Source organism: Leptonotus elevatus, chromosome 11 (assembly GCF_054856555.1).
Source record: "Leptonotus elevatus isolate MCC_2025b chromosome 11, RoL_Lele_1.0, whole genome shotgun sequence".
In the NCBI taxonomy this organism is placed as follows: domain Eukaryota; kingdom Metazoa; phylum Chordata; class Actinopteri; order Syngnathiformes; family Syngnathidae; genus Leptonotus; species Leptonotus elevatus.
Window position 1 is genome coordinate 16264794 of NC_141249.1, and position 575059 is coordinate 16839852.

The following is a 575059-nucleotide window of genomic DNA, read 5'->3' on the forward strand; positions in this document are numbered from 1 at the left end:
GGTCATATGAATATTGCTATTGAAGATGTTTAAAAACAGAAAACATAACTGTGGAAACTACTGAAAATAACAAAAGAATATTAGGCCCACAATAAAAAGAAATATTATGGGAATAAAGTTACTTTTTTTTTTTTAAGAGAATTACAAGAATAGGCACTTTTTTTTTAAAGATAAAAAGTAGTTTTTTATATATATATATATATTAGAAAATAGTCTAAATTTAAACAGCACTACTAAGTAGTATTAGCCCTCTATTTTCATACAACGGCATTCTGTGAGTATATATATATATTTTTTAATGTGGCCGTAAGATTGCTTTGTACAAAACAAAAGCAATCTTAATTTAGAGTACTACTTCTATTTAAAATTTTGAAAATATATTGTATTTCTAATCATTCATTTAATTTTACATTTTTTAAATTGTTCCTCAATTGTTCCAACTCTAAGCTAATCCAGTATTAGCGCCGACTGTAACAAAAAATATATACTACAAGAATGAAGCCGTTTTTTTTAAAGAAAAAAAATCACAGATACAAGAATATTTTTTCAAGACAAAAAGTCATGTATATTTGAGAAAATACATTGTAATATTACACGAATAAACTCATGTTTTTCCTACACTAAAAGTTGAATATTGAGGAAAAAATAGTATACGTGAATGATGTTTATTTTTATGTGTATGTATTTAAATGTATATTTTTGAGGACAAATTTTTAAAGAGTGACTTTCACAAAACTTAGAATTGTAAAAGTACAATTCCATTCGTTAGATTAATTTTTTTCTTTAAAAAATTAAAATAAACAAACCTAAAAAATCATATATATATTTAAAACAATAATAATCTAACACATTTTATTATGGGAAGTTTACAAATTTATTCAAGTACAAATGTTTATTTTTTTCCCTTTGTAGCGTGGCTGTAATATGCCTTCCCTTCCACAAGGGGGCAATGCTGCTATGTTTATGATTTAATACAAGCAAGCACAACTAGTTTTTCTATGGTGTCCATCATCAAACAATTTCCATCAATTCTGCAGTGCATCATGTAAAGGATTCACTAGTTAGTGGTCATATTTCTTCTACTTGATATCTTGAGCCATACTTCCCAAATGGGGATTCGAATAACCAACAACAATGTGGTGGTGTATTTTGTATGTTTCTGCATTCATACTAAGGTCACTTATATATTCAAATAATGTGAATTTACAATGTATCACTGCAGAACTGACAGTGACTTCTTGATCTCCATTTGAGACTTTCGCTGCCTATTTGCTGGGACATTCCAGCCGCTCTTCCCGGTCTGCTCCATTAAGTGAACATTTCCACTGCTCTCCCTCCGTTGCCCACTCCCCTCTGCAAACAGGATGTTTGTGTCTCGGCGGGGCAGCGCACCAATACAAAGACGACCATCAGATAGCGCGGCTGCCGGCACTGACAGATTACCAGGGATTTAGCGGGGCTTCCACTCGGATCCCGCTGCTAAATCAACGCAGGAAGATGGCGAACATTTGTTCAGACGCCAAGTATGGAGAGTCACTTTTTCTTTTTTTATGTTTTGATTTGTTTGTTTAAACAAAAACAAAAAACAACAACAACAAAACACACACACAGGGGAAAAAGAAAAGAAAAAGTTAAATCATCTTTTCATTGTTATGCATACACTTGCCGGCGAGGGGACGAGAGATAACACGTGAAGCCTCTCTGTGGCGGTGATCGTCATGGTAATGAAAGCTAGACTCCCCATTGGACGAGCAGTATATGAGGCGGGACAAGGGCTGGCTCACTTGCATGGGACAACGGACTGATTTCAGCAAGACAGGAAATGGTGCAAAAATGTGCTTTAATTCTTGATTGTTGTGATGTTTTGATGAAAACGTCACAGGCAAGTTATTATGACTTTTTGGAATTGTAAAACATTATTATTATTATTATTATTTTTTAAAGCAGTAGACCTTCTGATCACCATGAAGCAGTCCTGGCCAGACGTGAGGTTTTGGCCGCAACAGCAGGGATTTCAAAGGCCACATGACAGGACTCAGGAGACTTGGGTTTCCATGTATTGTACTGCATCAAGTGGCTGAACTCACCACATTTAATATCAGATGCCTGGCCGGTGGTTTGTGGAACACAGGATTGGAATGGTGACAGGAGATTGTTTCACAGCATAACAATGTCGCTCCAGAGTCTGCCAAAGTACGACCGGCAGACAATTGCATTCAAACAAGTGATAGAAAAAAAGATCATTGGAAGAACTGAGTTGATGTTCATTTTTATTGTGCAAGGTGGTGGTTATTTAGTCTGATTCCGATATATGGCAGGATAAAATTCAGATTTACTAGCCGATTAACAAAAAACAATGAATAATAATTTGAATGTCTTTATTTGTCTTATTTAATGTGTTAAAAAAAAAAAAAAAAAAATTTTAAGAGAGCAAAGACAGCACATTATATGTGCATGGATGATTCAGTGTACCCTGGATTTATTATTATTATTATTTTTATTATGAGTCACTGTATGCATTTCTGTTTTGAAAGATGGCGGTTATATGGATTAACGATAGGATACATTACACGCACTCGTGCATGCCTGACATTTGTGTTACGTTGCGGGTCAAACTGACCCACTTTCAAGTTAAAGAACAAATATTAGCCTTTCGCTATCAAACTTGACGCCGAAGGAAAAAAACATTTCATTAAGACATGATTGCAATGAAAACGGTTACTAACGGAGCTACAACAATGTTTCTCTGGATATTTTTTTTGGAACATTTAGCCTTTAATGGGTCAAACTGACCCAACATAGTTTTTTTTGCTATGAAACTTCACAATAACAGATGATAAGAAATGGTTATATTTGACAAATACGCAATGAAGACGGTTAAAAATAAGCTAGAAACGAAGTTTATTGGGTTGGTTTTGGAATGTTAAACATTCCAGGTTGATTTAATCAATTTTAAGAGTGAAAAAGTATAAAATATCCGTATTATTTTTTTGATAAGAAATGTTGCATCGACAGACAATTAAAATTGTTCATTTGTCTTTGACTTTTTCAATTAAAATGTTAAATGTTTATCGGAATGCTTTTGGAACATTAAACATAGTCTGGATCAAATTGCCCCATTTTGAAATGTTAGAACGTCACGCGTCGCTGATGCTACTCATTAGCCTGCCTATGGTGTTTTGCATTTTTGTTAGCATGAAGCTAAACAGACTTGACAAGCTGAAGCTTTGTGGTTGTTTTAAATACACAACGTGTAATTCTCTTTGTTGTAAAATGTTAAATGTTTATCAGAATGCTTTTGGAACATTAAACATAGCCTGGGTCAAATTGACCCATTTTTAAATGTTATAGCGCGTCGCTGATGCTACTCATTAGCCTGCCTATGGTGTTTTGCCTTTTTGTTAGCATAAAGCTAAACAGACTTGACAAGTCGAAGCTTTGTAGTTGTTTTAGATATACAACGTGTAATTCTCTTTGTTGTATGTTTAGTGTGACAGCAAACTTGAAGTAAGGAAGGCAATAAACAGTTTGAAGCGTCTTTTTGAAGAACTGTTTACTTCCTGCTGCTTGTCATGTGAGTCGAGTTTGAGACGCTTGTATCTTCAATTCTACTTGTGCGACAAGTAAGGCTGCTAAAAAATAAAAAAAATAATCTCGTTCCCGACAGTTCCAAAAGCCTGTCTTCTATGATAAAGTCTCATGTCATTTTTCTTCATTCCTGGCGACATTGTGTAATGTTCTCTCGATTTATTAATAGTCATTTTGGCTTTGGCCCTAGAAGAACAAGCAGACCTCATGGAAACAGCAGAGGGCACGTCCTGCGAGACATTCGCATACAAGTACGCTGGTGGAAAGTTATATGTAGCACTGCCCTCTCCACTTTTAGGCGCTCTCCACCCTCCAACCCATGTATCACCCTCTTCCCTGTGGTTCTCCGGCCCAACCGCTTCTTTCCTGGTCTACGTTTGCCATTTTTGGCCTTAAGTGCCTTCAAACGCAGCTGTGTTGGCTTAAAAGTGTGCCATTTTTTTTTCTCTTTTGGGAACGAGTTGATTCTGTACAGCAGATTTCTATTTTGGATCAAAGCAGGCCAAAAAACGGCAGTTGGCCTCCGATGTGGGCGACACAACCAATTCTCTGTTTGCTCGGATTTCCTGGCGTGTTGTTTTTCAAAAAGGTGCAAGAAACCTGTGCATGAATCAGGCCAGTAAGTGGTGTCATTAAGTCGGGGACGCCCCAGACACTCGGGCCTTTCAGCGGCCACGCGCACACACATGTGCCATAGACACTACGCACAAGCCCGCGTCTGTTTGAATCCACCGTCACAACCCCCCCGACAAACGTCGCTATCATATGACCCCCAAGCGGGGGTCGGCTGTGTGACATTACATCATTTCTCTTAACGGTCGCTTGGCTTCCAAATCTGTCGTTAATCATTTTACCGTTTTAACACCAATTTTGATAGGCTTTTGCTGGAGGGGGTTTGATGCAAATTTTAAAGACCACCATCAAGGAACTTGAGTACGTCTCAATACTTTAATTCATATGAGAGACTGTTTGTGCTGCTGTTTTTCTTAGCAATGCAGTTACATATAATGGAAAATTACTTAAGAATTGTTCAACATATATGCCTGCCCAAGTGTGAAATTCTAAAATATTATTTTTTTGTGACCCGCCTACAGTGGATATAAAAAGTGTACACACCCCTATGCAAACTGTTGTTTTTGTTTATTTGTTTCTCTATTTATTTACCTTGTTTTTTATTTTTATACCTGTGCATGTGCCCTAAGTTTGGGAGGGTGATCGAGGAAGAGGTGGGGAAAAGGAAGCGCCTTTTGATTTATATGAAAAATAGCATTTTATGCTAACATTTTATTGATTGATTAATATTTAATTATATTTGTTAATTTTTACATTTATTCCCACATATATTTTTATTTTTAAATCTTTTTTTTATTTGTACTTTTATTTATTTATGTATACAATAAATATATTTTTTTTCAAAAAAAAAAAATATATATATATATATATTTTATTTTTTTTCTAATTCCATGTATTTATAATTTTGGGTGTTTAATTTTTGAATAATATTTTATATCCATTTTTATTCTATAATACTTTTATTTATCTATTATTTTTGGCATTTTTGGTCCTCAATACAAATGCAGGTTTCCTTCATATCAACACGACACAAAGATAAACAATGTCAAAACATCTTCCACCATAAATGTGAGCTACAACCTATAAAACTCTTTGAATTTCTGTTCATCGTTTTGAGATGTGAAGTACATGTAAACAACTGGAATAATGTGGTTGCACAATTGTACACACCCTCTTATAATTAGGATGTAGCTACTGTATGTGCAGAAATCACATTTAGAGTCAGCACAAACCTCAAATAAAGTTTGGCTGTGCTTGGAGGCTTTTCCTGACATGTTTTTGTTTTTAAGTAGAAGCCTGAAAGCTGCCATTTTGATTTCTGTCATCATTTCCTCTACCTTGACTAAGGCCCAGATGGGGACGGGGGGGGGGGATACACCCCCTAAGCATGATGCTTCACTGTGGGTATAGCAAACATACCTTTTAGAGTAATGGCCCAAAAAGTTCAACCTTGGTTTCATCAGACCACAACACATTTTCCCACATGTGTTTGGGAGGTTTTGCGGGTTTGGAACAGGGGTGCGTAGACCTTTAATATACACTGTAATACCACAATCAACATTGAATTTCTCCACCCATGACCTGGGCTAATATCTGGCATTTTATTTTTATCCTAAACGACAGACACGGAAGCATAGTTGTGTCAAAGCCAAAAGCGCAGCACAGAACATGAACATAGCGTGTACCTTTGTGCTTGATTGTCTTCAGTCCACTCAGAGGGCGCGTCTTTTATCTTTTGGGCTTCTTCCATTTCAAACAAGTCCATTTGGGTGAGAGCTGCAGAGAAAACATGACGTCACTAAAGCCTGTAAGCCTTTTTGGACATTTCTAATCTACAATATTTTGATTCTGGCCAACCTGGACAGAGTTGGATTGGCATTCAACTGAAGTAAACCGAAGCCAAAACACACATAAAGCTGCACAATGCCCAAGTCATTTGCCAGCTCTTGCTCAGGTTTATATGGAGGCAGTAACTCTGTTTTAGAAGCATGTGTCTCGACGCTGGCAGTGGCTGTTAAAAGTAATGGATTTTAGACATGTGCTCAGTTTCCTGTTAGACGGTTTGGTTTAGACGGCAGGGAAAAGTGCTCACTGGCCAAGGCGAGGGCAAGCTTGTAGGTAAGGCAATAACGGAAAGTAATGGAGTACAAATACTTTGTTACTGGACTTTTGGGGTTGTCTGTACTGTACTTGATTGGTCGACTTGAATCAGTCTTGTAATTTAATCTATACTTAAGTAGGCCTACATAGTGTGAGTACTTTTGCTACTTCTAGCATTGCATATAACTGACTTTTACGTAAGTGAAGAGTTAAATCAGTACAGTACTTCTACTACGACTTCACCAGTCTTTTTTACACAAGTATCTGTACTACTCAAGTACACATTGTGATACTGAATACTTTGCTACCATTTGTAATTGAGAGCAAGAAGTCATGTGTATTTTGTACATTTCAAAGTCTGTGCTTTTATGTTTATTTATGTTGAAAAAGTACTTCTACTTTTACCAGTCTATTTTTAACACAAGTATCTGTACTACTTACAGTTTGAGTATTTTTGCCAGGCCTGGTATTGTATGTTATTGACAGTAGAAGTTGTACATTATATTTGCACTTTTATTTAAATCAATACCTCAACTTTTTACCAAAACTATTTTATTACACAGGTAACTCTACTACTTAAGTACATATTATTAGTACTTTTGCCATCTCTAATATTTTATATAATTGACTGTAAAAATCTATTATTTGTTTTTGTACGCTCTAAAAACTGTTGGGTCAAAAATAACCCAATTATGGGTAAAACAAACATTTACCCACCCAATTTGAGTCAAGTAATTGGTCTTTTAGTGTAAAACAACTCATAAATATTGGTCAGATCCTTAAAAATAAATAAATAAATAAAACAACCCAGAGAGTTGGGTCAAATTGACCCATTAAAGGGATCAGTCCATTCTTGATCCATAATTAGGTTACTTTTGACCCAACTGTTTTTAGAGTGTACTTAAGTCCACTTCAGAGCATGTACTTCTTTTTTACTTTTACTTTAGAGTTGAATCAGTACTTCTAATTAAGTAGCCGTTCTTCTACTTAAGCAGAGAGTGTGAGTCTGGGTTTGCTTAAAAGGCGACTTCAACGCCAATCACAATAGCTTTGTGTTTACACAGAAGACACATAAACCTTGGCGAGACCTGGAATCTGACGCGGTGTTGTTGTCGTCTCCGTTTATTTTCCTGCCACATTCCCACCGTGCGACACTGTATGACCTCTCCCCCTCGCTCGCCCTTGTTCACTTCCCTCTCCATAAACACTCGCGACCGTCACGGGCAACCGTGCGGCGTCCAAGGACCTTCGCCTCTCCGCGCGCTGCCAGGAGGACACATGCGGCCGGAGGAGCGGCTGGGCGAGGTGGGAGGTGAAGGAGGGCCGCTGTGATCCTAGTAATGGACCGTGGACCGCGCCATCATGTGGTGGTCTCATAAACAGTGGTGCACCGCAGCGAGGCGAGGCCACACACTCCTCGCCCAATCTTTTGTGTGAGAGGATGTGTGTATTCCACCGCAGCATATGTCGTACAGATGGTCCTCAAAAGAAGATTTTAGAGCATCGCAGTGACTGTGGACAGACACAGTCGGGACGAGGTCCCTGGTTCTCAACGTTTGAGTCATATTTGCGCCCTTGAAGCACATTCTGTACCATGGGTCAAACATTCCCGACATGCAAACAAATCACTACTTTTGCAATGGAGGAGGCATGTTAGACCTGCTGTTGGTAATTTTGCAGGCACGTGTAAGCTGGGGAATCTGGGGCAATGAGAGCTGCGCCGCTGTGGGAGTGGTCACAGCCACGTAGATGCCTTTCGCTCGCTTTAAATGCTGGTCCTGCTTGTGCGCCCTCCGTTAGGCTTGGGTTGGTATTTGATTCTGATGGTATAATAACCATGAGCAAAAATATTGTGGTATCAAGGTATTAAAATCAGAGCTCTAAAATGTATTTTTTGAACTATTTCCATAAATGAAAACATTATTTTATTTTTAAACAAAATATATAATATTTGATCAATTAAAGGCAGACAAAAGGACAGGCATAGACAGACAAAAAGACAGAAATGTAAAAAAAAAAAAATCAGTTTTAATTGTAGTAAGTCAGTGTCCCATCACTGGTGATCTACATTTAGAAAAGACCCATGGGCTACTAATGTTGTCCTTGGGGGCTAATTAGTACCCACTGGCACCATCTGTTTTTACAAATGTTTTAGAAGTACAATGCGCATAAATCAAAATGGCAAAAAGGGTTAGCAGCTTAGCACAGTGACTGAATATCTCTCGTTTCCCTCCCTTTTGTGTGTGTGTGGAGTATATACAGTAACTGCTCACTCCTCCTCTCTCTGCTTAACCAAGACGGGGGGGGGCGGGGGGGGGGGGCTCTCTCATTAACTTTAAAGAGGCGGCTCATTTAGTTAGCAATAAATAAAAAAAAACTCATTACTGGTTTTAACTGTAATTAAAAACGTGACTTTTTAAAATGACGGTCAAACCAGTAATCGGCCAGCCAGTCTACCGAGATGAGGTGTTAGCAGGTTGCGACCAATTTCTCGGTCCTGGCCAGCTCAGCGTGGTAGAAGCTGTAAACGGCTCACATGGATTTCTGATGCATCCGGTCACCCCTCTTGGTGGAGTGGACGTGTTTTTCCCGGCTGTCAAAGTGTCCGCGTCGAATGTGATGTGACGTGTGTTTTTAGCTTTTATTTGGGCCCGCGTGTGTGTGAAGCCTGCCGGCTTTTAGGATAGTCTCCCTGTCTTACTGTTGTTACTGGTTCAATGCTCACCACAGCGCTGCAGATCTCTATCAAGCCGCTTCTTTACGGGGTGGTTAGTTTGACGCCGTCAGCCCGCTAGTGCACATTCAGCAGTCGTTTCATTCACAGGCACACATTACTCTTGACCACAGACTCCCGAGGAGGGTTACATGTTGGCCTCGGATCCTGCGTAGGTCAGCACAAGATCTTTTCAAAAGTTTCAGGCTGTTTAGAGGCAATGTTTGACCGTTTTTGCACCTAAATGGTGGGATCCAGAGCTGGCAAAAGTACTCACACTTAGTGCTTCGAAAGAAGTTCACAAGATGAAAACAGAAAGAAAAAAAAATGAGTGGTCAAAGTAATAGTAGAATGAAAGAAAGTAAAAGAGTACAGACTATTAAATACTAAATAAAAACGTTTTGATAATGTTGTGAGTGGAATATTAAAAATGCTTAATTAGCTAATGATAATAATTGGAAAAGTGTATCTTACTTGTTTTTGCGTCATTTGTGTAATTAGTGGTAGTCCTGCGCAAAAAACAACAAACAAGCAACAAACAAAACAAATGGCTGCCCTCATCTTTTTTTATGTAGTGGAGCATGTTCTAAAATGTAACATTGTAGGCAGGCTTAAAAAAAATAAGCATATCTCCGTCTCACTGATTCTAGTTGACTTGTGCTTTTTTGACATGATTGTATTTGTGGATAGACTACCATATTTAAGTTAGCATGCTACATGCTCTAATTAGTGGTTAAATATTTCCACACACCGATGAAAACCATTCTGATTAGCACACAGTTGTTGTCTGTCCATTATTGGACATAACATTTTGCAGACAAAGATGGATTTTCACATTTCTTATCGCCAATCCAGTGGTCCCACTGCGGCGACTGGATTAGCTAAAGCTAGCTAGGCTAACAGCTATGCTCTTCCTATTTTTTGTAGTCTAGGACACAATGCAGACGTTTAAAGACCGTCAAAGCAAATGGGCGACTCGAATGTCCTCTGTGAATTGGCCAATTGGAAGACGAGACGCCAAAAACACGTCGACCTCAAGCTTTAAACGTTGACGCAGTAGGGAGTAATAATAAAAAGTCATCAAAAATACAAATACTCAATATAGATACCTGAAAAGCAACAAAGTACTTGGCTACTTCCCACGTCCATATTTGGTATACCGTATGTTTGCTCTTTTCCTAATGCCAGCTGCCGGTTAGCTTAGCTTGGCACAACGACTGGAATGAAGTGGCTCTGTGTGCAGGAAACAGCATTAACTGGCTCTATCTTGTATGGTCAATCGGAACAAAAATACTTTGTGGTTGCGGTCTTGGCCGGGCAGAGTAGCTTTTGTTTGTTTTTGTGTGGTTCCAATCAGTCAACTTTGTACTGTATTTACAGAAAAAATATCCAACTATTATCCTCAAGGATAGTCATGTTTCCTTCAGAGATAGCCTCGGGTTAGTTAGCAGTGATTGTATCCATCAAAAAGGCAGCTATAACAAAACCCTGCCAATTCTCCTTTCCCAATTAAAATACCCAGTTTCAAAATATAAATAGAACTTTGTCTTCATTTATTTTATAAAACACTTTTACCCATTAAAAAAAGAAAAACACTCAACTCGAAATACTGACTTGTTATTGGAATACATATTTCTGCCTTTTCAGTCAGTTTTGCATCTGTGCAAGTGGGAATTCACCCCCCCCCCCCCCCAAAAGGAAAAAAAAGTTTGTCTTGTGTGGTTGTCCTACGCACCCCTAGAGATTTGGGATGACACAGCCGGAGCCCCTCTGAAGTGACACAGCCATACATCACACGCAAACTTCCCAAAAAAGATGAATCACAACAGAAGAATGTCTTGTGTAAGTCACAGACACTGAAGTGGTTCATTTGCCTAATTGGGTTGTTGCAGGAATGAACGCCATTTTGAGAACTAGTGGTATAGAAAACGAAGGAGAGAAGTTCATAATTTCCGCAAACACGCAAACTGTTTTCACACGAAATTGCAGAAATGAGCAACATTTCCTTTACAGGATTATGCAGAGCAAAAGTCTGCAGTGAACAGAAGGCGTTCATAAACGGTCGGGACATAAATGGTAGCATTTGTGCGGCGTAATAGGCGACGACATGAAGGAATGATGTGTCTTACTCCAAGACGTGTGCATGTCTTTCCTCTGTGGTTGCAATGATTCACCAAAGTTAGGAAATGGAAGGATCAGACATTTCGAAAAAGCTGAATTATTAAATGGGCTGTAAAAGTATACGTCACCTACTCGGGAGTAGAACAAGTATTGCAGTAATACACAGGTGGAATTTGCATGTTCACCTTGTGCTTGAGTGCTGCATTTTCAGGTCTTTGACTTACTCAATTTTTTACATTTTGCAGGTGTCTTCATGCCAGTAAAAAATTCAGTTTGGTTACTGGGGCGGGGGGGGGGGGGGGGACTCTGGTAGTACCCCATTATTTGCGGTTTATATTTGGCTCCAGTTTCCTTACCAAAGTCAGTCATGTGCATTTTGATACGATGCACAAACAGTACCAAGAAGCCCAAAATATATAATACTTTGACTACAGTGAAAATACGCTACTTTTTTTCTGGGAAACATATTTGCAAAAAAAAAAAAATCCTCAAAAATATACAACTTATATTAGATTTTTTATTTAATTTAAAACGGATCTCTCTAAAATATAAACAGTAGACCAATGAAATGCATTTGGTGGGGTTTTCTTTAGTTTTTTAACCTGTAAAATTCTTTAAAAAATGCTGACAAAAATAGATTTATTTGAAAAATAAAAGAAAATCCACAAACTAATCTGCGTGTGCCAAACCACAAGTATGTGGGGTTCCACTGTGCATATATATATTTTCTTACTGAAACTTTTTTAATGAAACTATACAACTTTCTTTTTCTAAATATTAATATTTTTTTCTACAATATATATATTTTTAATTATAAAAAAATATATATACATATACAAATTAAATATATGTATATATTAGGGCTATGCAATTAATCAAAATTCAATTATAATTTCAATTATTACACTCCACAATTACAAAATTGGCATAATCGTAAACAAAAATAAAAGATTTTTAATACTAATTTTGAGTTGTTTAAATGTATGTATTTGCACCTTTTTTTATTTTAAAATGACACATTTAATAAATATTGTTTGGTTCAAATGGAACTTACAGAATTATAGTGTTTCAAATAATGTTATTTTCTTAATATTTTTTAAATGTTTAAGCATTTTCTTGTTTTGCACCAAAACAAAAACTTTTTTTTTTCCCATAATCGAGCAGCCCTAGTATATAAGAACTTTTTAAATATGATTTTAGCCTCATAAGAGTACAACTTTTATTTACTGCATACTACACAGATGGACGACACTAAATTTCTAAGTCTTTATTCTTCAATATTGCATGTGGGCGGAGCATGGCTGCGAAGATCCTCTCTTGAAGATATTCATATAGCCGCTACTTGCAGGTATAAATAGCTGAAAAAAAACTAACATGCAAACTCCACACATATTTGAAGCCCAAACCTCCCAAGTGAAAAGCAGGCAGACCTGTTTCATTGTAAGCCACCATTCTGAGCAATATAGATAAAATATTACATTTAGAATGAACTTCCTAACAGACCACATTAATGTGTCTTTCCTTATTCAGTGACATGCCGTGAGCCTAATGCCAAACTGGAAATTAATGTCAATGCCAACATCCACCACTGAAATGAAAACAAAAGCCCCATTGTAACACGAAGGACTTTAATGCCCTCACTTTCTAAAACTGTCCTCAATTCTTAGGTTTGTTATTCAGACCGGTCCTTACAGGGACATAAAAACTTTATTTAAATTTTTTTTACAAGCGTTCCCAGAGGTCACAAAGCAGTTGTGAGAAAGCGAGCGCCGGTTGTTTACGCGTCGAACTATTTCCATCATATTCTTCAGCCATATTTAACTTTCCTATCATAAAGAAAATAAACAACGCCATGAGGATGCGGACTTGAGTTCCAGCGTGATTGCTTGAGACGCAAACCGGGCTATGATGAAGAGTTCAGAAATTGTGGCAGGTTTATAAGCACACTCATCTTTTTCCCTTCCCATGCCCTAAATCAAAAGTCACCAACCATGACAATCGACATCAATTTCACATCATGACTGATTTGACCTCTTCCCACAGATTACAGTAAACGACCTCACTCATTCGAAACAAAAAACCTCTCCACGGCTTTCCCGTCATTGACTATCATACACCGTTATGGACGGTTTATCAGAAGCTAATGCTGTTAGCTAACAGTAAAAAAAAAAAAAAAGTCCTATCATGCATCCATCCTTCTTTCCTTCCTTCCTTCCCGCCTGCTTTGATGGTGTTATTCCGAGTTGGGTGCAGATAAAAAGGTTATCTGAAAGATGCAGCGGGTCCCCAGACAAACGGTCACCTGATGGCCTTAAGGACCCCAGGAGCGCCGCTGATAAACCACCACAAAGCCCCACCACATCTGATACATTATCTGGCCACAGTGCTCAACTCGCAGACCCCCGACAGGCCCTCGTGGAAAACACGGAGGGCGGGTACAAACAATCCGGGTTTGTAACGTTGGCAGTGTGAAAATGAAATTAATTTGCTGCGGCAGCGGAGGGAAAAGCAGCATTGGAAGTTGCGTCAGGTTTTTCCTTTTCCACCACAGCTTCTCCATTGTTCCCACCTCCTTTCGCATTCCCCAACGTCTAACTCATCCTACGTCACGCCGTCATGACTCACTGCGGACTCGCACATGTGAACTGAACGCGCGCACACAAATAAACACAAGCTGTATTTTTCCCACAATTTACCGATCATGTCGCTGCATTTGTCTTTCCCACCATCATAGAAGTGGTTTGCATTTCGAGGCAGGGATCGTTTCTAGTTTCAAGTTGGGGTTGCGGTTTGAAGTTGAGGTTCGGTTTTCAAGTTTGGGTTTGGCTCGCTGCACACCGAGTCGTATTGTGTGCGTGATTCTGCAGCTAGTTTTCATGCAAGCAGATTTGCAATTTGAATTACAGATGAATTAACTAATTCATCTTAATATCACCTCTTTTAAAATTGGCAAAAATGGCTGATATATTGTCACTTTAATATTATTATTATTATTCTTTTTTTTTTACACAATACAACATAAGACAAAAGTAATGGCCACTAAAGAATAAAATAAAATAAAAATAAGGGGGGGGGGGGGGGGGTCGGCAAATTTTCTCTCTGCTGTAAAGAAAAAAACAAAACAAAACAAAATAATTAATTATTGTAAAACAGTTAAATGCTGTGCCTGTATTTTACATCTTTCTTGCTGCAGGCGTTAAGGAGCCAAAAAATAAATTATTATTTTTTTGGTAATCGGCTGATTAATCGATTATTGGAATTTTATTCTGTCAAATCGCAATCGGCCCCAAAAATGTATTTTGTTTTTTAATCCAAAGAGCTTGAAGATAAGGTTTTAAGTCGGGGCAAAGTTTTCAAGTTTGGGTTAGTATTTTTATGTTAGCGTTTCAAGTCAAGTTTAGGGTTTCTAATTAGATTTCAGTCTAGGTTCAGGATTAGGTAGGGTTTCATGTCAGATTTAGGGATTGAAATCAGTTTCAAGTATATGACTACGCTTACATGCAGGCAATAACCCTTTTAAAACCCGAATAAGAGCCTTGCCCCTCCCTTTCATAACCGAAATACTGGTTCATATAAATCGGAATGCCTCGAATCAACGGGGCATTGCTTTTCGCTTTGCGCATGCTCACAACCTTGTCTCCTTTTCCTCCTCTTCGCTTATTTGTACTCGCAAGGAATCTTGGTCATGTCACGCGAGTGACATAAATATCTTTTATTGAACGTATAGTAAGTTAAAAGCGGAAATGACGTTATTTACGCAATTACGTTGTCCACGTGTCTGAACCTGGTTATTCCAATCGAGCACAAATGAGCAAGTAAACGGGAGTAACTTTTTCCGCCAAGCATGTAAACGTGTTACCTCGATGGTTTCAGAAACCGGAATTCTGACCTTAACTTGAATATGGACTTCATGTAAACATAGTCACGGTTTCAGTCTAAATGCTCTAAAACGGCCAGCAATTTGAGGAACTGTTATGGGGAATGGTTGGCAGTGAACGAGCTGATTAACTCATTTACTGCCATTGACGGCTATAGACGTCAACAATTCATTTGAACTATTTCTATTAGTTAAAAAAAAAAATCCCCACTTTTGTTAACAAAAGTATGAAAACATTTTTTTTTGTATATTTAGACCAGATATAAAATGTGTGATTAATCATGAGTTAACTAGTAGAGTCACGTGATTAATTACAATTAAAAAATTGAATCGCCTGATGACCAAATTTCTAATAATCTTTTCTTTTTTGAAAAATGATTATTTAAAATTAGAAAAGAAAAGATTTTTTAAAAATTAGGTCGTCAGGCGATATCTTTTTTTAATTGTAATTAATCACATGACATATCTGTTCTAAATGTACAATAAAAACTTTTTTCTAGGTTTTCATACTCTTGTTAACAAAAGTAGAAAAAATGTTAAATAGAAATAGTTTAAAATGAATTTTTGACGTCTATAGCCGTCAATGGCAGCGAATGAGTTTGAAGGACCTCAAGTCAGGGCGAGGGTTTTAATTTAGGATTTGATGTCAAGGCTGAAGTTTTTTCGTGTTTCACATCATGATGGTTTGAAGTTATTATGAGGAGTGTTTCAAGTTTGTTGGGTGTGTGAAGCCGGTTTAACGGTTAGGCTTTTGAATTAGGTTTAGCAACAACATGGAGCCAAGGCCCGGTGGGAGTGTGTTGGTGAGCTTGTAATTGGCCTGTCGGAGTATGTGCTCATCTGTCACCGCCGGCTCAGGGTAAAATCAACAGCTCCGAGGGTCGTTCACGTTGCTCCAATGCAAGGAAGGCCGACCAAAGACTGGAATTTCACTGCACGGGTCATATTTGCATTAATGAATCAAAGTGGTGCTTTCAATGTTTAAATCACATCATTCCGCTGGGGATGAACCTCCACTTTCACCCCGCCGCCACATTTAGCTTCCCCCGCTTTACGTATAACGCAAGACAGTTGGAATGACTCTTCTTTTTCATGTCCATTTTGGTCCCGTCCAATGGGAGAGGTCTGACCTATCTCATACACTCGAGTGACAAACGGAGCACACTCGTTAGTCATTTTGGAAAAAAAACAAGAAACGATGACACGTCAAATTGGGGAAACATTCGTGAGGTTAGAACATTGTTGGCCCGCACGCAGGCCACGGACTCCCCTTAAAAGGAAAACAAACACATACGCTCTCGTTTCTTATCTTTAGACTGAAATAAACTCATTGACATTCAACATTAATGAATACAAGGAATTAATTTCCTTGATACTGGTCACCACAGGAATTTTTGAACATGGCACACATCTGTCTACATCTGCAATATGTTTATTATTGTGGTTGTACTTTGCGGTGGTTTGGACCTCCGTTGCACCACAATGAGAACGGTTTCTAATACTTTGGTTTCCTTAGCAACTAAATACGAGAAATACAGCACAGCTTGAAAACCACATTACAAATTCTTAAATTGTGAAATGAATACCGTACGTTTGCAAAAGTGTTGCTCAACAGTGAGCATGAATATCTCGGGGGTTTATTTTGATCATTTCAAATTTACTTTCCTATAAAGGGTCATTAGATGGTACTTTTTTGGAGGCCTTGTTTGTATCTATGTTTGTTTTGCATGATATGTAATATATCATATTCATATCATTAATATATATAAAAAAAAAGTTTAAATAATGATTTTTTTTCTTTCTACATTTTATTATGCAATTGAATACATTTTGCATTATATTATCCATAATACAAAATTAACAACATAGAGTATGTATATTCATATTTATGAAACTGTACCATAATAATAGAAGACATTTACATGGGCGTGCAGAGGGTGGGGCTAATGGGGAGATGGCAGCATCCACAAAACTTATATTTGTATTATTTAGTTATGAAATATATCTACTACTTTACAGTCTTAATTTAATATGTAGTAATAGTTATATATTTAATATTTGCTCTATTTAGTGTATATTAATGATTAAAAAATAGTATTATACATTATATTTGTTTTTATTATGTCTAGTGTAGTTTATGTATTATTGTATTTTTTCCCCCCATAATGTTTTGCTGCACAAGAATAAAGTGTAGCTGCACATCTAGTACAGTAGGTGTCAGTAGTGCTCTGCTTTATTTTTATTTCAGGCAAATTGATTCACGTTAAATCTTTTCTGACAGACTAAAAAACGTTATCAAAGATATTCTTTGTTGGTCTATTTTTCTTCTTCTTTTCTTTAATGTTAAGACAGTGGTGTACTCACAATTTTATAGACAAACGTATAATTATTGTTGGTGGACATAGCTCTCTAGGCCTTTTATTTCCATCTCCAAAAATGCATAAAGAATTTATTATTATAATTATTTTTCAGTCATAAAAGCGCATGTGTTTGATGCTTGTGCTATACAGTAAGTGATGTCCGCACATGATTCCTGGACGTCAGCAAATTGAACAGTGAGGGAGGAGCTGAAGTCACAAGAACCGCCCAGCATCCTTCTGAGAGCACTCCACTGTTTGCTGCTGCCTGGTTGAGCAGCAGAACCGACCGAGCGCTCCCCGAAAAAACTTCACACAACTTTTGCCACCGCACTTGTGACTGGACAACCGTTACACTTATTTTTTTAAGACATCTATAAAGCGGAGGGACATGTTTATACGAGGACAGTAAGTGCAGGAAGAACTTTACAGACCAATGACGTATTCAAACGTGGTGAGTAGTTTATTTTCTTTCTGTGGACGTTTTCTTTCTTTCCCCCACAACAACATTGATCGTTATTCATTCATTTGTGCCACATTTGACCTGTTTTGAGAGTTAGACAGGTATTTAAAGATTGATTAAGACTGAAACATGCAATTTCCATGGCTTTTTATTCTTTTGGTTCATTTCTAACATTTAGTTCTTTAAAATAAAGTGCAGTTAGTCATAAAAAAAAGAACAACAAACCAATTGAACTATTTAATCAATGTTAGAACTACTGTATTTCTGTTCTTTCTGCATTCTTAGTATTCACTCACTTGGTAAAATTTTACTTAACTTATGGTTGTTTTGAAAACAACCCAGAAAGTTTAAATTTGTTTAAATTAGCAGGGTGGTCGAGTTATTTTTTTTTATACCCAAATTGGGTTGTTTTTGATCCAACAGTTTTTAAGGGTGTATGCACAGGTAAGTCATCTTTCTTTTGTATTTACAGGGGACTATGCACATGAATAAACATTGCTATATACAGCCCACAGGTAGTCAAAAGGCTTTATATATATATATATATATATATATATATATATATATATATATATATATATATATATATATATATGCATTATGCAGAGCCAAAAATTACTCTACAAAAAAAGCAACATTTAAAAACATGCACAAAAATGATTAGAGGAAAAGCATAGCGAATAATGTTGAATCTAATTTCTGGGTAAAACAACAACAACAACAACAACAAAAAACAATTGTGTTAAAAAAAACTAAATTGGACCGACCTGCTGAACTTGAACCAACTTTGTTTTGTACAAAACAACCCAATGTTAGGTCATATTGACCCAAGATGTGGATCAGTCCAAATTGGGTTATATCAAAAATAACCCAATTTTGGTTTAAAATAAATAAATAAATGGCAGATGTGCTACTTTTAAAATTTGACGTAACTTTGGGTTGTTTTATACAAAACAACGTTGGGTCATATTGACCCAAGTGGGTTAGTCCTTTTTTTGGAATTATTTTAATTTTTTTGACCTAGCAGTTTTAATAGAGTTAAGAACATCTATGATAGGCTATACTGACAGGTACATTGTCTAAAAACTATTTCCTTATAATACAAAATAAAATGGGGGTTATTCTTGTTTACATTACTACTCCTGAATTGCATTCATCTATATTGCATTTTTATTATGAATAATTCAGTAATGCATTTTTATGCGTTGTGCATTGTGAAGGATATTATATATAAATGCACAACAAGGTATAGCATAATTAGAATTTCTGAATCCTACCTTTGCATGTGATTGGCAGACCCTGCTGAGGCGGCTGTAGTAGGATGCCAGTCGCCTCTGAGTCCAGTGCTGTGGCGCCCCCTGCTGCGTGAGCGAGGGAACTGGGTGGTGCGGTTGGTGGGGGGACGAGGCAGCATGGGCACCGCGCTGCAAGAAGGCATGAACACGGTGATCGTGACCCACTACAACAACTCCGGCAAGTGGGAGCGGGGCCGTGGCGGCGGCGCGTGCAAGATGGCCGTGCTGCTGCTCATCTGCGTGCTGATCGTCCTGGAGAACTTGACGGTTCTGCTGGCCCTGTGGAAAAACAAGCGCTTCCACAGCCGCATGTACTTCCTCATCGGCAACCTGGCCTTGTCCGACCTGCTGGCCGGCGTGGCCTACGTGGTCAACATCTTCACCTCGGGGAACAGGACCTACTTCCTGACGCCGGCCCAGTGGCTGGCCCGGGAGGGGAGCATGTTCGTGGCCCTCAGCGCGTCCACCTTCAGCCTCCTGGCCATCGGGATCGAACGGCACATGACCATGGTGAGGCTACGCCCGTGCGAGACGGCTGGCCGCGGCCGGCTCCTGGGCCTCCTGGCGGCCTGCTGGCTCGTGTCGGTGCTGCTCAGCGCCCTGCCCAGCCTGGGCTGGAACTGCCTGGACAACCTGGGTTCGTGTTCCACAGTGTTGCCGCTGTATGCTAAGAGCTACGTGGCGTTCTGCATCAGCGTCTTCAGCGCCCTGCTGGTGGCCATCATCATCCTCTACATCCGGATCTATCGCCTGGTGACGTCCAGCGGGCGGCGGGTGAGCAGCCGGCCTTCCGAGTGTTCCTTGGCCTTGCTGAGAACGGTGGTGATCGTTCTCGGGGTCTTCGTGGTGTGCTGGGCGCCCCTCTTCCTGCTCCTGCTCCTGGACGTGGGCTGCAGCCCCGACGGGTGCCCCGTTCTCTACGAGATGGACTGGTTCATCGCCCTAGCCGTGCTCAACTCGGCCCTCAACCCTCTCATCTACACGCTGTCCAGCAGGGAGATGAGAGCCGCCTTTTTCCGCCTGCTCTGCTGCTGCCAGAGCGGCGGCGAGTCCACCGGGACGCCAGCGGCGGGTAACCCCAACCTGGGCACGGTGGGGCCCACGGCGGAGAACAGTAAGAGCAGCGTGGGGGGCGGAGGAGTGGGGGGAAAGGCCACGATGAACAGAGGGATCAACTCGGACGGGAAGCACGGGGATCCCGCCGCCACCGCGTTGTCTCACCCGGCGGGACCCGCCGAGCTGCTGTCGGCCGTGCTGGTGAAGGCGGGGGCCCTGAGCAAGTTCTGACAGGAAGCACCTCGAAAGCCATAACATTATGTACACCTGCAGCATCTAATGTGATGCAAACTTTACTAAGGCACATATTTTACAGGTGATAAATCTGCCAAAAAAACTCCACAAAAATTTAACAGTACACAAATACTGAAAAATCACCAATTTTAATTGCATTCCTTATTTTAATAGATTAAATCCAAAACATACTGCAAACTATGACCCCAATCATTTCAAGCTCATCAACATTCAGTGGGCTACAGATGACAAAATCAACTGAAACATCTGGATCAAAAATATTCCCATTTGGATCCAAATTGGACTTACCCACTACTTGGGTCAATTTGACCCAACTTCCTGGGTTGTGTTGCACAAATAAACCCAAAATGACCCATTTTTGGGAGGGTTGTTTTATACAAACCGACTAAAAAAATTTTTTTTAACCCAAATTGAGTACTTTTTGACAAGTGTTTTTTTTTTTGATTTTTTTTTTTTTTTAAAGTGATGACTCAAAAAGGGACAACCCACACTTGGGTCAATTTGACCCAACTTTTTGGGTTATTCATTTAACCCCAAAGTTTTTTTTAAATATTTTTTTTGTAGTTGCATCACTTTAACACACTTCCTTGAGACTAATTCCTTTTCAGACCGCGCTTTGCTGCTATTTAGTGGCATCTTAGAGCATTACAGAAAGAGCACAAAAATGGAAGTGGATAACGGAAGAAAGGTAAAAAAACAACAACAAACAAACAAATAGGCTCACACAGCCGTGGGTTACACAATTAGCATAATAAGATGCAATCACAATTTGGCAAACTTACTATTCACGTGGGGCCCTTGAAAGTTGTAAATATTTAAATCTAAGCTACGTTTGATTTCAATTCAGCTCTTGAATTGAATGAGGTGTTCCTAATGTTGTGGCCGCTGAAGAGTGTAGCTTGGAGGGTCGCAATGCACTATTATGTGGTCAATGTTGGCTGGATGGGAATAAAAAAAAAATAAAAATCAATCCAGATTCTAGACTAATGAAAACCACTATGTACTACAAATGTAAAGTAAGCATAATATGTTTGTATTTAAATGGTTAGTGTCATGGACAACAAAAGAAAAAAAAACATTCCTATGAGTAGTGTTTCAAGCTTGTGTTGTGGTTGTTTTTTGTGTGTGTTTTTTTTAATGTAGAATCTACTTGGGCACTTTTGTTTTGTTTTGTGTGTGCTATATGCAACACCTGCATTTTTTTTCTTCCCGCAACTTGACTAGTATTTATTTTCTGTGAAAACATTTGTTGCTTGAGGTAGATTTTGTGCCCTGTGTGCATAAAAGCCGCCACGGTACTGGGACTGTATGCTGTTAAATGGGACAATTTGAAAAAAGAAGACCAAAGAAATGGAGAAACTTATGACACTTATTATTATTGTTAATGAGGAGATGAGGCTGCTGTGCTCTTGGAGCGTTACCACTACTGGTGCACAAACCCCGTTTGTCCTGATGGTGGCGACAGAGCACCACCTCAATACTTACATGCAGTTTCGCTGTAACAAGAGGAAGCTTTGCCAATTAGTTTTGTTTTTGACAATGTTTACGTTTCCTCATCAGCATCTAGAAACCACTCAGACATCAACTAACCACTAGTAGTGATTAGCAGTGTTGGATGGGGATGATTTCATAGTTGTAGTCTGATTCTTTTATATAGTCAATAAAATAAATATTTTTAAAAATTCATATTTGGTGTTTGTCAGATTTTAATGTGCCATTTGTGTGAGTGTTGTTAACTGTCAAACTTAATATCGAACTAAGAGAATTTGATCTTTTTGTGTGGAAAACAACTACATGGCTTAGCTTAGCTTAGCTTAATGCTATTGCTAACTTCGTCCATGTTGCAGTGCTTTTCATTTCAATCAATATTTCAGTTTTGATAATACTTTTTTTCAACGCACGTACTAAAAGATCCACTAGTCTATCCCGACAACGGCTAAAAGTAAACAACAAAAGCCTACTGACTTTTTTTCCCTCTCATATAAAGGGCTCTCTTGCATAAAAATGACCAATCAAGGTGGCACAAAACTGCACGTATTTGTGCATTGTTTTGCAAAAATCATCTCATTAAAAATGTTAATATTATTGAGCTACTGTTTGTCCTGCATATCATTACAAATCCCTCCCCTCTCCAAAAAATTTAAAATTATGGGGCAGTATAATGCTCCTGTGATAATAAATAAGTTTATAATCATGTAAGTTATGTTTTGCCATTCATGGTTTGTGTGCCCATGGGGGCCGCCATTGCCGAATGACGTCAGATTGAAGCAAGTGGGCCTACCCAGTTAAAAGGGGTGTTCCCGTCCACTTTTCCCACCTTCCTCGAATGCAGTCCCACTGTAAGCGCAACTAAAACATGTATGCCATCTACTGGTGATTGGTGATATTACAACTTAACTTGATAGTTGATCAATTGTGGATTATTTTCACAGTTTTGTGGTTCAAATTCTTAATTATTCCTTTACAACGGACTGCTTATTCATAGCAGAGTTCACTATTGGCAGTACATTGCACGGCAAAGAGCAGACAGGAGCTGACAGAGTGGCATTTCACGCTCACCTCACAGAGATGACTCCTTGTTCCGCACCTTCAATTGTGATGTAGAAAGACAGCAGGGATGCGAAAAAGCACAACCTTCTCCGGGATAAAAGGTCATCGACAGTTGGCTTGCCCACGCGACTGCTTGAGCGGTTCCTTCCTCGCCGTGAGCCGAGACGGCCACGACCTTTTGCCTTTTGAAAAAGGAGGAAATGTTAATGTGGATGGAGATTTGACTGCCCCGTAATCTCATATTGGAGCGTCACGGATATAATAGGATGTCATGCTGCGTTCTTTGTGTGTTGGCACGTATATAAAAAGTCTACACACCCCTGTTCAAATGCCAGGTTTAAGTGATACATTTACAATTTTTTGCTTTCTAGCAGAAAAATGAAGACTGCAAACGTAGACTCCCTCCACCTTGATTTAGGCCCTTTTTTGTTTTTGCAGTAATTTATCTTGGGCTCAATTTCAGGGCACATAAAAACGATTGATAATCACATCTATGGAAAATTGAGTGTGCCGAGAAGTGAATCATTAGACCACAATGTTGCTTCTTCCAAATCATGTCCACTTTAAATTAATTTCTACAGCAATTTTCCTTTTCTAGAGCAACAACTAAACACTCACAAATGTCCTTTTTTTTCCTAAGTGGGTCAATCACCTTATAAATCATGTTAACTAAATAACCGTCGCCAGCTCTCTGTGAGGGTTTAGACATGGCGGATTTGTGTCATTCTCAATGTGCAATTTGCATTTGCATATGACTAATGTGAACACGACAAGAGGACAAAAGGATCAGCCCCCCAACCCCCCCGTCATCATGATCCCTGGCTTTGTGGACGATTTGCATGATTTGTGTTGTGTTGAAATGTGCGGCTACACATGCATGTGTGTGTGTTAAGTGTTTTTATGGTCTACTCTGAATTAATTTCCTGAAAGTGAAGACCGACATAGGCTCGGCTGATGAGCCGGAAATGTCAAAAGACAAACACAAAATGTGATCGACATTAGAGTGTATTTAAAAAAATGAAGAGTTCAAACGCAAAAGCAAAATTTATCTTTTTTTTTTTTTTCCATTTCTGGCTCCAAGTTAACACTTATATTTGTTTCAGGGTATTCTAAGCTACTATATATCAGGAAAATAAGAAGCTAATGTTAAAAAAAAAAAAACTTTTATTGATCTTTGATGCCATTTAATCGCAAAACCAGACAATTTAATAAACAAAATAATTTTGCTCCAAAACTCCAAAATGTGTGATGACTGGGTTTTGGGTCGCATACATGATGATTGCTATGCAGTTGCTATGTCCTTTATAATGATGTATTAGTCACTCTTAGTTTGTCCAGGCGCTCTTTTTTGTCATATAGGCCTTTATTCTGTCATATCTGTCAAAAACAACCAGATCCCAGAACCTCTCAATTATGAGGCGGACATGCTAACCACTAGCACACCATGCTGCCCTGGTGGATAACCCAAATATCCTTTTCACTTCATCCTATTGAACTAGCGAACAAGCAATCTAGCGCTTGCCTTGCATGATTCCTACTTGGCGGAGGTCACGCTCGAGTAGCTCTATCCAAAGCGTGGGACCTGCCGAATGTCTTATCACGGAGTCAAACCCTGACAAATTCTTCCTTAAAATAACTCCACATCTATCCAAATCCCTCAAAACAGCAGCTGCCTTCTCTGCAAACCAGCTCTGATTGCAATCTTCCGGCAAGGCATGCATGCACAAACACACAGAGACACGAACGCACTGAAATACATTCAGTTTCTCTCTCTCTCTCTCTCTCTCTCTCTCTCACACACACACACGCCTAATTTTATTTGACCTCCACACTTTGTCCTCCAGGCCCCCCTGCCACAAGTGCAAGCTTTAGCGAGTCTCAGTCGAGGGATAAGTGAAGCGGAGCACGACGGCCTTTTAGCCCGATATGCGTGTGCAGTCTCTCACTTGTGGGGTTGAACACGCTCCGTGTGTAATGTGTGTGTATATAAATAAGCAATGACCTACATTTCTGTGTAAATTGGTCCTAAACATGTGATCTTCATCTCAGAACAATACACTAATAATAACGGCAAATAGCCACATGACGACTCGAATATTTGCATGTTTTGTTAATTATTGTTTAAAAAAAAAAGTTGCTTGACCATTAATCTGCTCCCAAAAACGTATATATGTTCTATTTTAAATGTTTTAAGTGTCCCAAAGACGTATTTGTTTATTTTAATGTTTATTTTTAAGCTAGAGCCTACTTTGATGCAGCCTCTGACCTGAAGAGGACGGTAAGCAGTGGTAGTTATTACAAAAACGGCCAGCAGGTGGCAGCAGAGTTTATGAGATCAACCAGGGCCATGTTGAAAAAAGCTAATTTACCCACCGTTCTAAACAGATTTGTGAATAATGACTAACTTTGCTATAGTCTAATGCTAATTTTTGCAAAGAAGAGACTCTAATCTTTCTTTTGGTAGGTTCCAAGTTCTTATAGCAATGGAACATAATATTCTGTTGGCCTCAGTCAAAATCCAGTAAAACAGCCGGGAGTGAAGGGGTTTGCTTTTTTTTTTTTTTTTTTAAAGATGCTGCTGACCCTGGGAACTCTCTGCACCTTCTGTTTTTGTTTGGAATTAAAATAAAATTCTAATACTTCAGATATTTTGACATTTTTAACTTAATTTACTGTACAAAAATAAAATAATAAAAAACCAATAGGGAGCTATTTAAGTTTTTATTCATGCTATTGCCCCTGGGAGATCCTTGAACTTTTTGTCAGATTTTTAAAACAAAGATGTCTATTGACTAAGATTATTATTTTTTTACTCCAATATTTTAAAAACCTAAAAGTTGTTCAATAAATATATACTTTAACATATTTATTTTAAATTAAGAGCTGGAGGTTTTTTTTCTTTAAATTTTGATGGCACAATTTTTCCTTTTAGTGAAAATGAATATTGGCTCCAAATATCGGTTGTCGGCATCCTACTAATAATCGGTATCGAGCATGAAAAAAAACACATCAGGCTATCTCTACTTATTATTGCCTTGAGCCTGCTCTTGGCCTACCGTTACACCCATAGAGTTTCTACATCAAAGCGGTTTCTACCAAACCCCCTGAAGGCAACCATAACTACAATCTGTGACGAAAACAAATTTGACACTCCTGAGCTCCACCCAAGATTGCTTTTCATTAAACGCGCCGGGATAACAGTCATTTCCACTCGCACTCCCCAGGTACATTATTCACACGTGCAGTTGCATATTGTGGTCTGTACTCACTGTGCCGGGCCAACTGTGATAGATGAACAGCTGCCACCGCCGCCTCATGATTGACACCCACCAACACACCTGACATTACACACACACAGGCACGCGCAAAGTCACGACAGCTGCGTGTGAACACAGTCTAGCAGTCGTTTGGAGAGGAAGGTGATACTGGCGCCGGTGTATGTGACAAAATGGAACTTTTGGTTCAATTAGCAACTAGGAACTGCAAACAACAGCTGCGTTCATTCTTTTCATTTTTTTTTATTGGTGATTGACAATAGAAAAATGAACGTAAATCGCAACACCAATATTCTCCTTCCACTTTTAACCATTGTGCAGGATTAAGTTAGGAATATGCCCTTTTGAAAAAAAATTTTTTTATTCAGTGACCATTGTGCTTCTCCTTCTTCCTTAGCCACCGGGGGCAGTATAAAACATCTCAGTCATTAGTCGATCTTCACAGAGGATGGTTACATTATCTGTCCACTAGTATTAATAACTAATAAATAAATGACCTGATTTTCGCCACATAAAAACGGAAACAACGAATGATTGGAAGCAATGCAATTGCAGTGAGGCAGCCATTTGTTTGATTCCAACATTCTGTGCTGCCACTGTCGTTACATTTCACATCCTTCCCCAGGGAGTCTTGCCGGAAAAATGGGACCATTGCAGCACCCCCTGCCATCCTCAATGTCAATGTCTCTCTCACACACTACACTTAAGAATTTTTTTTTTCCCTACAGTACCCACCACCTCCCGCCTTCCCAACAGAGAGTGATCCAGCTCGCCTCGTCTCTCCGTCACGCGGGTAATCAGCCTCCGCTATTTCATTTGGCTCTGTAATGAAAGCAATCCCAGCGCTTTTCACTCTCATTCCAAATAATGAGAGCTGCCCCCCCTACTCCTACCATCACCCTCCCCCCCTCCCATCCACCCCAAGCGTGCTGTTAATGGATGGAGGAGAGCAAATGTGTGTGTGACTGAAACACACAACCCTGCCAAGTGTTCGGTTTCTTTTTTCTGTCTTGTGAAGGTTTTTATTGGAAAAAAAAAAAAAAAAAAAGGAATTGCCGCGTCTTCATCATTGTGATTCATTCTTCAATTAGCACTGATACAAAGACAAGCACGTAGCGCGTCGGTTTTGTGTTTCTCTCTCATGGGAGTAAGGGTTAGCTCACCTTGCCCCCTCTAATGCTACTAGCTAGCTAATCTTTACATATTAGCTTTCACATTTATGTGTAAATGCCAAAATGTTAGTTTAATGGCATACTACATGTGATGTGTTGTCAGTTTGTGCTAGCTACTTATTTAGGCTAGTTGAGCTAATTGAGCCTTAGCGTTGAGTATTGTGTACATGCTGCAAGCGTGGAGTTGATGCTTTATAGTCTTTGTTCTTTTACAGATGACACAAAACGATCAAAGTAGTCATGAAAACACGCTTTCATTTGTTAAAAGTGGTGCAATGTTGTGAGACATTTTTTTTGCCAAAGAAAACATCAACCAAGAATCTCAAATGAGCGAGAGAAAAAAGAAAAAGACCCAAAAAATCCAGATGGCAAGAATTTACTCAAATACGACTCACCAATCAGCTTCTAAATCACTTGGCAGGGGGACAATCGGCAATCAAACGTGTGTGTGTGTGGGGGGGGGGGGGGCAAGGAATGTGAAAAAGGGACGACACTTTCAAGTGCTTCCTGATTAGCTTGCAGCCGGCAAACATGGCGTTTAAAGTCAGTGGAGAGAGACGCTTCTCTCAGACTCAGACAAAATTATTGTCAACAAAGAGCCCAAGCTTGAGTGGGATTCTGCATTAAACGGAAAAGTCTGTGTAATTAGGAGAAAACTAACGTGACTTAAAGTAGGCTGAAAAGTCACCTATTTGTGTTATTTTTCTAGCTGGTCGTGTTTATTTGTGAACATTGCAAAATAGCCTAAGGTGCCAGAAGATGGTACTAAAGCCCTGGAAAATAGGAAAATAGTAATTGGTGTCAAGAAAGTATCTTGAAATGTTACATCTTGACCGAGATTACAAGCATAATTTTTTTGTCAATGTCTTTTCTGATGTAAATTTTTTTTTTTTTTTAATTTAAAGGATCTCGATATGTTATATGTGACCGCACTAGTCTAAACATGACATTCTGATTCATATTACATTTATGGAATATGAGTTGTGCAGCAAAATCCAGTCGTTTTTATCCACCTCAGGGGGCGGCCATTTTGCCACTTGCTGTCGACTGAAGATGACGTCACGGTTGCTCAGGGGGCTCAGGCAACAACCAATCACAATTCACCCTTTTTCTGAACCTGAGCTGTGATTGGTTGTTACCTCAGACCTGAGCAACTGTGATGTCATTTTCACTCGAGAACAAGTGGCAAAATGGCCGCCTTCTAATATTGATAAAAACTGCTGGATTTTGCGGCTTACCGCATATTCCACTCGGGCAATATTAACCAGAATACTGTATTTAGTCTAGTGGGGCCGCATAGAACATATTGTAGTCAAGAAATATTTGGGTGGGGGCTTAAAGCTCAGTAATGAAAGACACATTCAACATCCTTTATGGTTCTATTTATTGATCCTAGTATAAATGTGAAAAACCTGACAAGAGGAACATTTAACCAGTGTTAATGAAGTGTTGTTTGTTTTGGTGAAACAGCAGTAATTGAATCTCAATCTTCGGCAAACTCTCCCCTGCGAACAGAACCTCCGCGAATCACGACTTCTCCCAAGGTGCCACTGACTTCCTCAGCTGTAAGGCCGGTGCGCCCAAGAAGAAAAAAAAATAATGAAAAGGAGAATTTCTGATGTGCTGAAATCCATCAACCTTGGTCCAGCACAGATATGTCCGAAAGAGAGCGGGAGAGGAGTTCAGGTATTGGCTTCCCTGCGAATCAATCTCCTTGGATGTCGGCAACGCTTGGCACAAGTAGAACAGCAGTGAAAGGTCCAGTCCAAAAATAACCTGGGACGAATGAGTTTGAAGTTTCTCTACGAAAACTTTTCAGAGTCAGAGCGTCTGCACCAGCACGGGAAAGAGCAGCGACAGGTGTTCGGCGCCGCGGATGGGGAGCTTGTGCGTGGTGTAGTAGTGCACCAGCTCGGGGATGGAGTCGAACAGCGGGCTGTTGTGTCCCAGCACGTACTTGCCGTCTTTGCACTGCGCGAACTTGATGTGCATGAAACCCTGGCAGCTCCTGGGACCAAAACAACAAGCTCAAATTACCACGGGGGAGTCACGGTGAAAGGAGTCATGAAGCCTCGGTGGATTAAGGGAGGGAGGGGATGTTATGATGGATGAGGATTAGCACATGCGGATGCAACGAGAGAAAGGGGAAGCATTGGACTGTGAAGGTGGGTGAGAAATATGCAGGTCCCTGGCGGCCATGGCCGACTTCCACTTTCATAGGTCTGTTTAGGAATGTTTTGCCTTGGCGGAGGTCTGCGCTCCACTGTGGCAGCTCAGATTGGTAACTCTCCTTCTTATATTCCTCGCTTGAAAAGCTAGATATAGAGGACCAGAACTAAAAATAAATAAGTGACTAGATAAATACATAAAAGTGAAAATAAAAACGTAAATATAAAAAAATATATATATATATATATCCCTTTTTTTTTTTCTTTTTTTTTTTTTTTTTTCTTTTTAAGAGCTCAGTATTGTTCATTCGGAAATGTCATCATCATTGCTCTTTTTTTTTTTTTTTTTTTTTTTTTTTTTTAAAAATATATATATATATATATATACACATATATACATACATATATACATATATACATACATACATACATACTTTTTTTTTTTTTTTTTTGTGTGTGTGGGTGAGTATGTGTGTGTGCGTGCGTGCGTGCGTGTGTTTGTTAGCTCACCAGAAAACCTATTAGAAAAAAAAATCTTATACCGTTCACCTAAATCGAACACCAGGAGACCCGAGGGGACCGAAGAAAACCAAGGAAGGTGAAATCCAGCACCGACCAGACACCCCCCACCAGAACTCCTCCCCAGCCCAAGAAACATCCAGACCCCAACAAATCCAAAAAACATAAAGTCAGGGAGGCCTCAAGAGACCAACGGAGAGACCGAGAAAAGGAAGGAAGGACAGACGAAGCCGCGTGAGATCCGAGACACCAGCCTCCACCGATTCAATAACCTGAGGAGGAAACAGATTGTGTCTGAGTTTCGGTAGATGCTGGTGTGGTGGATCTGGCATGCATGAAAATCTCCACCAAAGAGGGGAGCCGTCGACCCCCGCCGGAACAGAGCAAGCGCAACACCTCAGGGCCCCCCAGGCCGCGGCAGCGCCAAAGGACGACCCCCGGGCCCCACCAGGGCCACCGGCCGGAGAGCAAACCCAGGAGCAGGAGCGCCCCCCGCCCCAACACGGCCCGCGCCCCCGGCCCAACGCAGCAGGACGGGGCACTGCAGGCCCACCAGGCACCCCACCGGCCCCCAACCCCCGCCCCCCCCCACCACCCCCCGCCCCCCATCCACCCCCCGCCACCCACCCCAACCCAGCCCCAGCCGCCCCCATGCCCCCAATCCCCCAGACACCCCCCACCCCCAGCACCCCCCCACCCCGCAACCCCCACCACCGCCCCCCCCAACAAAGCCGCCCCCCCCCCGACCCCACCCCGACCAACCGGCAGCCCCCCAACCCCCGACCCCCAGCCCCCGGGGACCACCCGCACCCAGGCACCGGCGCCTTATTTACCTTTTTAAATAAATACAAGTATATAAAGATAAAGATAAACAACGAGATTCAAAAAATAAAAATAAATGCTGAAATGAATACATAAATAGATGATAAATATCGCTCCATAAATAAACACAATATTTCACATTTATTTATTTCATGCTACAGACTCTCTGTCAGGTTGAAATGTTATTGAAATGAGGGGGCGGTCCAAAGGGTGTCTTGGGTTGGGCTCTGCCGTGTTTTTTGTGTTTATTTCGACATTTATTTATATTTTTTGAATTTCGTATTTTTGTATTTATTTATTTATAAATATATATATATATATATATATATATATGTATATTTTGATTTATATTTATTTTTTGAATTATATTTTTTTATATCAGTTTTTATTTTCACTTTTAGTCATTTATTTATTTACAGTAATTTCTGGACTATAAGCCGCTACTTTTTTCACTTGCATTCGACCCTGCGGCTAATACAAAGTTGCGGCTTATCCATCAGATCACAAGGGGACGGTGCGGTTACATTAAAGCACCTGCGGCTTACAGTCGGATGCGGCTTATATGTGTAACAAACTCGCGTATTCCCCAGATCTATCTAGCGCTGCTTATAGTCAGGTGCGCCTTTTAGTCCAGAAATTACTGTAGTCATATTTATTTTTAATTTTGGCAGTTTTGGTCCTCCATACTAGATAGCAAATCACACATTGGCGCAAAGTACACATAATCAAAGCACTGCTATTTTACAATCAAATTATCATAATTGATCACCTTCAAAACATCACTTGCATGAACCCATCAGCAAAATTAGAGCTTTACTGTCAATTATCCACTCAAATCCTGACAGTCTTTTGGCACATCGGCCCCCAGGTCGCGCTATTCTCTTGTCAATGCTGTTGTCGGCCCTCCTGGTGGGAGGCAAACTACGTGGCTGGGGGAAAAAATGCCAGATGGATGCCGCATTCTATCATTGTCAACAAAGAGTGTTGTTTCTCGGGGGGAATGATTGCGTTAGGCAGTCACAACATTCTGATGAAGACTAAACAGAATTGAAGTGACGCTTATCTACAGTAGTTGTTTTTAGGAGCCTAAAGCCTGATACCAGCTTAAAGGTTAAATCATAGATAAATCGGAATGTGTTACATGGGTTACAGATTTATTCTATTTGTGTGAAAACCTCGTTTGTCTGTCCCCGCGTCAGCTGAAATTTTTACGTATGATTATCATTTAAAAAGTTGAAAAAAGCTTGAGAACAAATCTATTATGTCTGAAAACTTGAACTGTCAAAAAGTGTTGTCAAGTGTCGCCTCACTCTGTAGAAGTCCGGATGTTGTATATGATATATGTGAGTAAGTCTCTTTTGTTCACAATGGATCGATGTAGTGCTTCAGTACAAAAGCAGCTCATTGATTTATTTATTGCATCACTCATGGCTCTAAGACCTTTGAAAAATAATTTGGAAAGAGGTTTGCTTTTGTGAAGCATTAACATGGAAGACAACCCCCAAATTTTCTTTACAATATTGCATTTGTGGGTTAAGCAGCAAAATCGACTTGTTTTTATCCAGCTCAGGGGGCGGCCATTTTGCCACATGTTGTTGACTGAAAATGATCACAGTAGCTCAGAGCTGACCAATCATGGCTCAGCTGCAGAAAGCAGGTGAGCCGTGATTGGTCGTTACCCAAGCCCTGAGCAACTGTGATGTCATTTTCAGCTGACAAGGCAAAATGGCCGCCCCTTGTGACAAATCAAAATGGCTGGATTTTGCTGCTTCATTAATATTCCACAAACGCAATATTAATTAGAAGGTCGCGTTTAGACAAGCGGGGCTACATCGAACATATTGTCGAGAAGAATTTGGGGTTGACTACCCTTTTAAGGCTTTTTGTCTGGTTGAGGGATCGACGTGAATACAGTCAGCGTTAGTGGCGTTTTTCGGCATGGTGTATTGTAGATTGAACATAATTTGGGGTTGGTGTTGTATTGATGTTGGTGCACAACACAAATGATAGCAATATAAGGTATAATACCTAGTGGTAACTCAGCAAATGAATGATTTTTTTTTATATAGTTATTTAAGATATTTTTCTTTATATTTATTTATTGCCTTTTTTGCAATGTCAAGTACGTGCCTTGACTCAATTAAGTTTGGGAAACTGATTTAAACCACACGCAAGGTCACATCGAAGTGAAATTCTAATGAATGTAAACAAAACATGTTCATATCACTCACTAAGCAAATTGAAGGAGATCATAACGTTGAAGGCTGAATTTAATTACACTGTCCCGAGACTCCATATCCGCTCGCTTCACGCGAGCAAAATGCGGAACCAAAGTTGCGACCTTGCGCCATGACAGACAGGAAGTGTGCAAAAAATGTGTGAGTAATCCTCAAAGTTGTTTACGTGCAAGCCCCTCCACATCCCTCCCACCCTCAACACACACGTGTACTCCTTCAATCTCTCTTGTGAGTCTTCTCCCTTCTTGTGTTGCCCGCAGAAGGTGATTCATATTCATTAGTGATTACGGCGAAGATGATGTGTGCACTGAAGTGTGCTCTACCTGCCTGATTACCACTTAGGAGGGCCCTTTGAGACCAAAGAAGAAGGCTACAGTGAGAGGAGAAGGCGGGGTCAGTTGTGGGGGAGAGTCAAGGACAGAGGCATGATGGGAGGCCAAAGCGATGGATCATGGTCGTAATTACAAGGGAGAGATTTGACCAGATAAGCATTATAGCAGCCTGCAAATGAGTAGCGGAGGAGGAAGCGTGAGGCAGCTGTCCTAAGTTTGGGTGATGAAAGAAAGGAGGAGGGGAGAGACAGATGGAGGTGTGTGTGTGTGTTTATACAGTGACTGCTGTTCAGGTGGCTTCACACACACTTTGCAGCAATGAGAAGCATGCGATTAGTAAAAGCAAACTGATGTGATCAAGGGCCACGTTTGAGTTTTCAAATGAACAGATGGGCTAGGTCACCTGTAGATGAGGTTTCAAAACAAAAAGTTAAAACGTGTGTTTAAGAGTTCATTTAAAAAATAAAAGAATACTTTATTGCTGGTTCCTGTACAATTTTAATATGAGCATTTAAATGTATTTGATCATAACAATTCAATTATTTAACAGTGTAATATTTTTACATTTCATAAGAAATATAATAAAATAGGTTAATTTTTAATGTTATCACTTAAACTAAATTAATTGAAAAAAATGAATAATTGAATTTGACTAATATTTTTGTATTAGGTAAAACTGAATTTTGTAATAAAATATTTTGTTCATTTTAAATGGTTTTACTTAAAGCAAGATAAATTGTCATTAATTAATAAATTATGATCAGAAAAAATTAAAACAAATTTTTAATTCCAATTAAAAAGCACCATTTAATATTTAAAAAAAGTTGATTGTAGGTAAAATTGGTAATTTTGCACTAAAACGATAATTAACGCCAATTTGTTTGCTAATAATAAACAGTGAACAAATATTTTACTAATATTTTAATATATATTAAAATAATTGTTCACTCTACAAAAATATTATTTTTGTAATAGTATTTTTAAGTAAAATGATGATCAATATTCTTTAAACTATTATTCATATTGACTCCAAATAATTGAATGAATAAATAAATACATAAAAATAAAGCACAACTTCCTAATTTTTCATTTATTAAAACTTTATAATCAGTACATATAATTCCGTTTTAATTAATTAAAAATGTTTTACTCTTTTTTTTTTTACTCTATTTAAAATTGTTCATTTTTATAATAAAAAGGAATGCCTGCTCTTCCTGATCAATTAACTATTACTCAATAAAATAAAAAAGTTTATTTGACCAATATTGTTATATTTTATTATTTGCAATGAATCATTTAATAATTTAATAAGCTAAAAAAAAAAATTTAACTAACAAAATAATAATAAATACATTTTAACTAAGAATCAAAATGTCTAAACTAATGCAAAAAATATTACAGAACTATTCAATTAATATAAATACTCAGTAAGCCAGATTAAAGAAGTGGCCCTCTGGCTAACCCCCCGCCCCGGTTAGTGAGTGTTAACGTGTGTACCTTAGAGACAGCGAGTAGTCGCATCTGTTGGTCTGGCTGTTCCTCACCAGGTAGCTACACTCTTTACTCAACGTGAGCAGCGACTCCGCTTCGGACCGAGACAGTGAACCGTGGTACCACCTGAGACACAGAAAAAGCGAGAGTGGTCATGCATGCTCGCTCTCACTCACATTTACTCGCACAATGTGTGCATGCACACACTTATAGTGTGTCTGGTACCTGATAAAAAGTGAACGTCTTCTTGTTTTTGAGTCCATACAATGGATTAAGGAACACCATTGTTTGTAACAACCATAATTAATGAGGCGTTCATTTTGTGTTTAATTTTTTTTAAAGGTGCCATAGAAGGTAATAAACCTCACAGCAGCACTTAAATAACAATCATGGATTCAATGAGGCAACAAAATCGGCTAGCGCGTTGCGTATTAGCGTGTGTACACATATACCTTTACAGCATGTGCTTAAGTGATGTCGACTCGTGTGGTTGGATTCCATTAGCGAAACAAAGTCTTTATGAGCAAAGAGGCGGCACATAAATCACACCAATGATGTCTAAAATTACAACACCAAAGTAAATGTGTGTTTTTAATGTTCAGACCTAATTAGTTTTTACTCTAATGCTTCACAGCTCCCTGGGTTCGGCTGGGCGCTGCTTCGCCGAAACACATTAACGCGTCATATTGTCCACGCTCATTAATGGCTCAAAGTGAAGGGAAGTTAGCCGAATAACACAAATTGTCCTTTAAATGTTAAAAGCTGCTCATAATCAAGAGGGAAAATCATCCCATTGAGATGTTGTCTAAGTATGTCATGTATGAACTCATCTTGCACAGCATTATGAGCATGTTTAGAAGACAGTAAATGTCAAGTGTATCAGCAATGCGCCTACTGCTATAAAACTTTTTATCACTTTGCCATCCATTAGATTGAGGTAATTAAACTAATGGCCACAAGGACAGTGAACATGAAATCAAGCAAACCTCTTAATGTAATGAAATGTCAACAGCAATGTGGCCTATTGGACAAATAATGTACTGTACATTATATGGATCAGAAAACGGGAAGACGTACACTTGCTTCTCCAGAGGCTGTGTGGGGTCCACCCTCTCCCCCACCATGGTGAGGCCCTCTTGGGGCATTCGAAACTTCACCCCCCCGCCCACCAGCGGGCTGGACCGGGGCCCTGGGGGACGCAAACGCTCGGTGGGCGAAGACGAGCGATCCCATTCGGTCCCGTCGAACTGTACTGTTGGCACAGAAGAAGATTTATTTTTTATTAGTGACCGATATGGCTCATTTTTATATCGCTTGATCAATAAAGGTAAAGTCATACACACCACAAAATTTCATGTCATTTGAATATTTGCCTCTCATACTACATGGCAAAAAAAAAGAGAAACATTTTTTAAATTGTCACTTTCCTTAAATCACGCACAGTAGAATAGCTACGGAATCTGAGGCTAAATGGATAGCAGGTGGAAAGCAACAGAACAGACGGAGTCAAAGGTCACGGTGACTGCAGATGTTTGAGTTCATGGGGGAGGGGTGGTGACGACGGAGTAAATGTGGGGAAGATGGCGGGTCGTGTTCAGGGCGAGAGGTCACCTTGTTCTTGAGCGGAGGGATCCTCCTCCCCCCTTTGACCCACCGGGGCAGGCCAGGACAGCTCTGACAACTCTCTCATCTCTAATAGAGGAAGAGGGGGTGATGCGGGTTCGGCGGGGGGAAGGGGGGGGGTTGATATCAGGTGAGAGAAACAAGAGCGACAGAGTGAGAAAAGCACAGATGGCTTCAACAAAAAAGCAGAAATGTGAGAGAGGCGGCGATGACGAAGCGGTGAGAGTGCAAGATTTTAATGAGAGGAAGCAAATGGAAGTGAGATGCGGCGGCAGGAGGTCGTCTTGTTATGTGATGGACTGAGGATGCTGGATATTATACACAGTAAGCAATGGGATGCTGGATATTATACACAGTAAGCAATGGGATGCTGGATATTATACACAGTAAGAAATGGGATGCTGAGTAATGACCTATGACCTGCCATGATACCACATGTTTTTCCACCTTGCTTGCATACCTTTGCGTCTTTAAAAATAAAAATAAATACAATTGATACATCAGGTATGATACGTCAAACACATCATATTAAATAAAATACATTTTGAGGCCTCTATTTCACGATTATAATATTTTTTTCCCATTAAAACCCGGATGTATATGATCTGACACATGCGTTGCGCAGATAATCCATTAGAGGGCAGTATCACCCATCTGATGGCTTTTCCAGCGACCTTACAAGATTGCCCCAATTGAGAAAGGAGAGACAACTAAATGTACTTTCTGATTTTTGGAAAAACTATGCTTGATATGTCTGTTTATTATTATATTTTTCAGTTATAAATGTACAAAAGTCATATGTGGAAGTTGATTTTCAATTTGTTTTTTGTTTTTGTTTTGTTTTTTCAAAAGGACCAATAAATACTTTATTTACAAAGAATCTGAATTTTCTCTGATATATTTCCTGGTCCAGGCTTTATTGGGTTTATGATCCATTTCTCTTATTTCCTATTGGATAATTTATAATCAGAACCAATTGAGTGCATTCTGTTAAGAGCTGCCAAAATTAAATCGATTAATTGACAAGTAAATTAACTCATTCACTCCCAGCCATTTTTACTGAAGCAACCGCCTTCATTCTTGGCTCTTTTACTGGATTTTGACAGATTTTGCAAGGCCCACAAAATATTGTGTTCTATTAATATAAAAACATGTAACCTACCAAAAGAAAGGTTAGAGTATCTTTTGTCATCAGGAAAAAATGTGTTTCCGTTTTGCAGCAATTAACATTACAAAATAGCTAAGTTTCATCATTATTCACAAATCTGCTTAAAGCAGTGGGGAAAGAGCTTTTTGAAACATGGCCCTGATTGATCTCTTATACTCTGCTGGACATTTTTGTAATAACTACCATTGCTTCAAGCATTCTCTTCAGTTCAGAGGCTGCATCAAAGTTTTCTGTATGCTATAGCATAAAAAACAAACAAACATAAAAAACTTATAAATACGTCTTTGGGAGCATGGTGGGATTTAAGTTTTTTGGCAGCAAATGAGTTAATCGACAACTATTTCACAATGGAGTAATCATTTGGAACCATTTCTTGATTGAATATTAATCGAATAAATAATTGATTCTAAAAATATTCGATAGTCACAGCACTAATTCTGTTCAACCTCAGAAGTTCCTGGATGTATCTCACATCCCATATTTCAGTCCACTGAGGGATGGTGTGCACCGTACACAACAGTTCCTCTGGACACAGCCATTCATCATGGGAGAGAAGGGAGATCATTTAAGAGATATACTGCATTGCCTGCATTGTTCACTGTTATGGGATGCTGAGAAATTGTGTGGCCACACCAGCAACCGGGACAAAATTGAGGCTTCATGTGTGCCATGTGGCAGAGTAATTGAAGGGTGTGAGGGCTGTGAAAATGCTTCTTACACTGTCCTACCTACAGTGGAGGGGGGGGGGGGGGGGGGGTTACAGGGTGCAGAGTGAGGCAGAGCTGAAAATAGCTCATTATCTACCATGGCAGGCAATAATCTGTCGTCTCTGTAGTCTGACACAAGCGCACGTTATGCGATTTGGATTTGCCCGTTCTTGTGCAATACTCCGGCTAAAAAGATTACAAAACAAATACAAGGAAAAGAGACGTCTTAATGAGCTGACAAATCTAAAGACCCCCACCGCCCAGCCCTCTTTCCTTCTCTCCGCCAAGCCCGCCTCTTCAAAGGCTATTTGAATGGGCGTAGGGAAAGGGACCTGGCTGTATAAACATGCCTCTCTCCCCTCCCTGGTTAATTATTGAGCAGGCAGACACACTCCGCCACTTTCTCTGGCTCTCTGTGAATTATTGATGCGTGGCACGGTACAATGGCCCCATCTGGAGCGGGCCACCGAAGCCAGGACCAAAGTATGGCCTGGCACCCCTCAATGAGACTCGTATGCACACCTGACACTGAGAATACGCCCATCGGTCTGTCCGCTTGCTCTAACTGGCGAACAAAACGGAACCGCGGGGTAATGAGTGGCCCAAAGAGACCCATTTGATCAAATTTAGCATGATTTGGGTCTTTAAGAATTCCGTATGCCATGAGCTACAAGCAAGCAAGCAAGCTGCTGGCATACAATGCAAGAGCTGTATCACAAATGGGCCATTTGCAACGCTTGAGAGGTATTCTTTTTTAGATGATTAGTCCATTTTAGGACTTTCTTTCACAATCTTTTTGTGACCTCTGTAGTCCAAAGCCCGTTCTCACTGATGTTGTGCTTGTCCCAATAACATGTTTGTGGACAGACAGAAACTGGTTTACAAAAGCACAGTAAAGTGTTGTTAACTTTGTGACTTTTACAACCCCTCTATAAACTTTTTTTTTTTTTTAAGTGACGAGTGACTTAAAAAAGAAAAAAACAAATTCCCCCCAAAATCTGAAATTTTATTTTTGTGAAATTACACACATACATATATATATATATATATATATATATATATATATATATATATATATATATATATATATATATATATATATATATATATATATATATATATATATATATATATATATATATATATATATATATATATATATATATATATATATATATATTATGCAGATTAAAGTAGCGTTGTTCCGATGCCCAGTTTTATAGTATCGGCCGATACCGATACCTAGGTTTTTTTCCCCCAACATGAAAAAGCTGCCCTGCCATTGGTTCAGAGCATTCAAGGGCCAATAGGATATCTTGGCTCAGCATGCAGTGACCACGTCACACATCAGTGAATGTCGTGCACGAGCAAGACACAAGATGCTGTATTAAAAGGAAATAATGGTATCGGCATGTTATTTGTTAGTACTTTCCGATGCCGATACCTCTGTTTTAATGCAGTATTGGGGCCTATCCCAATACCGGTATCGGAACAACACTAGATTAAAGTTTCCCAATGGAGGAATTTGCCCCAAAATATATTTTTATTTGATAATTTATGACTCAAACGTCTAATTAGCAGATTAACATCTTAGTTGTACTCCTGCAAGCCTCTGGCCAATGATTTTCAGACTGGATTCGGGTTTGAATGTCCCACTCTCTGTCTGCGGATGTGACGACGTCATGTGCGCATTGTCTGCATTGATCACTGAGCAGCTTTAAAACTGAAATTGTCAAGCTGATTCCAAAATTGCAATAGCTTTCCCCCCCAAAATTTATTCCACACAGTTTACGTAAACCTTGGAACCACGGGCATACCGTTAAAACTTTATCTTCCGTTTTATGCTGGTTTTTTGTTTTGTTTTCAAAGCTTGTAACTATTCTATCTTACTAAAATATTCCATTTATTTCATATATTTAAAAAAAAACAGGGATCCTATGTATTGCTCAAAAATTTCACGTGATACGAGAAATACTGAGATCAGTTTTGTTTGAGATATACCTTCTTTTTTTTCAGGATGAAAAGCTCTTTTGACCAAGTACTGACTAAAAAAAAGATATCATTAGTCTTGCACTCTAATAAATCCAGTTTATGTCTGAAAGTCCAACAGTTCAACGTGCTGACAAAGAATCATGATAAGAAGACAGACGACACGCACGCTGGCAGGGAACATCTGGCTGCCGTTGACAACTCGAACCTGATGATGTGCTACGCGCGGAAAAGCTGCGTGCGCTCAGCTTTGTCCTCCGATACCGCACAAAGACTTTGCAGAAACAAAGACTTGCAGACAAAAGCGACGCGCTCACTTAAGCGCAAACAGCCTTGTCGATTCTACTCAGACGTCTTCTTAATTCTATCTCGCAATCGAGCTCAATTTAAGAACTCGTGTAATTCGGTAATTTGGCCAAATCCGACATGAGCTTGGAAGCTCTGTTTCCTAATAATTACAGGAGAGGAGGGCAAATGGAACATGTTTCAGTTGAGTGACAGGTAACTTTAAGCACACCTGCTGATTTTTGCAAGCTCAAAAGAAAGGAGGGAGTTGCACAAAGACAGCTTCATTTGGTTCATTAATGAAGACATCTGGGGTTTTTTGGAAGGGGCTGGCATGCATACGCTCATAAAGACCTTCTGCTGGGCACGCGGAGCCCACCCCCCCCCATAAAGACAAGATAATTAACACCTTATGTTAGTGCAGAGAGAAAAGGGCCATTCACACAAGTTTATAGCACATTGGTCACAGCTAATCAATTCCCGGCCATGTTTTGAATTGATTCCCATTTGAATTTATGCCTCGAGCTCATCATTTCCAATCATAGACTTGCACATTTTTCTGTAGAACATAACACAAACAGGCGCTGCTCCTCCGTACTGAGAGGAGCCAGATAAGGTAGTCTGGGCATCTGGTTAGGATGTGTCCTTAGTGAGGTGTTCAGGGCATGGTGGGCCCGGGGACGACAAAGGAGGGAACGTGTCGGGATTCCCCCCACCCCAGAAGAGCTGGAAAAAGTGGCTGGGGAAGTCTGCTCAGGTTATTGCCTGAGCGACCTGACCCTGGTGGCCCTTTTGAAAATAAATCTATTTACCGCAGCTGAGCAGTTTTAAATTGAGCTGCCCAGAGAGGAAGAAAGAGCGGGTCTTGGCCAGAAGCCAGTAACCTGGCAACTGCCAGATTGATAATTGTGATTCACGCAAGGGAGTTCTTCACATTATCAATCTGGGAATTCTCCACAGTGATTTGCTCGGGAAAGGCGGGGCATTCCGTACAATACTTCGAGCTGATTGGACGATGCGGCATCTTGTGCACCTTTGTTTTCACCACTCACGGCAACAGATAAAAATGTTGTCTTCGGTCTTGTCTTAGGACCAACATCAATGCGTGAAGCGCCTCCCCCCCCCTGTAAACAACGCCTGATTAGTCCGACCTAAAAAAAAAAAAGGTAGGTTGCGAACGTATCAGCGGTAGCAGTAAAAGATGGATTCTCGTAGTATTTGATGAACATATGTTAGTATGGTGGCTTAATTGGACAAGTGTTTTGGGATCACAGTTTGGGGGATATTTATAACAAAAACTGCTATTATAGCTTATAATTTATAGGCAATTCTAAAAAATAAAAAATAGCGAATTTTTGCCATTCAGGTTTGAAAAGTGATGGTTCACTGAATTCGCCTGCTCTTTTTCCTTGTCTAGATCCCATCAACTCACCCGTCCATCTTACAGCCAAGGAATCACAAAGGACATGCCTTTCCATTAATGTCGGGCTAAGGTCACGGCCGTGGAGAAGTAAAAGTGGCGAGTGATGGGGGAGAACGAGCAAATGTGACAAAGAGAAGTCCTTCCGCGGCGCCACTAAATTGATGAAGAGGCTGTTCTGCGATGATGGCCCGCGGGGCCTACCGAGAGCAGCGCACTGCAAATCTCATTTTCTGTTTTTCTTTCTTTGTCTGTGTGTTTGTTTCCATGCGCACCGCCACACAAAACATGGCCAGGCTCCAACTGACGCATACACACGCACACACAGACGAGAAATCCTACATCCAGACAGTGCTTACACACACTGACATGACTCGGCGTACACGGATTTGCTGACTGACAACTGGTAGAAGAACCCAACTGACCCAAGTGCCATGACCGACAAGTTTTCGAGATATGAGCCATCTTGAGTTGTGAGCACAAATCTGAGTTACGAGCAAACATTTGACTTGCAAGCAGTTTGGCAGATAGAAGGGGTGGGAATCTTTGACTGTCTCACGATTCGATTCAGAACGATTATGGATTCAAGGTGATCTGATTGACAATGAATGATTTCTACTCCAGTCTCACTCGCTAATTCTAATTAGCGTGCTACTCGCGGCACTTTTATTACTCAAAAGAATGGCTATTCATACAAAACGCTTCAGGAATGTATACAGAGAAGCATGTTAACATTGCTCACCAGCATATGCTCTTCCTACGCTGCAAAAAACAACAACTTTTATTGGAATAACTTGATCGTGACTTTTTCCTTCTACTCTCTAATGTGGCTACAATTTAACAGTGAATCAGAACGTGCGGAAACACACTGCCCCTAAGTGGCCAAATCGTGTACAACATGAACAGCGCTCCCAATAAAAGGCACACACAAAGAAGGGCAAGACAGTATAAAACAATTACATAAAAAATGAATTGCGATTCTCATTTAGTACGATTCAGAATAAATTTTAAATGTCCCAAAATCGATTCTGAATCGTACTAAATGAGTCGCAATTGATTTTTTGGTACACCCCTAGCAGACAGTGAAATGTTCTTCAAAAAAAAGAAGCCAAGCACTTCCTTTAAGCTAGCTTAATGTTTAATGCTAGCTCCATGCTAACATACAAGGCAAAAAAACAAGGACGGACTAATGAAACTCAGTATTGCCGTGTTACAACCCTTGAAGCAACGGATAATTCAACACAATTGCTTGTGATGAGTGCCAATGGTTGGCAACGAATCAGTTAATCTGATCAAGTCACTGCTTTGAGAACGTTGATAAAACTACCAATTAACATTACTTTAGTGAGGCAAGAACGGCTTTTTCAAAACAATGTATGGGCAAAAATATAGGGACACGTTGCCATTACACACAAAGGAAAATAAAATGAATACAAATTTGGACTTACATTCCCTCCCTCATAAGGCCAAAAGGTGTTTGATGACGGTTAGCCAGGATCTCTCCAAATTCATTCAGAAGAGCCAACTAAAATGTTCCCACAAAGTTGCAAGTATAGAATTACAATACTTAAACCCTTACTCTGATGACCCCGATTCTTCTTCCTAAAACAAGCAGATGTTGCAAACCCACAGCTGTTTTCTGTCTCTGTGCATTCGGCTCTTATTACTTTTGCAGCTTTGAACCGAGCTATTGTGGGCAGATTTCTATAGCGGATACTACACCTAAAATGCTTGTCGGGAAGGATGAAGGCAAAGTTAAGTCATTTTCTCTAGAGGCATGTTGGGAGGGACATTATGGAAAACTGGCATCCCATATAACTCCAATTTAGATTGACCTCCATGTGGGAATGCTGCCCTTATCTAAACAACAAAGCAAAAAACTGCCTTAACTCATCAACAGGTAACGGAGGAGAGACAGGAAAACTAAAAATGCCATGATTGACTGCAGAATTAATTATTATTTATTTATAAACTCTCAGCCACCTTGTGATCAACAAACTTTTATTTTTTTACAGTTACTCGGAACAGAGCGTACAAAATTAACCTTGGGCGAGACAAAAGCTGCTTCACCAGCTCGGGTACATTTCCATGACAACACAATACTGTAGAATATCTGAAACTGAATGCAACTTAGGTTGAACAAATCACAAAGCAGACACAATTTGAATACTTACTCTGCTGTGTTCTATGACATATAGAGACCTCAAATCTAGCAAGATGTTAGCAAATGTCAGAAGACCTCAAAATGTTTGCTCTGCTGTTCCTTCTAAAAAACATTTACAGCTTGGAAGCACTTAGCTGGTGACAAAAGTTTCTAATAGGGGTGTTGGAAAAAATCTATTCGGCAATATATCGCGATATTACAGCGGCCGAATCGATTTTTAAACATCAATTTTTTTATGGGAATATTCAACAAAACGTCTTACTTAGGGTTAGGATTTACACATTAAGCATGGAAGAATGTTTTATTAATGGAACATTAAGCCTATTTTTTTTTCAGTGTTGTTCAAACATGAAACAGAATTTTCAGATAAATAAATACATTTTCATACAAATCTTACAGTGTAGATGTACAAGTTTACTGATTAGTATTTTCTAAATTTGAGGTTGTTTTTTTGTTGTTGCAATAATCAATTTATAGATTCGTATCGGGATTAATCTGTGTCGAATCGAATCGTGACCTATGAATCATGACATGAACCGAATCGCCAGGTACTAGGCAATTCACACCCCTACTTTCTAACATGTTGATAAATATCTACTTTTGCAAATTATAAATGGGCACCATGTCTTTGGAAATGTTCGGCATGATTCAGTCAGTGATTGTCTTACACTAAGCTCCTTTCTCATGATCTGGTAAACAATGTGAAAATGATTCCGCTTATGTTGTCTGTTTTAGCGGCAATTGAGCTCATTAGTTGCCGAGGGGTCGGAAAAGTCACTAAATAGCTACCAAATCGCGGAAAATGGCAACAGAGATGCAATGTTGTTAGTGGAAGCCGTCAACTACGAAAGCTATAAACAATGTATGAAAGTCATTGATACAATTGATGCGTTGCCTAACCTTAGAGGAGAGTTGCTTTCAAACGTGCACTGCCGCTGTCTAATGAGCAGCTGCACTGAAACGACACGTCAAGTGATCTGCTCAGTGATACCATAAAGGAACGTTTATTCACCCGCCTTCAACATCATCCGGATCTCCGGCCAATTTGGGGACCATTCCCACTCTACAGACACTCATATAGCCATCGTGACGCGAGAATGAGCCTACTCAAAGCTGCGATACAGCACAGGGTTATAAAATAAGAGGGGGAAAACACGTTCATCTGTTCATTAGGTGTGTCCACGAGATGGCTAACGAGATGGCGCCTTTCATTAACTGGCTGATTGGTGCCGAGCAGCTGCAGGGTTGTCTGTTGACGTCGGCGAATTAATGAGTGCCGTAATTTGAGCTGGATAAGGGAGACTAGTGGCAGCTTTCAAAAGACTGAAGGTAAAAAGCCAGCGAGATTGAGAGAGGCCCGTCACGTCCGAGCCCCTCAGGCAGACGCACACAGATGGCCAAAGTGGAAAATGTGGCCAAAAGGAATGAGGTCAAAAGGATTTGGAGCAACAAACAAGTGATGAAATGTCTTAGGTTTAGTTTTATTGTACTTAACAGCAGCACCTGTCCTGTCACGATTTAGTTTTAGAGCCTGTGGCGTTATCAAGAAATACTTTTATTCTGATTAATATTACATTTGTGTAATATGAGTTATGCAGCAAAATCCAGTCATTTTTATCCACCTCAGGGGGCAGCCATTTTGCCACTTGCTGTTGACTGAAAATGACATCAATGTTGCTCAGGCAACGACCAATCACAGCTCATCTGTTTTGTGAAGCTGAGCGGTGATTGGTTGTTACCTGAGATCTGAGAAACTGTGATGTCATTTTCAAGGCACTAAGTGGCAAAACTACTGATTGTGACAAAAACTGCTGTATTTTTCTGCTTAACTCAGATTCCACTAACACAATATTAACTCATTAACGGCAAAAATTCATTTAAACTATTTTTATTAGTTTAACATGTTTTTCCACTTTTGTTAACAAGAGTATGAAAACCTATATTTTTTTATTTTACATTTAGAACATATATAAAATGTGTGATTAATTGTGAGTTAACTATTGAAGTCATGCGATTAATGACAACTAAAAATTGTAATTGCCTGCCGCGATTTAAAAAAAATTAGGGGCGTCACGCGATTATTTTTTTTATTGCAATTAATCACATGACTTCACTAATTAACTCACGATGAATCACAAATTTTACATATTTTCCAGATGTACAATTAAACAATTTCTAGGTTTTCATACTCGTTAACAAAAGTGGGAACAAAAATTTAACTAATAGAAATAGTTAAAATTATTTTTTGACGTCTATAGCCGTCAATGGCAGTAAATTAGTTAACCAAAATACTGTATTTAGACTAGTGGGGCTACATAGAACATTTTTGGGGAATGACTTAAAAAAAAACAAAAAAAAACAAGTGGTTTGATTTAAAATGTCAATGGCAATGTGCTACTCTAAAAAGTGTTACATTTGAGTGAAACTTCCGCCGTGCTGAAGAAAAAATTGTTTTTGAACAATATTTGGTTAAAATAAAACATTTTGATCACAGTTTCAAGACAATGTCATTATTATGTATTGTTAATTAGTATTGGCGAGTACCCAACCACAAGGACTTGTGCACTATTCGTGCTACTACTTACCTATTATGCATTTGTGGGTTCACGTCACTTTACAAAGAGTCACCATAACGACAATATGCGAGTTTGACAATGGCTGGTCTAGAAGTAGTGACAATAATTAGCGCAGTTAATCTGCGAAAAGCATCAGCTGAAGTTCTCCCTCCCACACAACACCAACGCACTCATTTGTGCCAACACGCGCACTACTTGCACGCCACATCCTCTCACCCTCCAATTAGATGCTTGGTGATAATCAGAGTACAGTATGTACGCTCGCCTCGTGCAAAGGCGTTGATGAGGCGAGGGAAGACCACGGTGACCCCCACCTGCACCTACACCCAAAGCCACCCACGCACATGCATGCACGCCCCCCCCCCCCAACAGCAGATTATCCGAGGGAATGTGTCACATCTGCTGGGAAAGAGGGCAACGCCGCGTACGAGAAACAGAGTGCGCTCATGTGTTAGGATGACTGGTGAAGGCAGCCGCCATGGCCCTGATTCCCCTTCCTCACCTCAACACAGCCCGTAGCCATTTCTCGCACATAAGCCCCTCCTCTTCACCTCACCTTGGATGTGCGTATCTCGCTGTCCTTTGCCATCCGCCAGCCGTTCCCTGTCCACGCAGAATAGCTCTGTGGCCGTGGATTAAGGGCGAGAATGGAAAATACGGTTTGTTTGTTTAGACTCGCGTGCTTTGGTGCGTAGCGAAAGGCAACATGCCAGCACGCAGGCCGAAGGACGCTAAATGGCAATGACAGGGGGTCAAAGCGCTACAGCAGAGCAAGCATTTTCCTCCTTTGGGCTGTGTAATTGTGCATGTTATCTGAGAAAGATGCATTACCTTTTTAATTTGCTGCCATACTTTTGCTTTTAACATCACACCCAATGAAATGAACAGCAATGTCAAACTGATTTATATCTGGCCGAAGCGTACATCATCATAAAGGGTGGGGTTGAATACCATTCAGGGACGCCATGATTTAACTCATTCGCTCCCAGCCATTTTCACTGAAGCAACCTCCTTCGCTCCTAGCTGTTTTACTGGATTTTGACACATTTTGCAAGGACAACAGAATATTGTGTTCTACTGTTATAAAGACATGAAACCTACCAAAAGTAAGATTATAGTCTCTTCTTTCATAATTTCTATCTGTTTCCGTTTTGCAGCAATTAGCATTTGAATATAGCTAAATGTCATCATTATTTACAACTGTTTAAAACAATATGGAAAAGAGCTTGTTGCAACATGGCCCTGGCTGATCTCTTATACTCTGCTTCCACCTGCTGACCGTTTTTTTGTAATAACTATCATTGCTTTAGCGACCTCCTCAGGCCAGAGGCTGCATCAAAGTCTTCTGTATGCTCTAGCATAAAAAAAAAAAAAAAACATAAAACATTTATAAATGGTTTTGGGACAATGGCAATATTTAAAATAGAGCGTTTTTTATACGTTTTTGGGAGCAACTTAGTTAAAATGTAACGATTGAATTTGTTTTTTCAAAACAACTTTTTTCAAACTAATATCAGTGTAAGTACTCAATTAGTCACTGATACCGATAACAAGTACCGATACCACTAGTACTTTTGATACATAAAATTTCCCAACCAAGAAAGAAAATAATTACATAATTGACATACAATTTACAAATTACATAATTTCTCTAAATATAGCATTTTCCTTAAAATCTTATGAAATTATAGCTATTTTCTATTATTCTAACATCTAATTTGTAGTTCCTAATCGTAAAATAGCTATTAGACCGTGAGTACCAATATCTTGAAATAAGCTTGGTATCAGCCTGATACCAGGACTTACAAAATATTGCATATAGTGTAGTAGCGGCTGTGTTAGATGAGCGCCCCGCCTTTGAAACCCGCCACACACCGAGCAAAGCGGGCGAACACAACAAAACTGTAACAAAGTGTGCAACTAGTTTTCATGAGTGGGCCAACACGTTTTACTGTGATACGAAATTTGAATCGCAGTGTCGCAGACTTAGCGGCCAATTTAAAAGTCATCTTGTATCAAAATGTCCTTTAGCTCCAAGACATACCAGTACTGTATGGTATAGTATATATGTTGTGTTTAACATTAATAGTTAATTATATGTATAATTCATAATGTTTGTACTAGTGGCTGAAAAGCAAAGCGTGGAGCGTCTGTCGCAGATATGCATGTTTGGGGTCAAGCAAATATCCACACTCTCTCCTTCATTTCTCGCACATTTCCTTTCTTTGTATTATTATAATACAAAGACAGGCCAGGGCAAAATGTGTCTTCCTTGCCAATTGTGTCATGTTTCTTCTGGTTAGAAAAAAAACACTATGCAGTTCTGTATATGAAAAGCCTTCAACACATTGTCCGTGATTGTCCAGTTGAGTCAAATTCAGCCGTGTGTCGCTTGGTGTATGGCGGGTCTAGCTGTGACTCTCTCCATTTTACTAGTAAGCAAATAATTAGAGTCAGTAGGTATATATATATATATATATATATATATATATTTTTTTTTATTTTTTTTAATGCTTTAAAAAATCTTGCATTAACCGCAATGTAGCTGGAGAATCCCATATTTTCAAATAGGCTTTTGTGTCAATTTTTCCATCTGGTAATGTGATTTTAGCACCAACATGGGCTGCAGTCGCTCTCGGTGTGACTAATTAGCACTGGTCATGCACATGTAGACATGTAATTAACTGGGGGTGGGAGGCTCTCGTACACACTGAGGGGTGGGCTTGGGTACTAGTGGGAACGGAGCAGAGTGCCGACGAGGCACGGTTGATTTATTATCCCATCACCTTGACCTTGCTGACTCGAAAGATGCGGCTCAATTAAGCCGGCTTGGCCTCTTATGATTAACACTGATCTACTTGGACGGACTGGATTCCTCCTTTACATTCCATTCGTCCCAATAACGTAGTCATAAATGACAACAAATATATGCCGCCAGGCATCTTTTAATTAATGTTATGCTAAAATTCCCCACATTTCGAAACCATTTAAAATCATAAAACATCAAATATTTAGCTCATTAGAACATCCAAGTAAATATTTTCTGCATTCCCCAAATTCCTTGAGTTACGTCGTACGCAACCTCCGTCGTTTCAACTTTACGGCGGCCGTGCCTCGTACGTAGTCCCTTATTTTTTTGTTAATTTCCCACACTAATCACGCCATTTTAAAGTTATTTCAAGTTGTGTTGTTGTTACCTTCAGTAAAGGACGTCCATCGGCAGGTCGGCTGGCCGTCAGGCGCGTCACATTTCCGTGTTTAATTTTGAATTCGCTCCGCTCTGCCGTCAGTCAGCAATGAATGTCCGTGCGGAAACACGAAATATTGGTTCCGGCGCTACCGGGTCACGCAAATGTTTTCTTTTGTTTTTAATTACTGCACAAATTATTTTTGATGTAAATATCGACTTTAAGGGGGAAATTGGACTTAATACGAAATTCGGGTTACGTCGCCAGCGTAGGAACATAACTCCGCCGTAACTTGAGGACTCCCCTTGTGTCCCTCATGACTGAACATCAACCCAAAGGTTGTCATGACTTTCGGACTTCATGTGTAAAGAGAAAGAAATCAATATTCACTCAGAGTTGTTTGAAGAGAATAAAGGAAGACAGATGTGTCATTTGGGAGAGCTGAGACCGTGTAGGTCACACCGGTCTCCGTTTCTTGCATCAAGCATTTTTACTTGTTATGTGATGTAGCTTTAGAAGTGCAGTACAATTAAAAAATAATTCCACTGTGCGGTATACTGTAACAGGCTGTTCTCTGAACCCCCCTGGCAGCTTTCAGCCCTTGAAATATGCTCATTATGAGAGATGACTTTTCCGCTCACTCTCTCCACGCAACACAATCTCTGACAATTCTATGGAACAGTCCCATGATGAAAAAGATTTGGAGAACTCTTGCACTTTATGCGTGAGTAGCTATTGATTGGTTGTTTTGCTTCTTCAGAATGATGGATGAATCTCTATTATAAGAGCATCGCAACCGGGAATGGACATTGCAGCATTATTTTGTCAAGCCAGGAAACCCAAGACTCCATGGTGTACCCCGCCTCTAATCCAAAAAATGGGATTTGGGATTCAGTTTACACAAGACGAGGATGGGAACTGATAGGAACTTAATGATTCTGATTCCATAATCGAAACCGATCAAACACCTGATCAATTTGATGCTGGGGGATTCTCATTGGGTGAGGGAATTAAGTAATACACATGATTATACGACATGAATGAAAATCGATTTACACTCCAAATTCTGAACCAAAATACACTCCTTGCATATGACGTCATTTGTTTGTGATGCAAGAGGAATCAATAGACGGAATGGCTACGGAAACAGATAAACGACTGTTTAAAAAAATAATAATAATAATTCCGGACAAGACCAGCACTATAGAAAACTCATTCAGCCAGTCTTATTATTAGACTTTAGCCCAATCTGATCGGCTCAATGAGATTGGCCGATACTTTGCATTTCATGCACATCTTGCGATCAATTGCAATTTGTCGATTCGATCAATGACGTCATGAAATAAGACATTTGTGGCACTGAAAAGACTGCTAAACATTGGCAAAAATGCCTGAGAATACTTCTGTTGATGCTCATGTTCAGTACATAATTTTTACAGTAAATAAACAAGTAATTTAAACATAGACATATTGCTTGATCATGTGATCAAATCGGGCCCCAAAAATCTTGATTGTGTAAAGCCTACTTATTATATTTAGCATTAGCAATCACACGTTGTATGAACTGCACTCTTACTTCCCGATTTCACCTGCGCGAAACAAGCTGGGCCTGAATCACTTGCAGCTCCTGCTCGTCGCAGTGAAATCCAATCTAGTAAATGTGGTTTCTGTGTTTGCTTTAACTTATAAATCAACACCTTTAACATTCCACAATCGTACCTGCAAAAGCTTTGGAGATGTGATCTTTCTTCCACTCCCAGGGTTGGTCGTACTCGTCGGCCGGTCTCTCGTCGTCTTGCGGCAGCCTGCTGCCCTCCTTGCCCTCCTCCTGAGCTTCTCCGAACGTGAAACCCGGACGTTGGCCTCGCCCGTCTTCATAAGGGGTGTCGTACAGCTGCAGCCCGCCCCGTGACCGTCCTCCACCCGGGCCACGCTGCAGTTCTAATCAAAGCAGATACAAAAAACACTCAAGTCGGCGCACCGTCGGAGCGTGCTGAAGATCACAGCCGCAATAATATTAACACGGGTATTGTTTGGTACCAAGAGCGCCTGTTGAGCGCTGACATGACTAGAATTAAAAGAGCGGGACGAATGATGTTTGCGCAGCTTGCGGCGGGGCTCAGAATCTCATATCGCGGCTTAACAAGGCTTTGGGCTCCGATGCGGAGTAGCATAAAAGGCACGCGGGCCCACCCCTTCCACTCATCCGCACGACCCCCTGCAGCATCCGAGCGTCGCTCACAACGGCGCCCTTATTCCCCCGTGAAAAATTCTCATCACTTTCTCAGTAGGTCCCTACTGAGGAATATTTCTTGGAGTCAAATATGGCCCTGGGATAGAAAGGATTATTGACGCAAGCGAGAGAAGTTAATCAGATTCTTGCATCTCATCAACAGGAGCCAGAAACAGGAACCACTAATGGCGTTTTATATCTGATGACCTAAAAAATGTACCCTTTTAAGAACAGGTGGTAGGAAAAAATGAAAGTAAAAAAAAAAAAGGGCACACCTAAAAAGATGAAACAGAACCGTTTAATTGTGAAAGGCGGTGAAAAACTTTCACACCACACCAAGACGGGCTGCCTGGTAGTCACCATGGCGACCAAATGGAGGCCCTGGGGAAAGGCCCTGAGGCTGTGAAGAAGAAGGAAAATGGAGGGAGAGCAGAGGAGCAAGGCAATAACAGGAGGCTAAGAGGAGGAGGAGGAGCAAGCAAAGCGGGAGGGGGCGGGCGGGGGCGATTGTTGAGCACGCATGTGGGGGATCTGTCAGCGTTTGATGTTAAGTCATGGCGACAGAAGAGCGGCGGCGCCGAAAGCTGCTCTACCTGCGCCGGGAACCCGAGGTGTCAGCGAGGCCGCCGGGAGATGGCGAAGATGAAGGTGGAGAGATGAAAACATGGCTTATAGGGAATAAAATGAGAAATTCATTGGAGGCATGATGGCGGGAAACACAAGCGCACAGGGGGAGAGAAAATGGAAATCTGACAGAAAGGTGAGCGGGGCTGAGGACCGAGGGAGGCTGAGGCATAAAGATGCATGTAAGAACAATTCAAGACTGAAGACCTGAAAAATTGGGACGCCCGTTTCATTTTCTTTTGTAGAAGTCGAAAGAGTGAACAGATGAATACGAGTATTGGGACACCTGATCGTGACACCTAAAGCAGTGATTCCCAATTACTATGCCATGGCACATTAGTGTGTATCTTTGTTCAGCTATTTATGCCAGTAATATGTAGTAACAGGTAAAACAATTAAGTACTTTTTTAACTAGATGGCATAAGGTACAATTAACTAGGGGTTTGCAAAAAAAATCGATTCTAATAAGAATTGCGATTCTCATTTAGTACGATTCAGAATCGATTTTAAATGTCCCAAAATTTATTTTATTTAAATTATTTTATATTGTCTTGCCTTTGTCTGTGTGTGCCTTTATTTGGAGCGCTGTTCATGTTGTACCCAATTTGGCCACTTAGAGGCAGTGTGGTTCCACGCGGTCTAATACACTGTTAAGTTGTAGCCACATTAGAGAGTAGAAGGAAAAAGTCACGATCAAGTTATTCCAATAAAAGTTGTTTTTTTGCAGTGTGGAGCCGTTCTTTTGAGTGATAAAAGTGCTGCGAGTAGCACGCTAATTAGCATTAGCGACTCAGACTGGAGTAGATCATTACAATTCCTTGCACATCTATAGAATGAAGCAAAAATCATTGTCAATCAAATCATTTTGAATCATAAATCGTTCTTAATCGAAAATCGATTCTGAATCGAATCGAAGGCACAAAAATTGGAATTGAATCGAATCGTGAGACATTCAAAGATTCCCACCCCTACAATTAACCCGTGTATAATTCATACAACAGAATAAGTCATGGCTTTCGGTGCGTATATCAGCATCACTGAATAATTAAAGTAAGCTCGGTTGAGTGCCGTGAGATTTTTCTAATTAAAAACTAAGTGCCTTGCCTCCACTTTTAACAAGAATTTGCATCGTGTGGAATTTGTCCATTGCTCCAGTAGACTCTCTCATTGAGTTGAGTTACCAATCGGCCCCTCGCGGCTGAAGCCAGTGGGCAGCCATCTTACGTTGCCACTTTTACTGACAACTGTGTGCAAGGAGAGCCTCTCAAAGAACAAACTTCTCTTTGAGAACCATTCGGATTTATACCATGTTAGAGAAAATTAACAATCATATTCTTAGCAATGAAATATGCATGTAGCACTTCTTCCCAGATTTATTAGCGCAACCTCATGCAACGCAAAAGGGCCGCCGCTGGCATCTCCCGACGGCATGTAAGCGGCATTATTACTGCATACATATAAAAGTCTGTGCACTGGACAAATCCAATCTGCTCCCACAAAGTTGCAAGTATAAGATCTTGGTAAAATGGATAGTTAAAATGTATACAGTGAACCAAATTCACAAATTAGCCTATTTAGCATTTTAGTCTCTGGAACCTATCTTTAGCTAGTCACTGAAAAACTCATCAAATGGTGGTTATGTGGGCTTTTTATAATGCTCTTAGATGCCACGAGATGGCACCAAACGCTGTGGCTAATTGGAAGGCAGTTCATTGGTGTCAAGGAAGTATGTTGAAGTGATATATCTGGACTAAGAGACTAACATCTTTGTCAGGGAGGACTCATTCTCATCAACTCTTCAACCACAAACAATATGACACATTTGGCAACATTGGAGGAGAAAATCCAAATATTGGCCTATGTTAAGATCTTAAGAACAGTTATAAAACAACAAACATGTGAACATGTTCCAAATAAAACTGCAACTTCAGATACAGCGAATAACTATAAATCCTACATCTCCCGTTGGAACACACTTAATTCAAGCCATATTACTTAGTCTCATCTCGCGAGTCTCGGAGTCAGTGACAGTCTGACAAAAGCTGTCAAAAGACAAACAAAAGCTCGCATATCAAAGCTGAGCAGATGATTGTCCATACACTCAATCACTGTTGTGATTCTCATCTCTCGTCATTGTCTCTACCCAGCTGCTACAACAACAGCTTACCTCCCATCTGCAAGGAAATTCATTAAATAGCCGAGATTATCAGCGCATTCGACCACCAAAGATGCCAGTCGCATCATAGAGAGGGCAAGGCAATAATTTGCTAAAAGACAGATTACCGTGACATCCAGACTCCCCTGAGGGGCCGATGAGAGCCCTCAAGATGAAGCCTAGATAGACGAACAAGGAAAGAGGAGAAGGAGGAGGAGGAGGAGGAGGGCGGGAAGTGGTGCTAGCGGCGGGAGCACTTTTACACTAAACCACTGGGACAGGGCAGGGAAGGGATGCTGGGAAGACAGAGATGTTACAGGAGGAGAAACAAATGGAAAACGGTAGATGCGAGTGAGATGATGCAGGAGGAAAACCCACAGGGGAGGAGGGAGGGCCGGCGGTGGAAAACTCCAAAGGGACGCACGATGATGCATGGACAGAAAGAAAATCACTATGCAAAACAGCAGTCAAAGCCTTGAGGGGAAAAAAAATCATCTTGAATGGCGACTTTACAAATGAAAACAGAAGCATATGAAACACAGTATGAGTATTGTACTGAAACGGTGGCATCGTAGCATTTTGTCCAGGATCTGAATTATAACAGCAATTTGTAGAATACTCAAGTAGAACTTTGAAGTGATAAAGAGTCCCATATCACCATAGCGATCACTCCACTCACCTGTTATGACTCGCTGGGCCTCATAAGGTTCCATGTAGCCATTGTTTTCTGAAGGAACCGGTCTAACATCTGGTTCTGGTCGATGGTCCAAGCGAACATCAAAGGGGTCCGAATAATCGGTGTCCCCCGCCAGTGGAGCAGAAGGCACTGCCTGAAAAGTCAAAAGTAACCCACACAAACAGACACATTTATAAACACAGAATATATGGCATTAAATGACTTGGAGACACTTGATAACAAACAAACAGAGTTACTTAGAGCAGTGATTGCCAACCACCACATTATTTCAGCATAGACCGCACATTTTTTAATGAAATTTTTGTTTGGTAGTTTGAAATAAGCTTCTTTTTTTCCCCCAATATCAAATAGGGATGTAACGATAACTGCGTGATATTGCGGTATTGAAATACTAACAATATCGTCGTCGTCATGTCACGATATTAAAAGCAGCACATCTCTTAAAAAGAGGTTGTATTCAATTTATGTAGTTGTAGCACCCTCTGGTGGTTAGTTTATTAGGGCAGTTAAATTTGAATTAGGAATGTTTTGGCCACTGTGGTGATTATCTTTCATATAAATCAGGCATACAAGCAAATATATTTTTATAAAAAAAATCTGGCAATGTCGTGAGTTTTTTTTAAATGATCATTATTAGTTAATTAATTTTTTTTTTAATTGCTAGATTTTATGGTTTTTAACTGTTATTGTAATTTGTTTTAATCTTCCTCTGTAGCAATTTGAGATTTCTTTGAGATGTAAAGTGCATTACAAATTAAATGTATTGTTAGTATAATTATTAATATCGCCAACCTGCCACAATATCGTGAGAATTATTGTTTCGTGAGGTTCACATCGTGATATCTATCGTATCGTGATGTTTGGCTCGTTATATCTCTAATATCAAATGTGTGCCTTGGCTCAATAAAGATTGGGAAACACTGATTTGAGTGTAATCGGTCAATGTGCTCCCATGGGAATTTAGTAGAAAAATCATACAAATGTTAACGTTGACGATTTTCAAGCAACGTTACACCATCTACATTAGCAGGGTAAAGTAAGAAGTAAGTCAGTATTTGACTAAATTGCAGTGCATTTCTTACATATTCATAAAAAAAAGAAAATCCTGACTGATTAACTGAACAGTGTAAATAAATAGTGTATTAAAAAAAAACACATCCTTGCTTATGAATGCTGCCAGACAAACAACTGCGCACACGCACATCCCCGCTGAATTGCTTGCATGCAAAGTAGATGCTGGTTGTTGTTTTTATGGTAATATTGTGACACTTATTTGCAACAACATTTAGAGTGTCGCAAAGGGCGGCAATTTATATTTAGCAGCAATGCGAATACACTCCTGGTTGAAAATCTTTAACAATATTCTGTGCCGCAGTTGCCGCATGAAAGACGGAACAGAAACTTGGTCATGTTTTTGGGTTACAACATTGGAACTAATGTATTCACTGAGCATCTTATAATGCAGGAAAGAGGCAGTGGTCCGCTGGCTCACTGACAGCTACAGAGGTAGCCATATGGTCACACGCACACACACACACACACACACACAAACACGCGATCTTCCAAACACCATCACTCATTGGCAAAATGCTGGTCTGTGTTTGTCTGACAATTCCCAGTTGAACGCATTCAAAGCCTAAAAATAAAACTGGATTCGAGCGCACACATTGATTGCGTTGTCTATTGATGTACAGGAATCGCTAGTATTAATTAGAGTGCAGATTTTCCCACAGATCCTGGGAAATTAATGAGGGAACGAGCTATCGAATGGAATTCACACTGTTAATCGACTTGCTAACTTTTGCTGTCAAAACTTTGAAGTAGTTTACTTTTTACACAAGTTTAACTTTTCTACAGGAACCAAGTCCTGCCGTGACAACAAACATTAAAAAAAAATTAATAATTGTTTAGAATTGCCTCCATTAATAATTTAAACCTTAAACATACCACAAACTATGATCCCATTATTCCACTGTGATTTTTTTTAATGCACCTCTCATAACTTCCTCCACTAAGAAAAAATAATAGGTAAAGCTAGTCTCAATCAAGATGTATCACTTCAATATAGTTCAACAACACAAATGTACTAATTTATTATGCAGGGCTATGACCCCATTTTGTGACATTTAAGTTTGTTTCAGAAAAAGACTAAAAAACACAAATACTTAAACATGGAATAGCGGGGGATGACTTCCACCAAAATAAATACATAATTCAATAAACACTTAAAAGAATTCAACACAAAGTGTTTAATAAGTTAACAACTCCAACTGAAGTAGATAAACTGTCGTTCATATTAATTCATGGTTCGTTTGCCTTTAATTAGCGTAAACTTAACGTTTTTGTGTAATGACTAACGTTGTTTATTGCAACACGGTTGTATTCCTTATTTGCTAAAGGGGAAGTCAACCCCCCCAAAAAATTCTTAACATTATGTTCTATGCAGCCCTTCTAGGCTAAATACGGTATTCTGGTTAATATTGTGTTGGTGGAATACGAGTTAAGCAGCAAAATCCTGCAATCTTGATCCATATCAGAAGGCGGCCATTTTGCCACTTACTGTCGAGTGAAAATGACATCACAGTTGCTTGTCTCAGGTAACAACCAATCAGAGCTCAGCTTCAGAAAACAAGCTGTGATTGGTCATTGCCTGGGCCCTGAGCAATTGTGATGTCATCTTTAGTCGACAGAAAGTGACAATATGGCTGCCCCGAGTAATATTAATCAGAATGTCATGTTTAGACTAGTGAGGTCACATATAACATATTATTGTCAAGGATGTTTAACGTTGTCTTCCCCTTTGAAAAATACAAAGGAAGAGTACCTTGAAAAAAATAATAATCGCATATTAAATTGCCATCACAATATTGACGAGAAAAAAAAAATCCATGAAAATGGATGGATGGCTGGATGAATATTTTTCAAACCCCTCCTACTACTACAGTAATACAATACAAGCGCCTCCCGTGGTCCTCAACATATCCCCGTCCACATTACAGCCCCCAACACGTGCTCATGTGGGCTTCCCTCAGCTCGCAAAGGCAAACCCTATTCATTATTTAAGGTTTAACCTCACGGGACTGGCGACCACCTCTGATTCAACACGCTGCTCAAGCCATCAATTATTATCTCATCTTACTCTGGTAGATCCCCGTGTGGCGCACGCGGCTACAATTTATGCAAACATATTTGTGACACGCATTTGCTCACCGAGAGCGATCAATAAAGCTGTCACACCGATAGTAAATGGGAGACGACTGAATTGGGAGAGTGCTTTCATCCCTTTCACTCCTCCCTCTCACTCATAACCCCCCCCCCCCCCCCCACAAGATTCATTTGTCAGCACAGGTGACAAACTCAAGCCCTGCGGGCCTGATCCGTCCCTGCATCTCATTTTTTACAGCCCATGACTGTTTACCTGAATTTTTCGTCGACTTCCGATCACAACAAGAAGTTCAGACATTTACAAAATTACAATGTTAGAGCCGCACTTACAGGTTCTTGCTGATCATCTAAAGAGATGGCACTAAGCAGGATCTTGGTCCGCCCCAGGTCCTGGGAGTCCACTTTGATGAGTCTGTGCTTGGGAGATTTCATATCCGTGCTGGAGGACTTCATGGGCGAGCCGTACACGGGCGTGGCCGGCTCCGAAGTCCCAGATTCGGCCCTGGGCCTGTTTTCCGAGTCCTCGTATGGATCTTCAAAGTCCAGTTCCCTCTGGAGGCGGTAGGCTTTTAGGATCTCGCTCTCGGTGTAGTCCGGCGTGGGAGGCTGCGGGGGTACCTTCCTGCTGCCAAAACTTAGGTAGTCTTTGAGCCACTTGGCCATAGCGGCGTTTGCTTCCAAACACAGGGTGGTGCTAAAGACTGGACGGGGCAGAGAAGGACACAAAAGGTTATGACTTTTTTTTTTTTATGAGCTTACATTATTAGAAATAGGTGTACAGAAGGAGTCTATTTCTGTCCCTCAAGGTAGAAACGACACTAATGCAATCCCACACGTTTTTATATCCCATCAAGGAACCATGGGATGTAGACACCGTGTTCTTAATAGCTTGTGTGTCCAATTGCATTATGATCATGTGTGAAAATGGGCTAAAAATAGTAAAGCCATTCAAAAGACAGTCTCACTTGAGCTGACCGTATTATTGGAGCCTCATTGTTTTGCTGAACAACTTTTATGGTCTTTATACATGTAAAGTATCTTCAACAATTGCTGGATACCCTTTGGTATTAATTAGGGCGACAACCGTTAAGAACATTTCATGCCGATTCAATTGCATTACATTACAGTAAAGCACTAATTATACATTACGTCAAATGGCATGACTAATATTTGTGACAATACGACCACAAGAGCTAGGAATTGCTTGTGTAATAAAAAAATGCAGATGGCTGTTCTTAAATGGAAACATTAATTTTCAACAACATTAGGTGCAGACAGTGACACACTCCTGCATGCGTTTAGTTTTATTTGAACTTATTAGAAGACTAAAAAGGGATGAGTTTGTTGCCAAGCTGTAAATGTCAATTGTTTAAAAAAAAATGTTTTAAGTGCAATCCCGGAGAAGATTTGGAACCCGACACCTTGCCAATATGGCCTCGAATAACATTTGATTGCTTTCCCCAAGAATCGGATTTCCGATTTTACCCCAAAGTTTATGTATCGAAAACAAAAATGACAATAACATTCAAATAAAAGTGACCTTTTTTCCCCCTTCTAGAATTAGCTTAATCTTTCCTGATACCAGACACCCTTATTTTCCCACCATTAATTTACATTAACTCCCATAGAAATAATCTATAGAAATATTTTTTCTTTTAAAAATAGAGTAAAAAATATGTGCTTTTTTTTTTTGCATTTGTCAAAATAAGGATCTAAGCATGACCCTTAAAACTCAAAAATGTCATATAAAATGAAACTGCATGGCTCAGCTGGTCTGTGTCTGTTGTTAAACTTTCACGCTCTTTTCTCATGTAGTACAAAGTGAGGCAAGGCGACCTTGGTAAAATATTATGCAGCTTGGAAGCGCACATACCTCGGGTCAAAAGTTTCCAACATGTCAATTAATCACTGCAACAACAAAACAAACAAAGTCCTGACAAAAAAAAAAACTCAACAGAACCGATCCGCATTAAAGAAATAGAAAGAGTTAAAGGAATACTTTTCAAAAGAAATGTGGCTTTCCATACTGTTCAAAAGGACACCTAAACTAAAGCAGCTGGGCAGAGAGACACTCCTTTCGTTTTAGGTAAAGATCTGCCAGGTGAACTTTGGCTGCGATCAAAGTCGCAATTGCAGTCCTTGAAAATAGCATTAAAACGCACAAATAACAAATACAGCCAAGTTACATGCCTGCGATCCGCAAGTTAAAACCAACAGGTCTGAAAAATTTGCGGTGGAGTTACAGTTTAGTTTACTTTCAACGCTAGAAGTGCCACAAACATTGGTTTGACAAAAAGCAAAAAGCACATGGACTCACCAGCCAATGTGTGTTTACGTGTTCAGCCCCTCAGCCACTTTGCACGCTTCATTCCGTCTTCCCTCGTGTCCGCCCACGAAACAACTTCCACGCAAAAAGGGAGAAACAAATCGCCCTTTTTCAAAGCAGGAACAATAATCCGGGGGTGGAAGGAGGGGGGATAAATGCAGCGGCGATCCTACGAGGAGCGAAGGCAAAGGTCCAAGTGAGTGGGAGCGACTGAGTGAGAGGCGCTCGCAGATAAAGAGAACGAGAGAGAAAGTCAAAGCGTTTAAAAGGGGAGGCGCTTCACTCGGTCCTATTATCTTCGTCTGCTTCCACGCGCACTGGAGCGTTCATTCATTTAAATATCTGCAAACATGGAGAGCAGAGTTTCCTCTAAAAAAATATCACGCTGGCGGAGAGCACGCGGTGGAGTAAACTGAAGGGAAATCAACTCGCACGAACACGCGGCGTGAATGTGCATTATTTATCCCCATGACATCACCGGAGGTATTTTTTCCTGCCCTCATATAAAATTGGCTGCTGATTCAAATGTGAATCATCTTGAATTGTCAGCACGCAATACGATCAAAATGCCATACTTGAGTTAAATTAAAATGGATGTCAAATTTGATTATTTGTTTGTTTGTTTGTTTGTTTATTTTTGCACTAAATCTTTCAAATTTTTAAGAATTCTGTCTTGTATTTGCGGATTGTTTTGCATAGAATTATGAGGGAAAATATGAAATGTATTCAATTGTGGAATACGGCTGTAACATTGAAAATTGTGGGAAAAGTAAAGCACTATACATGTACATTAATGAAAATATTTGCACAGCACTTTCAGCATTGTTGTCAGATCTTATGAGACTGTAGAGATGATTTTAAAAACACTTTTTTTACAGACCAATACCAGTGCGAATACTCAACTCGAGTAGTCTGCGATACCAAGTGCCGATACCACTAGTAGTTTTGGTACTTTTTTTTCAAAAAACAATGACAGATCATTTAAAACAAAGACCTGTATATCCCAATATATATATATATATATTCCTTAAAATTGCATGAAATTAATGGCAATCCAACTTCAAATTCTTGTTCCTGATTGTAAAACGGCCATAAGAGGGCGGCTTTCATGAGTACCTTGAAAATAAGGCCAGGAACCAGGCTCATATTGATACCTGATATCAGTATACACACGTCCCTAATCAATTGCATACCTGATATATAGGGCAGCATAGTGGTCTAGTGGTTAGCACCAGTGGCGTGCAAAGCTGCTAGATGCTCAGGGCGACCGGCCGTTCTTTCTGTTGAGGGGGCTGGAGCGGTCTGGGATGCAAACGAAAGAATCGGCGGTGCCAAGTTGCAAACATTCATTGGCCCATATACAAGATGTGGTAAAAAGCGCTGAGGCCTGCTCATCCTGATTGCGCAACATATTGAATCTCCTCTCACAGATGTGTTCTTCTCCATTGTCCACCAAGGCAGATTGGATGTGCTACAGCCATTAAGGTCTGTAAATGCCCTTTTTCTTTATGACACTCATGAGCTCGCATACTCCTACAGGCGGGAAGGAGGATGAGGTCATTGTACTGGAATCCTAATGCACACACACCCTCCAACGCGCAAGATAACCATCAACATCAGACCCCTCACATCTTCCTCCTCTTGCTCAGAGTCGTTTAAGGGTTTCCTGGCTCTGGTTATGAGCCAGACTATTTGGAAGAAAATCTGAAGCCACCGGGGGCTTATGATGGTTAATCCAGTATTTTGTGGGTCCCTGCTAATCGCTTTGAATCAGCTGTGACTCAAAAGACGCAATCATTTAAACATTACAACCCAGAAGAAAAACACAGTTCATCCCTAGAGGCTACTATTAATGGCCTCTATAAAGAGAGGTTCTCCATTTTGCTGTAATGACAAAAAGAGGACAAATTAATCTTGTAGAGGTCAACTTCAACACGCTTGTTATTTGGGATTCATTTGAGCGGATCCTTCAAGGTTAATCAAAACCCCTTCCATGATGACAGCTGACTTTTGAGTTGCAATGACAAGATTTCTGTTGAGTCTGGTTGGAATAGCAACTCCAGCCGGTGTATAATGCACAGTGACTTTTGAAAATTGAATGTTGAGTTCTAGAGAAATAAAAAAAAAATCCGGCAAAAATTGCCTTTTTGGGGATTTTTTTTTTTGGTGTGGTATCGCTGATGGAAAATCTGGTCAAAATTGTTTTCAGATTAGAGTAAAACATCAGCTTAATTATCTCTTAACATATCAATACATAACATTCACACTCACAATCAAGCGTAGTTAGAAAGATAGAGTCCACCGGGGTACCAAGAAGAGAGATTCAAACCCCAAACCTCACAATTGTGAAGCCGACTTGCCTTACAGCAACATACAAATTGTAAAACTGTAAAAAATCAGAATCCAGCCCATGCCTGCACTCTCCACCATTATTTCTCACATGACACTTTTATGTCCCATCATCTTGCAATATAATAACACGCCATGGTTTGTCGTTCCCCGTTTGACCCACATCATGATCATCACTGCCGTAACGCATTTGAGTATGTTATACGACTTGGCCATAGAACTTTAGAACTTTTTGGAGCGAGAGGTGGAAAATCTTGATGCAAAGGGAACATGTGGAGAAAGGGAAATCAGAGAGTTGAAAAAAAAAGAGGGTCTCATACAGTGAGAGATAATCACAACAGAGAATGGCAGGTATAAAAAGGAATATTTTCAGAAAAAAATAAATAGTGTCGCCTGGGCGCCAGCAATTTCGTGGCATCACACTGAGACAACAAGGAAGGCACTGTGGAATATTTCAGGAAAATTAATACAGCTTCCTCATTATGAAGGGATAAATTGGGTTTTGATGTTGTTTTCTCTCAGCATCACACTTCTGGCTGTTGTTTCCCCCAGAAAATAGCAATATTTATCTGCCTAAATGAGGGCATATTGTTCTTTTTGCACTCTGTTGGAATTTGGAACTGTAAATGGATGGCTTGTTTTACTTGTGTTTACTGACCCCTACTGGTAGATATTGCAAATTGCCGAGGAATGACTAGATTGTCACCCTGTTACTCATTTAAAAAAAACACTCTAGTAGTCTATAGTAAACACTTTAGTCAGTTAAATAAATCTGAAAGTCCGAGTGCTATTATAAGGTTTTTCTAGCATGTTGTCTGTTTACTTCCGGGTTTAGCTCCAACAATGGTTTGGCTAACTTTTTACAACAATAACAACAATATTCAAGTTTATTTGCTAATTTGTGTTTGAGGGGCAAGCGTAGAAGAGCCGTTGAAAAGTCTCACGTGTATACCAGTGCTTAAAATAATTATAAATTACTACCCCCATGCACGCGATACCGTAGCCAAAATGATTACTCATATCCAATCAAATGCAAACCGGGTTATTTGCGCTTCTCTGATTGGTTTATTTGTTGATTTGGGTGGGGCTAGTGCCCGTGTCCCACGACGCACCTGTGCTTGCGCGTGGTGGTACCTGAGCAGGAGAGAGGCTTGTCGTGGGACACTCACCTACATCGTTACCAGGTCACTAAGGGTTTGTTTCTTCCTATTTTTAATACATTTACTACGTAGCCTAAAATAAAAATAAAAATTGTGCAAGGTCGAACAACATGAAGAGTCTGAAGGCAAAGTTTAAAAAGAATGAGGTAAGTGTTTGCTCGTGTGAATCCCGAGTATCTCATATATTTTTATTTTGTTCTATATTCAGTTTCTTAAATAGGATTTTATGTTCCCCGGTGAGTGTGTATAAATGTGAGGTGATGGGTTAGAATTCAGTACTGTATTGCCACGGCAGCATGGCAGCAGGGCTGCCACAAAACTGCTGCTAGAGCAGCAGAGGGTCAATGGCCAATAGAGCTCAGATAGCATTCAATTATTCACACACACACATGGACACAGCAGTTACATTGCACCCCCCCTGGCGTCACTACAGCAAACCCCTGCCATAGGTGAATTGTGGTGGTGGGGGGGGGGGGGGGGGGTCGGGGGGGGGGGGGCACCACTTTTCACTTTTAGATTGTCATTACATTAAAAAAATTAATCAATCTAATATCATATTTTAATACTGTGTAAAGTTTCCTAGCTATCCTTCAAATCTACTATATAATGCACATATTGGTGCTCCCACAGCTTGAAAGTAAAAGCCTGTGTCTCTCACATCCCAATGACTAAGCAGCCAAACTCGCGGAGCACAGCCAGCATGTTTCTCCTCTTATTTGCTGAGTCCTGATATGGAACGACAAGGGCACACAGCTACAGGATGGAACGACCGCGGGGTACAATGCTCACAAAAAAAAAAAAACTTGGAGAGAAGCTGTTACTGAGGGGAAAGCTTAGATTTTAATTGTAATTTGTAGGGGCATTAGGAAGCTCGTAATCAGCTAGCTAGCAGGTCATAGCTTAGGGATCCTGTACTGTACTGTATTTAGTTTTGTGTGTGCTAGCTGCATGGATCCTCTGCAGCCTGTCGTTAGCTTGATGACACGTTTTTGTCATTGTCTCAGCCTGCTCCCACTAGTATGTATCATTTCACAGTAATGAAACTGCAGTACAGTTTGTTGTGCTTTTTTTCCCCAACTGCTGTGTCATGCCATTTTTAAAACAACTGTTTTCCTCTGGTTTTTTTTTTTTTTGTGTGTGGCTTTAATCCCAAAAGAGTCAGGACTGGAACAAGAGTGACGAGAGGCTCCTCCAGGCTGTGGAGCAAAACGAAGCTGACAAAGTGTCCGCCCTCATCCTTAAAAAGGGTCTCTGTCCCACCAAGTTGGATGCTGAGGGCAAGTCGGCGTAAGTGGGTCACTGTACTGTCTGTCACTTGAATGGAGCTGAGCCAAAAAGCCAGACAGGAAAAGGAATTGAGGACAAGAATGCTGTGTTTTAGTTCTGAGCGTATCCTTGAGCAGCGATGGGTAACTTAAATGATAGCGGGGGCTACCATTTTTCATCAGTGCAACCGGGGGGCCCACATAGGATAGGACCACGCACTTCCTTATTAGATATATGAAAAAAAAAATACCATTTTAAATATAGAATGTATTATAAGTGATCAAGTATAGACACAGCCACTTTCAGTCATTTTACACATGGGACCGTCAAACAGTTAGCAGCTAACCTTAGCCAACAACAGTGTCATTTATTGACTCCCACATCACTCACCAGGCCAGGCTCCACTTTTTAAAGCCGCACACACTTCAGTTGATAGCTATATAATATATACCATAGTCACCGCACCTCACATGCCCAAATTTGTTGTTTTAACAATGAAAAATATTTCTTTATCCAATTAATCAATCAATGGCAAATCAGGGCGCAAAAATCACTCTTAACACTGCAGACACTCGAGGATAATAATTGCCGACATCTAATAATCAGGCCTTGGCTCAAGTTCGGTCGGTATGTGTGTCGGTATTTTCCACTTTACGGAATAAGTAAACGCTTACAAATATCCTAATACACCTTTCTGCAGCTTCCATCTATGTGTTTCCCGAGGGCATGTCGACTGTCTGGAGGTCATCATCGCTCACGGAGCAGACCTCAATGTCACAGATGGCGCTGGTGGGTCATTTATACGATAAGATGAATCCTTTTATCCACCAAGGCCACTGCATCACATGTCGTTTTACGGATTCTAATTGGTAGGCTTTGGCGCTCTTCACCTCGCCGCTAAAAACGGACAGGCTGAGTGCTTAAAAAGACTTTTACAGGTAAGTGAAGTTGACGACATACATTTTCTCGTTTGTGATTTATCAAATGTAGCAATTTTTGTCCTATCCTGTCTATAAAAGGAAAGATTGGAAGTAGATTGCACAGACGCCATTGGGAGGACACCCCTCCACCATGCAGGTGCAGTAATAGGAACTATCACATACCGGAAAGCATAGTTAGATGTGTTTTCATTACAATATTTTTTATTTAAATTTTTATGTTCAATGTTTGCAATTAAATAATATTTTTTCTATTGGAAAAGTTACTAAAAATTGAGAAATACTGCTGTCATTTCAGGGAGAATTTTGTTACATAATTTATGCAGATATATTTAATGGTGCGGCTAGTGGGGATAAAATCGATCATAATTAGGCATCATTGAAAAATGTAAGTCATGTGAATGTTAATCTACAATTTTGTTGACAGCGGTCAGTGGCTGCATATCCTGCACTGAGATTCTGTGGGATTTTAAAGCCGATCTTGATGTGCAGGATGGGGTAGGGTAAATAATTTTTAACTGATATAATAGTTGCATTAATACTCCAGTAATACATAGACCCCGCCCTTTTCAGGATGGAGCCACCACCCTCATGCTGGCAGCGCAGATGAGTCGAGTGGAGCTGTGTGTCTTTCTGCTGGGTCGAGGTGCCAACGTAAACATTCAGGACAACCAGGGGAGGTACACAACTCTTCTTCTGTGCTGCGGCCTCAGCCAAGGAAGCCGGCGGGAAGTTGTGCGTCTGTCAGTCAGGCTTTAGCAGCTGTGGAATTCCTGACAGATGGAACGGGGGCGAGAGCCACAAACCTCTATGGGACCATTATCACAGCAGTGGAGTTGCGCCGGTCGGAACAGGAGAAGGATTCATTAAGAGTCTGCGGCATTTGGATACAATTTCAAGGGTGGTAGTTCAAGGCCTGGCAGAGATTGACAACTTGCTGTTTGATGTCGGAGGTAGCAAACATGTTGATTCAGTCTGTTCGCTGGTACAACTCTGCTCATTATAATACTGGCACCCAAACAAGAAAAGTGTTGATAATTGTATATCATGGAAATGGGGCATTTGTGTGCCACGGGAAATTACATGATTTTCCTTAATTGGTCACAAAATTATTACCGTATTCTTCGGACTACAATTTCATCCAAGATATAGTCACATTTTGGGGGGGGTTACTATTTACAACACCAAAAGGTGCAACAACAATTCTACCTTTGGCCACAATTCAACACACAATTTTAGTTAAGGTAAGCCATTTTAAAGTAAAAAAATAAATAAATCCATAATTGGAAACAAAAATGCAAACGAAACTCACCATCAACATGATTTTCGAATGGGGATTTTGGACTGTTCGCCAGTCATTGGAGGTCTTCCATTTTTTTCCATTACAAAATGATCTTCAATCAGGACTGCCTTGATGCTGGCCTGCGAGAGTGACAGTGCAGAAACAGTGGCCGTTCTACTGAGGGGCGGGGCCAACGCGCAGCTGGTGGACGGACTCGGAAACAAGGCGGACGACTACAGCCCTGACAGCCATCACATCGTTCACATGTTGCAAAATGGAGCACCTCCTGGTACGGTATTAATGTCAAAAGTATTTAAGGGCGTACACGCCATTTGAACCACGCTTCAGCCGTTTTGGCTAGTTTGAGTGCTCTGGCGCGTACTTTCCATCCTCTGTCATACTTGTAAGGAGTGGGCCATGTCCTGGCACGATTGGACATATAGATGCTCAATGGAGATGTCAGACAAATACTGTCAAGTTGTTAATCTTGCTACAGTGTAATGTAAGGAAATATTCTCTCTTCCCTTGCATACGTATTGTCAGAGGCCGCACGCGAGGAGGTAATTTCGCATTTACTATCGTTCCTCTCCGCCCCATCATCATCATTGTGCATGTTTTCCAACGTGACATCATTATGCTTTCATTCCCATTTGTAATAACACTCTTGCTTAGCCTTATCAATACTTTCTCCTTTATTTTTTATTCGGAATGCCTCCCTCCTTACTCCACCAATGCAGACCCCCCGGAACAACTCACGAGCCTCACTGGTGCAAGGGGGTAGTACCCCTCGGAAAAGGAAAGCCCCTCCCCCACCACGGTCGCCTCTCCAGGTACTGTATTCAGAGTGTATTCCAAACTTTTAGTGCACCATGCTACCTATTTTACCTTAGAAAAATATGCAATATTGAAATAATGATCTCGATTTTGTCATAATCTACTTCATGTGAAATCTCAGCCTCGGCCTGCTTAGAGGAACACGTTGTATTCAGTTAATTTCTGTTATCTAGTGGAAGACCATGTCATTGTTTTGCCTGTCACGAGCAGTCAAAGGCATAGAGAGATGACGGAATATATACATTATTTGTAGTAAATGCATATCACTTTTTGCATCAATTAAGTGAAAATTGACATTTTCATTGACACAGTGGTTAGGAATCAATGCTCTAATAAACATTAGTTCAAGTGAGCCAATATTGGTTTAAACTTACAAAACCTTTTGGCAGTGTTTGTTCAATTAGAAACATGTAAATGTTTGTTAAAAGTTAAATAAAACAATATGAAATGAATGCTGAGAAAATAAAAGGATTCATGTCCAGTATATAACAAAATAATTAAAAAAATTCAAGCGAGTTAACATTCTCTTTCCTTTTCATCGTAATCATTCAGGGTTTGCCACCCACCCCTCATCCACGTAGTCCCGCTCCCCCTGTTGAGTCACCCGAGCTCCCTGCTCAGTCACCTTCTCCTCAGCCTCCAGAATCTCATCAGGTTGCTGCTAGTTGATCTTTTTGAAGTCATTCAAATGTTCACATTCATGAAGAATCACCATGAAGTCTTTTTATTTTGTTAAAAGGTGGAAGATGAGGAGGTGTTTGAGGAGATCCGGCGGCTACGTCTTGAGCGAGGTCGTCTCCTCCAGAAGATAAAAGCCTTGGAGCAGCAGCAACAGATTGCCCTCTCTGCCTTGGAGGAGGTACTGCAATCTTGATGCATACTTTTTTTTTTTTTTTCCTATTACAAATTAGAAACATGCGTGTTTGTCTTGTACGCTTGTGCTACATTAGCTGTCACAACTGAAGCAGCGCTTGAAAGAGGCAGAGACCGAGAGGGACAAGTTGATCGAGGAGCTGAAGGGCGGCCATGGCGCCGGGGCAAGTGACTCTGAGGATATAGAAGAAATGTTTGACTTCCCAGGTATGCTGAAGTGATGAGTAATATTTTTGCTCACTGAGGGAGAAAGTCAGTTTAGCTAGCTTGGTTGTTGAGTCAGGAATGTATGTGCATGTACATGTGCACTTAAGATGCATTTATAGGCAGTAAGGAACCAATTGTTTTTATTTTGACAAATAATAAATAGCAGAGATTCACTGTTGTCCCAATACTTCCATTACGCCCATATAGTGTGTCGGTTATAGTCATGACATGCTTTCTTCCAGAGAGGTTGCTCTCTAAGCGTTCCAGAGCCTCACCTGCTCGCGACGAGGCTTCCTCTGATGCCGAATCAGCCAGCCCCACCCCTGCCCCGGCAGACCGCGGAACTGCGGAAGAATTATACCAAAAATTAGAGGAGCTTACATCACAGAACGCCGAGCTCGTTCTCAAAGTTCAGGTACTACAAACCCCATCGCAGCTTGCAGACGGATGACAAGACTCTGTCATGTCAAAGTGTCTTTTATGTCATAATGAACTTTATGATGTCATATTTGATCATTATGCCTCAGGATTATGTGCGCTTTGGCTTCCTTCAATTTTCATTAAGCAGCCACGCCCTGTTTCTTTTTTGGTCATATGTGTATTCTACTTTATGTGGCGTGGAAAAGCAAATTGCCGCGCTGCATTTCTAGCTGTTGACTTTACTGCATTTATCTGCAGATGCTAGAGATGTTCGAGAAGGACGACACCGACATGCAAAGCCCTGGTGCGGACTTTGTCCCCGTAGCTCAGTACGAGACCATTAGGAAGGAGTTTGAAGCCCTGCAGGAGCGCTTCTCTCAGGCTCAAATGTCCAATGGGGAGTCCGGTGAGGTGGAGGAACGGTAAGATTACCAGTAGCATGGATCGACAGTCATCCCCCACATACTGTATTTGCGGTACCAAACAAACCTTGTGATCGACTCGCCAAAAGTCACAAACTTTAAGCCATACATTAGAAATGAAGATGATTTGAAGATTTGATTTGAGCATTGCTTAAGATTTCCGATCTTTGTTTCGGTCCACAGTGGTCATGAGACATCTGAGGCTGGATTTCCTGATAGTCCAGAGGCTCTGAAGGAGAAGCTGCAAGGTCTGCAAATCCAGTTGGCTTCCTCGCAGTCCGAGCTGGAGCAGCTAAAGGAGCAAATGCGTCTTGGGGTGTTCTCCGTGGAGTGCGGCGAAGGGAATACGGCGGCAGCAGGTGCCAGCGGGGTTCAAGACTCTGAGGCCCAGCAGCTGAGGGCAAGATTGGGCGAGTTAGAGGAGGAGCTTGCTCAGAGCCGCGTCAAAGCGGCCGCTCAGACCTCCGGGGACGCTGACAGAATCAAACAGCTGACAGAGCGAGTCGGCGAACTTCAAGCCGCTCTGGGTCGGAAACAGTCTGCAGGCGACTGGACGAGCTCGAGCGCAGGAGAGCAAACTGAAACCGAGAAGCTTCGAGAAAAAGTGGCCGAACTGGAGGCGAGCGTAGTACAGGGAGGGAACACGTCGGGAGGCGCGGGACCGAATGGAGATCAGGTTCGTCGCCTTCAAGAACGTGTGGGGGAGCTCGAGGGCGAGCTGAAAACGCGTGTGCCCCGTTCACACCTGGAGGAGGTGCAGGTCACCCTGGGCCTCCAGTGTGAACAGCTGGCCAGGGAGAGAGCGGAGGTGGCGAGGAGGCTCAATGATGCCCTCCTCCAGTTGGAGAGAACCAGGCCTCCTACAAATGGCGAGGACGAGGATGAGGAAGAAGAACACTCGGAGACCTCGGAGCTCTCGGTCACATCAGGTCTGACTTCAAGTACAATACAATACAAGCAAGGGCTGGGCAATTGATAGATTAATTTGCGTATATTTGTCAGGACTTAACCAAATTGTTTTTGAGCTTCCATTAGTCAAATTGTCAGCTAACAAAGTGGCTGCTAAATCCTGGAAAAAGTCCAACTCAATGTGAATAATATCATTATCGTTGATGGTTTTTTTTTTGGTTTTTTTTATCAGTGAACAGTGGAGAAAAACATATTAAAATCGGATCCTTTTGATAAATTAAATCATCCCATATTTTTGGAACCTCCATTGAGTTTTCTATAGATGCCATTTCTGTGATTGGTCGCATGTGTCTGTCCAATCAGAACGCTCCAGACGTACACTTGCCGCCGTCCGCGAAGAGCTGGAAGTGGCTCGACAGGAGGCTGCCCAGGCTCTTGACTGCTTGTGTGCAGAGCGAGAGAGCCGGGCGCACGACGCCCTCCACCTGAAGGATGTTGTGCCTCTGTCCAAGCACAAAGAAGCGCTGTCCGCCGTGTCGGAGCAGCTGGCCCAAACCCTGCAGGAGCTTCAGCAGGAAAAGACGCTGCGGACGGAAGCCGAGGAGCAGGCGGCCGGACTGGAGGCTAAACTAGATGCCGTGCATGAGGCTGTACCAAAGGAGGAGCATGACAAAGTCAAGGTTGGTGGTCAAGTGTGCAATAATAAAGGCAAGCAGAAGTGTTGACTTTCTGCCCTGTTAGGCAGAGCTCCAGCGCTCCCTGCAGGCCAGTGAGAGCGGTGCAGCGGCAGCTCAGGAAGCTCTGAGCGACAAGGAGACAGAGCTGAGGCAACTCAAGTCCGAAAAGGCTGCCCAACAAGGTCTTATCTCCAAGGAGGACCACGAGGCCCTGCGGGTGTTCATGCAGGCCGAGATCAACGCCATGGCGGCCCGCCTCAACGACCTCACGCGCAAACACGAGAAGACCTGCACTGAGGTAAACGTGTGCGCACGAGCTATGTTTCCTACAAACCCTCACAAAGTAGTCTTAGTCTAATTAGTCTTTATTGTGTCGACCAGAATGAGAGTCATGTTCCGCCTTTTATCTTTTTCCCGCCTCTGCATTATTCATCTGCCTCTCTGTACGATGTATATCGATGTACTCAAAGTAGAGTATTAGTATAGCACTACGTATGTGCACTGAAACTGATACTGCTGACTTTCACTGCCAATGGCTGAAGTTTCCACAATCGCACAGTACGGCATATATAGTAAAACTCCGGTTAAGTGCAAACTACAAGCATCACAGATTATCTTTGACTCTCGAGATGTTCTTCAGGTGGTATTAGGCAGACTTTGTCACAGCTTTTAGGTGGCTTTTATAACCGAGGGGCAAGAACTGGACGTACACTGCAAAAAGGACAGTAGAAAATGTGTGAAAAAAAATTATACATTAAGAAATTTATTACTTCAAATAAGCTAAATTATCTGCCAACAGAGCAAGAAAATTGTACTTATATTTACCTGTAAGATTTTGACAAATAAGAAAATAATACGAGGCCCATATTAACCACTGCGGTCTTGAAAATAGTATTTTTAGACTAAAAATAAATCATGTTGACTTTTATTCAAGCTGTAATGTATAGAACTATTTTCTTAAAATACGTACGTATTGGTTTACATTTGTCCAATTTAGCCTGATGTCCCATTTTTAATGTCTCTGGTATGACCGAGCTAGGGATTGAACCCACAACCTCCCCGTCTGAGGGCAGACACTCTACCACTGAGATGATTGAATTTACTGGGAAAGAGGAAAAATTAATTTAATAAATATAACGAAACGGAACCACTTAAACTGTTGCGTTTTTGTCTGATTGTTTTCAGACCAGATCAGTCCAGCAATGACTGCACTTAAAAGTGGCTGCTAACAACACAATAAGTAATACGTATCTTAAAATAAGCAGAATGATCTTGTCTGACAATTTAATTTTAAGTAAAAATAACTTGTCAAACTGAAATGAGTAAAATCTTACGTTAAACTTAAGAAATTATGTCTTACTGAAGATTTCAGTTAACACTGCTTACTCTACCTGTGCAGGTGTTCCAAGTGCAAAGGGAGGCTCTCTTTAACAAGAGCGAGCGACAGGTTGCGGAGACGCAGTTGGTCGCTGTGCAGCAGCAGCTTCAAGAACTGCAAGCCAAGTCCAGCCACATTCAAGAACTCCACACTAACATCCAAGAATCTCAAGGCCTTGTTAAGGAGAAGGACCGCAAGGTGAGACGTTACAAGACTGCAGTGTGAAATGGACAAGTGTTGGAAACGTGCAATATTTTAGTGTCAGTGGGATTTTTTTTTTTAACCGCTTGTTGTGCCGTGAGAGATGATTATTGCAGTCGTCCACTAGATGGCAGTAGGTACAAACGGAATTCACTTGTTGCCATTCTTCTGTTGGTTTTCCTTCAAATGAACACTTAAAAGATTAAGTCAACCCATTTTGACAATAATATGCTATATGTGACCTCACTAGTCTAAACATGACATTCGGATTAATATTACATTTGTGGAAGATGAGTTATGAAGCAAAATCCAGTAATTTTTATCCATCTCACAGGCGGCCATTTTGCCACTTGCGGTCGACTGAAGATGACATGAATGTTGCTCAGGTCTTGGGTAACAACCAATCATACTGCAGCTTCAGAAAACATGAGAGCTGTGATTGGTCGTTGCCTGAGCCCTGAGCAAAATCGATGTCATCTTCAGTCGACGGCAAGTGGCTAAATGCATCTTCCACAAATGTAATATTAATCCGAATGTCAAGAAATGTTTCACGTTGACTTCCACTTTAACACTTGGAGCTCATTAAAACCTTCACGAAGTGTCGACTACTTTTTGATACAGATAACAGAGCTTTCTAAGGAGGTGTTCCGGCTCAAGGAGGCACTTGGATCTCTGTCGCCACCTCTTGGCATCATGTCGTCCGCTTCTCACACACACCACGGGAACCCGGGACAGCAAGTGGCACTACAGAACAGGATTGCCATACTTAGCCAACAGCTCCAGGTACAGAACAAATTTTAATTCCGCTAAAATGTGTGCATACATCATGTTTGTAGTTGTATTAGTATAAATATGATACATTTTCTTCTCCAAGGATTGGGAAAGAAAGCACAAACAGGTGGTGGCTGTGTATCGCTCTCATTTACTGGCAGCTGTGCAGGTCAGTTTTCTAGTGGCACACAATCACACTGAGGAAAAGAACCTCCATTAAAAAAAAAAACAACAACAACGAATTATTCTTAAGGTGGCCTCCATGGACACACTAAAAATGTACATTAGCCCAGTTTCCAATGTCCAATGATGTGTTTGTGTGTGTCCAACAGGGTCGTATGGATGAAGAGGTGCAACGTCTTCTCCTGCAGATCCTCATGATGAGCCAACAGGGTCAATGAATTCCAGGTTGACGGTGAGCTAGCATGTCTCGCGCCATGTAAACACACACCCCTAAGGCGCTGCGAGGAGCCGAGGGGATGACATTGGCAATGCTCGGGCACCATTAGGGGTTCTTCTTCTTTTGGGTGCCTTAGCATGCCGGAGAACTCACCCATTTTTGAAAGTGTGTACGTGTATCCTGGCTACATTTTTGTTCCCATACTTGACCGCCCGAAAGGAGCTCCAATTTCATCGATTGGTATAAAATTTGGTGGACATGTCTTTGAAGGACAAACGAAGTTGACTGTTTTGATTTCAATTGTAAGGTACATATTTGACAATGCAAACAGATAATGCAATTATTTAATAATGAATCTTTGTTGGCAGAACAATTAAATGCTTTTCTACCAGAAACCAGAAGGTTCATAATTGAATCTGCATAAGCGCATTTTTTTGAAATTTATGTTTGATGTTGTGCCGTGAGAATGTAAAATATGTGCCTTGGCTCAGTTCAGCTTGATAAACACGAGCCTACGGTACTACGGTATGCCATTTAATGTGGGCGCAGCATTGCGTTAAAGCACCATGAAAAAGAGCATTTGCATCTTTAATTGCCTTTGTTCTTGTTGCCGACAATAATAGTATTCGCTTCATCCCACATCTAAGTTGTAAAACCTTATAATGAATCAAGTGTGGTGTGCCTTTAAGTCAGTGTGATTTATTTTTTATTTTTTAGAAGAAACAATTGTGGGATTGGCCTAGCATTTTTTTTACCGTATATTTTCCTGTTTTGATTAAAAATAAATACATAAAATGCGATCTCCTGGTGCTTCTGTTCACTGTAGCACTAGTCATCTCATTTGGTTGTAGCACGTGTGTATTCAAGTGTAGAGTTTTAATTCAATGTTCAATGACAATTTGAAGCGTAGGAAAATTATTGAGGAAGATTATCGTCTCCCCACTTCCTATTCCTCGGTTCAACTTCCTGTTTTGCTTTTCTCCAAAAGCTTAATTTGTAGGCCACAGTATTCACGAGACAGCTGGGATTACTGGGAGACATGATAATACAAAAAAAAAAAATACATTCAACAATCTATCTAAGATTGTAATATTTTGGACATCATAACCAATTTTTTAAATCTGAGAACCCCCATAGGGCAAGGAAAAAAATTGTGCTACTTTCCCAAACCAGATGTTCATTGTAGTACCAAGACTGACCTGTGAGAGGCGTTATGACGCTACAAGGCATCCACAAGCCAAAAAAATACAAAGGTCACGTGTGTGTGTGACCCGCTTAACACAATTAGAGTGCCATTGTTTTCCATGACTTTTATTGTGAAGGATGTTGTAAGTGAAGCATAGACAAGAAATTCCTGAGAAAGAAAGGAAAACGAGAGTTGATAAGGCTGTTAAAGGCGGTGCATTCATTGAAACTGCAGCCAAGAGCAGCGGAAAGTCATATTAATACCTCAATAGCGGCAACACAAAACTGCCATTCAGAGATATATACGACAAAAACATGTTTTCCTGGGACAAAGAAAACATATTGTAATCCACGTTTGTATGACTTTGACCCTAAAGGGATTTAGCATCTTGAGAGCACAAACATAATGTACTGTAAAACATCATTAAGACATTATTATTATTGTTATTCATATTATATATTGACCCTAAAAGGAGCAGCTTACATTCATGTTTACAAGTACACAAGCAGAATCATTCTGATGTTTGTACAATCATTCATTGGCATTGCGGGAGAGAACAAACCGTTTGCAACAGGGACACGCACACACATTCTGTACACTAAATGCCTGTCCCTGCGTGGTTATTAAGGCACTGAAATTGGACAGGCTGTGGGAATGCGAGGAGGGGGGGGTTATTGAGGCGCTCACTGGTCAATTCATTAGGTACACATAAGAAGATCCTGTCGACGTAGTAAAGCTCAGTTTTGAGTGATACAGTTCAACAGATGCTCGTTTTATGTTTATTATTGTGGCGTACAACTGAGCTGCATCTGGATTTGATTACTTTAACAAGAATGGTGAAAATATTTAAATATCATGCTTTTACATAAAAAATTTAAAATATTAAATACATGTTTTTATATTAAATATATTCTTACTATATTTACATGATCTAATATGTATTTTTCCCTAGTACTTCCTTATTTACAACAATTATTATAATATTGAAATCACAACACCTTTTGTAGATTATTTAATAATATGATATAATTACTATTTTTTTTCCTTGATAAATTCCCTTGAATGAAAAGAACTGTCCAAATATTCGAACATAGAAATAAAATCTTAAAGACATGTATTCAATATTGTGCATTGATTTCCCCCTTTTTTCCTTTCAATATATTATCCTTCTATACTGCTTATCCTCACTGGGGTCGCTATATTTGCATTAATGATATCAAATGAACTCCTATTTTTTAAGTACTTTTGATATGACCTTATTTAACCACTAAACAATTGAATGTTAGAAACAAGTGTAGTTCTACGCCAGTGCAACCACAATAATAAACACATTATTAAATGTAAAATTTAACATTTTTATTATTTTTTCTTGGACTATACCTAATAAAGTGGTCAGTGAGTGTATGCCATGTGACAAAACACGACTCATTGAGCTCGACTGTATATCGTGACAGTCCCATCAATAGCAGGTTTGGTGCTTTTTGGTAAGCAGTCTTTTTAGTTTTGTTTCTCCATGAGGGTCACGTGACGGAATCTCATGTGATGCTCGTTTGCATCCACGTGTGCAGCTAACTGGTGAGGTAAGTGGGGCTCCAGGTGGCGGAGTGGAACTGCCACTTGCAGGTTGGCGTGGGTTCGCTTCCCCACCTGGGAGACCTTGTTTGTGTGAGTGCAAAAAACCCCGAAAAAAATTAAATAAAAATTATATTTAAAAAAAAACTGGTGAGGTAAGTCATTGCAGAGCAGGGGCAGTGACTGTACAACAGAAATGGAAGTCCTGGAGTTCCTTTGTTTAGCTGCATGCTGAGGGGACTTTTAGACAAGAACGGGGGACAGTTTGATGATATGAATAGCCAAAAAGGCAAAAACGTCTCACTTTCCTTTTGTGTCATTTGTCACATAAGTGTCCACTTGGGATAAACACCCACGTCCTCTCCTATTTGGTTTATACTGGAATAAAAAAAAGAAACAGAAATATAGGATTAGTTGAATGCTGATTTAAATCTTGGACATTGTGTGATCACTCATGCTCACTGGATGCAACATATATAGTGTATTTGAAGTTTTTAGATTGTTGGTTAAATAGAAATATGAGTTAAATGAAAATTACTGTACAAACAAACCAACCAACTTACAAAATATTTTGGTAATGTTTGTCAAATTATAAAAATTCTAATGTTTGTTAAATAAATAAAAAATATAAATATATTAAAACAATATGAAATTAATGCTGATTTAAAAAAAAAAGTCCAGTAAATAACTAAATATTTTGTGCCATTTGAACACAAAAACATTAAGGTATTATAATGCTTAACAACAATATTAAGTTATTGTTTGTTAAATGAAAAAAAACCCATATATTATCTTAACGTCAGGCAAAAATAAGGAATTATGTTACTATAAGACATTAAGTTAATCTCAATAATGTAATACAAAAAGTAAATTTTAGTTAAATACAAAAATGTTGATAAAATATGCTAATGTTGTGGAGAAAAATATGACATCTACAATAAGTGTGTCAAACAAACAAAAAAATCAAGTTAATGCTCGTAAAATACAAAAGTGTTAAGTTAATGATAGTTGAATGTGGTTCATGTTAGTTAAATACAAAAATATGACGTTAATATTAGTTAGACATGAAAAATGTTCATGCTGATGATTGGTGTACCTTATATTGAGGCCTATATAAGAAGTGAAACCAGCAAATTTCATATGAAACGAATAAAATCCTTTCCAGATATACACTCCCAAATGACCACCTCCCTTTGCTAATCCTGATCTCTTTTTGTCCCATTCTTACCGTGCCAATGCGGGGAGGTGGGCAAGATGGCTCATTGTTTCCTCCTGACCACCTGCTTGAGGTGGAGCTCGCTCTCGGCCGCCACAATAGGCAGCTCGTTCTTCAGGTGGTAGGCGATAAGGTGGCTGATGCTCTCAAATAACATGTCTTTGGTCCGGACCTTTATGTAAGGAAAGCACCCAAAAATTGTGTCACATGCCGAGGTGGGTAGAGAAAGCAAACATTTTACTTAAGAGTGCTATTATATTCGATTTGAATAATAAACGCAGGTGAACTCTTGCCGCCCTAGACTCACCACTCCCTCAGGGTCCACGAGTAGCAGATGTTTTGGCAGGCCGCAGTGCATGCCCGTCAGCACGTATTGGCCCTGGTTGGTGGTGCTTTCCCGCACAAGGAAGTCTCCGTCTCGGACCAGCAGCTTCTCGGCATCCCGCCGGCTCATGCGGCTGTGGTACCAGGCCTCCCGCCGAAGCTGCTCCTCATTGGGGGCCACCGGGGCCCGACGCCGCGGAGGGCTGGGCCACTGGTCCTCCAGTAGCTGCACGCCGTCGGCCGCGGTAGTGCCACCAGCCTCGTGCAGTTTTAGGGCGTCCTCGAAAGGCCCTGCAGGGGACCATGAGTGAGAAATAACTCGGGCGTGTCCAACTAAAATAATTTTTTTTTAAATATAATTAAAAACATTTTTAAACGGTTTACAGATTAAATCTGGAAATAAATATACTTGCCATATTTCTACAAAAATCGTAATCATTCAATCGAGTCATTAACTCATTCACTGCCATTGACGGCTCCAAACGTCAAAAATTAATTTGAACTATTTCTATTAGTTTAAAAAAAAAATCCGCTTTTGTTGAAAACCTAGAATTTTTTTATTGTATATTTAGTTTTGTACATTAAATTCGTGATTAATCGCGAGTTAACTAGTGAAGTCATGCAATTAATTACAATTAAAAACTTGAATCGCCTGACGGCCCAAATTTTTTTAACATTTTTTAATAATTTTTTTATTAATTCACTGCCGTTGACGGCTATAAACGTCTAAAATTAATTTGAAGTTTTTTGTTTAACATTTTTTTCCCACTTTTGTTAACAAGAGTATGAAAACCTAGATTTTTTTTATTGTACATTTAGAACATATAGAATTTGTGACTAATCGTGAAGTCATGTGATTAATTACAATTTAAAAAATTCGCCTCTTGCCTCTAATTTTTAATAATATATATTTTTTAATGAATTTATGTAAGTGAATGAGTTAAACATACTTCCTTGCACAAAAAATGTGGACAGGTGAGTTTTTAGCAAATCTTAAGTAGTAATTAGAATTGCCGTTGGCTTCACATTAGATAATCATTGACTGCACGCAAGTCATGTGAAATGTCGGGACTCACTCATGTCAAAGAGGTCCTTCTTGGGACTGTCGGGCCCCCTGGCCCCTCTCTGTCCATCGGGTCCCTGAGCCAGAGAATCCAAGTTTTCCAAACTCTGCGTGTTCACATACTGATGCTCCTCATAGTCTTTATTACCAGGTGGCTGGCCATCAGCGCACAGGTAACCATCTAACATTAAAAAAATATATATATATTAGGTGGTAAAACTTATATACGCTAAGGAGTTTTAAAAAATACACAGTCAATTTTGTAGAGTTAGTTTGACTCTATTAAGAGTTGGACCAAATATACTCAGTTTTAGTAGGCTAATATTTACACTTGGAAGAGAGTAAAATAAATAATTGAAAAAACAAATAAAAGTCACTCAAGGGTTGGAGAACGAACTCACGAATTTCAGTTTGGGAGACCGCCACATTACCACCTGAGATATGCCCCTCCTACTGTTTGGAGATAAGCAAACTCTTTGAGTTAGGAAGATTTCAGCTGACACGAGCGATATATACTAACAAGCAGCAGGAGCTGCGCGGCTTAGGGAGTCGATCGGCTGTCTCCCAAGCTGAAGGTCGTGAGTTCGTTCCTCAACCTTTGAGTTACTTTTATTTTTTATTTTTTTCAATTCTTTATTATACTCTCTTCCAAGTGTAAATATTACTCTAAAACTGAGTCTATTTAGTCCGACTCTAAATAGAGTCAAATTAACTCTACAGAATTTACTGTGTAAACACTATAAATGTAATATACATGTGTGCAGTACTGTATGTATTAAAAGTATAAACACACTGTCATTCAAAAGTTTGGGTTCAAGAACAGCACTGCTTTTACCACATTAACGTCAACACTTCATTTCAGGTTAATTTAATGTTTTCCTCATTGGGTGAAACTATGATTTTCTTTTAAAAAATGGGGCTATTTTTTAGCGGTAGTGTGTGATCGATGTTGTATCATTCATCATCATTGGATTAATCATATCATCAGGAACCTCTGGAGTAAATTGGCTGCACTGAGAGAAAAGGGGGTGAAAAAATTGCACTTTTTTTTAAATTAAATTATTTGCTTTAAAAAAAGAGTTTAAAATATTCGATTTTGTACCACTTGGTGTGGATTCTTTACAAAAATTATATATTGAAGCCTAAAATTGGTCAAAAGGTCAAAACGTTCAAGGGGGGCTAATACTTACGCAAGCTGTTGTAGCTAGATTATATATTGCTGAATCTGAACAGTCATGATTTTTTTTTACAAATTTGTTAAAAATAAATAAATGAATTAATTAAAAAATAAATAAATAGAATAAAATGTATAGAATGGATGTTTGTTTTTGTTTTTATAACAAATGTAATAAATTATTATTTTCAGGTGTCCATGTTCCTCATGTGGCCACCGAGTGTCTCACCTGAGCCGCTGCTTGCATCCGCTTCCCAATGAAGTTCGTAGCAGAGCTGACTTGCATGATGAGCTGCTTGCTCCCTTTTCGCTGGTGAGCCCATCTACACGCAAACGCGCGCTCACAGTCAAACTTTTCAAAAACAAGCCATCCATCCTTAATAATGCATGAACATCTCTCTCATCACCGCCACCGCGCATAATGTAGTTTGGAGGCACTCTATTTGAAACCCAAGCCACAGCACGTTAGCATCTTCTCCCTCTCGCCCGGGGTCAGCGGATCAAGTGAGTCATATTTGTCTTTGGGCAATTAAGGTGCGGCAACATCACAGGCTGTGAGTGAAGTGGAGGGAGTGTGTTTGTTTTTGAAACTCAGCGGCCTTCAACTGAATAGTATCACTTTGAGAGTTTTTTTTTATTTTGATCTTGTGTTTTGGTTACTTGAGTTCAGTGAATCCCAACCACTGCGCCACGGTACGTTGGTATGTCATTTAAGATGATCAGTTCTGCTTTGGGAAATTGTTATTTCTGTGTTTGCTAATAATTAGGGGTGTCAAAATTAGTGTGTTAATTTAAAGATCCTTTAATGCCATTATTATTTTTTTTTTAATGTGCGATTAATGACCGCCCCTTACTTGGAAAGCTTGTACTGGAGAAATAGTAGTCATAAATTTAATAATAATGCATAAACGAGTGGAGACTGGGGTCAAGTTGTATTTTACAATTTAAAAAATGTGCAGAATTTCACAAGCCACTTCATGGAAAGAAAAATGCACCGAGCTGTCACCAATGTCTTACAAATGCAATTATGCCACCTAGTGGCAGTGAAAATGACCTCAACACAAATCAATGCCACACTAATTTTTTACAGTTTCATTATTATGAAATTACTGTATCCATGACTAAAAGATGCAACAAGTACAGCAACAAGAGTATGAAATTGAGAAAAAAAAATTTTTAGGACAGATATAAAATTTGTGATTAATCATGAGTTAACTATTGAAGTCATGCGATTAATTACGATTAACATTTTTAAATTTAAATCGCCTGACACCCCTACTAAAAATGCATCTTTATAAACATAAAATGTTATGTTACAACGTCTTTCAAAAATAATGGCTCATATTTTGAAAGTCCTCTTACCTAACAATTTACTCACTCATGATCCAAACAACTATTTTGAGTCAAAGCTCCAGTCCACCTGTCCCCATGCATTCCCAATGCCCACTATCAATCACCTGTTGTGCTGCCCTGCTTTGTGGCTGTGTGAGGATGTGAGCGAGCTGAGAATTACTGGGCCGCAACCTGGAGTCCACCACCCCGCCGACAGGAGGCTCCTTGCCCGGGATGCTGTTGTAGTAGTCGTGTTCGGAGAAGTCGTCATCCTCCCCCCACACCGGCTCCTCCGTCCTGATGGACCTGAGGAAACAAATGGCGCGTTAATTAACATCCACGGGCAGAACACAACCGATTGGATACGCTCTATTTTAATATCACTCGGTCCAGCCTTAAGTCGAGTTGCCATTTGATATTTATTTAGCTTTTTGTTTTTTTACGGCGGTGGCAAAGTTTGGTCCGCAGTGCGCATACATACCTCCAGTCTTTAATGTGGCCCGACAATCATTTACATTGTTGCATTAATTAAATTTTGGGTTAATCGAAATGTTTCAATATTTCTTTGTTTTGTTATTTTTATAATCTAATAAAAAAAAAAGTTTTTTTAAATTCTACATCCTAATATTAAAAGTAAAATAAACGACTTTGTACTAGGCATATATCTATTTTGTTAAATAATTGGTTAATTAATTATAAGTAAATGCATTATACAATAAATTATCCATATTATTATTATTATTAGTAGTAGTATTATTATTACATTACTACTTATCTCATTAAATAATTGGAGTGCTCATCTAAATACTGTATCGCAAGTACTGTATTTTTTGGGCTATAAATCGCTTCAGATTAAATCGCAACAGTTTTTGTTTTTGTTTTTATTAAATTAAAAATGACATTTTAACTCTATTGCCTTCTCTGTTTTCAAAGTCAAATGTGGCCCTTAAGGCATAAAGTGGTTGGTCCATCCTCCTGCTTAATAAGGTTCTATCAATAGTGCCAATAATGACGACGATGTAGGCGTTCAATTGGATTAAACCGATCACGCGTCCTCTCCACATCCGAATGTGATTCTATTTAGGTCTGCCGAACATTTATAAGGACTAGTGTGTGTGTGTGTGTGTGTGTGTGTGTGTGTGGTCTTGTTTTTGTACATAGTGGGGCCAACATTTCGGGATTTTACTGAGTTTTGGGGCCCACCCGTACATGTGGGGTCATTTTGCTGGGCCCCACAAGTTTAGATCTCTTTTTGAGGGTCAAGACTTGGTTTTAGAGTTTAGGTTTGAATCGGGTTATGGTCAAGGTTAGGGTAAGGAATAGGGGTAGGCAAACATTTTTGACGGTTGGGGTTAAGGGAAGGGACTAGGAAATGCATTATGTCAATGAGATGGCCCCACAAAGATAGTAAAACAAACTTGTGTGTGTTACAATGGGAATGGGAATAAGTCGTCCTTACATTAGCAGTTTTTTTATGTTTTTTTCTCATATGTTCCATTGTCAAAAGCAGTTTCCCAAACAGGAAGTCTGCCATTTTGGTTTGAAAGAAGCTGTGTTTAGAATGAATTCATTCAAACTCATGCTAAATAGTTGCCAGCACACACCTGGCACCATTTAAAATGCTCCTAAATTACCCCAAATAAAGTTCAGCTCGCATTTTACAGTAAAAGAAATGGTCGGCAAAGAGATTCGAGAGATCTCAATGTTCAAAGGTGTCAGAAGGGTACAAAATAAATTCCAAGGCATTAAATATACCATGGAACACAGTGAAGATAGTCATCATCAAGCAGAGAAATATGGCAAAACAGTGACATTAACCAAAACTGGGCCCACTAAGATTGAGGAAAAGATGAGAAGAGAAGAAAACTGGTCAAGGAAGCTGCCAAGAAGCAAAGAGTCTATTTATAGCAAGTACTGTATATGTGACAACAATCTCCTATTTTCTTCTTACAATATGTCTGTATATGCGGAGGAAATTATGAAAAGTTTTGCTAGAAAGCAAAAAATGGTGTGGAAAAACCTACTAGAACATCTGAGCTTTAAATGGTGGCGGTTACCTGTCCAAAGAGGTCAGCGTCTTGGGCGGACTGTGCAGATACTGTTTGAACTGCAGTTCGAAGGCTTGGCCGATGGTACTGATGACGCCCTGGGCCAAACCGTCCGAGCACTCCAGAATGTGACACGCTGACAGAGAGGGACGACACAAGCCCATCGGCCCGCTGTGAGTTTAAAAGTCACAAATGTGAGCTTCTTGTGGACACGCTACCTCTCTGATTCACTGGGTCTTTTGCCACGTATGCAACATAGTCGGGCGTGTCCTGTAAAGATAATATAGAAAGGCTTGAAGGGAAAGATGGATTGGAGAAAATTGCCACCAATTACTTGACTCACTGTGTCTCCACCAGATGCGAACGAGATGGACTGCATGGGGTGGTGTGCTAACATCTGGAAGATAATCAGAAAAAAAGGGTTCAAAATAATAATAATAAAAAAAATAATAATAATAAAGAGCAATGATGATGACATTTCCGAATGAACAATACTGAGCTCTTTATAAAAAAAAAAAGAAAAGAAGAAAAAAAAAAGGGTTCACATTTTTTTTTTCTTATTATTTTTACATTTTGAGTTCCGTCACTATACGTCACTATCAGACAGATGAACAAAGATGCAACATGATGTACCTGTCGCGTGGTAGGAATGAGCAGTCCCAGACCGTCAATGGAAATATTGACAGCGATGCTCATGCCGGCAAAACGCAGGTTGCTCTTTCCCATGATGGATTGGAGAGCTTTGTTCACAGCCTAAATAATGACAATGAGCTGAACTCCAGCTAAGAGATGTCATGTGTCACCAACGTGACTCTTATATACAATATGCAAAATATGGTCATTAGGATGGATGGAGGAGGAGAAATTCACGACTGACCTTCTTTCTCCATGCACTTTTTCCACCTGGCACGGCGTCACATAGCCTGTTGATGGCCTCCCTAATTAGTGGAATGAAGAAAGGTCAGAGTTCAAGTTATCCGACTGATGAGATCCACCAATCAATCAATGTCAGATCTGATGGAGATTGATGCCTGCTGGTCATTTAATTAGGGACAATTTTGCACCGTCAAATGATACCTCCAAAATGTTTACCTTTTAAAAATTGTAAAGCAAAGTCTTGATGTATTTGTTAAACATTTTAAGTTTCGTGGAACAGAAGTAGATTTTGGAGAAACTAAATTGATGTCAATATTTATTTTTAAAAAGTCAAAAATTAGATTTATTTGTAAAAAATATTTTACAATTTGTTTTTATTTATAATTTTCCCAAAAATATAAATATATAATAATATAAGGTAATTAATCTTAATAAATATATTATTATGAAACTAATAATAATATAAATTGTATATAATTTTAACATTTAATCGACTTGAATTTGGTTTATTAAAACATTGCAATTGCATTTTTTTTAAATACTTTAAAGAAAAAATAATTGCATTAAAAATGAAAGACATTTTTAAACAATTTAAAATATTTTCTATTAAAAATGTAAAAGATCAGATTGATTTGTTAAAATATATTTTAAAGTCACATTTTTAAATGTTTATCAAAAATTACAAACAATAGATTTTAAAATACTTTCAATACTTTTCAATTCAATTCAAATTTGAATTGTTCTTATTCTATTATTTTTTGTAATATATTTTAATAATTTATGTGACAAGAAATTTAAAAATATTTTTTTTTCTACAAATAGATTGGACTAATATACTTTTACCAAGTTAAATGGGTTTTTTTATGGTACAAATTTATGAATATATTTTATATTGTGGTTCTATTTAAATTATGGATGGATGGCTGGATACATATATACATTGCAAAATAACTGTTTGGATTTTGCAAGTGTACCTAATGACATTATAATAACAACTAAAGCCCCACATAGCGATGAAAAGATCTGATTTCATCACGCACTAACTGAACAATGCTTTTTTATGTCCGTTTTATTTATTTTATTTTTTTACAACCTGTTAAACAGCCAAATGATGAAAATATCAAGTGTGAATTAGCTGTGACATTTTCCACATTTCCAAGGAAGACTGTCACAGAGAGCCTCCCAGGAATGACGAGCAAATGGACGTTTGAGTCTGTGTCAGGTGGTGGGAGGGAAACAGGCGCTCATTGCCTCACTGTCATGGGACGCCAGGGACAGCAGTCAAGAACCCGGCGGCCCCTATCGAGTGGCTCGTAAATATTTAAAAAGAAGCAGCAGTCCCAAGCTTTGTCTTTAGTAAAGGTCTCAGGCCTCTTCTTTCTTTCCTTACACAACAACGCTGAATGATTCATGCTGGTGAGGGCAGCCATTGTTGTTGTTGTTTTGGTGCACACTCAGGCCCATAAGATGCCGAGTGTTGCTGTTTAACACCACCGACAAAGACGCCAATGTCAGATGGCGACGTCCTGTATAATCAACTACATTCTTGACATTGACGTCACAATTTGTGCTGCGCAAAATCGGCCGCATTGATTGTATGATTCTCAAGTTTGAATCAGAGTTCTTGTAGGCTGGACATTTTTAGACGTGTGGTATTGGTTAGGGTTGGGTTTGAAAATTAGGGATTAAGGTTAGTAGTTGGGTTTGGAATTGATGGTTAGTGCTTAGAAGTGGCAAATCCAGGTCCAGAAAGTAAAAACCCTGCCACAGTTTGGCTTTAGCCCCTTGTGCTAGCTAGCGAGCTCGCTAGCTAGCTCCCCAGGTGCTCGGGAGCTCGCAAGCGAGCACAAGGGGCTAAAGCCAAACTGTGGCAGGGTTTTTACTTTCTGGACCTGGATTTGCCACCTCTTCTGGTTCTAAGGTTAGCTGTTAGGGTTAAGGTAAAGTGGTAAGGGTTGTTAATGTTAACTTTTGTTTCCACATATTGTTATGTTTTGTTGTTTGGTCCATCTTATCCCCTCCCTTGGATAACTTCCACCCTCCAACATTATCCAGCGGGTTCAACGGGGGACCGCTGCAGCTTTCCACAGTAATTAGTGAACATCATCAATAATAGATCCCAACCCCCTTTATCACTCCATCACTGCTATCCCCCACACCCCCCTCCCCCACCCTCACTTTAGCCTAGCAGGCTCATATTACTGTCAATCGATTGAGAGAGGGAGAGAAAGAGAGATGAGGGTGGGAGAAAGTGAAGGAGGTGGAAAGGGGGGCGGGAGTGCTTCTCCTAAGAGGCCTGCTGTATACAACAATAACATCACGTGTGTGTCGGGCCCAAAAACACAACAGCTTCTTGTGCCATTGTGTATCCTGTGACCTGACTTCGGACAGTAAAATGCGTTTGAAACATTCCGTTTATTCTTAAAAGAAACAGCTCCGAAAAAACGTCTTGTGGTAGCGGGTTAGTGTCTAGTAGAGCCGTCAAAAATTTTTAACATCTGAACACAAAATCCTGAAATCCACACCAAACCCCTTGTTCTCTAATTGTCCATCCAGACACATCGTGGGGGTGTCATGACATATAGTGATTGAGTTTGTGAGCATCTTACCTCGTCACCTGAGTGCGTGTATTGAAATCCAGGGATCGCATTGACTTCAGCACTTCAATGCAGCCCATGTACTGCACACACAAACCAAAGAACAAAAACAGTCATCATGTGTGAATACAATTAGGCCATTCACAAACACAGTTACACAATAAGGGTAGGTTGGGGTTTCTTCTAGATTCAAAAGAAAAACATTGCATAATGCAATGCTGTCATCCCAGAGTCTATTTCCAACCTTGCATGGTCTGAGATCCACGAATAGTGCCTCATCCACATGAGTAGCATCCTAATGGACGGCAGGCTGAGGTGCTAATGGCACCTTGACTGGATTAGAAGCACTAAAAGCTGCCAGGCACGGACAAACTGTAGCATCTCGTGTCTCTGCTGGGAGTCGATTTGTGTCAGCGTGCGTCAGGATTTAACCTATTAATGTGCATAAAGATGCTAGAAAGCAGAGATTCCAAACCACTGGATTGCTCCAAAAATGATTAGTTTCCTACCAATAATGTAGTGCATTTATTTAATGATGATATTGTGTTAATTTGTTAGGATGATTTTTGTTATAAGTAAAAAAATAAATAAATAAATAAAGTTTTCTGGTGTTCTTTTTTTTTTTTGTTGTTGAGGGACATTTTCCAACATCTGTAAAGAAAAAAAAATCTGCAGTTGATGCAAGTTGTGTAATCATCAGAGAGAAATCAAATCCCAAAGGTGGAAGAAGAAAAAAAGAATGTCGAAGATTCATGTGTTTTTTTCCCATAACCAAGGGGTAGAGAAAAAATTATTAAAATGGTTTGTGGGGGAAAAAAATATCATAGATTTTGATTTTAGGCCGTATCGCCAAGCGTAAGCGTTAGAGGGCTTTTCCACGAAATCTGACATTATTTCATCATCTAATATCATTCACAATTTAACACCATGTGTAAAAAATAAGCAAGATTGTGATTTTCGGGGAAAAGTCAATAAAAATACATTTGGTGGATTTGGAAATGTCACCATTCAATTCAATTCAAAGAGGAAAAACAGCATAGTGAATTAAATTTTACGGTAAAACATGTCCATTTTGTTGTTTTTGATGAATTCATCTTTTTTTTTTTTTCATTTGTGTAGGGCATGTAGTCTAGAGTCAGATATTAATATTACTAGGGCTTAACAACAATAATGCAAACAAACTTTACAAATTGTTTATCTATCACATGAACTACTGTACTGTAAAATATCTGCAGCCGTCCTAACCATGCATATGCATGATTGTGTTAATCCAAGATGGGGGAAATCGAGAGAGACCTTTGAGCCCGACTGCTTAATGAGCCTCGTAACGAAATTTGAAGATGGGGGAAGTCTTCCATCAGGCAAATTGACTCTTTTTTTTCTCCTCCCCACTTCTTCATTGAATGCCTCCATTGTTACACACACGCATGTGTATACACACACATCTGCTGATACAACACATCCCGCCTTCCAGCCGGCCTATCTGCCCCCCCCCCCCCCCCCCCCATCTCTTTGACTGCAGGGACTGTGACTTTCCAAGAAGTATTCCTCGGAAATTCAATAATAAACTGTCATCTTCTTTCGTTTTTGCCATCTCTTATGAATGTTATTGTGCGGTTGTTTCTTTTATAACCACAAGAGAATTTTTCTGAGTTTGAAATTGTCTGCAGTAATGTTATGCTATAGTCATAAAACACATATCTGCTCAATTGTTTAACCTTTATGAAAATGGAAAAGTTGGCTGCTGCCAAGGAGTATTAAGGCCATATCGTACAGAAACACATATTTTATTTAAAAAAATGTTTGAATCAAAAGGTTTAATTTACTTTTTCTTTTCTTAAGAATAAAGTCAAACAAAAAGTGGTAATCGAACAGGAATGAATTAGCAAAATGTGTTTTGTGGTTTTCAAGGAATTTGTATCTTGGGAAAAATGCCAATTTATTCATACATATATATTACATTTTTTACCCTTATTTTTTTAATTCTTAAATTAAATGTAAATAAGACAGGTGAAAAAACTTTTTTTTCTTTAAATGATAATATTACTTTAATCTTTTCATATTGATGAACTACAACTTTATTTTATTTTTTTAACATAACACTTTGTAAAAAAAAAAAATTAAATTATTATTATATAATATAATTAAATCTAAATATTTATAATTATAATTATTATAATTTATAAGTAATATAATTATATAAATATAAAAAAAATTAAATATTGGTGAATTTTTGTCTAAATAAGATTCTTGAAAAAAAACCTTACTTTTTTGTGAACAATACAACTTTTCATCCTGGAAAAAATAAAGCTAGTTTATTCCATTAAAAATAAATATAATGACTTTTCTTCTTAGACTCCTAGCTCGAAAAAAAAAAAGACATTTATGTCAAAGAATACTTTTTTTAAGACTCAAAAATACATTTGGTTATTTAAGAAAATGCTAGTATTCTAGTAACCTTATTTCTTGAAGAATAATTTCAAGATGACAAGATTTACAGTAATATTAACAAAGCACACCGTTGGTGTCAGGTTCCACGAGGAGAAGAAAAACAACAAAAAAGAGAGAGAAAAGGAAAAAACAAAAACATAAACATAAAGTCCAATTCTGCCTGAAAGGGAGTGGGAAGAAGAAAATGTATTTGATCCCACCCCCATCTCCCATTCAAAATTTCAAGCTACTAACTTTAAGACTCAATAATAAACAAGTACCCAGAGAGCAATAAATATTAAATAACTAAAGGAAAAAATTAATTGAGAATACAAATGATTTAGCGTGGTGGCATTACCATAAGAAACAATAAGTGTTACGATTTTAACAACACAAATACACAAATGTAGGAAGTAAATATAGCACTGGGAGGACAGCATATACCAGCAATGGTAATCCACGATATGGCGACAATGGACAGAAAGCACTGATGTCATCTTAACACAAAGTATTCTCAACCAGTTTAAATAACAGTTTAAAACATATCATAATGGGAAAAAAAAGGATTGTATTTTGTTACATCAGACTCTTTTTAACTCTAAAAAATTTGACTTTTCACATTTTTAGGTGGCTTTTTTTTATTTTTTCATTAAAAAATACTTTACTCTGATAGCATTTAAATGTTTCCGTTTCTGTGTAGCCTTATCTCTCCTTTGTAGACTACAAGTACCTACACTAATATGAATGCCCCACCTCAAATAAACACCACGTACGAAGGGGAAAAAAACAGGTGGTAAAAGGGTCTGACTGATACCACTGTATTATTTATAGAAAACTTACAATAATACGTTACATTGAGAGCTCGCTCGCTCGCTTCTGTGCACTGCGAAGAGCGCAGTAATCACGTGAGGGCATCACTTTCGAATAACGCCTGCGTCTTTCCCCCCGGTGGACGAGTGCGTATGGGTGTGACTGTGTTTGGGTGGAGAGCGTACGCTCTTCATAAATGGCCGAGCACAGCAGAAATCCAATGTCGCGTTGACACTAATATATGCAGAGAGCGCCCATAATGCATGGATCTACATGTGCTTTGCACCTAAAAGTGTGTCCATCAAATCGAGTGAAGCGCCATCATACTGATTGCAGAAGGACGCCCCCCCAACCAACCCCCCCCCCCCCCCCTCCCTCGGCGTTCCGACCTCCGTCCTGGACGTCACATGACGCCAGTGACTGTGATTAAATGTAATTGAATATAGGAATGAATGGTGCCTGGGTAATGCCATTAGAGTCAGGAGTCCCCGCCTGGTCTCATGGGGAGACGTGAGGGGGGGGGGGGGGGGGCGACAGGGTGGGGGGCGTGTGCAGAGGTGAGGGGTTGATGGGACAATGGAGACGTCAGGCTGTATAGCAGCTTAGCGTAGCCGTAGCCCCTTTCACACACTTGTCCTGGGTTTTTGAGAGAGATCATGAGATGTACCTCAGGAAGTTATCTCATTTCTCGCTTCATTGGTCCAAAAAATCTTGTAAATTTGTTCATCGAGCTATGCTAACGAGGTATAGTGACAGGTAGAAAAGGCTCTTCCACTAGATATAGTACCCTGTCTGATTGCCCTTTTAAAGATCCTGTTTTCCACACATGAATGTCAACAAATCCCGAGCACCACTCCCACAAGGTCCAAGTGAGGCGATCAAAGTGAGCGTTTGTAGAGGGTGTCGAGCATTTTGTTGATAATGTGATGCATGGCAACCACGCTAAACACCACGCTGGGAAGGTGCTCGGACGCCAAGTCATCAATCTGAGTGAAAGATGTGTTCCCGAGCTCAGCCACATGCTCTGCATAATAAGATGGCAGACATGTTGTGTTTTTTTCTGTCTTTCTTATTTCTTGAGGATCAACTACAACATCATCTTGTTTTCTAGTCTTGCTTCTGTGACCATGTGAACTATGAAACTCTTGTTTTATTTTGGTGTCTCGTTTTGTTTCCCTGACTGTTCTGGGTGTAAGATGTACGATTTCACGCTAATACTAATAACTTTTTGTTTTGGCCTATTTTCTTTGATCTTTTTTCGTGTTAAAGCGGTGACCCCTCTTCCATTTTTCTGCATGTGGCCTGTAGTAGAAAAAGTTTGGATGTCCCTGCTCTAAACTGCCTATATGTGACTGTGAGTGGTCTGGCAAGCAGTCCAGGGTGTCCCCCGTCTTCCTCCCAGTCAAGTCAACTTCATTTATATAGTGACGAATCATTATTATGTGATTATTCATTTCAGCCCAAATTAGTTGGGCTAAATGAATAATCTAAAAACTTGGGCCGATTTTGGGTTATTTTGGACCCAACTGTTTTTAGTGTGCACTATAAACATCTTGGGTTTTAGGATTGATTTAACCCAAAAGATTTGGGTCAAATAAATAGCCCACAAAACAACTGGATTTTTTGGGTTGTGGGTTTTGGCTGTAAATTTTTACCCAAATTTTTGGCCTAAATGAATAATCCAAAAAGTTGAGTTGGCCCCTTTTGATCCATGTTGGGTTATTTTTGACCGAACTGTTTTTAGAGTGCACTCTAAACGTTTAGGGTTATTTATTTAACCCAACAATTTGGATCAAATGAATAACCCACAAAACATGTTAAAAACATGGGTTAGAGTTAGACTGTTTTTTTTAACCCAATTTTTGGGCTAAATCAATAAGCCAAAAAAATGGGTCAGCCTTTTTTTGACCCATATTGAGTTATTAGAGTGCACTTTTTTGATTATTTATTTAACTCCAAAATTGGGGTCAAATGAATAACCTAGAAAACATGCTTATTTTGGGTTAAAGGTTGACTTATTTTATTTTTTGGGGGGGTTAAATGAGTAATGAGTAATTGATATTGTATTTTGGACCAATGTTGGGTTATTTTTTACTGTTTTTAGAGTGTAATAGTCCTATATGATGACAGCAACGACGTTAAAGTCTCTGAGCCACCTGCTGCCCTCTTCACAAAAGCTATAGAAAATAGATGGATGGATGAATTTTCAAACAGAAGTGAATTCAAAGTGAATCTGAACTCACCCTGACGATGTAAGAGGCTCCCGGTCCTGCGATCTTCTTATCCGGGTGCAACCATCCTTGAGAAGGTTTGTGGATGAAGCTGCCCTTCTGGTTGAAATCGTCCCCGCTGTGCCACATGCCCTCCACCCTCGTCCTGCGACTCATTCCCGATCTGGATCCTCCTCCGCCAGACCCCCCGGGGCTCGCCGTGACCTCCCCGAACCCGTGTCCAGACTGCGCCGCCACTCTCTGCCCGCGAATGGCCTGCAGAGAGCACGGGGTGACACACACCGGGTCACAGGAGTTGAGCACGGCTGCCAAACTGGCCACGGGGCCGCTGGCCATGGACGCCACGCTGTGCCTGTGCGATGAAGATGAGGAGGAGGAGGAGGAAGGGGACCCTTGGTGGCCGGCTTTGCTTGAGTCCTTACTGGAGCTGGAACTGGAGCTGGAGTTGGACGGGCTTCGGCTGAGCAAGGAGTTGGAGAACTTCCACTGCGGCATCTTGGGGATGAGCATGCAGAAGGTGGTGGCGCCGTCCTGCTCCCCATCCAGGCAGGGCGAGTCGGCCAGAGCCGCAGCCCCGGAGGACCTGGCGGCGGAGTCCAGGGGAGGCAGGGGGAGGCCGGGGGCCGAGGTGGGGACCACCGGAGTGGCCACGACTTTGCCGCTCATGGCTAAGCTCTGCATCAGGTCATCGGAGGAGGACGTCACAGACTCGTTGCGAAAGCGGTCATACTTTGGCTTCAGGAGCATGCCCGGAGGATCCACCTGAAGAAGCTCAGTGTTGGGGATGGGGAGGGAGAGGGGGGATAGGGGAGGGAGGGAGGGGGGTGATACAAAGAATCTTCCAGGCGGAGACTTCTTATATCCAAGTAGATGGGAGTGATCTCGTTCCGCGCACAGGCTGCGCCGTTGTCATGCCGCTCCTTGCACCTCCTGTGTGTGTGTGAGCAGCAGTCCTCCTAACTCATACACTGCCTTGGGCCGGCTCGCTTGAATTGCATCGGGTGCTCGCCCTCGCTCGCTCCCTCCCTCCCTCCCTCCCTCCCTCTCTTACTGCGGATGATGTCATTGGCTCTTTTCGCCCTGCCCTGCCCATGCTCTTTGACAGCATTAGCTAATCACATCTGTCCCTTTGCCACACGCACGCGCACACACACATTTATCTTTGTATCTTAGTGGGGACATCTCATTGACATAATGCATTTCCTAGCCCCTTACCCTAACTGGTTGCTTAACCCTAACCTTAACCCTAAACAAAATCCAATTCAAACCTAAACTCTAAAACCAAGTCTTAACCCTCAAAAAGAGGTCTGAACTTGTGGGGCCCACCAAAATGTCCCCACAAGGACAGGTCGGTCCCTACAATGGTAGTTAAACCGGAAATATGGGCTTCATAATGTAACAAAAAACACATTCGCACGCACTCACTTACTTTCACACACTAATCCTTTCACTCACTCACTCACTCACTCACTCACTCACTCACTCACTCACTCACTCACTCACTCCCATCTGATTTTATAGTATCAAATATTTTTATTTTCTATCAGACAAAGATTAGTTACAAGGCCTCTCATCATTTCAATTGTTTTAATCGATCCGCACCCTTAATTTGTCTTATTTTGCTTATTTGCATTTACACTGTAACAAATTTCTGTAAAATCTACTGTAAAAAATTACAGCATTCATTTTCTTGTTTTTTTTAATTTTACAGTATTTAACTGTATACAGCAATGCATTATAAGTAAAACAAAGTGCATTATGGGTAAAAGCAAAGTACAGTAATTTGCTGTATAATCAGCGGTAAAATACGACATTAAATTAGATTGTTGGATTTTGGGTAGGTAGGCTATTTTTACTTATTTTTTCGTATTGTCTGGCAACTATTTTGCCAGTTATTTCTTGTAAATTCTACAGTCAATTTGTTACAGTGCGTGTAAATGAAGCATTAATAGAACACGCTGGAGTACAGAACGCAGGAAAATGTAATCCAACTTAAATTTATATTATTAAGTGTTCCAGTGGATCCCAGAGCTGCGAGTCTTGACTAGATTTAGATTTGTATGTTCAGGAATCACACAGTTAAACTTGTAGCTAGCGAGAAGTGTAAAAAAAAAAAACAACATCTGATGAAATATAAATTTGAATGATACAAGCATGCAAAATAAACCAATATCCACTCATTTGCATTGCATATGTCGCACAAACAATTTTCATGTACACTGTTATATCACGATGAAGTCAAATGACCTTTTCTATAATAGTGTCAAATAGGACCATCATCCTCTCTCAATTCAACTCTGAATAAAATCGAAATGACATCATTGCATTCAAATCTTACCTTTTCATGTGAAGTTCTGTGGAAAACGAGGGAGGGGAGTCACATCCAGTTAACTTTGATCCAAAATCAGCTTAAAGAAAGACCAAGCTAATATTAGCAGGTCACATTAGAACAAATCATGCACATGCAAAAAAAACAAAAAACAAAAAAACAGCTTCCCCACCCTCCCTAAAACAGCCAATCACAAGTTTGTTTGTCTCACTGTGGAAGAAGTTACTAATAAACCAGATGGAATCAATAGATGTTGACTGTTGAGCGATGACACTTGCTTTTTGCCTTATGAATGAGAACATAACAAAGAAAATCCACTTATAATATAATAAAAAAAGGGTGTTAATAAACATGACTAAACGAGAAGAGTTTAATAAGTCACCTCCTCACTGTGATACTTTGCATGCACAAATCCAGCTGTGAATACAGCAAAGCTCATTAGAGGCCTATTAACGTCACTCACCACGGTATAAACAACTTGAAGAGTGTGGAGTACAAGCACAAGGCTGAACAATGCTCACGCTGAGAAATTTTAAAAATAAAAACATTTTAAAAAAATTATCAATGACATCCCAGGCCATTTTTTGCCATTTTTCGCCAAGTCGTTTTGGCTGTTTAAGAAATATAATTTCAATTTTCATTTTCAAAATGTTTTTAACTCATTCACTGCCATTGACGGCTATAGACGTCAAAAATCCGTTTTAACTATTTCTATTAGTTTTCCACTTTTATTAAGAGTATGAAAACCTAAAAAAACCTAAACAAATTTATTGTACATTTAGAACAGATATAAAATTTGTGATTAATCGTGAGTTAATTATTGAAGTCATGTCATTAATTACAATTTTATAAAAAATCACCTAACGCGATTACAAAAAAAAGATTATTAGCTATAGCTATAGACGTCAAAAATTCATTTGAACTCTTTCTATTAGTTTAACATTTTTTTCCACTTTTGTTAACAGGAGTGTGAAAAACTCAATTTTTTAAATTGTACATTTAGAACAGATATAAAATTTGTGATTAATCGTGAGTTAACTAGTGAAGTCATTAATTACAATTAAAAATTGTAATCGCCTGACGCCCCTAATTTTTAATAATCTTTTTTTTGTAATCGCGTTAGGTGATTTTTTTATAAAATTGTAATTAATCGCATGACTTCACTAGTTAACTCACGATTAATCACAAATTTTATATCTGTTCTAAATGTACAATTTAAAAAATTGAGGTTTTCACACTCCTGTTAACAAAAGTGGAAAAAAATGTTAAACTAATAGAAAGAGTTCAAATGAATTTTTGACGTCTATAGCTGTCAATGGCAGTGAATTATCATCACAGTTAGCTTTACAATTGTCATCATATTAGCATGGAATGGCTATGCTACACAAAAATAATTTTTTTGCTCTTTGGGATAAAATTACCCCGTTAAAAATTATTAAACAAAAACACTGATCTTTTACATTAATTGTTTTATTTGGACTATTGGTTAGTTTCCCCATTCACAGCATGAAGCAAAATATGTCAAAATATTTCTTCTTCTTTTTCTAATGTAAAACTTATATTCTTACCTCTTTTCCTTACATTAGCCCAAAATGGAAAAGCTAAACATATATATATATACATATTTATTTATATATATATATTTTTTTTATGCATGCATGCTTTGAATGAGGACAAATCAGGCCATCTGGTGAACAAATGCACAGTGTGGCTACATTATGGCTACGTTATGGCTAATCGGAAAGAGCGACAACCAGCGGGGTGACAAACTCAGAGTGCCTAATCCCCATGGAGAAGGCCGGAGCCCGAGTTTTGTGCACTGTCACTCTTTCTGGATTATAAGATCCAGGACCGGGCATCTCTGGGCCATCTCTGGGTACACCGTGTCGCCCCAACATAGAAAAAGCAGGCAGCCTGGGGAGATAAACGCTGGGGTGTGTGCTGTTGTATCTGCAAGGCCCCGGCGTCTTAGCAAGATCCACGGACGGCCCACCTTGGCTGAAACAAGCTGACATTGAGTAGCTGGCGCTGGCCGTCTTGTTTGGGATGTGAGAGCCAATTAGTGGAGGGAGCGTATACTTGTTGGGAGCAGGCACGGAGTCCATGGTGCGGTACTGCGTGCGGCAGCCCATGGTGTAGGACGGGGGGCGACGCTGGAGGTTGCTGGGCGGGGCTTTTTCTGGGCTGTAGGTGCCCGGTCCTGGCGTGTGGAAGAGCTCCTCTAGCGGGAAAGACAACACATGGGCATGTGTTGAGTTGTAATAAATGACACCAAGTCTTTAACCTTTTACAATTGTTTTGTCACAGGGAAAGGGAAAGATATGCAAAGAAACATATGCAAAGTCAAAGCTAATTTAAAAAAGAAAAAGAAAAAGTGTAACATGACTTTTAAGCCACCCTTGCAGAAAACAGTAAAAGGTGTGAAATGTTGCTGCATGCTTTGAATACAGTGCCACCTGGTGGGCAAATATAAATACAAGTTATAACGTTGATGTGGAAGACACAAACAACATAAAAACGTCAATCTTAACGAAAACAATTGTGTAATTTTAAAATAAAACGTGAGATCAAAAGGAACTTTTTAAAAAAGGAAAAAAAATAAGTCAAGTTTACGCTCATAACATACTTTGTACTTTAGTTCTGCCCAACATGGAGTATGCAGGTGTGCCGTCTCTCCCTAAGCGAGTCATCTTTGCATCAATGTGATACCGAGGTCCCGGGCTGCAGTCAGCACAATACACTGCACATAAAAACAAGCACACACACAACACTGTACATGGAAAAAAAAAATCATAATTTTTAGCCTTCATTGATGCGTGTAGGTGCAACAAAATGCTTTCTCCCTCTAGTGGTTCAATTGTGCAACAGTCCAGACTACAATATACCACATTAAACAAATTCCAACCATAAAATATTTTTGATTATTTATGGTTTAGTTTTTTTCCCACATTATTAGATTATTTGAATTGAGTTTCATTCGACACTACAAGATTTGTAATATAAATTGGGATACAAGTGGGGCTTACTATTGTCGCTCATCCTGCCGTGGAAGGAGTATGCGGGGCTTGTTTGTTTAGTGACGTCATGGCCAATAAAGCCAATCGTAGGCGGCAGCCCGTATCGCCCTGGTCCTGGTCCTAAGTAGAAATAGTGGAACAAATAGAAACATACCATTTTATGTGTCTATACATACAGTGGAGGTGTTTTAAGTTTCTTTTCTTTTTTCCCCAGACAATTGTTATTTCTAAATTGGCTCAATAAATATGTAGCTATGATTGAAATGTAACTCATCGATAACAATATGAATTGGTAATTGCTGAACTCACCTTTTTCTCTGCCTGCAATAGCTGGGTACTGTTTCTCCATTGCTCTCTTAGAAGATGCCTCTCAGAATGGCTTTTTGATCACGAAGCCAAATGTATCACGTAGTCAGTCGCCCATGTGTTCCAAAAAGTCAGCACTGAAGAAGCCCCCCCTTGATCATCAGCTAGGTGAGTGTAGCCCCTCCCTCTCCTCCCTACCATTGTAACGCTATCTGCTCCCCTCTCTCCATCTTGCAAACCATGAAGCTCCCGCCCGCCTTTCACTTTCCACTCATGTAATATCACTCATCCGCCAAGCGTGCAGTCTCCATAGAGACCGCTCGGTGCTTATCTCTCAGCCCCCTGCAATGAATGGATACGCCACATTCCAAAAGGGGAAAGATGACCCTGGGTGTATGATGCTTTCTACATTTCCTTTTTCTTTGTCTACTGGTTTGATCCATAACATCAGAACGGCAACGGCAGAAAATTGGCAGCAATGTTAATCATGATTTTCCAAATTAAAAGTGTATGTTTGTATGTGAAAGCACTTTATAAATAAAGTTGAGTTGTGTAAAACGAAGACAAATTATAAATGATAAACTGTCCTGGAAAGAAGACAAAGTGTTTATGTTGCACTTTCCTAAAAAGAAGACAATGACACGTTTTCCTAAAAGAAAGCAAACTATTGATAGTGCAATTCCCCTAAATGAAGACAAACTATTCATCTTGCACTTTCCTAAAAAGAAAAGATTTTAGCTGTTGATGTTTAATTTTAAATGTAATTTTCAGAGAATGGATGGATGGATGGATGAATCGGCTTCTAGAAGATAAGAAGTTTGTTTTGCATTGTGTTCCCTTTACTTTAAGTGAACTTAGAACCAAAGTCAGTACCAAATCATGATTTTGTGGCGTACAGTTACAGCCCAATACAGCCTAAAAATTTGTATTTTGTTGCAATACACAGCTGGATATTTATCTGTCAATCTCAACCCTCTTTCATATTATGGACTCGTGGAAATTTTCTGTTCCTGTGCCCTCTTCTGACCCCACCATTTTGCAGATTTGATGACCGCCGTAACCGAGCGGCTTTGACAAGTGACATATGAAGAAAACAGGCATTAATCTTTAACAGGCGCTGCTGCGTTGGTAACCCGAAACGCACGTTTGCACTTGGACGGTATACCGTGTATAACTGATGCACATGTTTAGAAAGAAAGTGGAAATATCAAGGCTCTCAAGCATGGATGGAATGGGCAGTAGGTTAAGGCAGACAGCAAATGAGCTGCATGCAGCAGACCTCTCAAAGGAAATGGTCGTGCACATTGTGGCTTCTAGATAACAGAACACACAACACCATCCACCCAGCTATGCGTTTTATATAGTGTTTATCCTAAACACTCACGTTTAATTCACACATTGGGATATTTTAGGTTGATATGCACCCAACATGCAACAGTTTGTGGGAAGGAAGCCAAAAATCCCACGCAAACTTGGGGAGAACGTGCAGGCTTCACAGAGAAAATCCGCAGTCCAGATTTGAACTTCTGACCTTCTAACGTGCAGATAACATTTTGAACATGAAAGGGTGAAAGATTTTTTGACAACATGCAGCCATGCAGCATACTGTAGTGTGCAAAGTCTGCCACTACCCCAGGAGTAAAGTCAGTAAACATTTATTTACTGTATATGAAAAGCATTTCGTTGCCATAAATATAAAACGACCAGATGAAAAGCTGTACGTTGACTACGTGCCGTTCGTAAAAGACTCTTGAACGGTCATAAAAGATGAATCACTATAATTTTTTTTGCGTTTGTTTTTGTTTTAAGGATCCGTTGGGTGGCGGTAACGAATATGAACTGAATGCAACCGCCATTCTCGATGACCAAAGAAGAAAGACAACGTCATCAAACGTTGACGATTCCTATTGGCTATCAGCTCTTTGTTTTTTTCCGCGTCCGTTCTTTTCGACCAATCGGACGAAGGCGCGGACGCGAACGTTACTTTTTAAACCAGATATAAATATTGAGCTCACTTCTCAGCAAGCCATAGTCACAGTTCAGACTTGGGAGCGTGTCAAGCACGTTATTTTGTCAACGGACGACTCGACTAATTTGTCTATCGGCTAAAACATCTTTTTTTTTTTTTTCGTCATTCAGCCTTGCCTGTTGAGGAAAATGTCGAAGAAAGACATTCACTACTCTGAAAAATACAACGACGACGCCTTCGAATACAGGTAAACTAAAAGCTAAGCTAACTAAGAGTTCTGTATGCATTGTTCCGTTGCTTAGTGTTTATATGTTACTTAATCTTTGTTAGCTACACAATAACGCGTTTAAACAAACTGACGTTGAAATAAGTGTATATTTCGTTCGCGATGTCGTCATCCGAATGTGAGCTAACTGGCAGACTTGTCCAAACATAGTGTGGTGATCATGTAACAGTCGCCATTTTTTTGCGTTCCGGCAGGCATGTGACATTACCGAAGCCGCTGTCCAAACTGGTGCCGGCCTCGCACCTCATGTCCGAAGAAGAGTGGCGGGGCCTCGGCGTGCAGCAGAGCCAGGGATGGATCCACTACATGATCCACAAGCCAGGCGAGTGACACGCAGGCGCACACGCCCACCCTTTTGTCACTTCAGCACGCTAACTTGACGGCCTTGTGGCAGTTTGTGTCATTCGGTTTTAACTTATTGCACTCTAAACAATTTTGCCAATTTTGGGTTTGGTAAGGTGTCGCTGCGCTTCTAAATCGAACCCTGAGAAGGAAGAAAAAGGTCATAACACCAAAACTGAATTGGAGAAACAAAAACAAAAAAGAATTGGAATGAACGTAGCTTCAACAAACACAAGCAATAACTTAATCTGTGTTAAAATAAACAATATTAAAAGTCTTTTAATCTTATAGGTTGGCTTATGCTAAAATAAAGGCAATTACACCATGAATTAATATGAAATACAATTTATCTACTTGACTTAGAGTTGTTGACTTGCTAAGCCATTTGACTTGCAGTCTGTTAAGTATTTACTATGAGAACTTCACAAAATTCTACCAAACAATCCGTAAACACGAGTCAGTAGGTAATGCAACAGTAATGCAAACAAATCTGTGTCTTTATTACTTCGACTTTTCACGTTTCATGAAATGATAAGTAAAAATGTGACTACACTTAAGCTCTCAATTTATCTAGACAATACATAAATTAAAACAAATATACACATGTGTGTGTATATAACACAATACAACTGTGCCCTGTACGCTTTCTCGAGCATTTCAGAATCAATATTTGTCTGTCATAATCATAATTTTTGCTGATTGTTTAGTCTTTCATGTGTCCAGCGGTGTTTTGCAAATCAAAAATATGTTGGTAAACAAGTGCTATAATCAGCCAATCAGAGGACGGAACAATGTTGGTGGCACCAGGACTGTCCTTATAAGGATGAATTTGAAATCTGATTGGTTAAAGAAAAACAACCTTATTGCTCATGGAGTTGACCTTACATTAGCTAATATTGCTGATTTATAAGAGCCTAGGCAGATTGCTCTAACATGGCAACACTAAGGCTTAAATCTGATTGGACAAAAGTACTGTAACATGTTTTAGTTATGAATGAGTGGTGATATTTAAAGGACTGCGGTTATAAACGTATTGTTAATTAGTTTGTCCTTTCCTCCACAGAACCTCACATCCTGCTGTTCAGAAAACCTCTCCCCAAGCAGTAATATTAGTGCAACACAGCCTGTCTGCCAGTTTGTGTTTTCGCTCCATCTTGTTGAGCGACTATGTACACTTTAATTGCATCGTATTTATTCAAGGAGAACAAACCCCGGTTCAGTTATGCTTTTTCAAATTCCAACACATTGACGTGAAATGACCTTGTTAGACTCATGACGCTTACAAGTTGTATATTTTGAGTAGAGTTTCTTTTTCTTGTTTTTTCCTGATGTGTATGCCACTTAGTGGTACGTTTTATGTTTTTATGCTTTATCTGTAAAGTGTCTTTTCACTGTGTTCCAGATTGTAAATATTTTCTGTTCACTGTTCTTTGCCAAAATGTTTGAAACTTGTTGTTTGAACAAATTAAAATGTTATGTATTAAAACATGCATCTTCAATAGTGCGTTTATGTTTAGTGGACCATGGTAACCAGAATACGGTTGAAGCATCACTTCAAGTCCAGATGGTGAGGGTGCACTTTAAAAGAGTTCGGTTATTACAGCTGGCACTGTTCAGAACAGATGACTAGTTATTCGTTTGCATGAAGAACCTAAACAAGATGGGAGTTTTTTGTGTTGTTTTTTTTACTTTATAGCAAAATGAAGTAATATACAAGCCTATTAAAATGTACAATCAAGCATCAATAAAGATAGTATGTTGTATAAAAAAAACATTCACACCAAGTACATTTGTGAGTAAAAATGGAATTATATATAGATGTCGGTGACATTAAATCTAAGCACTAGTGTTCAAATGCAAGGTTTTTGTGATATATATATAATTGAGACCAAGATCATTTCCTAACTTTCCACCATTAATGTGACATAGGATGTCAAAGAATGTGGTAGCACAAGTGTGCACATCCTCATTACAATGAATGTAAGACCTTAGTTTTATTTGGGTATGTATAAATGGGTACTGTCTATAATGAAGGAAAGAAGGTTGTATGGAAGGATGGATCTTTCCCTTATATAAAAAGGAAGGAAGAATAAAACTCAAGGTGTAAAGTGGAAAAAACGGATGGATTCACGGATGAAATTAAGGAAACAAGGATGTGTGGAAGGAATTAAGGGAGGAAGTAGGTGAGGATGGAGAAAGAAAACAAGGAAGGATGTAATGTAATGAATTCACTGCCACTTTTACTCGTGTCTCCACTAGACAATCCCACATACTCAAACACACGCATGTACTTCAAACCCTGACAAGGGCCTAGAAATCTTAATTTGAAACGGTTTTTTTTTATACTGAATTAAAATTATTATTAAGACATGCTTGAGACTACCCTACTATAACCCAAAATGAATCTCTGAATCTATTCTCTGCTAATTTAACTGAATGTGATAATTAAATTGGGAATTGGTGGTTTGTGGAATGTTGTAATATCGAGCATTTACTAGATTAACTATATTTAATGCATGTAATTGCAAAACAACAACAAATTTGGGAACCAATGTAACGTTTCTTGTTTCCTATCGACCAGTATAAATTTGGCGGGTAGGGCGGGCTCGTCCGAAAGTTTAAAATGGCGTCCAGAAGAACAACGCAAACAACGAGCGCTATCAAGAGTTCCGCCGCAGACACGAAAAGGTTTTGTTCTGCTTTCAATCATTTTGTCTCAATTGTCGAAAATGAAAAGTTTATACGTAGCCTTTTCCGAATTATTAGTATTTTAACGTAATCTCGAAGTGATTGTCTCTCGATCTGTTTTCAGTTCGAAAAGTGGGAGCGGCGCGAATAAAACTAACAGGAATGCAACTGCGAAGAAACCCCTTCATCCTGCTTCCAAATGTAAGTGTTAAGTATATTATTTTTAAGTGCATGTCTTCCTCTTACTAAACGCGATATGTCATGTCACACTTGCAGTTAATTTGCCAGATCTCGCACACGCATAATCATGAGTGAGACTCCACAAGGAATTTAGTTTCTTCTACAAGTGTCAATATTACATTTTCCTCCTTATTTAGCAAATGGAGTTGTTATCCCGTCTCGATGCACGCAGGCTGCTGAGAGGTCGTCCGTTTCAAAGGTAGGTTATGTTTAGGAATGGGTGATATGGTCTTACACTTAAGTTTCCTCACTGTCTGTGATTGTAATAATAATTTTAAAAAAAAAATCGATTTTCTTAACTTTTTATTTTTTTACGTAAGATAAATGAGCCATAATTCAGAACAAGTTTAGCATGTTTTCCCCTTCTGAAATTTGCTTTATTTTCTCTCTCTTCCTGTTACCATTCCCCCCAGCATTAGCTTGCATTAAACTTCATAGAAATATAAATAATTATTTAAAAAAACAACAACTGTACTCTGTTGTTAGTCGAAGCGGTGCACATCAGTGGGGACATGCTTTGAACTGCAGAAGACAATAGACTTTCAAAAGTCCAAACTCCAATTAATCAGGTGTATTAATCATCCAGCCCAGGTTTTATTATAACATTTAAATTATATGTTGAATAACATTAGGGCAGGCTTCTAATTGAGCAGACATTTCTGACTTGTTTATTATCATGTTACCCACACAGAGCGATTCTGTGAGTTTACCACAGAGACCTTCCACGCCTCAAGACGGCACTGCCAAAGTAAAAGTGGGAACCTCTCCGCGATGCTCCATGAGCTCGCCAGTTTTTGCACTGTGTATGTAATAAATCCATCCTTTTTTTATTATGCTGCATGAGGTGGACTCTCTACTAGTCACTTAAAATTTATTTTTATTTTTTTATATACCAATGTTGCATTTATCCTTATTTAGCAAATGGAAAGATTGTCCCATCTCGGTACATGCAAGCTGCTGAAAGGTCATCTCTTTCAAAGGTAATGCAATGCTTTTGAATTTTTTTGTTTTGTTTAAATATATACACAAAGTAAATATTGGTTTCTAGTAATACAAATAAATTGTGTATTTTATATAGAGCCTAGCTATTTCCACTCATTGGTTATCAATCCTCATCAATGTGATTTCTTCCACAGAGTAACCACCACCACAACAACGATTCTGGGAGTTTACAACACAAGTTCTTGTCACCGAAACCCAGCAGTGCCAAATGCACCCCTCCACGATACACCACGGGCACGCCAGCTTTTGGAGCGTGTACGAATGAGTACAAACAGATTTCAAACAGCTACGGTCTCTTTCCATTTTCAATTGGTTATTTAAAAAAAAAAAAAAGGAAATTTTACTCCATGTAAATTGCAATTGATGTTTTTTTTTATTGGGGGTGGGGGATAATGTCAAATGAAAATGGAAAGAACAAACAATGTCTTGATTTGTGAGCCTGCCTATGTTGCCTAATTGAAATGGATGCATTATGCCACTTTCAGCCGAGACTTCACTCTTACGAAAGACGGTCCTGCAGTCGACCTTCTCTGACGGACACTGCTTTCGGCCTGATTTCGATGTTTCGGTCATTGGAGGTAAACCGAGTAGCCCGTGTTCTTTTTACAAACGAGACCGTCCTTTTATGGTTTTCTGGTCAATCTCTTAAGGTAAAACAGTTCCCCAAAATGCCGACGAGACCGAGAGTAGCCAAGAAGAAAAGAAGTGGCTCGAGATGCAAGCGTTGCTCCTGGCTTTTCTCACGGCGAAGGTCAGGCTGACCGGCCCGCCGTCCTTGAGTTGGTTCTTCTCCGTTAAAATGTGGTTGTTTGATTTTTTTTTAGATGGCGCATAACATGGCCAAGCTGAAGCCCAAGGTGGAGGCAAGGCTGCTGTACATGATGGAGGAAGAGGAGGCGCTGCGCAGCAAGGTGATGGAGAAGAAGCGCCAGTATCTCCTCGCGGAAAAGCGGAGGCTGGCCAATGAGCTTCTGGATATGCAGGTCAGGACATCAAAACCTATTAAAAAAAAATATATCTTAAAGATGTCAAATGATGTCGGTGTGAAATGTTCGCCATTTGATCGTTCCATCAGATTTCTGCTTTGACTCCTGCGGCAGAAGCTGCCAAACTGTTCACAGAGTCATATAAGACTTTGGCCTCAGCTGTGGACATCACTCGACACGAGCTACCGGTCAAGAATTTCCACATTGCCGGCGACAGTCTGGAATTTCTTGGTCGGTGGCCGCATTATTTTTATTTCAATATTTTACATGGATGAATGCGGAAAAAAAAACTGTCATTTTCTTCCCTCAAGGTAAAGCGGAGGCTTGTTTAAAGGAAAGCGAGACGCTTCTGAAAGAGTGCACAGAGGGAGATCACGAGGAAAACAGAGTCGCTCTGAATTGCCTTCAAGACATGAAGAAGGCTTCAAAAGACACGAGTCAGCAGTTATCTGGGTGGGTACTCAAGCCAAAGACTCATGATATTTTTGTAAGGCTGTCTTTGAGTATACAACTGATGTGTATTTGTTTTGGACAATTTTTTAGTGTGTTTTGTGAACTGCTGGAGCTGTCATCGCTGGTTTCCCGCCACACCGTCCAAGTGCAGCAGGCTGTGGAGGAGGAGCAACTGGGCTCTGCCAGAGCCGTGGAGCTCTTCTGCCCGAAACGATGACGTCTCTGACAGCGTAGGAATACATAGTTCATGCACTTTGGATCACCAACTTGACCCTTTTAAGATGTCTTACTGTTGTCGTTTCTTCCGTTTTGCTTATTTTTCTGTTTGTGTGTGTGTATGCTTTTTGAGTCTACTGCGTTTGTTTTTAAATGAGGGATTACTCCCACCAATAAAGTGCTGGTAGATGTCGCAAACCTTTGCTGAAACGGTTATTTCTTTGGTACTGGGTAATGTAAAGAGCTGCCAGTTTGCACACTTTTGAAATGAAAATAATTTGAGAAAACATGTTAGGTGATTAGTAAGCAATGAGACACTGATAAGTGATAACGTTAACGATTTCTCACAATTATCAACAATGATTTAATCATGATATCAGGAGTTAAATTTCACCAGCAAGCTTATTTTAGAGTACAGCTCGTAGTCCTCGGAGACTTGTTTTATCTCAAAATGTTGGGCTGCAGTACAAAAAACAGCAAATTATAACAAAGCATCACAATAATTAAGAAACAGATCAATATGTGACTCACATTTTCAAATTATCACTTTTCCTAGAAAATCGGTATGTCCTGTCTGTCCCTGGTGAAATATTTAAAATCCCTTTAGTTTAGCTACTTTGGCAATTGTAACTTAACTTCCTGTTTTTGATGACTGCACATGGTCTCATGGTCTCAAATAAAGCACCCTGTTTGTTAAGATGTAATTGTGGAGCTACATATACTCTCAAACACTTTTTACTATATTTAGGTTTGTTTGTAGACCCACATGAAAACAAAAATACACCATCTAGGTCGTTCTAGTGAATAGAAATGGTTGTTGTTGGAAGTTTCCCTTCAGGCATCGTTCCTCTATAAAGTTATTTGTACTGTATTTATTTGTATGAGCATGCTGTACGTATCATTGCCCGATAGGTGGCAGTGTGCCCCTTTAAGTGATTGATTTACGCCAATGGAGAGTGTAGAAGAAGTATTTGTAGCACCGTGACCCAAGTACTAATGAACTGTGGCGGTGCTGCTCGTAGCAAGTGAGTTCCCACTTTATTTTCATACATAAATGGCGTTTATAACCCAAAATCTCATTCAGTTAATTTCATTTACTTTATACATATACGGATACTTTTTGCAGCCATATACTGTGACAGCAGAATTCTTGTTTTTGCGTAATGTAAATTCGATCGCTTAAAGTCTCGCTAGCTAATAGTAATAATAATTACAGTGTCACCAGCGAATTTAATAGCAAAGTGAAAATGTTGAACCTGGATAAAATCGCGTCATTCACACGAAGCCATTAACAACAACAAAGAAACAATAAAAGGATGACGAAAGCACGTAAACGCACCTGCCTGATAAATACTTACAAAATGTCGTGTCCTAGCGGAATATGACGCAGTTATGTGTAAAATATATTAAAAATACAAACCACATTGGTATGTGGTGTTTTGCATGTTCTCACTTTGCTTGCAGGGGTCTGTTAGGTTCATTGAAGTCTAAATTGTAATGTCACTGGGTATGAATGTTTGCTTATCTATTTGCCCTTTGATTGATTAGCGACCAGTCTAGTGTACCCCACCTCTCACCCCAGTCACAATTAACTCCAGCTGCACCTGCCACTCTGAGTACAAGCACTATAGAAAATTGACAGATGATGGTTGTAGTTTCTCAAGTGTCATTATGTTTCCTCTAAGCAGCTCCACCTCCATGCGGAATGATAGACCAGCACAAGGGGAGAGAAGATGGCGGAACCAGGGACGTGGTCAAGGCCGGGGTAAATCCCACGTGAAAGAAAATATCAGAGCTGGGCAGTGTGGAGACAATACCGTTCCCAAGGGTGTCTGCCAGACCATGTGTCCCGCGGGGGAGCTGCACAAGCGGGAGTCCCAGAATCGCCTGCACCGCTTTGAGATGGTGGCAGGCACGCAGAAAGACCGCAGACCCCGAGCTGACCCCCTGCGTGCCGTCAAGGAGTATTCCAGACCGGCGGCTGGGAAAGACTCTGCCAACTCCGCCGACCTCCGTCCCCCTGCTATGTTGCTGAAAACTGTGTGTTACCTCATTGATGAGGTCGCTGCATCTCCTCATCTGCAACCTTGGACTGAGGCTAGTAGCTTTGTCATGTGTTTATTTGTGAAGATGTTTTTTTTTGTGTGGTTTACGGAGTTTAAAGCACAATGATGTGAACTGAGAGGGGCTAGTTTTACAAAAGCATGGTCACTGTTTATTTGGTCAATACATTTACTGATTTATTTGACCCCTAGTGATTTTTCAAAAAGATAACTTCAATCAGAAATTGTATTCCGGTGATAAGAAAAAAAATCTTTATTGTTTGTTTATTTTTTTTAAATGACAAAAATTAAATTTTTAGAATTTATTTGTCACACAAGTTCTAAAGATTTTTTTATGAAAATAAATCTTAATGTTTGTCAGAAATAAAAATTTTGTTGGGAAAAAAATTAAAAGTTAAATTTTTGTGGGGAAAAAAAGGAAAATCTGATTTTAGAATTCCAAAGCCATATCACCAAGCCTAAAAATTTATTGTTTGTGGGAATATTTTTCAATAATTTTTTGTGATTAGTAAAAAAATAAAAAGACGTAAAAAAAACCTAATAAAATAGAAATAAAAAATTTGTGGAAAAAAAAAATCAAATATGGACTTGTTTGGCGAGAAATCCAAAATCTTATTTGGGAATTTTAAAACCATATCACCCAGCCCAAGTTAAAAACATTCTAAACACTAAACTAATTAAATTCTGCGTCTACGTTGCAGGTGTATAGCTTTGTATTTGACCGTCTGCGCAGCGTAAAGCAGGACATGATCATCCAGAGGGCGCACGGGCCAGACTGCGTGGCCATTTTGGAGCGGGTGGTGCGCTTCCTCATGTACGCCTCGTACCGGCTCTGCGACGAGCCCCTGCGACTTTTTGACCCCCGCATCAATGACATGCACCTCCAGGAGAACCTGAGCTGGCTACTGGACTGCTACGCGCACGGAACGGGGCCGCATCCCAACCAGGAGGAGTTCCAGGCTCTCGGTTTGCTCTATAACTTAGGTGGGTTGCTCAATTTTGCTGTTGACATATATGGACACTTCAGTAGGTACAACTTGACAATGTGTGTGTGCGTGCGCGCGAATGATGAATAAATCATGAATAATTTCATACGCTTCTGTGGCCCACCTGTAGGGCTAAATCATAGCTGCTCAGTCAACCTAATACACAAGTGGACAAAATTGTTGGTAACCCTCGGTTAATGAAAGAAAAACTCATGGTGGTCACAGAAATAACTTGAGTGACAAAAGTAATAATAAATGAAACATTTAATGAAAATTAACCAATGGAAATCGGACATAGGATTTGAGGAAGCAAAGGAGAGAGTTGTTGAAGGAGCTTAGCAAACATCCGTACTAATAATTTAGTCCACGTGGATCCATGATAAATTAGGCTCACCCGTGACCCGAGTAAGGACAAAGCAGTACAGGTGGATACAACGGTCTAAAAGCGCTTATATTCCTAACCAATCACTCCAAGGTGCCCCTCGAGCCATGCAGCACATCATGGAGCTTCCGGCACCACTTCGCCGCGCCCCCGCCGTCATGCTCGCCATCTCCATCAATCGGTCCTTCCTGGAGCGGAACCCGGTACGTCTGCTGCGCTGCGCCCGCCGCCTGAGCTTCTTGCAGGCCTGCGCTTTGCACCGCCACGTGACGGCCAGCCGCAAGGACCTGCTGCTCGTATACAGCCACGGCTACAGCAGCCGGAACTGTCGCTTCCCGCTGGACGCGCTCTCCAAACTCCTCGCCTTGGAAAGGAGCCTGACGAGGACGCTGTGTCAGGCGTGCGGCGTGGAGGTCAACACGGACGAGCAGGTGGTGTTCTCCAAAACGTCTTTCGCTGAGCCAGAACAAGGGAAATCGTGCTGCTCTCTTTATCACAACGTTGGGACGGAGAAGCAAAAAGACCTCACGATTGGCAGCATCGTTCATGGCTGCGTTTGACAGAAGACGAGCTCATTAATAATCATGATTCTTGTTGCCAATCGTGTTATAAACTGCCACCACAATATACAACATACGTTGTTGAATTCATACTTAAATGGCAACAGGAATTGCATTCTTTTCTTATTTTTATGTCAGAGGTAATTGTTTTTATTTGCACTTTTCTTGAGAATAAATGACTAATCAAAAATGTTTTTTGATGTGAAGTCTTTTTTCAAATTTTTATTTATTTTGTATGATACTAAAGTTTGTGCTATGATGAGAATAAAGTTAACTCATTCACTACCATAGATGGCGTATAGACGTCAAAAATTAATTTCAACTATTTCTATTAGTTTAAAAAATGTTCCCCACTTTGGTTAAGAGTATGAAAACCTAGATTTTTTTTAATTGTACATTTAGAACAGATATAAAATGTGTGATTAATCGTGAGTTAACTAGTGAAGTCATGCAATTAATTACGATAAGAAAAGGCGATTAAATGTTTTTAATTGTAATTAATCGCATGACTTCAATAGTTAACTCACGATTAATTGCAAATTTTATATCTGTTCTAAATGTACAATAAAAAAATTAAAGGTTTTCATACTTTTAACAAAAGTGGGAAAAATGTTAAATATAAATAATTCCATTTCATTTTTGCCATCAATGGCAGCGAATTAGTTCATATGTTCTGAAGGAAAAAATATTTTGTGTGCGTGTGTATAATATTCATATATACATACAAACGCATTTAATACACACGAAAATACATGTCAAGGTTTGACGATTCAATTTGAAAAACTGCACTTCCCCTTTGTGACCGCACGGTGGCAGCAAAGAACTACAACGCTGTTCTCTGCTAACCAACAAGGAAACTATTACTTGACTACAATAAATAACTAAAGAAAGAACGACTCCCTTTTGGTACTATCCCCCCCGCCCTCTCAAATTGGCCCCATTTCGTTTCTTTACATAGCAGAATCTGCTCAATCCACTCTCGGAAGCACGTGTGCAAAAGTGTGTTGCGCACACACGTTCTTGCGTGCGCGCGTGTGTGCTTGTGCATGTGTGCGCGCGCGCCTTCCCTTGCCCCGCAGGCTTCATTCAGTCAGTCCCGGGCAGTGAAGCAGAGAGGATCACCTCGCTGAGCTTTAAGCTAACCTGAGGACTTTTCTTTCTCCGTTCTTGTTTTTTGCTCTTCTTTTATTGCCTTTTTGGTGGTTGTGCGGCGAAGTGGGAGAACGCTCGGCCAGTTTTGTAATGCTGAAGTGTGAGCGAAGGGAACAGGGGCGGGTGAAGAAGCGAAGGAGAAGGCACATGGAAGAAGGGCACGACTGATGAGTTTTGCGAGCGAGCAATGAAGAGACTGAAGGGCTTCTAAAGAAGAAGCAAAAGAAGGGGGTAAAAGCACCGCTGATCACATTCATTGACGTTTTTTTTTTTTTTTTTTTGTGTGGATAGGAGGTGGGAGACCACATTTTGAAGCCCTCCTCGCAGCAAAAATGTTGCGTTTGACAGCTTTGAGCCTCCTTGGTTGGACTTTGTTCATGAGCAAAGTGAGCACGACTGCTGCACAGGACAAGGGGTAAGTAGCCCACATGTTTGGTTTTCTTCAAATGCAAATGACAACAAAATACCCGAATGTGTTCCAGAGAGCATAATAAGGATACAAAATGATCCATTTTCTACAGAGGTTGTTTGTCCTCATTAAGTTCAACTATTGGAGTTTATCCCGGCTGACTTAAAAGAGGCAGGCTACACCCTGGATTGGTCGCCAGTCAATCGCAGGACAAACAGCCATTCACACTTGTTATTCAATTTAGAGTCTTACATGAACCAAACATTCCAGGCACGTGCACAAATTTTTTTGGGGGGCAAGTGCTCAAGCAAAAAATCTATTCACACAATCATGAAACATAGTTGTTTTTTCCCCCCCAAATATTGATTAATGAAGAAGAAAAATTAGCTAATAAAGTCATTCTGGACCGATTACAATTTTAATCGTTTTTAATCAAAGTCATAAACCCAACAAACATTCATTTAAAGTTTGAAAGTTTATTAAAAAAAATAATCCTGTGCAAAATAGATGATAACAATAATGTATACCGATTTTAAATCCGTTTTAACATAAACTTGGCATTTATAGCTTGCGCAAAAAAAGAAGAAGAAGCTATTCATGAGAACAACAGCTTTTAATAATCCAGAAAAAAGACAAGAGGATTTATTTATATGCACCTCAATTTTGCGATTTAGCTAACAGTCAATGATTCGATCTTTAAAATGACGATTCATCGAATTAATAAATTTTATTGCCTAGCCCGAGCTCAAGCACCACCAGGGACCGTGGACATGCCTGAACATTCACGTTTTTGGAATGCGTGACAATATCCGAGTACTGAAGATATCTGCAAACTCAGTTGAGATTTGCACCAAGAACCTGTCAACTGCAATGCAGAAGTGCTAACTAATAGGGCACGCGCCGTGCTGCCCCTTAGAACAGAATAATCATCAAGAGAGCCTGACCGATATTCGCTCTTTAAAAATTGGCAAAAATCAGCTGATTAAAAAAAGAAAAGAAAAATACATTACAACATTAGACAAATAGATGTTCAATACCACTTTTTTAAAAATCAGATTTTGAACAAAAGTGTTCTCAAATCTGTGACAAAATGAACCTGGAATAAAACTGTTTCCAATTCCAGTCAGAAGGCCACGTGACTCGGTATATAAGCACCTGATCCAGAGGGGCTCATCCGAGTGTTTCTTTTTTCCGCCCATTGTAGATCAAACGATTCCGTTTCTCGGTCTGTGTTTTTTTTTTTTTTCTCCCATCCAGAGGATTTTCTCATGACTCTCAAACTCTCAAGCTCTTAGAAACTGCACTTGCCTCTGGCTGTAATGCCGCAGCGCTGTAATGCCAACCACCTGATCCTTCTCTCAGGCATGCAACAGGGCGTGCTCACTCCTAATTTCAGTGATCTTCAGTAGGGGGGGGGGGGGGGGGGGCAGTCAGGGCTTATCGGACTTAGGGCTAAATTGAAATATGAAAAAGTGCACATGCTACTTTCAGCAGGGCCTCTGAAACGTTTTGGCTGCAGTGCATTGTGGAGTTTGTTACTTTTTTTAGTCATGACTGCCACCTCTGGCCTAAAGTGTAAATGCAGACTGTGTCATATTTTTTTTTGGGGGGGGGGGGAGGCGAGAAGCCGAGTACAAGCTGGACTAGACGCCAGCCTGTCATATATGAAGCTACTCCAATGTGATACACAATTTAATGAAAAGTAGCGCCATCTGCTGGATATGGTGATGCAAACCCAAATGCAAAATGGCCACCGGAGTCCCACTCTATGCCAGATGGCAGTCAGTCATTCACCCGAAGACTTTAATTAGTCTTTTTTTTTTTTTTTAATGTTCAGTCTGTTTTTGAGCATCAAAGCTTGGCCTTTGCACTGTGACCCCAGTGACGGGCCCCCTTCCTTCAATTAAACGTCAGAACGAGCGTGTGGAATCTTAGTCGTTACCTTGTTCCAAACAGACTTCAAGGTTGTGCAAGGGGTTGCCGGACCACCCAAAAGAATAATGCATGAGCCAGAAATGGCTGTACTTAAAGGAACACACCATTAATTACAAACTAACCAGCGATTCTGTGAAATATTTAATTTCAACTCTTCCCTGAAAAAAAATCGTCAATTTATGTTGAGCGATTGTGATTTTCTAGTACTTTTTAGGGATATTTTTGCATCAGAACGTATCTGTCACTGTGGAGAAACATGAGACGTTTTACTCTTTTATTGCCAAACATTATCCAAAAAACAACCCAGACAGAACCAGCCGATTTTGAGCATTTTCACTCATCTTTCAAGGCAAACTGAATATTGTGTGCTATGACTACATAAACATGGCAGATACCATATGAAAGATTGGATTCCATTCTTTCATTAAAAAAAAAAAGTATGTTTCTACCTTATTCTGCTCTTTATTCATCACCATTTGAAAATCGGTAATTGAAAACAAGCTTTTTTGTGAAAAGATACATTTTGTGCACAACAGTGACTTTGATCATTCACGTCATCCTTGAAAACGTTCTATTTCCTAAGATCCGCCATGTTTTTATGTAATTTGATACACAAGAGCCCATTGAAAAGAGATACAATGCTGCCATCTGCTGGCCATAGTTAGTGGGTGTTTTTGGATTTCACAAACCAGCGACGCACAAGACGTTGCACTGCCCATAGAGAGAGAAAAAAAACGTAGTTAACGTCAATTAACGTTTTTGGTGGCATCCACTGGGATTTTAGTATACGTCATTAAACGTTTTTGGCGGTAAAAGAGTTCAGGGGCAAAAATATTCACCCCCCAAAAAAACCTATAGATGCCTAAGCTACTCTGATCTTGAGCATAACTATTATTCCGTTGTATGAATAGCAAAAGGTGGATACACAGGTTAATTTGACCTTTTGTCATTTAGTAGAAGAGCAACTTCCATGATCATTTCCTCTTGGCAAACTTGACGATCGGTCATTTTTTTTACCACTTTACTGTCACCATGTGAGCCCTCCGTCCTCTCCCCAAAGGGGCTACTTGGTGGCCGCTCCCTCGGTGTTCCGAGCGGGCGTGGAGGAGAGCATCAGCGTGACCATCTTCAACGCCAAAGCGGAGACTCGTGTGCAGGTCCAGCTGTCCGTGAAGGGGCAGGTGGTGGCTCACAGCCACGGCTCCGTGCTCGGTGAGAACGCCTACAACCTCATCTTTTTGCCTAAATGTTTATTGACAATGAATCTGATATTGTAATGCATATGCATTCATTGCTTGTGTTTGTTAAAAAAAAAAAATACATGGCAAGAGGACCTTGAAAAAATTGTGAATCGTAATCGCAATATTGAGGAGGGGGGGGGGGGGGGGGGTCACTATTAGATTGTTTTTAAAAATCGTTCAGCCCAGTTAGAAACAAGAATTAAAAACTTTTGTGTCACTTTTTTTATTTTAATTTCTTTATTTGTAATTCAATGCAAAACACAAGTGCATAACTACAGTACTGTATATACTGTAGTGACCCCAAAGTTTTGAATGATAGTGTATATAATAGGGGTGTGCAATTTTTTTTATTTTATTTAAATTATTTTTTACTGTCTTGCCTTTGTCTGTGTGTGCCTTTATTTGGAGCGCTGTTCATGTTGTACCCAATTTGGCCACTTAGGGGCAGTGTGGTTCCACGCGGTCTAATACACTGTTAAATTGTAGCCACATTTGAGAGTAGAAGGAAAAAGTCACGATCAAGTTATTCCAATCAAAGTTGTTTTTTTGCAGTGTGGAGCCGTTCTTTTGAGTGATAAAAGTGCCGCGAGTAGCGCGCTAATTAGCATTAGCGAGTCAGACTGGAGTAGATCATTGCAATTCCTTGCACATCTATAGATTGAAGCAAAAATCTTTTTCAAAATCAAATCAAAAATTCATGGGTTCAGGTTAACATTTTATTGCAATTTATTGCATCTTTGATGTTGAGTACATTTAAATTCAAATTTCCTTTCTTTGCTAGTCATGCTAAGGGCATCCATTGTCCTTGAATGCCCAGAAATGAGCAGTTACATTATTGTTGCGTAGCCCTAAAAAATATTGGAAGACAGTCAAGACACACAAGCACAAACGCAATCAGTGCTGCATTTTAATCAACAACATGGGTAATTGCCATTTTTCTCCTTTTTCTGTGTTTTAGACAAAGGCACCATCAAGCTGAAGGTGAGTGCATTCCATGTTATACGCCTTTTGTTCATATTTTGTTTATTGTGGCTTTCACTGAATTGCATTGATAGAAGTTTTGTCTAATCATTTCCCTATTGCACAATATAAATTAGCACAATGTCTCCAGTTTGAGATGTAATTCTACAGCACTGCAAACTACAAGTGTAGTTAAGATATAGTTAAGAGAGTAATGTTGATTATGTCACCATGGCAACCCAAAATCAGAGGCTGCAATTTCTGTAGAAGAAATGCTGTGAGGTAAATGGACTGTTGAAAATTTGAGGGATAGATTTGAAGTTGGAGGGATTTGAATCTGTCGGCAAATCGGGAAGGAGGAGAGAACATACAAATTATTTCTTAATTTTTGGATTTTAGGGTGAAATTGTGGGTATTTGGGGAATCTGCTAAATAGCTCAATTGTAAGTGCTGAGTTACCTGAACGCTTTAACGGTGAAATGGTATTGTGTCAATAATTGTCAAATGTAAAAAAATAAATAAAATAAATGAATTTGGGAGTTTTTATTTATTTATTTATTGTGATTTTGGTTAAGGCGATAACGATTTCCCAGATGAGCTGAACAATTTGAAGTAGGAATAAATGTGTACCGTGTTACCGTATGTAAAAAAATATATAAACAAATATAAATACCGCATGTAAATGACGAGTCTTGTCATTTAAAATGTGGAGTAATGAGAAATATGGGAATTTGGAAAATGGGAAAATTTACAGCCAGGATGTCCCGAATGAGCTGTTTGTTGGAATGGGTCAAAATGTGGTTGGTGAGTAGGAGTGATTGTAAAATATTTTTTTTCAAAATGTGGAAATGTATGAAAATATTAATAGTTAAAAATGAGAAGAGTTTAAGAAATTTGAAAGATATATAACAGAAAAAAAAAGATATGATCAACAAGTACTTATAACATACTTCACACCATAAATATTTTAACGCTTCCCCCATTGACCTCATTTGGTTTTGGTAATCCTGTGTTGTGTGTGTGTGTGTGTGTGTGTGTGTGTGTGTGTGTGTGTGTGTGTGTGTGTGTGTGTGCCGCCAGGTTCCGTCGGGGCTGAGAGGCCAAGCCCACCTGAAGCTGTGGGGGAACCGTCACCTCACAGAGGGGGGCTACATCTTCCACAACTACACCACCGTCACGGTGGAGAGCAAGGGCACAGCTGTTTTCATCCAGACCGACAAGCCCGTCTATAAACCCAAACACAAAGGTTCCCCTCTGACTAGTTCATCACATAATCCACACACCCAAGTTTTTTAAAATTATTATTATTATTTTTTAAAGGCCTTTTAAATAGGAATCAATCATACGTGTATTAAAAAGAGGCAGTCAAGTTGAACTAAACTAGGAGGTATTTGGTAATTGTATGCTCCTGCATGAACGGAATGTAGCAAATTAAATACTGTGGAGCAAGGTTGGGCAACGTATGGTCAGACGATATGTTCTTTCATCCGGCCCACCGCTGATTAATATTTATATTATCAAGTGTCCTGTAATATCTAGTCGATGACAAGTCGACTTTATTGTTTTATACTGAATATTAGGGGTCGCCCCGATTAGTCGAACCACCCAATAAACATACGCAGGGTTCCCACTAATTACAACAACTAGTATATTGGTGTGTATTTAATCAGCTATTTATTTATCATTTTTGTTTTTTTTTGGTTCTATGTGAGTCTTAACAAAATCTTTTTACGTTAAATTGGTCTGTGGTGCAAAAAAAAATTTTTTTCTTCTATTTGACAGATATACAGTCGTAGTTATTTTCTAAAATAAATGGTTAATTAATAATGCAGTCATTGAATTAAGTATATGTGACATTTTGCTGGTATCATTATTTTGTTGTCAAAATGAACTTTTGCATATTTTACAGACTACAATTTAAAAAAAAATCTACCAGTTAAAAAAAAATCAACTGTGTCCTTGAAAATAGGACCGAGACCAGCATGCTCGACTTAAATGTCTGAATTGATTGTTTCTCCAAACAGGGGCATCGTGTTCATGTTTACTATGTTGTGTTTTTGTGTCCTCAGTGTTCATCAACGTCTACACAGTCTCACCTGACTTGAGGCCAGTTAACGACAAGGTAAGTCATTTTCATTTCATCTTATATTGTGTTAATGGGAAAAAAAAAAAAAAATTCTTGCGTTTACTTGTGCGTTCCCACTGTTAGTGGGTGGGGATTAAGATCAGTGACCTGGGTTTACCCGGGTACCGAGGCATGTACAGTACCTATTTACAGAGGCCCAGCTTGGCTTGTTTTTCCTGGAATGTTTCAACCAAATATGCTGCACAACTGTGTTTGTGGATGTTTGGAGCTGCTGGTAAAAAATAAATAAAACTGTTGCAGAACGGGTGGGAACACTTTTGTGCTCAGTTGTTTTTTTTGGGTCATTCTTAGATGGAGCAGTTCAGAAAAAATGTATGTAGAATTGTTTGTTTTAATAATATAATATATATTTTTTTGTAAATGTTATTTCTAATTGTAATATATGAACCTTTTATTTAATTGAATTAATAAAGGTGTTGAATGTAAGATGTGACGTTTTTATATTTAATTTTATTTATAATGTGTTTAATTTTAGTGATTTTTTTAAATGAAATTATTTAAATTCTAATTTTAATGTACGTGTAAAAGTTACCAATTCATTATTTACAAAATTACATTTACTATTTATTTGTTTTTTTTATTTAAATTTTATTATTTACATTAAATAAATTTACCAGTTGCTTAATTAACTACATCATTTTCTAATGTTAATGTACACTTTATTTAATTTGTTTATTTTTATTTTTTTACAATAAATACATTTACCAGATATTTGATAAAAATAAGTAAATATTTGCTCAATTTATGTGTACGATTTTATTACCTACAAGTTATTTGATAACGTAAGTAAATGTTTTTCCACGTATGTACAATTATGTTTGATTTTATTATTGAATTTAGTCAATGAATAGTTTTTTTAATCAAATTATATTTAATAATAGATATGAAATCCAATTTGCATAGTGTATTTTTAAAATATTCTACTTTCATACAAACATGTTTATGATGATTTGATTAACATATTTAAACAATAAATATAAATAAAATAACTTAACCCCCCCCCCCCCTTTCTTTTTTGCAGATTGAGGCCTACATTTTGGTGAGTGGAGTCAGGTGGGACCACCCAGGGCTTGTTACGGGGGGGTGGGGGATGGGGGGGTCACACATCCGGTCAGGGGCGCCAGATTAGAGAGCGGGAAAAACAGGGAAACTCACCTCGATAAGTGTGGACCAGCGCAAGGATAAACACAGCGTGAAATAGAAGCCTCGTCTTCACCTCCCCCATTGACGCACCGTATCAGCCGCTCCCATACGAGCCGAGCTGCTCTTTCACTTTCCGGAGACGTTTCCACTGCAGGGCAAATAGTGAGCTGCTCCTCCGTAATACAAGAAATGCAGACACTTGCGGAATTCCCTCTTGTTAACTTGTCGCTGGTGTCCCCACTGTCACGTTGTCATGGAAACCATCAATACTATACTAACAACAAAATGAAACAGCTGACAAATTATACACGTAAATGATCTGGAGCAGTTCAGTATCCGTATTTCTCTAATAACTAAACAATACATTTGAAATAAATGTTAAATGCATTAATGCATGCGATTCACTACAGACATGTTTTGTTTTCTGCTTTCTCTGACCAACCAATCAGAGGATTGGAAAAATGCTGATGTTATTGTGGGTCAGTTAACAGACCTTGTGAGGCGAATTTCAAGTCTGATTGGTTGAAGGATTGCTAGGAGTTTAAATTATCTACAGAATATGTACCGGTAGTATAAATTGACATGGCAACAGTTAGAGGCTGGAATCGGATTGGCCAAAATAAATAAAATCATAACATCCACAAGTGAATCGCCACAAAATAAATAGAATAGATTGTTGAGAATAAATGAAAATAATTTCATGGAGCAAATATTGATATGTAGACAATTTGCTATATATGATGTTTGCGTATTTTTGTTTTAGGATCCAAGGGGGTCCAGGATGGTGCAGTGGAAGGGTCTCAAATCAATCTGCTGTGGTGAGCCATATTTTGAAATTGCTTCATCTTTTTGTCATTGTTCTTAGGCCAAATCAATCTCCATTTTCCGGGCTTTTTCAAATGTTCAAAGTAGTTACAGTATTTTTGTAATCATCATTTTTAATAGAGCAACATAACTGTACTGTTAAATATGGTGAAAAAGTCCATTTCCGGAAGTCTCTGTCGCACGCTGTGACTCTTATCTTGGATTTAAAGCAGAATTGTCTCTCATGCAGGCATTGTCAACATGAGTTTCCCTCTGTCTGACCAACCCGTCTTTGGAGAGTGGTTTATCTTTGTGGATGTGCAAGGCCACACATACAACAAATCATTTGAAGTGCAGAAATATGGTGAGCACCTTATTTTTTATTTTTTATTTTTTTTTTGATTGCAAAAAGCAATAAGATGTTCTAAATAGAGTTCTGCTTTCCTCGCAGTCATACCCAAGTTTGAGCTAACCATCGATCCACCCCGCTACATCCGTGACCTGAACACGTGTGAGCAGGCCACTGTCCGGGCTCGGTAAGGCACACAACAGAACAGAAGAATTTCCATAATATGAACAATCGACATCATCTACAATCTTAACACCTCACGTGTATTCGACAGGTACACGTTCGGAAAAGCAGTGTCAGGGAAGTTGAGCGTGAACATGACGGTGAATGGAGTAGGCTACTACCGTCATGAGGTGGGCCATCCTGTGATCAAGAATATGGAGGTCAGTTTTGTCCATGTCTTTTTTTTGTTTTTTTTAAACAAAAATATGTATTAATAATTGAAGAACATATACTATATCATTGGGTGAAAAGCAAAACCTCTTTCATGAAGCATTTGACAGGCCACCATGAGACAAATTGTGGTGGCCCTTGGATGGAATAGTGAATGGTCACGTGATGGCTCTTTAAAAAAATATATATTTTTATTTTTTGTTTTCTTAAAGCAACACTAAGGAACTTTCAGTTTATGTTGATTATAGCGGAACCTGAAGGAAGACAACATTTCCCATGAGGACAAGCGGATTGCGTCATTTTTGTGAAAGCCGGGCCAATGTTGATCCTTCACTGTCCTTTTATCCGGGTAGCTTCTCTTTTTCTGTTTCCTTTTTTTGTTTGGCAGCTTCTGCCAGAAAAGCAGTAATCGTGCGTCGACATTCAAGTTGTATTGAATGGGTAAAGGGGCGTATGCCATAAAGCAGTCAGCACATTTGTAGTTTCATCAGAAAAGTTATGAAAATACTTAATTAAGGTTGAAAAGATCTTGAGTGCTTCTTTAAGAGAAATCAAAAAAATCTTCACACTGTCACTTTAAATAAATACATTTTCAGGCTTTTGTCATAGGATACAGGATTTATGCAGAAGCTGAGCTGCACTGTTTGTTCATGGAATGCGGCTAAAGCGCGAGGCCGTTTACACGCCCAAATATGTTTTGTGTGAGAACCCTAATAATCTCCATATCATATTGCATAACTACCCCTGCTATTGATTATTATCATTTTTATGAAGGCTGATTAGTTTTGAACCAAAAATGTTTGGCAAGCGTTCACGGGCCACACAAAATGACACGCTGCATGACATGCATTCCAGTTTTGGGGATTTTCGAATGATTTTCCCCAGATGCCAAATAACTGCTATCTTATGCTTATTATGGCTGATCCCAGCCCCTGCACTGAGATTATGTTGGACACCAACGTCACCAGAACGCTGCTTTGCACTCTCCAGATGAAAGGCTCCGCAAACTTCAGCCTGTGCGTCAAAGACATGATGCCCCTGGACGTGGCCGACCACTTCAGGGGCACCGTCAGCATCTGGGCCTCGCTCACCAGCACGGACGGAAGCAGGCAATCCACATTTGACGATTCCACGCCGGTCCATAAGCAGCTTATTGACGTTAGGTACTCCAAGGACACACGCAAACAGTTCAAGCCGGGTCTGCCTTACAAAGGGAAGGTAAGAGCGCATGACGACGGGTTTTAATGCAACCACAGTGGCCATTGGTACGCGAATTGACATTGTGAGTCTTTTTTTCCCCTCTTTGCCTCGGTTTAGCTTGAGGTGACCTACCCTGACGGGAGCCCTGCTGATGGCGTGAGGGTTCGTGTGAAAGCCGAGTTGTCCCCAAAAGACAATGTCTACACCAGTGAACTGATTTCCAAGGACGGTCAGGCCACCTTTGAGATCCCGTCCATCCCAACCGCCGCCCAGTATGTGTGGCTCGAGGTGAGTGGCCCCGTTTTTTTTTGTGATAATAATATGTTCTATGCAGCCCCATTAGTCTAAATATTAGTGATGTAACGGTAACGGCAATATCATGATATCCGCGATATTAAAACTGCCACAATATCGTCGTCGTCATGTCACGATATTAAATGCAGCACATCTGTTTAAAAAAGTCAGGTTGATTTCCATTTGTGCAGTTCTAGCACCCTCTGCTGGCTAGTTTTTTTTTAGTGCTATTTAATTTTCACAAGGCATGTTTTGGCCCTTCTATGTTTAAAATCCACACTAATGGTCAGATGAAGGAGAACGTAATATGCTTGTGAACCGAGTCAATGTGTGCGTGCAAGTAAGTGCCTCAATATTAAGTGTTATTAGAGATTGTAGGTTATTTATATGTATTGCTGTTCTGTACAAAAGCACAATATTGTGTTTTTTTTTGTATGAGCTCATTTTTTACAATATTGTGACCTTTTTAGAACGCCAACCCCCCCACAATATCGTGATAAATTATCGTGATAATATTGTTTCCTGATGTTAGGATTTCGTTACAACCCTACCAAATATGGTATTCTGGTTAATATTGTGTTAGTAGAATATGGGTTAAGCAGCAAAATCCAGCTGTTTTTATCCATCTCAGGGGCCGGCCATTTTGCCACTTGCTGTCGACTGAAGATGACATCAGTGTTGCTCAGGTCTCAGGTAACAACCAATCGCAGCTCAGCTTCAGGAAACAGGTGAGCTGTGATTGGTCGTTGCCTGAGCAACATTGATGTCATCTTCAGTCGACAGCAAGTGGCAAAATGGCCGCTCACTGAGATGTATAAAAAGAGGCTGGATTTTGCTTCACAACTCGTATTCCACAAATGGAATATTCATCAGAATGTTATGTTTAGACTAGTGAGGTCACATATAACATATTATTGTCAAGAAATTGTGATAAAATGGCTTACATCAGTTTCATAGAATGCTAAAACTAGCGATACGTTACACATTTGTCAACATGACTATTTGTTGTTTTTCCTTTTCTTCTACTTCCTTTTGGCGGTTGGCAAATACTTAAGGTGCATTAAGGTGCATTCGGATTTATGATTCACAGCAGTAAAAGGTGCAATTACTGACCAGGATTCTATTTTAGGCCACATTGTGATGTGGGATTTTAATTTAGGTAAGCCATTTTAAACTAAAAAAACGTTTCTGTAATTAGAAGCAGAAGTTTCGAATCCAACCGGAACTCGTTTGCTTCTGTCAACATAATTAAACGAGGATTTTGGGTATGAGTCCAAGCTCTACTGTTATTGGTCTTGGTTTTTGAAAAATGGAAGGAAAAAAAATCTCCCAAAAGTACAATTTATACTTCGGAGCAACTTATGTTTATTTTTTCTTCTTGATGGTGCTTTTTTTTTTTTGGGACTGGTGTGACTTATAGTCAGAAAAATACGGTCATTAAAAAAATTGACAGCAGTAGCGAATGAATGCTTAACAATAATATATTTTAATCCTGTTGTTGTGTTACATGGATTGTTGCAATACTTAAGCCGTTGAGGGTAATGAAATAGTCCAGCAGAGGGAAATGAAATTGCACAGGAGTCCAGCACAGTTCCAATGGCCTTACTGTGGGGGTACGCCCTTAATGGTTCATGGTTATGATCTGATTTGCCGCCATGTAGACAAAAGTGACATCCATTGAAGGCAAGGCAGTCGGAGACCAGTACCTGCCCAGCTACCTGTCCATCAGCAGCTGGTACTCTCCCAGCAGGTGTCACATCCAGATCCAGAGCCCCGGCGCCCCACTCCAAGTTGGTTCTGCTTCCTTTTATAGACTGTAGAGACGAATATATATTCTCTCATATTGTTGAACAACATATGAGTAAGTATGTGCGTCTCAGGTCGGACAAGAGGCAGAAGTGGCGCTCAAATCCACGTGTCCCTGTAACTTCACTCTGCACTATGAGGTGGCATCCCGGGGGAACATCATCCTCTCGGGTCAGCAGCTCGCCAACGTCACGGCCTCGCACCGAGGAAAACGGGCCACCGTCACCTTCGACAAAAACATCCACACCACCCACTCGCCTTTGTCTGCCTCAGGTGAATACCGTTTTTTCTCACTAAGTTGTGGTTCACCAGTCACCATTTTGGAAAGGGATTTTAGTGTATTTATGCACTGTAACATTGCTCAACAACTCAGGTGGTCCCTGGAAGCGTCGTGTAAACCTTAATTGAGTTTTTATGTTTCGCAGGCTCTTCTTCACAAACAGAGATGGACAGCTGTGTGTCGTATCTGCGCTTCACCGTCGCTCCCGCCATGGCGCCGCTCAGCCGTCTGCTTGTGTACTACGTGCGGGAGAATGGCGAGGGTGTCACGGACAGTCTGCAAATCTCCGTCCAGCCCACCTTTGAGAACAAGGTTTACTTTAACACACTTCTTCCATGCCATGACGTCTATACACAATTGCAAGCTAATTCATTGAATTTCTTTATGGTAGCACAAGTAGAAAAAACACATGAAAACAGATATCATATGTGGATACAAATCACTGGTCTGCCAATGGAGCTGCAGCGTAAAGAACATATGTCACTATCATTGCAAGTAGAGCCCGTCCTATATGGAGTTTTTGAGGCTGATGTTTGGCAAAATAAAATTCCGATTTTGATTTATTGGCCTATTCATGAAATTTTTTTTTTTATGAATATAATAGATAATAACTCTTTTTTTAAATCATTTAATAATTTTTAATAATTGTAGGAAATGGGGGGGGGCATTATCTTTGTGTTATGTTGTAATGTGTAAAATAAAAAATGATTAAATATTGGCCGGCCGATTAACTCATTCACTCCCAGCCATTTTCACTGAAGCAACCCCCTTCGCTCCTGGCTGTTTTACTGGATTTTGACTGATTTTGCATGGCCCACAGAATATTGTGTTCTATTACTATAAAAACATGGAACCTACCAAAGAGTCTCTTCTTTCATCAGGAAAAAAAGTTTTGCAGCAATTGGCATTAGAATATAGCAACATTTTATCATTATTCACAAATCTGTTTAAAACACTGGGAAAAAGCCGTTTTTTGTAATAACTACCATTGTTAAGCGTCCTCTTCAGGTCAGAGACTGCATCAAAGCCTACTGTATGCTCTAGCATAAAAAACATATAAATACGTTCTTGGGACCACGGCAGTATGTAAAATAAAACTTTTTATACGTTTTTGGGACTAAATGAGTTAATCGGTTTGGCTATAATTGCGAGCAGAACATCATAGAAATACACCAAATACTCACACACATATATACCAGAGTTAAAGTTTAAAATAAGTCTCAAAACTGTGGCAAAAGTCAATCAGGTCACGCCGCCTCCCCACAAATTTTTTTATCAAGTGGAATTAATTCTTGACAAAATATAAATGGCTAAATGAGTTAAGCATCCCTTTTAAGTCTGACTCGAGTCAAGTGTCATGTGACTTTGTGTTAAATAGTCAATAAAAGTGGATATCTACACCAAACACCTCTAGTGTAAAATCCAGCACGAGCTGAAGAACAGATGTGATATAAATTGATGAGGAAAAACAAGAATTGTTTACAGCTAATGTGTGTTGGAGGCACCAAGTTCTGCACACAGTGTCAACCCAGTAAATAAACAGCTGCGCTGGCTTGTGAGAGCTGCCGAGTTCCTGCCTGCATTAGGTGGAGTTAACTCCCTGAAGTATTTACAGCTTCTTGGTATGCCATTACAACACTCGGCCTGTGTACTTGCTGTAGGAGGAGTGTGTGTGTGTGGGGGGGGGGGGGGGGGGGGGGTTGCAGAGGCATGACAAGACAGAGGCCGTACTGGGCCCCAGGCAGATGAGTGGGGTCGTGACAGGGGAGGATGGCAGGTTGCGCCGTGGTGAAAGGAGGCCAACGGAACTCATTAACTGGAGCTAATTTGTGACTGTGCGGTGAGCAAAATTTGTAGTGATGTGGGGGAAATTTACGTTCCACCATTTGAAGGTTATAATTTTCCAAATGACAAATTAGCACAGCATAATCACAGTTCATTACTCACAAATTCACCTTTTCATATATATTTTTTTTTTACTTGGAACCTATCGCCAGTCAGCCAAACAGCATCAGTGTCCTTTTCCATTCATTTTATTGAGTACAGACGAATCGAGTGATTTGAGTTACATGCATGGTCACCGGATGAATTAAACTCGTATCCCAAGGTGCCACTTTCCTCTGTTGTTTGCATTGCAGGTGTCTGTCTCTCTGTCCGCCAATGAGTCCATGCCAGGTGACCCGGTGAGCATGCACATCCATGCAGAGAAGGACTCCTGTGTTTGTGTGGCCACTGTGGATAAAAGCCTTTACTTGTTGAAGCCAGACTTCCAACTCACTCCGGACAAGGTTGGTCCTTTTCGGATCTACAGGTGCATGTCAAAATATGTGAATTTTCAAAAGGCCAAATTCTACCTAATTCCTATATTCAAAATTGTGATGGTTTATAATGCCATATTCTAATTTCCTGAATTTTGTGATATCCTTAGCGATAATTATGCCAATATCCTAAACATTTTAAAAATGGTAACCATTAATATTTCACTCTGTGGTTCATTTTCATGCAATTGGATCAATAATGGTTAAATGCTAGCAACAACAACATAAAAATAATTTTTTTACGGCTTTTTTAAATGTGTAAATGTCTCCCTTGCTGAAACTATCACATAAAAAAATGCTTTAAAATGTTAGGCATAACGGCGAAGACATAAACAGCTTCATAAAAAATTCTGAGAGTTGCACACTTGACATGATTTGCCCTTCACACTCTGTAGATCATTTACATGAATTGTTGTAAGTACTCAAAGTACTCGTTAAACTTTATATAGTCATGAAGAAGAAGAATCATCCTATCCGTATCTTTAGAAGCCATGTTTTAAATCATGAAACTTCATTTGGTGTGAATAACGTTAAAGACATTCTGGCATTAAAGTTTAAAAATATTACTTCAGACTTTTAACAGCTGCAAATATTTATAGCGGTCATATCAGTAAAACAAAAGGGAATTCAATGATGTATGGCTTTACTGTTATTGATCAAATTACCGTATATGAAAATTTAATTAAACTACTTAAAGTTCCCTCCATATTCACAAGCAAGTCTACAAGAGCTGCATCAAAAATCAATATTTGACAAAAGTTGACTTGTTCGTCAGGTCTTCAAAGAGCTGTCCGACTTCGACGTGTCCGATGCCTTCGGCGTTCAGAAAGACGACGGACACTTTTGGTGGCCCGGGCTGTCGTCGAAGAGACGCCGGCGCTCGTCGGTTTTTCCGTGGCATTGGGACATCACCAAGGACGCGCGCTTTGCTTTCACAGTGAGAATGCACACTTTGACATCTCTTCTCATGCAGATGTGCTGCGGGAAATTATTCCATTTGACTTCATTTACCAGCTATTTATAGTGCGATTTTTCTAACACCGGATTACAAGTTAATGATTGCACCATTTCTCCTCATGATCTTGGTGCGTATGCATTTTTTTTATTGCTCTGTATCTCTATGTATGTTGAACACAGGAAACAGGGCTGGTCGTGATGACAGATATGGTGAGTTTGAACCACCGGCAGAGCGGCGGGATGTACACCCACGAGGCCGTCCCCGCTTTTCAGCCGCACAGCGCCACCGTGGTTGCCGCCATGCACTCTCGTTCGGCCGCCAGGTACGCGACAGTCGGAGGATGTTTGTGCCTCGGACATTGTTCCGTTCAGTTATACATGCGAATTCTTATTTGTATATTGTAAATTCATCCGACCACTTTCTTTTTTTTGCTCAAAATACTTAGTATGAGGGATGTCCCGATCACACTATTTTGGACCCAAGTCCGAGTCACCTTAGTTTGAGTTTCAGTTAGAATTTTTTTTTTGCACAGAAATAAACAGAAAGACGACTGGAAATAATCCATCCATAAATGCAACTGTTTTTTACCGCATCTTTAATATTGAGTGGTGCAAAATGCATCAATGTTTTCTCAGCTCTTTTTTTTGGTCCGCCGAGCCTCCATTTGTTGAAAAGCAAAACAATTACTTCATGACTTTAACAACAAACACGTCGGTCTTCAATCAGCGCTCGGAAACGGACGAGCGGAGAAAAACAAAGGAATTAGATGTGATTGCTCGTCCGTATTGCGTGCCGACATTCCTTAATGCTACTCGTTGCGGTGATGAACATTAAACACATGACGTGACTTAGGAGAATGTCAGCGTGCAAATGCCGAGTAAATCATCGGCCCTTTTATGGTGTTGTTTTATTGTGAGCAGCTGAAGCCTTTTAACTGATGTCGGCTTGTGTTTGGCTCGCAGGCCAGAGAAGCGGAGGCGAACATTCTTTCCGGAGACGTGGGTGTGGCACTGCCTCAACGTCAGGTATGTAAATGTGATCGATATCGGGCGAGAAGGGAAGATACGCGAGGCGAAGGGAGGAAAGTGCACGAGATGATAGAAATCTGGTGTTAGGAGGAGGATGGGAGTCCCGTTCCAGAAGTTGTTCCCGTATGCGTGTGAATGTGCCTCTTTTAAACGGTCCGATCTTGGAGCGGACTGTCACTCTCTCAACAACACCTTCTATTCATTTTCGGCCAACATAAATGAACTGGCCGTAGATTTCCATGTGCCGGATTCCTTTGGAAAAGACTGCAGCTTTGCCTACTTTCCAAAAAGCTCTGATTTCCCCTTAAGGTTTATTAAAGTAGACTTTGATCAAGTGAAGCGGTAAACATGTTTTTAACTAAGATCCTCTGTTAGCATCAGCCAAGAGTCTCATAATTATGGCCTGCTAATATATGGAGGACCAAAACTGCCAACATTCAAAATAAATACAGTAAATGACTAAATAAAAGTGAAAATAAAAACGGATATTAAAAAATATATAATTCGAAAATTAAATCCCCAAAAATAAGTATAAATGGGAAAAAAAATAAATATATATATATATATACTCATAAATAAATACATTTGTATTACATTTAAAAATAATAATAATTTATATCCGTTTTTATTTTCACTTTTAGTTATTTATGTATTTAGTTATTTAGAATTTTGGCCGTTTTGGTCCTTACTGCCAAGACGAATTGTTATTCAAATGAGAGGGCGGTCCTAAGCGTGTCTTGGGTTGGACTCCGCCGTTGCAAACTGCCTTTCATTTGGCGAGGGAGCAAGTCTGCGAACAAGGAAGTGTGGCTGACTTGAATGGAGAGCTCCAGCAATGAATGACTCAAGTCGCAAGTTCAATTGTGTATTCAAATATATTTACAAAAAGTGTTTTAATAAGTTTCTCACCCCCCCGGGTTCACTGTAGTCTTCCCAACGTTTTGATTGAAAACCGGCATTGACTTGATTGTTTGATTTTTTACTGATGCTGCCGACAGCTCCGAAACCGGTAATGCGGAGCTGCGATTGGACGTGCCTGACTCCATCACCACGTGGGTGATAGAGGCCGTCGGCCTGTCCAAAGACAAGGGGCTGGGCTTGGCCAAGAGAGCGGAGCTTCGTACCTTCAAGCCTTTCTTTGTGGACTTCACGCTGCCTTACAGCTTGATCCGAGGGGAGCAAACCAAAGTTCCCCTGACTGTCTACAACTATCTGCCGACGTGTGCTGAGGTAAGATGATTGATATGGATGGATGTACAGGGGTGAATTAAAAATGGATGGATTTTAAAACAACGAAATTTGGATTTAGCCATCTAGAATAGGTGTTAATACAACATAGCCAGGTATTGAAGACTCACACAAGGAAATTCGCGCCAATCTTAAGGTCCAGTATGTTTGGCTATGTTTGGTAAGTAATGTATCTCTAAATTAGTGATAGACCGATATTGTTTCTTTCAAGGCCGATGTCAATACCAATTATTAGTAGTCAAGGAGGCCGATAACTGATATTTCAAGCCAATATTAATTTGCAGTTAAAGAGAAAATATAAATTTAAAAAAAATTATGTTTTCTTTTAATTTTAAAAATATAAAAAATAGAGCTAAATTAAAAACTAAGCAAGTAAATAGCTCCGTAGAGTTTTCTACTGTAAATAGAGTTTTCCAAAATGTCAACATAATTTCTTAATTTATTTTTTTTACATTATTTTTTATAAATAAAAAGTGTCAGGAGTTCCCTGTTTCAGTATCATCTTTTATAAAGTGGAAATTTAAATACATGCATAAATGAACATTTGCTTGTATCTCACTGAGTGACAAATGCATGCAAATCTAATTTGGGGTTTTCGTCAGGTTTAAAAAGATCTTCGCAGAAAGTGAAAAATTGTCTGAGTTCAAAATGTCTTTGCGACCAGAGGTGGCAAATCCAGGTGCAAAACCCTGCCACAGTTTGACTTAAGCCCCTTGTGCTAGCTAGCTAGCACCTGGATTTTCCATCTCTGTTTGCGACAAGTAAAAACTATCTGTGAACATCTTATAAATCCTGATGAAAACCCACAGTTTGCTAGTTTCGCAAGCATTCACCGCTCAGTGCGATACCAGCTTTATCGGCCTTCAGATTTGTAAAAAGGCCAATGCCGATATTTGTCAAAATGCCAAATATCGGCACCAATGATCGGCCCGGCCTATAATTAGTCCATCCCAACTCTAAATATTGGAATATTTTTGTGAATATGAAGTAGTTCTGTACCTGTCCTTAGTGAATTGAACAGTTTGAAGTTGAAATGGTTTGAATTGGTTGAATAAGTTGTGAAATCTGGAAGGGTGGCACACCAAGATGGGCCACTCTGTGGTTGCAGGCCAGCGGGATTGGTGCTGAAGGCTCGGTTCAAATGGCCGCGTGTGAATACACCCTTAGAGGAGCCTCTATAAGCTGGAAGCTGACCTCAAATGGGTCCATCCTGCACTCCGAAGAGATGACATCATGATCTTTGCAGATGTGCCTGATTTTGTGTTAGATGAAGATGCAAACGGGCGTATTGCCTTCCTTTGATGTCCAACATGCGATTCCTATATTTTCTGCTTTTATTTATGACTTCTGGAGTGTGGATAAAGGGCATTCCTTGATCAGAGCTGGACAATGAGCGGCATTTCATCCTCCAGAGAGCTTGAGAAACATGAGTCAGTCCGCAGGAAGAATTCAAAGAGATCTTTAAAAAAATATTCTCCCTGGCGAGAATGCGCTTTATGAGGGTGGGACGGCGAAAAAGATTGTTTACTCCACAATCTTTTATTCTATTTTTTACAGGTTCACATTAAAGTGTCAGTTCCAAAGGGCATCAAGTTTATTGGTCATCCTGGAAAGCACCATCTTACCAGGAAGAAGTGCGTGGCTCCTGGGGAGGCCACACCAACCACCATCGTGTTGGCTTTCAGTGAACTGGGACCAGCAAACATCACAGGTATCCACAGATTTTGCCATCTTATTCGGTTCATAGCCAGCGACTCTATTAGGGCAGTGTTTCTTCCTGGTGGTCCGTGATTAACTGAATCTGCATTTCCAGCTTAAGTTCCAGGAACTTAGTTAGTTTTTAGCTGGTACTCAATTCACTACTGTAGTTTTTAATTGGCGTGTCACCCGGACATTGGCCTCCTCAGTGTGAAGCCTCACGAATAGCTGGCCTTGCGATCTGCTCGCCCACCTCGAGGTACAAACATTCTCCTCCCGGGCGCATGTAAGAACAAAGCAGGCCAGCAGCGGGGGAGCCGCCACAGCTGTGCTGTAACACTCAGTGGCATGTTGATGAGTTTGCAGGTCACCGGCGGTCAATGGGCCCCCCATGGCCCCGCTCAGACTCCCCAGGCCCCCTTGTGCTTCCCTCTCACTTCACACACACAAAGAAACGCCGCTGGCACGGGGCCACGTTTCCAACGCAAGAGTCCCTGTACAGGCATGTTTGTCTTGTGTAATGTGCTGGATGTTGTACATGATGTCCACGAACATTATTTTCGACGAACGGCTTGTCTCTTATCACGGGGCAATTAATAATGTTGACTTCTGAATCACAACGTATTGTGCGTCAATGTCTACAGTGGCAACATTCCATACTCAACTTTATCTCCACCAATGATTTCTTTTGTTGAAATGTGGAGTTTATGCAATTGTGTGATCATTACTTTAGAGAAGACTACGTTATAATTTCATGAGCAGAAGAGAAAGGGTAACAGCACCAAATGAGATCCAACAACAATTTACACAGTCCCAAATAAAGTCACAATTGCACTCTTGATGTATGTGTATGGCATCTCAAGACAATATGTGAAATATTGAAGTTACGTGTGGCGTATTGAGGTTATGTGATGCATAATTAAAGCTATGTGTGGCCTAATGGTCACATGTCTTGTACTCAAAACAATTGCTCTCAAAGCTGTTTGTCATAACAATCACAACATCATTCATCATTTCCTTTATTTAACCAGGTGAGAAACTAATTTAGACTAATAATCTCTTTTCCAAGAGTGACGTTGCCACTGGGGCACACACACTTGTGTAGTCAAAAAGAATCCCTCAAAACTATGTGTGACATAACAATCACACCCTCTACCAGTCAAGAATCATATGCCTGTACAGTCAAAGTTATGTGTAGCATGTTAAAGCTGTGTGGCCAAATAATCCGACGTTCATGGAGTCAAACCAATCGCTCTTAAAACAGTGTGGCTTAACAATCACACCTATATGCTCAAAAACTATTATTCTCAAATCAATTTGTGGCATAACAATCACACACTCATGTAGTCAAACAAATTACTCATAGCCCAATAAAATGCTTGTGTAGACAAAACATTCACTCTAAAATCTGTGTGGCATAACAATCACACCCTTCCACACTTGCAAATCTCTGGGTTAAAGCACAGAACAGTTACTAATAATTAGCCTTGTGTTGTGAGCCTGAAGGTTGGTCCATCACAAATACTAAAACAAAATTGAAATTTAATGAATAATACATTTTAGCAATGTAAATGATACATTTAATCTGATAATCATTCGAGTATGCCTGAGCACACATGAGAGGAGCCAAAATAAAATGTAACAGTAAGTGATGCTTTGGACATTCTGTTTGCTTTGACAGCCAGAGCCATTGCCTACAGTGAAACCAGCTGCTGTTCAGACTCACTACAGTCGGGCAAAATAGGAAATGACGTGGAGGAAAGAAGGTCACCCACTGGCCTGGACTTCGTGCGTAGGACTGTCCTTGTGGAGGTAAGTGAGCGGCAATCCATCACTATCATGTATGGTTTGGAATGTTTGTATGTTTTCTCATTTCTTCCCCCTCATTGCAGCCAGAAGGCTTGCCGAGAGAATATACCTATAGTGTCTTCTTCTGTCCCAATGGTAAGTGCGTCCTTGTGTTGGTCAGTATGCATGTATGCATTCAGCTACAGTATCACTCTTCCACTTAACTATACACAGTTGTTTACAGTGATACTTGGAAAAAAACGTTTAAAATAACCTTCGCACATGCTGCATCACAAAATAATAATTAATAAAAAAGTAGTATAGTAAAGTATAGTAGTAGTTTAATCATGCAAAATACTGTTTAAAATGTTCCACACTCAACTTCAGGTACATTAGGGCCTCCCAAAGGAATGCAGATATGTTGGTCTTTACACATCAGAGTGGCTGAGAATATTATTTCTATCACCAGAGAGAATTCACATTTCGACCCCCAACAAGTACGAGTATCAGTATGTGAAAAAGCCGGCCAAAATGAGTCAGTTCCAGGTGGCCGTGAAGACGCACAACGACGCCCATTTCGCCCTCTCGCCCACTCCGCACGACAGCGCTGAGATGATCGAGATCGTGCTGGGGGGCCGGCAGAACACCCGCTCCTGGATCTCTTTGGGTAAGATGGGCGAGCCGCTCATCAGTGTCCCCACGCCGGACATCCTCTCCTGGGATGAGTTCCGCAGCTTCTGGTTCGTCTGGAAGGGAGGTCTGGTGCAGGTAGGGGTCCTCTTATGCTTTTCAATATGATGGTACTAAGTCACATCCCTCCCAAAACTATGTGTGGCATAACAATCACAAAGTTGTGTCGTCAAAATAATCACTCTCAAAGCTATTGTATGCATATTATTGCAATCATTGTTTGTCATCTAATCAAACTCTGTGAAAGCTATCTGTGGAATAGCAATCACGCTCTCATGTAATCAAAACTATCACTCTCAAAGCTGTGTGGCACATGCTTGTGTAGTCAACAGTCACTCTCACAGCTGCTTAATGTGTGGCATAACAATCGCTTGTCAAAACAATTCCTCTCAAAGCTATGTGTGGCATTAAGGTTACATGTGGCATATTAAAGCTATGTGTGGCCTAATTTTCATACATTTGTGTACACAAGAGTTCCTCTCAAAGCTATGGATGGCATAACAATCTCACACCCATGTATATGGTCATGGGAGATTTGAAGCTGGAGCATAATCTTGTGCTGTAGCTCTGACAGTGATACTCTTGTGTAAAGCTTAATATGGGCCCTCCTCTGTTGAGATGGGAATAAGTATCCTCAAGCTATATGTGCACAAATAAGCAAATGCTCTGCTACTCAACACAAACACCATAAAGGCGGATGTGTGGCATAACAATCACACACTGGTATAGTCAAAATATTCCCTCTCAAAGCTATGTGTGACCTAATAATCACATGCTTCTGTTATCAAAACAATCACTCTCAAAGCTATGTGTGGCATAACAATCATACGCTGAGCCGCTGCTCCCCTGTCATTCGCCTCGCACCTTTGGCCTGTTCAATGTATCATGTATTCCAATTTGTTGTTGATGTACTGTATTTGTTGTTATGCCATCATTTCATTCGGTATTTGTACTTTATTTTCCTCAGGTGGGCCACGGTTTACAACCATCCAATGCATCAGTTATCCTTCAATGGTCCGGCACAAGCCCTTTACAGGTTTGTCTTTAAGATTGCCTGTTTATTTTTGAGACATACATTCCGGACTCACCAGCCATAGGGCAAAATCTACAAGATATGAAGAAAGCATTTTTTGAACACGCTTAGTAATAAAACTAACACAAAACAAAACTTCTCAAATCTCCATTCAGGTTCGACACATAGGCTTCTCCACAGGATGGGGCTCGGTTGGAGAGTTTAAGATCTGGAGGAAGGAAGATTCTGACGAGAACCACAACGAGGCCTTCACTCTGGGGGTCCCGCACAACATGGTGCCCGGATCTGAGCGAGCCTCCGCATTTATGATCGGTACGTCTTCACAAGGAAGACGGATCCACTCGTCTCCAAATCCTTGTGAACGATTGTCATCCTCCTTACTTTTTAGGCGATGTGATGGGGCCCACACTGAACAACCTGGACAAGCTTCTGCGATTGCCGTTCGGGTGCGGGGAGCAGAACATGATCCACTTTGCGCCCAACGTCTTTGTGCTCAAGTACCTGCAGAAGACCCGGCAACTCAGCCTTGAGGTGGAAAATGAGGCCACTGATTACCTCTTGCAAGGTACAACCTGTCTGCTAAACTGCTAATTAGGTTGACGGTTCGAATTACCTAGTGTAAGTGCACGTTAACTCTTATTTGTGGCTGGAAATGCCAGAGCTCCAGAATTTTAAAATTGATTGAAGAAAATGTCAACAACAACAAGAGTCTAAATCGTCTGTACTGAGGGTGTCACCTGCTTGTTTTTGTGTGCTGGTGAGTGAAGAACAGCAGCTGTTAAAACTCAGGAAATGGGCCCTTCGCTTCTCTGAACGTGCCTCTCAACAACTCAAAAACCCCGATGCCCCGGTGTGCAAAATGAGCGGAAGCTGGCAATTTGTTGTCGGGTTTTGTGGAAACTCTGGGAATGACGTTTACTTTGGATAATGGACTTTGTCTGTGGAACTAAGGAGAACTTTGACCCGGTTGGCAATGAGTACTCTGGTTTATGGACTGGAACTGAAGCACCCCCGACCGCTCTTTTTTCCAACTCCTGATGTGGAAGCCCTACTGCTCACTTTGACCTCTCAGAAGCCTCGTTACATGCATTGATTGGATTGTGCCAGATTAGTTTGGAGAGGATTTGTTGAGGGAGAGTTGCTTTAACCACACAATTTCCAAGAAACCAACATGCTTTATGAAGTCGAGTACAGTGGACCAACCACAATCCGCATACTGGCTGTCGCATTCGACTTTTTACAACCATCTTTCTCACCATGATGTGTGCGCCCTGATGGCAGACAACGAGGCACTCTAAAGCGGCCACACCAGTGCGATGATCTCGTCCGCATGCTCGTCATCAAGTCGGATTACTCCCTCGCTTCTTTCCCCTCTTGGCGCTTCCACCTTTCTCACCGTGGCATGCGCTCACACTCAGGGCAGACAATGAGGCGCTCTAAAGTGGCCACACCAGTGCGAAGTTCCCACATGCTCATTATCAAGTCAAATTACCCTCATTCCTGTTTCCCCTCTTGGCTCTTCCACCACATGCGCACACTCGGGGCAGACAATGAGGCGCTCTAAAGCAGCCATGCCAATTGATGTTTTAGTCTGACCCTTCTTCTGGAAAAAGTGTGACGAAGAAGTCGAAATTTGATATGAAATGAACGACACAATCGCTTGTTTTCATTCTCACCCAGGCTATCAGAGACAACTGACCTACAAACGTCAGGACGGCTCCTACAGTGCTTTTGGAGAGAGGGATTCATCAGGAAGTATGTGGTAAGTCTTTACACAACTTTTAGCCTTCAATCTGTGTTTTCGAGAGACTGCATTCTTCAACTTTAACTGGGACACACGTGCCACCGGCCCAAGCACTCAAGGTTTCAGCAGCATCTCGGCACACACAACACCGGAGATCTGTTTTCCCCACATTGTCGTGTTTATACTCATTTGGTGTCAGGAAGACAGAACCATCTCATAATATTTGTAAGAATGACATCACTGTTCTTCGTGGGGATCTACGTTGCTGACTGTTTGGGGTCCTTTTGTGCAGGGCATATCTCTGGTTCATTTATGGGCTGAGGTGGGTATTGTGATATATGTAATCGAGCCGGTGTTGTAAAACAGTAGGCTGCATAAACAACCAAAAATTGTAAGCAAACTGCCGAATTGGTTCCTGTGGGTAGGCAAAAGTGTCAAGATGTATTCCATATTCTGACCTCCTATCGGAGACACAATTATACGTTGTCCGGAGTCACTTCGCCAAATTTTCCTGGCCGGGAGCACGGATGAATGACTCACCACCAGGATAGTCGCTCACCACTAGGAAAAAGCTTGACCTCTTCTCCTCGTCACTGACGGGATGTGAGGATGTAACAAGTGCTCCCACAACTCCAGTGTGGGTTGTGGGCACAACACAGATGGTGCACTTAACGGTAACCTTCACTGTGCCTTATCAATCCATCAACGTGAGGAGTCTTGTTATCCAGCAGCAGATGTTCATTTTACTAGTGCTAACATTTTCCAGGTGACTTTGACGGCCCAGCCTACTGTGGAATGGTTGTGGGCAAATGTCACATGCCATTGCAAGGGGTCTGCAACCTGCGGCTCTGGAGCCACATGTGGCTCTTTAGTCCCTCTCATGTGGCTCCCTGTGAAATTTAGAAATTAATATATATATATATATATATTTACATTTGTAATTTTTACATAAAATATATGAATTGATAAAAAAAAAGAATGATTAAATATTCAAAAAAATTGTCAGACAAAGAGACGAAAAGTGCATGAAAGTTACCTAAAAACCACCAAAAAGTGAACAGAGAATTTCCAAAAGCAAGAAAAGCAGAAAATTACCCTAAAATGTTCGTGAAATTGTCAAAATATCAGAATTGATTTTTATTTATTTATTATAAAATGGATAAAAAGAAGAAATCCTTAAAATTACCTTAAAATGTCCACAAAATTGATTTAGGAAAAGGCAGGACAGAAAATGTTCAAAAATTAACCATAAAATGTCCCCAAAAATTTAATTATAAAATAGATAAAAAGAAGAAATCCTGAAAATGACCATAAAATGTCCACAAAATTGCCAAAATGTCAGGAATTGATAGCAAAAAAGACAGTAAAAAATGTCAAAAAAATAGCCATGACCTGTCCAAAAAAGAAAGAAGCGGGGCAGAAAATGACCCTCCATAAAATTGCCAAAAATGTCAGAAATTTGCCAGAAAATCTAAAAATGTTTCAAAAACGAAGCATGGAAAATTCAAATTATTATTATTATTATAACTGAATACGAAACAAAGAAGAAAATCAATCTCAAAGTATTGAATGTTGCATATTTGTCTGTTATGGTGCAGCTCTAACTAGCGCTTGGGCCTTCAGAACATTAGGCTACTATTACTATCACACTGTTTCCTTCATCACAATGCTCCAGACAGAATTTTGTTATTTATTTGGCCTAAAATGGCGAGTGGATGGGGGGACGTGATTGGTTCATTTGTTTTTTATTATCCATTTTTGTTTTATACTGTATACAGTATATGGCTTATTTGATGTGTGGCAAGAAAAAATGGTCCTCAAGGGCTCGGCTACTGAAAAAGCACAACGATCCATGATGATGATGCACGACTGGACGGAATATTTGTTGACAGAGATGGTGCCCGCATGTAACTAGTTGGATGAGACTCAGAGCTGGCCATAACAAGACACAAAGATAGAGATGGGGACATAAACAACAAAAATGCATCCCAGGTTTTCGACTGTTTTGCCCTGAGGTACGTTCTGGAAAAGTGTAAATACACGACTTTGTTTGGGAAGATAGGAAGCATCGCGTTCTTGTGTTTTGGCTGTGCAGTAGCTCTCATAGTTCCCCTGTTTTCTCGCTCTCCACATCCAAATCCACTCTCATAGCCAATTGCACACTTCAAATTGTGAATATGATGGCTTTTTGAAGACCGTGCATGGGTGTTGTCAAAGATAAAAGCCGAGTGGGGAATGTTATCATGTGGACTTGGGGGGGGGGGGGGGGGTAGAGCTAATCCGAGTATAAGGAAGACTACTACTTGATTCTGTTTAGGCTAATAGCAACATTTCATTTTTGTTTTTGTTTTTTTGTTTTCATAACATCCATTTCTGCATACCTCCTTCCGCTGACAGATTGAAAGAATGTGACGACTTGGATAAACTTCACACTTGGCCGCCAAAGTGTTTGCCTTCAAGCTCTTGTAGTTTGACAGCTGAACATTTTTGTGGGATTTGCCAGAACAATTTTTTCAAAGATCTTTGATACCTTTCCTGCCTTCCCCGACCCCCGTTTACCTCCCCCGGCCCGTCTGCGCTTCCTCCAGGTTGACAGCGTTCGTGCTGAAGTCGTTCGCCCAATCGCGGGGTTTCATCTTCATTGACCCCGAGGAGCTGCGAGCGGCCAAGTCGTGGCTCATCAGGCACCAGCGAGACGACGGCTCCTTCCCGGCCATGGGGCGGATTCTCAATAAAGACTTGCAGGTAGATGGATGGCTTCGTTGAAGGTTCACCGGGTTCAGAGAGTCATTGCAATTACGTAGCGGGAAGAAACAGGAAAGGCGCTTTTTTTTTTTTTAACTCATTCACTCCCAGCCATTTTCACTGAAGCAACCCCCTTCGCTCCCGGCTGTTTTACTGGATTTTAACAGATTTTGCAAGGCCCACAGAATATTGTGTTCTGTTGCTATAAAAAGATGGAACCTACCAAAAGAAAGATTAGTCTCTTATTTCATCAGGAAAAAAAAGTATATTTCTATCGGTTTCCTTTTTGGAGCAATTAGCATTAGAATATAGTTAAGTTTCATCATCTGTATAGAACTGTGGGTAAATGTTTTCAACATGGCCTTGGTTGATCTCTTATACTCTGCTGCCACCTGCTGGCCGGTTTTGGAATAGGTACCATTTCCTCAACCGTTCTCTGCAGTTGAGCGGCTGCAGCAAAGCCTTCTGTATGCTCTAGCATAAAAAACAACAACATAAAAACGTATAAATATGTCTTTGGGACACTTAAAACATTTAAAATAAAACGTATTTATACATTTTTGGGAGCAAATGAATCCCGATGCTCAGATTGTTCACGTCTGATTACGTTGTCAATCCAGGAAGTAAACAATCATCTTCTATGAAGCCTCAGCTATAGTAAACCCCATCTTTTTGCAGGGTCTAGCTGTGCTGCGAAATAATATTTTTGTGTTCCATTTACAGGGTGGAATCCACGGGAAGATCTCTCTGACGGCTTATGTGGTGGCAGCACTTTTGGAGACGGGGATATCAACTGACGTAAGCACGTTAACTGAAAAATTAACCATCAATTATAATGTTTTTTTGATATATTGAATTTTCTGAACTCCTTTTCGCTTCATGTGCTTCCTTCCATGTTCCCAAAACACCCATATTAGGATTTTTTTGTTTACCGTATTTTTTGCCAGTGTCGCAAACTAGTATTAGGGCCACGTACGTATATATGTTTGTTTGTTTTTCAGAGTGGGGGTCATATTCAGAGAAAAAACTCGCAAATTTGCAGCTTTATAAAGTAGCAAATTTGCGAGGAAAACCCCCCTCAGAAACTCACAACGAATACACGTAGCTATAGTTTAATCATGTGATGATTTGTTGGTGGTTAATGGGACACTGTTTATAAAATGAAAAGGCAGGATGGAGACTGATTCATTCTTAATTTAAACTTTACTCGTCATTCACCGCCGCTAGAGCAACAACACTTCCTGATACCCTATCAGCTGACTAACACTAACCAATCAGAAGCTAGCATACTTTAGGTAAATGCAAGTGAGTGACTGAGAGCAGCAGATTCGACACATCAACTGAACTACTTGTACAAAAAAAAAAAGTATGACTGCGTAAATAATAATTCAGGAAATATAAACGTACAAGTATATATACATTTTACAACAAATTAACTTCAATGTTTGACCCTCAGGGTGTGGACCTTCGCAAAGCTGCTGGCCATACTAAATGCTCCAAACATAATAATAATAATAATAATGCATCGGATTTATATAGCGCTTTTCTATCTAATTAGACATATGTTTATTCTTTCCTTATTTGAAAAACCGACCGAAAAGTATTGGCACAAACATCCGAGTAGTACGCTACGTGCATTTCTCATGTTTCTCAAGTTTCTGAGTTTTTTTCCTCGCAAATTTGCCGCTTTATAAAAGTCGCAAATTTGCCACTTTATAAACTCGCAAATTTGCGAATTTTTTAGTGGCAAATCTGCGAGTTTTTTCTCTGAATATTACCACCCCTCTGGGAAAAACAAAACAAAACTTACCCAAATACATGGCCCGAATACGCCGTCTTATGAAAGTGTATCAACAGCGCCTCTAGTGGTGGCAGCTAAGTAATGCACTTTCACACAATTCAAAGAATTCACAACAATCCATTCATCAATTGTTAGTCCTTTTATTGCACTTCCACTAAAGTATTGGCACGATCGCCTTCTTTCCATTAATTTGGAGTGCGAAACACAGTTTAATGTCTTTTACAAGCCTTGTAAAAACAAAAACACTTTTCCTGTTTGCTCCATCGGATGTAGTGCTGATTTTACGGATTTCATTTCATTTCAAGGGCAACAAGAGGTGTCGTCCCACCAGCTGTGGGAGCACACTGCGGAATGGCTGATAGCTGGAAGGAAGGATGTGCTGGCAGGCAGCCCACTCGCATTTGTTATGCCTCAAGTCAGCGCTGCAAATCTGATAACGTTTTTTCGCCGCGTCAAAACATCGACGTATAAAGCGTAGAGACGTTTAGGCCTCGCGAAGGACAATTTTCATTCCTCGCAAATCCATTCTGCTTTTTGCCTGCGCTCTAAGCTACTTGCCTTGATTTGTCTTTTACACTTCAGTGGTCCTCTGCACCACTTTGGCATCACAAGCAACCGACAGTTGATAGAATAAGTCTACACACCCCTGTTCAAGTGCCAGGTTTTGACATGTTTTCCCACAAATATTGATTATTATTATTATTATTAAAACAGCAATCAAGTGCTGTGGTTACAAAAAGTATTTGTATGTTTTTATGAGGAAGATAAATGCCCCGAAGAATGTTTAAGTGGAGCTTTGCAATGTAATAACAAAATCGCAGCGAAATGTTCCACCATCAACCTTTTCTTTCCAATCGCACATAGTTGAACACATTGGCCTTACTTTGGATTCACCCATCCTGACCTTTCCCTTGATTTTTTTACAACCGATAAAAAATGCCAGAAATTTCAATCGAAAAATCCTTCACATCAAAGCAAAACATCCATCGCCTTCCAATTTGACTTTATGAAAAGACGAGTTGTGGGGGCTTGTCATCTCCGAGATTAGAGGGAAGATCACATCTGCCAAAGATGAAAGCCAACGTTCAACTTGTTGCCTGAGGGGGGAAAAGTTGACTCGATAGCCGCGCCCAAAGTGAAGATTTGTGCACGTGGGACATTTATGTTCACTTGATGGATGATGATGTGGAGCGGAATCATGTTTACACAATGTTCAGCACTAAAGAAAAAGGAAGCTGGCAGACACCTAGGTGTAAATTCAAATGGATCGATAGATCGATTTTTTTATATCGTCCGTTTCCTCTCTTTCCATACTTCCTTGACAATCGCACCATGTTTTTATGGTTCAATAGAAACTAGTAGCTCAAAACCCAATACAGTAAGGCGGTCATTTTGGGCAGTTCTGACCAATTAGGCGGAATTGGATAATTTTCCAAGATACACTTGAATCACTGAAAAAAAACTATAAACTGGTGAATATGAATAATGTTCCTATGTGGATTAGCAAAGAGCAGTTTTATCAGAACCACATTCTTAAATTCAATGTAGATGCACACAAATGACTATCTGTCCATATAATTAAGCATGTTATGCTTGTCTCATGTGTTTTGCGTTCCAGGAAGAGAAAGTGGCAGTAACCAAAGCCAAGGACTTCCTTGAGACCAACACCTACTCGGCTGACGACCCTTACACCACTGCCCTGTGCGCTTACGCCTTGGCTGTGCTCCGCAGCCCCTTTGCACCCCTCGCCCTGCGCCGCCTCAACCACATGGCCATTATGCAAGGTGCCGTCACCGTCGTCGCAATGAGAAATAACATCCGATCCAATGTGTTCTCCGCCACAAAAAAATAAAAAATATATTTTAAAAAAATTGACTATTTGTCATGGCAGACGGACTCACACACTGGAGCCTGATTGGAAGCGCAATGACGGACAAAGACACTTTCATGGGCTTCAGCGACGGCCTTTCCCAATCAGGTAGACCAACCGGTCCGCTTGATATCCACTACGCACACACACAGGCCTTCTAAGTGCCGAGCGTCTGTTCCCAGTGGTGTCGGCAGAGGTGGAGATGACAGCATACGGTCTTCTCACCTACACCCTCCTCGGGGACGTGGCGTCAGCCCTGCCCGTGGTCAAATGGCTCTCCCAGCAGCGCAACGCCCTTGGCGGCTTCTCTTCTACACAGGTGGACTTTTTTTTTTGCTAGCTTAATGCTAACACGTAATGGTGAAACACAATTGATGGGCTAACAAATGGCATCTGTTAGGCCATTCCCATGTAATGTATATATGTCTGTGTTATACTGCCACCTGGTGGCCAGGTTGCACTCACCAAGGAATTCCACTTTCATCTCAAGACACCCACGCATAGTTTCAATTTGTTGCTGATGACATTGCCTCTCCGCCAGCGTGACCGCCGACTGACTTTCTTCCCCCGTGCGCCAGGACACGTGTGTCGCACTGCAAGCGTTGTCCGAGTACGCCATCCTGTCCTACGTTGCGGGGGTCAACCTCACCATCTCGTTGGCCTCCACCAACCTGGACTTCCAGGAGACCTTTGAACTCAACAAGGACAACAAGAAACTCCTTCAGCGCGCCAAGGTAACCACAGCACTTAGTTTTCATCGCGTTTCATTTATAAGACTAATTGAAGAATATTCTTTATATTGCCAGTTTTTCGTGATAACTGGCACCTTACACAATACAAATACAAATAAACAGTACCACTAGAAATAATCCATAGGAAAAAAAGTCTTGCTCAGTCGCACAGTCAGGCAGATACTTCATATGTCCAAATATGGTCAATTTCCTTGTTTTTTTGTTTTTTTTACAGAAATCGGTCCCCCAGATCTGCTACTTTTAAGCTTTACGAACCAATTTAAAGTGTTAAAAACAAATTGGGAATAAATCAATTAACTATCTTAAATGCTTAACAGTTCGAGAAGTGTTGTAAAACTCCACCTCTTCGTTCATTCAACAGGGGCCGTGTGGCATTATGTTGCCTCAAGATTGAGGTCTGGATTAATTAATTTATTTTTTGGGCAATAACAAGTGAGAATAGATTAGATACATTTGAATAAGCTTATTTTGTTAGAAATGGACCACTGTAATGCTTTTATGCATTTAGTCAGCTCATTCTTTTATTGCATCACTCATGGCTCCAAGATCTTTGAATAAGAGTTAGGCAACTTAAAAAAAAATAATAATAATTAGATTAGGGTTGCTTGATTATGAAGAAAATACTAATCTCGATTAATTTGGTATTAATTGAAATCACAACTAGGACAATCATTTGTTTTTTTGGTACAAAACAAGAAAATGTTTAAACGTCAAAAATATTAAGACAAATAGTTTTCTTTGAAACGCTATAATTATGCAAGTTCCTTTTGGACCAAACCAGACTTATTGAATTAGTCATTTAAAAAAAGGTGCAAATATATACATTTAAACAACTCAAAATTTGTATTATGAATCTTTTATTTTTGTTTATGATTATGATGATGTTGTAATTGTGGAGTGTAATAATTGAAATTGTAATTGAATTTTGATTAATTGCACAGCCCTAATTTAGCAAGATGGCTTTTTATATATATATCCAGAAAAGTCGGGATTTTCATCCGAGAATGACAATTTAGTGTGATCTCGCCTCTCACCTATTATTCATGACGTGACGATAAATAAACCCCAATAAAAATAATCCATCAATTTAAAGAAATCCACACATGCCATGTGAAGCTGCATTATTCATTTCCAACTGCCGCCTTGCAATAGAAATCAACAAGACCACATTAATCACCAAAGTGAGGTTAGTTGCAATGTTGTATAATCAAGTTGTAAAATAAACTGAATTCCAAATGCTTAAAAGCTTGTTAAATGATGACTCACATCTCCCTTGTTGACTCTCTTGTCACTTTTTTTTGGTGGCTCAGATTCCCAGCATTCCGACAGGCCTTTTTGTGAGCGCCAAAGGGGAAGGCTGCTGTCTCATGCAGGTAACACAGTGTGACTCGCACGAGCAAACACACTTTTTTTCACTTACCGCGCGTGCTTACCTCATCCGTTTTGATTTAGTCGGCAGCCCACAGCTTTTCGTTGCTCCTTTTCGCGTACAAATGAACCACGGGCAATTGGAGTAATCTGGTAGAGTTTAGGGAATTTGCTGGTTTTATGTCCTGCGCTCCCCAGGACAGGATGCTGATTACTTCCTGCCTTGACACAAACAAAAAGCTCTTTTAGGCGCTTTAGTCGTCTCTCTTTTCTTTTCTTTTTTTTGTCCTCTGATCACTTACATTTAAGTGGTTGTTTTGTCTCTTAAAAGTATGTCAAACATGTTCATTCCGGGGGTGTTGTGCAAGTATAGCCTACCAAACATTCATTCCTCAGGCGTCTCTAGTTTCTGTTTTTCATTGCTGTAAACAACACAAGAACAGCTCCGGGCAGCAGCACCTGGCTTCTAATGACCTGCGTACAACAGGAGGGAAAGCAAATCAATGGCTGTGTGTGCGCTTGCGTAAGCACGCCTGTGTACGTGTGTGTGTGTGTGTGTGTATGCAACGCATGCATGCGCATTTCTGTGTGTATCAGTCCCGTCCGTGAATAGCGAAAATCCGCGTACATAATTGATGCTCATTTAAATGTAGTAGAGATCAATAATAATGATAATAATAATTCTTCAAAAAAGCTGATATATGTAATGTTTTCCACAAAAACATATTTAAAAAATATTGGGGGGAAAACATTGAAAGCAAAGCTAACCACGCCTCCTGATTGAATCCATGCACTTCCCAGATTGACGTTTCGTACAACGTCCCCGACCCCGTATCCAAGCCGGCTTTCCAGCTCAAGGTGGACCTCAAAGAGGCTTTCCCGGGCCGCCACCCGCAGCCACCTCTCCCGTCGTCTTCCTCCTCCTCGTCCTCCCGTCACGCCGCCTCGCGTCCCCGCAGCCGCGCCGACAACCGCTCGGAGCTCAACCGCAAGCGTCGGGCACCGATCGACGACGACGATCCGTCGGCCCACCGGGACAAAATGGACCTTCACATCTCTTTGGAAGTCTGCGCCAGGTGGGAAGCCCACCGCCGCCGCGGATCTCATACACATGCCCATTTTTGTTCGATCCATCAGCTGACCTCATTTGTGTCTCCAGGTGGCTTCATTCCGGCTCCTCTAACATGGCCGTCATCGAGGTCCCCATGATCTCCGGTTTCCGAGCTGATGTCGAAAGTCTTGAGAGGGTGGGGAAAAAGTACCCTGGCATAATCTTAACTCCAATTCAACATAGAATGTATTTGCTTTTAGACTGTTTATTCAATTTACGTACGGCCTCTATATGTAGGTATGCATTATAATTTATTGCAAATAATTATCTATCTAATCTAGACCACTGAAATAGTAAAATATTATTATGTTGAAACCCCATTTATCGCAGCTTCCAAACCAACCACAATTGGTAAAATACACGATATAGACCAGTGTTTCTCAAATGGGGGTACGTGAGATTTAAAAAAATAATACTTAAAACACAGCATCCGTGCAAAACATGCTTTAAAAATAATTACTAAATTATGCATATACTTCAGTAAAAGTTTATAAAATAAATGTTATTCAAGTTCATTGTCCTAAAAAAAAGATTTTCTCCGTAGCAGAATGGTTCGACCATTACCTACGCCACCTAGCATCAGTTGTCAATCATTTCAAAACTTTATTTAAAATTGACCCCAAAGTAAAACAATTAATGGTGATAATGTTTGTGTTTAATTTTTTTTTTTTTTTTTAGTAATATCCTTTTAGTTCCAAAGTTTAATAAATCAAACAATGATTTGGGGAAGAATGAGGTTGGGTACCACTGATATAAACAGATCAAATTAAAAATAATAATAATAATAGTTTCACTCCTCCATAACCAAACAAATTTTCAAACACATCAAAATATTCAACCCGCATTAAAGTCTGGTAGCTTAATGCTAACATATAATGCGAAATGCCATAACGGGCTAAAGGGAAATTATAGCGCTAAACGTTCATACAACTGCTACTTAAACACACGCCGAGCAGCAACACATACAGAGCATACAAAAATACTCACAGATGCATGTTTAGTTTGGGACCTTTTCTGCCTTTTCTTCTTTTGCTTCATGTCTCCTAGTAGGCCTCAGTGCTGCCCTGCTTGTTGTGGCACAACGAGGTACTACACTGAAAGTGCTCAACTCTAAATTTGGCCTTGTGTGAATACCATAACAAACCCATCACTTGAAAATCTGTGTTGTTGGTTTTTTTTACCTTTATTTAACCAGGTAAAAATGTTTGAGAACTAAATTTCAAAATTGTAAAAATGGTCAAATCCAATGGTGTGTGTTGACGTATTCTCCATTTTGTCGTGAGTGCATATGGTTCATATTCCAATCAGATTTAAAACGAGAACCATATGGACTTTGATTATTGCGTACGCTGTACAACGAAGGTTCAGCGCGTTTCGACTTGTGGGGAATTTATGTAAACATCATTTTCCTTGCATGTTACATACGGGTAGATCATTTAATCCAGTGTTAATTAGGGCTGAGCTGGAGCTGTCCAGTTAACTGTGGTGCTGACGACTCTCGTTAGTGCCGTGGAACCAGCCGGGATGCTAAATGTTAATATTTTGAAATGATGTCTCCCGCAGGAAACTATGCCAATGAATCGGCGATATTATTCCCTCGAGTACGTTTATTGAGGTCTGCTTCTTTGTGTCGCCCTCAACAGTTGCTGATGGACAAGCGTGTGGGTTTGAAGAGGTACGAGCTCAACGGCAGGAAAGTGTTGTTCTACTTCGATGAGGTGGGTGTCAGTCCATAGGAAAAGACACTCAAGATTAAGATGTTTTTAACTCATTCACTTGCCATTGACGGCTATAGACGTCAAAAATTCATTTGAACTATTTCTATTAGTTTTTTCCACTTTTGTTAACAAGAGTATGAAAACCTAAAAAAAAAAATATTTTGTTCTTAAAAAAAAAGAAGTAATTTTAATTATTATTTTTTCAAGTTTTTATCATCTTTTCTTTAAAAAAAAAAAAAAGATGATTATTAAAAATTAGGGGCGTCAGGCGATTACATTTTTTTAATCATAATTAATCGCATGACTTTACTAGTTAACTCACAATTAATCACAAATTTTATATCTGTTGTAAATGTACAATAAAAAAGTTTTTTCTAGGTTTTCATACTCTTGTTAACATAAGTGGGAAAAAATGTTAAATAGAAATAGTTCAAATGAATTTTTGACGTCTATAGCCGTCAATGGCAGTGAATGAGTTAAGAGGGGAAGTCAAGCTTAAACATTTCTTGACAATAATATGCTATATGTGACCTCACTAGTCTAAACATGACATTCTGATTAATATTACATTTGTGGAATATGAGTTGTGAAGCAAAATCCAGCTGTTTTTATCTATGTCCGGGGGGGCGGCCATTTTGCCACTTGCTGTCGACTGAAGCTGACATCACAGTTGCTCAGGGCTCAAGCAACGACCAATCACAGCTCAAATGTTTTCTGAATCCGAGCTGTGATTGGTTGTTACCTGAGCAACTGTGATGTCATTTTCACTCGCCACACTATCATTTCAAATATGTACTGAATTAAAACAGAAATAAATGTGATATAATGTCAGTCCTACTCATGGAGTCTGTACCCCGTGTGTGTTTGTCATCCGCTTGCATGTCAGATCCCCAGCCAGTGCATGACGTGTGTGGCCTTCCAGGCTGTCAGGGAATACATTGTGGGCAAGACGGCGCCTGTTCCGGTCAAGATCTACGACTACTACGAACCAGGTGCGCCTCCCATGCATATCCCGAGTCACCCTGATTTATGAGTTTTTTTTCTTCAAAGTGAGTCTACAGTTGCTATATGTATATTGTTATGTTAAATGAAATGTACTCAAAAAGCAAACTGGACTGAATGGAATGCAATTGGGAATTAAATTCATTTGTCAGTTTTGACATACCCCTAGCTAAGATTTATTGCCTAAGGGCGACCATAACTCAAATGTTGGCCATGATAAAAACATATATATATATTTTTTTAAAGCATGGTTGATTTTTTTCAGCCTTCGAGGCCACCCGCTTCTACAACGTCAGCGAGAGCAGCCCGCTCGCCCGGGAGCTGTGCGACGGCCCCACTTGCAACGAGGTGGAGAGTTCGTCCAATCACTGGACAGGTGAGACGGTAACCGCCACCTTGCCGGCCGTCTTTTATAATAAGATTTCTGCAGGTTTTGTGCAGGCAAACCAGTGCAACAGCGTGTTTGGCTGCCTGGAGGAGGAGCCGTTTGAACGCTGCACGTGTTACCGGGACTGCGGCTACGACGGGGATCCCGTCTGCGGGTCCGACGGACAGATCTACCAGAACCAGTGTCAGATGGAGGTGTTTGCCTGCCGCAATGGAACCCGCATCAAGCAGGTCCCTGCGTCACAGTGTCCTCACAGTAAGAATTTCGTCATGTCCGTTTTTTTAAGCAAAAGGGAGGGAATCAGGGATGGGCGAGTATGATACCTTACCGATATTTTAAGGCTGTGGTCGCTTTTTTTTGGCTGTTTACGATCAGGGACTAGAAATGAGAAGAACAGAAAATGCAACAACAGATGTTATGCTATATTGTGATGTATAGGTCTTTCTTTAAAATTATCGGTCATTTCCCAAAAGAAAATAAATTTTATGTATCGAAAATACTAGTGGTATCGGTACTTGGTATCGGTGACTAATCAAGAGTACTCATACTATGCTATTAAACATCCCTAGATACATGTTACAAACGATTTATTCACAATTAAAGTTTTAAAACTGCTAGCAATATTTTAAAGTACTCTCACGTTACTAATACCTGACTGGCACCTCAGTGATTTCCTTCAAATCAAATCAGAGGCACAAAATAATTTTACTAAGGTCATACTGACACTATAGGTCAGTGACAGTGGCACTCTCACACGGGCCAATTGAGTCGGTTTATTCAGCGCTAAATCGTCATTATAGTGATTTGGTCACTACATTTAGCAACTTTTCTGACTGCTCTAGCAACCAGTTGACAAAAATTTGGTTTATGGACAACATTTTCAAGGAAATCTTGATAAATCCACAAATTAAACTTTAATCTGAGAGGGTCAGTTTTTGTCATGCTAGCAATATTGTCATTCGGAAGTCTGGTGGTATTATTGTTGAGAACAAACCCAATAAAGGCAGCTAATGTGGCTAAAGCGATGACCATTTTATTAAGGATGCAAGTAGCTCAAATTATACAAACGTTGTTGTTAGTGTGGTTGCATGAGAAAGTTGCTTAGCATTAGCGTGAGGCGAAAGCTAGTTATGTAGCCTCTTCATTTCGTAAAGGCTAAGACGCTGCTCAGTGATTTGCTAGCATGTTGAAATGTGTTTTCAGTTATTATATTTGAACTAACGACACGTTGATTAAAAACAACTTCGTTCTGTGGTTGTAAAGTATTGAACGACTGATTTAGGCTAAGCTAGCGAAGCTAGCTACGGTTTTTATGTAATAAGTGTACTATTTGTTGTGCGCGCGTGTTCAAGTGTGTCAATTCTTATTGGTGTGTGCGCGCTGATCTCTGTTGTGGAAACAGCTGTTCAGATGTTGAGCTGATTTTTTGATTTTGATATTTTTTTTTTTTTAGTGCAGTCTTTCTCAGATCACAACTCGACTCATGCTTGCGCACGCTTAACCCCCCTCCTCCTTTTCTGACCCTGCGCACATGACAGACTGCTTTTGTCCCGAGCCTTTGAAATCCTTGTCACATTCCTTTTCCGACGCGCAGCCCAACAACAAAAGGAGCCTTCACCAGTGCGGCAAACAAGACTTTGAAGAGGAAGAAACAATTTCAGCTGCCACAAACATTGATAAACAATATTTTGCTTTTTTGTTTGGGTGTTTGTTTGTGTACACTCATGCGCGTTAAAGGTCATTAGCCCATTTTGAGGGAGAGGATCCACTTATGATCGTGCCGCCCACCTCTCGGCCGGGCTATTTTTGGAACAATCTGAACGCAGGCCTCCCATCAGAACTGAGTGGCTCTCATTGTTTTGCCAAAAACGTCTTGCTCGGCGGGGTGGATAAGAAGCTTCTGGTTAGCATTTGCTGCACATGACGCAACAATGAGACTTTTGTGGTGACGGCCGACAAGGAAATCTACGCTTTTAACCAAATGTGCGTGACGTCTGTTTTTGTCGTTCAAGTGGAGACCAAGGCAGAGGACAAGCAGCCAATAGCGAGCCAGGAGACTGAGCAACCCTCAGTGCCCATACACACAGGTAACTTCACCAAGAATAAACCTTAGGTATTTCAACTTTAAAGAAGTCAATCTTAAACATTTCTTGACAATAATATGTTACATGTGATCTCACGAGTCTAAACATGACATTCTGATTACTTTTGTGGAATATGAGTTATGAAGCAAAAGCCAGCCGATTTGATCCATCTCAGGGCGGCCATTTTGCCACTTAAGATGATATCGATGTTCCAATCACAGCTCACCTGTTTTCTGAAGATGAGCTGTGATTGGTTGTTACCAGAGATTGAGCAACTATGATGTCATTTTCACTCAACAGCAAGTGGCAAAATGGCCGCCTTCTGATATTGATAAAAACTGCTGGATTTTACTGCTGAACTCATATTCCACTAACTCAATATTAACCAGAATATTGTCAAAAAAAATTGTGGGGGGGGGGGGGGTTGACTTCCCCTTTAAATATCATGAATAAAATACTTAAGAAGAATATATTACAGCTGTAAAATCACTTAAATAAAAAAAATTAAAAAAACAATCATTAATTTCATTCATTCATTTTCCGATCCACTTTTTAAACAAAATATAGAATATTTGGTACGCAATAAACTTGCACGTTATGTTTAAATAAATAAATGTTAATCTTTTTGGGTTTTAATTCTTAGTAAGTTAGTGTCTGATCACTGGTGAGCAATTTTTAGAACAGACCAATGTGCTACTTCTGTTGTGTTTGAACTCATTCACTGCCATTCAAAATTCATTTGAACTATTTCTATTAGTTTAGCATTTTTCCCCCCCACTTTTGTTAAGAGTATGAAAACCTAGAAAAAAATATTGTACATTTAGAATAGATATATAAAATTTGTGATTAATTGTGAGGTAACTAGTGAAATCATGCGATTAATTACGAAAAAATTACGCCCCTGATTTTTTTATATATTTTTTCTTTTTTGGAAAAAAAAGAAAAGATTATTAAAAATGTGAGGCGTCAGGCGATTATTTATTTTTTTACTCATAATTAATCGCATGACTTCACTAGTTACCTCACAATTAATCACAAATTTTATATCTGTTCCAAATGTACAATTTTTTTTCTCTCCAGGTTTTCATACTCTTGTTAACAAAAGTGGGGAAAAAATGTTAAACTAATAGAAATAGTTCAAATGAATTTTGACATCTATAGCCGTCAATGGCAGTGAATGAGTTAAGTTATTTTTGAAGGAGGAGGAAAAAAATTTTGGGGGGGCAATTGACTTACGATATGTAAGATGACAACAACAAAAAACTCTTCTGGATGATCCCATTGAAAGAAAGAAGCTGATATGCAGGTTGGGTATGCACGCATGTTATACATTCGTCACGTCGTGTCCACAATCTGATGATGGACAAACTCGATTATTACGTTTGCATCTGCTGTAGTTTCCAGCGCATTCCTGTTGTGTTAATTTTGGCACGCGAGGCAAAAAAAACAAACAAACACCTTTTACTGGATGTGACACACTGCAGATACGTGTGCGGATGATAAGGTGAATATTTGCGTGTGTGTAACGTGCGGCGACTTGTTGGCTCCAAGACTAACGTCTTCATAGCACAAAAGCTGCACAGGAATGTTATGGCACTCTCCCATAAAAATCACAATAAAATTCTCCAATTGGAGTCCACACCCCTGAAATGTCACTTTGGGGTCAATAAATTGCAATAAATTGTGTCACAACAATTTGTTTTGAACTCATTCACTGCCATTGACGCCTATAAACGTCAAAAATTAATTTGAACTATTTCTATTAGTTTTACTTTTTTCCCCCCACTTTTGTTAACAAGAGTATGAAAACCTAGACTTTTTTTTTTATAATCTTTTTTTTTTTTAAAGATTATTAAAAATTAGGGGCGTCAGGCGATAATTTAATTTAAAATTGAAATTAATAGCATGACTTCCATAGTTAACTCTCGATTAATTACAAATTTTTTATCTTATATTTAATAGGTTTTCATACTCTTGTTAACAAAAGTGGAAAAAAATGTTAAACTAATAGAAATAGTTCAAATGAATTTTTGACGTCTATAGCCGTCAATGGCAGTGAAGGAGTTAATTGCATACCAGAAATTGAACCTTTAAAACATTCCCAACATGCATATCTGATATTTGACTTCTTTTTTGTGTGATGCGTCCAGGTGAGGAGGAGCCGGGTTCCATGGCCGACGTGTCCTACTACTCTTACGATTACGACGCCGACTCAGAGCCTTTCCTGGCTGATGCCGAGGTGCGGGACCCCACGTTCCCCGTCCCCCGAGCCCACCCGGACACGCCGCCGAAAGTTCCCCTGCCCGCCGACACCCAAATCCCCACGGCGGACACAAAGAGCAGTCCCGAACGATGGTAACGCATGAAGGCTTGCCTGTTTATTTCCTAAAAACGAAATTTAGCTCCTCCCCCACTCACTGTCCCGTTTTTCTGTCCTCCACAGAAATACCGGAGTGAAGCCATACCCTCGTCTACTTTGTATATTATTTGTGAATATGCGAGCGAATGGAAAGTGAAGAGAGATGACCTAAAAGAAGCAACATGAGTTTGTGTGTGTGTATATACAGTATGTGTGTATGTGTTTGTTTTCCAACTTATATCGCCTTAGCATCTTTGTTACTCACCGTACTGCCTTTATAATCACTAGAACAACAACAACAACAACAAATAAGAATCAAGTATTTATGTTGTTTTTTTGTAATTACATCCAACTTTAAGATATTGTGTTTTATTTGTGGTATTTATTTGTAGCTAGAGGTCGTATCATGACTTTTTTTTTCATTGCCTGCCCATATATGTTCTTACGGTCCAATCGCTTCAATTGGCTTTTTATCGTTCAGAGCCATATGGAAATTTGTATTGCTTGTATACAAAACATTAATTATGCAACAAAGTGAATTTATTTTGAGCTGTTCTGAACGTTGCCGGACGTAAAAACAGGGCTAATTTACATAATCCCGCCCCCCAGGTCGGGTTTCTTCGCCCATGATCTGTCAGCTAGGCCGGGGCACAGTATCTGCCATTTTCAAGTAATGGCCGGCTGACACAGAGGTGCTAACTGTCGATGCCAAATTTTTTCTTGGATTCACAGATTAGCCTTAACTAATAGACACATTTAGATTCGGTATCATTAAGGACAAAGGTGCCACCACGAGTCCCTGGACACTGTTTAGTTTTTTTCTAACGGGCTCGCACCAGGACACTCAGAGATGACTTCACTTCCTTTCCACCCGCTTGGAGATTTGATTGTACAGTTCATAAGCTATTTTGTTCATGTTACATTTTGATTCATGAAGCAATCAAAAAAATAAATCAAGAAAAATTAAGATTTTTTTTAGTTGCTGTAAATGTTCCAAATTGTATGACAAATAACCTGTATTACATATCAAATACTGAGATTTTTAAATAAAAGACAGTTTCAAAAAAACATTCAAATGTATGCACTGATTCATTTCCTCATATTTAGATTGAATGTCAATGTTAAATACTGTTGTAATTTTTTTTTACATTTTTCCCACTTAACGGGTCAATAATAATGATCGAATACATTTTTATTTTTATTTTAGGGTAGATTACATAATGTTTTGGGAATTTAAATGAATGTTTTGTGGAATAGTCTTCAGAGGATTTTCAGGCGTCTACTGTAAAAGCAAGAAAAACAAAATGGCGGCAGGTGTTTGCTGATTCCCACATGAGTTTTTTGTTTAATTCTGAACACAGCCATGAGTAGCTATAGTTTTTTTTTTTTTTATAAATTAACCATTTGAACAGGGGGGTGTAGACTTTTGTAATGTCTTAAACACCTTATATCCCAATTAAATGTTAAGTTTAGGAGCTCCTGTACATGTCACAGTGCATGCCCCATGAAGTGAGGTGAAAGTTGAACGTGTCCTTCAATAAAGGGTTGCCAGTTGGATTTCTAGCTGCGTGTGTGAGAACTTTGACAACAAGATCGATGGTCAAATGGGGCCTGCTCCCGGCAGGCAGGTGTCGGCTGTCGCTTTTACAGGTGTGCCGCACTCTGGCTGACCCCACGTACGCCTTCAACCCTATGATGAGGTTATCTCCATTGAGCTGGGATGACGAAGTGCATATGTTACTTATTTGCTTTCTTCACACCAGGAAGTATGCGCGGCTGTAAAATTCACTTTGAAAAGGCTTGCTGGGACTCGCTCCTACTTGTTTTTTGTTTGTTTGTTTTCTTTGTCCTCACGTATGTTACAGTACAAAGCGTGCTTACTCAACTCAGTCGTAGAGCTTTGGCGACCTCTTGTGGCAACGTAGCGCATTTCAGAAAGAAAAACAAAAGGAAAAGAGGGGATACGATACGTTAAACAGAAAAAAAAACAAATGAGTGAAATTGTGAATAATTTTGTTTACAAAAAGCCTACTTGATCAACATAAGTCATACATGATAAATCTGTTATTTATGCGGAATGCCAATCAGCCGCCAAAACTCTGTTTCGCATTGGGTATGAACTCAAGTGTAAACATATGACACATCTACTAAAATAAAAAAAATTGTTAAAATGCACATTAAATTGTTTTTTGTTTTTTTTTAATAGCAGAAGTAGTATTAATGGGATTTTTCCTAAAATGCATACAGCATTTAAATGTAGCTTATATTAGCTTTATTCAGATAAAAGCAAATGTTTATGTGGATTCTCAATCTTTTATTATTGTGACGAGCTACTCAACATTTTTAAGAACAACGGCTACTTCTCGTTAACAGGCATAGGATATGAGTCTAATCGACTTCCCGTCTTTGTTTGGTGACAAAATGATGTGATTCGTTTTTATTTCTTCATTGTTTTTGTATTTTTTTTTTTGGTAAAATGACTGTACTCTAAAACAGGCACTGCAAGGACACCTATTACTTAGGACCCCACCCTGGCAAAACATTGTAAAAAAAGCGTTGTGTTGACAAAAAACACACACACAAATGTAGCTCTTTATTCATCTTCCTTTATTCGTTATGCAAAGTACCACCCTTGAATCCAGTCCATTTTTCCTTCCCTCATTAAACAAGTTAATATAAAAAGCCTACACTTTTGGGCTCACGTCGCCTACATATCTTCTTTTCTTTCTTTTTTTTAAAGCCGACATATCATATTAGTACTCACATTTGCCACTAGATGGCTGTAACGGTCTTTGTTCACTATTCAAGAACACAATTTGATGACATTGCGTCGAAGTTGCTGATTTATTTATTTATTTTTACAATTAGGCTACTTGTTAATCATGAGTTCCCCCCTCCATGTATTTTGCCCCCCCCAGTGAGTTACTCTCAGTCATTCGTAAGCAATTCCTCACCCCACATGTGTGGATATCTCCTTTAGCCACTTCTCAGGCCTCACGCACTGTATGCTTTAATGGCAATTTGTGTGTGCACGAGTCTTAAGGAACAAACCCGGGTGCTGATCCCCGCCTGTCTGAGCTGCTCTGGGACAACACGGGAGACAATGGCAAGGTGGTGGGTGTGGGATGGGAGGGGTGTAGTAGCACTTGTTCCACTGACATGAACAAAAAAACAAGTGTAGGAAGAGTCCCACGCAAGACTTTTATTATTTAGTTATATTAGGATAGTAAGAATAGTGAGCCCTGTATGTTGCTGGGAGTATGTGCAGTGAAGAGAGAGAAAAAAAAAACTTTTCTGATTTATACATAATTGAACTCATTAAAGCAAGGGCATAACAGTAAGTTAGTACGCTCAAAAAAAAAAATAATTGCTTGAAGAATCTGCTATATTTCAGAGGTTGTCATAATTTGGGGGGAACACTTTACAGTATATGACACGATGACGACGCGTATGATGAATCGCACTTGTTAGCGGAGTCTCTGGGACTGGATTCATCCTGACCTTTCACAACTTAATGACTTTCAATGATAAAAGGTTGACCGTTTTGTGTAAAGGCCGAGTCATCTCTCAGCACCAGGCAATGCCGCCGCGGCTCATTTCTGCTCTCAGGCTGACAACAAGCACACTTGACAAGGGCTAATATTCAATATTCTATGATGTAGACTGATGATTTTTGATTGTTCCCATAATTCTCTTGTTGTATAAAGACAGAGAGCAATCAGAGAGAAAGGTTGACGAGCCCACGTTGAAGATTTAGCAGTACTGAAAGACAGCAGTAAAAGAAGACATGTGTGCACTGAAAGAAGGGCCTTGTCTGGGTTTTTTTTTCTCAAAGCCCCCTCACTTTACTCCGAAACTGTGACGCCCATGAAGCCAGTGGTTCTCACATTTTTGGGTCTATACTCTTAAAACTACTGGGTCAAAAGTAACCCACATTGGGTATATTAGCTAACCCAGCGCTGGGTCCTAAAGGGGCATTCTGGATTCTGGGTTATTTATACCCAGTGCAATGGGTTGAGGATTTGACCCAGCATGCTGGGTCAAGTTTTTGATCCAATACCAGGTTAGTCAGGTAACCCAAAATAGTTAGCCCAACCTGGGTTAGCAAAAAAAAACAACCCCAGCATTTTTAGCGCGCAAAAGCGCAAAATCTTTCAAAGGACCCCTAAACAATCCGAACCCTCTGACATCTAACCATCTGATCTTATCAAACTGTACCTAAGGAAGTGACCTGATGTTGTATTTTGATTTCACAGTCCACACCCATGCCGGCCCCTCCTCCCATTGCGGTAAAGCAGTTACTCATCACTGGCCAGTCTGCTCGTCTGGTCCACATAGACTTCCAGGAATGCCTGCCTTTTGCGGGGAAAAAACAAGCGGCTGTCTTTTCTTCGCCAGCGTAACCACTTCACGTGTATCTTCGTCATCTTTCGGAAGGACTTACATGCCGTCGTGTTCATGCATTTACACCTATTCCGATTTTATTAATCATTTCATGTGAATTCACACAATTTAAATTTTTGTGGCACTAGCTGTATGCTAAAATTGCAGATATTGTTATATTAAGAGGGCCCTATTTGTATTTTATTGGGGTTTATTTGATAGCATTTTTTTTATTGTTGTAGGTTATATTATTTATTATTATTCTTTTGACATTTAATGTTATGAGGACGTCTTCAATATTTCTTGATCCACTGCACACGCTCATCCTCCTCTTTTTCTAATCAGTTAATTACTTGCTTAATTTAAAATGGAAAAAAATGACCCCATTATTTTTGACATGAACAAATATCCTAAAGTTGATACGCAAACATTTATTTCACTGCCATTGACGACTATAGACGTCAAAAATTGTTTTGAACTATTTCTATTCGTTTAACATTTTCCCCATTTTTTTCCCGAAAACCTAGATTTTTTTTTATTATATTAGAACAGATATAACATTTTTGATTAATCGGGAGTTAACTAGTGAAGTCATGCGATTAATAACGCTTTTTTTTTTTTTATAACCTGCCGCTTTTTTATAATCTTTTCTTCAAAAAAAAGATTTTTTAATAATTACTTTTTTTTTTAAAGAAAAGGTGATTAAAAATTTGGTGCGTCGGGTGATTAAAATGTTTTTTTTTGGTAATTAATTGCATGACTTCACTAGTTAACTCACAATTAATCACAAATGTTATATATTTTCTAAATGTACAAAAAAAATTATAGGTTGTCATATTCTTGTTAACAAAAGTGGAATTTTTTTTTAAACTAATTTGAATTTTGGACATCTATAGCCATCAATGGCAATAAGTTAATTAATCAATTACCGCTTTAACTTTGACAGTACTTTTATTTTATTGCTTTATTTTTCCTCATTGTTCATTGTATTGCATTTTACTGTTTGTTATGCATTGTAAATGTGTGTGTTTTACTGAATTTTATTTCCTTGTGGTTATTGCAGTGAATGTTTTTGATGTTCTATTTTTTTCACACCGAAAACGTTTTATTTTACACAATGACCGCAGTCCAAATCAAATGAACATAAACATTCAGTACTTCATCAGGAGAAGAGTTGCTCCCCTAAAAAGCACAACCTTGGTCCGATGGCCCCGCAGCCTTCGTTTCCACCTGACGCGCGTGGCACTCATTTCCTAATATTGTAATTGGCCAGCTTATCCCATGTCATGTCGCTCGGACGTTCATTCCGCGCGGGCGATCCTGGGGTCATAGGGGAATTCACCTGGAGGTATTTGTCCAAACAGGAACTACAAGTTAACGTCAATCATGTCAGTAGAGGTTGAGCGATGATGTACCTGTGTGATAGTGTGATGGCACTCGGTAGACCAAAGTCCTCCAACAAGGCCAGAAAATCCTTTGGATTGGCACAAAATTGTACATGTCAATACGGTACATACCCACCAACTAAATATGGCAGAATATTACATTACAGCGCAAGATCATGATTTGGGAAAACTTGATTATACAAGTAGAAATACTCCAAAATACCCAAATCATGGATACTGAGTCAATAACTTCAGTTCTGTTGGCAGTTTATTTCATTTGTGTGCAGCATAACAGCTGAATGCTGATGCAGCATGTTTGCTTTGAACGCCGGCCTCCATTAACTGGCCCGAGGCTGCTGATCTCAGAACCTTATTGAGTTTATATTAAATGGGAATTTCTGCAATATATTCAGGACAAAAATTATTCTGGGATTTATTGACCAGTATTCTACAGCTGACTGGAATTTTATGTTCTGATCTCTTTGTTCTTGTTAGCGACAGGAAGTCACCGGGAAATTCATGTCGGAAAATGCAGGTGGAAGATGATTTGTAGATTAACTTTTTTTTTTTCTTTATCGGCTGAAAAGTGCATCTATGACTGTGGCTCTCCTTTCCCACATGTGAATACTGTAATGGCAATGGCTGAAATCTGCCTAGCAACAAGATGCTACGCGAATGTGCAATATGACCAGGACATTTCGAATTTTGCATGTTTTTAGACATTTTTGAGCCGCTCGTGCTGGTTCCCGATCAGCTGTGTGAAAGTTTACACATCACAGACGCACATCATACAAGCAAGCATGCCTGCGTATGTGTGAGAACCATGTGCAGGGCAGTCTAGCGTGCAGCGCAGGAGCCAGCACAAGCGGCCCAGGCGAGCTCGGCTCCCCTGGTAATCCCCGCGTTTTCAGGAGCCCTGGCCCGTACTTGATGGGCTTGAGCAAGAAAAAGGTTGCGTTTCTCCCCATGTCACTCTTTTCCCCGTCTCTCATTCAGCCTCTTTTTCGCATGCACAGCCCCCTCCCCGCCTGTCCTCGGCCCCTGGAGCCACTTTTGCGAATGACTGGCTTCCAAGTGTCAGCTCAGCAACTTTTGTTCACCTCTCTCTCATCCTCTAGTTGGCATCACATGTCAGAATCCTTTTTTTGGATGAATTCGCAATATGAAATATATCAAACTCAAATTGTTCCGCTGGGAAATGAGTACGCTATGGGGACTGTAAGTCAACATGTAGCAGAATACAAACGAAAAGCTCATCATCCAAAGTATACCACATCATGGCAGCAATGTTATGGCTTGTGTATAGATGGCTACAAAACAAAGGGAGGATTCAGGGGTTCAAACTCAGATAAGGGAGATTTTGTGTATATGATACCACACTGTATATTCCGAATATGATTTTCAAAGCCATTAATCATCGCCGTTGCTCTACTATAGGTGCCCGCTTCCCGTCACCGCAGTCCGCCAACACACAGTAACCCCCCTCCCCAGTGATGACTGGACCCCCTCCCGACTGAACCGCTGCTCGCTCAGTCAGACAACACTAAGCCCAGCTAGCTACTCACAGCCAGTGGCTAACAGCTTCAGACAGGCGTGGGAGCAGGACCGTATCCAAGCAGGATCTGCCCCCAGAGCTGCCAGGTCAGCCAGGACAAACAGGGGCTCAGACCAGGAAACGGGCCCTCTGCCTCGGGGCCCGAAGCCTCTTGTTAATCCCCCCTCCCATAGCGGCCACTCCAGTGCCTCACTATACCTCGACTGCACCTCTGCACTCCCGCTTTATCTCTACTGACCATTACACAACAATTAGTTCACGCCAAACAATGTACTTGTACAAGATTTGGCGTACATGAGTCGTCATCTGCGTGGGTTACACCAAAGGATTTTGTTAACTTTGCCACAAGCATGCAAAGAAATGAACAAGTAATATCACAATAACTTGCGTCTGAAATGAAAACACGTCAACTTCTTTCGACACAGCCAGCATTTTTGCAGGTCTTTGGTCTATTACAGTGAAAAACAACCGCTGTTGGTCAGCTTGGATGGTCAACTTTGACCATAGATTAGCTAGCTACTTAGCATAAAAAAACAAACAAACAAAAACTTTAGGATTTAATGATTTGTAAACATGCTGCAACATGTGGAAGGATGATAGCTCTGATTGTAAGATTTGCTGGATGGTGTCGATGAAATCAAAAGACAGTAAACAATAACCAATGCTAACTCATTTGTGCTGTCGGTATGGCAAGCTTAACATTCAGTCCTTCTCAAGCAAACATGACACCAGCTACAGTTGAAATGTACTTAATGTTGAAACAGCATAGAGTGGTAATATTTGTAGACACAAGTAAAGATGGCAAGAATTAAAATGAAGCACAAAAATACACAATTAAGTAAGTTATCCTCTAGTCACAAGCAGCTAGCTAGTTCAACAGCTAGCTGGTTAACGATAGCCACCTCAGTGACGGCTGTCTGACTCATATTTCACTAGTTGCACTTGATGGAAGCTGTTTCAGAATTATTTGTGTTGGTGGAGTTGAATGACTAATAAAATTAAACGTATCATGTTTTGTTGTCGCTTGTTACCGTTAATAAATAAATGGCACTTGACGAAATTATCTCTACTCAATGATGGTTACTTTCTGAGAGCACCATTTAATATGGGTTTGTTTATGTCGCAATGCTAAATGTTTGATATGTAAAACATCGCTTCATAACTAAGAAAAACGGTTATTTGAAGGTTTTTAATTGTTGTTGTTATTCTCCCTCATAAGTGAAACATTGACATCAATTTCAGACGGCCCTGCATGTTTTTCTGACCCCTGTAATTATCTCCATCGCAGTATCTGCTTAAGTAATCAATTACAACCGTTGTTGCACTGCCACATTTAAAGGCTGTTGTCTGCATATCAGTTGTGTGTAGAACCGTGTTTTCACTCGAAAATCCGAAAGACAACACGTCTTGTCTCCGACCAGGACACTGTTTGATGATCGCTTTCGGAAAATGAAAATGAAATGGAGAGATATTTACTTTTCTTCCCCAAAAGCTTTGATAGCTCAATTGCTTGTTTTCAGTGGCGTGTTATTATTTTTCAATTGCCGTATTGTCCGTCGGGTTTGCAGTAGCACGGAGCAGCTCTGTGAGTGTTGTTTCTGCTCTGAGTATACAGCCGCCATGTTGGGAGAATAGCACAGCGGCAAGGACTCCGAAGTAGAAGTGCCGCTTTACTTTATGCTCCCGTTCCAGCACTTTCCACAGGCAGATTTTGTACTTTCTCCTTCACATTATAACCTTAAGTTATTTGTTTAATTGAAGCCGAGACATGAAGAAAATAGAGGAGAGGAGAAGAAGAGTTCTCCAAATAAACATTCATCAGGTCGCGTCTTTTATGCGATACGCATGATGTACAGTTAAGGTTGAAAGGGTTCAAATCCTGGGCAAAATTTTAGGATAATTTCTTTCTTTATTTTTGTATATAGGTATATTGACTGTAAGGCTGTGAGAAGTTATTATTATTTTATTATTGAGAAATATTGAACATTTTAACAGTTACATACATTTTTTTTTTTTTATATTTTTGGTTCCTAATTTAATTTGACCCATCCATGTTGGTCCATTCTTGATCCAATTTAGTTAGTTAATTTAACTTTTTACCCAACTGTTAAGAGTGTTTAACAGCCATTTTCATATACTTCATTCAAGTATATAGTTGTCAACAGTAGGCCATCAGGTTCTCTTCTATTTTAATTATCTCCATATATGACCAGATTATGCATACACGTTAAACAACATATAAGCATTATATATATATATATAGGACTATAGCAGACCCCAAAAAGTTTTGGTGCAGCTGCAGCTTCGTCATCAGGGAGCGAGTTGCGTCATTGCTCCCCCCCACCCTTATAAAACTGTCAGCGCTTCTACATCTCACCTGGAAAGACACCCTGCACCCAACACGGGAGGACCCAACGCAAGCTATTTCCCGAAAACACATTCGAATATATAGACTGTTTACTTCGTTGTCTTCTATGAATCTGGCAAACTACTCGTACTACTCTGGCATGTGCAACATGACCGCAGAGACGCAACACTCACCCGCAGAGGTCAGCCCGGTGGTCTTGTCCCCCAACGTCAGCCTGGACTCGCCGCTGCCCCCGTTAATGCTGCAAGCCCGCTCCAAGGACGGCGTCTTGATCAAGTCGGAGCCGCGCGGGAACAGCCCCGACGCCGAGGACGTGGTCGCGCTGGGCCAGACGGATCAGGAGCACTTGCCCACCGGCAGCCGCCGCAGGAAGAGGCCGGTGCAGCGGGGCAAGCCCCCCTACAGCTACATCGCTCTCATCGCCATGGCCATCGCCAACTCCCCCGAGAGGAAGCTCACCCTGGGGGGCATCTACAAGTTCATCATGGAGCGCTTTCCGTTCTACAGGGAGAACTCCAAGAAGTGGCAGAACTCCATCCGCCACAATTTGACCCTCAACGACTGTTTTGTCAAGATCCCGCGCGAGCCCGGCAGACCCGGTAAGGGCAACTACTGGACCCTGGACCCCGCCGCCGAGGACATGTTCGACAACGGGAGCTTCCTGAGGAGGCGGAAGCGGTTCAAGCGCACAGATGTGAGCACCTACCCGGGCTACATCCAGAGCTCCAGCGCCTTCACACCTACCCCAATGGGAAGGCCTTCTTATCCGAACACCCTGTACGCCGGGATCGGGTCCGGGTACGCGGCCTCCTCCCCGCACCCGGCCATGCTGCACTACCAGACGTCTGCCGGCGTGTGCCAAGCGCAGCCGCGCATGTTCAGCATCGACAACATTATCAGCCCCCAGGCTGTCGGGGAACTCAACCCCCAAGCTCTGCAGGGGCTCGGCGTCGGCGTCGGCGACCTGGCCGCCATGACCTCCAGCTGCTCGGGGGACCCTTCGGCCTGTTTCCAGACGCAAACCGTCAACCAGTCGGCCAACATGTTGAGCAGAAACAGCGGGAACATCTCCTCCAATATGTCCTCCAACCTGACGCCGGCGTACCCTTACTCATCCCCGGCCTCGCCTCCCAACCTGAGCGGCATGGCCCAGTCTGGTTTCTCCCCCGGGAGCTCTCAGGTGTACTGCCAGGGCAACAGACTCTCTTTGCCGGCTATGCGCGCGAGCTCCTGCGCGGAGCACACGGAGCAGCTGCTGGGCCTCTCGGGCCCCATGAACACTTACAACAATTCTTACATGAGACAGGCCAACTTTGCATCGGGGTTGGAACGATACATGTGAAGGCTCGGACATTTTATAAGGATTCATCAAATATTGTCGTTAATATTTTAGCATAAATAATTTGATAGCAAAGGATCAAGCCTTGTGATAAAATATTTTTTTCCCCAAGCCATTCATATTTTGACACATTCCATGACATCTTCTCAGAGGTTTCAGTGTTTTACAAACTTTAAAAATTGTGTTTTCATTACGTTTTGTAATGTAATGTAAATATGTTTCTATTTTTAAAACGTTTTATCGGTGCAGTAGTCTGGAATAAATGCATTTTTAACTAAATGGGCTCTCAACCTTTGGCAGTTTTATTTTATGGTCACACAAATTGTTATATGGAGTCGATTCATTTCGTTTTAATTCGCTAGATCTGCAATATACAGCTGAGTGCAAGTTAAATTTCCTCTTGAGGGATTAGGTTGATAATAATGAAATACAAAACACAATTAAAATATAATTTGCCCCCTGCAAAATCTAAAATATGCCATGTCACATGCATACATTTAAAACGTAGAATCTCTCAAACTAAAAAAATGTCTATAAAATAAATGTCAACAATTGTTATACTGGAATTTGAGGTGACTTTTGCAGCAATGATCTGGATGAGTTTTACAAACAGAAGTAATCATAAATTCAATGTCATTTTCACAATCGGCAAGAAATAATAATAATAATAATAATAATAATAATAATAATAATAATAATAATAATAGTCTGGTTAGGGGAAATACATTTACTGGGGGGGGGGGGGGGACTAAAAAGGGAGATAAGATAAGAATGGTTATGGCAACTTTACATCATCACAAACTGATTCTTATATTAATTTCTGATGTCCTAACTCTAATCAAATTGAAATATTTTTAATTAAGTCCAAATATAATTGTTTCATTAATTTAAATCCACAACCAAAGGGAAAAACTGCGATGAAGACTTAATCAATACATGTAATTTGTCCTAACTCTACATCGAAATATTTTTAATTAAGTCCGAATATAATTGTTTCATTTATTTAAATCCACAACCAAAGGGGGAAACAGTGATAGAGTCTTAATCAATACATTTATTTGAGAGGGTTGCTTTTCTAAAACATAAAAAATAAACCTTCGACAAAGTACTCCAGCAAGTATTTCAGTTTAGTTTTTGCTTTAAGATTTATTCAAGTAAAGAAACTTTCAACAATTGAGATCTGTATGAAAATAGTGAGCAGATATTTTCAATAATAACCTTAATTATTTGTTTAAATTTTGTGCATCATTTTGTTTCCACCAGAAAATTCAAGGAGATAATGTCTTTTGATTCAAAATACAAACTCCAAACTGACAGCAGAATAATAAATTTTAGCATTTGATTAAAAAAAAAATATATATATATATATGTTAGAGATCTCGCCAAAATATCTGCCGTTTCCCGGAGACCTTTTCTGCTCAGGACCTTATATCAACTGCCTGGCTTGCCTTACCTGCCCTGCTGCATGAAGTCTCTGGTGTTGGTGTGACGCACTCCAGATGACCAAGTCACGTCAAAATGTGACGTATAGTACCAACACTGACCTCTGAGAGGCAGCACAGTGCCAGAGTATCAACACTTTTTTTGTATATTATCTATGAGCAGCAGAGGGCGCCCTAACCTCACAAATCATGGTTTAAACAACAATGGACAAATGTGTACGACGGCCCTGTGTCGAATATGCATATGAAGAAAATGAGAAATTAAAGCAAATAGTCAAAACAAACAAACAAACAAACAAACAAACAAAACACATGTAATTGTAGTTTATTATTAGATTCACAAAAATCAAACAAAGTACAGCACCGTACTTCCAAATAAAGCAGCTGTATGACGTGCAGGTAGTCAATAAATATTAATCGAATTGATAGTTTTTTTCATTAATAGAAATTAAGTTGTCTGATTTTATGGTTAATTATCAGTACAAATTATCAGTCGAAAATGCACGCGTTAAAAAGACTATGACATTTCTACAGTGTTGTGCAATTTATTGAGGGATACCTATTTGAACCCTATAAGACCACAGTTACGTTTTCAATTGAAAAATTTACATGCATTTTAAATAGTATTATGTTTTGGAGTCTGGGCCTGGGATGAAATTATTTTTCCCCCCACTATAGGCCTTTTTCATCAGATGTATTTTTCTCTGATTGTTTTTTTTTTTTACTAGCAATACTGGCCGCTAGATGGCGTCTGTCACTTAATCTTTGACATTTGTACCCTGAACTTGGCTTCTTTCTTTCTTTCTTTCTTTCTTTCTTTCTAACTTTCTTTCTTTCTTTCTTTCTTTCTTTCTTTCTTTCTAACTTTCTTTCTTTCTTTCTTTCTTTTTTAAAGTATATACCCTGCATTTATTTGTATGTGTTCATGTGCACAATAAGAAGCCATGAACTGTCCGTCGGTTGAATAAATAAACATGTTATATTAAATATTATCTCGATTATGTGAAGGTGTGAAATTTTATAATATGTCAACAATGTTAATTATAGTTGAGTATATATAGGCAGTATGTGCCTCCCCAATATATATATATATATTTCTAAATAAAATTATATTTAAAAAAATAATAAATAATAAATAAATACAACAAATTGGCGTCAACCAGTCCTTTACTGTTGTATCACTTCAGCACTAAATAAAAAATTGAAAAAACTACGAAAATTGTGACAAAAGCAATAACCAAATCAATGGGAAATTATAGGCCTTGGATGAGCTGCATGACTTAATACAATAGTCATACGTATAAAGAGAAATTAAAATAAAACAAACAAGAATAACATTTAAAATATAAAATGTCTCAAATATGTTGTCAGTATTGGAAGACACATTCAAGATACAGATGCTTAAGCTGCTTTGGTTATTGACAGCAATAATAATTATAATAAGAATAATAGTGATGATAATAATAATAATAATAATAATAATAATAATAATAATAATAATAATAATAATACTAATAATAATAATAATAATAATAATAATAATTGGATAAATTGCGAGAATCTCAATAACATACTTCCAAATACAAAAAAAATACACTGAGAAAAAAATGCTTGTTAGCAAAACAGCAAGCATTTTTTATTTTAATGTCTTAATATTCAATTAACTTACATTTACGTTGGAAAACATGAACAAAAATTTACAATCAAATGCATTTGGATTGATCAGAAACGAAATCACTCCATATCCGGTTCTTCGTTCGTGCGGGTGACGCGTTTTTAATTGAAAATAAAAAAATATCAATGTTAAGTTATGCTATGTAAATTTGGCTCATGCGATTCCTGTGGGCGCGTCACAGATCACGTGACCAGGGCGCTCCTATAAATGCTTAAAGGACGCAGAGGAGGTTAGTGTGGCTCTTTGGTTGGATCCCTTTCAAAAACCTTCTTGAAATTTGTAATATTCATGCGTAACTTTTAAAGCATGACGTGAAGTGCTGAAGGAGGGCTCGATGATCTGTGATTGACTTGTACGCCTGGAAAGAGAGAGCCTGGGAGGGAGGGAGGGAGCGAGCGAGAAGGGGAGCAGAAGTTTCCTGCTGGATGACACTCGCGCACTCAGAGCTCCGGGAGACGCCAAAGGCTGCAGGTCAAACTTGTTTTTATCCTCTCGCTTTTCCATTCTAGAAACATGCGCGCGTTGGCTGCTCGCAGCGAAGTTCTTGCGCGGTTCTAGAGTGTCGGTGGGCTCTCAAGGAGGAGACCATCTCGGGAGGGGTGGACGAGAAGGATGACTTTAGGGACGGATATGTCCGACAGCTCTGCATTGTCCGATGATGTGGACATTGACGTGGTCGGGGGGGACATGTCCGTCGGGAAGGACGGGAAGTACATGCAGCACGATTTCAACCTGGACTCCGATGATAATTACTCCCAGAACGCCGAGGAAGGGCCGTCGTCGCCGGGCCTGAGCAGCTCCGACTGCCCGGCCGAGCAGATGGGGCTCGGCGCGGATCCCGGGGCGGTGTTGGTGGGCGACAAAGCGCGGAAAAGCGCCCTGGTCAAGCCCCCTTACTCCTACATCGCGCTCATCACCATGGCCATCCTGCAGAGCCCCAAGAAGAGGCTGACCCTCAGCGAGATCTGCGAGTTCATCAGCAGCAGGTTCCCCTACTACCGAGAGAAGTTCCCCGCCTGGCAGAACTCCATCCGACACAACTTGTCCCTCAACGACTGCTTCGTGAAAATCCCACGCGAGCCCGGCAACCCCGGCAAGGGCAACTACTGGACGCTGGACCCGGATTCGGCGGACATGTTCGACAACGGCAGCTTCTTGCGCAGGAGGAAGCGCTTCAAGAGGAACCAGGGCAACGAGATCCTGCGGGACGCCGGGGGCTTCCTGCCCGGCTTCGGATACAACCCGTACGGATACAGCTACGGACTTCAGCTGCAGAACTTCCACGCGGCTCACAGCCCGTATCACCCTCACGCCCACCCTCACGCGGGGGGCTCCTTCCCCTTCCCCAACATGCCGTGCACCTTGCCCTCGCCCATCTTCCCCGCCGCCGCCGCGCCCCCTCCCTTACCCGACCTGAGGAAGCCCTTCTACCCGTCCCTGGCGCCCCTCAAGACGGACTCGAGTGCCCCGAACCGGCCCTCCTTCTCCATCGACAACATCATCGGCGCAGCCAACTCCACCGTGTCGTCGTACGGCGCGCAGCCGGGGGGGCAGGCGCACATCCTGGCCATGCTCAGCCCGGCTTTGGCGTCCGCTTCCAACCACTTGAGCCTGTCGCAAGACTTGTTACAACCTGGGTCGCACGGGCAGACTTTTGCCAGCAAAAACTTGAACACTTGCCCCTTCTGAAGAACAAAAAAAAAAAAAAAAAAAACTGCCTTGAACTGAACTTATTTTTATTAATAAAAAGCCAAAATGTGGTGTCGTCCTAAGTGAAGATGGCTAAAAAATTATTGGTTAAAAAAATGTTTTGGCTCCACGAGAGGGTTTATTTATATGCTTTGTAAATAGGTGCATTATGATCCATTTAAACAGGCCTTAACACGGCCTCCATTTTGTGTCGTAAACAAAATAACACCGTTAAGTTAAATGAGTAGGGTTTACCATTTTTACATGAGATTGTGTGTTTTTAATAGACACAGATGAGACAGGCAACTCAGGTTTTTAACTTAAAAAAAAAAGCATTACCCCAAAATCTCCTGTCCAAGGTGATTGAAAAAAACCTTTGTTGTTGTTTTTTTTCAAAAGGAGAAAAAAAAAGCACATTACCTCCATTCAAACTTGTTGTATTTCACATACAGTTTTATGTCATGTGTTGCCAATAGAAAAAGACAAGTGTTCATTATAGGTCATTTTTTTTGGTTGTAATGACAAAAATAAATGTTTGTGGATTTTAAAAGAAAAAGAATGTACATCTTTTCATTCAGTTAAATGTAATTTGATGATGAATTGGGATTGTGAGGAAGGGGCTTTCATTCAGACACGTTTTATTTAAATATGTCAAAAACACGACGCTAGATATCAGTGTGTGTGTGTGTGTGTGTGTGTGTGTGTGTGTGTGTGTGTGTGTGTGTGTGTGTGGCACCTTACAAAAAAAAGAGCCTTTTTCTAAAGGGCCTTAAACTATACACACTGAGCAAAACTTGCTGGTTTGTAATTGAAAGTGGACAATATCCCGATAAGCTCTTTAGATTTTGTGGAGAGAATTAAAGGGGCTTTCGCTGCTAATTTGTTGCAGCATTTTCATTGGGGCAGCTAATCCAGCGTTTGTTGACGTTGTCAGCGTGGACCCCCGGCCCGGGGGGACTCAATGCGCGCACAGCGAGGGGTCCCCCCTTCGGCGGGGCCCGGTGCAGCCACACGCATTTGGAAGCCTGAAAAGCTGAAATGTTCTTCTCAAAGGGCCCTCGCGTTTGCAGGGGCCGCTTTCATGTCATCGGCGTTGTCTGAAAAGAAGCGGCGGGGGACCCCCAAACAGGCCCAGTGGTCTTTTTTTTTTTTTTTTTTTGGAGCGGAGCATGTTTGTGGACAGAAAGGAGACTGCATGCGAGGATTTGTCTTTGTGCGCAAATGTGCGGACAAATTAGTTTGCGCGCTGTTTTGACACGTGATTATTGAGGATGAAAGGCGTGCATGGGAGGGGATGATGCTCTGGTCTATCCCGTGGCGCAACATCGGTGATTTGGAAAGGCTTGGAAAGCAAAACCAACACATGCTTCATTCTTTAGTCCTGCAGCAGTTGAATGGAGCAAAATGGACCAATGAAAGGCCTTTTAATTTGCATCCTCTTTCCCTGCAAACAAACGCTCTTTTTCATCGATATGTCAATTTAGCAAGATATGGCTTTGTTGGTGCACTGTTAAGTTTGGGTGGACTTCAAATTTTAAGGCAACAAACTTAGATAGCATATACAGTTGGTCAATTCAACTAAATATTTTAATACATTTAATTAGCCTATATTTTGTTAATTAGGGATAAGTAAAGAAAAACAACTCAGAAAATTATAGCCTACTTGCTTGCTTTGTTGTGCTAACATTGTTGCTCTAAATATAAATCATTTATGTTTAAACTATAACTGTGTATTTAAAATACAAGTGTTTTTTTTTTTAGTGTGTGCGTCGCTGTGGTATCCTCTTCCTATTCTGCTCATCTTGAGTCGGACATTTATAGGAACAACTCCTGCATACAAAAAATAAAATAAATTAAAAGAGAGAGAGAGAGAGAGAGAGAGAATAAGAGAAAAGAAAACATGCTGATATAGGTTGGAGGCATTTTTCATCACTAAAGGCGAATACTAATTTATGATCATTATCATTGTTATCGTTAGCAGATATTTTTATTATGAACTGAACTTTATTTTATTTTATTTTTTATTTATCTCATATGCTATAAGCCCCAAAATACAAATGTATTACTGGTTAAAATAAATAAATAAATAAATAGTAATAAAGGCACTACATATATATGTATATGCCCCCCCCCCCACCCCTAGGTATTTGGCATTCAGTTTTGCAATTAATAAAACAACCTATTGTCCAATAGACCACCAAACGAGAATTTAACCTCCATGGTGCTGTACAGGTGTTATTTCAAACTTCCACCTTTCTAAAAACCCAACGAACCTCTAAAGAACTTTCGTCGTGTAGGCTACAGACTCTGAAGCAGCACGACTTTAAAAAATAATAATAATAATTTTTTAGAGCAGAGTTATTATGAGCATTAAAAAAAAAATAACAGCACTATAACTATAGGCCTATGTTTATTTCCTTCATGGGCCATTTTTGCCCATGAAGGCCCATAAATAGAAATGTAATATAAAAATATCTATTGCCATATCATCAACATATAGGCCTATACATTCATTTACATCAAAATACATTACATTTCCCTAATTACGTTCGTGAATAGCTTGCACAATCCCAATAAAAACTGACCTACATTTTGCCCCCCCCCCCCAACCCCCAAATTTGATGACCCCGTGCATGCCTAAAATGCTTATGCAAGACTCAAAGAAGCTTCCGCATGGCTGCGATGCAGACGCATCTTCACCAGACCATTACAATCTCTGCATGAAACATTTCCAGGTTCGAAAGAGCGTCAATGGAAGCACGCAGGAGAGCATGCACAATCGAATGAGTCTCATTTAGACTTGCAGGAGACAAGATTACAGGCTACGGCGAGCAGAAATAGACCTAAAAAAAAAAAAAAAAAGACACCACAACAAACAAGTCGCACACCCTGCGACCATCTTCCCTTGAATTTTTTTATTTAGATTCTGTCTTGCCTTCAACTGCACGCTCGTGTTTGACAACCCGGACCACCCACACCAGCGACAGCCTGAGAGCTTGTCGTCATTTCGTCAGTTTGCGTGACGTTGTCTCAAAGAATAGTCACGAGTGATGCGTGACGTGACAGCCAAATGACTCCAAAAGTGCATTTATCCTTTTTTTTTTTTTATAACCGCTTCCATGTGCGCTGCGGGAAGAAAATGCATTGTTATTTATTCGTTACGTAAATATTTGTAAAGATTTATCACGATAGGATAAATGGTGAGTGACAGGAGGAACTTAACTAAAATCATTACACCCAATTCTTTCACCACCTTGTCAATACACTTGGATACTGGATCGATACATCTTCCTTAGACTTGAAGGACACAAGGGCAGTGCGTGTGCTGACACCACAACAAGGAATTGCGTGTGTGAAGATGTCGATATATTGCTTCATTGTTTTTTGTTTGTTTGTTTTTTATTTTTTTAAACAAATTGAACCATTTTCAGTCTAAATCATAAAACATAAAACAATGTCATATAACATCTTTTGCCTATACCGCCCAATTTATTAGGCACCCCAATGTGCCTTTGAAGCACTGAGATGTATACTGAAAGCTGTTCCTAATATTTTGGGTCCCCTAATTGGCTCCGCAAGAGAGGCAAGCCGCAATCACCGCATTATTAAATCGATACCTCTATTTTCACGCGTCTGTCAAAACTGAGCATCATTATTGCTGTTAAGGGAAACCCCTTTTTTTTTTTTTTTGCAACCAACGTTTCGTTAGAGATATATACGTATGACCGAAGACCAGAACTGCACATTTGATTATCTCCACCAATAAATATAGAATTTAAAAACACATTTTAAATAATATGATGCAAAAGTGCACAGCGACCCGGAGGAATGTTGGCCGGGTCCGAGTGTCTCCTTGGCCGGGGAGGAGAAGCGAGCCAAGAGACCCTCCTCGATAAATCACGCCATGCACCCCCCTGGCCTCTCCCCACTTGCACCGCCATGCAACGCTCTCCTCCCTTTCGTGTTTTTGCACCACACAAAGGAATGCCGCGCTTAATTAATTTAGAATGTGTAAATAAATGGCCGGACAGTCAACTCCCCCATGTGCCAGAACATAATATGAACTTTGGAAGACACGCCGAGTGAAGAGAACACCTGCAGTTGGAGAAATAATAGACGAGGAGGACACTATTGGCCAATAGCAGGTGATTCATTCTGGGAGGCAGGATTTTGCCTTTTTGACATTAAGAAAATATTATTATCACATTTAATGTTAGGCCATCAAGGAATTTACAAAAATGTAAGCTTTAAACATGTGACTATTCATGACGAAACGGATTCATTTGGAAATCTAAAACAATAAGAGTTGCACATCAGCATGCAATATCAACAGTCATTTGATTATTTAAAAATTGTCAAAGTTGGTCTATTTTAGAACGCTGAGCTTCTTATTAAGCTGTTAGCAAGAGCATAATTAGTCAACATGAACGCCATTTGTAACGAATTAAATTCGGATCACTGACATGTTTTTGGACTCCTCATCACTTTTGATATAGGGAGGTGCAGCTGCTACATGCTGTGTGTGTGTGTGCGCGCGCGCGCGTCTGAGAGAGAGAGACACACAATCGTGTATTCAACTGCAGTTTCTCGTTGACCTTTTTCGGGGACGGCAGGACCACGTTGCAATGTTAAAAAAGAAAAAAGAAAAAGGAAAAGAAAAAGAGAGACTTTTTATTTTCTCTAAAAAACGAGCGCTGAAGAAAGTGCACCGCGATGAGGCCTTTGGAGTTAAAACAGCAATTTAGAAATCAAATTGAGAACTTACATAATATTTATGACCTAATTAGTTGCGAATCAAAACGATGTTTATCCAGTGTGTCATAATACATCGCACATCAATAAAAAACATTTGTTATTGTTAGACTCGTGAAAACGAAACTTTGTTTAAATTGACATCCAATCTTTTTCTTCTTCTTTTTTTTTTCCCAGGGTGAAAGTGCATGCGTTGTGTTGTGTGTGTGTGAAAGAGGAGGCAAACCTCGCGATAAAAATGGACTGTATCCAGAGTGAAACGCGATCACGCCGAGGTCGCGGGGCCAAACTTTTTAAGACTAATGTTTATTTAGAGAAGTGAGCGCTGTCTATGGGACTCCCCGTTCTAATGTCTTTGCCAGACCTGACTGCGTGGACCACCAGGCACGCACGAAGCCCGGCTGCAGCTTGCCTGACCGCCTGCGTGCGTGCGTGCGTGCGTGCGTGCGTGAAACCCCACTGGATGAATATTAACCACTGGTCAGAACGAGCCACCTGATTTGCTCTGCATGAAGGAGCTGCAAAAGGGATTTTCAAAAATGATTTCTGCTTGATCTCTGCCTCTTTTTAAGTGCAATATCAAACATTTTAACTCTCCTGTCGCATTGGGTGCAATTTAGTAAAAAAGAAAAGAAAAAAAAGAGCCTTTCCTGAGAGGCAAACGAAATCTTTTAGAGAGGAAATTATTATATTATTTTTCACTGGGGAGTCCCAAGATTAATCTTTATTCCTTGCGAGAAGGGGGAAATATTGTATAGAGCAGATGCACGGAATGCAGCATGAGAGGGCTTTTGGCAATAGGGGTGTATATGAGCCACATGCTGCTTCAGTGGGTCTAAACACAAACATAATATCTGATCACGTCATAGCCAGTTCTAGTAAATTTCCATTCTTCATTTTCAATAACAGATACTTATAAAGAAAGCCTTCACTATTTACGTCGGCCTTGAGCAAATTCATCAAATGCTTCTGTATGTAACGCTGGAAAAAAAGACATACGTAATGGTGTTCAATCAATAACCTTTTTATCGTGAAAAAAAAAATCATCCAACTTGTATTGTCAGCCTCGAAGCCGCAGACATACATGCTCGGAATCCTCTTCACAAAAACTTACATCGGATCTTATAAAATTATCCGACTAAATAAAAACAAATTGAATACTAGAGGACCTGACTGATATTAACCCCTCCACCCCCTAATATATATTTTTTAAAGAGTATAGGCTAATTCCGATAACCAATTACATTGGCTAATTAATTAAAAAAATAACAAATAACTTTTTTTCAATAAAGATATGAATTGCAAGCCTAACATTTGACTGTTTTGCATTTCTACGCATTATAGTATTTTGTTTAACTTTACAGAGAAAATCAGAAAAAAAAAGAACTGAAAAAATATCATTGATGTATTCGATTAATCGAAGTGGACACGACTATCATCACGACTACAAAAACCTGAAGTTTTTCAACCCACACAATGCCAGTGATTCCAAGCCGCTGTTTCACGACACATGAGAGAAATTTAAGTTCATATTTCAGTGATATTAGTTTGGATTTATGAAAGATTTCATAATCATGCAAATATGAGCCTTGGCTCAACAATGGCTGGGAAACACTTTCCTAATAGACACCTCCCCCATCTGCATTTGAGTAAATAATCTCCCCCAGCCAGTATTTGTGGACATACACTAAGCAAAAAGCAGATGTGCTTTGGGAAAAGGCCATCCAGGTTTTTGAGTCATTGAAAAAAAAAAAGTGTAAAAAATTGAAATATTTGCACTAGTGCTCGGCGAGGAGCAGCAGCAGCGTGTTTTCTTACAGTTTGTAAAATCGAATTAGATACGGTGAGGGAATCTGACCTATCGCCAGGCTTCGCATATTTTTCACCCCTCAGGTTTTAGTGTTCCTCGGGTGCTTGTGTTTTCTCAGCTGGATCTGCCATTACACATTGTGTCCACTTCTAGCCGAGCACCCCCCCCCCCCTCCTTACACCAGGCTCTCCCAACACCTCTCCTTCGCCACCAACGTTGATCTGAGGCCCAGGCTGCAGCACCACAGGCATGCGCAGTGCAGTACCAAGCCGCAGTATACGTCGACAAACGACTCACGCCACCCTTTTTGACGTGACAGAGCTAATCACATAGGACACTTTAATTACTTCCCCGGGGAGATTGTGTTTTTCACTTAAGGCTTTGTTTCTTTGTTCGTGCATGCAGCTGAGCTTGATGGCAGAATTAAACAAAAGTTGTTTACCAAAACCTTGCTGGGAGTTAAGCATGCCTGGCCAGGAATATACAATACATTTTGAGAGCCATCAATTTAAGCGGAGAAGTGCATTTCGCAATAGTTAGAAGGGGATGCGTAACGGGTCATGTGGAACCTCTAAAGTCGAAAGTCCCCGAGGTGGTGCAAAAATTACGATTTGGCGAAAGTCATACAGCATTTTGTCAACGTTTTGGGCTCTTTTTATGGCATTTTTGGCTTTAGCAATGGGTGTTGAGAAATTGTGCGAGTATTTCCAAGATGTGTCAGAAAAGTTCCAGGACTAATGTCACAAAAGATACATTGAAAACTAAAATGCAATTTTCCTCTTCAATGTGGGCCAAACGATTATTCGTCATGTCACAAAGAGATTCTGGACTGTTTTTGACATTCAGTGTGTGAGAAAAGGAAATCCTTTTGTCAGGACAGCTCATGGCTTCTTTACAATGCCCTGAGCATCTGACAGTTCCTGGCGGAGAAGAAGATTTGTTTCTCCTCCCTTATTAAACTCAAGAAAGTCATCAAGTTATCTGAGAATGCGCCATTCCAAAATTAATGAAAAACAGGGTTAGGGTTAGGATTTAGGGTTAGGGTTTAGGGTTAGGGTTAGGGTTTAGGGTTAGGGTTTAGGGTTTAGGGTTAGGGTTTAGGGTTAGGGGTTAGGGGTTAGGGGTTAGGGGTTGGGGGTTAGGGTTAGGTTAGGGTTAGTGTTAGGTTAGGGTTAGGGTTAGGTTAGGTTAGGTTAGGGTTAGGGTTAGAGGTTAGGGTTAGGGTTAGGATTTAGGGTTAGGTTTAGGGTTAGGTTAGGGTTAGGGTTAGGGTTAGAGTTAGGGTTAGGTTAGGGTTAGGGTTTAGGGTTAGGGTTGTGTATATAAATCAAGCTAGCATTGGGGCGTATAAACTAAGACAACCTGCTGCCCAGTCTCCAATGATGGAAACCTCTTATTCGGTGCAAGTCATCAACGCAAACTACTTGTGCACAATATAGGCCTATGTGGTTCTTCAGCACACAAGAGACCCGAGGATCCCAAACAACAGGAGCGGCAACACGTATACAAGTAGAGTCACGGGGCCAGTGGAAAATTAGGCTGAAAACATGCTAGTGGATTTATCGTTTTCTAGCAGGCGTCTTTGGACTTCTACAAGGGAGGTCCCACGCATGCACATTCATCTTTTTACAACATGTACACACCCTCGCCTCCTTTCTCCTGTAACAGATGCAGAAAATATGTATGTCATAAGGTTTTAGATTCATAAACCATCCTCGTGTCAGCTCGGGTTTGACGTGCCTCTTTTTTTCTTTTTTTTTGCTGCAGCATATTGACAAAATGTGTCCCTATTCATAAGTGTGCGTCCCCGCAAGACTCTTTTCTCACATGGAGCATGAAGAGGACACAAGTTCAAAGCTTGCGGCAAATAAAAGGCCGAAGATGATAAGGCCACTCAAGACGAGAAATGTCACACGTGAAAAAGGGACAGCGGAGGAGCGAAAGAACAATTTGAGAGGCAGATGTAGCCGGCGAAGGAGGCCAAGATTGGACTCTCAACAAAGGTAAAGGAGTATCTGATCAGCATTTGGACAGGGTGTGGGTTAATGTTGTTCATGACTATAGAGTCATTACGCAGAGCGCAGCTGGATGATGGATCGAGAGCTGAAGGGGGGGGTGGGGGCTAGCAGATGGGTGAGTAGAGAAAGTGAGGTTAAGTGGCAGTTAGATGTGGGAGATCTAAGTAGATCAAGTGTGTGTGAGCAAAAGAGAGTTAAAAGTGAGCCTACACATGTAAGCACTTGCTCGACTTCTGCGGCCGGGATGTATTTGTGGCACATTTTCGTTTTTTAAAAATGTGCCATATTACAGCTTGACGGTGTTGGTTGGTTTGCCAAAACCACACAGTCTGATGGTTAACGAGCAATATTAGTTAGAAGAAGTCCATTCGTTTGTTGAAGAGAAGCAACATAAGTTCTGATTAAGTTTAGATGAGAAATGGACTTGGAAAAGTCAGACTGTAGATCAACGTAATGAGTGTGGGCAGCTTAAAACTACCAATTCATGGCCTATTAACGGTTTGGCGCAAAACATCTCTATAAATTTAAATGTAACCATGGTGGCCTCCGAGTGAGGAAGGTTTGAGTCACACGTTGACCCATGTTGCCAAATAGCTGTACTGCATCTCAATTCGCACTCATAATTACATCATCCACGAGACAAGCAGTGATTCGCAACCATGGCCCCCTAGTGACCAAATTTCCCTTCATTTGCCTCCAAAATATTATTTATTAATGACAAATAATGGGCTGAACAACTAAAGATATTTATGTAGTCTAAGATCGATTAAGTGACGTCATTGAGATTTTTTTCCAGCACAGTACAGCGAGCCCCAACCTTTTTTGTACGCTATGGGATGGTTTCAGATAAAAACAGACTTCAATAGGTTGTTATAGAAAAAAATATAAAAAATATAGCTGAATATAGCTGTTGAAACGAGTGGCAGTCCTTCACATGCCTTCACATGAACTGGCTGGTCTCATTTGGTGTTCCTTTGTGTAGCGGGACATTATAGCCAGGCTAAAACAAACAAACAAACAAAATTATTATTTTTTCTGCATGTCTAATTTCGATTAGTTGTCATCAAGTTTAAAACATCGACACAAATTGGCAAAGTCAATATCTATCAGAATACTAGTAGTTGCTCTTCTATTAGATGGCTAAGTACATATAATTAATTATGCATCAACCTGTTGTATTTGTAATTTCTTTCGACCTCAAACCATTATGTTTTGTTTGTTTGTTTGTTTTATTCATTTTTTCCTTCCTCAGACACATTATTACAGGTTACATCGATCACATAATATCATTTGCAACATTGACATCCGAAAGAAGGGCTGACGGGTAGAAGCCACGGCTTATTAAGAACCCGCCCCCATTGATTATTACTATACGCATCAGTCATGTACATTGATTATGATAGTCATCGATTCATATTGTTATCAATCCCAGACTTGCGTCCTTCCTCGACAGATGCGTCCTTGATTTATTTTGTTTATGGTGGACAAAAAACGAAATTTGACACTATTTTAACTTCACAATTGAAATTATTATTATTATATAGCAACACTGTGTAATATTTGTTTTTTCCCCCTGATTGAAAACATTAATATATTTAAATAAATGTGATTTTTCTTTTTCACTTTTCCGGAAGTCCTTCCTTCGGTTACTGTGACGTCGACGCACCTGTTTCTTTTGATTCGTGTCCAGCTGCACTAGGCGTCATGTGACAAACGGCAGAAAATCCAAATGTACAAGCCGCAATTTAAAAGGTGATAAAACGGAATTAAATCCACAACTACGACGACAACACAAAGAAAGAGGTGGGGGCTTGGAAAAGCGCCGTTTCTCCTCCTCTGTTCATCACTCCGGTGAGTTAACTTGCTTTACGTAAGTGTTGCTGATTATTCGCGTCATGTCATGTTTGTCAAAACGCAGTGTCGCGTTTTTTTTTTTTTAAATTGATGATGACGCCAGTACGTCATCTGTTAATAACAACAATTCATTTGATTACTCGCAATTGTTTGGGGTAGATACTCGCTCTGTAAAATGGCTGCGAGCAGCACAATATTTAAGGCTGAATTATCAACGAAATTCAGTCAGGCAGTCATCACTGATGTCGTTCAACATCTATAGTGCACCCTTTCACTGAATTCCTCCAACACACACATAATGTGACATTTTACAACACCCCGTAATGGCAACTTAAAAAACAAAACAAAGAAACGACATGCACATATGTAGCTATTTTGAATAATACATTTTGAAACAAGGAACAGAATGTGGCAAAGGGGAAGCTCTGTAGGGCCTATACATTTTACAGTGTATAGAATTTGTTGCAAAATAACATAACAGATCCCCATTATTATGCTGTGGTTTCTTTAATGATATAAACTGATTTTTACAGCAACATTTTTTTGTGTGGTTAGCATCACATTACAACAATACAACCACATTAGCACAAAGTTATTTTATGTGATGTATTTGATGGTTTTTCACATAATTACAGGATGTGACACATGGAAGAAGTCGGCATATAACTAATCCATATTGGAATGTAACTTTTAATTTCAACCAAGCTATCACCATGCATGCAGGCACACAAGTATTGCTTTCAAATAAACTTTTGAACAATACATTACATGGCTGACTAATATTTTGCATAGAAGTAATAAGAATAACCATGACGTAGACAGGAATGTGCCGAAGGGCACTCAATATGTGTTTTGCCCTCTTGTGTATCGCCTGCCGGCTGGTTGAGACGGGCTCTCCGGGTTGCGAGGCATGTGTCAGACCTGTCGTTGCGCCGTCACAGACCATTGTGGCAGTTTGTGATGGATGCGGAGCGGCGACAGAACAGGAAGAATGATAGCAAAAGGCAGCGCAATGGGGAAAACAAGGAGGTGAACAGTAGTTGCGCGTAGACGTTGTTAGGTAAAATAACACGGCATACATTTTTTGGGAGCCTTTAGAGAGCCCTAGATGTCATTGATGAAGTGATAAAATAACACAAAATCTTTCCCAGTTAGTGTTCTTCTCACCAAAGTGTTCCAGACTATGTGCTAGTTAGTTATCAAGCTCCAATGTTAAACACAATCTATTATGTGACACAAGTTCGCTCACCAATTCTTGTTAAAAAAACAAACAAACACTTTCCATTACTTTATGGAACAAAATAAACACATAATGACACTCGTACATGAATTTCTAGGGCCCACAACTGATGCTTAGTCACTTAGCATGCAGGCTAACGTTAGCTTGTTTACAGCTAGCTGTTTATCTAAGCTAATACCACCCAGCAGGCCAGGCTTGTTGTATTATATTGTAAAATATATATTTTTTAAATCAAATTATTCATGCTAATCAGTAAGAATACTTGGTTTTGATGTTGGTCACCTCCAACCACGTGTGTCTATTACTACTTGTCAGGCTAACCACTTTCTTTTTGGCACATAAACAAAACTATATTCAGTCGCATGTTTCAAAGAGGCCCCACCTGCTGCTCCATATTGTCTAAAAAAGCAATAGTATTTGCAAATATAGTGAAGCTGCTCTCCCATTCACAGTCCTCTCCAATTATCCTAATCCTTCCTCCGACCTTGTGATGTTTCCTCCCTTTTTACCCCTCAAACAGTCGCCAAGGGATGTAACGGCTAATGTAAGAAAGGTAATGGTCCTCCTCTTTCTCTACGCACCCCTGCTCCTCTCTACTTGTGCTTGCTTGGTTGTGTTCCCTGTGCCCTAATTCAATTCTACATGCTTTTCTTGGCCGGGCCAGCCTCTTTCTAAAGTTTCCCTCTCTTGTTTTCCCCCATTAAATCACTCTTCACGCTTTTTTTTTTTCACCATAGTTTTGCTTCCAAAAACTTCTATTTCTTTCCTTACTCTCTGTCTCCTTTGTCCCACTTGGTCTGCTTTTACTGCCTTGTCTGATTTGCTACCTCTGGTTTGTTCCGAGACCGTCTCGCTCGTCATCTCAGGCCATCTGCCACCGTCAGAGGGAGCAGCTTACTGGGAATGGGAAGGGTCATGTACAGGTTAGGGGTATCGCTTCCCTCCATCGTCTTCTATTCTGTCCTCGGTCGCCACTCAACTCACAAACTCTTCTCCATGGTCGTCTTTTTTCCTCCTGTCTCCTCAGCATACCCCAGGCTTAAAATTATTATTATTTTTAAATGCCATAATTCATCAACTACGGTGGAACCTCCAAGGTTGAAAATGGTTGGGACGCATTTGTTTGCTTTTAGAATCAAAATTTTCCCGTAGAAAACCAAATGGAAATGGTAATGATTTAAGTGCGCAGTCAGAATAAAACGAGTTAACCTTTGTGTAATAAAATGAAAATAATGTTAATTTACTGAGTTTGTCTGATGCTGCAGATGTTTAGGGAATTGGAGAGGGAGGTTGGCTAAAAGGCAGTTTACTTCCTACATTATATATGTGAATATTTCTAAATATATTGTACTTAGTGGCCAGGATAGATAAGCATTGTGATGATGTTTGTCGCTATGCTCAAACTGTGTGTGTGTTGAAATGTTGAAATTCAAAGTAAAGTAAAAGAAATGAATGGGGATCTGACAAATATTTACGAGTTGTTTTACACTAAAAGACCCATTTCTTGACTCAAAGGTAGAGGATCGGTCATTTTTTGACCCATAGTTGGGTTATTTTTGACCCAACTGTTTTTCGAGTGTAGGTCAGTAGAGGTAATATTATATACACGGTAATGACATTTGTTCATAAGTTAATTCTAGGGACCTCAGCCAGATCCCCTTGTGTCACAATTTTACACACATCTTAAACTCAGTGTACACTCTAAAAACAGTTGGGTCAAAAGTCACAATTATGGATAAAAAATGGACCGATCCACTTTATGGGTCAAATTGACCCAACTTTTTGGGTTGTTTTATACAAAATGACCCACATTTTTGAATTTTTTATGAGTTGTTTTACACAGAAAGACCCATTTCTTGACTCAAAGTTGGGTCAAATTGACCCGAGTAGAGGATCGGTCCATTTTTGACCCATAGTTGGGTTATTTTTGACCCAACTGTTTTTAGAGTGTAATATAACTTAAACATGAACGTGTTAAATATGACCCACATTCAAATACTACTAACACAATCACACATGAGAAAGATTAACGTCCTTAGAACTTCATTAATTAATTACATTGGAAAAGGAAAGTAATTTTTTTTAAACAGTTTACCCCCACTATTCGCGTCAAATAGGGCAAAAATCCGTGTAAAATTGACACCTAATGAAACGCATTTTGAGGGAAAAAAGTTTTTTAAGTTAATCGATAATCAGTGTTTTTTTGCCTGACAAAAATCGGTATCGGCATCGGCCCCCCAAAAAATTATCGTTTGGGCACTAATATATATGTATAGTATGTGTATATATTTATGCATTATGGATGTGCATTTCTCCTAGAAAATGATTCGATTCATATCTCTAAACATGGCGTGTGATTTGATTCAAGTTGGTGCACTTGTACGTCAAGGTAGCACTGCACTCCCCCACCCCCCCACACAAAAATTTTGCACCAAATTTCAGGTTTCAGAAGCGCCTCTGTAAATGAGTTATGCCAGAAAGAGTGTAGGTATAAAAAGTGTGCTGATGGATGATGTAAATGTGTGATGAGGCTGCTGCCCAAGAGCTTTGTGTACACAGATGCACGATGAGGAGGAAAGAGACAAAAAAAAGGTGAAGATTGTCGGCGTGTGTGTGTGTGTGGGGGGGGGCAGCCGAGGGGATCATCTTCCCTCCTCCTCCCCCGGCCCCAGCCAGAAGCCCCCGGGGGTCCCTTGGTTCCCGAGGAAAAACATCTCAGGCCCCCGTCACCCCTGAACCTAGCGCTGGGCTGTTTACCTTGGCCTGGCTGCCTGACAGCTTTACTGATGTTACATACAGGCACACAGGGACCCTGAGTCAGAGAGGGTGAAGGAGGCGATGGAGGAGACGAGGAGGAGGACAGATGCCGAATGGAGCGCGAGTGGGTGGAAAGTGAGCAAGAGTGGCACAAATTGAGGTGAAAAGGATAAAAAGGGGGGCATGGAGACGGAGGTGTGAGGGAGCGAGAGTGTTGCCTTACCCTGATCTTAATCACCTCGATCAGATCCATTTGGCAGATCTCCAGAGGAGGGAGCCGCTCGGAGGCCAACCGAGTGCACTCTGAAAGAAATATTGTCGACAAAAACGTCTGCGCTAAAAATACAGGCATTCATTTCCATCAGCTCTCCGAGTAGATCACTGTGTATATAAAGCAATATTTTGTTTTCGGGATCATTGCTCAGGGAAGTATGTGGGATTCCAAAAGCAAATGTGGAATGGAGACTCACTATTTTGACAGGAGCTAGTGTTACTCATTACAGTGCGCTGAAAAAATGTATGCGCACGTTTCAAACTGTTAGGGAGCGAAAAGGGCAGAGAGAGAAAACACTGGTGTACCCGTTTTAGCTATTTTTTATTTTATTTTTTATAAAACAAAGCTTTAACAAAAAAGGACACTCCCATCAATTAACTATAAAATCGTGTTTTCGACCAAAGCTGCCATCTTGTATGGCAACATACAGTATATACATTTCTGTAGGCGTCTGTTTGTTCATTTCTGAAGCAAAATGCTGGGCCGGGCCGGGCCACGGGGGCTTCCACAATAAGGGTGGGAGGTCTGTTTTGCAGCCCAGAGCACTAAGTCTTGTTTGTCTGTCCTGAGCAGCTGGACAAGCTGTAATAATACAAACAGGCCTTTGAACAGGCTGCTGTGTTGTGCCGCTCCGGCTTGGGTTACATCCCACACGCACACACACACACACACTCGCTCACAATAGCAACCACACATAAGAAAAACACAAAAAAGACAGTCCAAACTACATGTGTTCACGCGATGGATAGATGAATGTGCATGCGAGCGCTGACACAAACAGCTCTTTAAAAGCACTCAGCCAGTTATTATAGATAGATACATAACCTTGTGGCAAAATGTCTGCCCCGAGCGCTTTCCTTCGTCTGGACGTGATTGATCGTCCCCAAAGTCTGCCGTCGCACCGCTTGACGCCTTGTTTGTGTGTCGTCTTTGTTTGTTTGCTTGTTTGTGCAGGCAGACGGGTGGCTTGCTTGTTGTTTGTTCGCGGCTGATCATTTGCCTCCATGTATCACTGGTGGGGGGGGGGGGGGTGGAGTGCCCCCGCCCCAGTACACACGCATACCTATTAGCACCCCTCTCAAACTGATTTAGCCTTGCGCAAACACATCAGGCTCACGGTGCTGTCGCCCTCTTTGAACGGAGGCTGCAACCCTGAGAGGGCACCAAAAATCTGTTGAATGTCGTTCCGCATGGCAACACTGACTGATGGCTTCCTCTCTTATGTAATGCGCTGCTGGGACTCACCTTCGAAAATGGGTTTTCGTCGCTAGGGTACACGGAGTGTAGCTTGCCAAAGTTGAGTCGGTCGGAATTAAAAATTATTAAAAAATAAAAATAAAAAAAAGGTTTATGAAGTACTTTTTGGTAATACTACAATTTTTAGTTTTTGTTACTTTTTACACTTTGATCAGAATGTGAAAAAAAAGCAACGTCGTTCTATTATGCCTTTGTCATGAAAGGAGGATTAAAGTCAACAAATGGGTTGTGTTGGGGTTGTGGAATATGAATTAAGCAGCAAAATCCACTTGTTTTTACCCATCTCAGGGGGCGGCCATTTTGCCATTTGCTATCAACTGAAAATGACATCACAGTTGCTCAAGTATTGACCAATAGTGACTCATCCCTTTCGAGTTTGGTCATGTGACTTTTGCAACTGAACCGTTATTGGTTGTTTGTAGCCTGGCAAGCCACACCAACTTTCTTTTTACAGGCGTCCATAGACAGCGATTCGGCGCCGGCCAAAAACAGGCCGGGCCAATGAAATTCGAGCAATGTCAAACAACGACATAAGTCATTCACTACTGTTTCTCTTCGGCTGGATGTTGGATTTTTACTCCGTCTTCGCAAAAAAAAAGAAGAAAAGAAGACTTTAAAGAGTCGCTTTTCTGACGTCACATCCGCTCTTCGCTCATTGGTTCATTCCACTGCCTGTTAGCTCAGGTTCGCCCCGCCTCAGAAATGCGACTGATAGGACGGTTGACCAGACTCATTCTCCGGCAAAGCCGCGAGTGAGTCTGGATTTCCAGGCTAGGGTATTTGGGCCCTGAGCAGCTGTGATGTCATTTTCACCCGACAGCAAGTAGCAAAATGGCCGCCCCTGAGATAGTTAAAAATGGGTGGCCATGACCATTCTATTTTAATTATTCATTGTGTTCCACCGTAGTATTGGTTGGGGCTTGAACCAATTCATGGAATCAACGTTACTACGCCACATCAGTGTGTAAAGCTTGAAATTGACTAATCGCTAATCACATGTTTTTGGCATTTCTTCTTCCAGTCGGACAATTTAAAAAAAATACTTTTCGACCCGCCTTTCAGCTGCCGTTTCCGGACTATTCTGTGGAGCAGTAAAATCCGGCCAACAAAGCATCACAGCCTTCAAACATTCGTGCGGGTCCGAGACCACAGAAAATGGTTGGTTGTGGATGAGACTAGCGATTAGCCTCACTAGCTTCTGCTATTCCAAACGCCGCTAGTCTTAAAATATTCCTGCCAGCAAGAATGGTGGCGAGGAACGAGGGAAGTGGCATTATGGGAAGCACCATCCTCATTGTCAAAATATTATGCCCAATCATGCAGGCGGACAACAAGTGTGAGCTAACCCTTGTGTAGCTTGCCGTTGATGTTGCCTGTCTTGGTGTTGTCAGTAAATAAAGCCGACAGGAAGTGCTGATACATGTTACCCTCTTGAGAATGTGCGCACTCGTATAAAAAAAAAAGTGTAAAAAAAATGGTGGCCCCTGAGGGGAGTCAATACAATGTTTTAAATGTACTTTTTAGAATAAAATGATTACTAGATGTTAAATAATGAGCATCCGATAAATAAGTTTTGCATATTTAAAATACAGTATAACAGAGTTTTGACTTTTAATGTGTGTGAATGTGAGGTACTAACTCTGAAAACTGCCACATCCATCCCATTTATAAGAAGGTATGCACACTTACGCAACCACGTTATTTATTTTTACTACCCCTCTATAAAAAAAAACGTTTTTTCAATTCAATTTGACAGGTTATTGGTCACATTAATAGTGGAAAAACCTTTGAAATTATTATTTTTATGTCTCATTTTATCTCCCGAAAAGTGTGCGGAGACTATTTATATCCACTGTCTGTCCAAAATAAATGCCCTCCCCCACCCCCCACACACACACACACTATATGAACATCCAAGAGGAAAAGCGCGTTTTCGTCTACAGAAGACTAATTACTAGCCCCTTTCAGAGTCTACGCTTAGATCGTACACACATTATGAAGAATAACAGATTGCATTTGGAAAGACCCTTGTCACCCCTTTCACCATTGCTTTCACCAACTCCCATAATGCATCTGCTTTGAAACACCCATAAAAAGAACATAGACAAATGTTTGTTTAGTCCCAATACTGTGTGTTTTTTAAACCGCAGCTTTTCATCGTCAATAATTTTCGTTTTTGTCCTACAGTAAATGTTATTCTAAAAATTCGGCAATTATCATCTTAAGTGTAATCTTGCTACTGTGGTAGCAACCTAGCAGCTGTCAATCAATCAATCAATCAAATCATTAAATCCTATTCACCTGCGCAATGTGTGAAATGTTAGTCACACAAAACTTCAATATTTCAAAAGCATGCTAATGCTTTTAATGACACCTCTTTGGCTCCGACGGGATTTGTGCATTTCCTGAAGGAACAGAGGGCAAAGTTGAAACAAATCAACTGTCACCTGGATGTGGAAATCATGACACGAGAGCCAATTACGCCTGACATTTGGCGTGAACTCTAAATAAAGGCAATTTGCAGCTCATTATTTTTACTCCCGAAACGCATTCAAATTAGATGCAGGTCCTGCACCGCAGCCCCCGCCGTCCGTGGGAGCCCAGCGGTGGGTGCTGGGAACAAGACGTAAAGCGGGCAGGGCTAATCAAAGTAAATGAAAACACCTGTTTGGGTGAAGTGGGTATTGCTCTGTTTTTGTCTTTTTCCTGCCGTGTAGCATAACTTGCTGCAATTGGAAAGATCTTATACTAGCAATTACAATATCGTTTGTAATACTTTTTTTTAAATGTAGGGGAGACCGGAGCTAGTTTTATCACTTTTTATACTTTCATATATTTCTTGGAATCAATACATTATATATAAACAAAATGTATACCAGATGAAAGACCAAAGTCTTAGGTATATATTTTGTATTTATGTCATATTCATACTTTGTATCAGTGCAGAGCTATAAGCCATCAAATAGAGGGAGTGAACATGTGACATGTTGCCCCACCAATGGGTAAGTTGTCACATATATAGGGTAAAATGTCACATTGGATTTTGCAATTAATAAAACAAGGACACAATTATCCTTGTTCACCTGTTGTTTGTTTGTTTTTCCAGCCAGATAAATTGTTTATCATTGATCTTGAAAATCTACCAGTCATTGAGCAAACTTTAACATAAAATATTATATATAGGTTCTCAAATGCCTGTTTTGCTTCCCTTAAACAGAACATTTGAGATTAAATTGAATTTCTAAAAATAAAGCATTCCGGTTAATGGATGGACGGTTCATCATGAAACTTAAACCAGTCCCGATATGTGGGCATACTGTAGTTCCAACAACTAAAAAAATCAATTTTTAAACAATGAAACAACACCTGGCAAAGTAATTTCCTCACTCTTCAGACTCATCATCTGAAGAACAATTCTGGCATATGTAAACAGAGTTGTCAGAAGTGCATTTTTTTTAATTGGCCCATACTTTGCATATGTGACAACAAACCCCAAAATGACTGAGACAAGTTGCCCCAAACTAGCATGTTGGCTAATAACTGCTCTAGTTTGAAACTATCTTAAAACGGAGCAGTGAGTGAGGCACGACAAGATGCCTGAATCTCTCCTGTAACGAGTCCACATGATTTGCTGCTATAATTTGTCTATGTACGACGCCTGTTTCAAAATATATGAATTTTATTTTATTTTTTACTTTGGGTTGTGACTATCAAGTAACTCGTGATTTTAAAAGACAATAAAATTCCTGCTAAGAATTGGACATTAGTGGAATATTTTTTCTAGGGACGGTCGAATATGAATACTATTACTTATTTTATGGATATCGGGTACTTGTGGAGGCTGCTGATACCAGTCACCAATACTAAAGTCAAAACCCCTCAAATCTGACAAGTCCTTCTCGACAGCATTTGCCGCTATACTGTGGCATTTTGCCACATCGGCCGATTCCCATTTTTTTGTCACTGAGTTATACCAAAAGTGCAACAGGTATTCATACTCCGTATCGGTGAGTACTCGTACTAAATACCCGTACTTGTATCGTTTAAAAAAAGTTGTATCAAACATCCCTAATTTTTATTGGAATCTAGTGTAATCATGAGAAACATGATTGCATTCAAACATGACAAAATGGCAGTAAAAAAAAAAGAAAAAAGAACAGTTCGAGGGGATTTGTTGAAAAAAAATAATAATTCAGATTTATCTACGTATACGTACAAAATAAACCATGGTAGTGTTTAAAAAAAGGGCAAGTTTGGAGCGAGAAGCAAAAGTGTACTCATGGGGATCGGTGGCGTCATGGGAGGGAGACATGGGTACAAGGATTTGGAAGGGACGGCACATCTGCCGAATCCATTAAGAAGCGTGTACGAAGACGTGTGTGACGTGTTTTCACTGCCAGCGTCGGCTAGGGTGCGCGCAGCACAAGTGGGATCGAGTTTCGTCCGTGTGCGGTGGGGGGCCGTCTCCAGTTTTGACGCGTGATGATTTAGTCAGGTGTGGGCGTGCATTTTCCAATTTGGAGGGAAATAAATTAAGGTTTTTTTTTATTTTTTTTTATGAGACTTGTGTCCCTGGCCGTCTCTGGGTTCAGCCTCCCTCCCGCTGTGCACTGTCAGCCCAACTGATGTGTTTATAAAGAGCGTGGCAGCGGGAGCTGGACACACAAAACACATGTGCGTCAAGACAAAATAAATGCACAGATGTACGTATATAGCAGGGAAGGTTTTTGTGTCAAGCTGTGCTACAACATAAAGATGACACGACGCGACTTGTTGCAACGAGTATGCGTTTTTAATTTAAGGGGACATATTTGTAGCATGGAAAAGTGACTTTAATTGCTTGTATACACACATTTTAGGGCCAATTTTGAAAGTGATATATTGTGGAAAATTGACTTTTTATTGTTTGATCCTTTTTGACAAAAGCATGTCACAGATAAGTTGACCCGAGAACTGTTTGAAATTGCGGGGGGGGGGGGGGGGGTGTCAAAATATACATATAATATGCCTCCTTTAATTAATATGACCCTCTCTCTGCAATTAACTCATTCAAACCCCAAAATGCATAAATATGTTGTTTTTTTTTATGCTAGAGCATACAGTAGGCTTTGATACAGCTTCTCACATGAAGAGGTCGCTTAAGGCAGTGGTAGTTATTGCAAAAAATGGCCAGCAGGTGTCATCGGAGTATAAGAGATCAACCAGGACCATGTTGCAACAAGCTCTTTTCCCCAGTGTTTTCAACAGGTTTGTGAATAATGATGAGACTTAGCTATATTCTAATGCTAATACTTTTTTTTCCTGACGAAAGAAGAAACTCTAATCTTTGTTTTGGTAGGTTTCATGTTTTTATAGCAACAGAACACAATATTCTGTGGGCCAAGCAAAATCAGTCAAAATCCAGTATAACAGCCGAGAGCGAAGGGGGTGGAAAATGGCTGCGAGTGAATGAGTTTATAGCCAAACCGGTACCTCTGTCATGTCAAAACCAAACCTAAGCAGAGATGCAGTGTTAACTAGCAATGTTTTTTAAAGTCTGACAACTGCACAAACATTAGAGATTTAATGGTACGTCAAAGTTAAGATTTGATTTGTATCTTAATTTTGGATACACATTAAATTCAAATTATTATTTTTTTAAATAAATAAATTAATGTCATATATCAAATTTTGTAAACATATTCGCGTGGAATGTACCTGGCCTATTACGTAAATCTGTGAACAATTGGCGCTCGCCATGATTTTAAAAAAATTATAAAAATCTTTCTTTTCTTTCCCCTTAAGGAATCGGGTACAAAAAAATTGCATGAGACAGCCCCGCTGCTTTGAACGGAGCTAATTAGAGAGAGTGACAAACGTCATGTAATTCAGAATCTTTGTTGTACTTTGATCCAAGCATGCCATTTAAGACACGTCAGAATTGAGTTCTGTTTTAGTTTGTGGGAAAAACGGCAAAATATGTCTCCTTAAATGGGAAGTCAACCCAATTTTTTTGGGGTGACAATGATATGTTACATGCAGCCCTAAATATGGTATTCTGGTTAATATTGTGTAAATGGAATATGAGTTAAGTTAAGTTTTTATCCATCTTGGGGCGGCCATTGAGCCACTTGCAGTCGACTGAAGATGACATCAATGTTGCTCAGGTCTCAGGTAACAACCAATCACAGCTCAGCTTCAGAAAACAGGTGAGCTGTGATTAGTCGTTGCCTGAGCAACATTGATGTCATCTTCAGTCGATAAAAGTGGCAAGATGGCCGCCCCCTGAGATGGATTTTGCTTCATAACTCTTATTCCACAAATGTAATAGTAATCGGAACGTCAGGCAGAGCAGGTGTGTGGCTGGAGAACAGATGAGTAGTCCCAAGCTTGAATGACTTGTGTGTATAAAAAAAGAAGATCTGGTTGAGGTCGAAGCAGGAAACCCAAATCCTGCGTGACCTCTAACCTCAGTTTGGTTTCTCTGCTACTGCTCCCACATGTGGCTCTAAATGACTGCCTTGAACTCTCTTCATGTTTATCACTGTCTCTTTTGTGTGCGGGTCCATGTGACTGACCCGACTGTCTGTTTGCCTGCCAGCCTCTGACTGATTGTCTCTCTTCAACAGCTTGTTTATTTGCTTTCAATCAACTGCATTATCAGCAATTAGCGGCACCAATTGAGCTCAAGGCTGAAGACAAACATGCGCTATTAAGTACATTTTCACATACTAATCTGCCTGAATAAGTTCAACATTTGAACCACAATGCCCAGTCAATTTAGTGCTTATAAAAGTCTCTGGTAATTTGAAGCATTTCTAACATAACATGCAAGCATGTTTTTTTCTTTTTTTGTTGGCAGAAAAATAAAAAAAAGACCACTTAATCAAAATTGAGCGATTCAATTTTATCTGTGATTTTGATTTTAGCTTCTCATGATCATTAAAACATAATTGAAAATCAATTTATGTGCTGAACGGTGCAAATTGCTGCATTTTGAAAACAAGTGTGTGACTTATTATTATTATGCCTTCTCTGTTTCTATTTAATGACACCCCAGTTGGAATGGAATGTAAAACTAAACACACAACCAAAAATAATTATACACTTTGTATATTGAAAGACAACACATACTTTGTTTTAGAAACATCACCAGGGCTAATGCTAGCAGTCAATGGCAAATCCTAATAGAAAATTAGAAAAATAATTATACACTTTGTATATTGAAAGACAACACATACTTTGTTTTAGAAACATCACCAGGGCTAATGCTAGCAGTCAATGGCAAATCCTAATAGAAAATTAGCATTACGTTTTGGGAGTGATATTTCTTTAATATTCACACACACAAACGCTGTGTTAACACATACAGACAGGCGATATAACAATAATCACAGACATTTAAGCTTCCTAATCTGTAAAAACCGAGTTTCATTATGAACAGTAAATATGTATTTCCATGCATGCTTCCGCACCACACTGCCCCATGAGGTCAAAATGCGCACAGCAGGAGCAGCAGGTGTGAAAGTGGCTTGATGGGGAAGTCGACCCAAACGTTTTCTTTGCATTATGTTCAATGCATCCCCTCTTGTCTAAACACGCCATTTTGATTAATATTGTATTTGTGGAATATGAATTAAGCAGCAAAGTCCACTCAGAGGTCGGCCATTACTGTCGTACATCACAGTTGCTCAAGTAACGACCAATCACGGCTCATCTTTCAAACATCACATGACCAAACTCAAATAGTTGAGGCGTGATTGCTTACCTGAGCACTGAGCACCTGTGATGTCATTTTCAGTTGACAGCAAATGACAAAATGGCCGCCTCTTAAAATGAATCAAAACGGGTGGATTTTTCTGCTTAATTCATATTCCATAAAAATACATCATTAACTCATTCACTGCCATTGACGGTTATAGACGTCAAAAATTCATTTGAACTATTTCTATTTTTTTTCCACTTTTGTTAACAAGAGTATGAAAACATGTAATTTTTTTAATTGTACATTTAGAACATAGAAAATTAGTGATTAATCATGAATTAGCTAGTGAAGTCATGCGATTAATTACGATTAAAAAATGTAATCGCCTGACGCCCCTAATTTTTAATAATCTTTTCTTTTCTTTTTTTAAATCGTGTCAGGCGATTTAAACTTTTGATTATAATTGACTGCATGACTTCAATAGTTAACTCACAATTAATCACACATTTTTATATCTGTTCTAAATGTACAATAATTTTTTTCCTAAGTTTTCATACTCTCGTTAACAAAAGGGATTTAAAAAAAAAATGGTTCAAATGAATTTTTGACTTCTATAGCCGTCAATGGCAGTGAATGAGTTAATCAGAATGCTGTGTTTTAGACTAGTGGAAGTGCATAGAACATATTATTGTCAAGAACACTTTTGGGTTATCTTCACTTTAAGCACAACGAAAGATATTCAACAAAAAGATAAGAAGTAGAAGTCAAGGCAGACTTTGTAGTCTGAAATGAAGTTTATCTGTCGGTGATGTCACAGGTGCCACACGCCAGTCGCATCGTCCCCCTGATAACAATTATGACCTAAAACTCAAATCTAGCTTTCGCAAGACTGTTGCCGCTTCACTTTCATATAAGCTCTGATGAATCACAGCAGTTTGAAGTTTGAATATTTCCCGTCAGTCACAACATTACATTGGATGTGCTCCATTGTGTCTTCGTGTTTCCTTGTGTGTTTGACAATGAATGCTTTCGGTTTATCACCTCATTGTGTGCATTATGCAATCGTGAAACCAACGTCATCAGGACTTTGCAGCAATCTAGCCTTTTTATATGCGCGTTAAAATCCTTCTGACTCAACGAACAAATCAAACAACTTGTCTCTTCTTATGTCGGTATACTGTTGAATCATTGAGTTTTTGAATACAAACCGATGCTTCAATTAAGCTCATTATTAACAGTGAAACTTTTGTACAGGAAGTCGGTGTGGACAAGCGTCATGTCTGGGCGAGAGAATTTGCCGAGCCCACCTCCCGCGCAAGAGGATCGAAGTAGATTGGCAACTTTGACTGAGGTGGGTCAAAGTCTCCTTCCTTTATGAGTTGTTACAACATGAATGGGAGCACAGAGCGACCGAACGGGAGACGGGGAGGGAGGCATAGGAAGTGAATGGTGTAGTTTTTCTCGGCTCTCGCGCCCCTGAGCAAGGTGAGAGGTGGGGGGCCAGGGGGCACTGGCTGTGGGTGGTCAACATGATCGGGACAGCGTGTGTGTGTGTTTATGTGCGTGTTAATGGCTGTATGTGCTTGAAAGTCAGAAAGAGAAAGGGGCTCTCTATGCTAAGTATCCAGCCATGGGAATAATCAAATGCCTCTCATATTTCCTTCTCACCGCCGTTTGATGCTTTGCCCCAACCCCCGCCCCCTTTTCCTCTCTATTCTTGTTTTTCGATCACTTTTCTCACCCTCAGACTGCGGCTTCTATTCTTGTGTCATTGTTATTCCACGCTTAGCTTAGCCATGCACATTCTCTGAGGTTTCGCTCTTTATGGGCTGCAGAATGAGGTGTAGACCAAAATGACTACCCTAATCGAGAACCCGCACGGGTCCTAAAACAACACGCAGCGTTTAGCCAACATAACTCATTCCTTTTGCTCATAAACTACCCAGGCCTAATAAAAAAGGGCATCAGGCAATGAAAGTCGAAGTGGCGAAATTCATGCAGCCTCTTCGTAAGAAAAACACCCAACACGGAGCTTTTATAGAAGAGTCAGTTCAAGGATTTTGGATGATGACATAAATGCAAAAGCTTCGCATTTTGGTGGAAAAACAACTTACAGTTGGAAGTTGTTATCGTAATTTGGTTGGCTTGGCAAGGAACACCGAGGAAGGGCTCAAATTTTACATTAGATTATTTGCCAGTATTTACGTCCATCATTTTTTGTTATGTATGATCCAAAGATAACAGATTCAGAATTTTTACTCATTCACTGCTGCAGACTAGAATTAGGGCCCAACTATTAATCGAATTCAAATCGACATTGCAATGTAGTAGAAAGCAATTTTCAAATGGCCAATGCTGCGAAAAACAAACGCCCATCCCAAATAATTGGGTAAATGCCACGGACTTCCGACTTCCGACTTCCGGGTTTCACACATCAGCGCCGTTTCCAGCCACTGCTGGCCGCGTTCCAACACTTGTAACCCCTATCCTGCGCCCCCTCCCCCAACCGCGCTCTCCTGCCCGCCGCAGGGCGTCTCAGCTCTCTGAAATGCTGCGGACAACTGAAACAGGCACACTACACTCTCGCACCCGTCGAGGGGAAACAAAGCTGGTGTGTGAAAAAGTCTGAAGTCCCGCCTCCTCCGTGGCATATACCCCATTAGATCATTTCACAAAATGGTTCAGTCCAAGAATTATATTTGCTTTTTAACGGGGCGGCGTGGAAGACAAAATCCATGTAAAAAAACAAAAAACAAAAACTGACATTCAACTTAAACCACTGGTTTTGCATAATGGTATATTGGTAAATAGAATATTTTGCCATCAAAAGCCCTTTTTCAGGATTTTTATTTTATTTTAGGTGTCACAAAAGCAAAAAATATTACCATCAATATCACAGTTCTCTTTTCTCTATTTCTGGTGAGAAACACTGTTTTGTTTTTTGAAGCCAGCCCTTTTTTTTTTTTTTAACAATTGTTAAATCCTGAAACAAACAGAAAAAAGCTTGTAAAAATCTTGTTTCTGTATTCTGTAACTCTTAAAAGATCAGTCAAAATGCTCTAAAAACCACAGAACTCTGCTTTGAAAATGGCTAGCAGTCAATGTGTTAAAGTTGGGTTATAACATTACAGCATATCACAGCAATCCTCAGATCGCATGCAAATATTCCCCCTTGATGCTGTGAGCAGCATAGGAACGATATTAAAATCAGAATGGCAGCTTCGGAAGTGCTTTGAGGCCGTGTGATGACATCATTGTCACATTGTTTTTCTTGCCATGCTCATCTCCTGCCAGAAGTAGTCCAATGTTCAACAGCCTGCCTGTTTTGAATTGGGAAAAAAAAAAAATGTAATTTGTCCCCCACTCAAGTCTGATTAATTACCTTCCCAACCCCTCTGGTTTTTTAATGTTCACCATGTCTTGTTTTGTCAAAGTGTAACTGTCGGGTTTGCATGCGACCTTGCGATTGGCTGAAGTTGTATTGAAATTGTAAGATCAGCGCGGGCAGCTTAGCAGCCGCAGTCAACGACTGCCTTCTGTCATCAGATGCTGCGAAATCTAAACACTGGCGGCCACAAAGCGTATTCCCTCTTTCCCTGTGACTACACTCGTATCGACTTCCCAAACCAACGTTAACCACGCGCACATGTTCTTGCTCATTCGGTGTGAGCCTCCCCCCAATTTTTTTTTTTTTTTTTTTAAAGATCTTTTTCGCCCCTTTTGGTTTTGATACTGTCCATATTCACACCCATCTTTGATCTTGCCGGGGGTATCGCTGTCAAACGCACGCAGTCAAAAGTTGAAGCGTTGCACACTGAATATTGATCCAAGCAGATCACTTAGGACATGATCAAGCGATCTGAGGCAAGAACATTCTTTTCAGATGGCCCGGGAGTGACACAATTGGTCCCGCATGCCGTTTCCCCAGCGAGCATCGTTGTCACGTTCACAGCTTCCATATGTTTGAAACTCGGTGCAGGATTGGGCACAGGGCCGATGCCAGCTCCTGTTCCCGAGCGCAAACGCACGGCCGGGAGAAAAATGGATAGCTTTGACAACACAGAAAATGTTTTACCCAACCTCTGACACTCAATACTTATGTGATTTACCACTTCTGACTTTCTGACTTTCATTTTCCTCTTACGCTGGGCATTCGCGGTTCGGTTTCAGGAGTGTTGTTTTTAAATTCAACCTCACACTGCACAAGTTAATCGACTGCTTGAAGTGCACTCTACACTCTATGTACAGGCTTGTGCTGTTCCACTTAAATTCTATAGGTGGTGGTAATGCACAGTTGGGGTTTTTTTTCTGAAGAAAAAAAAGGTAATGCATATATATATATATATATATATATATATATATATATATACATATACTGTAAAAAATGAGTGCAATATTGATTTGTGTTGAGGTAATTTTTCTCCCACTAGATGGCATAATTGCATTTGTAAAACGTTGGTGACTGCTCAGTGCATTTTTCTTTTCACATTAAGAGCTATTTTTTAACATGAAGTAACTTGTGAAATTTTGCACATTTTTTAAATGATAAAATACAACTTGATCCCAGTCTCCACAAATCTATGCATTATTATTAAATTTCTTACTGATAAATTTGTCTGCTGTGTTGCGACTGAAATTCCCCCAGTACAGGCTTTACAAGTAAAGGGCGGTCATTAATCGCGCGTAAAAAAAAATGTTGTGGCGGAAGTTTAAATTAACGCACTAATTTTAACACCCCTACTTGTAATATATGCTGTTGTTACATTCATCAGCTGGCGACATCACCTGAAGATAAAAATGTCAACCAGTTCTGCCAATATTTAATTGGAAGTACATTTTTAACAGTAATGTTTGATAATGAAGGTTTTATGAAAAATAGAATTAGGACTTAAATACAATAATATGTTGTTAGTGTCCCCACGAGTCAAAACATGGAATTCAAATTATTATATAGCAAAATCTATTTTAGGGGACGGCCATTTTGTCACCTGCTGTCGACTGAAAACGACATCGTGGTTCAGTTAACGACCAATCACGGCTCAGCTTCAGAAAACAGGTGAGCTGTAATTGGATGAATACAACTGGTGGTTTTTGCTGCGTAATTAATTTTCCACCTATGCAATATTTATTAGAATACCGTGTTTAGACTAGTAGGGCTGTATAGGACATATTATTGTAAGGAAAATTTGGGGGTTGACTTCCCCTTTTGTAAAAACAAATAATGGCAGTTTTTCATGATTTTACTTAATATAAATACACTACTTGTTTTTATGACAAATAAAGACAGTCTTTCTAGACATAAGCATTTTTATCACCACTGTATGCATATTTACAAGTAACCTTACTGAGCATTACTGCCACCTACAGGGCAGGAGGGAGGGCGGTCAGCTTCATTGCTCCTTGGCAGAGGTCTGTCCTCAACTGCCCTCTTCTTTTTTTGGGCGTCTCCCAGCTCGACTTGTCAGTTTTTGCTCCGACAGCAAATGTTGTGTAACTACTGGGGCGGGGACTATATTTTGTCATCATTTAAACTCTTTGGCAAGCATGCGAAGGTCCTTGGTGTTGATTATGTTGACAGAATTATGTTACTGACAGATGAACATTAGATAGTAGTGTTACTGGAAAGGGAAAACCGACTCCACACACACACTCAAGATGCTCCTGGAGCTTGCCCACACATGCTTGTTGTCCCTCTTAGTCAGTCTGGTTGACACATGGCTATGACAGCCACAAGTCTGTGCTTTGAACACATAGTAAGGCCGGCTCATGTATTTGCCATCTGAAACCCTCAGCTTGAATGCACTTTACAGTGCTTACGACATACTGTAGTGGGCGCCGTTCTGTCACCGACGCTCCACTTAGCTCACCCCACCTGCAGGGTTTTGTCATTGGGAATGCGATGCTGTTAAAAGGTGCGAAGGCAAAAATGATGATGGGGATGGGTGCGTGGGTGGCTGGTGGGGGATGAAGGGGGGGGGGGGGGTCATGATGTTAACCGTGACTGTAAATAGATATAACTCGGCATGGCACTGTGCAGTAGCTGCAGATTGTTGTCCTTCACTGTATCTCTAACTGATAAGGTGTGAAATATAACACTTGATGTGTGTGTTTGTGTCAGGAGTGAAAAGATAATAAATGGAGAAAAAGCTACATAAAAAAACACAAGTTAATGTTTTATCAAAATAAGACGACCTGTGTCTTTTATATTCTGGACAATGAAACGACCAGACACAGTAAAATTATCCAGCATAACATTACTTTAGTGGCAATGCAAATGGGCTCCCTTGATATACTTGACCTTTTTTCCCCTTGCCATAAATGACCCTGCATCGAAAATTTCTAACACACCGTTATTATGTGATTCTACCTATAATATTGTAAGTCACTAATGTGCATTGTCCCTTTTTGAATGCATTCCCTGACACATTACAGCGAGCTGTCCTTGCATGCTTCGACATCTGCCTTTTAAATTTATTGGCGCAAGCGACACTGACTTCGTGAAACACATACTGCACTACTTCTTTCACCAAAGATTTGCAAGCCCTCTATTTTTGTCAAAATTAGGGCCTGATTGATAGGTAATTTTAATTGTAAATTTTTAATATTTGGCAAAATAAAATTCGGATGACAGATTTTTTTTTTTTTTTTTTTAAAGGCCGATACGGATTATTATATTTGGCAGTATCATGTATAAACTATAAAGTAACTTTTTTTGGTCCCTTAACACCTACCACAAACATGGATTGCAAGCAGAAAATTTGACTGTTTTACATTACTTTGTCCTTTAATATATTTTTTAGCTTTATATCAGAGAGAAAAATCATTTAACAAAAAAAAAGGAGGGTGAATGTTTGAACGTCAGTGGATGGACGAGTACCAAAACCAGGTCTCAGGTAAGTAATACTGTTATTGGCTTTAAAAAAGTGGTATTGAACATCCCTAAATTATGAAATTATATTTATTTTAATGTAATGTAATGTGTTGATGTGTAAAAAAAAAAAAAGAAAGAAAAAAGATATGGCAAAAAAATTGCCGACTTTTAAATGTAAATTTTAAAACGGTTAATATTAGCCGATTTAAATCGGTCAGCTGATTAATTGGTTATACCCTAGTCAAAGTCTAATCAATAACAAACAGGATCAACAGTTTACTTTGTAAAGTGTTTCGAAACTATTAATGCAAATTTACAGATGTAGGCAGTGAGTGCTTCGATGAATAATTTGTAAATCACAACTTTGACCTCAGGCATTTAAAAAAAAAAAAAAAAATCATCTTCCTGAGCGTTCATTAATCTCAAGTTTATGCTGCGGCACGGACAGAAAGACACAACTGTTTAAAATAATTCCCAAGATGCCTCTTCTCCACCACTTATCTCCTCTCCTGCTTAATGAGTCGTCGCTCGTCGTGTCTGATTCTCTGCTTTGATTAGCTAATGAGGCAGCGTGGCACCTGTCCTTGTGACAAATTGGTCTGTTTCATACATAAATACTCTGAGGACAGCTTGTTAGTCTTTTACTTTGTGGAATATTTATTTAGTCACTGATCTGCTATGTTAAGGAATTGCGTAGGGAAGGATTGTCGCTATTCTTCTGTCGTAATTCATAAAATCCACTGAAGTGGAACATTTATTTTTTAACGTAATGTAAGATTTTTTTGAAATAATCAACTGTTTGGATCATAGTTGTGGGATAATTATTGAAGCTATTACAGGGGCAATTTTTAGGGGTTGTGTCAATGATCATCCAGAAATGGTCACGAAAACACACACGTTACAATTTTGCGTCTTGTTGAATAAAGAATACAACTCTTCACCCTATAAGCATTTATTTGCATTTAAATAAATGACATACTGTTACTGTATCTAAAATGGCAGTTGGCCATGACCTCCACTTTGGATGTTTGCACTTTCCTCCAGTGGATTGACAGACATACTACGCCCTTGCAAAGTTTTAGAGAAGAACAACAGCTTACGGTGGAGGAGAACACACTTTTACTGCTCGGACTCAAATAAAACATGAGGACTTTGTGGTCCGCAGTGCAGTTGGAAAGACAAATATTATTTTTTTTACGAGCGGGAGAAGTCCGGAGACGAGCGGCGAAAGAGAAAAAAATAAAAGCCTAAATGATTGAATGGCTGAAGTATTAAAGCTCGTAACTTTGACTGTGGGATTTTGTACCGCGTGGAGGTAGGGTGAGAGCCGCAGGTGAGTGCTGTCAGAGTGGCAATTAACTGGGGTGTACACACACGAGTAAATAAAGTTATGCATTAGATGCTATAAACTTACCTTGGCAGAGCAATTGCCTTAGTAAATCTTTACATTGGAGTGGAAATTGCAGTTTAATCAGTACTTCTAAATAAAAAACTCTTAAACCTTCAAACACAACAAGCTGTGTTTAGAAGAAGGCAGGGGATTATTTTTTTTGATTGCATGCATTTCAGTTTCTGTTGCGCTTTAAGTTGCCCTTTGTCTTTTTTTGTACGTAAAAACAAAAACATGTTTTTAGTTTCCTTTTTTATGACCAATATTTTTCCAGCTCATAAGCATTCCTATGAACATTTAATTGAGTGCTTACAGTAAAATAGTGGCAGGGAATTTAACAGCAGATGTTGAACACTCAAAAAAAAAAAGAAGCTCATTTCTTGCTTCAAGCTGTTTATTGCCACTTTGTTGAAATTTACAGTCGAACTAAACATAAAACAAAGGGAAGTTCGCGAGCTTAATTTGAACACATATAGAGTGCAAAGAAACAATGAAATGAGCATTTATATTAGTATTTGGTACCCTGATACCTGAAAATAAATGGCAGCAACACATGCGGACAAACGATATGCTAATATAGGCATGCTAGGGCTGTGTTTAAAAAAATCGATTTAAATTCATTTTTCGATATCGATTCATCCATTTAATTCATCTTTTTTTCTATAAATTGATGTGAAAATAGAATCTTAGTGAGAGGCCAAAATTATTTTTTTTCTTTTTTGTTTCTTGCCATTTTCTTGAAATTTATTGTTCACAGGGTTTTAAAAGCATTTGTTTATATTTATGAAAGACATGACTTACTGCACTTCAAGACGATTCTTACAATTATTTAAATAAAATAAAAAAATATATTTTAAAACATATTTATAAATAATATAAAATATAAATAAATAAATTAAATTATATAACAAAAATGTATGCTACATGAAATCCTTATCTGAATCAAATCAATACAAATGAGTTGAATAGGAATCAAATCCATTTTAGATTTTTTTAAATCCACGTTATGGACAAAGGCTGTTTTAGTTCTACGGTGCTCCAATTCCACGCATTGTCGCCCCCTACCCTGCTACTTATACTGTCAAGGAGCATTTTCAAACTGCAGGGGGGCTACCTGGGAGACAAAAAAACAGATTGCCTCATGGACTTTGTCGTATAAATCTAGTTTCAGGTGCTGAATAAATGCAAAGAGGATTGAATATGGATACAAATCTGATCTGAATCCAACCTCGGTTTCCTCGAGCCTTTTTTCCCCTCCTTTGAAACTCAGGCTGTTTGAAGTCAATATGCTAATGTTGACTGGCATCATAAGGCTGATTATCCGTCTACCACCTTGTCAAACAATCACAATCATTGCCTGAGCAAGGTTGCCACGTCCGCCCGCGCTGCTGGTCAGCATTTCAGGAAGGGCTCAGATTCCAGCCCTGATTTTTCTCACTCTTTTGGAGGGGAGGGGGGCGGCGGGCAGATGAGCCTGCAGGCACGTCAGGTATGCCAGCGCTCTGAAATGGATGCCCCCACCAAAGGGGTGCTGGTAAGAGACCTCCAGATGGTTATCACACGCAAGCAGTCAACGCGATATGTCACCATTTTCGAGTTAGTCCCCCCCAGTGTCCAAATATGAGCTCATCACAACAAAGAAGTGACACAGATGTTGGTGACATGATTGAAAGACGGAACACTTTGCTCGCACATGTGCCCGACTCTCACTTTCCAGCTGTAGCTCTCCTGCCGGGGCCTTCTCCTGGTAGCTATTACGGGTGTGTGTATGTGCGTCTGGGTGGTCCTGCCCCATCTCCCTCCCTCCCTCCCTCCCCCTAATAGTTTTATACTGTTGTGCGGCGGCAGTGCCCGAGGGTCGGTGGAGGGCGGCGGGGGTTCGGTGCGGCCTCGTTGAGGAAAGCAGACGACAAGACTAATAAAGCTTCACAGGGTCTAGGCCCATCGCTCTCAGCACTTCCTCCCCGCTGCCCTCTCTTGCTCTCTGTTGCCCCCTCTGTCCGTCACCCCCCTCACAGGCACATGTGGTCCGGTCCTAATGGGACCCAGCTGGACTCCCACCTTGTGGACCCCGACTCGGGCGCTACTCTCTGTGTTCTCCCTTTCAATCCTCCGCCACAGATGGCACTCCTTCAGGCTGCGTATTCACCACCGGGGGATGTTTAGCATCCTTTTATTTTTGCCTTCCTCTTCCTTTCTTTTTTCTTACTCCCCATGTGGCGGTTGTCTGAAGTTGCGCTTCAGGAGTGGGATTGCTTGGGAATTTTTTATTTTTTATTTTATTTTATTTTTTCATGCAGATCGGTTCTTTCCTCCCCGGTTAGTCCATTCCGACCACAGTGAGTTGTTCACACATCAGGCTTCCCCCGGCTGCCTTCATGTGTGCCCCCTCTGTGGTGAGGTAGCGTGGGGAAACATTTGCTCCCCAGACGTGCGCTCCTTCATCTCTCCGGAGTCACACAATCGGCATGTAAACAGGGCGGTGCCAATGGGCCGTCCCCGAGCGTTTATGGTACACAAAGCAAAGCAAGCAAACAAACAAACTGGAGAATTTCATGCGCTTGCTTATGGAACGTTCTCACAGTGCGGCAAGGGGACGAAGGTTACCGCTTATGTCCAGCACAAAGGCATGAAAGCTTACAGCAGGGGTTCACAAACTATGGCACGGGGGCCATTAGCGGCGCGCCATCCATTTTGCAACGGCCTGGGACATACAATATAGTAAAAATGAAATTTTACACGGATTTCAAGGCTTGTCCGACCCCCAAAAAAAAGGGTGGAGATAAGAAGGAAGGGTGTCAAAAAATAACTACATCTACTGCTAATAAATTGGCTAATATACTTTTGAGCTTTTCTAAATATGCGAAGATACAAATAAAATATTTACGACTAAAATAACACAATTACACTTCAAAACACCGTGGTGAATAAATGCAGTTCAATTTTAGAAGCAAAAATAATAAGGTTAAGTTAAAAAAAAAATCGATTAATCAATATCAAATAGATTTTTCCTTTGCTTAGCCCAATAGCGATTCAGAACACCATAAATTGATTATTTTAATATTTTTCCCTTGATTTGATGAGAAAATAGAATTCTGAAAGCTTTAATGTTTTTTTTATGTACTGTTCACAAAGTATTTCTTACATTTCCGAAAGATTATTGCACTTTAAAACAATTCAGAATCTTTTTAATTTATAGTCATAATGATCAAATTCTAATTATGAAAATAGTAATTTCATCTCATCGCTATTGTCAATGCTCGTGCAACATTTACGTGATGATAAAACATTGGGTTGAATTTAATAATTTAAAACGAATCTAAATCGATTTTCATTCTGTGAATGAAAATTGAATTGATTCAGGAAATTTGTATCGATATCCAGCCCCAAAAAGTAGATTCTTCCACTTACTGCTATGTCAAGGTCAGATTTTTTAACATATCATAACTGTTTAAAAAAAAAAAAAAAAAAAAAGTTCAGCTAACAACAAGTTGCTCTTGTTTTGGTTCTGAATGTTGAGATGGGAATCGGCAGGGGTGGATCTAGTCTGGTGCAATACAGGGCCATGGCCCACCCCAAAATCTTGAACAACTTTTTGCCTTATCATCTTTAACAAAAGCTGTTATGAAACAGTTCATCAAATTAACCTTATTGTTTGCTTGGCTGATTTTAGTGTGTTCAAGTCGAACAAAGTGACTTTTTGCATCCTTCTGTGGCCCCTTCAACAAAAGGTTTGGACACCCCTGTGACTGTGTGGCATGTCATGTGAGATCATGTCAACGCTCAGTTCACAAAGAGCAAAACACAGATGACTGGGGCGTATTTCTTTGTGGCCGGACACTTTGCCGCAAACTCCAAGGAGAACAATACGGTTCAAAGAAACTGTCCTCGTTACAGTCTCACACATGGCCGTCGTGGGATTCTTATTGTCATCACAGCGAGGACAGACTGCCGTGTGCCGCAACATCTTATCATTGTCAGACCATAAGTAGATGTTCACGCTGAAGAATGGTTGGGGCCTCCTGTGTGTGGTCCCTCTTGTGGCTCTTGCATATGGTGTCATAATGGTTCCCGTCCATGTCTGAGATGAAAGCGAGCTGGGCGCGGCGACATTGGCTCTGTGCTCTTGAATACATTTCGCCTGACCAGATCCGTCCCTGTGATCAGAGAACGCCGTCGGGACAGCAACGCCGCTCTTCCTGCTCATCTATTAAACATGCAGTCTGGGTTGATTAGATACATGCTAATGCATTCATGCAGTCTTGTTTTTTTTTATTTGATTTTTTTTTAAACATTCACTTTTGGTTTATTTGCAACAGTTCTGCTGTATGTCAACATGGGCAAGTATGACATATTTTTTCTAAATTTTAAATTAATTTTTTCTTGTAATTTTACACAAAAAAAGGCCACCAATATATTTTTATTTGATTTTATAGTACTGTAAACCTTTGTTTATTCGTGGTTAGCTTTTCATGAATTGACCCATTTTTTTCTCTTTCCCCTGTGGAACCTAACCTCAGCTCATCTATTTGAGAAAAACTCATAGTTCACGGTTTCTGTACTCTTTCCATTAGTGATAGGAAAATGAAGCTTTATGAACCACTTGCGATACTTTTTACTCCTCTAGTTTGTGCTCTTGGTTTAATGAAGGCTAGGTGCAATGGAAATACAACTTCCACTACACATTTAAACCAAGAACATCATCTTGAGGAGTAAAAAAAATGTTTGGGCAAATGTTTCATGAAGCTTCATTTTCCTATCACTACATTCTATAAAGCGCTAGATGGTGCCAAAGCCCTGGCTAAGTAATAGGAAACTAGTAATTGGCATCATGGATGTGCAGGGTGCACACAAACTTTCCCTGCTTTTAAATAAATATAGCTTTTTTGTTATATTCTTTCACTTTGTTACCACTTCTTGTGGTCGTTGTACGAGCAGGAAGTAGAAATGAGAAGAATAGAAAATGTCATATGGGGTCTGTCTTTAAAATGATCAGTTATTGGTTATTTTGGGAAATGTTATGTATCAAAAGTACTAGTGGTATTGGTGCTTACTCAAAAGTTCTCGTACTGGTATCGGTCTGAAAAAAAGTGGTATCGAACATCCCTTTTAAAAACAATAGCAAGATTGAACAGCTATAGAGCATTCTCTCTTTATTTTAATCTTATAATAAGATTAAATTATTGTAACCCTAACTTTTAAAAAGAACTGGGTTGCCTTTTTCTCTCTCCTTTAATTATGCTGAAGAATAGCAGATCAATGCTGATCTTGACTGGTCCGGCCAAGCCGAGACCGGGACAAGACCAAGACTTTGGGAGTCGAGTTGAGACGAGACCAAGACCTTGAAAAGGTTCTCTCGAGACCAAGACCAGTCACAACAGTAATGTTCAGGCCTTTGGCCCGGATTGAAAGCATGACTCTTGCCCTCCACCCCTTATGTCCACATGGAGCTAAGGAGGCCCCGGAGTGTTTATGTGCGGCAGACGCCCAGGCTAAACAGGAAGGGACAAGAGACCGTCACTGGGGACTCCGAATGGAGACCCACTTCTACGGGCCCTCTCAACATGGATCAAGTTAGCCATTGCTCATTTGAACGAACATCGCAAATGTGTCCGTCGCCCAAACGCCTCAAAATGACATCACGTAGGTGGTAAATATCTGTCAGTACGGACCTGTAAATGAATTTGCGCACACACTCCGCAGCATGTGCGCATTTGGCATTCCCGTTTCCGTGACCGCAGAACCCGGGCAGAAAGGAGATGTACACTGTCCATGCATGCTGGCCTTTATGCAAGCACGTCAGACAGCAAAATAAATAATGCCAGCGGTAGAGGAGAGGAAAGCGAGTCTGTTTGAAGTCAGAGAGCTGCAGAGAGGACTTTGGAGACAGAAACCTGAACGCGCCCTTGTTAAGAAACGGTAATATGTGTTTGTGTGTGGCAGCAATAACACAGTTCCAGAACTTGGCTCTGTGTGTACACATCAGCCAGTGTAACCCTACACACCACCCCGATGATGTCAGATTAGCATTAAACGCGAGCCGTGTGCGTGGAGCAAATGTGATGTCTACTATTGTTTTTTTTCTTCGGGGGACCAACAGAAATGTAAACAGCGGAAGGTAGCGGCCGAGGGAGAATCAAAGAGCAGAGACGTTCCATGCATGCGTATGTTTGTGTGGCGAAGGAGATGACGACATTGGCGGCGGAGCAGGCAATGAGTGAAATGGCTCTGGTCAGTGTGAAGTCGAGCCTGTCACACAAACGTCGGCCCGCTGCGCGCGCGCCAGACTCACAATAGAGCACTCAGACTGCGCCACTGGCAGGGGACCGAGCGCCGGCCGGCCGGCTGGCTGATGGTGGTCTGCCAAGAGCTGTCAGCTCCGTGGCAGCTTAAACGTTTAAGCTCTGCAGCCTGGGAGGCGCAAAGTCGCAATCGCAGTTGATGCTGGCGTTGGATTTCACATTACACTTAAAAAGGTTTTCCGCTCGCCTTTCATAAAAGGAAAAAGAAAAAAGAAATTAAATCCAAGTCCAATGGTCTTTATTTAGAAGAAAAAAAAATGTCTCGGCATATAAAAACACATTTGCAGACTGGAACAGGTGGCACTTTAACCCGTAACTGGAAGATTATTTTCATTTTAGGTGTCATGTACAGAAACGGCAATGAACGATTAATTTAGGGAAAGGGGGTAATGCATAAATAAAAATACATACCATTAATTTGCTTAAAATTAGCTTGTTACCTAAAAACAATGACAAATCTAATCATTTTATCCCAGTCTAACAAGTCCTTAAAATTGCATTCATTAGATAGCAATTTTCTCTTCTTCTAATTTGTCATTTCTAGTTCCCGATTGTAAAATGGCCACTAAAGGGTGGCTGATGCTGGCATCGGCTGCTATCACAAGTACCAACACCTTGAAATAAGGGCGGCTATCAGCCACAGACTTGCATACGAATGGACCGATTACTCGCCATTGAGAGAAGTGAACCAACCGGCGGCCATCTTGCGTTGCCACTCACATAACGTGCATATCTCCGCCTGCTACTCAAAGATTGGTCTGCATCACGTTGCCAGAACCAACAACCATCAAGGGAACGTGAAGCCCATCAGGAAAAATGTGCTGCGAAATGTAAACCTAACCTCCTATGAGTCACAATTCATCATAATGAGATAATATACTCTGAATGGTCGATGCAAAAAGTAAAGTTCTCATGACTCCATACAAGGATCCTAGCGTAACACTCAAACTGTTTTCAGACATAAAATAACTTGTCAGTAAAAGTGGCAACGTAAGATGGCTGCCCTCTGGCTTTAGTCACCAGGGTCCTATTTACAGTCCATTTATATAGAAGTACATGGCATTGGCCCAAAAACGGTACCTAGTAGCCATTTTACCACTAGCTGTCTACTGAAAATGACATCACAGTTGCTCAGGTAACGAGAAATACCGGTTCACCTGCTTCTTTATTTTGATCATGTGACATTCGCAAGCTGTGCGGTGATTGGTTGTTAAGGGAGCCTTGAGCAACTGGGATGTCATTTTCAGTGGATAGCAAGTGGCAAAATGGCCGCCCCCGGGTGGATTTTGCAAACCACTCTTGTAAAGGAAATTTTTGGGTTGACTTGCCGTTTAAATAAAGCTTTTATAATGACAGCAGTTTGAAATTTGTGACATTCTAGTTAGCCCAAATGTAGCTCATCTCAATGGAAATGGATCGGAACGGATTTTGTCCAACTTTGAAGGTTGAGTCAAACTACACTTCCATCTTCTTTTACACTGATATTTATTAATATTGACCACCGTTATTGTTCCCTACAAGCCCTCACTTGTCTATATTTGTACCACCAGTCATTCCAACATTCCTCCCCCCACACTTCCAATTTTCTTTCAGACCTTTGTCACCATTTCAGCTTGTTGAAAGTGCCTCTGTGCAGGTGCAGAAAAGAAAAAAAAAATCTCAACCAGCATCAATGACCTCTCACTTTTACAGTCTCGTTTTATGAAGTACTTCACTGTGGCTCAATGCTGTGGCCGTGATGAAATTTCTCTCAGGCCAAGGCTCATCAGTTCCCCTTTCTCCCTCCCTCTGTCGGAGGAGGTGGTCCTCGCTTTTACTGATGGCCGTCTTTGATCCACCTCTCTCCTCTCCGCTATGATTCATCCTCCTGGTGTATACAAAGCCCCCCCCCCCCCATCGCCACCACCCCAAAAAATGCAGCTGCTTTTCAGGGCCAAGCGTCAGGCTGTTGAGGAAGGAAGACCACATAAGAGGAGCAGGGAAGCAAAGAGTGAGAAGAGCGTAGAAGAGCAGGCAGTTTCACTCACCTCTGCTGTCCCCGGCAGGCCCCGGTCTCTCTGTAGCGTACCTCCAGAGGGCCGTATTCAGAGACTCACCTAATGAACACTCCTGCCCTCATTCACAGCCACAATGGAGTCCTCCACTGCCATTGAGCTTGCTCACAATGGGGAACATCGCTCCAATTAAACCCCCGAGACAATGAGCTGGGGTAGGTGAAGGGGTGGAGGTGTGCGGGTAATATCTGTGCGCATGAGGGGTCGAGCTGGGGGGTCAGCAGGGTAATGAACAGGCCCCAACCAGCGGACCTCTTCGGAGGTCCCTCTCGAGTGCCATTGCCTCTGATGTGCTATTTGGATCAGTAAGAAGCAATTAGGTGCCCATTCCCAGCACATCCCCGATCTTCCTCCTCCCCCAGGCACATGTACTGCGTGGGGTGGTGGGGGGGGGGGGTGTTGCAGTGACACGGTCATGCATTTAAAACTGAAATCAGTGTTCAAAAGGCCTTCGTTTATGTGAAGAATTTACTCACATTGCTTTTGGTGACTGTGCGATTAGAGAAGTGACAAAAGCTCGATTTGTGTCTTTATAGTCGACTAACTGGCCATTAAATTTGGGAAAAAGTTATTTGCATTGAGGTTGCGTTGAATAGTGATGAAGATGGCACCAGCGCTTGTCGCTGTCCAGACTTATGCGGCTTTTCTGGAGCCACACACCTGCTCTGTAAACAAACACTGTGAAGCTCAGCTTCTGGCTAGCGGGCATGATGGCTAGTGCTATGCTAATGGCAGAATGTACGTACATCTCATTTAAAACGGTACACACGGGAACATGAACATTGGTATAAGAATGAGGTCTAACTCTCGTGTCTTTAGTTGGTATAAATCACATTAATGTTGCACTTATCTGTGCCCTTCATTCTTAAAAATAAGCCAAACTACTGATGCACTTTCGCGAGAGAGAAAAGATTTAGGCCAAGGGTGTCCAACAAACGACCCATGGGCCAGAAGCGGCCCATAGGGGGGTCCAATCTGGCCCATGAGGACAGTATGTAAACTGTTGTTGCTAATTATGTCCACTAGTGGGCGCACTGACGACCACTTAAATGACGTTCTGAAATTTGGCTGTTACTCAGGATTTGATGCCAAAATCTTGCTCTCAAGAAATGTGAGATTACTCGGTGGAAAAATAATAATGAATGGGAGTATTTTCAGAATTATTATTTGCACAAAAAAGAGGAAATATTTTTGATAGATTTTTGACCACGGACATATTGATCCGGCTCACTTTAAATCAAATTTGGGTGACAGTGGCTCCTGATTTAACACGAGTTTGAAACCCCTGATTTATGTTTTTGATTATTTTTTAAAAGTCTTAAATTTGCTCCTATTTGGCCCCCAAAAAAGAGAGAAAAGGTTTGCTCTCCATTTTGTTGCCTCACTGTACTCGATGTGAACCGATCCGTGCACTTAAAACCAAGAAATGTACCATGCTGTCATTTTTGCTCCAGTCTTGTGTTTTAATGACTTTCCTCTGTGGAAAGGTCTCACACACACGCACACGCACGAGCACGCGCACCCCCCCCCCACACGCACACACACACGCACACACACACACACACACACACACACACACACACACACACACACACACACACACACACACACACACACACACACACACACACACACACACACACACACACACACACACACACACACACACACACACACACACGCACACCTGTAATAGGTCTAATCACATTTGTTCTAATCACCAGTGATGGGAAAAAAGCACTAGATAGCAACATTCCTTCGATGGCAAATTCTGTGTATGCCTCGTGCATCGAGACGGAGAGCTTCCATAATGTCTTATTATTGACACTGTTACTCAAAATACAGGCTCCGCAGAGACGTGACATTTGACAGAGACACGGCGAGATAGTAAAGCCAACAAAGGGCAGGACAAAGGCCGGATCTATTCCATGATAATGCAGCTCACACTCATGAATACGGCAGCATTGCTGGTGACAGCCGTAAAAGTGTCAGTGGGCCTGCATATCTATCCAGCTTTGTTTGTATGTGTGCCCACAAGACCTCTATAGGCAATGTATGCATGTCCTCACATGTCAGCTCACTCAATTGCATGTGCATGCATTACTCGAGAAACGCCTGCCGGTGTTAAGGCATTTGATGTCTCTATCTGCGTTTGGCTGGATCCCAGCGGGGCCAAAAAGTCAATCAACAAGTCTGTCAGGGGAGCCCGACACGCTCTCTGCGCAGGGATCAATGCCCTTGGCTGCCCCTCCCGGGACTCTTGCTTAGCTGCTGGGGGACATCCAGAGCCATGCAAAGCTGTTTAAATCCCTTGTATTGCATTGACAGCTGACTGAAGGGTACAGTTTTTTTGTGTGGCTAGTGTGTCTTTGGGTGTGGTCTTACAGGCCATAATGCTCGTTTGCAGCAAGTGTTCCTCTTACAATCAAACACTATTTCAATGTACAGCTTAATCACTAGCCAGTGCTAGTCCAAGTTGATGTGACTCAGAAGTTGGCCACATTTGATTTTGAACTCATTCACTGCCATTAACGGCTATAGACGTCAAAAATTAATTTAAACTATTTCTATTAGTTTAAAAAATTTTCTCCACTTTTGCTAACAAGAGTATGAAAACCTAAACAGATAATTATTGTAAATTTAGAACAGATATACAATTTGTGATTAATCGTTAGTTAACAAGTTGGAAGTCGTGATTCATTACAATTACAAATTTTAATTGCTTGATGGGCCTAATTAAAAAACAAAAAACAAATAAGTGGCGTTTAATCGTAATTAATCGCATGATAATTTTACATCTGTTATAAATGTACAATAAAAAAATCTAGGTTTTCATGAAAAATTTAATGAAATGAAAACAATGTTAAACTAATAGAAATAGTTCACATTAATTTTTGACGTCTATAGTCGTCAATGGCAGTGAATGAGTTAAGATGGGCGATGTCATTTGTTGAGGTTTAAAAAAAATGGTAGTGTAATTTATTTGAATATATTGTCATTTTTAATTTCTTCAATTGCATAATTTTTTTTTAAATCAGTGAAGGAAAAAATATAAAGTCCTAACTGCATTCATACATTTATTTGACAAATATTTTGTTTTATTTGCAATAAATCAACAATTATATCATGTGATAAATGAATACAAATAACTTTAATAAACAGATTTTTTTTGGGGGGGGAGGGAATGGCTAAATTAAATCAAACAAATATTACAGTACTCTTGATAATGTGAATTCTCAAATGCCCAGATTAAAGAACAAAGAGGACCATATGTTTTTTTTTTTTTTAAATACCGTTTCCGGTATTTGGCAGAATAAAATCCAATAACTGGTCAATTAGCTGATTCATAAAAAATGTATATACAAAATAACTTTTTTTTTTTAACACTTAAAACAATAAAAACAAAACAAAGCAGAACATTTAAGTATTTTTTTACGATACTTTGTCTTTAGTATCGCGGTCAAAAGTTGACGTCTTCACGCTCCTAGTGAATGAATAGATTCTTATAATGCCACAATTCTTATGTCGTCTTTTTCTTCTGTTGTCATATTAATGTGTAAAAAAATAAAATAACAATCCACCAAAAAGAATCATCCAATTTTTATTCTATCATATTGGTCGATTAATTGGTTGCACCATCATCACATTTTTGCCCGTGCAGTTTATAAATATTTTAGGATGGTGATGGTGACCCAAGACTAAGTGACTTCTGTTTCCATTATGTCATTTTGCAAAAGTAGTTTTTAAATCCAAACAAATTACAAGTTGACAATAAATCATGGGACGGCTTGTGTTCAAATGTTTGTGAGTCCACTCGCCTACTTTTTTCCCCCTGATCCCAACCATCTACCTTCATTCTCCTTTGGGAATGTTTGTAATTTATTATTATTATTCTTTTAAAGGTGCTCTTGCTTTAAGTCGGAATCCATCTGCCCTGAATTTACTCTCTCGGTGACCTCGCAACCCTGACTGTCAGTGCAGCGTTCCTTTCTACACTGAAAGCCATATTGTTGTCAAGTGAAAAAAGGACATAAATACTGACTAATATTCCAAGACTCATTGGAGTGGAACCAAGAGTCGCAGTAAATCAAAAGCCGAGCGTATGGAAGAGTCCCACCCCTGTGCCGATGCCGTGTGTGTGAGCTCTCTATTAGTGTAGGAGAGTGTGTTTCTGTTTGACTGACCCAGTGCGTTACTCTCAACTCAATGTGGGAGGGTGGGCTTGCTCTCTTTTTCTCACCATCCACACTGGCCGGTCCTTTTCCTCAACCGTGTTGCCACAGACCTCATTCTCTCTTCCTCTCTGGTTCCTGTGGCCTCCCAGGCCTTCCTTTAGCTGTCAAGACATAAGACTGCTGAGGGACTGCGATGACGGTGAAGTGGTGGGTGGGTGGGGTGGAGGTGGAGGTGGAGGAGTGGCGCTGGATGTTTGGAGGTGTACGGGTGGGTATCATGTTCGCTCTCTCTTTCCTACTACAGATTTATGGGGGCTCAGGCCTTCTCTAAATATTTGCCTTTCTCCCTGTACTATGGGAGATTGATGGCCTTTGATGTGTGTGTGTGTGAAGGGGGGGGGGCGTGTATATGGATAGGAGAAGGCCTAGTGTATGGCAACTCGGGGGCAGTCTAATGTGATGTGTAAAGTTGCCAATGGCATCCCTGCAAGTTAGATTATTATTTTTTTATTTGTCCATTTTTAATATTTTTATTTTTATTTTTTTGCGGAAATGTAAGAAGAAGTTGTTTCTCTCCGTTAGGGTCATATCTCCCACCCATAAATTCTGCCTAACATTATAATGAAAACACATTATTATGTAGGTGGGTTTTCCAAATGATAGCTCCTCCTCTTACCACTTTACATGTCAATCATTAAAAAGTACAGTATTATCCAAGTAAATACGATTAGCCATGTAACACAATTTACAACACACAAATCAACATAAAGCAGTGCAGACCCATGCAGCAAACTACAAAATAAAACTAACGCGTTGACATTGCCCCAAATAAGCTTAAAAATAAATGACTGTCTTTTTTTTCTCTTTTTTTTCACCTTTCTCAGTGCAGCTTAAGAGTCTGGTACATTCTAATGTATGCAAGCTAAAGTCTCTGAACTGTAATACCAATTGACACTGCAACACAGACCCTCATCGTCCGTGGTCTGTATTCGGTACATGCATCGTCCAGGTTGACTAAATGTAGCCTGCCAAGTTAAGCTAGCCTGATTCTGTATGCGGAGCGAAATACTGGAAGGAGTTTTGCCAAATACCTGTTCCGCAGGGGATTTTGACGGATAAACCTGAGCTGGGCTGCTAATAATAATTCTGTACAGAGTCAATCAAAAGTTACAAAAACATCTGTTAGAAAGCTACCTCTTAATCTCTCCAAATCTCCTTTTGTAAATAATGGGTCTCATATTCCCATATCCAGTTCTCCATCCAGCAAATGTTGCATCATCTAGTCCAGGGGCGTGTATTTGTATGTGTGTTTTGAATGCACCTCTCCCTCTTGAAGCTAATACAACAACAAAAACAACTTAGCTTCAAATCAATTTAAATGTCAGTCTCAACCATGAGTAGAGCGGTAATACAAAGTTTCACACATCTCCAACCCACTTTAGCCTGCACATCTCCTTTTCCACTCTTCCGTTAGCTCAGTGTCAGAGAGTAAGTACAGGGGCCTTACCTCTGCACCCTGAGTGGAGCAGTTTCCACCGCACACGAGTGCCAGCCTGCATTTCTGCTTGTGTATTTATATGCATAATAAAATGTGTCAAAGACATGGATGTAAATGTGGGAGTGCACATAGAAAGCAGGGACATAACTATTATTGTTGGGAAGTAGAAGTCTTTTGTTACTCTTCTGTGTTTCATTTATCTGTAGAGCATGTATTTTTTTTTATTTTTTTTTTTACATTTACTCCCACTGAAAAACGACATCAGTACTTTCTCATCGTGTCTTTGTCAAAACAAGCTTGTTACTTTTTCCAACCTCTGCCGATGACAATGTCAAAAGATGTGAATGGAGAGAGACAGAGAGAGTCAACTGTGGTTGAGATTGATTGAGAGCTTGGGGACTTAGTTGCAAACACATGCATAGCAGCGACATGGAGGAATGTGAACAAGGGTATATTAACAACAATCATGAAACATATATTTATGATCAAAAGACAATTGTTTGTTTTTGGTGCCAAAAATGATTAACAGCGAATCCGTTCTTGTGTTAGCCTAAAAAACAAGAGCTTCTGAAGTTCAAGCAAACAAACAAACTGACAAACAAATAAATGATCTATATTTAACTAAAACACATTCAAGTAAAGTATTTTTTTTTATTCTCATTATCTATTTTCGTTTTTTGTTGTTATAACATTGGCAAAAAAGTTTGGGTTCAGGTTGTTTTGATAGCATGAAGCTAACGCTAGCTAGCGCTTAGCTCTTTAACAACATCTGTACATGCGACATGCAACTTTACTTTTCAGTGCTTTCACTGCCACCAAACAGTTATTTTATATCATTTATACTTACTTACTATTGTCCTTAAGTACATTTCAGAGTCTGTATTTAAGAAGTTTTGATAGCCTGCCTGAAAGCCTGAGCTAACGTTAGCTAGCGCTTAGCTGTCTTAAACAACATATTCCAGCGCTTTTACTGCCACCAGTTATTGTATCTAATTTGTACTTTGTTACTTTTGTACTTAAGTACCTACTCATACAATTACCAGACTTGCTTTTCTTTTTTCTTTTTCCTTCTTTTTTTAAAAACAAAAACAAAACACAAATCTGCACTTCTACTTAAGTACACAGTGGGAGGACTTTTGCCACCGCTACCACACACACACGCACACACACACACACCACCACCCCCACCCCCACCCACACACACACACACACACACACACACACACACACACACACACACACACACACACACACACACACACACACACACACACACACACACACACACACACACACACACACACACACACACACACACAGAGTCCACCCCTGGTTCCCATTTTCCTCTCTTTTCCCCAGACAGCCATTGCGCCCAAGCAGCGCCGCTTTAGTGTCATGGAAGGGAAAAAGATAGGAGCAGAGAGGTCACTCGGGTGACAAACGGTCAAATTCGCAGGAAACTCCCAAGAACATTCTTCCTCAAATTATGCTATTAGCTGATTTTTTGGGGGGAAGGGGGGGTGGAGAGAAAGATGGAGGAAGAGGGGAAACAAAAACAGGCCTGGATCGTATGTGTTGGGGTCGAAGGAGGGGTCTCGTCTTAAAACAACAGAAAAAGAAAGAGAAAGGAACTTTGTAGCCACTTGGCCTCCTGCTCTTGAGCGGAATGCGGTTTGGTGGCATTTACATGTTCATAGTGATTTATTGGACTTGGCATCCCCCCTCTGTTTCAGTGCAGATCTCTCCGAGCCAGGAAAAGGCCCTAAGCCCAAGGAGACAGTAAGCCTGAAGTATTCGCCTTCTCCTCCTGCACCTGTTCCCCACGCTGGGGAAATGACAGCCTGTGATTATGTGTGTAAGTGTCTCAGTGTGATAGTGTCAATCTGATAATGTTTTTTTTTTTTTTTTTTTTGGGGTGTGTGGATAGCCTGCACAAGCAAGCGTGCTTGCTTAGTGGATTTTTCTTCAGTGTTTACCCAATAAGGAGGAGTTATCTAAGTTATTCCACAGCAGTTTTTCTGGTGAATTTGGCAGTGACAGCCAAAAATGTAATTGTTTGTTTAGCGCTACAGGACCGCGAGCTAGCATGTTTGTATCCTCGCACTGCCTTCTTAGTTGGCATTTAAAAACAAGTTCTGTATTTGCAAATGTAGTATATCTCACTCTTTAGTTTTGTGAGAGAAAGTTGGTGAAAAGAACAAATAGACTCATGGATGAAATTATGTTATGCCCTTTGTGACACTTGAACGACTATTATTTGAAAAAAAATGCTTTACTTTTTGACTGAAAAAATAAATGTAATCATTGGGAAACATAGTCCTTCATAGTTATGCCTATTACTTTATTTTTATTTTTAACCAGGTTGGTCCCATTGAGATTAAAAACCTCTTTTTCAAAAAAGAGGTTTTATTACTTGCGTATAAGTATGAAAGTGCAATACGCTGTATTACTGAATGAACTTTCTGACATATTTGCATTTTTATGCTCTTTTTAAAAAACACTAAGACGTAAAATTATAGTGACTAAGCTATGTCTAAAAAGGAAAGTAGTACATTAGTGCCACCGGAATTGTTAAGGTGTTCTAGTATGTGCTATACTGCGGTTTAAACTAGAGATTTCACAAACCGATAACATGTTTTGGAATATATATATATATATATATATATATATATATATATATATATATATATATATATATATATATATATATATATATATATATATATATATATATATATATATATATATATATATATATATATATATATTAGAGGCACACAAACCGACAAGTTGGGAACTTTTATTTTCCTCTCCAAATGTGTTTGATGGGCGCAGATAAAAAAAATGACACAAAAATAGAAACAGCAAATGTGACGAGATTACATGTTCCATTCCAAAAATTTGTCACCCAAGTAACAATTGCATTTACAATTGAATAAATGTTGTACTGGAGTAAACTCTTGGAGGAAATACATTACAGTACAGTATATAAAAATTTCAGTTCTAAACGCTGGTTGTACTTTGCCAGGTTTCCCAGATGGGGTATGACTTTACTCGGAAATGATTGACTAAGTCCAGTTATTAAATAATAAGCCCTCTACTTGAGCTAAGAGCCTCCGCACTCTGTCATTTGAGGGTAGGGCTTTGCTAACTATAGCAGCCCTGATGTCCAACGGCTGGGAGAAAATCCCGTGACGGCGAGGGAAGGCCAACACAAGAAAGGACTTGAGCGCATGTAACGGCTGCTGGAAAGTTGCTGTTTCTCACTCAACCATGAGAGGGAGAGACAAAGTTATTTCTGTTGTGCCAGAAAATGTGTACGTATTGTACACTAGTGTGTGCGTGTGAGAGCGCCTTGACAGCGGTTGGTATATACAGGAAAACCACAGAAAGCTAACATTTACTCCCATAAAAAGAGAGGAAGTTTTGCTCCACCTGCCTCGAAAATCACAAAGCACGGCACTCGGAGAAAATAACCCGTGATTTTTGTGACCAGACTGGGTGAACTCAAAATTTCAAGGCAACGTTCGAGAACATTTTAAGTTCATTCAACAAAATGTTTTATGTTTTGTTGTTGTGAAAATTGGTTTTCCTGCATTTCACAAAAAAAGAGTTTACCCCAAATTAAAGATATTAACTCATTTGCTCCCAAAAATGTATAAATACATTTTATTTCAAATGTTTTAGGTGTCCCAAAGACGTAGTTATACGTTTTTATTTCTTTATTTTTTTTTATGCTAGAGCATACAGAAGGCTTTAATGCAGTTTCTCAACTGCACAGAACGTTTGAAGCAATGGTTGTTATTACAAAAACGGCCAGCAGGTGGCAGCGGAGTATAAGAGATCAACCAGGGCCATGTTGGAAAAAGCTGTTTTCCCCACAGTTTTAAACATATTTGTGAATAATGATGACATTTAGCTATATTCTAAAGCTAATTGCTGCAAAACGGAAACGGATAGAAATATACTTTTTTTCCCTGATGAAAGAAGAGACTCTAATCTTTATTTTGGTAGGTTTCATGTTTTTATAGCAATAAAACACAATATTCTATTTAAAAATACTGGTAGAACTAGAAATTAGAAGACTAGAAAATAGCCATTAAAAAGTTGTGTGTTTATTTATTTATTTTTACAATGCAGCACTATCTTTATAAACTGTCTGAACCGTGTGTGTCTGTAAAAGAGCGATTACACACCCTGTGAGTCATGGTAAGACTGTAGGTGATTGGTCAGGAAGTGGTCATGTTATTATCTTTAATTGAGGGGTAATTGTAGCCCTGAGTGTGGCGTACTGTACGCACTAGTGTGTAAGTGTATCTTTCTACGTGTCTGTGTTTGTGTTTTGGTGCATGCAGAAGGCGGGGGGAGGGGGGGGGGATACGTCGAGAGTTTGGGCTTGCTTTGATTAAAAACAAAAGAGAGTAAACTGTGGGTTTTAGTAGGCAGCGGTTTGAATGGTGGGTGTCCATATGTGTGCGTGTGAGATGCTTGTGACTGCAGCGAACACAAACCTTCCATGAGAAGTCTACTCATCTGCAAAAGCGGCAAACTGTCACGGCTCTTTCAGCGGATTATTATTGTTATAAACAATTTTCGACTTGATTTCGGACTTTTAACTTCCACCAATTGAGACAAGACCACCCTGAATGATTTCGTCTTTCTTGGCTAAACATAAAAGTTGCAATTTATTTCCCAAATGTGGATCCAGCGTCTTCTCGTGTATTATTTATCATTTTCCCTTTTTGAAGTACAATAATAACCTATTTTAGCCATTTTGTGTGTGTTTGTTTTAAACACCATTGCTGCAGTCAGCATTTTTTACTTGAAATCCCGTAAAACTATAAATCTGAGCATTATCGATGGCTCGGTGTCATATTTTTTTTTTTATACCCCTTGAGCAAGTGAATGTGTAAACATTCCAGAGAGAGCGAGAGAAATAATGCGCATATATCATTCTGCTCAGTCAACCTCAAACATTTACACACAATGAGTAAACAACAATCTCAAGTCGATGGCCTCCAACCGAGACAATGGACACAGAGGTTTGCAAACTTTTTTACACCAAGTACCACCTCAAAAATACTTGGCTGTCTTGATTACCAACATTACAATTTTGTAGCATGGTATGTCGAAGTGATCAAAGTCAAGGCAAAGGTTTTATTCTTTACTGTGTGCAGTCTGAACACTGTGCTTAAATTTGTGAAACAAAAACTGTATTTCAATACTAACACAAATCAAATGGTTCTCACATGAAAGATAACGTAAAAATTGTACTTAAAAACAAGTACTGATTAATTCAGATTCTTGGTTTTTTTTTTGTCACTTGCTGTCAACTTAACATAGCATCACAGTTGCTAAGGGCTCAAGTAACAACGAATCATGCCTTAACTATTTTCAGAGTCTGATCATGTGATATTCGCAAGCTGTGATTGGTCGTTTACCTGAGCCCTTAGTTAATGTGATGCCATTTTCAGCTAAGATGACAGCAAGCGACAAAATGGCCGCCCCCTGAGATGGAAAAAATGAGTGGGTTTTGCTGTTAAATTCATATTCCACAAACGTAATATTATATCAGAATACTGTTTTTAGACGGGCTGCAAAGAATAAAAAAAAAGGAATGAATAATTAATAGAAAAAAATCAATTTAAATGTAAAAAAAATGTTAAAGCTAACAAATTTATTGAAAAAAGAAAGAAATGTATGCAACTGGATAACAAAAAAAAAACCACACAAAAACTGTTAAATTGGTGCCCCAAGATGGCGCCAACCCATGTCATTCCTACTAGACAAGGCTATGGCCTGACTAAATGAAACTCCTCTGCTTACTTCAACATAGTTCTTTAGTGGATCTCACTCTGCTTCATCTATCCTTCCTTACTTCCTCGAGTCTTTCCTCTGGTCTCTTAAGGTCTCCCCAATCTGTTGGAATTTAGATGTTTCTGGGGATGGTGAAATATTCTGGTTTTGTAACTCTGTGGGTGGTAGGTGGTGTCTGGTTGGATTTCACTTTGTTTCATCTTTCTTTCCTTTGATCCTTACTCTGGTCTGCTGACAACTTCACGGCTGGCGGGGCTCTGAAGTATCCGGTTGAATTAAAGAGCACAAACTCGCACGGAAAAAAAAGAGAGCGATGATGACATGTTTACTTGGGAGGGCTGATGAATGAATAATAACGCGCCCCCCCACCCCAAAAAAAGAGAAAAAAAATCAGGAAAAACAAAACGGGGAAAAAAGACAACAGTTCTTTGGCACTAAAGAAAACGTTTAGATTAGGCAAAGTTTTGGCCTTTAGTGAATAAGTGAGTTTTTCAGTGAATAACGAAAATTTGCTTCCAAAAAGAAAATCGGCAAAAATGATACAATAATTAATTCCTTGACCGTTAGGAATGTTGAAACAGATGGGCGACTATGCGAGCCTGGAATGAATCAAGTCACTTTACAGTTTTTTTGTATGCATTTTCTACTAGTTTTGTATACATGAGCTCATTAACAGCAGCACCCCTTGAGTGATTTCCCTCCTCTCTTCTGCACCCCCCACTCTAAAGTGGCAGGAGTAGCTCACCTCCCTTGTATCTTTCCGCCTGCTTCGACCCCCGGCCCTCTGCTCTCCGAATATCTGACGTGTTCTCAACCACTCTGAGCATGGATCTAATTGAGGGCAATCATTCCGGTAAAAAGCCCTCTACAATGATGCTGCCCCCGTCGTGTGTGTGTGTGTGTGTGTGTGTGTGTGTGTGTGTGTGTATGTGTGTGTTCATGTTTTCTTCTATTTGTGTGCGTGGTACAAGATGTTTGGGGTGCTTTCTTTTCCTCGATGCTGCCCAGCCCCACCACCTCTCCTTTCTCCACTATGATTAAAATGTCGTATGACCCCGTCTCCCTTTACTAACGCCCCCAAAATCCTTTGTGCGGTAGAGGAGAGACGTTGAGAGAGAGAGAGAGAGAGAACAGGAGAGGCAGTTCTGCCCCTGTTGTTGACGAGCACCATTGTTTTGGACCTCTGCGAGCACCTCCTTAACACCAGGAGGCTCCAAGTGCTCCACTTTTCACTCCTCTTAGCCCTGCTCTGACCCCGCACTAGCTAACCCCATCCCTGTGCTGAGTTCTTAGGACCTGTTTAAAAAATAATAAATAAATAATCTTCTTCAATCCATTCCTTTTATGGAAGGATTTAACCTGGCGTGCAAAAAAATGGTGAGCAGCGCAATAAAAGAATAACAAAAATAATTGAGCCTTTTAAAATGGATGAAACAAAATAAATAAATAATAAGACTAGGGATGTCGTGATCGCTTTATTTCTTTATTTCTTTATTTGACAATCTGAGTCCAAGTCACGTTTTGATTTTGAGTATTGAGTCATTGCAATGAATGAATGAAAACATTTATTCGCTTCATTGGCAAATTAAAAATTCAATATGGTCAAAAACAAAACAAACAAACAAACAAATTCCATACATAAATATACAACCGAAAGGGTGCAGGCAGAAGCAAAAGCTTTTCATTCTTCCAAAGCAAGGTCTAACCTTGTACGCAATGCAGTACCATGAAGAAGGAAAAATGGCCTTTTTTCACATTTTGATCATAAAATTGTAAAATAAATAAATAAATAAATATATAAATATATAAATATATATGTTTTTATTATTTAAATGAAGGTAATCTTAAAATGATGCCATTTCATACGGCTGTAATCAGCAGTGGTCCAAATCAGGTAAAGAAATACGGTAAAAAGTTATTCTTAATTTTTTTAATTAAAAATAATTAACCATCCGATCTTTAAAATCATGTGATATCGGGCCTAATTTCAGATTATGATTATTATGATTATGGTTCAGGACAATTCTAATTAATAAAGCAACAATATTTTGATTTCATCGTATTTATTTATAAAATGTGTACTGATCGTGGCAGCATTAGTGAACTTCGGGTGTCCCCGGGACATCGAGCCACTGTTGATGTCGAACCCTGCCAGCCTTGAATGCGATTCTCTCCATCTTCTTAATTCCTGATCTTTAAATTGACCCAAGTGATCCGTTTTGCGTTGAAGCATCACAAATGACTGTTACAACAACTTTGGTAAGATTCAGGGCCATTACGATTTAAATATTTTTAAAATCAATAAATCAATGGATTAGTCCATTGATTAATCAAATAATTGGATACAATTTTATTTTGCATTAAAGTGTATTACAAAAGCATTTTTTCATCATAGTTTTTTATTTATTTTATTACTTGTTTGTTTGTTTGTTATTTTATTTGTTTATTTACTACTTATTATTTGTTTGGTATTGTTTGGTGATGTTTTATTTTGATTAAAACAAGATAATCAGTCTGGACAATTTTAAACAATAGTTCTAAACGTTTACACGATTATTAACTCATTCACTGCCATTGACGGTTCGAGACTTCAAATATTCCTTTTAACTATTTCTATTAGTTTAACAAAATTTGTGATGAATCGTGTGTTAACTCAAATTTATTTTAAGATTATTAAAAATTAGGAGCGTCAGGCGATTACATTTTTTAATTGTAATTAATTGCATGACTTCACGAGTTAACTCACAATTAATCACAATATTATATCTGTTCTAAATGTACAATAAAAAATTCTAGATTTTCATACTCTTGTTAACAAAAGTGGAAAAAATGTTAAACTAATTGAAATGGTTCAAATGGATTTTTGACGTCAATGGCAGTGAAATAGTTGTTGATTAATAATCGTCTCGCCATCACAAGTCAGATGAACGATTCTATTTGGAAGTGCTCGATGGAGAGTGTTAACGGAAAAACATCACCGTTTTAAAGGTAATAGTTTATGACTTGTTTTTACATCCTGCTCTGCTCTTTGGTTGGGCTTTCTGCCAGCTCGTCATGCTGCTGGCGCGACGTCCGTCAAATAAAGACGCCTTTTCGGGAAACGCTTCCAAAGTTCAGTGCATGATTGTGTTAACACATTTTATCACTGATCTGGGCCCCAAAGCGTAATTCAATTAGTAGTTCCCATACACCAGAAGTGTGTAGTAGTGATAGAACCGACATAAAACATGCGCTGCCCACCATCCTTTAAAGATGGGGCTCCTACTGCAAGGGAGGGTGGGGGGGATGGGGGGGGGCTTGGCGAAGTTGGAGTTGGGGGATGATCAGAGGCGAATGGGGTCGGACAGAGTGTTGTGGAGTGATCCAACCCCACTTGGCCACCACTCTCATCCTCGCCGTGTCTGTTTCCCAATCACTTCTCTTTGGTTTTCTCTCTTCCGTGTCAGTTTTCCTGCCCTTGAAGCTTCCTACCGATGTTTAGTGTCTCTCCGAGGTATTGCGGCATTCCCCCGCAACTCTCTGCTCACCCACAACTCTTGGTAGTTTTGACGTGGCTCGGAGTTCAGAGGTCACCCGCTGACCCGGAATCCTCGAACTCCGTCTCCCCATTGCTCCATCGCTCCTGCTTTTTCAGGGACTGTGAAGTTTCTCCCAGGCGACTACTGTTCACTTGATTTTTATGTGTTTGTGTGCGCCTCGTATGTCCGCAAAGCCAGAAAATGGATCATGAAAAAGTGGAATGTGCAGCAACTGGAGACAAAGCACCACTTTGGGAGCTTTATATACTATCGACTAATATAGAGTTGTATAAACTTTTCCTGCTGAAGGCTGACATTTGAAATTTGGCTCCTTCCCAGTGCCCAACTTGCATTGCGGTCATCCTCGCATAATCTCCAAAAAGGCCATCTTGCTTGCGTTACCAAACACCTTACATGGCTATCATTTACCCAAATCATGTTCAATCGCTAATAAAATATGTTAAATCACCATTCTACAAGATAAAAAGCCTTTCACACGTCGCAAAAGCATGACTGTAGTTACATGATCTTTTTTCCAAAGGTCTTAGAGCCATGCATAATGTAATAAATACAACAATATCCTCACTAAGCAGGGTAAATGTTTTAAAGACACAAATGAATCTGCATACAAAATTATATAGGTCAATTTTGAACAAAACAGGCTTATTCAAATGTATCTAATTTACAATAAGCCTTTTTGCTTACTGTCTAAAAAAATCCCGTCGTTAAATATTGAGGGAAAGTAATGCTGCACGGCTCCTGAAGAGTCCAAGAGAGACTTTTTCTTAAGCTGTTTTCAACACTTTAAATTGGTTAATAAACAGCCCAAACAGTATAATTCGTTTTTTTTTCTGGCTAATGCCAATTCAGATATTTGGTATAGAATTCAGATAACATATTAATCAGCCAATTAATTAAAAAACATGTAATAAATAAACACTTTTTTGGGTCCCTTTACGCTTACATAATAAAGATATGAATTACAGGCAGGACATTTGACCATTTAATAATACTTGCTTTTGTACAACAAAGAGAAACATTGGCAAAAATCTGCATATTTAAAATAAATAAATTAATTAATAATTAATTGGCAGATTTTTCGGGTGGGGTGGTTGGCTATTTGAATCTCATTAACTTCATCTTATGTTGTAGTATGTTTTTTTAGCAATAGAACACAATATTCTGTGGGCCTTGCAAAATCAGTCAAAAGCCAGTAAAACAGCCAAGAGCGAAGTGGGTTGCTTCAGTGAAAATGGCTGGGAGTGAATGAGTTAATTATTTTTTGTTTTTTGTTGCACGGCTAGAAATATGTATAACATTATTGTGCAGCATACGGCGATTTCATTTAGCAACTTTTGTTGCGGCCCGTTCCGGATGTGCAGGTCTGTTAAGCACCGTCTCGTTGAGCATCCGACCCCTCTTCACGAGCAATTAGAGTCACCAGCTCCCGCCACTTGCTGCCTGTCTCTCCGCAACATCCAACACACCAGCAGGCCAAACATTAGCATAAGTAAGACCTCTACCGACAACTCCCTCCCTCGATATTTCTCTCTCTTCTCATAATACGCCTTTCTAGGCCTCTCACTTTTGCAATCTCTCCCTTGTTCTTTGTCAATATCGGACTCTCCATCATCCCCTTCTCGCCGTCCCTCTGGCAGGGAAAACATCATTGTCATGGAGAGAGGGATGACAATAATGAAGCGGCTGCAAATCACACTGATTGTTGGTGCTGGACCCGCTGGATGGCTCGAGGGCTAATGTAATTGTGCGAGCCCTTGTCACTGTTGATACAGGCTCTTGAAAAGGTGGGGTGATTTAGCTAAAAGCTATCTCTGGGCCAAGTAATTAGACGGCCCATTCAGCGCGGCATTAGCACCGGCTGCAGCCGCACACACGCGGCAAAGGTTTTATCACGCCACTCTGGGTGTTAGTCGAAGCGTTAAAAGGGAACACGCCGTTCCGAGCGTCGGGCTTTTCTGTCTAATATCAGCGCGATTGCCGGTTTCTCGCTACTGACACGGGCCATCCAAGATGGAATTGAGGTAGCGCAACACACTTGACTTCGCCAAAGCATCCAGTGTTTCCCGTCTCCCGCTGTGACTCCGTGCCCCCCCCCCCCCCCCCACATTAAATCAATTAGACCAATCCGACACTCAGCTGGAAACAGACGGCGGGGCAGGGGAGAGCAGGCGCTGTGCCCTCTTGTTCAACGTGTACTTCAGTGGCATTCTAACCTAACACCCATGGGAATTGGACCGGAGAGTGTTGGATTGTTCCGGTATACTTGTTTTTGGAAAAATATATTTTGCAGAGTATCGTTTACGTTTGATGGAAGCCAGGGGCAGCGGGTACATTGAAAACAGCAGAGGCCCTAGTAATGAACCCTGTTGAACACCATACATTCCGTTGTACATGTGAATTCATATTGCATATATTTGCCCGTCCACTTCTTTTTTGTTTTTTTTTGTTCAACATAGTTAGCATGAAGGGATTACAATAATAAATAAATCACACAATTGTACACCTGAGACTGACTCATCGAACCCAGGTTAAGAACCACTGCTTTAACTCTTTGACTGCCAGACGTTTTCAGAAAAGGGATGCCGCCAGTGCCAGCCGATTTAAGCATTTTGACTGATTTTCAAGGTCCACAGAAAATGTTCTGTTTGGACTATCATCAGAAAAAAAGAGTTTGTTTCTACCTTATTCCGTTCTTTAGTAATCAACAATAGAAAATGGTTAGTTTGACCCAATTTCGCCTGTGTTGGACCAAAATACGGAGAAATCAAGCTTTTAGTGAAACGATATTATTTCATGCATTCTAGTGAATTTGACACTTCTTTTTGTCCATGAATGATGCCACAAACACCTAAATAGTGCTTTACTTCTATAAAACACTACCACCAAGAATGAAAAAGTGTTTTTTGATAGCAAAATACGTTTATTTACATTCAACAGTGTAACAATTTGACAACAATTTGGCAAACTATTTACAAATGTGTGCAACTGTGGTGCTATTTACAAATATGTGGATGTTTCAACGACAGTTTTTCTTTTTGTAACACTCTCCTGCGTGCAAAGAGACGCAACAGCATTTGCACAACAGATTGCCTCTTCGCGTGCGCCACTTTCTTGCCGGCCGTTTTTTTCCGGGGAATAGCAAGTATATACTGCAGTGTGTCATCAAGTCTAATATCAGGATCATGCTACGGTTACGTTACGGTTTCGTTACGTCTCGCTTCCCCGTGTCCTTCAGTTGCTATACCGGGTGGTAGGAGATGTTCTGATCCATTTTATCCACTCCATTCATGGTGGCATCGTAGTCCAGAAACAGTGTCTTCTCCGTGATCAGACTGTACCCGCTCCTCCGATGAATATGCATTGGACTCGGGGTACTCTTCATTGTCCGATCGAATGTCCGCTTGTGCAGCTCCGCGTTTTCCGGCCTTAGCAGAGCTAGCCGCGCTAAGCCGGTGAGGCTTACTACGTGTTCATAACAGTCACGCCAAAGCTTCCAACTTTGGCGTAGAGCTCGGAGTCCTCCTCATCATCATCATCAATCTGCATTGGTCGATGCCAACTCTCCATCGCCCGATCGAATGTCCGATTGTGTAGAAGTACCCGGCCGGCTATTGTGCGCGTTTTCCGGCCTTAGCAGCGCTAGCCGCGCTAGCCGCGCTAGCCGCGCTAGCCGCGCTAGCCGCGCTTACCGGTGAGGCTTACTACGTGTTCATAACAGTCACGCCAAAACTTCCAACTTTGGCGTAGAGCCCGTTGTCATCATCATCGTTGACATCAATGCGCTTTTTAGTATTGATTGATGCTTTCCGTCTTTGAAAAAAATGCTCAAGCGTGAGCTGCTTGCAACCGGTTGCTTGGGCAGCCATTGTGGGCTTATTCAGCCATGTCTCCTCAACACTCTAGCTCCGCCTCACGTCTTCTACTGACGCCCACGGTGGGCGGCCCATCCAACCTTGTGCAAAGAGAGTCATCGCTGCCCTCTAGGGGCCAAAACGAGTCTTTGACTAATCAGATCTGCCTGATACTTTCAGCACAGCTGCCCAAGGCTTTCCTGCACCCGTTTTTGAAAAAAAAAAAAAAAAACATAGGGGACGTCTTTTAACGTCCTCGGCGCCCTTCCCTAGGTTTATGCTAAACGTTTTATAACGTTTATGGCAGTCAAAGAGTTAAGATGAATAATGATTTTGTTCCGTTTTTTGATAAAAATCTTTTATGTGCAATAAAATCAAGTGAGCGTTGGATAATTTGCGTAAAAGCCCATCAATAACACTCACGCATTTATAATATGCAAAAATCACTCTTAAATGCTTATCTATGTTTAAAGTCTTTCAAAGTAATTTCGAAGATCTTCTACGCTCTTTTAGTAATTTTCGTAAGCTATTTTATATTTCATGACTAACGATGATTTCAGTAATCCATCAATCTGTTGATTCTTTTGTCCACTAATCGACGAATCGGAGTTTTAAAAATGTTTTAATTTTCACGCCTTTCTTAAAAAATAAAAAATAAACTGAAATATTTTTCAAATTGACTTGACTAACATGAATTTTTATTTTCATGATCATCAGCTAAAATATTGATCATTCCACGGTGATAGTTTGCTTTCATAGAGGACTAAATAAATCAGAGTATTTACTATTGAGGGGCTGAAATTCTGAGGATTTTGGCAGTTGTAGGTCTCTAAACATTTATCAATGATAAAAAATAATTTGCGATTCGATTAATTGTCGATTATTCAATTAATCGTTGCTCCTCTGCACAAAGTGAAAAATTGTCATTTCTTATTAAGCCCCTGCATAATAGCCCAACCCAACCCCTCGATTTGCGACCATTTTTTATTTTTTTTTGCAGTATGGCCATTTCATTAGGCACACATGAAAGTAGGTTCAGTCGACGTCTAAACGTCTGTAATGTATGTACGTTTCACCTCAGAGGATGTCTTTGTTCCGTTTGGACAGCCATTTGTAAATACACCGTACAGTCAAGTTGATCCACCATTGCGCAGACAAAGCTTCCACGTTTGCGGCCGCCTCACTTGTCAGCAGGCAGTTAAAAAGTTGATGGCCACAAATGAGGACTGACACCATTGTTGTTGTAGCTCGTGTGTTTCAAGGACTGTGGATGTTTAAGTTGAGGCCAAGTCGAAAGCACTAAAAATTCCTCCTGGAAATGCATCTCTCACTCCTTCCAAAAGCCCCCCCCCACCCCCCACCCCCATATCTCACCCCGCTCACCCCTGTCTTTATGGGGACACCAGACTCCCCGACAGTTTGTTTTAAATTTGACCATGCAGATGTTTCTGTGGGTGACTGACTTTTATCGTTTAGAAAAGATTATATCAGCTTTCCTCAAGATTGTGTTACTGTACTTAAAAAAAAAATGGCTGGAGTTTAGAAGGGAGGGGGGGGGGGGGTTGATGGCGCGCGACGTGAAAGATGGGGGTTGTAGATCTTTAATCCAGGGTGTCCCTCCTGCTCTCCGAGAATTCCCGCGTAGACGGAGGAGATGGCGATCAGGGGAAAGCGAGGTTTGAGCTGACGGCAGCCACGTTTGGCTTACTGCATTAGACACAGATTCTTTCCAATTTCAAAGGACAACACCAGCGTCAAATTGGAGGATATTGGTTTTTGATGGGCAGCTGCGGTGCGAGGATGGAGGGGAAAAGGGGAGGACAAGGTCTGCACAAATCCCAATCCTCCATTTCCTCTGTCAACCATGAGGGATAATAGATCAATAGTTAAATGTGCACAACAGGTTCTGGTGAGACTTCACGGGAACATATTTGGTTTGAAAACGGGCAAAGCATTTGACAGTTTTTCATATGGCACAAGGAAGCACAGCAGTGCCTTGAGATATGAGTGACGCAAGTGACACATTTTTCGACATATGAGCTGTTGCTATACCAATTAAAAAAAAAATGTTTTGCTCTGAGTTGCGAGCACAGACTTAAGGTACAAGTGCTGAACTGAACTCATTTCACAAAAGACTGCACTGATCTGTTTGGCTGGATCAGTATCGGACGATATTTTACTTTTTATGCAAAATTGGTGATCGGATATTTTGTTTTGATTTTAATGATGTCATTGATCGAATCCACGAAATGAGACATATGTTACAAGTATATTAAATGTTTATCAGTGTATTTTTGTTTTGTTTTTAAACATGGTGGGGAGGGGGGGTACTCATTATTTTTTATTTTTTTTTCAAACTCACTGATCAGTAATCTGCCAAAACATCCTGATCTTGTAAAGCCTACTTCAAACAAAAAAAGCAAATTGTGAGCAATTCTTCCCCACCCAAAAAACAGGCGTAACATTAAACATTGAAAATTACACTTTGTGTATTTGAAACAACCTCATAACTTAGCTTTTCAGTTTGCTAGCTCAATGCTAACGCAAAATAGCATCTGTGTTGCATCGCTATACCCCTTTTAGTGAAGGGTTGGGCAAAAGAGGTGGAATAACATGTTGACCAACTATATAACAGTAATCAGTCATATATTCCTTATCCTCTGTGAAGAACGACTAGCCTGTCTCTTATACTACCCCCAGGTGTCTAAGGCGTGCAAATTAATAGCGTGTTTATTCATTTCAATAGAAAATAGGGTGATTTTTTTATTGATTTTTTTCTCCGGAGAGCTCAGTTCATTCGGTAATTTTACCGATTTGACATGTGAAAATAGGGTGATTTTTAGATACAAGGGTTTTGAATAAAGAACATGGTCATGGTATAAATAATGCACCACAGCTTTAAAAAGCTCCTCCATTTTATTTATTACTGAACATTGTTCCCATACATTTCTATGTCGATTCTGTCTGTAATCAAAAATTGTTAGGGTCAGAAAATAACCGATCCATCTTTTATTTTTTTGCCACACTTCCTTTTGCTTACTGCTCCGCAGCCAGGCAGGCATAAAATCCAACCGTTCCTATCGTTTATCTGTTATCTTCCGTCAGACGGCCTGCTTCCGTTTCAGTGTCATGATGAATCTATTAGTGCTTTTATCCACACGCTCACAACAGCCAAAGCCCATCAACAGCAACTTCTAATGTTTCCTTATGAACATACGCGTAATAACTATATCTGGAAGATTAAAGAGATGGAAAGCGGCCATCGGGTCTGGCTTGTTCTGCACAGCCAAATGATTTTAATCAGACATGAAATGAGGTGACATCGAGCCTTTTTTTTTTTTCTCCTTCATAGATTTGCTGAGTTTTTTTTTTTTCCAAAAGGATTCCTGGATGTGTTCATTAAAGCCTGAGCTTCTGTTACACCCAAGTATTTAAATAAGTTCCTTATCCAAATAGCTGACGGCCAGCCTTTTGGACTTGGACACCCTGGCCAAGCCCATTGTTTGGCAAGTTGTTCTTTTCTTTTTTTCTTTAAACAACATATTTTGAACATGCATAAAAATAAAAGTACGGTATAATACCGTAACCTGTGAAAAAAAATAAAACAACAAATATGAAAAATAAGAAAAGTCCCAATCAAAATACGGCATGTGGTTGAATGGGATCCTCAACCCGATAGTGGTGTCAGCTGACCCCACGAGTACTCGATACCGATAATCGCTGCTCGCCCATCCCTAGTGTTTAAAGAATGTTCATAGCTCTCTAATCACATTTTTCTATACAAAAATGACATTGCATACTAAAACTCATATTAACACAATTTACAATAAACCTTGTCACAATACCATGTTTAACTACTAGTATGTATTTATCCCTAATATTTCATTCATTTTCAATGTAATATGGAATTAACAGTATAATAGTTCCTACACATATTTAAAACACCTTGAACCCTTAATTTCCCATAACAGTCAACTAATTATATATTTAAAATGAGCAATATTATACCCTTATCTTATCTATAACATCAAAATTATAGTAATCACGTTACAGATAATTCCAAACACAGTTTAACACAGTCCGCCCCCTTCCCTAAACACTCCATTTATTTTTGAAATGATTTATGGTTGGACATTGAAGTTCCCCATGTCTGTTTTTAATTTTCACTCCATATGGAAACAAAAACATTTCATAGTTGTTCTTGAGTATTTTTTGTTACGCAAGTTTCAGAAAATTAAAATGAATCGATAAATACATCCGCATATGACCTTGACTTTGTAACAAATTATATCTAGCTTTATAGATTAACTGTGTAGTTTTAAATTCGACAAGATTATCAAATCAAAACTGATAGAGAAAGCCGACATTATGGATGATTCTCATTGTTCTCTTCTGCAGTATAGTTTGACACTTTCTGATGAGTCAAAAATTTTTTTATTTTTTTTTGGAAGCTAAAACACTCTTAACTGTCAACCAAATGAAACGGTTCCTCGGAAACAACGGTCCTATTCCACTGACAACCCGGCAGGAACAGCAGCGCCGGCTGGGGTTAATTACAGTTAAGCCCAAATGTCCCTCAGTTCCAATTTTGGTTCTGGCACATGTAGCACCATCAAAACAGCTCATGACTTTGGCCCTCCACTTACTTGCATTACGAGAGGAAATTGGGCTTAGCGCTGGCAAATTTCCTGCTGTGTTGGCCCGCTGCCGCTAAGGAAATACACTGGAAATGTTAAAGGACAGTGACTATATTGCGGTGTGTGCTCTCTGACTGGTGGTTTGCCTGCAGGCGTTCTGTCGACTCCATATTGCTCCTATCAAAGGAATCGAATCACTTGCCATGCGGTGACACATTTACCTTTCCTGAAGGAAATCTTAAACGTCACCCTAAAAACGGTCTATTTCTTCTTGAAAGTCCACAACTGAATTACTAAAGGTATATATATAAAAAAAAAAAATCTGCTTGGACAAACTATATATGTAATTGTATCCAGTTAGGGCAGCTAACTGGTCAGCATCTATCTTGCGCTAGCACCAGCTAGCTATGAGCTGCGGCTCAATAGCTAGCACTGTCCTAAATCACTAATCGCGAGTAAGCTACACTTCTGACAACTATTATCACAAAAGGAGGACGATGAGCTCAAGCGAGGACTGGAGAAGACGGAGAAGTCATGCTAACCGCTAAGCTATCGTGAAACGCAGAGTCACGGAAATCCAGAAAAGTACCTAACGTGTGGCACTGTAGACTTTGAACAAAAATGTGTCTGGTACTGTGTTACAGCGGATAGTAAACAACTAGGAAGAGCTAATTAGCAGGTAAACTTTATCAAGACGACATAATACAACAGCTACACAGGAAGTGTTAGCATATATGTTAGCACATAAACCATAAGGTCAAAAACTAAGCCATGGGGCTGGATTACCTTTTCATATTTGTTTTGTCAGGTTTAGCTCACCTCAAGGTTCACAAATTAGCATTAATGAAGATATGCTAGTTTGTTTAGCGGCCATAATTAGTCTTGTTCATGACCACAATTCATAAAATCATCCATCGGCCATTTTATGTCAAGGCCAAATGTGTTAAAAGCGCTTTGAGATTCATTGTCATTAGTTTTATGTTGTTTGTCAAGATTCTTGAGGCAGATCATGTATTGAATTGCCTTCAAATGTGCACGTGGAACTACTGAATAATCTGGTGAGTCGATCAAATAGTTCTAGTTTTCTGATTCATTTAGTTCTTTCCCGACGATGCGGCAAGGCAACATAAAGATGATGAGAAAAAAAAAAGTCAAGTCATTATGTGGCTGTTTCTTGCGCCACCAGCTCTTAAAGTCGTCCCTGCCTTCTCCTCCATTCTTCGGGAAGTCGAGATTGGTACTTTGTAGTCATGTCACATGTCGACGCCAACGTGATTGTCTCCCGATAGATGAAAGGGGCATCTCTGCCCTGAACTTTGAGTGGCTTCCATCTTTTTATCGTGTTCTGTTGGCCCTCCAAGCTACTCAGAGATGAGGAAGATGGCAGGCGGCGGAGACAAAGAGCCCGCACCTCCGCCGCCTTGCCTTCTCTTTGTAGCGCTCTCGCCATCGCTGTTAGTCACAAATGATTATGCCCTGCCGACTGGCAAGCAAGTGATGTTATTTGCCTGTAATAGCGCGGCAATCAGTGTCAATCTGCGCCGGGATCCAAATATTGTTCACACCGTGTGCCCCTTTGACTGTGTTTTACATATGCTTATCATACGATATGATATGATTCACATGTTGCCGCCGTCTTCTCTCTGCTGACTTTGTTTAGACTTTGAATCAACGTATGAGACGATCGTCTGTATGTGTATACATACATCACGCATAAACATCCTCTTGATGCTATATTGTACCTCCCTCTGAATAAACAGTTGATTGTATAGCACTTGCCGCATTACTTGGACTGGTGAGCATTTGCCGGGATCATAGGAGAAGAGTCATGAAATTGAAGACAATACAGCCTCCAAAATCAAACACAATCCATCCATTAACTGGAGCACTCGTCCTTGTTAGGGTCACAGCACAGCAAGATGGAGGCTGGAGTAACCAGAGGTGGCAAATCCAGGTCTAGAAAGTAAAAAACCCTGCCACAGTTTGACGTTAGCCCCAGGTGCTAGCTAGCCAGCTCCTTAGCTAGCTCCCCGGGTACTTGTTTACCTGCTAGCACGAGGGGCTAAAGCCAAACTGTGGCAGGGTTTTTACTTTCTGGAGCTAGTTTTGCCATCTCTAACCAAGACAAAACAAAACTCACACAAACACTTGAAGAACATACAAACTTAATGGCTTCAGATATGAGGCAGATGTGCTATAACCCAAAGTTAGCATGCTTAGCCGCACTGTTTACTTGTAACAGTGGGGCTAATCCAAACTTGCACAGGACTCGGGGTTAAACGACAAACTTTTTTTTTGGGTATAGTCTACTAATGTGATGAAAGTCGAGTCAAAGTCGATTAACCATGAGATCATTGATATTTTTAAGACAGCGGCCCCCAAACTTACAGGCATAGAAAAAAATAAAAGGATTAAAACGTAGTTGTTGCTATGTTGTCGATGCTTTTCAGCTCAATAGGAGAGGCAGTGTCCAAAAAATTCAGCACATCTGTTTCACTCGAAAAGGCAAGTCGAAATTCTCTGCAAATTGGCCAATTGGAAAATGAGAGCCCCAAAACTCATTTAATTGATTCGTCAACTAGTGAATTCATTTGTTCAACCACATCATAGTTAGGCAACTAAAAATGTACTTCATTCTTGGTTTGTCAAGTGCTCCAGAGACCCAACTAACTTGTATACAAATATTAAAAAGTAATTTTATTATGTTTCCTCTCCTTTTGAGGGCCTATTTTTCCCAGAAAATTGACCAAACGCTAGATTTTAAGAACATTATCAACATTTTTGCTCGACTGCAGTGGACCCCACATACAAGTCCGTCCATATTGAGTTATTTTTATGCGGGAGTGGCAACACCCATTTTTCATGGAAAACACATATTGGAGATTTATCAGCATTTTTTTGAAGATTTTTGGGGGGTTTACAAAAAAAATGAAAAAATCCCAACACATTGCAACGGGTGTCAATTGTATGCATATTGTCACTAGTCACCGATTGATGCACATTTTATCTAGGGCTGTCTATGTCTAATATTTTTAGAATAGATAATTCCATCGATTATTCCAATTTTATTTTGTATGAAATTACTGTTGTTTATTTGATATTGTTTAGTGATAAAAAAAACAACAACAACTAAATAATTGAACAATATCACAGAGAGGGGTTGATGCACTCACAACATTTTCGAAACGGACTCAGTTACTGGTTTGGACATTGTTTTCCAAAGTAAAAGGGGATGTTTGCAAATGTCTTAGTTTGATTAAACACAAAAGGTAATCAGCCTGTTTTCATGAAGGATTCCAAAAATTCATGAATAATTACTGTTGAGAAGCAGAAATCAAATAATTTGGGCCATTTTAATTTAAAACAATGGCTCAAAACGATTACTCTATAATTAAAATAGTTACTTGTCAATGAATTTTGACACATCTATTTTTATTCATAAGGCATATTTGTTATATATCTGGTAAATAGCGCTGATGACAAATTGTGCCCCGCCCCCCGGCCAATCATTTAAATCGCCAATCTAGACGAGAGGATTGAGGTTCCCCCTGTAGGCATCAGCATTTAGTTCCTCTGGAGTGTTTCAACTTTTTTGTTTCTTTTTCTTCAATCTATGGAAATGTATGTCACAGATGAAGTGGGGACTTGCGCCATTAAAATCTTTGGAGTGTTTGTAGCGGCAGGGGCCAGCGCGAGAAGGGGCAGTAATCACCGCGGGTTCACCTCGCTGATGACGGGGAGGGAATTAATTTAGCGCGGGGAAAAACAAATTACAGCTCCACTCGGCAGCGCGCGCCGTCACACAATAGCATATATAAATATTTGATCACGGGTGATCCAGGTTAGCAGAGGTTTAGTACATCTCCATTTACACAAGGGCCCGCTCTCCACCCCGTGGCCTCCGCTCCCCTCCCGGTCCGTCCTCCTGATGAGTGTCCTCTCCTTCACCTCCCCGTCTTCCTCCTCGCCGTGGATCTCTCCTCCACGTGAACTCGCGCTGTCTCCCGTTCGCGACTCATTCACTTGTTAACTACACTGGAGGAAAAAAAAAATACAATAAAAAAAATATATAAAATCCTTCAGCAGTGTCTTAATCCGCCCTGACGCTGACGTATGGCTTGTTGAGAGACAGTGTCGAGTACACCGTGAAAAACAGGATTCAGCTGAAAATGTCACGCTGATTTATGAGCTGATGTGTAAATCAAGTTGTGGCCGAGGGGAGTGGGTGTCAGGGGCAGCGTGCACCCAACTGACTTGGTTTTCCTATCCACAGTAAAGATCCTGTTGGATATTTTGAATTGCAATAAATTAGCTGGGGAGAAAATACGGCCTTTGTTATTTTAGCTTCCTCTTTCACTTGCTCCCCAGCTCGACCATAAAAACAAGCCGGTGTGATACTATATAATAAGGAAATAGAATAATATTGTTAAAAAAAAAAAAAGTGCTTGTAAAGAAATACCTTCACGTGTAGGTCCCCCGTGTGGCCCTCACTTTGGATAGCTGCAGTATTGACCCGAGTTTATTTTGAATTTCATCTATCTGTGTGTGTTAGCCACTTGACGGACACATGTGCCTCTCACCTCCAGCGTTCTGGCATCCACAGGTACACACTTGACAGTGTTTGCACGGGAGGGCAAGTTTCAACAGGGCGGCTTATATTCAACACAGCTTCTCTTTCAAATTGGACACCTTCCATTCCGACTGAACTCCGAGAAAATCTTTTGACACGTTGTTTTTGAGAATCTTTTAGCATTGGTTCTATTTTTTTTTTGCTTTCTAACACAAATCAATAAATAAAATTGTCAGACAAGTATAGATAATCAATTCCTAGGAATGGAATGACCCATCCCTACTCGTAAGTCAAGGTGCAGATTTTAACTTCTCAGACTACTTCTATGACAGTTACAAATGTTAAAATGCTCAATACCACTTTTTCTCCCAGACCGATACCAGTACGAATACTCAACTCTTGAGTAGTCACCGATATTGATACTACTGGTACTTTTCATTCATAACATTTCTATTAAACCAATGAAATACTGCAATTTTAAAGAAAGACCTATCTATACAAATACACCCCCCCCCCCTCCACACACACACATTTATTCATATAGTGCATATTTTTGAGAGGACACACACAATTAATTTAAATAAATAAGAAAATAAGGAATAAAGAAATAAAGAAATCCAGTGATGGTTAATTATATGCCCAAAAAATCTTAGAATTTGAACCAAGCGGATTTTGACTTTAATGAAACCTGTTGTACTTGATAGTGCTGGCGCGACACAAAATCTAACATTTTAGGTCAATTGGACAATTTTTGTATTTTGTGACGACCGACCCAGCAGTTCCTGAGATTTCAGGGTTCAGAGGAAGTTGACCACGCCCCCTTTTCCACAAGAATATTAACATTTCTCAGACTGTAGCTCAACCCCTACTCCTATTAAGTTACAATTTTAGATTTAGCGTTGCACCATCACTATAAACAAGTACAGCAAGTTTCATTAAAATCTAAATTTGATTTGGCATTGAATGGCCTTGTCCAGAAAAAAAGTCTCAATCAAAATATGTGATTGTACAACTTCTATCAACTGATAACTAGTAAATACATTGAAATAAGCCTGGTATCGGTAGTCACCCATCCCTACTTAAAACATTGCAATGTATTTAACTAATTCAGTCCCAAAAACGTGTAAAAAAGTTTTTAACAATTTGTCCTTCACTCCCAAAAGTTTTTTTTTTTTTTATGCAAGAGCATCATACAGAAAGCTTTGATGTAGCTTCTGACATGAAGACGTGGCTTAAAGCAATGGCAGTTATTAAAAAAAAAAAACGGCCAGCAGGTGGCAGCAGCGTATAAGAGATCAGCCAGGAAGGCCATGTTGCAACAAGCTCTTTTTGTCAGTGTTTTCACCAGGAATATGAATCATGATGAAACTTAGCTATATTCTAATGCTAATTGCTGCACAACGGAAACAGATAGAAAGAAGAGACTCTAATCTTTCTTTTGGTAGGTTCCATGATTTTATAGCAATAAAACACAACATTTTTGTGGGCCTTTCAAAATCAGTCAAAATCCCGTAAAACAACTGTGAGCGAAAGGGGTTGCGTCAGTGAAAATGGCTGGGAGTGAATGAGTTAAAGGTTTTACAATGGCAACAATTTCAGTTAACAGCAGATTGTTTTTGTGTAGGGCTTCTATTGGCCTACACGAGGATCGGACTTTACATGTAAGAGAATGATCATAATGAGTATGACATGTTGTCAATGTGCCCTTGGATTTTGACTAGCAACCAGTCCATGCCTCTCTCTCAAAAGTCATCTGGGATTGTCTCCATCTTAACCACCACCCAAATGAGCATAAGCACTGCAGTACATGGATGAATTAGTACGAGGATCCGATGACACGTTGCTACATATCAGTCCCAAGCGATCCTGCAATTGTACAATTAGCGGTTGACAAAAAAAATGGAGGCAATTAGCGATGCGGCCGAGTGCAACGATGAGCACGGCGCATAATCGGCATGCGAGGCCCACGCTGACAGCCAGCAGCGGCAGCACGTGCCGCTGCTCGGCCGTCCCGCCTCACAGCAACGAGGCCCGCGCTCTAATGAGAGGGATTTAATAGATTTACAGCAGCGGTGGAGTCCTGAGCACCCGCAGGCTCCCGGCATGCTACGAACAATCTGTAAGAACTGCTGAGCCGCCTCCATGTGAAGGAGAGGAAGGTCTGCTTGAGGAGAGCAGGTCGCAAAGTTGACGCTGTGTCAAAGATTTTGTGGAATAGGACCGCTTTTGTATGTTTCGTGGCTACAATGGTATGCTAGCATGTTAGCGCACAATTCCTGGTTTTCGACTGCCTGGAGTTCCTCCTTTCAGGCCAGGCTACTTACCAGCTGTCCCTGAGTCACATATTAGCCCCCGCCCCCCGCTGTGCTGATCAATAGACCCGGGCTGCTAATTTATTGTTAATGTGTCTATTGATCAAGTGTCCTCTGGGAGATGAGTGGCAAATGGCGCTAGTCCAACTTCAATCCTTTTGCAACGTCGCATCATAAAGTCGAATGACCACGTCTTTAACCCTATAAAGCCTGAACCGTGAAATATACGAGAGAAAATTGTGATTCTTTGTTAATAGAGTATTTATTGGTCTTTTTGAACATTGTATTTTTTTGAAAACCAACTTCCACATATGACTTTTGATTTGTGTCATATTTGATACATTCGGTCACAATGGTGTAAATTCATACATTTATAACTGTCAAAAATGTTATCCTAAACAGACGTATCAAACGTTAGTATTTTCAAAAATCAGAAAGAATATTTCCCACTATTAATAAGTATAGGTGTCTCTCCTTTCTCAATTGGGGCCATCTTGCAAGGTCGCTGAAAAGCCATCCGCTGGGTGATACTGCCCTCTTATGGATTATCCGTGCAATGCATGTGTCAGATCATATACGTCAGGGTTTTATTCATGAAATAGAGGGCTTGAAAGGTCTTGCATTTAATATACGTTCTGCTTTATAGGGTTAAGATGTCAATAACTGAGGGAATATGTTTAATATTTTTATTCATTGTGGTTTGATACTAGAGGTGTTAAACTAATTGATTACTTGGTACTAATCGATTATCAAAGTAATGGATACGTACTTTAATAATCGGGTAATCGTTTCGAGACATTGTTTATCTTAAAATTGTCAGAGTGTTTTGATTTCAGTCTTTCAACAGTAATTTTCGGATCTTTTGTTTTCATCAAAATATGACATTTGCAAACATCTGCTTTTACTTTGGAATCAATGAACGAACCAGTAACTGAATCATTTTTTCAAAACGATTCAATCCCTTTTGTTTGATATTGCTTGTTTGTTTTGTTGTTGTTGTTGAGTTGTTGTTTTTTATTTAACTAAACAATACCAGATAAACATTGCATCAATTAAAAGTAATCAGGGAAAAAATGGTTTTGTAATACACACATCATTATTCCATTCTGTAATTAGTGGAATCATCGATAGCTTACCCATGTTCTAAAATAAGATGACACAAGACGCCAATGTCTGCCTAAATAGGAAAGTAGTAATTAGTGCATGTTGAAGAGATACTGTACATCTTGACTTTTTTTATGTCAGATTGGGGAGCTAAATTTAGCGTAGGTATTTAGGGGAAGTTACAGAGGGTCTTCATGCCTGCACGCACACACACACACCCCGAATTGATTTGTGGTATCATTTGTTGATTTATTAGCTACTAATTTACTTATTTGACGAGCTGTAACATTCAGGTTTGAAATTGAGACATGTTTTCCATTATTAAGGATTCTTTCAAAAATCTCCATCTGCTATTCTCAACACCTAATCCCTAATTAGCTAAATTGTTAATAGTTTCCCGATGAAAAACAAACCTGCATTTATCTCCCAGCTGTCCCCCATATCCGGAACCTCATCTGATTGTGATCAATTACATCCGATAGGAAACTGCGGTTGGCAAAACCGAAAGCGCGTATCAAGTTCAGAAGATAAATTCTCCCGTTTTGCTCTCCTGGCACACTCGGGAGGAATTTGAGGGCAAAAGCAACATTTAGCGTCCACTTGTTTACTCCTCCGCTCGCTCTGTATTTATTCACTCCTGTCACTCATCTTACCCCCCCCCCCCCCCACCTTTCTCTCCACTTTGCGCTCCCTCCGGCGGCTTCTTCCTCTCGCGCGGGCGCTGCAGCAGCAGAGCCATGCGGAGAAAAGATCTGGGTGACCATCTGCAACCAATTATGGCGGCGCTGCAGCCACCCAGAAACTCGGTGACGGATGGGGATCTTGTATTTATAGCTGGGGTAATTGGCAACACTCAGACACACATAACACACACTCACAATAAATAGACACTCCAAAGAACACACTGGAGGCACAGTTTGTGTTTAGACGTCACATAGACAGGCCTCACAGGAAGTAGGAAAAGGTGCACGGGGAACGCGTGTGAATCAAAGTGTTGGGATGGGAAGGCAAAGAAATATGGAGGCGTGTTTGCGACTAACAAAACAAAACAAAAAGGGGGGGGGGAACAAAGGGCCAATTTGACATTGTTTGTAAGTAAACATTTACTTTACATTTACTCCATAAAGACCTTAAAAAGAAATACTTCCACCATAAGGACCAACATTAACTCATTAACTGCCATTGACAGCAATATTTCTGTTAGTTTTCCATTTTTTCCCACTTTTGTTAACACGAGTATGAAAGCCTAGCTTTTTTTTGTACATTTAGAACAGATATAAAATTTGTGATTAAGCATGAGTTAACTAGTGAAGTCATGCGATTAATTACGATTTCAAATTTTCAGCGCCTGATGCCCTTAATTTTTAACTCATTCACTGCCATTGACGGCTATAGACGTAAAAAAAAAATAATAATTTGAACTATTTCTATTTAAAAAAAATCCACTTTTGTTAACAAGAGTATAAAAACCTATATATATTTTTTTTAGAAATACAGATATAAAATGTGTGATTAATCGTGAATTAACTATTGAAGTCATGCGATTAATTACAATTTAAAAAAATTAATCGTCAGGCGATTACAATTTGTAATTAATCGCATGACTTCAATAGTTAATTCACAATTAATCACAAATTTTATATCTGTTCTGAATGTACAATAAAAAATAGGTTTTCATACTCTTGTTAAAAAAAGTTGAAAAAATGTTAAACTAATAGAAATAGTTCAAATGATTTTTTTGACGTCTATAGCCGTCAATGGCAGTAAATGAGTTAAAATAGAGAAGGTTTTATTCCCAAAGTATATTCATTATCGTAGCGCTGCAATGATTAATTGGTTAATCGACAACTAATTGACAATCAAATTAATCAATAATTATTTTTAATTAATGAATCTTTTTTATATTAACATGATCTAACTGTAAACATTCTCCAATTTCTGTAGTCCTTCATGAAGGCCTTACAGACCAAACCAGTAACTATGAATCATAATTAATTTATTTTTGTGCACTTGCGAGCACAAATTTGCAATACGACCACTGATGCCATTGAATTCAACTCAACTCACTTGACCTCAAGCAGCAGTTTGCCAGATAGTGAATAATTGTTAACAAAAAAAAAAGTCTCTTCAATGTGTTTATTGACACTCCCAGCTGAAATTTACTTTAAAAATAAAATCGAGAAACATGTGTTGTCGTTAAAACTACCTTAAAATCTGCCATTTTAATGCTAATACATAATGGGAAACGCCATAGGCAGGCTAATGAATAGCATTTGTATTGTGGTATTTTACCCCTTTGAATAGCGTAACCTCATATGTCACAATTTGGCAAATTTCATTTTTTTTTTCAAAAATCCATGCTTTTGGTCCGTCCCCACATTTTTTCCGAATTATTGATCGATCTAGAGTGTTGAAAATGCCGTGCGCTCTTTGATGATGCAATGTTAATGGGGTCTCACGAGAAGTAATGAATTTGGCGGCACGAGGTTTTTGACGCCAGCGATATACACAGACTATAGAACAATACTTCAAAACATATTCTTTATCACATTACTTACAGTACTCAAGTACACGTCCCACTTTTCACGCCCACTTCCATGCATACAGCTGATCATCATTATCAGTGGCGCATTTGGTCAATGGCCTTGTCCAGCAACCAGGAGGTCTCGGGTTCGAAACCCACCTCCGACTGTACATTGCAAATGTATCCATGGCAATTATGCTAAATGCTAACCAACGGACTATCATATCAGGAAATGCATTGTATGTCAATATGAACGACACAACAAGACAAGATAGGTCAGTGGTTTGAGCAATTGCCTGCCAGACCTCGGTTCAAACCCCCGCTTGGACAACCCAGGAGGCGATGGTTCGAACCCCACCTTTGACAGATTGCAGTTCAGGTGTACTACAATTAACACTTTGTAATTTTCACATTATTTATCTTTCAATTTAAACTATTCAGCTATTAGCATTCAACTATTAGCATTCAGCTATTAGCATTCAGCTTTCACCATTTACACGCAATTTCTGCACAAATTGCACTTAGTCGAGTTACTGTATGGTTTTGTAAAGTAAAATGTGTATTTGCAGAGGCCCCGTACTGTAATCGTGACATCCTGGTCAAATCAAAGCTGCTATTTACAAGCCGTACTTGAAGTCAGCACCGTGCTCCAACATGGCCGCCGTCTGTCTGGGCCTGTCGTCGCGTCAAACCTGCTTGCGGGAAAAAAACACATCTGCCTCTTGTTAGGTGCCATAAATGGCTGCCATGTGCCCCGCTGATAAATAGTCCGGCCTATTTATTGGAGCGCAACAAATTGCCTACAAACACGGTGACAAGGAATCGAAGCGCTATAAATACGAGCACGGCGGTGTTGAAATGTAAAAATGGGCTGCAGGTATTTTACAAGGCTTCCACTCCTTTCCCTTTTTTTCTTTTAAGCGCTTTCTTCTTTCACACAGCGTCTTGTTAAAAAGGGGTACAATGGCACTCTGACGCTGAACGGGGTCCAGGGGCCACTCGAGAAGGATAAAGAGCCCGGCCGGCGCTGGGTGAGACGTAAGCGGGAATTCCTGAATGAATCGGCAACAGGCGAGCCCTAAACCCCCGTGTAATGACATCTTTGGAGTTTATCGGGGTTTATACGAAAATGCGCAAGTTTCCCTACCCTGGTGGTCCTTAAACACATCCATATGTCTCGCATGTTTCCATTTCTGCTCCTCTCTCTCTCTCTGTCTCTCTCTCTCGCTCGCTCTCCTCTCTGACTTCCTCTCAGTTTTGGTCCGTGACAAATGTTAGCAGAACAATGTGGGCCTCGGCTCGGTGCTGCTGTTTTCTTGGTTGGTCCCGTTAGACTGGCCGGGTGTTGGTTTGTGAGCAAACTTAGGAAGCTGAAACCTGCCCGGGTCGCGCGCGCACACACACACACACACACAAACGGGGGAGGCTTCTCGCGTGTGGGCCACTTTTCTCTCTCTCTCTCTCTTTCTCGTATTCTCCCTTGCTTGAGGAAAAGGATCTGTTTTAAAACACGTGCTAAATATTACCATATTTACATTTTCTTGTTTCAAAAAGGCAGCACAGGGGGGAGTGTGCAGTGTGGATTTTTTTTTTTGTAAGTGGGAAGGTCTCGGTCCGAGGTTAGGCCCCGTTTGAAACTTTAAACCTTTTTCATGCTTATTTGTTTTGTGATTCTGCAGGACACCGTGTTTACACGGAGAGTGCAACATCTGGATTAGATAATTTGTTGGGAATTAAGTGAGCCCCGAATGCTTATCCAGCTCATCTGATTACATCTGTTTGAACTTTGCCGCTCTTTTTGGCCCCCCTTTCCCCGCCGTTCATTTATTCTGCAGCCAGCTCACCCACGTTCTTCTGTTGTTGTTTCCGAAAATGATTTAGACCAGCGCCGATTTGAAGCGAATCACACGGCTCCGCAGCCTCTCACGGGTTACTCAAATATTGACTTCTACTTTTACTCCAGTTCATCTTTTTACTAATGCCTCACAATTTGATCTCGCTCACTGTTATGCACACATACTGAGTTAGTTTCCTTAAATATTTAGATCCACCGCGAAGGCTAAATGCTTCTGTTTATTCTGTCACTTTCAGTTTGGACAAAGAGAAGAGCTTGTCTGACACCTCGGTTCAGCTTGCGAATGTCACGTGACCAAGCGCAGAAAAACAGGTGAGCCGTGATTGATTCGTTATCTGAGCCCTAAGCAATTATGATGTCATTTTCAGTCCCAAGTGGCAATGGATGGATAAGAACCGGTGGATTTTTGCTCCCTAATTCATATTCCACAAACGCAATATTTATCAAAAATGCTGCCTTTATACTATTGGGGGAGCATGTAACATATTAGGAAATAAACAGAAGGGGGAAAAGGCCAAATTATGAGACAAAAGAATTTCCTACAACCTCCAACAAAAATTTTTGAAGCAGGGATTTCTGCTATCACAACTAAATTACTACTATTACTATTAACTAAAATTACTATTAAAATTATAAGCAGATTCAGCATAATGGGGAGTAGTATTGTCAAGAATTTGTTTTTTGTTTTTTTCCCATTCTGACAAATATAATATTGCTTCACATGAAATTGGTCTGTGGCGCAAAAAAGCTGCTTTATGCTACTATTCGAAATTGCCTCAGTTGCTGCAAGACAAAATTCATAGCACTCACTTCCACACTATTCAAAACAGTTATTAGCGTCTGAATCGATTAATTGGCTGAATAATCACAAAATATACAATGGATAAATTATACAATTCACTGATTTACAATGATTTAAATTTAAACATGCGTTTAGTTAAACTTTATAACAGCAAATATCGGCTGTCTTTTTTGCCGATTTAAAAAAGAAAAGAAAATTCCCCAGGAAATGTGTGTCTTATTTTGTAATGGGTCAATGTGTTAAAAATACGTTTTTTCCCCAGATTTTTTTAGGGGTGGGGGGGGGGGGGGCTGGGGTTAAATTTCATTATCTGTGTCAAATGTTGTAATGTGTTAATGTGTAAAAAAAATTATCGGCCATTTTTTTTAATTTTTACATTTATATATCTTTGTGGGGGGGGGCCGGTGTAAATGTTTTTAAATGTCTTCTTTCTTTCTTTGTTTATTTATTTAGCGGTGGAAATGTTTGAATGGCATTAATTTATTTGTCTTCTGGTGTAATGGGTTCATGTGTGTGTGTTTTTTTTAATATAGGTTACGATTAATCGCTCAAGCCCTTTAATTGAGAGCCATTGAGAAAAATATGAGTAATCATTAATGGAGTAGTCCTCTTTTCTCAATTGGTAATTGGCCTGGAACCCGTCCCCTCTGGCCTCTCTTCTGGCCTTCTTCCCCACGCTACGATCCATCACAAAGCTCTGCTCCATGTCCCCTGGGCGATGGGCCCCGTCCCCTAATCTCCCCATCCTGCTGTGATTCCATCACTGCGGCGGAGCCACACAGAAAGATTATCCGAGGCCTCCGCCTATGACAGATGTGTCCGACGCGTGATTTGTGCGTGTTTTATTGACTCTGGCCATCTGTTAATACAGTTGCCGGTTCCTCTTCTTGTGTTTGTTGACGCATGCAGACAGGACCGCTCGGTGCCAGAAGAAACATGCGGTCGAGGAGAGGCCGGAGATAAAGAGACGCAGAGAGAGTGGAGCGGGAGCACGGAGGCTAATATTTTATAAAATGGCTGCTGGTTTAAGTGTTAACCTGCGACCTGCCCATAGAAGCGAAGCATTTGTTTTAGCTGGCACCTTTTTATTCAAGTGCGGCGAGCGCAGGCCGTGTTGGTTGACGGATGAGTCTCAGATGTTTCAGAAAGGGCTTAAATTCCTCCGCCTGGAGGAAAGTGAGCGATTGCTGGGGATATATGGAATTCCTGGTGGTAGCGCTCCCTCGATTCCCTCCGCTCGCCACGGAAGGCTTGTGAGCAGCAGTTGGCGGCATTCCTCGGATTGTCCGTTTGCGTGTGTCAGTTTATGCTTGCAGACACTGTGAGAGAATGACGATGGCACGCCACAGTTGTTGTCTCACGTTACACTCCTCGTCTTGTGTGTTGCTTTTTTCTTGTGGTAAATGTTAAGGGGCGTGGGACATCCCCTTAACGGTGGTTTTCACTACCATGGAAGCAATGCAGCTTCCATTAAGGGCAGTCTTGTTGGAGGTACTGAACCCCAACAGTTTCCTATGCACATTCACCAAAGCACCAAACCCTTCTATATATATATATATATATATATATATATATATATATATATATATATATATATATATATATATATATATATATATATATATAAAAAAAAGAAATAGTGATATAGGTGTAGGGTTTACTGGAAAGAAATGCAAAAGCAGAGTGTTGGGTAGAAGCGCATCCACAATTGAATATAAAAGTGAAGACTAAAGCTCTCATAATTGACTCGTTTTCAACACAATTCACCATCTTGTCAACCGTTTTGGCACACTTTGACTGCTGTCTTGAAAAATGTTAACTAAAAGAAATATGACTGCATATTATAGTCATTGATACAGTAATTTTATAATAATTCATAAAACTTAGTTACAATTAAAAAGCTGTACTGTACTGTGAAAAACGAGCGTGATATTGATTTGTGTTGAGGTCATTTTTCTGCCACTAGATGGCGTCATTGTATTCGTAAGACGTTGGTGACAGCTCAGTGCATTTTTCTTTTCATATTAAGAGCTATCTTTATCTATCTTTAACATAAAGCAACTTGTGAAATTCTGCACATTTATAAAATTGTAAAATACAACTTGACCCCAGTCTCCACAAATCTATACATTATTATTAAATGTATTACTGCAAAATGTTGACATGGACGTGTCTGCTGCGTTGCGACTGGAATTCCCCCAGTACAGGCTTTCCAAGCAAGGGGTGGTCATTAGTCGCGTGTTAAAAAAATGAGTGCCGTTAAATGAACTTGAAATTAACACACTCATTTTGACACCCCTAATATAGTTACATATACACAACTAAGAAACGCACTGGCATGGCTCGAGTTGAATGTCAGGCTTTTTTTTTTTTCGCTCCATGAACTGCACATCTTATTCAGTTGGAGTATGAGTTTCCTAACCTTGTCAACTTCCATCTTGGCATTTATCTCTCTGATTAAAGTGGTTTTCCAACGTAAATGGAGAAGCTAAAAGGAACATCGCTATACAAATGGAAGGATTCATTTTACCCCTGACTCATAAAATACTCATCCTGCAAACATCCTCCTCGAAGAAAGTCTTTCCAGAAGAAGAGAGGAAGTTGTTGTGTGCACAAGTCCAACAGCAATTTGCATCCATTTTCACTTCCTCTACATGTAATAGCGCCGCTGCGCCTAAAAGGTGACACAATTACATCGTCACGCTTCAGCCACTCACTCAGCAAGGATTACATCACTTAGTTACCACGGCGGGAGTCGTTTTATCCGCTGCCAGGCCAGCGCGCTCCTCGCTCTTCCCCGCCCGGCCGCTCTGCCATGTCGCAATGTTGTGATCTCTTGACGTCGCCGCCGCCACACGGCCATTTAAAACCCCAGAACTTTACGTGAACCTGCTGAAGTCGGCGTCTGGCCCGGGTAAACACACAAGTGAAGAGGCGGGAGGGGGGGGGGGGGGGGGTGGGGGTTGTCGGGACGCGGTTCGGTTAAGTGCGGAGGAAAAGCGTCCAATAAGCCTGTTGGGAGCGAGCAGCGCCAAAGCTCACCCTTACGCTGAGAGTAGACAGAGATGGGAAGTTGGATCACAGCTGCTCGGCAAGGAGGCGTGTAGGTAACAGACCACATTTTGACATGCGTTTTTTGCTGAGAGAAGGGGAAAAAAAAAACAGATGAAAAAGTAAAGTACGTGTTCCCTCACTAATACGCGGCTCATATTCGCCCATAAAATGTTTTCTTTAAAGTGGAAGTCAAGTCAAAAACATTCTTTAAAATGTGTTCGGCAAGTGGCAAAATGGCCGCCCCCTGAGGTGGATAAAAAAAAAAACGGGTGGATTTTGCTGCTTAATTCATATTCCACAAACACAATATTAATCAGAATGCCGTGTTTAGACAAGTGGGGCTATATAGAACATATTATTGTAAAGAACATCTTTGACTTGACTTTCCCTTTAACCTGTTGTGCCTAAAATAAAATTAGTCAGACTTTACCCAGTCTAACCACCAAGACTAGAATTTCAGAAAGCATCCCCCCCCACCCCAGAATAACAGAGAATAGCGCCCCATTGATCCCCCCCCAAATCATAGCTTGTGGTATATTTACAATCTAAGATTTTGCTATAGGCAATTGTAAACCTTTTTAGGGTAGAGAATAGGGATGGGCCAGTACCGATACCAGGTTACAGTATCATGCTAATACCTGGCCTTAGTTCAAGGTATCAGTACTCGCGACAACTGCTGATATTTACGATCAAGAACTATAAGTAGAAATGAGAAGAATATAAAATTCCCATTAATTCAATGCAATTTTAAGGAATTATATACAGATTCCTCTTTAAAATGATCTGTCATTGTTTTTTTAGTTTTTTTATTTTATGTATCAAAAAATACTGTGGTATTGGTCCTTGGTATTGGTATCGGTGACTATTCAAGAGTTGAGTATACTATAAGATCGTTTTTGTTGAAAAGCTCAAATTAAAAAACAACAGCAATCTCATTATTGCTCCACAATTGTTAATTTTAAGGATTGCCAAGACAATATAATTGGGATTTCCGTGCATTTATATAAGCCTTTTTTTTTCTTCTTTTTTTTAAAGGGTAAAGTTATGAGTTTAAAATGATTTTAAAGTGTTTTGGGATCATAGTTTGGGGTAAATTCAAGTATATATCAATATCAATATAGGTAATCATAAAACATTTTGGAGATGCTAATTACTCTCATGTTTTCGCTATTTGCGGTAAGGCGGTAATATTGCCATAAGGAAAGCATTTGAGGCTTTGCGCACTGAAGTTTTAAATTCCACTTCAATCTAAAATGAAAGAGACCTCACACCTAAGCTACTGTACATGATTGCAGGCCCACAAATCCACTTGAAGCTCACGTCTTCTACCTCTTTGACTCTCTTGTTCGCCTTCAACTTTGACCAGCGGCGGCTTAAGGTAGCCGCAGGGGTCCGCGAGAAGAAAAACAAAATCCCTCACAGAGAGAAGTCTGTTTTCAGCAGAGCTTAGATGTGTTAAAAAAAAGTAGTTGTGTCTGCGTGAGGGGGCGACTGGACCCAACTTGGCTTAAATATTATGAAGAAATAACTATCGTTGCATCTCTCTCACAACCAGGGGGGTGTAGAATAACCCTGATCGGAAAGATAAGCAGGCTCGACTCAAAAACACACATGTTGAGATTTGTTTGACTTTTTATCCATATGTGAAGATGCTAACGCAATGCACTGGGTTTTAAAAAGGGAAAATGTATATTTTGCAACATCTATGAATTGTTCGCTGGATGATGCGTATAATTGGAAATGAAAACAATTGTTTGGTATCGTGAGCGAATTCTGTCATATATGATAGTTAAGAATGATGACTCGACTGAATTTCCCCACCTACTCAATCTTACTTTATCTTAATTCATGAACTTTTTTTATTGCAGTTAACTTAGTCTATTTTGGTCCCATGTTAATCCACCAATCAGCAGTCAGAGCATAATTTTTACATATACAAAATGGGCAACTTATCACCATGAGGTTGCTTTCACAAGGGAAGCGACTTCTACTTGCGGCAGCAGAAATGGTGGGGGAGGAAAAAAGCGGGCACCCATAAAGCTATGGAAATAATTTTCACCGGTAGATGCACCACTTCACACAATTAATGTGTATACTATGCAACACAGATACTCATCTGCGCGTCTAACAAAACTCATCGCAGCTCTGCTTACCTCTTTACGTTATCACTTGAAAATGGCTGGATCTTCACAAATCTTCAGCTGAGAGACTGAGTTGTAGGGATGATATAAATTTGCCAAATTGTGACATCAACATTCAACAGCTCGCTCACACACACAATTTTGGAAAAAGGCAGATAATAAAAGATTTATTTGGTAAAAGCCGATAAAAATTTCCATCACGTCCACTTTAAACTGATCATCAAGAAGAAACTCATCTCAACTGAAGAGCACATTGCTGTACACAAAGTGCTGTACACGGAGTCAAAAATTTGAAATACAAAAACAGTTGATACAATAAAAAGAGGAAACATCATAAAACACGAAAACGGAGCTGAGTCTCATGCTGAGTTGAAAGGCAAAGAATAAAATTGTGTTTTAAGACGAGTTTTAAAAATGGACAGAGGGGGCTTAACTAAAGACACTTGAGGGAAGGCTGTCCAACTCCAAAATAAAGTCATGACTATAATCCAGCCGAGGCTTTTATGAAAAGAAGCCTATAGTAATTGTGGAATCAATTTCATCTGATAGTCGAGTTCTCGTATGTATTAAACAGTTGTTGCATCGTGCAGTTTGCATCGCACTTGTGATTATAGTGACAAAAAGGATCCATAGTGCAACCTCTGGGACGTACTTAATGCTTTAATTGGCATGTAATGAGTTAATTGACCCCCACTGTTGTTCAAAAAGGGGCCCAGGGTTCAGATGTAACCGGAGGCTTTTGGGGGTGCAGGTGAGGTTGGAGTGCTTCCTGTGTCACATGAGCAGCGGAGGTCGCCGTCCGCCCCTTTGAAGCCAGACACAAACACTGGAAACACTTTCATGGGCCCGATGTGTCATCGCAGCCGGCTCCCATGTATATGTATGGGACCGCCTTCAAATATACAAAGTCCAATTTGCCCGCTACGGGCCAACCTCAGGATAATGAATCGCATGTGATGGGTTTGGGATCCGCCGGGCTGAGTCATCACCAGATGTTTGGACAGGATGACTTCCAGTTCTGAGGAAGAACTGTGCACTTTTTCAACGGGAACCCAACACGGAGACAAAGAAAAGCAGTCAACAAACATTTGCCGCCGCGATTAGTAGCGCATCAGGGCTTGTAAAACGTTGAAGGGCCGCGCTGTCTCTGGAGGGCAGACCAAAGTGTTTCTCGGCTCTCTAATTGGGGCGACGCGAGCCAAATGAGAGGAGTGTTTGAGGTCAGCAACAGAGGAGGAAGTAGCTGAGGCGGCGGGCCTTCAGATAAAAGCTTACAGGTGCGCGCCAGCGCGCTCTTACATATGCATGCAAGCTGTGGCGCTTGTTTGTTCTGCTGTCTGTTTGCACGCGGGAAAAAGCATCGTGTGTGTGTGTGTGTGTGCGTGTGTGTTTGCGCAGTCCGAGCGGGCTGTGTACTCGGGACGACCATTCGCCGGTCTCATCAGATTGTTGGGCTGTGCCGAATGAGGCTTGGAGACCTCGCTCGTGTAGTTCTAACTCACCTTGGAGAAACAGGATCTGTGTGGGTGCGTGTGAGAGTGCGAGTTTCAGAGGGTGAACATGTTTGGGTGTGTTAGTACATTTGAGTGAGTGAGTGAGTGAATGTATCGACTGTGAGTGTTTGCGCGCAGGCTTGCTAGCGTGGGTTTGAATTTGTGTGACGGTGATAGTTTGTGTGCGCGTTTAAGTGAATTTGAGTATTTATGAGAGAGTCCCTTTGGGTGTGTATGAATGTGTGAGAGTGATACAGTGTGTTTGTACGGTGTACGTCTTTGTGTGTGAATGTGCTGACAGAGTGAGAGAGCAAGAGTGAGAGACCATTGGGAGTGATAGTGTTTGGCTGTGAGTGTTTAGTGAATGTTCTGCCAGTGTGTGAATGAGAGGAGTGATTGCCAGTCCGTTTGTGTGAGAGTGGTACTGTTTGTGTTTGAGAGAGGGAGTGAGTGAATGTTCTGTATAAATGTGTTGTGTGAGAGAGTTAGTGTGTAAATGGTAGTGTGTGTGCGTGTGAGTGTAGTGATACTGTTTGTGTACGTGTGAGTGAGTTTGCATGGGTGTGAGAGTGGATGAATGTTCTGTAGGTGTGAGTGTGTGAGGGTTGTGTGTCAGTTGGTTTGTGTGAGTGGTCCTGTTTGTACGTTCGTTTGTGTCCCTGTGAGAGTGCATGAGAGGAGTGTTAATCTGCCTGTGTGAGTATGAATGTTTGCGTGAGAGTGATTTTTGTTTGTGTGTGGGCAAATTTGAGTGAATGTGTCGGGTGTGCATGTGTATGGTGGTAGCCTGTGAGTGTCAGTGAGTCCATTTGTGCGTGAGAGAGTGATACTGTGTTTGTGTGAGAGAGTGTGTGAATATGCTGTGTGTGTGTTTTCCTGCATGTTGTGCGCATGAGAGAGCAAGTGTCAGCATGCGGTGTTGTTGTAGGTGAGGGCGAGGATCTCCCCTGATGGGCTGCCGTGGCAGAAAGGCCAGCTTTGATCGAAGGCCCAAAAAAAAGGGGGGGCACGGGGGAGTGGGGGGGGGGGGGATTTCTTACCATGAGAGCCAAGAGGTGAACCAAACGCTACAAAACGACTCAAACGCTTCAAGTCTCGCGTTATTTTATCCTCAGCAATAAATGTCCTCTTTGCTGCTTAATCTCCCCGTCACTGCATTGCCCTCATCCCGATAATTGAATAATGCATGTATCCAACGGGCTGGCCCAGCGTATCGATTGTCCACACATTGAGCTGCGTGCGGAATCTGTTGGAAGCGTCTCAGAAGACAAACCGGCCACATGTGTGCACAAAGTATTCACGCTCAACGCATGTCGATTAGGTCACGATTGCCTGCAGGCAAACACATTTAAAAGATGCTTAAGCATCTATCGGCTGTTTACGCTGCATTGCTAATAGGCCGCTGTTTACAGTTATTGTGCCTTGATACATTCCTAGTAAATACACAGCACAAAAAAAAAAGTCCATTTAAGGTGTCATGTCAAAACTGCCTCTTTTTTTTTGTCATTGACATGCTTATTAAACTGGGAATTGAACTTGACACCATAAATTGACAACAGTTCCATTTCGGACTTATAAAAGCATAATGCAATACAATGAGGTAGATGTCGAAAAAATGCTTTTATAAAGTGTCATTATTTTATTTTTATTTTTATTTTTTGATAGCAGATAGCCAACAGTTCTTCAGAAACAACAACAACAAAAAATAATCTGCTACTAGTTCCTTTCAAGACATAACCGCTCAGTTTCAGAAAACGGGTGCACCGTGATTGGTCCTTTCCTGAGCCTTGAGCAACTGTGATGTCATCTTCAGTCAATGACAAAATGGCGCTGGATTTTGCTGCTTAACTCATATTCCACAAACACCATATTAATCAGAATGTCGTGTTTAAATTAGTGCGGCTGCATAGAATATATTCTTGTAAAGTAAATGTGTTGTGTTGACTTCTTTAAGGGGGCGGGGCCTATTGAGTGACATCAGGAGCTTGGCTTTTTTTTAACACAATTTTCAAGCTCTTTGTAAGTGGACTTATTTAGTTTAATTTAAAAGAAAAAAGAGACCATTTGTAAAATTTTCAAGCAATCTGACATCTTGCTAATTACTAAAATAATAATAATAATATTAGTAATAATAATAATAAATATAAAAGTTTGTTTTTCACACATTAATAGCCTACTAAAATTGCGTAACACATGAACTAATCCTGACTGTTTTTTGAAGACACATTGAGAACATTACCGTCATTCCCCACACAGCCCACAGACGATTAGATGAGCATTTGAAAAATATATATTTTCCTGCAAGTGCTGCGTGACTTGTTTCGACGCAAAGCTCGTATTTGATGCTGAAAGGGACACCGCACTTCCGTTATAATTATGGCGGCGCTGATGTCTGTCTGAGCAAGCAAGACGCTCCACTCGCCGGCTCCTCGGCATGCGATGGGAAAAAACAAACAAAAAAAACGTTTAGTGTGGTTTCGGCCCCACTTTTTGGGTCCCCATATGTGCCGCCTGCGCGCCTTGTGGGGCGGACTGAAAAAGAAAAACAACAATTAGACATGAATGTGTGTGTCCAAACAAACGAGTCAAAGGGCCTGTTGTGTTTGTGGGAAGAGGATTGGTGGGCGACGGGAGAGAGAGCGCCGCTTCTCTCTGTGAGCTGACCCCGCGTTTGAGTCCTGCCGCGCCGGCCCGAGACGTGCAGATGGGCCGCTCGCCCCCTCCCCTCACCTCGCTTTCATTATCTGTTAGTCCCAGTTCAACTCCCGTGAATCCAGTTCACTTTCATTCACCTCAATGGTTTTCCACTTCACTGCTCTTCTCTGTTTTTAGGGGCTGGGAAAATAATGATAGCGCTAATGATCGTATCACTATCAATTTTATACACTTGGATGAGGTGACGTCCACATTTTTCAATATGGAGATATGCAAATGATATTCCATGCCATGATTTCATCATGGGTCAGTTCTTTCTGGCTCCTGGAGGTGGCGCTCCCAATGAAAATGGAGTCTAAATGACTATTTCTTATCAGTGTTTTTGTAAAGCAGAAAATAAATGGATAAATATTAAACAATGATCCTGTATTAATCCCGAAGTAAATTTAAAACATAATTTGGGTTAAATATATGAAAATGTAAAAAAAAATGCACTTAAAGAGACAGTATGCAAAATCTTTACATTTTTCAATGATGATTCATTTAAAAAAAAACGCACTATTAATTTCTTTTTTTCTCATATGTGCGTGCGTGTGAGTGTGTGCTCATTAATTCACCTAAAACCTATTAAAAATCCCATACCGTTCACCTAAACCAAATACTTCAGAGTCGTGAGGTTGTCAGGAGACCTAAGGAAGGATCAAAGAACTATTATTTATATATATATATATATATATATATATATATATATATATATATATATATATATATATATATATATATATATATATATATATATATATATATATATATATATATATATATATATATATATATATATATATATATATATATATATATATATAATATGCAAAACAAATGTTCCATCACATCACGGTACATTTTTTTTAAATAAAATGTTTTAATCGTACATGTAACCGTTAATTATACTACATAGGTTGCACCACACCTTAGTGCTGACATGTTTCGCCAGCCATCTTTCTGCCTCGGATACACGAAGGAAAAGTTAACAATCGTAGTAATTGATGGTAGGATTACGAAGTGTGGTCTCTCTGAGGCACCGTAGTGAAGCACCCGCTTCAAAAATGTCGTAATGTTAGTTCAATGGTTGGCTTTTTAAGTCATACCAGAGTGAAGTAGCTTTTTTTTCAGAGGAGCATGGTTTTTTTTTTTTACGACAAGTCGTCATTTTTAGCAAACCACCAACCACTGTCTGTCTTTACAGATCTTTAAAGACTTTATATAATAAGCTCTTCTGTAATATTGCAACGCTTCTAAAATGATGCTCTTCTATAATATCGTCACCTTCTTAAAATAATGGCTGAAGTCATTATTTCATATTTTTTTCCAGAAAATGAAAAACTGAACCAAATGTTGATTATATTACCGTCTTTTAAGGGCTTTAATTTAAGGTAACAATACAATGCATACTCATTTTTAGTGTTGTATTTTAATTGTGTTCTGATTTTCAAATAAATATAGTACTTTTTCACAAATTACATGTTTTAGTTTGTATCGATTACTCGGGTAATCGCACCTTCTAATTTGCGATGGTAGGATATATTACGTTGGATTATGAGTAAAAAATAAATAAAAAATTCCATCGTAGTGCGGTAGTAGCGTACCCGTTCACTGGTTAGTCCGTATATGTTTATATGGATTTATTTATTTGTCTTTTGTTGTTGTTGTTGAGACCCCAAACCCTGTGAATTAGTATCGTCATGTCGCCGGAAGTGTCCGTCAGCAAAAACTGTCCGTGCGGAAAGAAAAGGGCCAAACATTAGTTCCAGCCATTTGTAAATATGATTTAAAAATTCCAACTGTTTTGAGGCATCACTTTTACGTGGTTGACTGAGATGTGCGGCCCTATATCGTTTGTACCAAGAGTAAAATATATCCATAAGCCTTTACGAAAAAAAAAAAAAAAAGTGTCTGTTCTCCCCCACTTCCTTTTTCTTCCGACAAGCAACAAACAAACTGCAAATCGGTCAGTCAGTCCACGCCTGTCCCAGACGAGCAAAAAATAAAGTGTTGTTCGGCTTTTTCCCCCCGGCAGACACGTGAGGATGTGGTTGCAAGCCATCAAACACAATAACAGGCCCGAGCTGTCACGCTCTGGCCGTGTTGTGCAAAAACAATGCGGAGCGAGCGCTCAAGATTTGCTCAACATGCCACCCGTGCTTTCGGCTGCTATCGTAGCGTGAAGAGCAAAAAGAGAAAGAGGATCTGAGCGGGCGCTATAAAAGGAAGGGAGAGATGAGAAGCGGCTATTTTAGGACGACAAGAAAGCCGCGACACGTTTCCCCGCCTCCTTTTCACTTAGATGCGTGTTGAATAGTTTCCAAAAGGCGCGGTGTGGGTTGTGTAGCTAATTTGCAGTTATTCTACCGCAGCAAGTAGGCCCTTTGCGCCTCCCGCAAACGTGCACTTAGAGCCGCGCGGCGTCTCTGTTTCGCAGCCTGTGTGGGCCTGCGGCGCGAAAACCGCATGTCCGCTCGGCTCCGCGCCGTATGGGCTCCACATCGCGTTTTTCTGCACTCCCAGGCGGCGGGAGATGGGCCTGCCGCTCCGCCAGGGTTCGGTAGACCTGCATTGAGCCTCCAGTGGGTGAGGAGGGGGCGAGCTAAATTAGTTGTTCTCAAGCTGCGATTCATAGTTTGGAGGTCCTCAAAAAATGATTTGCAATACTTTGTATCATTTTTAAAAGTGCTTACCTATATTTGAGGATGTGACAATAAAACAAACAAACACACAAACCAATTAGTTTGTTTTAGCTTTTAGCTTCTTTTAGCATTACCTTAGCTTGGGCCAATTAAAATCTCTGCTAAATAGTTGTCCCTTTTTTTTTTTATTACTTATTTTACTTTTACTTCTGGATATATTTTTTTTAGTAGAGCATAGGAAAAGTCATTTTTATTTTTATGTAGTGATATCCTATTACAGCTATCAAGGAAAAATGCAACTGCTAAACCAGACAGATTTTTTTTTTCATCCAGATGCATTGATACTGTACGCCAATAAAACCACTGGTTAAAAACGTGAATAAATAAATAAATAAATAAATAAATAAATAAAGAGGAAAAAAAAAAAAGGGACCGGCCCATTACTATTGTAATTTTGGTACAACTTTGGATTGTTTTGTAACCCTTATGGGGGTTTTTTTTGGGGGGGGGGGGGTACAAAACAGCTCAAAAGTAGTGGGTCGGTCCATTTTTGGACCCAAATTTGTGGCTCAGTATTTTCAAGGATGTACCATATTGGTGCATCAAAAGAAAAAAATCTGTCTAAATTTTGGGTTGTTTTGATACAAAACACCAAAACAACTCAATAATGGGGACAACCCAGAAAGTTGGGTCAAATTTGCCCCAAGTTGTGATTTTTATTTTATTTGACCAAATTAGGTTATTTCTGACCAAACATTTTAAAGAGCGTATCGGTATGCTGATAATATACATCTTAACTTGAACTTGCAGTGATAAAAACACTCTGATACTGCGACACCAACATGTTATGCGTACTATACTATTCTGTCCTTCCTTATGTGCAGTTTCGCAGTTAGCCAACTGTTCTTCAAAAAACGTCAACGTGTGCAAATTTGTGTTTAGAATAGTATACAATAATCCTTTATTGTCCACCGATATGGAAAATTGTCTTTGGCTCGCCAGCACAGGAGGCAGGCTAACATACGTACGTACACATGTTAGCTATGTTTAATTGTTTCTTTGGGGGGTTCTTTTAAAAAATTGCTCCCAAAAGTTTTCCAATCCCTGACCTAAACGATTTGTTGACTGGCACAATAAATCTGTTGTGTGATTCTTGGCATGCTGAGTGGGAGGATTACAAGTTGTCACACAAAGGAATGCAAATCGCAAGCCAAACTCTGTGAGAGGCCCGCGGAGTAGCCAGCCGCATTAAGAGTTATTTGTGCCGATCTGTACCTCCTCCTCCACTATTTGAGGTTTCTCTATTAGTCCTAATAACCGTGAAGAGCGTGAGAGTAGCCACTGTATTCATCTCCAATCAATGGCTTTGCCGCCACGCACCCTATAGACCTCCACATTTGCATTCCATCAAGTGAGATGACCAGCAGGACAATGGGTGAGAAGTCGCTTTCAGGCAGGCCTTGATGGTAATCTTGAATCCGAAATGAGACTACAGTGGCCCGGGTTTGAACGTGTATAGCGAAAATCTGTGTAGAATTGATGTCTTGATATAGGAGTTGCGATTCAAGGTGGAAGGATTCGATTTTGTTCAATTCAGTGGGATTAAAATTTGATTCGATATGGCACGGCTCAATTTGAGAGGGCATGGTGCGTTCGTCGTTGTTGTTGTTGTTGGAAGTTGACAACCATTTTACAATATGAAGTAACTCTAATTTTACTAACCTATTTCCTTCAAAGAGATTTATCAAAGGCAAATAAGTGTAGCTTTTTCCTTTTTATTAAAATGCTAATTATTAAATATACATTTAAATGAAAAGAATCAACATCAAAGCAATTTATCCTGATTTATAACGTTTTGGTCACATTTTTTGTTAGCCTGTGCACTCCAACCTTTACACTGAAATTGTTGATTCTATGGTTTGGATTTTGTTTTTACACCCCTAATATATATGTATACGTGTATATGTACATGTGTATGTATATGTATTTTCCATAACAAATGGGGGTTACTTTTAAAAATCCATCCCTCCATCCATTTTCTGAACCACTCACAGGATGAAGGGGTTACTGGAGGAGCCTGCCCCTGCTGTCTTCGTGCAGTAAAATCAAAACAAATGAAAAAATATAAATATAAAATAAAAAATAAAATAAAATATTTTTTAAACAAACAAAACAAAAACAAACAAAAAAAAATTATATATATATATATATTTTGTTTGTTTAAAAAATATTTTAAACAATACTTGTGGTACGGCACCCATGGGCTCACCTTTCGTGTGTGTGTGTATATATATATATATATATATATATATATATACCACAAGTATCCTCCATTGGCTGCAACCAGCAGAGGCGCTCAAGAAGCACGTGATGCCAGCTACACTGGGACCAAAATTAACTTATCTCAAATCAAGTCAAATTGTGCTTCTTTATTTTGAGCATAAAAACAAATAGTGTGTTTTGGTGCGTTAGGAACCATTTAATCGCATTTCAGTTCAATGAAAACAACTTTAACCTCAAGAATAAACATTAGATTAATACAAAACTAAGCCAACATTTTTGATGCAGCTGTTATAATTTGACCGAATGAAGTGTGTGTGGTCCCGGTATATTCCACTGCTCCCAGCCCTCATTTATACCTCCTCCTAGTGACCGCAGCGGGAAGTACAAGGAAGCTCACTCCCCAAATTACAGCCGTCATGTGTCAACTACATCAGCAGCGGCAGCAGGTCAACCCCCTGTCTGAACGAATAGAAGCGCAATTGTCGGCGTCACCAGCGCCGGCCAACTTTCTGTTCACGCAGCAGCGGCCCGGGGGCCCGGGCCGACAAAACCGCAGGACAGGGATCAGCACCGCGATAGCGGAATGATTCCACTCAACTCTCAGCAGTAGTCGATCTGCCCCACCAGCACTTGAGCTGAGAGGAAGTGCAGACTGGCTGTGTAAGCTCAGTTTGCTGCTGCACCGTGTCAGCCAATCACACACAAACCAACCTCCCCGAAAAAGTGAATTTCAGACATTAAATTGACACTCAGGTCAAAGCAGTTTCAGGAAGAGGCGGATAGTGTTTTTTTCCCAAATTGACAGTGAGACAAAGCCCACACAAAGACAATTTTGAAGTGTATGCTTAAACTTACTGTACCAAAGTACTCGCCACAACCTTGCAGTGCTCTTTGTTGGGGAATTTGTGATTCTGTGTTTTATTTCCTCTGGTATCTTTACTTCTACTTAACTCTTTGACTGCCAGACGTTTTCAGAAAAGGGATGCCGCCAGTGCCAGCCGATTTAAGCATTTTGACTGATTTTCAAGGTCCACAGAAAATGTTCTGTTTGGACTATGGAAACACACGTACTACCAAATGAAAGATTGGACTTTCATCTTTCATCAGAAAAAAAGAGTTTGTTTCTACCTTATTCCGTTCTTTAGTAATCAACAATAGAAAATGGTTAGTTTGACCCAATTTCGCCTGTGTTGGACCAAAATACGGAGAAATCAAGCTTTTAGTGAAACGATATTATTTCATGCATTCTAGTGAATTTGACACTTCTTTTTGTCCATGAATGATGCCACAAACACCTAAATAGTGCTTTACTTCTATAAAACACTACCACCAAGAATGAAAAAGTGTTTTTTGATAGCAAAATACGTTTATTTACATTCAACAGTGTAACAATTTGACAACAATTTGGCAAACTATTTACAAATGTGTGCAACTGTGGTGCTATTTACAAATATGTGGATGTTTCAACGACAGTTTTTCTTTTTGTAACACTCTCCTGCGTGCAAAGAGACGCAACAGCATTTGCACAACAGATTGCCTCTTCGCGTGCGCCACTTTCTTGCCGGCCGTTTTTTTCCGGGGAATAGCAAGTATATACTGCAGTGTGTCATCAAGTCTAATATCAGGATCATGCTACGGTTACGTTACGGTGGTGTTACGTCTCGCTTCCCCGTGTCCTTCAGTTGCTATACCGGGTGGTAGGAGATGTTCTGATCCATTTTATCCACTCCATTCATGGTGGCATCGTAGTCCAGAAACAGTGTCTTCTCCGTGACCAGACTGTACCCGCTCCTCCGATGAATATGCATTGGACTCGGGGTACTCTTCATTGTCCGATCGAATGTCCGCTTGTGCAGCTCCGCGTTTTCCGGCCTTAGCAGCGCTAGCCGCGCTAGCCGCGCTTTGCCGGTGAGGCTTACTACTTGTTCATAACAGTCACGCCAAAGCTTCCAACTTTGGCGTAGAGCTCGGAGTCATCTTCATCATCATCATCAATCTGCATTGGTCGATGCCAACTCTCCATCGCCCGATCGAATGTCCGATTGTGTAGAAGTACCCGGCCGGCTATTGTGCGCGTTTTCCGGCCTTAGCAGCGCTAGCCGCGCTTAGCCGTGAGGCTTACTACGTGTTCATAACAGTCACGCCAAAGCTTCCAACTTTGGCGTAGAGCTCGTTGTCATCATCATCGTTGACATCAATGCGCTTTTTAGTATTGATTGATGCTTTCCGTCTTTGAAAAAAATGCTCAAGCTGAGCTGCTTGTAACCGGTTGCTTGGTCAAGCCATTGTGGCTTGGATCAGCCATTGTCTCCTCAACACTCTAGCTCCGCCTCACGTCTTCTACTGACGCCCACGGTGGGCGGCCCATCCAACCTTGTGCAAAGAGAGTCATCGCTGCCCTCTAGGGGCCAAAACGAGTCTTTGACTAATCAGATCTGCCTGATACTTTCAGCACAGCTGCCCAAGGCTTTCCTGCACCCGTTTTTGAAAAAAAAAAAAAAAAAACATAGGGGACGTCTTTTAACGTCCTCGGCGCCCTTCCCTAGGTTTATGCTAAACGTTTTATAACGTTTATGGCAGTCAAAGAGTTAAAGGGTAAGTCAACTAAAAAAAAATAAAAATCTTGATAATATGTTCTATGCAGCCCCAGTAGCTTAAATATGGTATTTTGGTTAATATTGCATTTGTGGAATATGAGTTAAGCAGCAAAATCCAACAGTTTTTATCAATATCACAATGCGGCCATTTTGCCACTTGCTGTCGACTGAAGATGACATCTGTTGCTCAGGGCTAAGGCAACGACCAATCACAGCTCACCTGTTTTCTGAAGCTGAGCTGTGATTGGTTGTTACTTGAGATCTGAGCAACTATTATGTGGCAAAATGGCCTCCCGCTGAGATGGATAAAAGCGGCTGGATTTTGCTCTTTAACTCATATTCCACAAATGTAATATTATCCCATTAAGTCCTAAAGCGCCTGGCAAAACATGCCTCTAAAACCTAAGGGTGACTTTAAGTTTTCTCGGAAAATCCAATATTAAAAATAATTGAAATCTCAGCTCCTGAAGCAGATAGAAACATAATTCCAAAAACATTTCAGAGTTCACACAAACATAAGTTTATCATTATAAACCTTCAATACATTTATTTTTTTTAATCAACAAACAAATGTCGCATCTGCGGGTATATAACTCCAAATATATTTACCTTCAACACTGGAGCGTAGTGGTAATTATTCGCCGTCCATTCTGTTACTAAACCGTCCAAATTTTCGACATCCTCATTGTCTACAAACATATTTCTTAACAACACGTCACTGTCGACTTGTTACACTGATTCGAATTCCTCCCGCGTCGTCGCCAATCGCGTCATTTATTTCATAGCTCCCGCGAATCTGCATCAACCATAAACGCTCTCATAAAATTCCGGGACATGCTACGAGGCCCACGTCACCCTCTCATGTATATTCTGATTCATTTAATCGGCTAAGAGACCCAAGAATTGGTCAACACAAAACAAAATGACATATCCGCGCTCCCGGCGTTAATGGGTTAATCAGAATGTCATGTAGTGAAGTCTTATATATTATTGTCAAGAAAGGTTTATGGTCAACTTCCCCTTTAAGAGTACTTTAGCCACCTCTGATCAAATCGATATATCCCCCATCTGTATTTAGATGTCCGTTAAACCTTTTTTTGTGGAATCTGCTCACCTCATTCCTAACTTCCGTCGGGTTTGAAGCTCGATTCATGTTTCATGTCTCCACTCAGCCTGTTTTAACTGGCAATCAGTCCGGAAAGAGGACACACACACACACACACACACATAGTGTACACACGTGTGCATATGTGGCGTCGCTGCAGGAGTTTTTCCAAACGCTCTCAACTCACCAGTGCTAATAACCGCTCTTACAGTTCACGCAGAATTGATTGTCTCCCCCGCTACTTTACACTGCACGGCAGAGATAGTTTAATTAAAGAACAACATTATCTTAGGGCCACGAGCAGTGAGGAATGCTACGTGTGTGTGTGTGTGTCGGGTTGGAATCTTTTCTTTATGCCCCTTTGGCTCATTCTCCCTCAATAGCTTTTTTTACTGGTGTGTTTGTAAAACACCTTGACTCATAAGGGAGTCAGGGTGTTGTTTTACAGCCCACAGCTTTCAAAGATGAACCATAGCATTGCCCCCTGTAACTTTGAAAGTAACCCTGGTGTGTGCAAAGGGTTGCATAACGCCAAAGACCATTATTTTCAAATGCACACTTTAAGTGTGTGTTTTGTTGTAGACCATAAAGTGGGTACTAAAAGACAAGGCCATGAGAACACGAGCGCACGTGTGTCGTATCGCACTCATTCAGTCATTTGAAATCTTTCATTTGGTCATTTTGGAAAAATAACAAATCCATTGAGCAATTTGTGAAAAAAAACGCCAGCAATATACACGTTAACCACATTAACTTATTGGCTAATGTCAATCATTCATTTTTATTTTTATTCATATTTTTATTAATTTTTTTTAATTATTATTTTATATATATATATATATATATATATATATATATATATATATATATATATATATATATATATATATATATATTTTTTTTTAATATCATTATTATTATTATTATTAAATATTGACTGCCCCTTTCAGTCGACTTTATTGTTAATACACAAATCATAAATTAATTTAGTGTATTAATCATTTTATATAAAAAAAATTGGGTTGGTACAAAACTGAATTAGTGTGATAGGCTATTATTTAAATTATAATTTTTTTGGGGGCTGTTCATTACCACTTTTTTTCAGAAAAAAATTGCATGAAATGAATGGCAATTTTCCATTCATCTAATTTCTAGTTCCTAAAAAGGTATTGGTACTCGCAACAGTGTCCAATACACAAGCAGTGATACCTTGAAATAAGGCCGGGTAGCTGCCCGATATCAGTACTTTTCCATCCCTAAATAATACAAAAATCAATTATATAGAATATGTATAGTGTATGTGATGGTTGTCCCTTTTTTCTTCAAAAAAATAAAAATAAAATGACAAATACAATACGTAATAAAAAGAAATTCAAATGACTATATGCACTTCACTAAACCCCATCAAAAGATTAAATATAGCATTTTAATGACAGTTTGTGTGTTGCTGGGTTTTTTGTTTGTTGTGTTTCTAATGTTTTTATACATTTGAGCATACACGAAGCCTATTAAACATGGTCAAAAATACAGCAAAGAAAACCAAAACCCATCCACATCACAGTGGAGTGGGAAAAGAAAAAGGAACAGGAAAGTCAAAATACAAAAATACAACTCATCACATATAAAACATCACACAGTTCCTTTTTCCCCCCAGCTTTTTTACTGGCCCAAAAACTTGACTTTCCAGTGAGCATAATAAGAGTTTGAGCATAATTTGAAGCCAGTGTCTAATAAAATCTAGAAGCTAATTTCATTTACATAGGATGACCCTCATTTACTGTGCGTGGCTGCTTCATTTCCTACTAAATGAGATGATGTGTATTTAGCCCGTGTAATCCAACTGTTTCTTCTCTGGTCTGCTGTCGGCCTTTGAGGAAATCCGATGGGGGGACTCGGGGAGGGGAGGGGCCTTTGAAACGTTCCCTCCAAATCAAGATGATTGTAACCCCTGCTCCACAAAAGCATGAATATCAATTTCTAAGGAAAAGGGGTGAGTGCCCTCCCCGTGCCCCTCCCCTGGCCCTCCTCGCCCCGCGACGTACTGTACTCGTTACCCTGGTAACCTCACGGGGGCAGAATGCAGAGATCAGGGGTTCTGGCCTCTTGTCTCACCCCCACCTCCTTACAATTCATCCTGATGACGACAAACACTTTTGTTCACGTAAAGGGCAGTCACTGAGTGCTTCGGATTGTTTTGCCGTTGCTTTGCCGTATTTAGTATTTTTTTTTAAATTATTTTTTAAATGAAGAATAATAGAATTGTAAAAAAAAATTGAAAAATTAAAAAAAATACTACAAATACAAAACTTGGCTGAGTTCACACAAAATAATGTCATGTCTACTTCCACCTACTGAACAGCGAAAGTAGGATTATTTTGTAGATTGCACATGGATTATTTTACTGACCAAACAGAACTGGAAGCCTGGTGGGTCACCTTTCAGCACCCCGACTTTGGGACCAGAACTGTGCTTTACTTCTTACCATTATTTTTATTACATAGCCAAAAACACATTTTCTCACATTTAATGCAGTTATCGGGTATGACTAACTTTTTTCCCCTTTGGAATGACATAAATTGCCTTATTCTCTTGAACCGATATTGAACCTTGTGTTTTTGTCCGAAGATGACATCGTGTCCCTCCGAAGCTCGGGCTGAAGACGTAGCAGCGTTTTGCGAGAGGTCAGTGTTATCTAAACAGACCCATTGGGCTATTTGCTATAGCACCCTCCATCAGGCGGGAAGCTCTGAGGAATCAGCCAATCACTTCAATCAGCCGCGGCCGCATACGATGAATTTGTAATGCCCGAATCAGACGGGGTTATGGAGGACACGCGAGGGCGAAGCCAGCTGCTGCTTGCGCATACGTGTGTGTGTGTGTGAGTGTGTTTGTTTGTTTGTTGATGGCCGAGTTTCTACGTCCATTCATGAGCTCGTGTTGTGCATTTCAAGAGGTTGGCCTACCTTGCTATATTGCACTTTTTGGGGGACTATATCTGTGGTTTATACTATTGACCAATTTAAAGTGTTTTACAGTTTTTTTAAGATATATTGCATAGTGAATACAGTAAAAGGTAGGAAGGCAACATGTATACAAAATAAGGAACATTTAAGCAGTCTTGCGGTGTTTTCATTCTCCTGGGTTCTGATTGGCTCAGGGTATCATCACGCATTCCCAGCGAGAACAATTTAGCATCATTTCATGGAGGTCACGATCATATTTTGTCCCTCGAGTCAGAATATGAAGCTATTTTATGTTGAGTAAGTGCCAAAAACTAAACGATCCGATACGCCGGAAATGCATATAAACGGTCTTAATTTTTTTCCCCACCATGCTGGCGTTTTATATTGCGCAAAATATAGCGCAGCAGTGGTTCAAAGCAAGTAAAAAATATTTTTTAATAGGTTACCTATTTTATTATATATTTTGTAATTAACCGGCCAATTAATCTGAATTTTATCCTGTCAAATATCAAAATCAGCTTTGACATAAAAAAAATCAATAAATCAATTTGGGTCCCATTTTTATACTACATTTATTTATTTACTATAATGCCCTTGCCCTGGCACGTTACGTCTCCCTGTCTGCCGTATATCCTCAGGGAGTAAAAATGTGTGAAAGCTACGTTAGCAGTTCATTGTAGCGGACCCCCGGAAGTACAATAGTTATGGGAATGAGAAACGAACTAGCCTAGCGCTAGCTAGGGTGAGGCTAGTAGCAACGTAGATAGATTTCAAATGGGACCTTTGTTACTGCTACTGGCCAGGTTATGGCACAGGATCCAGGAGGTCCAACCCCCCAAATTTTTGACAATAATATGCTCTATGCTCTACTAGTCTAAATATGGCATTCTTGTTAATATTGCGTTAGTGGAATATGAGTTAGGCAGTAAAATCCAGCAGTTTTGATCAATATCAGAAGACGGCCATTTTGTCAGTTGTTGAGTGAAAATGACATCATAGTTGATCGGGTCTCAGTTAACAACCAATCACAGCTCATGTTCAGAAAACAGGTGAGCTGTGATTGGTCGTCGCCTGAGCCCTGAGCAACTGCGATTTTGCTTCACAACTCATATTCCACAAATGTAATATTAATCAAAATGTCATGTTTAGACTAGTGAGGTCACACAAACGAAATTGACTTCCTTTTGAACCTTTCTGTATGTTGATACAGTGCGTCATTGTGCCAGTGTATGCTACACTCCGATATGTTTGAGTCGGATAAGTGATTATGGCTTTGTAAATATAAACATATGCTGTAATCATGATATATAAGTGCACTTCATTTACCATTTTTGATCAAATTGTTGTTCTCATTTTTTTTGGAATATGCCGTGTTTTTCAGTCGAAGCACATGAAGTCACTCATTCGATTCAGTCATTTGGTGGCTAATCAATACAAAGAGCAAATGTGGATTTTTTTTCTCTCTCTATTGCTTATTTGCACTTATTGCACGTGGACCTGCAACGTATCCCCTGCAATAAACAGAAGTTAACAGTCACCTTATCGCTGTTCAGAAGGTAAAGCAGTACATGTGGCAGTCGATGCATACAAACTCCTCATCCGTATCTTGATGGGCTGCTGGATGATGACTCAAGCGGCAGATACGCGCACTCGCCGCGATACGAGCGTTTTCTTGGCCGCGTGTGCGCCGGCAGCCACAATTTACAATTCTTGAGGCTGAACGCGGTCCGGCCGGAGCCGCCCATCCTCATTCCCGTCGCGCTCAGCCCTCTGCCCTTTGACCACATTAACCGCCGCCGTCAGACTCATCCCTCGGTCGTCTCTTATCACCCGAATCAAACATTAAAAGAGGGAGGGAGCCAGAGTTTGCTCGTAAAAGTCTGAGAAATGTGGACACGGAAGGGGTGATAAAAGAAGAGTTAAATGTAAGAAAAGTGGAGGGAATGAAGGAAGATGGCTGAAGAAACCAATCACACTTTAAGTTTATTTGTTAGGAGATGAAATATGAGTTTTAGTAAAACAGCTTTTCTACCACTTTCTTAATTTAATTAGAAATGTGCTACAATGCTATAATTTAGTTAATTGTGGACAAATGTAAGTCTACCATCCAAGCAAGGTTATTTGAGTTAACGAATCTAAGGAAAAAATAAAAAAATAAAAAATAAAGTGCTTTTTAAAAAAACGAAAACTAAGTGAAACTACATTTTATGTTTACAAAACTAACTAAAACGTCCTTCGTTTTAGTCTTTGGTATTGTTCTTAATTTAATGCATGAGCCTTTGGGAATGATTTTTGATTGTGATTTTAGGTATATTTTTTTCGATATTAACTGGAATAAAGACGTTTGAAAGTGTGTCACACAGAAGTGACGTCATCTAGCAGCAGCCCGCTCGGTAAGAAATGTTACTTTTTTCATTTTACCATGGTGTTTATTAAACATTGCGCTCAAGTAATACACTTAAAAAATAAAATAAAAAAACTTGTACTGTAACTAACTAAAACTAAGCATTTAAAAAGAAAAACTAAAACTAATAGAACCACCCAGAAAACTAATTAAAACAAACTAAATTTAAAAAACAAAATTAAATAAAAACTAACTAAAATGAAAATTCCCAAACTATACACTCTAAAAGCAGTTGGGTCAAAAATAACACGGGTCAAAAATGGACTGATCCTTTACTTTGAGTCAAGAAATGTGTCTTTTAGTGTAAAACAACTCATAATTATTTGTCAGATCCTTTACTCGGGTCAAAAAATTGGGTCATTTTGTATAAAACAACCCAGAAAGTTGGGTCAAATTGACCCATGAAGTGAATCGGTCCATTTTAGATCCATAATTGGGTTACTTTGGACCCAACTCGTTTTAGAGTGTAACAACCCTGCATCCAAGACCTAAAAACTGTGAACTGTGAATGTTTCAAATCATCCGAAAAGCTTTCGCTCCCAGCCTCATGAGTTTGTCATCTTAAAGTGGGGGGTGGAGCCCAGTCGTAAGGCAAACACGCCGTTTTACGAGGACCATTCCGCAATTAGCCGTTACCTTGACTGTCGCGCTTTTAAGAGCAGCTTGGCCTTGGAGTTACCTGGATACACCTGAGGGAGAGCGATAACAGGAGCTGGGAGTGTTCGCTGCACGGGATAGAAATGAGACGCGAGTCCTGCTGGCGCCCGCCAACGCCGCCTGTCCGGCCGTCCGTCTGTCAAATGCGAGCTGCGTGCTAAATGGCATGAAATTAGTCAATCACAGACAAAACGGCAAACTAAAGATATTTTGTCAAACCCGAAAACGACATGCTCAGGTTATCGTGCGAAGGGCGCCACAAATGTCTCTGTGCTCATTTCACGTCTCCGCCGGTACATCTCGGCCAGGACGTTTGCTCAAAGTGATGGCTAGGAAAATATTTGATGTCCCGCCCACGCGCCTCCCCAGCTCGGCCATTTAACATTCTCACCCCGTGCTCTGACCTTAAAGAGCGCACACGCATGCATACATCCTTCATGAGTGGTGTGTGTGCGTGTGTGTGTGTGTGTGTGTGTGTGTGTGTGTGTGTGTGTGTGTGTGTGTGTGTGTGTGTGTGTGTGTGTGTGTGTGTGTGTGTGTGTGTGTGGGGGTGTGTGTGTGTGTGTGTGTGTGTGTGTGTGTGTGTGTGAAGTGCATTGTGTGTTTGTTCACATAGCTTTTAGCCTCAGTTAGCTGGACACACAGCGTCCTATTAGTCGAACCTATCGGGGCCCATTTGACCTCCACCTTCTTGCTGACCTCCAGCGCCTCATCTCTTGGGAGGAATGGTCAGCAAGGTGAATGTGTGTGTGTGCGTGCGCCTTGGACGGGTGGGGGTGTTCTGCCGTCTGGTCGAGTGCAAACACTGATGGTCAAACACATTGCTCACCCCTCCTCCCCCCCTCCCGCCTCGCTCTCCCCCTTGACATTAAGTGCATTGTGTTACTCCAGCTAATTACGTGTCAGGGAGACGCCAAATGTGCCATTCTTTTTCTGCGTTTTAGGGATCTGCTCATGAATATAGTTTGCTCTCTTTGTTCCCAGCGAGTTGATGGCTTTGACACTAAATCAGGAATTGGGAACTTTGAAGCGCAGTGTGAATCTCGCGAAAGCACGCTTTCGCACGAGTTTGATGCGGTGCGTTGTTTGATCAGGTGTCAACCAGAGGCATTGCAATTAGGGATGGGTGAGTACCGATATCAGGTATCTGTATTGGGGAGGCGGTCGATAGCAGCCACAATACTTCAGGCAAATCTGACATCAAGTAAGTCCTCCTCAACAGTAGGTGGCGCTATAGCAGTTTGCGAGTCATTAGCTGCGACAGAAAGAAAGGTCTTTGTTCACAATTTTTTTGTCATTCTGTTAAATTTAATTTTATATATCGGAAGTACTGTAGGTATCGGTACTCGGTGAAGACTTGTACTGATATTGGTTTAAAAAAAAAAGTGGTAGTGAACAACCTTAAATTAAGAAAAACTATTTTTTTTATGGTAACTGAATAAAACTAAAATTTTTACATTTATAAAATGAATAAAATGAATTGTAATTATAGTGAAAATGTTTGTTTCCATGTTTGTCAATTCATTTCATACATGAGCTTTCTGGGTTTATTCTAAATGTGTTTATTTTGGTATTACTGTTCATCTGTACAGAAGAAGGAAGGTCGAACACTCGTTTCGGAATTATAGTTTAAGTTATTACACAATACTTATTTTGACCTTTTTTTTTATCCTGCACTCAACCTATACTCACTCCATGTATGTGTAAAAAGAAAAAAGAAAAACTAATACTATTTTTTTTTTTTAAAGAACTAACAAACCCATTCTAAAAACTAATTAAAAAAATTACTGACTAAATAAATAAATAAACTATCAACCAAAAATCCAAAGCTATTATAACCCTGGTGTCAACAGCGCAACTAAACTTGGCAAGGACCAACTCAGCAGTTGGTGTCTATATGGTGTGGAACTACCTGCACCTCCACTTAGACCTGCTTTTTGCGAGTCTAAAATCGAGCCTACTTTTTGTCACCAAAAGGCCAGGCGGCTCTGTCCTTCGGAACTCCCAGCGAGGCGTAGCACGGATTTACCAAAACTCACAAATACGCTAAACTAGACTTGCCGTGACACATAAATGAAGACGTGCCAATTTTCTTTTCAAGTCCCTCTCCCACTCGGACCAGGTCTTGAACAATTGGGTTCCTGATCAGAGAACCTTTGCCCCTCCCTCTGACATGTTCTTGGGTTAACCAATGGGCCCACTGTTTTGCATCAAGTGAACACCATGAAATGTGTTTATTAAAAGGAGTAATAATCACAGAGGGTAAGTCATATTTCCTCTTGTTTTTTAATGCCTTTTTGTCCAGTTGCGTGCGGGAGGGCTTTCATGTGGCGGTAATTACCATATTTCATTAGCGCGTGGAGTGTCACCGGCGTGGCATCAAAGCGCTCTGTTTGTGGCCCATGCGCGCCAAGCGCTGCCAGCGAAGTACACAACTATCTGTTTTCCCCCTCCCCAGAATAAATTCGCCTGTCCCTGTGTTTGAGTGCACTCTCTCCCTCAAGCTGCTGTCGATATCAAAGAGAACCCATTCCGCATGTGAAGTGCCCCCTTGTGCGGAATAATAAAGAAGTATATCATGGCAAAAAAACTGCCAAATGCAACACTCTCAGCACCCGCCTTTAATGCACACGCTAGCATTTGTGTGCATAGCAACGCGTACTCCAACGCGCTATTCTTGTCGCCTTTGTGCTTCTTGGTGAAAACATGATTACTTTTGTTTACTATATGTACCACGACACAAAAGCAAACATATGCAGCTAAGGGTGCATCAAGTAGGTGTGAACAATTGATTCAATTGAAATTGGCATAACACAAGTAGAATGCAACTTTCAAATCGCCTAAAACTTTTTTTTGGGGTGATTGTTTGAAAAAACATTTTTTCTCCAAAACACTGATAAGCATTTGTTTTTCACGAAATACAGGGGTAACAGGTGAAACAAATCCTGAAAAACGGGGGAAAAAACATTAAATATTTAAAAATAATAATAATAATCGAAATATTTGAATCTGCGATTGCTGAAATGCGATTGTGCATCGTCTGTTGTAAATTGTAATATCTCCATTCACCACTAGATGGCCAACTCGGACCTTATTCTGCCCTATATTACGTGAGTAGGCCTAAAAAAAATAATTGTGGATTTAGAATGATTTGCAGGACAAACATAGTACCTCAATAACATTTCCATTCTGAGTAAGTTGATTTTTTTTTGGGGTGGGGGTTGTGTCCCGATCTAAAATAGCATAATTGTCATAATTCTGGCTTGGAAGTGAATGGTGCTTTGTGGTCCCCCAGTAGCACAGATCAAAAAAAAAAAATGGCCCCCTCCTTCATTTAAGTTGTCTATCCCTGGCTTAAACCATAAATATACCACATATCGGTATGATCGGGAGCAGCTTGGGGGTCTTCGACGTAGTTACACTGGCCCGGGATCGGACCCACGCTCTCAAGGTCGGGAGACGACCATTCTACCACTGAGTCACGCTGACCCGCAACATCAACTGGATGTATCGCTATTGAAATGTTGACAGCACACTAGAAAATTGGAACGTTTCTCCTTCATTGGAAATGAGGGCGTGGTCAATTTAACACTCAAGGTAGTGCTATTCAGGTTACATCCAACATCCATCCCCAACACTCAAGGAAATGTACTCTATGACAGTGTAACTTTTTATCCTAACAATGTTAAAGTAACACCGCTTACTGCATATTTGATCAAACACTGGAAATTTAACACTGACCGATTTGCTGTGTACTGTATATCTTTGATATCCTTATAGACTCATTTAGCAAGATTACCCTGAAAAATTAATTTTATATCTGTTCAAAATGTACAATAAAAAATTTGTTCTAGGTTTTCATACTCTTGTTAACAAAAGTGGGGGAAAAAATGTTAAACTAATAGAAATATTTCAAATGAATTTTTGACGTTTATAGCCGTCAATGGCAGTGAATGAGTTAAAGAACACATAGCAAGAGACGGGTTCCACAGGGGAAAAAAAGATGATTTAGTGAATAGTGTGTTGTGAATAAACAGGAGATTCTTGTACATATAATCACCTAAACACAATGCTTTTCCTTGTAGGGGAAAAAGGCACAACAGTAAAAGGGAGGCCGTGCTTTCTCGATGCGCAAGGTTGATTGATCCCCCCCCCCCCAAAAAAGTCACCCGAGTCAAGGTGAAGCTTCATCGATCCAAACGACGGCATTCAGAGCCTTTCAAACGTGCCCGAGCAGAACTGATCTCAGGAATAGCACAAGAGCCAACGAGAGACGACCTCCAACGTTGGCAACCATGCAGTGTTCTCGTCACTTTGTTGCTGTTTACGACGTCTTGCTTTTTTTCATGAATTATGAGTTACGTTCCAAGTAGTATACTCCATCTTTGGTTCTCCGCTTCGGGCCGTAAAAAGCTTTGGGACAACTGAAGTGCGTTCGCAGCCCAGGCGGACCGAGCCGCCCGCGCTCTCTCTTTAGATAATCCCGCTGATAGCGAGCGCAAAGCCACACTGTTTGGAGAGCGCTTCCAACTCAAAGCTCTCGTGTGTTTGTGCTGGATGAGACAATATTCCACTCCATTGTCACTAGACTCCCTTCAAGACGGGCGGCTCGAAGAGATTGTGTCGAGCCCGGTGGCCTTGGGGGAGGCTATTGTGGTCAAAAGCCATTGAATAATAACTTTAAAAATAAGTTATTAAAAGTAAATATATAAATTAATATTATTAATAATCATATAAACAGTGCAAAATGCCTTTGACATGCTAATGTTTAGCATTGATAGTTGTGGTTTTGTGTGTAAACAGATAATGTGACAATACCAACATGTCCTCCAACTTAAAAAGTGACGAACACACAAGAGCGTATTACGCATACGTCATGTCTTTATTTCTTTTTATCATGTTGTTACTTTAAAACAACTGTTAAAAAAATCACAACTAACTGTGCTTAATAGATGAATGAACTCCGTCTTGAACAATCACGTTAGGTTTACATTGGTGTCCCTATAGCAGAGGGACGCTAATGGTTGTTAGCATTTGGCTTTCAATCAATTTGTCATTTTTTTTATTATTTACATGTCTGAAAGGAGGCATTAAAATACATTATGTAACACTTGCTCGTGATTTAGGGCATGTGAACTGTTCTTTATCCTCTGCAAAGAACAGACATTACAGCATCTCACTTAGAAGTACTATTCTTCTTCGTGTCGTGTCTATACATGACTGTTGTATTATACCGCCCCCGGTGGCCAAGACGAGCACACCAGAAAGGCATATTAATCAGAATACTGTGTTTACGCTAGTGGGGGCACATAGAACATACAAAGCAAAAGCACATTTTTGACTTGACCTCCCTTTATCACTTGTATTTATACTTATTTGGCTGACCAATACCTTTGACAAGAGGAACAATCATCCAATCAGGGCAAAGATTGAATCCGTTGAGCAGAGGTGATTTTTAATTTTTTTTTTAAATTTTTACAACTTCCTCGTCCCCTTCTCATTGGAATCAATGGCTGTGCAGCTCCATCCAAATAAGCCTTCACCTTGGACCCTGCACCCCCCCCTCCCCCACCACCACCCCCCATTTCACCCTAATTCCCAGATGCAACAGAGGAGGAGGTGTGAGGAGAAAGCTGGGCCCTGCCACATTATATGCTTTAACATGACTGGCAAATCCAGCACGGTTAAACAAACTTAACCTTCATTTGTGAAACGCTGCAAATCAAAGGGCGAAAAAGGACCCGCGCAAGTAATTACCAAGCAGGGAGGGCGAACGAAGACTATGTAGGCCTTGGGGGAGGTGCTCGAACAGGTTGAATGGAAGGAAATGAGAATCATTTAAGGTGTGGGGCATTCTTAATGAGTTTGGCCAGAAATTGATTTTTCCACTGTAATCTTTTATTTATATGCGGCAGGCGGCGCGTCCCCAGCAGAGTGAGGGTCAAAGCGCGAGAGCAGCCTGTCAAGGCCTCCAGCCGCTCAAACAACAGCTCCAAAGCTCAGGGAAAATGGTATTGTAGCGAAGGCAAATATTGTCCTGTCTCGGCTTAAGGGGCGGAAAGGCTGTTTGTTCGAGAGAAAGAAAAAAAGAAAAAAACTCAGCCTTGCACTTCCGCCATCGGCGAGGTGCAGATTAATTCAATTATTTTTTTTAACCCACTCTGCTTACTCTCACCATCAATTTAATATTAATGGTGCACTATTCATTTGATCAAATGGAAAGTGCAATAGTGGCCCGTTGAATTCCTTGAGGTCCACAGTTTGTTTATATTTTGTGTAATCGTTTAATTTAATTAAAAAATAATAATTTTATGATTATATCATATTTTCCAAATTGTCTTGCCTTTAAAAGGGCAAAAGGCCGTTTCACCAGATGTCTTATTCTTCTGAAAAAAAGAAAAGAAAAGAAAAAAACAGCCGGGAGAGAGCTCTTGCTCTTACCGACACCTTTTTGTCTCACAGTCTTTAAAGTGCTTTAATAACGATTCTTTCAATTTCATCATCTTTTGACATTTGACCATTTTGAACTAGGAGGAATTTCAAAGTGAACAATTTTTTTTGTGTCTCAATTGCAGACGTCAAAACGTTTTTTTTTAAATGTTGATGAATGAATGCAAATAATTTCAGAACGTAATCATGACATAGCATGCTTAAAATGTAGATTATTATTATTATTTTATTTATTTTCAAGCTTCAACGCATAGTATTTACATGACAGAAATATAAAGCGTATATAGGCTTTATATAATTCACCTTACATTAGGTGCAGTTCTAGTTTGTTAAATATAATAATCAAGTTTGTATATGTTTATAGGCTATGTGTAATTATTATACAAACGAATATACCTAATTTAAGTTCTCATTTCTTGCTGAGATGAACCTGTTGCTCGGCAGATTTCAAAGGGTTCAGGTCATAATTGCCCCATAATCAAGAACAGTCATATAAACTGCGATTTTTTAAATCACACTAACAATAAGGCACAAACTAAACTAACGTACTGTATTTTGCAGCCACAACTTTGTGTACTGCATCAAATAAAAATATGATAATGCTGGGTTTTGATTTAGGCTGTGAATTGAGGTTGCAGTTGCATAATGTCGAGAATTGTTTGTAATATTTCAGTGTTAATCGGTAACACGAGAGGGGTGAAATATTTGGCTGATTGCAACCACAATAAAAAATATATACTGCTCAACACCTCCAATCAAAAATTGAGCTTCATTATCTTTTTAATGGCTGAATGATTGATGGGGATTTCAGATGGCGCACCTGATACTGGTCAGTACTTGCATCTCACCTGAAACAAAATAGGCCTACTGACAATCATGAACAACACACTCTGAAACGCGTTGATAATAATAATAATAATAATAATAATAATAATAATAATAATAATAATAATAATAATAATAATAATAATAATAATAATAATAATAATAATAAAAGTTGATGAATACATGTTTAAAAATTGATGCTTCGCCAACAATTTCCAGGGCTAAATGTGACTAATTTGAGCAAAATGATATTGCCTTACTGGGCAGAACCACGACGTGAGTCCTGGATTTACGGCGGAGCTCCTTTACGTCGGTGTAGTTTCATAATCCATTCGTAAATCATAACACGCCGCTGTCAATCAGTACCCTACGTACGCTATCACAATAATAAAGTAGGAGATACATTAGCTAAATATTTATGGAGAACAATTCTTGGCCAGAACTGTAAAACAAATAAAACGGCGGCAACCTTCATAACCTTAAAACAATCCATGTGGTGGCGTCGTAAAACGACAACATGTTGGACTTGAGTCTGCCTACAAGAGGAGCTGAAATAATCGTGTGACAATAGCGCCCCTCAGCGTTGAATATAGAAAGTACATCCTCTGAACCCGGTCAAAATCATGCCTCGAATTTAAATAGAGAAGTTTGTTTATAAATAATTTTGAATGCATAGTTGTTGTTGTTTTAAGACACTTTTGATTATATGTTTGATGGCATCTATTCGATTCTTTGTTTTGTGTACAATCCAAAGAGTAACCGACCACTTGAATGTTTGTCTCATTGTAGCCAGCAGATGGCAGTCTATTATCATTATAGGAGCAGGGCACACTTGCAGAAAATGGTACAAGGTGCGACAGGCAAGCCTTGAATGGGCAAAAGCAGCGCCATCCGGCGGACACATAATTTGAAAGTCTAAATGGGATATAAAAATGACATTTTGATTGGACTGGACTGGGTTAAATATAATTTTGCATTTTCAAAAAAAAAAAAAAAGGAAAAGAAAGAAAGACAAATATATCCTCTGGCAAATGTTAGCTATATTTAGTCGTAGTATCCAAATGGCTAAAAAAATAAATAAATAAACCTCCATAAGGGTTCACTTCACTCAACTTAACATGGCTAGTTGGTGAATGCATACAGTAAATTCTACCGTCTGTTGTGTACATATGTGCAAATATGTAAAAAGTTGAGCATCCAGAGATCATCATTAGAAAGGAAAAAAAACTCAGGTCATGATCAACTTTCAACGATACTTTATTTCCTATGTATTTTCAAAAGCAAGAAAATATACTCTTTTTCTTTCAGCAATAATAAATATACAATATTTATTTATGGACAAAATGCACAATTTGCACACAAAAAGAAGTCTGAGTGCTCCCCGCCATGGCACTTCTTGACCGTATTACCTCATAGAGTTATTAGGATCTATACTTGATATTGATGTTAATCAAAGATGACTATTCAGCATTTTTGTTTTGTTTTGTTTTTTGTTTCCAAGGATCCTTTGCAAGGGAGAACATTTCACAAGGACCAGCTCCGAACCTTAACACCAATTAAACATAATCACGTGTGCTCCTAAATGTCATAGCAATTAAACAGCTGACTCTTTTAGAGAAAAAGCTAAATGGGGAGGACTGTTTTGTTTGTTTTACTGGCACTGGTCTACCCAAATGCACTTTTTTTTAAATGATAAAACATCATTTATTGCAAATTATTAGGTGGCTCACTAAACTCAAGGCGAGTTCTCCTCCTCCATTGAGTTTCTTCCCTGTGGTGTGAAGGCCTTTGGACCGTTGTAGTCCACTCAGTGTGTGTGAGCCACATGTGAAGGCCTGGCAGCTTTTTTCAAGGACTTGGCAGCGTCACTCAAAAACATTCCTGCCTGTCTGGCGTGCGCATTGCGGTCGTCTTTCTCGTGATGGCGAATTCCAAACACGGTCAGGAGATGAGCAGCGCGTACGACAGCAGCCAGGCTAAAACGCACGTCAGTGACGTTGCGCTGCGGATGGTCGAAGGCGGATGCGCCGAGGTGGGGACGGGCGGCGTGGAAGAGGGCGGGCTCGTGATGTGGTCCTCCGGGCGGGTCAGTGGGGGCTCCACAGTCACGTAACCGTTGATTATCCTCACGTTCGGTGGCGGGCCAGTGCTGCAGGACAGCGAAACGCAAAGGCTTAGTCATAGGCATGATTTTATAGCATTTACAGCACTTATTTGTTTTTTTTAAAAAAAGGGCTTTAAACACATTTTTAAATACATTTAAACACATGTGAAATATGGTGAGAGAGCAAGAGCAATGGCTGACAGTATACCGATATCCGAATGTGTTTACAGTAAACAAATAAATCCAGTTTTTCCAAGCTAACAAATACATAAATTATCTTGCCCAAAGTAAACTTTATGTAGGTGTAAAAAGCAGGATTACAACAAACATTTGATTTAAAAACTAGGCTATGCCTCTCAAACTAAATAAATGTGCCACCATCTAGTGGTTGACAGTGGAATTACACTCTATATAAAGGAGATTTCAACCAAAATAGATGTAATAAATGGGAAAAAAATAGCAGGACCGCTCACCTGGAACCTTGTAACAAAAAAACAACAACAAAAAATCCTCACCCGTCTCCGAATCGAACCCAGAGGTCACTGAAGAGGCGGGGTCTCCCGTGGCCGCGGTGAGATTTTCGAGGGCGCTTGTGCCGTCCGAACTCCTCCAGCTGGCTCAGGCTGTCCGGCTGCAGGATGTGAGGCAGCTCTTCCTCCTCCTCGTCGATGCCGGGCATGTTAATGGGCTCCAGCTCTGTCTCGCCCGAACTGTTCGACCAACTGGTGGGAGGAGCCATGCTCGTGCTGCTGATTGGCTCGCTGTTGAAGTAGACACACAACTGATCAGTGCTTCACTTTTTTCGCATTTTGTTATTACAGCAACACAACCCCCCCCCCCCCCCCCCATCGAAAGACTAGATTTGGTCATTATTTAAACATTATTATTTAAAATAATGCGTGAGAGCAAGAGAAGACAAAAAATAAAAATAAAAACCTCTGTGTTTACAGTAAACAAACTTCTTCCAACTAACAAACTGAATTTATTATAATCGACATCATTAATCAAGATGTACATTTTAAGATGACACAACCGTTGTTGTTTTTTTGTAGGCATAGTATGTAGGATGAGAAAGGATTGAGTTATTTAATAATCTATAATCTCTTCAGAAAAAAATTGAGTCTGATCTTGAAATACTTCCTGATTTCCATCTTCCTTCAAAATTATGAAATCTTTTCAAATGCCAAAGTTTTGCCCTTTTCCATTCCATAACATGTAAAAATAAAATTGTATCATGGGCAGTTGTTTTGCAGCCAATCACGTTGAAGATTGCCAAAATGAAAATTTAAACAAACTAATTATGGAGCGTGTACTTCTACGTGAAGAAAGAGCAAAAATAAATACAAATACAAAAAGAGGAACTTTCAATTTTCTCGTAATTTTTCACATAATTTTTTCCTTGCACAGCACCACCTTAAAACAGTAAAAGATGATGTCATCACTTCGGGTGTAGTTAGCCAGTCTTCCCTCAAATGTCTCTTACGAGTGGAATTGGATAACGGCACCGTGGTTGGGAATAAATCGATTTAAAACAATCTGCAGTTAATAAAGGCTTTATAAGGACAGTTTGTTTATTAAACTTCATTATTTCCATTATTTCCTATGGGCAACAGGTTGCGTTCAAACTTTTAGAAGTTCCTCCGAATCGCAGGAAGTTGTAAGTCATTTGGCCCCCTTTTTTTCACATCATAACTGAATCTGGCTCAAAGCGGACCACCCAGAACTAAATAATCTGCCACAGTCCTCTCTCTTCCAGCCATTACTCATATTTTCTCTCCCCTTGTTTCCATCCGTCAATATTTGCACACGAAGCTCCTTTAAAAGCAATCCTTTTGTTCTTTTAATTGCAGACCGAGAACGACAAGCTAATCGAGTAACAAGTGCAAAATAATCTGCCGCCATGTCTCCTCGTGCTGTTTCTATTGTGTCTGAAAAGCCACTCAAGCTTACACGATGCTCATATTGGGATTTCCTGCAGCCCTTCTCTATCATTCATAACGCTGTCATGTATTCGACAAGCTGTTTTTCTACTTTTATGGCCTCCATGCAGCATTTTTGATGGCTCGGTCAGGGCGATGATAGCTCCAGGTCTGTGGTCTGGCATCCACGCAGCCTGGAAGCCGGCGCTGCTCTGCCGGGCCCGTCAATCACGGCATCCCTTCCGTCACCGGCGAGGAAGGACAACGCTCGTTTACTCGTCATGCCACCTTGCATTGCGCGTACGCCGGCTGCGTGGTTGTGCGAGCGTGACCGCCGTCAACACAGCCCACTTGTCAGGCCACATCCGTGCACATGGGATGCAAGGAGTTGTGTTTACGGTTGGAATTTGCAGTGGAGTTTGTAACAGCCCGATCGGATGGATGCATGTGGAAGTTTTTCACTACTTTCGAGGAGAGGGAAGGAAGAGTCCGACTTGAACTACCCAAGGATTCCCAAGCTTTGTTTCGTTTTGAAATCTCAATTTGGACAGTTTGCACGGCTCTCAATACATTTAATGTGTTGACATTTAATGCCCCCTCCCCTGCAGAAAGCTTTCTGCATACTTACAGTGTGATAGGGTGCTGGTCAACAGGCGTCACGTGATCGATCAAATAGCCGTCTTGTCTGAGGATGTCCAGCACACTGCGGTTCCCCAGGAAGTGACCTGAAAACGGGTAGAGCCAGGCCAGTCAGGGCCAAGCGATGAAAGGCATTTTTTGTGTTTTATTTGCCGTCAGGTTCATACAAAAGAGTTTAGGGGCTACTGGGGGAAAAAAATCATTTGCTCCCCAAAATGTATAAATATGTTGTAATTTAAATATTACCATGCTCCCAAAGACGTATTTATACCTTTTTTTTTAATTAAAAAAAAAATTATGCAGGTTCTAACCTGAAAAAGTCGCTTAAGGCTATGGTAGTTATTACAAAAAAACAGCCAGCAGGTGGCAGCAGAATATAAGAAATCAGACAGGGCCATGTTGCAACAAGCTCTTTTCCCCAGTGTTTTCAACAGGTTTGTGAATAATGATGACATTTAGCTATTTTCTAATGCTAATTGCTAAAAAAAAACAAAAAACGTTAACAGATACAAATATACTTTTTTCTTGATGAAAGAAGAGACTCTAATCTTTCTTTTGGTCGGTTTGCTGTTTTTGTAGCAATAGAACAGAATATCCTGTGGACAAAATCCAGGAAAATAGCCAGGAGCGAAGGGGCTTGCTTCAGTGAAAATGGCTGGGAGTGAATGAACAAAGTTTGTCAAAGAAGAAGATTTTTCTACAAGAAAAACAAAATTAGCACATTTCCCTGTATTCCACAACATATAAACAACAATTTAGCTTGGAAAGTACCATAAGATTGTTCACACAATCGAAAAAAATATATAAACTTAAAATATAACTTTTCATCTGGGAAAAATATTATTATTCATCTTCATCATTAATTATTATTATTTTTTTAATTTAGGACAACATTTTTCCTCAACAAGAAAGACTATATTCTCATAAGGACTTTTTTAGATTTTTTTTTGCACGTAACATTGCCGTTTTTCTAATATATTAATATGAATGTAATATATTATTATTTTTTGATATATTTTCCTAAAATATTAATCACTTTATTCTTTCCAAAAAATACAACATTATTTTCATCTTGGAAAAAACACAACTATGCTTATAAGATTGACTTTTTGTCAATAATATACCATTTGTCTTTAAATTATGCCTCTTACTTAAAAAAAATCTTGAAAGAAATGCTTTATTCATGTAAGATTACTTTTTTTTCCCTCTAACCTACCTTTTTTTTTCTTCTTAAAAATAAATGTAAAAAATATTTTAAAAAATTCCAACAATTTGACATATTTTGTTTTGGGGGAAAAAATTCTAAGATTAATTTTCTTTAAAATGTACATTTTTCTCAAGCACATTTGCCTTGTTTCCCCTCAAATATAGCATCTTGTATTTTCCTCAAATACACCAATTTATTCAATAAAAAAACATTATTTATTTTATAGCATGACCTTAATACTAGATTTGTGTTTCTTACCCCAGAGTGAGACGAAGATTTGATCATTTTCAAGTGCAAACCTGCTCCCAAACTATTTTTGTTGTTGACACTCGACCTGTTGTCTCTCCGGCCATCAACCTCTTTTTCTTCACCCCGTCATATTGATTCCATCACCCATACAACAGATATGGCCCCCTAGCTGATAAAAGCTTCTTCTCAATCAGATCATCACTTCTCCAAACAGTTTGTTCATCCACACACTCAAACATGAGCTCTGTTTTTTACAATACCTTCAAAATATCCAAACTTCACACTGGAAATAGGATCATTGTTAAATTGGATTGCAGTCTAGTGACTTAAAATAGTTTGCTGCTGAAATGTTACTTGTTGGATAACGGTATATATATACGTTTAACTCTTTGACTGCCAGACGTTTTCAGAAAAGGGATGCCGTCAGTGCCAGCCGATTTAAGCATTTTGACTGATCTTTCAAGGTCCACAGAAAATGTTCTGTTTGGACTATGGAAACACACGTACTACCAAATGAAAGATTGGACTTTCATCTTTCATCAGAAAAAAAAGTTTGTTTCTACCTTATTCCGTTCTTTAGTAATCAACAATAGAAAATGGTTAGTTTGACCCAATTTCGCCTGTTTTGGACCAAAATACGGAGAAATCAAGCTTTTAGTGAAACGATATTATTTCATGCATTCTAGTGAATTTTACACTTCTTTTTGTCCATGAATGATGCCACAAACACCTAAATAGTGCTTTACTTCTATAAAACACTACCACCAAGAATGAAAAAGTGTTTTTTGATATTTGATTGACTGTTTATTTACATTCAACAGTGTAACAATTTGACAACAATTTGGCAAACTATTTACAAATGTGTGCAACTGTGGTGCTATTTACAAATATGTGGATGTTTCAACGACAGTTTTTCTTTTTGTAACACTCTCCTGCGTGCAAGGAGACGCAACAGCATTTGCACAACAGATTGCCTCTTCGCGTGCTCCACTTTCTTGCAGGCCGTTTTTTCCGGGGAATAGCAAGTATATACTGCAGTGTGTGTTGCCATCAAGTCTAATATCAGGATCATGCTACGGTTTCGTTACGTCTCGCTTCCTCGTGTCCTTCAGTTGCTACACCGGGTTGTAAGAGATGTTTTGATCCATTTTATCCACTCCATTCATGGTGGCATCGTAGTCCAGAAACAGTGTCTTCTCCGTGATCAGACTGTACCCGCTCCTCCGATGAATATGCATTGGACTCGGGGTACTCTTCATTGTCCGACAAGATGTCCGCATGTGAAAGCTCCGGCGTTAGCAGCGGTAGCCGCGCTTAGCCGGTGAGGCTTACTACGTGATCATAAACAGTCGCGTCAAGGCTTCCAACTTTGGCGTCAAGCTCGGAGTCATCATCATCATCATCATCAATCTGCATTGGTCGATGCCAACTCTCCATCGCCCGATCGAATGTCCGATTGTGTAGAAGTACCCGGCCGGCTATTGTGCGCGTTTTCCGGCCTTAGCAGCGCTAGCCGCGCTAGCCGCGCTTAGCCGGTGAGGCTTACTACGTGATCATAATAGTCGCGTCAAGGCTTCCAACTTTGGCGTCAAGCTCGGAGTCATCATCATCGTCGACATCAATGCGCTTTTTAGTATTGATTGATGCTTTCCGTCTTTGAAAAAAATGCTCAAGCGTGAGCTGCTTGTAACCGGTTGCTTGGTCTAGCCATTGTGGCTTGGATCAGCCATTGTCTCCTCAACACTCTAGCTCCGCCTCACGTCTTCTACTGACGCCCACGGTGGGCGGCCCATCCAACCTTGTGCAAAGAGAGTCATCGCTGCCCTCTAGGGGCCAAAACGAGTATTTTACTAATCAGATCTGCCTGATACTTTCAGCACAGCTGCCCAAGGCTTTCCTGCACCCGTTTCCAAAAAAAAAACAAAAAAACATAGGGGACGTCTTTTAACGTCCTCGGCGCCCTTCCCTAGGTTTATGCTAAACGTTTTATAACGTTTATGGCGGTCAAAGAGTTAAAGGACCTTTTAAGGGTTATGAAGGTGTAATGTGGTCAGTGAGTATATTTGTGTGTGTGACTACTTATTTTTCATCGAATCCCCGAAGGTCCCCACATCTCCCTGGAGGCATGTTTTTAATCACGCAGCAGAACACAATGATCCCAAAAGCCTCTCAGAATGTTTCAATTCATCCGAAATGTGCGGTGAGTGAAAAAACAGTCGGTGAACCTCAAATGGAAGCATCTGCATCGGGTCCTCCTTCCACGCATTTATTCCCCCCCACCCCTCACCGTGTCGCCCGCTGATGTATGTGCTCTTACACGTGCCTCCAAGATTTCAATAACGCCGTCATCCGCGCACCTTGCTGTGCATCTAACCCGTCGCCCTCTGACCACCTTTACAAATCACTTTGAGCTCTATGGAGCGATGCCAAACTACCCATGGCGCTCCAGATTAAAATGGTGAATTCCACCTCTCAGTCCAGCTCGGAGAATCTGGATGGCTTCTCTTCAGCCCCCACACTCATTCCTCATCTCTATAATGACTTCACTTCCTATGAATGCAGCGCCACGTCTGTCTGACTGTCTCTGTTGCACCGACGCTAAGGGACCCGTGAGTGACGGCTGCTCACATTCGAGTTCTGTTTTATGTTCTGGTCACTTGCAAAGCTTCACTGAAAAGCCACGGGGAGAGGCCTGCATGGGATTTAAAGTGAACGTGTGCTGTAAGGGGATTCTCCGTATCTACAAAATCACTACTTTTAGGGAAATTTAAAAAAAAATTACCATCTTGCTTGAGTTGCCTAACACGGCATTTTTCAAGATGGTATTACCTTATATTGCTATCATGTATCTTTAAGCACAAAAGCAAATGACTGTGGTTACATTATCTTCCCAATTGCTTGTTCAAAGGTCTTAGAGCCATGAATGATATAATAAAATAAAATAAACATGAACTTAGCAGTATAATAGGGCAAATCAATTTGCATGTGTTTACCTCTATGGCTGACTACTTCCATCTGCATTAGCAATGCAAGCATACTCAAATATAGCTAACCTATTTTTACTCCGGACAGGCGACATTAAGCCACACACCTCTCGCTGAGTTTTTATGACAGCGTCCACGTACCTTAATAGCATTTTGTAACACTTTAAATGAGTTAATAATGCATACAAACAACAGACAGTAATGGGACAATAGGAAATTGACCATATTTGGACATGCGTGGTTTCCCCCCCACAACAGCAACGAAATAGTTGGCAACTAAAACCACCAAGTAAATGTTTTCGGGCCATTTCTGAAAATGTGTGTGAGCGAGCAGTAATACACTTTAAGGAAAAGTAAGAAGAGCTACAGCGTTAGCGCATATTAGCCTAAACTAACAGCTTCACTTCTGTTAACAGCCCAAACTTTACTATTCGGTTTAATTGTTGCTGTACTTGCGTTCATGGATCGCTGCTTCTCTAGATGAAGGTTTATTTTTGAGAATTGGTGAGGAAGTGCGCTAAATATCACAAAGTTGCTAAGTTGGCAAAACTGAGTAGCCTTTGATTCGCCATAGCTCCGCCCCCGTGTGCTTTAATTCTTTTATCCTTTCTGTGTTTTTACAGACAAAAGTCTAACCTTTTATTATGACACCTGGGAAGCATTTTAGATTGTAAAAAAAACAAAAAAACGCTTAACATGTCTCCTTGAAATGCTTCCAACTTGTTACTGCCGCAGAATGTAATCATCTCCCACTCGGGAAAAGCTGATAACATTTAGCGCAGGGATAGAAGAAAAACAAAACACGCCCCCATTGTTTGCTTTTTGTTTGCTTTTATTTCAGCGGCAGTATTTCCCTGCTGGGACGAGAGGAGTATGAGGAGCAGCTGTTTGGCTAGTTCAACTAACACACATCAACTCACACACACTCGCTAATTAAAGTTGCAGTTTATTATTCATGGAAGTTCCAAATGATTCTTTTGTTTTCCTTCATTAAAGCCTCCCCAGCAGTTTATTTCAGTTTTTTTAAACGGCAGTTTTTGGATTGATGCATGTGTGTGGTGTTTGTTGCTAGCCTGCTAAGATCGCGAAGAGATAAGCGCATGCGTGTTTGTGTGTGTTTAACTTGACGATGAACATTGATTTCATGTCTGTATTTTGTAATTATTTTCTTCTGTTTAAATTGAGGCCAACTAGGCTCGAAGCAGGCACGGCGCAATGTAGCATTTGTTCGTGGGACCAAGCTAGCACATGATGCTAATCACATGCACGGACGTTTGAACTGCTAAAGTCAGTTGTTAGCCGTAGCCTTAGTCATACGACGCTATAAAAAGCCGAATCAGGACCACATGATGAGCACAAAGAATGCCTTATTTGAATATCTTCATTATTTGGCTTGATGTTGTGCTTTTCCACATGTTCAACTCCTGATGCGAAAATGTGACACTTGCCCGCTAATAGTCATGAAAGCGATGACAAGATTCAACCGCAAATTACGCTTGTTGGTTTTGAACAGTGGCCAAAGGGAGGAGAACACTTTCGAGAAACATTTGCCAGGAGTAAAGTGCAGACCAAACCGTTATGTTGCTCAGAAAATAGTAAAAAAAAAAAAAAAAAAAAAAAAGAACTTCACCAGTAATAGCACTGCTTAAGTACAGACAAGTCAGTGATGTCAACAGTCTAGTAAAAGTGGCATAAGACAAGACAACATGGTGACGCTGATGTCATGTCGGCACGCTTTTTCTGACAGGAATATTTACACTACATTTCTGAGACTTTCATAGAATTTTAGTTCGGCAAGATGAGTTAGTTTGCTTTTTTTTTAAGCTAGTTAAATGTTTTTGTTGCTGTTTTAGAGGGCTAAATACTGTACTACGAAAAATCAACCTTACGGTCAGTTTGTATAGTGCCATCTGTTACTATATGCTCTTGGCAGCCTACAAATGTATTCTAGTGTAAGTATTTTTTTTTTCTTTTTACGTCAACTGAGATTTATGTTGGCCCCAGACTGTAGACTTTTTTTCCTCCCCCCTTTACCATCTCTTTAGTCACATAGATGTGGACACAGCCTGAGAGCTGAGGCAGCGAAATGCGGAAGTGGAATGAAAGATAAACTGACAGCAGAGAAAGAGAGGCAAACAGGCATGGAGAGAGGCTGAGAAAAGCAAACACGCTCGGGTAAAGCCCTGCAAAGAAGAGACAAGTGATGCGCATGAGTGTGTTCCCATGATGATATTTTTTTTTTTTACCGAAAGTAACATAAAAAAGGGACATTTTGGTAGGAAGCCTAACACTTCTCTTTTTTTTTTTTTTTTGCAAGAAACGGGTGCATCATGCAATATGGAAAAAAGTCAATTTATTTCAGCAGTTCAATTAAAAAAGTGAGGCTAAAATATTTCCTTTTTTTTCCTTCTTTATTTTGAGTGCTCAGTATTGTTAATAATGTAATTTTACCGATTCGACATGTCATCATCATTGTTCTCTCTTTAATTTTTATTTATTTTTACATTTTTATTTTGTGTGTGCGCGTGCATGTGTGCGTGCGTGTGAGTGTGTACTCATTAGTTCACCTAAAACCTATTAAAAATCCCATACCGTTCACCTAAACCGAATACTTCAGAATCCAGCTAGTCGTGAGGTTGTCAGGAGACCAGAGGAAGGATCAAAGAAAAGAAGAATATTAAACGCATGGGAAAATACTTTACTGGTTGAAAATTCTGACCTAATATCTATATTTAAAACATAATAATTGTTTTCTCTTAAAAATGTCAAAATGCTCTAAAATCTCTGCCAGCGAATTTAAAATAGAAATCAATTACAAATAATAAGCAATAGTAAAACTAAAAAAAAGATCATCTCCTTATTAAACTAAAAAAATAAATAATTGTTTTCTCTTAAAAATGTCAAAATGCTCTAAAATGTCTGCCAGCGAATTTAAAATAGAAATCAATTAAATTAATAAGCAATAGTAAAAAAAAAAAAAAGATCATCTCCTTAGTAAACTAAATATGGTACGTGGTGCATCACGAATAGTAAAAATGTATGTATATTTGATGCCCGTTATAACTGAATAACAATGTAAAAAAAAAGTTAAGATTGAAAAGAAAATCTGCAAATAGGTGAGTCTACAGGTGCAAAAGCACAAGTATGCGAGGTCCACTGTAATGAAAACAATCGAAATGAATAAATAGACCCTTGTTTGCCCTCGCGATGGTCCCCTGAAATCCCGCTTGGCAGAGCTATGCCGCCAAACTCATCTCTCTGGAAGGGAAATGAAAGTGGCTTAAACAAACAAACCTACATGTGTACTTTGGAGAGCGCCAACTCTTCTTGGCAATACGCGCAGATCACTTGACTGGCCTCGCCGGCATACGCGTACGAGTGTGCGAAGCAGCGCCTCGGTTGCGGCCGCGTCAGGAAATTCCACGGGATGTTTTCAATAAGGCGGCAGCCTGAGAGCTGGCAAATGAGGACCTGCTGCACACCACAAAGAACAAGACGCTGCTTAGCCGACGCAACTTGGTGTACTCGTACATGAGATACTGAGTAAAGGAAGAAGGCAGGAAGTTTATGGGGAAAGTCTTCTTTCCTGCCCTTCCATGCATTTCATTGGTCACCATGAAATAATGAAGATGGTGGAAATACTGCGTTGGCAAGGAATAGCCAGAAAACAAATCATTTTCTTGATTAATTCTTTCCTTTTCGACTTAATGGTTTGTACTCGGACTACTGGCTATTGATGAATGAATGGCAAAACGTACAAGGTGTTGATGCTATTTGTTAGCTCGTCTATAGCGTTTAGCATTGTTTGTTAGCATCAAACAAAACGTCTTCCCAATGGCAAAGTTACAGTATGTGGTTGTTTTCAATGGACAAGGTGCAGTTCTCTTTATTTTGCTTAGTTTGACAGTAAACTTCAACACGGGTTTCTAAGTAAAAGCTTCAAATCTAGCTGTGTATGTTTTTGGTCTGCTAAGTGTGCTATTAAAAAGCTCAAGCTAACAAACCATGAATAGCTACTTGCTGCTTGACAATGAGTAGTTTTACGTTGCGAAGGCATGCACTTCCGCTGAATGTTTTGTTTTTAATCAAATCATCTTTAAGGCATTTATTTATTTATTTATTTTTAAGTGTAAGATTAGTTTAAAATGGCATCAAAGTGGTTTGGAATAAAAACATATATAAATATAACATTTTAGGGGCCTTCTATTCACTTTTTTTTTATACTGTGCAGAAAACTGTCATTCCCCTCCATTATTTTTCTTTGTTTGTGTTTCATTCCAACTGCGGCGTGGTTTTCTCAGTTTCCTCTATTAGCGAGGTGAGCTGGTACCGTGCAGTGGAAAAGTCTAAAGTACTAAAGTACCACTTTAGTGTTGTTGACTACATGAAGTGACCAGTCTTTCAAATATTGCAAAACATAAGAATCTATAAAAAAAAATTACAGCAACACAAATCATGTGTGAGAGCTTGGCAGGAAAGGGAAATTGTTGCCGCCCGAGCGGAGTAACCACCGCCTACGCATATTTTTTTATTTTTTTCTTAAATAATAAATCAGCAGGGAAAACAACATCATGCACTACCAACTGCAGCCTCAAGAGACGTGTGATGCTACAAAACGGTCAGTTATGAGCTTAGTGTTTAATATGCAAAGTGGTAGTTGCGCAACCTGAATCAAATACTAATCCTTCTGTTTTGATTGAATACATTTCAATTCTTTTTGGTGTGAGTTTGCTTGCAAATTGTGGAAGTGACTGACTCGGATGACATAAGGACAAGCTTCACTTTAAAGATAGTCAGATCGCATCCTGGTGGTTCTTAAAGTTGTGTATCTAGATTAGCGTTAAATGTTCAAGTTTATGATGATTTACATACACAACTGTATATGTACTGAATGTATTTTGCAATTTAGTCAAACTAATACATATAAAATGTGACAAAGCTGCCAAAATTAAATACATACAGTATAAATGCCGATTTATTCATTAAAATGTGGATTGCCTGTAAATTGGATAATTTATGTGACCTATTTATATATATATAGAAACATATCGATCATGTTATAAATAAAATATAAATCATGTTTCAGGTTACATTTTAATAATTATTGTCACATTCTGATAAAAAATTGTGGAGTAAGAAATAAGCATACTTTAAAAAAAAAACTATATTATATAAATAAATATGTATATCCATCTCAGGTGGCTGCCATTTTGTCCTGTCGACTGAAAGTGACGTTACGGCATCAACGAGCTCATCTTGCGGATGTCACGTGAGCAAGCCCCGAAAACAGGTGAGAATCCCGTTCAGAATCCGGTCGGTAAAGGAAGTGTGCAGATACTTCTCAAGCATGGCCTTTGCACACAAAGGCACTTCCAGTCAGGAAGGTGTAGGTGTGCAGACCGAAGCAGGTCCAAGATGGATTTCCAGGCTGAACCATTTAAGCGCACGGTGCAGAAACTGCTGGATGGGGGACCACAACAGCTGAAAATGTAGACTGTGACCCAAACGCCGCCTGGACTCTTTCCAGTCCTTTACTTCTCCATGTTGGACTCTGCTCACACCTAAATGGCTATGAAGCAAAAGTATTGGGACACCTGCCCGTTATCCATAGAAGAAGGCTACACTGAAGTCATCCATGCACACCTCACAGTCGCGCTGGGATTGTAAAGGGCCTTCCCCAAATCTGTTCCCACGATGTAGGAAACGACAAGATACCCAAAGTGACCATAAAAACAAAGAAGTCTCAGTGTACCCTGTGACTCTTTTATATTCTTAAGCATGCCTGGTTAAGCCCTCAATTCTTACGACACTTCTTTTAATTCCCCTTCAAAACCCCAAGTTGTTGCGGTTGATGCAATAAAGTCACTTAAGTACGAACAGACGGGATTTCACTACTTCCAGCACCCGGGTTGTCATTTGGTACTTTCGTGGCATCGAGTGGATGATAAAACTTCATGGCTAGTTACAGACACAAACAGCGGGGACTCTTACTGGACTGTAAAGCGATGAGCCAACATCTCAAAGAGTCAAATAGAAGACAGGAAGTGTTACGATTGGAGCATGAGAAAAGCTCATTTAAAACCTTTTGTTAGGCGCTAGAGGCGTCCAAAAGTGGGACATTGTGATTTTCTAGGAATGGTGTAGAAGTGATCATTTTTAAAAATGTAAACACTGGCAGAGATTAAAGCCATTTTTAACTGTAAGACGGTGATATTTTGTCTATACTATAATTAGTGTGATAACTTTATTATTTTCATGAACAATTAATACCTTTAAAAACTAATTTTGCCGCGTGCCGTCGACTGACGGATGGCATCACTTGTGCTCAAGAAACCGGTAGCGACCAATCATGTCTCAGTTTGCAGACCAAACGACCAAAGAAAAGAGGTGAGCCATAATTGATTATCTATTTCCTCAGCACAGGTGATGTCATCTTCAGTCGACAGCAAGTGGGAACAATGCGTTTTTAAATGTATTCAATGTATGTGAAAATAGAAATTAAAAAAATAATGAAGTTATCAAATTAATTCTGGACGAAATATTAACTTTTTAATTGCTAAAAGTATCCCTTAAATAGTGTCGTACATTTTAGCGCTCAACATTTGGGATCTTAGTAAATCAAACAAAATGGCCGATTTCCACGCACGTTGCCATCACTATGGAAAGCCACTAAGGTCCATCAGCTGGTACGCTCTGTGGCCTTACTGTTAACAGTTTCAACCCATTCAAGAAACATCATTTAAAAAAAACAACACCAGATGGCGACCCAATTTTCTTCAACGACAGCAAAAGCTAAAGGAAGGTAGAAAAAAAAAGCTACTTCCAAACTGTGCTTTTATAAGACGGGATTTCCAAAGGTATCGTAAAAAAGTTGCCCTACTACTGTTCCACTTGTGTACTGAATTGTCTTGCTAGTAAGTAGAAAAGAAAACACACATACACGCACACACCCCAGGACAAACGCAATTCTGGAAACATTAGCAGCATTAGCTAGGAATGCTAATTGAAACAAACAGCGGTTTCTTCATTGCTGAAGTTGGAATTTAGAATTTAGACACACTTTTCCGCGCCAGAGATCTGGGAGCCATTATTCTCATCCTTAGTTATGCTTTCAAACAGTGTTCAACATAACACGCACATAAGGATTCCGTTGCAAACCAAAACGTGCTGAGCCCGTAAACCCCTGATGCCAATCCCCCTCACCTGCGCCGAAAGCGAAAAAGTAGGTCTGGTTGGGATTCCGCTGCAGCAGGACGGACACGCGGCGAGCCATGCGCTCGTTGCGCTTGTAGATGAGCTCCTGCCGGAAGTAGCTGTCGATCTGCTGCGCCGTGGTGCGCTCGTGAGCCGGCAGAGAGCTGTTGATGAAGTGGGGCAACTGGGAGAGAAAATACAAATGGGTAACGGGTATTTTATTGGTGAGGTATTTTGAAAAGGCGTTTGAAGAACATACAGTACAGCAATCCCTTGCAATATTTCAAATCCAGTAAAGTCATTAAGTCTTGCTATTTTGATGGAAATGTGTTTAACTCTTTTACCGCCAAAAACGTTTAATGACGTATACTAAAATCTAAATGAATGCCGCCAAGAACGTTTATTGATGTTTACTAAGTTTTATTGGTCTATTGGTCTGTCCCACGTTTTCCATTGTTTTGACACATTTAAAAAAAAAAATGCTCGAAAACAAATCTTTTATTAATTCTGTCCAGTTGCAACTTCCGCATTTCGGTGTGCTGTTACATGAGTTTGTGCAGGCAACGTGTTGAAACGATTGCGTTGAATACAACTTGACAATTCACCGCTGACCTGTTTTTGACACGAGTGGCTATGTTGGAGGTCTCCAATTTGGATCCAATCACTTGCACTCACTTGCAGTCCTTTGTGTTAACTCGTGCCTTTTCTCACACACACACACACACACACACACACATGTACATCAACACACATGTTTAGAGCTCCAGGCGTCTGATGGTTCTAGCATGTGCTGCAAAACTCCACTACATGTCATTTCATTCTGGCCCAATTGCTCTGATTTAAAGGGCAGGAGGCCACCGGTGGGCCGCTCAAGCGAAAGGAGCGCTGAAATAAGCTCCTGGGGGCCGACTGCGTTAGAAAGACGAATGGATACAGACCACAAAAGTGACACGAGGGGGCCAGAGAGAGAAAATATATTTTTTCTACAACTTTCACACTTTCCGGCGGGTCTCTGGTGTGAATAATGTCTAAGGCTAAGGTTACATTAAGTGCTGTAGTGAGTTTTTGAGTGTGTTGAGATCTGTTGACATTTTGTGCGTGTTTTAGAAGCTGTAAGTTACTATGTTGTGTCTTGAAAAATGCCGTAAGCTATTTTGATCATCGTCAAAAAGGACACGGTTTCTTGGCAAAGGGCTTCCTGATTCGTGTCCCTTGAGTTCTTTATTATTAGTTTATATGTCAGTGTGATGGCCATACAAGTTTAGAAACCTCCGCTAAAGACCGCAAAGTTTATTTTGACATAAAGATGCTTCACAGATGGAGTGGAATCTCATGACATTTGCATTTATTTAGAATTAGAGATGGTGAATGCGTGGTGAGCATAGACAGCCTGTTTGCCATGTAGGGAAGAAAATGCTCATGTTGTTTTTGTGTGTGGCTAGCTTCTGTTTGCGTTTAAAGTAAGCGAAAAAAAAGAAGAAGATATTTTTACAGGACTTTGTGTGTGGGTGGCCAGGGACTAGCGAAGCCATTATTTTTGCATTGTTAGCAATTGTTGCGTAGCGGTCTACATGTTGTTTTGTTTTTGTATTGAGGAAAACTGAGGGCATGATGATTTACACAATTTACATCAGTAATAGAATAGCTAACTAGTCCCACAAGCTAACACACCATTGCCAATTGCCTTAGCTCCAACCAGGCATGGCCAGGATTAGATGCTAACCATCTGATAGCCGTTAGCAAAAACATGATCATGCTTTAAAACATGTTGGGGGGGTTTTCATTTATGAACATGCTTATATGTGGTTTTATTTATTTATTTATTTATGTATTTATTTATTGGGGGGGGGGGTGTAAATCAGCAGCACTTTAAATGGTGGCAAGTGTGTGCTGATTCTCATTTAACATAAGTTTGAATTTGATTGCTTAATTTCTAAACGCAGCCATATCCAAACTTACTAGAGGGTGTGCACACTCATTAGTTTCTTTTTTTTTTAATGTTCCTGATTTAAAGGATTTATTTCTATAATTTTTGTGTGGTAAAGGTTATAGTTCACATTAAAAATGGAAAAGGTTTCTGAAACAACTTATCTTCGTCTCAATTTTAACATCGCAAAAACCTTGCATTTGAACCTGGGTGTGTAGACTTCTTGCTGTACATCCCCTGCACATGTAAAGAAACACGATCCGCATGGCGACCAACTGCTTGGCCACCCAGGTCTTATCAAAAAAGCATCTTCTAAACACTCTTTGAAGACCATTTTCAGTGTTTAGACAGCGCTGTATAAAATGTAGTTTGGACATGTTTAGATTTTCTCGGTCAAAAAAAAACAAACAACCGTAGCGACATTCTTTATCCATTGTCAGATATAGAATAAATAATACGACTTAGTGGAGCATGCAGACCTGCGAGTTGTCATGGTTGAAGATGATGGAGCTCAGGTCCCCACAGTTGTAATGCGTGATGAGGTCCTCGGTGGTGTAGGAGCCCTGCAGACTGCCTGCTCGGACCCCTTCGTGCTGGAGCAGAGTTTGGTTCAAGGCGAAGAGCACCTGCACACAGATAGATGAGGTAGTTTATGTATTTAGGAGGGGGAGTCAAAAACATAATAAAATAGATCATAGGAAAGTAGTAATTGTTTTTGGTATGTTTTGTCCTTTTACAGTTTGGGGACATAAGTTATGGTGTATTTATCCAAAATCACTTTTCCGCCTTGGCTTGTGTGTCACAGATAAAGGTGAATATATTGCAGATTGCAAAAGAAGCTAATGTCGTTAGCAATTTGTAAGGTACTTTCTTTTGAGGTCAACTGCAGGTAAAACCCACCACAAATGCACACCACTGCGTTTCTGGTGACGGGTGGAGAAAGTTTGGCGAGAGTTCTTTGAAACCTTTCTCTCTGTCACCGGGGCGCCGTAAATCTGCAACGACCATTAATGGCAAAAGAAAACCCTCTTTAAAGAGAATTTACTGCATGCAGCCGGCGTTCAGCCCAGTGACTCCGCCGGTTGGGTCAAATCGAAGCCCACTGTCCCCGCCTCCCACCGACCCCTGCAGCGCCGTGCCACATGCGATCGCTCTCACATGTGGGCCGGGGCGGTTGACGGCCGCCGAGCTCTCTCCTCCAGGAACCGGAGGTCCACGCGAAACCCTTTCACACACTTCTACGTTGCACCTAAAGTGACGTGATTACGCCAAATGACTCATCTCGTCATAACTTCAAATCTCAGTTGGCTTTGGAGCCGTCCAAGAAAGTCAACTTTGGGGATGTAGATGATTCGCATAGCAGCTTACAGTCCGATACAGCTGCTCAACTGATTTAGCCTCAAGCCGTAATTTACACAATCACATGTTGCTTTCACAACCGTGCTGAATACCCACCGGACACGTCATTAGGTACAGCTGCGCTATGAAATGAGAGCCAGGACAAAAACATGATCAAATATTGTGCCCTCGGAAACAGAGACAGTAAATCTTGAGTGAATTTGCAAGGTGGGTCCTGACCGCGAATATGAATATGGCGCCCACTCAAAATGTTGACTTAATTTGTTTGGCTTTGCTTATTTATTGTTTTAACTTAGTTTCTATTTGTTTTGTTTTTATTAGATGTATTTGTAGTTGTTTTTGTTTTAATGTATATCTGGAGTATTAGTGAAGTGCAACGTTTAAAAAAAAAATCACCCAAGTATTTTGTAAAAAATTACTGTTTGACCTTCTTTCTTCTGTACGGCCGAACATACTACCAAAAATAAATACATTTGAAAGAAAACCCCAAAAGCTCAATTGAACTGAAAATTGAAAAAGATGAAAACAAAGGACATATAATTGCAGTTGAAATGTAGCGCTGGTTTTTATTTCATTAACAAAAATGTTTTTCAATTTTACTGTATTTCATTAGTTTTCATAATTAAGAAATACTATTAATTCACACAATTGCAACTCTCGGCACTTACATTCATAATAACCGTCATTTTGCACATTCCATATAGTAAAAAAAAAAAAAAAAGCCAGGACACACTCAGTTATAAACAGGCACATGCGACAATGTATGTGGCATGACTAATGTGATCGCTCTTCTCACTAGTTATTAATAATATAATCAACATACCACAAAGTGCAACATAAAATATAACCTCTTTGGCAGAGGTAAGTATCTTGTGTTTTTTTTAATTTTTTTTTATTTTAATCTTTCCCAGCCCTCGTTCTTTTGGCTCAGCAATAACAGCATCATACTTAAGTTGACATTTCTATCGCACATAAAACTACATTTTTGCGATCTGCGTCCAGAGAGGCCAATTCCAACAAAGTTTATCGAGAAGCTCGATTTACAGGTCACGACGAGCCTCCACTCTCCCAAATCCACAAACTTTTTTTTCCAACAAAAGCCCTGGACATGAAAGTGTCTGAACACCTGCTCAATGCTTTAGAACCCTTCTCTTGACAGAGCCGACAGTGTCAAACATTAGAAGAAAGACAGAACGATGTAAACGCTGTACAAGATCAATATTGTCTTTCTCCGGGGCACGGAACGTAATTGCAGCCGAAACCATGGCAACGGAGTTTATACAGAAGGACTTTTACAGCCTTAAATATTAGAGCTTTAACCAATTCAGATATTCAAACTTTTAAAAGATATTTAACCAATTCACGTACAATCTGTTACAGCGAAGGCCATAACTTTTTGAAAAAGATTGTCCTCACAAGACCTATCGTAGAAGTTTTTCATCCAGTTTCTTAGCTAAACTAGCTTTGCTCATACGAGAAAAGAAACGTTAGCGCTGATGTCCATCCATTTTGGAAAGGTTAATCAAATCAATGACTTTTTAGCCAATTGTAATATTTGTTATAAGTATTCGTGTAGTTTTAGGATAAACCACAGCACAGATGTTGCACTTGTTAAGACCGGATCTGAACATCAGTGTTGCCTTTGATTCAGTAGACAACACCATTTTTTTTTTTAAATAGACTAACATATCTGGCTGGCCTCCCTGGTGCTGTACACAAATGTTTTTATTGTATTTTATTTTTTTATCCTACCTCACTAAGAGAAGCTTGAGATAAAAGGTTCGATGCATGCTCCTCGAAATTCTATGAAGTAACATGCGGTGTGCCTCAAGGTTCAATTTTAGGTCCTTTATTGTTTAATTTATAAATACTCTCTGTTGACGGAGACATTTGCACATGTGTGCTTTTTCTTTGGGAAAAATTGGACCAAACCAGTAAGCGAATGTTAATTCATTTAGATTTGTGTATTTTATCCGGTGTCAATTTGAAATAATGTCCTGTTTTTGAATGAAGACAGAAATTGAAACGTATTTTTTTTCTTCTTTTTTTTTATTTGTAATCGAACTCACAGATAAATTCATTATCTGCCTGCTGTAGATGTCAAATATCCATTTTAACTGGCCTGGTAGTGAATGAGTTAATTGACAAAATAATTCAGAGCTTAATCAATTATTATAATATTCGTTAGTTGCAGCTCTATAACAAAATAGAAACCAAAACTGTAGCCACAATATTAGATTTTTTTGGTGGTGTACTTAATATGGTGGCCAGTATATGTGCGTTAGTTACTCATGTTGTGAAATCTGTCGGACTCTATGACAGAGCATCTTTTTTTCCAGCCTGGCTTTTATCAAACCAGCTCCTTAATTCCAAAATGTTTTTGTTAGCAAATAAAAGCTTTAAAGGAGACAGCAGAGTGCTCACTAAGGATTTCAATCAATTATTATTTTATTTATTAATTGTTTTTTACCAGTATTACAACAATTTATGAGTGGCGCACAACAAATAGTTAAAAATCATTCATGTTAAATAAAGTGTACGTGCATTCACAGCGATTGACCCTGAAGGCATTAAATATTTGGCGGCGGGCTCAGAATAACGATAGCCAGCTCGTACAAGGACGTGGCAAACCATACAGGCCACAAATGAAGTCAAACAAGGAGGGGGGAAAAAAAAGAAAAAAAAGAAATCCGCTTATTACTGCATTTACACGTACACATAAGTCTGCTCCCCTTAATGCTTTCCTTGAATCCTGAAGAAAGGCCGTTCAAAATGAGTAAGAGAGACAGTAAAATGTGACCGAATTGTACAATATGATGAAAGGCTTGTTTTTGAAGAGAGGAGCATGTGCTGCGCAGATGGAAGTGATGATCTTGCAGGATTACCAAGTGGCGCAGATTTTGGGTTGGTGCTTTTTGCACGCATGCGGGCTATTATAAATCAGGTGCATGACAACAAACAAGCCTTCCACTTTAATTATTTCTCTCTTGTTGCTTTTGACTGTTTGCATGCCCATTTGCCGAATACAGTCAACCCTCCCCATTCAGGAGACTGTGGATTGTGATCATTTACTCTTTTCGCACATTTGGACACACCACATGTTCTTTTACTTATTGTTGATATTGTTCTTAAAAGCAAACGCAGCACATACAATTTTCCCTATTGTCTTTGTGAAAGTCAAATGTGGTCTTCATTTCAAGCAAGAGCCCTCAAATCACATTGCTGCACTCGCTCATTGTTATCATAATCACGGATATATTCAACGTCTTTATCTCGCCGTCATTTAATCAGGCGCCGATAAAGAAAAACAGGGAGGTGCGTTCCCCTCGGCCGCTCTCGCCTCCCCAGAGAAGCCGCTTGTGTTTCACGGCTTGAAAAGGCTTCGCCGGACCCCTGACCCCGAAGACATGCACCGCTGCGTCCCCCTGGGGGCGGAAGGCGAGGGGGGGGGATTGGGTTCGCCGCACCCTGCAGGGCCAGAGTTAGGTAAGGAGTTGAAATAACATCCAGGGCAGCCCGAGAATAGGAGATATCAGCGCTGGGTTCCCAGCAGCTCCAAAACATCTTGTGTGGAAGTACATTCCCATCGTGACCGCAGTAAGATTGGAGAAAAATAAACTAAACAAACCGTTCAAGTCGCACTCGGCCAGAGATTCCAACCACGGCGCTGTAAGTGATCGTCAGTTATCCAATTTCACTTAATTAGTCTGAAAAAAAAAATTTGCGAAAAAAAAAAAAAGAAGGATATAATCACGTCAAACGTGTACTAAGCAGCTGAGACCGTCTTTTTAATGCACGTATGTATTATACTAATCTATAGAGACCGAATTGGGCACAACAAAATGGCAAAATACAGACTGGAGGGCCGGCAGTTGATGACATAATCACCACCACACATCAACAGAAGCCCACAGTTGGTGACTGATTGAGAAGGACTTCAATACGTATGCATCCAGTGTTTATTTCTGAGTGAAAACTTGAATTCGTATTATAGGAGAACAAGGAAGTCCCAAAATTTGCCACGCAAATCTGACTCAAGTCACGTTACCGGAGTCCCACATTGTACCAAACCAAAGGCCGCCGTACCCAATACCGTCGAACCTGTAGTGTCTCACATGACTTCAGTGTGCATGTGGAATTGGCAAAAGCCTGCTGTCGTCCGAAGCACCTTGAATACGTTAAGCAGAGGAAGCGACGGTGTCACCCAAGAGCCCATCAAAGTCATGTGGACAGTCTCGCATGATAGCGCCTCATGACCATCTTGGCTTTCTACTCTCCGGGGGATCCATATAAGTTGTCAGGGGCTTTTTTCGAGGCAACATTTAAACGTCTCCCTTCGTCGGAACCTGACCAGAGGACTTTTTACAGCCTCTTGGCGCCTCGTAGCATGTGGACTCGACTGGCTTGTTTGAAGGTAAGCAGCGCTTTCAACTCATCCCATCTGGCGTCAGCCTCGCGTTGAGTCACCGGGCCCCTTCCGCGTTCTTTATCCCGTTGATGCCAACGCCGTCGCAAGCGCACCCCGGCGTAAGTACGAGTTCTCCCTTTTTGCGCCTTTCTACCGCTGTGCCTACTCGACCTTCCGCCTTAGAGGAGGAAATCCAGGGATTACCGCGGGGACAATCCCAGTGGCAGAGGCCTGCCGCTGGCAGCTTCCACAGAAAAGCCTGGTTTTATTTCCCTTCCGTCTTCCTTCCACCCTTCCGAGGCAGGGGGCGAGCGTCTAATGATGGCCGATATCCCCGTCTCGGCTTGTCTCTTGTCCTTCCTGTCTCACCACCCGCACCTTACAATTGTTTGCCCCCCCCATTGGCACTCTTTGCCCCAGTGCTCCTAGGCCTCCTGTTTCTCCACTTAATAAGAGTGGGTGGGGGAGGGGGGGGGGTTGCCCTGGCTCTCTGTAAACTTGTCTACAAATAAACCCTGCTGTTTGACTTGGCAGGGCCGCCGCTGCGCCAGTCATCCCAGCTTTCCTGCTCCCCACCCCCAGAAAACACAGAACATAATAAAGTTTCACTTGATCCACACAGAAACGGCTCACAGCTGCTCCCTCACATGGAAGTCCAGTGTCTGCGTGTGTTGGAGAAGAAGTGAAAATGACACAAGGAAATCTTGCTAATCTTTGTTTTCCTTCGATACCCAGTCCGACATCTGGTGTGGTGGCACACGCTTCACTTTTAATGGATCAATTTAAGCAGATGCACTTTATTAACATGAACCGATGGAATTTTAGGCAGGTTGGGTGGCCCCGAGGAGTAAATCAAACGCACTTTCTCTGCCACGCCTTCACGCAATCCTGGATGGTTTCTTCCAGGATCCTCTCGCCAACTTCTCGTCAATCAAAACTTAACGTCATCCAAGTCTTCAAAATGGGTTCTCTCCAATCGATCTCGTTGTTGAGGTTGCTAGTTGATTGTCTAGTCCTGTGGCCAGAACTCGCAATGAACAATTTCAGCATCACTTTGACTTTGGTCTACACAATGTTTTACTTTCTTCCAGTATGAAGACATTGGACTCTTCTACCGAAGACGTTTGGTCTCTCTTCCACTAAGATTCATGTCTGGCTGCCTAGGAAGTCTGGTTTCATTGATCTCATCTTCACTCCGCTCATTGTTTAAAGATCAGACACAGAATCTTTGGGTGGAAACATGGAACGGTATCTCCAAAATCATCACGTTCCAGGAAACAAAAACAAAAAATAATTTTCAAAAAATTAATAAAAAATTCACCACTTAGTCATAATTTGTGGTAACAAATATGATCTTTTTTCAAATTTGGAAATTGAAGGGTTTCAGCCTGACGCCAGCGATTTTGGCCACCATTTTTAACAATTGTTACAGAATTCAATTGAAAAATTCAGCTGTCAGAAAATGTGCCCTCGGGTTTTAAAGGAGTCAGGGATTCAAAGTACGTTTTCAAAGGACGGTTTGGCTTCTTTGCAGGGTCACAATTTTTTTAACAGTTATTACATTGAGTTGAAAAAATCTGCTGTCAGAATGTGTGCCCTCGAGTTTGAAAGGATTCAGGGTTTCAAAGTAAAGTTCCGAAGGAGGGTTTGGCTTCCATGCAGGGTCATGATTTTTAACACACTAACAATGAAGGGGAAACTTATAGTTGGTAGTTTGGGTTTGAAATATAGCTTTTGTGACACCAGTCCTGGAAATTAAACATGCTTTTCTTCCCCCATCAGGCTTCTCTTTTCACAAACGGCTAAGTGACATTTTTAACCAAGTGCAGTTATCAGAATGTTTTCAAGCTGCATGTTGAGCCGGCAATATTCACGAGGCTCCGAAATTGCCAAAATTCAAGTTTTTAAATGACTTTTTGTCAACCCGAGCACTTGGAAACACATTTGTTCTTGCTTTACTTTCAAGTACATTCCAGAACAGCGGAAACCCTCAAATATCTCTGGTCAAAATAAAACTGACAGTAATTCTGTTTCCATGATTTATTATGGAATATATAATTTAATTAAATCATTAACCTTAGCGGTTCCATCCATTCTCATTTACGTGAATTCAACCCTTCTACAACCATGTGAAGATATCTGTCAAAAACTCAGCCAAGTAGCAAATCAAACTCTTGATGTCCTTATTATGGTGATATGGCCACGGCGTTTTTTTGTTTTCTTTTTTTTACCATCTGTGTTTACAACTTGTTGCAGTGCCACAATTGGCCAAAAGAGCCGGCGAATGCAAAGCTGCCACAACTCACTGACGTTTTTATAACGTGTCGAAAGTGAAGCCCACACTTGGGCCGCTGGTGTATAAAATGATTTCTGTTAGACCTTTTCAGAACGGCTGCCGAGGGAATCAAGCGTGTCTTATGAGTGTTTATGAGGTGTTACAAGAGTAAAGTAGTGCATGGTTACGGACTGAATTCAACTCGTTTTTCAAGGCGCCACTGTATACAATTCATCGGAACGCGATCCATCATCTCCCGTTATGATAGATCAGGCGGCATGGTGCACTAATGGTGAGGACTTCTGCCTCACAATTGCTAAGTTCGGGGTTGGAAATTGAGTTTTGTATTTTTTCTCAGCGCTTGCTTTGCTTCGTCTTAGTCTTACCCAAATTGGGTAAAATAAGCTAACCTGGCGCTGGGTCTGAAAGGGACTGAGCCAATGCTGGGTTACTCCGGTATACCGAGTGCGTTAGGTTGAAGGTTTGACCCAAAACACTAACATTAAGTAACCCAATCTGCTCAAAATCCACAGGAACAGTCCAAGGTGAAGCCCATCTCTTGCCCATAATTATCTGGGATAAGTTCCAGTTCATTTGTGACCCTAATGAGGACAAGCGCTAGATAAGAATGGACAGCTGGATGGAAAAAAATAACAAAAACTTTACATATGAAATGCTTAATGGAGCCTAAAAATTCTTGTGCCTCATGGTGGGATTTGTGCAGCCTTCCAAGATCAGGTCGCCCTAACTTTATCGTTTTTTGAAAGTTTGTAGTCCATCACGAACATCGTGGCCTCCACTAATCCCGACTCATTTCACACACTTCTTTCTTTCACATTGACTCCAACAATGTGTTTGATACTATCCAAACCAGATGAGAAATGTCGGCATATGTTTAAGACATTCCATCGTCGCCCTCTCTTATCTCCCTCAGCTTTTCCCGGGCTTACGGCTTTGGACACAATCATTCCCAAAGAATGATTTGTCCCTCGGAAAGTCCACATCAGAAGTGCGGCTGAAATGTGATAACGCCACATAATCAACCTGCAACAGGCCCAGGTGACGGAAGTCGTGGCGGTGGCGAACGTCCCTGCGTCTTGTACGTCATTCTAGCGTTATGCAGACCATGTCATGCGAGTCGTGTCGAACGGATTCCAATCAAATCCCTTTTGGGGGGAAAATGTTCGACACCCACTATGAATACATTGATCGTGTTAGGACATTGCGACACGCAGAGTGGGCTTAAAAGCCACAAAAAAAAACCTAAGATATAAAATGATTTATGTGGGGACGACTATCCAACCACATGCCATTACTGTGCCATAGGTGTTTGTAGTCCTCAAACATATTGAATCCCAGCATGCCTAAAATGTGAGATTTTTTTTTTTAAACAAGCTAGACAAGTGTATAACTACTTGCTAACTTATTTGTATCACTACTTATAAGTATATATGCTTGGTTGAAACATGCTATTTTAATGACAAAAATACTGTACAGTACTCCTCCTTACCTTGAAAGTTTGTCTTCACAGTCACAACCCATCAGAGAAACAGGAAAAATAATGACCGACAGAGCGGTTCGCTAGTTAGCTCCCCGAAAGTTGAATGTTTCATAGGTAGGAGTTAGCTTACTTTTGTTTTTAGCTAGGAAACATTTCTGGTTGTCAGAGCAGGTACCGCTGCCCTCGGTTTGAATTGGAATGAGAGAAGCTAGGTGTCATGTGAATGTGTTATATTAAAGTGAATGTGCTACTGACAAGCTAACTGACTGGATGCCAATTAGTAGCGTGTTCTGAAAATTGGCGTTAGTTCTGTCTGTATCGCTATATGTATGTATCACTATATTAAAAAAAAAAAGGATTGTACAGTTTCTAACTAAATTGTGATGAGGGCAGCAGGAGGATTGGTTGTCCACGTCTCCTTTGCAGTCTTTATTTGAATCTGGCGCTAGAGCTAAGGCAGCAAAATCCCACACAAGCACACCATTTCGCGGCAAATCAGCGCAGAAATATCCAATTTCATGCAATCGCATTGCCCCTGCAGAAAAACAAAAACAACAAGGAGTGTTGGTAGTGTCTCTTCCCAACCAAGGGGGAGATGCAGACTGTGGTTCCGGAGATGTTTTGGAGAGAGTGTGTGCTTCTGTTTGTCTACAACTTATTGGTTTCAATTAAAATTCTCCTTCCTCTCCTGGACTTGACTGTGAACACTGACCTCATCACTTCCGATGCCCGTACTATATGTTAAATTATGTCCTGTCAACACTTTAGTCAGTGAGCTCTTAAATCCTAAAAACGTAATCAATCTTTCGTGGTTACACAGTCAGTATGGTGCCGGAGAATGTTGAATTTATCATAAATATTTATCAAGAAACTAAACATTTGTGAAATGTCTCCTCTTATCTCAGTAAATGGTGCAATTTTTGTTGAATCCTGTGATAAGAGGCTTGGAAAAATATGCAAAGTACGTGTTGCCAACGTGTGCTTGTGTTTTGGCCATCACAAGTGTGATAGTCGGAGCTTAGCATCTAACGCAAAAGTACAGTTCTCACATCTGCTTTGACCTTAAATGGGTGGTTCTCGGAAAAAAATATGGTCCGCCAATGGCTGCGAATGGTGACCCAGGTCGATTTTTTATTTTTTTCCTTTTAATGTCAATCACAAGATTTGACTTTAGAATATTGCATATATACTGCAGATAATTGCACTTGCACTGCGCTGGGCATGAAAATAGGACAATTAAAGTCCATTTTGGTGAGTGTGAATAATACCCACCTTGCAAAACAGGGCTTCACAAGTCTGTTTGATAAAAGCAGGTACTGCCAGGTACGACTTTCTGATTTAAGGGATTGACAAAAGCTTGCCGCCTTGGAAACAGATGAAGCAGATTTCAACAGACAGCGAGCAATAGGTTTGAACTTTTACCGTTGCTTTTTCCAGCTCCTTGGTACATTCCTTCTTGTCTCACAAAAAAACACACGTGCATATGCAACCACCCAGAGATGGCAGCTCTGCGGCCTTCCAGGAAAGTGCACGCTCTAAAGAAATACAAAACGATTACAAACTGTGCAATTGCTGTCTTTAATCGTCTTAGCGCCCAAGCTCTCTTCTTAGGTAAACACTGGGTCTGAACCGCAGCTAAACAGGCTTCTGAACTAGGGGGTTGCGCTGTTTAATTTAAACACACGGGCACTCGCACATCTGTTTATGTGCGTGTAAGCTTGTATGAGTGCCAGTGCATGCGGCCCACGGGGGCTCAAAGGGCAGACTTGGGCAGCCATGCTCGGCGTTTTGCGGTGCCTCCGTCAGCACATCACAGCGCTGTGGCCTTTAAACGGGCCACAAATCATCGGAGGGGGGGACCACACCGATGCTGAGGAATGCCATAGACACGGATGATGGCTTTTGTGGAAAAAAAATTACAAGTTGTGTGGGAATTGGGAAATACGAAACAAACTGTTTGTTCAATTTGGGCTAGACGGAGTCAACACACCAAAGCTTCTGTGCACTTTTAACTGAATTGCAGGGCTTTCAAACAAAAAATGAAAATATATTTCTTAATTTCAGCAAAATGATCAGGCAATACTGCAGAACAGGAACATTCCTCAAAAACCTCCACAGATCTCTTCATTTATATTACCGACAACTCTATTTTTGATTGTTTAATTTCATTAACAAAAAATAAACAAAAATATTTTCATCAACACATTTTTCACCCGACAAAAACTCGACTCGACTAAAACCCTCATTATTAAACAATAACTGGGACTAAAGAAGTAGACATATGCATTTTCGTCGACTAATAAAGACAAAAATGGACTAAAATCTACGGCCATATTATTTCATGAACAAAGACAAGACAAAAATTATATGATTTTGTAAAATGTTGTCTCTGCTAATCTTTTACTGTGACACACCAGGAAGTGGACGTGGGACAGACAAGGAAGTGGATTTATGGTGAAAGGATGAAAAAAAAAAAAGAGTAAATTATAGTTAGAACGGCTATAACATTCCAACAATATAACGTTCCAACAATAATGTTAATCCAACAAATAATTTCAATCCGAGCGCTAACTAATGCTGGCTAACTTACTAGCTCGTAGCATGAAGCCATAGTAGCTACTTGTTGATGTAATGTAATTGTGTGTGAAGACAATTTTATGTGAAATAGTTTTTGATCCGAAATGTTCAACATTATCTGCTGATTTGATTGTCCGGACTAAAACTAGACTAAAACATTGACCGTTTTTATTGACTAAAACTAGACTAATAAAATGTTTTCTTGGAAATAAAGACTAAAATGCTAGATTTTTTGACAAAATAAAAACGAGATGAGGTTGACTATGATAAAAAAAAACAAAAAACTAACAAGCGTCATTGAAACGGGACTAAAACTGAGACTAAATGTTATAAATGTCAAAATTAACACTAGCTCAGGCATCTGTATCTGGATTGGGTTTTCCGTATGTGTCACCTCAAATGAGAACGGCATGACACACACCTACTATAACATCGTCGAAGGGTTGTTGTAAACTGTCAAAGTCAACTGAGCAGAAATGGAGCCACATCAAGGAGCGTTCCACGGCGGGTGTGTTGATGTGCTCTGGGATGGGTTACGGGTGAGCGGCCGTGGTTTCGCGGGCGGCGCGCGTCTGCGCATACACACTGACAGATGCCTTGCACACTTCGGGATTATTGCAAAAGAATGTAAAGGGGATAACTGTGACTCACGCGCTCTGGTGTGGCGCGTAGATAACAAAAGGAGACGCATGCAAACACATGCTAGACCAATGATTCAATATGTTTGCACTGTGCGAGTTGAAGAAAGAAAAAAACAAAACACTCCCGCACTCTCTTGTTTTCTCTCTCTCTCCTTTTCTCTCTCTCTCTCTCTCTCTCTCTCAACACTTTCTCAACCCTTTCTCCTGATTAGGTCTTTTCTTTCACCGCCACTTGTCTTTATCCTCCACATCAACACCCCCACCTGGGTCAGTACACCAAAGTGTGGCCATGGCAACCCTCCAAAACGGTGGATGAGTCAACATGCTTCCCATCCTCTGTGTCAGGGTGGAGTGAGAGTGAGAGTGAGTGGACAAACAGCTACTAAATACTGTCACTTCAATGTTCAACATTTTGTTCCCTTTAGAAAGCTGGAAGTCGTAAGTATTATAACTTATTGAGATTGTTAAAAAAAAAAAAAAGAAGAAGACATGCCATTAGTCTATATGAGAGGCAGTATACATGCACTAGTTTTAAGACTGGACTTTTTTTTTTAAGGATAGCCCTGATTACATATTTCAAGAAATCTTTTTACCACCAGTTTTTAGTGTAAAGTTGAACACCCATTTGTGTTGAAAGCAATCGTTGGTTTCTTTCTCCAAACAATGGGCAAAGTGTGATTGCTTCAACCGTATTTGTCACTCCCAGTTGAATTTCCACTGTAAAATGCACCCATTTAACAAAAGAGATCTAAACCGTCCATACTAAAAAACAAAAACAAAAAACGTACTATTTCGTCTAACCAATTAGCCTACTAGCTTAATGCTAACGCACGGTAATATAAAACGCCATAAATGGGCCAAAGGAACTTAGCATAAAAGTTAAAGTAATAAGTCCCTAAACATCTACCTCTTTAAAAGAACTGCAGATTCTTTATTTATTCACATGAAAAGTCCAGTAGTTTAAAAAGATGGGCTAATGGAAATTAGCATGGACGTAAGGATAATTATAAAGAATTAAACTCGTGCCTTTTTAAAATAAAGAGATAGGTAGGTAGACATTCTAGTCATCACTCATGGGAAGACAACACAACAACATATGCATGTAAAGTCACCTTGGATAATGCTACCTTATAATGGTAAACACCATAGACAGGCTAAAGCATGGGTGCGTAAACGTGTACTTCTCTAAAACAAATGAACAGACTAGATAGATTTCTAGTCATTCCACAGGGCGGGGGGAATTTATAACAAACGAAATTCACATGAAAAAAATCCGCTAGTTTAAAAAGACGGGCTAATGGAAATTAGCATAGATGTAACGGTAATTATAAACCCTTAAACTCCCACGGTCCCACCTGTTTTAAACAAACAGAAAGATAGGTAGGCAGGCACTTTTTTTCCCCCATCAATAAGGGCAAGTCACAATAAGAGGAAGTCGCATAAAAAGTCAGCTAGCTTGATGTTACTATAAAATGTGAAACACCATAGACAGGCTAATGGAGGTTAGCATGAATGTTACAGTAATTGCTAATCCCCTAGCATCTACTAACAGCAAACAGAGAGGTAGGTAGGTAGGTATTTTATTCATCCCTAAGTGAAATTCCCAACAATACATTTTCATCACCTAGCTTAATGCTACCATACAACAATACTCACAGGCATATTGTCTATGTTGTTTGGGGACATTTTCTGCTCTTATTTTAATTCGCACTTGCCTGTACTGTATACTGTAAAACCCCATTAAAATGATTGCTCAAAAGTCTCTGATGTAGCAGGGATGTGAATGACGAACCAATATAGCGGAGGACTCCATAGTATCAATTTCTGACAATGGAATGCGCTAGCAACAGTTTACAGGCCGTGCGGCTACCGTGCAGTGGAACGCGGAGGTGGCGCGTTGCTATCTGCGCTCGTGTTGAGCTTGTGATGGTCTGTATTAGCAAACACTCACGGTTCTAGATTTACCCCTTTTGCTGCTGCCAAAGCAGCCAACAAGATGTCAGCCTGCATCATCACATGCGTGTCAGTATGCAGCAGATCGACGCACATAAATTGCGACGGTCATTTCTCAGCAGCTGCGCGTTCGCTTACATCCTGCCTGACCCCCCCCCCCCCCCCCTCGCTTTGCCTTTATCTGCTCACCCCTGTGCCTTCCTTTGACTTATGTCCATTTTATTCCTCTTCCTGTCCCCTTTTTGTTTCTGACTTTCACTCGCCTGCCACCCATCTGTTTCTCATCACACATCAGCAGAGAGGCTGCTGGTTGCGGCCATGAGGGAGCTGGATGAGATAGAGGAGGGGAGCCACTTATCCTTTCCTATCAAATTCTGACTCTATGAACAACCGTAAGACTGTTTTTTTTTTGAAAGTGTGGAAGCATTCCTCCATGCGCGCGTGTGGAAAACCAGCAAATAAACCCCCCAAAAAAACGAGAAGTGAGTTAATGAGCTCCTCCAGGGATGTTTACTTTTTTCATAACCAACGCAAACAGATATTTGGCCCACTGCTGCGGCCCTTAAAGACGCACATAAGCGCCCTCTCAGTGCGATCAGCTGTCAGACCCTGTTAGGCTTGGCGTTCCCGTTCCTGCGGTTTGGATCTCCTTTCTGAGGAGGACCTTTTTTCCCGCATCAGGAACTTCCAGGGAGCGACGGGAGCCAACGCGGGGAGGAAAGAGGACAGACAGGAAGGGAGCGCCGAGGGCCTCTCGTTATTGTAGTCATTTGCTGAAATAACTCGCATGATTTGTGAGTCACATTAAGGATTTCGAGCCAGACTCCGTGCCACTTGGAGCAACCGCGTCTTCATCGGAGCCACTCGATCGCCCTCGGGTATATCGATGTTGCAGAGAACGCTTTTGCGTATGAATAATATTAGGATACCTTCAGTTTCAATTACATTCCTTCCAGATGAGCCCCCGAAGAGATCATGGCTGATTAAAACGAATTTATTTGTGTTTCTCCATGAGGGGAAAAAGTGTAATAGATTTGCTTTTTAAGGACAAGAGCCACATTGGCGGCTCGTCCTCTTGGGTGGGCAGAGAGGCCGCAGAGGAGCCGAACCCGAACAGACATCCATCATAATAATTTCATCCGCAGTCAGTGAAGCCTCCACAATAGCCAACGACCATTTGAGACCAGCGTCGCTTTTTGGGTTGTTGTTTTTTTTGCCTCTAAGAAAACTTTGGTTTCTTACTTTGGCATCTACGTCTTTAAAACAAACACAATATTTCGCAAAGGCAATCAGAATCTCATCCCAGTTGTTGAACATGGATTGAGTGCGTTTATCATATTGCAGTCTGCTTATATAGAAATCTGAACTTTTATTACTTATTGTATAGATAGATAGATAGATAGATTGATAGATTTTATTACCTGTACTAGCTAGCTAGGTAGCAAGACAGCTAGCTAGTAACTTGGATAGATGGATGATAGATTTTATTACCTGTAGCTGTCTTGCTACCTAGCTAGCTGTCTTGCTACCTAGCTAGCTAGTAACATGGATAACATTCATTAATTTTCCACACAAATTCCTGCTAATATGAGAACATGACAGCTAATCAGCATTAGCCTAGAGGAGTGCGTTCCAGCCCATATGTTGAGCTGTCTTCAGTCCCTCCACTGGGTTAAGTTCAAATCCTGCTGCTAACAGACTGATGTCACTGAAGTCATAAACGTCTTGGCTGTGTTTTTCTCTCTTTTTTCTTTAGCCAATGTGATCTTTTCTTCCATCTTTCTCCCCCCTCATTCTTTCCCCTTCTAATCATCTTTTCTTTTCTTTTTTTGTCTCTTGTCTCGGTTTCCAAGGGCAACGTTCAGAATTTGTTTGGGTCAGAGCAAGTCGTTTGGAAGCAAACAGCAGCCAGATTGAGGGTAAGATTATTTTTGCTCTAATGCATTTTGTCTGTCTTCATGGCTCAACTGATTTTTCTTCAGGGAAAATATTCCCAACTCTTGAGACTTTTTTTCCCCCCAGGAGTTATTGCAATGAATCTGACACAACTTGCTGCCTTGGCAACAGAGCACAAATATAATCAGCGACGTGCAGCGTGGGTGTCGGAACACTCCCAAATAATCACAAACTCAGTATGCTGCTAAATCTATTATTAGCCCATGTACAGTCGCTTGTGTAAAGACAGCATCGTTTACAGTTGCCCGTCATTTGCCAAGTGCGAGGACACGGTAAGAAAAGTAAAAAAAAATGGAAGCCATGTGATCGATCTATCGCCAGATGTAAAAGATGTCGGAAAATGAAAATCATCTCACTGTGGGGACCATCAAACTTTTTGAAGCGTCAGTCCAACACTAGCAATAACAAACCAAGAGTGCAAATGTGTCAGATTTTTTGTCATTGATCTTATACTTCACTTCAAGCTTTTGGTCGGACTTCATTTCTCAACAGCCTATAAATCTGCACTTGTATGCGTGTTGAGAGAGCAATGAAGGCAATTACCGCTGTGATTTCCACATAAGTGAGTCGTCCAATGTCTCAGCTTTGAGAAAAATGGAATTGCAGTCATAAAGAAAATGTTGTCCGCTGGACACAGTGCTGGTGATGCATTTACGCTAACTAATTGTCTTAACCCTCCTGTTAGGTAGGTTTGTCAGCAACAGCAAGCTACGTTTAATGATGAAAATGTATTACGACAAACATTCACTGCTTAGGTTGCAAAATTTCAAATGAACCATTTTTAGCAAGTTTAATTTGTCGTTCTTTAACTATGAAATGGGTCGTTTTGACCCAGGCTATGTTTAATGTCCGATAATGAATTATAACCCATGAATGACAGTTTTCAATGCAAATATGTCCAAAGGAACCCGTTTAATTGTCTGTTAATGAGAAGTTTAATCGGGGAAAACTGCTAATTGGTAGTTCTTCAACTTTAGAATGGTTTGATTTGCTTTTGTTTCATTTTCCAAATGCATTCCGGTAAACAAAAGTAACCATTTTAATAGAAATTATGTCAAAATGAATCATTATAAGTGTGCTTTGATGAGGTTTCGTTGCAAAAAAAAAGAAAGAAAAAAACTCCTAATTCGTGATTCTTCATCTTTAAAATGAGTCATTTCGACCCGGAATGTTTAATATTCCAAAACAACCCAATAAACATGATTTGTAGCTTATTGTTAACCATTTTCATTGTACATATGTTGAAATTAACAATTTCTTATAGTCTGTGAATGTGTAGTTTCATATAAAAAATATAGATATTTATTGGATCAGTTTGACCCACAACAAGAATCGACTACGCCTATATGTCCAAATATCATCATCATCATCATCATCATCATCATCATCATCTTTTTAAAAAGACAGACACAGCACAAATTTGTTAGCTGTTAGCGAGCATCCAGACGTTCTCCACTTAAACATGGCATGCTGTTATCAGTTGAAATGGAAATTAACAATGTCCTCAGATAATAATGTACTCATCCTTCTTACAGACTTGGTGAAGCAGCAAGTGGCTCTTTGCCCAAGGTTGTTTTAGTTCCTCCCTGTTCCAAGTAACTGTGTGTTTGTGGTCTGGAGACGGCTCAATGTGTAGCGAAAGTCTGAGACAGCGGCTCGGTGTGCGAGCCAGACCTTGTATACTACATTCCGCGCGTCTTCTTTATGCAACCTCTCCTTTTCTGACAAAGACGTCCACCTAAGTGTGTGCCCTTCATTTTTTTTTTCACTCCTTTCTGTTTACTGGCAAGTTAACAAACTGTAGTTTTTCCACTCCAACACTTGGCCCCGATATGCAATCACTTTCAAAAAGAGTTTTTTCTTCTTCTTTTTTTTTGTGCCTGTCAACAGAACAGCGGCACACTCGCCGAGGCCTTGTGTCTCCTTACGTGTTGAAACCATTACCTTTGACAATCAACTAAGGGCGCACAAAGAATTCTATGGAAAACCTGTGATTTGTTCCAGATTCACACTTCAGCACAAAGGCAAGACGTTAGTGCTAATACAGTATATAAAATCCAAGTCCTGATACCGAAGATAATCAGATGTTGATGTGACAAAATACTATTTCCTTATTTTGCAAACCAACACGAAAGGAAGGCTTGACAAGATTCTCTACATTGTCATCTTGAAGATAAGCATTTTTCTTGAAAATGTACAACCTTGACTTTAATCTAAATCATGTAACTTTTTGTCCTGACAATATACTATTTTTTTTAAATATAAGACTTTAGCCTCATGAAATTAGATGTCATTCTCAAAATGTATAAATTTTTCTAAATTATTTTTTTCTCCAATATATTTTTTCCCATTTTCCCAACATTTTCAACTTTTTTCTTGAAAAATAAAAAAAATTCTCAGGATTTTCTCTCAAATATGACCATTTAGTCAGAAACATACAACTTAATAAATGTTTCAATCCTAAAAAATACTAAACAAAACAAATGCCATATCCAGTGCTGTGAATCTCCACAAAAAACACACCGACCTAAACCCGACACCCACTGGCAATGAAATTCGCATATCATGTCGAGTGAGGAGTCGGAGGATAAAATATAGCTTCATAATGGGACGCTGCCTCGACCGTAGCACGGGTGGTCTGGCACGGTGACTTGACATATGCATCGAGAAGGAATAAGGCATGTGTGCGCAGCCAAGTTCAACTCAACGCAATGATGGTTAGATTGATCTGCTGCTCTTGGATTCTCAGTCTACTCAGCTGTGCACCAGGAATCCTCACAGGGCCAAGTATCTCACCCACATTCCACAAAACTGGGAAGTCAGAACATGTTGAGGGGGGGTCATGTATTAGAACGCCGTTCGGAGTCAAAGTCTGGGCAAATCGATATACCCGTCTTCATTGACATTCATTTCAATTTTGTTGGGGGGAGGGGGGGGGGGCAAAATTACAATTTCTTCAAAAATACAAATGTATTCTCAGTTATATATTTTTCTGTACCTATATGATTATATTATGACTTTATATTTATTTTCCATACTTCTTTGTACAATGTAAAGTACTGTAGTATCAAATGTGATTTAAGCGCATTAGTCCGGAACAGACCAAACTGCAAAAGCCCCAAAAGCCTAAAAGACAACATAAACTATAATTATCTGTGTTTAAATATTGCCTAGTAAGTCTTTTTGCATGGACATGTGTGTGTAGATATATTGCTATATGATCTTGCTGTTATTAGGTCAAATGTATGTTAAAAAAAAAAAAAAGATTAATTATGACTCGTTTGTAACCACTGTTAACAGTCAAACGATCTATTCATGAAGTCGTCAGCCATTTTGTTGAGTGGAACGCTTTGAGGTCGGAATTTCCCAGCCGTCTCAAATGCAGCATCTGTCTGGGCCAACATAGCTGAGAACAGTTTTGATAGTTGATTAGTCAATATAAATTCATATTTTTATTGCGGCAGTATAGTCTGGAGTGACCTGAGCAGGGCTTCTATTTTTCTTACGGGAGGTTGGCAGCATACTTGAAACACCTCTCCATAAAATTCGATTCCATACGGCCAGCCACCCACTCGGCCCTCGTTAATGAACATCAAGTAGAATTATTACCACTTTTGGCAGCGTCAACAAAAGCCCCTTCATAAAAAAAGAGGAATTCGGGGCCCCGGCGCTGCCGATCGGCATTACATTACATTATGCAGGTGTACCTAACAAAATGGCTGCTGAGTGTCATTTCCGCAGCACACGGGCGCAATTTAACGTTCAGTCGGAGACCTTTTGCGCATACCTTCCACTTTGTGATTTCTTGCCTGTCCGAAGGCCGCAAACCGCAGACGCTGCGGAATATGAGCGCCACGTGATTTACTCTCCTCTATTAAAATCTGCGTATTAATAGACACGTCTTTATTCGAAGACGGCACACGATCTAAGCTCCCCCTCCACCTGCTCGTCATTCATGTGCCTTACGCCCCGTCAGGAGCGCACAATCCCACGTGTGTGAGCAGCACAGCGCGCGCATTCATCTGGCGGGGGCCCCCGTACGCTGACATGTTTCCCCGCTAATCTGTTTGCACAACTTTGCCGCCAACCGCGGGCCAATCACACACTCGGTCACGTGGTGCGGTGGCTTTCAAACCCTGGGCTGTGGACTGTAGCGCTGCACTCAAGTGGAGAGAGTCCAGTGAGAGTTGTTGATTGGAACAGTACCTTATTATTATCTACAAAAAGCAGATACAATACGGAGGCCACCAACCAGGATCCCTTCAACTCCTCAACTGTGCCTAGAAATTGTGTCAATAAAGGTTATAAACAGAATGGGTGACAAAGGGCGGAGTCTAACCCTCACTGGAATCAAATCTGCGGACCAAACTCTGAAAATGTGGTAAAGGGACCAAACAGCCCGTATCAGGGTTTCGGTATCCTGAACTCCAAAAGAGGACATGTTTGAAGTCCACAGAACACATGTAGACTGGTTGTGTGAACTCCCAAACAAAAACCACGCTGCTGCTACTGAATCTGAGATTGGCCTTCCTGATGGACCTACCTCTCCAGAGACCAGGCCACAAAGAAACAATAATCTTCTTTTATTGAGACAGGTCCCTAATACATCAAATGTTGGGAGCCACTGACGTAGTCCACCAGGAAGATTCGCTCGATGACGAAAGACGAGAGGTGAGCCACCCACCGAGAGTCTCACGGCCCCATTGTCTCATCTTTCTCATCTTTCTCATCTTGTTCCTCTCGCCCCGTCCTTCCCGGAAGGCGGAGACGACTCACTAAGTACATTTGATTCCTCGTCTCATTTGCGCTCCGTTAAACTCTGCCATGTGTGTGATGTTACGTCTAAACTGTTCCAGTGGTAGAAAAGCCGCCCCGCCAACTGACAGGTGAAATTGAGCGTGATGTAAGTGCGGGGCCAGAGGGTCTTAAATTAAACTTTGAATACATGAGAAAGCAATGAGGCCTCACTGTGATATCTCTTTGGTTGTATATAGACCGGGTCCTGGTTTATGACGGTACCAACATACTGTGTTTTGAGGTTTAACAACAGCCAAGAGGTGCTGGCCTATCCACCGCATACTATTTCTAAATGACAGTTTATAGACATTTCTGTTAGAGTATGTCGCCTCCACCAACCTGGACTACGTTATTGGACTATGTAGTCCCAACTTCTCATGATTCCTTTGCTTCCGTGGTAAGGACTGAGCAGGTCAAGCGCAGGCTACCCATGTTCATTCAGTCAACAGGAGGCGGCGTGGCTCAGTGGTAGAGTGGTCGTCTCCCGACCCAGAGGCGTTGGGTTCGATTCAATGCCATTGTGACCATGTCGAAGTGCCCTTGAGCAAGTTACTGAACCCCCGGTTGCTCCTGATGCTGATGATGAGTACCGTTTGCCATTTACTTCCTGTTCATGTTCCTGTTCCTGTTATGGTTAACCTTCATCAAATATCTCACGCTTGATATCTTCTCCCAACTGCTTATCCTATTAAACGTCATCTGCGCAGACTAATTGGCTCAGGTTGGTGTCGTTGCACGTTGAGCTGCTTGGGAGGGTGAGTTAAGGGGGCTACTGTGGGTTGAGCCAAAGGGATAGGGGGGGGGGGGGGGTTCATCGGGAGGCCAGCGACGTAAGCAACCGCTCCATTCAGTCAATTAGGCTTAGAGAAAGTCCTGGGAATTTCAATGGTTGAAGCGGACTAATGAACGTTCTCACCCGCCTCCGCTTGGAGCGATCAATGCCTTTGGATCCGTTTTTGCAATGAATACTCAGCAACCCGCAGTGTGTTAAAGGAGTACCCGCCCCCAAGACGCCGTTGGTTACGCAACGTCAGGTGTCATCTATCCCTTGTGAAACACAGCAGGATGTCAACGGAGGTGTGATGGTGCAATTGCTTCCTCCTCATCTTCTTCGGGGCACACGTAGACAGACAAACATTCACACTCATCGAAATTTTTATAGACTTGGGATTTCTTTGACGACCCAAGCTTCCTTACATGGCATGACGCCAGTAGGAAACCGGCTGCAAATGTTGCCAAAAAACTGCCTCTGTTTCTAGTTTGCTACGTTACAAAAACATACAGCGAGTTGATTCAGACTCCGAATAATGAGGGCAAGCGTTTATAGAAAATAGCAAAAAACCTGTGCTGATGAATTTCATCACTTTGCATCACCGGGTATCACATTTTCACTTAAAACGGTAAATTTGGTGTCACTCTACTTAATTATTTACAAGAAAGACTGAAAAAAATAGAGCATTTATGAATTGCCAATAAAACGTTCCACTGTGTGCTTTTATGAGCCAAGTACAACATATAAATGTTCTGCTATATAGCCGAACAAGTATGAAATAACCACAATGGTTGACTTAAAGTCAACCATATAAAAAAAATAAAAAATGCCTCTTCAGTTTCAAAACTTTATGCAAATCGCCAATTAAGGAAAATGTTGGTCTCAAGATGATATGAAAGAAGTCCAGTTACTTTAGTCAGCCCTTTTGGATTCATTATTTTGTATCTTACTATCAGTTTCTAATTTTGGTATATCTATATGACAACTGTAACATTGTGATACATTTACAAAACCTATTAATGAGGTAAATAGTTTTCCCATCATTTTGAATCTTTTTGCTATTTCAAGTAACGGCCCAATAATTTCATCGAGTGAAAATGCCGATCTTTTCATCCTAAAGTCATACGGGAACTGGCTCTAATTACTGACCTACTCCTTCCTCCAAGTAGCTAAAAATAAAAGGTGTGATGCAAGAAGGGGTGCCAGTGCATGGGCGTGCAAATGATGTCGAGAGGTGAGCAACATGTTGCCGAAGCGCTCCACTGGCTTGTGTATAATGGGGACGCGGCGAAGGGGGCGCAGGAGATGCTTGGGTCACATTGGAAGTGGGTTCAGTGAGAGGGCTTCGCTAATTCCACTTAATCCTCGACAAGCCTGCCTCACATGCGCACACACACACACACACACACACACACTCGCTACTGGCACCTATTTATGACTGCTGGTCAGTGTGCGAGTGAGTAAGGGAGGGCCGTGTTAATATGCGCGGGCCAGGACGGCGAGTTCATGTGGGAGCAACATGTGTCCAACATGGAAAGTTGCATGCCTAAGCATACTGGAAATCTTTTTTTTGTTCCACCTGGTCTGCACACGCATTTTCTGGGGAGAGTGCAGGCCAACGTCCAATGTGAAACCACCACAATAAATAGCGTGCTGACCTCTGAACTCACTATTCATTGTTTGTTTTGTTTGCATTTTCAATTAAAGTGGAAGTAAACCTTAAACATTTCTTGACAATAATATGTTATATGTGACCTCATTAGTCTAAACATGACATTCTGATTAATATTGTGAAATATGAGTTATGACACAAAATCCAGCCGTTTTTTTATCCATCTCAGGTGGCGGCCATTTTGCCACTTGCTGTCGACTGAAGATGGCTCAGGCAACGACCAATCACAGCTCACCTGTTTTCTTTCTTTCTTTCTTTATTTTTTATTTTTTTTTCTAAAAAGCTCAGTATTGTTCATTCGGTAATGTCATCATCATTGCTCTTTTTTTTTTTTTTTGAATGTGGGTGAGTACGTGTATGTGCGTGCGTGCGTGCGTGCGTGATTGTATTTGTTAGCTCACCAAAAACCTATTAGAAAAAAATCCCATACCGTTCACCTAAACCGAACACCGCCGTCAGGAGACCCGAGGGGACCAAAGAAAACAAACTCACCTGTTTTCTAAAGCTGAGCTGTGATTGGTTGTTACCTGAGACTTGAACAACATTGATGTCATCTTCAGTCAACAACAAGTGGCAAAATGATATATGGGCTTTGCTGCTTAAATATTACAATATTACCCATAATGCCATATTTAGACTAGTGGAGCTACATAGAAAATATTTTTGTCAAAAATATTTTTTGGGGGGTTGACTTCCCCTTTAATTATAAATAGTCAAAATAGACTGGGTCTAACTTTGTATTCTATTTTTTTTTTTTACCATCATAAACCTATTTGAGGCGTATTTCCACTCAGTTCCACCACCAAACTGTTCCAATTCCGAGGTTCTTTCAGCATTGTAAGAAAAAAAAAACACATTTGACTGGTGAAAATGCGTCTGCTCATCACAAATACGCACGCACATCAAAGCTACTATCCTGCTTAAACTAAACATGAACTACTAAAGTTATAAAGCAGTGACATCCCAGAAGACAGCAGCATTCCAGAGGGGCCAAGCGGGTCTCGGAGGAAATCAGTCAGTCGCATTCCAGCCTGTGATCAATCAGCCTGTGTTCCAGACAACCTGAGATTAACCTCGTCCGGCCCTTCTGGAAAACTACCTGGCCTTCCATCCCAAAACAACCTCTCGCCGCTGATGTGTCACCTTAATGGGAAAAACAGAAATACTGCGTCCGATGATGGATCGCTATGTTATTAATCCTGAGGGAAATCCAAGGCCTCTGCAAGCGTAGAAAATGATTCTCATTAGAATTCAGGGTTGCGTAATTTTAATGAAAATTAAATCAATAACAAGTTTCTTCCTCTGCCACACCCCCGGACATCAGAATTTTGGGCTGTTTTGCTGCCGCTTCACTAAGATTTAGGATTGTTATAAGAGAACAAATATCCATTTTCTCCCGATTTTTGTAGTAATTGGTCTATTTAGCTCTTTGAACTCTTGATAAATGACACTGTAAAGGGACTATTTCACCTTTCTGGCTTTCACTGTTGTTTTCCTCTTTTATCTCATGTTTTCCTACAAAACATGTCTAGCGTTTACTCTGCATCTCCATCTCCATCTCACAGCCAGCATGCCAGGTCCTGGCCAGCATGTAATTGTCTAAGTGCTTCTGGATGGCAGCGGGCTATTTGGTCATTAAGGGGGCCTATTAAGTCATTAGCGCAGCAGCGGGGCCGCCGTCTGCCTGCCGGCGCGAGCGGGTTGATCCGTGCTGCCTTTCCGTTTTTTCCCGCATATTTGCGCAGGTAATAACAGCTCGGATGGGAAACACCCTCAGATGTCCCGCTTGCAGAGAGGACACACGTCAGCGCACACGCTTTAAATCTATTCTCCTCCTTAGTCATTTTCCGATGTGTGTGCGCCTTTGCAAATGATGAGTGGGTGCGCAGCGGGACAACAGCAGCCTCGGGATATGTCAGACAGAATGATGGAGTGAGGAGAAGAAGGCGTTCAGACACGGGATCGTTTTTTTTCTCTGTGGGTTCATCGGACATTTCATTAGGTACACCCGATGGAAGCCAACGCTCCACCGAAGCTGTAAACCAAGCTCCGCCTTACCAGCAGGCCGACGCCCCCTGCTGTCACCTCCTCCACAGTCCTCGTACGTGCACCGAAAACAATTAGCCGCATCTTTCAAGTCCCCAACTGGTGTATAAAAACTTGCTCAAAGGTTGGCCTCTATGCTCCGCTGCCCAGACTGACCCCGGCAGACTGCCAGTCTCCTTAGCGCTCTGCTGCCCCTCTGACTCCCATGCCGCCTCCCACGTGACCCCTGCACCCCCTCTGCCCAGGAGTCAGGCGCCACAGATACGATGCCTTTTTTTTTTTTTCTCCGACACAGGCCCGTGGGCTCAGCTTGCAACGTGACCCAGTGAAAATAATAAATAAGGGTGTTTATTTGCGAAGAGGCCCCACAGACTGAAGATATCTGAGCTGGATTTTGTCCTTTTGGCCGTCACCATAACATTCTCTTCATTTTAGGCAATAACACAGGTTCAAGTGGACGTATGTGACCCAGCATATCAAAGTGAGTCTTACTGACCCTCATTTCACAAATGGAGTTTTGGCATAATCAATAAGAGGATGATCACAACTTTCCATCCTGCGATGACGCTAAGCTAACAGTCGCCAACTGGACAAATTAGAGGATGCTGGTACAACATGATGCAGACGGTTGTATACAATGCCGTACAATTACTACAAAAGGAACTGGGAGTTCACAGGTAAAAATATCAATATCAAAGAAATATCAAGACCTCAAGAAAATCAGTTGAGAACGTGCGGTTTACGACTCATTTGTAATGTCCATGCAATGCCTTTGAGAGGACGTTGCCACTGCCAACATGGCCGCCACGTAGGTATGCCGGGATGCTACAGCGTGCCGGCGTATACAATATCTGTGACTATGTTCTGCCTTTGGCCACAATGCGGAGAGTGATCCTGGTCAAAGTAAGCCATTTTAAGCTAAAAAGTATTTTTTAGCATATTATTTATTATTTTATATTATTATTATTCAGGGGCATTTTTACGAAAAACAGAGGTTGCCCCTCAAAACAAACAAAAATTGAATTGAATATTTTGTTAAAAATTATGGGAGAAAAAAATCCTAAAGGTAAATCCACGGGTGCCGAACCACGAGTACGCGAGGGTCCATTTTGGCTTGTATGGCTTCCACTTGCCTTCATGCGCTCCTTGCTGGCCAATCTCCTTTTGTGCGTATTATGCTGCCCTGTCGTGTACGTAATGGAGCCGACGTCAAGCGGTGCTTCAAAGATCACATTTTGCGGTTGTGCAGCTTGCGCCCTTAAACAAGCTTTTTCGCTTTCGCCATTGTGCGCTACACGTATTAAGCATCAGGCTTCACAGCTGACCGCAGAACCCGACTGCCAAGCGACATCAGCGTCAACGCAACGAGACAAGAAGCATGCGCCGTGACCGGCCATTGTTTCCACATTCTATGCGGTCGCTCCTGCGTGATGAGGCAGCCACACCTCGCTGTGATCTCAGGGTCCCATGCAGACCGAAGCTGTCACGGGCGCACAATGGCGGCTTTGATGCGCCAACGTTTTTGCCGCTATTAGCGCTATCGCCTCGACAAGCGAGCGGGGGCTGTCGAGGAGAAAACGACTTCCTCTGAGATCACCAGTCCCTCGGCGGAGACCAGGTGCTTACGGATGATGAATTACCACTCGCAAAAGTCAGCTACAGGATATTGTAAGCTGCCTTTATTGGTAACAAATAGCATGTTGGCCGGCAGGGCTTGGAAGCGTTCCCAACAAGGATTTCCCTTTTTAACGTGGCTCATGTTTCAGATTAGCTCGAGCGGTGACCACACAAGCGCAGTCGGTCTCCATCACACTTGACTTCCCTCCGATTCCCGCCCACCGCCTTCACATCTACCGTCCACGTATCCGTCCGACCTCGCCGCTTTTACAGTCAAGCGTACAGCGAGCCGATCAGCCACAGTGTTCGGATTAAATCGCTAATTTTTATAATTGGCAATAATGGTTTCCATGTCAGCTGGGCTCGCTCGTACATATTTGGAAATGAGATTGGAAGCTGAGGGGACATCAATAATATTCCCCAAGGCCATGAAATATTTTAACGTCTGACAGAAATGGGGATCAAGTCCCATTTTCCAGGCCCCAAAAAGGTACCAAACACTAAAGTCAAGTGTACAAAAGGAGTACATTACAAACGATTGGATCCCAACATGCACGTGTCTACACAGTTCACATTGAGCTCAGGTAATAACTCCAACCTTGCCTGAAATGTAGTTAAATTGTTGTTTCTGTGATGTAATTGCCAAAAACCTTTCAACGTATGACATATGACACAGTCTATAGACAAAAGTATTGAGACGTGCTTCTTAATCTGTTATTTCAACAATCAGGGTTTGGCCCAATGCACTAGTTCCTCCTAAAATGTAATTCTTCAAGACATTTCGGACAAGTGTGTGCTTTAAAATTGGTGTCAGCCGTTCGGGGAGTGGCGTGGAAGAACAGAAGTCTTACGAACTTGAAAGTCCCGTTGAAAGTCGTTTACTGCAGTCTATTCTTTCCATCCATTTTCTATACAGCGGAACGTTAATTTAACAAGAACCCCGGATTCAACGGACAGAAAATAGTGTCCTGTCCACTCAGTCTTTTAGTTCCAGAATTGGTCGAGTTGTGCTCCCATCTTGTCATTGATAAACATGCTTACAGTAGACGAGAGCAGGCTAAAATATGCACCAACTTGGCGGCCATGTTGGTAGGGGCGACTTTCCCATCAAAAGCAGTGTATATTATATATTATACAGTACAGTGTGAGAGGGTGCCTTCAAATGTAATCTCATCGCTCATATTGACCTATTCATATGACTTGTTTTTACTCAATGTTATTTCTGGTACGGTGCCGCTATTTTTTGTGGGGGGGTTTAAATATATTTATTTACAAAAATGTGGTTCCGCATTGGAATTTTTAGCCCATGAAAAAAAAAAGTACAATTGGCTGTAACAGACAAGCCCTTCCCTCAATTTGCCCTCTGTTTCCACTGTATGAGGATGCTTGTATTAATACAGCTCTAAATTAAAGCGGTGCATCTCCAAACCATACAAATTGCAAAGCCGTCCCAACTGCATCTTTTTTCCACGCAGACGAGTTCTGCTCCGTTTATTTAGGGAGCCGCAACGCTTCCTGGAACGTAAGGGACATACATACGGTGCCACTGTGACAGCGTCGTTAGGAGCTTCTCATGAAAGTGAAGATGCTAGGAGCGCATTTGTTGCTAAAATTAGCTCGCGGGCCCCCCTTTTGACCTATCACGTGGAGGCGAGAGCGCCTATATGTTCAGTTGTGTTTGCGTGCATGTGTCGAGCGGGGAGTTCTTGCGTGACTGAGATATTTCCCCTCCGCTGGAGATCAAAGAGCAAAGGCGAGCATAAATTCAAGCAAAGCGTCTTCCTCATGCTGTCAAGGATCATTGCTGATTTTTATGGGACCTCCCACAAGAGGAATAGTTTTGGATTAGCGTGGCTCATTATTTAATTTGAAGCACTCGCCCTTAATTTGTTCATCCCAAAACGATTACTTGAAGATTGATGTTCTGCTCATGGTTTGCTTGCAGTCGTCTTTTGGTTGTTCATCACAACTCCTGTCCGCTTTAACGCAAGTGTGAGCGTTGTGCTCTTTTCACCTTGTCCAATCTGTCCCGCGCTGACATTGGTCAGCCTGACACTCTCTGCACACTGGGTTTGTCGACACACACGCGGGGAGATCCATAACCGTAAAGATGTCACCGAGAGAGATGTTTTAATCACTTTTTCCCCTCCTAATGTTTTCTTCTCCCATGTTTCTTTGGGAAAGGCATTCAGGCGCTGAATTTCTGCTTTGGATTGCGGCGCTCATGCTACTTGGCTTGTATGTAGCTTCTCATGCCCCCTAAAGGCCGGGCGTGTCATTGCAAAGCTGACCTCCGTGTTAGGTAAAATCGTTCACTATTTAGTTTGGCTAACCGGTCGAGTATATGTTGAAATCGGATGAGTTTGTCTTTAAAGGAGTTCTGGAAAGTGCCAAACTGATCCTAAAATGTTCCAGATAAAAAAATGTGTGGCTCTTTTTGTGTTAAACCAACGTACCAAATTTTATTTCAAGAGTGAAAGGCGAAATACTCAACGATTTCTTGGGTGTGATTTTTAGGGCTCATGGAGTTTAAATGGGAAGTCAACCTTCAACATTTCATGACAATAATATGTTATAAGTCTAAACATGACATTCTGATTAATATTACATTTGTTGGATATGAGTTAAGCAACAAAATCCAGCCCTTTTTTTTTTTATCCATGTCAGGCCATTTTGCCACTTGCTGTCGACTAAAGATGACATCACAGTTGCTCAGTGCTCAGGCAATCAAAGCTCACCTGTTTTCTGAAGTTGAGCTGTGATTGGCTACCTGAGACCTGAGCAACTGTGATCTCATTTTCACTCGACAGCAAGTTGCAAAATGGCCGCCTTCTGATATTGATAAAAACTGCTGAATTCTGCTGCTTAACATATTCCACTTACGCACTATTAACCAGAATACCGTATTTAGACTAGTTTTTGGGGGGGTTGACTTTCCCTTTAAATGTAAATGTTCACCAGGATGAACATTGTTACAAAAGTGTGTTTTTGAGGCTGGGAAAGCCCTCAAAATGGCCTAAGAATTGCAAAGTGACATTTCAAGAGGCCTAATTACAAGCGATCTGAGAGACCGTTTTTTTGTGCGCGTGTGTGTGAATCATATCCTCAGCTGTTGGTTAAAAACAAATGTCCTTTATGTTTTTGTGCTCCCTGTAATGTCCTACGATGCCACAAGAGGGCGATAATTCCAATACCTGTCAAAGGGCGTCAATGATGCAGATTTTGGCTATTTCAGTCAAATAAAAGCTCTTCTTCTTACCTGTGAAAAGTTGAGGCCGTTGAGAGGGTGGCACTGCTCCTCCACCCGCTCGACCGCCCCTGTGGTTTTCCGCATCCTCTCCGCCTCCTGTGCCAAAAACAAGTCCAGCACCGGCGTCCCCCTTGACCTCACGTCCCACTCAGTCAACGAGTTGACCATCAGCATCACCCATATAGGCCTCTTCCTTTCCCAGTTCCCCGCGATGGCGTTGAACAGGTAGTCGGCGTAGAGGCCGCGGCCGCGCTGGTCCGCCGTCATCCAGTACGGCATCATGTGCTTGACGTAGTCCAGGTGGCGTTTGAGGCGGCGGTACAGGTCTCGAGGTAGCAGCGTTTGGAGGTTCTCCCCGTGGGGGAGCAGCTGGCAACTGGTCAGCTTGGAGACGGTGAGCGGGTCGGTCAGGTCCAGTTCGAAGAAAACGTTGTGGCTGCTGCGGAAAGCCCGCTTGGAGACATCCGGGATGAAGTCCCACACTCGGGTGTACGGCACGTGGATGGTGCCGTACAGGTAGGAGGGGGGCAGTGGGGGTGCGCGCTTCACTTTCCACAGGAAAGAGTTCATGTCACTTTGCTGCGGAAGTAGCGGGAAAATAAAGAGCGTGGATGAGATACAACAACGTTGCGGTGTCATCATGGCCGTAGACGGTCTTGTTCGCTATTCGTATTGACGTTAGCCACCGAATGAGCGTTTAGCACACACTGGCGAGTCGAAACACAGAAAGGTTGACCTTTTTTAGTTTAAAGTCACTTACAGTACTTTGACCTTGAGAAAAAAATGTATGTTTTTCCCCTCTTTGGTCCCATTTTATATCCATCTATTTTGCTACTAGCCTCAACCTAGCTAGCGCTAAGCGAGTTCATCTCATGTCTGTTGTCCATGTTTACAAACTTCCTGTTGTTTGTTGCTAGCACGCCGTTAGCTAACCAACTTTTTGGGTCGTTTTAGAGCATGTTTGTTAGTTTAAATTTTTTTGAAAATGTTTCGTTTTAGTTTAGTTTTTGATTTATTTTTAGCATTCGTTTGTGTATTTAATATAAGGAGTATTTGTCGAGTGCAAATGAAAATTTGCTACGTATTTTGTAATAAAGTAAACAACTGACCTTTCTTACTACAGATGTACAGCAAGATAAATGCATCAAAAATGAACCCTAAAAGCGCATGTACAGTATGGTATTAATATTTTTGCTTTAATTATAGTCAATTTTAGTAGTTTTATAAATGTAATATGTAGTTTCAGTACGTTTTTTGTTTTTAAAAAAAAAAATTGTTTCATTGTATTTCTTTAGCGCATTTCATTTTATTTTTTTTGTTAACTATAATGTCCTTGATGTTGACGGAGCATACGCGTTCAGTGTATATCAACTGTGTGGAAACAAAAGTAAGGTGGAACTAATTATCTCCGCCACGTAGTCACGTTTATCCAAATCTTCCCCCTGATGTCATGGTGGCCAGTGAGAGTGGCCAACATTGACCCCCACATAGCTCCGCCCCTGCAGACATACCCAATCGGCCATTACTCGTATCGATGTACTTGCGTCCCTTAAGATTGTATGTGAATAGACAGCCTGATGTCATTTAATATACACAGTAAGGAATGTTTACAACCGTGTCCTGCTATATTCGTCAGTACATTAGCAACAATAAAACCAGCAACAATGCAATAAATGTCCTATTTGAAAGTTCCGAGGGCCAACAACGTGATCTTGTGGACTTCCAATGTTGCCCCGACGACAGCGCCGCATACTCGTCATGCTCATCAACTTACATAAGACTGAGGTATCATTTGTGGGATGCAAAGTCGACATGACGCCGCGTCCCACGGTCCGTTTATAGGGAGGCCCTCTTGGCTGTTAAACAGGCCTCCGTTTATTGTCCAGCTTCGTGTAGCTCACTCGCCAAAGCCTCTTTGGAAGCATTTGAAGGCTGCAGTGCAAATATACTGAGCGGAGCTCATAAAGTCCCAAAAATGTTGAAAGGAGGCCGTTCCTTACTGGGAACCCGCTGAGAGACTTTGGTTGGTGACATTTGTGACGCCATAGGGGGGCCCTGCTGCCGACAAGAGCGCATTGTTTGCGACTTGTGCCTCTTATGCTGCAGCAAATGAAATGAGCAGAAGGCCACATTGCGTTTTGAATATGGTTCTTGTTCGGTGCTCAGCAGCAGAAGTGCATCTGCTGCGATTGGCACGATGGCCACTTTAGGCTTTTGTAAACAATCATCTGGCTTAGGAGACACGGCGTAATCAGGCATTTGAGGGATCAAACCCATTGCCGGGATTTCGGGTTATTCTTTGAAATTGTTGACTTGAAAAATCTGACGAAGTTTTCCTTCAGCTCCAATTATATCACGCTGCCAATGCCGCGTTTGTCGTCGGGGGAAGCGGCCGGCAGGGAGTCAAATCGTCTTGCGGGTCTTGCTTTTTGTCATCGAAAACAAGTGCGATGTCTGGCAAAGTTTCCGCCCAGACGAAATAAATCCAGGGTTCTTTATTTAATCCAGAGCGTCGTCGTGCTTTTGTGGCACAAACGCAGAAACAGAACTTTAATTGAATTTTCAGTTTCAGACAAAGTGGAAGGCATTTTCATTTTCTTTTCTTTTTTTTTTTCTTCTCTATGTGCAGCATCCCGTGCCATTAGTCATCATGTCATGCAGCGAGGAGATCATGCACAGTCAAGTGAAGACTTTAAGACATGGAAAAGTGGTGAGTTTATGCGCTGGACTTCACCGCCGAGCCTTGACGCGCTGGGCTCCGTTTTTTTAAACTTTTTTTTATGGTGGTAATTACTCTTAACACAAACCAGAGTGCGGCGTGCGGCGTTAGAAGTCATGTTGAAGTTATGAAGCACCGTCTCCTCAAGCTCATAATCTCGGATGAATTGTGTCCACTTGGAGAAATTGATCATCCTTTTTTTATCATAGCAGTTGAATGAACTAAGGGGGACATCACCCTTTTTTTTTGGCGAGGGAAAATTGGCCTAAATATGATGAATCTGTGCTTTATTGTTTTTCTTTTAAATACGTCATGCATCGCGAGAATGTGCCCACTTTGCTGGAAGATCAGCAAGAATGTTCCAAATGCAGTCAAGTTCTTCACGAGCACTTGTCACATAAACAGTTTTTAAAACTGACAAGAGGTCGCCTGCAGTTCTCAATGTTCTCACTGAACGCAAGAAAACCTGCATGCATTATTATTAACACTAGTAACATTAGTAGTAGTAGTAGCTCTAGTAGTAAGAGTGACATTTTTGTTTTTACTACGGACGAGTACCGATACCAGGCTTTGTCTCAAGGTATCGGTATTTACGACAGTCGCCGATAATAGTGTCGCCCTCTTAGCCCTCTTGTGGCTGTTTTACGATCAAGACTGTTTCTGGCCACTAAATTATGAGTTCATTTTAATTATTTATTATGCAGTAATTCGTTTCACTGTCGTCTATACAAAATATGCATTTTATGAACACATGGAGAAAAAAATCATAGAAAATTGCCATTTCATATCATCAGGAAAAATGCTATATAGGGATGTTGAGGTGTTTTTTTTTTTAATTATCTGTCATTGTTTTTTTTTTTTTATGTATTGAAAGTACTAGTAGTATCGGTATTGGTGATCGCTCAAAAGTTGAGTACCAGTTTCAACCTTCCCTATTTTTTTTTTACTGTTTTTTTGTTTTTGTTTTTTTACTATGATAAGACATAGAACTTTTCTAAAGTCATATTACATGTCATTGGTTAAAAAAGCAGAGATTCAAGAATAAAGTCATAATTTTGTGAGGGGTGGATGCCAATGTTTTTTTTTTTCAGAAATCGATTTTTGTGATGTAACAAATGTGAGAATAGTCATAAACATCTCCTTTTTTCTCACTTAATTGCAACTTAGAAAATGTTTACTTTTGTCCCTGCATTATCCAAAACATATTGTCCGTCTTTTTTATAATATAAGACTTTATTTTTCACAATATGTCGATAAAAAAATCTCAGTAATATTAAGTCACTGTATTCTACCCATGTCTTATGATATCACTTTATTTTCAACTTGAGTTGTCCCACCCGCCCCCAAAATGGAACAAGTGTTTTCTATTCATGCTTACGGTACTGCAACTTTATTCTAATATCATGACTTCGATTTGGTAAAAAAAAAATTGCCTGATTGATTTGCTTGTAATAATAATGCTTTGTTTGTGTTACCACCACAAGGGCAGCCATATCATAGTCAAAGTCCTGTCTTGTATGCCCCTGTTTAACCGATGCTATCAAAACAACTCTCAACACTCACTAAATTCTATGAATTGCTTTTTCCCAACGTTCACAAAGGCTCAAATGATCACACATGTGCACTTGACTCGAAAGTGACTTGTTCCACTCACCGACTTTGGCGCGTCGCACTGCCTCGGTCTGCCGGCTGCCGGCGCGCCCCAGGGCGCCACCGGGTGCAGGAGCGCGCTCAGGAGCACCCAGCCGAGCCCCGGCGCACACACCAACATGGTGCCGAGGTGTGACGCAGCTTGTCTTATAATTCCTTATCTCGCTATTTTCTTTCTGTTTCACTGCTCTGTCCTCGTCGCCTTGAAAAGCGGCAGGTTTTTAGTGGCCTCGCGCGAGCCGCGCTGCGGGGGGACCATCGCGCTTCCTCGCCATCCCCACCACTTTGCCTCTCGGGTGCCCCGGAGTGTGTCTTCTGCTCTCTTCCTCCTCTCGGTGCGGAGCACAAGTCAGTGTTTAGAAAGTCTTGGGAAGTTTCCGCGGTGCGCTCCACAAGTTTGGAGCGTCTCTGCGCTGGAGGAGTGGGAGGTAACCCCCCCCCCCCTTCTTACCCCCTCCCCCTCGCCCCTTCCCTAAAAAGAGGGGGGAGTGTGTTGGGCGCAGGTTAAGAGGGGGATGACAGGTTTGCTGTAAACTCTCGATGCAATCGAATGCATATTTAAAGTACTTTGAGCCTCGCACAAAGCGTCCTGCAAACATAATGCAACCTAAACATCGACATCTTGATTTATTTATATTCACCTCTGCTCATATGGCGATAGAGAAATATAATTGTGTCTATTAAATGATTAATTAATTTCACATTTCTTAAGAACCCCCCCCCCCCCCCCCCTTATTGTCAAATTTAAATATTTTGGTTGAGAAGATGTTCAGAACACTTTTTTTAAACCGATGGCAGAACAACTCAAGTAGTCACCGATATCAAGTACAGATACCACTAGTATAAAATTTCTATTGGACCAATGACAGAAAAGTTTAAAGAAAGACCTACATATACCAACATAGCGTTTTTTCTTAAAATGGCATGAAATTAATGGTAATTTTCTGTTATCTTTTTTCCCATTTATTCATAAAATACATATTTTGTATAGGACACATGATAAAATCAATTTAAATGAATAAATAAATAAAACATTTAAACAATCCCCTGACCACAAAGAGTCTCAATCAAAATATGTGGTTGTATAGCTTCTTTCAACCTATATTGGTATCGGTCGCAGTCACGAGTACCCAATACCATTAAATAAGGTCGGTATGGGTCCGATACCAATTCCTAGTACTGGTACTCTCCCATCCTTATGTTTTTTTTTTTGTACCGTGAGTTTTTTGGAAGTGACTATGTCACAAACCATCATTTAAATTGTAAAATGCACTGAATGAAAATATATCCCCAACATTTTTCTTAAGCTTGACATTTTTTTTCCATTTTGTAGATTAGATACTGTAGCATGATTATAGCACAAGTGTGCCTTTGGTTGCCCACAATAAAAGGCCACTCTAAAATATGTGGTTTTAGTTTGTAAGACTCAAAAAAATGGTGCCATCATTTATTTGCTCTTGACCCCTTTACAGTCCATTTGCATTGGGGCCCTTTAGGGCAATGACCAATCACGTCCAGCAGATAGAGTTAAGTGGAACAAGTAAGCCCTTGTATGATATTATTATTATTATGTCAAGAATTGTTTGGCTTTATCTTGAGCATGCTTCGGGGCTGTTTTTCTTCAGATGGACCTGGTGGGCTTTAGAAGAAAGAAAAAAGTCAGGAGAAGCCTTTTCGAACAGTTCAACTTTATTTGGGTCAATTGAAGGCACTTTAAATGGTGGAAGGTATTTTGTATGCGAGTGTTTCATTCTGAACACAGCCAGAACCCATAGGGTGTGCACACTTGTGCAACTCCATTGTTGGCAAACGTTTTGAAATGTATTTCTACATTTGGGTGTGTAGACTTTTGATATCCACTGTACAAGAATGTACTGTATATTTTGAAACCATTTGATTACGGGGCAGGTAGCGCGCGTGACCATCGTCGTTCCGATGCATTCCCCAAAATGTAAACGAACCATACATCAAGCGCTGTCGTGTGCTTCCTCCTCGGCAGCCTCGCATTCGTCTCAGTCCGTTTGTGTTTGACTCGCCTGCGGCACGAGAGCGCGCCTGCGGCGGCGAGCGCGGGGTCTTCGCGGGGATGATGAATGGTCACAAATAAACAGGCTTGAGTAAAGACAACAGTGAGAAGTGTTTTGTTTACTTTCCAGTCCAGCGAGTCCTGATGCGGAGCAGACCCCGTTTGAAATAAACAGAACGAGGGAGAGAGGGGAACGTGGCCCCTTTTGCGCCGCTTTGACCCTCGCCATTGTCCCCAGCCGAGGGCCCGGTGACAGAGTCAAGTAGCGGGGACATTTATCACAGAGAGGCCCTCACACTGGCGGCCCCCCCAGGACCCCCCTCCCAGGGGACTGAAAGCTGACGGACATGGTACAAGCGGTTCTTTGTCCCGGGTCGTGTTCTCCTCGCGTCTTCTTCGACCCTCGGAGCAACCCGCCGCGACACTCGTTGCACGTTCCTTTGACCGTCTTGTCTTTTAACACATTCTCACGCTGGAGGGGAAAAAAACCCGCTGATCTTTGACTCTTGAGTCTCTTTCAGCATTTATCAAGATGTTTCTGAAAGTCTGTCATCTTAGGTCACATCCTTTTTGGTTATCCTTTTGCCAGCGTGTTGTTGTTGCTCTTGTCCTGCTGCAGGTGCGAGATTTCAGTTCGCAGTTGCGGCGGTTGTAAAGCGGGGGCACCTGTGGAGTCGAGTATACCTGCTTTAACCGCACTTTCGCTCCTTTGAAGGAGCTCTCGCACATTCTTGGCCCGTTAGAAAGTGGGCTTCTCAGCTGCTGGCTGCGGGAGATTCCTGGACCAGCTCCAGGACCTGACGGCATGTTGCGCAACAGCCAGCGACCGAAGTAGGCTTTTCCAACTTGAAATGTTTGGAAGCTCTTAGGTCACTTTGAGAGAAATCTTCCAGGGACAATGGAAAGATGAGGACGTCAAGACTGGCTGGCTGCGGGTACCAGGGAGTCACAAGTGAGAATCTGTAAATTAATCTCAGTTAATCATATAGTAATCTTGCCCTCGTACCTGGGAACTTAACTCAATCACTGCCAGCCTTGTCACAAATGAGATCCTAAACCGAGTAGAGAAGTTCACAAGTGATTCTGTGTTGTGGCGAAGAAGGGGCTGAGCTGAAGGGCCGATGCTCGATGTTCCTACTCGCACCGAAGGTCACGAGCTGCGGGTCGTGACTGAACGATACCGAAAGATAGCGGAGACAAGCATCCGAAATGAGTTTACTCCTTTGGAGATACGGTGAGAAGCTCGGTCTTCCGGAAGGGGCTCAGAGTAGATCTGCTGTACATCAAGAGGAGCCAGGTGAAGTGGCTCGGGCATCTGATCCGGAGGCCTTCAGTATGCTTCCCTGGTGAGGTGTTGCGGGCACCAGGACGATGCTGGAGAGACTACAGCACGTCTCCCAGATGGTCTAGAAACGCCTTGGGATCCCTCTGGATGAAGTGGCTGGGGAGAGAGAATCTGTTGCTCCTGTGACCCAACTGTGAATAAGCAGAAGAAGCTGAGTTCCCTAGCCGTTTTAGAACATTTTGAGTTCAAGTTCAAGATATACAGAATATTTTTGTTCTTTGTTTATTTGGAGATTGGAAGTTGAGAGATCCGAGGTTCCAAGACCTGAAGGTCAAGACAATTGCTAGAGAGATTGCATGATGGAAACCTGCTATGGGTCATGCATTTGTTGACCTCAATTCAGGAATTTGGGACTGACCTCTAGAGAGAAGTTTGAGATCGACCCGCTGTTGGCCAAGCACTTCTCAACAACGTTGGGCGAGGCCTTGCCTTGAGTACTACTGCTACTGTGGACCAATATTTGGGGTTCGAGAGTGCCAGCTGGAGAGATCGCAGCTTTGAGACCTACTTACTGGCCATGGGTCATTTGAGGGCCAGGACTGGCTTTTGAAGGGAGCGCAGGCTAAATATTTACAAATCAAAAGATTAAGTTTCAGACTAATTTTAAAAGAAAAACACCCAAAAAATGATTGCTGGAGAGATTGCATGTTCGAGACCTTGAGAAGAACAATGAGTGTAAACGGAATTTTCCTAAGGGGAGTAATTACCTTTCTTGGCCCTTTGTAAGTAAGCTGTATTTTGCAACAACATAATAATTTTCCGGAAAACTCTCCAGATAAAGGGCGGGTACTGAATTTGTATTCCCACTTTAGGTATCACTGCATGACAGGAACTTTTTTTTTTTTTTACATTCCACTCAGTCAATAATGCATAAATATTATTAAAAATATTTAGTTGATTTAGATAGCATTAAAAGGCAAATCCGTAGTACTTTGCCATGGCAAAGAAGCAAGTTGAAATGACAAGATGAACGTTTTCAGGCCGACATTTTGAGCCTCCCCCAGTTTTTTTCAGGACGTTTGTTTCAAAACTTGGAAGTATAAAAACCAAACGCAGCTTCACTTTGTTTGGTTCCAGTTCTGGAAACAAACAATAAGCCAGCACCGGATGACCCGAGGGATCTGGAAGTATCATAGGGAACGCAAAGTTCTTGCAGTATATTTAGTTTCAAAACCATTCAGGGATTTTTGGACCAAATGTTGGTTTTTAAAATCTATTCTTTGATTTACAGGAAGTCGAGATTTTCGGGCCAGTTTCCTGGTACCAGTAAGAACTCGAGCTGCTGCAGCTTTCAGATTGTAAAGTCACAGTTCCAATAGTCCAATCTACCAAAAAATGAATGCTTAAAGCAGCTTTTCTGTGTCGTGTTTGGACAGAAGATTCTAGAGATGTTCTTCAGGTTGTAAGAATGTGTACCCGTAAGCAGCAGTTGGGTCTGCATCAGACTCCCGGATCCATTACACCCGACTCATGGAGTCTCTTTTATATAAATGGACAGAAAAAGGATGCAACGAGGCCCCAGTGGTGAAGATCCAATGTCGGCTTGCCCTTGCAGCTCCGTGGCTGCCTGTCTGTCTAATACCGAGCAGGAATCCTGCCTCAAAAATGCGGCTGTAACTCACCGCCTCCGCCTCAGAAATCATAACTTGTCTATGAGCGTGTAATGAAAGAGGCGCTTCTTCTGTTACCCTCTAAAATCGCACCACATGAGACGACACACACTCACTGGGTTGTTCAAGACGCGGGGCCCCCTAGTGGAGAGCAGAGTATCACGTACAGTGCAGATGGAGGGCGATATGCGGTCGACCCCAGGGTGCAAAGATAGAGCTTCAAAGAAACGCTTGGAGATGATGGATACCGAGGAGGGGCTCATAGCTTCAGGCAGCCATACTTGAGAGGGAAAAGTAAGACGGACCGGGACGGCCAAACTGAACAGCCTCTCTGTCTTCTTCCAGTTGGAAAACACACACACACACACACACACACACACACAGAGGAGACACACATGCACACCCACTCCCCCTCTCTATCTCCACCCGTCTCCAGCTTTGGGCTCCAATATCCTCTGTCCCGCTTTGAAGATGTCAAAGAATAATATTGACCGAGTCTCCGGTGAAATGTTATTGTGGTTTCCCTTTGCAGATAGCTTGGGAAAAGACGGGAATTAGGATGTGGCAGAGGAGGAGGAGGACAGTGTCAGGATGGGAGTTTATGTGTCCGCCGTCTGCAGACAGGTAGGCAAGTGTAAGACAAGCCGGCTACACGTAAACCAACGGCGGGTCCAATTTTGAGGAATGTACATCCCTGACGATCCGAGAGTCCCCTGAACGGAATGATAGCCAATTAGGAAGCTGCCTGAAACTTGCACTGTTGCTTGTTGTTGAGTGTTTGTATTAAACATCTCACAAATCATTCACCACAATGAAAATGAAAAAGCTGACCATTTGTCTTTCTTCTATTTCTTCTACTAATCCCCTCTATTGGAGGTGAATAGGGACTGATCTCATTTCTGAATGCATGTGCACTGAGTGTTTATGGAGATCTAGCTTTGAACGGTTTGTCCTGCCTTTTCGGGGACGCACCCATAAAGGAACTTGAGCGCCTTTATTTGCATCCGTGGTTATCCGGTCAGCTAACTAGGTATACCTACATCCTCAAAATGTATCTCCCCATCAGATAGGCCATTGGTGCACCGCTTTAGAGCGCCTCGTTGTTGGCCATGAGTGTGTGCATGGCACGCGGGGAATGGTGAAATATCTGTTTTTCCTTCTTCTTTTTTTTAAGTCCAGTGTGTGGACAGGGGCTTCCTGCTTGCGTGGCCACTTTAGAGCGCCTCATTGTCACAGTGTGGAAAGCCGCTCAGTAGAACAAAAACGGGAAGACTCTCCATAACTTCCACCAACAAACCAGGTTTACGACATGCAAAATCTTAAATAGTTGAGATGTAATGCTCCAACATACTTCCTTGACATTAATTACTACTTTCCTGTTAGCCAGCGTTTTAACGGTCACAAAAATATGCCAGCAAATTGGTTGTAAATCGGGTGAGGATTGGTGGTTTGGAGGAGGAAAGTCATGAGCATACACGGTGATATTTTCCTTATCATGTCTGCGGTTCTTTAAAAAAATTAAAAATCGGTTCATTTAAATTGTAAAAACTGTTCTGTGTACCCAGTTTAAAGTATTTTAATTTCCTCTGGCTATCTCTGTGTCCATTCACTTATTTAGATTTAGTTCTCCCCGCGATCCCTTCGCAGTCTTGCCCCTCAGGGCATGTCAACATGCGCACAGGATGCCTGTCTGTCTATCTTCATCACTCAGGGGTCAACATGACAAAAGGCAGGACAGGAAAGAGATAAAGTGACAGGGGTCACACTGGGGGTTGGCTTGTGATTCCCCCCCCCCCCCTCATAGTTTGGGGGTGACATCAGGAAAGGATCACATGTAGTATTTGTCTTGCTTTCAATTGTGAACACTCAAATACTCAATATTTTTTAATCGCTTGTATGAACATATTTAAGTCTCTGGCTAGCATGCCAAAGGGAACGTCATTTTTAATCATGGCCTCAGTATAATGCACACACAAAATGCTAATTCGTGGCCATGAATTTGTTTTTTGTGTGCACGTTATACCATTTACAAATAAAGGATATATATTTTTATGTGGGACGTAAACATACCATTACAAGCACTATCCCAACAGCCTGACCAGATCTCAGTCATCAACTATTGTGATTATCGCCCCCCCCCCCCCTCCGCTTTTTTCTCATCACACACTTACAGGCTCTCTTCATGCAGGAGTGCATGACATCAAAGCTGTCCGGCGAAGGCGCCCCGTGATGCATCCTCTCTCCTACTGATCACGAGCCATTGTGAGTAATTGTATTATGCCATAACCATCGAGGCTCTCGCCTCTCTCTGCCTCATTGAAGAGAAGCAAAGTGGACGGATGAAGGTGAGTGAATGAGGCCCATCCTGCTGTTAAGCAAATCTACCTTTTGGCTTGTTAAGAAGAAGACGCGGGGGAATAATCATGTCCTCCCCTCTTGTCATTGCAACAAGTCTTAGCAGCGGACAATAGTGGCCTTTTATTTTATAATAATATGGAAATAAGAAACATAGACAGTAAAAACCTCATTTCAGTCTTTGCCTTTTTGGGTGGGGAACGTAGCATGAACAGCATGTGTTGCATGAATCACACACGCGACTTCCACATGAACTCCGAGAGACGCAAAAGTCAGGATTTGGACTTCTTTTGAAGACGGGCTTTTGAAGATTATCTTATTGAAAGAGCTTTTATAGCATACTGTACGTATGTATGCTGAATGCATGGCATCAAAGCTAGCACACGTATGTAAGATCATCACAGGCGGACCGAAAGGAAGCTCTGCCGGTAATCTGCTGCCTGGTAATATTGTTAGTTGACAAGAGAATGTAAAAGGCTTTGTGACTTGTGTCGATGTTGTAATGTAAAGACGCTGATCATGTCAATGATTTCTACACAATAATTTCATAAGGTACAGAACAGATCAATAGTAATACTGCACTTTACTTTAATGATTAATCCTGAAGAGATCCACTATTTAAAAAAAATTATGCATTAAAAACAATTTTTTTAAATTGTTTGCATTTACAAAGGTAAGGTACCTTTTTTTCAAAGTAGTGACTGAGGCCTTCTGTGAAAAGGTAAAAAATGCTAAATTTGTAATTGCCTATATCAGTGGTTCTTTACATTGTTGGAGGTACTGCAGACAGCAGAGGCCCTAGAATTGAACCCTGTGGAACACCATACATTCTGATATACATGTGAATTCATATTGCACAAATTCCTCTGACCACTTTCTTTTTTTTTTGACATAGAACGGATCACAATAATAACTAAATCATATGTGGTACCATCACGACAGCCAATTGCGAAGCGGGGCCTATCATCACAAATTATTTGAGTCGGGCGTGCGTCTTGACCTCCGCCGAACCCCTGGCACGGACTCACCGAATCCCTGGGGTTTGATCAAACCCAGGTTAAAAAACCACTGGCCTATATTAATAAACAAAATGAAAATCACATGACCCTTAAAAATTCATGTATTACAGATTATTGGAACATTGAAAAAAAAAACTGGGTGTACCTAATATTGTGGCTAGTTTTGAATGTCTTCTCCATCTCTAGCTTTCCTTCCCATTGCATATTATTGAGATAAATACAGCAAGTCCCATTGATGACATGTACGTGATTAGATTTGCCCGACATAGTGCACTGATTTAAATGTTGCTTTCAAGTGACCGTAATTGATGGCGTGTAAGAAGTGGTCAGAGGAGCTTTTGAAGCCGCGCGCGCGCCTCCTAATAATACGACCCGCCGTGCACTCGGATCAACACACGCGCACAGGCACTCTCTCCAATATGAGCATCTATGGAGGTAAATTTGGTGCAAAACTAACTTGTGCAAAAAATTTGTACCTGTAGAAAAAAGTCTAAATTTGTATCTGTAAAAGTCGTGATTTGTATCTGTAAAAAAAATGTGTGCCTGTAAAAAAAAAATTTGTGTCTGTAAAAGAAATTTGTACCTGTAAAAAAAAAATGTGTATGTGTAAAACAAATTTGTATCTGTAAAAACAAATTTGTACCTGTAAAAGTCATGATTTGTATCTGTACAAAAAAAAATTTGTACCTGTACAAAAACTATAAATTTGTATCTGTAAAAGTTGCGATTTGTACCTGTAGAAATGACAACTTGTAGTCAAAGAAGTCGCCACTAGGAGTCACAAGTGGTTTTTCTGCTGCTGTTCAGTGACGTGAGTTTTGCTCCATTTGTCGCGCTACGAATGGAGCAAAACTAATTTGTACTTGTAGAGCGCCTGATTTGTACTTGTAAAGAAGGGGGCGGGCTCTGGTGAATGAAGGGTTGTTTTGACCAATCAAGTGAGAAGGATTTGAGCGGATTGGAGCGCAACCTCATTGGTTTAGCGAACGACGGTGGCGGGACTCGCGGAAGGATACAAGCAGGACACATCGTCGCCAACCAACATACATATTAAGAATACTTCAGTCGACTGAAGTATTCTTCCTCAACATACATATTAAGAATACTGAAGTATTCTTCCTCAACATACATATTAAGAAGTATTCTTAATATGTATGTTGGTTGGCGACGATGTGTCCTGCTTGTATCCTTCCGCGAGTCCCGCCACCGTCGTTCGCTAAACCAATGAGGTTGCGCTCCAATCCGCTCAAATCCTTCTCACTTGATTGGTCAAAACAACCCTTCATTCACCAGAGCCCGCCCCCTTCTTTACAAGTACAAATCACGGCGCTCTACAAGTACAAATCAGTTTTGCACCTTTTGTAGCGAGATAAATGGGGCAAAACTCACGTCACTGGACAGCAGCAGAAAAACCACTTGTGACTCCTAGTGGCGACTTCTTTGACTACAAGTTGTCATTTCTACAGGTACAAATCGCAACTTTTACAGATACAAATTTATACTTTTTGTACAGGTACGAATTTTTTTTTGTACAGATACAAATCATGACTTTTACAGGTACAAATTTGTTTTTACAGATACAAATTTGTTTTACACATACACATTTTTTTTTTACAGGTACAAATTTCTTTTACAGACACAAATTTTTTTTTTTACAGGCACACATTTTTTTTACAGATACAAATCACGACTTTTACAGATACAAATTTAGACTTTTTTCTACAGGTACAAATTTTTTGCACAAGTTAGTTTTGCACCAAATTTACCTCCATAAGCATCCTTCTTATATCTCCTCTTCACCAACACATCGAGCTGTTCTGGTGCTTGACAGGAAGCAGAAGGGGCTGTCAACGGGCCCGCAGCTTGGTAGGAAACAGTCTGGCACGATCGCGCGACACGCACACGCACGCAGCGACATGAACACAGATTCGCAGATGAAACACGTCAACAGTCAGCAGCATGGCTTCGTGAAAACAAACGCGCAGAGAGCGGAATGGGGGAGGGGGGGTGTATATGAAACAGCACGCCTTGTATGACTGGAGGGCTCTCCAATAAAGAGCACGCACACACACGTACACGCACACACGGGGCTCTCATAGGAAAGATCCTAGTGAGGTCATTTTCTGCTTCTTCAGCTGATCCGGAACATGTGTTGGGCTGTGATCTATACTTGAAGACTCCAACAAAAGAAAATACACTTTATGTATATTTATTTATGTTTTAGCCTCAAGCTCTGCTTGTAGGCGTCGTGTGCGTGCGGTTCTACCTTTAGTGTTGATGTCGAGCGTGCACCTTCCGAACATGTCAGGATCGATGCGATCTAACCGCCACCTTGCATCCTAGAAATAAAGAGAATTACTACCATAACAGCACATCTTTCCAGTTATGCAAATAAAACCCCGCACACCTATAAATAACGTTTTTTCTTTGAACCAAGTGCAAAAAAAACATGACCATCAATAACAATAATGCCGCGGACATTCTCCAGTCCCCACGTGGGGGGGGGTCTCGACGAAGAGATGAATTATTACGTGGTTGAGATGGAGCGCCGATGCTCGGGCCCAGGTGGAGAGCCACCGGGCGGCTTTTATTCGCCACCAGGGAAGTCATTAATACGCTGGGAGCCGCTTACGTCCATTGCGCAAACAGCAATGGCAGACACATACTTTATTACTATAAGCTGGATGCACAAACGGGCTTCTGTGCATTTGCATGACATATATGTCGTGAAGTGGTTTATGTGCTCGTACTGTGTTTACATTCCATTGGATGACATCCTTTTAATGGGAGTTAAATCTGTGAACGTGTCATGCACAAATTGCTTTTTTCGAGCATGTGGATCGGATTATATTTATGAAACTTTTATAGAGCGCAGCAGATAGCAATAGTCTTCTTTAGCTTTTTCGCAGTCGTAAACGACTACAATGTGCATTATTACTGCCAACTACAGGACTGGAGTGGAACATTAAATCCTATTTTATGACGGTTCACGTCGGTGTCTGTTTTTTATTATCATCATCAGCGTCATTACTTTATTCACTTTCCTACAGGCCTTATACTACACTTTTTCTGATTTGGAATGGCAATTTCTCAATAATATTAATATTTTGAATAAGTAGTGTACAAATGTACAAAAGCTTTTCCTGCTTTTATTTTGTTTGCTGTTAAGCAGTTTTGTAGGAGGAATCACAATATGTGGTTATTCTTTGATTATTCCAAACCTTTTGTTGTTGAAGGCTGGATCTTTTGCACACGCATTGAGAAATGGATTATGAATAATGAGATATATTAAGAGCAGGTACACGATCAATGCAAAAAAAAAAAAAGATTTGCCATGTACCTGAAGAATCTTGGTAATGAAGTATTTTTACTCACCACTGAGAGGGTCGCTCTATACATTACACTCTGGGGAGCGCAGCACTTTTCAGCCGGCACAGCGAGACAGTCGTCTGATTTATGAGCCGGCACTGAGCCCGTTTCACTGTATTCGGGTACAGGGCGCACCGCTGTGATTGAGAGTCCCTTTGGAAGCCAGCGCTCCGGACCCCTCACTCATCACGCTGCGCACACCCGCAAATGACTGGTCCTGTTTTGATATTGCACGCGCTCCACCAAAGTTGACAGAGTAACATTTACGAAGTAATCTGAGCATACAGGATACAGACTGTACTGTTCTTATAGGGCGGTGTTTTGGGGATTTTGTCCCTCGTAAGTCTCTCTAAGGCTCGGAAACCACAGATTCCCCTCGCCACCGAAGCCACAGATTCATTCATTATGCCATTTTTCCACAAATTAAAGCAACTCCCAGGTGTCTGTTGCATGTTTTAGCCATAATACCCCAAGGATCATGAATTGCAGTGGTGCCTTGAGATATGGCTTTAATTTGTTCTGTGACTACGCTTGTAACTCAAAACACAAGTATCTCAACATTCTCAAAGTATTTTTTCCCTATTGAAATTAATAGGAATGTGATTAATCTGTTCTAGCGCTCTCAAAAAAAATAAAAATAGCACTGGATGATATTGTACGCACACGCTGGTGACGCATTTCAAGGCAACTCAACGTGCTTTACACGAACAAAGACACAACAACAAGCATCAACAAACACAACAGTTAACAACATTCATGAGCGAAACGGAAGTTGCAAAAAATACTCAAATAACATACATTGGCAACATTCAAACACATTCACAGCAAACTAAAAACATTTAGAGTAAAAGGTTATAACACGACGACACCAACGCTTGATTGGTTGTTAGCATTAAGCTAGCGTACTTTTGTAAGACAAAGTTATGTGGTTTGGTTAAATACACAAATTGTAATTGTCACTCTTTTATGTTTAGTTTGATAGTAAAATGCAACTTGAAGCCTCTTTTTTTGAAGAATTGTTAACTAAACTGCGGAGTGTTGCGAAGTGAGCTTGAGTTGAGTTGAGCTCACTGCTACTGTCGAGCACGTATCCCAAATGTTTGCTTCAAAGTCAAAGCCAACCCTGCCACCCACCTCGAGAGTGTTACTGTGATGACGACTAACCGCTAATCCTAGAAAGTTAAGAACTTTGCCTTTTTGGCGTTGTTGTGTGCTGGCACATTAGCTCAAATTCAGACATGTTTTTGTAGCTATGCTGGCTAAGCTAGTGATTGCTAGCATGACTTGATAATGGTTTTCCTAAATTGGTGGATCATTACGTTTTCTCCATCAATGCCTTTTCTATAGCATTTTTCCTCATTAGGGTCACTGGTGAGCTGGAACAAAATTTGAACCCCGAGCTAATACATTTAACCTTTAAAAAAAAAAAAAGTACACAACACCGTATCAATGGCAGATGTTCCCATGCTTGGTTTTGTCATTCAAGGAAAATTCACATCTCAACTTTCTCCTCCTCTGTTGTCCTTGACATTTTTGATGTGTTAAAATATCAAACATCATCAAAATAAAAACCCCAGCCCATCGATGCTGGGAAGAATTTCTTATTTTGAAATGTGTTTCACATTTTATGTTATTATCGTATCACTAAACATGTCTACAAGCAACTTGGATTGGGAGCATAAATGAGCCACGGAGTCAGTAATTTGAGCTTTAATCCCTTAATGGAGATTTGACTGTGTAATATTTCCAGACGGACATTATGGAGGAAAAGTGAAGGAGATAAAAATGAATGAATAATGCCAATATTTCTGTTTGTTTATCTTTGTTGGCTACCATACAGATACCGATATATACAGTTAAGCCCAAAATGACAAATTTCCTGGCCAAATTTACTGTAAATCATTTTTTCTTTTTATCTGTTGATTGTATATCTTCTGGAAATGACACAATAATATTGCAAAAGACTGGAAGAACTTGTGTTTAATATTTAGAAGACATGATTTATTTTGGAAATTGAACATTTTGCCAAAAAGCACTTAAAAAAAGTGCTGATTTGGGTGGGTTTATTTTTGATAAGGGGATTTAATTCGCTACATTTTGCTGTAGCTCTAAATGGGTCAGAGTATAAATTTTGGGGGGAAAGTTCTGCTTACCGGTAAGTTTTATTTTTTCTGCTCAATTTAATGTGATCGCCTCTGAGCCCTCTGAGTCCCGCTCTGCCCCACTGGTGTTCCACAGAGTTCAATTCGAGAGTTCCTGCTTTTTTCATTGTATTTGCTGCCGCTTGGTTGCACCTTAAAATTAAGAAATCATGATATTTCTTTTCAGCCGAGGACAGAGCTGACCCTGTTTCAGAACAGAATAAGTCTTAACACCTATTCCTGACCTCCATCTCTTGGTTTCTGTTTTGGGTGTTTCTAACTCCTCCTGGTGTGACTGAAATCTATCAAATGGTTAGCAGTGATCTTGTCCTTGTCATGCAGGCCTTCTTCTTCGCAGCCTTGAGTCAACCACAAGGCTGTTTAAACCTCAAGAGGCAGATCAGTTCTGTTGGCCGTTATTATAGGCAACCATTACCGTTTCAAGAAAATCCCATAATGATGTGTAGTCTGGCGGCCACACAAGCAGTGGATTTGGATAAGCAGCGTATCTACAAATGGCCTTGTACCAGCCTTTAAACTGTTGTGGTCATTGACACCCCCCCCCCCCCCCCCCCCACACACACACACACACACACCACCACACACATACACATACCTCAGTCTTGACACCTGATCTGGTTCAGAGGCTTCTGCCATGTAAACGTCTACTGAATCAATGAGTGTACATGGCGACATCTTTGACCCGAAGTCTGATATCCAACTCCCACCACTCACCCGGAAAGATCAACACTCAAAACCATTCGACCAGCGCCACCAATCCCAGGCTTCCCTGAACCTTTTGCGCCCTGGCACGCCGTACTGTACACCCACACAATGACGCAGCTTTATGAAGCCATCCATCATCCTGACAGACTGCAGAGAAGAAAAAAAACAGCTTACTGTCTCTTCCTTTCCCATGAAACCCAAACCAGTTTGCTTTGTGGGCAACATTAAGTTCCAAGCATGCCCGAGCCAATACCATAAGGGTGAACCACTGTAAATTCGAGGATACACAGTTACAAATGACAAAAATAAAAAAATGTTAGCTTGTTAGCGCTCCATTTTGCTGCAGTGAACCATGAGTCTCCTTTTGAATAAACCTGTCTGCATGGCCGAGAAGTAAATATGAGATGCCTCGATCCGCATGTTATTTACAGATTATTCATTTTCTTGACCTGGATTTCCAATCTCTGGTTATAGAGTGTTTAAATTGGAGTCATATGTGGCTCTTTAGTCCCTCACCTGTAGCTCCCCATGTGGATCTCAATAAAAAAAAAAAATGAAATTAATATTTTTTTACATATTTTAATTTGTTGGATAAAATATTATTTAAATGAATGAATGATTTAGATTTTAAAAATATATATATATATATATATATATATATATATATATATATATATATATATATATATATATATATATATATATATATATTCAAAAAAAAGTTTGAGTCAAAAATTTTAAGTTGTTAGAAAGTAGATGAAATAGTTTTTAAAAATTACCTAAAAATGCCCCAAAAAGTGACCAAAAATGTTAGAGGAAAAGCAGAAAGTAACCATAAAATGTCCATGAAATTGCCAAGAATGTCATTTAAAAAAGTAACAATAAAAGAAATCCTGAAAGTTACTGTAAAAATGTCCACAAAATTGCCCAAAAAAAAACGGAAAATTGAAAGACAGGAAAGAAAATGTTCAAAAAGTAACCATAAAATATCCAAAAACAAAAGAAGAAATCCCCAAAATTACCCCAAAAAAGTACACTAAAAATTCCAAAAATGTCAGAAATTGATAGCAAAAACTGAAGAAAACAAATGTCAAAACATAGCCATAACATGTCTTTAAAAATGGAAGAAGAAAGGCAGAAATGTTCATTATATGTCCATAAAACTGGCAAAAATAGTCAGAACATTGATTTAAGTAAAGAAAGAAAAGGAAAGAAAATGTTCAAAAAGTAACCATAAAATATCCCAAAACAAAAGAAGAAATCTCCAAAAATTTACATAAAATGTACTAGTACACAAAATTACCAAAAATGTCAGAAATTGATAGCAAAAAAAATAGCCATAACATTTAAAAGAGAAGAAGGGAGGGGGGGGGGCATGTCCATAAAATTGCATGAAAAATTAAAGCTCTTGGGCCCTCAGTATATTAAACAAACTTTTGCCTTCATTGCATCGGTCAAAAATGGCTCTTTTGACAGGAAAGGTTGCTGACCCCATAAAATAGGGTATTACTCTCTCTATTGCGGATGTGGTCTGGAAAATAACCTCCACGATGGAGTGGGTTTTGGTATACTGTAGTTTTCCTAAATGCTTGGTGCCCTACCACTTGATTTACACAAAACCACCACGATGTGTTTAACATGGAGGTCCAACAAGAAACATTGGCAGGGGCTGTTGGCAAGATGAGACTGAACAACTGAAGGGGATTGCAGTAAATGTTTTGTCATTTTCGTAAGAACCTCCCATAGTGTTGGCCCTCGGGAGCCGACTCCATTTAACCCTACGTAAGCAGGAAAAAAAAACAGTTTTCAGGATCAGTGGGCGTACAGAGGAGGCCAAATGTGTGTGTGAGTGCGTGCCATGGCTAAGAGTTGCTCAGTGTACGGCCAAGAACAGCGTGATGTTTCTTTTGGACAGAGGAAGCAGTCATGGTATCAGGTGTGATACCTGCGCCGGCACCAGAGAAAACACGGCTAAAGTGGAGGAGCTCGCTCTGGCTGGAAGTTATTACAGAGGTGTTGAAGTTGATTTTTTTTCTCTCCCCATTGGTGGTCATACTCACGCTCGTTTGAAGTCGCACAGAAACACTTCTGGTCCGCTGAAGGTTTTGCCCAGCAGCACACATGCCAACGATTTTCGGCATGTTTTCTGATCTTCTTCATTTTGAGAAAAGTACCGGTATGTGAAGGTTACACTGGAAAGCCATTCTTTGGGCTTCCCAGCTTCCAGTAGTCTAGTTTGTATTAGATTTATTTATTTGTTGTCAGAATTGCCCAGGGTGCTTAAGTGCTGCCCTATGACATTTACACATTATTAGCAATGCCAGTTGTTGTTGTTGTTTTTTTAAACCAATCAGATTTCAAATCCACTGAATAAGGCCTGTTTGCTGTGAGTGAGCATTTTTCCGTCCCCTGATTGGTTGAGCTATATAAGATAAATAGATAGATAGATAGATAGCTAACCAGCTAGGTAGCTATGTAGCAATCTAGCTAGGTAGCTATATAGCAATCTAGCTATACATAGATAGATAGATAGATGGATAGATCCCTCTGACAGTTACAGGCTGTATTGAAGGAAAATGTTGTTTCGCGGGACCAGTCGGATGTGACCCATCATGTTTTTTTTGGAGGGTGGTGGGTCAGGCGACCATCCTCATTTCGGCTTGGACAGACACTTTTTACAGGAGTCTGGGTAAGTGGATTGGATTTCAGTTCAAGTAAAGGTTGCAACTGCACCTTCTTGCCCTCCTCACCCTGCGTCCCACAGTGTCCATTACGCCCCTCGACCACCCCACCCCACACCCCCCCATCATGGACCAATGCAGCCCCCCCCCCCCCACAACATTTCCTCCTCCGGTTCACTGTTGTAAATGTCACCTGAGTTACACTCTCTCCTCTGTGCACACATGGCCCTTTATTCAGCGGCCTTTTAAAAAGGACCCGCGCTCACATTTCATGTTTGCTCACTTTTACTACGTGTAAGCGAGTCCTCTTTATACCGCTTCATTTAGCTGTAAAACAACAGTCACAATTACTTTTTTTTCTTTACATTTTATTACATGATATTTTGCTTGTATATCATATTCCAGTTTTATAGTTTATCATTGGGTTTAATATTTTTTTCTATCATACTTGTTATGAAGATATAAAAATTCACATATGGAGGCATCAAAAAAGAAATTGAATCAATAATTTAGCTAATAAATGAAATTGTCATTATCAAATAATTAAAAATGAATTAGATGCATGTTACTCTTAATGTATATTTTAATTTTCTTTATAATTTCAGAAAATGAATTTACCGGTAAATGTGAAATAATTGCACAAAACTGAACCCACTTATTTCAAATGTTTGTAAATTTTCCATTAAATTGCCTTCATATGTATTTAATTTATGCATATCATAAAACTACAAAAATGTTGTAGAATTTTTATTTGTATTTATTGTATAAAATATAACCATACACTCTAAAAACAGTTGGGTCAAAAGTAACCCAATTATGGATAAAAAAAAATGGACCGATCCACTTTATGGGTCAATTTAACCCAATTTTTTTACCCAAGAAATTGACTAATATTTATGAGTTGTTTTACACTAAAAGACCCATTTTTTTTTTAAATCAAAGTTGGGTCAAATTGCCCCAAGTAGAGAATTTTTGACCCATAATTGGGTTATTTTTGACCCAATTGTTTTTAGAGTGTACATTTAATACTGTTTATTGTATATAAATAACACAAACAAGCATTTATATTTTGTATTGTAGGCTATATAGTGTTATCAATCTAAACATATTTTTTTAATTTTGCAGTTATTTTTATTGTTTGTTTTCACCTTTGCTCGTATATGCGCAAAAATGAAAACCGATTTTGTGGTCTGAAGTCAAGCGGTCGGCTTGTTGGACTTGACTTAACGACGCATTGACACTTCTTCCATGATGCAAAAGCTCATGTGGTGCATACAGACTACAAGAGGAGAGCGACGACAGCATGATTAATGCCCACCTCTGTAAGCACTCACACACAAAAAAACGAGTCTGAGCGAGTGGTCCAGAGGAAAGCTGAAGCAAAGCATCTCATAAGTCCAACAAAAACGAAGCACCATGCAGCTAAAGGTACGACGCTGCGCGGGGTCAACTGCAGGATATTCGTTCGGCGAGTCAGCTTAAAGGCGCCGTGAGGTCACTTTATAAGAAGGTTGTACAAAAGTGACGTTACGCTCATAAAAGTGAAGTTTTCGAGTTTAATGCGAGCACCGTGGCTCCATGTTACTTAGCACTTCTGAAGTTTAACAGACTCGTTTTATTTGCTACTTTCTGTATAAACATATTTGGCTTGGTGGGAAAAGAACCGGACAGGTATTTAAACTTGTTTTGACCAATGTCCGCAATGGTGTGTTTGAGGACATTGGGAAAATTGAAGATGCAAAAAAAAAAAAAAAAGTCTAACATAGTCTTCACATAGACAAATATCATTAATATTCATGCATATATATTTACTTATATGTGTATACAATAATATCTAACTATATTTTAATATGTATCTGTGGCTAGAAAGCAAAGCATGAAGAGTTCCCGTCGTCATTTTTTGTGTTTAAATAACATATCACAGTTCAGTATAGTGTGCGTAAAGCCTCAAAACCCGTTACAAGGTTACAATTTTTCCGTCGCAGCTGCCAATTATAATTTTTTCGTGATAGTCCCCTTCAGTTGTGCCGAGTTGCATCATTTGCTGTGTGTCCGAACGTAGTACCAATCAGTATACATATTGACTTTTTTTAATTGCATTTCGATATTTAAGTGTCTGTACAGTTTTTATATTAACATATAAAAATAAAGTAAAGAATAATTTAAAATGATGGCTTTTAACAGCAGATTTCCATGAGAAACTTAATAATATTAATAATAATAATAATAAATACATAAACAAAATATTGATTTCCGTAATATTCAAGTCAATTAATTCCACAAAAACAATTTGCTAAAAAGTGGGGCGGCTGGTGAACCACGATATCTCTGTAGTACACAATCTTTTAATTATCAATAAAATCTGTAATGGAATAACAGAAAAGCATGTCAATTAATGAAGCCTATTCTGAATAGCCGAAATACAACAGAATGCTATTTGCAGTTCATAGGAACAAATGAATCATAGCAATCAACAGGCAAAGCACATCGGCGGTACAATTTTACTTAAAAAATAAAAATTAAAAATAACACAAGAGCACTTTGCGGCTGATCCATCTCTCATCACCCGAAGTGAGTTGTTTGAGCGCTGCATTGATGTTTGGGCGCTCCATCGACAGTAAAAAATACTTTTGTTGACTCGAGCCCCTTCATCAATCTTCCACGCGCTGCTACAAAAGGAGTCTGTGTGGGGAATGAAGAGGGAGTCTGCAGGGTGCATGTGTTGCTGGCCAATTGGTCAAGCCGTGTCGTAAAGGAAACTCCGAAAACAAAGAATAAAATTCATTTTGAAACATTTATGTCAACAGCACACCTTCAAAAACGATGACACGTTAAAAATATCCTCTGGCAAATTTGACCTAAATTCCTTTTTCATTTTGAAATATATATACACATTTAAAACATCACACCAAGAGTTTGTTAAAGCACGCCGAGCAGTACGGTCTGCCTTTGTGCTCCTGAAAGATTCCCTGGCTGAGCTGCCGCAAACAGAAGGCGCACACAAAGTGCTCCGGGTGAAACTTGCCGTCCAGAGCCGAGATGCAGCGGCCCACGATGGGCTGACGGCAGCTGCCGCACAAAGTGCCCTGGCGCGTGTGGAAGTGCGTCTGGCACAGCGGGCGGCCGTCCAGCTCCATGAAGCGGCCGCCAGCGAATGGCTTCAGACAGTCCTGAAAAGGTCACAGGTGGCAAAAGTGCTCACATTCTGTACTTGAAAGACGCACACTTTTTTTTTTTTTTTACAAGCTACCACGACGACACATTCTCAGTTGATATCATAACTCATGTTCTGTTGGAGTGCCAGGTGCATCAACTTGTCCGACGGCTTGGTTGGCATTTCTCTCCTTCCTAATTTTCTTCAACTCAAAAGCTCTGCTAATCTCAAATCATCGCTACTTTCTACTGGCGTCTGTTCGTAATCACAGTTATGTAGAAGATAGAATTTCGCAGATGAGTTGAACATAACTTTTCCACGCCTACCAGTTGAAAAACGTACTTGACGTATATATACAGTATGCCAGTGGCATTAAACGGTTGAATTAATGAATATGTAGGTTAACAAAAAAAATTCTGAAAGCTACAAATTATTTTTTACCGTCAAATTTATACAATACAGTTTTGATAAAAGAAATGGGAAAAAAAACTAAATCTTCTCTACTCTACCCATTTTTTCACATTGGCGAGCTATCATAATAGGTAAAAGGCATTAAATGTTGCTGCGTGCTATGAAGAGAAAAAAATAAAAATTAAGGCCAAATTTAACTCAATTATATACAATTACAATTTTGACAATTTCACACAAAATAAAAATCTTTGCTCCCTATTTTACAAAGCTAGCTTGCATTAGCTAAGGCTTTTATGCTATCAAAACATTGTGTACCTATAGGTTTGCTAACTAATTGTAAATAGAATGAAAACAGAAAAAGTCACTTTTAACTGTCAATTCTGTACAATTAAAATTGTGATAACTTCGCATAATAAGAAAAAAGAAGAAAAAAGAAAACTCTGCTCCCTTTTATAAAGCTACCTAGCATTAGCTAAAGTTTGTATGCTATCAAAACAATGTGTTTGTATAGGTTTGCTAACCAATTGTAAATGGACTGAGAAGAAAGAAGAAAAAAAATGTTTCAAGCCAATTTTAACTGTCATTTCATACAATTACAATTTTGATACCTTGACACAATAAAAAAAACTCTGCTCCCTATTTTATGAAGCAACCTAGCATTAGCTAAATATTTTACGCTACCAAAACAACGTGTTCTTATTGGTTTGCTAACTAATTGTAAATGGACTGAAACGTAAATACAATTTTGCTAAATTCAAACAATAATAATATATATATTTTTTTTTATCTTTGCTCCCTATTTTTTTTTAGCTAACTAGCATTAGCTGAGGCTTCCATGCTATCAAAATAATGTGTTCCCATTTTGTTAACATTGTAAATGGACTATGCATATTGTATATTGTAACTGCTAAAGTAGCACAGATGGAGATTTTTTTGTTTTCCAACATCAGAAGCTTGTGGCACAAAATACATTCGCCACAAACCATTGTTGGACCCAATGCCAAGATCTCAATCAATCAAGATCTCAACAGTGGGTTGACTTTACTTCTCTCTATTTATGTCTCTTTTTATTTTCAAATCGTACTTTCCTGCCACTGTGGAATGGAAGGATGCCGCGTGGATTTTAGAGAAATGACGATAAGATACAGTAACTATGTAGGTGTCAGGATGAGGAGCTCACCGCGCAGACGAAGCACTCGGGATGCCACGTGTCGTTGGCCGCCGTCAGGTAGTTCTCCGTCACTGCCCCCCCACAGCCTGCGCACTTGGGGGCAAAGAGGCGGTAGAAGTCGCCGGAACAATAAGGCTTCCCGTCCTTCTCCAGGAAACCTTTGAACACACGTCAACAATGTCCTCATTTCATTTGCTCCTTTTTTTCCCCACAAGACCCCTTGCGCGGGTTTCGTCATCATCGTACCGTCATCGCCAAAGAAATCTCCGCAGTGTGCACAGAAGAAGTGATCTGGATGCCAAGTCTGGTCCAGAGCTGTCAGGATGTTCTGTAACAACAAATACCAACACATACTTGAAGTCGGACTTTGTATAATTACATGAATCCACAATGATGGAGTACTTCGTGTGGATTCTGAATTGTCCGCTGGTGCGAATGTGAGTTTATATGTGGCCTGCGATTGGCTGGTGATCACTCGTACCTGCACAATGGGCCCTTTGCAGTAGGCACAGCGTGGAGCGAAGAGCTGCTCGTAGTCGTGCTTGCAGTACGGCCGGCCGTCCCTCTCGAAGTAGCCGGTGGTGCTCAGCTCCGTCTTACACGCTGCACACACAAAGTGCTGCGGGTGCCACATCTCACCCAATGCGGCGATCATCTGAACAAAGCAGCAAAGAAGCAGGGACTTCACACACACACACACACACACACAACGGAAATGCACTTACACACAAAACTGGAACGATCTGACACACACTTCTGAAACACTCTCACACATAAAACACGCTCTCACACAAAAACACATTTTATTTATATATATATATATATTACTGAAACACTCTCACACATATGGAAATGTTCCCGTACACACTCTCACACATGCAAGTAAATCTCTCACGGGCTTCTAAAACACTAACACTCACTACTGAAATCTTTGAATGCACACTACTGAAACACTCACACAGACTACCGAAAGTGTTTTCACTCACACCCTACTAAAATTCTCTCGCAATTATTATTATTATTTTTTGCTTACATACATGACTACAATACACTAATGCACAGTACTGAAACACTCTCGGGCACAATAATGAAACACTCATGCACTACTGATGTGCTCTCACACACACTATTGAAACACTCTTACAGTGCTGCTGTAATTTTGTTTAAATATACTACATAAAAGCTCTCACATTAAAGTAGTGATTTATTTTCGTTCGCACACAGGACTGAAATGCTCTAAGACACAGCGTTTTAGTAGTGTGTGTGTGTGTGTGTGTGAGTGAAAAAGATTTAAGCAGTGAGTGCAAGGGCGTTTCAGTAGTGTAGGTGAGAGGATGAATGATGACCCTGATGGCTCTTCATAAGTTCACGTCTACAGCAACAAGTTGCCTTTGCAGCTTTTGGTTTGTGTAGCCTTCCATTACCTTCCCCACAATAACTTTTTTACATGCAGCACAGAGGCCTTTGGCTGCGGTGTGGACTCCAATCTTTTCCAAGTCAGTGGTCAGTCCACCGAGAAGATCATCGATGCTGTCTGTATCTTCGCTCCCGGCTGAAGCCTTTGCGCCGAAATCCCGTTGATCGTCTTTTGTTTTCTTTTCAACGGACTGTTCCTGTAAAAGCGGCGAAGATGCTGCTTCCTAAATGGAGACAAGAGGCCGGACATGAGTTTGCTCAAAAGGTCAGCTGAGTGATGATGACGTCAGGTAGCATCAGTCTCATCATATTGGAACAATGCTGCCCCCTCTTGATGAGAGTGGTTAAGTTCATCAGATCAGACAGCCATTCATTTTCTTCTGCGCGTGCTCACGGGAAAATACAACACCCACCTGTGATGCCAGGCTCATCAGATCTTGCAAAATGGAATCCAGTTCTATGGTGGGTGAGTCCTGGGAAGCTGCCTCGGGAGGAGGTGGCTCACTAAAACCCCACAAGAGATCAAAATGTTTAGTTCTGTTTCATCCCTGCTGACCCCCAGAGGCGATGTGTAACAGCACAGGGTAGCACGAAATAAAATTACTTGTAAGAAATATAGTACTTGAAAAGTGCCTGTAGGCAAGTAAAGGTTTTTATGATGGCAAAGTTGAACCCTCGAAGAACAAATCAGTTCAATTCATCTCAACGGGCAAAATAAAAAAAGAAATACATTTAAATGAGTGTACCAACATCAGTAAAGGGATTGTGTTCAACTGTGGAGGTTTCGTTTAAACAATATTTAGTGAGTGAACACCTGTAAAGCGTTAGGTTAGATCCCTTTTTAGGTCTAGTGCTCGCTGCAGCTGACACCTGTGGAAAAAGAAGTAAAAAAATACATCAACAATATATTCGCTTGTTTCTTTTAAATCCTAATGTTTCGCTAGCTAGTTTAAAAAAAGAAAAAGAAAAGTATAGCTAGCTAGCTAACAGCATGTCGGATAACAGCTGATGCGAACGAAGAGCTGACGTCTTACATCGTGGGGGGAGGGGCAAGTCATGTGTGTTCGCCACACACCCAAAAATAGGAAAACTGAAATGGTTGAAAACAATTTAACTTCACAATTAAGTTCTACATAGTTGTCAGTCTTTGTGTGCTTTATATTTCAAATTCACTTTACCACATCTTTAATACTAATGAATTATTTCATTATTAAAATAACCCAAGCTACGTGTACCACTTGTTTTTCCTCTTCGATCAAGCCCAGATGTTAATTAAAAAATAAAATCAAATGTGGCCCAGCCCTGATCTATACGTGATATTGTGGTTAGTTTACAATGACCTCTTTAATGGTTGCATTACTGCCTTCCGAAGCAGTCGGATTGAGGGCTAGCTCCTCCAACAGCAGATCTGAAACAACAACAAAATTCTTTGCACTTTTGGTGATAAAAGTTGAGCCGGTCGATGTGATTGTGTTTGCCGTAACACTCGTCTGAGAGGGCAAAGATGTTTGTTTTATCTGTTTTGAGGTGAATTTGTGCTAAAAGGTTTCCTCAGGAAGTGATGTCATAATATTTTACAGAAGTAAAACTTACTGAAAGAATCTTGTGGGAAATACGCAAACGTGTCTAATCAACTCAGGCTGGGTGAACCTGCACAGATCTTAATGGTGGTAAAAATCTAACAATATGTTTATTATTCTGGAATAACCTCCACTAAATATGTGCAAGCACTCTCACTGTCCATTTTTAATGTTGGTCTTTTAAAGCCATTTTTATTCTTTAGCTTTCATCTCAGGATGAGACTGCATTGTTTTAGTGTGTTATTGTGTTTACTGATTTTTTATGTTGCTATTTATTGTTTTGTTTGTCTTCTTTTTTGCTGTTTTTTTTTTTTTTACTTCTAGTACAGCACTTTGTATGCGGCTGTGCTTGTTTTTAAAGTGCTCTATAAATAAAGTTAATTTGAGTTGAGTGGTGTATAACTGCACTGCACCATACGGAGAGCTGCTTCTAATATTTTTGCCTTTCTTGTGTTGCTGAATGTTAAATCATCCTGTAAAGAACAACAAAAACGATGATGCAAATTATTACTCCTCTGACAAATAATTTCAATCGAATGTGAGCATTTGCCTCAGAATCAAAGTCAACTGATTTTTTGAGAATCACAGGAAATAAGTAGGAAAAAGTTGCCTTACCAAGCTCATCCATGTTTCTCTCTGAATGAATCTGTGTGAATGATGTTGTTTTCCACTCTCTGCAACTGCTGTGTTGCTAAAGTAACCAACCACAAGCCATATCTTCACTTCCTCTGACGATATTTCTGTAATGTTGCTGAATACAGACTTTTTTTAAAAAAATTTTTTTACTTAAGCTCAGCCATTCTAATATGCACATATTGTGAATACTATCACTAAAAAGGGACAGTCGGATATTTTGTTTTCGGAAGAGCATAACTGCCTCTGTCAGTTTTGACTGACACAATAAAATAAAATAAAATGCGAATGAATTCAGTGTTTTTTTTCTTTTTCTCCATGTCTGAAAAGATTTTTAGTCAACCTTGTAAGTGTATACCAAAAAAGTTATATTAAGGAAACTAACGGGACTCTTCTAAATTTTTGTTTGTTTGTAGGTTTATTTTTGTTTTTCTTCAATAAATTACTTGGGCAAATACGCTATATAGGCCAATGACTTTTATGTTCCAACTTAACACACTCAACAAATATGGATCACCTGTTGTGTGGATCTGGTGGTCACGTGACGTTCACAATACGGCACGTGGGCACTTCGACTTCGAATTCAGGCTGAAAACGGGTGGATTAATCTGCTTAATTCTTATTCAACGAATACAATATTAATCAGAACACCGTGTTTAGATTAATAGACCACAATGCAAAAAGGTTTAGATTTAAAGTACAACTATTTTTAAAGCGTGCAGTATAACGTAAAATACAATGTTTTTTTGTTTTGTTTTTTAAATAAGTTCAATAACAACTGAAACTGAACATTAAACAAAATTCTTGGCCACCATATGGCAGAAGTCACTTGCGAAAGCGTCATACCTCACACCACTGGAGTCGAGACCATTATCACTGAAATCGGGGAGGTTTATATTTCGTCCAGATTTATTTTATTACCTAAAAAATACTTAACAGTCAAATTAAATTTTGTTAGTAGATTTTATTATTGCAATTAATGTATTAAGACGTTCAAAACTAGACATAAATTGGGCAAACATTTTAATTTCTAAACGTGAATTGCTCACCCCCGTATCTCATGGTTTCGTCAATACCGGAAATGTACGTGTTTACAGCGCGTTAGCATAGTCGAAATGAACGCCATTCGCTTACTTTCATTTTTGTAAACAACAACGTGATCATTTATATTACTCGCGTGAATTAACACATCTCATAAAGCGCCGCATGGTGGTTTGGACGAAATTCGGGCTACGGCGAGTCGTAGCAATGGCCAACTGGCAAGGCAACTAGCGAGGTTGGCTAACCTCTTCCTCGTTGACAAGTGGAGTCGAGCAGGTAAATGACGGTCATAATGTGTTGAGAGTTTCATGTGCTTTTCTAGCCCAAGTGACATCCTTTAATGGTGTTTTCAACGGGCGCTTTGAACGCAATCTCCAGTGTTGCCGAACTACGTCTCGGCTCGGGCTTTTCAAGTTGAAAGCCTTGTTCTGTACCCCGTGTGGACAGGACTTGCAAAAACTAACACAACATATTACATGCATGAATGTGGAGGAACATAAATCAGTATTTATAATGGTACAGTATGCGCGTGGTATTATTTTTAGTATGATCATTTTAGTAATTTAGGTACTAAAAACTTGTGTTTGGTGAGTATCTAAGTCATTTATCATTTATTTACTAAAAATATTGTGATTGTGATCACATATGCGATTATTATTTCAAAGTCCTCTTCCTGAGTATTTTTTTATAAGCAATAAATGAACCTGTATTAAAATAAACAGTATCAGATTTATTATACGTAAACGTTTTGGTCTTATAAAATAGGCTTACGCAAAAATAAAGGCGAATGAACAATGAAATAATATGAAAGTTTCAGTTTTAATTGTTAAATTATTAATTACTCGTAACCTAAGATCTTTGTCTCCCTCCTCTTTAGTTTCCTTTGAGGAAGCAAAGACAGAGGTTTAAAAAAAATAAAAATAATAATAATAATAATAATCCCTTCAGGACTTGGGAACGTACTGTATCTGTTACATCGCCGTTGCATGCAAAGTAGACCACAATTACGTTGTCTTCGATTTTTTCAAGCACTAAACTTGTAAATAACATGCATAGATGTATTAAGTAAATAAATAAACAAAGCCTATCTACCAACGAAAATTAAACTGTAAATTGAAAATTGCATTCTACCACGTTGTGATGTCAATTTGAATTTGATTAATTGTTCAGCCCGACTCGAGGCCTTTGTCAAAGTTAGCCAAACCGGAACAGCGCTTGTCCACTGCATATGATCTGAAACCGTCATGACGTCACAGCGTTAAATGCAAAGAGCCCATTCACATCCACGTCCAGGTGAGCGGCCATGGGCGCCGAGAGCAGCGCCGTGCGGAGCTGCACGCCGGAGGAGCCTCTCCTGAGTCTGCCCTTCGGTCTCACCATGTTCTCAGCTGTGCTCCAGGACGGAAGGGCCGCGTCCGTGTTTGTGCACAAGCGCGGCAATGAAGATAAGGTCAATAAAGCAGCTAAGGTATGTTTATTTAAAAAATAATGTTCAGCAATCCATTTCAGCTGTTGAACCGGTGATGATGGCGCTCGTCATACCTTTTTTGAATGCAATGAAACTCTCGTCCGCTGCAGCACCTGAAGACCTTGAGGCACCCGTGCCTGCTGCGCTTCCTGTCCTGCTCAGTGCAGGACGGCAGCATCCACCTGGTGACGGAGCGCGTCAAGCCCCTGGAGCTGCTGCTGGACGGGCTCTCCCCTGAAGAGATCTGCGCCGGAATCTACGACCTCCTGCAGGCGATCGTCTTTCTGCACGAGAGGGTGAGCTGGCCACAAACGGAGGAATCTTATTGCAAAACACGTGGAATGTTTGCTAACCCGTCGTCCTGAACCCGCCAGGGGAAATCAAGCCACAACAACGTGTGCATCTCGTCTGTGTTTGTCAGTGAAGATGGACATTGGAAACTCGGAGGGATGGAGACGGTCTGCAAGTTCTCGGAAGCAACTCCAGAGGTAGGGTGACGTTGCTTAAATTGGACATCTTAGAAGCAAAAAAAAAAACGGACTCCGTGACTGCTTATAACTCCGAATTTTTGTGAGCTGCCTACGTCAGGAAATATTTCTCACAGGAAGCCGTTCAGATTTAACGTTGATGTTCTTTTCTTCAGTTTCTTGTCAGCATTCAGAGCGTGAGAGACGCCAGCTGCGTTCCACCAGAGGAGCAGGTCAGCATATCAAACGCCCATCTCGCCGTCACAATGACCAAGAGACTTTTTTTTATTTTTTGGGTGCTAAAAAAAAGTTGTTGTTTTCAGGTGGAGGGCTTTAAAATGCTTCCAGATAAACACGCACACTCTCGGGACTGTTACTCTTTCGGCTCCATGCTTGAGGCCCTCCTGCCGCTCTTGAACGGTTACGGTGAGTAATGTCAGCTCCCGTTTTATTCAAAAATGCGACATATGTCTTATCGTCAAGGCGGCTTTTCATCCAGTGTCGCAGGAGCTGTCCGACAGTCTGAAAAAGACGCTGCAGGTGGGCCCGCTGAACTCTGACCCCTCTCGTAGGCCCGCCCTCAGCTCCCTGCTGACTCATGATTTTTTCAGGTGGGCTCGCGATTGCGCAGCCGTTCGCTTGCCGAGATGATGTTCGTTTGAACGCCGCACGCTTTGTTTCTTGTGCGCAGGAACGACTTTCTGGAAGTGATGAACTTTCTGAACAGCCTCACGCTCAAGACGGAGGAAGAAAAAAACGAGTTCTTCAAGTGAGGAGCAAAAGATTATTTCAATGGCTTGAAATTGGTAGTCTTGTGGTGAGGTCGCCTGCCTCACGGTTGAGGGTCGGGGTTTGAATCTCAGCTCTGCACTTCCTGTGTGGAGATTTCAAAAACAAGCATATTGGCTTCATTTAGATTAAATTGATCATTGGTTTAAATAGGCCAAGTCAGGGTGGGCAAACTACGGTCCGCGGGCCACTTGTAGTCGACTCTGTTATATAATTTGGGCCGTCGGGCATTTACATGATCAAGGGCCCTGCGCTAGATTTTATTTATTATAATTATAATTATGTATTATTTCTATTCACTAATTTCCTTTGTTTTGAACACTTTTACGTACGGTATGTATTTAATCATTTTTATTTGTATTAAATATTTGGTTTATAAATTAGGATAACATTAATTAAAAATAATATAATTTCAAATTTAACATTCTGGATTGGCTGGCAGCCAGTTCAGGGTGTGCCCCGCCCCCTGCTCGAAGCCAGCTGGGATAGGCTCCAGCGACCCCCGCGACCCTTGTGAGGACAAGCGGTTAAGAAGATGAATGGATAAATTAGCATGAATGATTTTGTTAAACTTTTTGTTGTGAATAACAAACATCCATTTAGTGTATAATTGATGACTATTATTGATTGAATTATTTTTTTTAACCCCCAAAAAATAAAAAAATACTGAATTATTTATTTTTAAATTCTGCAAAAATAGACAAATAGGAGGTATGCTGTGCTTATTGATAATTAAATACGTAATGTGTAAATTGAGTCATTATGAATAGTAAAATTTGATATGTCAAGTCATCTATATTCATATAGTTTTAAAACTGTTTTACATGTGCTGTACATTAAAATAGTTTGAATCAATTACAGATAATCATGATCGTATTTAAAAAATGCACATGAATTTATTTTAATTAAAATAATCTTAAGTATTATTATTTAAAGTCTAAAATCTTAAGTATTTTTGATACACATATTTACCACCCCCACACTTTTTTTTCTACCATACCTACTAATTATTTCAAAAATCAAATGAAGCCCTTGAACAAAAAAAATGTGCCCACCCTTGTCTAAGTCCAGGTTGGACACTGTCTTCAAACTGTGAGGCAGACATGCTAACCACTAATGCACAGTGCTGCCCTGAGAAAATACAGTTTAAAGTATCTCACAAAAGTGAGCACACCCTTCACATTTGTGCAGATATGTAATTATATAATTTCATGGGGCAACGCTGAAGAAATGGCATTTTCACTTAGGGGTGTACTCACTTTTATTATTTTTTTTGTTTAGCTATTAATGGCTGTATATTGCATTACTTCAAAGAAAGATATATTTGAATATCTGCACAAACGACCGATGAGATACTGTATGTTTGTGCAGGTTTCTTCTCGACAGAGTCCAGAGCCTCCCCGAGGAGCTTACCGCTGCACGTCTCGTCCCCAAACTCCTCAACTCGCTGGTGTTTGCCGAGCCGATGGCGGTTAAAAGTTTTCTGCCGCATCTCCTAAAGCCAAAGAAGGGTACGACAAAAGAAAGAGGCAGACGTGACACTCCCTCCCAGAAAAACCCGGTCCCTAAAATCTTCTCTCGTCGTGTTCCGGGCCAGATATCACTTGCGGTGAAGAATGCCTGCTGTCTGTGGCCCTTTACCGCAAGCACGTCATCCCGCAGCTCCTCAAGCTCGTCAAAGTCAACGAGGAACACGTGCGGATGGTGTTGCTGGCGCACATCCATATCTACGCTCAGTTCTTCTCCCACGAGGAGCTGAAGATTCAGATCCTACCTCAGGTATGCGCGGACCTTCCTTTTGCACATCGCCAGACTTGAACTCAATAGAGCATGCATTTTTATCTCCTTTCTGATGCAGTCTATACCAAGTAATTTTTTTTTCTTTGTAGGTTTTGCTGGGATTGAGAGACACCAATGACGCTTTGGTCGCCATGACGCTGCAGAGTCTGGCCGTGTTGGTGCCTTTGCTCGGGGCTCAGGTGGTGGTGGGAGGAGAGAGAACTAAGGTCTTTAAACTCTCCACTCCCAAGTTCAGCAGGTCGGCAGAGGCCACGCCAGAAAGTAGGTCAACACAAATATGATTAAATTCAGATGCCAGTTTTGGAGGCTGATTGTTTATTTTGTGATTGTAGCGTCACCCGTGCACATCATGGGCGGTTCGTTCCCTCAGATGGAGCAGCCTTCCAAGGTTTTGAATTTGTTCCCCAGACCGCCTGAGGACAACTCGGGGCGATTCATAGGGAGAAGGGAGATTTCAAGGAACTACACGCTGGAACCGACATTGGGTATGACAACTGAAGTGGTGATGGTAGCGAATGTTGATTTCTTGTCAGGGTTCGTTCAAGGTCCTTCAAAAAACCTTCGCCTCTTAGTGGGATACAGGCATGAAGACTAACAGGGAGGTGTCTTTGCATTGCAGGTGTCAGTAAACCCACGTTTCTCCCCTTAAATGGCTTCCATCAGCACGGTGACACTAACTCTTCCAGCTCCGAGGAGGCAGCGCACTCACCCAAAGGCCGCGTGGAGGACTGGCCCGACTGGAGCGATCCAGACGATGGCGAGGAGCGGAAGAGCCAGCCGGTCCAGATCCTCATCAAAGCCTCGGATGCGGCCAAAAAACACCAGACTGTAGAAGCTGAAGAACCTTGGGATGACTTTGAGGACACGGAAACCGCCTCCGAGGCCTCTCCGGTTGTGTTCACTGCGCCTCCTGGACAACAAACCACTGAGCCACAAAGACTGGGAGCTTCCAAACCGCTCAAATTGAGCTCAGGCGTGCGACCGGCCAATCAAGCCCCAATGGACCCCAAGTCTGCTGGGCCGCAGAAGCGCGAGGGTACGGGAGGCCTCGGGGAGGAGTTCACCATCAAGGTGAAGAAGAAGCAGCAGCGAGAAGTGGACCCAGAGCTGGATTTGTTTGCCGACATGGTGCCGGACATCAAGATGTCCTCTTCGGCTCTGCTCATACTGAGCGCCAGCGGCGATGCCAGGCCGATGGCGCAAGACGCTGCTATCGACACAACAATGCTGTCGGCCAAGTTTGCTGCTGCCAGTGTGACTGAGGTGAGTGGACAACATGGCGTCCCTTGGTACACATTCCAAAAACATGCATTTTTTTAAGTTCATTGAAGAATTGTCAGTAGGTGAATAAATCAGATGGGATGTACTCCATTTTACAGGATAAACAGTGTACAAAATGGACAGATTAGATGTTGAGCTGAAAATGATTTGATAGAAACAAATGACTGGCCCACCAATGAAAATGTTTTTCTGTATCGCAGGCCGAAGCAGACGGTTGGAGTGATGGGGACGACTTCAACTGGGAGGATGAAAATGGTTGGGGATGATTTTTTTACCAACACTCCTATAAAAAAAAAAAGAAGAAAAAAAAGGAAGAATCCCATGAGATGTACCAACTTTGATTTTCGACTTGCCTTTTGTTTATTCAACTGGAAGGAATCAATGCTGATCAGACGGGTGGGTGATGTTAATGAAGCCATTCTTAATTGCTTGCCAACTGACACAGATGATGCTGACAGAACATGCGGTGGAAAAACTGTGTTATGTGCCAACTTCGCTAAGGGCACGTGAGGATCTGGAACGCGTGGCAGGTTTGATGCCCAGATTTGTTGCACTTTGGATGAATGTGAAGTATGCGTTAGATTAATTTATTAGCGGCTTTTTTGGGGGGGGGGTGAGGTTGCTGGTGAAATAAAGCGTTTACTGTACAGAAACCTGATTTAATGTCTCTTTTTGGGCCTATCAAAATGTTTAGCTTTGCTAACGCATGCACGCAACTAGTAAATCTATACCAGTTTCACTTTTTTTGAAGTGTTCCATAATATTCTAATGTACTGAGATGCACCTGAATACAATTGTGTAAATGAGAGAAAACTGGCATATAATTACCTCAGACCTTAGTATAACTTTTTTTTAAAACAAAACAACTAATGAGTATTTTGTTATTTTCAAACATTTAATCAACATCAGTCAAGACTGATAAATAAAAAAGAATATACAAAAAAGGTTATGTGGGCTTGCTTGTGGATATGGCTAAGCTGATGTCATTTAGAAGCGCCTGCAGCTCTTGTAGTCTGGATGGCAGCCGCGAAGGAGGAGGACGAGGAAGCTCCCGTGTGTCCCCTTTGCCTGTCACGAGCGCATGGAGGTCCCTCAGGGCAGTTTCGGCCGCCTGCAGGTTGCGGCTGTACTCATCGTCTGCATCGTTCTCTTGCCGGGCTCGCTTGGCTTGCGGCTAAGCGATAAACGGGGCAAAAAGCCATCGTTTTTAAAGAAAATACAAAAACATTTTCATTTCCAAATTTTGATGTAGATTAAGCATATTTTGTTTCAAAATAAATAAACAAACGAGCTTGATCAATGTACATGTTACAAACCTCTGAATGAGTCACAGATGGAGCGGAATGTTCCATGGGAATCTGTTTTGGGGTCCCCAGCCTCTGATTGTGTTGCTGTAAAACAGTCTTCTCCGCCTGGATTCTTTCTAGCCGCGCCTCCTTGACTTCTTCCGGCGTGTTAACAATCTACAACATAACACGGTCCCCATTCCTATCCAGCCATTTTAGAGATGTCACTGGCAAATGTTGACTTTCCTTACCTTGCTCAGAAAATTCACCACTTTGCTTTTGGTTTCTTCCACACTTAAACTGTAGGAAATGACATCTTCGTGGCTTGTGACCTTAAACATCAACAGGTGTGATTGGTAAAATAGGTGATTTGTAACCCAATAGTATTAATGCAGCTCTTGCTGTACCTCTGCAAAATGAGCAAAAGCCTCCAAGGTGTGCTGATGCAGCAACCAGGAGGAACTTTGTGCTAACAGCGCTCCAAACAGGCTGCTCAACCTGGGAACAAATTCACTCTGGAGGCAGACACAAAAGTATAAGAACAAGTTCAACACGATTGTATTGAAATAATCATTCAATCCAGTACTGTGATTGGCTAGAATCACATCCAGTGTTTTGATTGGTTGGAGTCACGACCTGGTTGTCAGGTGGGATAAAAATATTCCCCAGTGATGAAAGAAAATCCAGTGCAGCAAGCTGCAGCTCATCTGCACACTTCTGAGACACGACAGCGTCTACACACACCAGGGCCTACAACACACACACACAGAAACTACATAAGACAAAATTCTCCACTAAGTGCTCAATATAAATCTTAAATCTACACGCACCTGAATGATGATAGAAGGGTCCACGTTTTTGACTAAGAGAGCCGTAATTGACAAAAGGAGCTGCAGCGTGATGTGCAGCACGTGATGGGTCTGCACCTGCACAATAGAGACACGTTGCCGGTAAATTTCAATTCAGGTCATCTCCAAACTTTTTTGTGTGTGTGTGTGTGTGTGTGTGTGTGTGTGTGTGTGTGTGTGTGTGTGTGTGTGTGTGTGTGTGTGTGTGTGTGTGTGTGTGTGTGTGTGTGTGTGTGTGTGTGTGTGTGTGTGTGTCACCTGATGTGCTGTCATTCTCTGCCACAGTTGTGCGACTGTCCTCGAGGCAGATGACAGGCACCGTTCCTCAATAGTTGACTTTCCTTGGACCGCCACTAGAAGGCAGTGTAACACCGCATTCTGGAAACGACACCAGTACTATGTAGACCCTCATTGTGGGATGAATGTTTACAATGTTGGACTCTCATGATTGTATTACTGTCCTCACCACTTTGCCCACTTGGCCCAGTTTGTAGCCTCCGCTCTGCCAGTCGGTCACAACTTTTTGAGCCAAAGCGATGATGTCCTCCACCACGCGTTGACGGGCATCGTTTGAAAGCGCTCTGAGGAGGATGTGGCGCCATATCGGGAGATTTTCAGGCTCAGATGGAGGGAAACGTGCCAGGAAATCCATCTAGGTTCAAAAATATATTTTAGAACGAGGATGAGGCGGGATTAATGCACAGTATGCGGATACTGCTAACCTGGTGGTTGGGCGTCATGAGGAAAAGCATGCGTCTGAGTAGTAAACCCAGGTGGGACTTCTGGTAGCTCTCAGACGAGCAGGTTTTCACCTTTGGAGGCAGAAGTGAAGAGAAGGGTGCTCATATGTCGTGTGAACAATCAGGGGGGGGTTCTAAAATCGGCTGCAAACGCGTCGGATGGCTGAATTGACGGGATTATGGAAAAGGTGTCATCAATCGTCACCTCAGTCGGGGTCCTCACCCTGATTCATAACCCGCAGAGATATTATGGGATTTAGAGTTATTTTAGCTCCATATAAGAACTGCAGCACACTGAGAGGTGCTTAATACTTGTTTCTTTAAGTTAGCTAGTGTACGGTATATCATACACATGAGATTTATGTCAGTGTGTGAAGTGTGTGTTGCTGTTTGATGTTTGTTTTTCTGCTTCCTTGGGCAACCCCCCCAAACTCCATAAATTGGGCCAGGGGGTCCTGTAGAATACCCACCAGGTGAGCAATGAGGAGGACATGATGGAGGCAAAGTTCTGCTGTTCCGTACCTAAAAAAAATCAGTCAAATACATAGAAAGTAGAAATATTAAACAATTAAAAAAAAATTATTATGTGGTCATGTGATTGACAGTATGTCACTGGTAGCATCCTTTAGCCCAATAGCATTGTAGAACTAAGTCGTATTTCAACGTTTTCAGAAAATAAAAAAACATTTTAGCAAAACACATTGGTATTTTATTTTATTTTATTTTATTTTTAATTTTTTACATCTGCACGTCTTCATAAAAGAGTAATGAATGTCAAGAAGTTTTCCTCACCTCGCAGTGAAGCACCACACATCCGTGGCCAACAGAGCAGTCTGTGTGTCGGCCTGCAGCGTGGCCTCAAACAAGCACCGCTCCTGATCGGGAAATAAAAGAATAACAATGAAAAAAGGGGGGGGAGGGGTTGGGGGGAACTGGACACATTGAAAACGGAGAAAGTGTTATCACGAAATGAGGTGAAAGCAGAAAAAATGAAAGTGGAAGCGTTTCTTGTATTGAATGAGAGGAAATTCCTCCACCAGGAGACGAAATGAGATTAGAGTAAAAAACAAACACCAGATTTCACACCTAACTTAAAGTGAAACTTACTCACACAGGTCATTTGAAATGTGCTGCAATTATGTTTACTTCTACACACGACTAGCTAACAAACCACATTTAGCCACTGGCTAACGAGTGAGTATGCCCTTAAATGAGTGCATAAAAAAAAAAAATGAGTCCAGGTCAAACTCACCAGAACAGGGTAGTATACTGGAGCAAGAACAGCGACGCTGGCGCAGAGGCGCACACACACGTGATGGTGCAGAGACACCTGCACTTGGGCCTGCCCTTTCGTCATCACCCCCGGCAACAACACGGGCAGCTTCCGCTCGGCATAACAACGTTGGAAACTACAAAAGACCGCCTGATACAGAGGAAACCTGGAAGAAACATTTTTATCGATCCTTCCTTTTTACATAACACTCCTCTCTGTGTGAGATGCAACTTCAATAATCATCAATTTACAAAGGTCACAATGTCAAATGCTGCATGCTGCAACATTACCTGGGTGTTTCCTCTGAAAACTGACTGCCAGAGTGCCAAAGCTGCAGCACCTCCTCAGGCTGGGAGGCCAACTGATCCAGCACGTTTGCCAACAAAAGGCACTGAGGAAGTTCATGCTGCGGACTTAAGCCTGTGTGCAAAAGTCCAAGTGTTCATCAGTGGATAGTATTTTGACATAATTCAAAATATATATATATATATAATAAATTGTAAAAAATAATAATACCGGTAATAGTTTTTCTGCAACTAACGGGAAATTTGTGAATAGGTGAACTCATACATGCCCAAATGTGAATATACAGGTGTTCAATGTATTAGTCAGTCAACATGGTGGAATGCATTTGTGATGCACTGCTCAAATCATATAAAAATCATGTATCGTTTTGAAATGTGCAAATACTGTATTTAAAATTAATTTTAGATATTACTTACACTTACTAGAAAAGTATTAAAATGTCTATTTTAAAATGTTATTTAATGTTGTATTTTACATTCAATGTATTATCTCGCCCTTTACAACAAAAATATTTGGAAAAGTATGTTTTATTTAAAAAATATGTACTGCTGTATTTGCTTTTAATAGTACTAAATTAACAATAAAACAAAATAAAGACTATTCATTAATTTATAGCATATTTAACATTTGTACTTTGGTATTTCAAATGAAAAATGCTTCTGGAAACTGTAAAGTAAGTTTTGGCACACTATTGTGCCACAGGATCATCTGGGAAATCACGTAATTTGTCAGAAAATTATTATTTACCAATTACGAATATATCTTGGTTCATCTGTCTATGCCAGCAACGTATCGTGCCAGGCATAACAATTAAATGCTCTTGCATTAGACTAAAGGAAATCCAACAAGCCTGTGTATCCCCATGTTGTCATTCATACAACAAAAAGTAATGGCTTCCAGTAAGAGACTAAATTGAGACAATATCATAACTATTTCAGTATTCATGCTGCTTTTTTGGCATTTTTGCCATGGGATTTTTTCTGGCGTAAACTGGGGTTGAAAGACACTACTTTTACGGAAGCCATCACTGAATTTTGCGAATTTAAACACCAAACTTACGCGGGTCTTCATGCAAGACGACTTCAGCAAACGGCCTGAGAGGCAAGAGCTGAAAAACAAGCGCATCCATGGGAACAACGGCCGCCGCGGTCAGCTCCTCAGAAAGAGTCGGGGGCAACGCTGGAGCACACGAGCTGGGCGGGAATTTACTGAAAGATAGTGACACATTTCCACAGTTCTCAAACGTGCCAAGACAAATACTACATCTATTGTCGTAATGTCAACCAGATTTCATGTACCTGATAATCTGGAGGTACATTTGATGAAAGCGTCCGCAAGACTTTGTTAAGAAAGCTTTGAATTCCTGTTAAAAGAGCAAGGGCGTCAATGTTGAAGAGGATTACATGACAAGATGTTTTGTTTTGTTTTTTTCGAACCTTTATGTAATGAACCAAAGTGTTGGCAAAAAATCTGCACATCTTGGCAGTTTTCTGGAACAGCTTGTGTTCTGCGCTCTGTGTTGCCTCCTAGCAAAACAGACAAAACAGTTGATAAAGATGCATTTGAGACCTTTGACTTGAAAATGCCTTATACAATAAAAAAATACATCAAGCCAGGGGATTACCGCAGGAAGTGGAAGCCATTATTCTATAAGTGGGATACAGTTGTGCTGATTGCCAAGCATGCAGCCACCAACCTGCAGAGCGGCCTGCTGTATCTGCTCGGCCAGGTCCACGGCGGCGTGGAAGGAAACCAGCAGGTTGTCACACAGGCTGGCGCTGATGTCGCCGTGATGCAGATGCTCCTCCACCAGCGACTGGTACTTGAGACTCTGTCTGAGCATTTTGAAAAAGAATCTCATTCACATTTTTTTTCTCTCATTATTGCGATTTAATATGTGATAAAAAAAAAAATTATCATCCTCTTCCCATGTTTTTTTTAAACACAAATAATAAATTCATCAGCAATGCAATAATGAATGTCAGATTTATTACATAAACATTTTGGGGGTATTTCAAATAAAACAAATAATCTAAAGTGTATGTTTTGTATTCCGCATTTATATTCACAATATTTACACAAAACTAATAATTATTGGGGACGTCAACCCAAAAAATAATTTATAATAATATGTTCTATGCAGGCCCACTAGTCTAAACACTGTATTCTGATTAATATTACATTTGTGGAATATGAAAAATCCACCTATTTTTACCCGTCTCCGGGGGCGGCAATTTTGACACATTTTCGATTGAAAATTATATCACAGTTGATCGGGGTTCAGGTAACGACCAATCATGGCTCAGCTTGTGAACGTCACATGACAAAATTCACAAAACAAATGAGCTGTGATTGGTCGTTGACTCATTACCTGAGCAACTGTGATGTCATTTTCAGTCCAAAGCAAATGGCAAGATGGCCGCACCCGGAGTTGGACAAAAACAAGTTGTTGTTTGTTAAATGTAATGTGTTAAAATGTTTAATAAAAAACTTTAAATGGATATTCTAAATAACATTACATTTCCATCCCTTGTTTAATATTTACATCTATTAATTATGCATTTCGGAGTTTGAGTCAACATGATGAGTATTTGTGGCACTGACTTGATGAGAAACTTCCACGTGTTTGCATTCAGCGCCATGTCCAGGTTCGAGATGACCGAGCAAATGTCCAGCAGACTGTGAATTACTAAGGAAGATTATGAAAACAAAACATTACATTAATTTCAAAAGGTAAATAAGCTTGATAATGGAAATGGCGCAGAGGTCATCTCCTCAACTGGTACAACCTATGACAATGTCAGACACCTCCTCTTCAGAGGCGCTGTTTTCAAGGGACAGCCTGTCCAGTAGTTCCAACAGGGCTTTGTGGAGGGCGTAGGCCTCCTTGAAGAGGCTCTGCAGAAGGTCAGCCACCAGCGATAGACGGCCGCAGTAGACCACCTCACTCTCCTGTTGACAATATGCCAAGAAATTTCATTTCAATAGATCGTCTCTATTATTAGATCATTCCAGTTCGGCTGCGCAATGATGTAATGGTTTCATACAAATAACTGTAGCGAGTTGAGGGCTTTTGCAAGTTGTGTCAAGACCACAGCTTTGTTTTACCATGACAACTACTGAAAGTCCTGGAATCCATTATCCATAGAACTGAAGAGACTCACCTTACAGTGCTGGAAAGTGTCTCGCAGAACCTTCAGGATGCATGATGGTAAAGTGCGGATAGACCTAAGTTCCGGGACCTCATCGTACGTGCAGACGTGACGCACACATGCAGACAGCGCATCAATGATCTGCATCAGTGACTGAAAATAAAGTCTTATCAATATAGATTGCGAAAGTAGAATAGAGAAAAACATAATCACTGTGTCTGAAAAATAAAGATGTGGTAATCTACCTTGAGAATGTTCCTCAGTAAGGAACACAGTTCTGTGTTTTGACTGGACAAGCCTCCAACTTGGATTGAAAGTTCCTTCATCATACTGTCAAACATGGTCACCGCCTGGAGATACAGTAAAGACAGTGAAAAACAGGCAAGTAGAATTATGGGGTGCAAACGTGTGCTGTTTACCTTTGGTAAGATTTTGGAGAAGCATTCCTTTTCCAGGTCTGATACAGCAACGTGAGGCAGGAACATGTCTGTTATTATCTTCAGTACACCTAGCGTGAAGTTGGGAGAAAAAAATCCACAATGATAAAATTGATCAAATATAATTAGTTATTGAAAATAAGTGAATTTAATTTACGTATATGATCATCCCAGGCCTCAGTCTTGTGATGGAAAGTGTGTGATCAGTTAAAGAACATCACAGCACAGTATATGGTAACAATGAGCTAGTATTAATTTACTCGTGATCCATGAGCACAGCTGTCCATTGACAGAGAATATTGAGTATTTTAAAAATGTCCCCACCTATGTTTGTTTATTTTAATTACAGCACTGTACTGAAAAAAATATCAATGACTTCATCAGCGACTAGGCGACATCGACTTTCATCACACTGGAATCTATTTTAAAAAAACTATCTTGGTATCATAAGTGAAGGCTCTTCTCAAATGGGGGGTGGTTTACTGTACAGTTCTTTCAAAGCATACAGAAAGTCATGAAGCTGGATATCTCCTTGTTTTAATGTCAATTGTATGGACAGTTACATGACAAGAGAGGACCGAGAAGGATATGGTAAGTTTGGGCAGGACAGCCTTGAGCTCCTGGCGGCAGGTTTCCTGGCTCCACTGCATCACCTCGTCCAGGAGAGAAGTGTTGGTCTGAGACATGATGTCGCCAATCTACCGGAGGAGATCGGACACGCTGTCCGAACGACACTTAGTCAACAATAAGTGAGTCACTTTAGTCGTGAGTCAGCTCGTAAAGTCCAGACAACAACATGTGTACTTTCACTGATGTCTTTAAAGGGGGGGATTACGTGGCTAAGCTATTTTGAGCTAACGCTATTCCCACTGTTTTTAATGTAGCGCCTTAGCATAGCATCGTCGTTATTACTTACAGACTTATGGCGAACTTCTGTGGTGAACTTCTGTCGTCATTCTCATGTCTGGCACCAGACACTTCACTTTTCTTGTTAAATCGTTCCACCTCACTATATAACAATTACATGTTTAAATTATTCCGTTTCGACCGTAGAAGTTGTGAAGTGTAGCAAGATAGCTAATTTCATGTCTCGCGCGTCAGAGCTCGTACCGGATGTGATGTCACGTACATTGTATTTTTTTTTCTTTGGCATAATGCAGTTTGTTTCTTTCGTCATCTTCATTTTCTTTACTAAAATTAATAATTAGATTTTTTTATATATATAATAATGTGTCTGTAGTCTGTTCTAACAAATTATTCAATTATAACAAATTTTTATAAAATTTAATACATTTTAATCAAATATGGCTTTATGTTTCTCTAAATATATGTTTGGACACTGGTTTCAAAAATTTATTTTTTAAAGCACATCTGCTTTTTGAGATATTTTAATGTCTTGGTTTTTAAGTTTGATGTTCAGGGAAAAAAATCCACCTTTTGCTGAACAACCTTAATTCATTTCTAAATGTTTCTACTATATTAAATATTATTACTTTATTTATTATTATTATTTTTTATGAAAACCTGTGTGTGAAAAAATGAGGCCAGATTCTGAATGAACGCAAAAAAAAATCTAGTCTGTCCTTTTTTTACGACAAAGTAAAAACTTTTTTTTATTTTTTATCAAGAATGGTTTACTTACACCTCTGATTTAAAGATTTAGTTTAAAAAAAAATGTGTTGGCCAGTGTGTTCATTGTATTTCATAAGATATCCGTCAAAATGTCCAATTTGTATAATTTTTATTACTGTAATTTTTTTTTTTAATAAAGCTTTAGTATCACACACACACATCATCATCATTATCATCATAATGAAAAACCCTGGAGTGGAACACTGACTACCCAAGTTTACATTGCAGGATACATTTTTCACAATTACGGTCATGGAAAACATTTTTAGACCACCTAACGGATTGAAAAGAAAACATGTAATGCCCAAAAACACTGTTTTTGGCAGTACAAACAATACTATAGCTAATAAGTGACTTTGGTTATTGTCAAGAAAATCAAGGAAAATGGCCAGCTATCAGATCTTAAATTAAACTTCAATCAATTGACAATCTTTTTTTGTCATCATCAATGTAGAGTTGCCCTAAAGTGCTGTAAAAAAAAAAACTTTGGAATTATTACATGAATGAAACACCTTTTGATTTATCTGTCAACATTGTAATAGTCATTAAGTAAGACCCACTACTTCATATCAATGACGAGTCCATTTAGGAATTCCTAATCTTCATCTGGAGTTGGCTGTGCGGGAGCAGATGGGCTCGGTGTGTGGGAAAGCTATTGTTTCTCTTATGACGTGTTGAAATGTGAAGTAAACAATCGCACTTTCACCTCGCTGTGTTTCCCGGCAGAGTGCCGGAGGTGTCTGCTGCCGACGGCCCAGGAAGGAATTCATTTTGGGAAATCCTTAAGCGCCTTTTGCTTTTTTTCTGTGACATCTGTAACGGCTTCTTGCTTTGTCAAGATTTTATTTTTATTTTTTTTGTTTTTTTTTGGGGGGGGGGGGGGTCCTTTTATTAATGTTACTGATGTGTGGTGCAACAATTACTGGAAAAAGTCATCGATTATCAAATGAATCGCTAAATATTTTTGATTATTGATGATTCATTTCAAGACTTAACTTTCTTTGAAATTCTCCAAATCCTCAGAATTTCAGCCCCTCAATAGTAAATATTCTCTGATTTCTGTAGCGCCTCGCAATTTGTTTGTGTTGAATCCAAATTGTCACGTGAGGTACGCTAGGGTGAGGCAGAATAAAGGCCTATATGACAAAAGAAGAGTGACTAAACAAACTAAGAGTGGCTAATACATGATCATAAAAAGACACATAACTGCATAGCAACTACAAATATCACAAAGGTCATAGCAACTGACATCAACATCAAAGCAATGACCGCAAGACCCAACCCCCAAAACAGTCATAACAAAAATAAAACATTTGCAGACTTCTGCTTTTACTTTGGGAAACAATAATCAACATGTTTTCCTATCTTTTGACATGTTAAAAACTAAACCATGAAACTTAATTGATTTATGTTTGTGCATTTTCTGTAAATTTGAAATAATGTCATGTTTCTGAATATAGAAATGGAAATTCAAACTCATCACTGCCTCATTCTCATCAGTTTCCATTTGAAGGAAACTGATAACTCGTTAATAACCTAAAATTTCTTATCATGGGCTTTCCCATATGACAACACTTCCCCCCTCGGATACTAAACTGGAGCAGATAAGTTTTCCGAGAAGAGGGCCGAGTCCCGCAGCTGAAGACTTTCTCTCGCTGCTGCCTGTTTGAGGCTAACGGAAAGTTTAGCGCCTCACAGGAAACTGGCTCCGGTTGGAGGATGCAACCTGGAAGGAAGACAGCTTTTTGTTTTTCTCTTTTCAAGGTCACAGGTAATTGGCAGTGTTGCCAGCATGCTATGTTGGGTCCGTTCAAGGTGAGGCCTCCTATTCCTCTTCAAGGTCGATTCATCACAAAACAATGAAGGTGATGATAAAAATGGCTCCAGTGCTTAAGTCAACTCAAGTGTGAAAACACCAGGAAGAGGATGTAGTGCTCATCATGTACTCAGAAAATTTATTATTTTTAAGTGCCTCAAATTAAACTCATAAATTCCAGATGTTCTAGTAGGCTTTTACTAACATTTTTTTTTCATTTTAGCAGAAGCCTTGTAGCACCCTTTAATGTAATAATTTCCTGAAAATTTAATAAAATTAGCATTTAACAAAAACGTAATAAAAAAATATTGTGACTGATATTGTAAATACAATTTTTACTGAAAATTGAGTACCTTGTTACATTATTGGGGATTTATTACATTTTCAGTAAGGTCTTCTTTTCTTTTCTTTTTAATGATAATGTCAATCTTGACAGATCATGCAATATTTAAATTGTTCATCCAAAGTTTTACATTTTGTGTTTTGAGAATCTAAGACTGTTATATACATTCACAACCAAATTTGTGGTGTTAAATGTTTCAGAGTTGATTTCAACCCGCAAAGTGTATTTTTAACACTGTAAATCATGATTTTTTTTTAATTACAGTATTGGTGAAATAATTACATGATTGGGTTTTATTACATTTTTGATAGTTAAGTGCAAAATTTTATCACATTTTCAGGAAATTGTTACATTATAGGGTGCTACAAGCCTCAAGATTTTGTGCTAAAACTACTATTTTGAATTGCTCATAATTTCCTCCACCTTGTCAAACGTGCCCATCTCACTAGCAGAGATGTCATGGCATGTGACTCAAGAGAGTAAAATTTTGCTCTCACCGGGTTGACATCGACCCGAGACCAGAAGTCAGTACGCATGGTCAAATGCACTCCTATCATTCTGGAAACCAGTTGAGATAAAGAAAAGACAAACACAGCAGAATATCCACAACTTCATTAATAAAACATTTTTACAGTACATGGACACAGCTTTGAGTATTTTTTTTCCCCCCAGTGCTCCACTTTCCTGCTTAAATTTAGTTTGGCAGTCTAGTGGCCTTAACAGTTAAATGTCACGCAGTTCGCTAATATAAACAATTTAACTGCGATAAGAAGCGTCTTTTTCCCTTTTGGGTTTTGAATAAAAAATGAAACACTTCCTTGGCAGTCAGCTTCTCATTGTGATTACAGTCAACCAAAAGTAAAAGTGTGGGCAATTCCATTTCTGAGTCAACCTGGCTAATCTCTCCTATCCTTAAAAAAAAACAGTAAAACTTGCACTGACATATAATGGTGCTTTGGTGTATTTACTACATAAAAATCACAAATACGGAGTTTGACCCTGTCTTTTTAAACAACGCAAATGTGAAGAAATTAGTTTATTTTTTATCGTCACTCCAGGTGATCTCGTAGTCAGCGAAGACGCTCTTCAACTTCTCTACTGAAATGGAGTGGTCTGCTTTACCAAAACCCTGGAAACACAAAAGAAGCCATATGTACTCAAGAAACACCTAAAATCCATATAGATATGAAAAAATGGCTTACAGTGGACTCTCCGAAAACCCTAATTTTTTTCTCTTGACTCTTGTGCTCTATCTTCCCTCCACCGAGGCACTGACACTCCATGCCCAAGGCCTCCACGGCTGGCTTGACTTTCTCAAAAATATGATCTGCAAAATCACACCGTGAGTAGTTCTGAAAACATAGCGGCTCGAAATAGCCCATTCTACTGAACACACGGTGCTATTTTTTACTGAACTTTTAATTTTCCACTAAAAGGCCACACTAGTTTGTGTGAGTGCACAGGTGTCAAAATCCAGAACCACCCTCTAATGAATGCCAGAATTCAATTTTACTTTGACTTGTTTTAAAAAAAATAGCCATCAAAATAATGAGAAAATGGCTAATTGTGCATTATTTGTACATTTCACTTAGGGGTGAACTCACTTTGGTTTAGATATTGATAGCAGCGTGTTTAGTTATTTTGAGACAACAGTACATTTATTACTCAAGCTGTAAACTGACCAGTTTACTGTGTAACAAAGTGTGATTCAATTAATTATTTACAAAAATATATATTTTATAGCTCAAATAAACTGTTCGAACTGTTGCATTACTTAAATTTCCTTTATTTAACAAAAAGAAGGCAAGCTATTTCCTAAAAATGCAAAGTGCTGATGTTCATTATAAATGTCATTAAACGTGTCACTGTTTACGCCAAAGATAAGCAATTTGTTTTGCATTCATTGCAGCGTGAAAAAAATGAACCTTGAACAAGTTTGACACCTCTGCACTCGTGCTAAATGACATTTCCATGACTTACTGTGATACTCGGCACTTTTAGTACCGCGAACAATGTTTTTGCTGACATCGCCGTTTTTCACTTTCACTCGAACCAAAATGTACTTGAAGGTTCCTTCTTGATCAATCTCCACATCGGGAATTGCGTCCAGGGACTCCGACATGCTTACTTTCAGTTTCTATGACGTTCAGAGTCCAGACTGTAAACGAGAGGGCTCAGGAAATAAGCCTTATAAGGATGCAATTTATACTTCCGGTCTTAAAGTGACAGTTACTTTTTCCACTTAAAAAAAAAGTTTGATACTTGCAATTGCGTCCTCAACTGGCCAAAAGTGGAAGTAAAATAAAAATATTAGATTAGATTGGATTAGATTAGATAGATGGATAGATAGATAGATAGATAGGTAGGTAGGTAGGTAGGTAGGTTGGTTGGTTGGTTGGTTGGTTGGTTGGTTGATTGATTGATTGATTGATTGATTGATTGATTGATTGATTGATTGATTGATTGATTGATTGATTGATTGATTGATAGTCCTATTTATATGAAGTGCGGCCCACCAAATAAACTAGTCACAAAGAGAACAGAACAAAGCAAAAAAAAATAATCATCTGTTGCGGAAGTTCCAACAAAGCCAGACAGAAAAGTAAATTCCTCCCTGGGGCCAATAAACGCTGTTGTATCATTTTTTAGAGGAACTGTTGGAGGTGAAAAGGTGTTAACAACATGCAATTTTTGGAGTCAGCCAGGAAGGAAATGCACTGTCACTTCTGGAAAGGCAGCCGGCAGGCGCCTCGGATTCCGCGATTCTCGTTTCCCCCGTCCCAGGACCCTCATTAAAGTACCAATACTGTCTTTGTAGTGGCTGCCATTGTGTTGCCTTTCCGTTCTTGTCACTTTTTTCCCCTTATTGTTAAAGTGGTATGTCTGTGCATTTCCCCTGACAATTTAAACACATCTATTCTTCCGTGCATCTTACAGGAATAAATCATCATGAAGTGCAATATGTTCTATACACTCATATTTTGTCTTAGCACACAGCAATAATTGTAAATTTGCAAGCTAAGTAATCAGCCATTGTGGGGGAAAAATAGCCCAATTTGTTGAAACTGTCACCTCATAATTTATTTGTAAGGGTGTCAATTTCAAGTTTAATTTTACATATCTTGAATATTTGTGGTTTACATACATATGCACTCATGTTTAGGAGCAACACTTGTACAAGAAAACTTGATTAAAATGGGGCAAAAACATGTGGCCATCATTTGGAAGATAAATATGTTTGTTATTTATTTATTTGTTTGTTTGTTTATTTTTATATTTATATTTGTATTTATTGTATTCTTATTTTCTTTGTTATATTTCCACTACATTATTACAAGTGGTAAAATATTGTTTATTGCATTTATTATAAATGGAATGTTATCATTCTTATTATTATATATAGATCTTTATAGTAATGTTATCAGTAAAATCTTATATAATAATGCATATAAAAATAAAGTAATAAAAAATAAATAAATTAAATTGAACATTTAAAAAATAAAATAAATTAAATCAATACATCTTCTTTTTTTTCTTTTTTTTATAATTTGTAAATATAAAAATACATAAACAGATTAAAATACCGTAGATAATATCCCTTTTTCAAAAATGTTGTCTAAATTCTTATAAATGAAAATAGTAAATAAAATAAATATTCTTGATCATTAGAAGGAAACTAATACTATCATCAGGCGCTTCCGCCAAAAAACAATGAGCCGCCCCCACCACCACCACCCCCCTCTCATCCCCCCAAGGATACGGTGTGGAGTGGATTGGGCATTTGTTAATAGGGTGGGTGGGAATTTCCACCGAAAAGCTGACGACAGCTTCCTGGAAAGTTGGACCGCGCGGACGAGGGCCTATAAAACCAGCTGGCACTTCAACTTTCAGCCACAATCATCTCACTCACTCATTGAGACTTAAACACTGAAGACTGAAATACTCCTGCAGTACATCACTTGAAATGGTAAGTGTGGACTTTTCAATGAGAATGCATTCGAATGCTGGAAATTGACTGACTTTATATACTTTACTTCTTTTCTTTAGGAACTTTTCTGTGGATTACTTCAGAGCCGTGAATCCAAAATGTCCAGCTTGTGGATCAGCTTGGCTTTTATTTTATCAAGTAGGCGCAAACTCCAACAAAATGAACTTTTTTTTTGTATTTATCAGTTGTTCTAATATATGGTTGTGCACTTCCATCCTCAGTGCTGTGCATGCAAGTCGAGTGCTGGTCCTACTTCTACTCCAATTCCACCAAGGACTGGGAGCAGGCCCGAGCGTGGTGCCAGGAGCACTACACTGACATGGTGGCCATCCAAAACCAGGAGGAGATCGGCCATCTCATGAGCTGGCTGCCCGACAAGCCCACCTACTACTGGATCGGGATCCGGAAGGTCAATGACACCTGGACGTGGGTGGGCACCAACAAGCCCCTCACGGCCGAGGCCACCAACTGGGCGCAGCGGGAGCCCAACAACGGCGTGAGAGGCAAGATCTCCGGCGAGAGCGAGGATTGCGTGGAGATGTACACCAAGAGGAGTTCGCAGCCCGGAAAGTGGAACGATGAGAGGTGCAGGAAAAAGAAAATGGCTCTGTGCTATACAGGTAAGCGTAGAGAACTGGACTGGAATAATTTGTTTTTAAGAGTAGATGTTGTTCATGTTCAAGCACGTAACGTCCTTCTTCTTGTCACAGCCGCTTGCCAAAAAGACTCGTGCGTCTATGGAGAATGTGTGGAAACCATAAACAGCCACAAGTGCCAGTGTTTTGAAGGCTTCTATGGAGACAAGTGTGAGCATGGTAAAGATATATAATTCGCTTCATAGGTAGAAAAAACACACAAATATTACGCTACTGGATTACTAATTGTGTTAATATGCTTCATTTCAGTGGTTCAGTGCGACAAAAATGAGCTGACCCTCCCTCCCAAAGGCAGCGTTGTCTGTACTGACAAGTATGGCAACTTCACCTTTGACTCGCTGTGTCGTTACTCCTGCGAGGAAGGATATCAGCTCAGTAGGCAGGAACCCTTAAGGTGCACCGCCACCCAAAACTGGTCACACCCGCCTCCTACATGTGAAGGTGAGAGGAAAATCCTCACAAAATAAACACAACCAAACTTCACTTCCGACATTCAAGTGTGCTGATTTCCTGTTGTTCTTTTTCTCATGCTCTGCAGCCGTCCAGTGCCCTGCTCTTGTCCACTTGGACAACGGGACAGTCAGCTGTGGCGACGATCCGGATACGAGGTTCAGCTACGGGCACAGCTGCACTTTCAGCTGCGACCTCGGCTTTCGGACGCAGGGGCCGAACAATGTGACGTGTACGTCAGCTGCGCGGTGGAGCGAGATGATGCCGCGCTGTGAAGGTGAGAGAATATATAATATAATATAATATAATATAATATAATATAATATAATATAATATAATATAATATAATATAATATAATATAATATAATATAATATAAATGGTGTTTGGTAGAAGTTTACAGTTCAAGCTAAGCTAATAAGATAAGCTAATCAATTGTATTCTTTTAAAATGCCTTCTTCACCTCCCCATTTGCAGCAATCACATGCCCCGCCCCGGAAGTTCCCAAAAATGGCCATATGAACTGCACTCCATCCCTCCTCCCAACTTGGAGGCCCTATCCTCACGATACAGTCTGCACCTTCAGCTGCCATGAAGGTCACGAGCTCCAAGGCGCAGTCAGCATGGCGTGCACGCACTTTGGCGAGTGGAACGTCGCGCCTCCGACATGCACAGGTATGATAAGTGGATCAGATGGAGGGAAAAGATTCAAGAAAGTTTAGTTTGGTGGTCAGTCGTTGACGTTGGGTTGAACTGTTTGTGCAGAGTCCACGTCTGAGGTGGGTGCTATTACGGCTGGTGCAGCAGTAGGGGGCGCTGTGTCCTTGTCTACTCTGTCTCTGGTCATGTGGATCCTGAGACGGATGAGAAGGAAAGCAACTAAGTTTGAGCTGAACAGGTAAGGCTGTCTATAAAGTTCATATCAATAGAGTCTATACAAATTATGACGTTTTGTACTCATGTGCTGTCTTTTGTCTTTTCCGATAGCAACTCCGACATTGAAGAACATCCCCAAGTCTACAAAAACAGCATTGACAGCCTCATATAGGACGGCGATATATGAACAACCACGACCATGAGATCATTTGAAAAGCTGAATTCACAAAAATATGATGTGCTTTGGTCATATCGCTGATGTATTTCCTCCCAAAGGGAGTTTTGTATTGAGCAAATTGTTCGACACCGACACGCAGGAAGTGTGATGTTACGGAAATAGTGCGCTGCCACTTAGGCCTACTTAACAAGCTGTGAGTTATTTAGTGTATTTATGTAATACGTGACATTATTTATTGTAGCATTTAAAAAGTTCTCTTGTACACTGATGATGTTTTTATTGTCTATTACCGAGCTTTAACTCATTTTGATCATTTTTTCACCCAAGTTGTATGTACTGTTTTTAGTGAATGCACTGAGTAATAAAAGATAAATATGAACAAAACAAAAATGGAGTGGGCTTTTTTTAATTTTTTTATATCTAGTTCTTACTATAACATATCGATCAAATTATTAGTTGTCAGTTGATAAAAACTACTCATTTGCACAGTCTCAAAAAAGTGAGTACACTACAAAATTTTTGGGCATGCTGTACTTGTGCCATACAAATAAGATTTTTTTTTCAGGCATGACTCATACCCATGCTCTTATCAGAGTTGATTGAAATTTAGTAGCTGTCGATCATCACTTGGATTCACTCGGTGCGGAAACAACCAGGTATTGTCCTGAGGTCCCATAAGAGCCTGACATGGAGCGCTGCTCATTGCAGTTGACTACCACTGTCGAGTGTTCATTGGAATATTAGCAACTTTTTACAAGATATTTTCTTTCTATGGTGTATATCATATAGCTTCAGCTATTTCAGGTAAGTGAGCATTCTCTCAGTACGCAATGTTGAATTATGATTGTCAATATTTCTGCTTTGAAGGTTGCTGAAAATGAAGTGGATGCTGGTGCTACTCCTTGGTGGGTACTCGAATGACACTCGCCAGCCACTTTATTTAGTACAGCCGCATAACCTAACCCTGAATTGAAACCCTAACTTGTAACTTTAAATCTAAGCGCTTATTAAAAAAAAAATAGATACATAAAAACTTGGAACGCTAACTTGCATCACTAACCCTGTTTGGCAACTCTCATTTGAAACCCAAATCATGTCTTGAAACAGTAATTCTGAATTGAAACCATAAACCTTGCTTGAAACTAAACGTTGAAACCCTAAACCTGGTCTGAAGCCCTAACCCAAGTTTGAAACCTGAATTTAAGACACTATCGTAAAACTTTAACCATGTCTGAAATGACAATTTAACACCCTTCCACTTTTTCAAAACACTATTATCGTTAAAAAAACAAAATAGAAAATCACATTTTATTATTACAATAGATTATAGTTGTACCTTGATTTACATGTGACTCAACTTGTGAATTATTTAAAATACTAAGCATTTATAGGCTGATTTTTTTTTTGCCTCAAGAACAATGGCTTGTGTCCGCTAGCATAATGCTAAGGTGAAAAGCTATTGATTGGCTAGCAAAAGTAGCATCAATGTCCCAGTCATTATAAACTTTTAAACAACAGCTATTTGAACACAAGTGGTGTGTTCGCATCATTTAAAAATGATCAAAACCATCTCTAATTTAAAAAAAAAATGTTTTAGATGACTGAGATCAATGTTTTGTTGTCTAAATCCATATCAGGTGGCTCCCTAGCAAGGGTGAACTTGGGATGGACGTATCACTATTCCAACATCACCATGACGTGGACCGAGGCCCGAGAGTGGTGCCAGACGTACTACACAGACATGGTGGTCGTCCAGAACCAGGACGAGAATGCCGCGCTGGTCTCCTTCTTGCCGAACAAGGACCAAAGCCCGTACTACTGGCTGGGAATCACCAGGACGCACAAGGACGGGAATTGGATCTGGATCGGGAATAACAGCACGTGGGTCGGCGAGGAGTCGTGGGCGGAGAACGAGCCCAACAACAACCAGAACTGGCCCGTTTGCGTGGAATTCTACGTCAACAACGGAGCCAACCGAGGGAAATGGAACGACGACAAGTGCGGGATCGGGAAATATGCAGTGTGCTATCAAGGTCTTTTAAATCAAGGATTCTTGTACTGAAGTAAGAGTACTGTTACTTTAGAATAATATGACTCAAGTAAAGGTAAAAAGTAGTGCCTCAAAAAATTTCTTGAGTAAGTAAATGAAAGATAGAAAAAAAATAAGTAGGTTGGTGCAAATCTGGATATTGCCCAACAATATACATTTAACTAGGATGAACCAAAACAAAAATACATTGTGCAAGTAATAATAGCTAGCTAGCAGATTCTGCGTCGCAGAATGTAGCTCGATGAAACTGTAACAATAAAGTAAAAGTAGTGATTATTTTCACAAAAATACTCAAGTAAATAGTATGTATGTTGGGTTAACTTAAATGGGAAGTCAACCCCAAAAATTAAATTTTAGGGGGCGGCCATTTGATCACTTGCTGTTGACTAAAAATGACATCACAGTTGCTCAGGGCTCAGCTAACGACCGATCACGGCTCACCTGTTTTTTTAGTCAGGTCATGTGATATTCCAAGATGAGTCGTGATTGGTCATTAGCTGAGCCCTGAGCAACTATGATGTCATTTTCACTTGACAGCAAGTGGCAAAATGGCCACCCCCTGAGATGGATAATCTTTTTTTTTGCGGTTGACTTAAGAAAAAAAAAAGATGCAACTTTGAATTTGATGAGTTGATGTTGTTGTTTCTGTGACAGCTCAATGTAACGCGACTGTATGCGGAAGAGGAAGATGCCAGGAGACCGTCAACAACGTCTCCTGTCTGTGTGAGCCTGGCTTTAAAGGAGACACCTGTCAAACAGGTAAAGAGACTACAACACCATAGGTCACTTTTTTTTTAAAGGTTTTAAGGTCATTTGGGGTCACTAAATATCCCTGAAATAATTTCAATTGGGACGTCAACCCCAAAAATTTCACCTAAGGGGGCGGCCATTTTTTCACTTGCTGTTGACAAAAAAATGACATCACAGTTGCTAAGGGCTCAGCTAACGACCAATCACCTGTTTTCTGAGTTTGGGCATGTGACATTCCAAGCTGAGTCGTGATTGGTCATTAGCTGAGCCCTGAGCAACTGTGATGTCATTTTCACTTGACAGCAAGTGGCAAAATGGCCGCCCCCTGAAATGGGTAATTTGATTAATTGATTTTGTTTCTGTGACAGCTCAATGTAACGCGACTGTATGCGGAAGAGGAAGATGCCAGGAGACCGTCAACAACGTCACCTGTCTGTGTGAGCCTGGCTTTAAAGGAGACACCTGTCAAACAGGTAAGGAGACTACAACACCATAGGTCACTTTTTTTTAAAAAAGGTTTTAAGGTCATTTGGGGTCACTAAATATCCCTGAAATAATTTCAATTGGGACGTCAACCCCAAAAATTTCACCTAAGGGGGCGGCCATTTTGTCACTTGCTGTTGACAAAAAAATGACATCACAGTTGCTAAGGGCTCAGCTAACGACCAATCACCTGTTTTCTGAGTTTGGGCATGTGACATTCCAAGCTGAGTCATGATTGGTCATGAGCTGAGCCCTGAGCAACTGTGATGTAATTTTCACTTGACAGCAATTGGCAAAATGGCCGCCCCCTGAAATGGGTAATTTGATTAATTGTTTTTGTCTCTGTGACAGCTCAATGTAACGCGACTGTATGCGGAAGAGGAAGATGCCAGGAGACCGTCAACAACGTCACCTGTCTGTGTGAGCCTGGCTTTGAAGGAGACACCTGTCAAACAGGTAAGGAGACTACAACACTATAGGTCACTTTTTTTTTAAGGTTTTAAGGTCATTTGGGGGTCACTTTATATAACTGAAATGAAATTACCGGTATCCTGACAGCCGCGCATTTTCTCCTGTTCCAGGATGTAGCGAATCCCCTTAAAACCCTTTCATCAGCAATTTTTTGTTTCGCTATTTAGACGTTTTTTTTTTTTTGTTTTTTTTTACATAAGTGTCCTTTCGTTAAGCCTCGGCGCCCCCAGCTGCGGAATGCCGCCCTCTGTTCCACCCCAACGGATACCTCAGCTGTGCAGAAGGAAACCACACCGTCAACTCCACGTGTCAGTTCACATGTCACCCCGGCTTTCTGAGAATCGGCTCGGCGGAAGTCACCTGCGGGACGTCTGCCTTTTGGAGCGGCCCGAGGCCAGTCTGTGCCAGTGAGCCAATCATTGTTGCTACATTTCCCCCCCGTCCCCCCAAATATTATCCTTGGCATAACAGTCACTATCATTATTATTTCCTCAGGCTATAAATTCCTTTTGGGTTTAGTGGCCTGTGGAAGCCTTACGTTTTGGTGCAGTTGCTGCATGTGTGTCACTTGGATGGAAAGCAGGAAAAGTACGTGTTTGCGCACACACGCAGACGCAATGCAACTCTTTGAGTGCAAGACCATAATAATCTTTTTGTTTTGACAGGAAAGAAGCCAGGCCAAGTGAGGTAAGCGTTGATTTGTTGTCGAAAAAGTTTTCATTTTCATGGTTTATTTGAACATATGAGGCTCAAATGTCTAAATTTGGTCAATTCGATATTTCAAAAACAAACAAAAAAACGCTGCAGCCTCACGGCATTATAGCTCTTCAAGATTGAAAGTAGCAATTTGTAAAAGATCCTCGGTAGACAATACCAAGTGAAAATAATAGGCTTAGGTCAATTTGAGTGGGACTGTTTTGTAAAAAATGGATAGATGTAAGGCGTTGCCGTCTGTCAGCCATGGAAGTAAGTTCATTTGCACTTATTAGAATTTGTTTTTGAAGTTGAATTTAGGAATGGATGGGGGGGGGGGGGTCAATTCCAAGCTTTGTTCCTATAAAGGAGGGAAGCACTCTTGCGACAGCCACATGAACAGGAGACTTAATCACCTTGATTCAATACTTAGAAATGTGGTTTACAAACACATCGTCTCATTGCCATGGAGACGACCTCACTGGCTCCTGACAGGAAATCGACTTGGACATGATTTTTTGGGGGGGGGATGTGTTGCGCTGATGTTAGTGCGTAAGCTTATGAATATGTGGTTTGGTAACTCAAGAAATGTATGTGTAATTTTGTGTGTGATGTCCTTAAATGTAGTAGTGATTTGGCAGGAACGTTATGCAGTTTCATAAGCATGATAAAAAAATATATATTTTTTTTTCCACAGGTTGACCGAAGAAGCTGCAAGACGTGGAGGAATGAATATCAACATATGTACATATAATCAAGCATCTACGATATAATTAGTCACGTTGTAGTCATTTTTATGTTCACTTGCAGTTTAATCCTACACAGGCAGAAATGTGTAATCCATTAGGACATAAAAAGACAGTTTGTCGCATATTAATTAGATTGAATGATTAATTAATTACAATTATTAGTTTTTATGTTGTCCACCAGTTGGTGATATTTTTCCCTTTCCAAGCACACAGCCAAATTCCACACACGTTTGACTTTGCCTCACAACTGAAATGTAGAATCGTGGGACTCTCAATAATAAAAGTTTAAAATCTCCAAATTAGGAATAATATTTGATTTGTATATTTGAGGCTGAAGCATTGGGTAATTTAATTTTACTATTATTTTCCACCATAATTGCTTTAATGATATCATCTGGTATTGGGCAAACAGTATGATCCTATTAGAGATCCTGTTCTAAGTGCATTGTGTATTCAGTCACATCCCGTCCAGACTTCCCTGCATCTCATGATAGCGCAAACCAGTGATCGACAAACACGCGACTCATTACTGTTTGCATGTGACTTTGTCAGCACCATAGTTGAAGGCAACGCCTTCGTTTGTGAAAGTGGACTCACATTGGAAAGAGATTTAAAGCAACATGTTAAATTGAGATTATCGACTCTCGGAATTTGCCGTTCAGAAATCTTGCATCATCACCGAGTTCCTTGGACTTGATCAATGCTAACAAATAAATCAAATACAGTACTTCTACACTCATTGTATTTACAGTAAACCTCCCTTCATCGCAGGTTCCATGTTTACGTTCCTTCTATTTTTGTGGATTTTTTTTTGTATCGTAAATAATTTTATTTGAGTAGCGCTCTTGTTCATATTGGGTGCAATCCCAATGTTGATCACTAGACGGCGACAAATGTATTTAGTTTGAGAGTGTTAATTTGAAAGAAGAACAAAACAGGAAGTATTTTAGCAAAATAACTGAATGTTATCCACTGAAAAATCCTGCTTTTGTTGACGTATACTGTATATTAGTCATTTTTCACAGACAATAAAGAATATATACCTGCAATATATGTATATTGTCTGGCTGTTGTACACGATGTGTTGCTTCAACATTTGCGTTCAAATATTTGTTCAGTACTTCAGCATCTGACTCAAACTGGCATTGGTCTGAAAAAAAAAGGCTATCGAATGTCCGTACAATCGTCATTCAATGGTCAGACCGTTTGGCTCAGTGGTACAACAGCGAGTGAAAGAATTTGATCTGATTGGCACAAAAGTAACAAATTGTTCTGCTGGAGGCGTGCACTTCCTGTCTGCCAGGAAATGCACATTAATGAGGGCTGAAGATAAACGTGAAGTGACTAACACAGTTTCAGGTCAAAAAAGCTCCAACGTGTATCACCATAAGTGACCATGTCAGAGGATGCATTTATTATTATTCACTTTGAATAGGGAGCAAGCCAAAAAAAAAAAAACTGAAGTCATTTTCACCCTCATGTTCAAAATTGTCCTCCAAAATTGTCTAATTTCAACTGTAGGGCCTAACTATATTTCAAACTTCAACATAATTACAAACTCAATTTACAACATCATGCTAAAAAATAACATTTTGCTTTCAAATGATTTAACAACTTTACGAGCCAATCCTTGTGACGTATTTGACATCAATTTGCAGCCTGACTTGATGGACTTCAAAAGCTGGCGGGCCCTTGTTGCATGGTAGATTTAAAGCACACTTCTGCCCTCTCCTGGCAAGCATTTCAAAACATTTAGTAGCTGAAGCTAAAGGATAATAACACTAATCTGTTGCCAATGGGGTATATGCCACGGAGGAGGCGGGACTTCCGACATGCTGTTTTTCACATATCAGCGTTGTTTCCGTTTCCTGTTTGCGACGTGTGGGCCGCGTCCCAGATCTTGCGCTTCCGCCTTTGTACCCCATGGTTGCGCGTTTCCGTCGATGGACGTGGGTGTGTAGTGCACTAGTGTGTCTGTTTCAGTTGTCCGAAACATTTCAGAGAGTTGAGACGCCCTGCGATGGGCGGGAGCGCTCGGTTGGGGGGCGCAGGAGTGGGGGCGCGAGTGTAAATCCGGAAGTCGGAAGTCCGTGGCATCTCTACCCAATTGCCATGGTATTATTTCTTTAAGAAAAATGTGTCTGACAGAATAAAAGTATTTTATGAGAGTGAAGCTGTATTTATGAAATTCAGTTGTTAAAACGTGACTTTCTTTCCTTGTTGAGTATTTACTTTAATGTCATATTTATAAGATTGTGAATTGATCTGGGCAATTATTATTATTGTTTTTTAATCTTTACTAAGTATAAAATGACACATAAACAGGAACTGAGCCTGCCAATATAACACTAAACCCAAAAAATAAAATAAAATCTCAGTTGACCAATTGATGGCCCAGAATACATTTTTAAATTGTACAACAAAGGCACCCTGACAAGTTAACATAGCTTGACACCAATTATTTATTTAAAAATAAAATAAAATAAATATTTTTAAATTAGCCAGGTCGTTGGCGACATCTAGTGGCATCTTAGTGTTATAGAAAAAGTAAAAAAATAAATTAAATTAAATACAAAATAGTAAAACGGGGTTGACTGTATCATACTGGCGCTTGTCGGCGAATCTTCAGCGCAGCGTATTCATCTGTGTTGGCGCTGCAACAGCATGAAGCCAATTATAGCACTTAAAAGGCAGAACGTGTGTGCGTTTATGTTTGTGTGTGTGGCCTGCTTCTTGGCACGGACCCTGCAATAAATAACGGGACCGCTGACAGGAAACTGTCGGCTACCTTGAGCATAATAACGAGGTTATGGCCACCAACTGTGACCGTATGATCGCGGCTCGAGTGTTGTTCCCAAACCCTCACCATCACTGCTGACAACTACACTCTGTGTGTCTGTGTGTGTGTGCGTGTGTGTGCGTGTGTGGGTTTGTGAACTGTGCACGCAAGAAGGGAGAGAACCACCTTGGCTCTCCTCCTTTGGTTTGGCTTCTGTTCCGCCATCTAGCTCATTCTCAGCTCATGCCAACACCCCCCCCCCCCTCCTGCCGCCCCCCGCATGTTCACTGATTGGCATTCACAAATTCGTTTATTTACGGATTTTGGAGGCACGGCTCTGTTGTTTGCTGAAAAACTCACCTATTTATTATTTTTGTGCTCAGTTCAAAGCCATATGTAATGGCCCGGGAACACACACTTATATAAAATATTGGTTTGAGGCCATCTTGTGGCAACTAAAAGTGTCAAGCAACGATGTGGAAATTAGGGGAGGAGCTTCAGGTGTATTATTTACCGGTACAGGAATAAAGTCCTATATTTTTTTTAATAATATCCCCCCCTCCCAAAAATGTTGTATTTCTTTCAAGAATAAATTGTTACCAGAATATAAACTGCAATATTCCAAGAAAAAAATTATTCTTTAAATTCTAAAATATGAATTTTGTTCCTTAACTTTTGACTTTAGTATCACAATGTTGTGACTCTATCTTGATAAATATATTATTTTATTTTTGTAAAACATTTTTTTTCACATTACAACTTTTTTCCTCTGAAAAATGTGAAGGTCATTGTATCATTACATTTTATTTTTTACTTTTTCCATTACTATGGCATTTAGTAGTACACATAGGAGTTATATTCAATTTGACTTTCACACCTCAATTTGGACTTTATGATCACATTATTGTGACTTAAAAAAAAAAACTTTATTCTTGTAAGATGACATATTTCCCCCTTAAAAAATTTTTTTTGAAAACAATGACTATTCTCACATTACAACTTATCTCATTTAAAAAAATGTGAATGTCATTGTAACATCACATTTTGCTTTTCTTTTTCATCACTACGCCATTTAGAGATACACATAAAAGTTAAGAGCCGTTTGCATTCCAAGGTGGTCCCTGGAGAAAAGTCCTCCCAGTAAGGGGTCCCTGGACCAAAAGGTTCGCCATCCCCTGATCTAGTTAAAAAGATAAAGAGGCATCCTGATACTTGAGTTCCAGACAACGTGAGCGCATGCAGACACAAAAGCGGGGCCCCACTGCACACTCTGCTGCACACTTGTTTGGGCTCTCTTGGCAGAAGCACAGCACACTGACAGACACTTAGATTGTTCCTGACCATTGACTTGCGCTCTCTGCTCGGCGAGGTCTCGTTTCATAGCGGGGGAAACACGAGACGGGTTCCAGGAGAGGGTTCACGACGAGGGCAAGGAAGCGAGGGGTCTTGGTATCTCCCGGGTCACACTCATTCTCAAAGCTCTCTCATCAGGACCGCTGTATTCCAGCTGGCAGGAGCGCCTGGAAAAGGCCTTTTGTGTCGGTGGCGGCGTGACTGCGACGCTTACCTGCCAGCAACCCGGCCTGGTGTCATGACCCATAACCGGGATGAAATGGATCAGACTGATAAGTCGTCAGGATGGACCAGCAACTCATCTGTATCTTTCATATCATTGCCAAAAGATGACTGCATCATAGCAAATCATATACAATGCAAATATGCCCCACAGTGGTTACAGTGTACTTTTTCCCACTGGGAATATTTGATCCATTACCAAACTGGATCTGTCTGCTGACTAAAATGGACTGAACAAGGTTTGAGAGGGGACAGACAGAAGGAAAATGAAAGAATAGGACAGGACAACCCAGGACAGGATGATATAGGACAGGCCAAGGAAGGATAGGGTTAGACAGGCAAGCTAGGGTGTGATAGAACCATTTGAGACAGGACAGGACAGGGTGGGGAAGGTGTGTGGCACAGGATAGGAACAGGGCAGGCAGGGTGCAGAAGAACTAGGTGGGCTGGAATGGGACAGGACAAGGCAGGACAGGACTCGGCAGGACAGGGTCAGACAGGACAAGATAGGGTGCGATAGAACTAGGTGAGAAAGAATGGGATTGGGTTAGGTGTGTTGGCACGGGACAGAAGCAGGACAGAACAAGATGGGACAGAGCAGGACAGGACTAGGTGGGATTAAAAAGGGTGGGGTGGCACAGGCTAGTACAGGGCAAAGGCGGGAATGGTCTTACAGGATAGAGAAAGTCAGCACAGGACATGGCAGGACATGGTCAGATAAGATAGGATAGGGTGCAATAGAACTAGGTGAGACAGGACTGAGTGGGATGGGGTGTGTTGGCAGAACAGGAACAGTATAGGGCAGGGCATGACAGGAAAAGGTGGAATGAAAAAGGGTGCAATGGGGCGGGGGTGACACAGGACAGTATTGGGCAAATAAGAACTGGGTGGTACAGGACAGGGTAAGTCAGGACAGGTTTGGACAAGACGGAACTGGGCACAATAGGATTAGGTGAGGCCACGGGACAGGAAAACAGGACAGGGCAAAGCAGGGAGGGAGGTCGGGAGGGAGAAGGCAGGCGGGTACAACAGGGTTAGGACAGGTCTAGGCTGTACAACATTAGATATTTTGGGACAGTGCGTGATGGGACTAGGAGGGACAGGATGAGAAAGAGGATGAGGTGGCAGGACAAGACAGTCAAATCAGAGCACGGTCAGAGATGGAAGGAACAGGACAGGCCAGGACAGGACAAGAAAGGACAAAACAGTAGCAGTGAACCAAGTTGTGCTACCTGGTTGTGGTCGGAGTGGCTAGTCCAATAATGAAACACGATCCTAAAGGATTGTATAAAGCAATAAACGAGTGGCCTCACATCAAACGACGAAATCCCAAGTTAGTGGCGTCACTGTCATTTGTATATAACACACTATTCCACAGTCATTATTTATTGATCACAGATGATTCATCCATTCAAAATGAACACACTCTACAAGAATAAATACACATTCAGTTACAGTATTCACATCCGTTCTAATCTCATAACGTGGCGTTCAAGCATAGTAGAGAGGTCGGACAGTAAAAAAAAAGTCTGTTTAAAGCATGACTGGACTTACATATCAGCATACTTTGTTACGAGATGAACTGTAGTATTGCGTGAGTGTTACAGTGTACCTATTTGTGCTCCGGTTTTGTACACGGTCCATGTGGATAAATAAAGAGTGGACGTGATGAGGATCGTCACTCAGGAGGTGAAGTAAGAGTCCTGCATGGAGTAGAGGCGGTCGATGGGGGTGAGGAGGGACGAGGTGTCGCCCAGAGACAAGCAGTCGGCATCGCCGCCGCCGCCGTAAAGGGCATTCAAACCTGAAATAGAACATCCTTGATGAGATTCTTTCCCGAATGCTTCTGCCAACGGTCATAACATTAGCTATTCGCACGTAATTATTTTTTCAAGAATTACATGCTACTTTTTTCTCTTTGCATCAGTTCAATGGACATCGTGCTACTCCTTCTGATGTTTGCCACCCGGGGGCAGTATAATACAGACATAGTACATCACAAGTTTTTGCGCGCGCTTTACCGTAGGGGTGCATGTGGTCCCCTGGCATCTGAGGGGGGGTCAGGCCCTGTCTGAAGGGGTCCATGTCAAAGTCTTGCTGCTCCGCTGTTGTGAATCCCATCTGCTGCTGCTGCTGGACGTGGGAGTAGGAAGACCCTAAGTGCTCCAGCTGAGAGGTAGGCACACCACTGGGGGGTGCTGTGGAGCAACGGTAATCCCAAAATGAAGCATTTTGCTAATTCGTTCCCAATAGGTACAAATTGTCAAAATAAGGAGACTATTTTAAAACAATAGTTTGACCTTTCTCATGCACTTTAAACATATGATCTACATTCCACAATGTCATGCAATTGATCATCCGCTGTGTAACACCTTTGTGATGCGATGGCTGTTCCTGCTGCTCCTGAGTCGGCTGCTCCTGCTCCTGCTGCTGTTGCCTCCTGGCCAGTTTCTTCATCTAAAAAAAAAAAAAAGAAAAAAAAAAGGGTGTTTATTCAACGATGAAGTATTGGGTGAAGGACATCTTTCAGTGCGCAATATGAGGTTTCATGTGCAGTCGCCATGTGCTGAAATGTCATCAGTTTCCTCTATGAGGAGATAACCGGGCTGATTTCGTCTTTGGCAGGCGGCTCCGTGCCGAAAGAGATTTTCTTATAGTAATTGTACGTGAGTGGATGTGTGTGTGTGTGTGTGTTACCTTGGCTCTTTGGTTCTGGAACCAGACCTGCACGACCCGCACAGTAAGGCCAGTGTCTGCTGCCAAGGTCTCTCGTACCTTTGATTAAGATTCAGGAAATAAAAGGGGCAGATTTTAAAAACAGAGATAAACAACAGAGCGGAGGTCCAGTCAAGGTTATATGAGATGGAGTAACTGTGCTTTTTCTTTGGCTTTTTGTGACATACTCCTCCACAGCCTGTGCACAGTATCGTTCCTTTACATTTTGTTGACTGCTATAGAATGACTTCAATATTTGAGGCATTTTTGTCATTCTATTTCAGATTTTGCTAAATCTCCTTAGCCAATTTCAAGTTTCTAATTTCTGGACAAAGACAAAAGAAGGAATCTGTTCAATTTTGGGCCAGAAGATGCTGAGTCGGGATTTTTCTCATTACTTTTATTAAGTATCATCTGAAAAGTAGAATCCTAATGATAAAATATGTAGACAGTGGGTATGAAGGTGTAGAATTAGGCGGTGGTTCAAATTACATTGTTCTGTGGTGTGCAGTCTTCAAGCTGCTAGCAAGATGTGAATGTAGCCGTGCACCGCGCCATGCTAAGGAAGCTAGCATAGGGTGACCAGATTTTCACAATTAAAAACCGAGACACTACAATTTTGCTGAAAATCAATCATACTATAAATTCTCACCAGGAACTATTTGTAACAAAATTAACTGCTAGTCAATCTGGTTGTGCTATTACTTTAGCTAATGCTAAAGCTATCTTGGTTAACAATTAAACAGCTGTGAATAAGCAATGCACTGACCATTATCCAACCGTTTTTGCTTAGTCCTGGGCAGCTAATGGAAGCTCCAAGTTTACGGTCTCGCATTGTAACATTGGAAATTTGCCAGCAGAACAGCTTCTCTTGCGTTGGGTCTGACCGGCGACCACAGCATTAGGCTAGTAGGACTACCTTTCCCATAATTAATTTCTTAGACACCTGACAAAAACGAAATGTTACTAGTTTGTTGTTGTATTTTTATTTATTTTTTTACAGTGTACACATCATTAAAACATAGACCACGGCCAAGAAACTCTAATAGTCTCTTTTGCAAAAAAAACAATAACTAAAAATTCAATTAGAGGCATGAATGAGATGGGGCCAGGGAAGAATGATTGATGAGAAGTATAATTATAAGAGAAGTAATTTATAATTAATGCGCAATACATCATGCATCAAATGGAAGAATCCGTACTTTACCTTTCGACACGGCTTGGATGAAACCTCGAAGGAGGCTTTGAAGATCCGTCTTTGCTGGGTGGTCAAAATAGTACGAGGTCTTTTGGGACGTTTACTTTCCTGCTCATCAGATCTATTTCGCCTACTCGTGATCCTCCCTGTTTCCTCCTCCTCGTCATCATCATCCTCGACGTCGTCACTTTTACCTAAAAGTGTTGGGTTATGTTTTGAATTTGGGTTATGAGGTGGTTCTTGAAAAAATAGCAAAATAGCATAACATTTTAACTTTACTGTACATTTGAACCAGAGTCAGACAAAACGAGATGCTAAGTCTGAACATGCTCTCACCTGTGTCCGATGAGGTCGGGCTGGCCACGCGTTGGTGGTAGTCTTCCCTGGCGCACACGAGTCGGCCCTCCCTGACCACGCAGCGGTCTCCGGTCCTCAGGGGGGCGGAGCACACGCTGCAGGTGAAGCAGCGCAGGTGGAAGACGGCGGGCCCGGCACGCAGGACCAGCTCTGTGGAGGAGATGACCTCGACGCAGCCCCCGCAACGCACCGCGAACAACCTGGTGAGAAGGGAAAGAGATGTGTTAGCATTAAGCTAGTGAACTGAAAAACTGAGCTATGTGGTTGTTTTAAATACACAAAGTGGAATTCTCTGGGATCTCAAGGAATAATATTAGACATGGCTTAGGCCTGAGCACAAAAAAAAGTGAATAGGTGTTTTTTTTTTCTTCCAGAAAATAACAGGATATGTTGCTGAGTTTGACTGTCACTATAACCGTCTCGTTGACTTGCCCTCCCACCCCCCCTCCTCCTCCTCATCCGTCTCCCCCTCCTCATCCTCCCATTCTAACCACTCAGACGAATACCCTCAGCATGGCGGGTGTGCGTCTTAGCGCCTGGCAACCGGGAGCGGCTCGGGCTTAGCCACACCGCGACACCGTTGCCGTGGCTCCGGCTGCCGTGTCGGCGGCCCAGCCCCCCCGGGGAGCGCCCAGAAAAGGCTCACGGCAGGCCATGGCTCCAGGCGGAGGGGGGGAATCAGATATCCCGGCGGGAGAGGCTGGGCCGCCGGTCCTTGGAATTATCTGTAGAATTACCCCGAAGTCTGCTCAGCCAGAGCGGGACAAAGACAGAGCCGTCCCAGCAAACACTCAAGCAGCAGGACTATTGTCCAGCGGCTGGCACCGACCCATCTTGGGGCTGTCATGCCTGATGATGCGTCATCATTCTGGAGTTGTCTGCAGACATGACTTGCGGGTTAGAGGACCACTCAGCGAACCGGCATGAGGAACTGACAGCTCTTTACACTTCAGGGTCTATTACTTAAGTCAAGTTATTTATTTTTCCCTGTACTGCATATACTGACATCATTAATATATATATTTCTTTATTTTTATAGAATTAGAAATTAAATTCATTTAGCTCACCGATTTTAAGAACAAATGGCTATATACATTTAATTTTATATACATTTATGTTCAAAAAATATATATTTATATACATTGCATACACAATATACAAAAAAATTAAATAGCTGACTTAAATACAATCATTAGTGCAATTTTTTAAATTGTATTATTATAAATGTATCTACAAATTATTTCTGAAAATAAAACATTGCTATGTAAATGTGAAATAGTTCATTTATATTTTATATAAATTCAACTAACCAATTTTAGAGGGGAAAATAGCTCAAATAAAGTAAGAAATATTACAGAACTGTTGATAACGTACAGCATACAGTGATTCCCAATTTCACTTAATTGGTCTGAAAATGTGTGTTTCTTTATTATAAATAATATATCTATGTTTATCAAGCTATGAGAGCCAAGCAGAGTGACAAGCAGAACAATTAAATGCTCTTCCACTAGACGGCGGAAGGCTGCACACTAAATATAGTAAATTTGAAGGAAGAAGAGTGAAAACAGGAAGCGGGCCCGTTTCAAGCTCAGCCTCATTTTTGCTTAAGAGAAAGATTCATTGAACATCTTAACCCTCTACAGCAGTAGGTTAATTTTGTTATTTTAGGAGGGGGGGGGGACGTAAACACAGAGGGATTGTACACTTTTCCACCTGGTTGTAGAATATTTTTGTCTTATCCAATGCTCTTTCACTCTCTCTATGATATTTTTTTTTAATGTGTTTGCATTATGTAAGGATTTACTGGGACTTGGCTCAATAAAAGTTAGAATAGAGGCATTCATTTGAATAGCGTGCAGTTTTACACCACTGCAAACTACAACCACAACAATGCTAAAGGTAGCCAATTGTTAAATGAGCCGCAACATGACAGCGGAGGTGAAGTGGCCACTGAGTCCATATAACGACTCTGAACAATCAAAAGGTGCTGGTACATCCTAGTCAATTGCTCTACATCCTATTACATTCCTCTGACTCTTGCTGTGTGGTTACCGGGGGAAACGGTAAAGCCTCCTCGAGGTCAAACGGTGTCTGCTTGACCCATGTGGGTCGTCTGCCCTGTGGCCTCGCTGGTATGCACTTTAATATGGCCGACATGCCGCACGCTTGCATTCCTGAACGTAAGAATCAATGAAGGAAATGCTTGGAATGTTTGAACGTGACGATGCAACACACTCTTAAAAATGACTGGGTTCAAAGTAACCCAATTAGGATGGAATGAGTAACCCAAGCACTGGGTTAACTACTAATTTGATTACCATTGGAAAAGTGGCTAACACGTTGTGATCACGAACATACAATTGTTGACAGATACTTGGAGCAGGACGCTAAAAATAGCCTTGGCTAATGAGCCCAATAAACGTTGGGAACACTGACCTAGTACCGGCGGGTCACACGGGGTTAAATAAATCCCCCTTCAACATGCACACAAGCTGTAATGTTCCCCATGCTTGGACTGGTGCGGTCTAGTGGACACGTACAGAAGCAGATCCGGTTTCTGGATCAGGTGAAGCAGGATCCCGTGTGTGTCAGATACAGATCTCTAAGGTCAAGGACACTGCCAGTCATGTGACCGATATGACCGACGTGCCGCGCAAGTCCGGCGGAGCGAAGCCAAGCTCAATGCGCTGATCGGCTATCGGTGCAGCTGATGTAAACACGCAGTAAGTTCAAAACTGGGATTTCACTGATAACATTATCAACTTGAATTCATCATTATGAATTCCAGCGCTTGTGTTTTTGTTTTTGTTTTCGTTTTGTGACATTTTTCATTGGCGGCGTGCGGTGGGATTTTTGTAGCGTAAAATAAATATGGGGTCTTAAAGGACAGCAGGTGAGGCGGGAGGGGCTAGTATAAGCCACTTCGTGGCGGGGGGTGTTAAATTTGGAGAGGTGAAATCTCAGAGGCGGAGCTTTGGCGCCAGGCCTCCCGCCAATTGGTCAGGTTAGATATTTCACGGTTGGCTGAGCGTCGTCCCATAGCGCCACACAGGGGCTGCGGCGAGAGCGGCTTTCCAGATGCCATTAGCTTGTGGAGGTCGCTGTCCGCCAAAATACGTTCACACCGTTGTCTCTCTTGAAGGGATGCGACAGATTTTCTGACATATGGCCACCTTGAAAAACGCGCTTCTTTTGGATGGGGGTATAATGTGCACAACCGGTTTAAACAACTGCACGTTAAGTAAACATTGCTAACTAATTCATATAATATATAGCCTACCACCACTAGTTAGAATGAATTGTAATCGCCCCACAGGAGGTCAAGAATAGATACAGAATAAACAGTAACAAAATACAGTAAACAAAAGCACATTCTTATATTAATTGCCGATGGCCTCAACTGACACTGTCACCAAACACCAGACTGGCTAACGTTTAGTTAGCAGCTAGCTAAATCTACGTTCTCTTTCGCTGACGTTCATGTGACTCAGGCGGCGGACGCACACACATTCGTTGTCACAGATACTACAGCGTAGAACGTGACCCCAAATGAACAAAAATAATACTGACGCCTCACACGCATATTTTGTGTTGGTCTTTATAATTAACAATTGGCTCCAGAGGCAACAGAATTAATGATGGTATATAACGTAGTATATTGCTGTCTGTTAAAAGTGGCTGGACTGGAATTGAGATTTTTAGGTTTAAGGATGAGGAGAAAGTGATAAGCAAGGAGTGGAAACGGGTGATGGAAGGTTAGGACGGAAAGGTGTGTGTGTGTGTGTTTGTAGGGGGGGGTGTTACCTCTTCACCATATGTTGGCCCCCAGCTCGTCTTTACCGGGCCAATGGACCTCGCGATTTTAACACATTTTGACAATGTGTCATTTGAGCTCCACCCCTGCCTGTTTTAAGTGTGTGTGTTGGTGTATTACACCCCCCCACCCTCAGTCACCTTGTTCTCTTTGCGAGAGGACTGCACCAAGTTTGCTGGAAGTCAACTGACCATGCAAAAAAACAAACAAAACAAAAAACACGATCGGTAAACTTTCATGTGTAAACAGATGCGACTCAAAACGCACCGAGAAGCCTGAATGTGATGAGATTCGAAAACTAGAATTTGTTTTTAAAATAAAAAACAAAAATCTTAACTATAATACAAGTATGTTCGCCCCTAAATACAAGTATTTCTAATGTATATATGATGCAATGTTAACCATCACTCGTTGCATCTCATGTTCTGACTGATACACAAAAATGTTTGAGTCACTCACTCCGCGTAGTCCCGCTTGCAGTAGAGTCGCTGCTCCCGCACGAAGCACGAGTCCCGCAGCGCGTCCCCGCACGCCGAGCAGCGCGCACACGCCTCATGCCGGAGGCCGTCCGCGACCCGCAGCAGGAACTTGTCGGCGATCGGCCTGCTGCAGCCGACGCACACCGGCCCGTGCTGCATGTCTGACGAGCAACACGCAAACGTCAATTCGCGTGCAAGTGCATTTTCGCTTGACAAAGACAGTGCGAGTTTAATGGGAGCCACGTGACGCTACTTTCAACTTGGCCAGCAATGATCAATTGTCAAAATTAACATTGTGGGAAAAGTACACACAAATGCAGATGGTTAAGCGACATTTATTTATGTTGCATTTTGTCATAACTTTTACTTGCGGTTCACTTCTAATAATGTGAATTTAATGTGACTATTTTTACTCATTTATTTCTATTTATTACGCCTATGTACAATTACATTACATTTTAAAATTTCCGAAATATGTAAAGTAATTAACATATGTAGCCTACATGTAAATACAATTGTGCATTTACTGTAGTTTCAATTTAATTTTATAAAAAATCTTATAGCCATTTTTTTCGTAATAATTTAATGTATTTTTAAACATTTCTACCAATATTTGTTTTATTTTTCCAAATATATAAAATTGTTACCAAACATAGTACAATAATATGGAAATAAAATTTAACATACAAGGACTTACATTTTATGCATATTCAGATGAACTTTTCTTAAATACAGTATATGTATTTGTAATGTTATTTTATTACAAAACGTCATTTCCTTCAAATGAAAGAATTATTTTTTTCAAATGATCAAATATTGACCACATATATGGAGTATGAATAAAATACATATAAACTTTTGATTTGTACCTTTCATGAACAGTATGTATTATTTTATAAAGTATTTATTCAAAACAATTTCGTTTTATTAAAATGTTTTTTTTACCACAAAAAAACCCCAAACCTTTAAACAGTTTAATTTCTTACAAAAAAAGTATTTGCCAAATATATAGTTACCAGTCTCATTTAACCTAATTTCTTCCCACCTTCTGCTGCAGGTGAACATTTCCACCAATCACACAATTTGAAATACAGGAAGTGATGTCCATACCTTCTTAAAGTGAGCTTGCAAAAAACACTGCTAAAAGTATTACGTTTCCTCTCAGTGCATCTCCAAGTTGGTGGAAGTGGTGACGTTTAACAGTTAAGAGCACAGAAGTTTCTCCTCCTTGGAGCTTCTTCTTCTCCTTCGTCTTGTTAACTTGTTCATACGCTGTTTGGACTTTCTTTCAAGTATTCTGACAATGGGACAAGGAGGGAGAGATTGAGAGAGAGGGGAGAGAGAGAGAGGGGTGGGATGGAGAGAGAGAGCGATAGAAAGAGACAGACAGAGATATGCACCACGTGTATAGGTGTAATTACCTCACACACACATTTTGAGACAGACAGACAGACAGACGGATAGCGATAGACAGATAGACAGACAGACAGACAGACAGATACTTGTAGATGTACAACAGTAGCAAATCTATGGTTTCAGACTTTCCCTTAAAGAACAATACTGTAATACAATAAGCTCAATTCCTCCATCTAGTGGTGGATAATGGAACTACAAATTCAAATTCTATCACTTTGCACAAATCCACTACTTCCTGAACTCAATACCACTCCTTTCATACATTTAAATGTATTCATTGTATATGCAGGACATATAGACATGACAGAGTTTTAAATGTATTTCTTAATAATTTTATTCTGTAAGAATACTTGTGTTTTAAGAAATGCATTTTTTTTTACATAAAATGTCCTTTTATACAATTACTCTATGAATAAAATCTGATTTCTCCTCAAATGCACAGGGATGCTTTCAAAACGGACAGTTGCAATGATCTATTTACAAAAACTACCGACCGTGACGCTTGTACTCCGTCTTCACCGCAGTCTTGAAATTGCATTTTGTATTTAATTACAATGTTGTTGTTTTTAATTGTTATAAAATATTCAACTTTACAATTGCAGTGTCCTTTTTTGCCCCCTCCCCCCAGTCCATCTTCATATTGCTGACAAGGGGTGTTTGACAGGGGTCATGTGATCTGATGCGGCGCCTCCAGCATCTCCATGAGGAAGGTGTCGATTGGCGTGTCCCCGATGAGCTTGAAGAAGAAAAGGTGCTCCAAGCACTTGAGGCCGATGGAGCGCAATGCAGGCAGACGCAACAGTAACTTGGCAAACCTGAAACACAAAAACAACACATGATGAATTTTATTATAGACACTTGAAAGAAGACTTCATGCTACGAAAATCAGAAATGGTGATTCCCACCTGCCAGGCTGGTCTGGATATTTATGTTTGGTGTAGGACTCCAGTGAGGCGTACACCTTTTCCCTCAGTGCCTCCACCTCCGTTGGGTTGGACAGACCTTTCGCATCTGAATCAACACAAGAACACCCAACAGCAGCAACAGCCACAGGGATTAAAGACTGTGAGGTTTTGAAACATTACAATTCTCATATTTAGATTTTTTTTCCAAATGTATTTATTTACATTTTTATATGTAAAGCTAATCTACTAAAAACATTTGAACCGGAACTACTGTTTCTCAACTCTTTATGATACTGTACTCATATTGTGTAGGGCTCCCTCTAGCGGTACAGGAAAGAAGCACTTATTTTAAATATTAAAGGGATACTTGACTCATTTTCAGAAGTAAAAAGTTTATATTTTGTCCAGAATTAATGATAACTTCATCATTTTTCATGAACAATTTATACTTTTAAAAACTATTTTTCCCACTTGCTGTCGACTGAAGATGACATCACCTGTGCTGAGGAAGTAGGTAATGACCAATCATGACTCAGTTTTGTGAGCAAACCCAGAAAAAAAGGTGAGCCATGATTGGTCACAGGTGATGTCATCTTCAATCGACAGAAGGTGGAAAAATCAATTTTTTTAAGGTATTAATTGTAATTGTAAGTTACCAAATCCATTCTGGACAAAATATTCACTTTTTACTGCTAAAAATGGCTCAATGAGTCAAGTATCCCTTTAAGAATAATTGATCAAATATAATTCTAATAATAAATTACAGCAGTATTCAAAATATTCACTACTTAGTTTCAATAATTTTAGAAGTATAAACGTTTTTTCTAGGGCTATTAGAGCTATCTTTAACTGCTGTGAAGTAGACAGTCAAAGTAAAAAGGTGAGTGGATGAAGAAGCACAGACCTGGGTTAAAAAGGACAATGGCTCGTAAGCAGCCCAGCTCTGTTTTATCCATCTGCATATCCTTCATTTTGGACACCAGCTCTGTCAGGACTCTGCAGTGATATCAAATAATTTTATCAACTGAAAGTACCACAAACATTAGGCAAATAATAGTTTTGAAATTACTGGCTAAACCCTATCTGAGAGTTGATATGAAAAGTACCCCATCAATGCATTTTTTCCCCCTTTTTTGTGTGCGATTTGCTCCCAACCTGTCAAAGATGGAGCCCACCCCAGCACTGTGGGCACTGCTTCTATGAACATGGAGGCCCGTGGCCAGCAGGATTCCATCTTTCACGGTCACCGACCGATGAGAGAAGGACGCGATGAGCAGCTCATTCCAGCCTGCAAGAAGAAGAAACATTTAGTTGAAGGGCATCATTTATAAGAAAAAAAAATTAAGATTGATCTAGATTTGTTAGGACCATCCTGAAGAAAAAGTAGACAGTGAGAATAAAGTTGCTTTTTTTCTTTAAGAAATAAAAAACATTTAAGTTTCAATTTCAACTTTTTTTGTGGGGGTCAAGACTTCTTGTAAACTACAAGAAAAGACAACTTTTGTGTGTGTGTGTGTGTGTGTGTGTGTGTGTGTGTGTGTGTGTGTGTGTGTGTGTGTGTGTGTGTGTGTGTGTGTGTGCTTTTCTTGCAAAAAATATTGTTTTTTTTTGTTTTTGTTTTTTGGTAATACATTTATTTTCAGAGTGACTGGACCAAATACTTTTTTTCCAGAAAATTATCATAAAAAAATACGGTTATAAAATAAATAAAAAAAAAAAGAAAAAAGAAAAAAGAAAAAAAGATTAACATATCAAAAAATATATTTTTTTCCTAGATAAAAATACAACTTATTCTTTAAAGGTTATGACGTTGTATCTAAATTGTATTTTCTATTTTTTTTAACAGTTTTTTTTAAATAAAACCCCTGCAACAATTTTCACTTTTGTTATTAGAACACCCCCCCCCCCCCAAAGATTAATAAAAAAATATATATCTGGGAGGCGGGGGGAGCTTTGTTAGGGGGCTTTTTGCAAAATTACAACTTACATAAAAAATTACATAATTACAGCCATATTCTCATACTGCAGTATTTTTTTTCCTATTTCATATGACTACTTCATGCAGGTACATATTTCACCAGCAGAGGTCAGTGCTGTCACAGTTGCAAATGCACTGCTGGGACTTCTGGGCTATTTTTGGTCTTCCTGCTCCATTTAGCTAAATGGTAAATATGTCCAGTGAATGTTAAGAGACTTAAATAGACCGCCTGCCTCAGGAAGACCAGCAACCACCATGAGAAGCTTGGCTGTTAAATGTTAGTGTGTGTATAATGTGTAATACATTGTTACTTTGTATTGTTTTAAAAAGCGGCACACCTATTAATAGAGAAGGAAATATATTAAATGAATCAGCCTTCCACACCTTAGGGGCCAATTAAAAGTTTTGTTCTGATTGTGACATTTCACATACATTTCATGCAAAGGCAACTTCATCAAAAATATTTGTGGTTTGGAAGCACAAAACTCAGGGAAGAAGTTTCCAATGTGAAAAAAAATCACTGTCGCTTTTGCAATGCAGAAATGTGCGTCATGTGTTTGGGAAAGTTCGGGGCGATGGTCACCTTTCATAGGTAAAAATAATTTTGATTGTATTAGCATTGACAAAAAAGTAAACTTGATGAAAATGGTTTGAGAAATGAGCAAATTACAACTTAATTTCAATGTCAATGTATCGGCTTTGAACGGAACGTTGCCCCTCCCAACATGGCCGTCACTTAGGCACGGGAGTTAACTGGGCTGCTACAGCGTGCTGGCGTATCTAGTCCTCATATTTAGGGTTATAACTACTGTGACATGCATGCTAGTTATTTTTAGCCTGTCAATAGTGTTTTGCATTGTATATTAGCATTAAGCTAGCTGTCCCCTGTTACCCCTTGAGTAAATATACATATTTATACACAGAATGGCGTTACCTGCTCGTAATAAGATGACCTGGTCATCAAGTGGAAGCTCCGAGAAGTGGGGGATCCTCTTGGCCCACTCCACTAAAGTGAAGAGTTGCTTGTCCGCTGCCTGGCAGATGTTGGTGACGGGGTCGTTGGTCTAAAGGCGGATAAAGAGGGAGGCTGAGCAGGCATTCCAGAACAAAAGTCAAGACAACACAAAATCTGCGCAGCAAGGCCTAATTTGGGGTGTTTTACACAACAGTGACGTTCTCCCGAGACTTGCGAACAAGATTTTGGCAAGCCTGAAGCATCTTGGATCACATCAATAGGAATATCGCAAGAATTTCTGCTCTGGCGTGAAGCAATCATTCACGCAAGTTCGGATGTGATCATTTGGAAATCGAGACCAAGAGAAACAGGACAAAAAAATCAAGTGTACCAATTGGACCCTTTGACCCTTTCTGGGTTAATTATTTTAGGGTCATGAACATGACATTGTTGTTAGTGGCAAATGTAGTGCCACTGCTAATGCGTCCATAACTATGGCGAATGCATACCGAGTTGCCGGGGCTGCCGTCGGAGGACGTTTCCGTTTTGGGCTCCACCGCCAGCTCGGCGTCCAGGATCTTGTCCACGGGCATCTCCTCATTGAAACTGCTGGTCGACTCCACCTCATTCTCCCCGCGCTCTTTCCCACGCTGCCTTTCTTCCTGTACCGCTACAACATGCGCACACAGTCAGATTTCTGCAGTTACACGACAATCAGTGTTCCCTTCATTAGGTAGACGTGCATGAGCTTGTATGATGAAAACCCCTAATTCCCCATAAAAAAAAAGAAGCCTAATTTTACATTAAAAAAAACAATCAAAAGTATTTTTAATACAGAAATTAGATTAGATGAATAAAACCGTAACTACCGAAATAAATTAACTCTACCTGATTCAAATGTATTGCAATTCAGTACGCACCATTAAGTATTGTATATGACAAATGTGTGAAAATGTTCTTTGTGAAAATGTTCACCATTGCTCTTGTATTGGCTCCTACTTAGTTCAACCGTGTTCAAATAGGCAGGTGTAATGTAATATGAAAAATCTACACACTGCTAGTCAAATGCCAGATTTTTGTAAAAATAAATAAATACATAAATAAATAATATTAATAACATAAAATAAAATAAATCATGCCAAAACCTATTCAACCATAATACATTTTCCCACCTGATTGGGAGATGTTGTTATGGTCTGCTGAAACCAAAGGTGAACTTTTTGGCCATAATTCCAAGAGGCTACATTGAAGCATGGAAGTGGCAGCATTACGCATAAGGGCTGTTTTTCTTCAAATAGACCTTAGGCCTTAGTCAAGGTGGAGGGATTTATGAACAATTCCGAATGGCAGTCAATGTTAGCACAAAATCTTCAGGCATTTGCTAGTAAGTAGAAAAAAATGTCAGGACAGGTGGAACTGGGGTTATTCAGGACCACACCAACAATTTTTTCCCCAGGGACCCCGTTAATGGTACGATTGACATTTCGTGGACCCGCAACCACCCACCGAGTGTGGGGTTTGTAGGTGCTGACGAATATTACTTGCCCGAGTGATAAGATACTTGTTCTGCTAAAATTTAAAATGATGAGTTCAAATGTGACTGGATAATTCTAAACCCCAGCCACAGCCCCGTTATAAGAGGGTGTGGACACTTGTGCAACCACATTATCTGAGCAGTTTCAAATACTTTTTTTTTTTTTTTGTTGAGATGGATTTGGTATTAGTCACATTAATTGTGGGGAAAAAGTTTTTAAATGAATTCTCTTGGTCTTTATCACATTAACCTGGCATTTAAACAGGGGTGTGTAGACTTTTTATAGCTGCTGTACCATGAGTGTGGGCTTGTGGCTACAAATAAAAATCTGTACTTAATATGACATTCTATATATTTGTTTTTTATGTTGCCGATAATAATGTATCCCAATTACCTTCTCTCTTCATGCCCATGGCAAGGCACTTCTGGTAGCGACAATACTGGCAGCGGTTGCGCTGGCGCTTGTCGATCAGGCACTCTTTGCAGTCTCGACAAGTATACGTGAGATCTTTGCGCACGGTCCTCTTAAAGAAGCCTTTGCACCCTTCGCAGCTGTACACGCCGTAGTGTTTCCCTGCACACGTACGAAAGGAAACGCGTCATCGCGAGCTGAAGGAAGTCTCGCGTTGAGCGTCTTGCCCTCGAGGTTACCTGAGGAGCGGTCTCCGCAGATGGCGCAGATGTGCTTCGACATCCCGCCCGGGCTCGGGCACTGGTAGTTGATGCTCCCCAGGTTCTGCAGGCCCGGCGGGGGCTTGATGTCCTCTGAGCTGCTAACACTGTTCATGGAGTTCATCTGAGGAGCACAAATGTGAAGAAAGAGCAGTCAATCGAAGTGAACTGGCGAAGGACAGGAAGCGGAGGGGAAGTAAGAGTGAACGGTGTTAGGTGGTCTCGTGACGAGTTCCTGTTTTTTTCCCCTCTTACTCACTTGGTCTTCTGCTCACTATTGTGTTCCCCTCGCACGCCCTCAGCCAACAAACACGCTCACAATTTTATTGTGAAAGCGTGTCACATGCCCACTCAGCGGGAGAGCCGACTTCTCTCGGAGGCCTGTCGTGCAGGTTTCTTAAGGTTTCTAAGTCTGGGAGAGGCACATGAGGCCGGTCACATGGTCGCTCAGTTTCGTTCTCAAACAGCGGCAAAAGGAAGTGCTGGCTCGGATTTATGCATCCTGCGATGGTGAGAGGGTCTACCGAGAGTCGTTGAGTAAACGTTTGACTTTTGCACACACATTAGCTCACTTTAAAAGTTTGGATCCAAAATGTCACATCGGCCGTTGAGCCGATGAGCAAAGAAAGATTATGCAAATAATGAAAGCAAAGTACCCGTAATTAAGTACAAGGAAGGAAAATGATTTTGCGCTCACAAAAGTGCACCAGCCAATTGCAGGGCACAGATAGACAAACAAGCGTTCACATTCATGTTCATGTTTACTTCAATGAACCTAACGTGCATGTTTTTGGAATGTGGGAGGATGCCGGAATTCGCAGAGAAAAAAACAACACAAGAATAGAAAAAGCATGCACACAAAGGAAGGCTTGAGCAGAGAATTGAACCCCTGTGAGGCAGATGTGCCAATATAATACAGTATATACTGTAAAGATACAGTCGACCTCTTTCTGTTAAAACGTTTTGGCACAATCCATTGGACAAATATTGCTTTAATAGCGGCTATATTTTTAAGCTTGGTAGTCCCTTTTGCAAGCGTTTCCCAACCCTTTTTTAGCGTGTGTACCCCCAAAACTTTTAATCATACCATGTTGATGATTGTTCAAAAGTAGAACCTAACAACAGATTTTACCGGTAAATGAAAATCATTTGATCTGCTTTCCTTTTTAATTCTTAGTTTTTGTTGTTGTTTTTTTACTCAAATGAGACATAAATTTAAGATAGGGCTGTGCAATTAATCAAAATTACAATTTGAATTATTACACTCCACAATTACAAATACAGCATAATCATAAAAAAAAGAGAAGATTATTAATACAAATTTTGAGTTGTTTGAATACATTTTAAAATAACAAATTTAATACATTTTGTTTGATCTCAAAGGAACTTGCATAATTATAGCGTTTCAAAGAATTTGATTTGGCTTAATAATTTTTACTAATCGTGATTTCAATTATTACCCCCAAAAAAATCACGATTCATATTTTCTTCATAATCAAGCAGCTCTAATTTGAAATGTTCGATACCACTTTTTTTTTCAGATCGATACCATTGCAAGCACTCAACTCTCGATTAGTCACCACAGATACCAAGTACCAATACCATAAATCCTTTTGATACATAAAACAAAAAAAACAATGACAAATAATTTTAAAGACAAACCAATATATCCGCAATATAGCATTTTCCCTTAAAATTGTATGAAATTAATGGCAATATTCTGTTCTTCTAATTTCTGGTTCCTGATCGTAAAAAAGGCAGCCGACGTCGCGAGTATCAATACCTTGAAATAAGGGCTGGTATCTATACGATACGATACTTGGTATTGGTACTCGGCCATCCCGAATAAAAAATATCGTCATCTTCTTAAAATAATTGCCATTTTTTGGCAAAAAATATTTTCTTGGCTTAATCATCTCCTCATGATGCAAATGGTTCAATTTTTTGTGTTTCCTGAAAAATGTGAAAAAATGACTTGAGCGATTATTTTTAGAAGGCGTCGATATATATATATATATTTTGACTTGAAAATAAGTGAGCAACATAAATAATAATTAAAAACAACAAACAAGGAGTCAAATTAGCGAAAATACCGTAAACCTGTCACTAAAGTGACTCTTATATAACATTTACCAGGACAAAAATTTGCTCCTTTGAATACATCCCCATTAAACAGCCATTTAAACTTTCAATATCAGAAACAAAACGTTTAACAAGAATACGTAATATTCAGGCCCATAACAATTTGACAATTTTTCTTTTTTCATCTGAGCCGGCACGTGACAGTTGTGATTACCTACTGCACAGTACTACATAATGTGGGAAAAATTGGAATTAAGTTGCAACGATCCTGTCCTTTGACCCCCTTATGCTGACAAGAACCAAGCAGCAGTTCCCCCCCCCCCTTCTGTTTATATGTAAACATCTGCATCCCAGCTGGAAACGTTGACCGACAAATGCACTTCTGTCCTATATATTTGATGCGGTGTGACATAAAGGACACGCGTCTCAATCACCTCAGGCTTTTCCCATCACTTATTTACAACGTGCACTCCGACGCTTGCCTAATGGTGGACTCATCCCAGACCCCCGCCACGGTGACCTTCCGGCTGAGGCGAACATGCGCGGGATTCTTTCTTGTCAGCTTCCCCGTAAGCTTGCTCGCCGTCTGAAAGTGCCCCCAAGGAAGACACTTGTACTTAAATGTACTTTTAGCAGTTCGTGCTTTTCGGCGCACTCGTCCACAGATTTCGCTCATAATTAATTTCACCCGCGTACACAATGAGATTCTAAACGGCTGCTCGGGTTTCCATTCAGCTCCAGACGTATAACAACATGCTTTAAACGGAGACAAGCACCGTGTATTGGATTATTGATGCATCATACATTCTTTATGCAATACATGCTGTGAAGAACATACAGCAGAATGCACACGAATATGAATATGCATCTCCATTGTTCCTATGGCTTAAATTAATGAAGAGCAAGAAATTTAATTTAGCGGTGCAATTTGAAGATCAAAGTGGCAATAAACAATTATTATGGCATGCTGGCTAAATTAATATGCAATTCATTGACAGTCTGGACCTGGAGGGGTGAACATCTGCTCTGGAGTGAGTTTCAGAGTCTGCACATGTCTCCAATAAAAGCACAAAAAATTGCTAAATTTGTTGCTTCAGTGATGTCTATTTTATATAATTGTATCCTGAAGCGCTCATAAGTCGGGTCACTCGTATCTCAAGGCAGCACGCTAGTGCGTTTTTGAAAAACAGCCACCGGAATTGTCAGAAAAGTCACTAAATATTTGGCAACAAGTCATCGTTGAAATTTACAGACAAAATCCATTGATTTCCAGTGGATATTAGGTGAGCTGTAATTATTTAACCTTTGCTTAAAAATAGGCGGGCTATTTGGATTGCTGTGCATTTAATGCTTTTTTTAAAAAAAAAATTTTTTATATTAAATATTTTAAATATTTTTGACATTTGAGATGAAACACACTAAACTAAAGCTACATAACTGCCCTTGCGTGTTAAGGTCACTTTACAGTAGTACTTTATATTGTACAGTATGCGAATCTTCTCTCTGTTGTCACTTTTACAACTACATTTTAATTGTGCTTGCTTTAATCCCTACCACATACTTTAGGTGTCTTTTAAGTATTGCCTCAGACCAGTGACGGGACATAAAAACGGTTAGATAAATCTACATTATACAGACGTCTGTGGTACGACGAAGAGCACAGTATTGTTTATTTGTTGGAACCACATGGGTGGAAAAAACATTGGCAATTGAACGCTTTAAAGCATTTTTAAACATTAACAAATGTAATCTGTGAAATTAAACAAGTTGCCCAAAATCCAATAATGTAGTTTTTTTTTTTTGTAACTGTTTTTGGTATTTTCCTTAACTTAATCGGGAGATGTCTTCACCTTGATTCCATTTCATTATTTCTTTTAACTCATTCACTGCCATAAATTCATCAAAAAAAAAAAAGGATAATTAAAAAATTAGGGGCAAGAGGCGATTACAATTTTTAATTGTAATTAATCGCATGACTTCACTAGTTAACTCACGATTAATCACAAATTTTATATCGGTTCTAAATGTACGATAATAAAATTCTAGGTTTTCATACTCTTGTTAACAAAAGTGGGAAAAAAATGTTAAATAGAAATAGAATTTGTAGCCGTCAATGGCAGTGAATTAATAAAAATAAAAAAAAGAACAAAAGATTAAAAAATTAAAAAATTCGGGGCGTCAGGCGATTACAATTTTTAATCGTAATTAATGGCATGACTTCACTAGTTAACACGCGATTAATCACAAATTTCATATCTGTTCTAAATGTACAATAAAAAACAACAACTAGGTTTTCATACTCTTGTTAACAAAAGTGAAAACAATGTGAAACTAATAGAAATAGTTCAAATAAATCTTTTGACGTTTATAGCCATCAATGGCAGTGAATGAGTTAAAATCCAAATAAATAGAAGGTCTAAACAATCTCCTGGGACAGATTGTGTTACAGTTCCGACGTTCTAGCTATATTAGTTGATCATTTCTATGTATTTGGTCAAAATGTAATAACATAGCTTGCACTAGTTGGGAGCTGAAATGCCCACAATGAACCCGGGACAATATTGGACTTGTGGGTCATGAAGTTCAGTTGACCAGAGAACAAAGTAGGATGTACAGTATTCTATATGACCCAATGACATAATGACTTGGCAGCTGGCATTAACCCCGAGTGTCCCGACAGACATGGGTCTATACAGCCATTGGAACGTAATGTATGCAGAGTGTCTGCAACGTTGGCCTCTGTGGGGCATGTTTGCGGACGTTCAACAACTTTCTGTGGCCATTGAACCGCCATTAGCTCGCTGTCATAATTCAATATGCCAGACAGGATAATGGAGGGCAAACTTGGGGGAATGTTGCCATTATTATTATTATTTTTATTTGCATCCATAACTACATAGGGTTTCCCCTTTAACATATTTTGATACCCTAGTGCTGCAACTTTTCTGACACACATCATATGTTTACATAGACTGCACATAGCAAAAAAAAAAAAAGTGCTGCACAAAATGTATGGAGCATAAAGAACTATTACAAAACGGGATGATAGAAAACCACAAAGGCAGCAGCCACAGAGGCAAATAGAGCATAAAAAAATACACAATCATAAAGGCTGCTCTTTTCACTTGTGCCTCTCTCTTTTGCTCTCTCGCTCTTTCGTGCGGTACTTCATTAAAGGGCTAATAGTAGAACTGTGCCATAAGTCCGCTCACATGACAACAGAGGCAGGGATGACCCCGAGGGCCACAAGTTTAAAGGTCAGTAAACGGTGAGAATAAGCCAGAAGAAAGCCAAGGTATGCAAGTCCAACACATTGGCCACAGTTACAACATGGAAACTGCCAGATTCCAGGAATCAAAAGCAAATGGTAACATGTTTAAAACAGATGGAAAGAAACCAGGATACACTCTACACACAGGATTCATATTATATCCCGCTGCACTATTTTAAGAGCGATATGTAATATGTTAGCGCAGGTCTCTGGCATATCGCCGACACCGTGAACTTGTCATATAGATTTGCTGAAAGCTGCTGTATATATTTATATATATATATATATATAAATTGGTAGGCTTATACTTTATATAATATATGGCTAGACAGAGATCTGCGAAACTGCTTTCCATGACTTCCACAACAATTACATAAACGTCTTACTCTATTCAATGTCTTGAGATAACGCCAGCATCTAATCACAGGCGGTTTTCCCCTCACCTGCGGACTTCCGAGCGGTCCGAAGTTCAAGTTGGGCGTGGACGGTAGCGATATGGCGGGCGAGCCCATAGACGAGGTGATGACGGAGTACGGTGAAGCCAAGCCGTTCATGTGCGAGCCCATGGTGGACATGGGTGACGGCAAGTGCCTGGAGGTGCTGATGACCGACGGGTGGCCCACCATGCCGCCCATCGGCGGGGCGTGGGCGTGGGGGTGGGAATGGGGGTGGGAATGGGCCGTGCTCATTGGCCCAGTCGAGTCTGCAAGGGAAAGGAGTGTTCGATTAGGGCGTGGCTTAAGACAATGTGAATCAAAGTCAAGTGCAATAAAAAAAATAAAAAAATACATGATTGGATTACGTAACACTAGTGAAAGTGCTGATTCAGAAGAAACGAGAGATTTTGATCCTGTTCCAGTGGAACAAATATGTATAGGATATTTTGTTGTCTTTTACCCATCCCATCCATTCTCTGCAGGGTTGCAGGTCGTTGTGTAGAAATTCATCCACCACATCGATATAACAATTCATATTTGTACTATTCTACATGAATCTGTGCTCGGCCATTTGGCCTTTTGGATGAAATATATTGATTTAAAATTATTTTTAAAAGTAATCACTCAAGGAAAAAACGCATTGGATTTAATCAAAGCAGACTTTATATTGATGTGTGTGTGTGTGACTTGCATTTCCAAGCACGCCGGGTGTTCTTTTAGCGTTGTATACTATACTATTTGTCTCTTAAATATGATCTCCATTTAGAGACTCTTCTCCGTAGTGCCCCTAGTGGTTGGACTGAAACATCACAGTAAATAATAATAATAATAATAATAATAATAATAATAATAATGCATCAGATTTATATAGCGCTTTTCTAGACACTCAAAGACGCTTTACAATGGAATGGATACATTATTCATGCACTCACACATTCACACTGAGGTGGCGGTAAGCTACTTAACTCATTTGCTCCCAAAAACGTACAAATGCGTTCTATTTTAAATGTTGTGTCTCAAAGACGTATTTATAATTTTTTTGTTTTTTTATGCTAGAGCATATAGAAGGCTTTGATGTCAACTGCAAAGAACGGTTGAAGAAATGGTAGTTATTACATAAACGGCCAGCAGGTGGCAGCAGAGCATAAGAAATGAATCAGGCCGTGCTGAAAAAACCCTCAGTTACTCAGAATTCTAAATAGATTTGTGAATAATGATGAAAATTTGCTAAATTCTGATGAAAGAAGAGACTTTAATCTTTCTTTTGGTAGGTTTTTATACCAATACAACACAATATTCTGTGGGCCTTGCAAAATCAGTCAAAATCCAGCAAAACAGCCGGGAGTGAAGGGGAATGCTTCTGTGAAAATGGCTGGGAGTGAATATATTCAAGCTTTTGAAAGAACAACAGAGGAGCATTTTTACACAATAACACATTACAATATGAGACAAAGATAAAGACATTCAAACCACCTAAAAAAATAAATAAATAAAAATCTGCAGATTTTTTCTGTCAAACAAAATACCAAAAGACAAAGTATTGAAAAACAGTCAAATGTTTCATTAATACCTTTATTGCTGTATATATTTTTTTAATTCATCACCCAATTGATCGGTTATTGAAATTTCATTCTGCCGAATTTTAGAATTGTATTCTTTGCATCAGCCTTAAAAAAATAAAAAAATGTAAATCGATACTTTCTGTTCTACTACTATTAGCTATAGCAATATACGTCAGATAAATAAATCTGTGCCTCTCAGTGAAAGAAATAATAAAATGAAAATATAAAATTACAGTAGATAATGCTGCAACTATTAAAAACAAAAATATACAGTACATACAAACATTAGTTTTGACTGGTACGTAACAATGACACCGATTTGCAACAAGCAAATTACATTTTTTTTCAATAAAAGCCTAATAAAAAGGCGTTGCTGTACTGTATTTCCTCAAATAGTGCCAACGTATGGAGGTAAATTTGGTGCAAAACTAACTTGTGCAAAAAATGTGTACCTGTAGAAAAAAGTCTAAATTTGTATCTGTAAAAGTCGTGATTTGTATCTGTAAAAAAAATGTGTGCCTGTAAAAAAAATTTTTGTGTCTGTAAAAGAAATGTGTACCTGTAAAAAAAAAAATTGTGTCTGTAAAATAAATTTGTACCTGTAAAAAAAAAATTTGTGTCTGTAAAAGAAATTTGTACCTGTAAAAAAAAAATGTGTATGTGTAAAACAAATTTGTATCTGTAAAAACAAATTTGTACCTGTAAAAGTCATGATTTGTATCTGTACAAAAAAAAATTTGTACCTGTACAAAAACTATAAATTTGTATCTGTAAAAGTTGTGATTTGTACCTGTAGAAATGACAACTTGTAGTCAAAGAAGTCGCCACTAGGAGTCACAAGTGGGTTTTCTGCTGCTGTACTGTGACGTGAGTTTTGCCCCAATTGTTGCGCTACAAATGTAGCAAAACTAATTTGTACTTGTAGAGCGCCTGATTTGTACTTGTAAAGAAGGGGGCGGGCTCTGGTGCAATGAAGGGTTGTTTTGACCAATCAAGTGAGAAGGATTTGAGCGGATTGGAGCGCAACCTCATTGGTTTAGCGAACGACGGTGGCGGGACTCGCGGAAGGATACAAGCAGGACACATCGTCGCCAACCAACATACATATTAAGAATACTTCTTAATATGTATGTTGAGGAAGAATACTTCAGTATTCTTAATATGTATGTTGAGGAAGAATACTTCAGTCGACTGAAGTATTCTTAATATGTATGTTGGTTGGCGACGATGTGTCCTGCTTGTATCCTTCCGCGAGTCCCGCCACCGTCGTTCGCTAAACCAATGAGGTTGCGCTCCAATCCGCTCAAATCCTTCTCACTTGATTGGTCAAAACAACCCTTCATTGCACCAGAGCCCGCCCCCTTCTTTACAAGTACAAATCAGGCGCTCTACAAGTACAAATTAGTTTTGCTACATTTGTAGCGCAACAATTGGGGCAAAACTCACGTCACAGTACAGCAGCAGAAAACCCACTTGTGACTCCTAGTGGCGACTTCTTTGACTACAAGTTGTCATTTCTACAGGTACAAATCGCAACTTTTACAGATACAAATTTATACTTTTAGTACAGGTACGAATTTTTTTTTGTACAGATACAAATCATGACTTTTACAGGTACAAATTTGTTTTTACAGATACAAACTTGTTTTACACATACACATTTTTTTTTTACAGGTACAAATTTCTTTTACAGACACAAATTTTTTTTTTACAGGCACACATTTTTTTTACAGATACAAATCACGACTTTTACAGATACAAATTTAGACTTTTTTCTACAGGTACAAATTTTTTGCACAAGTTAGTTTTGCACCAAATTTACCTCCATACCAACGCCTCCTTCAAATAAATATCTTTCCTATTAGGAAAAAACAAAGTACTGTAAATAAACTGGGACCCTTTGAATGTTGTTGCTAAGCAAAACAGCAGCACAAAAACATTTTATATGGTATTATCCATTCGGTAATAGTCCTTTCTGTTTCATCTACTGTAATATAAATATATTAATTGATGGTGTTTTGAAAGAGTGTTTGTCATTGTGCAGTGTTACAGCAAAAATGATTGTGATGAAAAAACTGCATGAAATTATATTATTTATATTCTTATCAACACTAAACAGAGTGAGGCCTTCCTGACTTTGGTGCCGTCGTGCTGACCTTGCTTTCTATTGATGTGAACTGACAGGCTGGCATTTGCATAGATGACCTACTTAGGAAATCTGTCAGTCAACAGGGTAACGGGATGCACCGTGTGTAATTTCATGCATGTTCCATAGCTGTGAGGCCATTTGTTTGTCACCAACTTCACTTGCCACAAAATACAGACACGCGCGTTCAACCAGCGCGTGCCACCGCCAATGTAAGCAGACAGCATTAATGTCGTGCGTAAAGGATGCCATGTGCTGCACTCGTCTCAGGGCCAATGTCTGTGACTCAAATACATCAACTTTTTTGGGGGGGGTTGAAATGCTACTAATGATGAGCCATGTGATACAAATGTCAAATGGGTGTGACTGCATGCAAGCTTGGTCAAATGACAGTGCAGTTGTTTGATTCTGACAGGTGATTTGGAGCAATCTGCATCATCAGTGCTAAAGTTTGTAAATTCAGCACTTCACATTAATTTACAATTTGCAGGCAATAGGGACTGAGCACTGCCATGAATAGCGACAAACTGCAACAAATTTACACCCATTTTTTTTATTTTTTATAATTGCCTACAATAATCGTTTAAACCGTAACTACTACAAAAGAAATGAAACCTAACACCATAAAAACTCAACTCAGTTTACTTCACAATGAGCCTCATTCAAAAACGAGACTGCAAGCTGTTTATTGCTACTTTCAGTGGAAGTTTACTGTTAAACCAAACGTAAACAAGTAAAACAATCACATAACTTGAGTTTCAAGTCTACTAGCTTAATGATAGCTCGTAAAGGGTAATACCATAGACGTGCTAAAGGATAGCATCCACAGCGGTATTATAAAACTTTCAGAAATGAAGCGTTTTCTCTACATACATTTTGTAGCGGCGGCCAAGGGGATCCTAAATCTTAGCCGCTGCTCCTTTAAGGTTGGAGCGGAGGGGAGTGCCACACGGAGCGGTACGCCGGATGGAAAGAGAAAAAGACGACCAAAAAGCATTGGTAACTCTGTGAGTTTTGTGAGCCGGCGGTCTATTTTCGCTCACATTCCATTTAAAGCAACACTAAGGAACTTTCAGTTTATATTGATTTTGGCGACGCCATATGGACAAAAGCGGTAATGTTATGCCTGAAGGAAGATCACATTTCCCATTCCCAAGCGTTGACTTTCAAATTGACTTCTCTCTTTGTAACGAATGGGTAAAGGGGGAAGTGACGTATGCTGTAAAGCAGTCAACACATTTGTAGTTTTTTGTGTGGCAGTGTTCCTACCATGCTTCTCAAAGTTGCTTAGTGCCAGTAAAAATGATACAGACCCCCTCAGGACATGGCAAAGGTACCATTCAACTAGTTTTAAGTTGATGTTTCATCAGAAGAGTTATGAAAATATTTTATTAAGTTTGAAAAGTTCCTTAGTGCTACTTTAAGTACTGTTTGTAAAAAGTATAATATTATTGAGAGCTATTTGTAACAATGTTTGTTTTTATGGTGGGAGGCTGGAACAGATGAATAACATTTCCAGGACTCTCAATAGTCTGTCAATTTATAACGATGGCAGCAAAAAAAAAAAAATCTGATCATTAGGATGCTGCTTTGTATCAGTTCCGTAAAAAAACTGCTGACTTCTGTGTGACACCTCAACAATGTACTCTTGTGCACTTTCACTATCCCAGCGTGTGAGGGTTAGTAATAATGCAGAGCGGTCACTATGTCTTTTAATATACCAGTATTATGCACCATCAGCAATAAAGTTGTCCTTCTTAATTTGGCTTATGGCATATGTCAAAGTGTTGTGAAAGTGAGGAAATCATCCAAGTGGCCATTCACTCCCTCACTGTAAGCTCAAAAACAAATGTTGTGCAACTTCCTGTTTAGTACAGAAGCCACTGCCTCCATTCCCTCACTGACCAGCTCCCACATTCTCCAAGTATGCCATAAGTTGATCCCCGGAAGGCAAATATGTATTGGGACTTCCCTCCCTTAGACCGGATACAACAGAATCCCTCCAATGCACACATACAAGCGCTAACAATGCAACAAAAGGCACGATGTCATTCGACGAGAGCGGGAGTGCAGTCATTAATGCAAAAGGGTTATATAATGGATGGGCAGTGTACGGCCCCGTCTTCATTCTACACTGACACTTTTCTTTATGTGCGTGACAAATTCTCATTGGGCCTTGTGAAGGTGTAGTCTATTCTGGAAGTGCTGAATCCGACAAATAGCGCGGCGCTATTGTGAGCTCAGCCAACAATTTGGCAACACGCTCTCACATGCATCAATATCCTCGGAGACCAGACGTGACAAGATAGAGGAGTGTGTGAATTTGAAAAGGGCTTCTTCAGTCCGGTTTTTCATAACGACGGTCAATAAGTCAGCTCTGCTCTCAACTGATGAATGCATATACTATACTAGGGGTTGTAAAAACTAGTCAATTTGTCCACTTACTACTCCACATTGACATTTACAGCGTCGACTAGTCGCTAATCACGGGTTTTTGGCTTGGGGGGCGAGGAAGAGCAGCTTCTAGCAATGGATGAGTGGGTTGAATAAAAATAGTCAGTCACTTTAATTGATTTAATCTACACTCTATTTCTGAATGCACATCTTCAACCCACATTATCAAAATCTGAAGGCCGATAAAGCTGGAATCCTCCCTGAGCGGCGAATGTTAGTGAATTTTGGGTTTTCATCTGAGTTTGCAAAAGGTTGCAAAGATGTTCACAGACAGTTTTTCTTGTCACAACGAAATTTTTAACATATTCAGACAATTTTTCCACTGTTTGCATCTTTTGAAACCTTTTACGCACTTTACAAGAGATGCTGCTGACTCTGGAAACTCCCGGCACTTTTTGCTTTTGTTCAAATAAAAACGAAAACAAAGTTCAATATTTCAGTTTATACGTTAAAATTCTGGAAAACTTTATTTACTTTCAAAAAGTATTCACTTTTTTTGTTCAAATTTAAAAACAAAGTTGCCTACTTTCTGTATGTTTGAAAAGTTGTTTTAAACACTTTTTTTATTTTGATGCTAATCATTTTTCTTTTACTGTGAAAGAATATCGGCTCCTTGCCTACTAATAATCGGTATTGGCATCAGCCCTGAAAGAAACATATCGGCCTATCACTAATTTAAAGCCAACATGACAACTCATAATATCCAAACATTGACGGACGTGTGCGTGGACATTTCAGGGAAATTACATCATTTTACTATTTAAAGGTCAAAGGTCCCCAGTATTCCTAAAAGATATAATCACAAGCATGAGGGCGTATTCACACTAGGCCATTCAAATAATGCTTGCAAAAGTAGTACAAGTTAGTCAAGAAAAGCGTTCTATTCTCAAACAAACCACCTCAAGGGATGTTTCCATCTCCTCCATACAAAGAGGCATCTTACTCTTAGGTCGTCATCCATCGCGCATCTCACAAAAGAGCATTCTCAAGCATCGAGGACATGGACTCATCTTATGAAACCATCCAGTCCAGATTTGTTCCATTGATTCTTGTCTGATGGACTCAGGCCAAACCAATATATTGCTGTGAGGACGCAAGCATCTATTTGACAGCAAACAGACGAGCGCAGTGAAGGCCACCCGTTGACTGCAAATCAAAGGTCAACTGTTGCCAAACTCCTGAGCCATGTTCAAAAAGAGGTCCTATTTGCAGGCCTCGCTTACATGGATCATTCCCAGAAACGCCTGCAACCATGGGAAGTACAACTCACCAAATGACACACAGAGAAAACACAGTTCCACTTAAAATGGCAGAACATTAACATTTAAGAGAATTTCTGAAATCAATTCCGATTATGCTAAAAATGTGCTTTCAAAAAGTATTCACTTTTTTTGTTCAAATTTAAAAACAAAGTTGCCTACTTTCTGTATGTTTGAAAAGTTGTTTTAAACACTTTTTTTATTTTTTATTTTGATGCTAATAATTTTTCTTTTACTGCGAAAGGGGGGGGGGGTGACTAAGACTTTTTAACAATGATTACTATTACAGTACTCTCTGAACATTTGATGGCGTCGGTGTACATCTCCAATAAAATATTTGATAAGTATCTCAATACAAAGGGTGCGATACAACTCGGTTACATTTTAAATTGGAATCATTCGATTCTGTTCGCTTCAGTGGGATTCTGATTTGATTCAGTACGGCTCAGGTGGAAACCAATTTTCTGATTGAAACCGGTTTTTGTCACACCCTTAGGAGAAATTTAAGTGTGTGGGGGGTGTGGGGGATTAGCCAAGACCTCCACCTAATGTGGTGATCAACAGGTTTAACAAAACATCACCGGTTGAAAAACCTTCTAAATCCCTCACTGTTAATTACACCGGTAGCTGGATGGAGCACTCCACTGTGGTGTAATTCAATAAGCCCGCGGCCCGCTAACTAATAATATCTCCTCTCCGGAGAACAGTGTGGGAGTGGGCTCAGGGATGGTAGCGGCAGATCGAGTCCAAAACAACACACGAGCCTTAATAAATACCAGATTAGCTCTTACGAAGACGGATCTTAAACTTCCATCTGTTCAATACCTGTTGGCTCCGTGACTTCATTTATGTTTGCCTATCTGTCATCGACCAAAGGACAGAGAACAGAACAAACTCTAAAGTAATCAGGCAGACAGTCTGCAGAGCTCGTTACCTTGAGCGGACATGTAATTAACAAAGTCTCCTAACCGCCAGCGCTGCGCTGCTTCAAAAGTGGAAGATACACAGATCACCCCACCTCGCGCAAACGAGCGCAGAACCACAGCGCGCCCGATAAACATTCATTTCTTTGCTAAATGAGGTTGATGCCTGATCAATTGTGTCACTAAATCCTCTTATGCCTGGGTAAGTATGTGCAGCTCAGCAGGCCAGCTGTCAAAAAGGTGGGAGGCCGAAGAGGAGCGGGAGGAGGAGGGGATTGAGGCAGGCCGCAAGAGAGGGATGGACAGATTGATGGATGACGGGGGCAATGTCCCGCGCGGAATCTGCTTCTTTTTTTTTTTTCCCCTAAAAAAGCTAACACGATCTTACACATATGTAATCTCACAGTCTGGCAAAGACCACCAATTGAGAAGCCCCTGTTCTGTGGAGACAGATCGATAGATGGACTAAATATAAGACAGATGGATGGATATATAAATAAATGTACTTCATTAAACTTCAGCCACTGCATGTGACTGCATTTGCTTGAGCCGCTAATTTGTTTTTAATGCTATTTTGGGCGACGGGAGCATTTCTCTTTCAATATTCTGAACTCCTATTTCTATGCTAATGTTGTTTATACAAGAATGATACAGTCCAGAGGTGCCATAAATCCTCATTTATCCCAATACCATCCTTTAAGAAGTAAGTGAAAGTTTCACTGCACATATTTTTAACCAGTTTAGAATCTTTGACTGGCGACCAATTCAGGGTGTTAGCCTGCCTACCAGCCGAAGAAAGCTGTGAGGATACGCGGCTCTGAAAATGGATAGATGGAAGGAAGGATATTCACCATGTGCCATGATGTAATGTAAATGCATTATGTAACTATGTCACTATCACAATCACAGTTTGTTGTCTATGTATTTGTTTTTGTCTGGATAAATGCATGCTGAATAAATTACATAAATAAACCCCATATATCACACATTATACTACGCTCAAAAGCCACAGTAAAATAATTATTTTGGAAATTACAAGAAAGGATACAGCACGTGAGTCTCATTTCTCTGATATACCGTACAAGACAATAGTTTTTCCTCAAACCACGCGGCTGTAATAACACAAACAACTTGCACCAGTGAACTCCTTTAACCCCAAAGTTCTGCCCCGTGGTGAACTCTCGAGTGAACACACAAACTTTCCCTGAAAAGAAGATGAACGACCTCTGCTCCATTTTCTACAACAGTGAACCCTTTTTCTGTTTCTGTTTAGTGCAATAATCGACAAATTAACTACAAGCGCAAGTACCGGGCTTATGCAACAGCTCTAAGAAAACAAAAAAAAAACATCACCCCCAAATAGACAAAGTTGCAGCCACAGACAGACTCACTAGAATGAAGCTTTTCACACAAAGGCAGCAAGCGGATCGATGTGGAGGCCAGGGCCGAGATAAAAAGTTGACAAAACGTTTTAAACACAAACAGCACAAATCAGCTCACTCATAGACTGATCCGCCCAAACAGTCTGTGAGGTTTTGCTGTGAGATGATTTGCAAGACTATTAATGAGGCCAATTTACAGGTTGCTACATTAAACACCATATAATCGCAGAAATATTGTGTTGTATTCTTGGGAATGTAGTTTAAAATATTACATATTATCTACAACAAAAAAAAACCCTGTAACTTACCAAAACTACATTTTACATTTGTAAAACAAATCTAACTACATTACTAGTGAAAATGTCCTTAATTTTTATATTTGTCAATTTCATACAAGAGCTTTCAGGATTAATTTCAAATTGATTTCTGTATTACTTTACAGCTGTACAGAAGGGGGAAAAAAAAGGTAGAATGCTAATAACAGTTCAGTCAAAAAATAACCCAATTTGTGTCCACAACAAACCCTCAGAAAGTCTGGTCAAATGGACCCAAGTAGCACGTTTGGATTATTATAATTGGATTATTTTTGGCAACTGTATTTAGAGCGAACAGTCATTTGGGAATCGTAGTTTACTTTACTTTATTGTACTTTTTTTATTATTATCTTGGACTCCAAAAATACTCAATCATATAAAAACTCAAATTAAAACGAACACTAAAACTAAGAAAAACTACAGCAAAACTAATAAAATTTAAAACTAATAAAAACTAACAAAAAAAATACAACTAAATGATTTTGAAGTTAAAAGCTAAAATGGAATAAAAACTAACAACTGTATAATGAAAAATCCATATTTATAACCTTGGTGTATTTCATGAAACAACATTTCTCTATCTTAATACTGTAGGTAAGGTAAGGAGTAATTGAATAGATACTATAAATAAATAGAATGATGCTACATAAAGAAAAAGGGACTAAACACACAGACACATTCCCAAACAAACACACACACCAAGGGTGACCTGACATCTGGACCTTGTGACCTAGAGGAAACCACTGAATGTGTTCCTAAACGTAAAAAATAACTTGTTACAAATAAAGTCTAAAGTGCTGAAAATAAAATGAACAAACTTAATAGCCCGTGGTCAGTTTACAGTTTACTCCTCTGCATAATAACAATCATGACCAACTCCACCTTGTAATCATAGCGTTAGATTGTGGTGCAACACAGGAAATTTGTCAAATTGTCATTGGTTGGAACAAACTAATGACTCTTGAACAGATGATGTGCATGTGATTTTCAGCAGCATTGTAAAATGTATCCGAACAACATGCACAATTTAACAAAAACAGTTGTCATGCCCTGTCATATACATCCTTATGGCGCAAACCTCATTAGACTGTGCACTATTTAATGGCATGTGACGTTCCGTTCATGTCTTGTGACAGTAAATACTAGAGCTTGCCATTGTGGAATTTAAAGCCTAATCATTGCTTTCATTTCACTGTTTGAAGAGGGATACAGCCGATTAAATGTAGCTAGATTACAGCATATTTCCAAATGACTACAATTCTAATACTGTGGTAGCCAACTACTAGTCGACAGTATCATTGCAGTTGGGCAGGATCCTTGCATCTCCAAAATTACTCCTTTCCTGCAAACCAAGAAAATTCCAACACCACGTCGTTCAAGCTGGTATTGCGCCTCATATTGCGATGCTATACCACAACGCCACCCCAAAAGACATGTTCAATTGCTATCTTAACACACACACAAAAATGATGACACTATATCATTGATTAATATGGTAGGACACGTTGCCAGCACCAGCTGTCCAGTCTGCGCTCAAGTCAATCCCCTGACTAGACAAAAAGCATTTGATACTTTACAAAAGCAAATGACAGCTAACCATTTTTAACAAAACAAATGTATCTAACCTTACTATTTTCACTTATTGTAAAAAAAAAAATATATATATATATATATATATATATATCCACATTTTCAATCTTGAGGTGGAATAATGCAGCACTGCTCCCGCAGAGCGCCCAAGAGAGTTAATAGATATATTCTCAAGCTATTTTCAACACTTTAAATTGGTTAATAATACATCAAATTAACATATGATGTAAGGACAGGCCAATTTCATCAATCCATTGTTGTTTGTTGTATGTTATTTTTAAGCCACTGCGGTACAACTAATTAGCAACAGTTATTGACAAATGTCAGAAGCTCAACAAACCAAGTCAATACATGTACAGGCTACACACTAATAACACATTAGCACTAACACAACAAAGGAGATTCCCGGGCTGGCCCATCAATATTGTCAAGACTAAAGTAGATAATCCAATCTAGCGTGCATCTCCGAAGCCTTTATGAGTACAATATTTTCTTTTTATATAAGCATATATATGAAAAACAATGACTTACAGGAAAAAACTTACATCAACACAATGGCACTTTCAAGGACACTAGAAAAGCACAATGCACAGACAAGCACAGATGCCTGATAATTGGCCGACTACAGTATGTGTGCAAGCGAGCTCACGTCAACACCTCCCAACACATCTCTTAAAACACAGGAAGGAGGAAAGCAGAAAAGCAGAGCAAGCGCTGACGGAAGGATACTGGCTGACGGGCAGCAGATGCGAACAGCGAAGGAAAGCAGGATGGAGAGGGCCAAATAAGAAGGGAAGCGCGTTGAGAGACAAACAGATAGTGAAGGACGAAGCAACACGTGTTGGGGGGGTGAGGGGGTTCCCCTTATAGAGAAGGCTTCCTGGAATTGAGACCACAAGTGAGTATTTGACCGAGACTTCCAATGATTTTCTATGCCGCTCGTTCTACTAGGGGTGCTGGTGGGCAGAGGTCAGAGCCTGGATTCAAACCCCGAACCGTGCAACCATGCTTGACTGAGACATACATGAGGGCGCCTTGAAATAATAGAAATAAATGAAGTACTAACGTATATGTACTGTACCGTCTTATAGTTTCATTTGACAAAATATGTTAATTATGTAAATTTACAAAAAATTAATTAACAGCTTCTCATGCAGTTTCCTATCATCCTCAATCTTTAGCCTTGAAATTACCAAAATAAATATACGCTGCTCACAAAAAGTTAGGGATATTTGGCTTTCAGGTGAAATTTCAGGACGACCCTAAAATGCATTGAAACCTTTACAGGTGAACTTAATGTGACCTCCTGTAAGCTTTTGAATGCACATGTCCAACTGGTAAATGTTTCGGTATTTCTTGCACAAGTTGCTGTTCGCTAACGAGGATCTTAACGGCAAAATTCACAAACGACAATGCTCCAGCTCATCAAGATAGCATCATCAGAGAACGGCTGTTGGGGACTGGTGTACCTTCAAATGGAATGGCCTGCTCTTTCTCCAGACCTGAAACCTATTGAGAACCTGTGGGATCAGCTGAGTCGCCGTATAGACGCTCAAAACACTGCACCCCAGAACCTCAAAGACCTGAGGGCTGCCCTTCAAGAAGAGTGGGATGCCACGCCTCAACAGACAATGAGTCGACTTGTGAACAGCATGAGATGTGGTCAAGATGTTGATGCTCAAGGGCACATCACGAGTTATTGAGACGTTGACTTTTTGTTGTTGTGGTGTACCCTCCATTGTTAACTTTTATTTAAATGAATTGCTTGATCTGAGGAAATCACCAGTGCATCCTTCTACTTAAATGTCCTATTTTCATGATATGAGATCACAGTAGCGTGAACATTTGACATTTTCCATAAATTTCACCTGAAAGCCAAATAAATATCCCTAACTTTTTGTGAGCAGTGTATATATACTGCACTGTATATATGAAAAGTATATTGACTATATTTCATTATTCTACTTACCTTTGATTGTAATTTACTTTATCAATTGAAATGCAACATTCATGCATTTCATTATTATTATAATTTATAAGTATATCTGACGTCGTTCTGAAGTTACCAAATATGGTTCCAGGCACTATTAAAAGCTAAATATCCTCTAGTTTTCCGTGTAATCCACAATGGAAAACCCAATGCAAAGAAGCAGCACACACTATTTGCGCTGAGAGTCTACCCTGGGAAGATGAGTTTTATAAAGAGCGTCCAGGGATTAGAGGTATTACCATAATGCATCCGTTAGCGAGTCTAACTATGCGTGGGAAAAACCCAGCGCAAAAAAATAAATAAAACACATAACTGACCCTGATCTGCTTCTCACTATTCCCTACAAGGACGCGAGGAGTCCAATACTCACAGTGGCCATAACCCAGCTCCCTCCCGGCGCCACCTCCAGCTGCAGGTGATGCCGCAGGTTGCCACATGCCTTCAGGTGCGAGCTGGCAGAACGCCAGTCGCCGTCCGCGGTGTCCAACTTGAGTGGTGGCTCGCTGACAAACTAAAAATGAGACGGAAACTCCGGATCCGTGCTACTTTTTAGGAATGGTGAGAAGGAGGAGGAGGCGGAAGGGGGACTCCGGGTATCAGTGGAGAGCAGAAAGAGGCGGAGTCCATCAACCCTGGTTACAAGATTAGCCAGATTATCCTTCGCGAGAGATCAATCCCATAGGAACTGTTTGCTGTCCGACTGATGACACAAATCAGCTCTTCAGCCGCCCACTCAACTTGTGTCTCTCTATACCTCAGGCTGTGCCTAAAACAGTGCAGGGACACCTGTTATAGTGCAGGGTGTCTGGCGTAGCATTAAATGGGGGAGATGGGGGGGCATTAAAGCTGTCAGGAGCGGGGATGGGAGGGATCACACTTACAGTATAACCGGTAGTTTCCAATTACAGCTTCTTAAAAGGGATCAGACATTAGGAAATGGAGGACAGTTTCCATAGCCAAAGGCTGTTAAGGCATCCCAGAAATACCCGTTCACACCAAGCAGTGAAGTTTGGTTCGGTAAATAAATGTTGTCACTAAAAGTCACTATCTATAAAATTAGGCTTCAGAATCATATAAAATCACGTGTCTTCTCTCTAAAATGCTGTGTGTGCGAGTCCGCTGAATGAGTAAAATCACAGCTTGCTAAAAACGGATGCTACTTCAACTAGCATCTTTCTTATGCCCACAATACACATCCCTACATGTTTGAGCCATGAAAATATGTCCTCTTAAAGCTTCCTGTGGCTGGAATATATCCCACGAGGTCATTGTGGGGCTTTCAACAGCCACCGGCTAACTTGCGAGCTAACAGGCTTCCGGTGCTCTTCTCCGCCAACAGACGGAAGTGGGATCATCCGCGGCGTCACCTCCTTGCTTGGGAATTTTAGTAATAACTCCAAGCTGTTCTGTAAATAGTGACATTCAGGAAAAATGCATTTTCCAGGTGTAGCTATAACTAGCTAGCTAGCTATATGCGTTAGTGGTATAAATAAGTTTAGCAATAAGTAACTCGCAATTGCGCTAGATAACCAAAGTGTGTCATTGGGTGCTGTTTTCATCAAGCCCCAAAACAAGTTTTATAAACTTTTATTTAGATGCATTTTTTTCGGTGGTACCAAGTTGAATACGTTTGTTAACCAATGCCCTACGGCTTATTTATGTGCTGGAAATCTATGGCAAATGGGCTGTGAATGTTAAAGGAAGAAAGTGACAAGAAGAGGCCCTAGGCTAAAGAATTTTGTTCTACCTTCCTCAAAACAACTGTAATTCTCTTTGATGTCATGAAGAGAAATGGGCCAGTTGTGACATGGTCGGCTGCCCGTGTGTTTGTGGTTATTAATATGCACGTGTCCTTAGCTTTAGCACAAGTGTTCCTCGTGTATAGCATTCCAGGAAGTCAGGAATTGTCTTGTTAGAATGCTGGACGGTGGTCAAATAAACAGACAGCAAAGCGAAAAGCCAGATGCAAACACAGGCTCAAAATATACCTTAAAGGCAAAGAAGAACAATACATGGCAAAGCCTGAGGGAACTTAAATAAACCGAAAAACCCAAGAGGGGAATGCAAGGTTAATGCAAACCTTGGTACAAGAAGCCAAGGACACAGAAAAGGGCATCAAAAATTACAGTGGTGCTTTCAGATACGAGTTTAATTCTTTTGACCACGTAACTCAAAACAAATGTATCTCATATCATACTTCCTCATTGAAATCAACGGAAATACCACTAAAACAAAAACAACAAGAGGTGCCACATGTTTGGCTTTATTCCAATGGACATCGTGCTGCTCCTTTTAGCATTACGCTAACAGATTTTAAGGCAAAGGTATATGGATGTCGAAATAGATGTGTACTATAATTCTCTAGCAGTGGCAATAAACAGCTTGAAGCCTCATCTTCTTTTTTTTAAATTGACCACTATCTGCCTAAATGCTACTTTTGCGACGCGAGTTCACTGCTAGTGTGCAGCGCTTGCATCTCCAGTTATAAACTCTAAACGAACCTAAATAGAACTTGCCCTTTTCAATTTCGGATGCAAAAAGTGCTTCTTTTTTTTGGGTAAGGTTTGCAAGACACTTATTAATTCCAATCACCAGAGAATACAAGCTGTCCCTAAAGTAAGTGTGCAGCTGTTTCTTTAAAACCTCCTGCCATCATATAAAAAATTCACCTGATGCCCTTCCAGCCTTATAAATAAACATTAGCATCGAAGGGGTGCTAAGCGAAGCCCTGTATATGCAGTACACAACTTAAAGCACACATAACTCAACAGACTGTCTTGTGTGTTGTGCACCTGTGTGTGGCTTCATCAAATGTCCATGCAGAGCTTGGATGAGAGCCACCAGCAGTAATAAGATCCACTTGCAGGCGGCAGCTTGGCAAGAGAAACTCTACAAGCCCGACGCGAGACAAGAAAACGAGGAGGAGACATACAAGCTACCATTCCAAGACTTAACAAATCCCAGCGGGAGAAGCAGAAATAATCCTTAAATGCATTCAGTGTTATAATAGAATGTCGTGGCCCACTTAAAACACAGTGAATTAACCCAAAGCGCTAAATTTGGCGCACACTCTGAACACCTTGAACAAAAGCTTGAAAAAGGCATGTGAGAGTACTAATGTATTTCTTCTCAGAATCATTTATCATACATGTAGTACTGTATTTACAGGGTATATACAGGCCAGGGTGTCCCTAAAGTGACACTATACATGTATCTTTTTCTATTTCAGATATTGTTCAGACAGATGTAAGCTCATCAGCATATGACAGTTTAAGTTCCCATGTACACAGCTCTCTGTTTGACACCGACGTTAGCAGTGCAGAACTACATCAATGCACAGTACAATTTATGGCAAGTTTCTTGAAACAGCATCTGTTCTAACTGTTCTGACTTCAGTTTGTTAAGCATCATAATCTTCCACAACCGGTCAGTACATTTAAAAGCTGATCGCAGTCGGACACAGAAAATCAGATCTGGCTGGGCAGCAATTTAGCAACACTGCTCCAACGTCAACTGGCGAGCCATGACCAAGGGAATGGGGCATGGGCCATATGCTTACAAAAACGGCAAATCCAGTGAAATGCTGAAGGCCTAACGGAAGAAGAATGAAATTAAATAGAAAAGGAAGTGTTTTTGCCATAGTCACACATAGTCATTAATAAAGCCCCAGGATTTATTTCAAAAGACGTGGACCATGGAATGGACTAACAAGCCGCTTACTCACTATCGCGAGACGTGAATCTACCATCTTATGTTGCCACTCGCTAAGATCGCCTAACATAAATACATTGATTGCGCCGTGGCATTTTCCCATTATTTTCTGTCTCTACGGCGAAAAGGTCATTGTGTATGGCATACGGTTGTACTAATAAGACTGGGAGAAGCGCTAATTGCACATTTCATCAGTAAGAAATGCACATGCGCAGAAGGTCGGCCATATTTGTTCACCAACTACGGCAACTACAATAGGTCAAAATATCTAGGAAGTGACCAGAAGTTTTTCTAAAATCATGTCCACTCTCCGCTGATTGTTTTTTTCTAGTGTCTGTTTGTTTGTTCAACTTTGTTGTTTGTTTGTTTGTTCAGAAATGCGCTTGATGGCGACTGTGACCAGACTCATTTGCTGGTATGAGTCTGGTTTCCAGGCTATTAGTTGGTAATTTAAGGCATATTTTAGTGGGCAAGCATTCTTGGTTTAAATTGCGGCGACTGCCGTGAACATTACTCCAGCTTTGATTTGCTTTGACAAAATAATAAATCAGGTATTTGCTGTTGCAGAATGCAGACTAGTGTTATTTACATTTCCATTATTTCCTAATGGGAAAAACGGTTTCAAAACACACAAACAACTCTGAGGCAGTCAATAGTGCACTCAAAACAAGCAAACACTGAGAGCGCCTGTGGTAGTTTGTGTGGATTGCATGCAGTTATTGCACAATTAATGAAGACATTTCAAAATGCACCTCGCAAGAAAACACCGTTGCAACCTTTCCAAGGTCCTCTGCTTGATTAAATCTGGAATTAAATCAAGGGTTTGACCTTCTTCACTAATGACTAATTACTGACAATTAGCCCTGAGAATGGCCTCCTTGCGCCCTCTTCTTTTCCCTCAACTCTGTTCTCACAATAAGCACATGCGCCCACACACGCACCATCCAGTCATGCAGCCTTTTCCACAGACACAGAACTACACACACTCAATACCACCCATGTTATTGTGTGCTAATGCATTAGGTCTCAAGTAGCGAGAATCCTTGAGTAAACCTGCCAAAAGCCACACCCTCTACCTGTGTGGTTTATTTATCTCTGTAAGAGTGGGTGGGGAACTCTATGTGAAGGGCTTGGCAGTCAGCGAGCAGGTTTTCAAAGCTACCACGGCTTCCCAGACTCACGGCAACTGCCGCATACTTTCAGTCACATGACGACGCGGTCGCCGTCGGGACACAGATAATGAGCTATAATGTTGGCTTGGTTTGCAAGCAGGAACTTATATATGAGCGTGTGGCTGGATATAAATGTTGAGTCAGAGCGTGAACCCTAGCATAAGTCACGGTTTACATCAAACGGGGTGACTGCTTTCTCTAGCCCGCCTTGTGATTCTTCCTCTTTTATAGTTCTCTCTTTTCACTTGCCGTCCCTGTCACGACTTCTTAAATAAGTTCTCAGCATCAAAGGCAGCCGGGGGGAGTTCGCCTGGGCGTCCAGATCACTTTGGCGGATGGGAAATTTTGAAAGAAAGAAGAAAAGTGCTGAGAAAGAAGAAATGCTGATTCTTCTGCAAAGCGAAGGGCGGGCCTTCGTCGAGCCTACTGAAACAGATGTCTGAGAAAAGATGAGTGGACCTCCAAGCAATCAGATCACAAAACAGTTCTGTTTCATCTTTTCTACACATTGTGGTAAATTTTGGGTTATCTTATCAATGCAATCATCTATTCTACAAACAAATCACATTTATGCCGGCAAGACATAATTCAGAATCACGAAAAATACAGTCGTTTTAAAAGGAACCCCCGACTGTCATGACAAGTTTGTGCTATATTATTTATTTGGTTGGTACTAACATAACTATGATATAAATTTTTCAAAAATCATTTCCAGTTTCATACATTTTGTCGAAACTTTATTTGGACATATGCCGCCATTGTTATTTACGTCGCAACGCATTCATTGCGTAGTGACATAGAACGGCGGCGGATCTATGCCGAGCAATGTGAAACGCCTATAAAGAAAGCAAGTTAAGCCTCGTAGCATTCCTAAAGACACAACATGCTATCGGGAGAGTCAGCCTCCCCCACACCATGCTCTCGTCATTCACCAGACCCATTCAAGAGTTTTCCTTTTAGGAACGCTACGGAGGCTTACCTTGCTTTCTTTATAAGCGTTTCACATTGCTCGGCAGAGAGCCAGCCGCCATTCTACGCCACTATGCACTGAATGCGTTGCGACGTAAATAACAATGGCGGCGTACGTACAAATAAAGTTTCTACAAAATGTATTAAACTGGAAATGATTTTTGAAAAACTAATCTGATACTTATGTTAGTACTAACCAAATAATAATATAGAGAAAACTTGTCATGACAGTCCAGGTTCCTTTTGAGGGACGATATTAATTTTACCACCATTTTTAAGGACATAAAAGAGCTTGGAAGATGACGTAGGCTCATGCAAAAATAACAATAATTAAATCAAACTAAAGTGTTTGCGGATTGGACCCCGGAATAAATTAACTTCCAGCATATTCTGGATACTACAACGACAAAACTGCAACAGATAGCCAGAAAATGGCATTCGACTGTTAATGTCTTTAAGATGATGGAAATTCTGATAATAAAACTAAAAATAATCGGACCATTTGGGATGCCACAGGGCCTAAATATTCCATATCCGGTCGACCGCTATAGGCTTCCCTTACAAGTTGTCCCATCCAGATGTCTCTTCCATTCCCCTTGGGGGCACACTGGTTATGGAAACAATTACCAGCCTCTGTGAATGGTGTTGAGATTTATGTGATAGAGTATTGAGGCTGTTTATGCTCAAAGGCCCATTTTTTGTTATAATTTAATGCCACACGATTATCTTTCGCTACACTTGTTCTACTTCCCAAGAAGAAGAAAAAGGACGCTGCAGCAATGGATTGTTCGTTGCTCTAGATCTAAGATGACAACAAAATATTAGGTAGAGCTGCACAACATTAAAATATCGAAGACAATGGTTAAAGAGAATGGTAGTTAATTGAAAAAGACATGGACAAGGAAAGGATCCAAAGCAGAGGTGGCCAAGTTCGGTCCTCGAGAGCAACTATCCAGCCGGTTTTTCATGTCTCTCTCCAGTAACACACCTGATTCGTGATTAGGATCGTTATCAGGCTTCTGCAAAGCTCGCTGATGAGCTGATCGTTAGATTCAGCTGCGCTAAAGGAGGGAGACATAGAAAACAGGCTGGATAGTGGCTCTCGAGAACCGAACTTGGCCACCCCTGATCCAAAGCATGCCACATTATGCATCATACATCATGTATGGGAAATCCGTGGCTACAAAAGGAATAGCCTCACAGTTGTTTATTGGAGATAGACGCGAGGCCTGTCTACATTCTGCTATATTTAGCCTAATGCTACAAAACTGATCTCAACCGAATTGAGCATGCTTTTCATTTACAGAAGACAAATGAAGCCAGCAAAACCTACAAACAGGCAACCAGTGAAGAACAAGTGAAGTCTTGAAAAAACACAAGTGAACAAATGATTTCATTAAATAAATAAAAAAAGGATTATCGGTACAATTATGTCACTTTACCTAAATACTTTTGAGTGCTTTAAAATTTCCATTAAATTACTTTATTAAGCACTGCATTTTGTGAACTCTTAAAGTCTATGCCCTAATCCAATCTTGATGTATTTATTTCATATCTAATGTGATGCTGTATGAATGCCAAAGCTCTAACACTGGCCAAATCAGTAATTCACTGTTCCGCGGCACGTCAGCGTATCGTTGTGACAAATACTCATCTGTGCCTCCAGAAATTATCCCATGCTAATTAATTGGTCCGAAAAGTATTATTCTAAAAATATTTTTATCTTTCTTGATCTATTTATGCCAATGACGTTTAGAAACAGCAATAACAATTTTCCACTTGATGGCAGAAGGTACATAGTTAACTTAAAATTTCGGAGTGAATTGAAATGCGATTATCATTATTTCAATACTTTTGGTGACATTTTTGCTTGGTTGTGTGCTGCGAGATTTGTCTCATGTAAAATATGTACCATGGCTCAATAAAAGTTGTGAAACACTAGCTCCTAATACCTCAGAAACTATGCTAAAGAGCACATAGACATGGATTTAAAACAAGAATGTGCCTCTGAAAGCTCTTTTCCAAGAAACTGTGTGCAGTAAAATAGCTTGTGCAGCATTTTGCTCTTAAGTCAAGAAAAACAAGAGTTTAAAAGGAAAGGAAATACGCTCATGCATAAAGGTCCTCTAAGTTCGATTCCTATGGCTGATATAACCCGAATTTGCACGCAAGTATGCCGTAGTCTATCATTAATCTACACTAACACTGTAGGCAATTCATAATTATAGTAAATATTTGAATGAAAAACACTTCGAGGCCATAAATATAAAACACTCGTGACCTCTTGTTTTAATGGCGCTGTGCAGAATACAGTAATACAAATAGTGCATAAAATAAAAAATTGATGTTAAAACCCATATATGTACGCTTAAATTAAAATTCAATTCCACCAAGGCTATTATTACATTCACATATTACATAAAAAAGAGAACAAAACATCACATGATGATGGCGAAAACATTCATGTGTGTAATTCGACTTGTTAATTCAGTGTACTCAACAGTGAACACACAAAACCCATCTCCTTTGGCCCACTGTGATCCACGTGTTGCCCAACTCCACAGGGCTGTAAAGCTGTCACATAAACAATTCTGCTAATAGAAGGGCAAAGGGGGGGAAAAAAGAAAGCCATCAGCTGGTTCAAGGGCAAAGTCGTCGAGTCAGAGCAGGAGGGAAGCTTTACTTAGCAAAATGACATCACGCTGTCCGTGGGATGGATGCCCTCCAAGATGACCCGCGGTGTGTGGAGGAGGGGGGTAGTGTAGTGGAGGTGCCACTTTGTGCCACAAGTTTGTTTGTGACAACAAACCCGGCCGTTTCTGCTGTCTGTTCATGCAACGCTTCACTATGCTCCACGCAGTAAATTAAGTTTCAAACAGTTTAGCTGGGTCATAAATTACATAAGAGCAATTAAAATGCCAACCTCTGACCTTGCCTGACCGCTATGACCACCTGACTTTATTTACAGCACAAAAATAATCGCACCGAGACACGGGAGCACCAGGGTACTAGGACCGAGGCTGCGAAATGGTGAAAGCCCGGAGAGAGGACGCCATGGCCGGGGAACACTCCTCCAGCAAAGTGCCTTCCTAGCTGTCTCTCTCTTGCTCCGCGCAGACTTCAAAAGTCGAATACGAGGAATCGTACTTACTTAAATGGCCATACGGATCATGGCTGTCCATAACGGTGCTATAGTCGAGGTTTCGTAGGTGTCCTACAGTCGACGGTGCTCGGCATCCCCGCACATTCCTCTCCCGGGCCGGACTGAAAAGTGTGTGAGGCTGCTCGAGAGCCCCGGGGGCCCGGCCAGGGAGGAGGAGGAGGAGGGGCCGCTCAAAAACAGCACTTCTCCCAATGACAACAGTGCTCGGTATCAAGCTCCAACACGATCGGGACCAAACGCCTCTGCTGCTGCTGTGGTGGATCTGAGTGTTTCTTTTTTTTTTTACGTAACTTGTTGGCCTACTTTCCGCTTAAATAAAAGAATGCTCCATCAAAAAAAAAAAAAATAATAAATAAATAAAATACCACGAATCAGACGCCAAGGCTGTCAGCTGAGAATCCGGGAAGGAAATGTTTGCTCCACTTGCACAACACATGATTTTATTTTTTATTAGTATTGTTTTTAATAGAAATAATCATTGCATTTCAGGAAAATAAACCATGTTTGATCTTTGATAATCATGCACAGTACTCAGTGGAAAATAAATATCAACAGCTGATTTGCATTGTAGCACTTTTTCATTATATAACTCATGTTTGTTTCTGCACCTAAGGAGCTAACTACAGTAATAAATAATGAACATGAATTAGAGTATGCCTACATGCCTACATTAATCCAAACTGGACTTTATTATTTTGTAAAATATAATTTATAGTATTGAGGGTTTTTTTGTACAAGTCTATCAACTGAATGTGTATCATGTCTGTCTGTCTGTCTATCTGTCTATCTATATCTATCTATCTATCTATCTATCTATCTATCTATCTATCTATCTATCTATCTATCTATCTATCTATCTATCTATCTATCTATCTATCTATCTATCTATCTATCTATCTATCTATCTAACTAGCTATCCATCTAGCTAGCTTGCGAGGTAACTAGATGAACATTAATGTGACCTACAAAAATAAAATGAAATATTTTAGAGAAGGGAAGTAAAAAAACAACAACTGTGATGTGGTTGCACAAGTGTGCACACCCTCTCATACTTTGAACCGTTGCTGTGTTTAGAATTTAACAATTAAATGGAGTTAGCACAAATCTGCCACCATGTAAAGTGCTTCTGTTGAATCCAAAATAAAGTTCAGCTGTTCAAGTAGGCTTTGCCTGACATTTTTACAATGCAAGCCGTGGTCCACAGAGTCTTCACAGCATTGGGGTAATCTCATTGTCCGAACATAACAGTCTGGAGGAGGGTACAAAATAATTTCTAAGGTATTCAATATAGCATGAAACACAGTGAAGAGCGAAGACAATTACAATCAGGTTTATCTAGTTATCTATCTATCTACCATCCATCCCTCCATCCATCCATCAACATTGTGTGTGTACTATCTTGGAATTTCATATGTGAACACAATGTATTTAGATAACGCATACTGTTTATTATTTGCATATTCTACATGTTTATTTCAACCCTTTATATGTTTACCTGTTGCTAGTGTGAGAGTGACTGAGAGTGGGTGCATGTTGGACCCCCTCCACACCCCTGTGGAGTACACCCCCCAACCTCCCACACACATACACACACCCCTCTCCACAGAGCGGGGTCATGCAGGGGTGAAGCTCCCGGTACCTCAGAAGGTTATTCAGGAGTCAAGCCGCATTGAGCCATTCACTGACTTGAACTGTGCGAGTGCGCCAGACGCTCCGTCAACGCCGGGGCCGCTGACCACTCAGCTGCCCCACTAATAGGACCGGCACCCCCGGCTCCGCAGTCCTTGTAAGAGTGACCCATAAAAGAGCTCAGGAGGATGCTAACCAAGATGAATGGCATTTTTTCCCTTCTCGGCTCATTCTGCGCTAATCAGAGCTTTTCATTTGTTATGGCCTTGCGCCAGCCCCTCAGCCACGGCCTCCATTAGGGGCCAAATAACACATAAATTCATTAAAGTCAAAGAGGGACATAAAGTGGTCATTTGTCAGACTGTTCTTTGTGTGGCCCTAATGTTGGCACATGGTTCAAGGCATTGAGATGATTTCGGAGTTGTTGTTTTTTTGTTATGCTTTCTCTGGAACATTACAAGTGAAGACATGGGAGCTGACTATTAAGAATTGTTGCCTCTGTTGTTTCACCTAAGGCTTATTTGAATCATTTTGGAGGTTCTCCAGTGCATCCATCAACTTCAGAATGCAACCACCCATCACCAAACTTACACACAAACACGTACAAAACACACAGTCAATGAAGCATCCCTTTGCACTAATCCCTTTGTATTCATTCCCACCAATGTCCTCCCAAACACTAATCCCAAACCAAGCTCTTCAAACCTGGTGAGCCGCCTGCTAGCAAGTCACCAAGCACCATGAAAGGCCAACAAATAAAACCTGAGTATCAAGCTGCTGCTCATAAACCAATAGCTACATTTAAAAAAAAATGAACAGATGAAATTGAAGGAGCATCCAAATAAACACACATTCTTCTTCCATCTTCAGGATGGAGGTTGAGGCTGTTGTTGTCGTCACGGGAGAGGGCACCCTCCATCTGCCTGTGCTGCTCATTAGCCCATCTCCATTACATTTTATCAGAGGGACCCCCACCCCTTCACTTCTTTGACAACCCCTCCTCCCAGTTCCATACATACGCCTGAGATGATAAGTGTTCTACCCTCTTTGTGTCAGCCTGCATAAGACAATACAACACAGCGCTGCGGAGCATCATCCATCTCAAAGGTCATCAATCTGGGACACAAAAGATGAAATGTGGTCCGAACTCGCTTTTTTTTTCTCCACAGAGGGGGTTTCTCTGTTTTGAGGAGCGTATCCACTGCTTTTCGTGCTTCTTTTTGCTGACACTGAAATTATTCTGCGTTACATTGCCTGACGATTGTGTGGAAGGATTGTTTTTTGTGTCTGAGGAAATCAGAAATCTGTGCAGCCCCAATTAAGCCCCTCCAGCATTTTTTTTTGATATTCTAATTTATATGTATACACTATTTTTCAGTCAAACCCCGCTTTAGCCGCAGATGGGGGGGCTTCCTAGAGCCATCCCTGAATTTATGGGCAGGTAGACTGGATAAGCTACATCTCCTGCTGAGCAGTATGGGTACCGTCTTCAACACTCTCTCAGGCACCCAAATTACTACATTGAAGGGGCAACAAACAATATTGCTTGTCTATATTTGCGTTCGCTAATGTGCAAATGTTATCGTCGCCAGCCATCATGACCACACATGACGAGAGGCAAACACAACACGCAGCCACCTATACTCTGATGGTAATGTGATTTCCTGAGAATAAACAACAGCTTGTGAGGCATGTCAGGTTTGGCAGAATGTCAGCGTGACTGTTGAAGTCGTGCTCAATGCTCATTTACTTATCATAATATTGTTATTAGAGTGTTGTTATTCCTGTTATATGTCATTTGTTATCCATATGAATGCACTTTCCAATAGTAATGCTATTCGCACGGCCACACAAGGATTACAAATTACAGATGAATCTCTAAGATTGTATTTGCAGAGTGGTTAGCATATCCGATTTAAAGTTCTGGGTTGGGGATCCAGAATTCCTTTGTAGAGCTCCCATGTTCTCCTCGTGCTTGCGTGTTTTTTCCCCAACATGGAAAACAAGTGGTTCAGAATTGTAGTGCGTTATATGGAGTTGTGTTTCTACTATTAAACCAATGCCGCTAACATATTCATTATATTCACATTCAAATATTTAAATGTGAGTATAATCACTTGACATAACATGAACTGACATATTAAATAAATAGCAATCATAACAGGATCACTTGGGACAAAAAGCGGTAGACCGTGCCACAGTCTTAACCTATTAAAGCACACTGGATTGGGTTAACCTGCTAATCCGCTGTCCATGTCTGGATATGAGGGGCTTTACACGCAATCAATATGACAACCCCCCCCCCCCCCAACCGCCGCCATCATACACGCTATTACCTCACCACTCAAATCAGACACCTGCGTATTATCAAACAGCATGTGAACACATGTTGCAGGCAATATTCTTGTTACATAGATTTACACGGGTGGGACAAAATATTGATATTGTGATTTTTTATATAATTTTATTCAAATGGTTCAGCCCAGTATTGATACAAAATCGTCAAATATCAATATTATGGCTGATCGTCCTTCAAGAAGCTTGATGAAGTTTTTCATCTTACATGTAGGCTAATGTGAATCTCGGCTATATATTGCATAAATCTGCTTCAACATTAGAAAATATTAATTCCAATCCATCTATGTCCTGGCTGCTCAGTGCCAAAACCTACAATAAGTTAACTGCAATAGCGAAACTACATGATACTAACTATACTATCACTATAACTTTTCGTCTTTATGTGATGCTAAGTTTGTGGATATAGCTAATTTTCTACCATTATTTATTGGTAATGTTGGAAAAATTGTGTTATGAATTCACGATGAACTTATTTCATGCATATCTTGGGTTTTCATGTTCCAAGTTCTCAAACAAAACTTCTAGCCGACTCTTAACGAGTGCTTCCTTCGCCATAACAAGTCAAACAAGATGATCTCCTGATCTGTAAAAATGCAGCAGACAAGATCCAATCCAGCGCGGAGTCAAGCAGACCACCTCAGGTTAATCTCTTCGCGACCTGAGATGTCCGCAAACTCGCAAAGGATTAGTGTGGGTGTACGTACACCTGCTTCAGATTTTTAACACACACCTTGAGGCACTGTTTCCCAACTTTTATTTAGCCAAGGCATGTATTTTATATGAAAACTTTGTAACACAGCACACCACCAATCAAAAATGCCACAAAAATATTATTGAAACAATATCTTGTGTCAATCTGCTCACAAATGTACGTGAAATCTTTTAAGTTATATGAATGGCAACAAATGGATAGACAAGTTAATTATGTGCCTTTTGCCATCTTGTCAAAATTATATGTTGCTGTCTTTTGTTTTTTTTTACAATTCCAAACAAACCAGGCAGATTGTTATAGTCACATTTTGAAATCAAAACAATTCTCCCAAATCAAATTACAACCATCCTAAATCCAATGGTTTTCAATTAGCGGAGAGCTTCCTTTCACCGAGTAAGACTGCCGTTTTGACTTGTGACATAAACTTGGAATTGTCAATTCGTTTTTTCTTTGTACACACAACAAGCAGAATCTATGTCCATGTCCGTTAGACATACAGGGTCCTCTTGCACAGCTACACAACACATCATGAGCATCTTGACATTTGCAAGCACTCAATGAAATGATTCATGTCTAATCAGGAAGTCATGGTCAGATGTCCAAAATAAATATTTTATAATCTGTTTTAATGTGATTAGATCTGAAGATTGTTTTGAGAGACTGCTTGTTGAAATGATACGTATTGATGCAAGGAGACTGAAATATCATGACAGAGGACACTGATCAAAATGCGAAGTTACAGAAAGTGTAGCACAGTGCTGCTTGTATGTTCGGGCAAGCATTCATTTATTCACTACCAGATTGTGTAAGCGGCACCTGTCCTCTATATGTTGAGGATTTGAAGGTGAAATGCTCCATGGCGTGAGTCTTAATTCAAACCACAAGTCACATGTCAGCAGCATAGACCTACTGTATAAGCTTTAGCTTTGTGAGCGTTCATTCGTCTAATCCGCACCAACTCCAACGCCAAGGCCACTTCGGAGTCAGACGTGTTCTCACAACAATGGAGCATCAGGGTAACAGGGTAGTTTTTATTATCCTGTTTATCAGGCACATCAAGCGCTTCCTGGTCTCCAGGTCATGTGGCACTAAATCCCACCTCTCATCCCACGACCGTGTCCTCAATGGCTCGTGTGACCAAGAATCGAAAATGACCGTTTAGTAAAATACCTGGATGCCTTTATGAAGTAATGCCAAATGAGTCTGAAAATGAGCTGTGAACCATTTTTATGCCAGACAGATTATGTATGAGTCAGAATGAGTCCAGATGTGCAGGAGCACACTAGTAATACGATATTACTGCTACAGAGGACAGGGATTATTGTAGTTATAAAACTGATTTATTCATTTTATCGCATTAGTTCATTCTGTAGATATTATCAGCTGGAAATGTCTATTGGGCTGCATTGTTTGCAACATCAGGCACACAACCCAATTTTAAAGTAATTTAAAAGTTGCTTGAAGGTTTCGCGGCAATATATGTTGCCCGTCACCCCTAAAAACGACAACAATAAATTATTACGGACTATTTTTACTACTATTTGTTCTTAACAAAACATTACTGTTTCTGGAAGCCATTCCAGTATTTGCCTTGTACCTAAATAAAGTGATATTATTGTGTGTGTTTTTAAATGAGCAAAATACTGTAGAGATAAGAGATAAGTAAATAGTAAATAATATCATTCAGTCCGTTTGTAATGTTTGACATTATTCGTTTTTTTCTTCATTTCATTCACTTTTATTCTATTTTACGGATATATTACTAAATATGATAATTTATTGTACATTATCATGATATAAGTTATTAGGGTAGGACTCTAGATAAGTCCTTGTACTTCTTTCTACTCCCTTTGAACATTTAAATGATGACTTTACCAATACTGTAATTATTTTATTTTTAAATCGTTATTTTCTTTCTTTCACTTTTATTTTATATTTTGTATTGCATTTATATGTTCAATAAAACAAACCAAAAACCAAAACATACATTTTGTTATTGTAAAATCCGGAAGTTTTTCAGTTCCCAATGCAATCCCGCCGCCAAGTGGTCAACGCGCGTCATAGCAGCGCGACCGGCCGATTTTCTCCCTGTGTCCCTCCGTGGATGCCGTAATTTCTTTAAAAGTCAGACGTGTAATTTTTACGTCATGAATAACACGTTTCTTCCGGTCGGTTTCGGTTGATGTACACTATTTGATCTCACCGCGTTGCAATCTTTTGACATTAAACTTACTAATGAATTTGAAGGGAAAAGTCGTCCAATTTAACGTTAGATTTCGATAGCCATCAACCTAGTTACATGATGAACTCGGAAACGAGCTTTTCCATCGACCAGGAAGGCGAGTGGGGTAAGTTTTTCTCGACCTTCTTCGGAACTGCTAATTCTCACATACTAACCACTCGTACCATAAACAAATCAACATGTGTTTTGCGATAGCGTTTAATAAGTTTGAATGTAATATAGAATGAATATCTAATGTGTTGACAAGTAGCGGTGGTGTACCGTACCATGTTAGCCCCAGTTAGCATTCGCTAACTGGAAATGGTTGATGATGTAATAGGCTGTACAGTATGTTCGAAAGCGATAACAAACAAGCTCGTTCCAGAATATAACTTTATTATGACAAAATTAGTATTGAAATTGTGATTCAAATGTTATTGATAGTATCCTGCGACAAATTGACAGACTTTTTTTTGTGGTAATTAAGTTTAACGCTAATAGTACATTTGACGCGTAAACTGTTAGTAACCAAATACAAATAAAAAATAGATTTTACACTTTTAAAGCGAAAAGAAAACTGATTATAATTCCACACATGAAAGCAATTACTAGGTGCTAAGTTAAATATGCTCATAAAGTAGGCTTTATGTGTACAGGTATTTACCTTTATATACGTCAGTGATTCTCACAAAGTGGGACATACAACAAGTTCAGTACATTTGCGCGTAACAAATAATATATAAATTTTCGTGCAACAAATTTGAGTACTTAAAAAAAATAAAATAAAAAATCCTGTACTAGTAGTGATTATGTTGAAAATGCACAATGTTACAGTGGCAGTAACAATATTAAATTTACATTTGAATAATTACACCTGTCTTGGTTTTGATGAACAATTAAACCTTGATGCTGGTACTTGTAATAGGATGTCATTCTGCATCGTTAATATTATCAACTGCATATGCGATGTTTGGAGGTGAAACAATATGAACATTTACATCATAAATGATAACAATTATGGGTATTGTATTGTCACATTATCACTAAGATGTGTAAATGAAGTAAAATCACAGATGCATAAGTAATGTAAACTTTATGATAACAGAAAATGCAAACTGCTTCCATGTAGCTGTTTTGATGGTATGTGAACTAGGGCTGGGTTAAAAAAGATATATCGATGTATCGAATCGATATTCCTTTTCATAGCCCAATATCGATTCATAAAACCATGAATCGATACTTTTAAAATTGCCCCCCCCCCCCCAAACATAAATTAATGTGCCTTCTCGTGTCACAGGGAAATTTATTATTTATTTATTTATAGCTCAAATAAAATAAAATAAACACTGAGAGGGACGCATGCTGAATACGATTCACTTTTCTCCATAGTGTTTTCTAACATTGATCACTTTCATCCAAGTGAAAAAATTAAGTGCTGTGCAGTAAAAACTCTGAATTTATTGTGTACTATTTACCATTATCTTTGATGACAGTCTGAAGTGGTTCTATTTTCGCCACACAATTAAATACAAAACATTGCCTGCCTATATGTTATATAAACATTTCTTTGTGTCGTTCAACCTCTTAAATTCTACTTTTGTTCTTTCTTCAGACATCAGTCTTTTTGATTATCTTGAACCCCGGTGGGATGAACTTGAACGCCTGGCGGATGCAGACGATTTGCTCAAGGTCCTTGGGAATACAGACTTTGTGAGTAATGCTTATCTTCAAATTCAGGTTTCAAAAGACCTCAGCGTGAATAATACAGCTGCATAACAGACAAAGCTGAACATTGCTCTCAATTTCAGTCTACAATATGTATGCAAGTGGAGTGCATTGCAATAAGAAACATGTCTTATTTGTATTTCAGACATGCGGAGGTCCAAACCTTGATTTTGATATTTCCATACCTGCATGGACTGAAGCCTGCTACACAGGCACAAGCACAGGTAGAGCATGCAAGAAAAATACGAGACCTGATGGTAATGGGACTGTAATGGGACTGTGTTGATTTAAATACAAGAAAAGTAGGTGCTTGGTGTTGATAAAGGACTAATTTAACTAATTGGCTAGAAGGTAGGCCTAACAAAGAAGTATGCCGGTTGCAGCACATGCCTTGTTAACACAATGTCCTGTGTGTCTTTGTCCTTGTGCATCCAGACGGTGAGTTGAGCGTGCACTCTCTGTCACCCGCTCACACCTTGAGCTCCATCCCCTCCCCAACAGCTGCGGATTCATCGTCCCCGTACTCCTTACACGTAAGTCCAGCGCCTTCTTAGTTTTCTCCTTTTGACTTGTATTTTCAATGAAAATTATGATCCCCCCCCCCCCCCACCTTCTGTCCGATTTACATATGTGCACAAACCCAGATGGTACCCAATCATGGACAGATGCTCATGGCTGATAGACACCTACTGTATACAGCACACGCTTCACTCCTGCGAGACACTTTATTAGCAAAAGCTGTAAACACCTTGTCAACGTCTTATTTATGGTCCATCTTGTGGATGTTGCCTCCTCATTGTTTCATTTAATAAACAAAGTGTTGACAGGTTTTGTCAAATTAGCATAATTTGAAGGGCAGATGTTTTCACACAGTCACAAGGAGCTGCTCCAAGGATGCAGAAAGGACCTTGAGTCTATTTTATTTACAATAATAGAGGAAATTGACGTACAGTTGGTAGTCATTTTATAGTGGCAAGGAAGGAACCATTCTCTATAACTTGCCTTGTTATGAGGCAGTGGGAGTGGATTTGTCACAATCAACAAAAGTGGTAATAAGGATACAATTGTAATTTATATAGTAAAAAAAAAAGTGACTAATATTCTGAATGTAATGAAAATAGTTGCACTATAAAAGTGACACTATTTTTGTGCTACAATGAACCCATTATAACACAAATTTAACGTTGTCGCCCAATAATTTGCAAAAAAAAATGCATTGTCATTTTATTAATTATAATCTCTGTTGTCTCATGACCAGTAAATCATCAAGTCAAGTAGCTTTCCTGTTAATAGTGGCTGAGGGTGTTTATTAATCTAAAATCAATTTTCTCCATTAAAATAAATTGAAATGCCATTACTGTAATTTATTTTCTATGGCTGCTTTTGACTTGGAACTCAAAAGGGGCACTTGTAAAATACCACTTCGTTACGTTTTAGTGATCAAATAAGTCACTATAAACACATGTGCGGGATGCTTTCTTTCCATATACTGAATGCACATTCTCCCTGCAGGATGAGGCCTTGTCTCCGCAGTCGCAGCTGTCCCCAGTATCCGTGTGCTCCTATTCCAGTGGGATTTCTGAAATCACGCCGCCGGCGAAGAAAGCGCCGAGGAGGACCAGCCAGACAGCACGAGGTGAGGTGGCCACCACCACCGCAACTCTCAATTTAGATGCATTTGGCTCTTTGTGATATCAGTGGTGACTTAATTTGAAAACAATGTTTGATTTCTGCATTTTTCCTTCCTGATTGCCTTTAGGGGGGTGGGTATAACGGTTAAACCACATAAACAAAAATGACAGTATAGCAGTATAAAATCGCAGCATATATAATACCAATCATGTGTTTTTATCTCCTTCCCTGGCACCCCAACACAGCCAAATCAGCACAGTCAAGCAACAGGCCCATTCAGATGAGCGCCAAAGTTTCCATCCAGCCCAAACCGGTGATTGCAGCTGTGCCCTTGGCTCACGCAGCTGCTCCCCTGCAGCCCAAGACAATCATCCTCCACCCGCTGCAGACCACCATGCTGCCTGTGGTCAAAGCAGCTCCTATCAACATCCAGCCAGCGCCCTCTCCAGGTATGAGCGATGACTTGCTACACTGTGCGGTTACATTTGATGGCATCAGACAAATGTGTTTATCGCCTGACAGCCACATCTGTTGCTGTGTTGTTTTACTTTTTGTCAAAACTTTCAATATAAATAACAAAACATTTTTTATTACTAATGTATATTACTTTTGCGACCCCCCCCCCCACACACACATAAGCATCCTTTTTAAAGTAACCAGCAGAGGGTACTGTTGGCTAACATTTAAAAGTGCCACATTAAATCATATAGACTATTAAATGAACTAAATTACCGTAATTTCTCCTAGAATTTATAATTTTACATGTTTTATTTGTTCAAAAGCATTTTACAATATTCATCTATGCCATAAATAAATGTGTGATAAAACCAAAAAATTACATATTGCTAAATATTCTTGTTAGGTTGATCGAAGACAACATTTTCTGTAGATGTGAATGGTTGTTAAATATGCCTTGTGATTGGCTGGTGACTACTCCATGGGTGCACCCCCTCCGTCACTCAAGTCAGCTGGGGTATATTCTATCTCTCCGGCGAGCCTAATGAGGACAAAGGTATTAAAGGGTTAGGGTTAGGAACCCTGAAAAAATTTAAATGGATGGATGATCTCAGGGCTGGAAACTGTCCTTCAAGGATGTCATTTTACTTTGACAACTTTTCATCTATTCTAGGCTGTCCGACCAGTTGTTGACATTTTTCTTCTTACCTTTTTATTTTATTTTATTTTTTACAAACTTTAGTAGTAGCAATAAAGAAAGCTAGCCTGGAGCCCAGGGATGGATTAAAGTATATTACAATCAGACAAAAAAAAAATCGCTTGTACTTATCAGTTATTAGTCAACTTTCCTTTCGTTTCTCAGTGTATAATGCCTTCATGTTACTGATAGATGGTTTGGGTCTCTATGAAGGAGGTGTATACTGTTTATGTATCTACCCTATCTAGTTTCTTATCTATCGGTCTTCCCTTTTCAATGCTTTTCCCATCCTGCTTTACCAGGCTGGTCCATGATGTGTTACATCTTTAACACCTAGGCCAATGTAAATACTTCTCATCCAAGTGGACGGCGTCCTGCTGAACTCTTCTTGCCTTTAATATGAACTTGGCTCCTCCGCCGTCAACTTGGTAATAGCCGAGGCTACAGATGGCCAAATCTGATACATCTAAGCTTTGCACCCGAGACCAAAGTCTAAAGTTGCCTGATGTTTGTTTGAACATGTTTTCCTGATTATTCACATAATCAAGCTATTTGCATCAATCATATGGGAGAAAAATGACAGTAATGTTTTCATTTTGTAGTCTGGCCTGGGCCGTAATGTGCTTCTTACAAATCAAATCTCTTGAGGCTTTTATATTCAATGCCCTAATTTCGAAGTGTTTGGCACAACACTCGCACTAATTAGCTGAGGTGGCTAACACTTGACTAGCTCTGACAGGCAGCTTCGTATTAAAAATCACTGGGAATGATTCCTGGAAGTAGAATCCCTGTGGTGTTACCTCCTGTTTTAATGTGCTTTCTTTTCTATTGTGATATTGCTGGCTTACCCTCTTCTCATATCTAACCTGCGTTCTTCAAACATGGCCACACATGCACATTTACTAAGACACCTCTCCACTTAGAATGTGGACGTTATTCCACCTGTAAACATAGTGATGGCCGTTAAAAGATGAGAGGTTAATGGGGGTCACCAGTGGTGAGGGATGTTCTGTGCCATCTGCAGCCCGAGGCTATTTAATAACAGAACACTGATATGGCTTGCTGCTTGAATTATCATATACCTGCACACAGCTTGTTGTATGAAACGGTGAACTCTCAAAAGGCAACATATGGTGATATTGGCTCAAATGTGTCATCTTTATTCGCTTCTTACGTCATTGTAACCTGCGTGGTGTGTTTGTTTAGGCCAGCCCATCATGCTGTCACAAGCAAGCCAGTTACTACAGATCAACACCCCCCAGGCTGTTACTGGCAACATGGTCGCCATGCCAGCCCTGGCCCAGGACAGGCCTGTCGTCGCGCCACCGGCAGTCATGCTTCAAAGCCCTTCTTCGGATGACGATGTGAGTTAATGGTTTTTACTGCGGTGGAGTGGAAATACTATGCTCAGTCCCTGACATAAGAGTGTCACATTTGCCACTTGTTGCTAGGTAGAGTTAAATCAAAACTGCCTTAAATGCCAGCGAAAATAACGGCACACCCACTCGACCCCAACATAGAACTGTCAGCAACTGGAAAGTCAGACAATCTCTGTCCATCCATTTTCCAGACTGCTAGTCCTCATTCAGGTCACGGGTGATTTGGAGCCCATCCCAACTGACTTTGACAAACAATCACTCACATTCACTCAACTATGGACAATAGTCTTTAAGGTCTTTAATTAAACTCCCATGCTTGTTTTTGGAATATGGGAGGAAGCTGGAGTACACGTAAAAAGAAAACCTACACAAGCTCAGGGGGAACAAGTGAACTTGACACAGAAGGGCAGCAGAGATTCAAGCATGAACCTCAGAACTGTGAGGCAGAAGTGCTAACCACAAGTCCACTAGGCTGCCCACACGTACTCTAAGCCAGGACGTAAATTCCCGAAACAGCACAATAATGATTGTAGGAACCATTGATTTATACACATTCATTTTGCAATAAAATCAGTACTCTGCATTATATTTAAAATATTGGAAAGAAAGAAAGAAAAACAGTGCAATTTATGTGGCTTCTATGTGACCCAAGGACTAATATAGAAACTTTTGGTCATGATTCGTATCTGGAATCTATCATTTAACACTTAACAATAACGTGTGTAGGTTAGGATGCTCCAAGGACGCCCTGCTGAACTACTGTGTTGCGGTCGAGAGTCTCCTGGCTTTTGTCGTTTTGCACACCCTCCGATATGCTCCGTCTGTGCAGTGACATGCACATCCTCCTCATTGTTTCTGTTTAAACTACATCTACAAATCTTGCCCTGCCTGTCCGGATTGTTTGCCTCTGTTACACAGAGCCTCAGTGTTGTTTCGGGCTCCGGTCCACAGCAGCGCCACTGCTCGCAATGGCTCGCTCTCGTCTGACCTTTGTGATGATTTGAGAAATGTTCTCACAGCTCTGTTTTTCACCTTTCTTGCTGGGTGATGGGTCTCCACATGCTGTGTTTGCTGTTTAACATGTTGCCAAACTGTTTCATTCAGCACTTGTCTAGAGAGCTCTTTGTGTGTTATTCGGAAGAAACTATCATTCGGGTAATGAATGTTATGGAATTTGAGAAATTATTACTTGAGAAAATACTTTTGTCTTTCAGTGGTTTATTATAGGCCAAAGCAAAAAGATCATTAAAAAAATGGTTAGAAGCCATTTGTGAATGTAAACTAGTCAAAGTATTAAATAGGTGTGGTACTTAATTTGTTTAAAGTAGTTCAAAATCTGAATGGAGGCGGCTTGATTGTTGAAGTGCGTAGCACAGTCTACCTTTGGACATGTGGAATTGCAATTCAAATCCCAATCAGGAACCAGTTCTGTCCCTCGACGAGACCCTTTACGCAATTCACCGTTTTTAGAACTTAACATCCTTAACTCATACACTCCCAGCTATTTTCACAGAAGCAATGCCCTTCACTCCCAGCTGTTTTACTGGATTTTTACGGATTTTGCAAAGCCCACAGAACATTGTGTTGTATTGCTATAAAAACATGAAACTTACCAAACGAAAGATTAAAGTCTCTTCTTTCATCAGGGGGAAAAAATATATTTCTATTTGTTTCTGTTTTGCAGCAATTAGCATTAGAATATAGCTAAGTTTCATCATTATTCACAAATCTATTTAGAATTCTGAGTAACTGAGGGTTTTTCAACAGGGCCCTGGTTTATTTCCTATGCTCTGCTGCCACCTACTGGCTGTTTGTGTAATAACTACCATTTCTTCAACTGTTCTTTGCAGTTGAGAGGCTACATCAAAGCCTTTTATATGCTCTAGCATTTAAAACAACAACCATAAATACGTCTTTGGGACATGTACAACATTTAAAATAGAACTTCTTTTTACGTTTTTGGGAGCAAATTAGTTAAAGGGGAAGTCACCCCAAACAAATAATCTTGGCAATAATATGTTCTATGCAGCCCCCAGTAGTAGAATATGAGTTAAGCAGCAAAATCCAGCAGTTTTGATCAATATCAAAAGGCGGCCATTTTGCCACTCGCTGTTGAGTGAAAATGACATCACAGTTGCTCAGGTCTCAGATAACCAATCACAGCTCAGCGTCAGAAAACCTGTGAGCATTGGTCGTTGCCTGAGCCCTGAGCAACTGTGATGTCATCTTAAGTCGACAGCATGGCAAAATGGCCGCTCCCTGAGATGGATAAAAACGGCTGGATTTTGCTGCATAACTCCTATTCCACAAATATAATATTAATCAGGATGTCGTTTTAAGACTAGTGAGGTCACATTATAACATATTTTTGTCAAGAAATTGTCTTTATTTTAAGCGTCACAAAAACTCATCACTGTTGACAATGAGCACCCAGAGATGGTGAAGGTCAACTAAAACAGCCTGTAAGTAGGTCACATCGTTCTTGTTGAGAATCGGTTCAGCCGTGAAATGCAGCTCAGTGGTGTACTGTGGGCCGGGTCACATCTAACGTCGCATGCCTGTTAAACATGGCCTGCCTGTGCCAGGTGTTAGCATCTGCTCTACGCGTGTTACTGTATTGTGACCTATAGTTAGGTTATATAATCCCGGGTGTTAAACGGCTGCCAACGATTACTTGCTTCAGACAGGTGTTGTGCAGGATGAAGCCTTGCGACAGCTGTAAACAGCCATCAGGGATTGGGGTCCCTGCTATGTAATGCTGCTCCTGCACAGCCGGGGGATTTGGCTGCTCCAGAATGAAACAGCCTCCATAAATCTTCCATTGGCAGGATTATGGGATTTAGAGGAGACCCCAGCAGTCTATTGGGTGGTGTAAATATTGATTGATTGATGTTCATTTTAGTGTGCTGCATTTGGATACCTCTCCTTTTTAAACTGTTACTATGAAAGCTTTTGAGGCTTGCTATTGAGGCTTTTGAAATGTTAGCACTGCAAGTGCAAAATGATGGAATTTTAAATGTTAGTGAAAGACAAACATTAATGAGTTAGTTACACAAAAGGAAGCGTAATTTGGGATATGCAAGCAACCACATAAAAGCAATGTTTTGTTTGATTTAATTCGCCCAGAATGTGTGGAAATTGGATGCGTCTTCCCATCTTGCATAGCATTGTGTTTAAAACTTGGAAGAGGCCAGCACCAATTGTCACTGCTAAAGTGACCCAGATGCAAGAAAATGCATAGATGATGCAGAGTTTTGTCATTGGGGGCATGGCATGACTCCTTCTTGTGACTGGCTCCAAGTAGGAAGAATCTCCCAAATTGTATACTTTTCCAATAAAAGAATCAAGATAGGGTTACCGGTGAGATTGAGCCTTTGCATATTGTGCAAGATGAGTGTAGGATATACATACAATATTGGCTAATAGGTAACGTCTTTGTATAGTTTTTGTTTTTAAATTCTGCAGGCTGACTGTCATCTTACTTTCATGCGCATCCAGGCCTCCGTGATCCTTGTTTACGACATCCTGTAGAGTTTGCGTCAACTTGTTAAATGAGGCCCATCCACTTATGATGGTTTAATCACACACTTCCTCCATAGGTAGCACTTCATCTGCACAATTGCATAACCGACTGACAGCTGGTAGCAGCTGGTCCCCTCTGCGGCCCTTTAAAAGGACAGCTAGAGCCATGTAATCCGCTCATGGGCAGACTTGATGTGTTTCTATGGTTTGCATGGTGCAGCGCGTGAACCTTTTCTCAGCAGCAAAAACGCAACCACTGTTTTTGCCCTGCTCAGCCTCATTGTGGTGACGAGGTGACGTTCACCCCGCGCTCCACTCCCTGGTAACTGCGTAGTTGCGGCGTTCCCAGGCTCGCTCTGGTGGCACGACTCCCAGATCCAGGCTGGGAGACTGAGGAGTTTCTCAGGAGACGCAACACAAATAAGAGGATTCAAATAACTTAATCACCACCAGGGCTATTTATCCAGAGATCTTAGAGACCCCATGGAATGTGTTTGTGTGTCTTAGTGTGGTAGTAGTTTAGTAGACTAGTTTTAATAAAATTATTAAGTAAGGTGCCGTTGTGTGAAAGGCCATCTCAAATACAGCAATTCAGGACTCTAAATTAATAAAATCCCTAAAGATAATGTTTTGGGATTTCTTGATTAACTATATAACTTCAGTGTGAAAGAATTATAGTTAAAACAATCAAGGAAGCCTGAGGTGAAACACAAAACAATTTTGGACACACAACATATTTACAGAGGAGAAAGTATTGGAGAATTCCAGCGTTATGGGGGGAAAAAAAGGTAGCCACTATTATTAAGATGGAGGGGGGGGGGGATTGCCAATCAATATAACGGTTACTTAATTTATCTCCCTGTAAAATGAAGATGTCTTATAAATTTAACACTAGAGAATTGTCGTTAAATATCTTGACAAATTTTAAGGACTAAAAATATTGCCAGGTATAAAAAATGAGACTTCAAAATCGTGACAAATCATGTGATTCTCAATTGCCAATCGAACACCACTGCTACAATATAGAACAATGGATGTTTTTGTCCAACATCGTTATTATGCCTACACATAACTACATGTTTGAGCATATCTGCTTGAGTTGCTGATGGCTGTCGCAACCTTCCAAAGCGACCACGGAAGCACGGGAAAAAAATCCCCTCTTGGTTATGTACTCATGGCCTACAACAAGGCGCTCAAAAATGGCCACGCAAGCCTGAAACCCTGGTCCTATCAAGTCAGCCTAAAAAAAGAAAGAAAAAAAATGTCTTGCGCCTGCCTTTCTCTGGGGAAACGTGCACTCATGGCAGACAACGAGGCACTCTGAAAAAGGCCCAGGAAAAACAAAAGTTATGATTTAATCCTGTGCTGCGCACTGAAGTGGTGAGGTATGCTGAAATCTTATAATTTACAAAAAAAACTAAGAAAAAGCACGAGGTAGCTGTTTGAAGTTGATTTGTGTCCAACTTTTTTCCCCCTGAAATTTAAGTTGGGTTTCGAATTGTATGACTTCCCTTGAATGTTCAAATGTAGCTAAACTTCTTCAATCATTTATCAGAGGAATTTGGTGTGTCTCTAATAGGAAATCATTTCTCAAAAGAATGACACGCTCCATAAACACGTCCTTCCTCACAGGCCCTCAAAACATCTTGATGTAAATATTTTTCAACAGAAGCTTTTTCGCGTGCACTTAAGGAGTCTTTGGGGTGTGAAGTAGGTGCAGGGGTGTCGTGAACACACTGACAGATGTGTCGAAAATTTCTATTTAAGACTTGCCATCATTTGTACTAAACAAGAATGCAACCCTGGCCTCTTTTTCTTTCATTTGATTCTTTCTATCTCGTGTTTCTTTTTACTGGCGCTCTGGTTTCTGTGTTTCACTCCAGCTTTCTGCTTTTGTCACTCCTCTTTTGTCACACTTTTTGACCACAAACACCCAGAAGATGAATAATGTAATGGAAAATTTAACACAATGGGATGAAACGTGGCATGAATGCTTTTTTGGGTTGGTCCAAGTAATTGTCAACATTTGTACATTTGTGATCAAAAGTTGCTTCAATGTTTAGAATAAGTAGGATGTTTGCTCTGTACACTTTGGTTTCTTCTTCTTTCTTTTTTTTCTTCTTCTTCTTGTGTTCTCCATTACAGTAATACAGAAAATATTGCCACAACAAATAAGCTGCACTGCGAAATTGTGGCTTTCTATTTGGATAATATGTAAGACTGGGGACATTCATCACAGCAATGAAACGCTTCGGTATTTAGAACATGTATAAACATGATGTCACACCAGTGTAAAGAGCTCAGCAGGTGGCTCGTGTGGGCATTAATTGCATTCTCACACCACCGCCGCCCCATGTGTCCTGTTTGGATAGGTGCTCCCCAAACGCATCCAGATGTGATGAATCCTGTGACATGAGTCATAATCGTATGTGTTGTTCTTTTCTTCTCCCACCCCTTGTTACTGTCCGTCCCACTTTTTTGGCCTCAGTCAAAGTTTTCCCAGAGGCAGCAACGCATGATAAAGAACCGCGAGTCTGCATCCCTGTCACGGAAAAAGAAGAAAGAGTATCTGCTGTCACTGGAAGTGCGGCTGAAAATGGCGCTGTCTGAGAACGCGGTGCTCATAAGCGAGAACGGCAGCCTCAAGAGGCAACTGGAAGGCCTGCGGAGTGAGGTGAGCAGCGAGATATCGCCGAGCTAATGTCCAAAGCAAGGCAAGAATAGGCACTAGCCAATTTTGACACCAAAAAAAAGGAATTGAAAGTCATTTGTGTTTAGGGAGTAAATATAAAAAGATGTCAGAAAATCTTCAAGTAATGTACAAAAATGTACTCAAGTACTTTCCAACACTGGGAAAAAGTCACAAATGTATGCACAAAATGGCGTCATACACAATTAGCCTTAGACATGGCGTTTGAATTAAATGTATTCCCCCCGCAGAATTCCGTGCTAAAGGCAACGACTCCCAAGAGACGAGCTGTGTGCCTCATGGCGGTCCTGGTCTTCCTCGTGCTAAATGTCGGACCCATAAGGTAATACTCGAGTAGACGTTTGTGGGTGTCTTTATTTTAAGAGAAATTGTTGGCAGTTATTGTAAAAGCAATTTGACTGCTATGTCAAATTTACAGTGGACTCACAAGAGGAAATAAATGGGAATCCCGATGATTCACTGTGGGGCTCCTGCCTGTCATGTTAGACATTATCCAAAGGCTAATTGAAAACAGTGCAAACTAGTTCCTATTGTATCACTTTGTTGACAGTTTGTCAAATCACTGGCCAACATTAGGTTTAGCGAAGACTTTGCCGTGATTACAGTAAAGCGGTTGATGCAGACAATGTGTTGCAATGAATCCATGAACTGAAAGAATTTAGTGGTCCATTCTGTAGATATCCTTGAGTAAGACTGTTCTCTGAAGAAAATAAATGTTCATTTAGTCATCTTTGCAATCATTCCTCTGATGTTCTCTCCAGAGTTTATAGGACGTTGTGACTAATAGGTGAATAAGCCTCAGAACAACCCTGATGAGGTTTGATGGGATGTAAACATTTACCCGGCGTGACCGCTAGAACAAAACATGTCACGCTCCACGAGTGGTGTAAAATACATATGCGGCCATTCCTTTTCATCCCCGCATTCACTATTACCACATCTGACAAATTAAGACAGGTTATATAAAAGAGCTCAATTCGGCCCAGTTTGCAAATGCTGGGATTTTTTTATTGCAAGTATAACAACAGACTCTCTGATGTCATGTTATAAAAATGTTTGTTTTCTCCTAGGGAGGACGTCTTCCACAAGGGATGCGAGTTGGATTTGTTGACTTTGATAAGCTTGACTGTGTTCGGAATGTACGCTGGATCTAAGATTGAGCTGGGGAGCTTTTACATATAAAAACTTGGTTCTTTTGTTGCTTTTGTGATGTGCTTTGTAGCTGAGACTTCCTTGAGTGTCAGTGCCTGCTTGTGTTGGTGCGTTTTTATAGAATACAAAACATGCCCACTTTTGACATGCCAAATTCCTTTTTGAAATGGAAAATGAAAATGCCACCTGGTGTTGTAAAAGCATTGAAGGACACCGCCTGGGCTCTTCAGTGTGCTTTGGATCGCACAGACTAGATCAGAGTTCACTGTTGAACTTTGTGGCTTAAAAAACAAAAACAAAAAAAAACGCCTGTGTGCACAGGATGAGGGCCACTTGGAATTTCCTTTTTCTTTCCATCATCCCAAGTGTCCTAATTTCTCCTCATTCTCTCTTTCCCCCCATGTCTGCCTTCATCAGTCAGCTTCAGGGCAACTCGGATTCCGGGCTGGAGGTTGTGAACGTGCAGCACAGCAGACACCTGTTAGGTTTCTCTTCGGAAACAGACAGCAAGGCCGTGGCGGGCCCCGAGCCTGTTGGAAACGACAGCGTCGAGATGGCTGACAGGTAACGTGCTCGACACCCAGCATGGCGTTGACTGTGCGGCCCAGGATGCACCTGCGCTTAGAGCCTGGGCTGGGCTGGTACCAGCTTATTACGACATGATCGCGAGGGTCTCTCCGAGTCTTATCCAAACGTCTGCCTTCAAATATCCCTTGAGTTTTGCTTTGAGTAACAATGTGGGAAATTGGGGTCAGGCCATGTTTGACATCCAGTTTTATATCACTTGTAACAGCTTATTTTTCCAAGGGCTTATGTATTTTTCTTTCTATTTTAAAAGTAATTGAGGCCCAGCAAGTCTTCATTTGTAAATTGCACGAATAACATTCTTATTTGGTACATTACCTGCACCCCCATGACCTGAAAATGATGTTTTGCAATGTGGTTAGAGTCCACAGTATTGGCAGCCTGTGTTTTGTCAGCTATACATGAGCACTATGTCACTTGTTAATACAAGCCAGTCACCTGTAGTATCAGCTTTCTTTAAACCAATGCAGGGAGGAAGGAACACATTAGCATTTTTAAAAGACGGTGACAGTGCCAAATGCTTGCAGAGAGGATGATTCGGGGGGGTATTGCAACCTAATCTGGGGGTCTGCCTAAATTGGAAGCTGTGTGTGCAGAAAGGTTAATATGGGCCCCTCAGCAAGCGTCATGATCAGGACCCTGTGGTCTGGCATGTTGTCGAACATAACTTTTTCCAGGACCTTGAGAGTTGGCCAAGGTTGAGGGGGATTTCTTTGGTGGCCCACGTTTTGGTAACGAGTGCCCTTGCCGGTGGGCTCCAAGTGTAGACACTCCACGTAAGCAGAGTGTGCAAGCAATTACAGCAACTCCCTTCATAAGTTATATTAACAGTATATGTTGACACATATTAACTTCTGATTTTGTCATTTGGTGGCTGTAAAAGACTTGTATAGAAACCATATTTATCACCCAGCTGGTTACATTTTGTAAGTCCAGGGGGTCAACCTATAAAGGTAATGTACAGGAATTAGTCTAGCGTCACTTGGCAGTGGCAACTTTCTAAAGCAGGAAACTTTGTTTTGGTTTTTGTATTTTTTAACTACATCTTTCTGACTTTTAAAATATAAGAGACCCAAAGCATACTTAGATATGAACAAAAATACATTTAACAGCTATAAACTGTGAACAACTATAGCTTTACATACAAAACGGTGTGAAATAAATATAAATGACTAATGAGGTGGATAAATGAACATTTAAAATCACCTTTACCTTTATTGAAGACTGTTTTTGATATAAGATCTTGAATTTTAATGGGTTTCTTACCTGCTTGCGCTCAGAACATGCTGTTGTAAGGTTTTAACTAGCAATGTTCAAAACCACATTTTTCCCCAGTTACCAGTACGACGAGTTCTAAGGTACAGATACCACTAGTACTTTTGTTACAAAACATTTCCCCAAAAAACAATGACAGATAATTTTAAAGAAAGGCCTATATATCCCAATATAGCATTTTCCTTAAAATTGCATGCAATTAATGTCAATTTTATATTCTTCTAATTTCTAGTTCAATGAATCCTATTAGGGATTCGTATTCCCGATCATTTTATCGGCTCGATACCACGACTTTCCCCATCCCTAGTTTTAACAGATGGCAAAGCGTATTCAACATTGCAAGCTTTTATTTGAACAATAACACTATATGTGGCCTGACTCCGAGACAGGGTGGTGAAACTGGAATTATGCTATATGCCTTTTTTTCTGTCTTTTGACAGAATTTGTTACGCAGATGGCTTATTGCCTTGAGTTGTTAACAAAAGCTTGCTTTGTGGACTATGTTTTGCCATCTGTTTAACCTTTTATTCCGAATTTATGATATGCTTTGGATGAATGTGTATCGATTCCAGAAAATGAAAGTCACAACTTTATTCAAATACGAAAACCAAGCGGATATATACATTGATGCAAATGGAATCATACTAAATCTAGGCCTTACAAAAATCAAAGTTCCACTGTACAAGTAAAGTGGGACGGAATAAGTTTGGTCACGGAACAAATTCAACCGAACCCATATTGTTGGATACATACCTTTTTATCAGCCATATTCTATTGCCATATGCTCAAACTGTATTGACTGGCAGAAGCCTTACAGTCACTACACATGGCATCCATTAGAATTTAATCAATGCATTTAAAAAAAAAACAATAAATTCACACTTGTGCCAAATTGAAGCCAAGTCCATCTGTCTTTGGCTTTTCTCTTGCCCACTCGTCATGGGTGTTTGCAGACGCAAGGCAGGCGGCCATGTTGGCGCTCCCTTTGGATTGAAAGCGTGTTCTTAATGAGAAGAACATTTTCAACAGATCATTAAAGCGAATGTGAAATTCTCACATGCACATGTCCAAGCCTTTCAACATGTTTTCGGCTCTCATCAATGTTCTCTTGGCCTCCTGGCATCTGTTTGTGGTGCTGCAGTGCTGAGGACAAGGCCCTGATGGTGGTGAAGGAACTTAACTTCCTCAGGCATCCGCCCCCATGCCTGCCGCCTGTTAATAGGACCAAGTGTATTGAGTGAGTATGAAAGTTCTTCAAGCATGGCTTACTGTTTTCACTCACCCACAATAGATAATAAATAGCTTTGTAGTTAAGAATTTTTTTTTTTTTAATGTGTGCTGACTTTGATTGACAGGCTGGCCCACAAGTTGAGGGGGTGGGTCCACCGTCATGACTTGCAGCTGACCAAATCCAGGCGCATGAGTAGCAGCCACCTCAGACCCTCCAGCAGCATTCTGGCAAGTCCCATCAGCTCGTTCTGAATTTTATTTTTTTTGCCATGTATACATCTTTAGATATTATTTCTAACCTTATAGCTAAGTAAGCACAATCATCATGAAGGTCTTTGTTTGCAAAGGGAAGGACTCTCTTTTCACCACAGTTTTACCTCCACACACACCTCTGTCATTTTTGTCCTCTCATTCCTCCTTTTTGATCTGAATTTAATCCGGCAACCATGAGAAAGTAAATACAACACTCACAGGGGATCTGTGGAATTAGTACAGCCCCCCACCTCTCTGCTGCGTTTTTTCCCCCCGTCATTTTTTCAATGTCCATCTGGGTAGCTCTAACTAACTAATAACTACACAGGTACTGTAATTTTGGTATGGTATGTAATACACATGTAGATGTTTTTTTGGTTTTAGTTTTTTATCGCCTGTATAGTTCATTTACGGTCATGTCTGAGTTTGGTTGTGTCTTCATTAGTTGTGGAGAAAAAAAAAGAAAAGACATGTTTTCTTAAAAATCAGCCGCCCCAACCATTAGACTTAATCGGGAGGTTGGACTTTGACAGCCGGCCAATGTTATTGTTGTTAATGGGTTGTACTATACTGAGACCATGTTTTAAATTTTCCAACAGAAAACTGAACAGAAGAATGTCAAGAGCTCCCAAATTGTGACTGTTCCATATACAAAAACTGCCAAAGAAAAGTGAGTAATTGTGTCATTTATTTTCAGAAAGTTAATTTTTATTATACCAGCAATGTATGCTTAATTTATAGAAACAGTTCTAGGCTCCCCTTACAGTTAATGAAGTTTAATTTGCTTTTAGGTCACTGCAGTAAATATAGCTCAACAGAGTTAAAGTTGCATTTATCAGCTAACGCTAACAAATGTTGTCTGGTACACAATACGTGTAGCTTTAAAAGGCTTCAGTGAGCGGGGGGGGGACAACTTAAAAGATGAAGAAAAAAATGCACCTTAAAAATACACATTTTCCATGACACAACACCCATTACATAAAGCAACTGTTCATATAACAGCATTTGACTTAAGTGGCTCTTTAAATGGAACCATAATGGGAGGTAAAATGTCATCTCCTTTTTTGGAAATTGTCCCCCTTCTTGCTTTTTACAGTTTAATGAAGCACAGATTGTAAAGGATGACCCCAGTACTTGACTTCAGAGTTTTGGCTCTCAAAACCTTTTCTGCTGAGCTGCACTCACATCAGACAGATGGAGTCAATAGGTTTTGTTGGCCCCCTATAGTTTTTTTCCCTCTTTGGCTAGGAAATATGAAGGACGAAAGGGAAACGATTTTAACAGGTCTGGCAGTCTAGGGTCAAGTATGAGGTTGTTTTTTTTTTTTTTCTCTCTCTCTCTCTCTCTCTCTCTGATTCATGTTGTAGGCAGAGGACTTTATAGATTTGCATGAAAATCTTATCTAAAAAAAATTGTAATATAGGCAATTGAATTCCTTGATTGATTAGGAGCCAGGATTGTATTAGTAATCCTCCCGATTATCATTTTTCCTTTTAGGTTTGGGTAACATTTCAATTGAAAACTCCAAAGTCGACTCAAATGTAATTTAGGTAGAGAAACTCATCAAGCTGTCAACAAAATGCTTTGGTTTGAAGGAGAACCATTCACCCCCCCCCCCCCCATCCCGAAATAAAACGGTTCCCAGGTGTCATTGACATCAAAGCACTAGTTAAAATAAATCTTTCTATAGCTACATTGAAATCAGCTTCATTATTAGTACGTTTGTCTCTATTTTGTTTTCAATGTATATGCCGCCATCTGTCCTATTGAATGGAATAATGTGGAAAGGCCTTCAGCTGGAATGGCTACCCGTGCCCCTAATGAGTACAAGTACTGTTGAAAATGGATGGAAGGATAGATGACGGCTCTGATTTGTATTGCCATCATTCTGATCTCATAATTTTGTTTCCAAGGACCCCTGGCAGTGAGCTGCAGGTGTACTACAGACCCCCTCACACGTACAGTGACTTCTTTGCCGAGATGAACCGGCGAGGCGACACGTTCTACGTCGTGTCTTTCCGCAGGGTAAGTTTAGACGAATCTGACATATTGACACTCGTCATGTAAAAATAGTCCATAAAAGTTTGACTGCCTGACACTGATTATCCGACAAAACTTTTTTAAATTTGGCTTTTCCTGTAAATTGTCCACTGACTAAGAAAATAGGGCCTAGCGAATGAATCATAAATAGTGAGTAATAGGTCTGTTCCTTAACATGAAAATTTAATGTGAGTCCACAGTGGCGGATAGGATAATGTTCACACACCCAAGGGTGTAACTAACTACCCCTTTCCAGTCCTTTTTTTTTCAGCCCATTTACAATCATGAGGTGCATGTTTTGTGGTTTTATGCATGACTACATGTCATTTTTCATCTCCTCTGCCTTTCTTCATTAGGCTTCTTTACCTCAGTTGAGACAAGGGGTCTGTTTTTCATTTTCTCTCGCCTGACATGGTTAATACTGGACATCACTCTCAATAAAAGGTCTTTGATCACTTGGGTTTTAATGTTGCTCTTCCTAGAGGGTACTCATAGAGGCCCAAATGTAACATTGTGCCAAGCAAATGCGACAGGTTTCCTTTAGTTGTCGTTTTACATTTGAATTTTATGCATCTAATGCTTTGAAACAAAAATATTACTAACCTACTAAAAAAAAAGGTTACTGGTCTCTATCACGTTCAGTTGGTCCATTTGCAGCTTGCTGTCCTAGCTCAATGGGAGTCTCAACTCAAGTGGTCGAAGATTTAGACTCTTTGTCACCAAGCCTGAATTGATACATCGTGTATATCATATTAGTCCTGGTTCATTTACATTCACACTGACATTTTTAACATTGAAAGAGTTGTCAAAAAGGAAAGTATAATATTGATGTTCCAACATAATTAGGCAGTTTGTGGTGTACTGTTTTGAGACACCTTTAAAAAAAAATTGACATTTAATATTCAGACCAATGTAGTTAAATTGGAGCATTTGCCCGAGCACACGTGATGATCTGTCGCGGCACATTTATAATGCAATAATCCGTATGGTTTAAATCAGCACGCTCTATTACTCATTGTGTTAACTTTAATTTTCAAAAATATGTTCTCGTGCAAGTTCTATTTGTGTGTGTTTTGTTTCCTGGGTTCCTGGATCTACGTATTTGAAAGTATGTGGGGCCTTTTTTTTCCCCACTCCGTATGATGTGATTACAAGACTAGCCAAGGTTATGGATTTAAATTTGGAATTTGAAGGCAATCATTATTAATTTAGATTTTTGTCTTGTGGATAGTTGATACCTTTTTACCCTCCCCAGCACTTTCAACTCGTTGTTCATGTTGCGCCGACCCGTTCCTGTGGAACCCTATATCACGTTAAGCCCTTTATAGATAAACAAGCACCTGTGGCCTCCGTTTGAGCGCGAAACGAGATGAGGTGATGGAAAATTTACCTCTCGAGAAGAAAATTGAAGTACTCATACTTGTTGTGTTATGGCACCTGTAGCTAAGTGTGTATTGGGGTGACGTGGTGGAAACACTCACTTGAGGGTCTTATCCATAATGTTCCAAGGCAAACGTACCTGTCGTCATGGAGCCTGAAGCTGAAAGTCCCTTGATAATGAGCAGTAATGTACTTTCTTTTTTTTACACAGTGAAGAACCTGCTCATTTGGGTCATTTAAATCTCTTATTCGTGGCTTCCAGCTTAGTCTTGTGCCACGAGCATGTCATGCTGTAAATCTTTGATTTAAACTACAACACTACTGATTACTTCTTAACAGCTCACAGCTATTACAGCAATATAAAACACCATTAATTAAGAGTAATAAAAGTGATTGACATTGCATTGAGAGAGAAATTACCCGGCTGAATGAGAGTATGCACAAGCAGTAAGCACATTATATTGGTGTGTGAACGAACATTAGGGTAGTTTTGAACAAAATCACACCCTATTTGTTATATAAGCCATTGGAGCCGCCAAAGTTGGAACCACCTGATGGTCTTCCAAATTGAATTATTTGTGGAACATCTTGTATATCTGAAAATTTTGTAAAACTTCAGCATATATTTTGAGCTCAACATTAAAATAGACACTTAGTAGAAGCCTAAATGTAACAAACCGTTCTTAGAAATTAAATGCAAATGTATTGGCCTTGACATTTGAATATAATTGACATGTTCCATGCCAGCGTTTCTTTCAGCCATACCACACTTTGAAAATCGTGTATCGTGTATGTATCTTAACGATTGACATGACAAGGTATGTTGGCTTTTCTTTGACAAGGAGAAATATGATGGCGACATTTAACTTTAACTTAACCAGGAGCTCTTTTGCCAATTTGCTAACACGGTTAAGATGATCAGTATAACTCCATATTGTCATCAATAATAAATTATTAGGGTATTTTAATGCCCTAGTAAAACAATAATTAATTTCCATATGTGTATGTTCAGGATGGCCTCCTAAAAAAAATAAGTTACTCTTTGACTACCCCATTAATTATTTTGTTTATTTAGGCTAATCCATTCTTTTATGCCATTCAATTATCTTGCCATTTTCTTTAAATGGTCATTCATAGGGTAATTAATTTTTTGGGGGAACATCCTCCATGTATAGCAGTTTAATAATGTTGCCTTTACCACTAATTGAGGATTTATGCTGGCTAAGGTCTGACTTTAAAACAGATTTACATTATTTCCCATGGGAAATAGTTTTGAAATGAAAAATTGACGCCGCTCGCTCCGCTAAATAATAAATTATACTAAAAGCCAAGCCTACTAGTGAGAGTGGATTTATCCTTCACAAATTTTATGTTTGATGTTGATTTCGTATTCTAGTCCCGATATTTGGGCTTGTTGACAAGTATAAGCGGTTTGGCACACAATATTGGCATCGCTCTATCCTTGTATCCTGTAGTAATGCTCTCACTGATCTCATAGTAACCTCAATAAAACACATTGTGTCATACCGTATGAATCTGCAATTAGTGGCGATGATCAACACTCGCCCCTGTGTTTGCATGAACCCACTACACTCAGCCGCAGTAAACATTAAATTCTGACCTCCATCTCCTGAGTACTCTTAATATATAATGTCATAAATGAATCACTTTGCCATTTTCGTCTCTTGGGAATGAATGAAGGACAGAAAAGTGCTTTGCAAAGACTATTTTAATTATAGGCTGCAGCGTGGAAATTTGACTCAGTTTGTGACATTTCTAAGAAATGAACAGTATTGACCACAGGGATCTTTTCAGCACCCTGAAATGAGAAGCCTCTAATTTATAAAAGGATAATACCAGTTGAATACTTTCCATAACCTTCTCATGTTGGTTCTCAGGATCATCTGCTACTTCCTGCAACCAGCCACAATAAAGGAAGTCGCCCGAAGATGTCTGTGGTGTTGCCTGCTATGAACATAAACGGTAAGTACTAAGGATTCTTCACAACAGTTGTGGAAATGGATCAGTCAGCACTTGAACGTGTGCAAGGCGAGCCGGGAGCTCAGTAACGCTGCAACTTACTTGTACTTTTACCACGTATAATGAAAAACATCCATGACCTAACTTATTGCATGTGTGTTGCCTGTTAAAATGTAATATCATTATTGTTGGGATTTTTTCCCCCCCAAAAATTATTTTACATCTGGAGTCCTCCTCTGCCCTCTGTCAAGTCCCTCAGCCTGTTCTTCTCCCTGCTGCATTTAGCAGAGCTGCAACGTGGCTGCACAGCCACTGTCCAAACCACATACAGGCACAAAGACTTTAAAAGAAACAAAAAATGCTTTTTTAGTGTTGTGATTTCCTTTTGGCGGTGGCTTTGCAAATCTTGTACTTGAAATAATTTAACAGATGCCAGGCCTGACATGTTTATATAATAATGATGCTACTAAAAGGAATCTAAAGTACATGAAAAAAAATCCCTTAAAAAAAAAAATTTTGAACTGTGTGAGGCAGCTTCGAAATCCCAAATCCTCCCCGATATCATTTAAAGTTTGACTTATATATATTAACAAGAGTGGAACCCCACTCCCCCTCAAAAATTGACAGAACTTCTGGAATTTGTTGTATCAAAGCAAAAAATTGCACCTCCTTTTCCACCTCACCTAATCGACTCAATATGGACTCACTTTTGCTAAATTACAAAGCTAAAAACGGCCATGCTAATGTTAGCGAATTCTGTGCCGTTTCTTAGCTCTCAATGCTACAATACTCCACTTTGCTGCAGCGGCTCATTTTCAATGCTAGAAATGACAAAAATAAATACACATGCTTACATTAGCGTACTCTTGCTATTTCATAGCTCCCTCAACTTTGCTGTAGCAGTACTTGCATATGATTACACATGCAATTGAGACTTGACCTTGTTGTGTATTCTACTCCGCAGTCTCTACTTGCTGCGGCAAACCGTTTTCTTGGGTAGAATTGACTGAAATAAATACACATGCTATTGTCATCTTGCCCTGTTACGGTTTCTTACATTTGGATGCTGCAGTATTCTACTCCACTGTCTGATTTGTTGCAGCGGTCTGTTTTCATACTACTTGCGGTCTCCTCTCAAATAAAACTAGTCTCCCTATGTCAGACAGCCACATACTGAGAAGTAAATATTGAAGAACCATCCTCCATTGTGTAGGATGTTCGAGGTTCTCTTTACCGATGCGTTCAACGTGGCGTGGTTCACACAATTTCCCATTGTACTATTTGAGATGGAAAATCCACCCCAAACCAAGCTAAGTTGTTACTGTGCGGTGGAAAAGTTGCATTAGTTTGCAAAGTAATGAAGTGCAAGCTCACTTAACTTATCTAATCTAACACTGCGGCTGTGGGCCATCTGGTGGATACCAGGGACTTTTCCTTGAGCCCATTGGAAAGAAAAACTGGTAGACGAGAGGTAAAACCCCCTCGGTGTCTGTTACACTTAGGTCACCATTTGGCTGTCACCCGTCTTGAGAATCATTCAAGTGTGCATACGTTTTATTTCTATGAGTTCATAAAGTTCTTCTCCAAGATCTGCTGCGTCATCATTTCCAAAGCATGTCAGTAGAGACTTGTTGGAAGTAGTCCTCATCTGGCACATGGCAGTTTTTATCTATTATTCTGTTGCCCTTTCTCTTATCTGTCTATGGCAGGTGGCCAATAGCATATTTGCTCTATTTTCTAAGCCAATAGAAACAAATTAATCATTATAAAAGTGTCGTAGTCTGCAAAGAAGACATAAAAATTTAAGTTAAACATTCTGATTGTAAAATGCTAGACCTCTTTTATTTATTTGTTTGTTTCAGCTAATTGATGAAATGAAGTCAACCAAAAAAGGCTCCATTCTAAATGAAATCGAAACATTTGGAGCAATTCGTCTCACAAAACAATGTTCAGATTTTGCACAAGCATTCATGCTCATTCTCAAGTCTTTTCCCCAAAGATTTTGAAGAGAACCAGAGTTGAACATTTTGCCTCACGCTGGCGAGGGTGAGGACTTTGACACCAGGTTTAAGTTAGCACAAATGCAAGCGCAGCAGCTGCTGCTCCAGATGCCACAAGGCGAGCAACCAAAATTGTGATGGTGACTCTTTGGTATGGCTCCGCCTTCTCGCCTGGACTTTTTTTTCTTTCTTCTAAGCTTCCACGCGATTAAATGCAACTGGGTTGAGCGACGCTGTCCTCTCATTGGAGCTTGATTATTCCACAGTGGATCCTAATACTTTCCAGCTCCCCGTTGAGGAATGCCTTTCGCTTCCAGTCACTAAATGGTTTTCATCTGGTGGTGGACAAACTTAATCTGCAGTGATCTTTGGTTACCAACTGAACAGTATAGCCTTTGAAATGCATACAAAGGTTTTGAGTAAAAGTTACTCGACCTTTTGGCTTCTCTCCGGGGTTGTATCAGACTGAGCAGTGGCTCCTTATAAGGACTGCGTGTGTGTTTATTTAATGAGCCGTAGAGTTTGAAAGTAGCTCAATCAAGTGGAAGTGACATGTTTGGAGGAGAGGAATGTTTGGGCAATGACATCATTTACAGGTGGATCAACCGTGGGAGACAGTCTATTTACTCTTGAGTGCTTGGGCTCTGCGGCTAACCGGCAGCAGTCACTTGGGGGTTCAAGGTAAAGCGCCGGATTCAGATTTTCCTACTTTCCTAATCTAAACAGTGCATCCCCATTAGAGCTCTCAGCAGCATGATTGGTTTTCTTGTGCTGTACTTACTAAGTAAATGTGCCTTGGTGCTATGTTTCAGATATCATCCACTGTATGTAATATGAAATGGTGACAACATTTGAAATCTGATTCACGGGGGAGTATAACCAATTCTGTCTCAAAGATCATTACAATTGGGGAAAAAAGGCGTTTTGGGCTCCTTCCACAGGTCCTACTTAACAGTATGCGGCAAGGAAATTCACCGGATTGTGCCCAAATTTGAACCAGGTGTACTACCATGGGTTCTCAAGCGTTTTGACTCCAGGGACCCTGTACAGGGGAGCATTTTTCCCCCAAGAACGTCCCCCCCAAACACCACCCCATAACTAACACCAAAGTGTACTCCTAAAATCCATAGGAATTAAAATGTTGTCTTTTATTGAGAAAATAATCATCACAATAGAAAGGTGTAAGAAGTTGGGAAAGCTGGAAAAGATGCTCCTATTGAAATTATTTGAAATTACATTAATCACGTTGTAGCCTACAAAACACCCCCCAAAAATGTATTTATAAAAAATGGCATAAACATAACAGAATTAAATAGAATGTAAAGAATTAAACACATTGTGCGTCACGAGTAATTAATTGTGCAGTTCCTTTTGGTATGTGTTCCTTAGCCACCGGGGGCAGTGTAATACATACAGCTATAAACAAAGAGGACGGTCACCACTGTTCAGTAAGCTGAAGTAATATTTGTTGGGGTGTTTTTTTTTTTTTTTGCATAAGATGAAGATTTACATGAGTATTGTTGGATTGTCAGTCTATATGCGTTGCTGCACTTTTGTGTTCAAATATTATAACGCTGCTATCTGTTAGCCCAATAATGTTTTGCTTGTGCGTTCACATTAAGCAAGCACACTCTCAAAGGCATATGTTTTAAATACACAACATGTTTGACAATAAACTTGAACTGGCAGTGGCGATAAACTGATTGAAAGCAAACATTGTTTGTTTGTTTTTTTGGAAGAACTGTTCACAATCTTCCAAACTGCTACTTGTGGTGAACTGAGTTCGCTACCAACATCTAGCGCTCGTATCTTAAATTGGCTTCTTCTTTTGGACTGCAGATTATGCATTTTGGTGGCATTAGTTGGTGTATTTGCATCCTTTCCTGGGTTAAAAATGTTAGGTCATTATCAGGTCACCCTTAAACGTTTTCCTTTAGCATTGGCGCCAATGTGGCTCCGGATTACTTTGCGGCATACTTACCAGACCTCCAGTCTTTATCAGGCTGCAGCGGCTCGCTGTGTCACTGAAATGTTGTGGAACACCTCCAGATGGTATCTGTGAAGGAGGCCGTGTCTAAGCGGAGGGCAAATTTGGCAGCTTCACCAAAGGGTCTGATGTTGTCTCGTGGTTGTTCCATTGTGCCCTTCAGACTATTATTAGGGTCATTCGGTGAAAGACTGAGTGTTGACAGTAAAAGGAAACAAATAAAGGCCCTGAAATAAGGATGTGATCTCTCTAGATCGTAGCCCGCAAATTATAGGGTAAGTATTAGAATTGTGGTGTCTTTTAAAAAGTAATTATAGGCTAGAGATAGTTGAGCTTGAAGTCTCAAAACAAAAAAACAGGAATTGGCATACATCAGCCTAAATTTTCGTGCAGCATTCTGTATGACAGTCACCCGTTCATTCTCCGAGATCAGTTGCAGTCTAAGTGCATGACACCCTTGTAGACAGGTTTGATAGATATGACCTGCGCTCTTTATGGAGTAGATTCTTATAGCTATGAAATTGGCAATACTCACATCATATACATATATATATATATATATAAACAAATTTAAAAAAGTATCTTGACATATTGGTTGTATTTATTTTCAAAGTACAACTAACTATCTAAGACTAAGACTGATCGTTTTTATGTACTTGGAGCCAAAAACACTGCACAACTGGACAAAGAGGCGTGCAGTCGTTTCTGACATCTGGTTTTAACAAAGCAGAGTTTACCAGCGTCACATTTCAACCAGCTCTCATCTCATTGGGCATTTTATTCACAGCGGCTGCCTATCTTATTGAGATCCAATGCAAGAGCTGAAATCTGTCCTCTCCTAAGCACATTTTCAGTGGCTCGTGGATTAAAATTCCTAAAGCGCCACTGCTGTTCGCCCGCTCAGGGTAGCCTCTACAGACTGGATCAACCTGAAAGTGTTATCTGACAAACGCCGATAAAGCTGAGTAGGGTGAATCTTGCTTTTAAATAGCCAAAGCGTAACAGATCTTCAGCTTGGATCCCATCCAAAGAGGTCTGCTAAGTGTGTTTCACTGCAGGTGCGAAGGATGAATCTCAGCAGTAGATGAGGTCATAGTCAGGACAGAGATTTAATGACATGAACACCTGCGGAATCTTCCAGAATCCTGTATTTTCCCTCCAGAGAGAACCCTGTGAACATGCTGCAAAGCTGTGGAGGAGTCTGATTTTTTTTGCACAGGTAGATGGAAAAATACAGCACACTTGAAACAGTCTGGTGCTCTCTTGATGTATTTGAAAACCTCTGGGGTGGACTCTCCTGAATCATGCTGATGAATTGGTCTTTAATTTAATCTTAGTGACACTGTTATTGTTCTTAATACATTCCCTTTCCTGATGGATTTTGACAAGCATAGCTTTTGATGGACGTTTGTCTCCAATGTAAGAAGAAAAAAAAACACATGCTTGTAAATTTCAAGATGGGTCAGTTAAGTTACGGTCTCGTTCCAAACTGTCTCCTCTTCTAAACCCACAAGGGGCCCAATAGCTCTGTATCCCCCTCTCTCTCTCACCGCTTTTTCCTCGCAAATATGCGTGTCCAGCTCACGTAGGAAGCCGCTTTGTCTTATACGAGGGAGAAATCCAGCATGACTCACCGTCCAGATTCCCATCAGTAAGCGAGCCTCCAGCTGCATCAAAAAAAGTCCTTTCTCAGTCTTTATTTTAAGGCGTGGCGATTAGAATTTGACAGGAGAGAAACTGGTAGATTATTTGCAATTGTATATATTAACTCATTTGCTCCCAAAACCGTATATGTTCTATTTTAAATATTACCATGTTCCCAAAGACATATTTATACGTTTTTTGTTTTTATTTTATTTTATGCTAGAGCATACAAAAGGCTTTGATGCAGCCTCTGAAATGAAGAGAATGCTTGAGGCAATGGTAGTTATTACAAAAAAGGCCAGCAGGTGGCAGCAGAGTATAAGAGATCAACCAGGGCCATGTTGCAAAAAGCTCTTTCCCCCACTGTTTTAAACAGATTTGTGAAGAATGACGAAACTTAGCTATATTCTAATGCTAATTGCTGCAAAACGGAAACAGATAGAAATATACTTTTTTTTTCCTGATGAAACTTTCCTGAGACTCGAATCTTTCTTTTGGTAGGTTCCATGTTTTTATAGCAATAGAACGCAATATTCTGTGGGCCTGGCAAAATCAGTCAAAATCCAGTAAAACAGCCGGTTGCAAAGGGGGTTGCTTCAGTGAAAATGTCTGGGAGTGAATGAGTTAAAAATGTCTGACATTTTAAAGATCTGTGATCGGCCAGAAAATTGTGATTGGTGCACCCCTAATGTGTGTAATCAAAAAGCCACTTTTCTCCCATGCATGCCCTTTTTATGCAATAACGTATTTACATCTTCTCATCTCCCCTTACAGACAGCATCATCGATGACAAGGAATTTGAGGTGATGATGCAGATCGATTGCGAAGTGACCGACACCAGGATCATCCACATCCGCTCAGCCACCATCCCGCCAATGCTCCGGGTCAACCGCACACAAACCTTTTATCAGAACTCACCGGCAGACGCCCAGGCCGCCCCTCCTGTCGGCGTGCTCATGGGGTCGGCCTAGGGTCACTGTCGAGACTCGACAGTAACCATCGGTAAAAACTAAACAAAAGACTTGAAGTAATATCGATAGTTTGCATCGGTCCAGTCGCCACATTCTTTGTGGTGGCCTGAATTCCGGAAGGTACTCTGTAAGTGTTGGGAGATAGCTCCTTGTGGTAGCTGCACTAACTTCCCCGCATAACCACAGACGTCCCACATACAGGTAATTGCTTAGCAGCAGGGGGCTGAGCAGTGAACCCTGAGTCACCCCGTCACAACACCATAGCAGCTCGATCCTCAAGTCCACTTTTTGTTCCTCATATTTGGATCAACCAGGCTAAAGAATAATACTAAAACATTTCAACATAGACATCTTCTTCTTTTTTTTTTGTGCAAAATTTGATTTGTGCCATTTTTACAGCAAATTTTGTCCGTATAAATTCTGAAGAAATACTGCAGGAGATTGAACACAGCTACATACAGGAAGCTCAGGAAGTCACATATTCTCTAACATCTGACCACTATGTGTATGCACTTGGTGTTTTTTGTTTTTCTACTCTTGATGAAGAATATTGCTTTATTTGAAAATATTTCAACAGATTCAGATGTACGTATTTATTTCTATTGTCGTGACCTGCGACAAAATTGTATGTTTTCATGTGTGTCTTTGTGTTGCATTGTGTAAAAGTTTTGTTTTACATGGGGTGGGTTTTCAGATTGAATGAGTTCAAAAGCTGTCCTTTGGGGGGGAGAAATGTGAAAAAAAAATATTGCACTTTTCATACAGTGAATTTAAAACAATGTTTATATAGTGATGTTATGACAAAGTTGTAGTAGTTTGCACTGCAGTGCAGATCTGGGAGGGGGTTCATTTTTAATTTGTAATTGTAAAATAAATTAATTGTGTTTTCACAATCTGTGCTGATAAATGAAGTCCAGCTCTGTTTTGCTACATGCTTATTTTCGCCCTATATTTAATTTTTAAACACTGCCTTCCTGTCGGTGTGTGCGCTTCAGAAATATATTTTTGATTCCCACGTAATGTCACAGCAAACCAGTTGTACTCAATGGAATATGTGTGTTTTGTGCATACATCAAAATAAACACTGGATTTTCTGTATACTTTATTTATTTTTGGCTGTGCTTTTGATTTCAGTCTGTCGTTTTCTGAAGCTGACAAGATCACCCTCTAACAGTCTTCCAGGTGCAATTCGTTTTTTTGAATTAGCTTTTTACAAAGAACAACATGTGGGAGGCACTAAGGAATTGTAAAGGTAACGTACAGTGGATGGAACCTTATTTTGAAATCTACAGAAAGTTACTGTGAGGTAAGCGGACTGATCGTTGTAACCATTTTTATTTTGGTGAGTTTCTACTTCCTGTTTTTCTGAGTTGTCGAAGATTACTTTTAGCCGTTAGTTTGCTAGCCACCGACCATTTGGCCATAATATGCTTCTCTCAGGTGAAAAAACCCCGTAAGCGTTACATTCTATTATGTGGTAAATGTCTACTCTCAGGTGAAAAAAAACGTAAGCTTTACATTATATTATGTGTTAAATGTCATTTTAGACATTTGTATCAGTTAATGTTTAAAACTGAAGGCTTTAACTGATGAATACTGGTTACGTACTGATTAGGTGGAGCTCCAATGGGAATTTGTTCAAAGTCGGCCCAGTCTCACTGTAGAGTAATTGACACAACATTTATCTAAAAGGGTTTTTATTATCATAATATGCCCAAGTGATGAGTTGTTTTGTTTTTAACAGATTAATACTCGTTAACTGCAATTGGTTAACTTCTTATACCTGCATTAACAATGGTAAAATTCAAATTAAATCATTGCTTGTACAATTAAAAAAATTAAATTGCTTCTTGGAGAGCAACTCCAGTTGGAAATTATTTTCAAAGTCGACCAAACTTCCATTTGGTACTGTATAAATGGCTCTTCTACATTGATCTGAAGGGGCTAGTATGCTCTGTTAAGCCAGCCGCACACCTGGTGACTTAGCCGAATGCTAATGAACGATTCAGTCGCATTTTGTGCAGTTGAACTATTCTAAAAGCTAAGTTTAGCTTGGGATGTTTACAGAAACGCTGAGCATCTATGAGTGGCTAAAACGCTCAAGCTAACAGTCAACGAAAGTTTTGTTACTGCTCGACAATGTATTTTTACGACTAGTTTAGTGTAAGAAAAAGCCATGTATTGATAGAAATGTTGTCATTTGTGTTCTCGAGGTCAGTTTTTTTTTTCATTGACTAATGTGTTATGTCGTTTGTGGTTTAATGAAAAGTTCTTAATTATGTAAACTCAGGATGTCACCTTTTTCCTTGCAAGTTTGGTATTGACGGTAAGTGTGCAAGGGTCAGTTGTCAACTGTTTGTTTTTGTAATTGGCCAGTTTTGTTTATTTCAGTCATGTCTGTCGGTGTGCGGCGAGCTTTACACTACAAAACATGATGTGTTGCCTGACCAGTGTGGCTCACTTTTTTTTATTTAAATTCCGGTACAAATTGAACAAATAGCCATTATAGGCCAGTTGGACTGATCTACAATCCATTTACGAATTGAAATTTTCTACAATTAAAGGCTTAATTGGAGTCTACATATGCTAACTTAATATCGTATGTAACTTGGTGTCCATTGTCCCATGCGTACAATACGCCCTCTTTGGGGTTATAGTCAATTTGGGTCGTGTGGGTGTAATTGTTGGTGAAAGGCATTCTGGGAATCATCTGAGTGTTGGTGTGCGTGTCAAAGGCGTATTCCAAGTTGGCATCCTTTCGGTTGTAGCTGTCAACAGCGTACAAGACGCCACACACAATGAAGCAGTTCCCGTAGTGGTTTCTCCTCAGCCCGGTCCTCCACGTGGTCTCCCTCTGCATGCTGAGGTCCACTGGGTTCAGTCGGCTCAGGACAACCACTTCCTGTAAGAAGCCCTCATCATCCATCGCCGTGTAGATGATCCACAGGCCGCTCTCGTCTAAAGCGAAGTCGATGTCTGAATGACTGCGCCACTCCCACGCCGCCGTCGATTCTTCCATCACGGCGTCGTGCAGCATGGTCCAGGCGGCCACGTAGCGCTTCCGCAGGTCAAACTTAATGATGTCTCGGGAGAAGGCGCGGTTGTAGAAGAAGGCGCCGTTGTACACCACGTGACCGGTGCCGATCCAGTTGTAAGGAAGCTTGTAAGAGTTGGTAAAACGGCCTAGAGAGAGACACAAAAGACTATCTTAGGAGATGTTGGAGTTTTGTCTAGTTGTGAAGTATCTTAGCAAAGTACGAGCCTGGCATTTTCCTAAAATGGCTGCTTCAAATCAAAATGGATGGTTTCCTGTTCAAGTTTGTACACGGGTCCTTGTTCTGATATGATAAACATCTGCCGAATGTCATGTTGATCAGTCAAAATGGTCTTGTGGGGACCACGCCACTTTCCAAAGGTGGATACTTAGCAAGTTTATTTCTAAATATTGGTGAGATGTTTTTTTGTATTTTGAGCACCCAAACCCAGCCGAAAGGTGATTTATTCATCAAAAGAAGAAAACACACACAATCTGTCTGGTGCCTGGTGCACAATAATGAAGAATGACTAAAGATAAGATGAGGAAAGGACATTTGTTGTTACAATGGTCTGGTGTATAACAGTGAAGAAAATAGTAAACAGCCAAGAAAAAATCTAAATAGGAAATTTGTTGGATTAGGTGAAAAGGCCAAAGAAATGAGGACGTTCGGAGATAACAAAACAAGCTACAAAATATACAAAGAGGATGTTTGTTGAGGTTGGCAACATGCTCTAAGAATGTTGATTAACAAGTTATAGGAGTTGGTGAAGTGGGCTGGAAAAGGAATACAGAAATGGTAGGAGTTGATAAAAGCACTAACTAAGAGAGGATAGAAAATGATTGGTTAAGTCCTTGGGAAAGGTAAGAAGGAATAAGTGAAATCAAAAGGATCAACAAAAAATGCTTCACCTTTTTTGAAAACCTCCATGTTCTGGAATTCCAGGAGGTTGTTCCCATAATAGAAGTTAGTGACATAAATCCTGTCTTTGTCTGACTTGGGATCCTTCATCCAAGCCCCTTCGGTCCTGCCGTACTTGTTGTGAGTCACTGGTTCGGAGATGGTTGCCAGGGTGTCCTTACATTCCTCTGCAAAAGACCCCGAGTGTTATGAGTAGGGATTTAGAAGAGCATCAACATCTTCCAGACCCACCTCAAAGACTCTGACAATAATTACTCTAACTGGCTTTTATTTGAACCAGCCTGACGCACGCAAGGTTTGCCACATTGGCACGGAACGGTCCAAATAATACTCTATTGTACTATTTGACCATTGTTGGACCTTTTCCCAAAATTGATCGTGTCGATTTCTACCTCTTTTGTAGCAACCTCAGTCAAGCCGGTTATATTATTAACAAGTATTAGTCTGTTAGCCAGATAGTACAAAAACTACTCAACCAATTTTGTTGTAGCGTGAGGTGCGGGCCTAGAAAGGAACTCCTTAACATTTGGTACAGATCATATATTTACATTCTTCTGTAATTTCTCAGTACTTAATGACTCAACCCATCCATTTTCTACAGCAGATCATGTTCAGGGGCACAGATGTAGTGTCCATGCAACACAAAATACAGAATTATGAGGAATCATTTTACCTGGTTTTCTTGTAGTCGCTCCCTCCTGCCTTTGCATGATGTCATCAAACTCCACATCCTCCTCTTCCTCCTCCCAGCTGATCTTGTACTTTCGTTTTACAGTAGGCCCCCGACCGGGGCGGGTCGTGGTCGTAGTGGTTGTCGTCGTCGTGGTCTTGGGAGTGGCGGTAGTGGCCGGAGGAGAAGTTGCTGCAGGTGTGGTGGTGACAGATGGGGACGTTTGTGGAGGCCTTTCTGTAGAAGATACTGGAAGGGAGGTCGGTTCAGAGTCTTGTGGTGTTGTGGGGGCAACCTGAGTGACTGTAGTTGTTGGACTGTTGGTAGTTTGGGTCCCAGTGTTGGGGGTCACATTCTTCACAGTGGAGCTTGGTGCCCCTGTGGTTTGCATTTGATCACTCATCTCCAGGTTTCGGGTTTTTATTGTGATTGTTTGTGTACTACTTTTAGGTGTTGTCTTATCATCGGCTTGGGTTGCTATGGTCATCTCCTTGGTAGTTACATCTGGGGAAGGGTCCGCTATCAAAGTCCCCTGGCTGATGTCCGAAGGAACGGATTGCAATGCAGAGTTCATCGTCGTGATGTTCATGGAGGTTGTGTAGGGAGCAAACGTGACTTTGCTTGTTGTGTTTGCGTCACTCTCGGCCCATTTGGAAACGGATGGTGTATCAATGTCTTGGATCTCTTCACTCAGATCTTTTGTTAGGGTTGTATCCCGGCTGGCCTTCTTGGGGTCATGAACGAGGCCAGTCGTAAATGGGTGGAATGACCTCGGATCTGCCCTCTCCCTGGGACGCGGACGAGCTTTGTGTTGAAGAAGATTCTCCTCAATGAGGAGGTCGATCGGACCATCGCCACTGAATCCGTGATACTCAAAATCTGCAGAGGATGAAGATGTTTAGGTCAAAGGCAGCTGAGGCCAATCTTAAACATTTCTGGTCATCCCTCCCTGGTCATCCGTCTATGAACACATTTAATGCTACGCAATGACGGTCAGATACCATGGCGGACATCCTTTTCGCTGCGGGAATGACGAATGACGGATTGATGATTACAATGCCGTTGGACTTGAGATATTGACGGACTGACGATAACGGAAGGATGTCCTGATTATTGACGAATGCCAAATGACGGACGGTCAAATTTCATTGACGCAGCTTCCTCTGATTATTACCACCACTTAGGCAGTTTTGGTTTGTTCCTTTTCCCTAGGCGCGCTTGCAAATGGTCGGATTAGAAGGATGGTACTCAACATCTTTGTCCATAAAAGTAGACTGACAGATTGATTACGCACAACAATTTTGAGGAATTTCTGCTTTGCCCCAGAATAGAAAATGGATTTTGTTGTACCATAAATGAGCTGACATTTAGTAAGACAGAGATCCCACATTTTTTTATTTAACTTCTTTATAAACGTCGTTCATTGCCACCAGCTGGTTCTTGTCAGAGTGCATGCTGATTATTGCAAAAACAAAGTGGTTGGACAAATACGCCATATCCTGTTGCTTGAAGGACCTTGACCATGGCTATTATCCGGGGGGCAGTGGCACTTACCGTTCTCTTCATGCTCCCCGTCGTCAGTGGCCATCGGTTCTGGCTCAGACTTGTAAAACGTCACTCCTCTGATAATCATCCCATTAAGAGCAGTCTTGGAACCATGAGAAACCTCCTTGCTGACCCCCTTTTTGTGAGCCGCGTGCGGCATCACCTTGGTGACCTGAGCCGAACCGTCGGACAGAGTTCTGGAAACAAACTTCTCCACATGCTTCTCCTGTTTGTAGACAAGAGGAACAACTTCACAACAATCCGGCGAGATGAAACGTATGTTTGAACAAAGTTTGCCAAACAAAAACGTTTTTCATCAGTAAATATTTATTTGGAGCAATAGTTGGCGCTCTTTGTGTAACGCTGAGATAAACTTGGTGGAAATGATTGAAAATAAGATAACAATAGGGACAGAGTTTGTTTTTGTTTATGGCAGTGAGAGCTTTGGCTAGTGTGGTCTAGATTTTTGTAATTACTGGACATACACAGCGTTTTCAAACCAACTTTCGAGTTTATGTATTGGACTCAGCAAAGGGCGCATCATGTTGCCATGTTTTCATCATCACGTTAGATTTGTTCCACATAGTTTCAATTTTCATCAATAACCTTGCGTAATGCCCCTGAGAGAGCATACCAGCATGGTGATTCAATTTTGGGGAAGAAGCCCACCCAACGCTTCTGGAGTAGATCGCCATTTCACTTGGATGCTGTCATGGGGTCAGCAGTGCTACAGTTACCCGGGCCTCCTTCTTATCAAGGAAAAATTTACATATTCGTCCATAGCTTTTTAATAAAATCACCTTCCAAACTAGGATTAGTGACAAGACTCTTGTATCTAACAACCTATAAACATTAATACGATGGTTTCTTACTTTTTGGATTGGTGACTAGCATCTGTTAACTTGGTTATGTGTCACGTTTACCGTTGCTTTTTGAGACGTTTCTGGTCCTCCGAGTTTCTCTCCATCGTGATCATCTTGGTGGTGTGAAGGTGAATGCGGGGCCGTGGTCCGCCTTTTAGCATCATCGGTCGGCTTCGGTGGGTTCGTGTGGGACTTTACCTCATCTTTGGTCTGTTTCAAGTCCATCACCTTTACACAATTATGAACAAATGTGATTATAATGGTTAACATTAAACATCATTTCCAAATGTGAAAAGGAATATCGGTGATCGTGAAATCAGAGGATTTGGACAATTTGAAACTTCTCTGGCTCTAAACGATTTGTCCATTATCAAAATAGTTGTCAGTAAATTTGATGATCAATTAATTGTTGATACTCAATTAATTTTGACACATCTAGTGTCATTAATTAAAATAAAAAAAATTATGCTGCCTAACAAAATTTATGTGTAGTATCTCCAAATTTTGTAAAATTTGTTTCACCACAAAAAAAGATTTTGTGTTCTGGATTAACAAAAAAATTATTTTTTTGATATTTTCTTGGGCACTGACAAATACAATATATATCGTAGATATATATTGTATTGTATTTGTAGATATATATTGTTTTACTACCTAAAACAATATTATATTTGTAATACAAATAATATCGTAGTGTCAGTTTACCAGAACATGTTGCTTGATGTCATCAGACAATAATGGTGAAGCAACATGTTTATTTTGTACAACCCTGCTCTAAGTAAATATAAACAATAGTTAACGCGGCTTCCTTCTTTGTGGGAATGTGACATCAGCTGCCATGTAATATGGTAATAGTGTACAGTATAGTGTGCAGACTATGTACAGTAAAAATACTTCAAGTCTAAATGGAGGCTCATTTTTCTCCAGGTTTTCCCATGCAAAAAAAAAATGTCTCCAGAGGCCACTTAGTGGGGAAAAGCACATCTATTTTCAGTGTGCCTAACAATGGTTATGTCACATCTCATGTCACTTCAGCCAGCTAGTGGAAGATCAGGTCAACATCTACACATTGCAAAAGCGTGACTCCACACATGGCGACTAATGTGAGCGCGTTTTCCTCTTTTTGGATCTTTTCGCCTCCACTGTGAGGCGACGACGCCATAATTTGTCCCGGCCATGATTACAATTGGGGTTTATTTTTAGTATATGGAGTCAGGAGACGCAGACCGCCACATTCTTCTGGGACTTTTATGTTTTCTGATGCAAGAATGAAGAGTTGCTATTATTATTATTATTATAGTAATATTTTGCCCCTTTCATACTATCTCAACCAGGTTTGAGACATGATATGGTATGCTAGTTGTTGTTTTATAACCCCATAGTTAGACTAATGATTGTTATATTAAACATACGGTGATGTTCTTGTGACACTATATGGACATAAGTATTGGGACACCATAAGAAAATCTTTAACGTCTTCAGTTTACTGACATATAGTCATGTTCCTTCTGCTTGGATGAGTTTTCAGTCAGAGACAAGAACAGACCGATCTAGATGGTCAGCAACCAATCCATAACTAAAAAGAGCGAAGATCGTGTTAGCTAGGGAAAAGTGTTTGGCGAAAATGTTTTTGTGTCAAACCTATCTGTTTCCGTTTTGCAGCAATTAGCATTAGAATATAGCTAAGTTTTATCATTATTCACAAATGTGTTTAAAACAGTGGGGGAAACAGCTTGCTGCAACTTGGCCCTGGTTGATCTCTTATACTCTGCTGCCACCTGCAGGCCGTTTTTGTAATAACTACCATTGCTTCAAGCTTTCTCTTCAGTTCAGAGGCTGTATCAAAGCCTTATGTATGCTCTAGCATAAAAAAACGTATGAATACGAATTATGAATATGAATATGGGAGCATGGTAATATTTCAAATGAAACGTATTTATACGTTTTGGGGAGCAAATGAGTTAAACAGCGGCATACTAAAAACTCTTGACTATGAACGCTGTGGTCAGGGTATGATGTCATGTGCATTGCATAAAATTGTCCACAAAGACATTCCAAAATCTTGTCGAAAGTGTCCGCATATGTATAGTTCCATAGTCGATAGGACTGACTCTCTCTACTGGTGTAATGACCAGGTGTCCCAATACTTTTGTCCGCATGTCTGTTCAGGCCTAGCTGAAACGTCCTATAACTATTTCATCATGACACAGATTGGATCCTTCGCCGTCACCTGGTACCTTTTCAATGTGTGTCACACGGTCCACCAGATTGCTGATGATGGTGTGCAGCTTGGGTAGATCCATCCCATAATAGGAACCCTCCAGAAGCTCAAGGACGGTGGCCAACTAAAACGATCAAGTGGACTCGGTCAAAAGACGTGAAGATCAACTGGAGACCAGAGTGCCAATCAAGCTCCGAGATGATCCTTTGAATTTTTTGGGAGGGGGTGGTGGTGTGACACTTCACCTTGACATCATCTTTCGCAGCCTCCCTAAGCTTTTTCAGCCTGAGCTCTCCTTCGCAGGGGTTGACTGCAGACGGAGGAGCGACGCAGGCGCACTTACACTCCGGACCGGACGTGATGGTCTCCACCGTGTACGAGTCGTGCGCGGTTGCGCTGCCCTCCTCTATCCGCCGGCAGGCGCTCCTGCTCAGGGGTCTGACAACACATTGACACCGACAGTCAGAGCCTTCCGAGAGGGCTTTCACTTTGTCATAATCACCCAGCAGCTACAAAGAGAAAAGGACGGTATGTATTTTTCCACCACGCTCAAGTTTGTGCACAAAAAGTTGTCAGGTGTCCCACGCAACATACAGTTAAATCCAGAGTGATTTTTTTTTTTGCCTTTATACACCACCACAATAGATTTACTGTCAAATGAAACCAGCAGTATGTCATTGAAGTGTAGCCTGTCTTTAATTAAGTCATTTAATGCACAATCTCACTTCAATAGATGTACTGTACTTAGCTCAACTAATCAACAAACATTATATATATATATCGCCCTTTAATATTCTATTTTCTTAAAAATGTATGGTGGAAAAAAGAGGTATTTAAATGATTGATTCTTGGTTTATAAATCGATACTGGGCTCGACAAGAAAAATCGATTCGATATCGATTATTTGTGTTTTTTTAAACCCAGCCCTAATTATTATATTATAGTATATTACATATGACCATTTAACAATATTCCATTGTCTTCAAAAAGTATCAAATTGCTTTCGTAGTATATTTATAACAGTTATTCCTGTCAGGCATTCATATCAATAAACAGTGAGCGCATTCCATTAGCAGTCAGAGATGCTCATCTATCATGTTTCACACATGATGTGTTATGCTTTAGATTACATGCTGTGCCTTTCTTTCATTGCCACACTTTGCATCATTATGATACCATTTTCTATAAGAATTTTGTGTCTTGATTTGTTTGTTCTTGGATGTTACCAGCGGTTTGCACTTTGTAAAATCCAACTGGCACATCTGCCTTGTGTTGATGATTCACCATCATCCACTTTAGTTGTCTTCATTTTGGTGAGACTAATGATGGCCTAGTTCACTTGCATTGAGATGACAGTTGGACTTGACTGAATTGTATCTGCTTAGCTACACTTCATTCACTTACTGTATCAATCTCACATTGATTGTTCTATTTCAAATCCATTGCAGTGGTGTATAAAGGCAAACAATCCATCAGGACCTAACTGCATGATGCATCGTGAGCGCACACCTTACCTTGGAGAGGGTGTTTTGCCCGTCATCCGTCACCTCCTGCAGCTTGCTGGCACTTTGCCCTGCCTCTGTGTCAGTTTGCAGCCTGGAGTCTGCAGCAGCCAGGCTGTTTGGCGGCACGGCGACTCCGTGCGCAATAAGCGCACAGTGCACCAAGACCACAACACACCACTTCAACATGCTGCCAGTACTGTAGTCCCTTGGATGGCGATGAGAGAGAGAGAGGGAGAGAGAGAGAGAGAGACAGAAAAAAAAAGTTGCCGATTGTTCAAGTTAGCAGCCGAGAAAAGTCCTTGGCCTCCTCATGGCGAGTCCAGACTTTGGAGATGAGGTTCTATGAGGCCATGATGTCAATGCACTGATGGAGAGTGGAGGCAGGGAGAGCGCGCGTGTGAAAGCTGCGCGAGTGCCGACAGGAGGCGGGACCCGATGGAAGGAGTGAGGAGGAGTTCAACTCAATATACATCAGCACTGTAAAAGTGTCAGGCAATGAATGTGTCCCGTGCTGTTGGATGTGAGCGACTGCTTTATTGGGTAAGGAAAACAAATAATTTGAAAAAGTGCCTATTAGGATACAGTGCATACATACATCATGTATTGGCTCTGATGCCAAAGTGTGTGTACCTAATGTAGTGGCCGGTCAGTGTTTGTATTTTTCTATCTCATGAAGTTCTCATTGATTTAACAACATAACAAATTTGAATATACATTTTACACTCATTTGATCAAATATGTTGTTGATTAGAATTAAATCAATTCTATACAATATAATAATAATAGTATAAACTGTTTTATTATTAAAGTTTTTTTTATTGTTGCATTAATTTACTCTAAATACTCAAATTTAAAATAAAATAACTTCAAATAATAATCATGATTTATTAGTAAAGAAACTTTTACATTTTAGCAAATTCCTCTCCTAAAGTCAGTTAATTAAAATGCTATTAATTTGATTCTCATTAAAAATGTTGTTAAATGATTTTAAGTAATCAAATATATGAATACATGTAAAAACTTTACATATCCATTTCATGTTTTTTATTACATAATTTCTTAATTTTAATTCATTATAAACACTGAAAAAAAGAGATTGCATGATTTAAAAAAAAAAAACAATGATTTTATTTGTTGTATTAATTTTGCAAATTCTTCCTAAAACCAAATTGTTTTTAATTAATGTATCTCAGGAAATAATTGATCGACAATTGTGAACACTGGATTAAAAAAACAATTTTTAATAAATGACTTACATTTTGAATGGTTTATTAAATGTAGCTATTATAAGTGAAATATTATAATGAGCATATTATTATTACTAAAGGAAACTACATGTTGCATTATTTCAGTATTTATTTCAAAAATGGTAAAATTGCAAATATATAAAATGTATTACATAATTGTTAAATTACTTCAAAAATAATGTGCATGAGTTATTAGCCGCATTAATTATTTTAACTACCAGTATATAACATACAAATGGTAACTATTATATCGTAATGTATGACCTGGCCCGTCTGTCTGTTATTAAAAACACACAAATTTGCCCAACCCGGTCTCTGCCTAATGCTGCCCTCTATATGGCACTGGCATACACTGCAACAAAACGTACAAGCCTCCTCAGAATTGTCAACTTTATTGAAGGCACATGTACACTTAAAAGCAGTACAATACTGTCTTCCTGGATTATGACATCGGAAGTTCGGTTAAGGCACACCATAGTGTGGTGCCACAGGAGGGTTGAAAATTGCATTAAAGAGACATAGTGTTGTGTATTGCGATGTTTCAAGCATTGATCAGAGAACAAAACCTGATTTAAAAAAATATATACTGTATATAAATAACCTAAAAGATTGGTAAAACAAAAACAATTTTCCTGTTGTGATCCTGCACAGAGCTGCTACTTAATTCAATCAGAATATTAAAATGTCTATTTTGGACTATACAAGACTTCTGTATTATACCTTTAGCACAGGAAAATATATTTGTTTTAATCTATTGCGCTTCTTGAAACTTATTTTCATGCTGAACAAAATCAAGCCAACCACTACACCGGAATCAGTCATATTTTGCATTATTGTGACCGTAGAAGTAATTTTTCTAAGCAGTTGGTCAAAAAGATATTTAATTGATTTCATGAATTTTTTTTTTTTTCTGTTTGAAAATTAAAACTATTGGATTAAAAAAAAAATCCTTCATTTCCCCAATTGGTCAGCCTTGGCGGAGCTGCGCTCAACTGGACTTTAATCTCTGTCCATAAAATGTCACCACCTTATCAGCAAACCTGTCAAAAATCCCGCCACCAACCTCAAAGATGCAGTCAAAGATAATCCGAATGTTCACGAGCAGCCTTCATGCTCTGTCCATTCTTCGGCAACAACAGGAAGGATGAGGTGCGAAATGCGGCTCCACAGTCCGCCGTACTTGTCCAGGTCCATCCTGTCAAAGGCCAGGGGCCGGCCGTGCGAGAGGAACTTCCCCTGGAGGTGGTCGTCTACCATCTCCTCCACGGCGCTCAAAGAAGTCCCAGCGGGGATCTCATCCTCTCCCTCCAGCAACACGGTGAAGATGAGGAACGTCTTCTTGTACGCCGCATTCTCGTGGTCACAATAGCGGTAAAAAATGAGGGTTGAGCCCGGGGGCAGTTGCTCGAAGCGGTGAATCACCGCCACGGGTTTGTCCCCTCCGAAGGCCACCTGCAGCTGGTCGTCGATGTCCATTTTCACCTGGTCGCTGTCCGCTCCGGCTTTGCTGGCGCCGTCTATGTGCAGCACGGAGGCGTTCAGGGCGGAGGAGAAGGCGGAGGCCAGGTCGCGGGCCAGGCATCGCAGCGTCCGGCGGCCCGCCACCCCCGCCGTCAGCATCACACTGACCGGCTCGCTGGGCCGTTGCGTCAGGAGGTGCCTCTTCAGGTGGATCCGGCTTCGGCTCCACAGTTCGGGTCGCTGGCGAGGGAAGCGAGACTTGACGCTGTCCAATTCCCTGAGGAAGATGTCGATCGGAGGCGTGGCGCTCGGAGGCGGAGGCTCGGGCCGGAGGAAGTGCTGCACGACGATGGCGACGAGTACTAACACTATGCCGATGCCCATCAGGTACTTGCTTGCTGTAAGGAGTAAGAGTTTTTTTAAAACACTATTTATCATGGATGTATATTTTTCTTTTTGTGATAAAATATAGGACTGAACCGATATGGATTTTTTTTTTTTTACGGTAAATTCTAATATTCGGAAGAATAAAATTCTGGTAACTGATTAATTGGCAGATTACTGTAAAATCCCATCATGAATAACAGTGTGTAAAAAACAAACAAACTCATATGTAGTCAACAGCAAGTGACAAAATGGCTGCTCCCAGAAATTGATTTTGATAAAGAAAGACAATATTAATTAGAATACCATGTTTAGATTATTGGGAGCGCAAAGAACATATTGTAAAGAAAATTTTGGCTTGACTTGACCTTTAAGGTTGTAACAAGAAAACAAAAAAATCTCTATCTATGTGGGGCCTTAGTCTAAGTCAGCTTGGATGGACTCTAGTTTGCATGTGACCCTAATCAGGATAAACAGAACAGAAAATGGATGAATGGCTTTGAGTTACCTCCAGATATTGCAGTAACTCCTAAATTAGCCGTTTCCTGAGAAGTCGGGCCGATGGTCTCAACTTTAGTCCTCAGATCACCATCCATAAGCTCCTCCGCTGAGGCTTTCCGCGGCACCTGTGTGACCTCTTCTTCCACAGGATTCCAAATGCTGGATTCTGATCAAAATGATTACGTTGGTGGATATGTACATACGTAAAACATGAGAGAAATATCAAATGTGCTGTTCGCACCTTTTTGATCATCACAGTTTGTGTCGTTAAGGACCAGAAGGTCTTCCTGGAGACTTCCTACGGGGCCGTCTACATGATCGGGGTTTGCGTTGTGCTCTGTTGCTGGTGTTGTGTCTTCCGGTGCCTCCTCGTCCCCTGGTTGGTCCTCACCAGCTACAGCGGAGAAAAAATGTAAGTACAGTGGTGCCCTGGCTTACGTGTTTAATTTATTCCATGATCAAACTTGTAACTAAAATCACTCGTTAAAACTGCTCAGTAAGCTGCAGTATTATTAGATGATTTTCAGAGGATGTAATGTATAATATATTCTTGAAAATATCAATTTCTTTAACAGGTTATATCAGCGCCATTGATGCTATCCGTTAGCCCGACTATGTAGTTTTGCATTCTTTGTTAGCATTAAGCTAGTGGACTTTCCTAAGGCAGTCGTGTTGTTGTTTTTAAATACACAATTGGCAAATCTTGTTCCTTATTTAGTTTGACAGAAAACTTCTACTGAGAGTGTCAATAAACAGCTTGTGGCCTCTTTTCTAAAGAATTGTTCCCCATCTGCTAAACTGCTGCCTGTTCACTTCTGAAGTCCATGCTGCCAACATCTAGCACATGTATCTTCAAACTATATTAGACCGCTTAGAAGTTGAGGTAATCTGAGGGCATATTAAACAAGTTACTTATCATTTAAGGCAGGAAACACTCACCAGCTAACAATTCTTCTTTCCTTGTCGGCTCCTCGTCTCTCTGTGCCACTGAGCCATCATAGTCAGACTCATCAGTATTTCCATTGAGCTCAAGCGAATAGTTGGCGCTGTTCTCCACATCCGCCTCATCCAACTGGCCTTGCGTTGGCTCATCAGTCAGCGTGATGGTCCTCTCCTTGGGCTGATCACCATCTGCAGCACAAACAAGGTGGCCATATGACAATACCTGTTTTTCATTGCCATAAATAGGGACCAATTCGGGGGGGGGGGGGGGGCACTGGGTTCCCACTAATTAGGAAAACTATATTCAGCAAAATGGTGAGTTGTATTATGAATCATTTGTTTTTGTTTCTATGAGGGTCCGTCACAACAATGCTTCAAGTGAAACTGGTCACACACAAAAAAAAAGTTGGGGACTGCTGATTTACAGTATTATTTTTTACAAATCAGAGGTTCAAATTACTTCTTTTTTTTTTTTTAAATATAGTTGCAAGTCAATTGGTGACAATAAAACCTCAACCATTTTACCTGAACAATGTTGCAATGATTCATTAGACTGATCGTCCTCTCCCTTGATACCTGACAACATGACACATTAGGTACACGATTAAACACCAGTATACCTGGTACGTTTCCATTAAAGTTTTAACATCTGTAGTGCATTGCATTGCATTACCTGCTGCTGCTTCTTGATGGAGATTGACAGCCGGGTCTGGTGGGTCTTCCATGACTGGTTGGGAGCTTCACTCAAACGAGCCCAATGAGTGGTCCTTTGTGGCATAAAATTGGACAAACCTGTGTCATGTTATGACGGCACCAACTTGAACATTGATCCACCTGGGGACAACTGCTCTTCAAAGTGTCCAGAGTCCAAGACGATTTGTCCAAACGTGTTACGTACACCCTCAAGACGATATAGATCGATAATGTATTAAAGCTAGCAAACCCATATGTAAAATGTATGCAAAAAAGGGGAAAACAAATAGTCCGACTGAATTATTTCACCGACACAAGTGCGATCAGAAAATGCGACAAAATGAAACTAAACCAGTTAGCACATTAGCAAATCTATGCTAACAGCAGAGCTGCAACGACAAGCAAGCCGCCTTTTCGTGGAAACCCAGAATCGAGCACATGACTACATAAATAACAAAGGCAGATACATTTAGAAACTCACCCCCAATCACATCACCGTGAAATACGACCAATAACGTAGTCTTGTTTCGCCGTTTCTCTCGCTGACAGGTCTTTATTTATTTATTTATTTTCAAGTGGGACCGTTCAACTGGGACCGTGTTGCGAGAGGGAGGATTACAACTGGTGGAAGGTTTCTCTTCCGTTGTCTTCTCGCGTAATTCCTTCCCCCGTAATTCCTGGCTCATCCGAGCACGATGTTTCATATCGTTATTTAATCCGTGTTCTATCGTCTTTTTTTCGGTCAAATTAAAACCGTAAATGGATACGGAAGTTCCTGAAGATACGGTCCCCCGAGCTGTGAGGAGGTCGACGCGACGGCAGTCAACGGGAGGGAGTAAGTGTAACAGACTGAGACAGTTAAATGAGATTAGCATTCGATGCTAGGCTAGCTCATTTGACTGTATTCTGACTTTGAGGAGTTTTGTTGAGCGGCTCCACGGCCACTGGCATGATTTAATTGTTGTTGAAGACACTAAATCCAATCATTCTCGCTAAATTAAAATTACCCTTCCCTGTATAGCTGTAATTTTTGAAGCTACCCCAAGGGCTCCAATAAAGAGGACTAAAAGGGGAATACAACAGCAGGCGTCGTCGTCGTCTTCTTCTGTCCCAAATATGAATGGATCCAGAAATGTGGAGTCTGGCTCAGAAGATGAAGGTGAGGCGACTGTATTTTCTTGGCTTCAACGACAATTAAACTTGATGTCATAGCATTCGCGCCGAAAGGAAAGTGTTTCAATTGTCCAAAACTCGTCTTCCAGCATCCCCTAGCAAGAAGAGTCGGCTGGAGGAAGAAGAATCGTCATTTGGCAGTGGTGATAAAAAGGAAATGGAGCTGCAGGAGTCAGCAGCACGAGAAGAAGATGAAGACCAGGGAATGGATATTGAGGAAGATTTAGTGGGCAGTCCGTATCAGCCAAAGGTAGCACTTGGTAAGTGTAGCACTTGGCAAGTGCTTCAAATTGACACATGTAGAGTTTTTATGATTATTCTTTTATGGTTGTTGTTTTCAAGTTTTGTTATAGGCAAAGAGACAAATAAATTTGCACCTTAATTTGTTTACACGCTCATATTTTTTGCAAAAATTTTTTTTGACTTAGACATTGTGGGACCTATCTTATGGTTTTTGAGCGGTTGATGTGCCACGCACGACCATTTATCTGTTTCTTTTCATCTAAAATAGGATCCTTAGGAGATGTGAATTTGTCCCCGTTTGTTGTGCTTGGCGAGCGCTGCCGTCCAAGTGAAAATACAGACAAACACTTGACGCAACCCAACGAAGGTACAACCCTTTTCTCTCTGTATTCAACTGCATAGATTTAAATGGTATGACAGTTTTGTTGTGTTTCTTCAGTCAAGGCATCATCAACTAAAGAAACTGCCACATTCAAGCAACCCAGCGCACCAACAAGACCATCACAGAGTATACACAATGTGCAAAACCACAAAATCACCAGCATGGCCGAGTACAAGAAGAAGATGGAGGCTAAACCCAAAAGCGTCGGTATGGTTAAAGTTACTAAATGTTCTTGAGAGTAAAAAGAAGTTTCTTGATTTCAGGAATTGAACTCAAAATCTCCTCCGTGTGTAGATATCTCCAGAGTCAACCATCACAGCGTCCCAAGTGTGCACGCAGCCTCTGCGCCATCTTACACAGTACGACACAGAGCCAATAACATACCAAACCAGAAGGAACCGGTCCCCCACAAGAAAAAAGGTGATTGGACTCTCAAGAGAATCCACCTGGTTGTTTAAATTGGGAAACAATGCTGATATTTCTGTTTTATTTTCCTTTCTCAGAAATGAATAAGACACAAGGGGCTGCCAGGAGATGCGCTAGAGGATCATCACAAGGTAAAGATCAAGTTATTTCACTGGCATAAATTCATGTAGGGCTGACCTAAACATGCATGCATGTGGTCCTTTTGACTTTCAGGATCTCGTCATTATTTCCGCTGGTCGCTTGTGATCCTGCTGCTGCTCAGCTCAGCTGTGCTGCTGCTCTACAAGGACAAGTTGATCTCCCTCTACCGGAAGTCTGCAGAAGGAGCACGGCGTCCATCCAGGTCTGTGAGGCTCGAGCCCTTCGCGGATCTCTTGTCACAATTGGAGGCTCGCTTCCACAGTCAAAGTCCCGAACTGTGGAAAAGGAGCAAGATCCACTTGGAGAAGCACCTGAGAAGCACCGAGCCCACAGAGCCCGTCAGTCTGATCCTGACGTCCGGGCGCGGCGCCGAAAAGACGCTGTCCTGCCTGGCCGAGGGCCTGGCGTCCGCCTACTCTTCGGCACTGGAGGCTTCCGTGCTCCAAATCGACGGAGCCGGCAAAGCCGGACTGGAGAGCGATGGGGTGAAGCTGGACGTCGACCGGCAGCTGCAGGCGGCCTTTGACGGGAACCGAACGGCGGCCGTCATCCACCGCTTGGAGGAGCTGCCGCCCGGCTCCACGCTCCTTTTTTATCGCTACTGTGACCACGAACACGCCGCCTACAAGGAGGTCTTCCTGTTGTTTACCGTGCTCCTGCCTCAGGAGGAGGTCATCAGCAGGGAGCTCGGGGTTGTCGAGGAGGCGGTTCAGGATTATCTGAAGGACAGGCTGGTGGGCACAAGCAACCAAATGGCCTTCAACGAGATGGACACAAATAAGTTCAGCGGACTGTGGAGTCGCATCTCCCACCTCGTTCTGCCCGTGGTGGCCGAGGACGAAGTAGAGGAGAATGGATGCTGACAACACACATGGACTTTTCCACCAGGACCTGACTGGGTCACTCCCATGTTATCAATTTGACTTTCATCTCTCAGATTTTGTTTAAATTCTTCATTGCTACTGAAAAACGTACTTGACAAATATATACGTCGGCGGCAGTAAATGGTCAGGTTGAGATCGATGAATATAAACGTCAACGCCGGTGAGTGATTTAACCGTTGCATTGTTAAAGATCTGTCAGCAATTTGAGGGAAAACAAATGGGAACAAACAAATAGTTTAGATTTGTGGAAAAGTGTTAAATTTACCAAATTTTGACTTAGGTTTCCGCCTGACCATTTTTACTAGTTATTATCAACTTCCCAAGTGGTATTGTTTCAACAAAACTGAACGGTTCTGGTGTTTTCCTTCATTTCCAACCACACCTCAAAATTTGAAGAAAATCTCAAGAGGGACATTTTTTGAGTTAACATGGAATGATCCGATTGTCCATTTAAGCGCTTATTTGTTGAACTCAAACTGCAGTCCAGCTGCACTCTGCTCTTACTTTTGATTTCATGGCATCAACGTCGAGCAATTTCAACGTGTTACTTTTGGTGACTCATCAGCAAGTATCTGTGTGCTCCTCTTTTGGTTTGGTGTGAAAATCCACATTTATTCATGTGCATCCAACCTCACATAATTGAAATGTTTCTTTTTCAAGTCTCAATTCCTTTTTTCATTCCTCTTGTGTACAAAGATGGGTTTGCACTGAAAATGTTGGACCTCTAATCAAGTAGCTGGCTTTTATTAAGAATAAATTTTATATGTTTTGTTCATAATATTTTGTATCTTATAATACCTTGAAATGTGTTTTATATTTTTGTGTGAATATAGGATATACTGTAAGAATATTTCTTCTTTGCACTTGTGGTCTAGAAAATGGTACATACACTCACACTGTACAGCTTTTACATCTAACGTGTGCCTTTAAGACATGAGAGAAAGAAAGACTATGCAAAACAAATGAGTAATTAATTGAGGTTGACCCCCAAAAATATTTTTATTTTTGTGGTTTGTGCTTTTAAATGTCCCTCTTTTTTGTTTGATTTCACTTCTTTTACTCTTTGACACCCCTGAATATATTGAATAAAGAATATTTTGATACGTTAGGAGTTTGCTGTCGAGCTCCATGTTAGAGAACAGCATGTATAAAAAAAAATAAGGGGGAACTGCTGAAATATTTTGCATTCAAATGCGAAATTTAGAAGTCAAATTAAGATCACTGTAAAGGTTCTATTGCATTTTTGATTCATCCTGAATTAATCCCCCCCAAAAAACAAATGACTAACTTTATGAGTAGTGTATTTACACACTATATTTAAACCTACCTGAAGTTATGACTGATGTTTACTGCTTACTCTTGAACATTCAAAGAGTACTTCGAGGCTACATCATATGTATTCTGATGACAGCAGTAATTCATAGACCTATAGGAGGGGATTAAGAAATGCACAAAAGTACAACTAAGAAAAAGAAGGAAGGTGTTAAAGATGCATGAAGAAGAGGGAAATGAATACTGTCCGAGCATGCTCCCCCATTTAATTTATTCCTACTCTCCCAAACCATAACGATATAAGCAATAACTGAAGACACAGTATGTTGATGTCACGAGTTGTTTTTTTACGCGATGAACGCGGAAGTTGTTTTTTTACAGCGTGACGAGTCAATGGCAGTTTGATGCGCTGCTAAACAATTAAATGAGTGTCAAAACCATCTGTACTGGCACCAGTTCGACCAGTTCTTCATGTGTAAGAGGGTTATTGTTTTTTTTTTTGTTTTTTTTGAAATTTTTGCAGAAGTCCTTAATTTAATTTGCTTTGTTCGTCTTCAATGCAGGATTGTGATAATTGCGTGAATGTGACAGCATACAACTCTCCTTGTACACAATGAAGGTTCTGCTTTTTTTAGGTCAGTGGATGTAGCCTGTTATTAATTTACAGACACATGTACAATTGTAAGGAAAAATCATTCAGACAATAAAATGTATTCCAACACAGTATATTTGGTGAGTAAGTACAGTCAAATCAAATAATTTGGCAGTGAGTTTACACAGGAACAAAAACAAGTGATATAGTCACTGAACGTATGTATCTTTCACACTGTTTTTTGTGAACAGTAATACCCCCCCCCCCCCAGGTTATAAACAATTTAAGATTAAAACGTCCACACACAAAATTATAGACAACTGAGATTGTATTATATCAAGCAGTTCAAATAATGTAAAGCTAAATGTCTTCATACAATTAGTGATTGCATTTTAGCACGTAACGCAGGTTGAAATGTAAAGTAGTTAATCTACTGTAACTGGTTCATTTTTATACAAATATACAATCAAAATTGACGTCTGTATCGAGTAGTGTGTCGTTGGCGAACTTTTGATTTGAACAATTTCGAGGGAATGTACGAAATGGAATCAATTCATGAACTGATTCGTTTATTATTATTATTTAGTTTTCTTAATTTTTGGGGGATGGCATTCCACTTTCGGCCACTAGGTGACAGCACATTAAATATAACTGTACATTTTTATTCCGTGCCTCTGCTTTATGTGCGTTATTACTTTCAGTGGAACAGTACTGGGCCGTGAGTCGTGAGAGATTGCAAGGACGTAAGAACGGACAAGATTGAGAAATGTCTGAAGAAGCATCTGTGGCTGGGTTTTTACTTTCCGCCAGGACCTGGATTTGCCCCATGATGATACTAACCTTTAACCTTAGGCTATCTAATACATTGATCTCTGTGAAAGCAAGTTATGCTTACTTCCCTGTTGTGTCTCAACACGGCTTGGTCCTCTGAACGTCTTATAGAACATTGTCTTCAGGTGACCCCTGAACCTCGCGCCCACCAGTGCGTAGAAGACCGGGTTGAGGCAGCAGTGGGAGAAGGCGATGAGTCGGCACACGTAGAACGCATAATCCAGTCGGATACTTACGTTGCAGCCTTCAAAAGGCGGAACCAACTTGTTGGATAAAAGTCTCAGAAAGATCACCACGTTGTACGGCACCCAACCCAGGAAGAAAGCAGCCACGATGCATAAGACGAGTTTCACCGCACGACTCTTTGTATGCGATCTGGTTCTCGTGATCCTGCCAAGTATTTTGCAGTAGCAGAACGCCATTACCGCAGAGGCGACCAAGAAGAAGATGTTCTGTTGGGAAACGCCAACCGTTGCCCAAAGGTTGTCTTTGTATTCACAGCCCAGGGAGTGTTTGTCCTTGTGGGGGATGGAGACGACGGTACTGAAGAGCAGCGAGGGGACGGCCGCTCCGACACCGACGACCCACAACAGGACGGAGACCAGCACCCCCGAGGTTACAGTTTTTGGTCTCAGGTCAGACAGCGGGCGGACCACGGTCAGATACCTGTAGACGGTCATGACGGTCAAGAAGAGGACGCTGCTGTAAAACCCGATGAAGAAGACAAAAGTGACGATTTTGCAAAGGGCCTCGCGGAACAGCCAGCCCCACATGTGATACATGGCCCAGAAGGGGAGACCGCTGGTGAAGACCAGGTCCGACACGGCTAGATTGAGAATGAGAATGTTGGTTAGAGACTTGAGGTTCTCGTACAAAGCCAGGATGACCAGGACCAGGAGGTTTCCGACGAGGCTCAGCGTGATCACCACCGAGAAGAAAACGGGAACCACAATGGAGCTGAATTGGACCACTTGGCCTTTTTCGCATACTTCATCTTCATAGTCGTAGTCGTAGGGAGTGTCTGAGTTATTCATTGTTGTGCCTAGAAACAATTGCAGTTATATTTTTGGACATGTGCATTCACAAGTTAACTCTTGGCAAAGGTTCTAGTGCATTTTAGGTTCACCCTGAAATTCACCACACAAAAAAACAAACATATAATTTCATCACTTTATGAGTAGTGTATCACACACAATATTTTGAAATCATTCAGAAATTAAAATGTTCTTATAAATATAAAGCAAAAACATTAATCTACCTGATTTTTCCCCTGACAGATGGAGATCGTTGTTGGCTCTTGGTCATTCTGAGTACTTAGAGGCTGCATCATCCCATGATAGCTGTATTTCCACTTCTGCTTTAGTGGCCCAACCTATTATGTTTTCATATTACCAACCTAGTCACATCTAGAAAGAGGGAAGAAATGCACAAAAATGGGTTTATGGAAATGCATAGAGCGTTAAGGATGCATGAGTGTAAAGTGAGTCTGAGGGAGGGGATAATTAGTGGAAGCAGGTCTGGAAGGTAAAAATGCAAGCAATAAATCGAAGAGAAGGATGAAAAGAGGTCAGAAAGGAAGGCAGGAAGGTAGGCTGTAATTTTGTTCCAACAAAGGAATCAAAGGGAACACAGGAGGTCAGGAAGGAAAATGTGGCCAGAATAAATAAATAAAAAGTACAAATAAATAAATAAACGTCAATTATTTAAATTATATAATATTTTTTATAATTATGTAAATTGTAGCGTTTAATTAAATTGTGAGTAAACGTGTCATTTTCGATAGTAGTTAAACTGTCAAAACAAGCAACAGAAAACTAGGACAGACAAGTGTTCAGTGTTGCTCGTTGCCAGCGATCACATGACGCCAGTGTTTACACTCGGACGACAACCAACCTGTCAGTCGTTAGATCCCGCCTACTTTCCTCAAAACCATTGGTTGGCGACATAAGACTCGGTTTGTGACTGGTTGATGGTATTGTCAGTCACACCAGCTGCTCCGAGTTGATCCCACAGCGCAGCTGGGCTGATATGGACATGAGTCATATGCTGGAAAGTATGTTAAAGTTTAATAATTCCGCTTAGAGCAAATGTTGAGAGAATGTTAAAATATCGTGTTTTAAATATATGTACCGGTAATAGGAGTTGTCAAGCTTGTTGAATGTTTACCGTCATAAAGCTAAATTACAAGTTGTTAAGTCAAGTCGACAACTCCTCGCTTGTGGGATCTTTAAAGGTTTTCTCTTCGCGTTTTAGTATCAAAATATATCAGATTATATTATTAATGTCACTTAGTTTTTGCTCGAGGGGTCCAATATGTTGTCAGAGTTGAACAAAGCCGCCGGAGATTAACCTAGTTAGCTTTTAGCTAACGTTATAAATCGTAACATTGCTCTTAAAGTGGACTAGTGGACTAGTAGTCGAACATGAAAACGGTTTGGTTTACATTGCTATGTTGTATCTCTTGCTTCGATTTTATAATTCCTCTTTATACTATGCTTGATTTCCCCCTCCAAACTAGCTTCCAATAATCTTGGTAAATCATAATTCCATACCTTACTGATAATGACCTTAAAAGTGAAGCATCATATAACTTCCATTTAAACTGTAGTATGTTCCATGAAATTGTATAAATTTATTTTGCAACAGTTATTCTCTTAATTTCGTAACATTTCTCTTGGCTGCGCTGCTTCCAGTATGTGAATATTCGATTTTTTATTTATTTATTTATTTGTTTATTTATTTATTAAGCCCAATGATATCTCAGCCTTCATGTGCTGCCATGTCAGTCTAATCTGCCCATGGCTTTCAGAATCAGTAGTGCTAGCCAGCCCACATAACTACAACTATATTAGCAATACCAATTAGATTTTACATTCATCCTCACAAGGCCATAGCGCTGGCCCTCGATGACATCGGCATTTTTCTGTCCTCTGATTGGTTGGTCTCGGCAAAACTTGTTTTTACTCGTAAAACACGTCTATAGCAATCTGCATACATTTCATATATTTAATAATTAGATATTTCACTATAAAATGTTTTTGTCATATTATTAAATAAATATTAGATTCTGAACTACTCCAGATGTTATACATGGCACAGTTGCCTCCGGTTATATTGCATTTTTGTATAGTATTGATGGTGTCGTGACAGTGGTGGTATTAAGAGGTGGATTACGTCAGATAAACCCCCATTGAAGGCCCAGTTACCAAATGCACAGGTAACTGGAATACAATTTGTCTATTTAGACACCTCTAGTGTTTATTATGAAATTCTGTATCACATACTGCTCTTGTAGCATCCGATTTATGCAGTCAATCCACAATTAAAATTGAGCATAGGTTAGAATTAAAAGAGTGATGCCATTTTTAAACATGACTGCATGAATAACGGCGTATAAAGTAAAAACAAACAAGAAAGAAAGTATACACGTACTGTATGTGATTCAACAGACTGGACGTGACTCCAGTGAGGAGGAGCGGTGGGGCCATGGCTGCCGGGGCTACGGTCGGGGAGAGCCAGCTCCAGAGGATTATCCGAGATCTACATGGTACGCCATCAGCTTTGTGTGTGTGTGTGTGTGTGTGTGTGTGTGTGTGTGTGTGTGTGTGTGTGTGTGTGGGTGTGTGGGTGGGTGGGTGCGTGCGTGTGTGTGTGTGAATAGATCAGCATTGGACAGTTGTGGCCTGACATGTTGTGTGTCAACGGAGAAGCAACCGAAGAGTCACAAGGCTTTACGGTCACACTATGACTCTGCCCGGCACGCCTGGATCCAGCTAATCTCACTTCATCTGGTTAAAAACAAACAAAAAACTTGGCAGTGGATGTGACTTAGTGTCCGTTTAGAAAAGTGGCGAAGTCTGTGTCAGCATGCAGCCAGACAAAGAGCGTGCGCTGAGGGCAGCGCACGTGTCCTTCCGATTTTTGCGGTGGATTCGAGGCAAGTACATTATGTACACGAAGTGGACATGCCGGAATACGGAAGTGATATAATACATGCAAAATATTTACAGAAAGGTTTGTAACTAAATTAAAATGTGGCAAGTTATTGTCCCAATGGAACTTATTGCTTTTCTAGAAGAACCGGTCACCAGTAAGCATTAATTGTTGTGCCTGTGCCACAAAGTGCCTTAATAATGCTGAGTGGTACGTATTCAGTGACGTTCTTCACATTTTACAGTTTTGGAGCAGGAATGAGGAATTTCAAACTCAATCCATACTTTTAGAAACACATTTAACCACTAAAACTGTACGTTAAGGTCAAATGAAAATTGTACTTATTTAAAAGTTTAGAAATAAACAAGACTAATTGTAGATTGTACTTAAAAGTTAAATACCTGTACAACTGAACTCTACTTAGGCAGTGATTATTTTCTGCACCACTGGGGCGAGCCTTTGTACCATTTATTCACCACTGTACATAAATATTTAGTTTGTTCACTAATACATTTAATTTTTTTGTTCTTTGTAATTGCAGAGGCTGTTGGGGAGCTTGCTAAAGAGTACAAGGAAACCGGCGAGCCAATCACAGATGACAGCACCAGTCTGCACAAATTCTCCTACAAACTGGAGTACCTGCTACAGGTGTGTGTCCCAATTATGATCTTAATCAATAATATACTGTGCTAAGTAATGTCATTCCAAATGAGCTATGACAACTATGCCACTACTTGTCTTTCAGTTTGACCAGAAGGAGAAGACAACATTTCTTGGTACAAAAAAAGATTACTGGGATTACTTCACTGATTGCCTGGCTAAAATGAAAGGTGCCAACGATGGCATTCGCTTTGTCAAATCCATATCGGAGGTATGAACACTTTCATGCTATATTATCATCCCCTGATTGCACTGTAATCAATTTTTAACAGTTTAAAAGTGATGAAAACTGTCAAATCAAAGCGGCAGCTACTCATGAAGGATGCTGACGAAGATGCATACGGCCACTGGCTGAACATTGACATTTACACGGCAGGAATCACAAGACCAAATCAAATTAGTCAGTCTACGTCTGTGCAAAAGGCATTGCATGCTTATTGCGTTCAGTAATGTGGCGTAATGTGATTTAAATTGGAGTTGAGCGAGATTTTCAGTCATTAAGGTCATGCTAATCTACAAAAGTTGAATCAAAGCAACTGGAACGGCAACTTCTTGTTTGTTGAAGGCATTTCACCTTTAACCTTTCCTCCCTCTGATAGCTCAAGACATCACTCGGGAAGGGCCGGGCGTTCATTCGTTACTCCCTCGTGCACCAGCGACTGGCTGACACTCTGCAGCAGTGCCTCATGAACCAGAGAGTCACCAGGTACAACTTCTGATTAGATGTTAACAATTGTGTACAGTAATTAAGACACCAAATATCCTTTATTTTTCCATAATTATTATTTTGTACAACAGCAAAATAAGATATATTTCTATCAGGGTAAATATTATAGCCATTGTTGACAAATCCATTTTAGGAGCTGTAAAAAGGGCCTTAAAAACTGGTCATGACAGTAGTAGGTAGCTTTTTGTTGATTTTATTTGATTTATTCATACGTTGGCCATCTTTGTTTTAATTTGTCTATGCCTCTGTCCCCACAGTGACTGGTACTATGCAAGAAGCCCTTTCTTGAAGCCTCACCTCAGTGTTGACATCATCAATCACTTGTACGAACTCAACGAGATTCACTTCGATGTCGCTTCCAGAGGCTATGACCTTGATGCCTCCTGGCCCACTTTTGCACGGTAAGAGTTTAGCTAAGGACAAACCAAAAAACACCCACCAGGATGGGAAATTGATGTTTAGTTGAGGTCGGTAAGATTTACTGAAATTACAACTGCACCTTTCAACAAACAGGAGGACACTTGGAAGTGCGAGCTCACCTGGACACTCATGGAAACCGCCCACTCGCAGTTCCAGTATTAACAGTCTGGCCAGCAATTACTCCCAGGTAACTGATCAAAAGTCAAGCAAGATATGTCCTAGTATGCTGGTTGGCCTCCAATTTGTCGGGATTCAGAAAAAAATACCGTAGAAAATAATAAAATAATTCATCATTAAACATGACAAATTTTGTTTAACATTTTAACATTTCCCTTGCGAACATCTAGCAAGCATCAGAGTTCCTCTCCAGCCCCGACTATGGTCAGGGTCTGCTGAACGACCTAAACGACTCCCTGCCTCCCTGTAGCGAAGACGTCAGCACCGTGGAAGACCTTCGTCTGGAGCTGGACCGCTCTGACCTGAGGCAGCAGGAGCTCTTAGATAAACTGAAACAGTTGAGCGCGGAGGCCGAGGAGCTCAGAGGGGTGGTGGTGGAGCTCCAGAGGCAGCTGGATATATCGCTGACCGCGCAAGAGGAACAACAGGGTTTGCAGGGAGAGCTGCAAGGGAGAGAGGAGAGCCTTTCCAGAGAGGTGGAAAAGCTCAAGACTGTAGAAAAAAACATGGAGGCCGAACAGCAACTCCTGCAGGAAAAGTTGGCCGCCACTGAGAGGAAAAACATTGAGCTACTAGCCAAGTTGGACGGAGTTCTGAATGAGAAGGGCCAACAGGCGGCCAGTTACTTTGATTCAGCGCAAAAGATACACGACTTATTGGACAGCTTGAAGGAGGCAGAAAAGAGCAAGATGGAGGCAGTTGCTGAGGCTGAGGAGAAGAGGAGGCAGACGGAAAGGACAGAGGAGGAGCTGAGGGTGAAGGAGGCTGTAGCAAAGGATGCTGAAACAAAGCTCAAAGCGCTGCTTACATCTGAGTCTGAGGAGAAAGGCAAACTGCAGACCAGAGTAGAGGAACAGTGCCACGCCATTGAAAAGCTGCAGGGTGCCTTGACGCTGAGAGAGAAGGAGACCAGCAACTTACAAAGGCAGCTGCAGGACCTCCAAACATCTCTGGAGGAGAAGGACAAAGAGGCGGAGGAGGTGAAAAGGAGGGCAGAAGAGGACCGAGGGGAGCTGCACAAAAGCTTGGGTCGCCAGAGGGAGACTTTAGAAGTTGAAATCGCGTCTCTGAAAGATCAGTGGGAGATTAAAGAAGCAGAGCTGACCTCCAGCTGCGAAAAGCTACAACTTCTTGAAGACCACAACCAAAGCCTGAGCGCCGAGAGGGACAAACTGACCTCAAAGCTCGACAATCTTGAGAGTTGCGTTCCAGAACAGAACGCAAAGCTTGAAGACTACAAGACACAGTGTGCCAATCTAATGGAATTAAATGAGAATCTGCTGATCTCGGCAAAGAGAAACGAGGAATTTAAGAAGGGCATGGCAGAGAACCGGAGAGTTCTTGAAGGTGAATTAGCATCACTTCGGGCTTCTGAGAAACAACTGAGGAGGCAGCTGGACGATGCCAAGATGACTGTGGATGAAAAAGAAAAGGGGTTGCGTGAGGAGAATTTCAAACTGGAGGAGAGCCTGCAGCATGCCAACATGGCCGCCAACCTCTCGGATGTTACGTCTAAGCAGCTCGAGAAGGAGAACCAGAGCCTGCGGGAGGAGCAGGACACCGTTAAAGAATCTCTCTTTCGCATGCAGGCCGACTTAAAGAGCGTTCACGGGCAGATCAGCGAGCTGGAGAAGAGCTTAGGAGACTCGCGCAAGAATGAAGTCAACCTTCAAGAGCAACTGCGGGCCATGGAGGCGCAGCTGGAGAGTAAAGAGAAGCAGCTTCTGGAGGTCCAGTCCAGGGTCACTACTCTGAAGGCCACAGAGAAGGAGCTGAAGTTGGCAAAGACGAAGGCAGAAGCAGCTTGTGCGAAACAGACCGAAATGATTGAATCGGTTACGTGTGAGAAGCAGGCGATGGAGAAGTGTCAACTGGAGAGAAGCGCTGTCCAGGCTAAAGAGGACCAGGAAGTTGCCGTCAAGCTGACCGTGATGGAGGGCCAGATGGAGGTGCGCATGAAAGAAGTGTCCAGGCTCCAGGCGGACATCTTAGACCTTAAGGTGAACTTACAGAGATCAGAGGAGCAGAAGCTCAAATCCCAAGCGCAGCTGGAGGTGACCGAGGCCCAAAGAGATGAGCTCCGGACTCTGACCGAGCAACTGAAAGTCCAGACTGAGGCCCTGAACCAAAAGCATGTAGTGGAGCTCCTTGAGTGCAAAAAGAAAGAAGCGACACTAACCGAGAAGCGCGACAGAGAGATGGCCGCCCACGCCGAGCTTTCCATCTCCGCCGCCGCTCTCCGAGAGGAGATGTCGGTCCTCAAAGCCGACAACAACCGTCTGACCCAGGAGAACACCGAAACACGAGATGGCTTGCACCGGGCCAACACGGAGATGGCCGAGCTGGGAATGACCATTTGCAAGCTGAGTGCGGAGAAGGAGGAGGCCAGGAAGCACTGGGCTGATGATGCCGCCGCCCTCGAGGAACTGAGGCACGAGGTCGAGCGCCTGGAGGAGTGCACGGGCCAGTTGCAGCTTGAGAATGACAGACTAGAAGGAGAGCTGAGCCACAAAGAGAAACTCCCGGAAGCTATCACGGAACTTCAAGAAAAGCTGGAAACGAGCAAGAACCAGCTGCAGAACCTCAGAGTCTCCAGCCAAGAGGAGATGAAGTCCCAGAGGTTCCAGATGAGCTCAGAGAACATGAACCATCAAGTCCAGATGAAGGTGACTTAGTCCAAAAACATTGCAGTATTGTTAGTTTTATGGATAAAAAAAAAAAAGTCCAACTTTATGTATTTGATTTGATTTATTATTATTTTTTTCTTTAAATTTTTTTAGAAGGCAGTTTCTTTTAAATAAATCGGGCATTATTATTATTATTATTTTTTAATAAGTTGGACTTTTTTTTAAATAGATTTATTTTAATGCTGGGCAGATGTTTTTTTTAATTTTAATACATTGGATAGATTAAAAAAAAGTCGGACCGATTTTTTTTTTTTAACAAGTTGGACATAGTTTTTTCCACAATGTTTATGCACTCATCTCACACTTAGAATGTAGAGAAGCAGCTACTTGAGATCAAAAGCCAGCTTCAGGAGGAGAAGAAGAAGGTGTTGCATTTGCAGGACAGAGTGTCTGAACTTGAGGTTTGTGTTCTGCAGGCATCACACAACACATTTAGTAGTAGTATGGGATCTTCATTCTCTGGAGAGTTCATATGTAGATGTATGAATATGCACTTGAAGTCAAAGGAAGCCTCTGCAGACCCAATTACTGCTGTGGAGTGCGAGACTCCACTCAGAGTAAAAAAAACAAGACGTTGCCTTCATCATTAATGCCCCTGGGAGATGATTGCACTGAGTTGCACGCCTTGTTTAACAGTTGCAATACATCTTCTCACGTACTGATAATAAGATGTGTACCTTACTTTAATGGTAGCAAGCATAGTAATTATACTGAGGACTTTAGCTGCCCAAATGTAATTAATAAATATCTCAAATTGGCCTGTAATCACCAATAAGATCAGGTAACTTAAAATTACAAATGTTTTTAATAATTTTCACTCCCACAGGCTTGTGTTATTTCTAGGCAAAAAGGTACCCATTCAATAAATAAAGATTCAGTCTAAACCACATGATCCTCTTTAATTGCCCTTCTGCTAATGTTCTTAACAGGCTGAGAATGATCAATACCTGCAGCTGAGCGGTGAGAAGGATGCCCATATCACCAAGACTGAAACGACCGTTCGTGAAAGCGACGATGCGATTCAACAGCTGAGAGACGCCGTAACCAGGTTCCAGCACGCCAACGCTTGCGGATTTCCCTGCGTAATGTGGGTTGTACTAATTCCAAAGTGTTTCTCCCACCTCAGTGCTGAAAGCTCACACTTGGGCGCGCAAAGCGAATGCGAGGAGTTGAAGCGGAAACTAACCGTCATCCAAGAAGCGAAAGAAATTCAGAATCTGAAGTTGACAGCTGAGATTGATGACCTCAACAGGACCAAGGTCAACCTGGAGGAGCGCCTCATAGAGCTTATAAGGTAGCACCTGCAGCAACGATTCTGAAGGTTTGGTACTCGGGCTCACTCAAGTGGAACTTGAAAAGTACAATTCAGTTGTACTGAACTTTTTAGTGCCATTTTCTTATCATTATGGTGGTGCTTTGAGCGCTCTGAATTTATTTTAGATGTTACTTGGCATCAAATTTTGAGAATGACTGGCCTAGAGTATGTTAATATCAGTCAAGAGCAGCAACTGGAGCAAGTGGCGTAAGTGCCTCATTATCTGTTGGAGGCCTACTGCCGAGTCATTACTGGTTGTTTCTTCTCTGATGTTCACACTGTTTTTCTGGGGAGAGCAGATTTTGTTCTCCTCACCGGAAAGGCGGAAAGGCACCGAATGAAAGGCGGCAACATTTGTTTATATGTGAGGAAATGTATGCAGATACTTTAATGAAGACGAGAGCAGGAGGCGAGAGGTAGAGGCAGGAAAAGAGAATAGAAGCTTTTGCTTTATTATTCTGGTATCAGGGTTTTTCCTGTGTACAAAATACAGAGGCGGCCACCGCCACCTAATTTGCTTGCCACCTTCAGCCTGCGTCACTGTGTTGATTGAGCTCGGCAAGAACGCATTTTAACCGCAGTTGCAGTGTTGCGCCATTATGGAGGCGCTATATCAGCAGCAGTGCAAATATCATCTGATCTATTAAGCTATGTCAAAAATTCTCCCTTTCCAAGTATCATAATGCTCTTTTTTTAATTGGCAAACAATATACTATATTTCACTGATATAGTTGATGACCGTTAAATGTTTCTCCTTTTCCCTCAGGGACAAAGATGCTCTGTGGCAGAAGTCGGATGCGCTGGAATTTGAGCAGAAACTGCGAGCGGAGGAGCGCTGGTGGTTGGCGGACGCCACTCACTGCCTCGGCTGTCAGGGTCAATTCACCTGGTGGCTGCGCAGGCATCACTGCAGGTGTGTATTCCGCATCGCAAAAGGATGAATTTCAAGACACACCAGTAACATTTGTAAATGTTTTATTTCTTTTTTTAAGACTCTGTGGCCGCATCTTCTGCTACTACTGCAGCAACAACTACGCGATGATCAAGAACAGCGGTAAGAAGGAGCGCTGCTGCAAGGACTGTTACAGCCAACACAGCGCAGTGGTGGAACGCTTCACCGCTGCCGAGCTCAGCCTGTCTGACGAGCAGCCTTCCCCACCCGGAGCCGGACCTCATCCTACCCCTGAGCCTGCACCTTATAAAGCCACTCCCAGTGTCACAGGTACGAGGCGAGCAGGGACGAACAACATTATCCCAGGGAGATGCGTGAATCAATCCTATGTTCTTTGAAGATTAGGGATGTAACAATATCCAAACATCACGATACGATATTATCACAATATAAAGGTCACGTGATGATACGATCATTTTCACAATATTGTGAGGGGGTTGGCGATATAAAAAAGGTACCAATATTGTAAAAAACAAAACAAAAAAAACCACAACATTGTGTTTTTGTACATAACAGCAATGCATATAAACAACCTACAATCTCTAATAACAGTTCATATTGAGGCACTTACTTGCTAATGCACGCATACATTGTGTTGCGAAAATCAACCTCACCTTTTTAACAGATATGCTGCTTTTAATATTGTGACATGACGACAATATTGTGGCAGTTTTAACATCGCAATATCACGATATTGCCGTTATTGTTGCATCCCTTTTAAACATAAACAATAACTCGTGTGCTCGAAACATGTCATATGCCTAAGACAAAGACGCTACCATACATAGCCTACAGTATTTTCTATATATTTTTTGCTTGTGTTTAAAAAGTGTGTTTTGATATGTTTTAAAGACTATTGGAGGGGTCAAACTATTTGATTTTTTTCCTATGGTCTCAACACAATGACATTTTCCACTATAGTGGGTTGTACCATATCACCTGTGATGAATTGGGTTCAATGTAAATAGATGTGTAGTCGGTCCATGTAGTTATTCCATATTTTTTCAACCTAGTCACACCATCAAGTTCTCTCCCAGTTTCAGACCCGAGCAACAAGCCTGATGACGGCGGCACTTTTGATATCATCACAGAAGAGGAGGTCAATGGCGTGTATGACAGTGACACCAATTCACAGACCACAGGCGGCTCCTTTGAGGGAGAACAAGAGCGAAGGCCACCCGGATCTGTGGACATGTAAGTATATTATAGCCGTGTTTCCAAACTCAATTTAGTTTGCTTGGTATGGTTCAGGGCTTGTAACTTTTATCCCAGCAGGCCATCAATTTTGTCTTTCTGGTAATCTTTCTCCACCATCAAAGCTGGGAATATCTCCCTGTTGCTTGAGATACAACATTGATTGTTTCCTGCAGTGGACACCCCACTGCTACTTTTATAGGACAAAACAAGAACAACCTTCCTCTGCAGGCAGGAAAACAAATCTTCAGGCTCTGGCAAGAATGCCAAGAATTAAGTCTTTGGTTTAACATATAAAATTCATGGCGGAAATAGAGCATCTGGCTCTTGCGTAAATACCTTGTAATCTTCATGTTGGTTTTACATGTGCCTTCGAAAACAGCCCTAAAGCTAGGAATAATATAGCTGTTACGAGTAAATGTGTGAAAGTCACACTGCGTCGTCATTTTAGAGCTTCGTAATGGATCAAAATATTCTCTTCGAGGAGCTTTTAACTGCCTATCACTGTATTCATCAGTGGCTCCCGATGGTTACATGTAATGACAACTTTGTCATCTCCATGACGACGGAGCATATATCATTGGCTGCTAAGATTTGTCTGAAAGCCCCAGAAAAAAGGCTCCAGTCGATGCGTGATGCTGGGTTAAGATTACCGCGGACTTGTGGGTAGCATCCAAGTGCATTAGTCATTATGCTGAAGGGTTTCGCCAAGTCATCCTTTGAGATAGCTGTCCTTCCTTACTGTTCCATCATGTGGATGAAATTGTGACATTATTTTTCTTTGTGTATGATGAATTTTGCAGAGGTGTTGGAGAATTAACCCCCGACGAGCCGGAGGAGAACGTTGCCACTGTGCAAGATTCGGAAATCAACCTCCTCAAGTCAGGAGAACTCACGTGAGTGTTGACGTCAACGGCGCGCCTGACTTTTGACGAATCCTTTTCTATTAAAATGGCCGTCATCCTGCAGGATGGCCGTCCCGCTCAGTATCGAGGATATTTCCCAGTTTGGCGACGGCTCGCGGGAACTCTTCGTCAAGTCCAGCTGTTACAGCATGGTGACTGTTGCTGTGGCTGAGTCGGGGCCAACCATCAGCTGGATGTTTTCCTCTGAACCGAAAAGCATCTCCTTCAGTGTGGTTTACCAAGAATCTGCTGAAACTCACTTGGAACAATCAAAGGTAGATACACCTAGGTTAACTTCAGTTAAACATATTCTATATATTCATCTATCCATTTTTTTTTTAGACAAAGTTGTGAAAGGATTGATGAATTGTTTCCGACCGGCTGTGCTTTCATCCACATACACACAGGATATGGCCCAAACCCTGCCACAATTAGCGAGTAATTGATGCCCCCCAAAGATGTACATTATTGCTTTTATTAACTCTCTCAATACATATGACGTATTAATACGTCATAAGCGTCATAGTCGCCGCGTACACATGACGTATAAATACGTAATTAGCTTTTTTTTTTATGCAAGAGTGTACACCTGGGTCTGGCGCAGCTTCTGATTGAAGGATTGTGTCACTACTAGCGTTTTGGGGAGCAGCGGGGAGCAGCAGGGAACAGCGGACTGAGCAAAGAGGAAGTAGAAAATAAGCGATCGGCAAAACAAAACAGTTAAGCCTGCAGGTTTGCTTTTTGGCTTTAAAAAAAGCATCCTCATCGGCTCATCAAAGCATAACGGCGGCGATCGAGTTGCTGCACGTCAAGGAATGACGCTTCGTTCGTCGAGCAAACGCCACTAGCAACCGATGATCCGCGGGGTTAACGGCTCGTTTTGCCGGTCACGTCGACCCCTGGACGACTGAATGCTGCGGCAGAGCTGCAGTTTAGACCAGTCAATTGTTTATTGTTATGTGCAATAAACGGTTGTTTTGTTATCAAAAGCACTTTTTGGAATGTTGTTTTATTGCACTATTTTTTTTTTTAGATGTTTGAGCTGTCACAAAAGAAAAAATAGTAGTGTTAAAGTCCAAGTTGTGCTTGAAATGTTTGTTTTACAAAAAGCAAATTTTCTACGTTTTTTTTTCTCAGGAATTTGAATTTCGACAAAACTTGGCTATATTCTAACGCTGATACCTAAAGAACGGAAAAAATAATTTTTTGATGAAAGAAGAGAGTTTAATCTTTCTTTTGTTATGTTCTATGGTTATATAGCAATAGAACACAATATTCTGTGGGCCTTGCAAGATCAGTCAAAATCCAGTAAAACGGCTGGCATTGAAGGGGGTTGCTCCAGTGAAAATGGCTGCTATTCAATGAGTTAATAGTTTGAACCATAAACATACTACAAATTATGATCCCAAAACAGTGTAACATAAATTCAAACTCATCTTGAAGCTGAGAAAAAAATAGCATGCGTCCTTGACACCAATTACTACTTTTCTATGAGGCAGGGCTTTGGCGCCATCTTGTGGCATTTTAGAGTGTTACACAAAGAGCAAGAAAATACATGAACTTTTCCAGGCTAGGTTCCACAGGAGAAAAATTGTGAATCGCAATTTTAATTTTGTCTTTGGTCATTTTTATTATATTTTAAGCTGGTTTTGAACAGCTTATAAATAAGATCAATGAAGTCCGCTAGAAACACTGTACTAGATCTTTCCAACCACTATAATAAGCATGTTATAAAATGAAAATGAATGAGTTCTCTTTTGACAGTTATGATGCAGCTCTTTTGTGCAGGTGTACCTCATGTTCTGGAAGAGGAGTGTACTTTCACGCTCCACAGAATGTGATTTCGTGGAGATTCTGGAACCACTGAAGTACAGGATGGAGACATTATTAATCCATCATCACCTACATTATTGAATTGTCTCTTGACAATCCATTTTTCTAAAGCATTTGTCCTTATATAGGGACACAGTTGGACTGGTTGTCAGCCGATTGCAAGGCACATATAGACAAACGACCAATCGCACTCACAACACCTATGGACAATCTTCAGTGAATGAGCCGAACATGCATATTTTTGGAATCTGGGAGGAAGGCGTAATAGCATAGCTGAGATTCGGACCTCTCGACTGTAAGGCAGATCAACTCTCCCACGGTGCTGCCTCGTAAAAAATCACTTAAAAATCTACACACGGCATCCTAAAATCGGAACTGAACACCACACGCAGTAGGCTTTCGCTGGCGTTCCTACAGGTGGTAATCAGACTGCTTTGATATTGCTGATTGGCATCTGAGGGCAATGATTTTTTTTATTTGATTTTGTTTCTTTATTTTTTTTTTAACCACAAACCAACATTTTTCTTTTTTTTTTTCTTTTTTTTTTTTTTTCAAGGTCCTCATTCCACTGACGCGCTGCAATTCCCACAAAGAGACCATTCAGGGACAGCTGAAAGTGCGTCGGCCGGGAACCTACGCGCTCATCTTCGACAACTCTTTCTCACGGTAGGCTTCTTTACCTGCAAAGTGAATGAGCTATTTTGTTAAAACAACTCTCATCATGATGATGTCCTACTACTGTTTATCCAGCTGTCACGCATCAGTTAATGGGATTGCATCCGCTTGAACGGAAACGTTCTCCCCCGCAGGTTTATCTCCAAGAAAGTCTTCTATCATCTGACCATGGAAAAGCCCATCATCTATGATGGAAGCGACTTCCCCTGAAGCTTTAGCGTCACATGGACGTAGCTTAAGTATCACCATGGCAACTAAAGGGAGATTAAGAAAAACTCAGCATGAGCATTTTGGTTTTGTTTCAACCCGCAAAGAAAAACTAAATGTCTCAGATATATGCTTTTTTTTTTTTTTTGACAGCGATGACTTTCTTCATAAACAAAATATTCACCAGGTAACATTTTTGTTTTATAGTTGAGCAAAGTTTAAATGTGCGCTTTGATTGATTTAATTTGAGTCATTTTACATTGGAAAAAGAAGTAACACTAGCAAAAGGAAATCTGGCAACTATTTACTAAAATAAGGAGTCTGTGAAGCCAATGTATGTGTTTTTTTTAATGTATTTTAATTTTTCTCGGTGTGTTGTGCAGTCTTTCGATTCGAACACCCATTAGAGGTAGAAAACATAGAACTTTTTTTTTTCTTTTTCGTCTGAACACTATTTGCACTGTGCACACTTCTCAGGAGTTTGTCACAAAAATGACACTTAGATGTCATTTTGTGTTTTACTACACAGCATAGCAAAACATTAAATGAGCACCACCATCTTACTTATTGTAATAAGATGAGATATTGCAGAGTATTGCAGCCTCTTTAGCTTCCAAGTGCCTATTGACTCTAATGGCTTGTAATAGGGGTGCACTCTTTGGCTATGTTGTGTGTATGTTTAGGTTGGGTTTTATTATAAAACTCTTTTTGATATGTTTTAATAGCTTTTTTTGTTTGTTTTCTATTTGAATTTTTGTGTCTGTTTTGTATTTAGGGAAAACAAATATAGTTTCCTTACATTGGAATACTGTTCTTGTTAAAGAAAGGGCTTCTGATGTCTTTTTGATTGACACAAATTTGTATGCACAGCTATTTTTCTCTACAGAGCTGCACTTGTTTAAAAATATAAACTGTTTTAATGATATGATCCACGCGTTGACTTTTATGTTGTACTGGATGGTCCTTAGCATCTGAAGGGAAATGAACCTACAAGGGTAACTTTTGTTCCATTATTGTCCTTTTTGTTGTGAGGATGTAATCTTGTATTTATTTAAAGCTGCACCAATATTGAATCTTAGTATATAATACTGGATTGAAAAAATGCATGAAATATAACCTGAACATTAACTGCACTAACAATTTTGTCTTAACAGAGTTCATCAGAATGACAACTACTATGATGAAGACATTGTTAAAAAAAAAAAAAAAATTCTATAGTGAATGCAAATCGAATCTTATTATTTTTGTGTGGTAGGAATTCATGACCTCATTACTCTTGATTGTACAGGATTCACAATCTTACTGCTCTTGATTGTACAATTTTACTTAACGAAATGCCCGGTAAGTACACCATTGTTTCCCTATATACAGGTTACTGCATTCACTTAAGCATATCGAGGCCTTCTTAAAATAGTCGCCTAAGTCATTTTTTTCGGGAAATACAACAAAAATGAACCACTTGTATCACGAGGAGATGATTTAGGCAGCAATTCTGAAAACACACCCTGGAAGTCTACATTTCCTGTGTCTGTGAGATTGACAGGTGGTGGAACTAATATTAACCTGGAGAGAGAGCGAGAGAGAGAGAGAGAGAGAGAGAGGGGCTCCGCATCCCCAAGCTGCATCCAGCGTGGGCTCCATTCTCCGCAGGCTCCACGCCGGGTGGACGGCAACATGCGGCGGATATGCTCCAGAGGGGCTTTCCTCACACTCTTCTTAGCACCTGCTGTGAGTACATTCCAAAATGTTGCTGGAAAATTGGGCTTTTGAGTGATTGATTTGCTGAAACGGTGACCCAAGTGGAGTTATTTTCTATTTTTTGTGTAATTACTCCTCATGTTGACCTCAATCAGAATGAGAACATAACTTGACGGCGGAGCTCATTTAGGTGCTTTTATGGGTGAATGAAAGTTAAATGCCGCCTGGCAGGCTATTTTCACTTTAATTAATGGTGAGCTGAATGACCGTGTGTTTTGAAATGAATTCCATAAAGATTGATTAGAAACGGTGCAGGTAAAGGTTATGCGCTGCAGTCTCAGGATTATTCATTTTATTGGTTGAATTAATATATACTGTAAACTGTATGGCCACTCATTTGACTCCCTTTGGACTTTGTACTTAGGGTCTAATAACTGTTTCTAAAATCAGGAAAAAATTAAGAAAATGGTGCAAATAATATATAAAGCAACCGTTTAGCATCCAAAAATGATGTAAATACATCATGAGATTGTAGAATGGTCTACTCTACCTGATCAATTAAAAATTCCGTAAGAGAGCTTTACAATTTAAAAGAGATCTCAAAATTAATATACTGTACGAGAGAAATACTGAGTGGACATTTCTGCTATATATATTGAAATTAGGGATGGGGGAGTACCGATACCAGGTACCAGCCTTATTTTAAAGTATTGGTAGTCGTGGAGGCTGCCGATACCAGTATTGGCTGCCATCTTGTGGCCGTTTTAAAGTTTTAAGTAGAAATTAGAAGAATGAAAAAAATGCCAATAATTTCATGTAATTTTAAGAAAAAATGCTTTATTGGGATATTTTTATTTTTTATTTTTTTATTATGTAATTGTGGGGGGGGGGGGGGTTATGTATAAAAAATATTAGTGGTATCGGGACTTGGTATCAGTATCGATGGCTAATACTACTACTGGTATCGCGCTGAAAAAAAGTGATATTGAACATCCCTGATCAAAATGGTTGTTTTGATAATGTTATTGGGGATTTCGGTTCTATTATGGCCGATATTTTTCATTTTTAAATTATTGTTTCTTGATGCGGATTGTTGATGAGGAAACTCGGTTCTGTGGACGCGTTGTTTTTTGCTGAGTAGGCTAAAACGAAACGAAACAAATTCTTGTTCTTTGACATTAAGATTGTGACCGGAGTTATGGCATTTGCTTCTGCCCTAAGTCTTTTATAAATGTACCGTATGCAAGGGGTATATTTATATTGTTGTATACGATCATAATACTGTCGGAATAAAATTCTAATTCATAATTCAGGTATTGATTGACCGTTGAAACTTTTCATTCGTCATCCATTTTAAAGCGAAACGTGATTCTGTCATTTTTTTTATTGAAATTGAACGTTACTACCAACTGGAGAAAGCAAACACTTAGAGAAACAGAGCCGAGTTTCTTTCATTTTGTTGTGTTTGTTATTTAATTTCTAGTATGCTCAATTTGTTTGGGGCAAATCAAGTGCGCAGCCAGTCACAAGACGCATACTTGAACTGTACTTGCAGTGCACGCGCACACGCTCCGATGTTCATGTGTTCAAATCCGCAGCTGTTATTAGACCAACCCGCACCACTCCGCTACCACTTCCGCTTATTTCCATCACCAAATAGAATTCAGAGACGCGCACAATCAATCAGTGCGGTGATCAATGTTGCCGGAGCGAGAATGTGAACAAGGCAGCCGCTCATCACAATGTTCCACTTCAATCTATTCCCATTCACTGCACGCAACTGTGGGAGATTATAATCATCAGCAAAACACTCACATAAGTGCATTCGGACCAAAACAAACACTGCCACTGTGAAAATGACCAGCCATTTTGCTCATTCGTTTTGATTGAATATTTGCCCTTCGACACCCAAATAGAGAGGATGACAATGATCACTTTTTGGCTGTGCGTTGAGAATTAATGCAACTGGTAATATTTCTCTTTTTAGACTGTTTATGTTAGCATTAGCCGAATCTAAAACTCACCTAAATTCTGTCCACAACCTTGATTTATAATGCTAATTTGTTGTCATGAAATACGCCACCTTAACACTTATCTGACAGCACATGCATCAATCATCTCATCCAAACACTATATTATGTTTCCGGTGCTGGAAAACATAATTTATCCATTTAAATGGGGATCAGTTTCCACAACAGCGAAACCTTCGCTATTCACAAGGAATGGAGACTGAGCTCTGCCGCGAGCGAATAGCTGGAGATAGCGATCTGATATGATCACGTCGAGGTCACCAATTGTGGAGATGCGGTAAATAAGAAGACGGGGAGACGAGGGCGAGGCGTCTCTTTTTACTCTCCACAGCACCCCTAAAAAGTCTGCACTATTATTGCCAAAAATGCAACAAGATGGCGACAAAGGACTACTTTTTCGAAATGAGCTCCTTGAGTCAATTGCGCATACTGCTATTGCTTTGGTCTGAGCACAAAAACAGAGAGCCTGTGAGTTTTCCGGCCAATAACAGAGGAATAGGTTCTCAACAAGTACTTGCAAATAGGCGGGAGTAAATATAAATATATAAAATAGAGAGTAAAAGTAAAAATTCTACAATAATATGTTAAATACTAAGTACAGAACTTCTAAAAGCAAAATCTACTCTAGCATAGTAACAGTTACTTCCGACCACTATTTTTTGTATCCATTCATCCCTTGACTTTAAAGAGAAACAGAAAATAATTGTGCATCGTATCTCAAGCTAACGGCTCTCATTAAGTCATTAGCATGACATTAGGAGCAGCAATTTGCTCAGGTTGCTTTCCGGGCCGTCTTTCCTCACAGATGGAAACGGAAATGTTGCCGGCGCGCACCGCTCGCCTATTTGGCCCACTTAATTTTCTTTGCTGCCGAACGTCAAGAGGATTGTGCATGCAACTTTAATCTTGCCTGTTGTGCGTTTTCCTTTGTTTTTCTCTTACGCTCGTTACGGGCCGCAAAACAATTTGAGGCAAACGTGTCGAGGGAAATAAATAAGAAGCTTCTCTTACTTTCTCAAACACGGCATGGTGTGTTTCACCTTTTTCTTTTTGGCGTTAATCTGAAAAGAAAAATGTGGGTGATCACTCAGGGAATGTTTAAATTAAAGCTTCCAGGTATTATGTCTGCATGTGCAAATGTGTGCTCATGTCACAAAACCTAATTGGTTTGGATTGACTTTTTGACCCCCATGCCATGCTTTCACCCTTAATTCCTTGGAATGGAACATAAAGGCCAAAAACATTAACATCTGTTTTTTGGTGCTGTTGGGCTGCCTTTAATTTTTTTTAAATTAAATTAAATTAATCGGTTCCTCATCGAACTGCCGCCGTCATAAAACCTTTAATAAAAACAAAACGGAACAAAGGTGCTTTTCCTCAAGGATTAACTTGCCCTTAAAACATGCTTAGCTACTAATTAAAAAACTAATTTGTTGTTGTTTATCCAGGGTATGAGAAAGAAACTTTAATGAGGCTGATTTATGTGTCTTCAAACATGTTTTAGTGAGTCTTGTGAAGCAACACAGACCGGCCTGCCAAAAACAGAATGCAAATAATTTCTAGAATGTCCGGTATTTGTGTAAATGGAAGGTCGTCATGATTGTGTAAAAGTGCCTTCCTTTTTTTCCACATTTCCTCTACTGTGGTTTTTGTTTTTTTCCCTCTACTTTTATGTCCTGAGTATGCTTTGCTATTCTGGGTAATTCAAACAAGAAAATGCTGACCTTTTGAAGCTCTAAAAAAAGTACACTGAACTATTATTTAATTTTGTAAAAAAAACATTTCAACTCTCAATGCTGTCCATCTGTAGATACTGCACACTCTAAAAACAGTTGGGTCAAATGAAATTTTGGGCAAAAAAAATGGACCGATCAACTTTATGGGTCAATTTGACGCAATTTTTTCTTCTTTTTGTTTTATACAAAATGAAAAAAATTTTTTTTTTACACAATTCTTGTGTCAAATTGGTCCAAGTAGAGGATCTGACCCAACTTTCTGGGTTGTTTTATATACTGTAAAATAACCCAATTTGTGACCCAAAGTTGAGTCAGATTGGCCCAAGTAAAGGATCTGACCCAATTTTCTGGATTGTTTTATACAAAATGAACTCTTTTTGTACAAAACAACCCAGAAATTTGGGTCAAATTGACCCAAGTAGAGGATGCGACCCAACTTTCTGGGTTGTTTTATAGAAATGACCCACTTTTTGACCCAAAGGTGGGTCAAACTGACCCGAGGAGACGATCTGACCCAATTTTCTGGGTTATTTTATAGAAATTATCAAATTTTTGACCCAAAGGTGGGTCAAATTGATCTAAGTAGAGGATCTGTCCATGTTTGACCCATAATTGGGTTATTTTTGATGGTACTGTTTTTAGAGTGCACCTTTGAAAATCACCTCAATGTAATCAAATAATTAAATAATGTTAACAGATGACAGTCACTCTGCATCGCATTGCTCTCTTTCTGGACCAGGACTACTACAGTATAGTGTAGTCACAGTCTCAGTGTAGAAAAGTTATAATTTCTAAGGAAAATAGAATAAACAATTATGTAGCTCACTGAGCCACACTGTCCTTTTGGGGGACATTTTACAAGTTTTTTTGCTCAGTAAATTGAATCCTAAATGTAACTCACTTGTGGATTTTTTTTGTTGTTAATGACCACCCGCATCCACTGAATATACTTTGCAGTCTGAGTTGCACGAATGAAGAGTTTGGGTAATGGGGAATGGAGTGAATATGAACTGATTAAGTATCACATACAATAAAAGCTTTTTAACTTGTGGCATATCTCTGTGAAGTTCTCTTTCATCCATTTTAACATTTATCCAGCCATCCATTTTCTTTATCCACCTATCCCAGCTGACTTTGGGCAAAAGGCCAACACAAAACACACTTATGATATTCAAGAGAGGAAGCAATCAAAAGACTATTTCTCATGAGAATCTAGTTGCGTTTTGTATAAAAAGTCATTAGTAGATACTTGACAAAACTTTTCGTTTTCCCAGTTAAGGGACATTATAAAACGAATGCCGTGAACACTTTCAAACAACGGGAATCCAAATGGTCCAAAAGTCAAAGTACTTGTCGATCTTCATTTTTTGCATTTCAAAATTGGACTTAAACAATTACTATTTCAAATTCTTAAAGATGGCGAAAGTAGAACCTCTCAGAGATCAATGCTATAGCTTTTATACAATTTTTTTTGAAATAGCCTGGGACTGTCATGGAAAGTGTTTTGACAATGGCATTATCCCATAACTGGATGAATGATGTTGAATGACAAAATCAAATTATATGTATTGTGAGCAATAGGTTAATTGTTGTTAAATCACTTGAACATGTTTAACCATTATATATGATACAAATGACACTTAATACTATGTATTGTGATTAATTAAATACAAAGCCTCCATTTAATTAGATCACTTGTTTTGATGGCATCTCTCCACTAATAAATATCAATACAAATGTTAAATATGCCATTCATCCATCTTCTCCCCCAGTTGACAAACAAGGCGTTCTTATTTGTCATACTGCAAGACAAACGTCACGCTGTAATCAAATACTGTACAAAAGTGATGGTGAGTGTTTATTTGGCGCCGCGCTGGTGTGAGCAGTGCCAGGCGGCAGCTCCAGTGACTCTGACTTTGACGGAGTGCAAACTTGCTGGAAGCCAAAGCAATCTCGGCCCTCCTCCTCCGGGATAACCCGCCTTGAATCAATTAAGCAAAACTGTCGCAGAGGTGGGACTAAATCGCAAGTATGCATGTCGTAAATACGTCTCAAGTATAAGCCTACAAGTTAAATCAGTAACTTTAATACTCGCCATTTTTTCTAAACATGGTTTTCTCCCAATGAATGTATTCCCTTTGTGATGTCTGTAGGCACTAACAAGCCTTCACCCTGAATGCGAGTTCATCTTCCAGCTGGAGAAGGACGAGCGCCGCTGCCTGCGCTCCATCGCCGAGCAGGGAAACACGAGTGCACAAGGTGTGTTTTCTCTTTTCAAACAACATCCTCCGCCGTATGTGTGAAATGTTTCCAACAAGAGTCTGCTGCTAAACGCTTCTCGGAATTATGCACAGAGGAGTCTGGTTCTTAAGAGCACCGTGAGATTAGCTGTCAACGACCCAATTAAAGATAGTACTTTGCCTTTACAATGGGGAAAAATAACCAATAGGCATGTACTGTCTACCAATAATCTGGCAAATGTAAACTAGCTAGCGATTAAGTAGCTAGCTAACGAATGAGCAATTATGACGTCACAGTAGCACTAACGTACTTTGCCTTTACAATGGGGACAAATAACCAATAGGCATGTACTGTCTACCAAATAATCTGGCAAATGTAAACTAGCTAGCGATTAAGTAGCTAGCTAACGAATGAGCAATTATGTCACAGTAGCACCAAATCTGAGCAGCTTGCTTGTGTGGGCAGGCTGACTAAAGATCCAAATATTTGCATACAAGCAATTTAAAAGTCACTTTTGCATATTATGTCCCTTTTTAATAGCCAATTTAGACGCTGCACAACGCTGTATGACAACCCACCCCAGCCCACCACCTAATTAATTCACAATGCTAACGCCTCAATGTCATGCAACCCAACGCCCCCCAAGCACCCCTGTGTCTGCAAAATCTTTCTATTTTCTGTCTTTCCACTTCAGTGGGCAATTTACCACCTTTTATGAATCACACTGACCAACACAAATCAATCCCTTTTTTCCCCCCATTACACTTGTGACATATATGCATATTTTATGCAGCATGTTCTATAGTTGCTGGTGAGCAGATTCCTTGCATCTCCAAAGTCATTATTTTTTTAGGATATAAAAGACAATTTTCAAGATCAAAATTGGTTAATCATTTAAAACAATTAACAAACTCATGTAGAAACTGTGCAAAGATATGAAATGGATTTTTGTACGTATGGGTTTTCTGCCTAAGAGCGACTGTAGACGCTGCATGTGGCGGCAAAATGCTTTGTAAATGTAAACATATTGTACTCTAATAAAAACTGCAGGGTACTTTTTTGTAAAAAATAAATAAATATATATATATATATATTTAAACTACGTTAATTCATTTAATAAATAATTACATTTAAAAAAAAATTGTCACCTTTTTTTCAGATTAAAATATGTATATATATATTGGGCGTTTTGTAGACTTCACTTAACAAAATTGAACTTTGTAAAAATAAACATTTAAAATTTTAAAAATAAAATGGAAAAAAAATGCTGAAAAACTTTCCATTGGGCATTTTTATAGAGTTCAGTTAACAAAATTGAACTTTGTAAAGAAAAAAAAACAGAAATGAAAAAAGACAATAAAGAATAATGAGGAGAAGAAAAACATCAGAAAAAAAGAAGAAAAATACAATGAAACTAAATACAGTGCATTTTTGTTGAACACATTAGATTTTTTACATTGTTTCATCAGCTAACAAAATATACCACGGAATTCCCCCCCCCCCCCCCCCCCCCAAAAAGGATACAACATCTATTCTTTTTTCAAAATGTTGTGTATTTTGTAGACAATGCAAAAATTTTCAAAATAGCAACATGCTTTCCTCCCTAGGTTGTGGAGCATTCTGGGACGCAGTGGTGTGTTGGCCTCACGCTGCGGTCGGGGAAACGGTTCACAGTGCTTGTCCTGCCGTGTTTTCCCTCTTCAGAAACAGCACAGGTGACTTTTTGGTCGCAACGTCATTTACAGTACTGTTGTTGAATAGGTTGGCCAATAATGGCAACACTCTACTTCTGTCATGTGTTTTTTAAGAATGCTTATCTATTCATTTATTCATGTGACCCGTTCTTTATAAAGAAGGAATGACTCATGTCGATTGGATGCTCGGGAGGTCTCCGTTAATTAACCGCTGTGGGAGGGTAAGCAGTGTTTTAGAAAAAGTCAGTGATCTGAAAAAGTGCCATTAAAAATCAGATCGCAATGACTGAACATTATAATGTTTTGTCACAGGAGACGGCCGAAGTAGGGCGTTTATATCACTTGATCATCGACTGATACTCAGCGAGAGCGGCACTAATTGTGTTGGTGATGCCGATTTGCATCCCGTTTGCTTATTAATGCTGTAATCACAAAGCCGGCTGAGTCATTAGGATAAATAACAAGCAAATTATAGACGTATCAGAAACAATTTGCATAAGAATCGCGATGCCTCAAAATGGAGAGCAATTTAATGCACCGGGTAAAAACCTTTTTTCGACGGACACATTTCACGAACTATGATTGTTTGGCTACTAACATTCGGAAACATTTACACTTTATTCAGATTGAATGCTCCTTCTGCGTTCAACTTGATCCAAAACAAATTCAGACATAAAACAAATACAGTATCTGAATTAAAGCGCTGCACTGCAAAAACTGAAATCTTAAGTAAGATATAATTTCTTAAATTTAACCTAAATTTGTTTATTTTGATTTGACAAGTTAAAATGAAATTGTCAGGCAAAATCATTGTGCTTATTTTAAGATACATATTACTTAATTATCTTATTTGATCAAGCAGTCTTGGCATTGAGTGTTAACAGCCAGTTTTAAGTACTGTGAGGATTAAAACTAGCATTTCCCGCAACTAACCAACATCAAAGGCCCTGAACTGGGGTTTCATAAGTTTTCTCATTTTAAGATTTTGCATAATCTAGTAATAAGATAAATGGAAAAAAATACAAATATGAAAACTATCAGACGAGTGCAATATGGTTAATTTTGTTATATATTTACTGAATTCATTTTTCCTTGTTTTAGTACCAGCTCAGTGGTCTAGTCGTAGAGTGCCTACCCTCAGACTTGAAGGTTGTGGGTTCAATTCCTGGCTGGGTCATGACATAGAAAATGGGACCTGTTACCTCCCTGCTTGACACAAGTTATCCAAGCTGAAAAAAAAAACAACTCATGTATTTTAAGAAAATAGTTATATTTATTACAGCTTGAAAAAAGTCGACATTACTAGTAGTCTAGTATTAGTTTGAAAATACTATTTTCAAGATTGCAGTGGTTGATATGGGCCCTAGTATTATTTTCTTATTTTTCAAAATAAAGGTAAATTTAAATACAATTTTCTTGTTCTGTTGGCAGATAATTGTGCTTATTTGAAGTAATTATTTTCTTATTTTCTTATGTTTTTTTGTTAAATTTTATACAGTCTTTTTTTTTTGGGTCAGAGACGAGATTTGAATACAGCGTCTCTCTTTTTCATAAATTTAGTATGAATGATTGAAATGGCCCCAAGAGAAAACTATTTTTTTCCGCTGACATCTTGACTAATTTGGGAGTAAAGCCCATTCTATTAAGCCATTGCATGCACACAAATTCGGTTTAATTTAATGACACCTTCCTGTTTCATCAACATTAAAGCAATTAATCACTAGAATGGCCGTGAAGCCGCTTTCCCAGCGCAATATTTTTCCTCCCTTTTTTTTGTGGTTATGCATATCCCTGCGTGAGAGCCATTCTAATTAATCTCCTCCTCTTTTGCATAAGGACAAGTGAGCCGAAATTGCACCGATGGTGGTTGGTCCAGACCCTTCCCGCCATACCACGTCGCCTGCAGCGTGGATGATGATATACCGGAGGTGAGAAGTAGTGTCCGTGTCACGCTGAAATGTAGAGTAAACTTAAACTTAAATTTATTTTCTTTTTTCTTTTTTCTTTTTTCTTTTTTCTTTTTTCTTTTTTCTTTTTTCTTTTTTCTTTTTTCTTTTTTCTTTTTTCTTTTTTCTTTTTTCTTTTTTCTTTTTCTCCCTTTTTTTTTGTAAAGCAGTGATCCCCATTCACTGTGCTGTGGGATTTTAGTGTTGCGCGAGATCAGCCGGTATGCTGCAGGAAATTAAAATTTCACCTAATTGGTCTGTAAATTATTACAGTATGAAAGACGTTTTAAACGGCTTCAAGCTGTTTATTTCCACTCCCAGTTCACTGTCAGTCAGAACTAAACACAAACAGAATTTCATTGTTGTGTATTTAAAGGAGCAAGCTTAGCATGTTCTAGCTTTATGCTAACACACAATGCAAAATGCCATAGTCTGGCTAATGAATAGCACCAATAGTCGTGGTAAACAGTGTTTCAATAATATGTACTAGTAGACATTCCTATTAAATAATTTCTCATAGGCGTATATTCGTTATCATCTGCGAACAACGGTTAATATGACTGCATCTTACTCAGTCACTTACAGTTGTTGTGAAACTATCATTTGTTATACTGCCCCTGGTGGCCGAGTTATGCACTGCAGCCGCAATCAATTCATCATTGATGTGCAAACTGATGAATCTTTTACATTTTAGGTAATTATGTTCTTATTTTATGTTTTGAAGTACAACATTATAGAGCGTATAGTTAGATAAATTAGATAAAACAATTATGCTCTTCCTCTAGATGGCAGTAGAATATACAGCATATACCGTAAACTGTTCATTGACATTTTCCTGTCAAATTATTTTAATGTAAAACATATGCCTTGGCTCAATAAAGTTTGGAAAACGCTGGTCTAAAGAGAAATAAAAGGAGCCATCCACAAGACATTAATGAACCTAGTGTGCAAATACTTGAGCAAAGCAATAAGTGAATCGCTTGTCATCCATCGGATAATAGCTGAAATTATCTTGTTTCTCAAAGAGAAAAAAAAATAAGTGCGTTCTTAGCGATCATTATGAGCAAACTACTTTAGGTGCCACGCGGTGCATTCTGTGGAGATAATAAGAACCCACTCTGACATCCGAGTGATTGCGAGGTCTGATTTTACATGAATTAAGGAGTTTTTTTTTGCTCACGTGAGTCGATTTATCACGCTGTCTTTCGACGCCAGCAACAATTTGAATATGCAAAAGGTTATTCATGCCACAGCTGTGTGATATAATCTTCTTGTGCGTACAGAGAGAGCAGACGTACTTTGCCACTGTGAAAACGATCTACACCATCGGCTACAGCGTCTCTCTGCTGGTGCTGACTGCTGCCGTGGTCATCTTGCTGTGCTTTCGGTATGCACGCAAGCTGCGTTATATCAACTGGACCTCCCTAGGATCATAATTGCTAATAATAATAATAATAAACAGTTAGCTTAGCAAACATTTTCCCTCCTTCACCAGGAGGCTCCGTTGCGCCAGGAACTTCATCCACATCCAACTCTTCCTCACGTTCATCCTGAAAGCCGCGGCGGTGTTCATCAAGGACGCCACTCTCTTCTCAAGCGACGACACCAACCACTGCACCCTCTCCACCGTGAGACAAGAGGCCATCGGCTCCCTCTCACACTCATTAAACACGGCTCGTGCTTATTAACTCCTCATCCTTTCTCTGCTCTTCCCAGTTTGCCTGTAAGGCCGCCGTGGTCTTTTGCCACTATTGCGTCATGGCCAATTTCTTCTGGCTCCTGGTGGAGGCGGTCTACCTTACTTCGCTGCTGCTCTCCTCCTTTTATCGCAGTCGCAGGTGCCTGTGGGGGTTCAGCCTGCTGGGATGGGGTGAGACGCTTGCATTTGTGTGCATTCCGGCTGGCAAATGTACTCGCACTCTATTACAGCTGTCAAAATTAATCGATGAATCAACAACTACTCATTCAAACCCCAAAACGTATAAATATGTTTTTTTAAATCCAGTAAAACAGTCGGTAGCGAAAGGGGTTGCTTCAGTGGAAATGGCTGAGAGTGAATGAGTTAATAATCGATTAATCGTTTGGAGCCATTTTTAAACTCTTTTACCACCAACAACGTTTAATGACGTATGCTAAAATACCAATGAATGCCGCCGTAAACGTTAATTGACGTTTACTAGGTTTTTTTTCCCAATGGGCAGTGCAACTTCTTGTCTTGTCAATGGGGTTTTGAAATAAAAAAACACCCACTAACTATGGCCAACAGATGGCAGCATAGTATCTCTTTTCAATGTGCTCCCGGTGTTTCAAATTACAATAGAACATGATGAATCTGATGAATTAAATCTAATTCAGAGCGTCATTAAACAAAAAATATTAGTGTCAAAGTCTCTGTTACGCTCAAAATTTATCTTTTTAGAAAAAGTTAATTTTCTCTTTATTTTTTCTATTTTCGCTTAAGTCACTCAAATTACCTTTTTTCAAATGGTGATTACTAAAGAACTAAATAAGGTAGAAATTCACTTTTTTTTTCGAATCAAAGAATGGAATCCAATCTTTCATATGGTATCCATGTTTATGTAGTCATAGCACAAAATATTCTGTTTGCCTTGAAAGATGAGTAAACATGCTCAAAATTGGCTGGCACTGTCGGTGTTGTTGTTTTTTGGATAACGTTTGGAAGTAAAATAGTTAATTACAAATTTTCCAAATCCTCTGATTTCAGCATATCAACAGTAATTCTTCACTGATTTCTGTAGTCCTTCATGAAAGAAGACTGATTATCTTCTGCGTTTAATCAAAATAAGACATTTGTAAACATCTGTTTTTACTTTGGAGAACAATGACAAACCGGTAACCTCGTACAACATCAATCCCCCAATCTTTTTAATCACTATATGAATACGAAGTACGAAATAAACACTAATCACCAGTTAATAAACAGTAAACGGGCGGAAATTTTTAATGTGAAATGAAAATTTATCTGATTAGTCGATAATAATCAATAGATTAATCAATTCTAAAAATATTCAATAGTGACAGCACTACTCTCTATTTAAGTTGGGGGGAAAAATGCATAATATGTCTCCTTTAAGACACGCTCGTGTCCAGTCTAAGAATAAGACACGAGATAATTCACCTTTTCTCGCAGAGATATAATGCATAGAAGAATTGAGGTTTTGCTTTGCCTCAGCGTGATCGGGGAGGAGATTACTTCCAGTGGAGACCGGCGCAGCGAGATGGAAGGGAAAGGGAGCATTTCAGGATTTTATTAGGATTAGGTCGAGAAAAGATATGAAGGCTCTCTCTGTGTGTGAATTTAAAGGGCATCGAGGATGGTGAAAATGTCATATTGATCTTGAAACGAGCCCAGTTGGGTTGGCCAAAAGAGAGATTTCTTTCCACAGTCCAGTGAATGGACAAGAGGCGAAACATCGACATCATCTTAAATTACGATTGATTTTTTGGGGGACAGAAGGGATCAATAGCACTATTAGGGCTGTTAAAAAACATGTAATATCAACTTTTTCACTGTCTATTTTTGTTGCTATAGATTATGTCTCGCCAATTTATTTATTTATTTTTTTAACTCCACAGGGGTTCCTGTGGTCTTCATCGTACTGTGGATTGGGTCCAGGGTGTATTTTGAAGACACTGAGTTTGTATCTTCTCCTTCTTAATGTCAGACACATCGCTTACAATCTAATGATGAAGAAATCAATATTTTGGTGCACTCGAGAGATTTAATTGACCTTTCAAATAAGTGTGTCATCAACTGAAACTAGATTACTGTTCTACGCACGCGCAAAAAAACAAAACAAGCTGTAGCTGTGGATTTTGAGCACATTGTGTTACTCCAACCCAAGGTTGGGTTAAATGTTTTGACCGAGCAGATTGGATTGAAAATTGGATTTTGGCGGGCTGAAGAGTTGAAACTTGGTCCTCATTTTGGACATTTTGTTTGCTGAAGATAAAGTAAATTTAACAGAGCAGTCTTAGAAGTGAAATGAATGAATTCATAAATGAATAACCCACAAACCAATATATCATTGGGTTGCTTTGTGGGTTATTAATTTAATTTCACCCAACTTTTTGGGGGTTAAGTAACTCAAAAAATGGGTTCGGTCTTATTCAATTAACCCAAAAAGCTGTATAAAAAATCTTGAATTGGGTAAAAAATTAACCGACCCAACTTTTTTCAATTATTTAACACAAACAGTTGATGAAAAATAAACAACAAAACAACCCAAAAATTGGGTTGTTTTTTTGGGGTTATTCATTTGACCTAACTTTTTGGATTAAATAGCTGAAAAAAGGTTGGGTCATTTCATTTTTGACCCAATTAATTTGGGTTATTCAATTAACCCAAAACATTGGGTCAAATGAACAACACACAAAACAACCCCAAAATTTGGGTTGCTTTGTAGCTTTTCAATTTAATTGGACCCAACTTTCAGGGTTAAATAACTCGAAAAGTTGGGTCGGTCCATTCTTGGCCCAGTTTGAAATATTTTTTACCCAACTGTTTTTAGAGTGTATAAATAACCCAGCATAGGCTCAGTTAATTTTCAACCTCACGCTGGGTTAGCAATTTCAGCCAATTTGGGTCGCCTTTAACACAGCAGTTTTAAGAGTGTAGTTGAAATCACACTAATGAAAGGATCAGTGTCTAAAAGTTTCCCCCCTTGCTCCCTACATACAGATGCTGGGACATCAACGAGGACTCGCTGTATTGGTGGATCATCAAGGGCCCGATTGTGGTGTCCATTGTGGTAAATGTTGCTCATTGTTTCACACCTGCACTCGGGGCGACTGCTCGTTCCACATAGCACACCTCCCAAATTGTCATGCAGATGACTTGTTTACCATCATCTTTGTCCAGCCGCCTTTCTTTCGCTGATAAAGCATCACAAACAAATTTCAATAAAGCGTCTCGTGTGCACGCCAGATGCGTTCGTCTCATTCCATTATATGCTCTGCTGCACTCGTTGTTGCCGCCGCCGTGTGCAATAAAGGCCGCCAACCTCCACCACCTCCTCCTCCCCTCCGTTCCGTTTTTTTCTTTCAGGTCAATTTCATACTGTTCGTCAACATCGTCAGAATTCTGATCCAGAAGCTGAGTCCTCGTCTGATCCAGTTCAACAACTCCTCACACTACAGGTGATTCCTTTCCCGCTATTCTTCTTCTTTAGTGTTCTGCTTCAGCGATCACTGGAGATGGAGGCGCACTCATCCAGAAATAAACTTGCCTGAGTTTCTCTTAAAGGTTATGCAATATGTCACAATAATATATTTTTGTTCATCTATGCTGGCGACGTATAGTGACGGACAGAACCATTAAATACTCTTCCACTAGGTGGCAGAAGGTACAATTAAGTCACCTGTATGTCCACCTGTTGCCATTCATACAACAGAATGATAGCTTGACGGAACAAACTAAATCTCATGGTATACATAACAATAAAAGTACAAAATGAGTACAGAGCTAAATAAGTATTTTTAACACAGTCAGTGTACAATGCCCGTTAACTTCCAAACGAATAATTTCTTTGAAGCTATCAAGCCCCATTAGGCTGGCTGGTGCATCACAATTTCATAAAACGTACCTGCCAACATTTTCATTTCGATTGAAAAACCATGCAAATAGTGTGCAAAATGGTTGATGCGTCACAGCCCCGGGCTGTGATGAATTCATTCGTGCACTGGCCTGCCTCGCTCTCCGCTTCACGAGAGGCTGAGTAGGAATACCTAATTGAAATGAGCCGGCGGATTTGCGGAAAGTGTTTGGGCACACAGTGTACGTGATGGGAAAAAAAACATGCACTGATTCTGAACTGAGTTGAATGTAGGCGGCTAAATTGATCACACACAAACTACATTTCCTCTTCGCACTCTTGTCCTATTACCGTCATAAACATACCCAGACTGGCACATGTCATAATAGGTAGATAGTGTTCCGGGAATGGAAATTTACCAGAGCAGGATTCTGCATGTGATCAGCTAACACTATATATTTTTTCGACTAAGTGAAGCAACATGTGACTCATTGTCCAAGGTTTTTGTTATACTCCCTTTACCAAGAACGTTAAACAATTCCCAGATTGTGGTGATCACAAGACAGCTCATCAATATCTACTTAATAATATAAACATACAATAATAACTAGAGCTGTCTAACTTTTTTTTTTATTAGATTAATCACATCTTGGAATTTTTATTAATTATGATTAATAGCTTAATTAAAAAGGCTTTTTACCGCTGTCAGCTAAATGATCATCTGCGGTCAAAATTAATAGTGTGATTAATCCGCATTAATTCATCATTAATGTAGTATTTTTGTGTGCGAATAATTCATTAGTTAACGCTTTCACTTTGACAGCACTAATAACATAATTCAATAGAAGTAAAAAATTAGACTAGTTTTAGACTTAGACTAGAAATAGAATAGTTGCATCATGATTAATTCATTACAGCCCTTTCTGGTGCCACCGGGGGCAGTATAATACAGTCATGTAGACACAAACGAAGAAGACTTTCCCCAACTACTGTGACTCACTAAGCTGCAGTGCATTTTATGTTATTATTGTATAGTGTTAGTTGTTTTATTTGTTGTTTTTGCAGAGGATAAAGTAAATGTGCCTGATCTATCGACATGTATTGATGCTCCGTTTGTGTTTAAATATCCATTATTTAAAGATTTTTTAACACCGTGACTATTGATGCTATACATTAGCTTGTGTGTTAGCATTGAGCTAGCAGAGTAGCTCAGCACAAAAACACAATGTGTAATTCACTTCATAATTTGTTTGTGCCACCAGACGCTTGACCAAGTCCACCCTGTTGCTCATCCCTTTGTTTGGAACCCACTACATGTTCTTCAATTTCCTGCCCGACTACTTTAATGTCAACCTGCGCCTCTGCGTTGAGCTCTGCATCGGATCTTTCCAGGTAGCGGCAACCGCCTGTGTACCACTTGTGCACCCAATCCACCAGTAATTCAAGTTTTTCTTTCATTTGCTTTCACTAAAGTGCTTCATATAAGTAGTGCCAAGTCTGCATTTTAGGAGAACGTCTGACGTTGGATCAGCGCTGCAGCACCGAATCCAAAATATGTGTTTTTTTCCCCCCAAAAAGAAATCTTGGCGCTAAAAAATATCATATAAAATATAAATATAAAATAATTTGTTTCAAGGTTAAGCTGTCATCATACAACATTTATTAAATGGATTTTTATTTGTGTTTAGTTAAAAAAAAAGAAGAAGGTATTCTTAATATTCAGAGTTTATACAATCATTTTATTTTACATTTAACCATTAACATTTAAAAACATCTTCATACTCAGCCCTGACTTTATACCTGAGCAAATCAGGGCGGAAAATTATTACTATTATAATTCTTACATTTTCACCCCACTTTAATTCATTCACTGCCATTGATGGCTATAGACGTCATAAATTCATTTTTAACTATTTCTATTAATTTAATTTTTTCCCACTTTTGTTAACTAGAGTATGAAAACCTAGGGAAAAAAATTAATGTACATTTAGAACAGATATAAAATTTGTGATTAATTGTGAGTTAACTATTGAAGTCATGCAATTAATTACAGATGCGATAAAAAAAAATAAAAAATAAAGATTAAAAACTAGGGGCATCAGGTGATTTAATTTTTTAATTGTAATTAATTGCATGACTTCAATAGTTAACTCACCATTAATCACAAGTTTTATATCTGTACTAAATGTACAATATTTTATTTCTAGGTTTTGATACTCTTGTTAACAAAAGTGTGTGGGGGGGGGGTTAAACTAATAAAAATAGTTAAAATGATTTTTTGACGTCTATAGCCGTCAATGGCAGTGAATGAGTTAAAAAGCTTTAAGTAGCAGCGATGACTGTGCTGAAATGATGACCTTACTTTTCTCAATGGAAACAAAGCATCCTGATGCACGTGGTTAGCAACTGCGTTGTAAATGCAATGTTCATTAGCAGATTCAAATTCAATAAATTACACTCATCTCAAGTCATCTCCGCGGAGGCAAATGAATAATGCATGAAATGATTAGTTAGTCGGGGCCAGATATTTCTCTTGACGCTAAATGCAGGTGGTTTTCATTTGTAAGCATAGGATGCTCCATTGGCGGCTTACAAGGTAATTAAGATCTTTGCGCCTTCCTGTGCGGTAATTAGGCGAGGAAGTGGGACTATCGAGGGTAATAGTGCATCATCAGCTCAAACAGGTGTTCTCTGTTTAGTGAAATACATTTTGATGGCACGTTTCAATCAAATCTGAAAGTTCTACTTAATTATGTTATTATTATATTACATGTGAACAGGTAATGTTATGGATATTAACATTTTATATTTTTTTTATGTATTTTTTTTATTTAGACAATTCTCCATGTGTCACCTTTTTAAGGTTTTGTAAGCTAAATCACGTGGAAAACTTGCTTCTCTTTCAGGGGCTGCTTGTCGCAATCCTCTACTGCTTCCTCAATCAAGAGGTGAATGCAAATTACATGGAAATGAGGGGTGAGAGGTAAAGGTACGAGGGGGGCGGCATGTTGTCGCGCTCTGGCGGCTCAAATGGCAAAAATAATTTGCAGTTCATCTTACCCTCATTTCATGTTTGAGAAGCACCGGGAGTACTTCTAGGTAAGAGCACGTTCAACACGAGGTCGGCCTGTGCTTAATTCCGATGACACCAAAACGTAATAGCTCACCTGCAGTTGTAAAAAATGCTTCTACTGGCACATTCCCCTGAAAATAATCCTCACCTATCTTTATGAATACGGAGATTCCGTTTTGTTACCATCGATTAGTTAAAATAACTACAATGTGACTACAACTAATAAGCATTTTTTGTAGAAATGACTCAAATTAAAATGGCTGCCAAAAACCACGCTGGTGTGTGTGTGTGTGTGTGTGTGTGTGTGTGTGTTCCAGGTGCAAAAAGAGGTGCACATGCAGTGGCTCAGGTGGCAGGAGAGGAGCTACGGCGTGGTGTCCCCCGCGGCAAAGGGCAGCATGATGGACACGCCCTTCTAGGCGTGCCACCATATAACGCGAACACACACACGTAGCTCTCCATCTTCTAGACATACTTGGGAGGCCTCATTGGTCAATGGAATATTAGTTGCGTTGACTAAAGAGACACATTTAAAGACTTAAGCCATCAATTAATAGTAAAATGTTAATTTATATATTGTTTTACTCCATCCTACTCCTTCTCGGACTACTTGTACAATGTGTTTCAGTATAAGATATTACACTCTAAAAAAGCTGCTGGGTGAAAATTAACACAAATTGGGTAAAATAGCTAACCGAGGAATTGACCCATTATATTTAGCCTAGATTTTGATCCAACAAGAGGGTAAAAACTATCTTTTTAAAAGCAGTTTTACAATGTTAATTTTTCTGGTTATTTTTTATTTTGGAAAATGTATATTGACTGTTTAGAGGCATTTTATTTATTTATTTAATTGCCACCACTCCCAATCCAATGCATTTATTTAAATGACTGTACATTATGCTCACATTTTTGCTAGCTGGGTTCCACTATGTTGTTCTGCTGTACTACTGCACTCTGTCAAATATCATAAGACAGTATTTTGTACTACATAATTTGTGTGAGTATTAAGTCATTTGTATGTCCAAATCAGGGGTGGCCAAGTTCGGTCCTCGAGAGCCACTATCCAGTCTGTTTTTCATGTCTCTCTCCACTAACACACCTGATTCATGATCAGGATCTTTATCAGGCTTCTGCAAAGCTTGCTGATGAGCTGATCATTAGATTCAGCTGCGCTGAAGGAGGGAGACATTGAAAACAGGCTGGATAGTGGCGCTCGAGGACCGAACTTGGTCACCCCTGGTCCAAATGGTCCGCTTCTGCACCTTGACGCGCAGCCTACATCAGTCCTTTGCCTTAACATGAATGTATGAGCTTGTGATGTATTTCTGTTTCATGTGTATTATTTTAAGTGTGCATTCGATGGAGTTTTTGAATGCTGTGTGGGGGGGAAAAAACTCAACAAAACAATTCACCGCCTCTTTATGCACTTTTCGCAGCTATGGCAGCTCCAAAGTGTTTCAAGTAAATCGGATTACAGAAACAAGCTTTTGAGAAATGTCTTCCTTTTTACGTCTTCTATTTCTTTAAACACAAGAGGGAAATAATTGTCCTTTGGCGCAAGAATGTTGGGATTCATTCTAGTAGTGCAAATTTAAAGTGGGAATTTGCAGTGTTAAAACTGCTTGCAAAATATTAATACAGCCTCACTTCACACTTTATAATTTAATGTAGACACCCGACCAAACTTTTGACTAGTGGATATAAACAGTTCTAATTCTGACGTCACACTTTGCTGTAAATAATATTTCTAGACTAGTAATATATTAAAACACGTCAAATAAAACGTGATCAAAAGGAAAAACAGTTCACATCAAATTCGTAATCTCAAAAACCGCGTAGAACCGAGGACCCTCTGTCTGGTACTTTCCTCGAGGACTCCGAGTCACCTGCTGCCCCCATGTGGCCTCGTTCATACCCACTTAAAGTCGAACATTCTTTTGAAGCATATTTTGGCGTGAAATTCCCTTTGAAGGGTTTCGACCAGAACCACCACCATCTCCGCCCCTTCCTCACTCAACTCCACCGCCTCCCACCGTGTCACGGTTCGTCGCGGGGCCAGGATGTGCTCTGCTCCCTCCCTCCCCGCAGGAAAGTCTGCAAAAGCTGTTGAGGTTTGGGAAAAGTTCTGTCGTGGGTCCACACGAGACAACTTTTAACAACTTGGAAGTGGAACCATATCATATGTTCTTTACAACGCGTTAACCAGGTAAGTGTGTTGCTTTTTAGCACTTTCAATCACGCTAAAGTTGTTACTAATATAAAAAATAAAAAAAAGATTAAAAGTGAGTAGTTTTATTCTTCACGGGGGTCCTCGCGCCTAACACTTCTGCGTTTAATGGACGAGTAATTGTAATGTTTCATATTATTGTGAACGTTTTTTTTTTGTGGCTGCCTTTTTGTTTCTTCGAGGGAAGAAGGGGGATAATGTCAACTTAATAACAGGGTGTATTCACTTCTGTGCTGTTCTGCCTGTCTGTACACGTTCACTATGGGTGAGGGTCCCCACTCTGCCCCCCCCCCCTTTAAAAAAAAAGTAGTTTTTGCTTTTACAATGGCTCGTCACACAATGCTCAAAGGAATCTTTAGCACGTTTTTAAACATACTGGGTTGTGTGGCACAGTGGTTAGTGGTTAGTGGTTGCACTGATACCTCAAATTCTGAGTTCAAATGCGTATATTCGCGGTTCAAAATTATCCAATTGCGATTACAACTGCACTTATTTTTCAAGGTCCTCTTGTATCTTTTAACACATACAAGCAATAAATGAATCTTCATTACAAGTACAATAAACAACAGCTGATTTATTATACATCAATCAATGTTTTGGTCTTTTTTCTCTCTCCTTTTTAATTAAAAAAAAGAGAAGAAAATAGTAAAAAAAAAAAAATGTTTTGTTCTTATAGGTTAGGGCATATCCCATTCCTCTTCATCAAGCCATGCCTGACCTCTGCATCCTCCTGTCAGCCCTGCTGCTGGCCGCCTCAGCGACCGAATCACTGAACAGCACCGTGGGAGATGAAAATGAAGTCCTGGACCAGGCAAGTGAGATGAACTTGATGAAGCCGACGGCTGCGGCATATCAATGTTACAGCCAGCATTGGAAGGACAACATTCAGCCATTTTCTACCGCTTATCTTGTGTAGGGTCAGCGGTGAGTTGGGAGTCTATCCCAGCAGACGTTTCTGAACAATATTTGATTAACTCATTCACTGCCATTGACGGCTATAGACGTAAAAAATTAATTCCTATTAGTTTAACATTTTCTCCCACTTTTGTATGAAAATCAAAAATTTGTAATCGCCTGACGCCCCAAATTTTGAAAAATGTTTTCTTTTTTTTTTTTTTATTCATTCACTACCATTGACGGCTATAAACGTCAAAAAAATCATTTAAACTTTTTCTATTAGTTTAATTTTTTTTCAACTTTTGTTGACAACAGTATGAAAACCTATAATTTTTTTATTGTACGTTTAGAACAGATATAACATTTTTGATTAATCGCGAGTTGACTAGTGAAGTCATGCGATTAATTACAATTAAAAATGTTAATTTATTATTATTATAATTTTTTGTGAATTTATGGCAGTGAATGAGTTAAGATAAAATACATTTCATCACAATTGCAAGACCGCGAGTGCTAAAATATAAGTATTTGTACTCATACTGACTATGCCCATCCCTAACTGAATATCTTCTCTTCTAGATTGAGAACCTCATCGGAAATCTCAGCAAAGCCGCGAGTCACGCACCTACTATGGGTGATTTGGAAAAACAACTCTGCTTTCATTTCATTTGTATTCATAAAGTGCCTCCTAACACATTTTCTTTCACATCAGCCACTTCCATCAACACTACTGCTCACAGCCAAGTGTCTACTACTCCGCTCAGCCAATTAGCAAATACCGCTGTCAGCCAAGCACCGACAATCTCCGCCCACCAGTTGTCCAGTCTTGCTCCTCGGTGTCCCGGCAACCAGGTGATGCTTGAGGGCAACTTGGATTGCGGCTGCCCATCCGACATGATGAAGAACGGCGACATCTGCACCTGTCCGCTTGGCTTCAGTCTTGACGGAGCAGCAGGGTGCAAAGGTAAATGTCAATATGACCAAAACATTTGTCCTTTATTAGGATTAAGTATTAGTGTATTATTAGAACAGCAAAAACTAATGTACAGTAATAACTTCTTTTTAGTAAGAAAAATAGAAAGAAAAAACAAATTGAATAAAATATAAAGAATTAAGCAATTTTTGCCACATTTTTTTGCTTCAATTCAACTGACATTGTGCTGCTCTTTTCTGCTGGGTGCACCATGGCCACCGAGGGGCAGTATACTACATACATACAGATATAAAGTACATCGTGACGGTCACAGCTTTTCAGTAAACCACCTTTTTATTAATTGTTCTTTGGGGAGGACACAGTTTGTGAGTATCTTTATATGATCTGTCTACAAGTGTTGTTCTGCTGTTTATGTTCAAAGATCCAATTCTGAAAGGGTTATAACCAGGGCCCGATTGATTACACAGCTCTTTTTATAATAATATAATATATATATATATATATATATATATATATAATTTTTCTCACTGGTAGCCCTCCAGTTGTGTTTGTTTCCTAACAATCTTCATGGGTCAATGTGACCCGTTCTAATGTTTACCATAATCATCAGAAAATATTGTAACACAATGCAATGTTTTTAATATTACAAAAAAAAAAATAATAATAAAAACGAAGACCAGCATAAGTTGAACCTACGTTTTTTTTCTTCTAGATTTTCCAAACGGGTCAATTTGACCCACAACATATAATGCTTAATATGAGTTTCTCTTTTTGAATTGAACTACTGAAATAAATAATATTTTCCATAATATTCAAATTCACTGAGATATATATAAATATAAGCATTTTCATCTCACCCATCCGCAGACGTGGACGAGTGTGGAGAAGAAGCGCCGTGTGGTCCTCACGCAAACTGCACCAACACGCCCGGCTCGTACTCATGCCGATGTCACCGCGGTTACTTGCCGGGAGCAGGAGGGTGCCAGGGTCCGTCCGCAGAGATGATGTTTGTGTGTGTTAGAGCATGACGAGGAATAATTAACCGTGCCGTTTTGCGCCCCATGTCTCTCTGCTAATCGCGTACTTTGCCGGTTTGGCAGATGTCGACGAGTGCGCTCTGGCTGCGGTGACGGGCCTGCGGGCCTGCGACGGCGACTCGGAGTGCACAAACACACTCGGCTCCTTCACCTGCTCCTGCCCTGTCGGATATGCCATGGCTCAGAATGGACAAAACTGTCAAGGCGAGTTTCACTCAGCAACATAACATTTGTTTTTAAAAACCTATATTAAAAAAATATACTACTTTGGCTATCTGCCATTTTGGGATCATTTTGGTCATTTCTTGTTCTCCTTTAAAAAATACAAATTTTGTCTGGAAGTGACAAAATTTCACTTGGCAGTCACAAATTTGCCTGGTCATTGTTATTGTACTCAGGCCATAGCTATGTCTAATATAAATATATTACTTTGGTGCCATCTTGTGGCGTCTTAGTGGCATCATGTTACTTTTTAAAATCAATTAAATTATTTTTTGGAATTAATTTATGTCATTATTAGGAATCAGTGAGTAACAATACTAGATATTGTATCGGGGCGAAAAAATATCAAAAGTACTAGTGGTATCAATACTTGGTATCTGTGACTTCTCAAGAGTTGAGTACTCATATACTTATTGGTCAGAAAAAAAAAATGTTGTATAGTATAGTATAACATCTTACATATACATGTTTTATTAATTTATTGATTAATATATTAGAATTTTTTTTGTATTATTATAATAAATTTCAAAATACATACATGCGAGCAAATAGTGAAAATCCCCCCCACAACTCCCCCCCTCCCCAAAAAGGAAGAAGAAACTGTTTCTTAAACAGTTTTTTTCTTCTTCCTTTTTTACAAAAACGCGGGTTGATTCCCACGTAAAAAAAGAATTAATTAAACTAAACATGAAGATATTGTTTAAAAATCTGCAAATCGGTGAATCTGCGGGTGCGAAACCTTAAGTATGCCACTGCGTATTTTGTACATTGGAAGTAGTCATTTGACAAATTATTTTAGGTTTTCCATCTACAAATGACCTTGCTCATCATCCCAATTTCCTCCAACTTGACTTTATAATTTCTGAAACTTGCATTCTTCAAGCGTCTGATTGACACGGACGGTGCGTCCGGGGTCCCTGGCACCACCTGTTGCCCTTCTGGCGCTTGCTTTACAGTGTGTTTATGCGATATATATTTTAACTTGGTGACGGTTACCATTTTTCCATGCAGATGTGGACGAGTGCAGCTTTGAGGAGCTGTGCGGCCGCGAGCTGGGAAACGCGTGCTTAAACACACCCGGGAGCTTCGTGTGCCAGTGCCGGCCCGGCTTCAGAGCAGAGGCTCCCGCCTGTGTGGGTGAGTTTGAGCTTCACTGAGCTTCAACCTTTCTGGATTAGCGAGATGATGTGCCGTCTACGCTGCTCTGCTGCTTAACACGACTCATTCTCTTGACAGGTTCTGCGTGTCCAAACGTCACCGTGTGTCAAGGTAGGAAACGTGCTTGTACTTCTTGTCAAGTATGATTTTGAAACATCCTACAAATAATGCACAGGTGCATTTTAAATCACATGAGACATATTGGCATCTGAATGCCTGCCACTCGTCTTGTTCCCAGATGTGGACGAATGCTCGGAGAGTCCAACGCCGTGCGATGGCCGGGGTGTTTGTGACAACACGCTGGGCAGCTACAAGTGTGTGTGTCCACCAGGTTACCGTGGAAACGGCACGCAGTGCGAAGGTAAGCGATTATCCCTTATTTCTCTCTTTTTGACTTCCTGTTGCCGGTGTTGTTGCGTGAGCGAAATCTGATATTTTCAGATTCGAACGAGTGCGCGTCAGGCGCTCACGGCTGTGACGTCAACGCTCACTGCGGCAACATCATTGGCTCCTACTTTTGTCAGTGCTACCAAGGTTTCAACGGAGATGGACATTCTTGTTTTGGTGAGTAGTGGGCTGGTATGCAGAATCTTATGACTTGTAGTTTCTCGAGGGTTGTAACTACTCAAAATGTTCAGTGGCATTAGACCATGCCTTAGATCCATACATATATAGTTTTTTTTTTAAATGGCCCCCATGGCCAATAAAAACAGTATTGTGTTATGAACAAAACTATCAAATTAAAATTGTAACATTTATTAGAACCTTGAAAAAGACAATAAATCATAACTCTCTCTTAACAGCCTCTTTTTTTTGACAATGGTTTCCAGTATATTTAAAAATTATGATTTTTAATGTGAGTCAAACCGGGCATTTTATAAAGAAACATTTGCAATACTTTATAAAAAATAAATAATAATTTGCAATATTTTTGAAATTACCGCATGGGGCCATTTTGAACCTCTACATCTCATGACAATCTGCTGAAATTTTTAGCTTCCTAATGTTTTTTTTCCAAATACTTTTTCTTTGACTTAACATATCAAATACATCAAAATCTGGTGGACACATATAAAAATTAATGAAAAACTTGAAAGCTTGTACTTTAGTCCAAATTGAAATGTTAAAATGTGGGATACAATTTTTTTTTCAGTGGGACATTTTATATTGCTAGGAAAATTGTGTCTGTTTTATGTAGCTTTTTGTTGTTGTTGACATTTTTGTATTTTTTGACATTTTTTTGACATTTTTGCATTTTTTGACATTTTTGCATTTTTTGACATTTTTGACTTAATTTTTGGCTTAAGGACCTAAAATGACCATTTGAATATTTGTGTGTCGAAATCCATTCTGTAAGATCCATGTAAGCCAGCGGGCCGAACAAACTGAGTGCCGTACACCCGTGACAACAGCACTTAATGCTTCCCAATTCTGTTTTTTGCTCACAGACATTGACGAATGTGCTGTGGACAACGGAAACTGTGAGCACAACTGTACAAATGAACCGGGAGGCTACAGCTGTCTGTGTGCTTCTGGCTACCAACGGAATCAAAATGGACACGGATGCGCAGGTGAACCCAAGCTTTCATCAACGCACAAATACGAATGAACTACATTTCGCAGTATCAGCCGAGCTGATAAAATACGCCTTCGTCTCTAGACGTGGACGAGTGTTCGTCCCTGAATGGAAGCTGCGCGCAACTCTGCGTCAACACTCCGGGATCCTTCCATTGCTCGTGCAGGCCCGGCTACCAGCTCCACATTGACGGCCACACCTGCGTGGGTCAGATTAACTGCTGACACTCATTCGCGTTTCACTGCTAACTACTCATTTTCAACCATTTAAACACGGATGAGCATCACTAAATCACTCACCGTCTCCACTCGTGTGTTCCAAAAGCACATTTTGTGGTTCAGTGATATCCGAAATGTGTTGCATAGAGAGAGAGATAGAAGAAAGTTTGTTCAAAATGCCTTTACCCCCCCGCCCCCCTGAATATCTGTGTGTGCGTGCTTAGACATTGACGAATGTAAACTTCAAAATGGCGGCTGCTCGCACACCTGCATCAATTCCCCAGGGGGACACGACTGCCACTGCCCGCTTCCTCTGCTGCTGGACACTGACAACCTCGCATGCCGCAGTATGTTACCGACAATCATGTCCCACGAGCTTGTATTTCAACCCAAGTTAGCGCTACAGGGTTGAAAGCCAAAACAATTTCAAGCATTTTGCAGATGTTTTGTGTCGTTACGAAACACTCATGTCGTTTTTCCAGATGTGACTTCTTGTAAACTGAGAAATGGCGGTTGCGACCACATGTGCACCACGAGGGCCGAGGGCCATTTTCAGTGTAGCTGTCACACTGGCTGGCAATTGAGCAAGGACCGGAGAAGCTGCGAGGGTAAGAGCGAACCGGCGACATGGTGTCAACCTTCACCCAACGCTGACATTAACACCTTGCAACACGCAACTGAATTTTTGTCATAATTGTGTGAATGCTGGAAGTATGTTATTTATGATGCATCTTGTCCTTCCACTACTTCTACAATTCTTAACCGATTCAAACCATTCCAACTTCAACATGTTGCAAAAATTCACGCTTCGCGAGCTATTACTTTCCTCATTCCTAAGGTTCACTGTTTTCCCACAGGTCAACATTTTCCCCCCCGAAAAATCCCCATTCATTTCAAATGAGAAAAATTCAATCACATTCGAAAATTCAAACTGTTCAGCTCATTCAATTCACCTTGGAATCCTCAGCACTCCCCCAATTCTCACATATCAAAAATTCCAAATTTTTCTACTAAATATTGCATATTTGTTACCAAAAATAATTCTTATTTTAGGCATGGGGGTTAGAGTTAGGACCTAAGGTTAGGGTTCCTACTTCCTATCATTCCTATTAGAAATTCTGTATTGTTCCTATTCAAAATTCAAACGTTGACGTATTTCAATCCACCTTGCCATTCAATCTGACATATTTCACTCATGCAAAATCTTTCCACCTTCCACATATTTCTACGTTTTTGACCCACAAATTTCCCATTCAGTTCCATTGACACGTTCAACAATTCCTTCCCATTCAACATTCTAAATGTTAAGCTCATTCAGTTCACAATGTGATTGATTTTCAACATTCCCACATACTAAAAGTTCCACACTTTTCACTCACATATAGCCCATTTTCACAAATACAGTATCATTTCACCTAATTCCGTATAATTAATATTCAATAGCATTCCACATCATTCAATGCATGCATTTGCATTCAATTTGACATAATTCCATATCTTTCAACAACATTCCACCTCCTTAAGTATCGTTTCTATATATTTTTTTTCATGCAGCATTTCAGCATTCACACGCAATTTCTCCTGAAATTGTTTCATCTCGTAGAAACAGACACCAAGGGAGTGAGGCTGTTTAAATAGAACAAATGACATGCTCAGCCTACGTCACGGGATTTAGCAAAGGCTTTTTGGGCAGCTGTGTTACATCAGCCTATTTGAATGCAACCGGAATGTATCTTAAATGTAGGATCAGCTGCACAGTGGTAACTTGGCAAAGACAGCACTCGTCTCCCAGGCATTTTTTTTTTTTTACCCACCAAAACTAAATGCAATATGCAATTCTCGAGGATAAACACAGTAAAGTGAATTTTCGTCACCCATTAAAAGGTTTATGACACCTATAGATGCCACAAGATGGCGCCAAAGGGTACTCAGCAACTTTGTCTTCTGTCATAAGACGTGGACGAATGCGGCGACTTCGCAAACGGAGGCTGTGAGCAATTGTGCGAGAATCACCCCGGCGCCTTCAACTGTGCCTGCAAGGAGGGCTATCAAGTGCAAACCGACGACCTCACCAAATGCCGGCGTGAGTCAAATGTCACAGCCGCAAGTACAGTGCGGCACAGTCTTCCAGTTGGCATGACGCAAGGTATGTGGTCTCATGTCTTTCCAGCTGTGTGTGACCCCCCTTGTCAAAACTACGGAGTGTGTGTGGCGCCAAACAACTGCGACTGTCCTCCGGGCTATCCGGGCCTTGGCTGCTCAGGTTTCTTTCTGTACTGACATGCTGTATTTATATCAAGGGGTGGGAAAACCTATTGAAATTGAATACAACTCGGGGTGTGAATTGCCTCGTACCTGGCGATTCGATTCGTATCGCGATTCATAGGTCACGATTCGATTCGATGCCGATTAATCCCGATACGAATATCTAAATTGATTATTGCAAAAAAATTTTTTAACTCAAATTTAGAAAATACTCATCAGTAAACTTGTACATGTACACTGTAAGATTTGTATGAAAAGTTAACAAATAGGTTACAGTCTGTTTCATGTCTGAACAGCACCGAAATAAAAATATTAAGGCTTAATGTTCCATTAATATAACATTCTTCCATGCTTAATGTGTGAATCCTAACCCTAAGTAAGACGTTTTGTTGAATATTCTCCTAAAAATCGATTCGGCCGCATATCGAATCGATTCGAGAATTGCGCGCTGTAATATCGCGATATATTGCCGAATCGATTTTTTTCTTACACCCCTAAATACAACAATCAGATTTTGATTGACAACGTCAGAGAGGTATTATTTCGACAATGATTTAATTATGGGAGTGTGTTCTACGTGCATTTCAGCCATGTGCTCCCCACCTTGTGCGCATGGAGGTGCATGCATGCGCTGGGACAAATGTTTATGTCCTCCTGGCTGGACTGGAGAAGGCTGCCACACAGGTACTCGACCTTTTTGCCAGATATTTACATGTTATTATCAGGTGTTTCTGTAGCATTCCTGCTGCTATCAAGTACCTTTTTAAAATGGAAGTCAAGCTTAAACATTTCTTGACAATAATATGTTATACAGTATGTGACCTCACTAGTCTAAACATGAAATTCTGATTTATATTACATTTGTGGACGAATGAATGAACCAAAATACCATATTTGGACTAGCGGGGCTGCATATTATTGTCAAAAAAATAGGGGTTGACTTCCCCTTTAAATGAATAACATTTTGTTTGGGTACATTTTCAGGTTATAAAACCAATCTCACTAAGAGCTCGCTATTCCCAGTTAGTGACCGAGCTCGTCACATGTCATTTGAGGGGTATTTATGGAACGTAGCAGCGGATTATTTCGTATATTTGGGAATAACTGTGACGCGTAGGTAGAGTGACTTGTTTTGAGGTCATTTTCAAAGCGCCTCTGGATAAGGCTAAACTGGATCTGACACGTTGGTCATCGCTGCCGCTCAAGTCGAGCCAATTCGGTTAAACTGACTGTTGCTCAATGTGAGGCCGTTGCCTTCTCCTCTTTGTTGGCTCGCCGGCTCTTTTTATTTAACTGGAAGTCAGCCATTAGTTCATCACATCAACGCTGGCTCGGGGATGTGATGGCACACCGACAACTTGAGAAACTTAAATATTCTACGAGAGGCTCGATTCAAAGGTTTTACAAGGTCTGGCAGCCATTTCTGGACTATTACAGTCAAAAGCTCCCGGCAGTGGACAATTAAGCTCTTAATTTTTGTTGTTGTTGTTTTTTTAATCTATATTTTTTTCCCCCCTGTGTCTTCATCTCTTTTTCTTATGTTTTCTGTGTGTGTATGTGGGGGTTTTGCGGGTTTGTGCATAAATGGTGAAAATCACTAAAAATAATTTGATATACATATAAATGAATAACATTTTTGAACCCTTCCTCTCAGCCGTGTGTGAGCTGCCATGCGCTAATGGCGGACGGTGTGTGGGTCCTGCTACCTGCCAGTGTCCCTCAGACTACGCAGGTCCCCAGTGCCTTTGGCGTAAGTGACTCATACAACCTGGCCAGGTTATAGCAGCCTTGCTTTCCACTTCAGCCACAAGACAGTGTTTGTTTTTTTCGTGCGTTTTGTAGCCTTGTGCACACCCGCCTGCCAAAATGGCGGCCGATGCGTGGACGTCAATCAGTGCACGTGCGTTGGCGGATGGCAAGGAGCTCGTTGCCAGATAGGTACGATTCTGCCAAGATTTGTATTTGTACTTGTTGTAGTTGCTTCTGAATTTCACATGCCTGCCATTCCGGCATTCTGTTTTACATTTAAATGTTCTCGTTCAGAGCCTGTTCAGTGTCAGAATGCTTGTAAAAACGGCGGAGTGTGCGAAGGTCTAAACAGGTGTCGCTGTGCCAAAGGGTTTTCCGGAAGTCTCTGTGAAACAGGTCAGTGTGTGTGTTTGCCCCATGATGCATTGCACGTCGCATGTCTTGATTTTGTGGCGCGCCTATGCTGCAGCGGAGACCACCCCGTGCGTTCCTCCCTGCCGGCACGGCGCCACCTGCAGCCCACTCAACACTTGCACGTGTCCTGAGGGCACCGCAGGCCTACGCTGTGAGAGACTGTAAGTACTCAACAAAGGTATGATATATTATAATTCAATGAAACTATTTTGGCCCTCATAAATGTCACGTGTGATGTTTTCTTTGATGTGAAGGACATGCCCCATGGTCACCACTGTGGTCAGCATGGCTCGAGCGGTGAGAAAAGCATTTAGGGAAAGTTACGTTGACCGTTGCGGACCTTTGGGGATTCAGCTTTGCACCAAATACAGGTAAATGATCAAATTAATCATTTTAATTGATTAATTATAATGTGGATTTTTCCCCCCCAACAGGATGAACCAGGCACGTGTGTACCTGCAAGCCTACAGGGTGGGCTACAAAATACAGTGTCCAGAAAGGAAAGGCAGATGATGAACTGTTTGAAATAAACATTTGAAAAAACACATTTCAGTCCGTGCTGAAACAAACAACTGCTGTGACGACCACAATTTGCCCAAATGTTGAAATAAGGCAAGATTACTGTACAAGTGACAATTATCTTTGTTTCCATTTCAGTGATGTTTCCTTAAAGGTAGACTGTACAATGGACCCTTTATATAGTTATGTTTTTTTTTTTTAATGATGGATTAAACGTTCTTTGTTTTTATTACTTAATAGCTACTTTAGCCACTCTGACTTGAATGGATTGATTGATGGAGATACAATGGAATAACTTTGAATTGAATTTTTATTTATTTTATTGAATTTATTGTAGAGAGTTTCAAAATGACAGTATATAATTGCTTTCCTACTTTTTGGTCAAGCCCATGGTTCAAAAAGCAAATCGCAATGCTATAACATCAGAGCACCTGGTAAGCATTTGTCAACTGAAAGCCATGTGAACATGCATAATGTAAACAGCCGGGGATCCTCTGGAATTCTGTGCATTACGCAATGGAGTCGACCCGTTCTGCTGTTTAGTGTTAAATTACCCGCAAGTGGCCAAACTGTTCAGCCAACCCAAGAGTCCAGCCGCAGAATTTGTGTAGTGCCTTTTTGAGCCACACGATGGCAGTAAAGAATGTTTGACATTACGCAGTTTATTTCCGCTTTCGAGTTAACAAATTAAAACATTTGTGGAATCACAAGAGGATAGCCCAGGAAAAAAGTGTCTATTAGTGACATATTTCGTGTAATGTTTAGTCTTAACAATGTTAAGGATAGATAACACCATATTAGTGACAGTGACTGCATCGAGGGATATAAGTCGTCATTTATTTTGAAAGCGGAAACTACCCGCTCACTAGCTTTCTCACCGGCGTGACCTGCAGTGTCCTCCAAATAAACAATCAATTTGGTTTGCAATCAAATAGATATACGGGACAGCAGCAAATATGGTCATTGACGACAAAATGATCACGAACGGAGAACCAGACGACGTAAGTTGATGTTATAAAGACGGATTAATGAACGTCTCATCTTAAAATGTTTGGTAACACTAGCTTGTAGTTAGCCGAATGCGGCTAAACTAGATGATTGGGTAGCTTAGTTTCGTCTCTTCCATTCATTAACGTTAGTGTATTTTGTTTTGTGAAGCATTTATGTGTGAAATTGGCAACAGTAAACTTGCTTGTCATTGATTGAAAAACTGGAGTTAGCTTGTGGGGATATTTCATTTCATTAGGGACGCAATGGCAGTTGCAGTGGATTAATTGCCAAGAGAATAAAGTGACCTGCATGAATGAGTGTATAACTATTACTACTCTGATCGCTGTTTGTTTTCAGGAGGAAGAAGAAGAGGATGCGGAAGACTTGGTGGTATGCTGGACCTCCACTATTAGCGAGGGATGGGGACCGAGCTCTCAGCTTGCACTCGAATAGCGAAAAGAAATGCTTAAACATTAAAAAAAAATAATAATAATAATGGCTGATAAACCTCCAACATGTTTCCCATGAAAACAGGGTTTGTCCCCCCAACAACAAAATATAGATTTTTTTTTGATTTTTTTACTGAATCCGTAGGGGCCGAACTGTGAGTATGCAAGGGTCCTCTATACTGTAAATTTACGTTACTCATGTACTACTGTCTGTTTGTCACCTTTTGAATATGGACAAGCCCACTTGTAATTGAGAAAGCGTATCTAGCCTGTCAGGGCTGTTAAATTGATTTCATTGAGTTTACCAACAACATGGCTGCTCACAGAGATAAACTAATTAGCTCGGTCACCGTTGCCAAATTGGCATCTTTCCCCAACCCCCTCCAGCGACAATAAAATGCCTTGCCTCACCTGTACAACTCTGCATGAGGAAAGAGTGTGAGGAGGAGGGGGTGTGGGCTTAAGCTTGGACAGTTTAAAAAAAAATGGCCAAGCCAAGCGATGCAGTTTGAAAGATTCTGTTTACATGTTCTAACTTTTGCGAAAGTTGATGCAAGTCAAACGTTTGAAGAAGAAAAAAGCTGTGTCAATAGAAATGAAGCAAATCCCAGAAGAGAAAACCAGCAATAAAACTTGTTCTGAGTAATGTCATTTGATTTTCCGATAAACATAGCCGAATAATTATCAGTGTGATAATATCAGAAATTGAATTTACATAATAAAAAATAAAAAAATTAAGTCCATATCCCTCAGCCATCTTACCCTGTTTACTAAATAATATTGAAATCATCAATGACAGTGTCAATTTGCCTAATGTTGCTATTTTGCAGGATCCACTGGAAATGATGCGAGAAAAGTGTGCAGAGATAGAGCACTGTGTCCACACTCAGGCACGCCTGGAGCAATGCCACACCCGAGTGAACTCTCGTTCCTCCACAACGGAAGACTGCACCGAGGAACTTTTTGACTTTCTCCATGCTCGGGACCACTGCGTAAGTAAAAGGCGAGTGCTTTATGGCTCACAAGATGGATTTACGCTACATAGCCCAATGCTGGGTTTAACTTGCAAGTTTTTTAAAATACGAGTGGTCACTCAAGATTTTTAATTTTTTTCTCGTGCTTTGCCTTGACTGCAAAATTTCCGAACTTTGGCGCGTAACCAAGTTTGACTTCTTTCAGTCCCCTTTCATTTTATTTTATTTTTTAAAGAATGAAAGAAAATGTTTAAATTGAATTAAATACCCCAGCTCACTTCAGGCAAAAGGCAGACTATAACACTGAAATGGTTGCCAGTCAGTCACAGGGCACAAACAGAGACAGACAACCATTTATACTCGCATTCACACAGTCAGACGGATGCACCATCAGTGACTTCACTTGAACCACATGGCGTAAATCAAGCCTAAGTGTGGACATGTCATTATGAGTGATGTGTAATTAATTCCTATTTTTGTTGTCTCCAGGTGGCGCACAAACTTTTCCATTCGGTTAAATGAATCCCCTCTTCCAATTGGCTGTGCCAGTGGCCCTAAAGGAGAATATGGTTCTAAATGCATCTAAAATATTTACTGTATGTATATGAATATAATGTATGTTGTTTTATCTGTGATCATGTGACGAAAGTGCAGAGCAAGTGGAAACGAATATTAAAGTGGAAGGCTCAGGACATTTTGCCTGGTGGGTCTTATTTCCAATTTAAAACACTCTAATTGGTTAATTATGTAAAGTAAGGTATGGCTTCATTGACTTTTTTTTTTTTTTTAATAAATCTCACAAGAATTAAATCATGCTCCTTAGTACAGATTGAGAAAGTATTTGCCTCCATCATGATTTCATATTTTTAATGCACATTTCTTACGTAAATGTTTTGGACCATCAAGCTAGTTTTATATTCACACTTCGGGTAAAATTGAGATGTTCTGAATTTATCTTAAACATCGGTGTGTTGAAAAAAATCAGGAAGGGGCAAATTCTTTTAACGGCACTGTAAAGGGCTATTCCGAAAAAATACGACAGTAGATTGAAACTTCTAATTTCCATTTGAAATCTATTTTATAACAATATTGCCGTTTTTTGTGTGCAAAATTTAACAAATGAGAATTCATTTTCAATGAATTAAATAAATACTTGCATTTTATCAACACTTGTTTTTTTCATAAACATGTTCCATCCATTTCCCCCCTTAATAAAATAAAGGTTGAAATACGTCAAATTAGTTGTGGAAATGGTTAGAAAATACTGTATGAGAGAAGTTCGACGGTAGTGCCCCCTAGTGGTCCATTTCAGGTAATGCTGTTAAATAGTTGCCATGGATCCTAAATGCGCATGCGTCGGTTGTAATTTCTTTAAGGAAACGCTGTTATGTTGAGCTAGACAACCTCCCCATTATTAAAAGCGAGCCAAAACCGCCTCATAAACACAAGACGAGCAGTCAAAGTGGCGGAGACAGTTAACAGTTACTGTGGAACTAATTTTTTTGGCTTTAGCGGACAAGGCTAGCTGGTATGGACAATGTCAAACGGTTCCTACCAGGGTTGGAGCTGGACAGCCGCTCCACTGCGGTATTCCTTACCGGGGCTGCCACCTGCCTAGCGGGGGCTTTGGTGGTCCTCGCCCGGGCGGTCGATGGCCGCCTGGATGCTAAGAAGAAGATCCAAAGAGCCAGAAAGTTGAGAGAAGACAGCCTGCTGAAAGCTGAAGAGGCTGTGCTTCACTACAAGAACGCGGTGAGTTGAGATAAAATAAGAATACCAAAAACAAAAGGTTACCATGTTTTGCCATAACCCAGTGGTTTTCAAACGTTTTAAACCAAGTAGTCTACAGTTCCATTAAAAAACAAAAAAAATCAGATATATTATAAAGTACTATCTATCTATCTATCTATCTATCTATCTATCTATCTATCTATCTATCTATCTATCTATCTATCTATCCGTGTGTGTAAAGTCAATTTAATATTACTGTAAGCCACTCAAACTTTGTGTACATTAACCTTATAACTTTTTACGAGAAATATAATTTTGCATACACGAGGGATGAGTTTATCGACTTTGGTGTGCGTGTATACTCAATCAAGAGATGAGGTTATATTTACTTAAACTTGTGACTCTCCTTTTAGCATCCAAAGATGGATTCATCTCTCGTTTTGTCTTTGTCCCTGACTGAGCTGACGAATAAACTGCAGGATGGCCTACTGAGACCAGAAGATGTGTTTTACTCCTACATGGAAAAGGTCGAGTATACCAAATCCAGTCTTAATTATTTTACAGACGTCGAGGACTGAAGATTGCAAGTACTTTTCCCGAATTTATTGCTCTGAGGGTAGAGCGCAAGGTCCATTGAAGTAATCATTGTCCTGAAGATATATATAAAATAATAAAAATATTTAAAGCTTGTAAAGTAAGGCCTGCCCAATCTGTTTGTAGTCTTTATTTTTAATTTTTAACCATACCCATTTTGATATTTGGCAGAATAACAAAACAAAAAAACAGATTTATGAGCCAATTAATTATACAACAGATAAATTGGTTGATCCTTATTATAAAGTATTATTCTATCATTCTTTTTTTTAGGCTATCAATGAAAACAAAAGTTTGAACTGCTGCACCACCATCCTGCTCGAGAGTTTTGACCATGTGAAAACGCTGGACTCCAACAAGCGAGGTCTACTGTATGGCGTTCCGGTTAGCATCAAGGATAACGTTGCGTACAAGGTAATTGCAAGGTCGCACCGTTGGTCACCATATACAGTCATGTGTATGCTTCAAAAATTTGCATCAAAGTTTTAATGAGCTATTATATAGGCTTCACATGATCAGGATTATTGGGGACAATTACCGATCAGATCACAAGATGGAGTAATATGTTTGTTTACAATAACTTGCTTATTTACTGTGTTTACATAGTTTTTTTTTTAACTTAAAAGTGTATATTAACAAACATTTACATGTGTGTATATATATATGCCAGAATTATAGTTGTTGACTAACTTCTATCTGTCTGGGATGGGGCTACACTGACGGCTCGGAGGTGCTGTAGCCCTGTTAAAAATCTGTCGCCCCAACTCCTCCAACATTTCATTTTATATTCTAAAATCTATTTCTAAATCATTTTCTCAGCCCCCTCAAGATCCTCTTTAACCCCGGGAGAGAGAAAAAAAAATCCTCGAGTCGTGCCTACTGTTTGTAGTCCCTTGGCAGGTTGTACCATTTTAAGTAAACTAGTGTACTGTTAACTGATTTGAATAGAAAACATTTATTTATTAACCAATGAGCAGAACTTGATTTTTAAGTAACACTATAGCTGCTTTCACTAAGCTAATTTCAACAACTTTAAAACGGTATAATTGTGGCCAAAGGAAACATCAAACGTTGATGTTGTGTCATCATTATCAGTGATATCAAGGAGCCTATCACAGACTAGTTGAGCTAATACTACTAAGATTGGTTCGCAAACTCTAAACATTGATACATTTGCACACAACTTAACAGTGTATTAGACCGCGTGGAACCACACTTCCCCTCAGTGGCCAAACCGGGTACAACATGAACAGTGTTCCAAATAAAGGCACACACAGACAAAAGGCAAGACAGTATAAAATAATTTAACTCATTCGCTGCCATTGACGGCTATAGACGTCAAAAATTAATTAATTTTTTTCCCCACTTTTGTTAACAAGAGTAGGAAAACCCAGAAATTTTGTTTTATTTTACATTTAGAACAGATATAAAATTTGTGATTAATCGTGAGTTAACTAGTGAAGTCATGCGATTAATTACGATTACAAATTTGAATCGCCTGACGCCCTCTAATTTTTGATAATATTTTCTTTTTTTAATCTTGTCTTTTTTTTTAAATAATAAAAATAACTATTAAACTACTAAAGTCATGCGATTAATTACAATAAAAAATTGTAATTTGCCCCTAATTTTTAATAATATTTTCTTCTTTAAAAAAAAAAAAGATTTAAAAAAAAAGAAATTAACAAAAGTGGATTTTTTAAAAACTAATAGAAATAGTTCAAATACATTTTTGACGTCTATAGCCGACAATGGCAGTGAATGAGTTAAATAAAATCGATTTTGGGACATTTTAAATCGATTCGGAATCATACTAAATGAGAGTCGCGATTCTTATGAGAATCGATTTTTGGGCACACCCCTAGTATCGAACCACAAAGGAAATCGGTACTGGTATCGACAAAGAGGCTCACACAAGAACCACAAAAGTGGCAGAGCAGCAATAAAAGTTAGCACACAGTACAGTTACACATTGACAGATAGCGCCGAAATCTTTTTGAAGCGGACAAAATTCATTTCAGTTGCGGCTTGGCACCTTTACCTGCTAACGGGGTCATAAAGCCAATTAAAAATTTTTCCCCTCACACACTTCCTTTGTCTTGTTGTCCCATTCCCACAGAACTACGATTCCTCCTGCGGCTTGCTCTCCTACCTTGGCCATCCGGCCGAGAAGGACTCCGTTATTGTGGAAGTCTTGAGGAGACAAGGCGCCATTCCCTTCGTGAAAACTAACGTCTCCCAAGGCATGTTAAGGTAATGTCCAGCATTTGACATATTTGCACACTTTCTCCTCCTGAGGGGAACATAAACAGTCACGGCAATCTCTTTTTCCCTTCGTGTGTCAAGTTACGAGTGCAGTAACATCATCTATGGGCAGACGGTGAACCCCCGCAACCTCAAGAAGACCAGCGGAGGTTCTTCCGGCGGTGAGGCGGCTCTCATCGGCGGAGGCGGCTCCATCCTTGGCATAGGCACCGATATCGGGGGCAGCATCCGGATCCCCGCTGCATTCTGCGGGATCTGCGGCTTCAAGCCAACATCGGGACGGCTGAGGTCATCATCTTTTGATTTCTTCCGCTTCTATGAGTTTGCAGTCAACTCTCACAATAAATTGTCATATTTGTGTTTTAGCAAGCTGGGTATGAGCAGTGTTTGTCCCGGGCAAAAGTCAGGTGAGTACCGTCTCTGTGTTGTGTCTGTTTGGACGTGTTTCCTCGCTATATCGCAGTTTAATTTCGGGGCCTTCTGTTCAAATACGTTTACCTTGTGTTGGTGAAAGCAAGGCGGGACAAAATACGGCCTGGGGGCTACATCCGGCCTGCCCGCAGTCTCTATGACGGGCCCTCACAGTGACTATGAAGTCGGTGTTAATTTTGACAAGAAATATTAATTATATTCTTTAGACTAAAACTAGAGTTTTAGTCATAATATTATCATCTGATTGTATTTTAGTTTTAGTGCAATTTTAGTCGACTAAATTGACAATTTAGTCAATGTTTTCCTTCAGCATACATTTCAACTTTTATACAGAAACTTATAACACAACTATTTCTAACTGTTGTTTAACGCGCATGACACATTTAATACAACGGTGTCTTCATTACATTATGTTTCAATGAAACCTGTTGAACTGCTGTCTTAAAACTTAGTTTTCACCTAAATAAAAAAATAAGTGCACAATTGCCTGAGATTAATTTTACAGCTGCCCAATGAATGGAAACATGTTTGAACATTAAATAAAGTGCAGTGAACAGTTTCTAAGTGGTCCTTTTCTCGCACCCGCATTTTATTCCTTTTTCTGATTGGATTTTGTGAATTTTTGTCACTGTTGTTTTTTGGTTTTAGTCATTGACGAAATTGTCAGTCAATTTAGTTATCGTTATCGTCTCAATGAATGGCTTCCATTTTAGTTTCATTTTCGTCTGAAAGTTTTTTTCATGACAATTTTTTTTCGTTGATGTCACGAAATTATCACTGCAATGCATGAAGTCAAAACAAAACATAAAAATATGTAGTGCTTTTATTTTGAAAGTTGTGCTTTTATTTTTGGTGCACACTTGTAGACGTTGGCACATTCAAGTTAGCGAGGAAAAAGCTACGATTTGTGTCTGCAGTGTTGCTAACTTAGCAACATTTTTGTTATATTTAGTAACCTTTCGGACCCTTTTAGCAACTATTTAAAAAAATAATACAAAAGGACAAAGTTGTCCTAATGTTATAGGTGGAGAAAAAAAGGGCAAAAAAGATATGGCCTGATAATACTTTACACAAATCTATAGTTTGATGATACATCACTGTCAATAATATTACTCTTTTACTATTTGTGAATCCTGACTAGGCTAATATGACTTGGCGGTTGGTGCACAAAAATAATGTTAGAATTTTTAATGTGTAAGATACTTATATACATCTATCATTTAAATGAAACGACAATATGCTTTTTCTAAATACATAAAAAAAATATATATACAGTGTTCCCTCGCTACTTCACAGTTCAGCTATTTCGGATTCACTCTTATCACCGATTTTCATTCGTGACATTTGTTACCCAGTTTCTTGTGTTGGTAAGTCATTTTAAGAGTTGAGTTGAGTGTTTTATCTCGATCTGTAGGATCAGTATTTGCCCAGGCACAACCTCTCAACTATTTGCTTTTAGGCTAAATGACACAACATTTACATTATTATGTATATTTCTTTTTTGTCTAATTAGTATCGGCAACACCCGGCCCCTTGGCGAAGGATGTGGACGGCCTGGCTCTGTGTATGCAGGCGCTGCTCTGCGACCACATGTTTGCCCTGGACCCGACTGTCCCGCCCGTGCCTTTTAATGTGCAGGTGTGCCCTTGCTGATTTGTAAAATCTGTTATCACACCACACGTCCTGTAAATCAAAGGTGCACGCAGAAATAGTGACGGTGTTACCTCGGGTCTCAATGTACGTATGCGTTAGATGTATAAGAGCAGCAAGCCTCTCCGGATCGGCTACCTGGAAAGCGACGGCCTTAATCAACCGACGCCCAGCATGACCCGAAGCCTCAGAGAAGTCAAAGCTTTGTTGGAGCAAGCGGGGCATACCGTAAGACCTCCCCGATGCCGTAAGCACACAACGGGAAGTGAAGTGTGCTTTTACATCTCTTTTGTTATGATTCTATCAACACGTAGGTGGTGCCATACAGTCCTCCGAGGTTGAGGGACGCTTTTATGCTCATTTCCAAAGGCGTCTTTGCAGATGGAGGGGCCAACTTGGTCCAAAAACTGTGAGTCTTATTCAGCATGTGAAGCGTTTTGCCCCACTAGTTTAAATACGACATTCTGGTTAATATTGTGTTAGTGGAATATGAGCTAAGCAGCAAAATCCAGCAGTTTTGATCAATATCAGAAGGCGGCCATTTTGGCATTTGCCGTCGAGTGAAAATGACATCACAGTTGCTCAGATCTCAGGCAACAACCAATCACAGCTCAGCTTCAGAAAACAGGTGAGCTGTGATTGATCATTGCCTGAACCTGAGCAACTGTGAGGTTATCTTCAGTCGACAGCAAGTGGCAAAATGGCCGCCCCCTGAGATGGATTAAAAACGGCTGGATTTTGCTGCGTAACTCGTATTCCACAAATGTAATATTAACCAGAATGGCATGTCAAGAATTTTATAAGGTTGACTTCTCCTTTAAAGAATCAATTCTGATGATTGTTTTGGTAAGTTAGGTCGTTTGGTTGAATAAACGTGTAACTGGTGCATGCGCGAGACTGACTTTCGTTAGCAGGTTGGAGCTGTCCAGAGCAGTGAATCCGAATATCACAAGTTGTTCTCAAATAATCTCAAATATTAACGTGTAAAAACGAACAAAGTTTAATGTTCAACTTGAGTTTAAGTTTATTGTTAGTTTAATGTTTTACGTTTTCTTTTTCTTTTTTTCTAGTTGCAGTTTTTGTAGGACATGTAGTGTGCTAAGATTTCAAAAGATGCAGATATTTAGGAACATTTTGTAATTTCCAAACCATATACAATGCACTCCCATTATTTTCACTCCTCCAGGAAAATTCCACTTTATTAAATCACTGAGACTCTCTTGTTTCATACTTTCAGGAAGGGCGGCCCTCTTGATCCTACCCTGAAACTACAAGTGTTCCCTTTCTATCTTCCGTGCTGGCTGAGGAAGACCCTCTCGTTCCTGCTGAGGCCTCTGGTGAGTAGTCTTAGCATCAAGCCAGCTCCATTCTTGACACACTTCATTTTGCACAACCGCAAAATCCAATAAGTTTGTCTTTGTGCTGTAGAACTGCTGTGTCACACTGAGCTCTATTTAAAAAAAAAATAAAAAATTGGCCACCTTATTAAGCGATATATGTTTCTACTGTGCTTGATAAATCAGTTTTAATTTAAAAGCTGTTTCATTTGTCTGCAGTCTCCTCGTGGTTCTTTCCTCCTGCAAGGAGCCACTGGACTCGGGTGAGAAGTTTAAAGCTTTTTTTTTTTTTGGTCAATGATGACACAGTACTCGTTCGTAAATAGAAATAACAATACCTGTTATTTCTCTACTGATGTTTCAGATCTGTTGTGGAGCTATGGGAGCAACATTCTGCTGTGCAGGTACTGTGAGCAGATGACGTTTGAATATGTGCAGAAAGAGACGCTCAAGCTTCTTCTTGTGCGTGTCCATCAGGACTACATTAATGAGACCTTGGACGAATGGAGAAGGTGCAAGATGGACGTGCTGCTCTGCCCCATGTTCGGACCTGCCTATAACTTCTTATACTGCGGCAGGCTTAGCTGTATGGAAGTCTTTGATTTTTAGTCACATTTTGCATTATGTCACGATTGTCATTAAAATAACATTAAGCGCTAATTTTCCGCCTATTTTCTGTTTGTTCTCTGTACATCCAGTTCCTCTGGCTTATACGGCACTCTACAATCTGCTCAACTTTCCTGCCGGCGTCGTTCCTGTTTCCACGGTGACGCCAGAGGATGAGGAGCAACTGAGCCATTATGAAGGCTTGTATCAGGACTTCTGGGACAAGCTTCTCAAACGGGTAATGCAACATGCAAAAGTAAGCGGGGTCTTCGTTAACACGGCAACTGGAAAACATGCAGAATAATAATCATTTCTGTGCTTAGCTATATTTTGTGTTATTTCTGATTGATGCTCTCCCAGAGGCCATTTTTTTCTCCTGTTGATTAGGTTATTGGCTCATTTGTGTTAATGTACACTTTTGCGTCACATCATCAGCATTGTGTTCAATTTACAGCTCCTGACTGAATGAATGGAGTGTCAGTCTTCGAAAACTATTTCACCCTGAAATACAACACATTAAATATTTATTTTATTTGTGGGATTTCAAACCTTTATTTTTACATTTATATGTGGTGTGCATATTATTAAAAAAATAAATCAATCAAAATTGCAAGCCAGGAATCCAAATAGAAATCTTATTTTACAAGTGATGAGTTAGTTCATGTTAAAATGGGCAAAAAATAGATGTAGTTCCACTGTTAGCCAACAGGCGGAGACAGCAGACTGTGTCCTGACTGTTATCTGGCGTCTGTAAATGTTTTTTTTTTTGTGCATTGACATTTGCATACTTGTGTTTGTGTGTAGGCATTGTCAGGAGGCGAGGGTCTGCCCATGGCCGTGCACTGTGTGGCCCCGCCGTGGCAGGACGAGCTGTGTCTGCGCTTCATGAAGGAGGTGGAGGAGCTTGTTAAACAGAGCAGGATCAAGTGAGGACTCAGGTATCAGTCTGTTAAGTGAGCGTCAGGACACTTAAGATAAGCCAGTCTGCGACGTTATCGCAAAACACAACCATTTCCTCTTTGCACTTGAGATAATGTCATAAAAACACATCCTTTTCCCCCTTTGCACTCAAGATGATTTCACCCTGGTTATTATTTTAATAAGGAACCATAATGCAAAAAAAATAAACTTACATTCTAGTGTCCTGCTGAAAATGTAACTACAGTACTGTAAATGTATCAGAGTAGTGGAAACAACTTGATTTATCCCTCCAACTGTTTATGGTGGTCTATTGTTTGCAATATAATTAAACTGAAATTTATGACATTGTGCTATAGTGGAAACTATAAAATTAAGGTTAATTCATTAAATGCAAAACAATAGAAAATTAACTAAAAATCTCTGCGCCTAGCATGTTTTTGTAAAGGAATGTATTTAGTACATAGGTGTGAATTCCTGTGGTATGCTTTGAATGTGAAAAAGGAACACCGTCTTGTGGCTAACTACAGTAGTGCTTTGAGATGCTGTGACCTCACAAGCAGTACTTTGGTAGATAATGAACTATTATTTTTCTTTATAAAAAAAAAAGGCTTCAAGTTGTTTATTGCCCCTCCCACTTCAGGTTTACTGTCAAACATCTACAATTGTTTAAGTTATGAACCTCATCACAGAACAAATTAAATTTGTATTTCAAAGCACTACTGTAGCTCTTATTTGTATATCCACTCCTTTTGCTGCACTACAGGCTTAAACATAGTTAAGTTGAAACGAGACAAAAATGCTGCACTCCTGTTTTTGAATTTTGAGTGATCCAATGACAAACTTGAAAGTTTTCACATTTCATTGATTATTGTATATTTTTATTTGGCACTTACATGATCATTGCTCATTTTTCTTGACATTATTCGATATTTACATTAAAGTCAATACACAAACACTTACTGGAAGATCCCAAATTAGAATTTCGAAGCTTTATAGGAAAAACGTGACCTGTCGCGTTATGTATAATTATTATGAATAAAGCACACATTCTTATGTATGTGTCATCTACTGTACTCTATATCTGACAGTACCTGCACATCAAACTTTAATGAATTTTCATGCAATAAATGACTTGTGCACCTTCTTTTCACCCCAAAACTCTCCCTTTGTATCCCTCCTCTTCATCACTGCTTCACATCATTTGCTTTCTCCCTCTCCGCTCACTGAGTGATTGTAGCACCTCCCAGGTAAAAGAAAAGCGATAAAGCAGCCTAATGACACATGGCGCCTCCATCTAGCGTGTCTTCACATTACCCCGCGCTATTGTAAATATGTGTTTTCTGTTGGGTTTACATAAATTTACATATGTTTCCCCCCCCCCCCCAGCTCTCGCAGGGATGCCAAGCCATTAGGTACAGCGCCGGCGTTTCCCATTACAATCGGAATGAATGGGGAAATAGCTAAAAAAAAAAAAAAGGCGGGAACACGAGACGAGCAGGGGAGCCGCAATTGAGAGGTTGTTCTCGGCTCTTATCGGAGGCGCGTGGAGAGGGAGCGAGTGGCTCTCGCTGTGCCACTCAGTCAGGGAGCGTTAAGCTTTAAGAGGCACTGGAGAGACTCGCGGGGTCCTCGGGGGAACTTGACATTGTTCATAAATCCCGCAGGAACTGAGGAGGTATGACAGTGACAATTACACAAGAGCACAAATGGAACATACAGTAATTATATTTTGGGGATTTTAACTCATTTGTTATTGAATTAGTTAGTTGATGTCACAAAGTGTGTGGGCTTCCACCCACTAAAGGCCCATTATCCAATGTCAATATTGACACACACCTATGATTTTAGTAAAAAGGGTGAAATGTTTGCATGCTTTGATCTGTCTTTCTGTCTGTCACTCACTCACTATCTGTCTGGCTGGATGGATGGAGCTATCTCTTTATATATATAGATATTTATTTACAGTGACCATAAAAAGTCTACACACCCCTGTGCTTATGCCAGTTTTTTTTTTTAAATAGAAAAATTTACCTATCTATCTATCTATCTATCTACTTACCTGGTGTCAAAATTAGGGCGTTAAAACGAGTTACCTTAAAGTCCCTTTAACAACTTATTTTACAGCCGAGAGTGTATGGCCTTGTCACTTCGCGTGACTCCAAGTCACCTGCTCTTTAGACGCGGGGCACATTTTATTGGATAACTCCAGAAGACAAACGGTTTTATTTCTGGCTCGTTTGCTGGTAAGCTGCGTCACTAACGACATTACGCAGCGATATAAAATCTATAGCAAAATTAAGGCATACCTAAATTGTTGTGCCAATGCGTTACAATAATAAATATATTTGTGGGGACTGGTTGTAATTTTCATTGAACAAAATGGGCATGAGTCTACGAGTTGCTTCATGTTCTAATTAAGTTACTCTTAATTTGAAAAGTAAAATGTGGTATTACTGTCACCAACATCCAACGACTCAGAATTGCTTGTGTTGAACCTTTAAGGTTTCACTGTATACTTTAATGTTAAAATCCCAGTTCTTGTGTTTAAAAAAAAAAAAGAAAAGAAAAGAAGAATAAAACAAAAACATACATTTGGAACTCTCACCTTGTACAATCAAACACATTACGGAGAAAAGCGTAATGGTTCGTAAAGAGTCGACGTCCTATTTAACCAAAGGATTTCGATTATTTTCCCCTTATTGCTTGATTTCATGTGGCATAAAACCCCATTTGTCATCATGGCTTGAAAACTTTGCAGACATCTTGATTTACTTATTGTTGTGTTGAGTATTCCAATCCAATCCTTCCCGGGACGGAAGGCAAAATGTCGAGCTAGTGTATCGTGAAATATGAAGTGCGCGCCGTGATGGAGGGACGACGGCGATCAGCCTGTTGAACGCATTCAGCTTGAACCCTCCGCCTTGATAAGAGCGCCAAACACCTCATTTGCAGGAACCTTAGGCGAAAAGATCGGGTACTTCAAAAGCCATCCGGTCCCGCTCCTACCGTGCTTGTGCGTGTGTGCGAGCAAATAAAACACCTTGCTGTCGTCCCAACTAACCTGGGATGATTCTGTCTTAATGTCCCATTTCAGGGACCAAGGAGCCCACGGTCATTAGGACCTTCGCAGTTATATGTGACACAGCAGGGGGGGGCTCCGGTCTTTTAGATCTACAAGCTTTTTTTGCGCCACAGTTTGGTTGCACGTGAAGCAATGTTTCAACAGATCGCCATCAAATATGTCCATGACGCCGGGTGTAGTTAGCTAGGGGTTGAACAATTAGTCAACTTGTTGACTGGTGTTCCGTGTCCATATTTAGCCGCTAATCACATGTTTTTTGCCATCTCGTCTTCCAATCAGCTGAATTGGAGAGTGATATGTCCGACCATCATTGCTCTTAAAATCTTCCATTTCTTGTTCAATTGAATGCTTACGTTGTATCATGAACTTTAGGTTATTATACAAAAAAAAAAAAACACCCACACACATGGAAAATAGCTAGATATCAACCCTTAAACTCTTATGATTTATTTTTCCTTGTCGTCATTATATTTTTCATCAGCCATTACTTTGACTGGCGGCGCAGTGCTGTAGTGGGAGGAGGCAACTGGAGATTACCAGAGAGCTGATACAGGTGCACGGGCGCTATTGAACAACCGCTTCTGTCAATACAGCAGCTTCTCAAGGAGGCTGGGATTCCCAAAGTATGCCCAGCATTTTTTTTCCCCCTCCAGGATTACCAAGCGAGCTCGGTATGATTCCCTCCGATTCTGTGACTCAACAATTCCGTGATCCACTCTCTATCGGCTTTAAAGGCCCCTATCCCAAGTTTGAAAAGCTTACCCTTCGGACAAGGGACACTCTTTCTTCCAGTCGGTTCCGCTTTACTCCCCACTTTTTTTTTCTTCCTGCATTCACTTGTTCGTCAAAGCCCGCATCATTGCCAAGCTCTCCCATCTAGCCCTCTATGCACATCTGCTACGTTTGGGTTTTCCATTCTTCCCCCTCCTGCGCCTTGATTGGCCCCGGGCCCTTATAGGCAAATTGGTTTACATTGGATAGATAAATGCTCTGCAAATGCGCTTAAAGACGTACAGTAAGAAAATGCAGACAGTGCGTGTCAGGATTATCGCCCGAGTCGGCGGGGAGAAAGGAAGAGCGCCTCTGTTAGCACAAAGCTGGGGGAGCCCAAGTGAAGCCTGCAGATAGAGTCCATCTCATTCGCTCCTCGGGAAAACCAGGGGAGGATTTCACATTTGCATGCCAGGCTCTAATTCCTGGCATGATATAACTTGTCGCCAACAATCAAACTCCTGCCGCATTGTGGAAGTAATGTTTCACGGGGGCGAGCAGAATGTGTGGAGTTACACGCCTGCTGAAAAGAGGGTTTTTTGTTTCGGCGGTGTCGCTTGTTCGCAATGTGAAGACACTCAGTCGCTGCACGAGACCACCTGATCAGTCCCTGATCGGGCTAAACACGAGTCATCGCTCACAAAACGTTGCTCATGATCTGACCTTAGAGTTGACTGTTTTATGTCGAGTCAGCAGACTTCGCCCATGCGCAAAGATGAAAACTAAAATTCTTCGCAATTTAGTACTTCGTAATTACAGACAAATTCCACCTCTGGAAATGACCCCAAAAATGTCTGATTCAGACAAGAATGGTTGACTGCCTTTGTCTTTTTTGACATGGCTTCTTGAGACTTTTTCATGATTCTACTTGTGATAGACTACTGAATTTCATGTGAAATGAAGCGAGCTCTGAGGAATCAAAAATCTTTAAGACTGGTCTGTCTGTGAAGGACACCTGGAAACGGCTAGAATGTCCCAAAAATTGACTTTCAGGGTGTGGGTTCATGGGATGTTTTCTTGATTCTACTTACAAATTCCATATTTTTTAATGAACAATTTTGTGGGCTGGACATTCACCCAAAAAAATCACTTTTGCGAAGACAAACATCAAACTCATGCATACTACAGTACTTACGGTAATTAAACTTAATAAAGCCTGTTTTTATTCTTTACATTACGATGCTGAAGCTGTTACTCATGCTAGCTAACATGAATTTGAATGTAAACAAACAACTGCAATAATTCGAGCAGCTGTTATTTCATTGATTGGCGAGTGACACACATGGAATGACGCCATTCAATCATCTTGCTTGCTTCATATTACTCCATTTCAATTGTTTGAATTTCAATTTTCAATGGCTGAAATTATGGCAGAATTAATTAATTAACTCATTCACTGCCATCGACGGCTATAAACGTCAAAAATTAATTTGAACAATTTCTATTAGTTTAGCTTTTTTTTTTGCCACTTTTGTTAACAAGAGTATGAAAACCTAGATTTTTTTATTGTACATTTAGAACAGATATAAAATTTGTGATTAATCGTGAGTTAACTAGTGAAGTCATGCGATTAATTCCGATTAAAAATTTTAATCGCCTGACACCCCGAATTTGTAATAATCTTTAAAAATATATATATTATTCATTCACTGCCATTGACGGCTATAATGTAAAAAATTCATTTGAACTACTTCTATTAGTTCAACTTTTTTTTTCCACTTCTGTTAACAAGAGTATGAAAACCTAGAATTTTTTATTGTACAATTAAAACAGACATAAAATTTGTGATTAATCGTGAGTTAACTAGTGAAGTCATGCGATTAATCACGATTAAAAATTGTAATCGCCTGTCACCCCTAATTTTTTATAATCTTTTTTTAAAAGAATTTATGGCAGTGAATGAGTTAATTAATTAACTGATAGAACCCCAAGTTATGGCCCATGGTCCCCCGTAGGTCTCCAAACCCCAGTTTGAGAACCACCTTGATAGGACATCTCACTCCACACCTTGAAAGCAGTCTACATCCTGGTCTGTCTGGCGACCCTCCCTTGTGCACCTGCTGGGAGGCACCAAACTTCTTTCCCCTTTGCATAAAAAAGGGTGTGTAAAAAAAAAAAAAACACTCAGTGTGTTTGTTGGTGTAAATCTTCCCCCCTCCTTTTACCCCGTTCTCATCCCCACGACCTACCCCTCCCTCCAAATCAATGCCGCCCCTCTCCGACCTCCCGGCACAAAAGCCCTCGCACCCAAACCGGCCCAGAAAATCACGGCGCACCATTCAATCATTGTGTTGTTTCTCCCTTTTTTTTTCTCGCCCTCTCTCACCCCTTTTATGGTCCCACTAAAGGTTTTAGGCTCGCAGAGAAGGAGGGCTGTCACTGAGGAAACCTTAGCCATTGATGAAGTGACAGGCGCTGCCAGAATATGATCCTAATCCTGTTTCCAGCATTCTTTTAGGCCCGCTGGCATCGCAATTCCTCCACACATTCTCTGAGCTGTCAACTAGGAAAATCCCTCTAATAGCGCATTGCACAGATACACATCAAAGAGCTCCTGGAAACCTTCAGCGGCTTAGCGCGCGCACACACACACACGCACACAGCATTAACTTCCACCCTACCGTGCTGCAAATAAAACTCAAGTGTTGATGGTAAATGGACCTCATATTTAAAAGGATGTGAAGTGCATGTGCTAAAGAGAGCGTAGTCTTGTGTAAACATGTCCCATTAGTAAAAGACCAATTGCTTCCTTTCTAGTCCAGGAAAGTGATCTAATATAGTTGCTTATGGTGGGCCTTCAGTGGGAACTTAATCGAACTCTTAATACCACCACAATCATGTCACAATTATAGAAAATAAACCATCAGTATTATACAAAAAAATGCAAAATAATAGTTTTTAATTATAATCCGTATATCTTTAGAGCTAGTGTTGGGCCAAATACAACCCAAATTGCGTCAAGAATGGACCAACCCAATGTTTTTTTTTTTTTTTTTTAATATTTAGCCCCAAAAAAGTTGTCAAATCAAGTTAATAACTCACAAAGCAACACCATTTTCGGGTTGTTTTGTGGGTTAATCATTTGACCCAACTTTTTAGGTTCATTAACTAACCCAATTGAATTGGGTAAAACATTAACCAACCCAACTTGTTGAGGTATTTAGCCCAAAAAGTTTGGTCAAATGAAATTAATAACCTACAAATAAACCCAATGTTGGGGTTGTTTTGTCAGTTATTTATTTGACCCAACTTTTGGGTGATTCAATTAACCCAAAAAGTTGGTTCGGTCCCTTTTTGACCCAAGTTGGGTTAATTTTGACCCAACTGTTTTTAGAGTGTACTGTATGTCCGTGGCCTAATAATATATGAATAACAATGCGTGAAAATAATAGTTTGAACATTTTATCATTTATTTACCAAAATATTACAATTTATTATTATATTATTTATTGCAGAGTAATCTGAAATTTAGTGACAAAAAATGTATACAAATGTTTTGCATCAAATCCTGAGTAATGAGGAATATGATTTAAGTGCACCCTCCTGTGGACAAAATTGGTTACAACAGTTAATTGCAGTGGAAAAACTCCATTTGTTTCTGTCCTAAACCGACCCGTCAGGGGTCCAATTTGGCCCACGGGCCGTATGTTTGATTACTTCTGAAGCAGTCCCATTGTTATTATGGTTTGTTACTGATTCTCAAGGCCCTGGGCAGATTTCATTAACATGGAAACGCGGAGGCTGAAATCTGATTGGACAAAAAAAAAATCTAACAATAAACACGTATCAGGAAACAGTCCAGCCAAAAAAATGCCACAAAATGAAGATAATATACTGTTGAGATTAAATTAATATAAATTCGGTGAACAAATGTCAATTATTTTGTAAATGTAGGTCAGCAGACAAGTCCTTGCTGGTTTTTAGTGGTTAGAAGAAGAAGAAAAACAGGTGTGTGAACTTTGCTGACTGCACAAACCCTTTCACTCCATTTTTATCTCCTTCTATTCTTACTTAATCCATCGATATCCCGACCCAAGGTAATCTTCTTATGGCAAAAGCGTTCGGTTTCGGTGCAGCCAAACCTCAGTTGACAGGGTGGATGTGGATTTGAGGGAGGGGCTGCAGGGGGGGGGGGGGGGGGTATGGATGGCTGTGACACCCCCGCTTCATTCAGGATTAGCTCTCCCGCGGCGGCAGAACAAGAGGCAGGTTCTCCCCCGTGCGCTACGTCGTGAACCTCGGGTGCGAGGGACGCCCGTGTGTCGGAATTATTTACTGGTTGTAGGATGAAAGATGATGCGTAGAAGAAGGCGAAGGTGGTTTGTGTGTGTGGCGGAGCAAATATTCATGTATGATTTTTTTTTAAAAAAACGTTTTTTTTTATACAAAAAACTGCTGAAATTGTTTATTTAAAAAAATAATTGAAGTCAAACAGATAATGAATTTGCAAACAAAGAGTAAGAGGCAAACCTTTTCATCTGTCAGGCTTGATTTATTTCCTTACATTTCACAGATAAATTACTCAATTGAAAGATATACACATCTTAAATCTACAGAGATAATATACATAGACTTAGCCCGCTTTAATTCCGCCATTGTTTGTTTTTAAAGCGACAAGTTGTAGAATTTTGACAGCGTTTATGTAGTTTTTATGGTGTATAATTTTGGTGGACCCGCCAAGACACCTGGCACATTGCGCTTACATGGATGCTCACGTTCATTTTCCGTTTACAATTTGCTCAAATGATCAGACAATATTTATTTCAAGGTTTAGGATTAGGCTACAACACGGATGTTTTTTGTTTAGTTTTTTTTTGCTTTAGCACATACATTCATTGCTTGACTTCTTTAGCGATAAAACAAATGTGAATATAATCATTTGTATTAAAAACAAGGCATTGTAATTTTTAAAAACTTTTTTTATACAGTAATTCCTCACACATTCACGGTTCACTTATCACTCATTCACCTATTCATTTTCGGGGGGAACCTTTTTTTTTTAAATGAAAAACTCACTTATTTGTGTTTTTTGTGCTCGCTAGGAAATGCCACAAGATGGCGCCAAAGATTTGTCGAAATAGGAAAATAGTACAGTTTGTGCAAGAGAAACGTTTAAGTGGAACATCGAGTGACAGGCGATCTTTTTTTGTTCGGGAACTACGATTAGCCTATAGTTGCGGAGAGTCTTTGCCGTACGTGCATGCATACTTCCGGTGCATTTTTTCAACAACAAAAAAATCATTTGGAAGCTAAATTTTTAAGGGTAATTAGAATCTTTTGAAATGTTGTTGGAAGCATGGTTTGTGATATGTTAACAGCGGCTCTCGAGGACCAGGATTCCCTACCCATAGATTAGACTATTAAAATAAAAATTTCACTTCACAACAATTGGAGGATCCCTTGAGCAAAAAATGAGTTCCTTATTATTTACCTTAAAGCCATTTTGAATTATGTCAAGCATTTTTTTTTAGCTAAAGCTTTTTTTTTTTATGTAAACAAACATGTGAATTACTTTGCATTATAGTGACCAATTTGTATAAATATTTCTAACGTGTTTTTATGATGAAAGCTAATTCAATGGCAACAATGCAGTCCAAGATTTGCATGCATGGTTCTGGCTTATAAGAATATTTCAATCTGTATGCGCAGAATACACAAGCGTAGAGTACAGTCGACCGCCTCTTATTTGCCTCGGGTGTTTTTTTGCTGAGAAAAACTCACCTATTCCGATCATATTGGTGCCATGCACAATGGAGTTGAGTTTCATTGACTTTGGCACCCTCTTGTGGCATCTACAGACAATTACAAGCATTTTTGCATCAATCTCCCGCGACGAGCTGGACTTCGCTGTACTGCAGTCCAGTGGATTCATCTTTTTTTTTTCAGTTCTCTTTATGTCCTCCCGGCAGACACATGCTCATGACGGAGACCTTTAAAAAGAACAAAGCCAGTTGAAAAGTTCTAACCGAGGTGGCCTCTGAAGGCCGTGTGAAGTTTTTGTGCGCAGGCGAGAGCAAGAATGAGGAGATCGCAGGTGGAGCCAAAGTCGCCGGGCCCGGATCGAAGGGCGAACACGGAGGGCGAGCGCACTTGGCACCGGCGCGCCTTCAGTTAGGGAGCGTGTCCAATCCCAGCGAGGCCGCATGCTGCTTGGCTCTCAGCCGCAGGTTCTCGATGCTGGTGGTCTTGCTATTGAGGCTTCCCGGAAGGCCGCCCGAGACCCCCGGCAGCAGCGGGCTGTTCCACACCTGCTGGGCCTGCGACAGCGTCTGGTAGTAAGACTGGCAGGGCAGCGAGCCCAGCGGGGACGGCATATTGACGTTCATGCCCAAGTAGGGCAGCGAGGACGGCGCGCTCATGTCGAAGGACGGGTAGTGCACCATGTTGTTGGTGGCCGCCATGTGTTGCCGGAACTGCTCCTGCAGCCGGAAGAGGCTGAGAGGCGACGACGCGTACGAGTTGCTCTGGGCCGGGCCGCTCGGCACGCTGCTGGAGGACGGCAGGGCGGGTGAGCTCAGGGGCGAGTCTGAGGGACAGCAAGAGTTTTGGAATTGGGGCCGACAAGTTCAAGCTTGGTCTCATCAGACCGCAACAAAATATCCCACATAGATGGAATCATACCTGATGTCGGGCTGAGTTGCTTGTAGGACGGCGAGCTGCCACCGGGCTGCGTCTCCCCATGCCCTTGCACCTCCTCCTTGTTCCTCCCCCTCGCCCTGTCCTCCTCCGCGTCCGCGTTGTCCTCTGCCGCCGACTCGCCGTCCGACGGCTCGGGGGAGGTGACGTTCACCTCCACGATGGTCTCGCTGGGCTCGTGAGACCTTACCGCCGCCGACAGCCTGTCTGACTCGGAGTGGCAGGATGAGGCGGAGGAGGGAGGAGGAGGGGTAGCGTGGGTTTCGGTGGGGGGCGTCGCTGCGGCCTTCGTGTCCTCGGCGGAGGCCTCGGCTGTTCCTGACGCCTCCTTCTGCTTCTGGAGTTGCTCCTTCTGAAGGCTGCGCTGCTTCTTGCGGAACTTGGCCCGCCGGTTCTTGAACCACACCTGAAATTGTGCAGTTTTTGGTCACAATTTTGGTCTCTTAACACCAAAGATATGAATTATAGACAGAAATGTTGGCTGTTTTACAATATTTTGTTCAACTTTACAACAGAGAAAAGATGTCCGATTCTATTAAACATTTTTTTTTTTTTTGGCATGCTTTTGCTTCTGTTTAATGGACGTTGTGCTGTTCCTTCTAGTGTGCATGACTTGGCCACTTGGGGCCAGTATAATAAAGACACATGGAGACACAGGGGATGTCATCTCAGCAGTAATGAGTCTTTCTTCACAGAGGATAAAGAAAATATGCCTGTGAGTATTCTTATATTTTACTGGGGAACAATTTTGGAGAGAAAAAAACCTGTGTTAGATTTTTATGCTGATTTAAACTAAAACTGGCATGCTGATTCCAAAATTGCAGTCAGTTTTTTTTTCTAGCACGTCATTTTTTCCCTCCACAGCATTTGATAAGCCACAATTCCACGGTAGCAAGAAGAGCTGATTACAATTGGACTCATCTGCAGAGAGAGGTGTGTGCAGCTCAGTACTATCAATATCTGAAAACAGAAAGCTACATAGTAGGAAAAGAGGTAGTAGCCATATCCTTTGTAAAAACATAACAGTGTTAAATTAACATTGCAGTCATGCAAGTCTTTCACACTGTATGTCAATATTACGTTTAATAGAACAACACAGTACAGAATTTAATTATTATTTTTTAAGAAAACTGGGATTTATAGTTCAAAAACTGGACGTGATAAGAGAAAAACTTAGATCAGTTTGGGATTCCACACTCAAAAATAAGGGGGAAAAAAAAAGAAGAAGCTGTCAGCCTAACTAAACAATTGTGTTCCCCACTGTTACCTGTCTACAAGTCTCGCCTGTACGGATGATGGATGCTAGCCCATCAATGAAGTTTAGCATTTGTGTTAGCATTAAGCTAAACAGACTTTATGAATGCAAAGTTGTTGTTGTTTTTTATTTTAAATATATTATATTCCCTTTCTTTTGTGTATACATTTCAATTGAGAGCTTCGTTCAACAGTGTAAAGCCTTTTGGTCTGTTTGTAACCACTGCTACTTGCGACATGAGATCTCAATTTTCTCTCTCAAAAATCAAAGCACAAACAAAACAAAAAGTTTGAGTGTGGCAGCCAAAAAGAGCTTCTTCTTTTTTTTTTTTTACCTGCACTCGGGCCTCGGGCAAGTTAGTGCACATGGCCAGACGTTCCCTCATGACTACATCCGGGTAGTGCGTCTTCTGGAAGGTCTTCTCCAGAGCCTCCAGCTGCTGCGCGGTGAAGGCCGTCCTGCTGCGTCGCTGCTTCCGGTGCTGGGAGCCGTAGCGGGCCTCCAGGATGATGTCTTGAAACGTGCCGCCGTTGAGAGGAAACACACGGCACGTTTAATTCACGTTTATAGCAAGGTGGTCGACGGCGACGCCCCGTGACCGGTGGCTGATACTTACCAGCCAATCTTTCGGCCAGCGTTAGGGCGTGCACCGAGGGCCGGTAGTCGGGGGTGTGCTGGGCCTGCTGCGCCGCCTGCTGGTGGAGGTTATACATGGCGCTGAGGGAGTTCATGGCGTGCAGGGAGTAGCCGTTTACCCCGTAGTGCTGCATGATCGACCTGGAGAAAGTAACTGAGTTAGTGTCAGGCAGCTAATTGCAGTGTTTACAACTTTATTGAGCTAAAGTGCATTTTTATTTTTTTTTTATTTATTTTTTTTACATCGAGTGGAAGAGAGTCACTGGTCGTCACTGGCATAGATAAATAAACAGACAGATACATATTTATAAACATCATTTTCTATGGTGTATGTAAAGAAACACCCAACTAGTATCAGTACAATTGAAAAATATAAAAGTCGACTTTAATGAAGTATTGTTATTTTTATCGTTGAATTTGGTCTTAGACCATTTAAATGGCAACAGGTGGAAGGACAACGTGTGTGTGTGTGTGTGTGTGTGTGTGTGTGTGTGTGTGTGCGTGCGTGCGTGCGCGCGCGCGCTTGTGGTTTAAAATTAGCATCAGCGAATTATAAATATCCAGAAAAGGTTGCATTTAAAGTAAAATTTCTCATATACTTAATGTCGTTGTTATTATTATAGTTTATATTTTTATTTTTTAAAGTGTGTTTGTATGTCGTGGACAAATACGTAAATAAAATAACACTGTTTAGACTATACGGCGAAAAAACTTTTTTACATTATGATTGATATAAATCATTAAAAAGGGGATTTACATATCATTATATTTCATGTAAAAAAAATAATAATAATAATTTCCTCAAAATTCCACCCTCACGGAAAATGTTGCAATTAGCCTAAATGTTTTTTTTATTTGTATAATCTAACCGGTATAATTAAGTTATAAAATAAATGTCTTGATGATGATGATACTTGTCATCGTAAACTAATTATGCAATATTACATGTCCCAATAATATACTTTGTATTGGAAATAATTGCCAGTTTGAACAACAGCATAGTGATTTATATATATATATATATATACAATGTTTTTTGCTTGATATTTCTATCTTTAAATAGGCTATATGTTCTTACATATTGTTCTTTATCAAGCTGATGATGGCTTTTGATGTCTTTTATTTATTATTAATGCCCGGCCAAAATAAATATTTTTCTTTGCTTTGGGACAGTTTAACCGTGTTTTTTTTTTCTTCCTTTCTCTCTCTCTCTCGAGTCTTCCGTGAAACGCCTGCAGGCTGATTGACACATTTGCGTGGGGGCCCCCGTGGACGCCTGTCTATATTAATGTGGGTGCAAATAGGTTTGAACTGTACCGGGCTATTAATTTATCATCTGGCTGACACATGAAAGGTCGACCAGCATGCAAGTGTGCGTGTCTGATCAAATCTTCTTCTAAAATAACATGATCTGGCATTATTTGTGCCTCCATCAACCCGAGGCAGTATTCCTGTAATCTGCACCGTTTTAAAATGCATTCAAGAAGAGAATAAAAATCCACATAATGCGCTTCTTCTTCTTCTTCTGTCGTCTTTCAGGACACTTGGCTCGGGGCTGTGATTTAACTCTCATTATGCTAATTGCTGTGGATATATGAGTTACAATTTGCCTACAGGCGTGGAAGTTGTATTGAAAACACGAGAGGGTAAAAAAACAAAAAAACAAAACATTTATATTTGGGAATCAAGCCGCGAAGTGAACATAAGCTGCGAAGTAAACATTATATACAACACGTGCACGCAAGGTATCCAAATAGAAATGTGACAGAAAACTAATATTTAAAGTGATGTGCAAAAAGTAGATTTGGCAACCCTGTTTAATGGACCAGCATTCATTTTCCATCCATTGATCTTAAAACAAAAATCTGTTGGCAAGAATCTGGATATAAGTGCTGATACAGCAATGTATATATGTTTTGCTTTTACCATTTCAGTCACTATGATGGATTAAGAAAACAATGCAAGGCTGGTCTCCCCCCCCCCCCCCTCCATCTTTTATAAACAATTCAGCCTTGGTGGAGGTCTGTTCTCGAGTAGGGATTATAGTTTTAGCATTATTATTATTATTTAAGGAACAGTTATGTGAATTGTAAGAAATATTTTCTTATTTTAACAAAAATAAACGGCACAAAATTAAAACGAGTCATTGTCATTAAAATACATAAATAAAATAGAACATGACTTTCAATGTTACCCTTACCTCTTTCCTCGTCGTGCTCTTTAAAAGTGAAATATCTCCACTCTCTATCCTCGATTATTCTCCTCCTAAATCGTCTCGCCAAAAATCCTCATATTTTCATTTTTTTGCTTTAAAATCTAATTTCAATGTTTTCCATGTGACTTTGTGCGTATCCTGAAAACATCCCAGTCGGTTCTTGAAGAGTGGAGCGGATGCTTGTGGCGTCCATCTCTTGGCCCTTTTAAAAACGCAGTGGGTGGAGTGACGTCGACACGGTGTTGGCCAATCACGTCGTTTTCCCTCAACTGCTAGCCCCGCCCCCTTAAGTTTCATGTCGGTACTTTCCTGCCATACATGCTTCATTTTAATGTAGGCTATTTTACATAATTACAGTATTGTTAAAAACACGAATTCTTAAATAAGTGTTATTTGTTAATATTAGATTATAGCTATTTGTATTTGTATTTAAACGTTACCGTCCGCACTTTCATGCCAACCTCTCTCGATGAACGATCGCGTCTTTTGCATTTATTATTACAGGTATTATTTTATACAATAAATTAAATTACAGTCATATACATATATGTTTACATTTGTATTTAGTGTGCATAATTAATGTTTTTGTTTTCTGGTTCGTTCGGGCCCGTTTACCGGAAAGTCACCCGAGCTGCATGCAACCTCAGGCTGCTGGATCCTGCCTGCAGCATCTCCTGGTTGGGCCCCCGAGGGATTTATTTGAGTGGGGGGGGGCTCGGGATTTTGTAGACAAGACGCCATCTCACTCACACCCTATCCTAAAAAAAAAAATGTCTTCAAATGACTGCTGGTAAGAGGATTAAAACAATAATGCCCCGCTCCTCTTCAAGGTTTTTCCCTCAAAAGATTTCTTCTCCGTGAGGAAAAAAGCGTTTAGGTTTTTGAGAATTAAGGGCAGCCAAAAGAAGGAGACGAAGTAGCCTTTTAATGTAAGTAAAGCTTGAATATTTTGTGGAGTGCATGAGTGAGAGACAAAAAAAAAAGTGGGGGGACGCGGTGGGTGCTACGAGATGCTAAACGATGTTTGCACACATTTGCAGACATGCAGCGTGGGAAAGAAAAGCAACCATTGCCTTTTTTTTTTTTTAAACCATGCAACAGATGGTTATCAGTGCAGACCTATTTATTTTATCAATTAAAAAAAAAATCAGATCATATTTGTTTTACATCATTTAGATTTTTATTCTCCCAGGCCACAAAGCTGCATGCCATGCACTGACTTTTGGCCTATAGAAAAGAACAATCGGATTAATTTTATGAGCCAATAAAAGCCACTGTGGACAAACAGTTTAAGAAGCAATTAAAACAAGAAATCACCTCAAATATTTTAACGTCACTGGAACACGCGTGTATTTTAGAGTGACAGGTGCACGTTATTACATGAATAAATAAATAAATAAATAAAGAACCACGTTAATATCCAAGATGGACTAAAAATCTTAACACTATTTGATTAATTGTGTCATTTCCAGATTTGACATAATTGATTTTTATTAGCACGCGTTTTTTTTTTCTTATAAAGGGACGAATCAACCATGTTTAGATAGATAGATAGATAGATAGATAGATAGATAGATAGATAAAGGTGCATTAAAAGTAAGAACAAAGTGAGACCAAAAAATACATGCATTGTAATACGCAAACATTATGTGAATACCAAATGGAGGCTATACTGTAAGCTACAACAAATGCAATGGGGGGCTGTAAATGTTCAAATGTTTCTCGCGCACACACTTTTGTACTAAGAAAAACAAGCCAAGCAATCCGTTCTCTTCTGATTGATTTATTCAAAGTTTCAGCTCATCGGCTTTCAAATGGCAACCATTTTTTGCTCTCTTCTGCTGCCGCGGTGGAAGTTTTGGCTCTCCCTTTTGCAAACGCGGCCGTTCATTGTGCTCACCTTCAAGCTGCTAACTTTCCTAAACCTCGAATTCATCTGAGATTTCCGTGGATTTCCCGGGCGCTCTCATTGTTCTGCGCGCATTCAGCCCCCACTTTTAAGCTCCTCTCCAGATCGAACTCATCGCCTTTTCCTCTCCATCATCCTCTTCCCGCCTGCAAACTTTATCCCTGCATCAGGACTCGAGGCGGCTCAGCCGAGGCGATTTATGAACCTCGTTCGCTTTTTAATCAGGTTTTTATAACGCCGGCGTGTTTGTCATTTTCGCTCCTCCAGTGGCCACTGTACAGCCTTGTGCGCCAAGTCGCGGAGAAAGTTGACGCCTTCAGCCTTCGGAGCCCATTAACTTGTATCATTAAGCTTTCTTCAACTTCATGAATATATTAGCCGGCGTGGCCCGCGCGTGCTCGCCGTCAAGGTTAGCCCGCGCTCGCGCGCTCATTTAGCGGAAATTAATCATTTTGATGTATGGCTCGGGATGGAGCGCTTCCAAGGGACTCCTGTGACTGGAGTAACAAAGCGAGCTGCCATTAGCGATCGTCTGACTTGCAATTAGCCCTGCAACTCACTCGCTGGCCTCGCGTGTGTCCCACGCGCCCACGTGTTGTCACGGAGCGACCTTCTTGCTCCTGCGGAAAGTTTGCAGCAAACGATCATGTCACCAAGGCCTCCCTTGCTTGCTGCTGGACGCCAGCTGACAACTGCACTCCAAAAAACAGCTGGGTAAAAAAACACACCCACCCATTTATGGGTCAAAAATGGGCCGATTCTCCACTTGGATTAATTTGAGCAAACTTTCTGGATTGTTTTGCATAAAAAAAAGGTCATTTTGAAAACAACAGAAGAATTTGGGTCATTTTGTATAAAACAACCCAGAAAGTTGGGTCCAATTGACCCAATAGTAGATCAGTCCCTTTTTGGGCTATCATTGGGTTATTCTTTTGACCCAACATTTTGTATAAAACAACCCAAATATTTGGGTAATTTTTTTGTAAAACAACCCAGAAAGTTGTTTCAAATTGACCCAATGGATCAGCCCCTTTTTGGCCCATCATTGAGTTATTCGTTTGACCCAAATGTTTTTAGTTTTGGGTCAGAAATAACCCAATTACGGGACCGACTGCAATTTAGGTCTATTCGACCCAACCTTTTGGGCCAAATGAATAACCCGCAAAACATACCTATTATTGGGTTATTTTTGACCCAACTTTTAAGAGAGGCACAAAAGATGAGGTCAGCTACTGTAAAGCTAGGGACACGCATAGAGTTTTTGTATCTTAACCGATTTTGGAAATGTGAGAGACCCCAGTCACCCCACACATAAAAGTCAAGTCAAGGAAAATAATATAAAATATTGTGGATATGAAAAAAAATGATAGGCCTATTCTTGTTCAAGTGCTACACTCTAATTGCAGTTGGATACAAAATAACCCACACTAAAAACAGTTGGTTCAAAAGTAACCCAATTATGGATCAAAAAGTGACCGATCCACTTAATGGATCAATTTGACCCAACTTTTTGCGTTGTTTTATACAAAATGTTCACATTTTTGGGTCAAATAGTCCTAATCCTAGTCCTAATCTAATCCATATTTACAAGTTGTTTTACACTAAAAGACCAATTTCTTGACTCAACGTTGGGTCAAATAGACCCAAAGTAGAGGATCGGTCCATTTTTGACCCATAGTTGGGTTATTTTTTTACCCAACTGTTTTTAGAGTGCAAATTGGGTCCAAAAGACTCCACCTTTGGGGTTATTCATTTCACCCATAAAGTTGTGTCAAATAAAGACTTAGAGGCATAGAAAAGCAACAACAAGAACACGTGTGACTCCTACTGGTGATTTCTATGACTACAAGTGATCATTTCTACAGCTACATTTCTTCTACAAATTTCTTAAAATTTATCTTGTACAGGTGCAAATCACCTTTGCACAAAATTTACCTATGTCAGGGAGGAGCTCAGTTTGGCCTGGGTTGTCCATGGAAGCTACGGAGAGTTTTTAAGTATACAGGAATTTTTTTGTCAAAATCAAATGATTTGTTTTTAAAGGTAATAAAGATGAGCTTGATTATGTTTATTAAACTAGTGATTAATTGAATTGCACAAAAGTCCCCAGGATGTCTAACGGATGAAGTCTTTCTGTTTCCGGACAGGTGGCAGACATGCCGATGCGTAAGAACCAAAGCAGAACATCCTGTAAAGACCTTGTCCACTTCTGTGAAGGCGGCCAGAAGCTTTCCGCACTACTTTTATCCGGCGCGATCCTGCGGAGGCAACCCGAGGCCGCACTCCCCAACGCTCCTTCTCACAGACGTTGACATATCGAGGTTGGCAGGTTTGTTTCCTCCCTCTTTCACAGAGCCGCGCCTTGCTTGTGCCCCTCGGGCTGCAGCCCAGCACAAGGGTTCCTATTGTCGGGCCCTAA

At 40.3% G+C, this 575059-nt stretch overlaps 31 protein-coding genes and 3 long non-coding RNA genes across 55 annotated transcripts; 19 read left to right on the forward strand and 15 right to left on the reverse strand.

Moving 5' to 3' along the window:
* Positions 1-17595: 17595 nt before the first annotated feature.
* s1pr3a (sphingosine-1-phosphate receptor 3a) lies at positions 17596-22084 on the forward strand. The gene is made up of 2 exons (XM_086090110.1): positions 17596-17783; positions 19089-22084. The coding sequence occupies exon 2, from the start codon at positions 19205-19207 to the stop codon at positions 20372-20374; it is 1170 nt and encodes a 389-aa protein (XP_085946236.1). The 5' UTR covers positions 17596-17783; positions 19089-19204; the 3' UTR covers positions 20375-22084.
* LOC147166056 (uncharacterized) lies at positions 20492-28437 on the reverse strand. The gene is made up of 4 exons (XR_015096552.1): positions 27791-28437; positions 26218-26286; positions 22958-23130; positions 20492-21336 (listed from the first exon to the last, which is right to left on the reverse strand). It is a non-coding gene; the product is annotated as an uncharacterized LOC147166056 (long non-coding RNA).
* Positions 28438-28755: 318 nt separating this feature from the next.
* shdb (Src homology 2 domain containing transforming protein D, b) lies at positions 28756-61661 on the reverse strand. Its single transcript, XM_086088185.1, has 7 exons — positions 61276-61661; positions 59289-59659; positions 55776-55926; positions 51804-52025; positions 36042-36216; positions 34971-35090; positions 28756-29403 (listed from the first exon to the last, which is right to left on the reverse strand). Exons 2-7 carry the CDS (start codon positions 59619-59621, stop codon positions 29217-29219), a joined length of 1188 nt encoding a protein of 395 aa, XP_085944311.1. The 5' UTR covers positions 59622-59659; positions 61276-61661; the 3' UTR covers positions 28756-29216.
* Positions 36576-50178, reverse strand: LOC147166058 (uncharacterized). Its single transcript, XR_015096401.1, has 3 exons — positions 50094-50178; positions 47453-47518; positions 36576-36656 (listed from the first exon to the last, which is right to left on the reverse strand). It is a non-coding gene; the product is annotated as an uncharacterized LOC147166058 (long non-coding RNA).
* A 3872-nt stretch (positions 61662-65533) lies between the features above and the next one.
* Positions 65534-76121, forward strand: ankrd24 (ankyrin repeat domain 24). The gene is made up of 22 exons (XM_086089477.1): positions 65534-65810; positions 65950-66080; positions 66760-66848; positions 66933-66997; positions 67079-67136; positions 67425-67495; positions 67571-67677; positions 68402-68568; positions 68817-68839; positions 69017-69109; positions 69666-69767; positions 69853-69972; positions 70064-70193; positions 70436-70608; positions 70872-71035; positions 71219-71964; positions 72308-72624; positions 72686-72919; positions 74021-74197; positions 74822-74983; positions 75075-75140; positions 75304-76121. The coding sequence occupies exons 1-22, from the start codon at positions 65742-65744 to the stop codon at positions 75370-75372; spliced, it is 3333 nt and encodes a 1110-aa protein (XP_085945603.1). The 5' UTR covers positions 65534-65741; the 3' UTR covers positions 75373-76121.
* Positions 76122-76666: 545 nt separating this feature from the next.
* Positions 76667-96559, reverse strand: shc2 (SHC (Src homology 2 domain containing) transforming protein 2). Its single transcript, XM_086089476.1, has 13 exons — positions 94243-96559; positions 88772-88842; positions 86164-86224; positions 85920-86039; positions 85630-85683; positions 85505-85556; positions 85296-85422; positions 83364-83544; positions 82136-82229; positions 80746-80913; positions 79653-79960; positions 79358-79517; positions 76667-78507 (listed from the first exon to the last, which is right to left on the reverse strand). Exons 1-12 carry the CDS (start codon positions 94975-94977, stop codon positions 79389-79391), a joined length of 2100 nt encoding a protein of 699 aa, XP_085945602.1. The 5' UTR covers positions 94978-96559; the 3' UTR covers positions 76667-78507; positions 79358-79388.
* Positions 96560-98275: 1716 nt separating this feature from the next.
* Positions 98276-100030, reverse strand: cimap1d (CIMAP1 family member D). The gene is made up of 4 exons (XM_086089078.1): positions 99886-100030; positions 99586-99696; positions 99186-99299; positions 98276-98780 (listed from the first exon to the last, which is right to left on the reverse strand). The coding sequence occupies exons 1-4, from the start codon at positions 99923-99925 to the stop codon at positions 98293-98295; spliced, it is 753 nt and encodes a 250-aa protein (XP_085945204.1). The 5' UTR covers positions 99926-100030; the 3' UTR covers positions 98276-98292.
* Positions 100031-101845: 1815 nt separating this feature from the next.
* cks2 (CDC28 protein kinase regulatory subunit 2) lies at positions 101846-103969 on the forward strand. The gene is made up of 3 exons (XM_086089079.1): positions 101846-102098; positions 102332-102459; positions 103543-103969. Exons 1-3 carry the CDS (start codon positions 102040-102042, stop codon positions 103584-103586), a joined length of 231 nt encoding a protein of 76 aa, XP_085945205.1. The 5' UTR covers positions 101846-102039; the 3' UTR covers positions 103587-103969.
* Positions 103970-105083: 1114 nt separating this feature from the next.
* On the forward strand, positions 105084-108262 carry haus8 (HAUS augmin like complex subunit 8). The gene is made up of 12 exons (XM_086089598.1): positions 105084-105167; positions 105292-105368; positions 105545-105606; positions 106099-106210; positions 106326-106387; positions 106544-106664; positions 106895-106987; positions 107060-107160; positions 107234-107392; positions 107485-107626; positions 107707-107848; positions 107939-108262. The coding sequence occupies exons 1-12, from the start codon at positions 105103-105105 to the stop codon at positions 108063-108065; spliced, it is 1263 nt and encodes a 420-aa protein (XP_085945724.1). The 5' UTR covers positions 105084-105102; the 3' UTR covers positions 108066-108262.
* Positions 108263-109035: 773 nt separating this feature from the next.
* On the forward strand, positions 109036-112239 carry sac3d1 (SAC3 domain containing 1). Its single transcript, XM_086089409.1, has 4 exons — positions 109036-109089; positions 109750-110161; positions 110829-111111; positions 111589-112239. Exons 1-4 carry the CDS (start codon positions 109061-109063, stop codon positions 112053-112055), a joined length of 1191 nt encoding a protein of 396 aa, XP_085945535.1. The 5' UTR covers positions 109036-109060; the 3' UTR covers positions 112056-112239.
* Positions 112240-113004: 765 nt separating this feature from the next.
* Positions 113005-156940, forward strand: cpamd8 (C3 and PZP like alpha-2-macroglobulin domain containing 8). Its single transcript, XM_086089188.1, has 44 exons — positions 113005-113622; positions 116612-116763; positions 117751-117773; positions 118833-118998; positions 119822-119874; positions 120920-120937; positions 121805-121859; positions 122096-122209; positions 122297-122381; positions 122469-122577; positions 123578-123805; positions 123905-124075; positions 125743-125871; positions 125962-126160; positions 126313-126479; positions 128306-128455; positions 129261-129422; positions 129623-129765; positions 130406-130468; positions 131470-131701; positions 133277-133430; positions 135099-135229; positions 135310-135361; positions 135675-135973; positions 136863-136931; positions 137084-137240; positions 137317-137493; positions 138609-138690; positions 141261-141417; positions 142141-142215; positions 144837-145002; positions 145110-145196; positions 145271-145407; positions 145667-145822; positions 147151-147213; positions 148010-148284; positions 148368-148455; positions 149963-150037; positions 150924-151029; positions 151305-151415; positions 151470-151682; positions 153440-153514; positions 155662-155866; positions 155955-156940. Coding segments are annotated over exons 1-44 (5613 nt in total). The 5' UTR covers positions 113005-113539; the 3' UTR covers positions 155956-156940.
* An 8649-nt stretch (positions 156941-165589) lies between these two features.
* On the forward strand, positions 165590-166984 carry foxe3 (forkhead box E3). Its single transcript, XM_086089189.1, has one exon. It carries the CDS (start codon positions 165668-165670, stop codon positions 166901-166903), a length of 1236 nt encoding a protein of 411 aa, XP_085945315.1. The 5' UTR covers positions 165590-165667; the 3' UTR covers positions 166904-166984.
* A 3441-nt stretch (positions 166985-170425) lies between these two features.
* Positions 170426-172150, forward strand: foxd2 (forkhead box D2). Its single transcript, XM_086089353.1, has one exon. The coding sequence runs from the start codon at positions 170630-170632 to the stop codon at positions 171704-171706; it is 1077 nt and encodes a 358-aa protein (XP_085945479.1). The 5' UTR covers positions 170426-170629; the 3' UTR covers positions 171707-172150.
* Positions 172151-181954: 9804 nt separating this feature from the next.
* On the forward strand, positions 181955-314819 carry LOC147166068 (uncharacterized). 3 transcript variants are annotated; one of them, XR_015096485.1, is made up of 6 exons: positions 181955-182137; positions 196607-196703; positions 219381-219497; positions 248088-248163; positions 294265-294356; positions 294433-294893. It is a non-coding gene; the product is annotated as an uncharacterized LOC147166068 (long non-coding RNA). The 3 variants fall into 3 exon arrangements; XR_015096484.1 differs by lacking the exons at positions 219381-219497; positions 294433-294893 and adding an exon at positions 314755-314819; XR_015096483.1 differs by lacking the exon at positions 219381-219497.
* Positions 281253-333776, reverse strand: trabd2b (TraB domain containing 2B). The gene is made up of 7 exons (XM_086089274.1): positions 333385-333776; positions 329021-329590; positions 298667-298813; positions 296270-296444; positions 284616-284712; positions 282584-282829; positions 281253-282113 (listed from the first exon to the last, which is right to left on the reverse strand). Exons 1-7 carry the CDS (start codon positions 333499-333501, stop codon positions 281906-281908), a joined length of 1560 nt encoding a protein of 519 aa, XP_085945400.1. The 5' UTR covers positions 333502-333776; the 3' UTR covers positions 281253-281905.
* A 19055-nt stretch (positions 333777-352831) lies between these two features.
* lpxn (leupaxin) lies at positions 352832-360295 on the reverse strand. Of its 4 annotated transcripts, none has more exons than XM_086089205.1 (9): positions 359000-359156; positions 358145-358212; positions 357619-357674; positions 357218-357308; positions 356813-357028; positions 355870-356070; positions 355635-355716; positions 355398-355546; positions 352832-353822 (listed from the first exon to the last, which is right to left on the reverse strand). In XM_086089205.1, the coding sequence occupies exons 1-9, from the start codon at positions 359010-359012 to the stop codon at positions 353556-353558; spliced, it is 1143 nt and encodes a 380-aa protein (XP_085945331.1). In that variant the 5' UTR covers positions 359013-359156; the 3' UTR covers positions 352832-353555. The 4 variants fall into 4 exon arrangements, with proteins under 4 accessions (XP_085945331.1, XP_085945332.1, XP_085945334.1 ...); XM_086089206.1 differs by having other exon boundaries at positions 355870-356043; positions 359000-359095; XM_086089208.1 differs by lacking the exons at positions 358145-358212; positions 359000-359156 and adding an exon at positions 359535-360295.
* Positions 360100-366485, forward strand: scyl3 (SCY1-like, kinase-like 3). Its single transcript, XM_086089204.1, has 14 exons — positions 360100-360334; positions 361352-361526; positions 361637-361822; positions 361901-362014; positions 362170-362226; positions 362317-362419; positions 362493-362604; positions 362685-362762; positions 364154-364293; positions 364380-364561; positions 364672-364843; positions 364915-365067; positions 365202-365845; positions 366064-366485. The coding sequence occupies exons 2-14, from the start codon at positions 361362-361364 to the stop codon at positions 366127-366129; spliced, it is 2172 nt and encodes a 723-aa protein (XP_085945330.1). The 5' UTR covers positions 360100-360334; positions 361352-361361; the 3' UTR covers positions 366130-366485.
* Positions 366486-366737: 252 nt separating this feature from the next.
* firrm (fignl1 interacting regulator of recombination and mitosis) lies at positions 366738-375006 on the reverse strand. 3 transcript variants are annotated; one of them, XM_086089202.1, is made up of 25 exons: positions 374822-375006; positions 374495-374603; positions 374063-374101; positions 373888-373976; positions 373714-373818; positions 373481-373621; positions 373106-373268; positions 372921-373005; positions 372013-372151; positions 371753-371842; positions 371615-371679; positions 371376-371524; positions 370301-370430; positions 369990-370176; positions 369530-369612; positions 369208-369259; positions 368720-368809; positions 368464-368649; positions 368256-368375; positions 367980-368075; positions 367786-367899; positions 367557-367664; positions 367401-367481; positions 367180-367326; positions 366738-367037 (listed from the first exon to the last, which is right to left on the reverse strand). In XM_086089202.1, exons 2-25 carry the CDS (start codon positions 374589-374591, stop codon positions 366810-366812), a joined length of 2784 nt encoding a protein of 927 aa, XP_085945328.1. In that variant the 5' UTR covers positions 374592-374603; positions 374822-375006; the 3' UTR covers positions 366738-366809. The 3 variants fall into 3 exon arrangements, with proteins under 3 accessions (XP_085945328.1, XP_085945327.1, XP_085945329.1); XM_086089201.1 differs by having other exon boundaries at positions 374495-374625; XM_086089203.1 differs by lacking the exon at positions 374822-375006 and having other exon boundaries at positions 374063-374100; positions 374496-374600.
* A 3284-nt stretch (positions 375007-378290) lies between these two features.
* Positions 378291-379884, reverse strand: LOC147166073 (14 kDa phosphohistidine phosphatase). The gene is made up of 3 exons (XM_086089212.1): positions 379677-379884; positions 378899-379023; positions 378291-378825 (listed from the first exon to the last, which is right to left on the reverse strand). The coding sequence occupies exons 1-3, from the start codon at positions 379816-379818 to the stop codon at positions 378733-378735; spliced, it is 360 nt and encodes a 119-aa protein (XP_085945338.1). The 5' UTR covers positions 379819-379884; the 3' UTR covers positions 378291-378732.
* Positions 379885-381584: 1700 nt separating this feature from the next.
* Positions 381585-384221, forward strand: sele (selectin E). The gene is made up of 9 exons (XM_086089537.1): positions 381585-381663; positions 381744-381822; positions 381906-382304; positions 382395-382499; positions 382590-382781; positions 382879-383067; positions 383267-383464; positions 383555-383687; positions 383777-384221. The coding sequence occupies exons 1-9, from the start codon at positions 381661-381663 to the stop codon at positions 383835-383837; spliced, it is 1359 nt and encodes a 452-aa protein (XP_085945663.1). The 5' UTR covers positions 381585-381660; the 3' UTR covers positions 383838-384221.
* A 343-nt stretch (positions 384222-384564) lies between these two features.
* On the forward strand, positions 384565-389905 carry LOC147166075 (L-selectin-like). Its single transcript, XM_086089719.1, has 10 exons — positions 384565-384647; positions 384711-384748; positions 385481-385876; positions 386548-386652; positions 387012-387116; positions 387478-387582; positions 387813-388004; positions 388093-388185; positions 388263-388284; positions 388988-389905. Exons 2-10 carry the CDS (start codon positions 384721-384723, stop codon positions 389061-389063), a joined length of 1122 nt encoding a protein of 373 aa, XP_085945845.1. The 5' UTR covers positions 384565-384647; positions 384711-384720; the 3' UTR covers positions 389064-389905.
* Positions 389906-394941: 5036 nt separating this feature from the next.
* lmx1a (LIM homeobox transcription factor 1, alpha) lies at positions 394942-402115 on the reverse strand. The gene is made up of 7 exons (XM_086088945.1): positions 401937-402115; positions 397643-397863; positions 397316-397500; positions 396091-396168; positions 395766-395850; positions 395415-395591; positions 394942-395197 (listed from the first exon to the last, which is right to left on the reverse strand). The coding sequence occupies exons 1-7, from the start codon at positions 402113-402115 to the stop codon at positions 395076-395078; spliced, it is 1047 nt and encodes a 348-aa protein (XP_085945071.1). The 3' UTR covers positions 394942-395075.
* Positions 402116-403690: 1575 nt separating this feature from the next.
* On the reverse strand, positions 403691-438088 carry rxrgb (retinoid X receptor, gamma b). Of its 3 annotated transcripts, none has more exons than XM_086088943.1 (10): positions 437830-438088; positions 415213-415472; positions 409396-409540; positions 409139-409318; positions 407720-407880; positions 407190-407319; positions 405433-405565; positions 405182-405273; positions 404278-404383; positions 403691-404187 (listed from the first exon to the last, which is right to left on the reverse strand). In XM_086088943.1, exons 1-10 carry the CDS (start codon positions 437858-437860, stop codon positions 404040-404042), a joined length of 1386 nt encoding a protein of 461 aa, XP_085945069.1. In that variant the 5' UTR covers positions 437861-438088; the 3' UTR covers positions 403691-404039. The 3 variants fall into 3 exon arrangements, with proteins under 3 accessions (XP_085945069.1, XP_085945070.1, XP_085945068.1); XM_086088944.1 differs by lacking the exon at positions 437830-438088 and adding an exon at positions 429197-429414 and having other exon boundaries at positions 404282-404383; XM_086088942.1 differs by lacking the exon at positions 437830-438088 and adding an exon at positions 429197-429411.
* Positions 438089-444684: 6596 nt separating this feature from the next.
* atf6 (activating transcription factor 6) lies at positions 444685-474483 on the forward strand. The gene is made up of 16 exons (XM_086090218.1): positions 444685-444888; positions 446374-446471; positions 446632-446710; positions 446922-447019; positions 447999-448122; positions 448364-448567; positions 450478-450635; positions 456661-456846; positions 457113-457204; positions 458452-458598; positions 461036-461131; positions 461250-461352; positions 461976-462046; positions 463290-463401; positions 466695-466779; positions 473182-474483. Exons 1-16 carry the CDS (start codon positions 444840-444842, stop codon positions 473376-473378), a joined length of 1899 nt encoding a protein of 632 aa, XP_085946344.1. The 5' UTR covers positions 444685-444839; the 3' UTR covers positions 473379-474483.
* On the reverse strand, positions 474115-484545 carry olfml2ba (olfactomedin-like 2Ba). Its single transcript, XM_086090217.1, has 8 exons — positions 484148-484545; positions 482879-483142; positions 482650-482757; positions 480473-480640; positions 479559-479775; positions 478008-478883; positions 477325-477501; positions 474115-476561 (listed from the first exon to the last, which is right to left on the reverse strand). The coding sequence occupies exons 1-8, from the start codon at positions 484322-484324 to the stop codon at positions 475945-475947; spliced, it is 2604 nt and encodes an 867-aa protein (XP_085946343.1). The 5' UTR covers positions 484325-484545; the 3' UTR covers positions 474115-475944.
* On the forward strand, positions 474758-493723 carry LOC147166080 (uncharacterized). 3 transcript variants are annotated; one of them, XM_086090221.1, is made up of 12 exons: positions 474758-474818; positions 482623-483161; positions 484082-484678; positions 486525-487233; positions 488004-488143; positions 490388-490525; positions 490629-490799; positions 491051-491149; positions 491222-491371; positions 491459-491584; positions 491668-491721; positions 491804-493723. In XM_086090221.1, exons 6-12 carry the CDS (start codon positions 490483-490485, stop codon positions 492592-492594), a joined length of 1434 nt encoding a protein of 477 aa, XP_085946347.1. In that variant the 5' UTR covers positions 474758-474818; positions 482623-483161; positions 484082-484678; positions 486525-487233; positions 488004-488143; positions 490388-490482; the 3' UTR covers positions 492595-493723. The 3 variants fall into 3 exon arrangements, with proteins under 3 accessions (XP_085946347.1, XP_085946345.1, XP_085946346.1); XM_086090219.1 differs by lacking the exons at positions 474758-474818; positions 482623-483161; positions 484082-484678; positions 486525-487233; positions 488004-488143 and adding an exon at positions 488984-490201; XM_086090220.1 differs by lacking the exons at positions 474758-474818; positions 482623-483161; positions 484082-484678; ... (1 more) ...; positions 488004-488143; positions 490388-490525 and adding an exon at positions 489955-490201.
* Positions 485759-489999, reverse strand: LOC147166081 (torsin-1A-interacting protein 2-like). 2 transcript variants are annotated; one of them, XM_086090222.1, is made up of 7 exons: positions 489848-489999; positions 489347-489440; positions 489199-489249; positions 488671-488862; positions 487973-488125; positions 487739-487897; positions 485759-487244 (listed from the first exon to the last, which is right to left on the reverse strand). In XM_086090222.1, the coding sequence occupies exons 2-7, from the start codon at positions 489396-489398 to the stop codon at positions 486481-486483; spliced, it is 1371 nt and encodes a 456-aa protein (XP_085946348.1). In that variant the 5' UTR covers positions 489399-489440; positions 489848-489999; the 3' UTR covers positions 485759-486480. The 2 variants fall into 2 exon arrangements, with proteins under 2 accessions (XP_085946348.1, XP_085946349.1); XM_086090223.1 differs by lacking the exon at positions 489199-489249.
* Positions 493724-494772: 1049 nt separating the features above from the next.
* LOC147166082 (chemokine XC receptor 1-like) lies at positions 494773-498892 on the reverse strand. 3 transcript variants are annotated; one of them, XM_086088353.1, is made up of 4 exons: positions 498743-498892; positions 497204-497356; positions 496569-496716; positions 494773-496352 (listed from the first exon to the last, which is right to left on the reverse strand). In XM_086088353.1, the coding sequence occupies exon 4, from the start codon at positions 496342-496344 to the stop codon at positions 495337-495339; it is 1008 nt and encodes a 335-aa protein (XP_085944479.1). In that variant the 5' UTR covers positions 496345-496352; positions 496569-496716; positions 497204-497356; positions 498743-498892; the 3' UTR covers positions 494773-495336. The 3 variants fall into 3 exon arrangements, with proteins under 3 accessions (XP_085944479.1, XP_085944480.1, XP_085944481.1); XM_086088354.1 differs by lacking the exon at positions 497204-497356 and having other exon boundaries at positions 498743-498846; XM_086088355.1 differs by lacking the exons at positions 497204-497356; positions 498743-498892 and having other exon boundaries at positions 494773-496012; positions 496184-496352; positions 496569-497156.
* On the forward strand, positions 497286-511920 carry fyco1a (FYVE and coiled-coil domain autophagy adaptor 1a). 2 transcript variants are annotated; one of them, XM_086088344.1, is made up of 18 exons: positions 497286-497363; positions 498760-498857; positions 499785-499891; positions 499989-500114; positions 500503-500609; positions 500888-501031; positions 501144-501237; positions 501398-503893; positions 504223-504315; positions 504844-504962; positions 505041-505208; positions 505996-506142; positions 506222-506451; positions 507219-507375; positions 508179-508271; positions 508345-508555; positions 510670-510779; positions 510923-511920. In XM_086088344.1, the coding sequence occupies exons 2-18, from the start codon at positions 498797-498799 to the stop codon at positions 510996-510998; spliced, it is 4539 nt and encodes a 1512-aa protein (XP_085944470.1). In that variant the 5' UTR covers positions 497286-497363; positions 498760-498796; the 3' UTR covers positions 510999-511920. The 2 variants fall into 2 exon arrangements, with proteins under 2 accessions (XP_085944470.1, XP_085944471.1); XM_086088345.1 differs by lacking the exon at positions 504223-504315.
* A 509-nt stretch (positions 511921-512429) lies between these two features.
* On the forward strand, positions 512430-532602 carry ghrhrl (growth hormone releasing hormone receptor, like). 2 transcript variants are annotated; one of them, XM_086088352.1, is made up of 13 exons: positions 512430-512723; positions 518613-518718; positions 520308-520415; positions 522231-522322; positions 523624-523727; positions 523836-523968; positions 524057-524210; positions 525938-525998; positions 527043-527112; positions 527409-527500; positions 529158-529287; positions 530802-530843; positions 531286-532602. In XM_086088352.1, exons 1-13 carry the CDS (start codon positions 512670-512672, stop codon positions 531385-531387), a joined length of 1248 nt encoding a protein of 415 aa, XP_085944478.1. In that variant the 5' UTR covers positions 512430-512669; the 3' UTR covers positions 531388-532602. The 2 variants fall into 2 exon arrangements, 1 of the variants encoding a protein (XP_085944478.1); XR_015096415.1 differs by having other exon boundaries at positions 512508-512723; positions 530802-530994; positions 531286-531392.
* A 336-nt stretch (positions 532603-532938) lies between these two features.
* Positions 532939-544883, forward strand: LOC147166085 (uncharacterized). Of its 5 annotated transcripts, XM_086088346.1 has the most exons (23): positions 532939-533177; positions 533875-534009; positions 534675-534729; positions 534808-535059; positions 535897-536016; positions 536130-536270; positions 537300-537425; positions 537525-537557; positions 537685-537807; positions 537888-538010; positions 538895-539017; positions 539107-539229; positions 539465-539587; positions 539723-539848; positions 541195-541323; positions 541411-541503; positions 542094-542189; positions 543160-543255; positions 543348-543443; positions 543549-543650; positions 543724-543829; positions 543923-544039; positions 544103-544883. In XM_086088346.1, exons 2-23 carry the CDS (start codon positions 533908-533910, stop codon positions 544179-544181), a joined length of 2484 nt encoding a protein of 827 aa, XP_085944472.1. In that variant the 5' UTR covers positions 532939-533177; positions 533875-533907; the 3' UTR covers positions 544182-544883. The 5 variants fall into 5 exon arrangements, with proteins under 5 accessions (XP_085944472.1, XP_085944473.1, XP_085944476.1 ...); XM_086088347.1 differs by lacking the exon at positions 541411-541503 and having other exon boundaries at positions 541195-541386; XM_086088350.1 differs by lacking the exon at positions 539465-539587.
* A 138-nt stretch (positions 544884-545021) lies between these two features.
* Positions 545022-547292, forward strand: uqcrh (ubiquinol-cytochrome c reductase hinge protein). Of its 2 annotated transcripts, none has more exons than XM_086088356.1 (4): positions 545022-545188; positions 545535-545567; positions 546457-546629; positions 547090-547292. In XM_086088356.1, exons 1-4 carry the CDS (start codon positions 545144-545146, stop codon positions 547184-547186), a joined length of 348 nt encoding a protein of 115 aa, XP_085944482.1. In that variant the 5' UTR covers positions 545022-545143; the 3' UTR covers positions 547187-547292. The 2 variants fall into 2 exon arrangements, with proteins under 2 accessions (XP_085944482.1, XP_085944483.1); XM_086088357.1 differs by having other exon boundaries at positions 545023-545188; positions 546457-546618.
* Positions 547293-547942: 650 nt separating this feature from the next.
* Positions 547943-557193, forward strand: faah (fatty acid amide hydrolase). The gene is made up of 15 exons (XM_086089262.1): positions 547943-548352; positions 548745-548858; positions 549199-549339; positions 551045-551178; positions 551272-551478; positions 551557-551597; positions 553136-553260; positions 553375-553500; positions 553587-553681; positions 554510-554609; positions 554829-554872; positions 554974-555013; positions 555087-555195; positions 555308-555453; positions 556020-557193. Exons 1-15 carry the CDS (start codon positions 548131-548133, stop codon positions 556143-556145), a joined length of 1770 nt encoding a protein of 589 aa, XP_085945388.1. The 5' UTR covers positions 547943-548130; the 3' UTR covers positions 556146-557193.
* A 7273-nt stretch (positions 557194-564466) lies between these two features.
* Positions 564467-570891, reverse strand: LOC147166088 (diencephalon/mesencephalon homeobox protein 1-B-like). Its single transcript, XM_086088218.1, has 5 exons — positions 570717-570891; positions 568497-568657; positions 568215-568393; positions 566611-567031; positions 564467-566515 (listed from the first exon to the last, which is right to left on the reverse strand). Exons 2-5 carry the CDS (start codon positions 568648-568650, stop codon positions 566097-566099), a joined length of 1173 nt encoding a protein of 390 aa, XP_085944344.1. The 5' UTR covers positions 568651-568657; positions 570717-570891; the 3' UTR covers positions 564467-566096.
* Between the last annotated feature and the right edge of the window lie 4168 nt (positions 570892-575059).

Coding starts and splice junctions, on each gene's coding strand:
- s1pr3a (XM_086090110.1), top strand. CDS start 19,205: ATGGGCACCGCGCTGCAAGAAGGCATGAACACGGTGATCGTGACCCAC.
- shdb (XM_086088185.1), bottom strand. CDS start 59,621: ATGGCCAAGTGGCTCAAAGACTACCTAAGTTTTGGCAGCAGGAAGGTA. Junction 55,927..59,288: donor TAGATGATCAGCAAGAACCT/GTAAGTGCGGCT, acceptor TTGACTTTTCAG/GCAGTGCCTTCTGCTCCACT. Junction 29,404..34,970: donor GACTACTCGCTGTCTCTAAG/GTACACACGTTA, acceptor TTTTGGTCCCAG/GAGCTGCCAGGGTTTCATGC.
- ankrd24 (XM_086089477.1), top strand. CDS start 65,742: ATGGATCCTCTGCAGCCTGTCGTTAGCTTGATGACACGTTTTTGTCAT. Junction 68,569..68,816: donor GCAAAATGGAGCACCTCCTG/GTACGGTATTAA, acceptor TTGCATACGTAT/TGTCAGAGGCCGCACGCGAG. Junction 68,840..69,016: donor CAGAGGCCGCACGCGAGGAG/GTAATTTCGCAT, acceptor CCACCAATGCAG/ACCCCCCGGAACAACTCACG.
- shc2 (XM_086089476.1), bottom strand. CDS start 94,977: ATGCTCCTGAAGCCAAAGTATGACCGCTTTCGCAACGAGTCTGTGACG. Junction 86,225..88,771: donor ACACGCACTCAGGTGACGAG/GTAAGATGCTCA, acceptor TCCACTAATTAG/GGAGGCCATCAACAGGCTAT. Junction 85,557..85,629: donor TCGCATCTGGTGGAGACACA/GTGAGTCAAGTA, acceptor TTATCTTTACAG/GACACGCCCGACTATGTTGC.
- cimap1d (XM_086089078.1), bottom strand. CDS start 99,925: ATGGAGAAACAGTACCCAGCTATTGCAGGCAGAGAAAAAG. Junction 99,697..99,885: donor TATTGCAGGCAGAGAAAAAG/GTGAGTTCAGCA, acceptor ATTTCTACTTAG/GACCAGGACCAGGGCGATAC. Junction 98,781..99,185: donor GGGCAGAACTAAAGTACAAA/GTATGTTATGAG, acceptor CTTTCCCGCTAG/AGGAGCTCTTCCACACGCCA.
- cks2 (XM_086089079.1), top strand. CDS start 102,040: ATGTCGAAGAAAGACATTCACTACTCTGAAAAATACAACGACGACGCC. Junction 102,099..102,331: donor GACGACGCCTTCGAATACAG/GTAAACTAAAAG, acceptor GCGTTCCGGCAG/GCATGTGACATTACCGAAGC. Junction 102,460..103,542: donor CTACATGATCCACAAGCCAG/GCGAGTGACACG, acceptor TTTCCTCCACAG/AACCTCACATCCTGCTGTTC.
- haus8 (XM_086089598.1), top strand. CDS start 105,103: ATGGCGTCCAGAAGAACAACGCAAACAACGAGCGCTATCAAGAGTTCC. Junction 106,665..106,894: donor CACGCCAGCTTTTGGAGCGT/GTACGAATGAGT, acceptor TGCCACTTTCAG/CCGAGACTTCACTCTTACGA. Junction 107,393..107,484: donor ATGAGCTTCTGGATATGCAG/GTCAGGACATCA, acceptor TCGTTCCATCAG/ATTTCTGCTTTGACTCCTGC.
- sac3d1 (XM_086089409.1), top strand. CDS start 109,061: ATGAACTGTGGCGGTGCTGCTCGTAGCAA. Junction 109,090..109,749: donor GGCGGTGCTGCTCGTAGCAA/GTGAGTTCCCAC, acceptor GTTTCCTCTAAG/CAGCTCCACCTCCATGCGGA. Junction 111,112..111,588: donor CGGTTTGCTCTATAACTTAG/GTGGGTTGCTCA, acceptor AATCACTCCAAG/GTGCCCCTCGAGCCATGCAG.
- cpamd8 (XM_086089188.1), top strand. CDS start 113,540: ATGTTGCGTTTGACAGCTTTGAGCCTCCTTGGTTGGACTTTGTTCATG. Junction 122,382..122,468: donor CAGGCCACTGTCCGGGCTCG/GTAAGGCACACA, acceptor TGTATTCGACAG/GTACACGTTCGGAAAAGCAG. Junction 135,362..135,674: donor TGTCTTCTTCTGTCCCAATG/GTAAGTGCGTCC, acceptor TTCTATCACCAG/AGAGAATTCACATTTCGACC.
- foxe3 (XM_086089189.1), top strand. CDS start 165,668: ATGAATCTGGCAAACTACTCGTACTACTCTGGCATGTGCAACATGACC.
- foxd2 (XM_086089353.1), top strand. CDS start 170,630: ATGACTTTAGGGACGGATATGTCCGACAGCTCTGCATTGTCCGATGAT.
- trabd2b (XM_086089274.1), bottom strand. CDS start 333,501: ATGTTGGTGTGTGCGCCGGGGCTCGGCTGGGTGCTCCTGAGCGCGCTC. Junction 284,713..296,269: donor CTTTTTCGCTTTCGGCGCAG/GTGAGGGGGATT, acceptor ACCCGTTTTCAG/GTCACTTCCTGGGGAACCGC. Junction 282,830..284,615: donor GACCAGCACCCTATCACACT/GTAAGTATGCAG, acceptor CTACTTCAACAG/CGAGCCAATCAGCAGCACGA.
- lpxn (XM_086089205.1), bottom strand. Junction 357,309..357,618: donor TCTAACCTAACGCTTTACAG/GTGTTCACTCAC, acceptor GTGGGGTTTTAG/TGAGCCACCTCCTCCCGAGG. Junction 357,029..357,217: donor TGATGAGCCTGGCATCACAG/GTGGGTGTTGTA, acceptor GTCTCCATTTAG/GAAGCAGCATCTTCGCCGCT.
- scyl3 (XM_086089204.1), top strand. CDS start 361,362: ATGGGCGCCGAGAGCAGCGCCGTGCGGAGCTGCACGCCGGAGGAGCCT. Junction 361,527..361,636: donor AGGTCAATAAAGCAGCTAAG/GTATGTTTATTT, acceptor CGTCCGCTGCAG/CACCTGAAGACCTTGAGGCA. Junction 364,844..364,914: donor GGCAGAGGCCACGCCAGAAA/GTAGGTCAACAC, acceptor TTGTGATTGTAG/CGTCACCCGTGCACATCATG.
- firrm (XM_086089202.1), bottom strand. CDS start 374,591: ATGTCTCAGACCAACACTTCTCTCCTGGACGAGGTGATGCAGTGGAGC. Junction 372,152..372,920: donor ACGTGGAAGTTTCTCATCAA/GTCAGTGCCACA, acceptor CAAAATGCTCAG/ACAGAGTCTCAAGTACCAGT. Junction 371,680..371,752: donor CTTTGGTTCATTACATAAAG/GTTCGAAAAAAA, acceptor CTCTTTTAACAG/GAATTCAAAGCTTTCTTAAC.
- LOC147166073 (XM_086089212.1), bottom strand. CDS start 379,818: ATGTCGGAGTCCCTGGACGCAATTCCCGATGTGGAGATTGATCAAGAA. Junction 379,024..379,676: donor TAAAAGTGCCGAGTATCACA/GTAAGTCATGGA, acceptor GTGATTTTGCAG/ATCATATTTTTGAGAAAGTC. Junction 378,826..378,898: donor GGGTTTTCGGAGAGTCCACT/GTAAGCCATTTT, acceptor TTGTGTTTCCAG/GGTTTTGGTAAAGCAGACCA.
- sele (XM_086089537.1), top strand. Junction 382,500..382,589: donor TGGAGACAAGTGTGAGCATG/GTAAAGATATAT, acceptor GCTTCATTTCAG/TGGTTCAGTGCGACAAAAAT. Junction 382,782..382,878: donor CCCGCCTCCTACATGTGAAG/GTGAGAGGAAAA, acceptor CATGCTCTGCAG/CCGTCCAGTGCCCTGCTCTT.
- LOC147166075 (XM_086089719.1), top strand. CDS start 384,721: ATGAAGTGGATGCTGGTGCTACTCCTTG. Junction 387,117..387,477: donor AGGAGACACCTGTCAAACAG/GTAAGGAGACTA, acceptor TCTCTGTGACAG/CTCAATGTAACGCGACTGTA. Junction 388,285..388,987: donor AAGAAGCCAGGCCAAGTGAG/GTAAGCGTTGAT, acceptor TTTTTTCCACAG/GTTGACCGAAGAAGCTGCAA.
- lmx1a (XM_086088945.1), bottom strand. CDS start 402,115: ATGCAGCACGGGCCGGTGTGCGTCGGCTGCAGCAGGCCGATCGCCGAC. Junction 397,501..397,642: donor CCCGACCTCATCGGACACAG/GTGAGAGCATGT, acceptor CAACACTTTTAG/GTAAAAGTGACGACGTCGAG. Junction 395,198..395,414: donor GGACCACATGCACCCCTACG/GTAAAGCGCGCG, acceptor GTTCTATTTCAG/GTTTGAATGCCCTTTACGGC.
- rxrgb (XM_086088944.1), bottom strand. CDS start 429,263: ATGTGGCAACCTGCGGCATCACCTGCAGCTGGAGGTGGCGCCGGGAGG. Junction 407,320..407,719: donor ACGGCAGCCCCGGCAACTCG/GTATGCATTCGC, acceptor ATCCGCCTTTAG/ACCAACGACCCCGTCACCAA. Junction 404,384..405,181: donor CATTGTCCTTTTTAACCCAG/GTCTGTGCTTCT, acceptor GTGTTGATTCAG/ATGCGAAAGGTCTGTCCAAC.
- atf6 (XM_086090218.1), top strand. CDS start 444,840: ATGATGAACTCGGAAACGAGCTTTTCCATCGACCAGGAAGGCGAGTGG. Junction 446,711..446,921: donor CTACACAGGCACAAGCACAG/GTAGAGCATGCA, acceptor TTGTGCATCCAG/ACGGTGAGTTGAGCGTGCAC. Junction 461,353..461,975: donor GACCCTCCAGCAGCATTCTG/GCAAGTCCCATC, acceptor ATTTTCCAACAG/AAAACTGAACAGAAGAATGT.
- olfml2ba (XM_086090217.1), bottom strand. CDS start 484,324: ATGTTGAAGTGGTGTGTTGTGGTCTTGGTGCACTGTGCGCTTATTGCG. Junction 480,641..482,649: donor GTGTGACACACATTGAAAAG/GTACCAGGTGAC, acceptor AATTGTGTAAAG/GTGATGGACTTGAAACAGAC. Junction 477,502..478,007: donor AGCGACTACAAGAAAACCAG/GTAAAATGATTC, acceptor GGTCTTTTGCAG/AGGAATGTAAGGACACCCTG.
- LOC147166081 (XM_086090222.1), bottom strand. CDS start 489,398: ATGGAAGACCCACCAGACCCGGCTGTCAATCTCCATCAAGAAGCAGCA. Junction 489,250..489,346: donor CCATCAAGAAGCAGCAGCAG/GTAATGCAATGC, acceptor TCATGTTGTCAG/GTATCAAGGGAGAGGACGAT. Junction 487,245..487,738: donor AGTTACTGCAATATCTGGAG/GTAACTCAAAGC, acceptor TACTCCTTACAG/CAAGCAAGTACCTGATGGGC.
- LOC147166080 (XM_086090219.1), top strand. CDS start 490,126: ATGGATACGGAAGTTCCTGAAGATACGGTCCCCCGAGCTGTGAGGAGG. Junction 490,202..490,387: donor ACGGCAGTCAACGGGAGGGA/GTAAGTGTAACA, acceptor TTCCCTGTATAG/CTGTAATTTTTGAAGCTACC. Junction 491,150..491,221: donor CTTGACGCAACCCAACGAAG/GTACAACCCTTT, acceptor GTGTTTCTTCAG/TCAAGGCATCATCAACTAAA.
- LOC147166082 (XM_086088353.1), bottom strand. CDS start 496,344: ATGAATAACTCAGACACTCCCTACGACTACGACTATGAAGATGAAGTA.
- fyco1a (XM_086088344.1), top strand. CDS start 498,797: ATGGCTGCCGGGGCTACGGTCGGGGAGAGCCAGCTCCAGAGGATTATC. Junction 503,894..504,222: donor ACCATCAAGTCCAGATGAAG/GTGACTTAGTCC, acceptor TCTCACACTTAG/AATGTAGAGAAGCAGCTACT. Junction 504,963..505,040: donor CTGAGAGACGCCGTAACCAG/GTTCCAGCACGC, acceptor CTCCCACCTCAG/TGCTGAAAGCTCACACTTGG.
- ghrhrl (XM_086088352.1), top strand. CDS start 512,670: ATGCGGCGGATATGCTCCAGAGGGGCTTTCCTCACACTCTTCTTAGCA. Junction 512,724..518,612: donor CACTCTTCTTAGCACCTGCT/GTGAGTACATTC, acceptor TGATGTCTGTAG/GCACTAACAAGCCTTCACCC. Junction 522,323..523,623: donor TGGATGATGATATACCGGAG/GTGAGAAGTAGT, acceptor TTGTGCGTACAG/AGAGAGCAGACGTACTTTGC.
- LOC147166085 (XM_086088346.1), top strand. CDS start 533,908: ATGCCTGACCTCTGCATCCTCCTGTCAGCCCTGCTGCTGGCCGCCTCA. Junction 534,730..534,807: donor GAGTCACGCACCTACTATGG/GTGATTTGGAAA, acceptor CTTTCACATCAG/CCACTTCCATCAACACTACT. Junction 539,018..539,106: donor AAATGGACACGGATGCGCAG/GTGAACCCAAGC, acceptor CTTCGTCTCTAG/ACGTGGACGAGTGTTCGTCC.
- uqcrh (XM_086088356.1), top strand. CDS start 545,144: ATGGTCATTGACGACAAAATGATCACGAACGGAGAACCAGACGAC. Junction 545,189..545,534: donor CGAACGGAGAACCAGACGAC/GTAAGTTGATGT, acceptor GTTTGTTTTCAG/GAGGAAGAAGAAGAGGATGC. Junction 545,568..546,456: donor AGGATGCGGAAGACTTGGTG/GTATGCTGGACC, acceptor GCTATTTTGCAG/GATCCACTGGAAATGATGCG.
- faah (XM_086089262.1), top strand. CDS start 548,131: ATGGACAATGTCAAACGGTTCCTACCAGGGTTGGAGCTGGACAGCCGC. Junction 548,859..549,198: donor TTTACTCCTACATGGAAAAG/GTCGAGTATACC, acceptor TCTTTTTTTTAG/GCTATCAATGAAAACAAAAG. Junction 551,479..551,556: donor CCAACATCGGGACGGCTGAG/GTCATCATCTTT, acceptor TTTGTGTTTTAG/CAAGCTGGGTATGAGCAGTG.
- LOC147166088 (XM_086088218.1), bottom strand. CDS start 568,650: ATGCAGCACTACGGGGTAAACGGCTACTCCCTGCACGCCATGAACTCC. Junction 568,394..568,496: donor GCTGGCCGAAAGATTGGCTG/GTAAGTATCAGC, acceptor GCACGTTTCAAG/ACATCATCCTGGAGGCCCGC. Junction 567,032..568,214: donor TGCCCGAGGCCCGAGTGCAG/GTAAAAAAAAAA, acceptor GCACAATTTCAG/GTGTGGTTCAAGAACCGGCG.